General features: G+C 46.1%; 36 protein-coding genes, 5 long non-coding RNA genes and 1 other non-coding gene across 61 annotated transcripts; 23 read left to right on the top strand and 19 right to left on the bottom strand.

Moving 5' to 3' along the window:
• Positions 1-3,757: 3,757 nt before the first annotated feature.
• On the bottom strand, positions 3,758-4,998 carry LOC135366284 (sulfotransferase ssu-1-like). 3 transcript variants are annotated; one of them, XM_064598959.1, is made up of 3 exons: positions 4,806-4,998; positions 4,221-4,683; positions 3,758-4,165 (listed from the first exon to the last, which is right to left on the bottom strand). In XM_064598959.1, exons 1-3 carry the CDS (start codon positions 4,866-4,868, stop codon positions 4,044-4,046), a joined length of 648 nt encoding a protein of 215 aa, XP_064455029.1. In that variant the 5' UTR covers positions 4,869-4,998; the 3' UTR covers positions 3,758-4,043. The 3 variants fall into 3 exon arrangements, with proteins under 3 accessions (XP_064455029.1, XP_064455027.1, XP_064455028.1); XM_064598957.1 differs by having other exon boundaries at positions 3,758-4,683; positions 4,806-4,996; XM_064598958.1 differs by having other exon boundaries at positions 3,758-4,678; positions 4,806-4,824.
• A 9,805-nt stretch (positions 4,999-14,803) lies between these two features.
• LOC135367325 (methionine--tRNA ligase, mitochondrial-like) lies at positions 14,804-20,996 on the top strand. Its single transcript, XM_064600540.1, has 12 exons — positions 14,804-14,930; positions 15,024-15,145; positions 15,494-15,565; positions 16,353-16,439; positions 16,925-17,053; positions 17,257-17,362; positions 17,454-17,590; positions 18,644-18,753; positions 19,052-19,151; positions 19,340-19,451; positions 19,604-19,789; positions 20,536-20,996. The coding sequence occupies exons 1-12, from the start codon at positions 14,879-14,881 to the stop codon at positions 20,895-20,897; spliced, it is 1,575 nt and encodes a 524-aa protein (XP_064456610.1). The 5' UTR covers positions 14,804-14,878; the 3' UTR covers positions 20,898-20,996.
• A 7,443-nt stretch (positions 20,997-28,439) lies between these two features.
• Positions 28,440-110,401, bottom strand: LOC135367324 (nanos homolog 3-like). The gene is made up of 5 exons (XM_064600539.1): positions 110,391-110,401; positions 106,775-106,856; positions 59,552-59,682; positions 29,516-29,614; positions 28,440-28,866 (listed from the first exon to the last, which is right to left on the bottom strand). Exons 4-5 carry the CDS (start codon positions 29,598-29,600, stop codon positions 28,529-28,531), a joined length of 423 nt encoding a protein of 140 aa, XP_064456609.1. The 5' UTR covers positions 29,601-29,614; positions 59,552-59,682; positions 106,775-106,856; positions 110,391-110,401; the 3' UTR covers positions 28,440-28,528.
• On the top strand, positions 73,862-119,533 carry LOC135367323 (zinc finger protein ZIC 4-like). Its single transcript, XM_064600538.1, has 2 exons — positions 73,862-74,712; positions 117,554-119,533. The coding sequence occupies exons 1-2, from the start codon at positions 73,974-73,976 to the stop codon at positions 118,057-118,059; spliced, it is 1,245 nt and encodes a 414-aa protein (XP_064456608.1). The 5' UTR covers positions 73,862-73,973; the 3' UTR covers positions 118,060-119,533.
• A 14,631-nt stretch (positions 119,534-134,164) lies between these two features.
• LOC135367618 (U4 spliceosomal RNA) lies at positions 134,165-134,306 on the bottom strand. Its single transcript, XR_010414496.1, has one exon. It is a non-coding gene; the product is annotated as a U4 spliceosomal RNA (small nuclear RNA).
• Positions 134,307-152,478: 18,172 nt separating this feature from the next.
• Positions 152,479-155,440, bottom strand: LOC135366283 (putative polypeptide N-acetylgalactosaminyltransferase 9). The gene is made up of 2 exons (XM_064598956.1): positions 154,222-155,440; positions 152,479-153,094 (listed from the first exon to the last, which is right to left on the bottom strand). Exons 1-2 carry the CDS (start codon positions 155,364-155,366, stop codon positions 152,494-152,496), a joined length of 1,746 nt encoding a protein of 581 aa, XP_064455026.1. The 5' UTR covers positions 155,367-155,440; the 3' UTR covers positions 152,479-152,493.
• A 3,071-nt stretch (positions 155,441-158,511) lies between these two features.
• Positions 158,512-172,200, bottom strand: LOC135367321 (uncharacterized). 6 transcript variants are annotated; one of them, XR_010414425.1, is made up of 8 exons: positions 172,096-172,200; positions 171,461-171,579; positions 168,839-169,161; positions 168,568-168,769; positions 167,958-168,274; positions 160,445-160,486; positions 160,111-160,175; positions 158,512-158,662 (listed from the first exon to the last, which is right to left on the bottom strand). XR_010414425.1 is itself a non-coding variant. In XM_064600533.1 (6 exons), exons 2-6 carry the CDS (start codon positions 171,568-171,570, stop codon positions 166,375-166,377), a joined length of 1,062 nt encoding a protein of 353 aa, XP_064456603.1. In that variant the 5' UTR covers positions 171,571-171,579; positions 172,096-172,200; the 3' UTR covers positions 165,905-166,374. The 6 variants fall into 6 exon arrangements, 5 of the variants coding, with proteins under 5 accessions (XP_064456603.1, XP_064456607.1, XP_064456604.1 ...); XM_064600533.1 differs by lacking the exons at positions 158,512-158,662; positions 160,111-160,175; positions 160,445-160,486 and adding an exon at positions 165,905-166,484; XM_064600537.1 differs by lacking the exons at positions 158,512-158,662; positions 160,111-160,175; positions 160,445-160,486 and adding an exon at positions 165,905-166,484 and having other exon boundaries at positions 167,958-168,211.
• Positions 158,899-159,570, top strand: LOC135367612 (NADH-ubiquinone oxidoreductase chain 5-like). The gene has a single exon (XM_064600902.1). The coding sequence runs from the start codon at positions 158,899-158,901 to the stop codon at positions 159,568-159,570; it is 672 nt and encodes a 223-aa protein (XP_064456972.1).
• Positions 172,201-173,352: 1,152 nt separating the features above from the next.
• On the bottom strand, positions 173,353-181,940 carry LOC135367316 (UV radiation resistance-associated protein-like). Of its 2 annotated transcripts, XM_064600524.1 has the most exons (15): positions 181,564-181,940; positions 181,392-181,506; positions 181,103-181,137; positions 180,961-181,027; positions 180,160-180,263; positions 178,955-179,044; positions 178,656-178,753; positions 178,308-178,540; positions 177,543-177,715; positions 177,206-177,269; positions 176,277-176,363; positions 175,118-175,283; positions 174,963-175,041; positions 174,430-174,521; positions 173,353-174,366 (listed from the first exon to the last, which is right to left on the bottom strand). In XM_064600524.1, the coding sequence occupies exons 1-15, from the start codon at positions 181,630-181,632 to the stop codon at positions 173,793-173,795; spliced, it is 2,046 nt and encodes a 681-aa protein (XP_064456594.1). In that variant the 5' UTR covers positions 181,633-181,940; the 3' UTR covers positions 173,353-173,792. The 2 variants fall into 2 exon arrangements, with proteins under 2 accessions (XP_064456594.1, XP_064456596.1); XM_064600526.1 differs by lacking the exon at positions 176,277-176,363 and having other exon boundaries at positions 181,564-181,939.
• A 172-nt stretch (positions 181,941-182,112) lies between these two features.
• Positions 182,113-182,741, top strand: LOC135367319 (ragulator complex protein LAMTOR4-like). The gene is made up of 3 exons (XM_064600532.1): positions 182,113-182,303; positions 182,391-182,511; positions 182,571-182,741. The coding sequence occupies exons 1-3, from the start codon at positions 182,229-182,231 to the stop codon at positions 182,666-182,668; spliced, it is 294 nt and encodes a 97-aa protein (XP_064456602.1). The 5' UTR covers positions 182,113-182,228; the 3' UTR covers positions 182,669-182,741.
• Positions 182,742-183,256: 515 nt separating this feature from the next.
• Positions 183,257-192,705, bottom strand: LOC135367317 (arf-GAP domain and FG repeat-containing protein 1-like). 2 transcript variants are annotated; one of them, XM_064600527.1, is made up of 9 exons: positions 192,517-192,705; positions 190,856-190,949; positions 188,012-188,290; positions 187,001-187,154; positions 186,514-186,585; positions 186,095-186,430; positions 185,107-185,360; positions 184,725-184,934; positions 183,257-184,629 (listed from the first exon to the last, which is right to left on the bottom strand). In XM_064600527.1, exons 1-9 carry the CDS (start codon positions 192,678-192,680, stop codon positions 184,585-184,587), a joined length of 1,608 nt encoding a protein of 535 aa, XP_064456597.1. In that variant the 5' UTR covers positions 192,681-192,705; the 3' UTR covers positions 183,257-184,584. The 2 variants fall into 2 exon arrangements, with proteins under 2 accessions (XP_064456597.1, XP_064456598.1); XM_064600528.1 differs by lacking the exons at positions 190,856-190,949; positions 192,517-192,705 and adding an exon at positions 189,420-189,503.
• On the top strand, positions 192,206-200,478 carry LOC135367320 (uncharacterized). Its single transcript, XR_010414424.1, has 3 exons — positions 192,206-192,476; positions 192,674-192,801; positions 199,312-200,478. It is a non-coding gene; the product is annotated as an uncharacterized LOC135367320 (long non-coding RNA).
• Positions 200,479-203,704: 3,226 nt separating this feature from the next.
• On the bottom strand, positions 203,705-207,795 carry LOC135367318 (uncharacterized). 2 transcript variants are annotated; one of them, XM_064600529.1, is made up of 2 exons: positions 206,246-207,795; positions 203,705-204,210 (listed from the first exon to the last, which is right to left on the bottom strand). In XM_064600529.1, the coding sequence occupies exons 1-2, from the start codon at positions 207,044-207,046 to the stop codon at positions 203,728-203,730; spliced, it is 1,284 nt and encodes a 427-aa protein (XP_064456599.1). In that variant the 5' UTR covers positions 207,047-207,795; the 3' UTR covers positions 203,705-203,727. The 2 variants fall into 2 exon arrangements, with proteins under 2 accessions (XP_064456599.1, XP_064456601.1); XM_064600531.1 differs by having other exon boundaries at positions 206,273-207,793.
• On the top strand, positions 207,178-214,922 carry LOC135367611 (uncharacterized). Its single transcript, XM_064600901.1, has 4 exons — positions 207,178-207,908; positions 209,184-209,690; positions 211,099-212,382; positions 213,057-214,922. Exons 1-4 carry the CDS (start codon positions 207,216-207,218, stop codon positions 213,588-213,590), a joined length of 3,018 nt encoding a protein of 1,005 aa, XP_064456971.1. The 5' UTR covers positions 207,178-207,215; the 3' UTR covers positions 213,591-214,922.
• A 196-nt stretch (positions 214,923-215,118) lies between these two features.
• On the top strand, positions 215,119-217,969 carry LOC135367610 (uncharacterized). Its single transcript, XM_064600900.1, has 4 exons — positions 215,119-215,180; positions 215,480-215,553; positions 216,606-216,804; positions 217,230-217,969. Exons 1-4 carry the CDS (start codon positions 215,119-215,121, stop codon positions 217,606-217,608), a joined length of 714 nt encoding a protein of 237 aa, XP_064456970.1. The 3' UTR covers positions 217,609-217,969.
• Positions 217,970-220,861: 2,892 nt separating this feature from the next.
• On the bottom strand, positions 220,862-244,828 carry LOC135367314 (bcl-2-related ovarian killer protein homolog B-like). Its single transcript, XM_064600522.1, has 3 exons — positions 244,292-244,828; positions 226,537-226,794; positions 220,862-221,342 (listed from the first exon to the last, which is right to left on the bottom strand). The coding sequence occupies exons 1-3, from the start codon at positions 244,754-244,756 to the stop codon at positions 221,223-221,225; spliced, it is 843 nt and encodes a 280-aa protein (XP_064456592.1). The 5' UTR covers positions 244,757-244,828; the 3' UTR covers positions 220,862-221,222.
• A 3,013-nt stretch (positions 244,829-247,841) lies between these two features.
• Positions 247,842-250,229, bottom strand: LOC135366282 (uncharacterized). Its single transcript, XM_064598955.1, has 4 exons — positions 250,207-250,229; positions 249,803-249,882; positions 248,772-249,080; positions 247,842-248,123 (listed from the first exon to the last, which is right to left on the bottom strand). The coding sequence occupies exons 2-4, from the start codon at positions 249,837-249,839 to the stop codon at positions 247,933-247,935; spliced, it is 537 nt and encodes a 178-aa protein (XP_064455025.1). The 5' UTR covers positions 249,840-249,882; positions 250,207-250,229; the 3' UTR covers positions 247,842-247,932.
• Positions 250,230-254,566: 4,337 nt separating this feature from the next.
• LOC135367315 (uncharacterized) lies at positions 254,567-257,780 on the top strand. Its single transcript, XM_064600523.1, has 4 exons — positions 254,567-254,592; positions 255,058-255,131; positions 256,330-256,638; positions 257,498-257,780. The coding sequence occupies exons 2-4, from the start codon at positions 255,095-255,097 to the stop codon at positions 257,686-257,688; spliced, it is 537 nt and encodes a 178-aa protein (XP_064456593.1). The 5' UTR covers positions 254,567-254,592; positions 255,058-255,094; the 3' UTR covers positions 257,689-257,780.
• Positions 257,781-266,007: 8,227 nt separating this feature from the next.
• Positions 266,008-268,872, bottom strand: LOC135366281 (uncharacterized). Its single transcript, XM_064598953.1, has 4 exons — positions 268,798-268,872; positions 267,768-267,872; positions 266,821-267,154; positions 266,008-266,430 (listed from the first exon to the last, which is right to left on the bottom strand). Exons 2-4 carry the CDS (start codon positions 267,832-267,834, stop codon positions 266,163-266,165), a joined length of 669 nt encoding a protein of 222 aa, XP_064455023.1. The 5' UTR covers positions 267,835-267,872; positions 268,798-268,872; the 3' UTR covers positions 266,008-266,162.
• Positions 268,873-270,676: 1,804 nt separating this feature from the next.
• On the bottom strand, positions 270,677-272,576 carry LOC135366280 (uncharacterized). Its single transcript, XM_064598952.1, has 2 exons — positions 272,512-272,576; positions 270,677-271,345 (listed from the first exon to the last, which is right to left on the bottom strand). Exons 1-2 carry the CDS (start codon positions 272,570-272,572, stop codon positions 270,717-270,719), a joined length of 690 nt encoding a protein of 229 aa, XP_064455022.1. The 5' UTR covers positions 272,573-272,576; the 3' UTR covers positions 270,677-270,716.
• A 3,693-nt stretch (positions 272,577-276,269) lies between these two features.
• On the top strand, positions 276,270-276,989 carry LOC135366279 (uncharacterized). Its single transcript, XR_010414130.1, has 4 exons — positions 276,270-276,461; positions 276,518-276,634; positions 276,691-276,807; positions 276,864-276,989. It is a non-coding gene; the product is annotated as an uncharacterized LOC135366279 (long non-coding RNA).
• A 5,096-nt stretch (positions 276,990-282,085) lies between these two features.
• Positions 282,086-285,283, top strand: LOC135366278 (uncharacterized). Its single transcript, XM_064598951.1, has 6 exons — positions 282,086-282,374; positions 282,432-282,566; positions 282,815-282,905; positions 283,063-283,198; positions 283,553-283,644; positions 284,487-285,283. The coding sequence occupies exons 3-6, from the start codon at positions 282,881-282,883 to the stop codon at positions 284,684-284,686; spliced, it is 453 nt and encodes a 150-aa protein (XP_064455021.1). The 5' UTR covers positions 282,086-282,374; positions 282,432-282,566; positions 282,815-282,880; the 3' UTR covers positions 284,687-285,283.
• Positions 285,284-289,807: 4,524 nt separating this feature from the next.
• LOC135366276 (uncharacterized) lies at positions 289,808-309,599 on the bottom strand. 3 transcript variants are annotated; one of them, XR_010414126.1, is made up of 5 exons: positions 299,022-299,109; positions 298,837-298,964; positions 298,641-298,779; positions 292,337-292,479; positions 289,808-290,815 (listed from the first exon to the last, which is right to left on the bottom strand). It is a non-coding gene; the product is annotated as an uncharacterized LOC135366276 (long non-coding RNA). The 3 variants fall into 3 exon arrangements; XR_010414128.1 differs by lacking the exons at positions 298,641-298,779; positions 298,837-298,964; positions 299,022-299,109 and adding an exon at positions 309,052-309,599; XR_010414127.1 differs by lacking the exons at positions 298,641-298,779; positions 298,837-298,964; positions 299,022-299,109 and adding an exon at positions 296,874-297,336.
• On the top strand, positions 291,924-292,328 carry LOC135366277 (uncharacterized). The gene is made up of 2 exons (XR_010414129.1): positions 291,924-292,134; positions 292,198-292,328. It is a non-coding gene; the product is annotated as an uncharacterized LOC135366277 (long non-coding RNA).
• Positions 309,600-310,460: 861 nt separating the features above from the next.
• Positions 310,461-314,398, bottom strand: LOC135367312 (uncharacterized). The gene is made up of 4 exons (XR_010414423.1): positions 313,706-314,398; positions 310,923-310,976; positions 310,680-310,755; positions 310,461-310,612 (listed from the first exon to the last, which is right to left on the bottom strand). It is a non-coding gene; the product is annotated as an uncharacterized LOC135367312 (long non-coding RNA).
• LOC135367310 (CXXC-type zinc finger protein 1-like) lies at positions 311,674-313,748 on the bottom strand. Its single transcript, XM_064600520.1, has one exon. The coding sequence runs from the start codon at positions 313,577-313,579 to the stop codon at positions 311,744-311,746; it is 1,836 nt and encodes a 611-aa protein (XP_064456590.1). The 5' UTR covers positions 313,580-313,748; the 3' UTR covers positions 311,674-311,743.
• On the top strand, positions 313,839-316,302 carry LOC135367311 (transmembrane protein 177-like). The gene is made up of 4 exons (XM_064600521.1): positions 313,839-314,055; positions 314,748-314,909; positions 314,968-315,019; positions 315,477-316,302. The coding sequence occupies exons 2-4, from the start codon at positions 314,752-314,754 to the stop codon at positions 316,230-316,232; spliced, it is 966 nt and encodes a 321-aa protein (XP_064456591.1). The 5' UTR covers positions 313,839-314,055; positions 314,748-314,751; the 3' UTR covers positions 316,233-316,302.
• An 833-nt stretch (positions 316,303-317,135) lies between these two features.
• On the bottom strand, positions 317,136-445,699 carry LOC135367305 (tyrosine-protein phosphatase non-receptor type 4-like). Of its 4 annotated transcripts, none has more exons than XM_064600510.1 (27): positions 445,542-445,699; positions 419,569-419,665; positions 406,701-406,800; positions 393,898-394,048; positions 393,278-393,391; positions 392,747-392,789; positions 391,807-391,885; positions 391,208-391,305; positions 390,201-390,321; positions 387,746-387,839; positions 386,578-386,666; positions 385,597-385,660; positions 385,354-385,517; positions 384,520-384,588; positions 383,579-383,773; positions 382,950-383,034; positions 328,685-328,921; positions 327,354-327,417; positions 324,918-325,072; positions 324,478-324,568; positions 324,333-324,400; positions 324,174-324,257; positions 323,554-323,745; positions 322,514-322,798; positions 321,538-321,583; positions 320,894-320,927; positions 317,136-320,083 (listed from the first exon to the last, which is right to left on the bottom strand). In XM_064600510.1, the coding sequence occupies exons 4-27, from the start codon at positions 394,030-394,032 to the stop codon at positions 320,062-320,064; spliced, it is 2,628 nt and encodes an 875-aa protein (XP_064456580.1). In that variant the 5' UTR covers positions 394,033-394,048; positions 406,701-406,800; positions 419,569-419,665; positions 445,542-445,699; the 3' UTR covers positions 317,136-320,061. The 4 variants fall into 4 exon arrangements, with proteins under 4 accessions (XP_064456580.1, XP_064456583.1, XP_064456582.1 ...); XM_064600513.1 differs by having other exon boundaries at positions 387,752-387,839; XM_064600512.1 differs by lacking the exon at positions 445,542-445,699 and adding an exon at positions 436,149-436,432.
• LOC135367306 (allergen Arg r 1-like) lies at positions 332,879-341,502 on the top strand. 4 transcript variants are annotated; one of them, XM_064600517.1, is made up of 6 exons: positions 332,879-333,037; positions 336,877-337,034; positions 338,243-338,394; positions 338,465-338,520; positions 339,860-339,922; positions 341,301-341,502. In XM_064600517.1, the coding sequence occupies exons 2-6, from the start codon at positions 336,933-336,935 to the stop codon at positions 341,426-341,428; spliced, it is 501 nt and encodes a 166-aa protein (XP_064456587.1). In that variant the 5' UTR covers positions 332,879-333,037; positions 336,877-336,932; the 3' UTR covers positions 341,429-341,502. The 4 variants fall into 4 exon arrangements, with proteins under 4 accessions (XP_064456587.1, XP_064456584.1, XP_064456586.1 ...); XM_064600514.1 differs by lacking the exon at positions 332,879-333,037 and adding an exon at positions 336,712-336,815 and having other exon boundaries at positions 336,874-337,034; XM_064600516.1 differs by lacking the exon at positions 332,879-333,037 and adding an exon at positions 336,716-336,815 and having other exon boundaries at positions 336,913-337,034.
• Positions 344,612-349,979, top strand: LOC135367309 (allergen Arg r 1-like). Its single transcript, XM_064600519.1, has 5 exons — positions 344,612-344,797; positions 346,378-346,526; positions 346,596-346,651; positions 348,738-348,815; positions 349,723-349,979. The coding sequence occupies exons 1-5, from the start codon at positions 344,699-344,701 to the stop codon at positions 349,857-349,859; spliced, it is 519 nt and encodes a 172-aa protein (XP_064456589.1). The 5' UTR covers positions 344,612-344,698; the 3' UTR covers positions 349,860-349,979.
• LOC135367308 (allergen Arg r 1-like) lies at positions 351,659-356,387 on the top strand. Its single transcript, XM_064600518.1, has 5 exons — positions 351,659-351,881; positions 352,943-353,094; positions 353,163-353,221; positions 353,614-353,694; positions 356,146-356,387. Exons 1-5 carry the CDS (start codon positions 351,783-351,785, stop codon positions 356,274-356,276), a joined length of 522 nt encoding a protein of 173 aa, XP_064456588.1. The 5' UTR covers positions 351,659-351,782; the 3' UTR covers positions 356,277-356,387.
• A 189-nt stretch (positions 445,700-445,888) lies between the features above and the next one.
• On the top strand, positions 445,889-452,780 carry LOC135367303 (probable ubiquitin carboxyl-terminal hydrolase MINDY-4). The gene is made up of 15 exons (XM_064600507.1): positions 445,889-446,091; positions 446,150-446,269; positions 446,340-446,987; positions 447,182-447,454; positions 448,107-448,223; positions 448,284-448,372; positions 448,447-448,548; positions 448,690-448,753; positions 448,824-448,889; positions 448,981-449,051; positions 449,802-449,865; positions 449,927-450,082; positions 450,765-450,939; positions 451,006-451,075; positions 452,534-452,780. The coding sequence occupies exons 1-15, from the start codon at positions 445,993-445,995 to the stop codon at positions 452,580-452,582; spliced, it is 2,163 nt and encodes a 720-aa protein (XP_064456577.1). The 5' UTR covers positions 445,889-445,992; the 3' UTR covers positions 452,583-452,780.
• Positions 452,781-458,065: 5,285 nt separating this feature from the next.
• Positions 458,066-496,582, bottom strand: LOC135367304 (phosphatidylinositol 5-phosphate 4-kinase type-2 alpha-like). 2 transcript variants are annotated; one of them, XM_064600508.1, is made up of 11 exons: positions 496,311-496,582; positions 466,612-466,709; positions 466,099-466,195; positions 465,643-465,795; positions 464,780-464,926; positions 463,890-463,952; positions 462,536-462,574; positions 462,025-462,138; positions 461,642-461,942; positions 460,371-460,622; positions 458,066-459,259 (listed from the first exon to the last, which is right to left on the bottom strand). In XM_064600508.1, the coding sequence occupies exons 1-10, from the start codon at positions 496,443-496,445 to the stop codon at positions 460,438-460,440; spliced, it is 1,332 nt and encodes a 443-aa protein (XP_064456578.1). In that variant the 5' UTR covers positions 496,446-496,582; the 3' UTR covers positions 458,066-459,259; positions 460,371-460,437. The 2 variants fall into 2 exon arrangements, with proteins under 2 accessions (XP_064456578.1, XP_064456579.1); XM_064600509.1 differs by lacking the exon at positions 463,890-463,952.
• Positions 496,583-497,359: 777 nt separating this feature from the next.
• Positions 497,360-501,232, top strand: LOC135367302 (mucin-2-like). Its single transcript, XM_064600505.1, has 2 exons — positions 497,360-497,611; positions 498,781-501,232. The coding sequence occupies exons 1-2, from the start codon at positions 497,425-497,427 to the stop codon at positions 501,159-501,161; spliced, it is 2,568 nt and encodes an 855-aa protein (XP_064456575.1). The 5' UTR covers positions 497,360-497,424; the 3' UTR covers positions 501,162-501,232.
• A 752-nt stretch (positions 501,233-501,984) lies between these two features.
• Positions 501,985-506,634, top strand: LOC135366275 (uncharacterized). Its single transcript, XM_064598950.1, has 5 exons — positions 501,985-502,283; positions 502,877-503,028; positions 504,721-504,827; positions 504,998-505,066; positions 506,298-506,634. The coding sequence occupies exons 1-5, from the start codon at positions 502,080-502,082 to the stop codon at positions 506,516-506,518; spliced, it is 753 nt and encodes a 250-aa protein (XP_064455020.1). The 5' UTR covers positions 501,985-502,079; the 3' UTR covers positions 506,519-506,634.
• A 1,257-nt stretch (positions 506,635-507,891) lies between these two features.
• Positions 507,892-511,625, bottom strand: LOC135366274 (uncharacterized). The gene is made up of 5 exons (XM_064598948.1): positions 511,402-511,625; positions 510,794-510,963; positions 510,336-510,478; positions 508,604-508,693; positions 507,892-508,222 (listed from the first exon to the last, which is right to left on the bottom strand). Exons 1-5 carry the CDS (start codon positions 511,522-511,524, stop codon positions 507,993-507,995), a joined length of 756 nt encoding a protein of 251 aa, XP_064455018.1. The 5' UTR covers positions 511,525-511,625; the 3' UTR covers positions 507,892-507,992.
• Positions 511,626-515,374: 3,749 nt separating this feature from the next.
• Positions 515,375-520,170, top strand: LOC135366273 (uncharacterized). The gene is made up of 5 exons (XM_064598947.1): positions 515,375-515,631; positions 516,917-517,083; positions 518,617-518,699; positions 519,486-519,572; positions 519,956-520,170. Exons 1-5 carry the CDS (start codon positions 515,482-515,484, stop codon positions 520,117-520,119), a joined length of 651 nt encoding a protein of 216 aa, XP_064455017.1. The 5' UTR covers positions 515,375-515,481; the 3' UTR covers positions 520,120-520,170.
• A 3,258-nt stretch (positions 520,171-523,428) lies between these two features.
• On the top strand, positions 523,429-530,818 carry LOC135367301 (male-specific histamine-binding salivary protein-like). Its single transcript, XM_064600504.1, has 5 exons — positions 523,429-523,699; positions 525,449-525,618; positions 527,081-527,163; positions 528,986-529,066; positions 530,608-530,818. Exons 1-5 carry the CDS (start codon positions 523,514-523,516, stop codon positions 530,775-530,777), a joined length of 690 nt encoding a protein of 229 aa, XP_064456574.1. The 5' UTR covers positions 523,429-523,513; the 3' UTR covers positions 530,778-530,818.
• Positions 530,819-537,453: 6,635 nt separating this feature from the next.
• LOC135366272 (uncharacterized) lies at positions 537,454-540,496 on the top strand. Its single transcript, XM_064598946.1, has 5 exons — positions 537,454-537,648; positions 539,144-539,289; positions 539,354-539,436; positions 540,043-540,123; positions 540,314-540,496. The coding sequence occupies exons 1-5, from the start codon at positions 537,484-537,486 to the stop codon at positions 540,445-540,447; spliced, it is 609 nt and encodes a 202-aa protein (XP_064455016.1). The 5' UTR covers positions 537,454-537,483; the 3' UTR covers positions 540,448-540,496.
• Positions 540,497-545,443: 4,947 nt separating this feature from the next.
• Positions 545,444-547,988, top strand: LOC135366270 (male-specific histamine-binding salivary protein-like). The gene is made up of 5 exons (XM_064598945.1): positions 545,444-545,691; positions 546,675-546,820; positions 546,885-546,967; positions 547,336-547,416; positions 547,708-547,988. The coding sequence occupies exons 1-5, from the start codon at positions 545,509-545,511 to the stop codon at positions 547,839-547,841; spliced, it is 627 nt and encodes a 208-aa protein (XP_064455015.1). The 5' UTR covers positions 545,444-545,508; the 3' UTR covers positions 547,842-547,988.
• Positions 547,989-552,113: 4,125 nt separating this feature from the next.
• LOC135367300 (male-specific histamine-binding salivary protein-like) lies at positions 552,114-560,040 on the top strand. The gene is made up of 5 exons (XM_064600503.1): positions 552,114-552,399; positions 553,531-553,697; positions 557,051-557,133; positions 558,645-558,725; positions 559,835-560,040. The coding sequence occupies exons 1-5, from the start codon at positions 552,232-552,234 to the stop codon at positions 559,999-560,001; spliced, it is 666 nt and encodes a 221-aa protein (XP_064456573.1). The 5' UTR covers positions 552,114-552,231; the 3' UTR covers positions 560,002-560,040.
• Positions 560,041-566,145: 6,105 nt separating this feature from the next.
• Positions 566,146-570,080, bottom strand: LOC135366269 (allergen Arg r 1-like). Its single transcript, XM_064598944.1, has 5 exons — positions 569,950-570,080; positions 568,550-568,704; positions 568,425-568,480; positions 567,157-567,228; positions 566,146-566,335 (listed from the first exon to the last, which is right to left on the bottom strand). The coding sequence occupies exons 1-5, from the start codon at positions 570,040-570,042 to the stop codon at positions 566,205-566,207; spliced, it is 507 nt and encodes a 168-aa protein (XP_064455014.1). The 5' UTR covers positions 570,043-570,080; the 3' UTR covers positions 566,146-566,204.
• Positions 570,081-570,771: the final 691 nt, after the last annotated feature.

Below are 570,771 nucleotides of genomic sequence, written 5' to 3'. Positions count from 1 at the left end.
CAGATGGAAGTAGAAGTTTTTCTAGCATTCCCCACACCCGCCTAATGCCCCTCCAAAATTCCTGACAGCAGTCCCCCAGACACAGGATATTCTTGCCTTCTGATCAAAATGAGGTAGATCGCTGGGTATCACACCCCCACCTCGACACCGGGTAGAAGGCAATGAATGCCAATTTTTTTTCTTTTTGTAAGACCACTTATACAACCTACTACCGCAAGTTTCTAGCTTCAGTTTTAGCTATACAAAATAGTGTTCTAGAAACATTACCAAAACGTGCATTTCGAAGTACGCGCGGAGCCCTTTGCTGGGACGACCAATGAATCACCAACCAGTCCACATTCAACTAATTTACAACTTGTGCACTCCGGCAGAATCTCCAAACGTTGCTGTGTACTGGAATGCCGCCAACCCTATGGACCGGGCTCTACATCTTCGCATCCCCGCTAATATTACACTGTCCATGTGGTCTGAAGCCTATATAGTTGAAGCCTATATATAAAACTTCTATATACGCAGCAGAACACTGCTTCAACTTACCACCCATGGCAGAGCACGTAAGCTGATGGAGGTCCTGAACAAGGTGATCACAAAAAAAAAAAAAAAAAAAAAAATATATATATATATATATAAACGTGAAATATGCCGCATTATATGCCTATCAATGGACCAAAGTAACCAAACCGAGAACCACCGTCCATCCACATCGGCGCCTATGCACCAAGCCTATGCACCAATCCGTGGGAGCCAGCAGAACAGTAAAACTCACTTTTCAGACCTTTGAGGGTATCGGGCGACCAGAAGGTTTTGTGCGACCATAGTGTAAAAGTGTGACATGTGTAAGAAAAGAGCAAATAAAATATGCAGACGTGTATTTCTCAAAGCGCGTTCTATAATTACAGTATAGCGATTAACAGTGTCTGGGTACAATAAAACAAAAGCATGCCCTGCAAGCAAATACTGTTTGTGTTGTTTGTGTTGATTATGTTCTCCCCATGACGAGCAAGTAATGCACTCCTAGAACGCTCAGCATTGTTTACTCAATGGTAAATACTACGATGGACAACGCCCCCCAAAACCCCCAAACCTCGTAACGGAACCCCAAGGCCCAGCGATCGATCGAACCAACCATGAGCAAAAGCCACCAACAGAGAACGACCATAACAGAATGCTCAAAAGGAGACCAACAAGACCAACCAGACAGTCAACGTAACAAGAGAACCAGCAAGCGGATGAAACAATGACCAGGATGAAGTCACCCCCCCAAACCAATCATCCGTGAGTAGCCGCCTATCGAAAGTTCACAGGTGTTCACGTGTGTCAACACTGTTCCCTTTATGGGAAGAAGTAATGAAAGCGCAACAAAGTACATCACGTCCATTACGGGGATTCCTTGTGAAGTTGGCGTTGCGTCCCCGTATTCCGTCAATATTCAGCGTCCAGACTGGCTTCTTGCAGCACCTGAAAGAGAGAACGTGTAAATAGGGCAGTACCTCTTTTATTAAACCAAAGATTCTAGCTAAGCTAAGCTTTAAAGCACAACGAATTTTCACCAGCTGTTCCGTTGAACCATTTCTTGGTAGAGCGCGCGGCAGAGCGTTAGGCCGGTTTCTGGATCACGAAATAGGTCTACTAACAAACCAACAAATGCAGGAGTAAATTTTACGAAGGCAATTTTACTCGTACCAAGAAAAAGCGGAAACTAACTAAATGAGTACGTCAGCTTTTATAAGGGCCTTCCATCATTAGATTTCTTCTCTACACTAAACGTAAACGCTTACGGAACACTGCACTGGCGTATTTCTTCATGAGTCACGGCCCCTGCTATATATCAAGAAGATATCGAATAAGAAACGTATGTCCACCTCTGTTTGCTGCTATAATGGAGTCGGCAAATGGCAGTCAAATGGCAGTCAAATGGAGGAATGTTCCGTGAACTTTTGTCCCAAGCTGTACCTTGCATACCACCTTTCAAGTACTAATGGTAGACAGCAAAAACCGCAGGTTCTACACAGGTCAAATAATAATAGTCGGGAATACGAAAGCTTAACAGCAGAATTGTTCGCAACTCGTAGTCTATGTAGGGTACGTTCAGCTGCCAATCTGTGCCAACCTGCTCATCCGTCCAGTTTTCATCCCCATCATCACGTTTTACCGTAAATTGCAGCGGCTGAACGAACAACAACAACCAACGCTCAAGAAATGCGGAACAAAAGCCCAAGGAACAAAATTAAGAGAATGGGACAGAGTGAATGTGTATCCGCGCGTCATGATCGAGGTCAGGGTGGCACACCTATCAGAGGTGCGTCGGTTAGATCCCTGCCGGCACTTGCTGACTTTTCGTCGCCTTCAGATGACGTTCGTACTCCTGGAAAGGGGGTGACTGAACAGCTTCCTTTCCTCAAAATTTACTATAGTGAATGTTAAGTTGTGTACCTTCTATTTTAGGACAAGGGTGACAATAAGCCCTGGCGCGTCAGTAGAATGCAACCACGGACAGCATGCACCAGTGCAGCACCAGGCTCTGCAACACCAGCATACATTGGCGCCAGTGGCGACAAGTGGATCCTGAAACAGTAAATAGAATGGGCGAGTAAAATGTCCTGGTGCTCTTGCCGCTGCTTCTAGTTACTGATATGCAACAACGTCCGTCGGGCATGGGAGAGGTTTCCTGGGAACAGGCAATGGAAGACTGTGGATTCGACAACAGAGATCCGCTTCTGTACGCCGCGGGTAGACGCGGGTATGTGGCAACCTGTGGCATCACCTGTCGGTGCCTTCAATCACTGAGGGGTACTAGCAGGGACCATGATGGAAAAAGGGAGTACCCTTTCGAAGCGCCGCAACTTCGCATCGTCATTTGCTGAACGTGCCTCTCTCCGCTCCTCCATCAGCACGATGGAAGACTGATGTGAAGACGCGAAGACAATCAACAAGCGTTTCCCAGATGTGGACCTGCAAACAACTAAATTTTCGCTACAAAATAATAGTATACATGTTGCATAACCGTGGTGAGAATTCTAGAAATTACGCCGCGGCCAGTTCCCGGATGAGGCAACTAACCGGGGGGGGACTCCGTCATCGGCGGCCCCGTGGGGTCTTACTTTACACCCCACGGGGCATCCTCGGGCGCACTCCCGCCAGACCTCCTCCTATCTTACCCACCCGCACCTAGGCTACTTCCTGTCACCCCTTACAAACCCCCCATACAGCTAACCCTCATACGTTTACCCAGTACCTACCCCCGAACCTTACACAGAGAGACCCCGTTTCGAACCAGGGTCTTTCTGTACAGAAGCCAAACGCTGTACCAACTGAGCTACCCACCCACGATTACTAGCGTGACAGAAATCGCTTATCAACGGAGCGCTGATAGCACGGAGAAAGAAGGCCACGAGGCAAAGCGAAACTTCGCTCTCTGACAACGTATCAGGAGCGGCGCCATCTGTTGGTCCAGGAACTAACTAAAACCGCGGGGCTAGTCATACAGATCTTGCGCTCACGTGATGCTATCGCTTGCCCGGCGGCTGTCAGCATGTCTTGCTCAACGCGGTAGCTCGGCTGTTTGCGTCCCACAGACGGTGTGGAGCTTTGGGATGATCGAGGAGCGTGTTCGTCGGCCCGATCTTCAAGCCATCTGTTCGTTTAGAGCGCCTGCGCTATCCCTGTGCATTTCAGTGTGCTGCACTTCCACTCAGGAACCTGAGAAAGTGACAAACGAATTGGGCTTACAAAAAATTTATCGCATCGTTTTGCTCTCTGGAGCACTATTGTATATTATTTTACTGGCCGAAAATAAAATAAAAAAGCAATTCAGATTGCGAACACATCGTAGTCGTTCCACAAATGCCTCATCTCCAAACCTTTCGTCCTCTCTACAAAAACGGAGTCCATCCTTTTCGATTGGCCGCAAGTAAAATAGTTCTTCCAGTAGCCCGCCGTTGAAACCCTCGCGATTGGCCCATCTTGCGTGCACATCTTGATGTCCATTATCCTGGAATGTGCCGGACCGGTGCCAATGTTCTCCAGGACCTCTTGAAGTAGGCCTATATTTTTCGCATTAGCCACCATGTCGTCCCTACCCAAGAATCCCAGGATTCTCTCGAGATAGAATCTCGACTCCATACGAAGATCTTCCAGGACCAGGAGGAGGACGTGGGAATCGTTCCTACGAGGCCACCAAGACATGACGTGCTTGAAGTAATCGTTACCGTGAACTTTGCCTTTGAGAAAGATGTCGAGAAACTCGTCGAAGCGACCCTCAAGGTAGCCGTAATCCTCGGGATACGTGACGGCGTCGTCGAAGCTGTAAGCGCAGCAATCCTTCGGGTTCCGGACAGTGTAGATGTACTTGGCAAGAGGGTTGATGCTAAGTCTGTAGTAGGGGAGATGCGTTCGGATAATCCGTGGTCGAGCAAGTTTCTCGACGTCTTTGCCACACCACTCAAGTAGGGGGATCTCGCTGGATATGGTGTCTGCTTTCTTTCGAGTCAGGAGGTGGAGCATGATGGCGATAGTTTTGAGGCCGCTGTTTGGGTACCCTGCTAGGATTATGTCGCCGTCCTCGGGTCTGTGCTTGGTGGCGTAAATGAAGTTCTCCCGTGAGAAAGAGATAGGGAGGAAGAGCCCGTCCACTTCCATGTAATGCGGGTTTCCCGTTTTTTCCAGCTTTTGGCCCATTCTGTCCTACGTGTGTAACGAAAATATCCGCCTATATAGTACCATTCGGGCGGGGCTTCCATAACGTCACCATGACTATCACTTTTCGTACAGTATGCATAGCGTGTGCCAAAGAGAAATACGCTTACCGTCAATGGAATTATCGATGTGCTTTCTTCTTCTTCTTCTTCGTCTGGCACCACAAGGCACATTAGAAAACTGCTCTCAGATGAATACTGCAGCGGTGGTTCGTTTCAAACAGACTGCCTTATGCTGGTTTTATTTTGTGCAGTTAACTGCTTATAACTAGAATTTATTGCGTAATCAGGGTTTTCGCCCTCGTGAGACTGCGGGTCACATCTGATGATGATTTTTAGTTCATTACTCCCACGCTGAATGAAATTTAACAGTGCAGACTCTCTCAAAGATATAAGAATCGGAGAGAACGTCCTGCGGGTGAAACCATGACTTACTTTAACTTACTAGGAGCCACAAGAAAATGTGTTAGGGAATGTTGTACAAGTTAAGAAGTGTGTCGGAAAGTGTATCGTTTTGTTTTTGTTTCCTGTAAGGTGCAATTCCCTAGTACCTCGCTTTTCTGTAAAAAATAAAATACTGCGTGATGCTGCCGTACGGGGACAGTGCCCTCGTCAAGTCACAGCGTGACTTTTTTGTCGCTGTCCCCGGTCATCTTTGTGACAAAATAAATTATTATTGTTATTATGACCTACTAGATGATACTAGCCAGGTGATAACCAGCAACTCCTACGCGCGGTCCGCGTACTAGGACTGGCAGCGCTCTCTTTCACTGCTTACAAACAGAAGGGACAACCGGAAGTTGGCTAGGGTAGCGGCTGCATGGGGGCGCTGATGTCTCGCTGACACTGTCAGCGATCGTGTCACTACCCTGCGCCGGGGGGGGGGGGGGGGGGGGGGGGGGGGTCGATCGAGTCTCGACTGGGAGTGCACGGTGAACTTATAAACACACACACACACATATACAGGGTGTTTGCTCTAACGTGTCCAGAAATTATATTTAAAGAGAGCGATAAAAGAAAAGCAAGTGGTACTTTTCTGTTACTTGAGTAAGAAGCAGGTACTGCTTCACTATTAGCACCTGTTTCTTAGTCAAGTAGCTGAAAAGTAGCGCTCGTTTCTCTTTTATCGCTCGCTTATACAGGGAGTTTCCTTTTATTTGCAACAAATTTTCATAAAAAGGGGAGTTGCCTTAGGGCGCATTTAGTTTTGTCATTGCATTGTATACTTGACGGGGCTGCTACTAGGAAACCAATTTTTCGCTCAATTAGGGGACTATTTAACAAATATATATTGAACAACTCTAATTATTGAGTTTGGGGGGCACATGGCAATTGCAATATTAAAGCCTGATCACCACATGATCCGCTCGAACCACTGATGAAGCACTAAAGTAATATACATACAAGTATATACATTTCAGCAATGCTAGGCCTATAGTGTAGCCCATATCGACAGCAACTCAAAGCTCCTAGAACTGAACTCCATATTGACAAAAATGGCGTCAACGCCATCGGATACCATGTTCACATCTCTGTGCATCTACCAGGATTCCCAAATGCACGCAGACAAGTGAACCACTACACGAACTGTGCAATGCACGCTATGGCTGCGGTTGTCCTATACATCTGTGCTATTACCCAGGCAGCACAAGTCGTCAGGCCACAATCGGGACGTGGCCGAGCGATCCGCCTTCGACGACGCTTTGAAACAGCGGGCCACTACAGGCATAGAGTCAGGATCCGACGAACTTAGGGTATAGTGCGCCGGCGGCTTCCCGACGAGCACGGAATTCGCTGTTTCCCCTCTCCCACCAAATATTTTTACCCAATATCTACATATTAGAATGTATTTCAATAATCACACCATGTTTCACAATGCAAAGTTTTATTGATGACACTCAAACACTCAAAATAGGCGTGAACTTCGCAAAAACAGAAAAAAAAGAGAAGGGAAAATGTTCTAACTATGAAACCTACAGCAACATTTTGCCATCAATAAAACACAGGGGGTTCACTTTATAAATGCGAGCCCATGGCGTTGCACCAGGGCTTGTCTTCCATGAGCCCCTTGGTCATCGTCTTTATCCCCAGTGCCTTCCAAATAGCGGCTAACTGGCAGTAGATTCCTTACTGGGTGACATCTCTGTATCTTGCTTGCAGTTTTTCTGTAATAATGATAATAAAAAGAAACATGTTGCTTTGGGATGCAACCTGCATTGGTAGTGTAACCGCACCAACTATATACAGGAGGAGCAAAGAGCAAGTTGCCACTTCAGGGCCACCATATGGGTTATAACGATAGGGTCTGAAGTTTTCGTGAAATACCTTTTTCTAAATTCAGGGGGGTACAAATCGGGTAAATAAACAATTTGCACTAAATTCATGGGAGTTCATGTTGAAAAACTTGCAGATGCTAAATGCGGGGAGAGATCGGGCTCAGTTACTCAAACTCAATGGTACTGGTTCGGTAGAAACGGTAATTAACCGAATTTGCGGCCAAACATTCGTGTACAGACGTCTGTGATGACAATTTGCCAGGTAAAAATCGGGTTTCACCCAAAAGGGTAAACTTTCAATACGCACAAGAAAAAAATTGAATAGTTAACAAACGCTGAAAAAAAAAAAAAAGATGCCTTTTCTTATACATTTGCTTTCTTGCTTTGAGACCTTGTTATATCAATGCGGATACCCGAAGTATTTTTGAAAAAAACAAAAAAACAAAGTATACCAGATTGTATTTCTTGCAAGCAAACATCACAGCGAGATTGGTTCATAGGGTTGCAACCGAAGTGTAGGCTGGATTCTGAAAGAGGAAATAGTTTCGGGTCAAGCTTAAACTGTTTGAAAAAGTGCACCACACCACACACATTACTGAATGCACAGCAAATAGAGTTGCCGTTGTCAGCATGACATGACAAGATCTGCTAGAAAAATATTAACCATCACTGGAAGAAAGGCACGGAGGCAGAAATCTTGCGATAGCCTCTTCATCACCGCATTAATTTCTTTTATTTCTTTTCGCACGGCCCGGTGTCCAGTGTGACACTGAATTGAAGATCACGATGGCCAATTGGCGTTACCCGTTATATCGCGCAGACGGATTAATGGCGCGCAGATCTTATTCGCTAACGAATTTGTTGTTCTTCGTAACTTTAATATTGCGCCTAACCACGTATAAACTTACTTTTAGCTGAAGATGTCCAGGCCTCCAGCTTTGTAGGCAAGCAGTCAACCTGAAGAAGTGGTTATATTTAGTCTGAAGTCAAATACACTATATACGTGCGCTTCTACACTTTACTCAACCAATTTTTTTTTTTTTCCAAAACATAACCTGTCATCCGAAAAGCAACGCAAAAAGCATAATATGGGGCACTAAAACCGAAAGCACGTTTTGACTTCTAAGTTTTCAGAGAAGCCTTCTAGAGAGAGCTGTCATGCGCATGGTGAAAACCACCCAAGTGTAACGTTTATCATTGCGAGGAGTACCATATAGAAAGAAATCTGACTTACCTGGCGATGAATCGCTTCAACTATGTCGAAATTCCACGCAAGTTTCGGTGGCGCGGCAGAGTATATATACATTAACACGGACGGGCGATGGGATCTCCGGCCCTACAAACACGACCCACTGGTCGAGCCACATCATTGGACAGATTGGGTACAGATTGGAAACAGATTGGACAGTCGGCACCTGGCAGTCGTGAAAAAGAAATCCGTTTCTGCGCATCGGTGGGTCTCATATGTGACTGATTATCAGTTAGTGATCGGAGCAGCATCGGGGTGCGATCCTATATTCTTGATCACATGACCGTCAGTCCGGAAATGGTCAGGGCACCGTCTGGGGGACGATCTCATGTTATCTTGCGCTCTACCTCCTCCTTTCCCACACGACTGCGAAGTCCGACAATATCGCCCGGTCAGAAGCCGACGCCACCATTGCGTTGCCATTCTTTCCGCGGTTGCCTGTGCTGTCTGGGTAGTTGTTATAGCACTGCTGTAGATCACAGGCACTTTACCTGAATGTGCCGAAAAACTGCCGTAATCCTGATAGCAATAACGTCTTCCATGCAAACCTCCGTGCAAACATGCTGATTGCAACCCGCAGGCGTGGGCTGAACAGGTCTCTGTCTGGTAATTTGTCTGCTGTTTCAATTAAGCTGGTATTTCGTATTTTGTTTTTATCAGGAGCCACCATGCAAAAAGAGATATTTTTGAAACAAGCAGCAACAGGGGACGCCTCTGTATGTTAGCTTGAGCACCAGAGCTCCATTCTAGCAGAGTAACAACTGCATAAAATGGTAACAAGGCCAGTAACCAGAAAGAAGCATGGTAACCTGTGACATCACCTGTTGGTGCCTTCAGTTGCTGAGAGACAGAAGGAACCACCATGCAAAAAGATCTTTTTGAAACAAGCAGTGCCACCTGCATATGTTAGCTTGAGCACCAGAGCAGCACCTGCAAAAAAATGGTAACAAGATCAGTAACCACAGAAAGCATGGCAACCTCTGACATCACCTGTTGGTGCCTTCAATCGCCGAGACACACCAGGACAGACCATGCAAAAGAGGTATCTTTTGAAAACAAGCAGCAACAGGGGGCACCTCCATCTGTTGGGTTGATCACCGCAGAGCCCCACTCTAACAGAGCAGCACCTGCAGAAAATGGTAACAAGACCAGTAACCAGAAAGAAGCATGGCAACCTGTGACATCACCTGTTGGTGCCTTCAATCGCCGAGAGACAGCAGGACAGACCATGCAAAGAGATCTTTTCAAAACAAGCAGCAACAGGTAACACCTCCATCTGTTGGCTTGAGCACCACAGAGCAGCACCTGCAGAAAATGGTAACAAGACCAGTAACCAGAAAAAGCATGACAACCTGTGACATCACCTGTTGGTGCCTTCAATCGCTGACAGACATTAGGAACCACCATGCAAAAAGAGATCTTTTTGAAACAAGCAGGGCCACCTGCATGTTAGCTTGAGCAGCAGAGCCCCACTCTAACAGAGCAGCACCTGCAGAAAATAGTAAACAAGACCAGTAACCAGAAAAAGAATGACAACCGGTGACATCACCTGTTGGTGCCTTCAATCGCTGAGAGACAGTAGGACAGACCACGCAAAAAGAGATCTTTTCAGAACAAGCAGCAACCGGCAACACCTCCATCTGTTGGCTTGATCACCGCAGAGCCCCACTCTAACAGAGCAGCACCTGCAGAAAATGGTAACAAGACCAGTAACCAGAAAGAAGCATGGCAACCTGTGACATCACCTGTTGGTGCCTTCAATCGCCGAGAGACAGCAGGACAGACCATGCAAAGAGATCTTTTCAAAACAAGCAGTAACAGGGAACACCTCCATCTGTTGGCTTGAGCACCACAGAGCAGCACCTGCAGAAAATAGTAACAAGACCAGTAACCAGAAAGAAGCATGGCAACCTGCGACATCACCTGTCGGTGCCTTCAATCGCTGAGAGCCAGCAGGACAGACCATGCAAAAAGAGGTCTTCTCGAAACAAGCAGGGCCACCTGCATGTTAGCTTGAGCAGCAGAGCCCCACTCTAACAGAGCAGCACCTGCAGAAAATAGTAAACAATACCAGTAACCAGAAAAAGCATGACAACCTGTGACATCACCTGTTCGTGCCTTCAATCGCTGAGAGACAGTAGGACAGACCATGCAAAAAGAGATCTTTTCAGAACAAGCAGCAACAGGTAACACCTCAATCTGTTGGCTTGAGCACCACAGAGCTCCACTCTAACAGAGCAGCACCTGCAGAAAATGGTAACAAGACCAGTAACCAGAAAGAAGCATGACATCATGTGACATCACCTGTTGGTGGCTTCAATCGCCGAGAGACAGCAGGACAGACCATGCAAAAAAGAGATCTTTTCAAAACAAGCAGTAACAGGGGACACCACCATTTGTTGGCTTGAGCAGCACCTGCAGAAAATGGTAAGGCCAGTAACCAGAAAGAAGCATGGCAACCTGTGACATCACCTGTTGGTGCCTTCAGTCGCCCAGAGACAGCAGGACAAACCATTCAAAAAGAGATATTTTCATAACAAGCAGCAACAGGTGACACCACCATTTGTTGGCTTGAGTAGCACCTGCAGAAAATGGTAAGGCCAGTAACCAGAAAGAAGCATGGCAACCTGTGACATCACCTGTTGGTGCCTTCAGTCGCCCAGAGACAGCAGGACAAACCATTCAAAAAGAGATATTTTCATAACAAGCAGCAACAGGTGACATCTCCATCTGTTGGCTTGAGCAGCACCTGCAGAGTATGGTAACAAGGCCAGCAACCAGAAAGCAGCATGGTAACCTGTGACATCACCTGTTGGTGCCTTCAGTCGCCGAGGGACAGCAGGACAAACCATTCAAAAAGAGATATTTTCACAACAAGCAGCAACAGGTGACACCACCATTTGTTGGCTTGAGTAGCACCTGCAGAAAATGGTAAGGCCAGTAACCAGAAAGAAGCATGGCAACCTGTGACATCACCTGTTGGTGCCTTCAGTCGCCGAGAGACAGCACGACAGACCATTCAAAAAGAGATATTTTCATAACAAGCAGCAACAGGTGACACCTCCATCTGTTGGCTTGAGAAGCACCTGCAGAAAATGGCAACAAGGCCAGTAACCAGAGAGAAGCATGGCAACCTGTGACATCACCTGTTGGTGCCTTCAGTCGCCCAGAGACAGCAGGACAAACCATTCAAAAAGATATATTTTCATAACAAGCAGCAACAGGTGACACCTCCATCTGTTGGCTTGAGCAGCACCTGCAGAGTATGGTAACAAGGCCAGCAACCAGAAAGCAGCATGGTAACCTGTGACATCACCTGTTGGTGCCTTCAGTCGCCGACGGACAGCAGGACAAACCATTCAGAAAGATATTTTCATAACAAGCAGCAACAGGTGACACCTCCATCTGTTGGCTTGAGCAGCACCTGCAGAGTATGGTAACAAGGCCAGCAACCAGAAAGCAGCATGGTAACCTGTGACATCACCTGTTGGTGCCTTCAGTCGCCGAGGGACAGCAGGACATACCATTCGAAAAGTGAGATCTTTTCATAACAAGCAGCAACAGGGCACACCACCATTTGTTGGCTTGAGTAGCACCTGCAGAAAATGGTAAGGCCAGTAACCAGAAAGAAGCATGGCAACCTGTGACATCACCTGTTGGTGCCTTCAGTCGCCCAGAGACAGCAGGACAAACCATTCAAAAAGAGATATTTTCATAACAAGCAGCAACAGGTGACACCACCATTTGTTGGCTTGAGTAGCACCTGCAGAAAATGGTAAGGCCAGTAACCAGAAAGAAGCATGGCAACCTGTGACATCACCTGTTGGTGCCTTCAATCGCTGAGAGCCAGCAGGACAGACCATGCAAAAAGAGGTCTTCTCGAAACAAGCAGCAACAGGTAACACCTCCATCTGTTGGCTTGAGCACCACAGAGCAGCACCTGCAGAAAATGGTAACAAGACCAGTAACCAGAAAAAGCATGACAACCTGTGACATCACCTGTCGGTGCCTTCAATCGCTGAGAGCCAGCAGGACAGACCATTCAAAAAGAGATATTTTCATAACAAGCAGCAACAGGTGACACCTCCATCTGTTGGCTTCAGAAGCACCTGCAGAAAATGGCAACAAGGCCAGTAACCAGAGAGAAGCATGATAACCCATGACATCACCTGTTGGTGCCTGCAATCACAGAGACAGCAGGAACCACCATGCAAAAAGAGATATCTTTTCGAAACAAGCAACAACAGGGGCCACCTCCATCTGTTGGCTTGAGCACCACAGCTCCACTCTAACAGAGCAGCACCTGCAGAAAGTGGTAACGAGGTCAGTAACCAGAAAGAAGCTTGGTAACCTGTGAGCACACAAGAAGTCACGTCCCCTCTACTTGTCCTTTTCGATCGTCCACGTACACCAACAATCAGAGGCTCACGATTCCGAGCCGTTATCAAGAACAGAAGGTGAAAAGAGATAAGAATAGGTGCTCTAGCTTGCATTAAGAAATAACGTGTCAGGAATGAAATACGCCTCCGTAAACGAATCAACAGGAATTACACATTCTGTCAAATTACTTATCTCAGTCCACGAGCGTTTATACTGCTCAACTTTATGCACCTCATTGCTCAGCTTGCGCAAATAATGCTAGGCCTAGTATCGGCAATACAGACTGTTTCTGAAACCGAAATATTGATTAAAAAGTTGCCATGTGCCCAACTTGCTCATACACAAGGATTCACGTATATCAAGACAAGTATGCTGTGTGCTTTCGCGGCTGGTGGACAGTTGTTCCTCTTCGATGTCTGAGCTTCAGTTCAGAAAACGGGATGAAGAACTCGCTCGGGAAAGATACCGTGTCACATATTTTGTTCTTGTCTGAGAAATTTACTGTCGCTGTAGCTTCATTCCTACATTAAGGGCTCCTTGCGTGGGCAAGATGGCTAATGACCATGTAGCGTACCATACCCCACCATACTGATGTGCAACTACTAAGGCATAGTGTCTGCGCTATCAATTCTTGCAAGACCCTGGTAATTTCCACTTGCTCACCTGGGCGTGCTGTAACGTAGATTCCAGCGTAAAAGGATGTGTTTGCACTACTGCGCTTTAACTGGTATCTAGCACACGTGCAATCGACCGTGGTCGTTGAAGGCACCGCAGAGAAAAACACATGCGTGAGAGAGGAGACATATTGCGCAGGCGTCAAAAGGGCTGAAATTTTCCTTTCCTTCGCAGTGTCCGCCGCTGATAGCGTGCTGCATAATCGTACTTCGTATTTGATTTTATTTTTGTTTCAGGCTAGAATAGCGAAAAGGGAGACGCGATCGCTACAGATGGCGTCGTGATCACTCGAAAGCATGCAGACAGACACATCACCTGTGTATCATTTGTCATTGATAGAGAAAAATAAATGAAGCCACGAAGTACGTGTGACCGAGTAGTACGTGTAACCGTCTTTCGCATGACCACCACCAACGAGCGCGCGGACACGGACACATATAGAACTGATGAAGGAGGAAGGAAGGAATTCTGTCACTGAAAAGGTTAGCCAGCTCTAGGACTCGAAGTCACATCTTCTGGATTGTATGGATTCTATGTGTTCCGGCCTCATAACATCAATTGCCATCATGTTCACATAGGACTGTTTGGCGTGAATCAGTCACGTTTTATAGTGGTTAGGAGGATCGCTTTCCAGGCCGAGTCTGAGAGTGAGAGGTAACGTTGGGGGGGGGGGGGGGGGGTGGACTCCCAGCACCGCCTGTGGTTTTACCTGGGTTTTCCGGCGGACTTCCCAAATGTCGACAGAAGTCGCACTAGGATGGATGCATACTAAGCATCCTGTCTCCCACTCTTTCCTGGTGTTCTCACAGCCAAAGTTGCTTCGCGGCGCTAACACGGAATAGATCTCTCTTTGTTTGTAAACAAATGACGTCATAGTGTCCGACAGCGCCACCAATTTGGTAGAGTCGAACTATACGCTCCAAGCTAGAGGTGAACAAAGTTGCGCCCGAAAGCCGGTCTTGAGGGGATTACGGTGGTCCCCGAAAGGGACGCGACCTTCGGTCCTACTTTGCTTTCAATAGGAGGCAGTGAACAAGTGTCCATTCCCGGAACCCAGCCCTCCACTTCCGATTTGTTTCGGTTTCAGTCGGTCTACCAACGTCGCGCTGCTCATCGCACTGCTCGTTGGCTGGTGATAGAGTTCGCAACCCGTGCAGTGATGAGTGCAACAGAGAATCGGGCATGAACCAGGACAAGCATATTCACTAGCTATTACGAAAGAGTGCACAGTTATGGAAAGTCAGTAGAGTGAATGCTTTGTGTCATATTGGAACAGGTTTGGAGTCGTTCTGTTACGCTATCTTTTTGTACACAGGGTCTAATCGTTCGAACTTCGAATCGTTCCCCCCCCCCCCCCCCATGCGGCGATAGACGACTTCCAAGTTCAACCACGCCCGACGCCCCTGATCCCCCAAAATGCGTTCCAAACATGGAGGTAGGTTGGTCACAAGATGGCCGTCACGTAGACGACATCCTGGCATCCTGGGACATCACCCTGAACAAACATGTCCGCGCTCTGCCTATCGAAGTATCCACGTTGTTTACGAACCAGAACACGCAGAGGCAAGGCAAGGTATCCCACACGTGAGCGGTGTGGGGTTCTGATGGGCTCGGCTAGATATTTTATCACGACTCCCATATTTTACGTAAATGCTGGTAAGCATTCTCCACATCGTTTTGGTAGAATTTGTACAGTTTTTCCTTCACAAGCGAGGCGTGACTAATGACGATATGTACTTGCTTTTCAAGCACCTCACATAGGTCATTACCACACAGTTGTCCTAGCGGATACTCTGCATCGAGTTCACAAACTTCTTGCGCCGAAGCAACACACTGTATTCGCAACTGGAACCGACGAACATGGACTGAAGGTACGGATTACTGTTACAACATCGAGTGCGTATCGTGTGGAATCTGCGTCGCGGCGATCAATAACGCATAGTTTTGAACCGTGTCACGTGCACTTGTCTATTTTCATCGTAAATATTAATCAATTTCTCGAGATTAAACGAGAAAGTTTGGAAAGCATCTAACCCCGGGCCGCAAGGCCACGGCTCGATTAATTTTACCTCTGTACTGTTGGTGTACGTGCACGGTTGTGTTTATACAGAGGAAGAGACAACGGGATGCTGCAACAGAAATGATTGATCGACTACATAGGTTGACGATGTGGGATTATCTGTTTCTGCTCATGTTATGCCGGACGATTTCTGTCTCAGATCCAGCAAGCGGCGACTAGAGCACACCAACACGAAGTCACTTTCTGTTCCGAAATATCCACCAAATTCAAGGTACGTATGGTATGACAACGACGGAAGTTTTCATTTTAAATTCACATAATGCATGGCACAGCATAATGTTTCAGATATACTTTGTTTCGATGATGTGATTGATACATTAATGATAAATTGAAGTGAAAGGATCGTAACTGTTTTGATGATAATTAATGCTGTTTTCTTCGGGATCACATACACATGTATTACACGCACGAGCTCGACAACTTCACAGGTACACCGCATGCCAGGATGCGCTACGACTCACCACAAAATATTCCCGCAACGATGTCCCGTGTTCAGCACCTACTTGGGAGTTTGTTTTGGAACACAACTTCTATCTGCCTTAAATGCAAATCACTTATGTGTCAAGTGTATATACTATTGTTATGTCAGTTTTGACATGCATGAGATGTTGAGGTCATCTTGAGTCACTCATAATGTACACATGCTTGACGCTGTGTTCCTGCATAAATACAGTATATCTATTATTATTCATTCTTTGGGGGCGGTAAACACGTGCTCAGTGGTAAACTGTATGCAGATGTAAGAAAGACAGAGGAAAAGACTTTCCTTACTTCTGCCTGGTTCCAGACACGATTATTTCGTTGTAAACGACGTTGTCATTGTAATTTTGTTGAACACATTTCACAAAAGCAGTTGTAGATCATGCACTATGTTGTTGTATGTAGATTGCGTATTTTAAGACAGGAGTACCACAAGTTTCAGTTTCACCCTTTGATTGATTCAATAATGAATATACGATACAGGAAGTTTATCTTTATCAGTGATTGTCTTTTTGCAGGACCTGTTTGACAGCTCTTCCATAACACACACTCACTTCACGAGGACCAGCGACACGAGGCACAAAAAATGTGTCCGTCACTTTTGGGTATGCCTCAAGTTTCTTTGTAGATTGCTCGACCATTGAGCGCTAGATAGAAGTAGAGCCTGATGCTTTACGGTTTAACCAGATTCTTCCTTGAATTTGCACCCCAAATTGGAGGTTGCCTCTTTAGGGTGAAACCAGACTTTTACCCGGCACACTGCCCTCACTGAGACGTCCGTAGGAATGCACACTAAATTGTTTGGCGGCAAATGCAGTTACATCACCGTTTGTACCAAACCAGTACAGTTAATCTGAGTAACTGAGCCCGATTTATCCCCGAATTTAACATATTGGAAGTTTTTCAACCCAAATTTTTATGAATTTATAGCACACATTTATTTACCCAATTTTTACCCACCGAATTTTGTAAAAAAATATTTCCCGAAATCTTCAGGCTATAGATATAAGTCACACTGCATATAGGCATATATCGGGAAAACACAGAGAGATAGGGCCGAGTGACGGCCAAGCTCTTTTTTTTTTTTCAGGACAAACTGCGTCAAGATGGACATCTGTACAGTGGAAGCTACAAGGGGTGGTATTGTACACAAGATGAAGTATTTTTATCAGAGTCGGAAATCAAAGAAGTCACAGGACATCAGGGCGTTCCGCAAAAGGTGAGCCGAACCTTCCAGATACCCTGTTCAGACTGGTGCAAGATTGGATTGCGTGCAATCATGATTAGGCTGTGAACGAGGTCCGTCTCTGAAACATAGCATTTTGATGTGCGCGCTTGACACATATAAAACCATATTTACGACGCTATTTCTTCAAAAGTTCGGAAATGGTTTCACAACCCCTTGAACTTGTCTTTCTTCAGGTCAGTATAGAATCTGGACATCCGGTTGAATGGATGGAAGAGAAGAATTACATGTTCAAGTTGTCCGAGTTCCAAGATGACCTCCTTCACTGGTTAAGGTCGTCAGGTACGATGAGTCGATGGTTTTATAGCTACATTTCCTTCGTACCAAACGTGTTTGGGATTAATACAAAAATGCGTTTTCGACACCTTTGCAGAAAGCATTGTGCAGCCTTCAAAATTTCAAAGCCTTTTAAAAAATTGGATCAGCGCTGGTCTCAACGATCTCTCCGTATCTCGGCAGAGCTCCAGGGTACACTGGGGCATTCCAGTTCCTGGCGACGACACACAGACGGTAAAGCATTTTCATATACAGATACTATGTACAAGAAAGGCCGTTCTGAGACTGTTGATGCATGCACACATTTTACTCAAAGAGCACGATGACAAGGAATCCCAATGACACACAGAGCACTTGCTCACAGCAGATTTTAATACTAGTGCTGTTTCATGCGTCCTTAAATGCTTTGAATTCTGTCTCTTTATCAGACAAAGATAGCGCTAACGTGTATTCCATCGAATGGCCGTCAAACTGAACCACTATTTTGCGTGGGATTTTCGATACTGCTATCAGTGGTGAGGAATTAAATGGCACCATCATTTCGAAATCGACTGGAACAGATGTGACCGGCCCCTTGAATCAAAATGGTATTTCTGTCACCTGGGAGATAAAATGTCGACTACAATAGAATTATTGGAGAGCGACCCGCACCCTTGGGACAAGCTATGGTTGCTTGTTGAGGTACACTTACGTGATTGGAAGGAAGGTCTGTGCTACAAGTGCATCTTTGTCTGATAAGAGGATCGCGATTCCAGCACTTAAGAGCATATGAAATGTGTGCTTAAAGGGAGACTTCGCAAGTATTCGAATAAAATTAGGTGAGCATCATACCGAACACTGACCGCTCCCTCGATACTGAATGCAACATTCGCATTCATTTTGTGCAAGTAATTAATTCGTAAATGATGAAGATACCAAACCGAAACCAACATGCAAAGCGCACAGAGGTTCGCCCGGAAGAAGATACTGTGACGTCACCCATCGTCTGCTACGAAGCTTGCATTCTTCCATGCAGGATAACGCCGGCAGTGTTGCTTTCAACGCCCTCTTGCTTAACAGAGGCGAAGCGCTCACTTCGTAATAATTAGTTCGAATAAAATCTGCACACTTTGGGAATGCAATATTTGGTATGAATGTTCCTGACACCTCAAGGGTTACTGCTATGTCACAATCGTGGTGATTTTGTTTAATGGTTATTTTAAGCTAGCAAACCTACGTGACCCTGGTGTCTTTCAACTTGGCAGCATTTTTGACAGGAAATTGTCACATTGCTCTCTTTCACTGTAGATCTATGTGTGGCTTGATGCCCTTGTCAATTACCTCACTGCAAGTGGATATCCAGACAGCAATCACATGTGGCCCCCTGACTGCCATGTCATTGGGAAAGATATCTTGAAGTGAGTGACAGCAGGGCATCTGTGCAATTCCTCTTGGCAATTCATTTTCCACAGTGTTTGAAAGTCTCATGATGCTTAGGTCTCATGGCTACGCCCGCAGCAATTGAGTGTGCTGCGGTCAGATCATGACCTGTGGGATGAGTTTGAAGCACCCCAGAAAGAGTAACGGTCTGCCTGATTTCAACAAAGCTTTGTAACCTGCAGGTTCTGAAACAACCTCATATATGTATCCGCGTTTTTGTCGTAACGTTTGCGCCTGCGTTATGTAACGTTATTTCATTTCTCCTTTTAATACCAGATTTCATGGAATCTATTGGCCAGCGTTTCTCATGGCAGCGGGGTTAGAACCCCCTCGGCACATCCTCTGTCACTCTCATTGGATGGTGAATGATGAAAAGGTGCTGCTTTTTCAACTTTTCCTTCAATCGCAACATCCCGTATTTAAAGCCCCGATATAGGACAGCGTGCGACTTGTACCGTGCGACCAAGTTGCTGTCGTCCTCGGCTGTGTCGAACACACCCAGTCCGAGGATCGGTAAACGGGCATGTTGCCAACTGATGCAGCGAGTCTTGTCATTTTTTTCAGATGTCAAAAAGCAAAGGAAACGTGGTGTGCCCATTTAATGAAATTGAGAGGTACACAGCAGATGGCCTGCGTTACTTCCTCCTAAGGGAAGGAGTACCACATTCGGATGGCAGTAAGTATCGTGACCAAACAGGTGCCGTCCAGTTGGAAGCACAGTCGCAGAATGCTTGTTATAAGTGTTTCCTTTTTGCCTTTGCAACTGTGTTTGATATAAACTGTGTTGCCCAAATGTTGTTGATCTGATGAGCTCTCCGTTCTTGACAGATTTCAGCAGCACATCAGTGCATCGGCTCTTGAATGCAGAGTTGGCTGACAACCTGGGAAACCTGTTGAGCAGGTGCACTGCACTGTTAGTCAATAAGGACCAGATATTTCCTAGCTGTGATAAGGCATTCTTCAAGTCGTTCCCGAGAGGGCAAAAACTGCTTCAAGAAGTCTACGAACTTCCAGGTGAATGCCATTCTTGTTCATTTTGCTCAGAGCCAAAGTTAAAGAGTACAACATGGGGGGCAGTCGTGTCGTGAAAGTCTGATCCTTTGGGAAAAGCATTGGTGAGTCTGTTGGAAACTACACCTCCTTTCGGAAACTAATGTCACGGGTTTGAACACAGAACAGGCACTTAGTAACTCTTTGGCAATTTGCAAATTGCATAGACACATTGTTCGTTTGGAGGGGCAGCGAAACGATCCACCATAAAGGTTTGATTTGTTTTTTGGCTATGGCACTTTGTGCAATACATGACATGTGCTCTTGTGCAAGAATGATTGTCATACCTGGGCTCTAGCCTGTGTGAGAGGTCTTTTACTGACACACCCCATAGGAAATCCTGTTCTACAGAGCCCGTAAGTATATGCCTTATGAACACCTGTAAATGCCTTATAGGCTTTTCAGGTGCTAATTAAATGAACGATGAATTTTCCACTGCATGTCTGTGGCAGAGATTTTTAGTGTTGTATGAGGCCTCCTGGCTGCTTGTTACGGTGATGTTACGTTACACTGATCTGATAACATCATGCCAGGTGATTGGGCTGGGCGTTTATGGTGTCGTTTGTGGCAGGTTTTTGTAAATTAAATTGTGCAGTGAAGGGACACTGTTCAGGGAAAAAATTTTTCATGGTGGCCCCGGACAGGCTGATTAACGAATGAAGCAGCAGTTTTGTGCAATACTAAGTGCAGTTTGGTTTCCTGATCTCCAGATAAAGTGCGTGCAAAGTACCTCGAAGGCAACATCTACCTTGGCCTGGACGCCATCATGCATGTCTTGAGACAGACCAACGCCTTGGTACAAGACAACAAGCCCTGGGAACTGGCAAAGTCGGAGGGATGCCAGGACCTCCTCCATGCAGTGCTGTATGCCTCACTGGAGGCCCTCAGAGTTTCTGCAATCATAATGCAGCCCGTAATCCCGACAATCGCATCCAAGGTCCTGGACAAACTGAATATTGGGGAGAACGAAAGGAACTGGACGGACGCTGAGAGAAGCAACATCCATCAGAGATCCCTGGCGGTGGAGAACATCTACGTATTTCCACGGCTGAAAGCACAGAGAGCATTGTAAATAGATTAGTCATTCCCTGTATAGTGAAAAAAAAAAAAAAGGAAGGGCACTGTATTCAGGCTAGTGGTTGAATCAAGTAAAAAGTCATGTTGTATGGGAGCATATTTGGTAATTGACTCATTGAGCATCAAATACTATATTTATTTAATTATTTATAATACGTTGAAGACCCAAAACGGGTACAACGTGTGTATATGTGTAGTGTACCTGTTCACAATCAAACTGAATTCTGACCATTGTTCATTCGATGTCCAACAATTGTCGGTGAGTCTCTGTTGGATTTCACTTGGACAAATAAGGAAGTCCAGGCTACGGGTACAACATGTGTATACAATGTGTGTATATGTGTACCCAATGGCCTGTTCACAATCAAACTGAAACCTGACCATTGTTCATTCGATGTCCAACGATTGCCTGTGAGTCTGTGTTGGATTTCACTTGAACAAACAAGGAAGTCCAGGTTAAGTTCGACATCGACGATTTCCACATGTTTTTGACATGTATGTCCACAAGGCTGCTTGTTGGACATCTTATGGACAGCAAGACATTTTCAGTCCGATGAAATCGTGACACTGTCACAATATGAGAGGATGTTCGTTGGATTGGATGAGGAGTTGTGACACTTCGCTTCTGCTGTATAAATATATGTATAAGAGACTGCTAAGCATAGGCGCCGACTACGGGGGGGCGCGGGGGCCCTTGCCCCCCCGGAACATGAACTAGGGGGGCGCCGCCTCCCCCGGGAAGTCCCGCTAAGAGACTGACACCAACCTTTGGGGCTCGGCGCGCCCGGGTCAAAAGAGCGAAGAGGAACCAACCCCAAAAATGTATTTTGCAATTCGTAAAATATGTATCCGCCCACCATACTCATTATCACAGTAGAAGGTGAGGGGAAGAAATACAGAGGATGACACAACACATAGCTTGAATTTCGCCCAAAGCAATCAGATCAATGAAACGAAGCAGTCGAAAAAGTACCAGCAGCTGCCAGTGAGGTGTAACGGTAGAATCTTCGGAACGCATATTCGTTGGGAGCGGGTTCAACTCCCGCTGCTCCATTTCATTGACCATATTCATAACATTGCGCGCATTTCGGGTCAAACACCGAGGATTCAATGCATTTTGTTCCTCTTGCACTCAGTTTTCAAAGGCGTAATGCCTTCAGTTGTGCACATGTTCACTGTTTACGTTCTCTCTGTTTTTCTTTTTTTTTCTGTTCTTCCTTCCTCTTATTTCTATACCAGTTCTGCATACATCATAAGATCCCATCAGAGTGTGTGATTCTCCAGCTTTAGATTTGTGTTCTTCATTTTTCTTTTCCTTTTTCCGTCTTTTGTTTTCTTTTTTCTTTGCCTTTTTTGTCTTCTCCATTTCACTCTTTCTTTTGGAATAACACACCGACATCCATCTGGTTTACCTTTCTTTTTTTTTCTTAATAAACATATCCCCCCCCCCCCCGCGAGAGTACTTATTTCGCGGTGCGCCCTTGCCCCCCCTGGGAAAATGAAAACTCTCCGCCTCTGCTGCTAAGTATTTGCTTCGATGTGAACCAGGAGGTTCCCAGGTCCCCGAATTTTCAAGGTTTGAGGGTTTCGATCCAAAGTCTTACAGAAAAGGTGGTAACAGGCACATGGACAATTAGCATCCCGAACACCAAAACTCATCCACTGTGACTGATATCAGCAGGCATCTCCGCCAGCAAGAGCCTCAGCTCAGCCCATTGTTGGGTGCATGTCCTTGTGCTCTGCCGCTCCTGCCGCTGCTCTGATTAATAATTATAGTGAGCTAGAATAATATAGTAGCTCTGAAAAAGTCGCTAACCTTACAAAGTACCGTGTTCAATGAACCTTTTCTCTAATATCTTAGTGCAGCCTAGCGGAGCTACAGCGAACCACTCATGGTGGTATTGGCTCAAAGTAATAGTACTTCCTTGTGCCCTGGGTGGCTCACTGTGGTTTATGTCTTCGTCAGTGAGCCACAATGCATGCACAGTCTTCAAGCTTTCTTTCACCCTCCATTGTGCTGTTCTTCCATCAGCTGTTCCAGTACTCGTAGAGCGACGTATGCTCATTCATCCTGTTTGCAAAGCAAAAATTCACGTCTTCAATGTTCTGAAGCACAGGTGTAACCTGTATACTCCTTTCCAAGAGAAATGACACCTAGTATCACCCATGACCCCATCGTTGGGTCTGCTTCCATATGTACTCTCAACGCCGACCGTCGAACACCTCCATGGCACTTTCCATGACAGACAGGATGCCTAGATTTCGACACCACTCTGCAGAGCGTCACAGTCGCTATCGGATCTTCCGCTATGAAGTAGGTCCTGACCAGTCTTGGATGTCCTGAGCCTCAGCCACTGTGGTTCCCAGTATACCTCATGATAAAGATGAGTTTCGGATGCGGGTATACCCGCAGATAGCCGTGCTAGTTTGTTCTTGGCGGGTACTCATTTCCGTTTCATCGCAGGTTGCGAGTAAGGCACTGGTAGACCCACACTGCCTTTGTAGATTACGCGGGTAAACCCGCAATACCCGCAAGCGCAAAGCCAGCCGTCGGGTTTTGGTGCACGGGCCAGTTCATTGCGCGAACATTTGGCCCAAAATACTTTTTAGGACTCTCTTTGCTTTCCCCCACATCCAGACCTTCAGTAGATGTGTGAGATGATGAGAGCTTTGTCATTGGCACCGCGTTCTATGCTTGCTCTTTGACTATGTTTGTCGCATGTGGCTCATTTAATTTCGGCCACCTTTCGGCACAACTGGCACGCTTCGCTTTAGTAAGTTGGCAACCATGTCAGCACTCGCCACATCGTCTGGCGCGTTGGGAAAGTGACTCGCTAACGGACATTGTCGAATCCAAGCTTCAATAAATCATTTCGTGCTATGACGATCATATGGCATAATTGAAACCTGCGTACGCATTGGGCTGCGGGTAGTACGCGGCTACGCGTTGGTATGTGCTGATGCGGGTTGCACCAATGACATTGCTGTGGGTGCCGTGCGGGTACGAATTTTTATAATGGCACTCATCTCTACCCCACGACCCCATTGTCAGGTGTACTTCCATGTGCTCTCAACGCCCAACCCTGAGCACTTCCATGGCGCTTCCCCATGACAGACACAATGCCTCGATTTGGACTCTACTCTCGGCAAAGTGCCACAGACTATCGGATTTTCCGCGATTATGAGGTCTTGAGACTCTCGACTAGTCTTGAACGTCCTGAACCTCAACCAATCTCACCCGGTATCTCCCACGACCCGTCGTTGGGTGTACTTCCACGTGCTCTCAACGCCCGACCTCGAGTACTTCCATGGCGCTTCTCCATGAAAGACACAATGCCTCGATTTGGACTCTACTCTCGGCAAAGTGCCGCAGACTATCGGATTTTCCGCGATTATGAGGTCTTGAGACTCTCGACTAGTCTTGAACGTCCTGAACCTCAACCAATCTCACCCGGTATCTCCCACGACCCGTCGTTGGGTGTACTTCCACGTGCTCTCAACGCCCGACCTCGAGTACTTCCATGGCGCTTCTCCATGAAAGACACAATGCCTCGATTTGGACTCTACTCTCGGCAAAGTGCCGCACACTATCGGATTTTCCGCGATTATGAGGTCTTGAGACTCTCGACTAGTCTTGAACGTCCTGAACCTCAACCAATCTCACCCGGTATCTCCCACGACCCGTCGTTGGGTGTACTTCCACGTGCTCTCAACGCCCGACCTCGAGTACTTCCATGGCGCTTCTCCATGAAAGACACAATGCCTCGATTTGGACTCTACTCTCGGCAAAGTGCCACAGACTATCGGATTTTCCGCGATTATGAGGTCTTGAGACTCTCGACTAGTCTTGAACGTCCTGAACCTCAACCAATCTCACCCGGTATCTCCCACGACCCGTCGTTGGGTGTACTTCCACGTGCTCTCAACGCCCGACCTCGAGTACTTCCATGGCGCTTCTCCATGAAAGACACAATGCCTCGATTTGGACTCTACTCTCGGCAAAGTGCCACAGACTATCGGATTTTCCGCGATTATGAGGTCTTGAGACTCTCGACTAGTCTTGAACGTCCTGAACCTCAACCAATCTCACCCGGTATCTCCCACGACCCGTCGTTGGGTGTACTTCCACGTGCTCTCAACGCCCGACCTCGAGTACTTCCATGGCGCTTCTCCATGAAAGACACAATGCCTCGATTTGGACTCTACTCTCGGCAAAGTGCCACAGACTATCGGATTTTCCGCGATTATGAGGTCTTGAGACTCTCGACTAGTCTTGAACGTCCTGAACCTCAACCAATCTCACCCGGTATCTCCCACGACCCGTCGTTGGGTGTACTTCCACGTGCTCTCAACGCCCGACCTCGAGTACTTCCATGGCGCTTCTCCATGAAAGACACAATGCCTCGATTTGGACTCTACTCTCGGCAAAGTGCCACAGACTATCGGATTTTCCGCGATTATGAGGTCTTGAGACTCTCGACTAGTCTTGAACGTCCTGAACCTCAACCAATCTCACCCGGTATCTCCCACGACCCGTCGTTGGGTGTACTTCCACGTGCTCTCAACGCCCCACCTCGAGTACTTCCATGGCGCTTCTCCATGAAAGACACAATGCCTCGATTTGGACTCTACTCTCGGCAAAGTGCCACAGACTATCGGATTTTCCGCGATTATGAGGTCTTGAGACTCTCGACTAGTCTTGAACGTCCTGAACCTCAACCAATCTCACCCGGTATCTCCCACGACCCGTCGTTGGGTGTACTTCCACGTGCTCTCAACGCCCGACCTCGAGTACTTCCATGGCGCTTCTCCATGAAAGACACAATGCCTCGATTTGGACTCTACTCTCGGCAAAGTGCCGCAGACTATCGGATTTTCCGCGATTATGAGGTCTTGAGACTCTCGACTAGTCTTGAACGTCCTGAACCTCAACCAATCTCACCCGGTATCTCCCACGACCCGTCGTTGGGTGTACTTCCACGTGCTCTCAACGCCCGACCTCGAGTACTTCCATGGCGCTTCTCCATGAAAGACACAATGCCTCGATTTGGACTCTACTCTCGGCAAAGTGCCACAGACTATCGGATTTTCCGCGATTATGAGGTCTTGAGACTCTCGACTAGTCTTGAACGTCCTGAACCTCAACCAATCTCACCCGGTATCTCCCACGACCCGTCGTTGGGTGTACTTCCACGTGCTCTCAACGCCCGACCTCGAGTACTTCCATGGCGCTTCTCCATGAAAGACACAATGCCTCGATTTGGACTCTACTCTCGGCAAAGTGCCACAGACTATCGGATTTTCCGCGATTATGAGGTCTTGAGACTCTCGACTAGTCTTGAACGTCCTGAACCTCAACCAATCTCACCCGGTATCTCCCACGACCCGTCGTTGGGTGTACTTCCACGTGCTCTCAACGCCCGACCTCGAGTACTTCCATGGCGCTTCTCCATGAAAGACACAATGCCTCGATTTGGACACTACTCTCGGCAAAGTGCCGCAGACTATCGGATTTTCCGCGATTATGAGGTCTTGAGACTCTCGACTAGTCTTGAACGTCCTGAACCTCAACCAATCTCACCTGGTATCTCCCACGACCCGCCGTTGGGTGTACTTCCACGTGCTCTCAACGCCCGACCTCGAGTACTTCCATGGCGCTTCTCCATGAAAGACACAATGCCTCGATTTGGACACTACTCTCGGCAAAGTGCCGCAGACTATCGGATTTTCCGCGATTATGAGGTCTTGAGACTCTCGACTAGTCTTGAACGTCCTGAACCTCAACCAATCTCACCTGGTATCTCCCACGACCCGCCGTTGGGTGTACTTCCACGTGCTCTCAACGCCCGACCTCGAGTACTTCCATGGCGCTTCTCCATGAAAGACACAATGCCTCGATTTGGACTCTACTCTCGGCAAAGTGCCACAGACTATCGGATTTTCCGCGATTATGAGGTCTTGAGACTCTCGACTAGTCTTGAACGTCCTGAACCTCAACCAATCTCACCCGGTATCTCCCACGACCCGTCGTTGGGTGTACTTCCACGTGCTCTCAACGCCCGACCTCGAGTACTTCCATGGCGCTTCTCCATGAAAGACTCAATGCCACGATTGGGACTCTACTCTCGGCAAAGTGCCACAGACTATCGGATTTTCCGCGATTATGGGGTCTTGAGACTCTCGACTAGTCTTGAACGTCCTGAACCTCAACCAATCTCACCCGGTATCTCCCACGACCCGTCGTTGGGTGTACTTCCACGTGCTCTCAACGCCCGACCTCGAGTACTTCCATGGCGCTTCTCCATGAAAGACACAATGCCTCGATTTGGACTCTACTCTCGGCAAAGTGCCCCAGACTATCGGATTTTCCGCGATTATGAGGTCTTGAGACTCTCGACTAGTCTTGAACGTCCTGAACCTCAACCAATCTCACCCGGTATCTCCCACGACCCGTCGTTGGGTGTACTTCCACGTGCTCTCAACGCCCGACCTCGAGTACTTCCATGGCGCTTCTTCATGAAAGACACAATGCCTCGATTTGGACTCTACTCTCGGCAAAGTGCCACAGACGATCGGATTTTCCGCGATGATGAGGTCTTACTAGCCTTGAACGTCCTGAACATCAACCAATCTCACCCGGTACCCCCCACGACTTCACGCCTGTCAAAACGGTATGTAATTTTTGTGTTACTTTCGCCTCAGATAGAGAGACAATATTTTGCGAGAATACAATGTGAGACACGCGTGCACTTTAAAGCACAAACCTAGGCCAGTTCCCACATATAGCGCTTTGCTACATAGCACTAGAAAATTGCGCTATATTTTCCTCCTCGCATTGCTACGAACCGCTGTAAAACCGCTCTTGCCGAAGTAGAGCCCCGATCAACTTTTCTAGCGCTATATTGAGCGGTGAGTCTGCGTTAACCAATCGTGAGCTTCTTTCAGCCGTGACGTCGCGGAAGCTGGGTTTCTTTTTTGCTTCCGATCACTCGAAGCAGCAAGGCGGGAAGGCGATGACGACGACGTGAAAATGGCCACGAGTTTCAACTGCCAATGCATGGGTGTTTGGTTACTAAGTCTGGTATCGCGATCACAGCATCGAAAGTGTCATCCCCCTTGATGCTGCGGATACCCTACGCCGACAGTAAACAATCACGGTAGCACCGGTGCATCACGTCGCAAAGAGATATCCCGTGGCCCCAGCAGGATAGCGCTATGTGCTCGGTTGTATGTGAGAACGGCAAACGGAAAAACAGCGCTAGGTTTCGAGCGCTATTTTCTAGCCCTATAGAGCGAAGCGAGCTAAATGAGATGCGGTTCATTTTTCTCGTTTAACTTTTAAAGCTACGCCGTTCTTCTCAACGTAATCTTGGACGTCCACGAAACTTAAACCAATGGAACTGAAATCTCTCAAGACTATCCCTTTAAAGTGCCACATCTTTCAACACGTAGCACATGTTCTTTTTTATCCATTTTGTTTCTGTACGAGCGTTACGTATAGACGAAGTCATGAAGTCTCTCCCGAAGGAATAACAATAGAAATATTTTATTACAGTGTTATATTAACGCGTTTCTAACATTATTTATCCGTATATTTTACCAAGTATCGCAGTGTTTATTGTAGTTCTAGACGGCGTTCCTTTGACTCGTGCTGTTGCGAGGCGTCATTTTGAGTGCTGCCATGTTTGGAGCTGAGCCTTGAGGACAGTAGCTCCTGGTGTGGCTGTTGTCTCCTGTTGCCCCGCAGACCTCGCACACGTGCTTCCTCAGGATGGGACAGATGACGTTCCCAGTGAACCTGTCCCTGACCACGTGGGTGCTGTAGAAGCTTCTTGTCTCGCCGTTTTTTTTACAAAAGGAGCATTCCACTTTGGAAATCGGTCTCATGGACAGAGGGTTCCCACGCTTGCGGTGAAACTGCTCGGACCCACCCACTTGGCTTCCAGAGGTCGAGGGGATCCTTCCTGGATTTCAGAGGTATCGAGGTGGAAAAAAGTGACTTAAATTAATGTGAGGTTAATTGAGGGAAAATGAAGAAGAGAGCAAGGTAAATTGTGCTTTTGACAAAAAAATTGTAGTAGGAGAAAAGGATTAAGCTGTGCAAATCTAGTCATAATAATATTGGTCTATCTCAAACTTTTCGGGACTGTTGAACTTTCTTCGGGCTGCCGAAATTTAGAAATGTGTGGGTAATAGAAACTTATAAAATCGCAGAATTTGAGCTTTGCAGGAACAGAACAGTCTCTAAAATTCCAGTTCATTGCTTCTCGATATTTCTCAATATATAGCACTGGGTAAAAGCTGTCATCTTTGCATCATCTTTTATGTGAACGGTACCAGTGCACGTCATGATCTAAGGCTGTAAAAAGTCCTAGGGCGGAAACTATGTGGGTTCTAGGGGGACTTTACATGGCGCAGGAGGATTCCCCTCGTTTCCCTCTCCCACATGCACTACCAAAGGTACCATTTTCAGGGGTTGAACCCCCCCACCCCACCCCCCCTCTGTGTCAGAAACCATTATAATGTGCAACCTGAGCACGGTTTTTGATGAGGAAACGTGGTTGACCGATGTCTACATTTACATTGTGTGACCATCGAAGTGTTTATATATACCTTCGGATGTGGGCGACATTTGTCTGCCCTTTATTGGACGACCACTTGCCCTTTCAAGTTCTTCGTGGTTCCTCTTGAACTCCATGTCTTGGTAGAACCCTGAGATAAATAGGCCACGTGAGTATTTGCAGTTGTTTTCGTTCCAGGTGAACTTTTCATAGGTTAATTTTAACCAGTCGAAGACGTTCTAACATTCGCTGAAGTAATGAGCTGTTGGAAATCAATATTTCGTCGTCCCACCCCCCCCCCCCCCGATTGAAAATAATCAATAAAAGCACAGTCACGCGTGGGAAAAAGCTAACAGCGAACTTCAGCTAACCTGGACAACAAATGCAAACACCGAACTTGGACTAACCTGATAATAACTAATAAACTAACCAACATGCTGTTCCGGCGTGTCCCCCCTGCTAAGCCTAATGGCCGCAAAAAATGTGGCTTTCATTCGCGTAAACGACTTCGACAGACATGGAAAACTCGTGAAGCTGAGAGGTTATATTTAGTGATATGGAATTTTTAAACAACGGCTTCTCAACTTACGAAGCAATCGAGCATTTTCTTTGTTTCGAAATCGGGAATATCGAGGCCCTCCCAATGAAACTGCCATTAAGTCTATACCAGACAGTAAAAGACCGTCTGCATACGCAGAACGCGGCACAGTCAGCGAGAACGATACTGTTAACCCCATTTTTCATGAGAACCAATATATAAATACAGTTGTTTTCTCCGCGTATACAACAGAGAAGACTTGAATTCGTAGTGTCTTTGAATCCAGCATAACTCTGCAAATTAATTGGATCTTGATGATGATGAGGGACTGAAGAAGAAAAAAAAATGGAAAGGTGAATTGCGACCACGTGGTCTTGACGTGGTCGCGACTAAGTGGGACTGGCTACCCTACAGTACACCTACGTAGCGAAACAAAAAGGAACGGCGGTAGAGATACAGTTGCCTCGATGAAAGCAGACGAAGAGCCACAGGCAGGATAGAGTGTGAGTCACAGCATAGCGTCACGGTTGTCGGGCATAATCACAAGGCACAACGTAGCTAGTCAATGTACAGTCGTACTTCCAACGTATAGCAGTCACGGGCTATAGAACGCTGATAAACTTGGTATCATCAGTATTGCTAATTTGCGTGTTGTTGCTATTGTACAGTTGGCTTGCTGGTTGCTATTGTACAGTGTTTTTGACATGCTCGTCTATGTTATTTAATCTAAAGTCCGTTCGACTTTGTCCCCGTCTCACATCCCCCTTTTTGCTTTCTTTACTACATCACCATCATCTCTCCTACTTGAGCCGAAGCATTGGCCTGCATAATGTATAAGTAAAAAAGAGGTTTCTATAATCAAACTCAACTCAAACTCAAGTAAAAAAGAAAATTGAAGGGCGTAGTAACGCACAAAAACGAGAAACCGAAACAAGAAGCAGTTACACGAGCGACATCCTGACGGAATATTCCAGTGGAAGAAAGAAAAAAAAAAAAAAGACCTGCTCACGGGGTGGAAGTTCTGCCGCGTTTTATGTTGAGTACTCGCACGGCGCCGGAATATCGAAAGTGGCATTACTGTGCAGATAGCAGACGACACCATCGGCCCTGTTGTCTGCTACGAAATATCTTGTGCCTGAGTTGCGGGATGTTCCTCAGGGGTAGAAGAGCACGAAGAGACCTGACATTGAGCGCTCGCTCTCAAATGGCAGCAGAAATCTATGACGTTTTGAACATGCGCAGTGCTGTGCGTCGTCCCTTTGTCTGTGTTTGTCTCGTCCCATTGTTTTACCTTCGCACTGGGGTATTTTATCCGTTTTGAACATCTTCAGCTAGAATATTCTGGCGAATATCGCTCGTGCGAATACACGGACGCCGATCGACGAGGGGTCCCGCAAACGAAGTTTGCAACTGCGAGTTCCCAAGCAGCACAATGCACTGAAAGTCGAGTGCAATAGGGGTGGACGGGTAGGTGGAAGGCCTTGAACAGACTCATGAAACTAAGGGTACATTTATGCTGCAGCATCGCTGCTCGCTGCAGCTTCAAGCACATCGCTGCTCGCATAACCGCTAGGGTGCGTTTACCCTGCAGATTGCTCAAGATGCTGCTCGCTTTCGCTATATCAGTCGCCTAGCAGCGTTCACTGTGGAAGGATGGAAACGAGGAAAAGTGGGAAGGAGGAAACCGACTTCATCACAACCAATCGCAGGTCGGATTTCAAGACGCCAGTCATCAATGATACCAGGAAGACAAACATGTTTACATTCCTAGGTGCAGCGAGCAGAGCGGCAAGCAGCGGCGAGGATAAGCGAGCAGCCAGGCTGCAGGGTAAATGCACCAACAGAAAGCTCTGTGTTTGACCTGTCATCGCCAGAAGTCAGGTAGTCCCCGGGCATGTTCAAACATGTTTGGCAGCATTGTTGTGGCGATGATCATGGCGTGCATCTTTGGCAAGCAGCGATGCTGCAGCATGAACGCGCCCACAGAGATACATGTGTTTGTTTCGTCATCGCCAAACAGCGATGTGCCATGTGCCAGCAGCGATGCTGCAGCATAAATGCACCCTAAGACACATACCGCCCACCCCTATTGCACTCGACTTTCAGTACATTGTGCTGCTTGGGTTGGTATGGGACAGAAGCCTGAATCAACCGAGTAATCAAGCGTCATGGAACAGCTGGTCGCGCCAGTACGACCTACCTTTCCATTTTTTCTTTCTACTTGTAATCTAATCTAATAAATCGTGCAAGTAAAGTGGTACTTTTCCTTATGCGTTCGCAATTTCTGTACTTTTGGCTACTAAAGCGAACATATCCATTTTCTCTTTGCATGAAAAGAAAAAAAGACTTTACCTTTGACGGACGGCGTGCTGTCTCGCATGAGAAGTCGTTCCACTTCCTCGTTTAGCGATGCCGCACTCTTTGGATATCTTGGCCAGCAGTCCATGTTTGGAAGAAAAAACAGGGTTGTGCGTCGCCGACTGCAGTTGGCCCTTTTTGTCCCGCGCTCCCCGCCCAATAATCCCGTCAACCCTCGCCAAGGAAAGGATTACATGTCGACTACCTCCAGTTATATGGCCGAAATGACCTTGTCAGTTTTCTCACGCGGCTCTGGCAGCTCTGGTCTCGCAAGCGTTTGTCTTCTGGCGTCCGCTTTCTTGCTTTGGAACCGAAGGCCTCGCCAAAGGCTATTTGCTCATCGGGACTTTCGAAATATGCAATAGGAGAATAATGCTATGTCGTACATGTTGCGTATGAGGTACGTGTTGTTGCCGAGGTAGGGAGTTCGTTGATGTAACTTCATTAAAAGCCTCAATAAAGGTGCGTGTGAAAGTATCAACACAAACACATTAACAAAATTGTTAAGAATAAAAGTTAGCGGTGCATGGAAAATATTTTGGTTGCGAACCAGTTATATGTGAGTTACTTTTAAGATCAATGCCAAGTTGTCGACGAAAGCGATTCAGAATATATATAAAAAAATAAAATAAAACTGTTGACAGCATCTATTTACAAATCAAAAAAGTAGACTTTCGTGCACTAGGCTGCACTTCTTCAGGTGTGAGGCAATGGTACAGACAACACGTCACAGGCCAGGAGAACTGGTACGAAGCAAATTGAAGGAAAATTGGAATTAAAAAAAAGTACATATACGGAAATGTCCGTGTATGGAAAATGTCATGTGTGGAAAAACACAGAGTTGAGGAGCAGTCTGCTCAAGGCCGGACCGAAGATTACGGATGGGTTGCTGACACAGTTCCCACAAGAGATTATACAAACGGTCTCTCTCAAAAGCCTTCTGTGAGGGTCCACTTCAGAATCTGAACATTCTTGCTCTCTCAAATGCTCTCGCAAACGATCATTTAAGCAACGTTTTGTCTGGCCAATATAACAGAAACCACAAGATAGGGGGATCTGATAAACGACGTTTGAAGAACAGGGGACGAATTTGTTCCTGTGGTGAAGTTGCCTGCAAGAACCCCAGGAACGGGTGTACGCCGAAATAAAGCATTAAAAATAAAACATTAAAAAATCCACGCTTAATGATACACTCATGAAAATCCACCTTCTAAAATAAATCGCTGGAAAATCCACGCCCTCCAAATAAGCACTGCCCAAAATAAATCAATGAAGGGCTAGGGAGGGAATGTGCCGAATGTTAATTTAAGGGCGACACAACGTTGTTTTCAGTGCAACGCACAACCCGAACATTGTCATTTTTTCCGGAACCCCTTTCGGGGCATTTGAAAGGAGGCCTGTGACAACGCCTGATTTGACTGTTTTTGAATGACAACTTGTGGCGGTAAAATGGGCTTTGGATGTCTGTGTTGTTTCCTCTTGCTTGCGGTTTTTGTTACATACTGGCCAGACAAAACGTTGTTTGAAAGACCGCGGTTAAAAGAACAATCAGTAAAAGTAAACCATAATGACAACTGTTCGGAAATTGTGAAACACATGGAGCTGTGCAAGGGTTGTTGCCCCTTGTGGGGTGTTACTGTGACGGCCATAAGGGTTAATGAACAAAAGAGGCTTCTAAGGGAGTCCTTGCTTGTGGCACTGGTCGTGGGAACTGTATCCCTCAGTGACCTTCCCTCCTGCCGCATCAAACAATCATGTAAACACTCTGAAGCAGGAACAAAGCTGTCTCCTCTGCTCGAACATAAAGTATGGCGATTCTACATCTTTAGCGAGCTTCCATAGTCATGACATGTTTCCCGAAACATATAGTACACGTACAGTAAAAAAAGAAAAAAGAAAAAATCTGAGAGAACGACTCCGCACACGTTCAATTTTTGCGAGTTAGAAGGCAACGTTTTTACTCAAGAAATTTGTGCGTAACAGGCTTTTGATCCCCCACACACGCAGTTTCTTTCCTTGGTACACTTCGTGTCGCGGGTCATGACTCATGAGTGCATACATCACACTGTGACGTATAGGATGTGAGCAGAGCCGAACGCCAGAATGCATTGCGATTTGGCGGATTATACCCGTGTTCAACCTACGAACGGCATGACATTATATTCTGTAAACTATAACACAATTAGCCCGCTAGAGGCTCGATATATACTGCAGCGCCACCAGGCGCCGCGAAAAGGGGCTCCTACACTTTCCGCGTCCATTCGCTGCTCCAACCAATAAACCTCTACCCGAGAAGCGTCATCATGACGTTGGTAGACAGACTGAAACCGAAACAATTCGGAAGGGGAGAGCTGGGATCCACGAATGGGCACTTGTTCGCCGCCTCCTATTGGAAGAAAAGTAGGACCGAAGGTCGCGTCCTTTTCAGGGACCATCATAATCCCCTCAAGACCGTGGCTTTCGGGCGCGACCTTGTTCGGCCCTATAACTTCGAGCGTACGTAGTTCAACTCTACCAAATTGGTGGCGCTGTCAAACACTATGACGTCATTTGTTCACAGACAGGGAGAGGTCTATCGAAACAAGTGTAGGACGGGACTTAAACGTGCAGTTCTTAGGTTGTACACGACTATATAGTTACGATATATAGTTTGGTGCTGCCACAAATTTGGTTTTGATTACGGGTTCGACGGCTCGCTCAAAGTCCGCCCAAAAAGACGCCAGGCTATCTCCTCTATAAATATAATTGCCTGGGCCGAATAAGCGATGGTCAATTGACGAGGTGTCGCACGTTCAATGACTCATGTTGCGACTCCCGCAGGGCGATATATTACGTTGGCCCTTTTCACTCCCAGATATCCCGGAAGGCTCAAGCGGGCCGCCATTGTCAAGTCGGCTGCGCTTACACCGGAAGTGCCGCCATTATCGCCCCCGCCAAGCTCAATGAAAAAGCGTCCAACTTATGGGCGTCACTTCCGGTTTCGCACCGGCCGGAGTCGCTGTCTTCCGGCTCATCCGACCCTCTTCCTCTTGTGTGTATGGTGGTACTTGACTCTTTCGTGGGACCCGTCTCGGGGACCGTTATGACCGTTGCTTTGTGAGTGCTGAGCGAAGGTCTGGTTTGAAAGTTACGTTGTTACGAGCGCTTTCCCGTATAGTCCGTGTTTGCTGTTGGCTGAACAGCTCCTTTATCCCTTTGTTTCGGTATAAGTCGGGCCTGAGCAACACAATGCCGTACACAACTAAACCGCCCCAGCTATATATACCACCGAGAAACTGGAATCGTCCCATCGATATGAGATCGTCCAATATGTCCCGGATTCTTTGACCTTCTCCCAATTCCCGCACACTAGCCAGATTCAAACCTCGCCATGGACGCCGTCCTCCGCGTGGAACATACAGGAACACAGGGCGAAGAGAAGAACAGTCCTGAAGTTGAAGTATGGCAGTCATCGAAAAGGGCAGACAGCTACAGGATGTGAATGACTCATCTCGCGATCACCGGTTGAGAGCCTTGACCAATTCGACCACGCTGGCATCTACCTTCCGACGACGTGCCTATAGGAGCCTCAACTGACTCGTGGGACACGCATTTACTTCACTGATGTTCAGTCCTGAAGCCTCACTAGTTTTATACTACGGTTTCCTACCCTTCTACAGGGTGCAGGGTTTGCTATTCTTCAAATTATTATTAATATTATTATTATTATTATTATTATGGACATCACATGACGCATTGAAACTGAGAGAAACTGCAAAGAAGGAAGCGCACGAAAAAAAATTAATGAGTGACGAGCTTTCATGGAGAGTCTGCATCCTGATGGCTGAAATCATTAAAATTTATTGATTGATTGATTTCTAAATTGATTTGTCTAAAATGGAGATGTTAGCCTCGATCCACTCGGGACTGGCAACTCCAAGACGCGTTATTCAGAAAAGAAAGGGAAACTACACCAAATCTATATACACTCACTCATTAAAATTGTTTTTCATGCGCTTCATTCTTCGCAGTTTATCTCGTTTCAATGTCTCCTGCAGCAGGACTCGGAGACATTTCTTCTTCTGGACTTGATCTGTGTAATACGTAACGTATACAACAAATGTTGTATCGCCAACTGTATATAGGACGTAACGTATACAACAGATGTTACCGTTACGTAGTGGCTTTCTAAGAGACACACAAATAGAGATACGATGATGAGATGGGGCTGATGTGGCTTTCTAAAATGCCGCGGTCGCCTCAGGTTTCTAGGTTGTACCTATATGACTATCGTCTCGAAACAGCTGCATCTCAAAGTTCAAATTTCCCGGTGCCTTTCATTTGAACGTTCGTTCGTATATTAACTCCACCGTCCCTCACCCGAATGCTTTACCTAATGCTGAAATATGCGTCCAGACCACCATTGTACGCAGCCACCTGTTAATATAAAGCCAGAACAGATCGACACGCCATGAAATATGATCGACGCAAGATTTACGGCGCCCTTCCGCAATAAAGACGAGTGTAATAGGATTAAAACGAGATTATAACGGAGAGCTGACAGGAGGCCACCTGCGAAGGGATTATACGATGTCTTTATAACCCCCTGTTTGCAATTATGCCATGTTTACCGAAGGGGCCTTGGAAGATTCTCTCTGCACGTGGGGTCTGCGTACCGTTTCTCTTATAGCTGCCAGGAACTATTATATATGAAATAGTTGTCCAGTCTCAGCACAGTTACGATTCGTCGTGATGAACATGTTTCTTTTTTTTTGTCTGCATTAACACCGTGAAACAACTGTCGCTGTGAGCGGTGTAAAGACGTGGGTAGATGTCAGCAGGAAATAGTGGGAGACAGGGCGGTCAGCATGAGTCCTGGGCCGACTCCAGGAAGAATTGTCTACACAGAGAGCCCAGGGGAAAACTTCGACAGCACAGCCGTCAGTGGGATTTCCAATCATTTCCTGTTCGCACACCTGCCCTGGATGAGCCACTGTGTTCAGGATTGTTTCATCATGGAGTCAAAAAAATCTGTAGATTTCAGAAATAATCGACAACAGAGAGAGGGCGCAGACAAGCTGGTTCATGATGACAAGGATGCAACCCGAAAAATGCAACCATTCAGAAATAATCGTTCGTTCGCTGAAACGACGTGGACAGACATCGAAGACCCGTGAATTTGAGTGGCTAAAAATAGTGGTGTCGTGTTTTTAAACATTGCATAACATCTTGCGAAGCAATCGAGCATATTCTTATTGATTTTCCTTGTTTCGAGAACGTGAATTTCGAGACCGGGGATTTCGAGACCGAGAATATTGAGGTCCTCCGAATCAAAGCGATTGTCACGTTCAAAACAACACGCTACATTCCCACGATATACACAGCGGATTATCAATGACCGCGCCGGCCATTACAATTTTAAAATTAAACCCACTTTCTATTCAACCGCACTAACAATGACCCGCTTTATGGAAAGCGGCGTACATGACGCACCGTTAGACATCAAAACACACGAGGAGCACATTACTCAACAATACCAAAACCTCACCCAGTCTATACTTTCTTTGAATTAACGCGACATACACCGGCAGTGAAGCGCAAAACTTCTTCCCAATTTTAAATATCAATGAGGTTTCCTTCGCCGGTTCCCAAATAAATTCTGCCGCCGGGGCAATCCATCACTGTGGGGGACACCTCGCAGATAGCAAACTTTATCCCGTTCCCCATTTGCGGAAAGTTTTGTTGCTCGCCACTCCGAGCTCTTCATCCATCAATTTCACTCGTTTTGTTTTTCATATTTTTTCCCCCCTAGAGGTTTACGTAACATTGTTGCCGTCTTTGTACACAATAGCGACTCCCCTCCCCCTCCCATCTCTCTCTCTCACTCATAGAAAACACGTTATGTGGTGTTTGCAAGGGAAAAAAAAAACATGATAGAAAATAAAGGCAATGCGGTACACGCCCACGTCCAGCGATCGTTCCGCGCTTTCTGGTAAAGGATATCGACAAAAAAGATGAGAACTCGTGGCTTTATGTAGAGAGACAATTATGGTCATCAGCGACGTCGCAGTGGTCGGTCTCCCAATTATTATTGTTTTTTTTTTTCCCCACGTGGGCGTTTTTCGTGCATGGACGTGATATACAACGTTGCCTAGACACGCCGTCTTCCGCTATGGGACGTTAAACATGTACGGTGTGCCGTGTGCTTAGATTTCGGTGCGCGTTAAAGAACCCTCCAGTGGACAACACTGGTCCACAAGGAAACCCAACGTACAAAGTGACTGTTCTTTAAAATATTGATCAATATCAATATAAGCAATATATGCAGTCAAATATTGATCAAGCACTTGATAGCCTCATAAATTGTGACCGACGCAATGACCGGTTCCCATTGGTGGACCACGAGGTGAAAATCAATTATTTCAACTGATCTTACATATGCGCGCAAATTATTACATTAAAATCTCCAAGGCACCAGCGTCTGAAAGATTTCCAATCAATATAGCGGACAGCCTTTGCGCTCGAGGGTACGTGATCGCTGCGAGCGTCGGAAAGGGGTACATTTAGGGGTGTCGCCGTGTCGGTACACCTCGAAGCGGGTACAGCCCGAACACGCGCGTCACAGAGTCACGTGCTCCTCTGCAACTGAAAAGAGCCTTCAACGCGATTAGCATAAACCAAGAAGCATCCATCACGGTATGCCCCTATATTCCGAGAGAGAAGATCACATTGGATGTCGAAGCTAAGCCTAAAATCGAAGGTCCCTCCAATCTCGGGAACACCCCACGGTTAATGCGGACGTTTAATCTCGGGCAAAGAGAAAATGAACTTAGATGAGACCCCCGGGTCTGCTTTCTATCTTTTTACGTCCATTTTGGTGGTTCTCACGTGGGCTGGTGACTGCTCCCATTTGCATGTAATTGGTCGGGTGGACGCTTTCGCACGTGTCGGGACTCATTGTGATGTAGCTTTTGGGGGGACAGATATTAGCGTCATATTTCCTTGTTTGCTGAAATGAATGTTAGGTGTCACCTCCCCTCCTCAACCCGAGGGAAGTGGGAAAGAGTTTCTCTCTTGGAGACGGGTCTCGTACCATATTTTTTGCACAGTATAGGGATAGCATTGCCCGTACACTCTTAAAAATGAACTTCACCGCATAGCACGCTCCTAACCAACTATCGTCTTGAATGATATCGTTATCTGCCCTGATTTGTTGAAAATGGGAGGCGTACGCCTTTTCTGTGACACTTATGCTGTTCATAATTGTCACAGAAAAGGCGTACGCCTCCCGTTTTCAACAAATCAGGGCAGATAACGATATCATTCGAGATGACGGTTGGCTAGGAGCGTGCTATGCAGTGAAGTTCATTTTTAAGAGTGTTCATCTTCTTGCTCCTGTATATTGGTGTACACCTCTACACATAACAATCTCAGATACAGTCTGGAAAGTTTGCTGGCGAACTTGTGGGAAAACCTCGAGCGGCACAGCCAGTGGTGTGATCCGAACCCAAGGTGGTGGTGGTGGTGGTGGCCGAACCCAAGACGTCTTTAACATGACCCTGGAGCTTCCGCCAATCAGCGCGCATCGTACGCAATCTACCGCTGGTGCACCGAGCGGTTTGCACTGCTGATAACGGCGGGAAGCTACCCTAGAGTGAGCTATAGTGCTTCCTGGGCCAACTTCACGGGGAGCTATAAGGGAAAGCTACTTCAAGCATCCATAGTGAACACCAAGTTAGCCACAATTGGTGCCGGTATAATGCGGAAGCAAATCACGCCCCACGGAAAAGCCGCTTCCTGTGTGACGGAAAGCCTTGTTCACAGGCGAGCGCCGTATTACAAGGATACGTTTCGTCATGCAAATCTCCTCACCGCACATCCGAAACTAGTCCAGTAGAACAAATCAAAATTACCGATCATCCACCCAAACCTAAATGGACGTTTCAGAAAGTGCTCACCACAGCTATCCACCCCCCCCCCCCCACCGAAAAAAAAAAGAAAAAGAAAGCGTGCTTCCATTTTCGTCATGCAGATCCGCTGACGTTGACTTTTCCCATGAGGCCCCGCGAGAAACAAGTTCCATTTCATGCCAGCACACAAAGGACGAAATGTGCCACTTGCCAATGAACGCACATTTATCCCGAATCGTGACCGGGCGTGCTCAACAAGGAATATCGCTTTGCAAAAGGGCGCTCCAAGCATTTTCACCTAATGTCCTTTTCTATCCCGCTGGGCGATCACGAAGTCACGCTGCTCTGTGTAGCAAAGCGCGGGCTAGTTCTATTAACCACCGCGGGTCGGCAGCACGTTCTCGTTCGTTTGATCGATGCAGTAAATGTGGTTAATCAGTTAAGCGACACCCCAACCTCCCTTTTCACTTTATTTTATCGCGTTATGTCGTTAGGTGGCGTCGTTCGCGTTTCTCCTCCCCGCGGATCGCTAAGCGATGATTCGTTTATGAGAATGAACTTTAGTTTGCCTTCTTGGAACCAACTGAGTGTAGGCTTCCCAGCACTACGTCGGTGTGTAACTGAGAAGTTAGCCTAGCGGGAAAGCATTTTTATTTTATTTTGTTTTATGTATGCATTTTTTTTTTTGCGTCGGTTAGGTGGCTCTATTTTATTTGTTGGTTTTTATAACTTTGGCGATGTTTCTAAGTGGGATCGTTGGGCATGCCCGTGGCGGAAGTCGCACGGAAGAGCACTTGATGTTGGTTGGTTGATTGCACACTTAAAAATGAACTTCACCGCATAACACCCTCTCAGCCAACCATAACCTCAAATGGTATCGTTATCTGCCCTGACTTGTTCAGAACGGGAGGCGTATGCCTTTTTTTGTGACACTTATGCTGTTCATAATTGTCACAAAAAAGGCGTACGCCTCCCGTTTTCAACAAATCGGGGCAGATAACGATATCATTCGAGATTATGGTTGACTAGAAGCGTGCTATGCGGTGAAGTTCATTTCGAAGAGTGTGGTTTTAAGAAATAATAATATAAAATGAGTTTGATGTTGTGCGTAGTGTTTTATGTATGTTTCTTGAGAAAGTGTTTTCTTCTGGATTTCAATATTGCCGAAATATCATAGTTCCGTACTTTTACGCATTATAACTCGTGACGCTAACTGAAAAACGCCTCACTGCTTATAGATACGATGCCCTCTAACAGGTAGCCTATACCTTACTTTTGTATCGTCCGCCAGGTGGCGCCGTGAAGCACAATGGTGCCAATCCTGCACTCCGCTGCAGCGCTTCCTGTCCTAACACCATACCAAGGTAAAGCTTACTTCGCTTCAGGGGGCACCAGTTTCTTGAGTACCTGGATATGTTGTTTCTAACTCTACGCCTCCTTCTTGTTTATACATTTTCAAATTTAAAGTGTAACTAGCGCAAAGTACTACAATCACACAATTAGTACTTCGTGCAGTCCACATTGAAATAAGTTTGATCTTTTTGTACCTACAGACCCGCCAAATTTCCAAATTGGCAGCTCTCGCAATACCAGCATTCACGTTGTCTGCATCTGTGCGGAGCAACTACGTGGATGACAACAAATGCAGCAACTTTATTTAGAGGGCGCCGTTCCCGGCTGTCGTTTGGAATAAACCTTAGGTATAGAATTCGCGCCAAAGTCTATTAAAAATGGAACAAAAAGTATAGTATTAGGTCTCCACTCTAAAAACAGAACTTCACCTCATAGCACGTTGTGCGCCAACCATTGCCACGAATGATAGGGTTATCGCTCCTGATTCGAGGAGAGAAGGGGGCGTACGCCCTTTTTGTGACAATTTGGATATACGATAATTGCCACAAAAAGGCGTACGCCCACTTCTCTCTTCGAAGCAGAAGCGATAACCCTACACCCTAAAAACAGAGCTTCACAGCATAGCACGCTCTGCGCCAACCATTGCCACGAATGATAGGGTTATCGCTCCTGATTCGAGGAGAGAAGGGGGCGTACGCCATTTTGTGACAATTTGGGTATATGGTAATTGCACAAAAAGGCGTACGCCTCCCTCTCTCCTCGAATCAAAAGCGATAACCCTATCGTTCGCGGCAATGATTTGCGCACTACGTGCTATGCGGTGAAGTTTTGTTTTTAGAGTGTGCTATTCTAGAAATGTTATCACAATACAGCAGCAATACGTATATCGCGTAAATATGGAATTGCTGAAGAAAGAAAAAAAAAAGCCTCACCAGAGCCCAACCACGAAGTCGTCACCGCATGAATAAAGGAACACGTCTCACGCTGTGCTCTCACGCACTACTTCGTGAATACCTATACCTACCTATGTATCTGCAGGAAACCCATACACAACTACTTGTGTTGACAGTAGCGAAGCGTTGGAGCGTTCTTTGAAGAAGGGAACGTGCATTCAATGCAAGGATATATCGCCCTTCCGATTGTGGCGTCGAACAACAGTACATTCAGGTGCCGCCGAGAAAGATACGGCCCCTGCTTGGGGTTCACCCAGCCATGTAATCGCCTGTGAACTGCTCTATATGCATGCGCTACTCGCTAAGAAATTTCTTGTTGCGTGAATGGTTTTGACGGTGGTTTTAGAGGGAACGTTATGGGTATTCGTCATGGCTTGCCCCAAAAGAGGGGGTAACGCCGGGCGTACGCCATTTTGTGACAATTATTGTAACTGCATAAGTGACACAAAAAGGCGTATGCCTTCCGTCTTCAAGAAACCGAGAGAACGACATTATTTGGGACAACGGTTGGTTGGGAGCGTGCTATGCGGCGTTGCGTATGTACTGTGGCGTTGCGCATGATCGTAGATTCCTTGCGTGTCAAACACACTAATTATCGTCATTATTATCCGAAATACGCGCAGATATATCGGTCCTTTTAAACTGAATAGCTTCCCCGCGCTTAAAATGCTATGTTTTAAGTTCTCTAAATGAGATAATGATATAAAACATAGCGATGTACAATGTCATATTTGCCGTGCCACAAATTACCATTATCAGTTATCACTCTTCTTCGTAGAAGGATTGCACGCGCGTGCTAATGCTTGCCGCTGGGCAGCAAAGTTCTCCCTCGATGATTGGATAAAATAGACTTTGAGGAAACCAATGACAGGCCGCTTCGCAATGCCGTACTTCTTGAGAAGGACGATGTCGTTGGCGCGTAAATCGCGAATCCGCTTCTTTTCGCATTGATGTCAAGGTAACGCCTTTCCTTTGGTTCGCGTCGTCATTCTGCAAGTCGGCTTCAGCTCACTGTCGAAATCTCATGCCGGCACCGCCTGGAGCGTACACGTGTGCATGTCCTATGACTAACCTAAACAACCGAACTAACTCACCTAAACTAAATTAACCTACAACAACATTGGCAGTTGCCACGGTGTCATTAATTAAGAACGGTTCTACACAAAGCACTTTAGTGTACGCACTGATGACTTGAATGCGCGAAGAGCACAAATCTGTTTGCTATTCAACCCGCGCTTTCTTACCCTCTGTCCCGATATCTATCTCTTTCATATCCATGTATGGCGTTATAGAGTGTTATACTTGTGTGAGTTCACCATTTCATTCTGTACCTCACGAAGTGTGGCCCACCAACGTATTAAGTACATATTAAACTTAGAAAGCTTCAGCCCCATTGTTTTGAGTGTTCTAAACCATCTTGGACTTGCCTCACCTGTTTTACAATAAGATCCCTATATGATGGGATACGCGAAACTCCATGACCAGCGTCTGTCCGCATTCCTGTTGTTAAGGGAAAATTTATTATGAACGTAACACAGAAGCTGTACTCAGCTGTGCCGTAAGCAGCATTTCGCAATCTATCGAATGTGCTCCTTGACGATGCTTTCCCCTAAAAACACGCTCGCTCTGCAGAGAAGCCCACTTTACCCTGACATTGCCGCCGTTGTCTGGCTTTTACGACAACTGCCACGTTTCGATCGAAGCACAAATTTTTGCCAAGACTTTGCCGACCCCCAATCACATTCGCTCGCAGAAAATGAATCTAGAAGATCAATTTAGAATGGGCCGCTTTCATTTGGAACGCGGAGTTGCACCCTTCGTGAGGGAGTTCTGGTACCACTTAACAAAGCCGCGAGCCTGCGTTTGACAGAGCGCGGAACGCTGGCTGCATTTGACACTCGCATCGAAGCCGGCTCCCCGTCAGAGCTGTAGGCTTCCGTTGCGAGGACCCGCCTTCGAGGCTTCCCCACCTGCATCACGGAGCTACGCGTTGCACAAAAAGAAGAGCTTCCCAACAACGGCTTCGGTCGACGCTTAATCTGACTGTAATCCAGTGGGCAACGACATACGCTTAATCGCCTTTAGGGAGCGCTTAAGCTCTTTGGAGAGAGTCGCCATTGTTGCTTACATCTCTATGCTGTTCTGCTAGATATAACGCGTGAAGTACTTACGTTGCTTTGTCGGACACACACGGCTTATAATCATTCGGAAGGTTAAAGTACTACATAACGGTTGCCGCTTAGTAATTATTGATGGCTGGATCGGATATATTGGTTCCTTTTGTGTGTGTGTGTGTGTGTGTGTGTACGTCTATTTTCAACATCAACATGTTTGCGATGAGCATAGAAGAGTGGTCGTCGAGATGACCCCAGATGTGTGTGTGTATGTGAACTATTCACACGAAATATTAAATTATCCACGTGAAATATCCGTAGAAAATAATCCACGAACCCTCGGCTGTGGCATCGCTCTAGAACAGGTGACTTGCCATGTAAAGCTCCAAACTATTACAATGCAGTGATGTGGAGTTGAAGGCACAGATCGGGTTCAAACCAAATGGTGGTGGTGGTGGTGGTGGTGACAAGACCGGCTTGCCGTTGTTGGCCTCACTCGAACCAAGTCCGCATTTTAATGATGACCATAAATCCAATCGAAATCAAGTCCGGATTTAAATTTGTGTCGGCAAATGAAACCATGTTGAATGCGAATTTATATTGTCAAATAAAAATCCGGGTTTCACTCCGGGTTTATAAAATTTGCCACCGAATCCGGAAAATCGGCTCCCCCGAAACACTTCAACTGAGCACTCAGGGCAAAGAACTATCACTCTTGATTCTTGAGTGATATTCTGCGCCATTATCACTTTAGCACTGGCGTAGGATGTTTATTGTTTTTATTCAATAGGGAGGTTTTATAAAAATGTGTGCGCAGATACCGTTTTTGCAAGTGCGCTATTTCTCCAGGCGCGGAGATTCTTTGCAGGAGAGTATGTCTGCTTGACTCCAGATGTTGTATAAAATGTGCCTTGAAAAGTGGATTTTTATATATTTCCCTACGGTCACGAAATACAACTACAAATATAGGTTTACCACTGGAAAAGTCTACACTGCTCTTACTTTTGCAGGAAACAGCACGTAAACGGAAAGTACAAGTTCCAGTACAGACTCTTAATATCCCGCGGAATATCGTCGTTTGTTCATCGACCACAGCTATGAAAGTTACAAAAAAAAAAAAAAAAGAAAGAAAGAGAAGAAAGGCAATTAAGCTAGAGTTACGGTCACACGACTTGAAAGTCGCTTATACTGAAACTAAGGTGTAATTCAGCCATACTTTTCAACTAGTCATCCAATGCTATTGAGTTACATTTACGTCAAAATATGTGCGTTAAAAGTGGGCACAAATTACAACGCTTCCCAGAAAATAATTTAAAGTAACGTTTTGTTTTATTTTTCTTATGTAATTCGATATTTAGGTAACGAACTAGAAGACGCAATCCATCTGCAGAAAAGTGATTCAATCCAATGCAGATCTCTTTCCAAAAGCATGATTCGATCCAAATCCAAATCCTATCCATTAATTGGCCGCCAATGAAACCGAAATCACATACGCGTGCCTCTCATGGGGATTTAAATCGAATCATGGATTTCAAATCCACAACATTGTTACAATGTTTATGGTGTTATTGGTAATGCTCGCTTTTACTAAACGTATACTATACATTTACTTCGGTCAACAGGCAAACAACACACGATCCTTCTTTCCAACAAAAATAATATATAACCGAAGTTTAGATGTTACATCCCCTTCTTATGCATTTCAATTAAATATCACCACAGGCCCGCTGACTGAATATCCTTCAACGCAGCACACCCAACACCCACTTCACTGCAATCCGCCATATTTAATTGTCCAAAGAAGAGCCTGTACAAAATTTCTCGCCGACAAATCCGAAATCCGGCCGTCTGACCCCTCCCCCCACGCATACAGTGCGTTAATAGCGAGAGCCTTTATACCGTAAACCCTCGAACCCAGTGTCGGCTCTTGTACAGAGTGTATTACAAAATAGCAGAGTACGGATACAAAGCATTTTACTATCCTTTTTAGCCCCATCGCAAACGACAATAGCGATGGCGGCTCCCGCTTGTGTGCAGGCGCTCTCCACTGTACTCAACGACAGACTCTGGATCGAAGGACCCGTTGTAAACATCGAGTGTACCGGGCCTTTTTTAAAGCAAGAAGTGGGGTTCGTTCCTGGAAAAAAGAGGGATTTAGGATCCGCTAATCCTTTCCGAATTGAGCCCACTTGAGGTTGTATGCCGGTGTTCACTTGATATTTCTGAGTGGCCGTGTCCATCGAATAGGTATTGTGCACGCGTCAATGAACAGTGAGGGATATTGCTATATATGTTCTGGACATGGCCTCCGCTGGGTTTGTCAACTCTGCTGCGCCTCGTTCTGCGGCTTGGTTTGAGTTTGGTGATGCTCCGTGACGGGTTGTGGGGTGAAGCTAATTTCTTATCCATGAAAAAATTGCTTTTGAGACTTCGTGTTTGTGTCTGTCCTTTCGTGTCCCCTAGTCTCGGGGTTTTACATTATGCATCATTCTTATCCATGTTCACTCATTCCGAATTGCACAGAGTCACATTTCGCCTATACTGACTCGTGTCAGTGAAGACAGAAGGCGGTTCTCTGGCACATTACTTGACACATATATTCCACTGTCCCATTGTGCTTGCCAACTGCCTTTGCTTAGCAATACAACTTCAGCCATCTAGTTGGCTACATGTTCCTCAAATGAGCGGAACAAACAGGAATACTAAGGCACATATATATGCTTAGGAACATTACATATCATGTGAAAAAAAGATAAAAACACTAAAACTACCATTTGTTAGCGTATACAAACTTTCATCCAGTGGACTACATTTCATTGCTTTTGTACCTGATGACTGTACACTGAATGAAACCTTGCACGCTAGTGAACAGTCTTTTCTCAGACATCCTAGTCAGATATCTTTTTATCACTCGTGTTGACCGTACTTGAGACAAAGTTCTCCTTCTGAACACATTCCAATGCTTGCCAGTACACGTACTATGACTAAAAAACGGGAAACGGACGAGTTCTAACTTCCGTGTTCTATCACTTGAGACGTCTGGCAGCCGTTTTTTTTTTAAATAATCATTCTTCAGTTGTCTCGCAGTAGCCTCCCAGCTATAGCCTCACGATATAGACTCGAAGGTTAAAAGAACCACTTCCTTCTTGTTATTTATCGCTTTTATCGACTCGTTTCATTGTATGTGATATTGCCCACCTTGATTTGGAAATGTGGAGGAAGCTTATTTGAGACTACACGCTGGGTGTCGTCCCATGAGACGTGTTCATTTCTTGCAGACATTAATCACTAACGGTGCCGGACGGGTAAGCAACGCCTACTTGGTGGCACTCCCGTCTCGCCTATCGCCGCTCACCCATCCCAAATCAGATCACTTCGATTAGGCGAAATAAGACGTTAAAATTTTGACAAAATATCTTCATCGCATCTCACGAGCGTTCGTCAAAGTCACACTTGAATCTCTGCCCACAAGCGTATTCATATACAGTATAATTTTAGAAATACTATTCGGTTTTTATAATCCGTAGCTACACAAAACGCCTAATAAGTTTAGTTACATGGATAAATATAGCAAAGTTTAACAACGATATTTTGCAACTTCGCTTCGAAACTCCCGAGAAATTCCTCCGTGGCTTTGTCATCCCCTCATACGATCAGAAGGACCCCTGTAGCCGACAGATGATGAATTGGAACGGAAGCGTTCTTTGAAGACTTCCAAACTTTATCGAACCCGTCTCAAGTTTCTCAACCCACTTTCTATTTTCTTTTCCTTCCGTCTCTTCTTTTGATACTGATAGTCTGAGACAAAGGAAAGGTCCATTATCGTTACTCACCAATTACAAAACAACGCCCACTCGTCAGCTCCGTTTCGTACCGGGCTTTAGTAAAAAACGCGGCCCCTCCGCGACTGAACTGCCCTCTATTGTGGCTGATGCATTTCAGTTTTTAAATCTCGCAAGATCCGCCTCTCGCGCTGGCGATATGACAGCAGGATTAATTGGAACATGGCGGCGACGTGGAACAAATATGGCAGCTGAGTGACGCCGCGTAGGTGGCGCCCCTGCGGCGAAGCGGTCAAGATGAGAAGATTGAGGAAAGCAGAGCGTTGACGGTGCTCTACTGAGTATGCGGGATGGGTGGAGCGGGTGAACGGGTATAGGTTCATTGGCATCAAGAAAGGGTGTGTGATGAGCTGCGGAAGTGAAGTTTCTATTATGTTTCCCTGGTCAGGAGTCAAATGCATGGCGTGAAAGTCTTCCTGTTGTGGAAATGAGATTGATGCTAAAAGAGTGTGGATCAGATGTTTTTCTCAGGAAGAAATGTTCGTGGTGAAAAGGGGCCAACATTTGAGTAAGAGTATATTCGAAGACTTATAGTTCAAAAATGTTTTTAAACGGGAGGAAAAGAAGTTCGTTATATGTTTTCTTTTTTCCTCGTTAGCACTGCGAGGCATGTATAGCTATGAGCGGCATAATGAGATAGAGGGATGAAGAGAGGACACACAACAGAAATGTGTAGGAAACAGGGACCAGTGGCTTCTAGTAACTGGCTACAGGTATACGCTGGCGCTGTGTTCTATGGCTACGAAGATAAACCTCTGGTCGCTGTTGCACGACCTACTACTATAAGCAAATGTCTGAACATACACCAGTCATCTATACAGCAGGGACAGATTCAGAGTAGTTACAACAGTGACCGCTTCATGCGCCATGTGTCTACTGCTGATAACACATGGCTACCTCCCTTTACCTTCTGCATGGTCTGCTATATACCTGCTTTGCACTAACGCCACATAGATGGAATAGAAGCAATATAGATGCCACGCACTAGACACGTACGCGTCCGCCAATCAGAGCCACGTGCTCTGAGCAGCCGTAGCCATGGAAACGACCTCCCCCCTTTAGCCGCACGAGCAGCCTTGACCAGGACCAGGAGTTAACTGCCTCGTCAATGCAGATATGAAACTTCGCCTAATTTTATTTTCAAAAATGAGAAGGCGCATTTCTTGAGGAGCTTCGAACAAATGCAGTTGAATACATATAAAGCCCTTTCCTCCCTCGATCCACGGTGCAGCCCTTAATGCCACTGGTGACAGCTAAAGCCTCATTGCCTTGCCCACAAAACAGACTCCGCAAACAGCAAGAGTCAACAGAAGCCACACTTTCCGTCACCCAGGGGTCCCGGATATTGCCAAGCAAGATTGATTTTGGCGGCTCGCTGCGGAATTAATTCCAAGGCGGCAAATCCCCTTCCGTGATCCAGGGTAGCTGTACATCCCCGGGCTTGGCGTTAAAGCCGCAGGCGGCCCCGGGCCCCTTTAGGCCTGCGCCACGGGGGCAGGTGCATTTATTTCGGACGCTTAAGGCGACGGATCTATGAACCTATAAAGGCAGGCGCCAGAGATCGCAGTCAGTAGTCGCTGTGCAGCTCTCCATGCGGACATCACACAAGCGATATTACTGGCTTGCAAAGAAACGCGAGTTAACAGCGGAAGAGGCCATGTTGGATAGAGAAGCTGTTGTGGTTTGCGGATATGCACGAGTGGATTTTTGTGGTTGGTCATCTCTGACGGTCCCGTGCGTCCCTACTATGTACCACGAGAAAGGACCGAAGGATTGCAAGCGATCAAGGTAAGCGTCGATAGACGGTAATTATAATTCGTGGCTTTACGTGCTGGACAGCTATGATTTTGAACAACGTGGATTAATTTTAGCTACCCGAGGTTTCTTTGAGGTCCCCTGTAATCTAATCACAAGGCACTCCGTACTTAACGTCACTCGCTGAAGAACGACCTGCCGAAGCAACTCTCACGGTGCTACGAAGTTTCTGGCGTCCTCGACAGGATTGGACGTCGCAACCTGGGAATTGGACAGGTTACCAACTAATTCACGGATAGACGGCCTAGTCATAGCTGTGGTCTGTATACTGACTTACAGAGTGTTGCGATAGTTACACCAGTCACAGACTTCTCTGATATATATGGGCATCATCAGTGAACAAAAATGTTGGCTCGCAAAGCATTCGCAAGCTTTGAGCACATATAGTGTTGAAACAGGATGTTACATTGCAGTTGGTGTTACGTGCTCGTTCTTTGTGCATCGATGGGAAACAATACTTCACAAGTGATTCGAAGGAACAGCTTTGCACAACTGTGTTGTCGTGGAAGTCTGAGGCCGACGTCAGCATGAACACCGAATTGTCCAATCGCGCGTGGTGCAATAACCAGAAACGAAGATTTTGCTGCGCGCTGGAGCCTCGAAATGAACAGCCAGTGCACCATCAAAACTTTTGGATTTGCGTGTCGGGCGTCGCAGCAAAGTACCTTCGTAACCCACCACCGATGATCGATGTAACCTGCCGCAGCTTCCGCTGCTGAACAACCACCATCTCACCACGGCTCTTCCAGATGTTGCTGAAATCTCCCATCATCGAGCGTCATGTCAGACACTATTGAACTCCCTCCTAAACCCCTTATTCCTAAATGTTCCTTATGTGTTTTGTTTGTACTTCCAATGTATACTTCCCACATGTCCAATGCTGATCCGTGAAATAGTAAAATACGATCTAGGCGAATCCGTCGCTGGTGGCCACCCGGACAGCCTTCACTTTGGCGCCATGCACCTCTTAGCACCTGAGAACCCACGGGTTGCAGAATACAGTTCTTTCTGTCAAGACTGATGCCAAAAGCGCGAAAACGCTGCAGATCGACCAATATATTAGTGCACAGTTTACCTGCGTGTTCACCTTGTACATTTTTCTCCGAACGCATTGCCACTTATACAATAAATGTAGGAGAGCTGGTGGGTGGAATTCCGTACTGGTGATTCATTTGTGTCCCGTCGACGATTTTTTTTTTAAATTTCTGTGCCAAGATACAGGATTTTTCGGTACAGTGTCCCCCCACTATCCTTGCGCCACCTGTAGGGATCGCGAGAAGTGACCAGGAAAAAAGAACGCCTTCTGTAAGACTCGTACGATCGTCATGCTGAATCTATACCATGCACGTTATTTCTACATATTATTTACAGCCACAACCAGAATTACTATACTTTCAACTTCAAACAAACCTGGGAACGTTTCAAGTAACAGACCATCAGCAAACACTCTCGACACAGAGATGGTCTCTTCTAAAGTCCCACGCAGCACGTCTATATACTGAAATGATCTCTCAAGAATTCATATCCGCTATCCAGACATGTATCCTGTTTGAACCGAAACGATTCCTCCTTAACAGTGAAATACGCGTCCCCATAGCTTTGTTCTGTCTATACCGACTTGACAAGCAGGGGGGGGGGGAGGGGTGAAGCCCCCCATTTGCCCGTAGATATGTGGCATAAAATAAAGGAAGACCTATATTTTCAAAAACCCTGACCGCGGTTTGTCGGCTCACGATCTAGCGACCTCCCGCGGTCCCGACCTGTCACGGCGTTCGAGACAGAAGATGCGGGGTCAGGGGTCGAGCTCGTCTCGCTCAGGTCCAGGTGTCTCCCGTGCCCATGCGCACCTGCGTACCCACCATTTCTCGGAAGGCTCAACGACATGCCATATCGGCGGCGGTGCTGGTGGGACACGCTCTCATATAGCCAATATACACGTTACACTTCTACACAGATCGCTTCTGTGCTTGTCGTGGCCTTCTGCGGGAGAATGGGGGGGGGGGGGGGTTGTGTTTTTCGGAGCGTTTATACGTGGGGCCGGGGTGGACTTGACAGTCCAAGTGATGTGGTGAGACCGCCGTGGTGTGTATGGGAGGGGGGGGGGGGGGATGGGAAATATGCTTGTTGTTCGTCGGTGGTGTAAAGTATTGCTTCTTTCATTCTTTCTTTCAAGGCGGCAAAGAGAGTTATGGAGAATTTTCGCCGTCTATATATAACTCGTGATGGGTGACATGCCTTAAAGTGCCCTGGCGATGAGTCGCGCTTGTGAAACATTTTGGTTCAACCTATGGCAATGTGTGACGTCACCACGTGGACGACGTGTCCTACGGTATGTTGCGGGCAACACAAAATAAATACGGTAATTAACGGCATTTTAGTGTTTATCGAGATTCAAATCCTGTTAACTTTGGGCAAAAAGCAACGACGATGTTTAGATGTTTATTTATTAGTGCCCATTAACGACTACGATAACGTCTCCGATAGTAATACTCATCTAAAATAATAACGACGCCAAAGAAACAACGCTAGCTGCCTAAGCATGCAGGAGAACGCTTGCGGGCGCAATAAAGCAATAATAATACACGTCACGTAGTTTTCCTTCGCTATATGCAGTGCCTTATCTGCATGAGCAGCCAAACGCCTTCTGAGCCCACACACGCCTACGGCATTGTTGTGCACGTAAGATTTAAAAAAAAATGAAAGAGAAAGAAAAACGTTTTAACACTATAGTTCCTACAGAGCACTTTGAGGTATATGCCATAAATAAATAAATAAACAGTGTGCTATGCAGAGACGCCTTCTGATACATTGGACAGACAGACAGCCATCCGAAGGCGTCTGTCGCAGTGCTGCAAATTAATGGTTTAGAAAAGGCGATACGACTGATATGTGCCCTGCAGGACCAAAAGGCGATACAACGTATAAACCTATCGCATTAATATGGATAAGACACTCGCTTCTGCTGCAACCCCCCAGATTCGACAAATCATTGCGCAAGAATTCCTGGAAGCACAGGAGAGACTCCGTGCATATTTTCATACTGCACAGCAAGATCCTCCTTTTAGACTCTAATATGCATAACAGGCTCCTAGACTTTTTACGACGAACCAATAATCCTAATAAAGCAAACAAAATGTAACCACATGCTCTTTCATAATGCTCAGAGTCACCGTGGAAAATGCTTCAATTGAATTGTAGCCAAATAATTGCCGTTTAATTTTGCACCGCTAGGGTGCGGTGGCTGGTGATTATTATGTCTCCGTAATAACGGAAAACGGAAGCCGCCGTGAAACGGAAACCGTTTATGTCGAAAACTATGACTCTCTGACTCGATAAAATTTTGAATATGGCATCTACTTGGAAGGCACTGTCGGATGCAAACACGAACCTCGAAATCAGTCGATTGGACTGTCCTTTTAAGGCGCGTGTCCGCATTGGCGAAACTTGGTCGTCGCGTCAGACGAGTCGTCACATATATATAATTCCCAATATGCAGCTTTTCTCATTCAGCCCGCAAACTAACTACAGCAAATACTTCCATCATAACACTACATACGCCCGAGGAACCAACCACAAAAGCTATACAACCGCGACCTTCCCATGCCCGCCCCCGATATCGATTATTATTGAATCCCCTTCTCACTTCCCAGGTTTCCACAAAAGGTTCTCCACCTATTTTTCCGCCGTAACGCGCCGTTGAAAAAACATATTTCTTTCTTTCTTAGGAAACCGACGTTTTGTGCATTCTCTGAAACGTCAACAGGGTTTTCGTCGCAAACGTCCGCCCGATATACATAAGTTTTGCTCTAAATATATTCAACTTCATTTCATACACTCGTGTATATGGAGTGAAGAGCATTCTGTCCAACACAACAGCGTGGCACAACGAAAAGCATTTTTCTCTCTCTCTCTCTTTCTTGTTTTCTAGCAGTGCTCTTTTAAAAAAAGTATATAAAAATTGTGTCGTGTTCCTTTCACAATATATTCTGCGGTTGTACATTCAGGTGGCTTCTTCTCTGAACACGATAAAATGCCGCGAGATAGAAAGATCGAGTTTGTAAACGTTTCGAATGAAAATACACAAATATATATAGTTGCGGCATGTTTGGTAGGGATACCTTTATGTTTGTGTGTGTGTGTGTAGAGGGAGGGAGAGAGGTACCGGTGGGTAAGAGGACGAATGCACGATACGGAAGTTAATAAACCGGAAGTTGCATTGTTGAGACTTTATGGAGCAACCTGCAATTTTTTGTTGCATGTTTCTGGTGCCATATATGCAATGGGTCAGCCACAGAGTATCGTCTCGCGGATTTTTTGTTATATGTGTATTCGTGCCACTGGGTTAGCCACAGAGTATCGGCTCGCGGATTTTTTGTTATATGTGTATTCGTGCCACTGGGTTAGCCACAGAGTATCGTCTCGCGGATTTTTTGTTGTATGTGTATTCGTGCCACTGAGTTAGCCACAGAGTATCGTCTCGCGGATTTTTTGTTATATGTGTATTCGTGCCACTGGGTTAGCCACAGAGTATCGTCTCGCGGATTTTTTGTTATATGTGTATTCGTGCCACTGGGTTAGCCACAGAGTATCGGCTCGCGGATTTTTTGTTGTATGTGTATTCGTGCCACTGAGTTAGCCACAGAGTATCGGCTGGCGGATTTTTTGTTATATGTGTATCCGTGCCATCACTGGGTTAGCCACAGAGTATCGGCTCGCGGATTTTTGTTATATGTGTATTCGTGCCACTGGGTTAGCCACAGAGTATCGGCTCGCGGATTTTTTGTTATATGTGTATTCGTGCCACTGGGTTAGCCACAGAGTATCGGCTCGCGGATTTTTGTTATATGTTTATTCGTGCCACTGGGTTAGCCTCAGAGTGTCGGCTCGTGTCTCACGTACATAATGCATGGGAAGGTATGAGGATGCCGACGCGGATGTTGATAGTGGGGCGAAAATTACAAAAAAATAGTCATGCTTTTTTCTCGATGTCTCTTCACAATTGAAACGAGATTACGCGTATCAGTGATGTGTTTTGTAACGACTCTGTACAAACAAAAGTAACTGCTTTGGGGCTGGAACACAGAAACATGCAGCCTCCATGCCTTAGAACATGAAGAGATAGAAACATGGCAGTCGTCGAAAAAGCCCTGCGCTGTCTGGCATTAGCGACGACTGTCATATCTCGACTCTGTAGAGGACAACAGTATTCGCAGCCTTGATGACGGACAACACATCATCATCGTCGACGACGTCTCATATGAATGCTAAGAAGCAGCCTGGCTGGACAACTAAGTAGATGTCTCAGAGGCGCGAATTTCGTACCGACAGATCTTTCGGATGACGCAGAGGAACTTCCCCTCACCCCGCGCGCTTCATTCAAAGTTGCAATTGGTCGGTTAGCGCTAAGATATCAATATGTGTGACCTATAGCCACAAGTCGGAAACTCGCGACACGTCGGAACGATACGATGGCGTGTATACGGGCAAGGCGATTTCCTTAGCTTCTGCCGAGTCTGCAGAGGCGCAGACAAGGCGAGCATCGGATCGTGACTCAACGTGGTTGGACTTGGACTTCCGTTGGTTCGACTTGGTACGACCGGTAAGAAGCTGCCTAACTAGTGTATTAAAACAAACTGTAACTTTGTTCACCCAAATTGTTAAAATACCCGAGTGAAAGGACATTCGCCCATTGAGGGTAGAGCTTCAAGACCATCGCTGAATTCCGAGAGCTAGCTGGCAGGTTCTGGTCCCGCACTCTTAAAACGGTCACTTCTAGTAGAGATTAAAAATGTATATGCGTTTTTACATCTAAAAGTAAAAGGTACATTCTTAAAACGGTCACTTCTCACGTTACCTCTGAAAACGGACAACTCCTGCAGTATAGAGGTTACATAATGGGTAACGAGCTTAGACGAAACTCTCCGGTGGCCAGAGGTTACAAGCAACGTCATGATCACCCGTCATTACACGATCACAATATGCTCGATGTAACCCGCAAACAAACTGTTACTCGTAAACAGGTAGCGCTCATGACGGTTCTGTGTGCACCGTGCCGGCGGAATACTTTCAGGTTTCTGCCGCGAGACGAAGTAGTCACATCACATCATTAACCTCTGTGCACAAAGATTATCGTATAGACAGTGCAGAGAAAGAGCAGATTTGTCAATTATTTTCAGCGTACATATTTTCGGCATACTTCCCATCTTGACAGCCGACCGCATCCCGTTATTACGCGACGTTGTGCAATGTCGTGTCAATGCTGGATTACGCTGTTAGAGGTTATCCTATACCTTATATGTATATACATTTTTTACCTTATTAGAAGTGACCATATTTTATTTTTTAGTGCACCGCGAACTGTACCGTATTAAAGGTTTCCTTTCCTCTTATTTTCTATACACTCTAAAAACTAAACTTCACCGCATAGCACGCTCTGCGCCAACCATTGCCACGAATGATAGGGTTATCACTTCTGATTCGAGGAGAGAGGGCGCCTTTTTTTGTGTCAATTATCATATATCCAAATTGACACAAAAAGGCGTACGCCCCTCCCTCTCTCTTCGAATCAGAAGTGGTAACCCTATCATCCGTGGCAATGATTGCCGCAGAGCGTGCTATACGGTGAAGTTTAGTTTTTATAGAGTGTACACACTTTCCAGGTGGCTGCCGTAACAGTTTCCCCGTGAAGTCGACCCAGGACGTACACTAACTCATCTGTCCCCTTCCTGCTGTCTCTCCGTCTGTCCACGCTCACAGCCACAGCTGCTTCGCGGTACTCGTGCGGAATAATAATAATATCAATAAAAAGGATGCCGCATCGTGTGATAAGAGTTGCCTGCCCGGAATAGGCAACTGGCGTGGTTCGAGACTGGCATCCAGGCGATTTATGGCGAGCGCCAAAGAGGGGCGTGCCCAGGGGGCGGACTTTTTCCTCGCCCCATTAGCATTGGCCACCCGTGGTCGTCGATCGCCTTTCGATCTCTCTGCTAGAACGATTCTTTCGCACCGAGAGCGTGACGCTCTCCCCCTTGGCGGATGTAATGTACCACCCGATGTCTGGAAAACGATTCCTTTCGATCGACGGAAAACGACAGTAACGTCGTGCATGTTTATAGCGCGATCTTTTAAACTGGTGCGTCGCAATATCATTCTGACGCACACTCTACACTCTTAAAAATGAACTTCACTGCATAGCACGCTCCTAGCCAACAATAATCTCAAATGATATCGTTATCTGCCGTTATCGTTAAAAACGGGAGGTGTGCGCCTTTTCTGTGACAATTATGAACCGCATAAGTGTCATAAAAAAGGCGTATACGCCTCCCGTTCTTAACAAATCAGGGCAGATTTTTAAGAGTGTATATCAGTCCTGTTCTCGAACGGTTGGCGCAAAGCGAGTTGTGTTCTTTTGAAAGACTGGACGATGAGACAATGCAACAAAGTATTACCGCTATATTTCACGCTGTCCTGACCGAAATGCATCCCTTTCAAACCGGATTATTCCAACTGCACTGCCAGCTGACCTCACTTCGTGCGAACTGCAGCAGGCGAAGACCCTTATGACAAACCCAGTTCCCCTTCCTTTCTTTTTTTACACCCGAATTAAAAGGTCGCCGAGGTGCTCAACACCGAGGCGTCCTTGCTTGCTCGCCACTTGGTCGAAGAAGGCTTGAGCCTGAGCAGAACAGAAGATGGACGAAAGCACGTGTGGGAGGTTAAAACTTGGTTGGGCTGTTGCAAGCGGTGCGATCACCGAGGTATGGTACCACAATTGTTTCGGTGAATCGCCTCATCCGATCGTCATTCATGTAGTTGTCGTTGTTGGTTCGATCACCACCACATTGCTTGTTGAAGTCGAAGAAGGCAACGTATCCTTGGGGTTGAGGAGAACGGAGAGGGCCTCTCTCCGTTCTCCTCAGCTATACTATACTCATCAGCTTGCTTACATTCCGTTACTTAGTTCGACAATTGTATACCGTCACTGCTCTTACTGTAAATTCGCTTTCTGCGAATTGCCGCTTATATCGAATTCCCCCGGTTATAACGATGGTTGACCGTTCGTTCCACACTAAATGAACTCGTCCACTGATGGGACAGTGGAGCTGCATCGGCGTAACGGTTGCGACGTTCTGCTCTCCGATCCTTATCGGAGCTTTTGTGACAGAGAACACGGGTACATAATTTGTATACCTTACAGCTGCAACAATAAGTATTTCCTTCGTTGTAAACAGAATTATCTTACTTTGCCAAACCTCCCGCCACAATTACGCGTATACCTTCACTATATAATACAGGTGTCCAATTCCACTGAGCACCTGACACTTTTCAGTCGCGGAAGACAAACCAATTACTTCAGGAAACCTAATACGTCATCTTCCCGACAGCCTTCTCGACAATAAAAGGAGAACTGAAACCACGTCGAGCGGCAACAATGGGGCTACAACCGCACCAACGGCGCGTAACAACAGAAGCCTATTTCCAAAGTGACGATAAGAATGTGACGCACACACCACCGGTGGTGTCCGTTCCCGCGGTGATGTGCCATACGGACACCGAGCCCAGCGTCTCAGCAGGGCACCGTCAGCGGGGTTCTCAATTCACTCACAACCGTCAACGGCTATAGCGAACTCATTCACGCACGTCGCCGAATCGAAGCGATCAATCCACGGTCATTCCATATTACCGTCGTCCTCGCTTTCTTAAGAGATGCCCACAGACAGCATATAGAAAACACTCCTCTTTGCTTTCGTTTTTTCACACGAGGGATTATCAACCTGACGTAGCTTCCTGTTCCCGGATGACGACAACAGCGAGTAGGAAGAATACGATGATTTCGCGAGGCGGTTCCACGGCTAAGACTAACCGCAGCAGGATATCACGGCGGGTAACATTGTGCTAGCAGACGATTGTGTTTGCAGACGATAGCTCGTCGCACGCGCGACGGATTCACACTCTATCTGCGTATTCTTTGTAATGTTTTGCGTTTTTTTTTCTTACGTTATTCGAAGCAAAGAAAGAAGCGTAACTGACAAAAGAGTACGCGCATGCGTATTGTGTTCCAGGCGCTTCTGTCTGAATAGAGTACTTCACTAAACTCGCACGTTGGATTGACTCGTGTGGTATTTTTCTTGGGAAGCACCGATCGCATAATAATAGAGTACGCGTATTGTACCAACAATAGAGAAGTATAATAATAGTATAGGAGACGTCCAGCGGCGCGGATTACCTTGTAGGATGTCTTCCTGTGCAGTGGGAAGTATAGTGGCTTCATATTGTCCTGGATACCCGTTGTGATATGCACAGCCTTCAGGAGGTGTTGAAAGCAAGCTGGCTGTGGGAATGTGAATGCCTCTGCTGCTGAAAGAAAACAAGAGGGGACGACACGAAATAAGCCGATCGCTTTTCGCATTTTGTATAAGGGATAGGGATGACATTGCATTTTGCGTATTTTCTTTTACGACGCGTTTTGAGGATGTTCGTGTCACATCGGGGAGTGGTCAAAATAGGGTGGTAGAAAGTCTCCAGGATTGCAGCATGAAGAGGAATGTTGCACCGAGTGCAAATGGTGGATTATTTTTTCGATGTTTCGTACCACGATCACATTCGGAGAATTGCATATCAGGGTGGCGAAGGTATGCTGCAATCTTGCGTTGCCCATTTTGTGGTATATAGGTAGGTGGTTTATCCAGAATCATAAGCGTGGGGGTCGCCAGAAATCGGGGTGTCATTGTTACAGTTACTTCATAACAGCTTAATGTACCATTAGCGACATGTGTCTAACACTGAAATAGCAAGGGCACCCTGGGTCCCCGGTACGGGGTGCACAAGAAAAAAGGTTAGAGTGGTGTCGTCAAACATGCAGATGAAGGGATTTGCCATCAAGAATAGGATGCATTGCTCTAATCGTGGCTCGCACAGCACTCCGAAGACTCCGTAAGGTCGGTACAGTCCAATGCACAAGTTAGTGTCTATACCGGGAACTCGCACTGGCCGATACACGACCTATACTATTACAATTATAATAATATATTTATACTTATTAATATCATTAATAATATATAACAATTATAATATATACAATTATAATAATATATATAAGACAACCACGATCATGAGCGACGCCACAGTTAGTCGGTCTCCGGATTAATTTTGCCCAACTGAGGGTTCTTTTAAGGTGCTCCGGAATCTCAGCACACGGTCCCTTGCGAAAGTGTCTAAGCAACTTGTACCACCCCCAAATTGCTGGCGCCCTCGGCAGGGATCGAACCCGCATCCTTGGGATCAGTAGGCGGACACGCTATAGCAGTTGATCTACGAAGACGTTCCTATACTGTTATGAATTCTAGGTATGCGGACGGCGGCGGGCGCGGTTCCAGCACGTACACTCTTAAAAATGAACTTCACCGCATAGCACGCTCCTAGCCAACCATCATCTCAAATGATATCGTTATCTGCCCTGATTTGTCGAAAACGGGAGGCGTACGCCTTTTTGTGACAATTATGAACAGCATAAGTGTCACAAAAAGGCGTACGCCCCCCGTTTTCGACAAATCGGGGCAGATAACGATATCATTTGAGATGATGGTTGGCTAGGAGCGTGCTATGCGGTGAAGTTCATTTTTAAGAGTGTACCAACGTGTAAAGTAGTTCCGCTGCACGGAATCTACAGCGACCTATAGTAGGTTCGACTCTCTGAGAAGGTGTAGCAAGCAGCATTTCTCTCTTAGAAGGTATAGCAAGCATACAGCCCAGCACAGAAGGTGTTGCAACGCGCTCTGAGAAGCTGTATAGCAAGCAGCCTGTTTCTCCATGGGAAGATTTTGCAAGCAGACTCGCTCTCTGGGAAGGTGCATAGCAAGCACCCTGTCTCTCTGAGAAGCTGTAACAAGAGCTGTAACAAGCACGTTGTCTCTCTAAGAAGGTTTTGCAAGCAGACTCGCTCTCTGGGAAGGTGTAGCCAGCCGCCTGTCTCTTTGGGAAGGCGTAGAAAGAAACCTGTCTCTCTGGAAGGTGTAGCAAGCAGCATGTCTCTCAAGGTGTGTAACAAGCATCCTTTCTCTCTGAGAAGGTGTATAGCAAGCAGCCTGTTTCTCTGAGAAGGTGTAGCAGAAGCCTGTCTCTTTGAGAAGGTGTATAGCAGCAGCCTGTTCCTCTGAGAAGGTCTAGCAAGCAGCCTGTCTCTCTGAGAAGGTCTGTCTCAGAAGGTGTAGCAAGCAGTCTGTCTCTCTGAGAAGGTCTATGTCAGAAGGTGTAGCAAGCAGCCTGTCTCTCCGAGAAGGTCTATCTCAGAAGGTGTAGCAAGCAGCCTGTCTCTCTGAGAAGCTGTAGCAAGCACCCTGTCTCTCTAAGCAGTTGTAGCATGCAGCCTGTTTCCCTGGGAAGATATGCATGGGGCTAGCACAATCAACATATTTGATGGGCTCGAAGACTATACCTTACGTGCAAATCTACTCAAAAAGAAGCATACCAAGAGAGTCTATATATGAGAGAGGATGTCATAGTGTCTTCGTATAATGATGCTGCCATATAGTTATCATCGTATTACAGGACCCGTGCTTCTTCAATGATTGCGGTGCAGCGGAGAAATGCGTAAATAAAAATTATCCGCCCTCGCACGGAACATTATCTCACGAAGTTTTCTGATACTTATCTGTAAGACCTCCGGGTGATCAAATGCGATCCGACGACGGTAAAAAAAATTGCAGTCGAGCACAACTTTGGTGTTTCCAAAGCTGTGCCTCTTTTTTATTTCGCCAACATGACGCTCGCCGTCATTAACATATCTTTGGCGAAAACAAAGCGTGTCATCAACATGAAATTCATTGATACGCAACAAAAACCATAATGTCAAATCCTATAATCATATTTGCAGCGCGGCTTTGATTCGCTGTACTGGTTCCAGCAGAAAAGAGCGACTTCACACTTTTGTATGTGAAAAGGACAAAAAGTTAAGAGGCAGCTTCTTAATTTCCAACAAGAAACACGCATGGCATAACTCACATCCGGGACTTGACACATGTTCTCCTCTCGCGCCCCGGAGGAAAGTTTAATAAATATCTTTCCCTGCTCATCTATCAGAGTCGAATACATTACTTGCTTTGGACGATATGCGGTCACCTGTAACCCGCAGGCAACGCCGTGAAATTTCCAAAGAAAGAGTCTAAACGTTGCTTAGTGCTGTATATGGCCTGGAATTTTAGGCATCCGCCTATAAACGCCTAAATGCGACATTCTCTGGGATGCCTGCCTTTCTATCGACACTATTGAATTGCTGCTTTTTTTTAGCATTTTGGGATGACGTAACAGCCTTTTTTAGGGGTGAAAGTGCAAGTCCGCCTTTCAGGCTCATGTTGAGTGCAGAATTTTCCTTTTTGTTTCTGCTGTTTGTGCCTAATGTTCTTTTTTTTTTTCCTTCAGTACCTTGGTTTGCTAAAAGGGTGAATGACCTAAAGATTTGCCCTCTCTTCGGTCTTTGAAGATCATCGAGTCCGGAGAATTAAAAGTATTATTCCATATAGGTTATAGAGGTTCTAGGCCTCAGCATTCATGCACCATAAGTCCAAGCTTGCACTGTATACCGTAGCCTTTAAATGTGCACGTTTTTCTGGATGGAGCATTCATTATGAAACACTAAGAAAGCCAAAGAGCGACCACATTGACGTGCCTATTTTTGCTTTCTATTGCCTATTTTGGTGTTTTTGAGGGCCTTAAATGCCTGCCTATTTCCATCGTGCCTATATTTCTGTGCCCTATGTTGTTGAGGCATGAAGTCTGAAATCGTGAGCTAAGGAGGAATTGCGTGTAATCCCTAATCAGCTCGTTTAAAGCTATAGCTTTGACCCTGACAGCTAAAAGTGCTACGATAATTGATATTATGTGAAGTTAATTGACGTACTTATTATTTGGAATGAGACCTGTAATGACACGCTGGTTCTATTTGGTAGGTGGATTCGTGACGTGTTACGTATCTGCCTGCCCGCATGTTGCTCAGGGAATCTTGCGTCCTAGGCCGACTTCGCAGGCAGTTGTGCCGACATTTGCCTTAGAGCATCTCAGGAAACCCCAGGAAAAACATGTTGATAATAACACAGCCGCTGACAGGATTAGAACCTATACACTCTTAGACGCTTAGCATTCTTTTTATACTGGACCTTGTTTGGTATTGTTTATAAATGTCCACCAAACGACAAAATCTTCAGGTTACAAAACTGAAATGGCATGCAGGTGGAGTAAATTGATTTCTGTACGTACGTAGGCCCAGCGGGCACACGCTCATTCGTTATACGTTCTATACACACCGCTGATAGCTATAGTTGCTTCGCGGTGTGCAGCATTAAGAAGCGAGAAAAACATGACCATCAGAAACACACAGCAGAAGATGAAGAATTCTTCCTCCTCTTCGCACTTTTGCTCTAACAAAGAAAGAAAGAAACAAAACATGCTGGTGTTCTGCGGACTGTGAACCGAGTCGTCAGTGCATCTCTTTTTCTGCGACAGCAAGCGTTAACGATTTTTCTCTCCGCACCAAAAGAATGCATCTCAAGAATGCCGCGAAAGCATTTATCACCATCTCCAAAACTGCCTTTTCGCGAAGCTGTCATTTCAGGACACACCAGAAGAGAAGGAAAATGAAAAGCTCCGTTCATCGCTCACTTCTTATGTGTTTCCTATACGCTATTTGTATTTATTTGTATACATATACGTATCCCTAAAGCTTCACGTCTGTGTAGCAGGGTACGTGGGCTCGTCAGCGTTTTGCACGACCCTTTGTATGAGGTTTCAGTTAAGGTACTGGCAATGGAAGTATATAGTGCGATGTTGGGTAACAGTATACGCGAAAGTTGACGCACACAAACACAGAGAAGATACGTACAGGAAGTAAGGTGTAGAAAATCCATCGAACCGGTAAAGAAACAGAACTTCACCTACACTCTTAGAAATGAACTTCACCGCATAGCACGCTCCTAGCCAACCATAATCTCGAATGATATCGTTATCATCCCTGATTTGTTGAAAACGGTAGGCGTACGCCTTATTTGTGACAATTATGAACAGCATAAGTGTCACAAAAAAGGCGTACGCCTCCCGTTTTCAACAAATCAGGGAAGATAACGATATCATTCGAGATTATGGTTGGCTAGGAGCATGCTATGCGGTGAAGTTCATTTCTAAGAGTCGTGACGATGCCCACTTGAGTGCGGCCAACAACGGCAAGCTACCTCGACACCCCCCCCGCCCTCATTTCTAAGAGTGTAGCACGCTCGTAGCCAACCATCATTCCGAATAATATCACTCTGTGTTCCTGATTTGTTCAAAACAGGGGGGAGGCGCCTATCTGGGACAAGATAATGTGAAGAGACTGAGCGCCTCAGGGCGAGAGCCGGAGATATTTCGAACAGAGACTCTTCTTCTTCTGGGCACCGTGCCCCACTCTCAGAACAGAACTTCACCGCATAGTACGTTGTCCACCACCCATTGCCACGAATGATAGGGTTACCGCTTCTGATTTGAAGGGAGAGAGCTATAGGGGGCGTACGCTTTTTTTGTAGCAATAATCATATATCCAAATTGCTACACAAGATTAGCTCCGTTCATTTCGGAACGTGAAATGAAGAGTGTATAGTGGCTCTTTCAGTAGTGGCTGACTTTCAGTCAAAGTCACTGGATTGAAGACCTTATCAGCAAAGAAAGTGACCTTTTGAAGGCATTTGCTAATTTTTAGCTATACCAAAGTTAAGTTAGCTAACGCCGAACTCAAGTTGCAACAGATCCGCAAGACGACAATAACTTTCATCGCTTCAATTTGTAATTACGTACGCAATTTCTTCATTTGTAATTCTTCCTTACGGATATTTCTTATCAAAATTCTCTGCCACGGCATAAATGCAACGCAGGCCCCACAACTTGACCGCATTGGTCGAGGCCAGTCATGGAGGCATGATAGCACCTCGTGGTTGGTCGAAAACGTGGTAACTGTTTGGTGTTTTCTCTCAGATACACCAGCTCCCGTGGCTCAGTGGTTAGCGTGCTAGCCATGTCACGTCGAGACTGGGAGGTACCCGGGTTCGAATCCCGGTGCCGGCTGTGCTGTCTGGGGTTTTTCCTGGGTTTTCCTCAGACGCTTTCAGACATATGTCGGCACAGTTCCCCTAGAAGTCGGCCCAGGACGCACATTTCCCCAGGGCGTCAGTCGTGACGTTGCCCACATACGTGAGGCCGACAACGGCAAGCCCTTTCAACATCACCACCACCACCACCATCTCTCAGATACCTTCTCCTAAGAACTTCAACAGCATCACGAGTTCTGGACCAACCACTGCACCCAGTTCTAATTTGAGCAGAGAGTTGCTACACATTGTCACACACACACAAAAGGGAAAGAAACGCACTTTCGACAGATCACAAAAGTGAGCGATCAAAGTGACGATTGGTGAAGCAGAGGGTAACGATATGAGATGCAATCACCGCTGAAGGCAGTCGTAAAGCAGCTGCAGCGACGCGTCGGGTCTCGGATGGCGCCAAAGGTTGTAAATGAATCACTCCAAACAATGCTCTCCCAGCCGTGCTCCAACTGAACAGCAGAATTAAGTCGTTGCAGGCTCGGATAGTAACTGTGACTGGTAGCAGTAACAAGTTACTTTTTTTCGGCAACTATCTTCACGTTTATCAGTTTATAAAAGTAAGAGATTATGTTTCGATAGGACGAGAGTAACGAAGGAAGGTTCACAAAGGAAAGTTCCCATGGTGTTGCAGGAAAATATAACCAAAGAGATAAAAATCTAATAAAGCCCGAATCGGTGAGAGGAAAAAATATCGAGAAAAACTCAAAACGTGCATCAAATATAGCGCTCAGTAATTGGAATAAGGACGCACAACTGACGCCACTTTGCATACCGTTTTAATAATATCCAATATCCGGATCCGGTTGAGCTTGCTCAACTTTGACACGGGATAAAAACAAAACATAAAAAAGACGCAGCTGTTAGATAAACGAGACGGCGTAATACTGATGAATAGGTCAGCGTGTCAAAAAAGAAAGAAGAGAAAAAAATTCTCCTTTCCTTCCCCCTCACTCTCTTTTCCCATTTCCATCGAAACGGTCGTCCTACCGGTGGGAAAGAGACTAAAAACAAACAGTCACGTGACGGGTATCTCCCTCCCCGCCAGGGGGGAAACAAAAAAGTGCGTCAAAAGAAAAACAATATGAATCTCCGCCCCTTCGAGTTTCGCCAGCCAATCAACACGTATAGCCCGTAATGTTTTTTATAACATCATTTCTTACCTTACGTTTTGCTTGAATGCATTTTTTTTTTCTTTTTCGGGGAAACTATAAGCGCGATCCTCTTGTGCTTGCAGCTGTTGATCGCCGTGGATGAGATCGCGTTTTTCTTTTTTTCTATATACACTCTATAAAAGTAGAACTTCACCGCATAGCACGCACTGCGTCAACCGTCGCCGCGAATGATAGGGCTATCGGTTCTGATTCGAAGAGAGAGGGGGCGTACGCCTTTTTTCCTTCTGAATTTGGATACGTGATAATTGACACAAAAAGGCGTAGGTTCCCCCCTCCCCTGTTCGAATCAGAACCGATAACCCTACACTCTTAAAACGAAGCTTCACCACATAGCACGCTGAAGGCCAACCATTGTATAGAGTGGTACCTCTGTCCCCCTTGATTTGTGAAAGCGCAGGGCGTACGCCTTTTTATGACAATTAACATTTCTGCATAAGTGTCACAAAAAAGGCGTACGCCTCCCGTTCTCAACAAATCAGGCCAGATAACGATATCATTCGAGATGATGGCTGGCTAGGAGCGTGCTATGATGTGAAGTTCATTGTTAAGAGTGTAGGAGCGTGCTATGATGTGAAGTTCATTTTTAAGAGTGTACACTCTCAAAAACGAACTTCACCTCATAGCACGCTCCTAGCCAACCATAATCTCGAATGATACCGTTATCTGACCTGATTTGTTGAGAACGGGAGGCGTACGCCTTTTTTGTGACAATTATGAACAGCATAAGTGTCACAAAAAAGGCGTACGCCTCCCGTTTTCAACAAATCAGGGCGGATAACGATATCATTCGAGATGATGGTTGGTTAAGACCGTGCTATGCGGTGAAGTTCATTTTTAAGAGTGTAGTTGCTTGCATATTTTGAGACTGTACAGCCGGTCGGTTTTACGTTGAAACGCAAAAAAAGGAAAAAAGAAAAAAGAGGGCCGGTTTGTTTCACGTTCGTTGGTAGATAACGCCATTATTTTCGAGCGCATATACCGCACTGCTTTCCCACGAAATACAGAGCTAGTTTTGTGTTTAATATATGTACACAATACATGCGAATACATACACACGAAGTATAAAGAACATGGGACAACGCGCAGACAAGCAGCAAATATTGATGCTTCTTGGAAGTGAAATCACGCTGAATGCGTTAGGTATACCCCTTTTTGGTGTCACAGAACGGCGTACGCACAGTTTTCATCGCAAATCACAAGTGACAATGGGTTACAGTATTGTTGGCGTTTGAGCGTGTTGAGTGGAGAAGTTTAGATTTTCAGTGTGTTGCTCTGGTACTTGAGCGTCCAGAAAACGGCGCATTTGAAAGCCACATTTCGCATCCGAGAATTTTGACGTACTTGTAATTAAAAAATAAAAATAGAAATAAATAAATAAATGACGCGACGTGAAAATAAAGTGTTTTAATATGGTATAGCTAAGGGCATCAGTGCCCCAAGAAATTGGGGGTTGTCACTGTCGCAATCCGTGTACGTATTTGGTGTCGTGGGTGTGCGCTATTTTTACGCAAACTTACGCAATATTTTGAAGCCGAAAGGAAAGAAAAGAAACACGCATCGTTTAGCGTACCTAACATAAATTTATGCAATATATTTGGGACCTAAAGTCGTTTTTTTTTTTTTTCAAATTAAATGAATTGTTGTCTGTCTTTGTTTGACTGTGTCTCCCGGTGCCCTTCACCATAAATTAATTTAGCTCGAATTTATGAGTGGCAGCCACTTGGTGGTGCTGTCGACGCAAAGTTCTTGCGTTTTGACTGGATGGTTTGGAAACCTTATTTTAAAACACTCTCGCATTTTCTTCGTTTGCGCACGCCTGTTTGTTGGGCACGCTAAAATTGCGCTCCCTAATTCTACCAATCCTTATAATAGTGAGTTTTGAGCGCATCGTACACTATCGCCTTTGCGCACGTAAGGAATAGCGTAATGGTTCGGCGCACTACGCCAAGCTCCATTTATGTTTTGCGCGTGCACAGATCCGCCAACGCTATCCCGTACGTATATATAAAGGCCGATAGCGTACGCTGCACTAAAACTCACTTATAACGTATCATCGCAAGCGTCCCTGCGCCCCTTGTTTCACCGTTTGTTAGTTTATCCTTTACTTTCTAATTATTTTCTTTTCTTTATTTTATTCTTTTTAATTCACTATTCATTTTTTTCTTTGCGGAATAGCAAGCCGACGTCCCGTTTAGATGCCCTTTCCACCCCTTTGGTCTAATAAACATATGCCCCCGCGTATATAGCGTTCCACTCTATACAACTGTTCATGTTCGTTTTCTCACGCTCTGTATACTTGTTGCACATGGAGCTGCAATTGATCTTTTTTCGTTATCGCCTTTCTGTCACTTTTTCCTTACACTTCACAGCGTGACCCGTGAATATTTGGGAACCGTGTCATATAAAGTGGACAAAAACTCTATTTTCCCGTTTTTATTTTAAACACGACAGACGCCTCGACAACATAACTCTCACGCTTTGAAGGAATGTTACTTTCCAATCGGACATCAGTCCCCCGTATACAGGTATATATACACTTCATTTTGAGTGATGAATGGGTCCATTCTGTATATGCCACTACGACCTCGATGACAGGTCTCTATGCGAAAACATTAAGATGTTTGACCTTGTCAGTTGCAATGTTTCCCGGACAGTTCGCATAATAGCTACGCTCTTTGTGTGTCTGCGACGTTTACGTTCGCATCGACTTGTACAATGCCTCTATCCTTCACGGATAGAGGTACGGTATAACGTGAACACTGTACACTTGGCACACACATCTATCACCTATAGCAGGCGGGAGTGTTTATAGAATGATATAAAGGCTTAGTGGCTTTACTGTTCTCCGTTAATGTGCGACTCTGTGTGTTCCCACGGAGGCATAACATAGTTCATCATCATATCAGTTACTCGGGCAGCTATTCCCAGGCATGGTTGACTTTACCAATCCATCAGTGCTGCATATACAAATATGGAACGAGACTTTTTTTAATGACACGTTAGCACCGCGATTCAACTCTGGCTATATGAGCGGTGTGCGGACATGGACGACACAGAGCACACGCTAAAAACTGAACTTCACCGCATAGCACGCTCTGCGCGCCAACCATTGCTATACGAATGACAGGGTTATCGCTTCTGATTCGAGGACAGAGGGAGGCGTACGCCTTTTTGTGTCAATTATCATGTACGCGATAATCGCATCATTCGTGGCAGTGGTTGGCGCAAAACGTGCTATGCGGTGAAGTTCTGTTTTTAGAGCGTGCACTTTTAAAATGGAACTTCACCACACAGTATACGCTCACGGCCAACCATTGCGCAGAATGATACATCACACAATGATGTTATCACACCAGATTTGTTGAAAGCGCTGGGCGTACGCTATTTTGTGACAATTAACGTAAACGTAGAAGTGTCACAAAAAGGCGTACGCCTCTCGTTTGCAACAAATCAGGGGAGCGAACGATGTCATTCGCAATCGAAAAACATAACTTAACATAACACGATAATTGACACAAAAAGGCGTACGCCCCCTCTTCTCTTCGAAACAAAAGCGGTGACCCTACACTCTTAAAAATGAACTTCACCACATAGCACGCTCCTAGCCAACCATCATCCCGAATGACAACGTTCTCGCCCTAGATTTGCTGAAAACAGGAGGCGGAGCCTATTTCATGCTCATTATGCACGGCACAAAATAGGCTCCGCCTCCCGTTTTCAACAAATCAGGGGCGAGAACGTTGCCATTCGGGATGATGGTTGGCTAGGAGCGTGCTGCGTAGACACCGGGGACCATTTCGCTAGAGACTCGGGGGAGCAGTCTCACAACAGAACTTCACCGCATAGCACGTTGTGCGCCAACCACTGCCGCGAATGATAGGGTTATCGCTCCTGATTTGAAGAGAAAGAGAGACAGGGGGCATACGCCTTTTTGTAGCAATTATCAGATATACAAACTGCTACAAGAAAGCGTACGCCCCCTTCGCCCTTCGAATCAGAAGCGGTAAACCAATCATTCGTGGCAATGGTTAGCGGAATACGTGCTGTGCGGTGAAGTTCTGTTCTGAGAGTGAGGGGGCAGGTTCCGGCAGTGGGCTTGTCGGCTAAACTGTCACTGTTCCTTACATTGTGCCATAATGTGTGTAACGCCTTTTATATACACTCAGTGGCGTTTGCCTATACACGGCGTGTGTGCATCACCTGTCATGTCTCCGCCCATTTCCCCCCAACATATCACTCGGATAATATCACACATGTAACTGGGAAAAGAGGAGGAGAGAGAAGAGGAGAAGGAAGAAGTCACAATGACACCGAAACGAGAGCGGGCTCCTGAAGACCTGGAACCGAAGACGTTGGACGAAGACGCGTTTGGCACAATGCCAAACTATGAGCTATTTTTTTTATGCATTCGTATCCAGCTGTAAGCTGACCACTCCAGATTTCCCAACCTCGTCGTTCTCCTCACTGAATGTGTTTCCCTCTGCGTTAAACCTGTAGCAGAACCCCCCATTTTCCCCTAATGCGATAAGCGTGTGTTTCGTTACTTTCACAGCGGTGGCCAGATGGCAGCAGTATAGCACACACAGACACAAGTATCGAAACCACTTAGAGGCTCCATTTTCTTTTCCTCCCAAAGAGCCCAAACAACGGGATACATTGACGCTAACAGCGACCGCATGGGGGAGCATCTGGTTTTGCTTTGTGGCCTAGCAGGGTTCGGACACACTATGTGACGGGAGTGTTTCTGGCCACGATGTTGCTTTCACGGCAGGTGTTACGCGTTAGATGGTCATTAATTTTGTTTCCGCGGTTCCGGCTTCAAATTTCACAACTATATCCGAAGCCGATGAATCATAGCAAAACGAAAACAACACAGAGACGACAAGACAGGGGGGGGGGGGGGCATACGCCTTTTTATGTCAATTTGGATGTACGATGACTGACCCAAAACAATCTTGACCCCTAAACAGACATTGTCACGTGCTTTCTTATGATGCTCAGAGTCGCCGTTTGAATTTGCAGCCAATTATTTTGAATTTAATTCTATATAGCCAGCGCTTTCGCTTCAATAACAGTAACTTCCAGTTTCTGATCTGCAGTGCAATGGTGTCACGGATTCCAGACCAAACTTGAGGGCTACGTTCTACCGCATACATCTCAAAGCAACGTTATCTCGGTTACTTCCCAAACGCCATGCGGACGTCACAGTGGAACTGAAACCGGATACTGAACGTGCCGTTCAGTTTTCCTGGTTTATCTAAAAAAAACTAAACTTCACCGCATAGCACGCTCTTACACTCAAAAAACATACGTAGCTTCACCGCATAGTCGTAGCACGCCCTAGCCAACCATCATCCCGATTGACAACGTACTCTCCCTTATTTTGATGAAAACGGGGGCGTACGCCATTTTTGTGGCAATTGTGAACGGCATATAATGCCACAAAAATGGCGCACGCCTTCCGTTTTCAGCAAATCAAGGGGAAAGAACGATGTCACTCGGAATGATGGTCGGCTAGGAGCGTGCTATATGGTGAAGTAGTACATTTTTAAGATCCATCTAATACTTTGCTCTCCCCGACGAACTCATGCACCCTCTACGCCTCTCCACCCCGTCCTCCTTTCTTTTTTTCTTTTGCTATAGCCGTGACGACGCCCACTTCTGTGTGGCCAACAACTGCGTGCCGACCCTGCCATTACCCCCCCCACCCCCCCGCGCACACACATTTTTAAGATTGTTGAAAGCCATACAGTATTCATACCGAATGACATCGTCTTTTCTTCCCCCGATTTGTCGAAAACGGGAGGCGTACGCCTTTTTTTCGTGACAATTATGCAGTACATAGATGTCACAAAACAAGAAATAAGGCGTACACCTCCCTTTTTCAGCAAATCATGGGAGATAACGACGTCATTCGAGATGATGGCTGGCTAAGGAGCGTGCTATGCGGTGAAGTTCTGTTGGAGGAAACGTTGCGTGCGATATCTGTACGCAACTTACAGTCGAATGCTATAATCGAACTCTAATATCAAGGTCAGTCGATGTCTTCAAACTGGCCTTACGTACAGAACGCCAGGCTGTGAGAAAGCACCGGCGGTGGTGGGGTATATATGTTTAATAGCAAGAAAAGAGATAAAAGGAAATGTTACAGGCAATGGGATTGGAACACACACCTTCCGGCTCCTGAAAATTAGCTTGGGATCTGTTCTATTGGAAAATTGTATTATTTTCATATTTATAATCACCAGGGCAATGTGTGTAGCAGTGTTGAAGGTGTAGTACGTATATTGGTATCGTAATAAAATATGTTCATAGCACAGTCTTGAAACGGCGAGGGTTATCTTACTTAGGCCTCGTCGTCAATGAGCCGCAGCAGCAAATAACCTGCCGGTGAGTATGAGGTGTGTTTAAGAAATCAACTGCATCACACGACCTCAGAACAGATCTCCTATACCACCAATCGACATGGCCGGTACATGTTTGTAAGTGTGGCTTCTCCACGTCGCTTAGTTACATTGCGGGGAATACAGCTTTACAAACTCCTCACGCTCACTTTGCAAAGTGACTTTCAGGGGTCGCAAGTAGGAACTTATATCGCTCATAACTGCGAATGTTCGCCCCAAAAAACAACAAAGTTACAACGAAATTTAAACAAACGGACGGGTACCCATTTAATACGCAAACATTCTACAGCGCAGGATTTTGGCCGTCATGAGATACTTGGTGATTAAAGGATTATTGGCCGTCATGAGACTTTCGTCCGTAAGGAGACATTGGTCGTAATGAGACTTGGGCCGTGATGAGATGTTACCGTGAATCGTTATTGCAATTTCAGTTTTTGCCCATCCGATCTATATCCTTTCCCATCAAACTGTTTCACTTATAGCATATCGCTCATTCTAACAATATATCCACCTCCGCACTTGTGGCTCCCATAAAAGCGCGAGCCAATATAACTGGGTCAGACGTCTTCCCCATACTGCGCCCAAGGAGTAGCGCAACATTGAGAATATATTCTCTTGCCCAACCAAGTCAACTTCCTAACTCTCCAAACGAGCCATAATTGCCAGCGTCTCACTCACTACTCTTCGCCGCGGGGGTTGCAACGCAATTTCCGGCGAGACGATATTCGACGCATCCGGAAAAAAAGGGAAAGTGGCTCGAATGCGTCGCTTTCTGCTTTCAAAATAGGCGGCGCCCCCTGACGGGCGGAGATAGATGCGCCGCCTGGATTTCCTCGCTCCAATGGGCGACGACCGGGGTGGAGTGTGCGGACGGAGACGGTGCCCACAATCGTGGCGCAGTCGGCAATAGAGGCCGGTTTATTCCCGACTGGGGCGATGCGCGGGTGAGCATGATGATGGAGCCCGGGAGCCTGGGGAAGCCTCGCGGCGCGGCGGGGCGGCTCGACGCCTTCTCCTTCGAGCAGGACGTCGTGTCTCCGTTTCACAGCGTCGAGCCCCTCAAGCACCCCGTCGAGCCCCCCGCGTCGCACCACTTCTCCAACAACGGCTTCGGCATGCACCCCCACCCGGGTTACGTCACCAGGGATTTCCTGCTGCGACGAGACCTTCCCCATGATGGCGGCATGTTCGTGCCGCACCATCCGCCGGCCGATCTGTACCCGGCGCGGCTACCTCTTACGGATGTATACGGCACGCCGCAGCCGAGGCCCGAGCCCGTGTACGCGGCTCCGGCCATGGGCGGCCATCCGCACGGAGCCTTCTTCAGGTACATGCGACAGGCACCAGTGAAACAAGAGCTCACCTGTTTGTGGATCGAGCCGGCGTCTCCTCTACATCATCCCTTGGCGCATCTGAGTCCGCGGAAACCGTGCGGGAAGACGTTCGGTTCGATGCACGAGATCGTGACGCATCTGACGGTGGAACATGTGGGTGGACCGGAGTGCACCAACCACGCCTGCTTCTGGCAGGACTGTGCGCGGAACGGGCGACCCTTCAAAGCAAAGTACAAGCTGGTGAACCACATACGCGTGCATACGGGGGAAAAACCCTTTCCGTGCCCTTTTCCAGGCTGTGGAAAGGTGTTTGCAAGATCGGAGAATCTCAAAATCCACAAGCGGACGCATACAGGTAAGACATACACGCTTCCGTAGTTCAGCATGTCGCTTCCGCCAGGGCGCTAGACACGATGGTATATATGCGGTGTTTGTTATCTCTGATCGTTACCTGTGCTCACTACCAACCCATGTAGATGAAACATGGTCTGCACAACAAGCCCCTCGTTCCAAGTATATAGCTGATGAGTGTCAGTTCAGCGGGACAGCTTGCAATATGAAATCCACGCACTTAGCACCACGTATAGGAGAGCGCACACGCGTTTGTAGGACATTGTCTATAAATAGAAAATGCAAGTATTGCATCATGTAGCTTATAAGAGCAGCGTACAGTATGCCTTAATCATAAGTGACATAATAAAATTGCATTTTTTTGTCTGTGTGTCCCGCAAAAGGGGACCCACCCTCCCATTTTTGCTATTGGACATGGTACAATAGCAATATAAAAAATATTTAAAAAACGCATCTTGCGTTTCCTTTTCAGATAGCAAAGTCATGTGTTGGAGATGGCTAAAGTTTTTATGAGAATGCAGGCAGCGGGCCATGTTCTTATATACTCGTTTTTTTTTTTTTTTCTGAGAGTGTATACGTACAAATACACATTCGATATAAATGAAATAACACGACGGTAACTGGCCAGTATAATACATTTTTCTTAAATGAAACTTAAACTGCGACATCTTCGTTGTATTTTCTAGAAGCCTCCACATTTTCCCGCTTTTCAGAATTTTTTTGCTCTCCCCGAGGTATCGTAGAGAGAGAGAGAGAGAGAGAAAGAAAACACATCAAACTTGTCATATACACATAATACGCCGCATTTATGTGACATGCTTCGACAGATATTTATCAGTCAACACAGTTTACAGACAGACAACAGCTAAGAAACGATGTCCTTCCATCCTCCGAGTGACCTTTAGCTTTCAACCGCTATTTAGTCAACCTGGCTACGACGTGATTTAAGACCATGTTCACAGAAACAAGGCCGCTGTCAACAACGGAAGCTGTTTACTGTATATACCCTCTCGAGGGGACCTCGCTCGGGGAATACACGCCCCCTTTCCCCAAGGGGGGTACTACCGTTACCCTTTTTAGTTTTGAGGGGTAAACAGTCGTTTACTTCGTTCGAGGGCCAGGCAAACACTTTTTGACGGTCAGGAGGCCTGTTGGCGAGGCGTCGTATAAGGCAGATAGATATATAAGGTCCATAGTATATAATATATAAGATAGTATAAGGCCCATAGATCACGGGAATATTCACCGAAGTAGTCACCAGTATATGCAAACCACCGTTCAGCCCTCTCTTTAAGAACCAACATTATTTTGACAGTAAATAGGAATGTTGTTTGAGGAGATCTGTTCAACTATCCAACATACTTATGATGAGGTGATGAGAATATGAGGTACCATGTATACGTGTTCTCATCACTGTTTATGTAAGACTACTTGCTTCTGTGCGCGAAATCCTTCACTGAATGTGGCGGAAAAAATATATATATATATTTAGTTTATAAGAAACTACTCACGCGATTATACACACATCTTCAACTTCGAAAAAGTGCAAGCTTTGCAACAACTGATCATTGGAGGGAACAGATGGTATACAACTCAACGCATTGCGTTAATTCCGAACAAGTTTATCGATTCGATTTCATGCGATTATATCTATTGATCCGGTAGTTTTAAGCCCTATGTACTTGTAAAACGACAAGATATCTGTAGATACGTATCTTGACGTAACATTTTAAAATGATCATTGTAGACGCAATGGATGCTCAGGATTACGAAATCAAGGATGTACCCATATCTTACAGATAGTTCATGGTACGAATGTTGGGGATGTCAGGAGGATTAAGTGCTTGAGTTGCCCCTATATAGCTGAGCATCGAGCCATCAGACTAAGCAGATTAAACAGATTAAACCTTGTATAGGACAACATTGGACGTCAATTGCCAGGCAGCAATGAATAATAAAGGCGTCCTTTCCAATCGGGTTCAATTTAGAATCGGCCTTGAACGCCCAAGTCAAAACAATATTGTTCCGCTTGAGGTGGGTCGTTCGTTTAAATGTCTATTTTTTTAAATAGCGAACCAAGCAAGCAAAACAAGGTTGGATGAAGGATTTGTAGTCGTGCCCTATCCTTAGTTTATTTTCTTCTTTTAGTTACAGACATCGTAGGCATGCCGGTATTTGTGATTATAACACAAAAAACAACGGATGACGAAAAATGCCGCTGCTCCCGGTTTGCATAAAGATGATGCAACACGCTCCTCAACCTAAATGTGCATGCACATGTTGATCTAATTTTCGCAAGCGAGCTTCTATGAGCCCTTCATGAGACATATACTGTATATGATAAAGAGAGACCGCAAACAAACTTTCCAGGATTTTGGCAGATTGCCTTATCTGACGCTTAGGACCGCTGGAGAGTGTAGATAAGATGAGTATATAGCCGGGCTTAGTTAGTTAGATTTTTTCCAATTAGATTAGGTAGTGTTAGTGTCACGATTTTCACTCCTTTGATACCTGTCCCGTCGAGGTGGCGCTTACCTCGTATCTCTTCTCTTGCTCAAAGCATAAACTGGCGCCGAGAACAACAACAACACAGATGAATGGATGACGATGATGATGATGTGGGATGTTTCCCTGCGTTGCCGAGAACAAAAGTACACATGAAATGCGCAAAATGTGCATGTGTGCATTGATTTCTCCAGCTTGTGCGCACGCCACATATGGCGTATGGGATATGTGAGATATATGGGATATGTGAGCACGCCAGGTATGGTACCGCACCTATATGGTAACACCAGAAAAAGACCGTGTTGCAGTAAATTTTCTGCACGTTTCAGCGTGAAAATGGATCGTTCTGCAAATAAACACCTGCTTTATGTAAAATACGCCATTTAAACAGTATTTCAGGAACACCCTTATATTTATTTCAGTTCATTTCATTTATTTACCTTGAGGGCCCAAACTGGGCCCTTATTTATGTATGGTGTAGAACATACAGGAAAAAGGTGTGTGTCATATAGGTCAAGACATTTACACCCCAGTCATAATGATCAAAATAAAACTGTTGTTGGCATTTACACTTGAAAGGTGTGCATGAAAAGCTGCACGGCACAATAACATATGTCTATAGCTAAACAAAATAAGTATATGTCATTCTATATATTCACAAATGCAACAGGCCTCTAGTGATGATTCAGGTTTTGAGCCCAACCTCACTAATATAGTTCAGTTCCGATATTTACGTGAATACAACAGCAGTATACAAACGCTTCCCCGTATTCACTGATCTTTTTTTAAAAAAACTTTATTTACTGCGTTTTTACAAGTTGAGCACTTCGGGGGCAATAATTCGAGTGTTCGAGGGCACAGCGTGTCAAGACGTTACAATCAGGTTTAGATATTGAGGAAATCAAATCGTGTGTCATTTATGATGGTTGTTCCTAATGATAATAAAAAAAAAACTTTAAATTTTTATTATATACTCACTTTTCTTCTTTTTTTTTCATCGTTCAAGTGCTGCTGCTGCGTGGGGGGGGGGGGGTATATGTTTATTAAGAGAGGAAAGGTTAGACAGGCAAAGAGCCGGCTTGCTATTTCAAAAAAAGGAAAAACGAAAAACGAAAAAGAAAAGGAAGGAGAGAAAAAAGAAAAAAAAAAACTGAGTGGTTTTATGATGCTTCTAACGCGCTTGTCTCTTCTAGGAAAACTTTGGAAGCACAAATATTCAATTGAGGTTTCAATAGACAAACAAGCCCACAATTTCACCGCTGTTGCGTAATGTTGCAGCACGCCCCTCTTTAGAAACGTATGCCATTTTTGTACCACAAGGTGCAATGCCTAACAGATATAGCGAGATTCGTTTAGATAGCGAGAGAAAAATAAAATAAAATAAAAATACTCAATGTCCAATGTTCTCGGCATTGCCGCTCTGTATTATCACTTTATCAGGCACGAAGATCAGGTCAATAAAACTTGAGGAAGGCTCGCTCTGTGATTTTTACGAGCCACAACAACAACAACAACAACAGCTATACATAAATGACGATGGGATGAGGTGATTACGAGCCACACGCGTGAAGTGAGACGATTCTTCACGTTGAAACAAATTTTTGTATATATAGCTGCGAAATAAAACACACTGCCTTGCCTTCTGCAACAACAACAACAACAATAATAATAACAACAACAACTACAGGAATGACGATGCATGGGACGAGGTGATTCACCGCAGCAATTGCGGTATGAATCCCTACAGTATTAGATTCTGATATTTTATGGTTCGATATGCGCTCGCATTATTCTTATAGTGAAGCACGTAGCAATGCCGGACTGAAACGGAAACCCATCGTCGGGGAAGTTGTATGGGAGACGCTCCTTGTGGTTAGTTGTTGTGGTTCCCGTTGCTAAGGGCAACTATTTCGTCAGTGTGGGAAAATCGTTTGACCACCCCGAAACGATGTGAGGGCTAAAATTTCGTTTCGTAATGACGGCGAAATTCAAAAATGTTTTTCGTCATTTATCTGCAACCTGTGGCTGGGAGGAATACTGGTAGTATTTCCAAAAGTCAATTTTATTATTATTAGATTTGTATTAGTTTCCCTTCTTTTCTTTTCCCCGCCCTCCTTTCACGTCTTCATTTGTTTTAGATATAACGAGCCCCGAATAACGCGTCCCGTAGTAGCCAGTCCCGACTGGCTTGGGACTAACATCTCCTTTCTTCTTTTTCATGTCAAATCAATTTTATTACCCGAAGAAAGGACGCGGTGAATACGAGGCGATCCGATTAAAGCACGCGAAAAAAATCCGAGAATGTTCGTAAAGATCCGATTAAAGGAAATCTCAGACGTCAAACTGATGAACTGAGACATCGTCTAAGACAAATTTCGACTGCACGTTCCTTAAATAATTCGTTACTCGGTCTATTACTTGGAGAAATACCTGTATGGAAGCAAGAGCGGCCATACGATTCAAAGACGTATAATTCTGGTCCCCGGTTTGTGACAAATGTTCCCATGCACTAGTTCGGGATGTTTGTCTTCCGCCCCCAACTATACTGGGTTTTCTCCCCATTTTTTTCCCAAATAACTGCGGATAAGTGGTCTGCGGTAGCCAGTCTGACTTTGTCGTGACTTAAATCCCTATTTTTTTCTTCCTCTATCACATCACCTCACATATATTTTGTACCCAGTTTAAGACATGCCTCAAACAAGACAATAAACACTTACGAGCACAACACGCCGTAAGGACGTTTGAATGTTTGGATTACATCAAAATATCACGAACACACAAAGATCCCAGATTATGTTCCGACAACTCTCGCAGTGACGATACCAAAACATCACTTTATTCCTTTCTTTTCTGCGGGGCAAGTATTGGCCATCGTGAACGCTATACAAGGGCGTGTGTTTGTAAAGAATGGGCTCTGCCGTCTGGTCGCTGCCGGGCATTTCACCTCCTCTCTACATCATTTTCTCTTCTGCCACACGTAATATCTAAAGGGCGATCCGCACCTGAGTCCCCTACGTGATCTGTCGGCTTCATTTTCATTGGCTAATGTACGGTACACGTGACCTTGCATTTCTGTGGGCGAGGCTGATGATGGGTATAGCCGCTATGGAATTCGTTTGCGGCCTTTCTTGTAGGGCGTACACTAACGCAGGCTATTTCATGAATCCACCCACATCATCAGCATGGTCCTCGGATGTTGTAGTTCAGTGTTTTTAAACATGCTGCGCTTGATAATTTGCGCGAAGTGGATCTTTCAGTTGCCTCTATAGTATGGAGATGTAAACATGGAGACATTAGCATTAGAGAAGGGTAAAGGCACTCACTATATACCCTAATTCTCGTATAGTCTAGCGGATCATACGCAAACATAATAGTAGTAATGGGGTAGTGTACTGCTCTCCAGTGGTGAATCACCCCAGGTCATATAGTCACGATTTATTTGTTGTTACGTAACATAAAATAAGAAACAGCACGAACAGCGAACTCCGAAAGGATACAGACAGAGAATATAAGATAACGACAGATAAATACCTTAAGAGCTCAAAAATAAAAGAAGGAAAATACAAATTGGCATAGAAAAAAATATGACGTCATAATCCAAGGACTGCCATCAACAGCACCTAGCCGATGATTTCACTGCCACATTTCGTTGCTCCATGTCTTCATCCATTTTTTTGTTGTTTTTTTTGTATCTACACGTTTACAATGATGATGATGATGATAATGGAGTCTAAAACAGTAATAAAACGAGAGGCTACATACGGGTCTTTTTCGTTTATATATCATGCGTGTATATAGGGACGCGTGGCATGGTGAGAGGAGCAAAAAAGGCGGGGCACTGCGTGATGCTACACCTGGTAATTACGGTTACCCGCTAAAGACAGCCTCCAATTTTCTCTTCACTCGGAAACAACCTCACAAAAGGTGTATACAAGAACATGACGGTCCCGTATATACTGCGCTCTCCCATCGTCACGAAAGCGCTGTGATTGATTCTGATTTCTATCTGTTATTCGCTGTTAAAGTCTGTCTTCCGCTGTTGAGGTGTCGGAACCAGAGTATTTGTTGAGGCTTTATACCGCTATAATTTATTTGTTAATTTATTTTTGCGTATTACGTTAGCGTTTCGTCGACACTGCCAGAAAATGAAATTAAATCGCGGTTAACGAGAAGTTTCGGAATAGGGGCCGCAATTTTAGCGTACGTAATTAAACGGGACGTATATACGGCGTATATATACGCAAACGAAGACTATACGTGAGAGAGTTTTAGAATATATAGAGTCTCCCCAACCGTAATCCAAAACGCAGGCACTTGGAGCTTGCGGCACCATTAATCGGTAACCACATCCTCAGTGTTCATTTTCTGTACGAAATTCATTTAATCTTAAAAACACGAGTTCTCGTCCCAAGTATCTTTGCTGAATTTACGTGGCAGTATACCGTGTGCGTTTCTTCTTTTCTGTGGCTCTCTCACGACATCTCGCGCCGTGCGAGAGCAAGCGCACTATGTATATATAGCGAATATATTTTGGGTACTGACGCTATGTTCGAAAAATGAAGAGTTTTAGAACAGGGGCCCCAAGGAAATAAGGAGTCGTCAATTCAATGAATCGAGCCCCAGGTCAACCAGACTATACTTTCGTCTCTTTCCCAGGTTCATTCTCTTTTCATGCATAGAGGCTATACACTCTTAAAAAGAGGGTGTACTTTAACTCCGTTTTCTTGCCACGTATATCACTCCTTTTTGGAGAGTGCAATTACTCTCAAAAAGGAGTCTCCTCACTCCCTTTAGGAGGTGGGGTTACGTTCAAACTCCCTACCGGAGAGTGATATTACTCTCCGGTAGGGAGTAAGGGAGTAATGTTACTCCGTTGAGGGAGTGAGGTGATTCCGTTTTAAGAGTAATTGTACTCTCCAAAAGGGAGTGCATGATATACGTGGCAAGAAAAAGGAGGTAAAGTACACCCCCTTTTTTTTTTTTAAGAGTGTAGCCGTGAGGGCCAAACGCCGAAGCAAGCCTGCCGTAGCTTATATCGTACGTTTTTACTCCGTCCTGTCACCGCGAAGCACCATTGCCATCGCCCAGTAGGTACAGCATTTCGCTCGTCGAGTGGTAGCTCCAAGGTGATGCCATGAAAACCTGGGAGAATCATTCCATCGGCTGAGCTGGGTCCTTCCGGCGGGCTTCCGACACGGATGTCGGCCGGCACAGTGCCCCCTGAAGTCGGCCCTGTCTTCTTCCCGGTGTCCTCTCTTCATCTATGTATGCCGCGTACAGCCACGGTTGTTTCGCGGCGCTAAAGCAGAATAAAAAGTATTCACGCGAACCTCTATACCAGAAGGCTTTCCTTCTGCGCGCGGTGTCCCGAAGGGTCTTGCACGATACACGGTATTGTTTCACAGACAAGCACGCGTTGCGCAAGAGACGCCGCTGAATGGTTGGGAAAGAGAGAGTTGTTGTTCCTTCTCCATATTGAAGGGTCCGTTGTCATTTCAAAGTCGATAGAATGAGCACGCGAATGATTGACAGATGGCCCTTTCTCCCTTGCATCAGCAAACTGCATCGAACTTGCGCGCTGCAATGCAGGTACGCCTGTCCGGCATTATACTCGGATTTCAGCGATTGGCGCTGATTGGAGGTATACGGTGAAAAGAAAAACGCGCAAAGAGTAATATCGGCAGGGGTGTATAGGAAAAAATGTTCCCGGGAAAAATGGTCCCTGGATGCGTGGGCGGAAAAATGGTCCCGCAGGCTCTTGCACGCCCAAAAATACAGGGATGTGGGTGCGGATAGCCGATGAAACATACCACAGCCGACCGAGTGTTATACCATTCGCCCTCCCGATTTGTTCAAATTGGAAGACGTAGGCTTTTCTTTATATATATATATATATATATATATATGTTAATGGGCAACAGAATCTGCACACCATTCAATGTGGAACATAAAAGCGATATCGTTCGCTGTACCGGGTCGGGATGCTATAGTATTTTTCTATTGTGGGTCAGACATTTATTGTATTGTAGTCAGACACTATTGTTTTACAATTGTCCCCTGCATCTTTGCAACAACAACAACAATAAATGATGAAAAAGTGATGATGACATGGTATGTTTCCCCGTGGCATCCACAGGACCCTACCCCACTTCAAAGAGGTTAATATGAGAGGAGATGTTTATTGACAATATATAAAAGCTGTATAGGCCTTTGCATTCATTGTTTCAAAACGTCTTGTACGTAGCACATTTAATTTCCTTCTCATATATCTCACATCTATATAGTCTCGCGTGAAGTACGTACTGCTCTCCAGCGGTGAATCACCCCCATGTCAGTCACGATTTATTTGTTTTTATTGTTGTTGTTTCATTGCCCTTACAACTCCTCTTCTGCTGAAGATACGGCACATCGATATTGAAAATAAGAGAGGACATCTGTAAATCCTGTGTCTGACCAACAATAGGAAAATACTAACATCCAGGTAAACTCGGGGACTACATCCGACGGACATACAGCGAGGCGTGAAGTAGGAGCCTCAGGCTAGTGAACTCAGCCTCAAGCATTTATATATACTTTTTATTTTATTTGCACGAATACAGAAGGTAACGTGCCATTTTGCTTACAACTCTGCTTTTATATAAAAGAACGTTGGTATCAATGGTGGCCCGTCGGAAAATTATTTCCTGGAATTCCTGGAATGAAAATTATTTCCTGTTTTGCTTTCCTCCCGCGCTCTAACAAAGTGTTGTAATCGGCGCCAGCGTGCAGAACATGCTAGCAGACGACAAAACCGTTATTTTCCATTCGCAGGGATCTGGACAACTGCAGTAAGTTTGTCGAATTTGTTGATTGCAATCAATTCCTAGACTGTTACTGTAGGGAATAACACCAGTTTGGCCCATATACCGCAATCGTGCGTGCCGAGAGAAGCGATTTTGTTGTATCTCCCACAGACACCCACGTATTAAAAATTTGACAAACTTTAATTCGCCAAAAATCAGTGGGCCGCTTCAGGCCTTCAAAATGTGTCATTCCCTTGATAAACTTGAGAGGAACACGCCTGTACATGTTTTGTGTATAAATTTTGTGAGGTTTACGAGAACCCTGCGAACAAAAATTCCCCACAGACTTTCTTAAGAAGTGAGTTCGGGTCGGTAAATACAGCGTGTATGCAGATAAACTCCAGTGGCATTTGCACACGTACCTGAGTGCCACTGGAGTTTATCTACACACACCCTGTATAGGTACGTCCCGACGGTACTGGTACTACGGTCTCATTACATAGAACACACACACCATACACATACATTGGATGGTGACAGAAAACGCAGCAGCAGCAGCGGAAAGCGTGTGACTAACCCAAGGCTGTGGTTTAAAGTAGCACAGAAGTCATTTTTAACACCCAGTTTTCTTCCTATAAAACTGTTAAGTAGGCCAGTAAGGTGCACCATGCGAAGTAATTTACACCACAGCGTCATAATTATCTCAGAAATTGAATTTAAAATACGCCGCAAAAAGCCACCGTGCGCAACGGTGGTGAAGAGCAGCACCAGCCTGTGATCTGCCTGGAACCTCGCGCTGACGCTATAAGGAGAACGCTCGCCGATTGGCCTAGAGAAATGTTGTCTGCTACTCCGCTGTCGTCTGCTACTCGGCTGTTCGGGGTTCTGATAAAGCCTTTCTCCTTGCTCGGTAATGCTTCGGCCGCTCCTTCTATCCCCAATTCTCCGGGAAAACTTCCAAAACAGGTTTACGGCGGCAAAGGGACAAGGCGCTGACCCCCACTGACCGGCAAACCAGAACGAGTCCCCTTATGCCGTCATCGGTGACGTGCCATCATACCTCCTCATCCTCGTTATAGCTGGAGTGGCGAGTTAAGGGTGAACGCGCGGAACTATGTTTATGTGAGTTTTTTTCTGGGAAACAAATTGCACACATCAAAACCTTTCGCGCTATTCGGTATAATGACACACACACTTTCATCAGATGTCTTAATCTGAAAATTTTTTGGATGGCCTTCTGTACTCCTTTAAGCCCTCCCAAAATCAGGGTTTCATCCCTGTTTATCCTTGCACTGTTGACTAGCGCCCTTCACTATGCATCATCCTATGGTCATGCAGGGATCACAAGTCATCGAGGTCAACCCTATAGTCGCTCTCTGGGACTGTAGGAAAAAGCACTTAAAGTCAAACATTATAGATACTTCATATAGTTCAAAAAAGCGTCACCTGCACGTAACATAGCGTTTGTAACATGGTCTGTTTTGTAACCTGTTTTTATTTGCATACTTTATTGTGTCAATCTTCTATCTCTCTTCTTTATTGCGCTTTCGATTTTTGCCTCATTAACGTTGCGGGTAACGTAAATAAATTGTATCCCTTTATGTGCGCGTGTAACAATGTGTTAGAGGAGAGATGGCACTGTGATGAAGGAGGTCCATTGTTGTCGGAGCCCTTTGTCTCTGTAGCCTTTACAGGAGTCGTCCGTCATTGGCCCTTTCAACCCTTGACACATTGTCTCTACCTCCTCCGTGTACGTCGGATGCGCTGCAGTTCACAACACCGCAAGAGACACATACGAAACATCACAGCCTATGTGTGTCCCATGGCCACTCTGTACGGGATTGAGCGCTTTCGTTAATAGTAAAGTGATTCATTCGTGTGTGTGTGTGTATCATCGGTATTACTATTAATTCCGAATGAGCGCCGCGAAGCCCCTATAATCAAACATGTATCCGACGGGATTATTACATCACATTTGCTCAGCGCAGAGCGCGTTTTAAGCACACTAAGTATATAGAACAGTTTAGATTTAGAACAAACTGTTTTAAGCACTCTTTTTTTCCTCTTTGTATCCGTCATTGGAATTCTCTTCCAACAGAGGTCATAGCATGTGACACTTTGTCTTCATTTAATGCAGCCTTTTTTGATTACTTGACAGGTCAGGATGTGTGACTGGTTTCGCCTTTTTTGTGCTTTCTTCTCCTTTAACATTTCTTTTCCATTTCCATTGCAATTGCACTAATATTGGACGTGTGTATTTGTGTATTTGCCCCTCCTTCTATGGCAATCGCCAGAAGTATTATAAATAAATAAATAAAAAAAATAGCTATGAGAGAGGAAAGCAGGATGTAATGGGAGGGTTAGCATGCTTGTACTGGGACGACTTCGCTCATGAGGAAGTGTGCCGACATCTCTTTCAAATTCCGTGTTTTGCGCCGCGAGGCAACTGTTGCCATGAGCGACGTATAGAAGTGGTCAGATGGAGATGCGATAGATGCGACACCTGCAGTATGTAGGCACACAAGTGTAGGTGGACTCACAATATACATTTAAATCTGAACTCCCAGTCATTACGATGCGCGTGATTTCATTTTGCGATTTCTTCTACCCGGTGCTCCTATATAGGCGTCATGTGACCTACACGAACAGTAATAACTCCTATAGGAGCAATTAACTCCGCAAATATATCGCCCTGTCAATCTCCGAAGGAATATTTACAGTGGTACGTCTCCCACTCGTAAATGTACGCATTCCTTTTCCGACTTGGCGCGTCAATAATTTCTCAACTGTCCAAGAGCTCTCAACCCAAAACGAAACATTAAGAAAAGGAAAAAGAAAACCGTCGATTGACGCTTTGCCAATTAGCGAAAAACTGGGAAAGCGCGAAACGACGGCAATTTCGCGCCGGTGTTAAAACATCCAGCGAACTCTGCCCTCGCTTCACCCTCTCCACTTGGGAAAGGAGGGAAGGCATGCGCAGGTGCGTAGCCCGCGGGCACCAATCGCTTCCCTCGGTTGACATCGCCGAAGCTTTGCGTGGTAGTTGCATAATGATATAGTATCTATGTTTTTAGTACTGCATAAATGACGAGCGTTGACTGCCTGTCATTCGCGCGTTTTAAACATCGGTATAGGGCAGAGAGTAGGGAAATAGTTTTGGACAGAAAGGTGCGAAGTATGTAAGTATGTGCGTCGTTTGTAGAAGTAACACCAGACATATTGCGGCCCGAATTTGAGTAGGTCGTGTCAATTTGTGTGTTTAGTGTTTGTTTGATTGCCTATATATCACTTATGTGATCTGTCGTCGATGGCACTTGTGCCTCTCGGGATGCCAGGCTGTGGTATGCACGAAAGAGATACGTCACGAGGAGTATAGATCCGTATAGTTAAGGGGTTAGTAAAAAGGTTAGCGTTCCAAGTGGTATATACCAGAAGAGCGCACGACATGCACATGTGTTTCGCGTGGTGCTGGTGTAGTGTCTACTGTCTATGGTTTCAAAAGTGAGTTAGAGGCAGGCGTGTGTCTCGCAGAAATGAGTATATACGCAGGCAGACGACACTTCATTTTTCCAAGCAGACGACACTTCATTTTTCGAAGCAGACGACACTTCCTTTTTCGAGGCAGACGACACTTCCGAGGCCCAATGTGTGCAAAACACCCGGACATGCTACTGCAAACGCCGATACAGGCAAAATGAACTCACACGTCGCCGTCTGTAAAAAAAGAAAAAGAAGAAAAAAAAACCTGTCTCGCACGAAAACGAAACAAAACGCCGGCCAGGTTCCCGGTAAAGAGAAACATCGGCGAACAAACTTTTCCAATCGCGCGGGAGGGTCGACGCGTTTTTTCAGGGTCAAGAGCTAAAGTCAACAAATCCCTCCGTATGCCGCAATAAAGCGAAGCGCCCGGCCCAACAAAATATGATAAAAAGTAGGCAAACTCTCTTCACCACACCGAAAGCAGAAGGCATTGCTCTTGAAAGTTTATACAGGCAGGGCGAGCCTGGAACTGACTGCCATCGCTTTGTGAGCTAGTACTTCTCCATTCGACTTATATGCCTCTCTCTCTCTCTCTCTCTCTCTCTCTCTAAAGCCCCCGTGTGCGTGAATGTCTACTTTAGGATACACCTGTATATCTTTTTCGTCTGCGTGCAGTTCAATAGGGTCCATGCTGGTCGGTGACGCAACGGTGTGGCTTCGAGTCACATTGAACTAATTTTTGACGATGGAAACGCGTAGCCCGAGAAAACGTCGGTGTCCTCCTTCATTTTTGTTCGCTCAAGTTTGCTGCCTTTTCAGACAAGCAGACGGCAATATCACTGTCGGCGTTGTCGAAGCTATAGAACACTCTAGCCATCTCATTCGCAACAGCTCAAGTTCGTTAACTTCGCTCGAACAAATGCAACGCAGGACGTCTTCATGAACTCCCTGCCATGGAACGTAAAAAAAGTGTCGGGTTCATTTTTCTTTTCTCTTTTTTACTCGCGTATTTCTGGTGATAAAAAAAATACATCAAGAAGGCTTTAAGATCAACAGAACCTGGATTCAAATGGCCGGAGGTGCTGACGAAACAAACGCAGGAAACGGAGAAGTAGCCACGCTGACCTCTTCGACTCACAACAATCGTGATAGAGAATATAAAAAAAAAAGAAAGAAGAAGGCAAAGAGATAGAGAGAAAAAAAAGAAATAACACGCTCCCAATTTAATTAGAACTCCAAGCTGCCATTCCAAAAACAAATAAATAATTTCGCCATACGTTAGTAAAAGACAGCTCTTTGCCAAAAACTATTCTGGACGACACAGGCCGAGGGCGTATACTTCGAATCCCCGTAACCATTCGATACAGCCTGGAGCAGGCACCGTTTTACGAGCCCTCTCTCCCTACATATATATATATATATGTGTGTGAGAGAGAAAGAAAGAGAGCTGCAAAGAAGAAGAAAAGAAGAGCTTATGCAATTGTCAGAGGCTGGCGTTTCCCAGAATCGGAATCAAAGCAAAACCGCTGCAACGCTCTCTCCCCCCACCTCGACAGTATATATACAAAAGAAGAGGTTCCGTGCGGGCTCAGAATTTACGAGTTTCGAAGAGATCGAAAGAGAGAGAGAGAATCTTGCCTTGAGGGGGGATATTTGGCACTGGCCACTTATGAGCTTCTATATATATATACTACATGAGCTGTGCACGCCTCGAGGGCTTCAGTTCACGGACCACAAGGTGACACGCACCGGAACGGTGGATCACTTACGTGCACGCTGCGAATACTCTTGTGCTTACTTCAAATTTGAACTTTTTTTTTTTTTTTCACAACGAGCGGCAGTGTACAGAGGTGGACAGATGGATAAAGGACTGCAGGAAGCAATTGGAGACAGTGTGAGGGAGTATAGTGTGCGTCCTGGGCCGACTTCAGTAGGCAAAATGCTGGTACTCATCCGGCAGTGGCATCACGGTAGGAATCTGGTATAGTTTTGCGGTTGCTTGGGAGGTCACGCTGTTACGAGAACAAGCAGCTCTCTGACGTCCCGTATAGGGAACTCTCATAATACCCGTAAACTAAGGTAGCAACAATGGAGCCGCCATGAGACGTACGGTAGCCCTATTGTTATCCCACAGTAACCGTATCATAACGGTACACCATCCGTTTTATGTGGAATACGAAGCAACCCGAGCACACCCGATTATTGCTAGCACGTAAAACAAAGGCACTTCACACATGGAACCCACAACAAGTGTACGACTTGGATTGGATTGGCTTGGATTGGATTGGATTAAACACCAGGAATGCCGAGGCGGAGCGGCGTTCAAGGGCCATATCATGGCGGCTCCCGGGCTTTGGGAGAGGGCATCGTTCGCTTTCCTCAATTTCTCTCTCTCTCCCAGCTTATCTTCTAGCCTCTCCCCTAAACCATTTCTGCGCTCACGTCAGAGCTGGACATCCAAGTGTATTCGAGAGCTTGTATATCTCGCCGACTACGACACGCAGAAAAACCTTTCGTCTTGTTTTTGTAATACTGCCCACGCGGTGTATACTCTGCCGTGTGGTACAATGTGTGTACGACTCAATGAACCAGATACTATTAAAGCGTCAGAACCCCTTCAATACCAGTCTGCTATTATTATCTTCATGCGCACCGTCAGCGCAGATAAAAAGAAACGACGGCTGTTCGCAATTGCGAGAAATGGTCACAACTACATCACACCCTCTCGCCGTATATGGACGAGGGGGAGGGAACTGCTCAAGACGGCAATCCGCGATTCACGACCAGATAAACACGCGCGGAAACTTGGTCTGGAGCAGGAAAGCTCTTGTATCGGATCGACCTGTACCTTCTTTTCTTTGAAAAACACACCTCGCAGTTCCGTTTTTGCGCTGTGACCAATCGAGACTTGTTAGGTGTGTGATGTCTTGCTAGTCCTTCCTTTTTTTTTTATCGGGAATAAAACGGTGTAACTGGATATTACATCAGAGAGTGTTATTGTACCGTACGCTATCGCCTTTCCGTACGATGCGTTTCCGGCCATTCCTTATGACGTCACAAACTATGGAGGTTGCTTTGGGCATTTTATTTTAACGAGCAGTAACGCTAACGAGGTGTCCTTTTTTTTAGGTTCTTGCCCCGCCCACTGATTGCTCCCGTGCTCTAGGAAACGGACATTGCAGGAGTAGGGTATCGTCCGTCATAGATTGAATTGCCTATTTCACGCTCTAGTTGACATGGGCACAAACTTCTGTCCCTTTCGATGCAGTACCTCCGTTACCTGATTTGATAAATTCCACTTACGAGAACGTATTATTCTCCCCCGGTCAGTTACCTGCCACAACGCATACCAGGGCACGCGGGGAGACAACTTATTTGCATGAGGGCCGCTGGCGACCTTGAGATGTTTCCGAGCTAACTAACTTCGCTTTCCTGCTGGAACGTTGCGTCTTTCGACGATGCAGGCGTTGCCTGGCAACGAGAGCCAGGGTGATTGACTGATGACGGACGGGACTTGCAGCGCATATATGCGAGCCAGATGATGAGATAGACACAGTACTCCTACGAGCTGCCACGGAAGAATCACGCAGGCTTGTTTTCTCGTTTGTACGGTATGGCCGTACCTTGCGAGACTCTCTCTCTCTTTCTCTCTCATTTATGCTATCGTCATCATCGAAGTTCCGTCGATGTAGTGCCCGTTCATGTCATCATTTAATATTGGCTTCGGTATGTCGCTTATAATTAGTTGAAAAAGGCTTCGGTTGATCGGTTCGCCCCGTGGCTGCATACAAACCCGGAGAAGATTCAGGGCTGGAACCCGACTGAGGACGCCAGCAATCGTACCGTGCTGGACAAAAGTTTCCGAAATACGCACCCGCGCATTCCGTCCCCAGAGTGACACGTCGTATGGGAACGCGTACTTATACTCTTACAGACAAGTGCCCAGGTAACCCAGTCACGTGTTTGCAAGTCCTTACGTTAACCCATTCGCTCTGAGGAAGTAATGGGCCGACGCGTGTTCCGTAAACTTTCGTCCAGCACTGTACAAAGGCACGTTCTAGCAATGTGCTGCAGTTGCAAAACAAACAAAACCGTATAATTTAGAAACCATTTCGAACTCAATTTCTCCGATACAAAAAAAAAGAAAAACATCTCATTATTCGCTTATTTTCTTCGGTGCCACCATTAGGGAAACGTATATACGACGGCAACTTGAAGTTTCTCAGCTCACACATTCGTTCCTTCCAGACACAATGTTTCGCCCCTATATGTATACACTATACGACGGCCACATTCGATCAAGTCCCAGGCAGCAATCTTGTAGGAGCTTGGAAAAGGGGGCTCGTTGCCATGGGCAACGGATGGCGCAAACCGTTTATGCCTCCCTCTCTCGGAATCCATTCATTCCCAGCTTCCTTTTCATCCGGAAGCGGCGACTGCGAATAAATAGCCTTCCTCTACAAACGGCCGCCTCCGTGACAGTAGCAGAACTCGCGAGTTTGTCTCAAAAGGGCCAGGCTAAAAGGGGACTGTGCATGCATTCCCGGGGAAACGCTATATAAGCTCGAGATTCAGAGTGCGATAGAATTGTATACGAATTTAACTTTGCGTAGCCGCTTCACTTTACCAGGGTCTGATGTCCGTCTCTTATATCGAACGCTTATTGTGTACGAAGATAGACAGCCGGAAGGTTCGGACGTTTTTACGCAAAACAACAATAACGTTGTTACGCAAAATTATTAGGAAAGGCGCGAAACGTTCAGGCCGCCAACTGTTACGAAGGAATGCTATATACGGAAAAGTGGAGGGTTGAGAGTAGCAAGCCAAATACTGGCTGACTATAGCCCGCCATAGGCTGACTTCTCTCAACACTTAAAAAGAAGATGATGATAGCGATGACAGTGCAAAATGGGGCTTCCTTCAAATGATATTCTTCCGTGCATGGTGTCAGCAAATTGTGCGTATTGCGGCTAAAGCGAACATAAATCCGTTGCGTTAATCCGTTCAGGATCCCGTATTACGAATTATGCGTGTCCGGGATGGTGGCGATGGCGTTGGGATGACGTTACTTTATCTCTAACTTTGCACTCAAAGCTGAACGCTAGAAACATGTTACAACGTGCACATTAATTTACTATATTCTGCTTAGTCTTCAAACATCATCGGCGTCGGTAGATCCGTCGCTCCAAGAAGTGACCCCAATGCACCGGGTTCGAACCCGTCCAAGGCAGCATGGCACAAGAGGGACGCACCAAGACATCCCTTTGGCTTCCGATGTAGTCAAAAGCAACTCTGCATTGTATCTAGTAAATGTTCTATTCACTGATGACGTCACCTCGCCGCCATACTGTAGCTCCCTCGAAGTTATGTTCCCGCATTTGTTCGCTGCCATATGCTTTTTGGGCGACTATTAATGTCGAAAACATGGAAATTGCTCGGATATCCTAGAAATAACACTGCACAATAACTTTGAAACACCAAATATACGGTGGGTGCGATATGGGTATAACGGCTTGGATGGGACCTACAGTATGGCGGCCGATGCAGCACATCTGCACATCTGCAAGCGACAGTGGCGGTCTCCTGCGGATGACGTCATGTGAATAAACCCTATACGGAGCTCCAAGAAACAACCGCTGTTCAACAAACAGCTTATCTGTTCGACAAAAGACTGCATCAACTTTCTCGTCGACAGACACATCTCGTTCGCCGTGACAGCTCTTCTTTGTTCTGCTCCGCCCATAGACACGAAACGGAGATTCCACGCCATTTCGCCCGAAAGCGCGGAAAATACCTGACATTCCGTTAGGCTTACCAGTCCTGGTGACCCTTCCGTATACCCGCCCCAACGGGCAGTCCAGCGATGCTTCACCTCCGACCCTGGGTGTCATTCAGACATGATGGAGTGTCCCTTACCTCAGAACCTATACATACAGTCCTAGATACGAAAGCTACGAAGAAAATGGCATTTTGTTTTCGCTTTTTTTGTTGTCGAATGGCGGCCACACTCATCAAGCGGAGGAACGCTAACGAGGTGTCTTTTTAGGCCCTTGTCCCGCCCACTGATTGCTCCCGTGCTTTAGGAAAATGGACATTGCAGCACGCAGGAGGGAAACGTTGCGAAGGGAGAGAGACGATGTGCATTAAAAAGAAACGGCAAAAGGTCTATCGGCCTATTTCTATGTGTGTGTGCGTCTGCTGAGGATAGCGGACATATATCTTGCCGTCCTGCCGACGATATCGTCTGCAACGCGAGGAAGCCTCAGCCGGACTGGACTCGGGACATTTGACGTGACGAATGTCCAGGGTAACATTCCCTTGATCAAGTACCTCCACGTCCTGCGTGTTTGTGTGGTTCTTTTTTTTTTCTTTTTACATGTACCAAGTTTGTGGATTTGCTCTAACTACGAATGTCTGGAGTCCCCGTGTCCACAGCCTTCTTCTGTTCTTTTGTTTATCCTGCTCGCGCCCTTTCTGGACACTGCGTACTAATTGTCCGAAAAAGGCGTACACCTCATGTTCTCAACCAGTCAGAATAAGGAGCGATAGCATTCTGAATGACAGTTGGCTGACGTCATGATCCGTTGTTCTGTTTTCACAGTGCACACTTCCTTCCATTGCGTAATTAATTCAGTTGAGAACAAAAGAACATTTGTGCCTATAGAGCCTTCTATAATAGAGTCGTCGCATTATTCAAATAGAGTATATAAGACACCCCGAAATAGCGCATCTTGTTTAGCGAGTGCCGACACAATCGGCGCTGGTGCGCAGGGGACGGTACACTAGTCGCTCGTAAATGGCAGGCCATAAAACGTTCTTACGACATCGCAAACGCAACCGTTCACATTAGGTCTAATAAAACAGCGGGAGTTCCCGCATTATACAATCTGAACTTCGCTGTGAGTCCACTATCCTGTGCCGCCGTAAGCACGCCTACATAATAGATCCTTAAACACGCAATACGTACGCATCAAAAACTACTACTAATTGACCCATACGGAGGACTACCCACGACTGTAGCGCCATTCATACGAAGCGGCAACGTTACGCAACTCACCCTTCTTCTTTCGCGCGTATATTATAAATACAATACCTCCATAGTTGTGGCTTTACGCAATCTCCAGATATAGAAGGAACTCGCGTTCGTTAAGAATAGTGATCCATTACTACTAATCTCGGATTATGAGTGTCGACACACTGGCGTTGGCGGCGCCGTCTGTTGTGCGTTGTTGCTCGGACGTTATGAGGTACCAAGTTGGGCGTGGGAGTCGGTGGACGTTTATCACGGCCGCAGATTAATGGGTTACGTAAGCCCGTTCGAATTTATATAACGAAATTACAGGTGTGGAGAACAAGCAAGAAAGGCGTTTTATATAATGGAGAGTGCGCTTCTCAGCGGGTAGGCTAAGATAATGGGATCTGGGAAAAGAGAAGAACAGTCTATGGTTGAATTTGCTCTCGTCCTTACAGCGTGGTATATGTGCTGTAAAGTTTGTCAGTAGTGAGTAGAGATATTTTGGTATATTAAGTAACCAAGCCATCGGGGAAATTAGTATACCCCCTTTGGTCTGGCTTCAAGGGGAATTACGATGCTGAGCTAAAGGATTTCAGAAAGCAGCAGACAGCGCAGCCTTATCTATATATCGCCTATCTATTCCAGTCCTATCTATTCACGTGACCTAATACACGTCCCCCATAGGAACGGGTTAAACTCAACCTTGATAATGAGGTCTTGATATGCCTTCGTTACCACTTCACCATCTTACACGACCGGTGATAAAGTAACGATACGTCCCACACGAATGCTCATTTTAAAAGATGCGTGACTACCACACGGTAACCCAAATGAAATTTCTTTATCGTAACATAACCAACCATTAACCTCCACAGTACGCCCTTATCCCTCCATCTCACGCGAAACCCATGCTAATACCAATATTAAATGCCCTCTTTTCGCGTCAGTTCTATACGTCACGAGTACGTGAAACGCAGTTTAATCCATCGTTATCAAAAGAAGACGAATAAAAAAAAAAGGACCTATACGATGTGTCTGGAGATTAAAGTGATAGTCGGGGAGACATACTGGACGGAATTGTGTTCCCACTATGCATAAAACGTGACCCCAGACAGCGTTTGTGATTCAGCCGGCGTTATTGGACCATCTTCATAACCCGGCGAATCGATAGAGGCGACGTGCGGCGGGACACAAATGCGAACCGGTTACCGGAAGAGTGCGTTATTATTTCTTTCTTTCTTTAATGGATGGCTCGCACGACGCTGTATAGTGTACACGGGAAGGACAGTTTGATTTCTCCAGTTTAACGCGCGTAAAGTGAGATCATCGCAGGCATATACACTGAGATTGTGTGCTGACCCACATACGTTTGTTTTAACTTGCTTTTTTTTTTTTTTTTTTCTAATGATAAATCGTTTCCGACGTCTGGCGGAATGCGATCTTGTCAAATTGAGAGGGGATGTATGGGTTTCTCTTCCGGGATGGATGTAGACGTCACACTCTGTAAGACCCGTAGTGGCGGGTGTACTGATATTAGACGAAGGGAAGTTACGTAATTTACCGTATAGGTGATCTCGGCATCGCATTTATGGGTTATCAACACGAAGGTCGGCTTTCGGGAACGCATAGTGGCGTAGATTACAAGGCGGAAATGAACGATTAGCACGAACACTATATTTTTAAAGCCTCATCAATATCCGGTTAGCATATATAGGTACGCTACCGACTGGGCATCATGCTATCGGGATAGAGCTGTATTCTCAGAATTGATCTATTGATATTGATCTATTGATCTAAAATGGATCTATTCGATAGTCAGGGCCGTCAGTATACTCTCACGTCACAGTTTTCGTCCCAACTGCGCTCATAATTTTGTTCGAAAACTAAAATTTAAAATTATACGGGCAACACTGTGTCGAAGTTGCCACCAACTGAGCATTGCTCGTCAAGTACGGCGTCAAAACTACATTACGTGCGCATAACATTGTGTTTGAAACAAAATATGTCGGCTACGTAGTCATCACGAGCAGCAAGCCAGTCGGGAACATAGATCACTGTTGCTCGACAAATTGGGGATTATTTCCCACCAGGCGTCGCCCTGAGTCGTTTCACTGCGATTTTATTAGCAAATTAAGAATATTTAACGTTCCCGGTGACACGTATAACTTGTGCTGAGTTTAAAAGCAACAAGCTGTTAAATTATGACGCCAACAACACAGCCTGTCTGTCTGTTGCTTTCCGCCCACCTCGGTTTGTAGGTCTCGATGTGAACGTGAGAGTACGTGAAGGGAAATGTAAGAGGCCAGACTGAATCCCGGCCCGTGGTTTCCTGAACCTTGGGATGATTAGTACACGAACAGGATGCCAAAAGAAGACATTGAGTTTTTTTTTTTTTTTAAATGTACTTCGGTAGTCGCTGAAAGGAATTCACTCGACGGCCGTTTGCGGTAGAGGGCGACACCTCGCGATTTCCGGCTGGGAACGCCGAGGGGACGACACAGAATGGAGTTGGAAAGACCACGAAACAGGAGCTCGCGTGAACAACGGCACCCGAGCGTAAAAACGGGCCATTGTGGCCACCTTCTGTGCTCCGTAGGATTCGCGTGCATATATTCAGGAATATATGAGGTTGGGCACCACAGCGGGGAGTGGATGTGGATAATGCATTATCCGGTTTCTCAGCTACGTGTCGGAGAGAGAGAAAAAAACGCTTTAAAGGTGCGGCGAAGGACGCGTGCTTTCGGTTTCGTTTTTGCTTCTTCGCTTCTTACCTTTCGTACTGGGGGAGAGGAGACCGTGAACGTGTGACGTAATAAGTCAGCCAGAAATTCAGGGGATGGTTCAACTAGAAATAGTAGGCCGTTAAACTATGTAAATAAAAATAAGTAAAGTAACAATAAAAAAACAGTAAGGTAATTCGTTAACTGGTTTGACCAGCACCACTGCACTGATTTTAAGCGCTCCAGGAGCCTACACTCTTAGAAAAAAAAAGGGTGGAATTGTTATACCTTTTAGGAGGTAATAGTTGTGGCATATGTTGCGCCTAAAAGGGGGAAAAGTTCTACCCGCTACCTCAATCTCTGCCACGAATGAATGGGTTACCGCTTCTGATTCGGTGAGCGAGGGGGGCGTACGCCTTTTCGTAGCAATTTGGATATAGGATAATTTCTTTTACCACCCTTTTACACCCTTTATCATACTTTTTTTCTTAGGGTATATACCGCACGCGCGCTTGAGCCGTCAAAACGCTTTCCCGCTTGGGATACAGCGCCAGCGAAGAACCGAAATGGTCACATTCGCCATCACACCCAGATGACACATCGTTCTTCACTGTTGTCTCTCGCGCGTTATCCCCCTTTTTCGCTGTTGTTCGTCGCACTTGGGACTCGCGCGAAAAACCGCGCGCGATTACTAAAGCTGTCGGAAGGAAACGAACCGGAAGCAAAACACGCCACTTTCTCTGTCTCCCGGCGACTGGGGCCGAAACGGGCGAGCACTTTCGCGGCTCATTACTCAGAAAGAAACGACGCAGCAAAAAAAAGGGGAGCTTGGTTTGATTCTGAACGTCATAAAAATGTCGTTTGTCACCGGACGCTCGCTTTGGTTCCAGGGAAAATGGTTCGTGGAAGTATACGGTCTCACAGGGGAACCTATGCCGTGGTCTTGGAACAATAACATTGTGAGGGTTATCCATGGAACTCGTCAAGTATACTTGACGAGTCCCGAGGTTTCCTCTTCAATACCTTCAGCGAGTCAATGTATTTTCTACTTTTGATATTTGTGCCTCATTCTATACTGCACGGCTGATGAGTATTGGGAGAAAAAACAAAAATGATTATTTTTCTTCGCGTCGTACTTTCGGCGCTAACAAACTTTGATATTCGCGCTCTGACGTCATAAGGAGTCTATGCTTCCCATTAGTTCTCATAATAAGCATGTGGCAGGGTAGATAAAACCTCAAAGAGCACAGCAGGTGGTAGTATTCTTAATCCACCACCTTGCAGTCTTCGGCGTGGCCTTTGAGATGTCCATGTATGCCAAGATGTTCGTTTCCCGAGATGCCTGTACCGGAACGTCTGTGCCCATATACTCGCCGAGTGCGGGGGGGGGGGGGGGGGGGCTGATCCCCCCGGAACTTTCCCGGGGGGGGGGGGCAGGCCCCCTCCGGGGAGTCTACACCCAGCTGACACTCAAGATGAACGTTTCGAGGGATATCCTCAGAATCGCGTGTTTCATGCGAGTGATCATGAAAATAGTGTAACAAAAATTGCCCGACACCCTGCCCGACCTCTGTGTATGAAAGGGGAGGGGGGTTGTGCCCGGCCCCCTAAGGCAGATTGAAAACTCTCCGCCTATGTCTGTGCCTATATTGAGCGAACTTTGGTTGGTATTTGCCTTCCTTTTCCCTCTTCCGAAACGTCTTGTACTGAAACGTTCGTGTCCCCTTTGGAGTACCAGACACGAGGTAATGCTGTATCCATCCGATCATATATGCCGTTGGTGGAGCCAAAATATAGACCGAAAACCGTGTGTTTCACCATTTCTTCCTGTTTAACTATTCACTTTATTCAGCTCTACGCCTACCGTCACATATACGGTTAACCCAACGAGTCCTCCTGCTAAAGGACCTCATCCTTTACACACGTATCCCCACAAGAGACGCAGAAGCATGGTGTGTGTGTGTGAGGGATTCAGTAACACTTGTCTCCCAGCCAGCCTCAACGAGGCCTTTATTGGCCGTATTTCTCGCACTCGTTTGTTGACACGCTTGTTTCCTTTGACGAAGGCCAGTGTCGCCTCCCAAAAGACAAGTCGCTTTCGCAGAACCGTTGCTTGCCCTGTGGGCGAGTCCGCTTGTTCTGCGAAGTTCTTCTACGACCGGATTTTTAGGCTTAGCCAAAGGCAGTAGCGTTCTGGGATGCTCTGAGTCGCGAGGGGGTCAGTATACGCAGTAGCACCTGTTCGCTTGTGGGCTACCGCGTACTAAAGCTTATTGTCACGACTTTACTTCAATGTGTGAGATATCGCTGTAACGCGAGAGAAAAGACAACGTTTGTGTGTTACAAATTCTAAGTAGGTGTAAAAAGTGGAAAGAAGGAACACATTTTCACTGCCATGGCAGCCTTTTTGGACGCAGGCGCAAAACCTCAAAAAGGGTGGTTCTGAAGTTTCGAAGGCCATGTCGAATACATTGGAGGAAAGCTATGGAAGTATAAGGTATGTGACGCCGCGATAAGTTGTTTATCGCCGTCTCCAGTCGGTTGCCGGGTTCTTGCGCTAACAGCAATATACCCGGTAAGGTGTGCGTCTTGGTGTAGGGTGACGCAGAAAGAAACGAACAGAAAGCAAAAAATCCAGCGTGCCAGTGAACAACTTTCCGACAACAAGTACAACAACTCCTGCTGAATGCTACACGCACGCAAGTCCTGTTTCCCCAACCTGTTGCCAAATCAGTTTAACAGAGCGATTTATAACATGGAAACTCACTCGCCTTGGTGACAAGCAGCATTTTCAATGCCCTCTTTGACTCTTAGAATTGTCCCGTAAACACAGAATAATAATCTCAATGTCGGGCATAAAGTTAGCGAAGAGGAGCATCTAGAACGGAGGTATACTCTCGTGCAAGGTCATCAGTTCATCTCCTTCTTGGTATTCTCCGCGGAGGTTCCCGGTGGTGGTGCAGAGCAAGATAAGAAACGCGACCGAAAATCAGTGGCAAGATCGTAATTGCGGTTGGCAACCGGCACGGCGGCACGCGAGGTCGACTGTTTCGGTGGAGAGGTGCTTTTGGACTCGAATGCTATGTCGTATAGACAGGTCAGAGGGGGATATGGCGATCGATCTATTTCCCGTTATATTCTGCATGATTGGTAACTGCACTGGAATATATAAGTGGCTATTATACGCGGCTCTGTCTGCAGTACGGCATTAATGTGCTATATGCTGCTCCGCCTTAGAATGAATAGTAGGACTCGAAAGCTTGTGCCATCGAGGTCACATATACGGCTCAGCTGAAGAAGTCCTATAGTTCGAACGGAACGCCACTTCTGTAAGGTCATGTGACCTTAATGTCGAGGAAGAATTATTATATCTGTACGTTTCAATTATGAACTTATCCTTACATCGAAGAGGGAAAATGCCGACTTCTGTTTTGTCATTAATCAGCGGAAGGAAGGTGCGAAGTCTCAGTGGTTTCCTTGTAGTTCTGTATGGGCTTACATCAGTGTGTCGCTAATCAACTTTAAGATACATACTCTTTACTTCGTGCTACAATAAATTGCAGTAACTATAGCCCGGTAACAACTCATTACGGACGAAAGTCTCAATACGACCAATAATCCTTTAATCCCCGAGTGCCTCACTTCAGCCAAAAAAGGATTTTTTAGGAGGGGAGGGGCCTTATTTAGGAGCCTTTTGGAGCCTAATTTAGGAGGGTACCTATATGTGACTTGTGGGATGCCACCAAGCCACTGGGGTACCCGGCCGGATCACATCCCTCAACCTGGAGATATTGTGCAGAATTTCATCCAACACGGCATGTCAGTTTATGCACCGTGTACCTTTTTTTTTTTTTCATTGTGCACTGATTGCCGTAGGATATCAAAGGGTCTTTCGGTTTTAATTTGTGAACGGACTGCTCCTTTAACACGTATATCCTCGTCCGCTTACCCTCGTATTGCGAAAGCGTTCTTTCCGACACATAAAAGCTCTGGCAACCTGTCCGACGACAAACGTCCACCAGAGAAGCAGTGATGTCATCCTCATAATCCACCGATCAGCTGCAGATATGCATCTGCTTCATTCGTAGTCATTCGGAAACTTGTCGCATACTAGACCTTCATAGACTAGATGAGAGACCGTTTTTACGTATGGGGGTCTTTGGGGAAGGACGGGTCATGCACCTGGAAAGAGTGGATAATGGCGGTGCCTATCGGTCGGTCGAAGGTGTGGCATGCAGGATCGATGGTGGAAGCAGAAGACTCATCTGTCTGCTGTCAGGGGCGACGGGGTGGGGCGCCCTCATCGCTGCCTCTATACGCATTTTGCTCAATGAGTTTTTGAGCTGCGTTGCTCCATTGAGAAAAAGCGACGGTGTTGCAAGCAAGTTTTTTAAATACATTTTTTATTTATTTTTGTGTTAGTACGACATTGGCGCATTGACGAAAATATAAGAGTTAAGTGTTGTTGGTCAGGATATTGTTTGAAAAGAAACGGTGCATTCCTTCGTTGTTACGTTGGTGACGCCGACATTCTGGAGCATGAGTGCACAAGAGTAGATTAAATGGTATTATAGTAGAAATTATGTTGCATATGAAACACCAACATGATAAGGAGGTTTAGCGTTGAGTCTGCGTTGATCGTCCCTGTCGTCATTCCCCGATATATCGCGGTCCTGCCTCTGATCACAGACTGGAGCCGTAATGTGCAAGGACTTATTATGGTACAGGTCTGCATACATGGCCATGAGGACTTAGTCGGAGCAAATTATCGACGTGGTTTGACAGGAGTCACTCGCCCGCCCCCAGATTTCCGAAGTCCGCACCTTGCTGCACCCGCTCAAAGGGGTGGCGTCCAGAGTCACAGCCCGCTTTGGGAAATATAGCCATTGGGTCACCCTGGTCCTAGCGACCTTTGCCGATGCTTCACCAAACGTAAGCCGCAGACACTGCCAAGGCCTCCCAGTTGGATCTGTCTCGATATAACGTTCACACGCGGGCACACAGCAAGGTGCCATACGTCCCACATGTGCACCAGTGAGAGGATGCCCCTCCGGGAAAGTTCGCTATATAGGGATTACGTATCTCTCGCCACTCTTTTTAGCGACGACCTTTGGACAGCGTAGATTACTTTACCAACGACTTTTATAGTACTGGTGGTGACGTGGCTTTGGAGTTATGCCGCTGCACCGCTGCAGATGTCCCTTCGGAAACGCATATCGCCACGAAGTCAAAGTACACCGCGGTATCGTGCAATCAGCAGTTCGCCCTTTTAAATTCCGTGCTATGCCACTTCGAAACATCTGTGGCTATATGGGGAGTGCACTGACGTGGTCAGGTGTACATAGAGTACGGAAGAGAGGTGTGGGAAACTGGGATGTCAGTAGAGTGGGCTGAGCGAGCGTCCGTTTGAAAAGTCTGCCGGAAAACACGGACAAAAACCTCTGATGGCATGACGGGTGGTGGAATTCGACCCTACCATGTCAAATAATTCGTAAGCTTCATCTTCAAAATACACAAGCAGCATAGTTTTTGCCAGACCCTTTCTGTGTAATGTTACAGCAATCTGCTGATAAACATTCCCCGATTAAAGGGAGACTTCGCAAGGATTCGAAAAAAATTAAGTGAGCATCATACCGAACACGGACCGCTCCCTTGATACCGAATACAACATTCGCATTCATTTTGTGCGAGTAATTAATTCATAAATGATGACAATACGAAACCGAAACCAAAGTGCACAGCGGTTCGCCCGGAGCAAGATACTGTTACGTCACCCAGCATTGTCGTCTGCTACGAAGCATGCATTCTTCCATGCCGGATGACGTCAGCAGTGTTGCTCTCAGCGCCCTCTTGCTTCACAGAGACGAAGCGCTCACTTCGTAATAATTCGTTCGAATAAACTCTGCGCACTTTGGGAACGCGATATTTCGTATGCATGTTCCTGACACCCCAAGGGTTACTGCTATGTCACCATCTTTGTGGTGATTTTGTTGCGGAGTCCCACTGTAAGTCACTCCGCCATTTTGTCCTCCCAGATATGGCCCGTCGTCATGTCACGAGCATCTGAACCAACACTCTTCAGCCTTCCTCGTTTTGCCAAGTAGTACGCGCGCATCAGACTCGGACGTCTCAGCAGCCAATTCATCTTATTTACACATCGGATCGTTGTCATATGCTCACACATTACACGCAGCAAGAGGTGCGAAGAAAAACGAAACAGGAGCGCGCGCGCGCGCCAATGTAGCTCCCTGCTGAGAGCCGGCGCTGCTGGCAGCCAGTTTACGCACACAAGGCCCCGTTAGCCTCGTGCTTAACGGTAGCTTAAAGAGTACACCGATTATCCTGGCCAGAAGCTGTTGGCGAAGTAATGCGAGAAGCACGCAGGAGAACCCTAATTGAATGGGCGGCTCCGAGCACGCACGCGAGCGAGCGAGCGAGCCACGAGCTCAGGGAGCTGGTGGTCTGCTACACTGCCTATGCTGGCGGGGTGGAGATCGTCTGCCTTGAAATGGGATCTTCTGCTACTCTTTTCTTCTGCCCCTGGGGGTCGTCGTCTGCTGCACTGCTTTGCTTCCTATGGCACAGCCGGTATTTGTACTTGCGTGGTTAATTGATTTGCGGTTGCCAAATGGGTGTTTACTCGGGTCATTTATATAATGCAGTTTGAAAGGTTTTTTGCAATGGGTTTCAGGACACCGTGGTTTTCTAGTGCCTTTGTTTGTAAGGAGACGCGGCGCAGACCTATAAATTTGTGAGAGTTAATGAGCAATTTAGGAACGATTTATAATTATCGTTTTTCCTCAACTTCTCAATGTTGTACGTCTTCTACTGGAGTATTTTCTGCAAAGCAGCCAAGCAGACGACCGTTGTGCTGTCTGCTTTGGGGAGCATTCCACGCACTCTGCATTTTGTTGTTACACTGTTGTATACTTTGTGAAAGCATGTAATTACGATATCACTTCTGGCAGAGAACACGACAAGGGTGTTGCACGCTAGTAACAACTGTTGCTCACAAAAATTATGCTTACCCTGTACTCATGTCGCCTCAGCAATTTCAAACATGTATAGAGCAGACGACGCGGTTTTCTGTTGGATTCGCAGCCGTATAATGTTGGAAAGTATTGCGCAATGTTGATCCCTGGACACATGGATCACCGTTATTAAAATAAAATTGATCCGAAATAAGTAATTGACCACACAGTGGCCCGTGAGGCACACCGTGCAATGTTCCAGCATGTCTTGACATTCAATCCAGTCATCATCATCACATCACAACGTTAACTTCCAGACCAATCAACCAGCGTATATATCCGTGGCTCATGCATCGCGCCGCGGTGCATCACGGTCCGCCAGAACGTCCTTTCGCGTTAAAGCAATTAACAGCGGTGGCAGAAGACGCATGGGAAGAAAAGGACGCAGTTGTCATCAGTCCAGTCAAAAGCAGACGACATTGACGGATGAGTCGTTTGAAGAGATCCGTTCTGTGCCATCGCTGGTTTTTCGCGTCCCTATACGTAACATCTTCGTTGTGTGAGGGATGTCGTTCGTTTATTACATCTGCCACACTGTTAATTTGCGACAGGAAATTCGCATCACTTGATATTTCACGCTAGCTTGTCATTCAACGCTTAACGACAGTAACATAGCGGATCCGCTCGTGAGATTGAGCTTTGCTTTTCTGGTATATATATACGGGAGATGCGCTACCGACACATTTCAATGTGTCGTATATGTCCGTACACACATAGGATCTACACATTGAGTGTCTGCTATTGCGACTGTATGGTGAAATCCTCGTAATCGCTTTCTGCGAAAATTTTCTCGAAAGAAACAAGAGCGTTGAGGCAAAAAAAAGCTATAGCTTCCAAGGAATAAAAATTGGCTACATTTCGCGCATTGTGCCGAATGCGTAAAGACGTCACGCGGCCATGTCACTCAACCACGCATCACGTGGCCATGGGGTGTCACGTGTTGCTTTCCACACTCGGGTCCGTCCACGCGCAAATAGGAGGCGAGTGTTCCCCGAAAAACCGCACATTTCCTTCTCGCAGCAATAACTGTAAAACGAAGAGAAACTAATTTTCACGGTCGATAAGGAAACGACACATATGCGTGGAAGCAAGCAACGCCCCGTATGGTGGCAGGCAATCATAAATACACACTGCGAGTGGGCAGATGCTGCAGAGAGCCGTCAACGCTCCAGTCGTTCGTCACCCCCCTTAACGAGAATCAACAATTCGTCCCTTTGTTCCTCGATCGCATGGCCGGTCAAGCGCATCTTTACAGCACGACCTCCCAGTAAATAGATATACACTGTGCAAAATAACGCTTTAAAAAAAAGCAGCGCGAAATTTCCATCCTTCCCGTGTGCGTCGCTTCTTCGATAAACAGGATTCCGTATCGGTTTACGCCATCAAAGTTGTGCATTTCACGCGGAAGGAAAGATACGTATCGGAGGAGGGTTGCTCGGGACATGCATGGAGGCAGGCAACCTTTAATTGCGTATGCAGGTGATATTGTTAAAACCATGCACATTCGTCTTTTTCCCCCCCATTTGCTTCTGCCGGTAAACTCTCTGCGTTAAAAAGAAAAATGAAAAGCAGTACGAATTCGAGCCTGTGCTTGCGCGTGTGGCTTCGTTAAGGACTTCTTGGTACTTCTTTTCGTCGCGCAATGTGTAAGGCGGCCTGGGGTTCGGAGGGTTTAGCTCCGTAGGCATGGGTAAATCACGTGATGTGTCGCATAAAAATGCCCGTGCACGAAAGAGGTTTCTTTCTCTACATTTTAAAATTAATTTTTTTTGGGGGGGGGGGGCGTTAAACGTTCGGGAGATAAAAATCAGATGCGACCGTTTAAATATCTACGGAGTGATATTATCCATGCATCCGAATGTCACGAGTGGGCATCATACATATACCATGCGCATACATGGAAGAAAATTCGCCCCTATTCTATGTAATAGCCACAAAGTTAATGGTGGAATGTGCTTCGAGTCCAGTTAAAACGTTCACGTTATATCTTATCGCAGCAAAGTTTTGTCGACACGACAAGTGTGAATAAATATGCACCGAGATTAGAGGACCAGTGGACAGAGATAAGAGTCCCCCTTTCCTGCTCAAAAATAAGGCGGAGAAGCCCGCGCCATTAATGCACCCGTAGAGAAAGTGTACCGCGTAGAAGCAAACGCCCCTGTTGATGCTCCGCCCTCTGGCGGATTCGTGCCTTCGGGAATCCATAATGGCCCCTACTGCGACTGCGCACATTATGGTCATGGCCGGCCAAACGCTATTACATCCGAGAGAGACCGGTTTTTGGTGCAATGCCGCCAACTCATCCATTACAGTGGAGAGCAGCAACCGGTACACGCTGGCCATAGATATGGCCAGTTCGTGGTCACTTTCTGAATGGCCCCCCTTGGCACCACATCCTTCATTCCATTTATACTGTGTTGCCTTTCGTAAATTGATTGAACGCCAATATATCGTGTAGTGTACCAGTGAAGAGAAGGCATATTCTTATCACGTTGAGAAGTAACACGTGATATCGTATCCTACGCTTACTCACCTTCGTGCCACTGTGAACACACCGTCCTTCTGCTGATAACAGGACCAGAGCCTGCTTCCTTCTGGTCCTGTCAGATCGTCACCTGTACAACGACGGTGTAATAAGTACGTCATTTTTTGAAGACGTCGTCCCTCGTTTATTTTTCAATCAATCAATCAAGCGTCCCTCGCAAGGAGATGTTTGAAAAAGATTCAGTGGTGTGGACCTCAAACGGCAACCTCACACACACACACACACACACACATCACACGGCATCATATCACCTTCACCACGGCTTATGGTGGTGGATTAGCTTAGACTAGACAGGAAAAGAGAAGCATGGAACTGACAGTCACTACTTGGTTTTCTTCTTTTGGTTTTGGTTTCTACCTGGTTCTCTTTTAATTTAGTAATCCATCACAAAGAAACTACATTGTAATAATTATAATAAACGTTAGTTATTTAACCGAAACTGGTTATTATTCCAGTAGATACGTCGTACTTATTATAGTAGTCGAATCCTCATTTTATGACGCCCCTTACATTCCTTTTTATCACCGGCCTTTCCAAATACACGGTATGTACAGCCGCTTAGATAATCCCCTCTGTGTTGCATTAATATTTATCGCGGTACCTGTAGTACCTGTAATCCACTGATAATACGCGTTGTCACAGACTTGAACGATTTTCGTCGAGAAATAACTGCAGACATTTCTTTTTAATCCCGCGTTAGCGCCGCGAAGCAACTATGGTTATGAGCTGCGTACAGACGTGGACAGATGGAGAGAGGACAGCAGGAAGGCGTAGGTTACAGGGGTGACAGGGGGGGTATGCGTCCTAGGCAGACTTCAGGGGGAACTGTGCCGATATTCGTCTGGAAAGTCTGCCGTAAAACCTAGGGAAAAACCTGAAAAACCCTCACAGCCGGTACCGGGAGTCGAACCCGCGTCACTTCCCAATTTCTCGGCGTGGAAGGCGATCATGCTGAACACTACGCCACATGAGGTGGTAGACATTTTTATTCTGTTTCACACGCAGTTTTGTGTGTTATAGTCATCAACTGCTTGCAGTTTAAGAGGTTCGTTTCTTAATTCTGTGTACTGACTATCGGTGCATCATAATGAAGACCATGCTGTTATTTAAAGCTACTCGGCTGTCACGAAAATAAAGACTGGATTGGATGCGCCGGATGCTATACGATTGAAGCACACGCTGAAGAGCAGTATATCATGACTGTGTCTTCGGGGTTATAGAAGGAAATATGGCGTCGTGCCAAATGCTGTCTTCGGACACGTCCGTCGCCCTTGAACTTCCCCTTGCGAAGTTCAACAGCAACAGAATGTGCGGTTCATGAATTGCTTTCTTACTTCGAGTGAGGTCACTCTCGCGTAAAGTGCTACAGCGTGACACGGATTCATATCGCCTTCAAGGCCTTCGAGAACGCGGTCGGAAACAGCGGAAATATGTAATCTGAACAGGGCACCCAGGAATATGTCATTTGCGTTTCCGTAAGCACGCGTTTTCTTGGATGTAGTGTATTTGTGGGTGAGAATATGAAGGAATAAATATATGACGGTGAACCTGACCACTATTTATCTTCAAATTGTAAAATCGGAGCGGCTACGTCGCTGTTACAGTTAAGTATGTTGAACGGTGTACACGCTATGTTTAATTCTCGAACGATGTAGTACTATTACTACCAGCGGTGTGGCAAGCTGGACACAACATCCTCTCCTTGTTGGCAGTTCCAAGGTCATGCTAAGAATGGGAGCCGGTTGTTTCGAATCCTCGGATATCGGCAAGTTTTTCTTTCCTGTCGACCTACGGCGCATGCTAACCCCCTCTGTTTCCCACTCCATCCTGCTGTCCTCTGTACATCTCTCCATGTCTGTACACTGCTCATAGCTGCAGTTGCTTCGCGGCGCTGACAGAATCTTTCTTTTTCTTCTTCTTTTTTTTTTTTTTTTTCAATGTCAGGCAATGCAAAGACAACGGGTTTCGAGTACCTAACCCTAAATTTTCGTTTTGCGTTCACACATGCGGCGACAGCGTATGGTGCCGCGCCGCAATTGTTAAACACCGATACAGAGAAAGTTCTACTTTCTGACATGACGTCACTTTTCCAAAGTGAAGAATGTATACATGATCTACGTACATTCAAAACCTTCGCCATGGTACCTACCGCAGAGAAACACCATACACAAAGTGCACGAAAGGACTTCAATACAGGCAAAATTTGCATAAAAGATGGATATCTAATCCTCTAATCTCGTCCTATCATTAACTATATTTGGAAGACGTTCTCCGAAGAAGGAAAGCCTCTCTCTCAGTCAGAAACTACACGGTGGCCCGAGCACACACGCACACACACACACACACACACACACACACGCACACATAGCTGCAAGTAGAAAGACAAGGAACACCGATACATTCAAGAGAGACAGACTCGAGAAAGGCATGATGGCATTCGGAAACATTTCTTCTTTGCGCCATTGGGTGTACATTTGTCAAAGCCCGAATCCGGATCTAACACAACATGGCAAAGGGAACCAGACCGGTTTCTTGCCCACGTACCAAAAAAAAAAAAAAAAAGAGAAGAAGAAAAGAAAGACGCGTACAATCAGCCCCGAGACGCAAAGACAGCGACGAGGTGTTTGTAATACAAACCAATAAATTTTCACTTTTATACAGATACGAATTCGTCTTGCCGGCAACCATGTGCTTTTTTTTTCTCTCTCTCTTTCTCTTTTCGTCTGGTGGAGGTTGGTGCCTGTAAGGTTCGTTTCGTGCCACGTTTTCTTTATCATATAAGCGTGATCATCATCTATTACCGAAATCCGTGTCTCTGTCTCTCTTGTCTTTTGAATTGGCTGGATGCGACAGGCAGACAGATTTATAGCTGCGAGAGATATTCGTGCGTATGGTGTAGGGTATGGATTAGATTCAATGCACGAGACGGAGATTTGTTCTGACCGAATTTCGGCCGGAGCTCTTTTTCTTTTTTTTTTTAGGTGGCGAAAGCAAATTATCGGTGCTATATTGCTGCTCTTCTCGGTGTAATAGCTTTTCAAAGAAAAACTATTCACTGTGTTAAAGAGCTATGCCATCTCACCCGAGGGACTCAAAAGAAATTTGCAAAAGCACAGTTTTTGTTTTGTGGTATACCCTCGTGACGTGGCCAAGACGCGACCAATTGGGACGTACTTACTCTTGTGCCCGCAAAAACGTCACATGCCAGATCTTCAGCGGATAAATTTCGTTCATATATTAAAGACATTTCGTAAAATAAAGGTATTGAATTGCCTTCCAACGCCCACCTTTCTCATCTTAAAGTAGATGGTTAGAAACCCCTGGCGGCGGGGCACAACAGCTTGGCCACGCCGTTTGCGAAGGTCACTATATACGGTGTAGACGTCACTAATTGTCATAGTTATCTGGTGACGTGGAGGCACCGATTAAAAGAAAAAGACCCATTGTATTGATAGAGAATCATGTAATGGGGTTCAAACCCAATCTTCGCGTCTACATAGTAACAGCTAAACGTCGGAGAACATCGACGTCCACAAATATTTATCGTGGCCGCACTATATTTTCACGTCAAGCTAGCATCGACGAGGTATCGAAAAAACGTTACCTGCCCTTCGACGTCGCTGTGCGCGTTAACGCCTGTTCACATCGAACGCCCTCAGCGCCAAATGCACCTAAGAGAAATACTTGTCGACACCTTCCGCGAAAACACCCCAAATATCAGATTATAGAAGAAAAAAAGAAAGAAAGGAACGAAGATGCTTCGCGAATCTAGCAACAGGTTTACTTCTTGTCCTCGCATTACAGGGCTTGCTCTTATCAGACGGCGTATCAGCACTTCCACACGAACGCGCTCGTAAAGTACCGTGCGACCTGATTCGCGACAGGACCCTTATCTGGTATCCGAAATGAGATCAATTTGTCTCGAGACGCATTCGCCGTGCAAAGATATATATGTTCCTGCACTGTTATGAGCTCTGACGCTGAAATTGAAAGGTGTCGGCGGCATATAACATTAGATAATTCTAGTAGATCGCAGGCGCGAAAACGGAAGGGACACGATAGAGGAAGCTGTCAAAATCGATGCTCACGAATATGATAGACGTCAGCAACTTGAAAGAACTAGCGCGATTGGCTTCTCGCGTTTTTGGGAACTGTTATCGTGAACGTTCTTTCGGTCCAGGGTTTCGACTGGGTTTACGGTTTAACGAGTATCAACTTGAACATCATGGGGCAAGCAAGCTGGTGTAGATTACTCGAAGTAGAAGAAGACATTACCTTGAGGATGAGGAGACACAGCTTGACACGACAGAACAACGTTCTTCGTGTAGTCTTTGTGTGTCCCCTGGTCCCAATGTAATGTCTTCTTCTACCTGGAGTATACACTCGTTATGTGTTCCGAGATAATTGGGCAAGGTGTTGCTCCCAATTGAAATGCTAATCGACGTTGACCAGTGGTCAAAATGGAGACAACATCTGCCCATTGGCGGTACATCCAATATCATTGCTAAGAATGGGAGGATGCTGGTCCATGTCTATTAGATCATGAAAGAACTGATGTTCTGAGGCTGGAACAACATAGAAGGGACAAATACATGCAAAGCCTTTGTATGTATTTGTCCCTTCTATGTTGTTCCAGCCTCAGAACACCAGTTCTTTCATGTTCAACAGTTGCCGCCTGCGTCGATCCCGTCGTATGAATGTGTGTATGAGTGAGCAAAAATGTAAGAGTGAAAGGAGGATGAGTGAGAGAGAGTGGCTGGTTTGTCCCTTCAGATGACGCACCCTGGAAGTCGCTGAGAAGGCGTGTTCGCTTAGCTCAATTGGTAGAGCCCTGGACCAGCAATCCAGAAGATGTGGGTTCGAGTCCTACAGCTGGCTAAACTTTTCAGTGACTTTCATGTATTAGATCAACATACAGTATTAAAATATTAAGGTGTCATCAAAAAGATTCGGTGCCTGGCCGCCAGCTGGCGATATAAACCGTGCATCGCAAGAAACCTCATGGTTTACATTCCCCTTCCACTCACATGTACTCCAACAGGGACCACCAGGACACGATAATTAATCACAGAAACCCAGCTGCAAATAGTTTTGAAGAAGTAACGGAAGTCTTAGCCTTGAACAGCAGATACGGGTCCGGAAACAAAAAGGAATTCCGACCGCAGCGATCGCGTCCTCCCATTAAGAATGTGCCATTCATTAGTGAAGCCCTGTCTAGAAAGACACGCTGTTATTTATGAGGTCTGGCTGTATAGGGATGGGCCCGGGATAATTGGCCGGGTGGCCCAAAAGGAGGACCGCGCGCGCCATGCACTGCGGGACACCGCCTTCTTTCCACTCTGGTTGTTCACACCTTCCAAAATTCGAAGAGCCGTATCTTGGGAGACCCAGTAAATCGCTGCATGTGTGGCCGCGGTTCAAGGCGAGGCATCCGACTCTCTATGGGAGTTTTTATTTTTACTTTTATTTTTTTTTTCGGCATCCGGCCGGACAACATTTTCGGGTGATTTCTGGGACTCGCGAAAATGTACTCTAAAAAAAACAAAGGAGTCATCTTAGTCCTTTTGCGGATTAGATGCACGGCAACAGCTATTGGGGACAAAATCCACGAAAGTTTATTTTAAGTTTATTGATTTATTTATTGTTTGATACGTTAAAAGCCCGAAGGCATTACATAACGGAACAGAAAACAGAAAAAATGAAGAAGAACAGAGTGCATGATAAAATTGACAAGATGCAGAAAAACAAAACGTACAAGATACTATAGTATATATACATTTAAACGGAATACACAACAGATATGGAGATACAAGGATGCAGTAACTCAGAAGTGAGGATAACGCCACCAAAATACAAAAAAAAACTTAAATACAAGTTAGCGCAAGGAAATACCTAGTAGGACAGCCACAGAGTGCTTAAAATGGATTGGGTCGGTCAGGGTAACACACTCACGGGGCAGGTTATTCTAGAGTCGAGATATGCGAGGGATGAAGGATTCGTAATAGTAATTACTCCTGGAGGAATGAACCATGGACTTTGAATTGATGATCGAGACGTCCAGAGACGTAAGATGGAGAGGGTGGGGGGTATATGTTTATTCACACAAAAGGAGATGTCAGCCAGAAGAGTGTGTTATGAAGTATCTTATGAAAAAGGGAAAGTCCGGCTAAAGAACGACGTATAGGATTAGCGGGGGTGGGGAAAGGGGAAAAACAAAAAACAACAACAACAGCAGTTACAGCTTTTAGTCGCCTGGATGGAAATACTGGATGGATTTTAGTCCTCTGACCCCGAAATTTACTCCCCAACACCGCAAATTGTCCCTAAACTGTCCCTTCATTGTGGTGACGCTGGAGTTAGTGCTGTAGTCGTTGAGAATAAAGCGTACGGAGCGATTCTGGACGCTCTCGATGGAATGTTTAGGGAATGGAATAAGTTTAGGGACAATTTGCGGTGTTGGGGAGTAAATTTCGGGGTCAGAGGACTAACATCCATCCAGTATTTCTATCCAGGCGACTAAAAGCTGTAACTGCTGTTGTTGTTGTTGTTTTTTGTTTTTGTTTTTTTAGCGGCAAGTGGCATAACGTCAGCTCGAAACTGATAAAACGAAGCTCATGTATACGACATGCCGCGTGACAAAAAAGTCTGGCAGGATCCATTACACCGTTCTGAGACATTCCTTATAGTGTTTCTTCCATTACAACTATAGTACTATACTCAGTAAAGATAATTTTTCATGTGCGGGTGTTCATATATTTATTTATTTACCCACAGCGCCCATAGGACATTATAGTGGGGGTGGGGTGGGTTCATTCTCCAACAAAGGAGAAAACGGTCAGCAACAATTTCATGCCAGTCAATGAAAATGTACATATACCGTAACAATACAACAACTACAACAATGTAATAGAACGCACATTTTGCAAAACATTGGGTCAAGCTCGAAAAGAAATTCAGTTACTTCCAATGCTGGCAATATTGGAAGGCACTGTTGGAACACTAACACTTATCCCATAATCTCACTGAAAACCATCCAGTGGTGCAATATTCCTGGCTCGAAGAACACCGGGACTACAGGGAAAAAAGAAAAAGAGCGGAAAAAATGACTTCTCGTCCCCGACCTATACTCGTTTTATTTCGGCTGACAGGTACGTTTTTTTTTTTTTTCTGTTTTGTTTTTTTCCTTTGCCTTGACCTCAGCGACCCTAGCGGTCAAAAGAGGAGTCTCTCGCGGAGGAAAACAAAAATTACCTTCCCCTCCACCACCTTGAAATATGTGACTGCAAAAGTTTGCAATGATTTATGGGAAACGAGAAGATATAGTTTTCGCGCAAAGGTTTTAGAAATGCTGAGGCGGTAAAGCACGGACACAATAAACGAAGAGGCCTCGATTGAGTTTAATGCATTTTCTGCACGTCTTAGCCTTGTCACGACCGACGCCGGTGAGTTATACCAGTTATTTCTCACGCCTTACAGGACGAGCCCGGTTTTATTGCCTCGCTCGTATTTGTTGCGAGTATAACTTTTTTTTTTCTTTTCTGCTTTTCTCGTCTAAAGCGTCATTAATTATAAAGCGTTTCTTTCTGCGGTATACGTTTTTGTCATTTTCTGTACAGGCTGGAATGTGACCGATTTGTTTCGCATTTCATTTCGTTTTGTAATGCTGGAATTAATGAACGCAACGTGATGATAATAATTGGGAGTGGATTTACGCGTAAGGTCACATGCACTGCACGTGCCGCAGGACGCAGTTAGTTAGTTAGTTAATAAATTAGTAAAATAAAGTAAACCTCGGAGCTTTCAGCAACCCACCACGGGTGTTACCTGCTCTATTGCAAAGAGCTGTATAGCTATTAAACCCTCTGAATCACCGCAGGACACAATGAGATGATGTGGGCAGTGGCAACTGCTTCGATTCCGTATTTTGTTTCAGTTTCTTGTCAGTCTTGTTCAGTTCAGTGTCTTGTTTCAGTCTTGTTTCGTCCCGTCCACTTCGCTCGCGTTTTCTTTAGTGTTATGCGCTCATTACCTTACTACTAACCACTCTACAGTCTTGTTTCAGTCTAGTTTCTTGTTCAGGCTAGTTTTTCTGTTTGAGTAATGTGGATTATCCACCCATCCATCCATCCACGCAGATGGAGCCAATTTCTCCATATATGGATATTGGATTTCTCCATCATGGATATAATTTTTATTTCTACTCACCCACAAGCTAGTTAGTCAGTTGAAAGAGGCCGATTATAGTCGTGACGAATGCGATCGATATTTACGGAGAAGTCGGCCTAGTATGTAACCGGAGACACGTATAGCAGAAACGACGACACAGAGCAATTATTCACCGGATCGCTTGCATCCTACTTTTATGTTGAAATTATCTGCGTTCCGTGTCTCCGGGTGCGCCTGCTGATCACAAGGTTACGGGTTCGATCCCAGCCGAGGACGCTTGCAACTTGGCAGGGCATACAAGTTTCTCAGGAACGCCGTCTTCCGCGAGGGACGTTACATATACGGTGTGCTGTGTGAGCAAAAAATGATCCACAGGCTGTGGCGTCGCTCTGATCACAGTTGTCTCGTGACGTGAAGCCACGAATTATCGATTGATTGATTTGTAAAAGAAAAAAAAATGGAGATGGAGCCACGATTTATCATTACCGCGTCTGCTGTTATTTCTAAGTCATAATGTACCAGCTTATGTCTAGTAAGTATATATGTGTATGAATAGAGCTTGAAATAGTTTTATGTTAATTGTCTGAGCCAAGACACAGCCCAGCTGTCCCAAGTTATTCAAAAATTATTCAGCATCGACTGAATATTTTATTTTTGATGCTCTCATTTTCCATGTTTTTTGTTGTTGTTGTTTTTTTTTTTAACAAACTTTAGTTATTTTCCGTTTTGGACTTCACGGACAGCCCAATCCAATCTTATGGCTTTTTTTGTGGTGTGTGACAGTGCTTCCTGTACGAATAGAAAAATAGCCATAAACTACGTGCATGCACTTAACGAGCATAATGCGCACACCGTGCAAGGTACGATAAAAATGTGCATCAACCATCAAAAATGTCAGCAGCTGACGCCTGCTACAATGTGCGCACTACAGGACAATATTCACAACAGGTATCCACGCAAAAAAAAAAAAAGACGATAAAATATCTCGTACACCTAACGTGATGATGATGATGATTGATGTTTTGTGGCGCACAAGTAACTAAGTCTATAGTGCGCCAAAACTGTGGTGTACACCTAACGTGCACACTGGGGGGAAAAAGAAAGAAGAAAAACTGAAACATCATTTTTGTTTTTCTTAAACAATTCGCCGCTAAGTTGACCTTCTATTACAGCAAATAATTAGCAGACCAGAAGCACGCCGTCGGACAGCTCGCTCGGACGAATATATCGGTTTCTCGTCTTCGACACCTTAAGGGGCCATCCCCGCAATTACGGCGCTCCTCCCATCAAAACTGCCAAACTGCCAACCGCAAAAATAGTTTCTTATGTTTTACACAGCGATGGGTGTACAAGAGAGAGAGGGCGCTCGCGACTTGAGGGTTTCCATCATTACTTCTTTTTTTTTTTTTCTACCTGTCCCATCCAGGTGTTCGTGAAATGCACGTGGTTTTCGAAGATGCCATAAAAATAAATATGGTAAGAGGGAATAAAGGAAATATATATATATTCGTTGCTCCCTCTTGCGGTGGAAAACGCTTTTGAGAGAGGGAACGAATATAATAAACTGTACGACGAGCAGGAAACTATGTCTGCCTGTCTTTCATTTTTGTATTTTTTAGTTTCCGCGTGTATACATGCAGGGATATGCTGGAACTTTATTGTTGCTGCGACCCTCCTTTTGGTGTGCGTGAAATGTTTTTATCGATTTTTCTTTTCTTTGTTCGCGTGTTTCTGGTTTTGTCGAAAAAGAGCCTGTCAAGCAACAACTACTTTCGGTTTTTTTCGCTTGGGTTTCAGGTCCGTTACGTCCTGGCTATAGCTGTGCGAACCGAAATATTTATACAGATACATAAAACGAAAACATTCTCAGCCGCATCGTGGCTCTGGAGTTCCTGTCAGTTAGCGTATCCGGTGGGTGACAGTCTTGGTGTGGCGTGCAAGTTAGTGTTATGCTATTCTGCTTTTATGCATTTTGGAAATATGCGTGTTCTCCTGTTCAGAGCTTATCAAGCACTGCGTCGAAAGTGACTGTTCTGTAACATGTTTGCACCATCACATATGTATAGGCTGAATGGTCGGTGGACAGGGTTGCCATATTTGGCTATTTCGCGTCAAATTAGCTACTTTCTCACTGTCGTGGCGCCGAAATTTAGGCAATGGCGACTTGGCTATTTGCTGGCTACTTTTGTGTTACATTTCAAACCCCTGTGCCCCTAAATAGCGGTAGTTTTCATCGTGCACCACATAACGCCCCAGTACGCCCACTGTGTTCATTACTGTCTTCCTTGATGATCCGTCCTGTCTCAGTCCGGTATGATGTCCTTCCGACTGTTTCGTTTGTGTGCTGGGGTTTTAGAACTTGTTAGAGACTCATTCGTTCAATATACGATGCCTGTGCACACCACTTGCTGCGGTATTTGCTATATGCAAGGAAAATTGTCGACTTTTGACTACTTTCTCATGGCGCGTTATGGCGACTTTTTAGGATTTTGACCTACCTCGCAACCGACGCTTAATTGTCGAGAGCACAAAACCGCCAAATTCTCAAGAAGTACAAACACTATCGGTTCTCATGTATCTCCCTGTTCTGTCTTTTTGCAGGCGAAAAGCCATTCAAGTGCGAATTCGAAGGCTGCGACCGCCGGTTCGCCAACAGCTCCGACCGCAAGAAGCATTCCCACGTGCATACGTCGGACAAGCCGTACAACTGCAAGATCCGCGGCTGCGACAAGAGTTACACGCACCCGAGCTCCCTGCGCAAGCACATGAAGGTGCACGGCAAGAGTCCGCCGCCCCCGCCATCGCCCTCGTCGTCGTCGGCGTCGGGATACGACTCGGACTCTGCGCCCGGAGCGCACCACGGGACTCCGCTCGGTACCATGAACCACTCTTCCAACGCCGCAAATCCTGCCGTTGTCGGCCCACTCTCGACGCAGCAACCGATTCACCACGTTCCGCCGCCGCCTCCGCAGATCCACCACGCGCCCCAGACGAGCTTGAACGAATGGTATGTCTGCCAGCCCGGCGGAATGCCCACACCTCCGAGCAACGAGCACTCACCATTAGGCGGTCCGCATCATCACCACTTGCCGCCTCCACCCTACTGACCCCGGCTACCGGGGGCCTCGTACGCCTTTTGAAGAGGACCCTCGTGCACTGTGAACTACCTCAACAGGACTCGTGCCATGGTCGGAGTCTTGCCAAGACGTGCTGCCATGCGTATCTCAATTCCAATGCGATTTAGTGTGGTCATCTTAAGGCGTCATGATTCGACTCGTCAACATATAGAGAGAAAAAGAAAAAAAAAGTATCTACTTCGAAATGATAATATAGACACGCAGGTGACACGGGAGAAAAAGAAAAAGGACGGTCTCTTAAGTCAGAGACCACACCTGAAAGAGTATTCATTCTCGGAACATATCTCGACTTATAGCTTCAAGCTGAACAAGGTCACTCTAGTTATTGTGATTCCGAAGCTTTTTTATGTGAAGATAAGATATAGTTTCTCAAGTGCGGATATACGCACATTCTGAGCTACTCCGTCGAACGCTACCTCAGCCTCCCATAGGTAACCAAGAACATTCAGACATATCCAGAAAGCTGTACTTAAACTGCACATCTTAATTCGATGCCTTCCTGTAAGTCTTTCCAGAAGGTTTTTACGACGCTTGCTACTTAAATCATTGTCGCGACCTCCGGTACACAATTCCACTTTTGCATATCCAACACAACCACACGACCCTGGTGCCACAGCGCATTATCGTTACCACCGAACAAACACGAACAACTTAGACGAATGTACTTCTTTTTTTTTTTACAATTTCGACGATGGAGAATGTTTTGGGAAACCCTAGCAACGCTCTTTTAAGCGTCTAGTCTGGTCAGTGCGTTGATGTCGCCAAGAATTTCTTAGGAACTCTGGTAGTCTTTTCATTTCTAAGGACGCCACCGATAGGCAAAAACTAAACGATGATATAGGCCTGCTTTCTTGCTTAAAAGGTTTCCCTTCACACGACTGTACATCAGGCAACAAAAATAAACGACGTTTCGCGTGAGTGCACCACGTCATAACATCCAAGAAGGTGCAGAACGTGAACCTCTTCCGGCATGTCTTGGCAACACTCCGAACGGACAGGGAACAAACGTCTGTTTTTCCCCCAGACACTTTGACCCAAAGTGTCGCTCCATTGTTTTATATACAACGCCCTGTGCTTCTGAACACATGGACGACTCGACACCTTTCTTGTAAGATAGCTTCATTCTCATCAGCATGTTCGAATCGCCCGATCGGTGCGTGTGTGATCTCCGGAAGTGACGTTATCGTGAAGTGCGACAACGACCCCATTCTCTCTCTCCGTCGCTTTCATGGACTGCAAGGACGTTGCGTGCGTGCGTGTGTGTGTGTGTAATGTACATTGAGCTCTATTTTATTACCACCAAAAAAAAGAGAAAGGGACACAACCAAAACGAAAAAGACCAACAGGTTCGATCAAAGCTCTGCAGTTCTGGCTGCTGGGTTTCGTCATTCTAGTATATTTTTTACAGAAGTGAGGGAGTCGACATTAAAAAAAAGTGAGTTAAATTCAATGAGGTGTGTTCTTGTTCCTTCACTGGCCGTGATGCATGTCAAGGCCTGGATTGAGAAAAGAAAAAGTATAAGGAGAAATTGCTGTTTTTTTGTCTTCTCTCTCTTTCTCTCTCTCTGCTTGTGACTGCTGATTGTGTGTCAGCTTCGCGAAAGCAACTCATGGCGAGAGGACAGCAGAAGGAGACAGCGGGTTAGCATGCGTCCTGGGCCGACTTCAGGGGGAACTGTTCCGATATCTGTCTGGAATGTGCGCTGAAAAACGCAGGGGAAACTACGCAGAGAGCACAGCTAGGCAGGTTGTGAACCACCAAGGACATGGTACGACGGAACGTAGACTCCAACTATGCTACGATAATTCCCCTGGTTGAAGGAAGAATGAAGGAGACGAATGATGCAAGAAGTAGCGTGAGGAAGGAAAAACACTCGACAGGAGTTCTCTCGCTAGAGCTCACTCTCCCTTTAGTCACAAAATCATTTAGCATATTATAGCGTTTCCTAGGCCAGGGACACCAAGAAACTGACCGCCGTATTCTCGCTTCGCTACTCAGGGATCTCTGGAGCAAACTGCGCTTCAAGGGGTCCCCCTTCTCTGCCAGCTTCAGTCACGCAAAGTGTCTCCGTCGTACAATCTGACTGTCTCCTCTTAACCTAACGACTATCCCACAAACTGAACAACAGTGTCGCCACAGTCCACTCTCTTTGAAGCTCACTCAAGAGCTGATGGACGGTGGTCCAGCGCGCGCCTGATGTGAACGACAAACGCTGTGGCAGAATGGGGGCACTTCGAAGGCAGTACCATCCTCTAGGTAGGACGTGGGAGGGAGAATACGGCCGGAAGACAGGGCTTCTAGAGGTTCACTATGCTCTAGGAATCCTTGAGGCGGTAAGGGAGAAAAAAAACGGAGTCTCAGAGCAAGTAACTAACCCCAGAAGCCTTGGCTCAACAACGACAACAGTTAAATTAGCGATGTTGAATGGGAAATTCGCCACATGAGGCGCGGCCGCCCCCGAGGCACAGTGGACAGAGTGAACGAAAACGAAGAAAACGTTGGCGTGGGTTTTTATTGACCGGGGGCTAAATTTTGAACTTTTCGCTATCCCGTAACGCTTGCTAAACGCTCGTGCTCCCCGGTTGACGGCCAATGCGCGTGCCGGAATGAGCGCGCAAATTTTGAAAAATAGCTATAACGATCGCTATGTGCACATCAAGATTGAGCCCCGGAGCTTGGGTAGGTACGCGTTATCTCTTGAGCGCTCGTAAACATTCGTCATCGTCTTCGCTGCCCCAAAGGCAAATGGCCTATACGGAAGGCGGTGGACCCTGGTTGGCTTTGCCCGCTTTTCGGTCGAGTGTTACCTGATGACCTGGGTTTTCCTCAGACGCTTTCAGACATATGTCGGCACAGTTCCCTCAGAAGTAGGCCCAGGACGCACATTCCTCCAGGGCGACAGTCGTGACGTTGGCCACCTCTGTTAGGCCGACAACGGCGAGCCCTTTCACCAGCACAAACCACAAGACAAGACACGACAAGACAAGACAATGACGAGAGGTGCACGACGACTGCACTTCTTTGAAGGACAGGATGCAGAATCATACCAATATATGCTACTGATAAGCTTGTACCTGATAATATTGGACATGACCGGTTCATTAATTCTAAAACGCCAGAAAGGTCAGGGCTAACTTTTGTGCGCACAGGATGGTGAAGGGAACACTATCGCTGGTCCTGCTGCCTCATATATCTTCATGCTTGAAGGACATCACTACCTCACGCATATCTACTCTCACGACCTCATGCGGTTATCTGTGCTTATACTGCTGGGTTAATAAGGCAAGTATTAAAGCACCCCATAAAGGGTCAGCAAGGAAAACCAGAAACAAATGAAGCAGAAGTCCACCAATCCAACAATAAAAGTATGTGTCAGTAGGTGTAGGGGAAAGACTAGCACACTGAAACAGACAACTTTTCTGGTCCCCTTCTGGCGCAAGCAGCTCCACCTATCGACGGTAGCATCGTTCCACACTTCTGCTCTATTCAGAACAGCGTTACGGTGCTGCGTTGAGTGGATCGGCACCCAGACAACAAAAAGCGGTTCCTGGTATCAAAAGCAAATTTTATCTGACTATACTTATTGTTTGTGCGCTCGAGAATGCTCGCACAAGAAGCACGAAAGTTGGGACGTACTTGTAGGTTCTTCTTTCGCAATCTCAACTTCCCAAGCTGTAGTAACATATGACGTCTCCCTCGGCGGCAAAATGGCGTTTACTAGTGCTATGTCGCTATGGGTCAAATTGCAACAAGTGCTTCAACTTGGAAATGTAACGGTGGTATGTCCATCGCAGAGAAAAACAAGACACAGCAAACATTGAGCAGAGCAAAGCCTATAGGACGTCCAGGAATAAACGGCGCCCAAATACTGTTGTGGATGACTTCATGGAATATAGGTTCAGCGCACGGTTTGCAAAGGCTGGTCACATTGGGATTGTATAGTAAGAAAGACCTATTATACGTTTGCCATGACTGCACGGCAGATCCCTGATTCCTGTCTCATGCGACGGGCAATTGTTTGAACATACCCGTAGCCTGCTGCCAGGTGCCCCAAGGTTGAGGCATATTGAAACACTGCCTCCTGTTGCAAAATAAAAAGCTTTTGGCCATATTGTCGCGAAATATTCGCGTAATTTTTATTCCACAGTATCCAGAGGGATAAACAGTTCAGCTAGTGTACTGAAACGCCTACACATCCAAGTACGTTTAGAATTAGGACGGTTTTCTAAAAAAAGTGTTTCAAATTGCCACAACTTCCCCTACATGTCTAAAGAACTGAAAAGCCGATGGAAGCACCAAACAACAACGACGACTTTATTTTGAGATGACCACCAGGGGCGATACTCTACCTGGTGGTGATGTGGGGAATGAAATAATGATCCCCTCACAATAAGGATCGATGCCCCATAACGTAATAATCCTTGCGTAATTCCTGAAGACACAAAGTGGACAATAAATACCAACGATATACTGATTGTCTTTTGTTGATGGAGCTTACATGTTGAATACCGTTATGAGAAAGAATCACCAGCGTTTTGTTTGTTTCGAACCTGTCGAGACCACCATAAAAGCTGCGAACCTACTGTAATAGAACCAAACCGAAACCGAAACTGGTTCTACGAACGCACAAGCGATGCGAACGAGCGGCAAACAACGCTGGAAGACAGTTCAAGGTGGGGCTAGACGTGCCCTGGACGTCTCTGTATGATGTTCTTTTCTTTAATTAAAGTTCCTAATCCCTAATCGACCAGTCTCTGACATTCTGTCTCCGAGGGAAGCTAACGCTACTGACAGACGCGAGTGTGAAGCAGACGACAGCGTTCACAAATCCATATAGATACACCATCCTTACAATTGGTAGTACAACAAAAAATCCTGCGAACCGATATTTCGAGCAGAGACTGTTCTTCTTCTGGACGAAGAAGAACAGTGTGTCTCTAACGCACAAAGTCTCTGTGCGTGTCTCAATGTGTGCTGACTGTTATTGAAGGACTGGGCTGTGGAATCTTCCTTTGGGAGAGTTGCTATCCTGTATGTAAGACAGAGGAGTACTATTTTCGAAAGGCAATGTGGTCGAGCAATGCGCGTTGGCCCATCCTCGTGTCTTCAATAGAAGATAGAGTAGATGCCCAGGGGGGCCTAGCTGCCTAGGTCTATTACCACAGGTAGTTCTCCTACCTGACGACAATACAGACCGTTTGTGTTGCTGCGTGTGTAAGGGGACCCACCTCCATAGGTAGTTCCCCTACTTGATGACAGTAGACACCGTTTGTGTTGCTGTCTGTGCAAAGGGGCCTATACTTCCATGGGTAGTTCCCTTACTTCAGGGCAATCATGTAAGTAAGAAACTGGGGAGATGAGACTAACACAGAATTCATCTAGCGTTCATCTAAACCTGCATTGGCCAAGCTATACTTATTGCTACCGTTATATATCTTATGTTGCTTTGTGGTCGTGAAGTAGATGGTTAGTCGTATGCTTAAAGCGCTCCCACTTTCCACTGCTCTCTCGATGTAAACGCCCTTCTGCGCTTTACATTCAGGGCCATTCAGCGAGAACGAATACTGGTCATCAACATATACGTCACTTACGTGACAAAGTACAGCCCAAACCCCCATTAAGTTGTAACACTTCAAGGAACAAAGAAAAAAGAATCTCATTGGGTCTCCGTGCAAATCATTCAGCCAGAACTAACACTCAGTCTTAATACGCCACTCAACACTCTCTAGCGCGAAGCATGCAACGCAGTACAGCTCCGATCACATTTAACTGTAACGCCTAAGCAAAGACGCGGGTTCGAGTCCCGGCTCTGGCTATGCTTTCTGTGGTTTTCCGGCAGATTTTCCAGACGAATGTCGGTACAGGTCCCCCTGAAGTCGGCCCAGGACGCATACTAACCCCCCCTGTCCCCCACTCCTTCCAGCTGTCCTCTCTCCATCTTTCCACGTCTGTGTGCCACTCGTACCCCAGAGTTGCCTCGCAGCGCTAATACAAATAAAAAAATCTCGTTGGGCCACCGTTTTATATTTCAAATCATTCAACCAGAACAAACAAACCGAGTCTTAATGCGCCACTCAACACTGGCTGAAAAGAAAAAAAGGAAAAGAAAACTATGCGCATTCTTCTTTCATTTCTTTACCGAAGAATCCAAGGGGGCCACAAAGCTCCAAACCTACATATCGCTATGTCCGGAATGTATCGACGTTCGTCTTCTATTTTCTTTCCGTTCGAAACAACACATGGTGGGGAATGTGTTTTTGGGGGGGAAGGGCGATGCAGTGGCACTTCAAGGACTTCACAGACAGAAGACAGTGGGCAAAATACAAGCGAAGAAGGAGGAGGAGAGGGCAACCGTTCAGGTGATTTTTCAAACGGAGCAAGAAGTTCTCCTGCTTCATACGCCGAGCAGACACACCCCAGTCTTGTCTTTCTCGTCAGACCTGGTGCACCTGTGCAGATTGCTACTCCGGTACGCTTGGGGAACGTCACAGATCACGGGGGGGGAAAAAAGAAAAAGAAAGAAAAGAAAAGAAAGCGTGCAAGAAAAGGACTCGACCGTGTTCCTGTATATGCGTATATACTTGACTTCTGTTGTCCTCCTCTCTCGCGTCGTAAATGCAATTAGAAAGTTTTGTTTGTGGACAGTTCTTATGTCGGTGGTCGTCGATGTTTTGACGACTTCGCGGGAAAGACGAATCTGTGCGAGATTCTTGTCGTTGCTCTTTCTTCTGCGGGTTTTCGAAAAGACAGGCGCTATTGTGTTGCTGTGGGAAGGTGGTTTATGAGCAAACGTTTCTGCAGAAAGAGGGAGGGATGGGTTGGAGGAAGAGACGAGAATGGAGAGGACTGTTGTTGTTGTTGTTGTTGTAAAAAAGAGGGGGCGGAAAAAGTCGTTTCGTTAACGAAGGTGTTCCGTCTTTGAACGGGACATTGCGTTTTTAGGTGGGACTTTTACGGTTTTCCGTGAAAAACGGGATAGTGCACTTTTTATAGACGTTCTTGTAGTAGCTCGTAACAGGGCTCGTCATGTCCAGGATCAGAGGGAAGCACTGACGTATGGACCTTAGCGGGATTGCGAAAAGCTGTATGTGGATGTCCAAGGCCTGCTAAAGCCAGGAGGGAATGTGACACAGAACAGGTTTGAACGAGACGAACTGAATCATATGTCCAGAATCAGGGCACACATCGAACACATCCTGATGACGCACATCATCATCATCATCTCCGTATGTGTACGTGTGCTGAAGACCGAAAGATGGCACCAAAAGTAAAATCGCTGACTTTTTATTCACTTCCTGGACGTCTACAGCAATGTGGGGTCTATTATTGTCTAGCTGTTTGTTCCGAAATAATCCATCCCTGGTGCAACATTCTTTCTAGTGCGACGTGTAGGTTTCCCAGCACAGAATGAAATTACCGTGATAGACAGAGAACACAAACAGGTGTAACCGCTCATCTTGCCAATACGTCCTGACCTGTTCCTCGCAGTTATCTGTTAGTGCAGTCCGCTACAGAGAGGACTGGCTACGACACATAAAGAAAAGCCCTGGGACGCTACAGACCACGACAGCATGAAATCTATACTGTCTCGTCTTTCACAGGACACACGGAAGACATGACTAGAGATGCGAAGCTCCGGGAAAAAAAAACGGAAATTTGGGCGAAAAAAAAAGCTTTTGTTTTTTCCTCGTCTCCGGAAAAGTAGCACAAAACTTCCAGGCGACAAAATTCAAAAATGTAAATTTTCGTGCCTGTGATGCGTTCCAACCCGCCAACAGTGCCTTAGGTGTCTCTAATCCGCCAACAACCACCAACTTAGTGCTCCGTCTAGCCGCTCCAAGCGATCGTCATCGCATTCACATAATGTCGGAGTTCTGGTCGGAGCGGACAGGTTGTTCTAATTACCTATCGCTGAGTACACAGCAGTCTCATGGGATGCTCTGCTCTGCATTTATGCCTAGAGGATGAACACAGCAAAAGCTTCTAGCTCATTGTATGCTGTGGTTTGGCCGGCAATATGCTTCGACTCAGCAGTAACCACATTTGTTTCCATTTTTTTCAATTTTTCGGAAAAAAAAAAAACGAAAAGAACCGGTTCATTTTTTTTCGAGCGATTCAAAATTTCCGGAAATTTTACATCTCTAGCCGTGACATAGGTGGAAATACGCGCTATATTACTCCTGACCCCCAACACAAGCTCCTTCCTTCCTTATTATCGGTTTGGAGTGGTCAGCCAGACGGTATGGCTTGCTACTCCTGGAGCAACACTGAGCTTCTGGAGAGCACTGTTTTGGAATCGCTCGTGAATCATTTGACGCAACATGTCGTATACGTGTAGTATATACCCACTTGTGTCAAGAGCGCTGTTTCCGTTGAAGCGTTAATTGCATGAGACGCACGAAAGAAGAAACGCGAGCAAACATGCTAAGCGAGAAAGGGTCCGTTGGGCGCAAACTGGTCCTACCAGTCTCTCCGGGCGACAGGACGCATGCAGAAGATGATGCACGCCCTGCGCGTTCCTCGTGTCTTACAGGACAATGCACTACGCGTCTCTCACGATGCTTTCCTCCTTTCTATTGTTTTGTATGTATGCCTCACGCTGGTTATTAAAAGAGGTGTCTATCAGAGCACTTTCAAAGAAGCTCCGAAGGCGTTTGTCGCGGCACCTGAAAGTGGTGTCAGGAAGAGCAAATATTAAAGGGTTAATTGCTGCCTGTATACTTATCATGTTGCGTATCAGAGTAGAGCGTGAGAAGGACGTATGACGTTCCGATTTCGTCTGCTTCGTGAGTCTTGAGGAAAAATTTGAGACTGCTCAGTACCTCATATTGGATACTTTCGTTTTTAAAAAAAAGACAGAGAGGGAAGAAAGAAATACGGCTGGAGGGTCGTGTCTAGATTACCGAGAAGTCTGGACGCCGATATTGCGACACAGGAGCGGCATTCGAGTCTTGTTTTCAAACTTGGGTTCGGGGAATGTGCCTGTGCTCGAGTGCCAGTTCATTGTGTATGATCTTCCTTTGGTCTCCTTTTGATCTCCAAGTGCACTTTTATCGGAGCTAGGCCTATGGCCGTGGGCGGGGCACTGGTGGAAGGCGGACAGGGGTTAATATACGGCCTGGGCCGACTTCAGGGGGAACTGTGCCGACATCCGTCCTGAAGGGGTGCCGGAAAAGCAAGAAGAAAAAAAAAACAGCAGAGAGCGGAGCCGGTGGAAGGATTCAAACCCAACACCTCCTAGTCCTCAGCATTACCTTGGAGTTGCCAGCAATGAGCGAATACCATATCCACTCTGCCATGCTGCTGGTGTGTTCGTCGGCCAAAACATAACATGAGTAACGCAGTCTGCATCCTCTGGTACCTTGCTAGAAGTCCAGAGTACATCTTCATTCGGAATCTGCATGCTTGAAAGTCCGCTCTCCCTGCTGTCATGACAGGACCATATATCCATCGGCTACGCTCCTTGTTATGTTTTTTCTTTTTCTATCTGGTACACCTTGAGAGCACGTATACTTGCTGGGCTATGCATGCCTTGCCTAAAGACTAGACACAAACACGTCAAATGGATAAACTGGGTATCCTCCACAATCATCGCAAGGCCACAGCTGGCCGACAGCTGACCCAGCAGCGCGTGGAGGCCGAGACATCCGTCAGTCGCGCTTTGGAACACAAGTGAGAAAAACAAGTGTGGTGTCTCACACCTTCGCGCGTGAAGGCAGAATAAACTGAGAGTGAGGCACTGCATTCGTTTTCTGCCAGTTCCATGCACAAGAAATGAGTCGGTGAATGATGTAAAAAAAAAAAAAGGAATCACATAAACGTAGATCAGGAACAACATTTCGTATAGGGCAACGGCGTTGTCAAGGAAGCGACGGCAATTTCGCAAAAATTATCAATAATAACCGATTGGGATTTACTTCCTTTCTTTTCTTTAGATACAACTAAGATGGTTCTGAGTAACGAATCAAAGAAGGAGAAACACATTCCTACACTCTCAAAACAGAACTTCACCGCTTAGCACGCTCCTATAGCCAGCCACCGTCTCAAATGACATCGTTCTGTTCCCTGATGTGTTAAAAACTGGGGGTGTACGCCTTTTTGTGACACTTATGGAGTTGTTAATTGTCACAGAAAGGCGTACGCCCCGCACTTTCCACAAGTCAGGAGTGATAACGGTATCATTCTGTGCAATGGTGGTGTGCACCGATTTATGTGATGAAGTTCTGCCGTAAGAGGCAGTGAACTTCGTCTGCTGTAAGAGTGTAGAGACAGTGAACCATCATCAGATGAATATGCGAGATAGCTCCACTGCGCAGAATCGCCCCCTGTCGGTTAGGTCGGACAGTCCTTGTGCATTTATCACCAGTCACAAACGGAACGCAATTTTTCACGAATTCAATCCCACAGAACCGTTTCCCACAGCCGTATTCAAAAACCGTCTCTCTCTCACACACACACAGAGATACCTCATAAACATTTCCACCTTTCTCAAGAGTCTCCTATTTTTCGAACCATCCAACAAGAAACAACGGGCTGTCTCCCACCACAGTGCCAAGATTCACACTCAATGCACGCGACTTGAATGACTTCTCAACTTTTCACACGAAACCCCCGCGACTTATCGAGCGCGACTTTAGCGGCGGATCTTCGACTTTCCAGCGAACCCGAGATGGGATCGACAAGACGTCCAGCTGAGCGGAGACAACGGAAACTCGCAGTTGGACCTCGGACCCATTCCGCGAAGGCACCGTGGGTGGCCTTTTGAGGTCCTTTTACGGAGAACCCGTGTGTCCCCTCATGGACTTTTGTGTCCAAGACCATTTTCGGACATTGCGCGTCATTGTGTCCCTTTCGAGACGCTTCCTTCAAAGGTGCGTCGCTTCGGCCTCTGAGAAGACACGGGGCATATAGGCTGTGACTGCCGTGAAAAGAAAAGGGACCAGTCACGGAGGTATATCCCAGGTAATTTACGGATACCCCGAGAGATGTTATAGGATCTGTGTGTGCGGTCTGGATTCGGTGTGCCTGAAGGTGACTATGTCACTCTCGTGACGGTAAAAAGTTATAAAGTGCCACATTAAATTAAGAGAGAATGCCATTGATTCGGTCGGAGAAGGTGATGTTGTTAGTTAGAGAAAGGGCAATTATCATTCTTCTAGTGATCCAAGCTTGGCGCGTCCGGACCCGGCAGGAGGTCGCCGGCAATTTGGTGGTGTGGTAAAAAAAAAGTATGTCAAACGCCAAGACTTGAGCTAGGTAACAGGCCCTAAAGACCTTTAATGAATCACTGAATCGTTCGTAGAGGCCTTTAAAGCTGCAGGGCCGCAGACTGCAGACGTCGCGTCCCGAGAATCTCGAATGCCACTGAAGACTCGTCCTCGTCGTTTTCGACCGCGGACCCGACTACAGTGAAGAATCATAACGCAGCCTAGATTTCTTCCTATGGTCCAATCAATAACGCAGCAAATTACGGAGCGTCTCTCGTCGCTCTGCTTGGAACTGCATGTTGTCCCTCTCTGTTGTTCTCTCGCGTGTAAGTGTTTCGTTTCATTATTCTCCATTGTAAGGTCCTATTCCACAAAGCCAATACCAATATCACTCCCAAACCCACATGCCCATCTGTGCCAGACCTCTTCACCACACTTGGCCGATCATTCTCAAACTATATTCCAGTTAACCCCCGACAACCACCAGCGCGCACACACGTCCTTCAAACCTTCAGCGCAGAACAATCCTTTAATCCGATTCATCCGACCGCCGAAAGACCTGCACCCTCAACTTTCGGCGCTCATTCATTCTGCGAACAGCGGTCCGAGCCTCGACATGTATGACCCCTGTCCATTGTGGGGTTCGGGCCGGGGAGTGACGAGAGGCCCCGCAAGGATGGTCTTTGTGGTGGTGGGGCGCTTTCAGTGACCGCAGGGTCCACGCTTCACTGGACACCCTTCACCTCGTCCGATCTGTTTACTAACACGGGTTAGGGACGAAAGCCTTCTTGGAAGAGTCGTCGCATGGCGATGCGCACCGCCGCCTTTCCAAAGGGACGTCATATTTTTCAAAGGAGGAACGGACGTGTTCCGTTGGAAAGATTCTCTCGGCGGCAGAACTCGAGTACAGGGGTGCCTTGTTGATGATGGAGACTCGGTTAACCGTGAAAAAGGATTTAGTGTGAGGAGTATAAGGTGAGAAGTGGCGCTGGGGGGGGGGGGGGGTCAGTCAGAAATTGGGGATTCTTTGAGACGTTTGATGGGGTCGCCTCGTTTTTACTCGAGCTGTCCGAGTGGTAAAAAAATTGCTGAATTTGATAAAAACACAGGTTTTTAATCTCAAATAGTGGACATCTCTGCAGAGTTCGACGTGGTGCACACCAGGAACGGCAGATCTAACAGTACGTGGTCACGTTGGGCCGAAGAACGATATTCCATGTCAGGCTGCGTCGGTGCCCCCAACCGAAAGCCCTAACAGTTGAAGCATTCATTATTATTCATTCATTCAAGATTATTCATTATATTTTCCCCGTGAAAATATCTCCATGTTGTGTGACAGACATTCCATTTGCCGGTGAAACGCCTAAGGGGATGCTGTTCCCCTTTTGTGCACGTTGCAGATGAAACCGCCATCTTTACACTGCGCTCGGCTTGCCTTAGTAAGGGCCGTTCAGTTTTACATGTAGCCTCCAACACAGCGCATGACCCTATAGAAATACTTCCGTTGGAAATGGTCATCAATGGTAACAATGGTAACGGCGTAAGACAGCCGTGCTCGGCCCCCACGATGTCTGACGCCTCCGGCGTATCGACGAAGCGGAGCTCGATGGTAAATTGAGAATACACCACGATGGGTACGTTCTTGTAGGTAGTTTGCCATTGCCTTGCCCTGCCATCACATAACGTTACGTTAACCAACACATGACTTACAATGGCTTGCCGCCGGCTTCGCTGTCTGTGGCCCTTGCCCATTGATCTGCAGTGTAGGAGGTCTTCGCCCTGAAAGCAGAAAGTATAGAGCTTTACCTCGTTGTTTTGATTACTGCAACATTTCGTGACACAACACACGCAACATGGAATAGTGTAGATTTCCGTCCTTGTCTATGTGCATTCCAAACACCCGACCTGTATTCGTAGACGTACAAGAAGATCAACGTACCAAATACCGCAATTCACTGTCACTGTGCAAGTTATAAACAGCTTTCGTTACCCTTAGGATGATGCAGAAGAGGGGCACGCCTAGTAGTCTGACCGACATTTCCGCGTTTTTCTCGCGTATGGTAAAATAAAATATACCGTCGGAGGAAAACTGTCTCCAGTGATGGTTCTTACAACATTTCCTTTAGCCGACAGCGTGACTTGTAAGCGTTGTCACGTTCACAGTTCGAATTTGCATCGACGGCTGCATATATTTATGTCCAGAACATGTCCTCTCCACGTCGTACCAAGTAGTGCGCCGGCTCTGATACTATAGGAGTCCTATGGCAGACCTGTACAGTAACTTGATAAGAAGCCGTATCGCTGCGCTGCGCCATGAAAACGTCAATCATTTCATCAACTTGAGTATAGCGTATTTGAGTTACGTATCGTAAAACAAGTCGTATGCAAATACTTCCAAATTTCAGTATTCAGTAATCGAACTTAGTGACTTAATAAAACCTTAACGACTCTGTGGGTAACACTGAGGTCGAGCGAAATATTGTCTTTCTGTCTCGGCAATGCGCCTTGCGCGCGTCTGAGATATTCGGGACATCCACGTCCCTCTTGGGCATGGGGCAACGCCTCGGGTTTGGGAGCATGCATGAGGCGGCGTGTTGTGCTGAACCATCGAGATCAGGCAGGATAGAAGACCCGTGCCGAACGACGTGCGGGAGAGGGAACGTAAGTATATTCATAACTCTTTATGAGGTTAAAGCAACGATAAGGAAAAAAGAAAAGAGAAAAGAACGACAGTAAATTCTGTCGTTTCTGTCGCTATCAGATAGTAATTTTGAAAAGCAGTTGTTCCTGCGAGCTAATGGTAATGATAATGCTTTATGGTAATGCCACTTTCAACTTGGCGCTCTTGATACTTCTTTGATAGCGACTTCCAACTGTGACGTCAAAGTAATCTTGAAAGGGTATTTAACAATCTATCCTAAATACGTTTCAAGATTGAGTATTTAATACTTTACCGAGTTATTTTTTTCCCTTGTATCTTGTACAAGTATACAAGCCTGCCGGCGCCACCTACTGGCGCTGCCAGCATAATTTTCCCCAGAGTTCTCTGATTTCTTCTGCGAAGTCTTTTATAGGATGGTAGGAAGAAGTAGGGGACAGGGTGGTTAGTGTGCGTCCTGGGCAGACTTCAGGGGGAACTGTGCCGACATTCGTCTTGAAAATCTGTCGGAAAATCCAGGGAAAACCTCAGACAGCACAGCCGGTGGTAGGACTCGAACCCAGCACCTCCGAGTCTTTAGCACGACCTTGGCTACCGCCAACGAACGGACGTGCTCGGCGATATGCCGCTGGTCCGTTATTTATTGCACAACCCCGTGAAGCCAAAAAAACGAAAGTGTGTTTCGAAACAGACGTCCATGCTAACTCTGTTGCTGTAACGTTCGTTTTCACCATCTTAGTTTCTCGGCAACACGACAGTTCTATGATATGCACATCCATGTTACTTCGGGGCAATCTTGGGTAATTTACTTCTAAAAAGTAACTGAGTTACAATTACAGTTTATCTGCCAAAAATAATAACTAAGTTATAGTTATAGCTACTTTCGTGGTCGAGTAACTCAGTTACTAAGAGAAAGTAACTTAGTTACATTACAGTTACTTTTTATAAAAATGACCATGAGAGGGTGATTCAATTGTTAATTGCATGCATTTATTTACATTTACTGAAGTGCGATAAGAGTTGTCTTGCACTTAACCAGACGCAGTATAAGTTAATACGCGGTAGGTAGGGTAAAGAAGAAAAAAAAATAAAAAGAACGACATTTATTCCAGTAACTACATTTTGCACTTACATTCACAGAAATAGTAACTATTTACAGTTAAAAGCTACTTCTCTGATGGAAATGTAACTAGTTACCCCCAAAAGTAACTAGTAACAGTTGCAAGTTAAAAGTAACATACGTAGTTACTACCCAAGACTGCTCCAGAGAGATATGTGCATGCTTAACCAGCAGAAAATTCACCGTTTTTTTCATTCCTTCACGATCCCGGTGCTCAGTATAGAAGGAAACGAGGTGTGGCTCCCGTCCAATCAGGCATCCCCTGACAGCAGCGCCATCAACCAACCAACGAGGGAACATCGCTGGATTGGGAAACGTCCATCGTCTCAGTCAAGTAACCAAGTAGGATAAATATGGCGGTCTTTCCATACGTGCTTCATTAGCCACTCCTAGAAAGAGCCGGATCTGTGCGTGCATTTCAGCTGCTCCAAATTAGCTCGAGCACCAACTTGGGCGTAGCCGTCGTTCAATGCTCAGCCGCGTATCGACCGCATCTGCTGGGCGAACGAAAAACACGTCGTGCTTTATCGAAAACCAACGGCTGACGGAGCTTCCATTGGGAGACGCCGGGATTAAACGAAATGGCAAGGTGGGATGGAATTCGTTTACTGGAGTTCGACCTTTTGTGATTGGACGTGGGCGTTGGAAGACACAAATTATTCTCACTGAAGAGAGAAGGGTTCTTATTTTTCCGTTATTTCGACACTCTAAAAAACATAGCTTCACCGCATAGCACGCTGTGCGCCAACCATTGCCACGAATGATAGGGTTATCATCACCAAGCTGACCCAATACCTCCCAAAATCGTCTTTTAGACGATTTTAAAAACATGCGCGCCACCAAGCGCGCGGCGCAAAGCAGCATGGGAACTTTGAGGGACACTGCTCTGTCGTCTGCTTCGGTTATGGTCCACCCCGGTTGACGCTTCCGCTGCGCACACCAGGAATGTTGTTGTTCTTCTTCTACCTCAGCCTCTGGTTCTCGTGTGATGCTCTAATGAGCTCTAAATTCCCATGAGCCCTTGCGTGCCACAGGAGGCGCTTACATTTGTAAAAATGTCTATGTTCTCATTTTTTATTCTCCAGTGGCCTCCGAGGAGGCTGCCAAAAATTGCCAAAGCCGACGGTATTTCACGTCGTCAAGGCGAGGTATTGGGAAAAGTTTTCAACTAGCAATAGTCGCGCCTCAGTTTGCACTTCACTGGCTACGACACCGCCGCTGCGCAAAGCTAACCGCATTGTTTCACGCAACAGGACCCAAATCTGACATCGTTCGCACTCTCAACGGTGAGCCGGAATAAAAACGAGTTGTACTCTTTAACATCTTTTAAAACACAGATTTTTTGTGATATCACAGATATGTGTCTATCATATTATAACGCGTGTTTTCGCATCTAAAATTCGAAATTATTCTTTCCTTATGCTTTAATGTGTCTTTAATGTATGTGAAAAACAGCTTTTGTGCCGAGGCCGGGAGATGGCCCAGAATACTTTTTCTCCTGTGTCATGTGCCTGATCGTTTTTTTTTTCGTTTTTTTTTTGCGAATCGTCGTTGTATGTATTTGTCCTTTCTATGTTGTTCCAGCCTCAGAACATCAAATCTCTCGTGTTCAATGAGTGAGAGAGAGTGGCTGGTTTGACCCTTCAGATGACGCACCCTTGGAAGTCGCTGGGTAGGTGTGTTAGCTTAGAACTGTAACAGTGTGAAATAAACCGTTCTTGAAAAAAAAAAAAAGAAAAGTGTTAGCTTAGCTCAATTGGTAGAGCCCTGGACCGGTAATCCAGAAGATGCGGGTTCGAGTCCTACAGCTGGCTAGTCTTTTCAGTGACTTTCATCTTTCGTCGTTGTCAGTTTTCGCTTTGTGTCAGGAGAACGTTCCCAATACCTTTTCGTTGTCTGATGTGCCTTCCATGGACAAACAAGAACTTTATTTGGGGAGTTTTATGGCTAGGCGCGATACCCTAACCCCATTGCTAGCGGCAATGTGGTGAAATTATTATATTGAGTATTAATATATTAAGGTATTATTATTAAAGTATATTAAGGTATTATTATATTAAAGCAAAGTATTATTATATTGGTAGGCATGCATAAGGTCCTTTCTTTATCGTGTCCAAATGCGATCTTATGCATTAACAATGATGTCACAACGAAACTGGACGTGGACTCTAAAAAAGAGAGAGAGAGAGGGAGAAAAAAAAAGAAAGAAAGAAGAAAGAAAACGCGTTTTATTCCTCTTGCTCTTTTCTCCTTTTTTCTTGGAACCCAAAGCGTGGAATCAGACGCCACGTAGACAACGCGTAGGACCCACATACGAAAAGTTCGCTCAAACCTCGAATATTTATATAGCAGACGACGGGTACTAACAAGCAAAGTGTCACGTGACATGTGAGAGCGCACGAATTTGTTCAGAGTAGAATAGTGTACGTTTGGTGAAGCGCTTGAACTCCGCTTTCATAGCAGGCACAAAACCTTTTCAGTTTATTGAGCTTTATTAAAAGTTATCGAGCAAGCGAAAGCTGCATCCCTGCAAGTCAGCCCATCCACCATGTCGCTATGACCATCCTTTCTCCTACATAACTGGTTGATAACAAATACTTCTGCACGTGTTCCACTATAGTGCATGCTTCATCGCTTCTTCTCTGAACAATCCACCCACATTAAAAAAAGAAAAGAAAAGAAAAAAAGACCGTTTCCCCGTCGTTTTGGCAGAAAGAACGGGAGCATACAATTGTCGTCTGCTCACTGCGTCGACTGCTGCCGATACGCGGCGCTTCGAACGGGGACAGCGCGTGCCGCCGGCTGAGTCGGTCGGAAGTGAATATAAATCGGGGTTTCCCTCTCTCTCTCTGACTATTGATCACATGATCGTGTATGTCACGTGCAGCTGACGTCTGCCCATTGAGTACGCGATGTAGTCCCAGCGAAGTCAAAGGGGGAAATCCCTCGGATGAAGAAAGTTCCCCAGTGTATCAGTGTCTTGTCGGTTATGTTTTCGGTGCCTATTTTTTTTCCCCTCTCTCTTTCACCGCGTTCGCTTTTCTTCCCCGCAAATTGTTGGAGTCGATCAATTTGTCATTTTCTTTCTTTTTATCCAGCTAAAAAAAGCTATAAAGCGCATCAAAAACTACGTTTCTATGAGTTAACTAAGTGGTATAGTGTTTGCAAAATAAATGCCTAAAGAACAAGGGATACCGCGATAACAACAATGCGTGCATGATATAATGAACCACAAAATAGATAAGTGTCACAACCCATTTAACATAAAGGAAACAATTCAAGTACACTATAAGGTCTACGAGCCACGGTGACTGTTTCCGTGACGCGTCACCGCCACATTCGAAGGCTTTACTATCTGGCTGATTTCCGGAGCAGCTGAAGCAGTTTTTTTCTTCTAATAAATAAGTACATTATAACATATAAAAAGCAACATATTGATTTCGTTCGGCTTCACAGGGAACTGTGCCGATATTTGCATGACACCGTGTGAAGAAAACCCAGGGGAGACATCCAGACAAGCATATATGGTGCCCCGCAAAAGTCAACATATTTACTATTTATGTTGACCTCCCACATCGTCTACGGTTCCGTATACAGAGCTGAGAGTAGACTGACGTCGACTGATTGCGCCTTGTCGCCGCCAGGTTCACTGGCGTCGACCGCCGCCGCAAACGCGTGGTGGTGCAGTTCATATACCAGACAATTCTAATACGGCACCGCTGCCACTAGAATCTGCTAGGCTCGCTGACCACATGACAAGGTGACAAGACACGCTCAGACATAACTCACGCACAGAAACTGCAAGCAGCGAAAACGCGCGAATACTGTATGATTAGATACCAAGTTTATCTATAGCGTTGTCGTTATTTTACCGAACTATATATATACGCTATCTCTAGCGCACACCTCCTCTCTTTGCAGCAGGGATGATGGTACCTATCATGTAGGTTTCTCAATTTGGACGGTGGAAGATAGCATCGAATCGTTCGTTATCTAATCCTTCCTATCATCTAATCCTTCCCTACAAATCATTCTCTTTCCCTCCCCAAGTTTTTTTTTTCTTCTGCCTCTCTTTCTGTCTTCAAGAGCACGTACAGGATGTTAAGACAATCTACGCACACGTCGTTATCTCCATGTACGAGAAAGCTTCCAAAAACCGTTCACACACACACATATAAAAACCGAGTCCGCATTATAAACACGTCACACATGAAGGAAGGCTAAAAAGAAGGGAGTCCATATTGGACCACCTCTCCAGACCACATGGGTGAATTATTCCGGGGAGGTCAACCGAGCGCGTGATGCAAATTCACGAACCGCATAATGGACGCAGTACGCCTCGTCGAATCTGCACAATAATCTCAATCCGTCTAAAATATGTGGCGCGTGCGCCCTACACCGAGGTATGGTTCATGGAAGCCCATGGTAAGAATGGCACAGAGTATGGTCCAGAAAGCGTGACGCAGCTTTTTGGAATAGTCCATCTGCGCGTTCATCTACGAGATATTCGTTGAGCTTTTTTTAACCGCATCGGGAAAGTAGGAATGTAACGAAATGACGAAAGGAATACGAGACTTAGCCAAAAAAAAAAAAAAAAAACACTATGCCACAATGACATAAATGCAGGGGGGAAAGGGCCTCGAGCATTTGTTAGCAAGCTAGGATTTTGTGAGATATACGAATTAAGTCGTTGATGTAATAACCATCCTCTCTCTATTTCACTTGCAGGTTTTGACATAGACAGAGGCGAGATGCTGCAGCACAACTACATCTTCTTAGTATATACACTATCATATCTATCCCTAGCAGCACAACATCTTGGTCCAATAATGGCAATATTGGGCCAATATTGGGACAAGATGTTGTGCGCTTGTGATCATCTTGGCTATGTCAGGTTTACACCAGCACGCTTGCATAATGCGTTTATGCTCGACATTACAGCCCGTGTAATTACGACGATCGGCAGCGCAGACGTGCAGTTCTACTTGAGAATGCATGGATCGGGCGGCGGCGTGTCACGTCGAATAACATCAAGATTTCCGTTAGTGGCGCTGTCTCGACGAAGCAAGTCACCCCCTATTGCTGTTGCACGGTCCATATATAGGTAGGGAGTGACTTTTTCGGGTTAAACCAGGTTCCGCCCGATTATTCCCTCGAACTGACCTCCGACCAATTCAGGTTAAACCCGATTTTTTCCCGAATACCAGTGACTATGAAATCCTCAAGTGACGTTTCCACTGAAGACGAGCAAAGGTCGCCATGTGTTAACACATGTAAGAATGGGTCACTTACGTTCCCAGCAATACACCCATGTGTGTCAACACTGTCTATGCCTTCGGGGATTACCGCTGGAAGGTCACGATCTTCCGCAAAAAAAAAAAAAAAAGGGAGATTAGGAAAGGACTTAATGGACAAGAGGAGAAACAAAAACACCCGATTTCTCCCCGAATTACAGATATAAAAATAGCGCCCGATTTTTACCCCCCGAATATGAGAAAGGCATTTAACCCGAAAAAGTCACTCCCTATATATAGGTTGCCAAAATTACTCCATGCTTAGATGATTCTATCTCATTACGGTCCAAAGTCCCATCACGAGCGAAAGTCTTATGAAGGTAAATAATGTCTGTTACGGGTCTCATTGCGGCCAAAATGAAGCCAAAACCTATGACGGCCAAAAACTATGAAGGAACCAATGTGGCCATTGCTGAGCTGAAGAGGGGTCTAGCAGAATACTGCAGGATATTCGTACAATTACTCCTGTGCAGCAGCCCTGCCATTATGATCAACAACAGTTTGCTCACAGAACGAATGAGTAGCGTGTTGCTTGAAGACTGGGGGCAAATATATGTAACAGTTACATATGTATATCCAATGACACAGTATGGAGAAATCAAAACGTTTTTCACCAGAGATGCATGAAGCACTGCCACATAGTACTGTGTGCATACACACCATTGTGACACAAGCCATGGGGAGCACAACCGCCTCGGGGACACTTTGGGAAGCCTACAACACAGTGACTGCGAACACGGTGGATGCTTTTTTTTTTTTTTTTTTGCCGAAGTGTAATGATACGCTTGGGGATTAAAAAATTATTGACGTAATGAAACTTTGGCCGTAATGAGACGCTACCGCTTAGATGATGGCCGTGGTGGATCAGTTAGTGGCGTGTCCGCAAAGGCATCCGACACCAAGGGCACCCAATCCCTTCAGCAACTTGGTGAGACTGTGTAAAGGCCTGTTCCGACATATAGTGATTTGCTTTATAGCGCTAGAAAGCGCGATATTTTCCTCCTCGCAGTGCTCCAAACCGCTAAAAATTAGCGCTTGTCGGAGTCGAGCTCGTGTCAACTTTTTCAGCGGTGGTGGTGGTGATGGTGGTGAAAGGGCTCGCACTTTGTCGGCCTCACAAAGGTGGGCAACGTCACGACAGACGCCCTGGAGGAATGTGCGTCCTGGGCCTACTTCTAAGGGAACTGTGCCGACATGTCTGAAAGCGTCTGAGGGAAACCCAGGAAAAACCGCAGACAGCACAGCCGGCACCGGGATTCGAACTCGCGTACCTCCCAGTCTTTTTCAGCGCTAATATTAGCGCTATACATTCGTGTTGGCCAATGAGGAGGCCCTTCAGCGATGACGTCGTGGAGTTGTTTCGCTTCCGCATTTCACGGCACGACGACCGCATTGGAACCGGCGAGTCTGTCATCCAAAATGTCTGGCAATTTTTCGTTCAGTCAGTCGATCGAACTTGTTCGTTAAGAAAGCCATCGAACTACAGAGTCGCCATGATGAGAGAGACCGGAAACGACCACAGAACTTCCGCTAAATTATAGCGCTGTTTTGTAGCGCTATATACGTCGGAGCAGGCCTTTAGTTTCCTCGGCTCCCGAAGGCGGTAAGTACAGTGTGCTGAGATTTCGGTGCGCATTGAAGAACTCTCGGATGGGAAAAATTAATCCACGAACCAACCACTATGTGGCGCCACTCATGATCACAGTTGTCTCACGACGTAAAGCCAGGAATTATCATTCCCATACCGTCTCCGAGAACACGAAGGCTCTTTCTAAAACAAAAGTCACGTGATCTAGTAGCATAAAGAAATACAAATAAATAAATAAATAAATAAATAAACGGCACAAGGGAGGACTCCTTTTGTTCGCCACCTCTAGACATCCAGACATATAACTGCTGTGGCTCAAACTGCATGAGTGTCTAACGTGCGGCCAATTCAATGGACGAGAAAATGTTCCAAGGGCTGATTGGCCATTGTGAGAGGAGCTCGGTAATTGGCAGCGCTTCACGTCATCCGCCGCTATTATCTAGACGGGGAAACTACTTTGATTATGTGGGTATATGCCCCGAAAGACCGGCATATATGATATACTCGCTTCTGTGGAAGCGGTTTAGGGAAAAGCGAGGAGAGATTAGGGAAGCGATTAGAGGGGAAGTAAGATCGCCAGGGTTGGGTATGACGCCGCTCTCCAATGAGCTCGCGGGTAAATGCTGTTTTTTTTATTATATTTATATACATTGTGCTGTACTTTGGACTGAGGTCAATGGGGTGGAAGTGGCGCACATTCTTTGCAGCTATTCCAACTCAGGCTTACATACTAGACAACAACTCCATGAAAAAGAAGATTTCCATGCGTATATACCAGGGCAAGTGCAGAAGTGTCAGTGCAAGTGTCATCACGCCCGCCTGCGGAGGCAGTCCCCCTTACACCCACACCCTTTACCTACTGAAGGGTGAGACAAGACACAATGCTCGACGAACATCACGTTGCAAAAATACTGTATCTTGTATTGCTATCTTAGTCAATTTGAGGCTTTGTTTGTATCTGTCCCTTCTATGTTTGTTCCAGCCTCAGAACATCAGTTTCTCTCCTATCTTACAAACTGGATAACAACATTTTAGGACATTTTGCCAAATGCAATAGCGCTCAGGTTAGAGCGTGTAATGAACACGCATTACCTTGTACACGCAGCGTGTTATGTAGGGTAGGTGGCGCTATAAAAAATTACAGTGAGCTAAACTTTGCTTTGGCTCCGAGCAACTACTAACAGCCCCAGCGGCAGGGAGACGTGAAAATGAATGCGCACCTGCTTCTCAAATTCAGAGAATGGACGATGACAAAGAAGTAAAACAACAAATACGACGGCACTCACGAAATTAACTCCGCTGAAGTGAGCGATTAGGTATATGTATATAGTAGTGGGGATGGCATACTGTGGTTCCCGTTAGTACCGCTGTGGGACGCCACACCACGACGGCAGGCGAGCTATGGGGGCAGAGTCAGTGCGATCCCACTCCATGAGTTATTTTTGTCGATGATGAAGACTGCTGAGCTGCTGAGAGTGTTGAGCTACAGTGAGCTGAGAGTGCTGAGCAACAATTATGGTTTCTGACGTTCATCCGTGTTTGTCGGTCTAAATATGTCCACATCTTGTAGCGTAACCAATGCCGACTTCTATATGGAGCACACACACAAGATATGTGTCTATACAGTCAAACTCCTTTATAGCGAACACCTTTTTAACGAAAATACCACTACGGCAAATTTTTTTGCGGTCCCGCTGGAGCCCTATAGGTCCAATAATGGACATCCTTTTTAACGAAAATACCTTTACTGCAAATTTTTTTTGCTGTCCTCTGAGTTTCGTTGTAAAGGAGTTTGACTGTACTCACAAGTTGGACATGCTACAAAAGCACATTGCATGTTCATTGATGCTCAACGGGAACCACAGAGAGATCTATACAGGGATAGATACACGTGAAATTTCGCTTGATACTTCGAAAGCCGAGGGAAGCCATTCCCTTTGAATGGCATCCAAAAGACAAATTCGATAACGCCCCTCCCAGAAGGGGTGCATTTCTCGTGCAATAATCGGATTAGCGAGAGATGCACGTCATTTAACGAGCATTCCCTCCGAGGCCCCTTCAGCTCTCTCGTATACTTTATTACGCGGATTACGACCGTTAACGCAGGATCGAATTAAGTTAAGAACAACTTGTTTTGCCACCGGTATGACCGCACCGCGGCGCTGACGGCAACTGACGTGGCTTCAGTGGCCGACTCGATGCGATAACCGCCACGGGCGAAATGTTAATCCCGTTGTTCCGACTTGTCTCGTCTTGTCTATATACCAGTTTGACCTTGGTTCTCATGATGCGCTCTCTGACAAATGGCGTTACAGTTCCTCATGAAGCCGGCCCATGATGCAAGCATGATCCCCTCCGGAATAGCCCCAACATACTTACGAAGACATATGTATTCATGTTACAGAACTCACGTTGAAGAACAGCGCACAGTATATGAACAATGTGTACAGCATGGTTTATGTACACTGATCAATAAGAAAAAAACAAAAAACATGCAGGAGCATACGAATGCATAATGTACAAAACCTATTTGCTTGTGCAAACTTATACACAGATGTACTGTGATCTTGCTGTCTGTGTGACCACGCGCACCAATAACAGTGAGACATGCATATCTATGTACATAAATTGGAAAGCGACTGCACGCAGGCTTGCTTTGCCACCTGGCTCCGAGGCTTCTTGGTGCTTTCCCATATGGTCTTCGCCGGAGGGAAAAATGTGCAAAATTAAAATTTGGCGTAATACACGTCTTCTATAGAAGAAACGTCATGTCCAGCTCTGGCCCGTCAATGCCTAACGTGCCATATCATGCCCGCTCAGTCCGAACGCGCATTGATTTAATTTCAAAACCAATGTATATAGATAGAGAGGTAGATAAAAGAAAACATGGATCACTTTCGAAACCAATTTAACCGCGTGTTCTGCGTGAAACGTTTTTGACGGCGATATGCCGGAAGTGAGAAGTAAATCCTATATATACCCTCAGGGGGCACATTTTGTTATTAGTGAGTTTTAGTGCATGGTACGCTATCGACTGTGCATATAGGTGAGGGATAATAGCGTTGGTATAGTTCTGCGCACGCGCAAAAGATACAGAGAGCTTCGCGCAGTGCGCAGAATCACCACGTTATCTCTTACGTAAAGGCGATAGCGTACGATGCACTAAAATACCCTATTTTTTGTGCGGTAGAGAAGGAAAAAAAAAACGAAAAGGAGAAAAGAGAAGAAGGGAAAATCGAATTTCAGAGAATAAATTCGACAATCGACCCGAGTGGATGTGGATTTTTTACTGCCCCCCCAAAAATAAATAAATAAATAATAATAATAAAGGCAGAAAAAAGAAAAAGAATAAGGAAGAAAGAAAGATAAAATTGCATACAATACAGGCTAACACCATAATGAAGCTGCATGAGCAATGGTCAGACGATAGAGAAAACACAACAACACGAAACGCTCAAACGCTATTGAACGGCTACGTGTTGCGTTTTCTCTGTCTTCCGCCCATTGCTCAGGCACCTTCATTATGAAGAAAGAAAGAAATAAGCGGACCACCGTTAATACACTGTACGCTTTTCTCAAGATCCGTATAAGAGGCAAACCGTCGTTTACCGTTACAAACGTCCGGCGAATTTGTTTGTCTTTTCGTCCATGTAATGTCGCGCGACAAGAGGCTCGGAGAATGTAAGGATTTTGCGCCGCGGGGAGCCACTGGTCATCAGTGTGGACGCCAGGCGCAACTGTTTTCTGCCCGATTCCCTCCTCGACGGGTGGCTTCAATTTCCGGGCCACAACGCCCCTCGCAACTTCATAATCCACGTTGCGAACTAACTAATACTACGAAGAGACTTTGAGTGAAGGCTTCAAGACAGCTGCAAGGTGTACTGGGCAGTCCATGGCGGTGCGATGGACTGGGTGTGCACGGACTTCATTATATTTTGGTAGGTATACAAGTAAACAGTGACATACACTATATAGAATTATAGTATATGTACCACGCAAGGTGTTCCACCTAACGTCTCACAAAGGTCTAAAAAATGTACTTGCGCGAAAAATATGGGGAACTTTTGCCACGAAGGCCCTCCTACGAGTAATTTCGTTATTTTTTCAATTAAAAATTAACTCATTGATTTGAACACCAGAAGTTTTGCAAAAGTAAAATAATGATTTCTTGCAGGAGTCAGGAAGTAGGGAAGCATGCATTGCGCATTTGCACGAATCCGCCGCAAAAGATGCCACCTTGTAACAGCTGGAAAAAAATTTGCTAAAATGGTTGCTCGAAACATTTTTGCCGGCTGCTACCAAAGAACTGGGTAGCGTGTTTTCGGGTGGATTTGTGTAAATCCGCAAATGTGCTTCTTGTTTCTGCAAGAAAACGTGGCTTGGCACGCTTCAGAGCTCATTCCAATAAACTAAATTTCTTTCAATTAAAATTCGATAAAATTATTCGGAGTACGGGGCAAAAGTTGGCCGAAAAGATTTTCTACAAAGTGCTCCTTGAAAGCACGCCGCTTTGAACCGTTGATTAACCCGCGGCGTTCGGGAACGAAAGAAGGTGTGTATAAATAACAATACAATCCATAGAGTACATTACATTTAAACTCCTTCCAGGTTAACGCTTTCACGTTGCCGTTTTTTTAATTGCCTTAAAATTGCCGTTGTCTCTTAAAATCTCCGCATTGACACGCACGAGAACCCCGTGAAAGACTGAAATGTGGGAGTTGTCGAAAATGCCAGACAGCAGCCACGTACCTCTCAAAAGCTGGTCGATTGCGCTTGCTACTACGCTACGCTGGCAACGGCTTAGCGACGACTTACCAAGGGGCCGCGTTCTACGAACCGTATACACGTACTCACTCCCTTCACATCCCTTCCTACATGTTTTCTCATGCAGACACACACACACGTACGCGCGACACAAGACGAAGCAACGGCATCTGGTGAACAAGAACCCCATCGCAACCACAAAAAAAAAAAAAAAAAAAAGTCTCTGAAGAAACAACATGCTCCGCTTTTATTACAGTTTCTATCTTATCTACGGCAACCCGCTTTGCTTGTAAAACACCGGTTCCAACGTAATTGACACCGAGATGGAAACGAAACCAGAATCGATAAGCCACGCCGCAGAACTCGAAACAAGATAAGGACCGATACACATTGAGCAAGACAACCGGTCTCCGGGGGCACGGGGGACGCTTTATGAAAAGCCGAGGGCAAGAAAATAAATAAAGGCAAAGAGAGCGCGAAAATGTTGTTTATCGTGCAAGATAATCGTTTTGGAAAAGGCAACAAAATACCGAGCAGAAACACCCTCCGTTTCTAAAGCAGACGCACAACGATGGGAGCGCCGTACAGCGGAGAGGGGAGCAAAACTGAAATGGATGACACTGCTGCCCCCTGTACGCAGAAAGTGAAAGACAGCGTTTCGATCCTCAAGATAGTGGTCGAGTGGAGGGCTCGGAAAAATTGCCATCCAGGTGGCTGGTCGATGTCAGGTTTCAACGATTTTTCGTCGCAGATAACATCGCGATCGTACTAACTAACCAAAACCGCCGAATGAAAGTGTATGGACGCATAGAGAAAGAGAGGGAGTGCATAAAAGAAAGTAGAAAGAAGAATGAGTGATGAGGCACGCTAGAAATAGTTCCCTCACATCGTTGCGCCATTGGTCGATGTTCTCGTGCACGGTATCGCTTAGGCTCGCGCGCGTAAGATACTGGGAAAGGAGGTTTCTCTTTTTACTATTTCTTACTGGAGTCTATCGGCGGTGATACTTGGGTCCCTTTTTGTAATTCCGCCGCGTTTCTTTTTCTCTTTTCTTGTACTGTCACGCTTGAAAGGTAATGCGCAGGTATCAACAGGGGCCGAAAGTCTTGACCTCTGTGATCGTGCACTTGAGCGGGTCACGACAGAAGAGAGAGATGCCGCATATTTTCTAGCAGACGGCATAAACAGGCCTGCCCGGTGATATGTTGCCAGACGGACACTGGAATGCGCTGTGCACGACGGATCGCTCTTTCACGCTGTTGTTGTTCGAAAGAAAAGCCGTAACCAAAAAAGAAGGAAAGGTAAAGTGATGGAGGAGAGAAAGTCTCGGAATGGATTATGCTGATGCAGACGCTTCGGAGGGAAGCCCGCGGAGTAATTCGCCAACATGGGTGGATCTAGAGTTATATAGGTGGGTGTAAGAGATAAGGTCCGCGTACAGGAAAGCGGATTAATGGCTTCTCTGGTTTGATTATTGGTTGAAAAAGCAAAGAAAGAAAGAAAAGAGAAGTGTTCTTGGTTACGCTGAGGGCTATGGGGCAACTTTTGTCTCTCTTTCCTGTCGTGTTCTCATTGAGTATATAGTGCTTCGAGTGGGAAAGGAAATTGCAGTGATTGGGCTGCTTTGCATCAGGTTCACGGCCGGGCGCGGAGAACGTGCGCTGCAAATGCGTCTGCGGCGTGAAAAAATGCGTAGGATGGTGGCGGCTTCGTTTCTGTCACTGTTGTTGGGCAGAAAGTAGGAGGTATCTGAATATTTTTATTCTCTGTTAGTACGTGTCGGATGTAATTGCCGTCTCTGCGTGTCGTTTGCGAGGCTCTGGCGGCATTACTAAGCAGTTCACCGCGCACGAAGTTTGCAAACGCATCCTCACTTAGCTGGCCACTCCCAATAACGCGATAACGACATCGGTGATAACACATCGGTAACGACACTCAGCCAACGCGACGCCCGCAGAGTTCGGAGAAAGAAGCTACCGTCGGCGAATAAAGGCTTTATCATGCAGGTGGGTGTGCGACACAGAAGAGTGCTTATCGGTGGTCAAGATCCCGATATCACATTACGACGATTCGGATCTCTGTTGAGTAAACGTTAAGATTGACCACAAAGCGAAATTCACCTTCAGGGCAGAGCACGGGACAACCCATGGTTATCGACACTCCTTACGGAGGAGGGAACACGAACTGGCAAAGAGTCTTGCCTGTCGAACGGAAACCAGATACCGGCTAAGTACTTCGCCTATCATAATAGGTGCTGTCAACACCAGCTACCCGTCACCGTCCACCCTGCGGTAATGCGATACGCTAGATACCAGATATCAGATATACCACGCGGCACGCGCACCGGCACAAACTTAATCCAACCTCGCTTACTAAAACGACAATTGCAGGCAGAGAGAGAAGGGAGTTGCGTAAACCGATCCCCCCTCCTTCCCCACCTAACAACAGAGAGAACTCCCGTCACACGAGAGCTTTGAGGCCACATTACATTTTGAAACCCCCCCTCCTCCCCCAGTTCACCCCACCATCTCTCGATGAAAAATTCATCGACTCCCCCCCCCCCCCCCCCACCACCACCACGACTGCACACCACTTTGGAAATCTCTTCTGCGTTAAAATCAACAGAACGTGTGCGCACACACTCTCCAAAGCAAACATTGTTCGACTAACCGCTGCTAGAGAGCGCTGTCTACTGCCCCCCTTTTTTTTCCCTTCTCCCGCACGCAGCGTCCTCTATGCACCGAGACAAAAACGTAACAATGGGGAAGAACCGGAGGAGCGGGTCTTGATGGGGACAATATGGCGCTGGCGACCCCCAGAACGACTCCCCTCGGGTGCATATTATTTATATGGAGGGATAATAGTTTACTTTAAATCACCGCGCACCCCTGTGTTCTTTTTTTTTTCTTTTTTTTTGCGTGTGGGAGGCAGGAGGGGTGACAGGGGTGACAATGCATCTGGTCCTGGCCTTAGCGTTTACTTTCTGCGGGTGGGTGTTGTGTCTGTGGGTGCCACGAGGAAAGTAGAAGAAATGAAGGTTCCGGTATTTGTGGGTACCTCTTTGACACGCTCCATTCGGTGTGAAATCGCGATGACCCGGTCTCCGGGACTAAAGACGAATACGCCCGATGGCTCGTACCCACCGTTTCACTGAATATACTGCTAGGTTAGAGGCACGGGGCTGGTATAAAGTAAAACCTATATATAACGTCGTTTAATAAGATTAAAAGTATCGATTCGCTCGGAGTTGGTTGATGGATAGTGGTTTATTGCCGGGCACTCTGCCTGCCGATATGATGGTATGTCGCTCGAAGGAATTGCGCCTCCTGGGTCCACTTCACAGAGAATTGTGTCGACACAATTCAGCAAAAGCCAAGTAATGCAATCAAATTCACTTTTTCACAGCAAAGCACTGCATGGAAAAAGTGCCAACCATTAACTATACGTCTGTGATCAACGACTCTGTGAAATACTTTTCCTTTAAAGTGTCATTATAAACCATTTGTAGAAATAATATCACATTGCGGTTCGGCAGACGCCTTGCATGGAAGCTGTGTTAAAGTTGGCTTGCCCGCAGCATCAAGTGTGCTGCGGAGAAGGAAACTTCTTTGTAAATAAAATATGCAAAAGGGGGGGGGGGGTATGACACAAAATGATGAAGTTGAAAATGCGCTTCGTAGCTTTTTATTGTTTCCGTATGTGTGCCTTTTGGAACGCGAATGTATATACATATTTTTTTCTTCTGTTCCTTTTTATATTCTGTCTTACGTGTTGCCTCTATATTCCTTTTGTTCCCCATACACCTCCAGAGCCAGTTACTACCGCACGCGCACAAATCCTTTATATACGCTTTCAAGAAGGACAAACCTTACATATTGAACCAAAACATACATATATTCATATTGAAGTGTCACCATTCCTTCCTTCCTCACTGGCGGCCTTTTCTGTCGGTGGACCATTGCTGATATCGCTTGTGAGCAAGATCATCGTTGTCCCGCAAAGGACATCGGCGTATGACCTGCATGAAAAAAAAATAAAATAATAATAATGTAATGCTTATGTGGTGATGTACTCCGCTGCTGTGAAACGAATTATAAGTATGTGCGTTCTGTTTTGATCTGTGTAAAGTCGGCGGCTTTATGTTCGAAACACAACTCACACGGAAACATCCTGATGCGTTTGTTCCTAGTTAAGCAACACGCGCGACCAGCCCAATGCAGACGACAACAACGCAGCAGATGGTAATTCTGTCGTCTGCGTTGAGCTGGTTGCGCCTTTTTGCAAACGTCCTCCCGTACGGATGTACGCAGACAGCTGTTATACCCGTGGGTGCCCTTCGTTCCTGCATTCATTTAATTTGAAAGTTTCGTGTCTGTGTAGCGGATCATTGTCGTCTGCTAGTGCGACTAATGGCGTCACCTACTTCTGCGATGCCAACAAGCACTCGGCCCGCGAGATACGTACACTTTTATTTGTTGCGTACATTCGTTACTTCTTTCTTATTTTTTTCTATCATGTATCTGTGAATGTTACTTGCGCAACACCGTCTCCACAACCCTGAGGACGCTGAACAGCCACCCCTACCTTACCTAACCCGACCATCTCACCGGCATCGCCACGCATCGAGGACAAATCGTCGCATGCAGATGCCGCATCCCATATATACAAGCGCGGTGCGATATATGCCCCTGCACTGGAGCAAATTTCACGGCTTTTGTTCCGGTTCTCCCTCGTGTAGGTAAATTTGTATTTTCATGCACGAGGCACATCAGCCGCACACGTCCTCATAACGAAGTAGTTTTCTGCTTCGATATATAGAAGGAAACCCTCACCCTAAAAAAACCTTTGCACGTGACAACAAAGGCCCGTTCCATTCACAACGCTTCTTATACGCCCAACGTATTATCCCGGACCGGAGGAAAAACGCACAAAGGGGAGGAGGGATTCCCCCTCCCCCACTTAAACCGTTAATCCAGACACAGTTCTTTTTGTATACGCTCAGAATGAACTGCCGTGTACGCTATTCAGCGAAGCACACAGTATAGTGGTATATGCACACACGCAGCTGAGTATGTGCGCTGCGTCTTGTATGTAGGGACCTCTAGTGGTGGTCGGTGGATCTACTATAAAACCGACCTCGTGACGTCACTCGAGTGTTTGTTGTTTGAAGGGCTCTTGGGCATAAAATCTCGTACAACGAGATTATGCTTGTATCTGTCGACCCTCGCGAGGGTATGGGGCAGATTGCTGGGAATGGTGCTTATGTGTAAAGGGTCTTGTTTAGCCCAAATCGTTCGCGCTAAGTGCCCTGTTATTCTTAGCAACATTTCTGTATAGTACGGTAGACCAGATACGACATATTATGTTATGACGTGGGAGAGCACACGTTATTTTTTTTTTCGGCAGTTAAAGCGTGCGTATTTAAGCATGCGAACTACCTATGGAGGTAGTCCCCTATGGTTTGGAGGTAGCTTGTATATTATTGACTCTATGAGATGAGCCACAGAAGATTATGTACTCATCCCTAACCATTTATCCCGCTTGTATGGAGAGAAAGAGAATAATCTTTAGAAAAAATCTTCCCGGAAACAACGGAAAGAGAATAATGAAAACAGTCTTATGCCAATTTGTCTCGCTGCGTCTGTATTGAAACACTGCGGTCTTGCTGTGCCTGTTTAATAGCCAGACGTGTTCGATTGTGTTCAAAAAGTTTCGTTAGTTAACGCGTTATAGGAGATAAGGGCATGATATGCGCTCTTGCTAGCCACCTCAACACACACGACTGACAACGAAAGTGTCCTTCAAAATACCACCTCCGCGATAAGACATAATTCTGACTCGGTAAAACTATGTTCCTTTTCATTTTCTGAACTTCCTGTAAAACTCTATTAAGTCGTAACAAGCGGTATTCCAAAGCGCCTATAGCACACCCTCCCAACTCAATTACCAAAGCTCAAACTCATTGAAATTAAGATCCGGCTTGAAATGTCTCGCGACTTGTCTAGGAGTAACTCCTTAGATCATACGGTCTTTTTTTTCTTCTTGATAAAAAATCACCGAAAGAAGAAAAAAACTCATTACCTGCGTCGAACGCAATCCCTGGCACGCCCTAGAAAAATAACCGGCCACCCACCCATTCGTGATACGCGGCACATCTCGAGTTGTTATTTTGCTTTTTTGATATAATCCCGGGCGCGGAGGTGGACATACATCAATCACGAAGCGGTGCTGGGCGGCAGCAACACGTGCTAATGACGTCTGCCAGCGCGAGCTGCCCGCCTATTGGTGCATCGCTCACCCAAGGTCACAGCGGGAGATCCAATGCGAAGGGGCGATGCAGACCAGTAGGGGGCGCGCCTCCATTATAAGAGCGCGCCGGCGGACTCTCGGATTTCTTTGCTTTGATCGAAAGGGATGTAGTAGTCGCGCGCGTGCGTGCGTCTGGGCTTAATGAAAACGAAGGGGACTATTATTACAGTTCTTACGTCGGTTCTCTTTTCCCCCTTTATTCTATTTTTTGTGAGAGTTGGGGATGTATGCCATGTGGCAGAAAGGAAGAAAAACAATGCAATGTACTGCGGAAATGGGACGCGGATGCGATCGGACAGGAGGAGGTCCATAAATAATTCCGGGCTTTCGTTTCTTGTGGGCAACAAGAATGGCATGGAACGGTTTTGGTGTACCAATCCTTCGAACGTGTGGCGAGGGACTTCCGGCGCCCGTGGAAAGGATGAACGTATGACGAATGATACTCAACAGCGAACGACATATAACGAGCATAAAACCGATATATCGAAGGATAATATCGGTGACACACCAAACGATCACGTGCGAGAACCAGTTGTATGGAGATGATTCTTACGAATATTTTCTACATCTCGAGCTTTGACAACAAACTCTGAACACCATCATCTAATTATTCTGCTGCCCAAGGACAAACTTGGCCTGAGTGATAGGACCATATAGCTACGCCATATGGTACACTTGCTATAGATTCGAAACAAGTCTTGAAATCGCTGTCCAAAACTATGTTGCAGAGCTGAACTATATCATCAAGATACATCCGCATATTTCCATATAGTACGCATATTGTATAAGGGTAGACCAGCGCTTGAAAGAAAGCCAACTTCTACATCAGCATGATAGCATCCCAGTGCATTCCCCTAAGAAAATCTCACGCTAACTATAGAGGAGCTCAATTCCTTGTCCCCGAGAGCCAAGATCCGGAAACATCGAGAAAAGCATGCAGCAGTCAGTGGCACTTGCGATTCCGAGATGTATATGCAAGCAACCCTGCTGAACAGTGACGACGTCCACGGCGTCGTCGATTGCAGCGCCATCGTGCCCTCTCTCGGAAGGCGCTCACAACGATTCGTCCCAGAGGCCATGGTAAGCTTTGCTTGGAGACGCGCGCGACAGGGTTATCATCGAAGAAATCACATTCCCTACACGCCCTACAGTTTCCTGTAGATTGCCTTGTATACCTTCTTGCCCAACGAAGTGAGATGGCTCAGAAAGCTGTGTATGACGCATTGCTGCAGAATATTCCTGAAGTATGGGACAACCAGAATGCGCATATATTTTGAATGTCAAAGATACCAGAGGAAGTTAGAAGGCGCCAACAGCACAAGCTCTGAATCAGTAGCCAATGGTCATCGGAGTGAAATCTGGTCTCCAGAATTAAAAGAATTGGTACATTCATTCTATGTCCGCTCCTCAAGTATGTATTTATGGCGACCGAAAGAGCAGGTACGTCTATTTATAACAACATTTAGTTCCCAAACTTCCATCGTTGCCTAGGGCTCCCGTCGCACTTCTCCATTCCGGCCCTCCGATGATCCAAAGTCATAGCCATACATTTCTGGCTACGTACGTGAAAGACGGACATCGAAGTCAAATTATAAACCCACTGCTGGTTGCCCAGCGATCCGTGGCAGGGGTACAAGAAGACGTCCTCTCCCCTCCCGTCGTAATCCAAACAGGCCTCGTCCCGGCGAATCTCACCCTTGGGGGTGAGCATCCACAACTGGTTCCCACCATCACCGTGACACGCAATCATCTGCATTGGCTTCTTCATGTGGCCACGGTCAATCGGCATGTCCATGCAGGTTAGACCGCTTCCTCCGAGATTGCGTAGTTCTCCCTTGGCCAGTGTCTCTCCAGGAACGTAGAGCTCCGGGTAGATCGTGTCCAGGTACCACCCGAAGGACTGGCACTTGAGTCTGCGACGCAATGCCCTGCGTGGTTCCACGTCGCCGGCGTCACTGATCTTGTTTCCGATACGGTCGTAGTAGTGTTTGGCGTAATCGTCCAGCCAGACCTTGGCCAAGCGGATAGTGTTGCGACGGAGGACATTCACTCCAGACCGCCACCTGCAGCAGAGACGAGTAACCGTTCTGTTAGGGGATGAAAACAAGTATAGTGATGGACTCAGTTGTCGCTTTTCGAAGAACAGAGGAACGCTCGCCGTTGTCGGTTGTTTCTGGGGTCTTATTTGAAAGCGACCCTACGAGCCCGTTCTACGTGCAGGAGGGGGGAGGGGAAAGGGAAAAGCTAACGGGCTGCGCGAAAGGCTGGCCCACTATCATAGCGCATTCTTGTGGACACTAGAACAATCTACAATGAACAATCAACTAGAACAATCTCTTCAAGAATGTTCCTTTCGAAATATCGGCCGGCCTCGGTCGACGGATTGCAAAGTTATTCTGAAAATGGGAGGTCTAGACATAAAGCACGTTACCAGTAGGGTTGCGAATTACAGATACTAATTTTGGCACGTACCGTCTGAACTCCAACCAACGTCACGTTATGTCGCGGCGGACCCGTGTTTACATCCCGCAGATCATGGCTAAGTACACCACTTTAATTGTTTGGCGTTGTGTCTGGCCCTTCGTGACAGGCATCTATGCGGTTTGTTTGTCCATTACAATTATTCAGGGAAATTGAATCTGCATGGTATCCGGAAAAATGAAGGATGTAAAAGCCCGCGACAAGCACATCGCACACAAGCTCGCGCAGGTGTTCTTGTTCGCAAGCGAAAAGTATCGGACGATTGCGACAGCACTCCTGTCCTCGGGCGCTGTAAAGCGTGAACCGCATGGTTAAGTGGGACCGTACTGTTTTCGGGGATTGTATAGGCTTCGCACCAAATGCGGTACTATCTGGCAAAGCCGTATTTCTGCGCAGAAACCGGAACTGGCACAGATAAGTAGCAAGCAGCCAATGGCTATTGAGCCCGAAGGGGAACCACATCAACACCGTTTTTTTTTTTTTTTTTTGGCATGTCCGCGACTCGTCGTTTTATAAACACAGGAATATTCAGCAGGATAGCTGAAAGGAGATGGAACCCAAGGTCGGCTGTTACGGTCAGACACCTTTGGCTGAACTCAAGCCTGGTAGCTAGCATGCGGTGATGCACGGGTCAAAGTCCTGAATATTTTTTCGTGCCATGCGATTCCCGCTTTAAAAAAACATGCTGCAGAAGGGGGCCATAACTAACCTGTATGGACTTCGTTTTCGAAATACGTGACCCACACGAGAACAAGGCACGATCTCAAGAGTACCGCCGCACATCCAGGTCTTGAAGGACAGCTCCAGGTTCTCTCCGCCCCAGATATCGAAACCGCTGTCGTACGTCCCCAACTTCTCGAAGAAGGCTCTGTCTATCGAGAAGAGACCTCCGGCCATCGTAGGTGTCCTAAGTGGTTCCCAGTTGTGCTTCCTTCGTTTCCGTTCCCGCTCTGGCACGGGATGCCAGTTGAACTGCAGCGTCCAGTCGAAGCCGCCAACGCTCAGAGCACTGTAGTCCGACACGCCATATTCGAAGGTGTTGTCGTTGATCACGTCGATAACGGGAGAGACAACGTTCGACGGATTTTCAGCGATTCGGTCCAGAAGAGGCTCCAACCACCCGTCAGTGCATTCGCAGTGGGAATCTAGGAAGGTGATGACCGGTGCAGTTGACACTGCCGCTCCAGTAAGGCGGGCTCGAATCAGGCCTTCCCGCTTCTTCAGCCTTATTATTTGCACTTTAGGGAACCGTGCCATATAGTTCTCCAGACGCGTATGAAGGTAAGGGAAATCAGAAAAATCATCGACCATAATGACCTCCCGCAGCAAGTGCGGCGGTGATCGCCGAAGCGCACTGTGGACTGTTCGCACAAGTGTGCTCCAGGCTTCGTTGTGAAAGCAGATCACGAGACTGGTCTCTGGAAGGTTATCCCGGTACCGCAACGATTTGCAAGCGGGGTCCCTGGGATCGGGCAAGCTGCGGTACAGCGAGATTTTGTCGCTGGCGTACTGGTTGAATGCATGGAGTTGCCAGCCAGCTTTGACTTTCTCCTGCAGCTCGCGACTCAAGTTCTTGAGCTGGACGCCTGCACCCATTTCTCCCGGTGGTTTCGGTTCAGGTGCTACGCCCTCCAGAAGTGCGGTCTCCGAGACGTTACGATCTGAGAGCTCGAGCAACTGCTTATGGCGCCGTGCAAGAGCTGGACGCTGTACCACAGAGGTCAGTTTCCATGGTTCGCCAGGTTCCCTGATGCGGTCTAACTGACCTAAACCGTAGTAACTGAAGAAGCTTGTGACGGTCAACCATGCGACGAACAGTAGCGCAGCGAGCGAGAGAAAGTCTTGCCGTTTCATTTCGTCAAGAGCGAAGCTTGCGGATCCTTCAGCCTCGATGATCGAACAACGTTCGCACGCGGTCACGAACACCGTGCTGCTGTCTTCTTTGTGGTTTGAAGTGACGCCACGCAGCGGACTGAATCTATGGTTTCTTCAGAACCGTACACAGAATTCATGCAATTCAGTAAGTGTCCCTCACGTTGTATTCCATCAAAATATTGCTTCTGTGTGTGTGTGTGACATATAAGTGTCCTAAAACTGAATTCTAGTTTTAAGAAGGATGACGTCATAATGTGCACGGTCTGCTATCCATCTGGCAACACCGTGCATTCAGTTTCCGTTTGCTTATGTTCATTATGCAGGAAGGCTGTGGCATCTGAGGGAGGACGGACTCAGTCCAAAAGCACTGTTGTTGAAAGCTACCTGCTCCGTTACTAAGGGGGCAGATGCCAGATCAGGCGATGACGTCATCTACCCTTGGAGAACCGGAAAGTTTCGCAATTCGCTTATAAGTGCGAGATGTTTCCGCGCACTTGTTATTGCATGTTTTCGAAGTAACGAAGCGTAAAGCCAGAAAATAGCACCTGTACAAATATCATTCGAAATACTTAGCGTGAATATACCGAAATGAGCTAAATTTACGACAATTTCTCAAGTTAAATACGATAATATACCCCGCAACGTGTGCGAACGCCTGCTAAAACAGTTCGATGGCAGTACGGCAGCTGTCCCCTCCAAAAGCACTATCGACGAATGTAACCTAAACTCGCCCGATCTAACTGTCACCATCTCAGTGTGCCCAGGACACGGCCCCAGGAGCAGTTTCACTGCCATAGTGGTGCTTAATCTTTTTAATCGGGGGATTTCGGGGAAAAGCCAGATAGCAGAATGAGAGGCTATTCTAGTTGAAAGCTATTCCACGTTTTAAAAAAAATCCCGAAGCACTCACGTGCGTTAAAATATCCAGCCTCAAATTTTGATACGCAAATCAACCGAAACCGTAGCCACGGCGACCGGGAACGCAGGGAGTACGGGATTACAGCGCCCATTTCACGACAGAAGACCGTGGCTTTCGGGAGCGCTATGACGTCATTTGTTTACAAACAGGGAAAGGTCCATTCAAGCACACATAAATCGTTTTCAGGCCCAGACACAGTGGCCCAGATAACCACCCGTCGGCGAGGGCGATGCGGCGCGCGTTCTTTTAGTTCCGGTTCGGCGCCGCGAACGCTGAGGCGGCGCCGCTTTTTGAAATGCATGTGTGAATAAGCCTTAAATTCAGCGATGTATATTTTACGGCATGCGTTTTTTTCTCTCTTTATTTTTAAATGACAAAATGGATATCAATGAGGATTGCTTCCCGTTCTGCTATCTCGCTTTTGCCCGAAATTTCCTAATTAATAAATTTCACTTAATTACGTCACTTTGTAGTTACATACTCTCTTCCAGAGGACGTCCTCTTGGCCGTAGAAGTAAACTTCAAAATACGACATTTATGCTGCTGTCATAGCTTTTTTCCCCATACCTGTCACCATAAAGAACACGAAATTGGGGAGGCTGCCCGCAGCAAGACCGAGGGGGGCAGTACGCACTATGCATTAATTTTATGTACTAGCATTGCGACCGACTGTATTGCTATCCTCTACGTCATACGCGGCGCTACAGATGCTTCTGTCGACCGCATTTGCGAAGACGTGCAGCCATCATGGCAGTGATCGCCAGTGGTCTTTGTCCCTCCGCACCTGTAGTGCTTCGTTTAGTGACACTTCGGGAACATCTTCCGGAACAGCGGTCACACGTGGTCGTTTATGCTCCGTGGTAGGTTGTGCTCAACCAGAAAACCCGTGACAAGGCACTTGGCACGTATGAGGAACACATGTAGACTGTAGGTATTTCTTCTGTTTGGAGAGTACCATTGGAGGAAACTACTACTACTACTGTAAGAGTAGTTACAGTAGTTTGTACAGTTAGTAGTAGGGACAGCACTACAGTACTGTCTCCTCAAGAAACGCACAATCTGCTGCAACCTCCAGCCATGAATGACCATGTGTCATGTTGCCATATCGGCCATATGTAGTTCGCTGCTCACCTCCTTACCTCTTTGCTGGGATTCCGGCAACCCAGCCTTGCGCGAATCACGTGCTACGGGCAGTCTAATTCTTCAAGAAAAAAAAAAAGCCCCAATTTTCCAGGACATCGGAGGGCGCGTCCATACAGTCGGGAGACTGAACGATAGTCTGGAGACTCCCGGATAATCCAGGACACTTGGCAGGTATGTTTTTATTTAAAAAATCTAACGGCTAAAGAAAAAAAAATCTATAAATAGGCATGGCCAGGCAGGTGCCTTCTCCGGTTCGGACGTGCGAGATTGCGAGGAACCACTTCAGTGATAGGCTTTGAGTCTCGAATCATGTGCAGTGCTTGACTGAAATCTGCAGACACTCGTTATAAGTTCGCACTGCAGCACAGAGAGATACTGAATCTGTACAACCTAGTAGGTGGAAGTTTGTAATTTAGCCTGTGGTTTCGTGTATGTAGGACAAACTTTTAAATCAAATATTAGGTGAACACAAAGCCACCCACTTCTCCCATCAATGAGTCAGCCTATAGACTGCAGAAACAGAACACTGGTTAGTGCATGGGAATCTGCAATATAGCCATCTGTATCAGTGTTGCATCTGGGTCAATTCATCTTGTTCCAAGCACCTCGCCAGGTGGTCCTCGAGGTACTGAATGACACCAACGGCACCGGATCTACTGCTAAAGTGCCAGATGTAGTGCAACATACATTATGAGCCCAGTTCCGCAATATACTTGCAATGTTACTTCGATCCTAAACCATTGTCTCAGTATCAACTAATCATAAAAATAAAGCAGTTGTTGTTTACTTATGTTTCACCTTGTTCCTAGTGCCCCTTCTGCTATCTTTCCCTGGAACCCTCCTATTTCTCCCATGCCTGTGTAACTGAAATATTCTGGCGACTACTTTTTCTGTGTGCCTGCATTCGGGCGTCCTTGCTGTGCAGCGTCTTCGCCAGCGTGCACACACACCACACATGCTATTTCACCAATTAACGGAAACGGGGGTACAATCAGGATTAATCCCTAACCCACGCCCCATTTCTTTTGTCTGACCCCTCCCCTGAGGCAAGACACCGTCGTGTATCCGGACACGTACTATATTCCGTTCACAACTCTGGTTACATCCGGTGTTGCGTGATGCCTCCCAGCAGCCAGGACCAGGGTCTCCCTTCATGTACACAGCGGAGGAGCTGATGTTACCTGTCGCACAGGGCCTTGAACATGCCCGGAGCCTGCATGTGAAAAGTGGCAGCAATTACTACAATGACCTGCTGGTCAACAACCAATGTTCTCTTTAGCAAACGTAAAAAAACAAACAAAAAACAAAAACAAAGAAGAACAGAAATAGAAGAAAAACCACTGGTTTACAAAGCACCCTGTATTTAGGGGACAATCAAGTGTCTTGCAGTAGTCATTCCATCTACTATGGGAAGGAAACAATTCACTTTCGTGGCTGCCAAACTATGGAATGCCTTGCCTTATCTACGTTCGTATCTATCTGCTTATCTACGTTCGTATCTATCTGCTTATCTACGTTCGTATCTATCTGCTTATCTACGTTCGTATCTATCTGCTTATCTACGTTCGTATCTATCTGCTTATCTACGTTCGTATCTATCTGCTTATCTACGTTCGTATCTATCTGCTTATCTACGTTCGTATCTGCCTGCTTATCTACGTTCGTATCTGCCTGCTTATCTACGTTCGTATCTGCCTGCTTATCTACGTTCGTATCTGCCTGCTTATCTACGTTCGTATCTGCCTGCTTATCTACGTTCGTATCTGCCTGCTTATCTACGTTCGTATCTGCCTGCTTATCTACGTTCGTATCTGCCTGCTTATCTACGTTCGTATCTGCCTGCTTATCTACGTTCGTATCTGCCTGCTTATCTACGTTCGTATCTGCCTGCTTATCTACGTTCGTATCTGCCTGCTTATCTACGTTCGTATCTGCCTGCTTATCTACGTTCGTATCTGCCTGCTTATCTACGTTCGTATCTGCCTGCTTATCTACGTTCGTATCTACCTGCTTATCTACGTTCGTATCTACCTGCTTATCTACGTTCGTATCTACCTGCTTATCTACGTTCGTATCTACCTGCTTATCTACGTTCATTCCATCGCTTTCGGGTCGTCTTAAGGAACCGCCTCATGAATTAGTTCATTTCTACACACATTAGCGTTTTCACCTATTTGTCTTGTTTCCCCCCATGGGCTTTTGCGCTTACGCTGTTCACCTTCATGAGCGCCACATTTTTGCTGATTCTCAGTTTGTGTTTCTTTATATTTATTTTGTTTGTTTGCCTTTATTTTGCCCTCTTGTGCTTTCTCCCTTACCGTGACAGTATATTCCCTTGACCTTCCATATAATGTGCATCCTTATATTTCATGACTTGTTCCGATGTTGTCGCCACGTATGATACTCAGGTTTTTTCCGGGAGGCCCCCCACTGTGTATGGCATAACTAATAGTAAAATTGACTTGAAGGGGTTTGCTACAGGTTCATGGTATACTAAGCAAACATGTAGCCTATACTATTCACAAGGCATGTCCCAAGTGGACATTGTGAAACAACATCACAACATCTCAGAGTACTAACAGCATTCTAGCACAATCTGTGCCTTTACCCTCAAACAGGTGAATCTGAATGAAACATGTGTGGTCAACATAGTTCACTTACATGCTCCGTCTGCCACAAAGACCTTCCATTCCCAGCCAGAGAATTCTGTTCACCATTCAGTGCAACTGAAACAATGAAAAACGATATAGCATATGCTTGGACAGTTTGGGAACAACGAACGACCATGCTAATGAAGAAGCTGCAGTTTATCACAGCCATCCCGTCATGGCTTAAGAGAAGGAAGCCCAAGATTCATTGCTCAAAGTGAGATGTCATAAACAGAACTGCACTGCACACAACAAACCCTGCATTTGCATCTGTGTGATTCCCTCAACCCTTTCTCCCAAGCTCCTTTCCCTTAACATCTGCACAAGATTTCTCATGAATGACTCACCTGAAAGAACATTCCGCGTGCATCTTCTAAGCCTTCTTCAACCTAAGAAATGTGTGACAAAGAGGACGGTATCAATGCTAGAAAACAAACATGTTCATATAAAACCTGTACATGCAAGGGACATTCTTCTATTGACCCCGAGAGGCTGTTGCAAGGACTAAAAATGGCTCCGACACGCGTTAAGAGTTGAGTTTCACGATAGTCCACACTGCTGGACTTGCATGTGGCCCAAATCCTATGCTCGTGCACATTTGAGACTTCTATCTTCCGACACTATCTCTGCTGTAGCAACGTGGCTAAGGCCATGCCTTTTCGGTAGGGTTTGCGATAGTGTGTGACTCATATGCAGTCCCAACCCTTTGGCTTATTGTACCCGCATTTGCTCCGTAAATGTGAGTCACTGTACACCCATTTTTATCCTTTCGGAAGTGCCTCAGATAGATTACGTCGTGGCCCTTGTGATTTTCCACATAGGCACATGAACGGTCGTATTCACGAAATCTCGCTTTCTGAGACTTGTTTTATGCTAAGAGCTGATCTCCGTAAGGTGGTCTGAATAAATCTCCTTCCAGGGTGCTTGTGTGTACGTAACACAGCTTTGCTTCTGTACTACATAGCTACAGCCACCTTCACGTGCAACTTGTGAATAAGTCTCTTAAAAAGCATTCGTCAGTCAGCGTGTCACGTTGCAGCTGAATGCTTTCAGTCTGCACGTCGAGAAAGTTCCGAAAATTGCTACAGGGTTTTGTCTGTCTTCTAGACAAGTTCTTTCAAAACTATTTTCATATCTGCGCTGAATAACGTACTAGGTGGCACTTGCGGTGTTAAAAAAGTAGTGGGACAGTCTAACAGTCATAGAACTGTGCCCATAGTTTTATCACGATTTAATTCAATAACTCCATAAAAATCTTCGCTGTAACTTCTGGCTTGACATCATAAAAAGTAGTGGGACAGTCTAACATTCATAGAACTGTGCCCATAGTTTTATCACCGATTTAATTCAATAACTCCATAAAAAAACTTCGCTGTAATTTCTGGCTTGACATCATAACATGACATCATAAAAAGTAGTGGGACAGTCTAAAATTCATAGAACTGTGCCCATAGTTTTCAGTTTTTATCAGTTTAATTCAATAACTTCATCAAAAATCTTAGCTGCGATTTCTGGCTCGACATCATAACAGCTGGCAAGCCCCATGTGGGGACCAAATGCTAAAGCGCCAGGGAATCCTACGCACCTGCCAAAAATCAACACTTTTTCCTCGCCTCAGATAAGAATGTTAGCTGTTTGCACGCTCACCTGTATGTAATGGACATGACTGAAGCGATATATCTTCCTGCAGATCCGGATAAAAGTCACATACCAGTTGTGGCAGCACATGACATGTCGCACATTTGAGATGCTTAGCAGCGACAAAATTCAGTGCATTATGGGATCACGTCTTGCACCATACAGTCTCAACTTCTTTGTGCCTCCTGTACGTAGCACATAAGAGATGCGTTCCACGTTTACCTCCAGCATAGTGGAGCTGCCCAAAAACACGTCTGAAAACGTCTTCACTACAACTGTCTGCCTAACAGACAAGTATCATCACAGCAATGTTGCCAGAGTTTCACTTCATAATAACTCTATGCTGCAAGAAATAATGTCTTAAATGCTACACCTGCTTAGAGCAGCAGACTCCTGGCTTATGCCACAAACCTAGCAATGTTCTTGGCGTGCTGGGGCACAGATACCTGTTGCAGCAGTGACAGAACCATGCCTGACTGCGTGTAAAGCTGCCTGTTGTCAGATCTAGACAAGCTTGTACGTAAGTTACTTCTAAGATACATTTGTTTTTGATTAGTTTTTTGGGAGACAGGAAGGATGAGAAATGATAAACTGTGTGATTTTTGCCTTGCCACTTACATGTGCACACATAGGGCGAGGAGGAAAGCACCCTCAGTTATTTTTCTCTCCATTTTTTTTGTGTGACAGCAAATTTCAAAAATTGTAACTTGGTATTATCTCAAAAGTAACAAGTTGTGAGCATTTAGTATTCTACTCAAATACTGTTTTTAGTATCTTGCACAAGACAATCTAGACACTGCATTTGCAGGAACTAATGCAATAAGCAACTAATGTGCAAGATCTAAAACTAGCCAAATTACTATTTTACTATCCCATATAGTGCAGGTCAGCTTACACACTTTTATAGTTACGTAAATAGCTGTAAGTCGCCTCACACTGCTGTGGGTTTGATCCCCACCATTGGCATGTGCTGACTTTTGCTCAACTGCCATTCTTGAGGGTTGAGCTGTGCTGTTGGGTTCAGTAATCCACCAAACGCATAAGATTTCTACCATCCACTTATCAGAATGACCTCCTATAATAATATGCCCAATGTTACAGAATCACAAAAATTCTTTTTCCTAAATAGCCAAGGTCAGTGGACCATTTAAGTTCCATTTCGCTCATTAAGTCCCTGTTGTTAAAGACTAGTGTGTTTCCACGAGTTAATTTTCGCACCATTGTCCCATAGACTGCCTTTTATCATGGTGTGCATGTGTGGCAGAATAATAGACACTCCATGAACAAACGTCTCTCATTCCGAGAGATTTGTAACAAGATTGATTACTAGCATGGATTGCCAACTTGCAGAAGTCATCGGGCAAGGTAAAAATACCATGTGTGCAATTTAGTGCAAAACACTTGAGCAGATTAACTTCTTGTGCTGTGAGCGTTACTAGATATATTTCAAGCATGGCACACAACTTCTCTAATATCGTTTATCCCCTGTATTCATTGTGTCTTTCATTACCACCCACTGCACTGTGTACATTTTTGCTTTTAGCTGAGAGTACAAAATGGAAGGTTACCTACGTTCAAGTACCCTAAAAACTGATCCTAAGCGTGCCGGAAAAAACAAGTCGTAGCTGCGATAAAGGGGCCTTTGTGAAAACTACATAGGGATGGTTCACAGGAACCTCAGTAGCTCAAAAATTATTTCAACACACAACGCTGCTACCTTCACACTGTTTATTCACTGCTGAGAGAGTTCGATTAATGTACAGAAAATATGACTGCAACCTGTTCGGCAAAATACTCGAGAGGGCCTTCAACCCTTGCAATGAGGCTGTGAGACTTAGGATTGTTTCAATACAAGCTGCACTACAGTTCCTACTCCAAGCTCCCAGTAGCTCAAACTGTCGCTGCCATACGGCATTTAGGCGACATTACTTACTCATTACATGAAAGACTTACAATTGAAGAGCAGCGGTTGTCTTTTGCCTTTCCTTCATTTCATTGTCCTTGGCTACACAATGGGAACACGCAGCCCACATCTTATGCTGCTTGAGCTTCATAGCAAACTTTTCCCAATTCAGCACTTCATCGTTTTGCCTATATCTCTTCTGCAGCTCAGCTGCATATCCAAAATCAGTATGTTCAGCATACGAAGCACACTTTTTACTTTTAGGGTGGCCAGAAAAATATGCAGAGACTGTTGCCTTTAGAGAAGCCAGCTATTGGCAGCTTCGTAGAATGGCAGTACATTGACTGAATCAGACTGACTCTTATTTGTGCTTCATGTGCACCGAACAGCTCAACCTCCCTTGACCTCAACTAGCAAAATGACATTCATGACAAAACTGACTAGTTTTGTCCCATATTCCAAAGTTTGTATTAACACACTGCCCTTGGACTACTATTATGGACTTGCAGGTGTTTTTAGTTCATCAGCCACAATGTCACTGCAGCAAGTCATGAGCCATTTCAATGTCTTTCTTCCTTGTTGCTATTGTTCTTCAAACTCCATAAACGTGTCGTCGAGCGCGCAGAAACCCACGTGACAGATTCTGCTGCAGGTTTGTAACCTTGCAGTTCCACATTCAGGCTCTGTACTGTATCAAGCACAGCTGCGTTCAATCCAGACCAGGACAAACAGTTCTAGTCAAGTCTGCACGAAACGGTGTGCACTTTTGAAATCTTGGCTCTAGAGACTCCACCTCACATGAGCTGTGACGCAACTCAATCTTCAGAAAGTATCGCACTAAAGTGGGAGCATCACTTCACAACGCTTTATGCAGCATGACTTGCATGTTCTATGTTTACACTGAGTGCAACCTAGAAGCACTCTTGGGATCACTGCAACTATATTTCATGGTTCCCACAGACACTTATCTGATGGTGATTTATCTGAACAGCGATAAATGCAGATACAAGGCAGGGGAGCAATAACTCCCAGCTTAAAACATTTTACTTTTAGGAGTCTGCACAAAATGGTACAACTTACACCCTGCTGTTGCGTGACTAATTGTCACTGAATCAAACAATCAGAGTTTGTCCCTCACATTTAAAAGAACTGTGGGAACCACGTACCAAGGAAAGGTAACGGAATCTTTCTACTTTCCGTTACCGCCTCCATTACTGGTCCACATTTTTGCTTGTTTCAGTTACCACTACTGTTGGCTGTGTTTCCGGTCTCAGTACACCCCTTGTTGCTTCCCTTTCTGTGGAAGCCTTGGGACAGCAACAAAACTTTATACCTCTACATCTATATATTTAGGGATATGTGCACAGAACATCTATCCCAAAATATAGGATGTGGTTTCTTTGGATAGCTCATATCAACGTAGTTTTCATGAACGTTACTCATGCTTGCCACTTGCAAGTCATCAAGAGAGTATAAGAATCGTGCTGCTTTCGTTTACGACATACTATTTACTTAACTCTTTCCTTACCGCACCCATAGAGTATCATTCACCGGTGAACACTACAGAATGAGTTTCGCTTTCCTCGTGGTGGTGATTTACGAAGCTTGCTCTGCTCCGAGGTGGCAGCGTTGAGACCTTATCTCTGCGTGTGGCGTAGCGTTCCGCGGCCGACCTCTTTCGCAGATGCGCGATACTTGCACCCGAGACATATTTGAGTTAGATTTTGTGTATAAGAATGCAAATAACTGATGCCGTTAGATAATCAGATTTTCGTCCTGAATGTGTGAACATGTGTAACTTGCGCTACTGCTAACTAACTGGGAGGAATAGAAAAGCAGTGAAATAGCAAATTATTGTATAAGAGAGAAAAAAAAAAAAAAAAAAAAAAGCTCATTTTGAAGTGATACTGTCAGCTACAAAAACAAAAAAATATGTCAAACCACTCAAAAATGGCCATCTTTGTGGCGGTAAGGAAAGCGTTAAATGCTCCAGCTAAATAGTTAATTTCAGCTTCGCCTTCTCAGCTAATATAAGTTCATAAATCTACGGAAATGGTACGGGCAAAGGAATGTAGTAATTCGGGTCCTTCAGTACCCAAATTATTTTTGTTTCAGTCTCGGGTATTCCGAGTGTGCAATATCAATTGCGGTTAGTACCGGTATAATACCGTTTGTTACCTTTCCCTGCCATGCACTCAAGAGCTTTGCCACCTACATACAGCTCCACAAAGACTGTGGTGCAGAGATTAAATTCACTTTGCACTCATTCTCTTTTTGGTCTTGTCCATTTATTCAACACTTTGTATCTTTGACTTTCCTCTTTGTACAGACAAACAACACAGGAGTGCACATAAATGTTTTTTCCTCACTAACGCAAGTGGCACCCAAATGTTCACGCTAACAGGAATGATTTAACTACTTCACATACAAGAAAAGGTGCCACAGTGTTAAAGAAAAAAAGGTACGAGTGCGCCGCTTTTGCACTTGAATCACGTATAAAAGAAAATGTCACATGAAATGTCAGATGAAGCAAAGAGTGTCCTTAATGACGCGACATTTCGCCTTTTCTCTCTCTCCTCTCACGGGAGCTTGTCGTATGGCTTTCTTGTGATGGGTATGCACTAGGACACGGTCACATGGGAGAGGATGTGATGCGAGACATTGTGATGTTCTGTTTGGAAAGGGTGGACATTTTCCGTCCCCCATTTTTTTTCTTTCTCTTTTTACAGAGGCACTCTAGTAGTGCCCTCCTCCGCCCCCAGCACCATAGCTATCTCGTGATTGGCCGTATGTGGAACCGCCAAAGCTGTCATAGGGTGGGTAGCGATCACCTGATCTGGGACCACCTGCAAGCAATGGATAGACATCGCACATGATGTTAAAGTCTGTGGCAAGCCCTTTCTGCCAGGGGGTCTCGACCAACTCTGGTCGTTCAACATGTTGGGCCTGCCGTTGGCACTTCAATCATGCGTCATGTTGCCACAGCATGTCGTGGTAGTATCAACTACTCAGTACAGCGTGCTGGGTAAGTTGGTGTTGTACCCAAAGATCAAAGCCTATAATATATTAGCCGCGGCTTTTAAGTCGCTAGACAACCACGATCAAATCAAAGTTTGGGCAATGCCAAGTCTGTACGGTAGGCCACGCTGTCATGATGCGGTACAAAATGTTATAATCACAGGACACGGCCAAAATGTCGCAAGTTTGGGTTGGTCTCAGCTAGAGCCATCAATTCTGTGACTGCAGATCGTGTCTGCACTGAAATTCATGCTCGTATTAGCAAATGAAATGCGTCCTTCAATACTGTTCCCATTATTGAACATACAGCTTTCTGAACATGCTCTCTGAAGCATCACTGCCTTTTCCCAGAGCTCTGCATGTCCCTACATTCAGCCCACACTTATGATTAAAAAAGAAAAATTAACCACTTAACTGGAAACTACAGCAACTCATACAAACACTGAGCCAGCCATATTTGCTTCTCAAATGCTCGAGAAATGTACACAAGACGGAAAAGGAGGTTCCAAGAACCTAACTGCTGGGACCCTAGACAGCACAAAAAGTCTCCGTAACGTACCTACGCTATTTGTTAAAAGAATGAGACACTGCCTAGTGAAGGCTGCCCTAAACCTATCAGAAAGTTAGAGGCGCCAAATACAGTCGCTGACCGATAATCCGGACTCAAAAATTTCGGGCTTTTTCAATTTTTTTCAGAGAAAACAGTTTGCATCATAAAATGCCCCGCAGAACCAACGTACATTGCATTGTCCAATAACCAGGACCGTTCCTCGGAGGACTTGCTTGACTATTCGTACTCATAACGATGTGTTCCTGCCCTATATTTCGTACTGCTTTATGAGATGACAGCCTATATATATAGTTATATATATAACAGATGGCGACGAGTATTGGAAATACTGAAATGTCGACCAGATGCTACTGCTAGAGACATGTTTAGTAGATGTGAAGAGACAAATTAATTAGTGCTAGTGACACCTTCGTTTGGCGTTTCAGCAGCGTCAGCATCAACTTGCCTTCGGCACTCGCAACATTGCAAAAGGTAAAAACAACGAAAAGCCGGGGATTTAGATGTCCCCGAGCCCACAAAGGCATTTTTTTTTAAATGTCACATAGAACGTTGAGAGTGAAGGCGGTTGAAATCTAGCGGAATTACGCTGTTTACTAAAAATTCAGGCTGTCAGGTAATTCCGATCAATTTTGTGGAAAAATCGGTCAGCGACTGTACTGCACTGGATCAACTCTACCAGGAGCAGCGGCGAAGAGTGATGTTGAGGAAAGTCAACAGAGGTGTCACTTACCTCCGCCAAAGCCAGTCTCCGCGGGAGGCCTGCCGCCATAACCTCTGTCACCGTAGCTGCTCGCGTAACCGGCCCCCGCTCCGTTGCCAACTGCCTGGTACCCGCCGCTGCTGCGGAAGTCCGAGGCGGGATTGCCGGGCTTGCCGTAGCCCCCGTCGTAGCCTCCGACAGCCTGTGTGTCTCCATAGCCACCGGTGGCTCCCTGCTGGTACCCATTCCCTGGCATTTCGTTGCCGCTGTAAGGGTCGTAAGAGCTGCGTGCAGCAGCGGGAGCAGACGCGCCATAGCTGTTATCGTAGCCGCCCGACCAGTCCTCACTGCCGGCACACAGCATAGCAAAGGGTTAAGCTCCTCCCACCACATGTCACCCCACCCCCCTAATGCTTGCAGCATGTGACAGCTGCTTATTTAGTAATACTTACATTTAAGGTACAAGGTAAAAAATTTCACATTACGTGCACAAAATGAGCAATACAACAAAGAGCACAATGTGTGTCACTCCAGAAAGGGAAACAAATAGCACGTAACTTCAACAAATCACAAAGGTAGGAAAGAAAAAGAAAAAAAAAAAAAAAAAAAGAAAGCAACAAGGACATTGCAAATGACCCACCTCTGGAAGGAGTCAGACTGGAAACCAGCACTGGGTCCAGACTCCCAGCGCCCCCGCTTGGCGGGCGGTCCACCGCCCATGGGGCTACCCCTGGGGCCGCCCCTCATGCCGTCTCCTCCACCGCGCATGGGCATTCCGCCACGCATCGGGGGTCCTCCGCGAGTCGGGGGTCCACTGCCATCCCTGGGAGGTCCAGAGTAACCTACAAGACGACCCCATAAAGGTGTGACTCGGCAAGACCACCAGACGTGTCCAGAGCACGAAAACCTACCGCCACGTCCTCTGGACGAGAAGTCACCAGGAGGCCCTCCCCTGCCTCTAGGGGGGCCACGACCCCTGGGTGGGAACCCACGGCCCCTCGAAAAGTCTCCGTTGCCTCCCCCTCGTCCGCCGCGGAAGTCGCCTCGCCCGCGGCCTCCCGAGAAGTCACCGCGACCCCTGAAGTCTCCTCGACCTCTGAAGTCCCCGCGGCCTCGTCCGCCCATGAAGTCACCGCCCCCACCGCGGCCCCCCATGAAGTCGCCACCACCGCCCCTGGGGGGTCCATTACCCCTGGGGCTGGGTCCTCCTCTTGGTGGGCCGCCTCTGAACATCCTGCATATTGACATCAAACATGCTCAGAACAGAACTGGACGAAGTCACAGTGGTGATTGTTAGACGTGCGGGCATCCAGGTGCCTGCGCTGTCCACCCGATACAAAGGGGTAGCCAACAGTATCATCATCAACAGCCCAGGGGAAGGCTGCATTAGCTATCGACAAAGAACACTGTGGCAGTTCGTAGTGCCCGGGACTATGCGTGTAGTGATGCAGGTATGTGATCACATACACCGTTGTTATTTCATTATGACGCTGACATCATCCATGATCACATCAAGAGGGAGTTGAACCATCGAAAGACTCCCTCTGGCTACACCGAAGATATTCCCTGCTGCTCAAGAAAACTACTTGCTGACAACTAGCGTACGGGCTTGCTGGGTCAACAATATTCTGACGCAGAAAGCTAAAACACAGTGCGAAGGAAAACAATTTGTGCAGCTGCCTTCAATACTTCAACGCCATTGTGTTTTATGTTGCCCACTATCTTATCTGTTACTGTGCTAATCAAATATGTTTTGCCAGTTTGTTGTGCATCTAGCCTGGGAGTTTTCAATACGCGTCCAAATGTAACAACTGTCTCAGATGTCCCCGAGCACACAGTGGCAACCCTTACTAGAATAACTACACTGATGAACACGTACAAGAATGGTACTACCAAGGGACCGTTGTACCCACAGCCGCTGAAAGTGCGCTGCTAAGCAACTGTCTCAGCTGACCCAACACTGAAGCCTTTGAGATGGCAAAATAGATCACTGCAGTCCCAGCCACATCAGTCTTGTGTGTCACATTCATGCCTTTGGAGCAGTGCCACAACTGTTCTTCGCAACACTACCACAAGCGCTTTGTCTAAAGGGTCTGCACATGTCACATGTTCTAAAAAAACCCTCAGATCGGGCACTATCATGCTCAGTGACTTTGACATTTATGAGAACAGACATCATCTGAGCTGTACGCTCCACCAGCACCAAGCTATTGCTGAGCATGGCATGGCCTTTAGAGGTCATTGCACGGTATAATATGTCGGAACCACACTCGACCGAGAGCTTAAGGATTTCAGCAGTGTCACACTTCTGCCACGTGGCCATTTTAATCATAATTGAAACCGATCAGCACTGATAGCCGCATGTAATATGGTTTATTCGCATGACCTCATCCGTAGGAGACAGCCACTGTCGCTAGCAGGCAGATGTGCTGCTATCGGCCGCCATATTGGAGGTCCCATCCAAGTTGTCACCCATATCGCACTCACTGTATATTTGGAGTTTCGAAGTTATCGTGCTGCGTGATTTGTAACATATCTAAGTAATTTCCGTGTTTTCGACTTTATAGTCATCCAAAAAGCATACGGCAGCGAATGAATGCAGGAACATAACTTTGAGGGACATACGGTGTGGCGGAGGGGTAACGTCAGTGAATAAACTGTATAGGCACTGTGCACTAGAGTTTTTCTTTCGGTGCTAGTGTCCCTTGAGGGTAAACGCATGGTACCAGCCAGCAGCGTGCAGCTGCGTTCTGTCAGTTTCGCCATTCGAAACTGCCTGCGTGGTGAGTAAAATAAGCTAATTCTTCCTTCCCGAATATGTGAGAAGACTGTTAAGATTGGCTTATTTAAAACATTAAAACAAGACCTTCGTACAGCGCTTATACCTGATGAAGTGAAGTCGACCGGGGTTGCGGAGTTCGAATGAATGATTGGAATCATTCCAGATTTATCAGTGCCCAGAATGGAAATGCAAAAGCTGTTCTAGAAATGAAATTAGGCATTTCTTCGCAGGAATAGAATTGGAATGGTTTGAGTGCCCCAATGGTAGGTCTTTGTTTGAACCCACTGGTTTCTGCCCTTTCATCACACCACTCCCACAGAAGTGTTCTCACAGGTCAATAGGGCCAAAACAGGCAAACAAAATTCGGAAGACCACTGCCACATGCAACCGTATGCACCAAAACCTGATACACGAAGGCGTGGATACGCCATCGGTACCAGGCCGTTACGCATGGAATCGCCACGGGTGTCGCTGACGATCAAACAACCACAGGTCATTATGACTAGTGCACGGTGCCTATAGTAACTGAAAACGGCTATGTGGAAGCAGCCAATCACCATTCAGTTGAATCATTTCAACCGAAGTGCCTACGTGGCAATAGCATTACGCTCTCCGAGATTTTCAGAGGTCGTCAATTGAAATATTTTGAGGGGGTGACCTGGGTGTCAGAAGCAAAAATCGTTTCAGCCTATGTCAGTAACACCGCAAGTTTCGAGATATGCCCATAAAACGGTGGTGAGGCCAAGCTTACCCTGGTGGGCCACCACGTCCTCGCATTGGTCCGCCGCGTCCTCGTGGTCCACCACGCATCATGCCACCTCTGAAGCCTCCACCGCGGCCTCTCGATGCATCGCCGTCCATGTTGTTTGTCTGCTGTCAAGAAGAAGGAATGAGCAGCTGCTTCACAAAACTGAGTCTGCTTTGTCTTTTTAAGATAAAAAGAACATCAATCGCAGGTGTCTCAAGCCAAGGACGACACCACAAGGAAAACCTAGGCGATACAAAACGAGTAGAGAAGCGCTCTATGGCTAATATGGCGCCATTGAAAGAAAGAAAAAGAAAAACACTGGCAAGGTTGGAGTTTCTGCACCTTAACGACACACCGATCAATTTTTATACAGCAACAATTCGCTAGAGAAAGCCGATATTGAATCATGCACCCTTTCGACAGCTTACAACCTCGAAGCGCGGAAACACGACAAAGCATGCAACCGACGTTAGGCCTAACCTGAAACGCCGCACTTCGCCCTTTCGTCAATCCCTTCGCGAATGTTAGGTTAAAAGTAACTCAGAAGGAGTCACGAATTCTGTTATAAACACGTGGCAACAGAAGTTGACACCCCGGCAGCTTTTAAACACTCTTGAAAAGTACGCAAAACACCTCACCTTTGTCCTGATTCAATAGTTCCAATGACCAGCATTAACTGCGGGATCGACGGCCGCATCGGGCGGGCATCGGCAGCATCGGCTTATTAAAAATTTACTAGTACTCGTTAACATTACACAAAAATCTTATTTACAACTAAAAGTTCGTTCTTTTAATTTATGTGGGATTTATAACATACTTATGTACGAAACTAAGTAAATAATGTTACATAAAAGCAATCACTGCGGACCATGCTAGGATGAGGATGCCCGATGCCGGTCATGCCGGTTGATCCATTCCTTGCTGCCGCCCTGCGCAGCCCGACAATAGATAGACTAGAGCAGTTTGTGGTTGTAATAGTGCCAGCATGATGGCATGTTTGCCTGGCATACGGGATTCTCCAAACAAAAATTTTAAAGTTGCGTTAGCAACGTGCATAATACAACCACGGCTTCACATTTTAATGAGGTTCCAATATAGCTGGCTCTGGCTGCAAACACAAAAGTGACCACTCAAATAGCAGCAATTTCCCATAAATCGACCGGTGGGGTACTAACAAGTAGGGAGAGGGATGTATTTCTGGTTACATGTTGTATGGGGGATATCAGAAGGAAATTCTCAATGCTCAATGGTTTGAGAAACACATAGAGCACAGTATCGTAGATTGCAGAGGCTGAATCCACAACTATCACAGACACATCATTTAAGCCTTACCAACACCCTAGCAATGATCTCGAGGTGATCTGGCGGCAGGAATCCAATCTGCGTTTATCTAGGGAGTGTCCAGATGTCCTGTCTGCCCCCCGTCCCCCCACCGACTTTTGTCCATTGTGAGTCAGTCCAACTTAAGTAGTGTTGAACATAAGAGAGGAGACAAGCGAGCTGCGATACAACAGAAACATCTTGAGTCTGAGGAGCATACACCCGCCATGCTCCTAAGTTTCCGTTGGAATAAGTAGCGTAAGCAGCACGCTATCCAAGGTTGGACTATCACGTTTGTCTGTCTACTTGTCACTGTCACATGAGAACTATATCATAACATGGTGAAGCAGCATGATGAAATCTACCTAATCTTTGAAAACCCCCGCTACCGATGACCATATATATGCATGGATTGGCTAAATGAAAGTTGCCATTAACCAAGTATCATTAATAAAAAAAGCACACCTCTTGTAGAGTGGTATGTTTATGTTGCTTCATAAGGTAGTCTCATAACAGCTGAAATCTGGCCAACTAAAATATATGCTTGTGGATAAAATATAAACAGGCAAGCTATGTGTAAATGGAGTGACTTTTTTTTTCCGCATATCACAACTTAGCTTTTCGTACAAGTTCCCGAAAACAACAGCAACACCTTGTGGCACGTAAAAAAAAAACATGTAGAAAAGATACATTAGTTTGGTACCTAGAAGAATCTCGCGACGTAGAGAGTACACAGGTGCACGCGGGTCTCCGAGCAACCGAGGTTAACGTTTGTGCTCGCTCTTTGCCATTATACCATTGGAACAAGCTGCCACGTGCCGGCACCTGTCTCTTCATACATTTCACAAAGAAACAGACAAACTTATATAGCATATACAAACTGGTCTGTGGGCTGTGACCAACAGGCCTGACTGACTAGTATGCGTACGAAAGTGGACCGAGGAGGGCATCTTTGCAGAATGCGAGGCTGTAACTTTTTTTTACATTATCACTGCGGACAGATCACGGCTTCCTGTCAGGTCCTCGTGCTGCTCGTGCAACTGTAAGTCCTGAAAGACCTCCTGTCGTTCGCCAACACTTCCGTCCGAGCCGTCAACTCCGCGTCGAACAGGATGTCGACTCCAATCTCGATGCTTTCGTCTCCGGTACCCTGAGCGCCGCCGTTGTCTTCGACGGGGTAAACGACGGGCTGCATGACGACGGGCAGGTTGATCGTTTGCGAACGGCACTTCTTCTCCAGCGCTCGCAGGTTCGGTTCGCTCGAGTGTTGGCTTCCCTGGTGGCGTAAAAGCTGCGGAGCGGGCAGCAGCTGATGCGTTGAACTCTCTTGCGTTTCGTGCAAGTGATTCAAGCCCTTATCGAGCGAGCTGCTCAGAAGGAATGTGGGCATCGTTCCGTTCGCCTCGTGCCGCGTCTGCTGCAGGAGGGATGCAAGGAGAGGATGCTGATCGGTGCCCGACATGCTCGATTCCACGGAGAGTTGAAGCTGCGTTGAAGATGCGTCATCCGACGATCGGTTGTCGGGCGTCACCATGTGGTTCTGCAGCAGTGGTGAGGGGTTGTGAGAGCTCACTGGTTGGCTGCTGGAGCTGCATTGTAAAATGATATGAGATGTTGCGTTTCGAGGGTTTTGAGGCATGAGGGTTACTCACATGTCATCGTCGCTGTAACTTGTGACAAGAGTGTAGAGGTTGTAAAGCGTGAGCCGCATGTCTGGAGTCCTCATGTCACAGTGCCATCTCAACTGGAAAGAATGAAAAATATTAGTCTACATAAATAATAAGGAAACACTAATGCTACGGATAAGTAGTAGACATAAACCTAGAATGGTATCTAAGCCTCAAGCACCGCGGATGAGCTGAGTTCGGCGGCACCTTGACAGTTAAATGCTGTGCATGGGTTCAGCAAGCCCACAGTATTTTTGGTATTCCACCATCTCATGTTTATCTCCATCTCAATCATATTCCCCATTACACACCCTTACTCCCATCCTTTCCACATAACAAGCACAATCACCCGTATCTCATATGGGTCACCCATATCCCATATGGGTCCACGTTACCCCATCACCACCATCTCCCCTTATCCCTATTTACTTACGAAGAAGGAACCGCATCATACCCCAAATCGAGTCAAATGAAACTTTACAAATATCTCGTTGGTATCCCACGACTGATGAGGTTACCTGGGTTATATCTTTGTTCAAAAGAAAAACTGCATAGTGGAAAAACTTCTTCTGCTTGCTCCTCGGGTAAAGGGCCAGCCTGAAAAGCAGGAAGTTTCCACGCGTCAGTAGAAGCTGCCACGCCCGGAATTGAGCCGAGCGCAGGGGTCACTCACGTTCGGTCTGCGTCTGGTATCGCGTCGGACAGATTGTCCCGTACGGAGGAGTAGGTCCCGAAGTAGAGCAGAGGATAATGTAAGGGCACATCAAGGAACAAGGAAATCATCAAGACAACCTTGGTGACGTAACCCAGGGATACAGAAAGCATCATGTCATTCTGTCCTGCAAATGAGAAATAGAGAGGAGACAAACGTGATCACAACACACGATTTGACGTCCAGGAGACGGCTTCATGACTTGGGCGACAAAAAAGAAGGGGGGGGGGGTCGATCTAATTTACCTTCTTAGGGGAAGTCAGTGGAATATTAAGCATTAAGTTAAAAGTTGGGCTGGTTCGTCATTAAAATTAGTAAAAATCATAGAACCCCCACTGCTGGGTAACAAGACCAAATAAATAGGGCCTGACTTTTTAGGGTTAAACCCGTATCCACCCGATATTTACCCTCCGAACGAAATCTGTAAAATTCGGGTTTAACCCGAATCTACCCGAAAACATCCGGGTCGCGTGGCACACTCATAAGCTTGCATTAAAACAAAGTTTGATAACATTGCTAAACCATAACATTAGTTCCATGTTAAGACAAATTTTATTAAACAAAAAAAAAATCACCCGAATTCCTGACGACAGAATATGCCGTAACGGGATTTAACCCGAATTTTCAAATGAAAAATATCACCCGATATTTACCCCCCGAATTTGGCCAAAAATAAAACCCGAAAAAGTCAGGCCCTACAAATGAATTGCGCTACTGCAGGACCATTCAGACACTTCCCAATTTGGACCTGCCTCAAACATAACCTGCGATGTACAGCTATGCAGAGGCACTTTTCAAATCTCTCTTTATAGGAGTTCATTCACCAGATGTGACCCAAAAGAATCCTGCAGTGTAAAAATGCATATTCATTGATTGATTGAATGGGAGAAGGCTGGGAAGGAAGTGAGAGAAAATCAGGAAAGTCTAGAGAGTAGAACCTTCCGTGCGGGCAACTGGAACAACGTTAGTGACATTACTTGACGTTCTGCTTTACTGCTGTTACCGCTCTGGCCAAAATATAATAGGAACCATAAAGCAACGCTTCCCTTTCCTTCTGATACTGGACAACGCTACAAGTGCCCCGAGAAAAACGAGCTTTCTCCAACCAAATGCCACTTACCATTATTTTGGGCGTACTTCGTATGTGGAATACATGAAAAAAAGCTGCTGAGAGCCGATTGGAACGTTTCTCCTCGGGGCACGAAATCTATGAAGAGTTGCCACGGGTTAGCTACCTTAACGTTAAACTACCCTAATTCATAATTACCAGTGACCAGCTACACTAACTACCTCTTAACGCAGCTACGCTCATTCTACTGCCGATACAGATCGGTGGTAGTGGGTAAGTTCTTCTACAAAGGAACGAAATTACATTTACAGCTAGCAAATAGTAATCGTGTTGGAGTTACCTTTTCTAAATGTAACGAATTACAGCTACAAACCAAAGTGACTTTGTTACCTTACAGTTAACTCCGGGTAAATGTAACTCTCAAGTACGTTGCTTTCTACCATTTGCACTGTCCAACCACAATTATATCAAATGCTTGTTACACTTAAGCAGTAGTTGTTTTTCAAAGACATCGAAACTAAAGGGCGATTCAACAGGGGTGCTGGAGCCTACGCACTATTACGTTAAAAAGAACGACAAAGTGTAGATGTGTGGAAAAATATGGCACTACTTCAGCAACTCAATCATAGTTACACTTAGTTTCTTTGGCAAAACGTGGCAACTTGTTACAGTTACAAGTTAGACTACAAGAAGAGCAACTCATTATGCAATAAGTTGCCAAAAAAAAAAGAAACTAGCCACAGTTAGACGTTACTCATAACATAGCAACTACCCAAGACCGATGGAGACATATGCTATGCTAACTGTATCCTGCTGACCTTCTTCAAAGACTATACGTACTTCTCTTGGGCTTCACGCTTACTCTACTCAGAGAAGAACAGAAAGGTGACTGACGTTACAATTACCAACGTAGCAATCGTTTATTCCAGTTGCCCATATCCCAGCAGAGCAGACCAGTACGGTTCACATCAGTGCCATACCTACAAAATCTTCACTGTGAGGTAGAAGAACTGAGCAGATGCTGTACCCCTTTTTGTCTGGACACTGCAACAAACAAACCGTGGCTTTCAGCACAGCAAGCAGTTAGTAGGGGTTTGACTTCTTTTGGAGGTGGTGGGGGACGTGAGCACGGTCATGCGCACCTTTATGTTGCATTTCAAGGGCTAGTCACATTGCCTCTATTGCTCAAAGACCCTGTGCCGATTTTCAGCACTCAGTTTAGCTATTTGCTCAGATATGTGGCTCAGAAAATCGTGACTACTAAACTACGTCAACAGGTACAAAAGAAAAATAACTATTATTTACAGCGTCACTCACAGGAACGATGGGAAATATAAAGAGCAGATCTGTGATGAGCTCCCGCCGTCTTTTCTTCAGGAGGCCGCGGGTGGTGAGCAATTGCTTGCGTGATGCGATGTAGTGCTCCCTTTGCGTTACGAGGGAGTCCCTTTGGTGTAGGAGGTCTTCAGCCTTCTTCCGCAGTTCTTCTTCTGCGGTACATCACCATTGACGTAAGTATTGCAGTGAGATATCTGTGCTTTACTACGAGACTGCATGAAGACGGAATCAGGAAGTACTTCCGCAAAGTGAAAACTCTGAACCATCGAATACGAACTTGCCAAAGTGAAAATTCGGCCACAAATATAGGTGCTGGAAGGTGCTAAGTACTTTGCGTTCAGCAGAGCTGCTCATATTCATCTGATATCCGAGAAGTTCTTTCATCTGAAAAAACTGTTCTTTCACCCGATTTTACACCGTTTTACTGCCCTCGAAATAAAAATCCCATTTTTGCCCCCAAATTTCCAAAAAAACATAAAACACGAAAACACAAGGGCCTATGTATTTTATGCATATTATAGGAAGTAATGGGAGACATATATGTTCGGGAGAACATGTGGAAACTGAACCAGTATTTAGGAAAGTAATTAAGTAATTTCGCTACCGGCGTACTGCCTACACATCTAGACTCTATGCTACACGTGGTCGAAGGCACGATAATTTAAAGAATTACACGTATTAGCTTAATGATGTGGCGCATAATTCACAACCCTGTACAGTGAATCGGGCGGGGCGACGACCTACGTTTCTGATGGAGCCCATCCTGTTCCCGGTCTAAGAATGCCCTCTCTTTGTTGCGCAGCGCAGCGGATTCGTCTCTTTTTTCTTCCAACATCTGTACGGTGAGCTGCAGCTGCTCCCGCTCGGCTTGAACTTTCTGCAACCTCACCCTCTCCCTCAGGCGCTGCTCTATGGCCCTCCTCACTCTCTGCACAGATGCCTGCGTCTGCTTGATAGCTCGTTCCGTTGTTAATAGTCTGGAAAAAAAAAAAGAGAGAGAGAGAGAGAGAAAGGAACGGAGAAATGAGAACTTCTTGATGTGTAACCCTAACAGAGTGTGTCGACACCCAGTGAGCGCTTTCAGTTCCATACCTCCTGAGACTGTTAACAGTGCAGGAACTCCTCACTACCGTTGGATCCGAATAGAGCACTTCGTGTAGCGTGTTCCCTTGAGTATCACCTTTCGCACCCTGCAAAGTTACAAAAAAGTGTGTCCAAATGTTGTCAGTGCCCAGAGAATGCTCTGGATGGGGGCCCAGACATATTTAAATCGCCTTTCGGCATTATCTTCACATCAAGTCTGACGTTGCCAAGACTCTACTGGGGAATTGGCAATTGGTGCTCTTCATTTAGTATTCGGAGAAGAAAACAGTAAGTGAAGGACACTTAACCTGAAGCATGCAGTCAGGAGCCCCATAGACACCTTCTGGCATGGCAAAGAGTAAGGAGTTTGGAAGGAATTTCCGTCCATCCTTTGGAACCTAGAACATGCGCAGGAACACAGTGTTAATGTCCTCACCTATCCAACAGCAGGAGAGAAAGGACTATGTTTGTGACCGGGGTTCCGGAGTGAACCGAAAACCTGAACCGGGGGAAAAAAGAACATCCCCATCTGCACCTGCAGGCAGGGAAGGGTAACAGTATCATTTTTGTTTCCGTTACCGCTTCCGTTACTGGCCCATATTTCTTTCTGTTACCACTACTATTGTTGTTTTCGTTTCCTTTACAGTTTTCGGTACCGCTCCACACACCCTTGTTGTTTTCCTTCTTATTTTTTTTTAGTAAGCTTCGAGACTGTGACAAAACTTAATACCTCTACGTATATATTCTGAAATCTATTTTGAAGACTTTAGGGATATGTGCACACAACAGATGTTTTTTTTTTTCAAAAATATACATACGCGGTTTCTTTGAACAGCTAATATGAATGTGGTTTTCATAAATGTTACTCACGCTTGCAAGTCACTGTAGGAACTATGCTTGTTCTATTTACTATAGTATACTGTTTACTTATATCCTCCAATTTCGTAGTTTATTTTAGTTTTCGTTCCTAAGTTAATTTTACTTACTCATCTAATCAGTCAACAATACAACAATTTGAGTTTGCTTTATTCAGCTTTATTTCATAAATTTCTCTAAGTGATACGGTAAATGATTGTAATAATTTGGGTCCTGCAGTACCCGAATTATCACCGTAAAATATTTTCGTTTCCATTTCAAGTATTCCGAGTGTGCGATATCTGTTTCTGTTACCATTACCTGCTATATTTTTGAAGAAAAAAAAAACGTTTCCGTTTCTGTTACCTTTCCCTGACCGCAGGATAGGTCACGGGCTTACGAGAATCAAAAGGAATGGCCAAGTCTCTCGACCCCTAAACCTTAAATGTAAGAGCTAGAGGGCCAAATTTGATACAGGCTTGTAATTTGCAAACTACGATATATAGAAAAATATTTGCTTTGCCTTCAGTACCGTGACGCGTGCAGTACCATCTGTGCACAACATAATGTACCACATTCACCAAAATGTTACGACCCCTTGAATACCGAGAAACCCTGTGATACAACATTTCACCAAAAACAGAGGGAACAGACACACCTGTTCTCCTAAATACCGCAGTCCGCCCAGGTGGACAGCCCACTCGATGATGCACGTCGCGGAGAAGACGCTGTCTTTCAACATCCAGACGCGCACGATGAAAACTGTCGAGTAACAGCCGTTAAGGAGCGTCAGTGCGGGCGAGAGAGGCCTGCAAACTGGACATCAGCCAGTTGCCGCATATTCACAAAAGCGACATTCCCCGCGGAAGACTCGAAAACGTGATAGCTTCACGTCCAGTGTCACACTGATAACCGTAGGGAATATCCCGCGACACAGCAGCAAGCTATTCCGTAGCAGACGACAGGAAAGACGCTGACGGTGTCGTCTGCTAAGTACGCAGTACTCCACCCCCGACATTCTGCACCGTATGAATGCTCAACACAACCTGCGACGGAACTTCGCCTCTGTGGGAAGTGTTTTCGCTTTTTCTTCCACCGGAATATTCCGTGAGCATGTAGCTCGTTTGAATACACAGATAAAGTCCCAAGATAATGGTGGGCATGTGTTCACCAGAAGAACCACGTCCAGCTCGAGGCCTTTATTTGCACCGAGATTTGCATGCACGTCACACCATGACGTCCACCACAGGTAGCAGACAAACTTCCAGGGGGAAATGAGACTTCGCGGCAGCTCGCTATGTATGGTGATTCTTAATGGATTATGCAGGGTCTCGAGCAACGTTAAATATCACTTCCGTGCCCCTCTAAGGGCCCCGACGAAGCATAGCGGACTCTCAGATATGATTCTGGTTAATTTCTAAAAAAAGAAGAGGTGTCGTGGAACACCAAAAAAAGATACAAGAGGATGATGCGTGATTCGCAGAATGTTGAAACCTCGACGATCCCAACTGCTGCCATGTCGGATTCTAGGTTTGGAGATAAAAATTTAGCTTTATCGGTACGCTGTTCAAATAAATAAAAAATGCAATTTAAAAACTTACCAAATTTCCTTCACTTATCTCACTTGTGTAAATTGCTGAAAGATAACGCAATGCAGTTCAGACAACTATGCGAGATATTCGTGATGTCAATAGTCAGAATCTGTGTACTGACAAACTGATAGATAGGCACGTACAGATAGAAAAATCCCCGCGAAACATAAGAGCTTTTGCACGGCACAGTTGAACACGTAAGGAGTATTACTGTAAGAATATCCAGTAAATACTACGTGACATGTGTTCCTTCGTATTCTACAGTTTGCTTCCAGTGAAAGATTCAGAGATTCCTCACGTTCAGACTCCTTATCCAGATGAATAGTGTAAAATAAACGGAAGTTGTCTTTGCCTGTGAAGTCGACCAGTACGATATTCCTGGCAAATATCGCTGTGAGGTGCCGTAGGCGTTTCTGAGGGAAGAGAAACTACTGAATGAAAGGATACTGATGTGCACGACGCGAGCATACCTGTTGAGTTAACAGTGGGATATGTCTTCTCCTGATACGTGGATCATACGTGTAGTCCGATACCTCCATTACTCACAAGAAGTACGACATTTACAGCACATTTTCAATATGTTTCGCTCACGACACCAATGTTACATCATGAGGCGATCCGTGATGTGTAATGTTTCAGCACTTTCACTGAGGCACAAACCGCAGCGACTCTTCGAACTCGCAGGTTGCTGAAAACATCCCTACACTCTGTGCTTCCTCAACTCATAATTCTCATTGAAACTTTGTAATTCGAGCGGGAGTCTTTGGGATGCCACACTTTGTGAAAGGTAAACACCACACACACACCTCCCATGAAGTCTCAAACTACAACCGGAAAACGACAGCCGGAAGTGGACATAGACGCTACCACACGACCACATTGTCATGACAGAAACACAGAAACAGAAGATAACTAATCGACTGAAATTCATAATAAAAACTGGTTTAAAGTAGTAAGTGCTAATGAAAAATTACAAAAAGTATCAGAAGGCAGCAGATTATTGTCACGTGGTTATGTGTGGTCACGTCACGTGCTGATGTTTTGTACTGCATGACAGAACTAGAGTGAACAGTGTGATATTTGTGGCGTTACTCAACAGCACTGACATTTAAATTTGTCACTCACTACGGCGAGTATGTACTCGTGGATGGAAAAGATACCCGACCAAATAGGATTTCTTGTTTTGAACTCCGACGGGGGCGTTGTCAATGTAAGCTTACCTCATAATGTGCACTGAACTGTGTAACATGCCTTTCTTTCGTCAAGAAATCTGTCAGAGAAACACTGTTATTTTCAGTCAGGAGGCGAACTTGAAAACGAAGAACGTGTAGCTGAAATCATCCACAAAATGGTGTACGGAATCGACATGAAAGACCTTCTCCCCAGCGACAGGAAGGATAACTTTCGCAGGATGTCTAGTGAGTAAGCTCTTGCTCGAACGTTTCGAGATATAATTCCTTTCTGTTCATCATTTCAGTTCATTTTGGGAACTACTATTACGCTGTGACACTATCAAACCAGAAGATCTTCGTCTCCAAGCGAAAATACAATCCATTGGAACCTGCTATTGCTTGAGCGTGCTCAAAGTTTCCAGTTCTTGTATGATAGCTTTGTCTGTGTAATGAAAATACCCTTACGTTTTTTTTTACTTGGTGAATATGTCTTTCCCAGGCATTACAACAGAGGGCGTACAGGTTTTTTTGGGCACTTGTTCCTTCAGAAAACCAGTCCTCGAGACCCGAGGGGTCGAAAAATTATTAAAAATAATGCTGACGAAGCAATTTGAGTACAGGCGTTGAGTGCCACTGTTACAGTACACGTACAGGCACTTGCACAGCTGGTGTGCAAATGACATGGTAGCTATAACCCTCTAGCTGGCACTCTATACACATTTGCTGTTCACATTTCAGATAATTTAACTATTACATGAAAGATTTGTGTGCAGATCTTACCACGTACATGTCAAGATGATATATAGAATGTTTATTTTCGTCTCCTTCCAGATTTAAGAAAGATTTAATCGAAAACTCAGAATGCCAACTACGTACGGGGTGACCGAGCTTGTCATGCCAGACATTCTTGTAGTAAACTTTTTACAGCGTATAGCAAGCAATACACAGTGTACTCAATATAAACCTGTATTTACTGATGGCAAAGAAAAAGTGCAAATAGAGCAGTTTAATGTATATCTCTACATAGTATCTTTTTAAGACCAATTCAGTATGTACACACACAACGTATGCAAACAGAGCCATAGAGGAAAAATACACGTTATCACCATAGCATCTGTACTTTCTGAAAGTTCAGTACTTCAAGGGTTCCCCTCAAACTAGTAGGGCAGGTTAGCGCTACTGTCTTACCAGCGAGCAATAAAATCCAACCAGTCTCCTTCACGTAATGCCCTCACTCTAAAAATTTGGAGACACCGTTGATGCGGTACGGTGTAAAAGAAACCTGTCTGGAACGACCTCGTAGAGCCGACGAGCGACTTTTCCGCGCTATCACAACCGGTAGATCGAGGCAAGTTTATCAACGCATCTAAAAGAGGAACAAAGTAAAGAGAGTGCAAACACAATAGTATATACCAAATCTCTATAGAAGAACAGGCATTGGCAGACTGGCCACGTGTAAAAAGGAAAAAAAAAGCATGAAAATATAGAGTATGTTGTTACCAGTTTTCAACGGGATGCCTTTGCGTTAGCGCTGCATGTTGAGACTGTGTCGGGCAAGAGACTGGTACTAAGCTGTTAATTAGCAATTAAGGTGTTGCAACGTCTGCAAGCACTTCGTTGCATGCCTCTATTCACGAATGTTAAGTACCAAGTTTGGCTAAAGTTACAGGGCCGTGCGCTGGCTGCCCTTAGCAGGAACGACCCTATCAAGGTCATTGCAAATTCAAGACTAATTATGAGCATACCCCCCCCCCCCCCCCCCGACTCCCGATGCCTGCAGCATCACGAATTGTCACAAAATGCTGCGCAGTAAATCATACAATGACGCCGCTAGTCTGCACGAAAGTCTTGGAAGGTGCAACGTGGAATTTGGAAAACCCGACACAATCTAAACGTGCACCGCCCACACGAAGGCCCCCGCAGAAGGATGTACTTGAAATGCGTTTCACGCCTTCCATTGCCTTGCGCTGGGTGTTTGACTTTATGGAGGAATGCTACATTGTTTCTCGTTCACATAATACACGATTCTCTTCAGTCCAGTCCGAGCTCTCAACCGCACCCCTTTCTCGCAGAAAAAAAAAAAAAAAAAATTATAAGACAAACAAAAATAAAGGACTAGAAAAGACGCTGCACCCCTGTGTCACAGTACCCCCCTGGAAGCGAGGAGGACTACCCTCGTCCCGACAATGCGCCTACAAAGATGGAGCAGGTGAAAAGCGTTTTTTTTGTTTCTGCATCGTGCTTCCCCCTGGCGGTCGCAGCGAGAAATGCCAGGGGGCGGGCACATCACCCCCCTTCTGTTTCTGTTGAGGCCCGTTATCAGAGGAATGGGTTACTCGAGTTCGTCCTTGGCATCTGGGCATTCTGCAAGAAGAAGAAAACATCTGCTGTTAGAACAGTCAGAAATTCTTACTTTAAAAAAAAAAAAAAGAAAGAAAGAAAAGAACAGTACTACTCACAAGGAACGGATTGGCGGGCGAGGTGACTGCTTGCTGTAGGTGCCAGCCACCAAACTGTTGCGCAGCCTTGCCGGGGGGTGGTAAGGTCTGCGATGCTCCCCACGGAGAACCCTGGTTTCCCCATCCACCGTAGCCGTCCTTTGGCATCACTGACGGCACAACACCATTCGGAGGACTTGTCACATTGTTCATTTGGGGAGTCACAAATGCCTGAAAAAGGAAAGAAAAAGGTTTAAAAAAAAAACACTCCTAAAGAACACACAAGAACGGTAGACTCCTGCTCAAAAGCACAACAGAATAAAATAAATAAACAAGAAGAAGCCAAATGCCCAAACATGAAAAAGAACGCCGCTGAACGCCCAAATGTGCAGAAAGAACATACCTGCTGCTGAACATGGAGGTTAGGAGCAGCACCAAAAACTCCGCCTTGTGGGGGAGGAGGAGTAGCACCATCCATGCCTCCTCCAAAGGGACCTCCCATGTTAGAGGGCACTGCTGAAGGAGGAGGAGGAGCACCCATTGCTTCAAAGGGGTTGGAAAATACTGCAGGGGCAGCAGCTGGTTGTGACGGCACGCCGCTCATGCCCCAGGGCATCGTGGTTGTTGCAGACGCAAAAGGGTTCGAAGGAGGCACACCTGCACGGGGACCAGCAGAACGTTTTGTACGTAGGATTGCATCACAGTGTTGTCACTGCGATGACAACTTTTCTCGTTCGAAACAGTCGTCCTCATAGTATCTCAACCCCCTTTAACGGGATGACGGTTTCAAACCCAATATAAATACCGTTCTATTCTCCATCACTGATTTTTCGTGCAGTCTGAATTGTCTCGCCACAATGGGCCCCAGTCATTAAATAAAGGAAACTAAATTAATAATAGCTGCATAGCTTTCCACGAGCTGTGCTGTTGTAAGCACCACCAGTCGCCCTGAATATTCGCAACAAACATTTGAGTTCCTTTTGGGCTGTCTAGAGCCGACGACCTTCAAAACATAGGAAGCACCTATGGTGTATACCACTCATCCTCATTTTAAAAGGCAGTGAAGAAGCATGACACTGGACCTAAGCAAAGACTACAAACGCATGTTATGCTGAGCTTGGAGGAAACCTTGAAGTATGACATCTATCACACTCAGAGCGACGCAACATTTTCCACGATTTTGTGAGAGCGTCCCGCCTTCGACATCCGTGGTCTGCTACTACGGTAGATTACTTCAAATGTCTCGGAAGTGACCTGTATGAAAGCTTTCACAGCTGTGTTCCCGTAACAATCGCGGATGAGATTTCACTCTGGGTTCAGAACGGACTGGGACTGTACTGGCCCGTTCGTGGCATCGAGGGCTGACCATCACGCTGACAAGCAACACTTACCTCCAAAGACTGGGCCTACTGTTGGAACGGCAGGGCCGTAAGACACAGGAGGGGGTTGAGGCGGAGTCTGCGGAGACGTCATGGCCGCTTCTTGGTGGAACAGGTTGTCTAGGTCCGCTAGCGCTGCGTACCGGTCCGCAGGCGGGACTTTGATTTGTGTCGCACCACTCGTGGGTTCCCCTGCCGCGGGCGTTGTCGTGGCAACAGGCGCAGAAACTGGGCCGGGTGGCCTCGTCAGCGGAGGAAAGCTGGCCACGAACCCACTGTCTCCCGCAGTGTTGTTGCAGCCATTGCAGACATTGTTGTTACTTGGTGCGACCGACTGCTCCGATGTTGCTGGGGGCACAAGAAGCGTCCGCAGTTGATTACCAAAGATGCGGACATCCGGGGAATTACCCCTGAATATGTAATATCCTTACCCGTTCTATTGAATGCGCTCTCGAAGTTTGCAAAGTTTCCGTTGGCAGAGAAAGGGGCCACCTTGGCAGGAACTGCACCAGATGATGAAGGGCAGGACAATACCAGATGGAGAAGGGCAGGACAATACCAGATGGTGAAGGGCAGGACAATACCAGATGGTGAAGGGTAGAACAATAAACTTCATTTACGCCTCTTAGGAAGCGACTTGAATTGCACGCGTTTATTGTAGAGTTACAGTTGTACGAGTGAAGTTTATAATGAAGTTACGTTTACTGTGAAGTTCATGAAGTATGAGTGCACGTTCACTACGAAGCTGCTGAAGAGTAACGTAAGCATCAAAGCAGGTCCATCAAATAACGTGTCCTGGAGTAGCCAGTCCCGAGTGTCTTTGGGACTAAACAGCTCCACTTTTTTTTCTTTCTTTCTCCAATCAATCAATCCATCCCTAAGGGACCTACTACGCAACAGAGATTCAACAGGACCCACCTGTAGGGGTAGATCCTACAGAATTCGAACTGAACGGATCGTTTCCAAATGCACTGAAGATATCTACGTTGGATTTGAACGTCGTCTGATTTGTCGGCATCGTTGCGGCAGAAGAAATGGGAGTTGGCCATGTTGCAGAACTTGGAGTGGAAGGCTGATGATGGATTGAGGCAGACATTCACATGAGCATTTGTAGTGTGAACTTTCAGCAAACGTCATTAATGTCAGCAAGATTTCTGGACTGGCATACGAGGTGTTCGTAATAAAAACCTGAGACTACCAACATGCTGCACTTCTGGAGTACATATAATGAAAACCTGAGACTAGCAAATAGTGTCATACAAGGCGTGCCACCAAACGAAGTCCTTAAAATTTGCAGACTTGACACTGATGGCCTCTGAAATTACGGTATCGCAGAGTGGCCAAGGGGTTGTTACGAGATAGTTATGAGATAGAAGCTGTTGTAGGGATGTGGCATATCTCAAGCTGGTCATTTTCAATGGCAGGAAAAATGTATGAATGCTCTAAACAATTGTAGCAACGATACCTTTGAAAATCTCGTGTGGAGGCACCCAACCCTGCAACTGGTTCCATATCAATACTTCAAATCTAACTATGCGGTAATGAAAATGCTATGTACCTTCCGTACACGTGCCTCAATGAGACAATAATCACCATAAATACCAATAATTCGTAGCTTTACGTCACAAGACAAGATGAGCGCCGCCACAGTGGTGAGCCTGTGGATTAATTTTGCCCACCTGGGAGCTCTTTAACATGCACTGAAATCTCAACACACTGTATTTAACGCCCCCTGCAGAAAACAGCGGGTTAAAGCAACGGGCGGGCCGCAATACTCAAATAGATCTGTGCATTTTTCGGATACGTTTGTCCACAAGCTTTAAAAATATGGACAAGAACCACGGATCTGCGGTACGTGGGACGTCCCATATCAATAATGGGCAGCGTAATGGGCAGCGCTCCCATTGTGCATCTTTCCCAGAACCTCACCTGTGACCTGTGAACGACTAGGGGCAAGCTATTCTTGCCCAGGAGGCTAGTGAGTGGCTTGGTGTCGGCGGGTACCCCTGTAGGGGTACCCGGCTGGACAGGTGTCTGTGCTGTGCTCTGCTCTTGCTGCATCTTGTGGAGCGCCACCTCGGGGTCAACGTACCACCGCTTGCGCTCGTACTTCTGTATCATGAGATCTCGAGTGCGCTGTTCGTCCCGAGAGTCCGGCTCCATGGGGCAGCGTGAGTCGTACAGGCCCAGCCACACGTACTTACAATACTGCACAAGAAAAACAAGGTACATATTGTCAAAGGTTGCATGCTTTAACCAGCAACACATGTGTGAAAAAAAAAAAAAAAGTGTGTTTGATGTGTTGTTCTTTCACAAGTTTCTTTACAAGTTGTGGTGGCATTTTCCAATTCCAAGATATACAAAGACCGCTGTCACTGGACATAAGATACATTTAGATTTTCTAATTAGTAGTGGAGCTGGGGTATGATTTCTCTCCTCTGACAAGCAACTGTCGTCTGCAAACATTTTATCTTTGTTAGTACTACAGTTAATACCCGTGACACACGGGCAGCCTGAAGGCCTTTCCAGAGAAGGACATCCTTCCGAACGGCGTTTGCATCCCATGACACACGATAAAGGAGATACTCCCTTTCGCAAGCGAGCCTTTGCGGAAGACGAGATTGCTTATCTCCCTGGCGAGCAAAAAAGCTTTGCATTGTACGTTGATACAGCCGACGATTATTAGACCATGGCAATTTAAAATAAGAATGCGAGACTTGAAGATTTTAATTATGTAACAGACGAAGTTAGAAATACAGCTAATTTAGTAATGGCATTTATAGCGAACTCACAAAGGTTTGTGAGTCAGATGGAGCTACTGAGTGAAAGGGAATGTCGTGTGCCACCAGCTAGACTCCCTTTCAGCAAGGTGTCCTTTAAAGAAGTAAAGGATAACACAGGAGATAATGAAGGAGTTAACATAGCTATCTCCTTCCTTGCTGGCTATGGGCTTTCCAGACATGCTGCCCACACCAATACCTTGATCATGTACAAGAGCTTTTTAAGCATAATGTTGAACTTTAAAACGCCTTTTCTAGGGTGGTATTCTGGGAGCATGAAGGAATCAACAAACTAAACTAACTGGGCTTTTTGGGGGTGGCCTTCTGAAAGCGCAGAGGAACCAACGACCAAAAATTTAAGTGTTTCTCTTGCATGCAATCCCAAAGCAATGTACAATTCCTAAAATCAGAAACACATGATTTTCACTTTTATCCCGAGACTGACTCCAGATTTCTCCATCTTAACCAGCACTCAGAATCTGTTTTGAGATTAACAACTGCAGTAGGATACCTGCAAACAAATTGCCATAGGCGACTATGGAACCAAGCGTACTTACGTCTAACGTCGAAACCACCTCAATAAGGACGGATTATCGTCCGTGGGCCTACTGCTTGTGTCAGGCAGAAATCTGAATGTACTTTACATGAAAGGCTTCACACACTCCCACCATACTCCGATAATAATGACAATGAATATTGATAAGGCTCCATACGGTACGCAGCCTGATAGGAGCCACTAAGCGTTGATACAAGGTGCATTCTAACCAGGAGTCACGTGCTTATCTAGCATGGACTTTGTAAGCCTACGTAAGCATGGCTTACATGCATATCTTACAAGTGAAAGTCTTTGTTTTTCGCAATGAATGGCAACAATAGCCTTGACAAATATTTTTGCGTGAATGCAATGCAGACTGCTTCTCCACTGTGGGACATTGAACAGATGTTTGTCAACCGAGAACAACAACTTTATTTAGATGGGAGTTACGGGGAGTCCGATGAGAAGTGTGTGTTATCATTGCATGAATATAGTAATCAAATTATGGATAGAAAACAAAAAAACAATGTTTGTCATTTAAAGTGCCACATGTACCTGCATCTCTTTTAGCGTTGTGCATTATGTGGTGTTTTCTGTGCTTTTTTAAATGATCTTCGTTGCTATGTGTAAAATATCTTCCTGTCCAGCTGCATATGGCATTCTAGAGGAGCTACACAGCTGGTAATAGGGCATAAGTGCAGCCTAGCTGGTGGGTAAACTCCACACTATAAAAAGCCTGAGCACACAAAAGCTGCAACATAACACAGACGACTCAAACTAGCAAACCTTTTTGTGCGCCCACGTTCAGACTTTTTATAGTACGGAGTTTCATAACTCTTTCAAGCAGTCACTTTAAGAGTGCAATTACCTGACAACTTGAGATTGAAAGCAGGAAAAATGGAAAGCATTAATGTGACTGTAACACTTGGGGAAATTTTGAAACAGAACTGCCTCACAAAAGGTGCTACTGCTAGGTACAGATATGATACTAACTGTACCAGATATTACTACTAATTTGCTACATATCCCTACTTTCATGACATGTAACTAAAGTTGTAAACTAAAAAAAAATAAATTTAATAAACAGAACAAAGCAAAGCTTGATTCATCCTTGCTATAAAGAACCAGCAACCTACCAAATTTAATTAAAATCTCAAATGACTTTCAACTTCTTGTTGTGCAAATGCTGGATGGGATTCCAACATTTATGTGCTGCTCCGTACAAGCACGGGTGACTCATTTCATATTATGCAACTTCATAGTAACATGGCACAAACAGGATGTGTAGACAGATTTCTATGAATCCAGCCCTGCGCAGAAACAATTCCATAACGATGTTCTGGGCATCCCAAAATAAAGTACCGCATTTCTCCTGCACTCTGAAAAATATAGCTCTCGACACTCTAAAGATCTCAACCTTGGGTGCAGCTAATGTGCATTAAAATCTCCCACACTCACCTCATTTCCTTTACTCTTAATCTGTTCTATTTCTTCCGGTGTAAACGTTGTCATGGTGATTGATTTTACTCGATGAGGAGGATTCAGGCCACGCCTACAAAATCAATGAGAGATTATTTACCGATAAGTTCAATACAGCAGGGATAATAAAGATGGTGACATCTAGGTGTCTACAAGATTCATGAGGTAACCACACACTCAAATTATGTGACACACAATGCTAGCGATCTGATTTCTGTGGCAATTTGTGTCTCCCGTGTTCGTAACCGAGGCTGAGAGTTGAACCGAAAACGTTTATCGGTTCGGGTTTAGGTTCGACGATAAGGGTCCAGAGCCGGTGCAGCTCCAGAAGGCAACTACTATACTGGTTCGGACCGTTTTTTATTTTTTTTCAAACAGTTAGGTTCACGAACCAGTTCAGGGGCCACGGGTCTGAATGAAGCACAACGGGTAGGTTACGGCACACTTCTGTTTGTGTGGTACGGTGCTTGAAGTGGACAGGAAGGCATTAAGGCAAGATTTTGGAAGATTTTGCGCGATATGAAAGACAACATTAGTAGTGGTTACAACAGGAGTATAACCACAAATTACCGGTTCGGGTTGACTGCCCCAGCACGTAGCTCATTAACTAACACACTGACTAACCCGTCGGTTTGTTTGCAGAATCTCTGCAGGAAATAACAGTCAACCAATCCTCTGACTCTACCAGTCAGTAGACGATAACACACGTTAAATAGCGAACAACGCTTCATGGTAGTTTGATTGTCTGTAGAATGAAGACAGAGCACAGGGAAGAGAAAGTTAATAACGGTTGCCTCAGGAACGCATGCTGGCAATCACAATGTTTGTCCCGTGCAAGCCCCTTCAGGACTCCTTATTGATGCCGTTAAAATGGAAGTTTTTCATCATTGGTTATTTGTATGTCACTTCAGCTTTATTGTTGCTCTAGCTGCCTAATCATGCAGCATTATTGCATCGTGTCGTACAAAGACTTATTTCCAACCGTGAAAAGCCGTGCAAGCGTGGCGATGTTCGCAATCTAACATGTGTACGGGCACTGATAAAACGTGCCTTCACAATATTATCGAGTGAGAGCCTATCGGAACCATTCCTTCATTCATTAATAGAGGTCAGCTGCCACATCGCAAACAATGCCGGTACCTATCGGGTGTGAGAGCCCCATATCTACGATTCCACGTGCTATGTTCGTAACGCAGGTAATTTCCTCAAGGCCGCGTTAGAAAATGTCACGCTGCGTAACCGGGGCTTCGTGATTATCAATATCGAGGGTGAGTCCCGGACCTGTTACAATGGCCAAACATTCTAGACAGGGATGGCATGAGGAGGAAACGTTCCAGCACTGTTGTCAGCATCTCCTTTTCAGTCAAGAAGTCAATTACAGTCACACACAACGTTTTCAGAAGCGTGCAGAGCTAGGCAATGCACACGGACGAGTCAATCAGCAAAAGGACGTGCCGGGCGCTTCAAAGTATACGTGCTGTTACGAAGCGTGACATCCTATACTCCCGTTTCTGTTTGTCGCAATGTTACTCGTATTACTGACATCATCGAGTAACAGTGTGAGCTCCAGTCGGGGTACAAACACTACGGCGCTTCGCAGGTATAACCCTAACTACGCATACTGTGCGAGCTGTACTTACAGTATTCCACTGCACGAAGTACACACAAACGATCCAATTGTCATATTCACATACGTTGGCCCCCTCTGATGGCAATCGAAACACTGCTTATTTGCTGGCAAAGCAGCAAGCTCACGTAGCGTTTTTAGATTTTTCTCCTCCTGTGTTCTCTTTCTAGCGGCCATTTTGAACTGCAAGGCGGAAGTGGCTGCTGACGATGCCAGTCCTTTATCGGATGCGGAAAGTCGTCGTCTGCTTCCGGAACGCACGCCCCCAGATTACGAAACTGGAATTGCTATCCACCAAGTAAGCAGCCTCTTCGACAGTGAATGAGTCATGAAACAGCTAACTGGAAAACTGGAAGGTCAAGGCGAGAGTGAACTTGAGAGTTTATGCAATGATTCTTTCGCGCTTTCGATTCATACTGAAAGCGCTGAGTGCCCGCAGAGAGCCGTGGCGTATTAAGCAGACGACGAGCAGGAGGTATCGATATAATTTCTCTGCTTGTTTAGCAGTTTAGATTTTCTTCAGGTGCGGATGAAGGATCTTTCTGAGAGTGGAGGTCCGATCTTGGACAGCTTGCCACATACACATTCTGACCCCTTGCCCCCTAGGTCTGCTCTTTTTGCATGTTTCGTGATGCGGCAACAAAAATATATAATGTTGTCATGTTTAAAGTCAAACGATCGCAAAATCTTTGCGCACATGGCGCACAAATTGTTATAAAATAATAAGACGTTCGTATTGCTAGAAATATGTGTAACTGGATTCAGAAATTAACCTTTGAACTTCAACTGAGCTTTTTTTCCCATTTGTGGGAACACCGCACGCAAAGAAAAAATAAACATAAATAAATAAGAATAAAGAAATATTATGTGCCACGAATTGCAAATAATCAGCACAAGCAGGATAAATAAAAATCGTAAATAATAAATTTACGATTTATATCACTTACTTGATACGTCTTTTTCTTTTGCATGACTATATTCTTCGTGTGTCTGCTACACACTCGAAAATTTATTTAGGATGTTCTGAGTGATAACGTCGCAGCATACGCGCTACGTTTCGTGACGGCAATAATTTCATCAGAAGTCGAATAGGATGCACACTGCTACGATATGCGAATTACATTGTGTTTTCATTTCTTTAATTTTAACAAAAGCCACTGGGAACACCAGCACACGTGCATTTGGCCAATGGCTGGGGTATTATTTCTTGGGGACATTTTTGAAGATACGAGTATGCTAATCTTTTTTTTTTCTGTAAATTTATTGACGGCTAGAAGCATCACCTGTATCTTACTTCCACTTCTTCTTCTTGTACTGCCAGTAGCGGTCAAGCTTTGACCCCAATGGGTGGCTAAGGAAATCAGTCTTGATGGGTAGAAGAAAAGTAAGTGCACACCTTAGTCTTGGATGAACACAGCCAGACTCTGCTCAAGTAAGACTCGCTGCTGCACGCTCCGTCTGTGTCTACAGTTTCCATGAGCGCTTTGATAACTGTTCAGCTGCTGGTCGTCTTGCCATTTCACCGTCCGCATCGTGCCCACGTCCAGACTGAACAAGGGGAAGAAAAATGGCGTCAATTTTATTGGCGTACTACACTATTTTCTTATCGTTAGCAGCATCGCTTATAACATACGCTTATCCTTTCCTCTTTCTGATATACACGGCACCGAGAAAAAGCTCCAAGTGGACTTCTGGCGTCCTAGACTCAACCATCAGTGCTGTCGCTGGTGCTGGCCTCGCAAACTGGTTTCTCCGTATGCTACCCTTCTGCAAGATGCTGAACGCAAATACAGGTCTCGGATTTCCCCTGGACTGTGCACTCATGGCAGTAGGCGTCTTCAGTATCTACATTGTAGAGACACTGTTCTTCAAGCAACCGCGTGTACGGTTTTCTCTTGATATCGATGAAAGTTCCGGCCTCGAAGAACGTTTTGTTCTGTGGAAAAGGAAGTACACATACACCGTACGCCCTTTACCGAGCGCGACCCTAGCAAGAGCAGTGGTCCTTGTCACTATCTACGCAGCAACTGAAGGCTTCCACTTGGGTACCATAATCAGCTCCAGAGAAGGGAGGCTGTACTCTTCAATTCTTCTCCACCAGTTGCTACTCCTAACCTTTATAAGTGTTTCTGCTCTGAGAACGCCATACAGCGCCCTGAAAGTTGTCAAGACTGGGCTGTTACTAGCATCCCCTTTGCCGCTTGGGATAATGTCCGGAGCAGTTGTCGGTGAAGAAAACCGAAGCCTATGTCTTGTGGCCACACTCATGACGGTAGCGTCACTGTGTTCGGGCGCCTTCGTGCTTGTGCTGTTTAGATACTTTGTTCTAACCGAAGTGGCAGGGAAAGATATGACGTCTCGTAGCGTAAGCTTTGCCTTTGGATTTTTCACGTGCGCGCTTTTGACCTTCGTCACAAGTTAGGTGTGAGGATGGTAGGACGAGGTATAGGGGCGTTACGAATATGAAAGAGGAAATTGCTAAGTGTAACGCAATGATTGTGTATTACACAGGAAACCACGTTTCCTTGGTGACAGGCTGTTCTCGTTTAGTCAGGGTGAGGATCTGGATGGTGGTGCATGAAGAAGACTGCTTCTGGAACGTCCTAACACGCCCCGTATTAGCCAGGAAGGGTCGAACACCGAGCAAAGAGGTTAAGATAAGAACGCATGCTACACTGTGGTTCCTAGAAAAGTTTCTTGAATTCAAGTGTTGCCTGAGAAGGGATGAGTCCTTTGCCGTCTGGGCGTTTGAAGCAAGCACCGAATCAAACGCCTCCAGTATATCTGTGGCATGTTGAAGAACGCAGAACTATGTTTTGTGTGGCACTGTGCTAGAGCTGTTACTTCAGTAGACCTTTTGTATTGCCAACATTGTATTGTCAGTAGACCTTGCGCAGAACGTAGAGGAAAGTGGTGCCTGTCCTGTCGCGACTGGGAGTGCATCACCCTGAAGCCGCAATATAATAGCCGCAGAACAGAACTTCTTCTTTCTCGTATTTTCCGGACTTGATCAACCAGGGGAGATCGGCTACATCACAATTTGACAAAACGTTTTTGTTTCCATTGTCATGCGGAGGATTGCAGAACCTTCAGTCACTGGTCGCAAGCCTCATACACGCGCGCCGTAGGTAGACATATAGAAGACTTCCTCCATCGGCATTCGGGGTGTTGCAAATCTCGCACTATCATTTTCTCAATCATCTGCTACGTATCATCTACTACGCGTTTTTCATAGTCTGCAAATTCTCGCTAAACTCTGCAAAGACTCTGCCAAATTCTCACGCGCTACGCTCATTGCAGCCACTTTACTTCGCAGGTTGGACGCCCGACGCCGCCAATCTTTTCTGAGCTATGCGCCACTTTTTCGTTTTTTGTTCGAGGAAGAAACTCTGCAGCACGTGAAACAGCTGGACGAAGAAGAACGAGGGCGGTTTGAAATAGCGTCGAGAGCCGCCGCCTTTCTGACCATCTGCGGCCGCTTCTGAAACATCTTGTACCTCCCGCTTCCTCCCTCCCCTCTGCTATGGCTTCCTTCTACTAACATGTCACCGTGGGTCTCATGAGCCTCTAGAGATTAGTCCGCACCAAACCCTGGCCAATCGCCCTGTGTGGCTGGCGGCCACTGTTCCTAGTGGTGGAAGAAGAAGAAGAAGAACGAGGGATTCTTCGGTGGTCCCGGCCACTGAGACGGAACGAAAAACTTGGGGCTGGAAAATGTTATGTACAGAGGTACACCCTTCAACGCTGGGCATCTGGGCCACTGTTTCCTCCTGCCTGATCTTCGTGTCCTTTTGGGCACCGTACCAAGTAAGAAAGTACTTATCCGCAAAACGGGCACAAGGATCCTTCTTGGTGGATGACTGTGTGGACCGAATAATCAACATCGCTGTTGGAGCAGCGTTGGCTCACTGTGTGACTCACGTGATACCCTTTACACAAAACGTGAGCGACGGTCTGAGACACTACCTGAACGTGGACAAGATGGTTCTGGCAACGGGGATCCTCTGCACTGTCGTCGTCGACATTTTGCTACTCCTCTCTTTCCCGTCGCACACCGTTCCCTACCTGAACTGGCGTCGAGGAAAGACAGAACCCAAGGACGAAGTGCAACGTATTCTGCTGAGGCGCACCGTCGACAGGGACGCCACCCTGCGGGTTTCTCACCTTTCGTACGTCCAGGTGGTGGTCTTGGCGAGCGTCGTCGTATTCCTGGAGAACTTTTTCGCCCATAATTATTTAACGAAGAGTAAACGACCCTGCGGCTTCGCCTTGGTGCATCAGATGGTGTTGGCAACTACTTTAGGCATTCTTCCATTGAGAACTCCCTCTTTAAAATTCAATAGGAAACTTTCTTCGTTACTGCCTTTAAGTATGTTTCTGGGCACGGTCGTTGGTGTTTTGCTGAGTTGCCAGGATGAAGCTCTGTTTAATCTTCTTGCCGCTTCAGCCTGGCTGTCGTGTGGAGCGTTTCTTTGTGTTCTGTGGGGTCACTTCTTGTTGCCGATGCTCTCCACTAGTTCTGGGGTGTACGACGCGTGCTGCGGATTAGGGCTGTACGTGGGCTTCATGTTGCAGGTTCACCTTGCATGCACGATTGTAAATGGGGACGGTTAGATGGCGCATTAGCTGTTGTACTATACATGCTATTACGCGGTATCCAACGTTACCGATTACATTTTTATCCCATCGTTGTCCGGAGCCGATACTTTGTGTCTTGTTTCGAATGCCTCGTTTTGCTTTTACGCAACACAATTATTTGGGAGCATACTGTGCGCATCGGCGCAGAGCTTTTTGGACTGCGGGAGTCCTTTGCTCCTGGACTGTGGACGGCCACAGTTATGGAATAAGCATAAGGACACAGGTAACTTGTTACTGTAACTAAGTTCCTTTTTTCGGTAACTTATAACTTGACTCAGTATTTTTGCGCCGTGGTAACTTTCAGAGGGACTCTTTATTTTTTCAGGCAACTTTGCCAGAGTAACCTAAACTTCCAAACTAAAGTTCCAAGTTACTTTTAATTCGCTTTTCACACACGTCAACATATTTTCTTTCTTTCACTTCAGTTCTTCATGGCATTTTATGCCATAAAGCGTGATATTCAATCAATTACACTATTTTATTCAAGAAGTACCATTGCTATTCGCTGCCATTGAAATGAAGCTGAACCATTGTGCGCCCACGCTCAGTAAGATGCAGAGCGTTCGAACTGTTGAACATAAACGAAAACGATCTAAGCGTGTTGCACTCCTCCGCAGGCAACTCAAGGTCAAACTCAACTGCTCACGCGCGCTGCACCTGTGTCCGAAGTAACTTGGAAGTAACTCGTTCTTTTTTTTTTAAAGTAACTCCGCGAGTTACATTTAAGGATGAAGAACTTCGTTATTAACTTAGTTACATTTTTCACACGATAACAACTTGTAACGAGTTCTTTTTGACGGGTAACTTCTCGATCTATGCATTATGTGGGTACTTGGAACCTACCACTACTTTACTACATTCGGAACCTACAACTGGGTGATTTCACTCCGGATCAGGCAGGGTGATCCGGTCGACCACTCCAATTTTTTTCTTTCGAACATACATTAAAGCCTTGTCCCTAGGAGGCATATGGGCTCTGAAAGTAGTTTAAAATAATTGGTGGTTATTCTTTAATTATCATTCAGTTGTGGGCGTTTCAACCACTGCGCTTCCTACGAAGTTTGACTCCACGTATCTTCATAACTATTGAAGATATTCAGCTGATTCGTATGAATTTTAAGAGATAAAAGGGCTAAAAGGCACAAGGACAACGAGTGAGACGAACAAAGGGCTACTTTATTAAAAAGGCACCGTCTTGTATACATCTACGGGGAAGGGGCGGGGAATGCTCATGCTTATCATGAATGAATCTTATCATGCTCAACCAACAAGCCCAAATATTTGCTCTTCGTATGAACTGTTCTTTCCTGTAGTACATGCTGAATGTATTATCTTCACCATTGCATTGCAGTGTGCGTTGTAAGTATTCAGGGCACGTCACGAGTAATGCGAAGGGGCTGGCCCTATAAATTATCTATCTCTAGCCAACAAAATAGCTAGATTGGCAACCTGCAGTCACAGTGGTCCTGTGGTAAGTGCTTTTCCCGATAGATGGAGTAGTGTGCATAGTGTGGTCCACAGGGGTGACCACAAACCCGCCATTGTTGTAACTACCCTCAAGCGGGTGCCTTTGGCAAAACTGCCATCTTGTCTTGGTGGCGCGGGTGGCGCGTCATAGAAAACGTCATTTTGAGGTCATGTGACTTTGTTTACATGTCGTTTACATGTCTTACCGACATATTTCCGTCGTCATAACGGCAAGAGATATGAACGTATTTTGCCAGCGTAAACTATGCGGTGCTTCTTCCGCAACATGGTAGCTCGTTAGTTTAACTACATCGCATCGGCTCAGTGAGTCTTAACGCGCGGTCGTCATCACATCTTTGGAAGTCGTCAACAGTACGAGGCCTCAGCCGCAGTATAATAGCCGCAGAACTTCTTCTTTCTCGTACTTTCCGGACTTGATCAACCAGGGGAGATCGGCTAGGGCTTGACACTATATATCACAATCTGACAAAACGTTTTTGTTTCCACTTTCATGCGGAGTATTGTAGAACCTTCAGTCGCTGGTCGCAAGCCTCATACACGCGCCGTAGGTAGATATAGAAGACTTCCTGCTACGTATCATCTACTACGCGTTTTTCATAGTCTGCCAAATTCTCGCTAAACTCTGCTAAGACTCTGCCAAATTCTCATGCGCTACGCTCATTGCAGCCACTTTGCTTTGCAGGTTGGCCGCGCGTCCCCACCAATCCTTTCTGAGCTATGCGCCACTTTTTCGTTTTTTTGTTTGTTTTTGTTTGAAGAAGAAACTCTGCAGCACGTGAAACAGCTGGACGAAGAAGAACGAGGGATTCTTCGGTGGTCCCGGCCACTGAGACGGAACGAAAAACTTGGGGCTGGAAAATGTTATGTACAGAGGTACACCCTTCAACGCTGAGCATCTGGGCCACTGTTTCCTCCTGCCTGATCTTCGTGTCCTTTTGGGCACCGTACCAAGTAAGAAAGTACTTATCCGCAAAACGGGCACAAGGATCCTTCTTGGCGGATGACTGTGTGGACCGAATAATCAACATCGCTGTTGGAGCAGCGTTGGCTCACTGTGTGACTCACGTGATACCCTTTACGCAAAACGTGAGCGACGGCCTGAGACACTACCTGAACGTGGACAAGATGATTCTGGCAACGGGGATCTTCTGTACTGTCGTCGTCGACATTTTGCTACTCCTCTCTTTTCCGTCGCACACCGTTCCCTACCTGAACTGGCGTCGAGGAAAGACAGAACCCAAGGACGAGGTGCAACGTATTCTGCTGAGGCGCACCGTCGACAGGGACGCCACCCTGCGGGTTTCTCACCTTTCGTACGTCCAGGTGGTGGTCTTGGCGAGCGTCGTCGTATTCCTCGAGAACTTTTTCGCCCATAATTATTTAACGAAGAGTAAACGACCCTGCGGCTTCGCCTTGGTGCATCAGATGGTGTTGGCAACTACTTTAGGCATTCTTCCATTGAGAACTCCCTCTTTAAAATTCAATAGGAAACTTTCTTCGTTACTGCCTTTAAGTATGTTTCTGGGCACGGTCGTTGGTGTTTTGCTGAGTTGCCAGGATGAAGCTCTGTTTAATCTTTTTGCCGTTGCAGCCTGGCTGTCGTGTGGAGCGTTTCTTTGTGTTCTGTGGGGTCACTTCTTGTTGCCGATGCTCTCCACTAGTTGTGGTGTGTATGAAGCGTGCTGCGGATTAGGGCTGTACGTGGGCTTCATGTTGCAGGTTCACGTTGCATGCGCGATTGTAAATGGGGACGGTTAGATGGCGCATTAGCTGTTGTACTATACATATGCTATAACGCAGTATCCAACGTTACCGATTACATTTTTATCCCTTCGCTGTCCGGAGCCGATACTTTGTGTCTTGTTTCGAATGCCTCGTTTTGCTTTTACGCAACACTTATTTGGCAGCATACTGTACGCATCGGCGCAGAGCTCTTTTGACTGCGGGAGTCCTTTGCTCCTGGACTGTGGACGGATACAGTTATGGAATAAGCATTATGGACACAGAACTATAATGCAGAGTTTGAGGTAACTCGTTACTGTAACCAAGTTCCTTTTTTTCGGTAACTTAACTCTGTATGTTTGCGCCGTGGTAACTTTCAGAGGAACTCGCTCTTTTTTCAGGGAACTTTGCCAGAGTAACCTAAACTAAGTTCCAAGTTACTTTTAATTCGCTTTTGACACACGTCAACATATTTTCTTTCACTCCGGTTCTTTCATGGCATTTTATGCCATAGAGCGTGATATTCAATCAATATGACATATTTTATTCAAGAAGTGCCATTGCTATTCGCTGCCATTGAAATGAAGCTGAACCATTGTGCGCCCACGCTCAGTAAGATGCAGAGCGTTCGAACTGTTGGACATAAACGAAAACGATCTAGGCGTGTTACAGTCCTCCGCAGGCAACTCAAGGTCAAACTCAACTGCTCACGCGCGCTGCACCTGTGTCCGAAGTAACTTGGAAGTAACTCGTTCTTTTTTTTTAAAGTAACTCCGCGAGTTGCATCTAAGGATGAAGAACTTCGTTATTAACTTCGTTACATTTTTCACACGATAACTTAGAAGAAGAACAGTCTCTGTTCGAAATATCGGCGGCTTCTGTCCTGAGGCAACTCCCTTCCTACATCTCTACCGGTTCGCTGGATTTCTACCCATCTACTAACTTGTAACGAGTTCTTTTTGACGGGTAACTTCTCGATCTATGCATTATGTGGGTACTTGGAACCTACCACTACTTTACTACATTTGGGACCTACCACTGGGTGATTTCACTCCGAATCGGGCAGGGTGATCCGGTCGACCACTCCAATTTTCTTCTTTCGAACATATATTAAAGCCTTGTCCCTAGGAGGCATATTGGCGCTGAAAGTAGTTTAAAATAATTGGTGGTTATTCTTTAATCATCATTCAGTTGTGGGCCTTTCGACCACTGCGCTTCCTACGAAGTTTGACTCCACGTATCTTCATAACTATTTAAGATATTCAGCTGATTTTTTCCCCCACATATTAATGAATATAATATTTCACGTACGAATTTTAAGAGATAAAAGGGCTAAAAGGCACAAGGACAACGAGCGAGATGAACAAGGCGCTACTTTATTAAAAAGGCACCGTCTTCTATACATTTACGGGGAAGGGGCGGGGAATGCTCATGCTTATCATGAATGAATCTTATCATGCTCAACCAACAAGCCGAAATATTTGCTCTTCGTATGAATCGTTCTTTCGTGTAGTACATGATGGATGTTTTATCTTCAGCATTGCATTGCAGTGTGCGTTGTAAGTACTCAGGGCACGCCAGGAGCAGTGCCGGATTTAGGGGAGGGCAGACGAGGCACTTGCCCCGGGGCCCCCACCAGTAAAGGTCTTGTCCAAGGGAAATCTGTTTTGCATGCCTGAAACGCATCCCTGAAACGGAAACTTGGTAAAAATCTGTCCTCCGTCCACGCATATCGACCCCGAATAACACATTGGATGGACATAGAATACATGAGGGAGCCCCCACAGCACAGTGCCCCGGGGCCCCCACCACTGTAAATCCGGCACTGGTCACGAGTAATGCGAAGTTGTTCTGCTTGGTTCCGGGACTATAAGCCGCGCGGCTGGCCCTATAAATTATCTATCTCTAGCCAACAAAATAGCTAGATTGGCAACCTGCAGTCAAATGGTCGTGTGGTAAGTGCTTTTCCCGATAGATGGAGTAGTGTGCATAGTGCGGTCCAGGGGTGACGGGGGTGACACAAACCCGCCATTGTTGTAATTACCCTCAAGCGGGTGCCTTTGGCAAAACTGCCATCTTGTCTTGGTGGCGCGGGTGGCGCCTCATAGAAAACGTCATTTTGAGGTCATGTGACTTTGTTTACATGTCGTTTTGCCGCTTACCGACATATCTCCGTCGTCACAACGCCAAGAGATGAGCGTATTTGGCCAGCGTAAACTATGCGGTGCTTCTTCCGCAACATGGTAGCTCGTTACGAGGCCTTATGTGCAAAACTGCGCGCTTTATACTGCGAGATTATCGGATACAAATAATTACCGTGATCGAAAGACATCCAAAACGTCGCGCAGAAACAACAACCGCATACAAACGGTTTGGCCACCGATACGGTTGCCTTGACGTTTGCTGTGACGTGCGACCAGGACCTGTCCAGGATGCATTGCGTTCGCCCAGCACGCTTTCGTCTACGGAGCAATATGCGGTCGGTGCAGTCCGAAAGAGTGCAGCTTTTGTGTTCGTTTATTAGACTCAAGCAACTCGAGAGCCGAGGGTGTCGACTCTTGGTGGGCGAAAATACAACGACTCAGTCTCATGACGTCAACCCAGTGGCAGCGACTCCCGTTTGAAAATTCGAGTGTTCAACACTAGGGGTGCCCGAGAGTCGACTCCCAGCGACTCTCCATTCTCGATGCGGGTCGCTAGAGTCGATGACTTACGATGACTCTTATGCGTCACGTCTCCGACTCGCGGCCCGCGCGAATTGAATAAACGAACACAACACGCCAGACTGTCTGAAGTGCAGAGATCGATGAAAGATCACGTGCACATATCTAACTTGAGGTCTTCCAACAGCCACACGGGTGCTCGTGTTCGTCACTCGAAACAAAAAAAAAACTTGTTTCTAATTGTCCGCGAATAATATCAAAGATGTCTTACGTTGGAGTGGGTTGACCTTGTGTACTGAGCGTTCAGTTTACCCGTACGAGGGTTTAATTGTCTGGCAATTTACGGTGCAGTATAGCTCTGTGGCCTTTTCACTGCGGTGCTGTAGAAGATATGGAGCTCATTCTTCTCCATTGCCCACACTACCAACCTTTCCGAACCGTACTCTACGGATCCCTTAACGAGCCAGACTCTCGCCCCATCTCTCACACAAAATTGCTCGGTCCCTGGCCACATCTAGCCCACCAACGCTCTGCCCCCAAAGCTCTCTCCACCTTTCTCTATACCATAGGACTTGAATCCTTATTGTGAAGGGGCTCATTATTTCATTCCCCACATCAACACCAGCAATGGGGTAGAGTATCGCCCCTGGCGCGGAAACTCCCCATCCATCATCTCGCAACAAAGATGTAGTTGTTGTAGCTTTTTTATTATTTCATCGCTTTTTTGGCCGGATCTTTACGACAGCATCCGTGCCATTGGTATTCACTCCCGCAAAGACTACCGTAAGACACGTAACATCCAGCGTCACCGTCTCACTACCCAAATAAAAAACGTGAGTAATAGCGTTAGGGCAGACTGTCTGCTTCACATCCGACGCGCCGTCATCAGCTTCTTCCACTCGCAGTCCACCATCTTCGATGATCAACCTCCTTGTGGTCGTCTTGCTGCCGTGGGTGAGACTAATCACGTAGTGGTTTCCTTCTTGGCGGGCTACGAACGAATCGAAGACCAGCACGGTGTCGCTTCCCGTCAGTTCGAGCGCGAGCTCGAAGTCCGCGTGGGACACCAGGGAGAGGACGTTGCGGAGGCCCCACCAGAAATCTCCGTGGACGCTTCCCAAGACGTGAAGCAAGGGGCTCAGGCTCGTGGACCGTTCGTGGGACACGATGACTCTCGAACGTGTCCGTAAGATAACCTGCGTATAAAGATATCAGAAACCGCTGTCAGAAACGTTGGGTTATAGAGCCAGTGGCGTATCTAGGGTGTGGCAGGTGTGGACAGGTGCCATGGGCGCCAGGTGAACAGGGGCGCCATTATGTGGTCCGGTGTGAATGTCGGGCACTCAACCTGGCACATTCATAAATGATCTAAAGCACCCGCCATTAGAGAGGTTGTAGTGTGAAACCTAGTGCGGACCAAACGAAAACGCATCCCCAAGGACATCATGTTAACCATTGATGTAGCTAAACTGGGCGCGTGACGTATTTGACGAGAACGGGGCACCGTGAGCAAACCGAACCAGCTCAGTGAGCGGCTGGCATGGCCTAGACCAAAGCAGCCTAAACAAAAGGGAGATCCCAGTACCCTGTAAGGTTACTCGAGACGCGACAGCAGCATTTGAAGATGTTTAGGTAGCAAGCCGATCGCAGCAGTGGAACTTTGAGAGAGATATCTGAGCCAGAAAATCGACCCGATGAAAAGAGGAGTTCGTATCGGGCGAACCAACAAGAGTGTTCACCTGAACCCATGTGTCGGGCTGGGGCAGGTGTAAAGGTGGGGGCGATTTCGGCAAATTTTACACTTCCGATGTTGACGGCAACGAGCTGTACGAAGAAATTTTGGACTGCAGAATGTTGCTCGCGAGGCGCACAGAAAACAAAATATCGAGACCCGAAGAGCTTCTTGAATTTATTGTTCACTATGGAGATGAGAATGTGTTCCCGAACCTTCGGGTTGCGGTCCAGATAATGCTTACGATCGCGGTTTCAATTGCCAGCTGTGAGCGGGCATTTAGCAAGCTAAAACTGATACTTTCGTATTTAAGAGCATCAATGGGCCAGGACAGGCTTTCCGACCTTGCTGTCCTAAGTGTTGAACTAGAAGAAACAGAAAAAAAATGATTTCAGTGACATTATCGACAAATTTGCAGCAGCAAAAGCCAGAAAGGCTATCATGTGACGTTAGTGGGCCATCTGCATGTCTAGTAGTTCTGTGGATTTCATTAAAGTATTTACAAAACATGACCAACTGTGTCATCGATATGTGCCTGTACAGGGGCGCAGACTCACAGGTTGCCATGGGCGCAGGTATCTCTAGATACGCCACTGTATAGAGCTCTACCCGAGAAACGTCATCATGACGTTGGTAGACAGACTGAAGCCGAAACAAAGCGGAAGGGGAGGGCTAGGTTCCATGAATGGGCACTTGTTCGCTGCCTCCTACTGAAGGAAAGGTAGGACCGAAGGTCGTGTCCCTTTCAGAGACCATCGTAATCCCCTCAAGACCGTGGCTTTCGGGCGCGACCTTGTTCGCCCCTCAAGCTTTGAGCCTAGTTGAACTCTACCAAATTGGTGGCGCTGTCGAACGCTATGACGTCATCTGTTTACAATCAGAGAGATGTCTATTGCGATGCGTTTTAGAATTTGGAAGTGGAAAATACGCAAGCAATCATTTTGGTTTGGTTTGTAACGCCGAAGTTTATATTTGCAGTTCATTGTGCTATCTTTTTCTTTTTTTGCTTAAAAACAATGAAAATCAAAATCGGAACCCAATATCGTCATCCTCATGAAGGGGAATCAGAACGTGTATTAGCTCCTCCACCCCCCACCCCCCTGCTTCCCACCCTTTCCTGCTGTGCTCTTTCCATCTGTCTACATCCGTACGACGCTCATAGCCGCTGTTGCTTCTAAGACGAAAAAAAAAATAATAATAATGAAACAGAAATAAAACGAGGCCAGAGTTCAGGCTGAAGTCGTTGTAATTCTCATTGAAGTTTCATTGCCTCCTCCTAACGTTATAGCTATATTGTCGCATGTTCAGCGTAAGAATGACATCGTCGGTGCACCTTTTTCTCCCATTATTTAACCACCGGAAGACAACATAGTGTTCATAAAACGTTATGTCATCTGCTCATATTTCGCTCTCGCAATAATTATCTTCACAATTGAATAACGATATGTTATAATAACGTTTCACTGCTATGCCATCCACGAGAGCCAAATACAACTTACGGTACTTTCTGCAGCAAGCACACTTACGTTCCATCCTCCGAGATCAGATGTCATGTCGCAGTACGTTTCTAGGAAACGCGTTCCCAACCTCGTCGTGAAAACCCCATCTTCTCTGTAGCCGAATCGGTACAATTCAGCGCAGTGTTCAGGCACTCGGGTTTCTGCAACATTGCAGATACGCGTGCGTTGTTCTTCATGAGACCCGTGCTGCGAGTCACTGACCTCGAAGCATTTTCGCTTCACCAAGAAGTCCTCTTCAATTATCTTGGACGCTGAATTCAATTCCGTCGAAAGCACTTCGATCTGTTCCACCAGTACTTTTGCCGTGTCTTCCAGATCATCGGTCCGAGCAGCCATTTCAAGGTCAGGTCTCGCGCCGTCGCTGAAACCAGTTGGAGCACTTACTGTGCCGTCCAGGTCTTCTAAAAGCCTTTGTACACCATCCACAATCGTTGTCAGCTCAGCCACTTCCACAATGGCGTACTGTAGTCTGCTGATCATAGCTCCCTGTTCATCTTGCGTTTGGACAACCTTAGCTACGTGGTCTTTCAACTTCTGCGTAGCTACGCGGACATTCTCCTGCGAGTCTTCGAATGTGTTAGTGAAGTAGGTGACATCTTCTTCTAATTGTCTTAAGGCCTGCCTGATGTGTTCGCAATAACAGACGCGAACGCACACTACGATAGCGATGGCTAGTGATAACCGTTGCACCATTTTAAGCGTATCTGAATGTGGCACGGTTTGATGGCATCCGTCAGAAAGCACAGAATACTTTCTCGCTCCTCGACCTCCTCGAAACATACAACGGAAAGCTGTTACAGAGGTATTGTTGACTCTTGATTGCACTTGATTAGACTGCGAGGTTATGCTCCCCTGCTATCGGGTTGTGTACTTGAAGTCGGTGCTTATCGCAGCGTCTTGTTGAGTTCGACGCGACGGAAGTATACGGTGAGAACCTCTCCTTAGCGTCATGTTTCCCACAGGAATAGTGTTTTTGACGTCCTGCTTATGTTTGTCAATGAGTTCAGCCGAAGATGTCAGGATGTCTGTCATGATGCTCAGCGAGCAAGTCCGCGACTTACAGCAACGGCAAGAAAGAAGCAGCCTCGAAATGGGAAGAGATTTTGCAGAACTGGCGGAAGACATAGCTAGGATTAAAGAAGTCAACGACGACAGAACCGGCTTCTTCAACAAGTTGGTTACAGAATTCTCCGAGCGAAAGGACAACTTGAGGATGAAACTCAAAGAAGCGTCTTCTTCCGTGTCAAAAATAATTCGCACTCTTCAAAGGCGCCAAAGACGGCGCGTTCCTCAAGAACATGGCGATTCCGATGCGCGACGAAGAAACTACGACATCGAGCCCTACTTCAGCCGCGTCACGGATAAAATTGCAGACTTGGCTGTCGATGTCCAGGGACTCTTGCACGACCTGAAAAGAAAGTCTGTGGTCAACGAGAACTGTTTCAAGAGGTCCAGAACAGCGAACGCCATGTCTCGCCTGGTTACAGCGTGGTGTCCACCCGTATTTCGCGACACAGGAAAACGGACCTGCGCCGAGTTGTTGAAGGGTGGCCATCGTGAAGACGGTGTTTACGCCACGCGTCTGGGCGATAAGACGGTGCCTACGTTCTGTGATATGAGTACGGACGGCGGGGGATGGAATGTAAGTGGCACGATGACGTGTTACGCTCTCGCCGTGACGTATTAGGTGGTGGCGCAGTGATATTTACTTTGCGCTCGACAGGGGATGGTCATGTCGCAAGGAAAGACCAGATTGGAGTCTTGCGACGCGTTGTGGCGTTACCTTTAGCTGGATGACGTCAGGTTCTTTAGCGATGCCGGTAAACGTTAAGCTATGGAATTTGAAGCATTTCAGGGAACGACTTGTTAAACGGGGTGATCATTGCCATGAGAACGAATGTACTTTTTTGTGCGAAAATTTACAGTTTGTTTCCATTTTCAGATTAACCGATGGACAATTGATCAAATCATGTTGTTAATTGGACATCAAAATTATAACTACCGAAAAACATCATAATTGATCGTGGCGTCTAGTGCTACTTTCGGTTCAGATGTCCTGATCTTCCTCAATGGCGTCGTCACCGAGTGATTCAATTGATCTTAGGCAGTGTATGTTGCATGCTGTCCTTGGATCGGAACAGTGGTTTCCCTAGAAATCGATCTCTTGGGGTGTACCGAACTTCCGATTGGGGGGTGGGGTATATGTTTATGGACACATGTTTATGGTTATACGCATTGGTAGCTGAGCTGTATTGGGCAATCTCAGAAATTTCAGGGGGGAGGTGTTGAAAAAAAATAAATAAAAAATAAAGAAGACAAAGAAAAAAGCAGGGGGAGTGGTACACCCCCTTGGGGGTGTTCCTGTACCGGCACCCTTAAAAATTATGGATCAGCTCCTTCGCACTATGTCATACTATATTCCATGGAGATGCTATACTACAGAAGATGGAGATACGTACTATACCTTATTCGCCGTTCTAAATATCTGCGGCTTCCGACCTGAGGCTTTTTCATCGATCAACCTTCAACGATCACTGCATTTCCCACTTTTCCTACATTATGTACTCTACTATACATTCTCCGGGTCTCTTGATCAGCTATAGACTCTCGCCCCCTGTCTGTATCAAAATTGCTTGGTCCCTGGCCAAATCCAGCTCACCAGCGCTCTGCACTCAAAGCTCTTTTCACCTTCTTGGACACAATAGGACTTGGATCATTATTGTCGTGGGACTCATTATTTCATTCCCCACATCACCACCAGCGATGGGGTAAAGTATCGCCCCCGGTGATGACACTCCCCATTCCTCATATGAGGAATAATAAAAATAATGTTGTCGTTGTACTCTACTATATTGTACTGCACTTGGCTAAGCGCAAATAGCAAGACATATAACAAACGTGTGTAATCTCACTTCAGGTGCTCCTGAGGTCTCACTCTCCAACAATCACCAGCTCCGAAAATGCTAGTGGCGTCAACCACTTGTGGAACCCGATCGGTGACTTGTCCCTGGATTTCTGGTGGGGCTGGAAAAACGTTCTCCTCCTCACGCACTCTCAGCTCGTGGAACTCAACGTCACCTTTATACGCCCGCTGCATGCGAACCACACTGATGAGGAGTACCCGGCCACACGACAGGCAGTCACCATTGAACGGGACGGTAACAGTTATATCCTGACCTCGGTGTTCGAAGATGATGTCGTTGTCAACAAGACTGCGAGAGTTATGAAGCTCACGGGAGAGAATGTCCAGGTCTACAACGAAGATGGAAGAAAAATAGCGGAATGTCCAGCGGCAGTTGAGATGAGGGTTTACCTTGCGGAAGAGGTTGTTAATTTAGATTTAAAGTGTCTGGGTGTGTTCTTCACTGGGAGAGAGATTGGATATTATGGTATCGTGGTAAGGGTAAGACCGATATTGCCCGCTATCTAACATTATAGTTATGAGGGTTAGACATGTCACATGACTGGAAAATCACGACGTCACTAGTCGTCTTCGCGAATTTAACCCAATTGTTCGTGCAACGATTAATCGAATGTAAAACTATTGACTAAGCTGTGAATACATGCGTTCGTGTGCGCAACGAAAAGGAACAATGCAGGTGTCAGTGAACAAGGAGACGGGATGGAGGGGTCGCTTCTTGTACTGTCGGTGGTACCTACTGGTCCCTGCGGTGCCATAGAAGCCAGTATGGCGTCACAAATACAGTCTATAAGTAGACAGTGTCTCGTTCGAACCGTTCGAACGATAACACTGGCTTATGTCGGTTTACAGATGCACGGTCGCAGTTTGGTAGGTATCTTACTACAGTTCCTGAGATGAACGTCCTGATCGTACTATTACGGCAAGCAAATTGGTGGGAATTTGTCTTCATCTTATCCGTCGTTTGTACGCACTTTTTGTGCGTTTTTAGACGAGAGAAATAACACATTTTTTATTAAGCACATGGCATTGTAGTAAATGTACCTTATCACGGTCATTAAAGTAGCACACTACCATTTTCGGTCACGCGTATGTTGACATTTGCTATGATGTGTAACCAGTCTTGTCTACAATGTATGGCGTTCGCTTGGCGCGCTATCGTCTACACTCTACAGACTAATATGCATGGTGGGGAACCCCTGTGACGTTACCTGAGACGGCCAATGAGATGGTCTTCCGCACGCTACTTTAGGGGCCATTTTGGCACACTACGGGTACGTCTATCTAGTAACTCCGGACCTGTCCCTTCAAGTGTCATGCAGGCAAGTGTAAAACCATAGCGCTGAGTGTACATAGCTGGCCTCCAGTTACTGCTTCGCTGTTTAGTGGAACAGCGTGCATCCTCTCATTCTCTCCTCCACGTTTTTTTTTCGAGGTATTCTTAGCCATCTTTACTCATCACCCACACATTCTACGAAACGTTGCACCCCGCTGCGTTCAACACCCGCAACAGCTGTTGGCGTGGAGGGCCACTGCTCCTGGGACCACAAGTACCATCTTGGAACCCTGCCACGAGCAAATTAAACTCCGCCAGCAGCGATGTCAATCTTACTTTTCTCTTCACTCATTCCCTGACGCGACGAAGGCAGGAGTGACATCCGATCCTGCCACGAGTATCAGCGACTTCCGTCACACCCCCTACTTCCAGGAGCTCCGCGCTGTCTTCAAACTCGCTTCATTAAGACCGAGGGCTTCGAAACACACTAAACAAAACCTGGGTTTCTCCCGACTGGCAAAACAAACCCGGGCAAGAAAGTCATTGCCCAACAGGCGAGTTCGCGGAGAACGCTTGCGTCTTTCAAGAACCGTCGTAGATGCGTTATCGCGCCTCTTTAAGAAGCTGCAACGATAAGCTTGCGTGTCTTGTTCAAGTGGCAACGAGGATATAGCGTCAGAGGTGATCACTAACCCTTGGAGTGAGTATCACAGGCACGGTGAGAATATGGCGTCGTGGTCTCTCAGTTCGCTCCTTGTAACAACGTTCGCGGTTTTCGCTGCTGCTCAAAACCGACTCTACTCGAGGATAGATGAAGTGGAAGGCATCATCAAAGATGTGCGGGACCAGATACAAGCCGACAGTAACCTGCGAATGACACAGGGAGTTCACCTACAACTGACTGTGGACAAGTTGCAGAAGCAGGTGGAAGAAATGTCTGGCAAGGTGAACTCTATGAGCAAGAGTGGAGGTGCGTCAATACCTAGCGATGTCAACGCGCGACTCCGTAGTCTCGAGTCAACGCTCAACTCTCTACAGGGCGATGTGGGCGTCAAGGTGGATACGAGCCTGGAAAAACTGCACCAAGTTGAATCCCAGACGGCGAGGATGAAAGACGAGATGGACAGCAAGTTGAGGAAGGTGATGAACGGTATCAATACGATATACGACATGAACAAAGAGATGAAGTCGTCGATGTCCGGTGGAAGTTCCGACTCGTCGCCCAGACGCGAACAAGAGGTTATCCCGAGCGGCCAAGACACCAGCATCAATTTCTTGATCGATACCATCGAGGACACTCAACGCACAGTGCAGGAAAAAATAGATGTGCTCAAGAACCAGCTGGGGAGAAAGCTCGAGAGTCTGGAGGTGTTGACTAGTAGTCTCATGCAACAGAATGAAGCCCTTATTACTGAGCTGGATCGTATGAAGAGCTGCGCAAGTAGAGATGTACAACAACAGGCACCGACACCAGCTAGTTACGCCCGAGGAAGCCGCAACAGCTGGAATGATTCGGCCGACGTTACAAACAGAGTGCTCCTGGAGCTCAAGGTGAGCCAGTTGGAGATGAAGAACGACTTCACCAAAATGATGAAGGAAGTAGAAGGAAGTCTTGAGAGTATTAAGCAGTGTAGTTCTGTTGAAAGAGGTGAAAGAGGGCAGAGGCGTGTCGCTGATGAGAGAGACTTGGACGCAGCAGCGAGTGTTGGGCAGCCGAGAAAGGTTCATGAAGTAGAAGAGCCGACTCAGTCAGCGCAGAGTGGAAAATGCGTCACGGCGTCGCACATGATGAACCCGAAGAACTGCGCGGACCTTAGCGAGGGCGGAGCGACTTGCGATGGCGTCTACATCGTCTACACTCATGGCATTCGTGCTTTGAGGGTCTACTGTGACATGGCGACTGACGGCGGCGGATGGACGGTAAGAATTCATGTTTCTGTTAGACAGGAATGGATACGAACATAAATTAGAAGGAATATACACAAGTCCCGTAGTTCTTGGAGTACATGGAAAGCGTTTGAAACCACAGTCAAACTATATCGTAGACCCGAGAGGGTCTACACGCGCGCGTAGTGAGCACGTGATTGTGTGCGGCAAGGACAGACAAGACAAATATTGGAGATAACCATTTGCGACAACAACATGGAATTAACAGTGGTGTACGTGGTAGTGACCTACAAAGGTTAAGTCTCTCCGATCCTACTAGCTGCCATTACAAGCTATTCGCTGCATACGGGGAGGGAAAGCGTTGATGTGACGTAATAGAAAAAAAGGGGGGATTTAAGGGGAGGGGAAGCATTTCTAGAAACATGATTGATTCGTGTATGCCCAAGATGTCGGCATCTGGGGATGATCTCACGCAGCTTCCATGCAAAGGCTAATGGAGAGAACTTGACTTTCGTAGTTAATTTTTTTTTTTTTAGGTTTCCATGAGGTTTCCGATTAGATTCATCTGACATTTACCGTTCAAACTGGCATATGATGCGTGCGGTGATATTTCAGAGCGCTCGATCTAAAGCAGAAAGAATAGACTACAAGTGATACTTGCTTTGTCCTTTGTGTATTAAGCGTGTCATATGTCGTGTCTTTTCTAGGTAATCATGCGCCGCGGCAATTACACCAACCTCCCTCTCAGTTTCAATCACGACTGGAATGGCTACAAACACGGCTTCGGTGATCTCGAGAGCGAGTTCTGGCTGGGCAATGACAATATCCACATGCTCACCAAGGAAAACCCCATGGAAGTCCGCGTCACCCTGGAATCGTTCGACGGCGAGACCGTGTCCTTCGACTACGATGACTTTCTGGTGGGAAGCGAAAGCGAGAACTACCGACTCAGGGTTGGAAACTACGCGGGCACAAACTCGAGGGTGGGAAACAGCTTCCGACGCCACAGCAACCAGGTCTTCAGCACTCCAGACCGTAGCCCAGTGAGGAACAATAACTGCGCGGCTTCACACAGGGCAGGCTGGTGGTTCCATAGCTGTATGAGTGTTCTGCTGACAGGGGATTATGCGTCCGAGAGAAATTCGCCTTCGAACCGAGGAATCCGTTGGCCTTCCTGGAAGACAGTGCCCTTGAAGTACGTCGAGGTGAAGATGAGGCCCAAGGCTTTTGGACGACAGTAAGAAAGGAACAATGCCACCTGTGGTGTTTTTAATCGAGAACTGCATAGTTGCCAGTTGCCATGGTCAATTTGTCGTCAGTGTATCGTCGGTTTATACAGCACTACCAGAGTTAGCAGCGCTTCAACCGAGACCATACGTGAGGTGCACCTTACTACTTACTAGTAATTCCTTGCCCTTTGGTCCTGTCTTTGGCAGTCCTTCGGAAAGCTACATGGGTTTCTACAGCCGGATTCAAACCTTATTATTAAATTGAGGATTCCTAACAATGAGGCAATGACCTCATTGTGACCTCATTGAAAAAATGTTTGCCCAGCCATGTGGTCGTCAACGCGATTTGCGCGACGACAGAGCGCGACATCTACTGCAACCTCACTGTATATTGTCATTACCTCCTACACAGGGCATTTTCTGTTAGCTGCACCAGATTTTTATATATGTAAAAAAGGTATAGGTATGAGAGCAGCATACATGCAGTTTTTGCAGTTGTGTTATATGGCAAGGCCTCCTCACAGGCCTCCAGACGTCCTCTCGAAGAAAGTATGTAACCTCTAGATGAATAATTACCTACAATTTAATAATTAACTCTCTAATTAGGGGCTTTCGGGCAAAAGTGAGATAGCAGGATTGGAGACAGTCCTCGTTTAAGGACATTCTATTTTTCAAGAATCCTGAAACGGGTGCGTACGTTGAAATATCCATTGCCGAATTTTGCTATGCAAAGGAGCAAATAGACCGAAAAGCGGGGATCAAAAGCGCAGAAAGGACAGCGCTCGTTCCAGGTCAGGGGGTCACGTGGTCTGGAACGATCGACATGATTGGAGCAGGTGTTGATCTGCTGGCCAGATAAGCTTCGACGGCGAATGTAAGGCCTACTGAGGTGCGCGCTTTCTGTTCCGGCTCATATGCATAGCAAAATTCGGCAATGGATATTTCAACGTACGCGCTCGTTCCAGAATTTTTAAAAGTAGAATAGCTTTCAAAGAGAACTGTTTCCCATTCTGCCATCTTCACTAACTAAGGAGTTAATTAATTAATCGTAGGTAATCATTTATCTAGCGGCTACAAACTCTGTTGAGGAGGTCCGCATGGCCGTGTAAGTCAACTACAAAAACGGCACGTATGCTGCTCTCATATATTTTTAACAAAAAAATTATGGTGCAGCAAAAAAAAAAAAAAAGAAGAGAAAACGCATATAACGGGCTATGGTATTGTTTGTTCTTTGCTGCGCTTCCGTACATTACGTTCCTTGCACGTGCGAGCATCGACTATCGCATCTCTGTCCCCATGTAAATATTTCAAGGCTGATACAAATAAAGATGTGACAAAAACTGCTGTCGCATTCGTTTTTTGATTCGGTATTCTGCGCGTCTAGACCTTCGAAATCTTTGACGCACAACGAAGCCGACCTTGCAGTCATGGAGCAAGGTTGAACATTAGGGTTTCATTTGAATACGACAGCTGATCAGGCGGAGCGGATTTAATTTTCTACCTCGGTAGCTATTCAAATGGCCTAGACGCTGTCGAGAACATGTCACTCGAGGCAATCAACTTTGGCTCCTGGATCCTCAGCGGTTCACTTCCAGACAAGAGGTGAGTGATGCTTTATCTGATATCATTTTGTATTATGGTTAGTGCTAAAATGGTACAGAGTGCCATCAAAGGTGCCTGATCACAGCCGTGCATAAGTGCACCTATACGTCAAATATTAAGGTCATTTGAAAATTGACATATTTATGTCTGATCAGGCCTTCAACAACCGCCTTCGTACCTTCCTTAAGTTTTGTTCGCCAAAGACAGTTGGGAGATTTGGAGAGTAGATTAATAGTAGACCCGTAGTAAACGTAAGTCGACCTGTGCTTCAAGTTACCCATATTTTTTCTCTCTCCTAGCAGGTTGTCTGGAACCATGCTGTTTCTTCAACTGACAGTCTATGTAACGATGCAGTTTCTGCTTCCAGTGCGTGGTAAGTGCCTTAGAGATTTTCCTGCTCGGTTTCCGCAGACTTGAGGTGACGGCCACTGATTGAAAAACCCGCAAAGTTGGTGCAACGTTCGAGCCAGGAGCCATGACAACACCACTAGCACTGCAACGAGGACCAGGGGAGAAGACAAACACTGTGCTAGTGTTGTCTTCTCCCCTGGCAGTCCTCGTTGCAGTGCTAGTTTACTATGAAGGATCCATACCAACTTGCTCGGCTCACCACCGTCCATTAAAACGCACTTTCTTTCATGTCACGCTGAAGACTGTAAAATGCGTCGCCGCAGTCAGTTTATCGTTATTCGCTTCACTTTTTTAAATCCCTTTAGTAGACTACTCGTAATAATTCTGGGTCTTACGCATGGCTTTACGTCGCGTGAGAACTATGTTCACGAGCGTCGTTCTTCCGTGGATTCATTTTGTCCACCTGAGGGCGCTGAAATCTGAGCGCACTGCATCCGGTATTTAAAGGTACCGTAAAACAGGCAGCTTATGTTGACGGCGTAGTTTAACAGCTTGTTTCTTGTAAACCCTGCACAACAGGTTACAAATGTGACAGAGGACGCTTAATATTTTGAATTTGCAAAAATACAAAATTGGGGTAACACGTCCCGGGGCGACGTCTGGTGGCAAATGATATTCGTCAAGCAACAGTGATCTGCCTTCACGACTGAGTTGCTGCTTCTGATGGCTACGTAGCCGACCACGTATCGCCAAATTGTGACCCAGTGTTGTCCGCATGCAAGGTAGTTTTCTGCCTTACTTGCATGACGAGCAATGCGCAGCTGGTGACCACTACGACACAGTGCTGCCCGTAATTTTCAATTTTAAGTTGCTAAAAAGCTATGAGTGCAATCGTGGCGCAAATTGTGACGTAAGAGTACCAAGGGCTCAGGCTATCGAAAAAATAAATCTTCTGAGAGTGAACCTCTGCGTGTCTAAGCAACTTGTACCATGCCACCAAGTGCATGCGCCCTCTGCTGTTTCGTTTAAGAGGTCATCCCGCTTGTCTGACAATCGTGTGTTGCGTCTCCGCAGCCCAATCAAGCATTCTCTGCCTGGGAAGCAATACGGTGAGTCAGGTGTTCGCGGTGCTCCTGGACGGATACCGGCCGCTTCTCACCGAAAACGACCCCCTCCTCATCGGGGATGGCGAGAAGCTCGGTGTTTTCAATCTCCTTCGGGGACGAGTACACAACGTCAACGAGACGCGTTTCAGAAAGAACCTCTCCGTCAGGTGTGCTGTTTATGTCCTGTGTTGAACATATTATCACAACGTACTTACATATAAGTACTATACATATAGTTTGGCACAATGTATTAAGATGTACACTAGACGCGTTATAGAACAATTACTAACTGATACAAATGCTCTAGCGGCACACGCTAGGTGTATGGACAAGGAAGCCCAACTAGTTCCACATAGACTATTGTTCGTACCTATAACTCATGCACATATATATTATATAGCATCACGGACTTGGGCACAAACTTATTATAGCACCATTATTGCTATGTAACTTGGGCAGGGTACTAGTGTATATGTATAATAGGACGTTTTCAGTGAACGAATGTTTCGTGGCGGGACAGTATGCCCGAAGGGGTCTGACATTCCATAACCTGTTGTTTGATGCACTTCATCAGAACTACCTGTCTTACCAGGTGTAACGGCACCCACATGGACCTTAATTTCCCTCTGACCATCACAAGTCCTCGTGTGGTGTACGACATCCGCCGCACCACGAACATCATCCCGTTGTCAGGAGAGCTGCACATCACCATGGACATCATCGACCTGGACGTTGCCCTTGTTGCCAACCGAAACAAAGACCAGGGGTCTCCCGTCGTCTCGTCACTAGAAATCTTGCGGATGCCAAATTTCAAGATGGCATTCGTCGGTCTGGGGACCATGGGTTATTTCCTCAACATGCTCTTCAGTACGGCGCACAGTGTGGAAAAACTGCCGCTTAACGAACTCTTCAGGGTGCTACTTTGGAGGGCTCTGCAGCGGTATGTTGATGACACTCCACTTCCGATTTAAGAAAGGCATTTTTTTGAATAATAGAAGATGCTTCGAGATCAAGATTTCTGGAAGTTTACAAGCGAAACTTTCCAAGGACGGGTTGTCTGTCTGCCCGTATCATCATGTCCCGCGATCAGTATGCAAAAAAGAAGAAGAACCATACGTAACAATTTGCACTTATTTATTTTATTTTGTCGCGCTTCTGTCTGTCTTCGTCTGTCTGTCTTTCTTCTGTGCCTCCGCAGCGAATAGAGCGTTTGCTTGTCTGATGCAGCAAATAAATCGCACGCGAAACGTTGAACGCTTATTTATTTTTGTGATCCTATATAGGCCTAGAGAGGTGTCTGCCTGCTTGGCTATACAAATAAAATAGGCGCATTATCTCGCTATCTTTTCAGATGAAATGTATTTGGGTATTTAAAAACAAAAGCTACTGCTTTCATGGATCTCCGACAAACTACCAGCCATACGTTGTCACGCATATTTCTTCTCATTGTCATCACGCGATCAAGTAGAGTATGCTCGACAAATCGTACACAGGATACGCAGTATCAGAGGATATCAGTATACTAAGCGCAATAACACTATAGACCTGTTCCTCGTCTGTTCGTATCACTTAGCTCCGACAAAACGAAGTCTCTTGAAAAGTACCACAACGAAGGCACCGGAACACAAGGACCACGACGCTAACAACAGCGACGGAGGCAAAGTGCTGCACTCAAATTCTCTCCGATCCCTGGGCCAGTCGTGAAATCCAAGGCGATTCTACACTCTTAAAAAAAAAGGGTGTACTTTAACTCCTTTTTCTTGCCACATATATAACTCCCTTTTGGTGAGTACAATTACTCTCAAAAACGGAGTCTCCTCACTCCCTCTAGGGAGTGGAGATACGCTCTGACCCCCTACTCGAGAGTAATATTACTCTCCGGCAGGGAGAAAAGTGTTATGCTACTCCCTTGAGGGAATGAGGAGACTCCTTTTTTTTGAGAGTAATTGTACTCTCCAAAAGGGAGTTATATATGTGGCAAGAAAATGGAGTTAAAGTACACCCTTTTTTTAAGAGTGCAGACGCCATATAAACACGCCTTCTTTCACACACGTCTTCTTTGGCGGTACAACACGTCCTCGAGGCTAAAAAAATTAGTTTAAATGAGTCGTCTACATAAAAATGAGTTGAGTTAAGTTGAGGACAGATGTGTTATGGAAAGCATTTGGTGGAACATTGCGATATAGAACGCGCGTCTGCTGTTGGAAGTCAAAATGCAACCGATGCCGAAGACGTCTGTCGCTGCACACCAGGAGTGCATTATCAAGTAACCGACGCACGACGCACCTTGAGCTTCCTCTCAATGGCAATAGACATCCCAAAGACCGAACACCTTTCTGACGAATCGAACGACGAATAAACGGACCAATCAGATCCAATTATCTGGGAGCAGCACACAGTTCGAGCGCACTTAGAGGCCAAATTACAGCCCACTTGCCCTTCCACAGGGAAATCGTATAGGGAAGCACTCTATCACACTTGACAAACGCACGCAATGAAACGCACGCACACAGGAAGGTACAAGGGTCGTCCAAGGTTGACCGGGAATTTTATTTAATTAAATGCAATGGAAAATTCGGGGAGCACCAAGCTATGTCATGTTTTCAAGGTATTCATCGTGCGCGTCTAGACACCGCTGTCATCGCTGTGGCAACTCTTTGAAACCTTTGGCGTAGAAAGACGTGGGCTGCTCTCGTAGCCACTGCAGGACAACTTTCTGGAGGGCTTCATCTGTGTGGAACGTCTTTCCTCCTAAGTGCTCTTTAAGGGGCCCAAACAAATGGTAATCGCTTGGGGCTAAACCTCGGCTGCAATGGGCATGGGGCAAAATCTCCCAGCGCATTTCAGCGGGGGTTGGTAGCGTCAAATTCGCCGTGTGCGACCGGGCACTGTCATGAAGAAGAATGACCCTTCAGGACAACATCCTTTTCTTACGAATTGCGTTTCGTACGGCACCCTTTATCAACGTGGAGTAGAACTCGGCATTAATCGTCGTCCAGCCTTCCTCCATGAAGTCCCCATGGATGACACCTCACATGTCACAGAAGATAGTTCTCATGGAATTCCCTGCAGAGGGTTTCATTTTGCTTTTCTTTGGCGGTGGGGAAGCATGTTCCCATTCCATGCTGCTTCGTTTTGTCTCTGGGATGAATTCCAGGTTTCATCACACGCGATGATTGAGCGCAAAAATTCGTCCCCCTTGGATTAAAACCGGACCAGCAGCTACTCAGAGACTGCCATGCGCACTCCCTTCTGGTCATGAGTGAGGTGTCGGGGAACCCATCTTGAACAGACTTTGCGAACGGTAGGTGCTCGAGAATGATTGTCTTCACGCTGCAATGTCCCGAGCTGTTTAAAGTCAATGGATATGCGACAGTGACTTCAGGCAGAAACTGGGACAGTGACAATGATAGTGATTTTAGAACTGTTACTCGCCGGTTCTCGAGGATGGCTTGCTCAACACCTGCGACGTTCGACGGCGTAACACTGCAGTCGGACGGACATGCTCATGTGGTTCATTCGTCACCATGTAGCGTCCTTCGCCAAACTGTCTGCGCCATTCGTACACTCTTCCCCTTGACATCGTTTGTTCTCCATACTGTGCCTATAGATCACAAGCTGGCTTGACGTTCTCTTTCACAAGGATCTTCCTAGACACACTGCTCTCTGCCATGATAGCTGTCTCTGCTGCACGTACGGCACGTGCCGCTGACGCGAAGATTGCACTTCGTCCTCGGAAAGGGTTATTCAGTTACATTTATTCACTGATTCTTCTCGAGCAAAAATCTTGGTCAACCTCGAACGGCCCTTGTACTTAGCAACATAGACCGAAATCATTAAGAAAGCAGCGGCACGCCATCATCAACTCCGTCATCGTGCTCATCAGCCTGCTGAAGGGCACCATACGAGTAGTCCAGTTGCAGATAGCTGCACTGGCTACGACGCTTATGCTGGTGTCTAGAATATTTCTGATTCTTGGCTCGTAACGCCATGATTTGCGCAGCACAAGAACTGTACAAAAAAAAAGAAACTGTAAATAATAGCCATTTTACCATCACCATTTTCTACCCTTCTATAAATAATAGAGGTACTGCGTATATGCGACGATTGGACAGCGCAGGGAACAGCATCTTGATCACAGAGCTATATGTGCAAGTTCCAAAGACTTTTTCACGTGGGGGTGTGGCGTTCAGCTGCAGAGTTGTAGAGTAGTTGCTCAGCAAAGATGTTTTTTAATTCCTCTTTATTGCCATTAACACTACCATTTACGTAACAGCTCTATAACTTATACAACATAACTTAAACGCTCTGGTTTCATTGAAAGATTGGAATCACAGTAAGCTGGTAACCGGTAACACCATTTCACGTGCACAATACATCGTCGACGTCGTACACTTCGAGGCCTGTTGGCATTTCACGTCTGTCTTGTCACTCAGAGGGCACTCAGGGTGGAGCATGGGCAGTCAAACCGCACGAAACAGGGAGAACACTTTCACTTTTGAGAAAGGGTTTGTGGTCTCGGAGAGTCTCGAAGGAACACTTGGATGGATAGGACTCGAGTTTCAGCGCGCAGAAAGTGTGGTCGTCAGGATAGCCAAAAGTATAATAGGAAGAGGAGGAGCAATAGGAGACCAGAGACCATCAGGAACAAGTCGATGGATGTCGACGAGGAAGGCTCGCTGCGGAAGCGTGACACCAGAGCCGTCTGCAAAAGGAAACATAAGGAAAGCATAAGACGGTGAAAAAAGATTCAGAACACGTAATATCAGATGGTAAGCGTAATGGCTGACTAGACGCTCTCGGAACGGTATAAGGCATAGCGTCGTTCAACCAGGAGCTGGCGACTTCAAGACACATTCGAGGTCAGTCTCAGTGTGTCCGCTACGTAGTGGAGTCACGTGAGCCACTTAAATGAGTGACTCGTAGTGACATTGACTCAAGTTGGGTGACCCACTCACGAGTGACACAAGAAAGTGACATTCACGATTTCTGCAATCCCCGCTCCATCAATCAAGTACACCATGAAGAGCGACCATGCACAGTATTTTCGCTGAACTGTGTTTTATCACTTCGTAATTTAATTTACAAGAACACTGCCTGCAAAAATGGTTCGTCTGCCTAGCGGTGTAACCTTCCAGGCACGGCCCATCTGCTGCAGTGACCTACGACCGCAGTGTGGCGTAGCAGCAGTGAGGAAGCAACAGAACGCATGGTATTTGCCTACAACCCTCTGCCCAAAACGAAAATTTTATGAAGGCTTTCATGGCTTTCACCGCTTATTTAATGACTCCGGATGGCAATCAATGAGGCATCACCTTCTTACTGCACCTACTAACGTACACTTACAGCGTGACAAACAGAGTCTACTGCGGACTGATTCAGCGGTTGCTCAACCGCTGAATCAGTCCGCAGTAGACGCTGTAGTTCCGAATCAGTGAATTTTCTTGTTTTGCTCTAAACCGTTTTTCTTTTGGCTCACTCTATCGTTTTGTGGGAAGGAGGGCTATAACTTACCCCTCATCGACTTCCACGCTAAATCTCTTTCTTTATATAAAATGAACCATTTGTCGTTGTTGCGCTATTGAGACGGGGGGGGGGGGGGGTATATATTTATTCAAAGGAAAGGTCTGATGAGTTGAATCGACTCAGTCCTTGGGCGTTGTGCCAAATATATTTAAATGAGGTAGCTTCACACGCCATGGTTGGCGGTAATTTTTGGCGGGTCTCTTTTTCGAAATGCTATTAATTTTATTTAAACTCTTTCAGTGTGTAGTGAAATTGTTGTGAAATCGTTTAGCTGTTTTCGCATTGTTACTGCGTACGGTATTTCAGCATACCGCGCACACAGTCCTGCAATCACGCGGTGAATGGCAATTTGTCACGTGGTGTCACGTGACCCTACAAAGTCGAGGACGGACCTACACGCAACGGAGGTATTCTGCTCGCTATCGACTTCGGTATACGTATATAAACAACAACAACAACAATAATAATAACGTCGACGCTTCGATCGTCCGTACATGCATTACTCTGCTGAGTCACGGCCAGTTGAATGCCTCAGTTGTGTAGCGTCGGCAGTACCAGGTGTTTGCAAGCGGGAGTATTCCCACGTCAATCTATTCTACTATAGCACCGCGCACTGTCAACGCGCGTATAGGCCGAGTGCTCTACATCGCACGGAAGAAGCCGACCAACTACCTCATTTTCTACGAAGACAGTCTCGCCGCAATTTCACGTTCCACCGAGAAAAGTACTCCATCCTCTCGAAACGATCGTTTCCATCTCGACATTTTTGTCTCGTTGCTTGGAATGGGTGCACGACTTGCTGTAGAGCTCCTCGTCCTGTTCCACTGCGCCGAAATACACGATCAGCAAAACTGGGAAGGGAAGAAGTTCCGTTGCCTGTCAGGATACGGCGTTTCGTCGTATGCCTTTTTATCGTGCGATTTTCATTTTGCCAATGTGCCGACATCATTACTGCTTACTTAAGCCCTGACCAATCGGAACAATCACCATCACGTGAGGGTAGGACAGGAGGATCGGGGGGGGGGGGGGAAAGAAAGGAAAAGTCAGCCAGACGGAGGTCGGCTTGCTATTCCAAAAAACAAAAGGTAAATGGGGGAAGAAAAAGAGGAAAAGAAGAGAAGAAAAGAAAAAGAAAAGGAAAAGAAGGAAAGTAAGGAAAGGAAAAGAAGAAAAGAAACGAAAAGGAAACAGAAATGAAAAGGGGAAGACAAAGAAGGTACCGTATTGATGATGATAATGGTTAACTTCTGTCATGGCGCAAAGTGGTTATGGTTTGTGCACTGCGTGATACAAAGCAGCCACTACGTTTTTTTAACTCCGTGTTAGCGCCGCGAAGCAACTGATGCTATGAGCGTCGTACAGATGTGGACATATGGAGAGAGGACAGCAGGAAGGAGTGGGGAACAGGGTGGAGCCACTATGTTGACGCTAACTAGAATCAACGCTAACCGATATGCAAATGTACACAGCTACCGCTGTTTCACTACACGTCGTTGATATGGCCATTCTATCAACATGGCAAGGCTCCGTTTGTAGAGCGCATGTTGGAGTTGATACCCGTTCTTGAACCTCTTTCATTGTACATGAAAGCATGTGCATGAAAATACGTGAAAGAAAGAGCATCTACTTTTTTTTTCATGTACAATTTTTTTCTGATTGCATAAATCGTGTCTTGTTATTACTGCGTTGTCTGTATTTGCACACTGTATTATTGTATTTATATGTATATTGTGTCTTTTTGTAGTGCATCATATTGTATTTGTGCGCGCCAACATTAGGGTCGTCACGATCGACCGTTCTTGGGCACCAATAAAGCAATATTATTAAGATTTTTTTTTTTTTTTCAGATTGTTTTATGCACACTACGAACGTTTCTAATATAACCCTGCCCAAATCAAAGCAACGAAGCGTCTGGAGGCGTTGTTATCAGCATGGCATACCATTATCAAGTAGCGTCTTGGCGTCTGTTCTTTTTCGTTCTGCCTTTTTGTCTTTGGCGTTATCTGCGCGCGCTTGTCTGTGTTCTGTAGCTACTTGCACCTGCGTCATCGTATCGCTCCGCGCGGTACGTCTGCATCGGAACAGAACGCGGGAACAACGGTGGGGGCAGCAAGAACAAAATTGACAGGCCATACATGTTCCGGGCAAGACGCACTCAACATTTATCACAATTAAAGCAGTTTCTGTTGACGTTGTTCTCGATTAACGTGGTAGCCTGTCCAACTGACCAGCAGTAATCTGTAATATGTTCGCCGGCGGTTGAAGCAAGAACGACATGTCTATGAGGTGAGCAATTAGCGTCAGTATCAGTAGTTGTAGCAGAAGGAGTGTATTACGTACGTTTGTGTTATGTGTGTGCTATCAAGGTGAGAGGGAAGTAGAGAGGGATTAGAGGGTGAGAAGGGGTATAGACCAGACCCGTCATGCGAATTCTGACCGTCTGACGGCACAAGACGCGTACTGGCCTCTTGTATCTCTCTCTCTCTCACTGTCTTGCCCTCCTCTCCTCTGTGGACGCCTGTACATAGCTCATTGGCACGTTTGTCTCGCGGTGCTAAGGTAGAATGAAACGAACAGACAGTTTGTTCTCCCAAGCACCTCACCCGAAACGTACTTCTTGCATGTAGTATTTCCACCAACGTTACGGTGCGGCAAGGTTTAGATAACAACAGACGTGCTTCTGAGAATATTGTGCGTATTTTTGGACGGCTTTAATTAATAGACGCTTTTAAAGTCGGTTCCTGGAGGCAATATCACGACAACCAGATAATGGCATACAACTAAAGAGAGAGTATGGTATGGAAGCGGGCTTGCTAGTGGACATACTCCGTGATGTGAAAAGCCTTAATCTGTGCAACAACCGCAGGGACAGGGCAAACACACAACAACCACGTATGTGTTTGCCCCTCTAGTTGTTGCCTAGACTCAGGCTTTTCACACCATGCAACTGCACTGCTGTGCTACAGCTGTCTAGAACCAGAGCCGTAGCGAGGCAAGTTTGGGCCCAGGGCAGGATAAATCTGAAGCACCCCCCCCCTCCCGTCTCTCCTACTGGCGTGAGAAGCATTGTAAACGAAGAAATGAAAACGCTTATTAGCCCTGCCGAGATCGTAACTTCAAATTTTATCTTCGTTTCCACTTTATCCTGTTCAACCGACCTAAGGGCCTGTCGTTAGGCGCCCTCTCTGGCAAGGACGACTGCCCCTCTCGCTCTGTCTAGAACAATTGCCTCTTTGCTTTATGTAACGTTCTAAAATAATTTTGCTACTTTGCTCCCTCTGCACATGTAAAACCTCTTACAATGAACCTGCATCTGGTGAAGGTGACAAATCGACAGTGCGAAAGGCATTCGCGCTTCGGACGCTTAATATTCATTGTGACGGCGCGCATTTTCCTCGTATACGCGCGTACCAACCAGTCGTACGTCATTCCTTGACACTGCCCAACATTATTCTTACTTAGGACATAATTGAGCCATTCATTTCTTAGAACCTTTGTTCCGGAACGCATCGTCTTCGACATTGAAACCGTATAGCTGGCTGGGATTGATGATAGCGTTGTTTATTAACCTGTGTAACGGGATAGTCACAGCATGCGCTCGTACGGGATCGTTGTTGTGGGTAATCTTATGCCCGGTTGATAGCATATACGTGACACTTCTTCCCCCGCTTTTATTTTTGGGGTAAAGACACGCAGATGTTTCTTCCTTGGTGGCGCTGTTAGCCTGACAATATGGCGGCATTTCGCTCGGGAGAATAGTGCGTCCAGGGCCGACTTTATGTGGAAGTGCGGGATTTATGTCCGTTTTTTTCAATGGAAACATTAGGTTCGTGTGAATAGGCCGTGGGAGGTTTTTTGGTCTTGACAATGACAGTGCTTGCTCGACATCGTCGCAAGAGAATAGGCGCCTTCAGTGCTTTAAAGGGGCGGCGCCACTTGGCCTCAACCTACACCTGACAGGTGCAGAAACTGATTATTTGCATCCATACGAACCCAAAGCTTACAGCAAAGTGTGTAATCGACGCCTAGAAAGTCTATTACCGAAGCCCATACTTCTGTGACATCACGGCGGGTGTCTCCGCCGTGACAAGTGGGACAGTCGAAACATTATTTCTCTTTATTTCTCCTGAGCGGCGCTAGGGTGGCGCTCTTCCCACTCTGCAGGTCGGAGATGAAGAAGTCAACTCTGCTTCAAGCTTACCAAAGCGTCACGACTCCTTTAATGCTACGTGAACTGGACTCGATAAGAGGCGGGACGCGAGGGAAGAATTCTTCCCGAGGACGTTGGGAACTACCCTGTTTCATGAGCAATATAGCCATGCACTAAGGCGCGTCTGACCAGGTGAAGCGAGAGCAGAAAAATCCTCGCTCACCCATCCCCCTTGTTGGCCGATCCAAGCGGCGAGATCTCTCTCGACGAAGAGTCCCAAGGCTTGGACGAGACCCAGAACATACTCAGGGTGACCGAGCTTGACACAGTCGACGGCGAGGCCTCCGGACACTGAGTACAGGGCCACGATGCGTCCCCAGGAGATGTCGTTACGGAAGAGCTCCCTCGCGACAGCTTCCAGTACGTTCTGTGCAGCTTCTTGCGTAGGAAGTGCGTGTAACCTGATGTTGCCCGTCACCGTCTGCAAAATAAATCATCATCATCATCATCATCATAAGATTTGGAGGCGGTGGGTCCGAATCCTACCACCAGTTGTGCAGTTTGCTGGTAGACTTAAGAGGGATAGTTTCCCCTCAGGTCAGCCAAGGACGAATACTGACTCCTTGTGTCCTACCTCTTCTTGCTGCCCTGTCTTCACATGCATATTTCTGTTCACTGCTCAGGGCCATAAGGGCTTCGCGGTGCTAACAGGGTATCTAAAAATCAAGTGACCTGAACTTGCACCGTACCACCGAAAATTTCTGGCATTGTCGACCGGGTTTGATATAATTTCTTTCAACAACAATAAATGATGACGATGAGATGGGGTGTTTTCGCCGCGGTGGTTCGGTACCCTACCCCATTGCACGTGGAACATTGTGTGAAGATGATGAAGGAAGGATGAAAATACAAGAAAGAACTAAAGGGGCGTCTGGAGCAATCCAGTGGACGACAGGAAGTCCATGAACAGGTGAAGAACCCGACGATGGAGCACAGGATCTTCATAGGGGCTAATGAGTGCAGCTTACTTTCAGTTATGCGTTGCCGACATTATTTCTCGTTATTATCATGAGTTTTGATAATTGACTGATTGATGATGATTAAGCATTATTAGCGTTATTAACGCATCATATGTCTCAAGTATCCGGCCAACACAGAATGACGTCACCGCCACGGTTTCTAGACCAATATGCAGGAACCCATCAGGAAACACAACAACATCGCACTATAATGCATGCAGTCCCTTCCAGGAAGATCTCAAGGTAAAACTCCCTTGTTTACATAGCTCATGTACATTTTATGCGATTAAGCGGAAAAAGCTGTCGTTGAATCAGAAAGGCACAGGCGAAGGATGAAGCAATATATGTAACGCACACGCAACGATCCCAGTGGGTAACGTTGGTGTAGGTGGAAACGAGACGACATGTATGTTCGTTAATACAGCGGTGAATCGATCTCCGACTGAACTTGGCTTCATTAATCAAGATTAGATGAAAAATAGTTAATGGAGGAAGTAACGGATCGATACGGAGCTTCTCCGGATCTGCTTTCTTGCTCTGACTTGATTCCTTTAGAACGAGGATCAATACAGGTCGATGGGTCTAATCCATGACTTACTTTTCTTTGCTTGAACAAGTTAGATATATTTCTTTAATCCGTGTTGGCACCGAGAAGCAATTCTGACTTTTAGTGAGATGGGAGCAGATGGGAAAAAAGGACGACACAAATGCGTGAGACGGGGAAAGTTAATACGCGTCGGCTTCGGGGGGAGACATATGGCTGGAGGAAATTCACGTAAGAAAGGGTAAAAAACGCAGATTATGATGATGGTGATGATGATGATGATGATGATGATAATGACGATGATGATGATGGTGATGATGATGATAGGAGAACGTCATCACCGGTGTTACCATCACTCTCGTTCTGTCTGTTCCTCCGTTCCTTTGTCTTTTGTGACGTGTTTACTTCATTAGCATTCGCACCAACTATAGCCCAATTGCTCGTCGTGTTACCATCACTCTCATTGACAGATTGATTGGTAAAAGAAAAACAGGAGAGGTGTTCGCTATCTTTCTTTGAAAGTACGTATATATCCGTGTAATTGTAGTACGGGTACAGGTAATTTCACGCGGTATTTTCGTTTCCATTGCTCGATATGTATCAAAATTGTGTGTACTCGAGAATTCAACCATAATTATTGGTACTATATATGATTTATATGATTCCTTGTTGCATGATGGTGATGTGTCCCGTGGATTAGTCACGAGAGGGGGACTTTTATTTCTGTCTTTTTGCGCTTTATACGTTTTATTCGTGATAGAAGTGCAAGGATGCAGGGGACCTGGTACATTGTAAAACGACGATAAAACCTGAGACACGGAAGAGAAAAAAGTCAACACGACACGTTCTCAAACGTGTTTCGGTTTTTTGAGAACGTGTTGTGTTGTCTTTTTTCTCTTCCGCGCGTCCCAGGTTTTATCGGCGTTTTATGTGTTATTCATTTATGATGTAACTGATACGCCCTCGTCGTGTGTATTTAACGTGAACAGCCGCCACTGGTTCTTAAAAGGCGCAGTCTGGAGTTGTCGAATGATTTTCAGGTTAGAGTTGTATGCATAGCCGAGCGGACTAAAGCGTCAACTCATTAGTTGTAGCCAAGGTCGCGCTGAAGACTCGGGAGATAGTGGGCAAAGTTCCCCCTGCTGAAGTCGGCCCAAACGCATAATAACCTCCCTGTTCTCCATTCCGCCTTCCTGCTGTCCTCTCTTCATGTGTCCACATCTATGCGCCGTTCATAGCAACAGTTGCTTCGCGGCGATAACGTGACATTAAAAAAAGGCTTCTGTAAGTTGCGTGTATATGCCGCTTCAAAATTTCATGCAGGAGGGTCATTGCCATGAACAAGAAAAGCGAAAGTTCGTTTCCGTCTCAATTTCCTGGAGACAGGGTATCCTGTCGGCAGCATTATTAACTATACATCGTAGTACTTTTGTTGTAATAATAGTGACTTTGATTGGAAGTATAGTGTTCGGTAAATACCTGACAATCTCACGAAAAGCTTCATTTGCCGGGATGGCGTAACAACCACATCAGCGACACAAAAGTAAAAAAAGAAAAAGTGGAAAGGAAAAAAAATCTATGCATGAAACAAAGAGCGGCAATTTCCTTTCAAAAATCAATACACAATTTTCTTTTGCGGCACGAACGCCCTCTCTCTCTCTCTCTCTTTCCCTTTGTGAGCATGCGTCAATATTACGGCCCTATAGTTCCTGCTGCGTTATCAAAACTCAATCACCCTTGTCATCATGGAACTTCCACAACGAAGTCGACGGAGCAAAGAAAACCTCTGATGTTGAAGTGCTTTGTCTGCAAAGATGTCATAACGCAACGCTTTCCTTTATGCGCGTGAGGAGGAAGGAAAAAAACAAGAAGCGTCGTTTCGGAAGAGCAATGATGCTGCGAATAAATGCAATTTACTACGCAACGCTTCTGCATGCAGCAACAGATATGAAGGGCCAGCACGAAGGCTGTCCAAACTACTTTGCTCCGGCAGATAGTACCAGCACGCACCGTTGGGTGGGCGCCCTTGTTGCACATACGGCCGAGGCTAAGCTTTCCACAATATTCTTTGCTGTCGCTGCGTACGTCTTTCTTTTGTTTTTGAAGACTGTACGACGTGAACGCAATGGCTACGGTGAAGATGGTAAAGCTATCATTAACAGTACACGATTTCTTTTAAAATTACTATCGTCGTGGATTCCGTCGCTAACGAGGAACTATAAGGCTTATAATAGGGAGCAATCCTCGTTCTTTTGCGGAATGATGCGGCCATGTTTTCTTATCCTTTCGCAAATTTGTATGAAAAACCAAAAAAGAACATTCTCTCGAAGAGAGTATGTAGCTACGATGACTAATTACCTAAACTTCATTAATTCACTCTTTATTTAGGGAATTTCGTGTAAAAGCGAGATCGCAGAATAGCAGATCAGCACCTACTCCAATCACCGCCATCGCTCCAAAGCACGTTACCCCCTGACGTAGAATGAGCGCTCCCGGTCGCCGTGGTTTCGATATCGGCCATTTACATATCAAAATTCCGCGATGGATATTTCAACGCACGTGCACGTTTCAGGATTTTTAAAACATGGAATGGCTTTCAACGAGGATTGTCTTCCATCATGATATCTCGCTTGTGTCCGAAATCCTGAGTTTTATAGGCAATTAGTCATCATGTATAATACACACTTTCTTATACACACTTCCTCTCCCTATTATTTTTTCTTCATCAACATCAACACTTTCTTCGAGAGGATGTCCGCATGACCGTATAACTCAACTCAGTACGCTACTCTCATAGTTTTTATATCAAAATATGTGTAAAGGATATTTAAAAAAAAACAGGCCCTGTATATTGACAGAATCACACACACAAATGAAAAATAGCACACAGTCTGACTGTCATTAAGGGGAAAACAAAGGTAGAGCTCGTCACGTCGACACATTCATTACACTTGATTGATGTACCGTGTAAAATACGACATTGAAAGTGCATACGCATCATGCATCGTAGAGGTAGAAGCACTAAGCACGTAAAAAGGAGGAAGGCCTGTTCGAAGACGCCTCCTACGTCTAGCGTTAATCACTCGTACATTGACAATGCGTGTACAGCACAATGGTCTATTAGGGTATCTTCACTACTTAAACGGAGCGCGACGTCCGAGATCGAGAGTCGTCTTCGGCGGAGCAAGAGCTGCATAAAACATGCATTGGATCTTCTTGTGTTGCTCTTCGATTTCTGCCGTGGAATCCATCCCAGGTCGTTTATTTATTCAGTTACCTCTACATCCGAACGGGCGCAACTGCGTATTCACACGGGCGACATCCTTACGGAAGATTCTGGTGGAAGAAAACGCGAAAACACTGCTCACAGAGACGATGTTCCGTCCCGTGTTATGTCGAGCATTCACAGGAGTGGCGCACTGCGCACTTAGCAGACGACACCGTCAGCGTCTTTCCTGTCGTCTGCTACGGAATATTTTGTGGCTGTTTCGCAGGATATTCCTCACGGTTAGCAGCGTATGTTAACACTGGACGTTGAGCGCTCGGTAATACACGGTAAGAGTAGGGGAGGTTACCCGCAATAATTTAATGTCGTCATTTTTTTTCTTCAAATTACTCTTTTTATTTATGTTGCAGTACGCAAACAACAACTGCGTTTACGACACACATATGCTATTAAACAGCACAGACAGACAGCATGTCGCCACACAAATAGGCTGACTCGTGTAAATCTGCTCCCAATTTGAATTTTTGATTATTGGAAAATGGTTCTGTAAATGACGCGGTGATAACAAAGCTGGGTGACATATTCCCATTCGTGTGTAATGGCCTCGGATGATCACTTGACACAGTGCCTGTTCACTGAACCGAAGGTTGTGGCCTCTAATTCGACCGAGGACGTTCCTGCAAGGTCATTTCTCTGGATGTCTGGCATCAACAGTTTGTACGTGTGGCTTCTCCGCAATGGTTTCTTATCATGCGGTGAAGAATGACGTCCAGGAATAGGGCCCTCTGCTGGAACAGGTAGCGCACGTTACCTCAACACACCCTTTGTTCGTAAGAACGTGGATGCGTAGATGATCATGGCGTACAAGGGGCAGATACACAAGCACACAACAGAACCACCTTCCCTTTTGTTGCTTTCGTTCCTATTCCATTTCCGCTTCCGGTGCTGAGAGAATATTTTGTGAAACTCCATCGCCCTCGCACTTGAGGTTGGCTTACGTGAGCAGCGCCTCATATTCCTCTGTGTATCCCTCGTTCGAAGAAAAGGTTAGGTAAGAAAGGAAAAAAAGAAAAAAGCCATTTTCAACGATCCACGGCGCGTGGTGGCGCGAACCAGTTAACCTTCACCTCACGTTCCCAGGCCCGCGTACAAAGTGGCACGCTCATTGTTTTTCTTTTCTTAGTCCGTTTTTTTTTTTTCATCGTATGTAAAGAGGCTTCCAGCATGCACAAACCACCAGCAATTGCTCGGAAGGTGCCCCACCCGGTAAAATCTCGAGAGGTTTCCTCGGTAACCCGCCACCGGCGGCGCTGTGCACCGTTTGCGAAGAGGAGAAATTGCTACCGTGTTGTTACTTGTGTTGTTAGGCAACGCCCTCACGCATTGTGGATGCAAGGCAGTATAATTATGAATGCGTGACACTTTCTCGAGCCTTATTTTGTTCGTGCCGCTCGCACTGTTTAGCGTGAGTTCCGAAGATTATTCCTGTTCCCATTTCGCGTGAATGTCAAATAGACAAAACTTAATCCGAATAATTAATGAACAAATTCGATCATAATTATGATAGATCGATAGTGTAGATTCGAATAAAAAAGAACTGTACGTTATTCGCTGTGACCATGTGCTGTTACGTAATCACTCTAGATGCCCCACGCTAAGGAGAGCTTACATCACTAAGGTTCTGAAGTGGGGCTTACGTCGCTATATTTTCCGATGCTTACGTCACTAATGTTCTGAAGTAGAGCTTACATCGCCATATTTTCACCCGCAATAAATCATCATCATACGCCGTGGTTACAAAAACAACATGGCAATAAATTCATTGGAACGTGTAAGCCCGCGTGTTTACAGGCACTGCTTACTTGCGGTACAGGCAGCACTGCAGTCTTGGGTAAGTTACTTCTAGAAAGTAACTGAGTTGCAGTTATAGTTACTTTCTTGGTCAAGTAACTAGTTACAGTTACAGTGACTGTGAGAAAGTAACTTAGTTACATTACAGTTACTTTTTATAAAAATGACCATGAGAGGGTGATACAATCGTTAAAAACGTACATTTATTTACATTTACTTAAGTGCGATAAAAGTATTATTCCACTTAACGAGAAGCTGTAGAAGTCAATATGTGGCTCTCCCACAGGGAAAAAATACGACGTGTGTACGTACGTAAAAAAGGATCGACATTTATTCGAGTAACTAGTTACATTTTGCAGTTACATTCACAGAAATAGTAACTAGTTACAGTTAAAAACTACTTTTCTGGAAATGTAACTAGTTACTGTAACTAGTTAACCCCAAAAGTAACTAGTTACAGTTACAAGTTAAAAATAACTTAGTTACTACCCATGACTGGGCAGCAGTCGCCAGTCACATAAATTCATCCATCCGTGTCAAGACTGAAACTTCGAACGCAAGTTCTCTGTAGCCTTCTCATATCGGGTCTCCCGTACTTCCGTACAGGTAAATCTTTGTACCTGGCATAACGCACCACCCGGTGCACTTTTTGCGATTCCCCAGTGTCCCGTGAAAACGTCTACAAAGGGGCCTTGTGTCGCTCATGAGACGTGACTCTTACTATCTGAGTACATCGTTGCTTCCTGCATTCCACACGAGACACATCAACTGCGTTGCTCCACTGCGGCACGAACGAGCAAATAAATGAAGGCGTCGAGTAACCGAGTGGATGTTGACACCAACGTGAAAGATGATTCCGTATGGCTTGTGTGTCGCTCGCGTGTGGTAGATGCGAACAAATATGTGTCTTTCGTCATCCTGCACTTCCCCCATGAAAGCGGCATGTATCTCTTGTCCGAATGAGGCTGGTCGTCGTCTCTTTGTGCTTGTCAATGCTTCGCTCTCGTTTTCCTATAGCCGAAAGAACAGTTCTTCGTATGCACACGGTCTATGAGACCGTGGTATGCAGCTCTTGTGCGTTACTCTTCGTGCTGCCTGATGCACATATTGGGTAATGTTATCGCATTTTGCTATACCGAAAAAAAAGGGAAAGAAGGGGGAAGGGAAAACGAAAAAGAAAAGGAAGGAAAAAGAAAAAAGGGGGAATCCAAACAAAGGAAGAAAAGAAGAATCGTACGGTATAGGGATTGTCGGGATTCCTGTCAATAGTTACAAGACGGCTTTAAAATACTTCAACGCGACTGAATGTGATCAGACTATTGTCGTGACTATAAAATGAAACTGAGTGGCTCGAATGGCCGTGCAGTCCTACGCCACCAGCTCGTTTTCAAACGCAGTTGCCACCGAGGTCAGCCCATGACATAAGCCCCTTCCCCCTTTCCTCCTTTTTTTTCCGGAATAGCAAGCCTGCTCTTTGCTTGGCTAACCTTTCCTTCCTTTTTTTCTTAATAAACATATCCCCTCCCCAAGACATAACCTGTCTCGCACACCCTACCTGTTATCCTCTCTCTCCATCTGACCACATTTATACCCAGAGCTTATAGCGGCAGCTACTTCGCTGTGCTAACAGAGATTCGGAAATCTTGTTCAAATGACGACTACGTCAAACTGTCGTTTCTCCTTCGGAGCCCAGCGAATACATCGGAACACATAACGATCACCATTGTCTCGAAAGGCATCCGTCTCCATGGCTCTAACGACCGCGTGCAGGTGACAAGATGCTTCGCAGATAATGAAAGTGAGTTGCCGTTTGTCGATTCCTAAAGGACTAATTATTGCGCCGTCATTAAGCGCTCCATTAGGGCGAATCGTTTCCAGAGAGACAATAATCTCTTCGCTCTGAAATGTACCTGTACAGCTAGGATGGCGACAGCAGGTCTGCGCAATTAACACACTTCCTCTTTCCCAAGCACTCTTTCCCGCACTGAGCATGCACTACCGCTTCTGCCAGAGATTTGCGCAGGATATATTTCCATCACGTGTGGGCGTTGCACCTGTATCTGCTAGCTTTTCTTCTCTTGCCCTTCTAGTTGTGCGTTAAAAATATCGTGTGCGACTTTCGTAAAGAACGCAGCGAAATCCCATTTTATATACATATTTTGTGTTCTGCGTAAAACCCACAGAGAGCCGTATACAGCTTCTTCCAAACCTCCTTGCACCTTGCTGTTCTGAAGATTAGATTAGATCAGATATGAGGAGAAAAACATGGAGGTAGCTCGCCGTTCCAGAAAGGTGTTCATGCGCCAGCTTTCTTAGTGTTACAGTTTTCATCTACTTGATCCGCCAATTTTCCTCCTATACCTTCCGTACAGATGTCGAAAGCTCCCTCTGAAGCTGGCCCAGTATGCGTACTAACCCCCTCCCCTCCTCTGTCTCCTACTCTTTCCCGCTTCCCCCCGTGTCTAAACGTCTGTAGGCTGCTTACAGCCATCGCCATTCGCGTGCGAACTGGACGCGCGATTTGAATTAATACCGTGAATAACGTCCTCGTTAATCCATCACTCAACTCAACATATCTCCCCCCCCCCCCCCCCTCACTCGTTCAACCGAGTCTAGCACCGACGTCGAGAGATTAATTTAGTTGCAAAATTGCCGGTTGCACCTTGGCCGATCGATATTTAAATCTGCTCCGCTCACTACACACCCCTGCCATCTTTACCAGATGAAGGTTCTCGACCGGGCAAGTCCGGCCGGCTCCGCCCTCGTTCATTCGGGCAGGTGAGGCCACGTAGCGTTCAAGTGCAAAGGCGTCAAGGCCAATCGCTAATTAGGGGTCGACGAGCTTTCACTATATACATAGGCAGATTGCATTCCATGCCCTGTCAAAGCCACGCGGACAGCACACGCGGGTGTGCTAACGGCGATGGAGGTCCATTGTACCTACTGTCGTTCGTTCGAGGTTTTAAAACGTCTATAGACTTTCGAAAAAGACGTCCACGGGTGAATTATGACCTTAAATTTCGGTCAAAGTTTCTGGACGAAAGCCGAGGCTATTCGTAACGGAATTGACGAAGGGACGAAACCCTTGACCAGGGTGATTCTCGAGGGGACTTTGCGATGGACACCTCGTCCCTTAAACCAGTATTCGGCTAATGTTGACACTTTTATTGCTGATGTATGTAGAACTTCTTTAGAATGACGAGTATACTGCCTTGTGATCTGTGGAATGAGTGGTGATGTGGTCGATACTCTTGACGAGGCCTCCATTTTGGAAGACCAAATCAATGCTGGTCTTTCTCCAGGTTGTTACAGCACCTGTTCCGGTGGCCATGTTGCAACATCAACGCGCGTTTCTTGTAGATCGGTGATGAAGTTGGTGCGTCAGTGTTTAAGCCCCCTGCCAGTCTCGGTGATGGCATGTGGACTTCTGATAACTCGCGGAAATGTTGCGGTGGGGGCAAAGTAGGCGTCCACGACGATGAGTCGACTCTCAAATTGCACCGCACACACCTCACCCACGTCCTCGCAGTCACCAAAGAGGTCCGGAGGTGAAGCGTTGACCCCATCTGGCATGTATATATACGCTTGCCTCTGACGCCTCTTTGCCTTCGCTCCGGCGACACGTACTGCAGTGTCTTGCCGCTGGGTGGGTCCACCTTGCCTCTGCTTCGGCGACACGCACTGCACGGTCTTTGCGTCTACGTTGTTTTGCCTCAGCTTCGTCGGCACGAACGTTGGGATCCTGACGTCGCACTATATACGATAGACGAGTACTAACAACATTCAGTCGGTTTAACTCGAGTAGAATGTTAGTTTGGACTTCCTGCATAAGTGTACGTAGTGTGTACGTAGATAAACTTGCGATTATCGGCAAAAAGGAAAGAAAAATAGTTGAGTGCATGGTGTCAGCGTAATGTTGTGACAGCGGCAATCAAGAGGCGTGTAGGCTCGATTCCTGTCACAGGCACTGATTGAGGCTGATTAAGCTACAAAACCCGCCACCGTATTCTCGCACGTACGAGGCAGAACAAATATTTGTTGAACAACATTGATCTACGTCCGCTCCTTTTGGTGCCCTGTGTGAGGCCCGGCGATGTATGCACTTCGCATTTGGCCAGCGGGACCCGTGCCTTGGCAAGTTTCTGTGTACATTGGAACTCTTGTTGGTCCTTGTCAATATAGCTTCTTTTGAGCTGAAGGATGATCGATGGGTTCGAGTGAATGACGTCAATATTCGCCGTCTCCAAACGACCTGCTTCCACTGCGGGTGTGATATGTCTTCATTTTGTGACATTATTACGGCGCGAGTTCTTTTCTTTTATTCGGTGTTTGCACCACGAAGCAACTAAGACCATATGAGCAGTGTGCAGACAAATAGACAAAAAAGGCGGTAGGGTGAGTATGCGTATTGGGCAGACTTCACGGTGGAACTGTGCCGATATAGTCTACCGAGAAATCTGGGGAACATCTCAGTCAGCACTGCCAGCTGAAGGATTCGAACCTGCCACCTCTCATTCTTCAGCGCGATCTGGGAGCTGTCGGTAACGAGCGGATACTGTGTCCACTCGGTCATGCCGCTTGTCAACTTTTCATTAAAAAAACAAACATAATAAAAAGAATAGGAAGAAGTGTTCATAAAACCCCAACAACACCGAATATCCTCTGGATGTACCAGTAATGTCCTAACGGATTCGTGCGTCCGATGGATATCCGAGGGACATCCTTCGGACGTAAAAATTCGGATAAGATATTCGGTGTTGTTGGGGAAGTGGCATGGCACCACATCCGCCGCTCTGTGGTCATTTTCTCTTTCTTTGAGATCCCCCGGAGTTGGTATGTCCCACATAGGAACACGCACTTTTACTATCCAGTCAGTGCACCCTTCTCTCTCAATCTATTTTTTTCCAGGACAAACACTATTCCTGTTCTGCTGATGACGCACATGACGCGGATGACGTACACTCAACCGTGTACGTTACTTATTATTACGCAGACATCCCGCAACAGTACGCCGTCAACGACATTGTTTTGTATGTACGTCCTTTTATCCGGGGCTCCCTCCATGACGAAAGTTGTGCAATTGTGGAGCAACGCGCTGTCGTCAAAATGGTGGTTCCAACACGGTGGTTGCTTAGGCCCGATTTTACCAACGCTGGTTAACAACCAAGATCAAGGGTTCATAAAAATTCAAGTTAACACTCCATTCTTCTTTTTACGAACGTTAATTGGTGACGTGAGGAATGTTTCAGCCAGAGCGTCGAACCGAACCGAAACCGAAAACCGGAATTAACCGTAATTTTTTAGCTGGAGCTGAACCGGAACCGAACCGATATAAAAACTTCGGTTACCGGTTCGGGTTGCCGTTCGGTTCGGGTTGGTGTGTGGTGGGGGTGATGTGGGAATTCGAGCGGTTTACCTGCCTGGATCGGCGGCACTTTGCTCGGAGAAGGGATAAAAGGGGGTCCTGTTGGTCGAAAAACAGAAATAAATACATAAAAAACGTAACTAAGTGATCTTGTATCATGTTTAATGGCTACCTATAATTTTGCGGCATATTAGAACCTCGAACCGGTTCCGAACCGGTTTTCAGCCTCTGAACCGGTTAATCGAACCGATGTATATGTGAACTCCGGAGCTGAACCGGAACCGGACCTTTATGGTCGAACCCTAACCCGAAACAAACCGGAAAACGTTTCGGTTCGGAGCCCTGGTTTCAGCGACAATATAACTCCTTTTAGTGAAGCAGAGTTAAGCGTTAAATTCAAGTTAAGGTATCGTTTATCTCGGTTCAAACGTTAATCGGCGTTGGTGAATAGGAGCGTAGACTGTTGGGATAGTTTCTGCATAGCTTCGGGATGGTAAAATGCAGGGAAGATTTCGAGGGCTCTATTATCTGTGCTTGGGATTGCTGACGATCTTCACTATAGGTGGAAGTGATATGGTATAGCAGCTTGCCGTCGTTGACCTTACAGCTGTGGGCATCGTCACGACTGTAGCTAAAGAAGAATATGAGATGATGATGATGATGATGATGACAAGAGTGTGAGGGAGTAAGGCAGTCAGACTCGCTGGTTTTGTGCGTGTGCCAATTAGGCATCCGAGTTGTGCCTGAGTCATTATATTGAGACCTCCATCTTCAGTAAAGCTTCGTTAAAAGTCGCGCTACCATCCCTTAGGGGGATTACTGTCGAAGCTTTCTTGCCTGGCGTAATACAATACAGGCCTGGGTTTGATATTCACTGGGTCCGGAGTGCGACATCGAATCGCACCAGAGCTATTAGAATATAATACGCACAACAGCTGGTTTACAACCACAATGCAGAAACCAGGAAACATTCTTTATAAGAACAAACCATCGCGTATACTAAGTCCGTCCGTGCATTCATACCGCGGTCACGTGATCGCAAGACTGTGTTTGCAGTACGTTGGTATTGTGTAATGACTACTGTATGTAGTGATAAAAAAATAAATAAAAAGCAGCAAGAAGCGTTTTCGCCAAAGACGTAAACGCCAACGATGGCCCTGTAAATATATACCGCATTTAAACGGGTTTGGCACAATAGCCAAAGATACAGGCATTTTCCCCACATCGAAATACGACGTGTTACGGCCAGGGAGCCCGAGGCGCGAAACATTTGGCAACGTCCTTTTTATCGTACGTATTTTTTAATTTTTTTATCTCCATTTATCGCCGCGCAGCCGGCCACATGTTGTCGCCTGATGCTGACTTATCAGCGAATCGAGCGGCAGCCCTGCCTTCGGTCTCGATTATTGGCTGTGAATGTTAAGTGAAGACAGTTGTAAACAAGGCTTCTTGTTGATGTTCCTCGCAGTTTGATGTTACAACTTTAAGCTAAGACCTGGGCAGGGCAATATGGCTTCCGGTAACGGACCGCCGGCCGCACAGGTTGTGTTTTGCAGAATTGATTGAATTGTGAATGACTTCTGTACGTGGGAGGCTTTCTGCTATTGTCTCGCTGTAGTCATATAATGGGAGCTGGCTTGACGGACCTTTTCATCGTAGAATATCCCCATTTTAACGTATGAACTCTGTGAAATCTGCGAACCGTGTTTTCGTCCGATCTGCACATTAGGCATCAAAAACAACATGAATGATGATCGGATGGGGTGCACATGCACATCGCACATTAAATATGAGGTATCCACGGTGTTTTTCGCATTGTTTTATATTTTCTCTTCGTTGGCATCGTTTGTGGAAGGACCGCGTGTAGACGTGAAGTAAAGAAAACGAGCAACTCCGCCTTCGGAAACTAAATCAACGTGGCTAAATCGTTACGTGCACTCATTTTATTTTTATTTTAAACAGAATTCAAATTAGTATAAGCGAAATTCCTAAGCATGGACACGTACAGTAAAGACGATGTTAGATATTGCGGTACTATTTTATTTTATTATTATTATTATATTTTCTTCTTTCGATCTAACCTAATCGAATAAGATGCAGTCGTATACACAGCCCCGACGCAATTCAACGATTGAGATTTCGCGCACTTTACAAATCAGATATCGATCCCTCCGCAGCTACAACGACGAATTTTACTTTATGGTTCCGTAAAGTGGGCCGGACTGAAAACGTTACGACACCACATCAGTAAAAAAATAAAAAATAAAAAAGAAGAAGAAGAAAAAAACGGCCAGCATGGCGTCGTTTCACGTCTTTTCGCTTACGGTCCAGAGTGCAGGATTTAGTGCTGCTGCACATATACAAACAAAATGGCCCCTGCAGAGACGGACGGTGCATTAGAACCACATCGATTTTTCGACTCGGATAGGTTAACATGTGCTCGCTCTCTTCAACAGACAGGAAAGATTCTTTCTTCGATAACTCTCTCTTTCCCCGATCTTAATCGGCGCGAAATGTAATCTATCTCGGCATCGCGTATATCCTTGATTCTTTGACGGTCAGAATATTCCGCGCCAGCATTTTTAGACACGTCGAACGTCTAACCGCGGCCGTCGACTGCTCAAACAGCGCCATGCAGCGAAAGTGCCAGTACGACGGGTAATTTATATACTTATTTATTAATACCGTCATCTCTCGGGGGCTACCGCAGCACTGGGGATGAGAAATAGATATGTCACAGCGTCAATTACCAGGACATTGTGAGTGCAAGGACATGAACTGATACATGTGATGATGATGATGATGACGACGATGATGATGAGTTAGGTTTATTGGCGCATGAGCAACGACGACTATAATGCGCCAAGGAAAGGTGGAGACGAGTGAAATAAAACAGCGGACACCTGAGTTTGAAACGCTATCCAGTTAAACCTGTCAACACGATACTGCATTACAAAACTGATACATGCATTATACAATGACTCGCAAAAGGGCACGACACTTGGAGGGCGGGGGAAAGCAATTCTACTTTTCTATTGTTTTGACGAAAAGACAGCCTCTACAGCGAACCCTCGTTAATATGACCCCCGATAATCTGACATACGCGCTTTACGACCATACACACTCGTGGGGAACAATGCAATGAAACCTCTGCAGGTGTCCCCCGTTAATATGACAATTCCGCATTATGACCAAAATTTTCGAGAACGATCATGGTCATAATAACGAGGGTTCACTGTAGTGTATTTGTTATACTTATCCTTAGGGACTTTTACGATAACTTGAAACATAATTGAAGTTTTATCAGCGGCATGGCCGAGCGGCCCGCCCGTTCGTGGTAGCCAAAATGCTGGGAGGTAGTGGGTTCGAGTCCTACCACCGGCTGTGCCGTCTGAAGTTTTCCCTGGGTTTCTCGAAGACTTTCCAGACGGATGTCGGCACAGTTTCCCCCTGAAGTCGGCCCAGGACGCATACTAGCACCCCTATTGTCCCCCACTCTTTCCTCCTGTCCTCTCTCCATATGTCCACATCTGTACGCCGCTAGTAGCCACCGTTGCTTCGCGGCGACGAAGCAGAATAAAAAAAAATGTAAGTTTAATTTCTTTTACTTGCAGAGCTCTGACAAATGAAGCGTCATCTGTTAACATGCCTCCCACGAAGTAAGTGAAAGTGAACGAGGAGCGCAAGAAGTAAGTATTATTAACTACTCTTCATAACTACTCTTACTTCAAACTGAGGATCAGTGTTCCTTGAGAACCACCTGCAGCAATCGCACTTGAGAAAGTTATCTGCGCGTACGCATATAATATTCTCTTCAACTTCGCCGTGTTTGCATGGAGTTAACTCAAGATAGAGGACGTGCACGGGCTTCTCTTGTATAGAGGTCTTCGCGGATACGTGTTTTATGTACGCGTTTATAGCCTTTACTTGAAGTGAAGCGCACGGTTCTCGTGTGTCCTCGTAGCAACACCTGCGTTGATGCACCTGCTGCACTGAGCGAATACGTCGGGCCTGGATCGGGCAAGGTTGACAGGCGTTGAACAGAGCTCATACAGTCGTGGAGTCGTGGAAAATTAAAAAATAAAAAACAAAAAAATGTCCTAAAACTTTGTCGGAAAGCCAGCTGTATTTAGCTGTGTTTTAAATAACTTCCATGTGGACATTTTTAATTGCTTCCTTATGGACGTTTTCAATCCCTCTCCCGTACGAGAATTTTCAGTCCTTCCCGTATGGAAATTTTCAGTCGCTCCCATATGAGAATTTTCAGTCCTTCCCATATGGGAATTTTCAATCGTTCCTGAATGGGAATTTTCAATCGTTCCCGATTGGGAATTTTCAATCGTTCCCGAATGGGAATTTTCAATCATTCCCATATGAAGATTTTCAGTCGCTCCTATAAGGAAAGTTTCAATCGCTCCCGTATGGAGATTTTAGGTCGCTACCTTCTGGACATTTTATTCGTAACAACAACAACAACAACTTTATTTTCGGCCTTGCTTTGCTTTTCGTAACATAATGCTTATTGGTATGGGTCATTTGTTGCATGTATTATTAAATTTATTGCATTTATTACACCCTCGTTACCATTCGGGGAAGTGGTCTGCTACACGTTGCCCATTGACAAAAGGCTCGAATTTATTCGACGCATCAATGCGACAATAGGGTTAACCTTTTGCATGCATAGTTTCACATCAAGACGAAGTGAAATGACAGGCTTTTCCTTTTCCCGGGAACCTTCCTTATCAAGTTTTGTAAGTGTCTATAATAAAGAAGGTCGACCAGGAAAGTCATTATGAAGGCTGTCATTTTCGCGACTTCATTTATGCAATATCACGCTGCCTATATTATGACATCAGCGTATCGTTTGACCTCGTCGCCGCCAAACAGTCACGCCCGTGGCTCAATTTTTAAGGCTTATTTATGAGACTAGTTTGACAAAACAATGCATGCTTTCAAGGTGGCAGGTGGTTCGAGTGACCGGTGACGCTAATAATAATCGAATTAAATTTATGAAACCGGATAATAGGGCATTGCGACTGGCTCAAGCGCGGTATTGTGTTAGCGCATACTGAACGGCATGCACAACGTTTGAGTGCACACCGACTCTACGTGCATAAAGTCTGGGTGAAAAAACAGTTTTGAGTGAACAAAGTCCTTGCAAACGAATTGCCGGATGCAGTACTCAGAAAAGTCTAATTTCATGCAAGGCTGCCGATCGGAAGGAGAAAGGATTAAGGAAGAATGACAGCGATCTCTATTTACGAGCACAAGAACAACACAAGACATTGGTGTTGGCACGCGAAGAATAATATAAAAATCGAAACGTAAATAGTCTCCCTTTACAAATAAAAATGCTACATGTTCCGCTTATATATGTCAATTAAATTTCTCGCGCTAAATACAATTTCCGATACAACAAAATTAGAATACAAAGATACAAGGAGGAATATAACAATTGTACAAGCCAGCCCGTCTCGACCTGTAAAATGTGTACTCTCGAGAAGTAAAAAATAGAAATATAAGACAATCGTAACATCCATAATTTCTCAATGTCCCCTATTGACTATTCCACAACCACGATGAGTAGTGCTTCATCTCTGCGCGCACAGAAATAATGAAGAAAGGTGGAGGTATAACTGCCTGGAGCTGCCGGCAGTGCCGGGAAACCCAGGAGCCCAATCTTGAACTTGTCGTTACAACATAACCCAGGTTAAATGCATCATTTCGGCTTGTGATGCGCCACGAGCTCTCCCGCGAGCCAATCAAAGCGGGCTTGAAGCGCGCGAACTTGAAATATAACGGTAACGATCGCTATGTGAAAGTTGACGAAAAGGGAAGAAACAGGTGCTCATGTCATATGAGGCGCAAGCAATAGGGGCTTCAGGCACATGCAAGTTGTCCCAAAGAGCATTACTCCCTCAGTCCTTCTTTTCGCATTTGTATCGCTCGCTGTACACTCCACCCGAAACTTACCTGAAACAAGTCAGGGTAAGTGCGCTCCAACTCCGAACACACCATCCTCAACTGGTGCGACACATCAGTCGTTGGGTAACCCGCGGCGATATTGGTCACACTTTTCAACCGTTGCAGACCCAACTTTCTGTGGAGCGGACCACAGCTCTTGAGTTTCGCCCTTAAATAACGTCCACATAGACTCTTGGCCTGTTCCGTTATCTCTTGCGTCGACACTGGCGCCACATTCCACCCTATCGTCGTCGAGAGCCTGTGAGTGACCACCTGTCCAACCTGACTCAACTTTCGCCGGCGTGCATTTTCCCTGGCTGTTTCTATCGCCGCCGCGTATCCGGAGAGCGACGGCCTCCTTTGCAGCTGCGAAGGGAGACTGTGCTTCCTATCCTGACCGCCGTGGAAGTTCGGGACCGCAAGACGGTTGTTGGATGATGTCCCGTTAATTACCGGTGGCGCTAGCGTCGTCATTGGCGTCCATGGAATCGCGCTGCCGGCAACACAACTGAATGCCGCCGGAGCGATTGAGCGACTGTGTGGAGTATCGAGTTGGAGGTTTTCCTCCTTTCTGCAGCTGGCGGAGGAGAGGTGCTTCGCTCGCGCGTTGGCGGCAGTCCATGCAGTTGAGTTGAGTTTGATGGCGTGCAAGGTCGGCTGCTTCCCGTTATGACCCAAAGGAGGGGGGGGAGGGAACTGACTACTTCCTCCTCTCCCTCAACTTCAAATCCGTTTAGACCGTTTTAAACACTTAAATACTGCATACGAATGCAATTTGAATTATATCCAATTGTCTTGGACGAGCGCAGGGTATCGAGTTAGAGCCCACTTGCCCTTCCAGAGGGAAATCTTATGCACGTTGTCACACTTCACAAAGGCACGAGGTTTACACGGGCAGAAGAAATGGCATTATCTGTGAAGGTCATACCACACGTCAGTTTGTAATGACATTAACCCCATGATCTCGATGCCGCACGCTTGCTAGTAAGGTTATACCCGTATAAAAACTTAAAGGTTAATAAAGTAGTCGGAGGTGCATGTAATATTCTGTAATTTCACAATAGTAACTGTGTGAATTATTATCCTGCGGGGTGGGGGATATATTTATAAGACGAAAAGGAAAAAAAAACGGGGGAGAGGTCAGCCAAACGAGACTTCAGCTTGCTATTCCATAAATAAATAAATAAAATTAAGAAATACAAATAAGCTGTAAAATGCCTTGCTAACGTAGTCACGTAAAAGCTGTTCGCCAACTGGCACACAGTTCTAAGCAAACAATATGTCGTCTGTGGCATCTCTGCCTATCGCCAGTATACTCGTCAAATGTTGGTCGTGTAGCCTCAAATTATGAAATAATCTTGCGCTGCACGGTACAAAGTGTTTTATTCAATCGTAAAACTGTTACCCTGCGTATAGGCCACGTGGGCGAGAGTAGGCACATCATCAACAACAACAACAATAAACGAACAAGTGATGATGACATGAGGTGTTTCCCCGTGGTAGCCACAGGACCCTACCCCACTTCACAGTGGTTAATATGAGAGGACGAATTATGGTGAAAGTGAAGTGACGACAGGTCGGAGTTTTGTTTACAGCTCTTCGAGGAGTCCAGTGGCTTGCATGAAAGCAAAAAGGGAGCGAAGAGCCCGGCACTGACGCGCAGGGGAGCTCCATGGGCCAAGTACTTTGGACAAGCTGAATGGTCTATGGTCAAGGAGTTCAAGTTGGCGTCGAAGCACCCAGCGTTCACACGTGTACCGCTCACAGTCCTCGATGATATGGAGGATCGTACTTGGGGTGCAGCAAACTAGGCACAGCGCCGGGTTACTGGAACCCAGCCTAACACGGAACGCAGGGCACTTCATTTGTGAATGAATTGTGGCGATCTCATTAATCGAAACTGTCATTTAGGCAAATATCATTAAATCTCTCCGTGTGGCATCGCACGAATGACATACGCGTAGATTAAGCACTTCATATCATTTTTCCGATCCGTGTGCAGATATGTGAACTGCAAGGCAGTCACGACTCAGTCGTCTGCTTTGGGAGCTGGCATGCGCATGCTCCTGAGGTCACGTGTGCGGTCACATGGTGGGCAGGAGCATCCCAGAATGCAAAGCGAAGGCTGGCAGACCAAACCCATTAAGAAAGCAGCCGCACGTCATCATCAACTCAATCGGCGGCATGGCAACCGTACTCTTGTCACCGGGAGCGTTGTCATCAGGGCATCGCCGTCGTCGTGGCACCCGTGCACGCCTCTGCACGCCGCAGAAAATAATTACGGAAGAAGTATTCCGCGAACCATCAAACAGTTTTTCGACGTTACTGTGCCACTCAACGAAGAACGTAAGAACGTACGAGTTTGAGTGTCTGAATGTAGATCCGTGTGCGGAATTATGTCCGCACGCTTCCGATTCCATTCTCCGCCATACCCAACAGGATAGATGAGACAAGGAAACATAGATGACGAACGCCACACAAGCCCAGTTGCGCACTTCAACGGCAACAACAATCAAATGAATGAAGGAAACGTGATGATGACGATGAAATGCTTCCCCGCGGTGGTCGCAAGACTCACTTCCAACCGGACACGTGGGGCCAGGAGGATCTGTGCTCGTACCAGAGAAATACTATTGCATAAAAAGGGAGTCACGTTGAATAACACGCTATCTTGCCTGTCATAAACGCTCCTGCGTCCACGCAGAGCCGTTTAGGAGAGTTTGGCCATTGGGAGGAGCCTGACCCAAAGCGCGCTATTTGACGTCACACGATGGGCGGCGCCAAGGCCAGTGGCATCATTTTGGATCAGATAGGTGGTCAGAGCTACCGCCTTGAGATCTCCCATTCCACCATCTTGGAGCAGAGGTACAGCCTTGAAATCACCCCGTGCCACGTCGGCTCGCTTTTCGTCCCGGTGAAGAAGGCGGAGCAATGACGGCTTTGACGTCACGGCGGCTCCCCATCTCCGGGCGGTAAACGATTAAAGCATGGCGAAACTATCCTCGTAAACGGCTCTGTGTCCACGGTTGCCGCGACGCCATCTACCGTCCGAGCTGAGTTTTCTGCACACACCACAGGAGTTTCCGAAAGTATAGCGCAATAATACCATCGCAAATACTGCACTGGCCCGAAAACGAAGAGCTTGTGCTCTCAGTGTTGGCCTTCTCCTCCGCGAACGCTGGAATGCAGAGATGGGAGACCTGACTCAAATCGGGTTAAGTGGTTTTCCGCTATGTAGGCTAGAATTGAATTACGTGTAAAGGGACATGACATCATGAATAGGTTCTCTATTTGATCAATTGTAGATTTGTAGACTTGAAGGATTCGCATATTTTACATGTACAGATCTACATATCCCCACAGCGTCCAGAGAATATTTTATGCAGTCGTCGCATATTTTGTGCAGGCCTCTCGAACCGTGCAAGCAGTAAGCGGTCCTCTGACCAATGAACCACCTAATTGATGGTCTCTCTGCCTTAATAGCAATGCCATCTTAAAGGCTTCATGTAATGTAGGTTGACACTTTTAAGCGTATCAGCCACAGGGGGACTCACAAAGGTCCGTTACTCATATCATTTATTTGTAACATTTGTACAGAAAGTATTCCGCGCGTTAACAAACCCTCATGGGCAGGTTATTGAACCTCCATGTTAGACTGCATTCTTAAAGAAAACCTTGAAAGCGGCGGTCTGCGTGAATTCGTCCAAAAACTGAGCCAATTTGTGCTTGAGCTGCTCTTCAAACAGGCGGGTATCTGCCCTGTCGCTGCTGAATTCCACTGGTTGCCTGACGTACTGGTGGAGAGACCTCACGTGGTGATCCTCGACTTCGAAATTTCCTTCTGCAAAAAAGATATAGTGTTTGGAGCTTGTTTTATCATTGCGGAGTCTCGCAGGAAAATGTGTGTGCAGAGATTTCACAAGGACTTGCAGCTGTGGGTACTAAAGGAACTCATAATTTCACAACTGCAACTGTGGGGATGAGGTTCATAAATAGATCGTGCGTCGCCAGCACCTTCCAGATGTCGCTTTTTCAAATACAACTACATGTACCCCACACATGCAGTGTAATTGATAGTACTATAAGTCGCAGAAGCTGATGTAACACGGTAACCACGAACTGAAGACAGAAAAAGTCTCATCGGCGTTTCAGCTACCACGTTGGCAGTATTTGACAAGAGTCGGCGAATGTCATTGATGGAAGAGGTGTGTGTTCGACTCCCGCCATTGGCACTGGTGTCAAAACTAGCGACCTTTCATAAACAGCGTAAACAACGAGAATTGGCCGAGGCAGACCACAATTAGAGACGACACAGACACAGACACGTTTGCGTCAAAAGCCCAGAAATGAACTAATTCAAACAACTCAGGGCATCAGCACCTCTTTTCACTGAGTTGTTTGAATTCGAACTTTCACGAGTTTTCCGTACGTTGGCACACGACAAGATATTGCCTCTTTATCTCACATATAATGGTAGAAAAGTGCGCACCGAAACCCTTCTCGCTGTCCACGCTTAGGAGGCCATGTCGCACTTCCACTACCACGTCGAACTCTTGCTCCGGGTGAGTGGCTACGGCCTTGTAGGTGAAACTGAGGCCGCTGACAGACAGTTCGCCCTTGTAACGTCCATTACAAGCATAGAAAGGCTTGAGGACCTTGCTCAGACCCTCTACCTTTCCTTTGGTAAACTTCACGTTCCTCCCGTGGAGTCCAAGCCCAGAGAGTTCGAAATCGGGCAATGAGACAGAGTCCCTGTCGAGTACCTCGAAAGGTTCGGCAACCGGCCCTGCCAAGGCACCTGAAGGGAGAAAAGGCAATTTTATAACTTCTAAAAGTTCGCTTTCTCTAACACGGCACCGATGCGGTTATAATGGCATTATTAATTGAAAATTTAGTTGACGATACAGCTTGTAACAAAAGTTTACTGAACACGGCCCTGGCGTATCTCTTCATCGGAGCGGCCCTTTGCTAGTAGCAGGAAGAGATCGAATAAGAAACTGGTGATTGGCCATTTTATCTGTATCTCAGTATGTGTGTCCGCTAACGTTCTTGGGTGGAGAAATGCGACACCTCGATGGTCCGTTGACCCAAGCTTTACGCGATGAAGACTTGAGGAATAAGCGCTCATTGATATGGACTGTATCCCTTAGCGCGGCATAGAAGAGAAGACAAAACATCCATATTGAATACTCTGTGCTTATAAGTCCGAAACGTCGCCACACCAATACTGGGCAGCTGTTTCGGGCTTCTAGGGCCACCATCAGCAGTGCGCTGGTGGACAATGTTTGAGTGGGTGGCGTCAGGAGGCCACGCGGGATGTGCTCCCGTCAGGGTGAGAGTCTCACCACTGAAAGCCGAGTGCAAAGCCATTGAAGTATTTAGGGAAGAAAAGTAGCGGAAGCTTTTTGACTGCACGTAGAACGTTCTAAGTGCAGCCAAGGAGCTTGGGCTATTGCATACTCTGCTCGTTTAGCAGCAGACAGAAACAGAAGTTCCAGAACAGCCATATCATTCACTTACCAGCGACCAAAGCAGCGATGATGAGAGCAAAACGCATATTGGCTCTTGTGATCCTTCTGGAGTGACTCTCAAAAGCAAACCTGGTGGAAAAGAGAAGAATGTCTGCACTCAAAACTTGGACAATTGAAACATTGTGTTTTTTTTTATGTTTTGGCTCACTATGACCTTAGTTGTGCGTGTGCCATTAAAACTCCAATCATCATCATCATCACTAAAATGGCTTAATTCTAACATAGACTACGAAATATAAAAGAAGGGTGTACAAGAACAATATGCAGCAAATAGGCGATATAAAAGTTGACGCGAGTTCTAGCAGTTTAGGAAGACGAGAGCACATGTACAAGTCCTAGAACTGCGACCAGACCTCAAAGTGTCGATGATGGAAGAAAGGCTCTACCACTTACCGTTGCTGTCGTCGGAGGAGTTGTGATTTTTTGTGAGTTTGCACCGCATTTTATAGGGCCGGTTGTCGCTGTCCAGAACTCTTATCACTCTCATCCGGGTGGGACCTATATACAATGATATCAGTCGCAGACTGGGCGACCACAAGTTTAGCAGAAAGAACAATACAGTATTTGCTGCAAAGTAAACTATAGACTGAATACAATGAAATACTCGTTCGAAGCGCAATTATCGGGCATATTTGTTTTGACGTCGGTGGCACTTTGGCAACGACACGGACTGGAAGCTCGACGTATTGCTACGGATTGCGCAAAGATTCGAGTGGCTCGAGACTAACATCTCCACTTTTTTCTTTTAAAATCAATCAATCAATAGATTGCCAGACAACGAGAAGGTTTTCATCATGCAAAGTGCACGCTTAGTCGTGAAATGTGTAGAAAGCGGTAGGATGTAGAATGGTAGAATGTGGTAGAAAATCACTACGTTGTAGAAACCAACAGTGATGGCCACTAACTACTTCCACGGTAGTTTAAGTATAACTACTTCGCGATGGAGTAGTTTAACTAGTAGTTCAACTACTATTCAGGGGAGGTAGTTAAAACTACTTCTTTAACTACTTTAATGTATTTTGACTAGCTACTCTAACTCTAAACGTTGTCCATCAACACCAATCCCATTCTATAGTGTTCTTGGACGCCTAAATATGAATCACAAGCAGCGATAAAAGTGAAGATTTAGTACACATGCACGGCTGCACGTCCGTTCTCATCAAACAATTAGCTCAACGTAAAAGTCGAAAGCACGATCGTGTCGTAAAGCTTGCGGCAAAAACGGAAGTAGTTGGCGCCTGCAGTAACCTAATTACTGTAGTTAACTACTCGAAATAGTAGTTTAACTATAGTAGTTGCACACTACATTTCTGCAAGTAGTTGATAACTGCTTTTTAACTACAATCAGGTAGTTTAACTACTGGCCATCACTGGAAGCCAATATCATAAATGCGGCAAATATTTATTTTCCCCCGCATTTCTTATAGTATATTACCCGTGTTTTTTGGTATCCATTTCCCCCTCAGACAACGCCCTCAGAAATTTAACGGTCACTTTCAAGCATGCCATTATGTAAAAGCCTGAGTCTGGGGCACACAGAGGGACGACACGACTCTGTGCACAGACTCAGGCTTTTACATAATGGACTTTTTTCACGAGCTTGCCTGCAAATACGCCATCTTGTCACTTTCAAGCATGGCACGGTATGCTCAACAGAGGCCTAATAAATCAAATGAGCTTTGTTTTCCAGCGTTTTCAGTAGGTTAAAGTGGAATTTATTTAATTTGTTTTAACATACTGCGAGTCGTGGCCCAAGCATGAGGGGGGCTTACTTCAATAAAGCAAGTCACTATAGAAATCAACTCAAGCGTCACCGCCCGGCCTCTCCCCCAAGCGTCAGAAAACGAGCAAAAAGTTGCAGGACATATTGACAAAGTAACAAAAAGTTAGGCCCATGCGCTTCAAACAAGAAAACAGGAAAAGCACCAATCACGAGACATATTGACACAATAACGAAAGTTTAACAAAACGTTGGCTCAAGCGCTTCGACTAAATTAGCCGACAGGAAAACAAGTCGTCAAGAAATTGAGAGCTGCTTAACAATCCTCGCGGAAGAAGGCGTCTTGAAACGCTGAGAGCGTGTTACAGTTAAATGTATCTTGATGGTGATGTGACAAAGAAAATGTAATCTTATGCATCCCGCCGTCCATTGTCCCTTCGTATGCTTGACATATAGGGTGAGTGATCATGGCACATTATCATGAATGATTTTCGCGAACTTTTGCTGCTCTCTAAGCAAAAGAGGCTACACCCAAATATTTCGCCAGCGTAAAGTCGTCACTGAGATCAGCATTCAGCAGTTCTGTAGCATAACGCTTACTTCCAGTGTAACGTAAATGTTACACTGCCGCCCAGGAGTGTAGCTTAACTTGATGAGGGTGTAAAAATTACTCTCCGGGGCCATGCGGTAAATTTTGGTCACTTCGTTATTGTCTATTTCTTCTTTTCTTATTGATTTTTTTATTGATTTATTGAGCCCTGTGCCTTGCGTTGACCTGGGCGTCTCTGTCTCTTGTACAGAAAAATTAGGGAAAAAGAACCCGTGTTGCGTTTTGTACAACGTTTTCTTCTAGAACAGCCACGCGGTTGCTGCTATTTAACAGAGAAATGTCTCGCAATTCCTACAGAAAATGCTCGAAATTGCAGACTAGGAAAGGGAATCTCGGAAGTTCGCAAGACCGAAGGGAAGAGGATACCCGAGAATAAAAGTGTAACAGAAAAAAAGTTGCGTTTGAAAACAAACAAGGGATAAATTGAATTGGCCACCCGACGAATTGTGCTACTCCCATAATGAACCCATAAATGAACGGACACCACAAAAACGAGGAAAAAAATTGAAAGAGATAAAAAGTTAGAAAGAAAAACATCACTTTTCCCTCTCCACGAACTGCGTATGCACATGCCTATCTGCATCACCTAGAAGTGAACAGACGTTCAGAACAGACGTTGCACGAAAGTCTTGTTACCATGAGTAAATAAATAAGTTGCTCAACTACCGTTTAATATCACTCTTCGAAAGAAAAAAAAGGAAGAAAAGAAAACAAATGAAATGTCAGCCAGGCTATTGCCAGCTTGGAACAAGGAACTCGACGACGCATATGCTTTTCACGCGGCTATGTCTTACAATATTGCTACTTGCTTACTTGCTATAAGGTTTCTATAAGGTTTCCAAGTGCTGACAACGCGCAGCTTCTTCGGTTCTCATACCCCCAGCACCTTGACTACGTATAATGAAGGTCCTACTGTCCCAAGCAGATGAGAGCAGACTTCAGTGTCATTCTCTTTGGGTTGCATATAATGTGCAGTGCATGAGAATGTGCTCCGCGTTTTCCCCACTTGCATACACCGGACAGTTTGCTGAATCAGCCCTGTCGAGCTTATGGAGAAACTTTCGACCGACGATGGGAAGAGGACGTTCAGGCGCAACCGAACAGAATAGAAAGAGAAAGAAAAAAAGAAAAATGGAAACGGTAGGCCGCACTGGTGCGACCAGCTGTTCCAGGACGCTCGAAATGTGAATGCAGCGAAGAAAACCGAAACCGAAACAAAAGTGTTTGAATAGGTCGCGGTATGCTGGACGGAATACATAACTTCAGTTCTGTGTCTATCTCATGAAACAAGGATGTCCCGACTTGTTGCCAGAGGAGAGTGACAGCCAGTGGAGTAGCAAGCCGTCCGCTCTGGCTGTCTTCTCCTGCAAAAAAAAAAAAAGAGCAGATACCCCCCCCCCCCGCCCCCTCTATTTTCTTCTCTCTGTCCATTTACTCTCTTTGACGTGCAGCCTGACTCTTTGCAGGGTAAATGAAGTCTCTAAAGAGTATGGCGGGGTGATTTGCGTGAAGACGAGCAGAAAAGAGCAGAAAGAGAGTAACAGCCATAATTACGTTTCATTTAGTTTTTGTTTTCTTAATGTGTAGAATAATTTACATTGCGTATAGACTGAGGTGGATATTCCGAAACACTTTAGGCTTGTTGTATGCTTCGGGAATTTAAGAGAACGTACTGCGACCGCGAAGACTGCAAAAGTTAAAAAAAAAAACACGGAAAAACATTATGTTTCAAATTGTTACGATTTGATCAGCAGCAGCGGATTGAATATGTATTCACTTAATTTATTTATTGAAAGTCATACGCTATTTTTGATACGATTACGTCAACGTCCATCGTATACGCTTCGGATGATGCAAACATTCTCATTGTCTCGCAAGCTGTAGTTTTAATCGCTACACTAAGTGGTGTGCATAGCTGATACCCCTCGACACGATTCGACTGAATAGGAAAAAAACTGGTATCTTTCTAAACAATGTGAGTTCCGAAATATTCTTCTGCAAGCTCTCGACACTGCCCCAAGCAGCAAAATGTACTGAAAGTCGAGTGCAATAGGGGTGGACGGGTAGGTGGAAGGCCTTGAACAGACTTGTGAAACTAAAGAACATTGATAAGACACATACCGTACACCCCTATTGCACTCAACTTTCAGTACATTGTGCTGCTTGGGGCTCTGTTCAGTTGTCATCCATTTGAAAGCAAATACACCGGATACCTACCACCAATGAGTATTCATTTGTATTCACAATCATTTGCTTTCTATTGTTTATTCTACTCTATTGTTAATGCTCTCAAAGTGGTCCGGGTACCCAAAGACAAGTCTACCTCTGATATCATTGTATAGGCCACAAGAGGATGAGAGTGATAAGAGTTCCAAGCGGCGAGCGCAGGGCCCTATAAAATACTTGTGCAGACCCGGAACACATCACAACTCCACCGACGACAGCAACGGTAACACCTTCTTTTCAATCATAGACAAGAACAACGATGTAGTGGGGAGGTTTTCCACTTTTCGTAGGCCGAGAGTTTCAATGATTCCAAGATCTATAATAGTCAGCAATTCGAATTCTACGGCTTGTTTTCCCAAATTGATGGAACGCATCGTCAACTTCTACCGCTTATTTTCTGTAGACTTTTCCTTCAGATCATGTTTGTTTTTCTTTTCATTTTCTTTCCTTTTCTTCTTTCTTTGATGCGAGTAGCAAGCCGCAGTAGCGCAGGCTAACCTTCCCTAACCCCTTTTTGTATATTCGTGTTCCTGGATGCCAGAATTAGGCGAGACGAAATGATCTGAGTGAAATACAATGTTTTCATGATCCAAGTTTTGCAATTGCGAAGTATATATATTTTACGGAATTTGAACACGTGTGCATCTTTCGAATGGGAGAGTGCAGACGTTCTTCTTTCTTGCACCAGATTTGCCTTTGAGAGTTATTCAAGAGGGAGATTCAAGATGCGTTTTGCTCTCATCATCGCTGCTTTTATCGCTGGTAAGTGAATGATGGCTGTTCTGGAACTTCTGCTCCTGTCTGCTGTTAAACGAGCAGAGTATGCAATAGCCGAAGCTCCTTGGCTGCAGGTAGAACGTTCGACGTGCAGTCAAAAAGCTTCCGCTACTTTTCTTCCCTAAATACTTCACTGGCTTGCACTGGGCTTTCAGTGGTGCGTCATCAACGTAGCGCACCAACGATCATCATAAACGTTGTGCACCAACGCACTGCTGATGATGATGGCCTAAGAAGCCCGAAACAGCTGCCCAGTGTTGGTGTGGCGGCGTTTCATTTCATTTCAGTTTCATTTCATTTCTACTCTATTTCCAAAGGAAATGAGGGCCAGGTACAAAAGGGATTAAGATCCCTCACGAGGAAGCTGGGCCCGCTTGCACGAAACTTCTGCTAGGATCCTAATCTTGAGGCATTTCCTATGGCGCAGCTCTCGCAGTGCATTTCGCTGACAAAAAAGTTTACGTCAGTGGCACGTGACACAAGCACTAGCAAGGCTACGTTCAAGGACGTTCCTCAATGTTAGGATCGTAGCAGAAGTTTCGTGCAAGCGGGCCCTGGTCCCCTACAGGGACTTATAAACACATGATATTCAATATGGATGTTTTGGGATTCTCTTCTATGGGGGAGGGGAGGGGTGTCGAGGTAGCATGCCGTTGTTGGCCACACTCAAGTGGGCATCATCACGACAATAGCAAAAAAAAAAAAAAGAAAAGAAAGAAAAAGGTTGAGAGGGGAGTTCACGATTTCAAAGTAAGCACAGCAGGATGACCGACACTGATGGGACGGAGGCACACTGATTCTCTTCTATGCCGCGCCAAGGGACACAATCCAAGCCAATGAGCGCTTGTTCCTCAAGTCTTCATCTCGTAAAGCTTGGGACAACGGACCACCGGGATGTCGCATTTCTCCACCCTAGCAAAGAACGTTAGCGGACACACATACTGAGATACAGATACAGTGGCCAATCACCAGTTTCTTGTTCGAACTCTTCCTGACATTAGCGACGGGCCGCTCCGATGAACAGATACGCGAGTGCCGTGTTCAGTAAACATTTGTCCCAAGCTGTATCACGAAGTAAATTTTCAACTAATGATGCTTCAATTATAAACCGCATCGGTGCCATGTTAGAGACAGCGAACTTCTAGAAGTTATAAAATTGTATACTTACCTTTTCTCCCTGCAGGTGCCTTGGCAGGGCCGGTTGCCGAACCTTTCGAGGTACTTGACACGGACTCTGTCTCATTGCCCGATTTCGAACTCTCTGAGCTTGGACCCTACGGATGGAACGTGAAATTTACCGAAGGAAAGCTAGAGGGTCTGAGCGAGGCCCTCAGGCCCTTCCGTGCTTGTAATGGACGTTACAAGGGCGAACTGTCTGTCGGCGGCCTCAGTTTCACCTACAAGGCCGTAGCCACTCATCCGGAGCAAGAGTTCGACGTGGTAGTGGAAGTGCTACATGGCCTCCTCAGCGTGGACAGCGAGAAGGGTTTCGGTGCGCACTTTTCTACCATTATATGTGAGATAAAGAGGCAATATCTTGTCGTGTGTCAATGTAAGGAAAACGCATGAAAGAACGAATTCAAACAACTCAGGCAGAAGAGGTGCAGATGCCCTGAGTTAATTGTTTGAATTAGTTCATTTCTGGGCTTGTGACACAAACGTGTCTGTGTCGTCCCTAATTGTGGTCTGCCTCGACCAATTCTCGTTGCTTACGTTGTTTATGAAAGGTCGCTAGTTTTGACAGCTCAGTGCCAATGGCGGGCGTCGAACATACACCTCTCCCGTCAATGACATTCGCTGACTCGTTTCAAATACTGCGAACGTGGTAGCTGAAACGTCGAGACTTTTCGAGAGACAAAAAAAAAAAAAAAGACTTTCTCTGTCTCCTGTTCGTGATAACTGTGTTACATCAGTAACGAGAGGATAGAGAGGTAACAAGCGAGCCGGTGGTATAGATCCATAGCTTAAAAACCCGAGACTGGGGGACAAAGAGGACAAAGGACAAAACAAGAGGACAAAGAAACTGACACCTTATTTGTGTGGTCGTTTTTAGACCCCCGGTCTCGTGTTTTTAAGTTATAGTGTTACATAAGCTTCTGCGACTTACAGTACTATCAATTATACTGCATGTGTGGGGTACGTGTAGTTGTATTTGAGAAGGCGACACCTGGGAGGTGCTGTCAACGCGCAATCTATTTATGAACTTCAACCCCACACTAGTTGTGAAATTATGACTTGCTATAGTACCCCCCAGCTGTAAGTCCTTGTGAAATCTCGATCTACACACTATAGATTTTCCTGCGAGACAACACAATGATAAAACAAGCTCCCAACGCATATCTTCTTTGCAGAAGGAAACCTCGAAGTCGAGGATCACCATGTGAGGTCTCTACACCAGTACGTCAGGCAACCAGTGGAATTCAGAAGGTACAGGGAAGAGACCCGTCTGTTTGAAGAGCAGCTGAAACACAAATTGGCTCAGCTTCTGGACGAATTCACGCAGACCGCCTCTTTCAAGGTTTTCTTGAAGAACGCCGTCTAATATAAAGGTTCACTAACCTGCCCATGAGGGTTTGTTAACGCGCGGAATACGTTCTGGGAAACGTGTTACAAATAAATGATATGAGTAAAGGACCTTCGTGAGTCATCTTGTGGCTGATGCGCGTAAAAGTGTCAGTCTATATAACATGAAGCTTTTAATTACATGAAGCACTGCTATTAGGGCAGATAGACCAACTTGGTGGTTCAGTGGTCAGAGGAACACCTATTGCTTGCAGGGCTCGAGAGGCCTAACGCACTTAAGCCGGTCGACGACCGCATAAAATATTCTCTTGACACTGTGGGGATAGCTAGATCTGTACATGTAAAATCTGCGAATTCTTCAAAGAATCTGCGAAACTGCGAAGTCTACAAATCTACAGTTCATCAAATAGAGAACCTATTCATGGAGTATGACGATAGGTCGAGTAAAATCTACAACTTCTTGAAGTCTACATATTCTACAAATCTACAATTCATCAAGTAGGGAACCTATTTATGAAGTTATGCCACTTTACCCGTAATTCAACTAACCCGTAATTCAACGTAGGAACCAGTTCACCCGATTTGAACAAGGTCTCTCTTCAGATCTGCGTTCAAGCGCTCGCCGAAGCGGAGGCCAACACAGCGAGCACCAGCAATTCGTTATTAGGGCGAGCACAATAATATTTTTGTAACGCGATGTGGTCAAGCATTGCAACTTCTCTGGCAACCTGGCCAAGTTGGAAAGTACGTAACTGTGGTGGTGGTGTTTCTGGTGAAAGGGCGCGCTGTCGGCCTCACAGAAGTGGGCAACGTCAGGACTGACGCCCTGATGGAATGTGCGTCCTGGGCTGACTTCTAAGGGAACTGTGCCGACATATGTCTGAAAGCGTCTGAGGAAAATCCAGGAAAAACACAGGAAAGTAAATGTACTGGGGCTGAAGCTGACGACGGACCCAGCACAAGCGTCAAAGCGCCTGCTAAAATCGACGAACAATTGAATTCCTACCGCTGTCTGGCTTTTTTTGACGACTGCCGTGTTTCAAGTTGCCCAACCATAGAATCAGCGCTCGCTTTCGTCGCCCTGGTTCTATACGTGTGACGGTATCCTTTCGTTGACACGCCTCGTTAGGTGATAGAGCAAGATGTGGAGCTAGTCGGAGTGGAAACTGTTCGAAAACGTGTCCGTTACACATCGGCACTTTTGAATGGAGACATCGAGCATGTGAATAGTCCAGACGGTTCACGTTAGAATGGAAGTGGATTATCGTCAAGAAACTGCTGCATAAGTCTTTTCATGAGCACTTTGAAGAACTGAAGAATGGGCATCGGAACAACTCTGTATGCCGCGCCGAACCCCGTAGAAAGCGCAGCAGTCGCCGGTCCCAACCCTGTAAATGCAACCTGCAAAGGGATCATTGTTATAAGGCAGCAGTTCACGGTAGTGGCAAAGTTTAAAGGAGCAATGAGGTTGACCTTTGACATGGCTGGAAACCCTGTCTCGTTCGTCAAGCTGCTCATGACCCACCATTTAAATATAAATTAAAAATATAATTTATTGAAGTATTTTCGCCCCGCGATGTATTATAACTGCGCAATCAGATTTATAAAAACAGTCGGAGAAAGCAGTGGCGGACGGCCGACACGATCCTCGCGTGACGTAGGGAAGTCCACGTGCTTTTTTTTTCTTTGTTTCTTTCTTCACCACTCACGTGCCGCTTATTCCTGCGTGAGCTCTGGCGCCTACGTCACGAGTCACGTGCCGGGGACCACGTTACGTCACGATATTCCCTCGTCCTCAGATACGCTCTTTCCACGGGCGGAAGGTGTGCAGAACAGAGGTCGTTCTCGCTTTGTACGTCACCTGCACTCGTAATTCTTTTGCAAGACCTCATTCTATTCGTTGCAGAACACGCTGCAGCGAAAAAAAGAAAAAAATGAGGGTCACTTCAGTGCTCCTTTAACAATTTGTCACTACGGTAACAGTCACCACTACGTCACAGATAAGAAGCACTAACTTTAAAGCCCTGTGTGGACCAGAAGTCAACATCGTCTATCACGGGTTTAACGGTAGCGTTTCGAACTTTCGGCACGAGAAGAACAACGTTGGCACCGAATAACTCAAAGTTCGCTTTCATTTCTCCACCGATGAGTCCTCCAGGCATGGTCCAGTCAAATATCACGTCCGGATTCCTCATTCCTACTGGAAAGACGAGCTTGATCCAGAACTTGTCCGTGCAGTTCACGTCTATCTCACCATTGAAAAAGGCGGTGTGTACCTGCGTAGAGACGTACAAAAACACTCGCAGTGCCGCTTCAGCACGCGAAATGAGGCAATCATCGAAAAGGCGAAGCAACGGCGTGACGGGAACCGACAAACAAAACCACCACGCGGCCACCCACAGAGACACTAAACTATTATTTAAAATGAACCTTGCGTTTCTGGTGTTTACCGCGTCTTTGAGCGGGATTCTGAAAAATCTGTCACGTGGCGTTCTTGTAGGAAAGCACGCACTCTAATTTGTCATCGTCGCCATCTTGTTGACTTGTCGCAAGCGGAAGAATTGTTCCTTGTTTGTGCAGTTTATTTCGCGTTTCTGAGCTTAATTGGCCCTGAGTATCAATGGGTAAGAGAACTTATAGAAAATATATATTGACTTCCGCGTTTAGGACAGCCCCAGACTCTGTTTGATTCATCAAGCTACCCATTAGGAACGACTGTGCAAAATACTCTTGCTGAACGGGATCTCGCCATTTTGCAATTGAATTTACAAAAACGTCTGGAAAAATTTATTGTTCCCGAAAGCTATCCGACACCGTTCATGAGTACTGCAGGTAAAAGTGAAGACATATTTGAATGCATTGCAGGGCATCCTTACGAGTAGGTAATGAAAGTCCCAAGTACCTGCTTTGCTCTGCCGTTTTTCAATATGAGGATACCAAGATTCTGAACTCCTCCCAGGTAGATGGGTTCGCTTGCACGGATGCGTTCACGGTTTGCGTTCAAGATTTCGTTCACGACAGTCGTAACCAAGGCGCCGCCGAGGCAGAGCAATTTGCCCTGTCGGCGAACCCTATGAATAATCAACGGGTCGACATCGTGTTGATAGCCCTCGCTGGTGCTCCAGGTGTCGAATGATCTTGCCTTGCTGTGCGTTAGCAGGAAGAGTATGCAAGTGCACACTGCGTGTCTGAGGCCCATATTAAAGTTTGCCTGAAAAAAAAAGAAAAAGTCAAGTATGACAATGGGGTGTGGCAGGTGCTGCTTACAAAATGTAATACAAGAAGCACAGAGATCGTAAACAAAGTGTCAAAGGGAAAACGTGGGAGAGAGGAAAGGATATGTGATGGGGCGGTGCCCTCTCATTTTCGGAAGCCGCCTTAATATAGATACAACCGCCACTGCAGCAACGCGCCTTGTCTACGTATCGCTAAAGTTAGTAGGCTTCGGTGAGATGTCGACAACATTTGCCATTGATTGAAAAAACAAAATTATTGAGACCAGAGGCTATATTCCAGAGCTCGTAAGGGGACTGTGAGGGACATCCCTGTACGCGTACCCTGAGTTCAAAAGACCATGGAGCAAATACATGAGAGAACTGAAAGAGTCGCGGCTTGCTGTGGAGATCCATAGCAAGTAAAACCCTGAGCTTGAGGGAAACACGTATAACGACACGACACGAAGACACCAACACCACAGGCACGACACCAAATACAGCGACGGACCTCAATTCGTATCAATCGAAGCTACCTAATTTAATTCTAGTCTTGTTCTTTTTTCTTTTCTCTTTTTTTTTTTGTTCATGCGGGCCCCGTGTGTGTGCGGTAGTATTACCTCCTCTAGTTGAAAAGATCGGATGGAAGCTCTATGGCAACCTTCCGTGGTGCCACTATACCTGACGACAGCTTAAAGCTTTGATTCAAAATGCTATGTACTGACAAAGCGAAATCGAAAACCTGCCCTTACCTGCTTCAGGTGCAGTCGTATGCTTTTGCCCAGAGGAGTTTCATGCCAGGTCCAGATCGAATAGAACAGAATAGAAATAGAAAGAAAAAAATGGAAACGTAGGTCGCGCTGGTGCGACCAGCTGTTCCAGGACGCTTGACGTGTGGACCAAATCGAAAATAACTGCTCTGCTCCGTTCCAACAGGTTGTGTGTAGAGGCACAGTAAGACTATGTTAAGATTACCGAAAGATTAGCGTGAATATAGCAGGTACATCGAAATGTGTACCTTTCGGAGAGGAATCATTTGCAACTCCCTTGCAAAGCCCTGTTATTTAAAGTGAAATCCATGGTACTGTTAGACGTTCGTCCAAAGCATAATCTAATGCCGCTTAGATTGGCGTCTGTCGCAATGGAGAAAGATCAATGAAGCTAAATTGAATGAGCCTGGAAGTATTAGCGCAGCTGCGATCGATCATGCTAATCGTGTGACAACAGCAAAGAATACTTTAAATGTCCATTCCATTAAGCTGGGTTGATGCATTCCCTGAAAACCAATTATCGGTGAATGCGACACGACTGACCTCCTTATTCAATGTCAATGCATAATTCATGGTGTGACGCTTCAGAATAATACGATAAGATCCGAAAAAAAAAACACCCTCCAGCACCCAGACCGTTGAAATGTTGATGGATCAACGCAAAACCATGAGCGATCTCAGTTTTAAGTTACATTGTTCACATAATATAACGCCACGAGAAGATATCACCAATGGTGTCATAAGGGAATTCAGCCACTTTCTTATGCAAAATCGGCATAAGGGGGGTTGTCAGTGTCACTCGACGCAACGATATATTCAGGCGCAGGTACACGAAAACATCGCAATTAGGAAGGAAATTGCATGCTGTGCCAAGCAATCCAATGTGGCCCCGTTGTCCCCCAGATTTCGCTTCAACGCCTTGCTCTCATCTGTGGCACGTATATACCCCAAGAGGAGGTAAAGTACCTAGTAGTAACAGTTCTACCCACGAACTCCACAGTGCATTACGTATTTGCCATGGACGGTACGAAAACTGAGAAGAGATAGCGAACACTATAAGACTATAGAGGAGACGGGGCTGATTGGTCGAGAACTGAGGGTAAGGATGAAGCCGAAAGGGGAGGACAAAGGACGAGAGAGTAGGTCTCCACCCCATCCACCCCACCCCACCACCCATGGCATGACCTGGTCCGTGGCTTATGAAAAGTTGACCACGACTGGATACGCAAGATGGTTTTACATGTACCACTTTATTGTTCTTCACAGAGGAAGTTCGTTATTAGCTACGTACCTCCGAATCGCCCGTTCGAGCAAGTTTGCGAACAGTTCCTCCTGTACAGAGGGCATCAATCCGTGCAAGACCATCAGTCCTGCCGTAAGACCCGAAGTCACAGGTGGTAGGCCTTGAAACTCCAACCGCAACCTTGATACGTTTGTGACTTTAGCGAATGTCACAATCGGTTTTCCGGGGATTTTTCGCTTGTTTCTTGCAGTGTGCAGCCCCAGGTCCAGATCAATACTGTCCATCGTGATCTTTAGTGTACCTTTCACGTCTGTGACACCTCCAAGAGGTCCGGCCCAGTCGTAGATAAGGACAGGCCGTAGGATGCGTATCTTGAAGACGAGGTTCATGTGCGTGTCGTTGCATTCCACTTCGAAGGTGTCCCTGACTGTTATGGTGTGAAGGTTGAAGAGTCTTCCGTTCAAGAGGGAGATCAACGCGAGATTTTCTCCGTCACCGATGACAAATGGTTGCGACGCTTCGATTGCATCGCGGTTAAAGTTGATGACGTCGGTGAAGAGAGTGGTAAAGCTATCGGCACCTTTGCAGATGATACGTGCCTGGCGACGCCTGCGGTTGGACCGGTAGTGCGCTTTTCCTGAAGAATACAGAACGAGAGCTTATAGCGTAACTGGAAGCACCTTGCTTGTGAAATGTGCAACCATATTGGTGTTTTACGGCTTTTTATCGAACATCGAATCCCAATCGTTACCCTTCAAAATCGCTAATCGCCCAGAAGTCCATTATTCGAGACATCGGCGACCCTTGCCCAGAGCCCTGTCTCGCAACTTGTACCGTTGCCTGACCTTGGATCTTCTCGAAACGTATACTTCAATGCTTCGATGTTTTATTTTTCAGGAGACGAAAGACGCCACCGCGGCTTGGACAAATATAGAACGATATCGGACGCAATGACTTCAGAAAAAGTCATGCGACGCCGAACAGCCAAAATGTTAAATTTCACTTTATCCATTAAGGATAACTAGTAAATTTATTTTGCTTTCCCCTCTTTCTACATCTCTCTCTCTCTCCTTGTAATTGCCGACACACGCGGACTCGGTAAAAGAAAACTACACGCTTCCGTTCAGCCGTACCTGCTCTGCAAACAGATGTGACCAGGAAGGAAACGAGCAGCAACGTCCTCCATTTCATTGGTAAATCTCCCGAGGACTGAACGAGTGCTTGACACACCTGTGCGAAGAACACACTTGAGCAAAAAAAAAAAAAAGAAAAGAAAACGAAGCAAAAAAGTTCGGTGGAGTGCTCCGGATGCGTGGCTCACCAGGGTCTCCCACAAGACGGCACATTGCAAGACCAGCTATCATTCTGGACTTGAAACTAAGCTGTCAAATTATGCAATTGCAACGGTGAATTCCTGCAGAGGAAAGGGTTGTTGATACAGCTGTGCGGTCGTGAGTGGTCAGTTTCTCGCCGTGAAAGAGCACGCGTTAGAGAGGCTCGAGGAATGACAAATTGGCTGGAGGCACGTACTGGATGGATGGAAAAGAAAAATATGGAGACCGGGCACTTCCCAGAAATATACACCCGATTTCCCCACCCCAACAACACCGAATATCCTCTGGATGTACGAATACCGTCCTAACGCATTCGTACGTCCGATGGATATCCTCAGAATGTCCTTCGGACGTACGAATCCGTTAGGACATTATTCGTACATCCAGAGGATATTCAGTGTTGTTTGGGCATTTATCGCTGACTTTCTAACGACCGCTTGAGATCGAAGGAAAAATGACGGTAAAAAATTAGAATCTGAAGAAGGATCAAGATAAAGAGAAACGGTAACGAAAGAGCAACGATTATAAAGGAACCAAGTTTCACTTCGCTTCACGGAGATCCCTAAACTTCAGAGCTTGGTTGGAGTCTCGCAGATAAAGTATTCATCGTCTAAAAAAAAAATTACGGGACGGTTACGACTCGTGTAACGCGAAATTCAGCGTCAACTGTGCGTGTGGTGAAATGAGGCCGGATGAAAATGCGTAGACAAATTTCTTTAAGCGTGATTTGTGGTCGCTGATATGGTTGGCGAGATGAGTGGTTTCCTGAACGAGGGAGCTGTTCTCGAACACCAAGTCTATGCATGAGCCATGTCTATAGTTGTGGGTTGGCGGATGTCGGTGCACAGCGGACGGTCCAGTTGTTCGGTCTGTGAGGCCGACAACGGCGAGCCTCTTCACCATCACGACCTCGACCACCACCACCACTTGTTCGCACATATCTCTTAGCAAAATACCAGCTCCCGTGGCATAGTGGTTAAGGTGATCGCTTTCCGCGCCGAGACTTGGAGGTGACGCGGGTTCGAATCCTGTCACCAGCTGTGCTCTCTGAGGTCTTCCCTGGGTTTTCCGAAGACTTTCCAGACGAATGTCGGCACAGTTCCCCCTGAAGTCGGCCCAGGACTCATACTAATCCCCTCGGTGTCTCCCAGTCCTTCCTGCTGTCCTCTCTCCATCGGTCCACGTCTGTACGCCGCTCATAGCGCTCACGTGGAATTTAAAAAAAAAAAACTTCAGAAAATGGTGTTCTTGGCCAGTGAAACGTCCACGTTGAAGTCTCCGACGACCGGAGATCACCCTGATTGGTTGATCAACCTGCCTTCTGCCTGTCTACTGTTCATCAACTGCCATTCTTCAATCAAATCCGACAGCTGGCTGGGCAGGTTTCCGGTAGACTTTCCAGATGGATATGTCCGGGCATTGTTCCCCTCGAATTCCACTCCACCTCTCTACGATATTCTCGGTCTCTCTCTACGAGGTCTCGGGAAATCGCTGTGGCTGTATCACAAAACCCTCGGGTGTTAAGAATGAACAACGGCGAAAAAGAGTACATTCACGTACCTGCTCTTTCTAGATCTCTGTATATACTTGTGGAAACGTTTTTGACATTTCGTCAGGACGATTCTTCCAGTGTAATAGTGTACAACACGTACTTGCGGGTCTTCCCGAACAACGCAAAAGAAAAAAAATATTTTTAAAAAGCATATGGAAAACTGTGGAGTGCTGCCAATCAGTTTAATCTCGATAAGATATAGGTCGTACACCCCTAATACGCGCAACTTGAGTCTGAAGCTAAATCCTTCAACTGGTCCTTCGTGTGAACAGCAAAACAAATGCGAAGGCGGAGAAATACCTCCTATCATCATCATCGTCATCATAATGACGTATATGTTGTATGCTCCAACACAAGTAATACGGTACAAGTGCCGCGCACACTAGATTGGTAGAACGCTGCTGTTTATGGCTCGCTGGAGTCCACTGCGGATAAGAGTTCTGAGCACGGCTGCTTCTGGTGGGGACAGCCCTCGACTTCGGAGCCACGTTGTCGCAGGGCGTGGTCGAGGTCCCGTGACGCGCATCTCGTACACAACGTCTCTGATGTCCGATATATGGACGGATGTAACCGTTATCGCGGAGCTGCCACGTGGGATGGTCACTCCGATATCCAAGTCGATTTGGCCCAAGGACATCGCGAAGGTTCCACTGCAAGAAAGGAGAGCAAGACACACTTGTGAATAGCACTACCTAACTGGGAGACCAGGTTAACGCCTCCTGGGTTAGAGAAGGACTTCTTAGCTCCAACAATTGCAAAGACAAAAACGCTTTGGCGGCTGCTGTGTTGTTTGGGAACCATAAGGATGTGCTTGCTTTTAACCCATGGTAATCTGCTTAAAATTCGCTTTTCTAACCGGTTCGAACCGGTCCGAAGTGATATTTTCCACTGCTGCGGAGCTGAACCCGAACCGAACCAATGTACCTGAACCTGAACCCGGACTGAACAAAAAAGATAACGGTTCCGAACCCTGCGTTTCTGCACGCGGCACCTTTTCATTGAAAGCAGATCCATTACGCCATCTGAAATCCAGCACTGACCTCGACGGTTCCATGGACAGAACTGGACCTCCACGCATGATCCAGTCGACAGTAGCTGTGACGTTGGTGAGGCGCAGGGGAACCACAACGAAAGCATCCGTAGCACTACATTCGGTGGACGCAGGTCTTGGAATGGTCACAGAGTCGAGACCCTCGATTGTAGCGTTGCTCGCCAGGAAAGGTCCAATGTTTGTCGACAGTGGCAAAGGAAGGGGTCTTGAGAGGGAACTACGCCCCATCATAGCCAGAAAGTTGAGAGTGTTTGTCAGCCGCTCTTGGCCACCGCACACGAGGTTCTCCAGGGCTGAGTTACGGCGGCGCCGGTGAGTTTGACCTACGCAGTTACCAGGATATAAGTGTGTGCTACATAACAACCTAATATGTTACCAAATGGCCGAATGACGTCAAGGCAGTGGGTGCGTTCCTGGAAGACTACGTGAAGATAAATGTGCGGTTGGTCGCTTCTATGAAACAACCTGCGACACGCATATTCGCGTGTTGCTGCAGGCTGAATGCTGAAGACGCCGTTTTTCGTGCGCCATTTACCGGTTTCGCTGCTTGTCGCGATACTGATTGATCGCAATGCTTTCGTAAGCTGAATTACGCTGACGGCCTGCTTAGTGACCTGAGTGAGGACTTAGAAACCTGAACGTCATCCCCTTGCTCTTCCGTGTCGATTTACTATTAAAAGAACTGCTCGATTGACTATTCCGCACACACACATCGCATACGCGAAGGCGTTGCACGTATTACTAACGTGATGCCCTGCATAAGATTCGTTACTGTATACTCGCACGCTGTTATGTAGTGTCTACTGTAACAACCGTAATTCATTTATATTGCATTACACATACGAATTAATATTATTTATTTGTTTGTTAATGGAAAAAATTACATGTATGCCCTCTTACAGGTACGGAGAGATTCATCTGAGTAGTATACCTTACCTTCATTTCGAGTCAAACTCGCTGTCAGGAGACCTACGAGTGTCACGAGGACGGTCCACTTCTGCATAGCGTATTTTTACCTGAAGTGCACGGAAGCCCGAAATACTGCGGGTAGATAAGATAGATAAGTGTTACAGAAATAAGTAAATATGAATCCCAAGAAGCCTAAGCAGTGATGTACTCCGAAATGTAGTGGAAGAGTCCCATTGGCCTAACGGAATTCAAAATAACATTACTATTTACGGCGAGCCGTTCCACCGAAATGATGCCGTTTCCCTGAGTCCGTATGCACCTAAAGCGCTCCATGCTGAGGGAAATGTTACCAACAACTACGTTACAGTAGTTTGCTTCCATTCTGTTCCCATGTTCTACATACTTTTACGGAACTTTCCATAAGTGGTGTATTATCAAATATTGTAGGGAAAAAGCATCTCGTCATTCTCAATATACAGGGTGCTTTTCATCGCTGCTCCAGATTCTTTAAAAAAGCTATAAGAGCAGCATATATACCGTTTTAGAAGATGGGTTATACAGCAAGGTGGGACATTCTCTCGGAGAGAAAATGTAAGTACTAAGCGACTAATTCTCATTAATTAATTAATTCTTTAATAGGGGATTTCGGGCAAAAGTGAGATAGTAGAATGGGAGACAATCCTCGTTAAAAGCCATTCTGCTTTTTAATCCTCAAACGATCACGTGCGTTGAAATATCCTCCTCGATGCAGTACCACCGTGCTTTTCGTTGTGTTAGAGTTAAAAAGTCTATGGGATAATATGTATAGAATGCCACGTCTCACCCGGTGCAGAATAAATCGATTCGGGGTAGCTGTTATACAGCTTAGATAGGTTTTGTCTGAAAATGTCAGTTTGTCCCTGTGTTACGAGAGCGCACAAAAAAACGACCCGTGCTCCATACACTTTCTGCTTGTGTTCCGTCTCAGTTGATATGCAGCAGCCCTCGCACCAAATGCACAATGAATTCTAATCCCATTTCAATCTACATATCGCGGACGACAAAACGACAATCTCACCTGCTGTCTGCGATGTTCAAACGGTGAATAATATCAACAGGAGAGGGACCGCCGCTCTGATCATCTTCGAACGACAACTTGAAGACCTTGGCAGTTCTTGTACGTTTGCGCTGTTACGGTCCGATGATGCGGACAGATAAGGACCTTCCCAAACAGTAAATAGCGTTTGTGGACGATTAGGCAAAGATTAGCCAAAGACGATTAGGCAATTCTGTCGTGGGAAAATCATCGGAGAATCGCGATGTCCGTAAATATCTGCAAAGTTACTCCACAACGTGTACACCTCTGTTCGATGGTTCTCAATACCTCTGTAGTAGCGGGCAGCAAGATGTAACGGTTATTGAGTTGAATAGTACAGACCGGTTCACCTATATGCCAAATACTCGTTTCTATTGTCACTGACTCTCCAAGCAAGAAGCGACAATACTAGAAATATACGGTAAATGGAGTAAGTTTGCACGTAAGGTGTGTCAGCCTATAGTGTGGCGACCTGCTGCACGTGCCGCAGGGTAGGACTGCGGATAATTTCGACCACCTGGGGTTATTTTCACGTGCGCTGGAAATCTTCGACACGCGGTGCCCAAGCTATGCTTACCTAAAGTCCCTGGATTGGGAACATTCAGGGACTTTATGCTTACCTCACTCACATTGCTACCGTCCAAGACGTCCAAGACTTCAAGAGCGTGTTGGCTATACACAGGAATGTTTGAAGAACCCAATCGGGTACTCATATGCAGAAGGCCTACTCATTACTTGAACAAATGTACGTACCGTTAATGGCCCTCACGACGGCACGGCAATACACACCTTGAGACAAGAAAGCAGCCACTTGTAGCCACAGGTTTTATGTCGTTAGAGTCGTCTGCGACCGCTCGCTAAGCACAGCCATGCAATCCAGTAACCTTTTTTCTTCAATTCAATTAAGATGATTGTTATTTTGCAATAGTTGATAATAAGAGTCGGGTCACAGTCTTCAATGATTCAGTCGTTCTGGTCAGACGTCTAAGAATTAATAACTGGTGTGCACGTTCGTGGGAATTGGAATGGGTCGATAAAAAGAAAAAAAAGAAGTCGCCAGCTCAGTTGCTGAGATGTCGCCACCTTCGATTCGAGGAGATTAGCTGTAAAAAGTGGATAATCTGCCATATCTTTGGATAATCTGCCAAAAGCATTTAGATGTGGTACCTTCATAGGGGAGGTCATAGGGCGGTCGGGCGCACGTACTTGTTTCGATGCCATTGTAAGTTTTTCCTTCTTCTCTCTCTCTCTTCACAACTGATACGGACGGACCTACATGGCTGTCGACGTTGTGCCACCTAATGCATGTGTGTGTATGCCAAACGCGTAGCTTTATAGGGCCATCGAGTGTGGCACATTTTTGGTCACATGGTGAGTGTCACGTGGCCCTCTTAAAGCTACGGACGGACCTACACGATGGTTGGCTCTACAAAGCTATAACTTTAAAGGAAAAAATATTGACACGTTATGTCGCCGCCTCCGTTTTGTATGTCACGAAAACGCCATATCAGTGCGACAAACAACCCTCGAGCAATTTACTATAAATTATATTAATGGCTGTGTTCGTCTGTTCAACTCGCGCCACCCACGAGTCGGGGTGTGACGTATGAGAGTCATCGTACGTCATCGACTCTAGCGAAAGGAAAGTCGCTGGGAGTCGACTCTCGATCACCTCTAGTGTTGAATCCTCGAATTTTAGAACGGGAGTCACTTCAACACGGATGACGTCACAAGAGTCACGCCGCGATATTTTCGTCCACCCTGAGTCGACTCACTCGACTTTCGAGCACTCTTGAGTTGCTCGAGTCCAATAAACGAACACAGCCATTATATCCCTCGAGAAACACTCTCACAATCCACGTTCATCATTTAATTTCATTTTCCCTTTTATTAGAGCGCCGCTAAAATGGCCACACCTGGTTTTCGACGTATTTCTGCACGACAAGCATCGAGAAATACTCCAAGTATTCAGTGACAGACTGCTCGTTCGGCGTCACCAAGACATTGAAGATGAGTGGCCCCAACATCCTCATGCGAGCACCTTCAATGCTGACGATCTTCACCGATTCAACCACGATCCTCGACTCCTTGGGTGCCGGTATCACTGCTTTCACATCGGCTTCGAGGGCATCGAACGAGAGTTCAGCCTTGCCATTCAGGTACACGTGCTTCACTTTCCAATCTACAGCAGCTCTCATCTCCTTGATGCCAGCATTGAGCCAAACATTCAGCGCGGTCGCGTTGCACTGGAGTGTGGTACCGTCGCGCAAATACGCGTTTTGGAGGCCGTACACGAGGATATTGTCTACGGTTAGCACGCTGATATCCACTTTGGTTCGTGGCAGTTTGTAAGGTTGGTTCTTCTCCAGGCTAGACCTGCTTTGGTCAATGAAACGGCCCAGGATCGGAGCAACATGAGCACCGTAAAAACAGAAAGACATAGCTGTACGATTGACGCCGCGGTTCAAGGAAGGATGTGCGGAACTGCTAGCCGTGGCATGCTTGGGAAGGATTTCGGCCTCCTGGGGTGCTGAAAGAGGAAGAATGGTAAAACTATAGGTTAAGTACGCTACAGAAGTGCTAAAACATGTCTCAAAAACAAACCAATCGAAGATAAACGAGCTGGTAACGCATTTTTTTAGGAAAGCATTTATTTAGTGCGATGCATCCAGACGTATCACACCAATGGGCTCCCCTGCTCTCATTGGTTTAGTATTATCTCGCTCCATTGGTGAGATATGTTTATTAAGAAAAAAAAAAGAAAAACAGATAGAAAAGGTAGGCAGGACAAAGAGCCGGCTTGATATTCCAAAAAGAAAAACGTAAAAGAAGAAAAAGGAAGAAAAGAGACACCATAACGTCACATGCAGTTTATGAGTCCTGAGGCTCTGAGGGAACTGAGGCAGAGACAGCCCACTGGTTGGGGTGCAGGAAGGGGGCCAAGAAGAGCGGCCAACAAAAGGTCGTTACAGCGAATCTGGAATAGACGGCAACAGAGGGTGTTCCTATGGTGAAGGTGCTGTTGACAATATATGAGCTGCTAGTCTTCTGTACCAAACCTTTCTACATAATCGTGTTTACATATCCTCTCCCAATTTTTTTAAAGGTAGAGTAAAGCAGCACGGATCAAATGTCATTTAGTGTGGCTATTCGATAGTCCAAGCCACCAGGACAAAAACTGCGGAAGTTTCATTCCAATCGACGGTGCAATTAATTAGAAAATTACAATTAAAGATTACGGGCAACACTGTACCAGGTATTCGAAATGAATCCGTACTCCTGGCACATACGGGGGCAAAGAAAGGTCGAAAGAGGGGCGGCTATCCCTTCCGTACATTTGGGGTCGGGAGGGCTTGTTGCATTCCGTATCGTAAACGGGATGCTTACAGAATTTGAGTGTTAACTTGAATGAACTTTCCTTACTGCAGGTGGCGTTTTTAATTAGTAAGAATAATTGTTAGCTCGCGTGAACATATCTACTGGTTCACTCGCTACCCTTTTGACACGAACCTCATGCCCAACCTAAAGATGTCCATTTGTGTCATTCACATGTCCCGACTTACGAAGCTGTTCTTTTACGTCATCGTTTGAACACGTCATTTTCGCGTCTTGGTGCAGTCGCATTTATGCAAATTCACGAACCGGAACACACAAAGCCCATTAGCGACGATGGAACGATCAGGATGCGGTGTTTACCTGTGCATGAAGGAAACCGGAGCCAACCGACTACGACCGACAAAACAGCGGACCACAGCATAAGTCCGAGACTGTATCACACACACCCGAAGGAGCTTTTGTTACGTAGAGTTCAACCGGTGCGAAGGCTTTACCATGATAGGGCAAACACACAAACGAGGCGGGGCTTCCTGCTGTGTCCAGGACGCTTGTTGTCGTACATCTCCTCCCGAATATTGTATTGGAACATCTGTACCCCAGTGAGTGTAAGTGCGCGCAGAGATTCACCTGGACGGTATCCTCTCAGCTGACCGTGGACAAACAAAGAGCATGTCCGTAGGAGAAGGCGAGGACTCTGAGGAGTACTGAAAATGCTACGTTATACACACACACAAATGGGATGATGATACGGTGGGTCATTCATCACCGCCGCTATGGCGGTACACTGCCCCATTACTGCTGCGGAAGGGATGATGATGGAAAAGTGTCCCATTATCTTGTTGCTGTCGAAAGAGATTCAATATTTGTCATCACTTCCCTAACTTTGTTATGTACAGGAAGAAGCGGAGAGAAGGAATTGTATTACATTTATGAACGTGTGTCACGTGAAATTAAAACTTCTCAAGTTGCGAGTGCAGCGAATCATGTGTCTCCGTTCTCCCTTCGTCCTTGTCTTGTGCGCTGTCACGATGTTTCATCTTTGTCCTATTATAGTTCGTCCATTAGTTCAGTGCTGGAGAGGAACTCTGCAACAACTCGTAGGCCTTGCATCTGATGTGAGGGGTCCGACCATGGCCCGTGAATTTTGATCGACGCGTAGCAGACCAGTTTCAATGAGGGCACGCTCGCGATCGTACTGTCCGCAGGCCAGGAGGGGTGTGATGAAGGTCACCGCGCACACCACACGTGGAACAGAGGCTGGATCCGCTGACACCGAGGAGATGTTTGAAAGCCAGCGTAAAAGCCACATAAGTCTCAAGCGGTGGAAGACTGTGGTAAACGAACGTGGCGTTCGACGGGGGAAGTTAAGGGACAATGTGGGGTCAACGGAGTAAAGCAGAGAGTTGCTACACTGCAATATCAGCTCCGTCATGCGGGGAAGAATCGTGGCACGATGAAAAGGCAGGAGCTACAGAAGGGAACTTTCAGTTGTGGTCAGTGTTCGTGAGCAAAATTGTGAACATTCTTCCTTTCGGAAGAAAAAGGTGTCGTTGACGCGTGCTCTAGTTAACAGACGGAGGTGTCCTCTGTCGCTGTTTGTTTTGAAGGAATGACAGAGTCTCCGCTGTTTCGCAGCGCTAGAAGGACCAGCAGGTGATGCAACAGGTTACAATTTCTCTTTTGTGTCACTGGTCTGCTTACGAATTTCTGCAGGCTCTGCAAGTTAACGGCCGCCGTACACAGTCGAGCAGATGTTGATTTCCTGAACTCCTCCAGCTTGTTTCAGAGAGATATCGCATTGATATGGTGGCCGCTGTTTCCTCTCAGTGACTAAAGACAGAAACAGGTGCCCCCTGCCACAGGTTGCCATCATTTCTCGTTACTGGCTTGCTTGCCATAGTCCTGCACGGTTAGATTAGGTCTCCCATATTTTCGTGGTGTCCCCTCCCTACCTGTCCTGTGCACCCCTCACAGCCACACGGGCGCTTCGGAGTGCTAGCACGATTTTTTAAAATTCTCGTTCAATTACCGGTACACCTGTCGTCTCCTATGCACCTTTCAAATCATCACGACATCGTGCGTAGCGATCGTGTGTCCCTTTCCCTTCTTCTAGTCGGACGATAACAAAATACGAGATATCAGCTTCATTGGGCGTGATGCAGCACGTTATCAGTAGCAGACACTGCGAGGGAAAGGCCCTGCCTTTTCACTTCACGCCTGCGCAATATGTCTGCTTTTTCGCACGTTTTGCACCAGGCATACGTTTTCGCATGCGGTGCCTTCCACGACCACGCCCGACTGCCATACCAGTTTACCCGCAGTAAAAACTCATCGTTTTACGTGGTACCCTACAATACACAGTTTTGCGGCACACTCAGGTGAGCAAGTAGGAACTACCACGGTGTTACAAGGATTGTTAGAGCGGAAACCATGCCATAGTAGTTGCACATCTGAATGAACGACGCATACATAGACATTAATGTAAAATAAATATACAGTGATGGCCGTCCACTCAGACAACAGTTCGACAGAATGTCTTTCCCGAATCAAGTTTTTCTCTTTCCTTTTCTTTTTCTGAACTGAACTGAACTGAAGGTCAGCGACCGAAGAAATCGGAGATAACTGTTCATCAGCCGCAATAGCATACAGCGCAGTAGGTGTAGCAGTTTACTTGCCTTCATGCATTTGAATCCTACGGATGAGAAGAGTTTTATACATGCTAGGGGGGGGGGGGCTGATAAACCTGTAAGTTTCATTGCTAATTCAGTTAGGGAAACCTGAGTAGCTGTCTGTATTGCCTACACGAGGCCTAGCATTGTTCGCCTTTGCTGAGCCTATGCGTTCAAGTGCATGAAGCTAAGTTGAGCAGTATCAGCAGATGTAGTACTGAGTAACTTCACATACAGTATACATACATAGTTCCCCTCGATTCGTTTACGGAAACAAACGTGTCTCATATCTGAATGCTACGTTACGAAGAATTGTCTCAACGTGTGCCAACGTTGATGCATACCGGAGTAACCAGGGGGTGATCCTCATCTGGACTGACTCGGGGCTGTGGTTAGTCTTGCCGTCAGCTTCTAGTCGACTGCGTACGCCGTCACTAGAAAGAAGCAAGTTACTTGTCTTAGATTTCTCTAGGTGTACTACTTCGTGATCGACAAGACGGAGGTCAAGATGGAAGTGCCCACTCAAGCCGGTCAAGATGGAGATATCGTTTTTTGTTGTTGTTGCTTGTTTCGAAAGGGCATCAGTTACGCATGGGGGTACTCCCGCTATCTCCCGATATCTCAAAGAACTAACAGGTTGGGTCATATGTTGCCTTTATTTGTTCTCGTTACCGGCCTTACCATTTTTTTTTCTGGATACTGCGATGTTAGAGTGGATCTCTGTGATACTGAAGTACATAGATGGTGTCCTCTGTCACCGTGTCCTGTGGTGCTCATGCCAACAGACGGCAAGTTTTGTCAGACTGCCAACAGATGTCCCCAGTTGGTTGCTGCTTATTTTGGTAGGATGCCTCTTCTTTTAAAAGCAATAAATGCCCTGTGCAGGGCTCTTTAATACAATGTCTCTTTTGTATAGTATCATACTTTTAGTTACTGAATGCATTAACAGGTAATGTGACAGGTTACGATTATTCTTTCTGGTTTTTGACTATCTGTAATGACCAATGACCATCTGTTCTCACCAATTTCCTGTAGGTACCACTCTGTTATAGTGTGTTTGTGTGGTACCAATGCCAACAAATGGGTGTCCCCTATAGCTGCTTGTTTCTAAATGATCTCTCTCTTGCGCGACTGTTCCTGCTGCCTCTCAATTGAAGACCCAAACAGGTGATACCATAAGTTACCATTCTTCCTTCGGGTTATTCCCCTGACAATTTTATGCAGGCACTACTCTGTCATAGTGGGTCCCTGTTGCAGTCATGCCAACACATAAGGTGTTATTATTCACTCTGGTTACTGGCCTTCCAATTTACTGCAGGTGCTTCTCTGTCGTAATGGTTCTCTGTCGTACTGATACCAATAGATGGGAGTGTCCCCTGTTGCTGCTTGTATTGAAAGTATCTGTTTCGCTGACTGTTCCTACTGCCTCTTAGTGACTGAGGACCCTAACAGGTATGCCATAAGGTGCCATTATTCACTCTGGTTATTGGCCTTACAATTTAATGCAGGTGCTTCTCTGTCGTAATGGTTCTCTGTCGTACTGATACCAATAGATGGGAGTGTCCCCTGTTGCTGCTTGTATTGAAAGGATCTCTTTCGCTGACTGTTCCTACTGCCCCTTAGTGACTGACACCCTAACAGGTATGCCATAAGGTGCCATTATTCACTCTGGTTATTGGCCTTACAATTTAATGCAGGTGCTTCTCTGTCGTACTGATACCAATAGATGGGAGTGTCCCCTGTTGCTGCTTGTATTGAAAGGATCTCTTTCGCTGACTGTTCCTACTGCCCCTTAGTGACTGACACCCTAACAGGTATGCCATAAGGTGCCATTATTCACTCTGGTTATTGGCCTTACAATTTAATGCAGGTGCTTCTCTGTCGTACTGATACCAATAGATGGGAGTGTCCCCTGTTGCTGCTTGTATTGAAAGGATCTCTTTCGCTGACTGTTCCTACTGCCCCTTAGTGACTGACACCCTAACAGGTATGCCATAAGGTGCCATTATTCACTCTGGTTATTGGCCTTACAATTTAATGCAGGTGCTTCTCTGTCGTAATGGTTCTCTGTCGTACTGATACCAATAGATGGGAGTGTCCCCTGTTGCTGCTTGTATTGAAAGGATCTCTATCGCTGACTGTTCCTACTGCCCCTTAGTGACTGACACCCTAACAGGTATGCCATAAGGTGCCATTATTCACTCTGGTTATTGGCCTTACAATTTAATGCAGGTGCTTCTCTGTCGTAATGGTTCTCTGTCGTACTGATACCAATAGATGGGAGTGTCCCCTGTTGCTGCTTGTATTGAAAGGATCTGTTTCACTGACTGTTCCTACTGCCTCTTAGTGACTGAGGACCTTAACAGGTATGCCAGAAGGTGCCATTATTCACTCTGGTTACTGGCCTTACAATTTAATGCAGGTGCTTCTCTGTCGTAATGGTTCTCTGTCGTACTGATACTAATAGATGGGAGTGTCCCCTGTTGCTGCTTGTATTGTAAGGATCTGTTTCGCTGACTGTTCCTACTGCCTCTTAGTGACTGAGGACCCTAACAGGTATGCCAGAAGGTGCCATTATTCACTCTGGTTACTGGCCTTACAATTTAATGCAGGTGCTTCTCTGTCGTAATGGTTCTCTGTCGTATTGATACCAATAGATGGGAGTGTCCCCTGTTGCTGCTTGTATTGAAAGGATCTCTTTCGCTGACTGTTCCTACTGCCTCTTAGTGACTGAGGACCCTAACAGGTATGCCATAAGGTGCTATTATTCCCTCTGGTTACTGGCCTTCCAATTTACTGCAGGTGCTTCTCTGTCATAATGGTTCTCTGTCGTACTGATACCAATAGATGGGCGTGTCCCCTGTTGCTGCTTGTATTGAAAGGATCTGTTTCGCTGACTGTTCCTACTGCCTCTTAGTGACTGAGGACCCTAACAGGTATGCCATAAGGTGCTATTATTCCCTCTGGTTACTGGCCTTACAATTTACTGCAGGTGCTTCTCTGTCATAATGGTTCTCTGTCGTACTGATACCAATAGATGGGAGTGTCCCCTGTTGCTGCTTGTATTGAAAGGATCTCTTTCGCTGACTGTTCCTACTGCCTCTTAGTGACTGAGGACCCTAACAGGTATGCCATAAGGTGCTATTATTCCCTCTGGTTACTGGCCTTCCAATTTACTGCAGGTGCTTCTCTGTCATAATGGTTCTCTGTCGTACTGATACCAATAGATGGGCGTGTCCCCTGTTGCTGCTTGTATTGAAAGGATCTGTTTCGCTGACTGTTCCTACTGCCTCTTAGTGACTGGTTTCTGGATCTGGATCTAAGGATCTGGTTTGAGTGGCTCTTCCTACTACCCCTTAGTGACAGAGGCCCTAAGAGGTATGTCATAAGTTGCCATTATTCACTCTGGTTACTGGCCTTCCAATTTACTGCAGGTGCATCTCTGTCATAGCGGTTCTGTGGCACCGATGCCGGTAGAGGTGCCCCTGTTGTTGGTTGTTGCGAAATGATCTTGTTTGCGTATCTCTTTCTACTGCCTCTTAGTAACTGAGGAGCCTAAATGCTGAGTTGCCACTATTCAGTGATTACTTGATAACAGACTTCTCTATTTACCGTAGGTGCTTCTCTGTGGTACTGATGCGAATAGATGGGCGCCGCCTGTTGCTGCTTGTCTCGAAAGGATTTGTTCTGCGTGACTGTTCCTACTGCTGAGGACCCTAACAGGTGATTGCATAACTTGACATTATTCACTATGGTACTGGATTTCCAATTTACTGCATGTGCTACCGTTATATTGGATCTCTGTGGTACAGATGGTTCCCTCTGTTGCTGCTTGTTTGTGACGAGTGCCACTTTTGCATGGCGTGCACAGCTGCCTCACACAGCTGATCTCCAATCAATTGTTTATGATTAATGTTTATGTTTTCTGAATGTCTATGTTTTATTGTTTGTCTTCGCACCATTATGGGCTGTTTATTGGCATATCAAATAAATGAAATGAGATTTAAAAAAGAACGGGTAACTGCAAAGGTAGATACAACTCAAGTAGAGACAAAGGTAGTAGGGAGAACCACAAGAGATCTCGTATCACCAACAGGTGACACCAGATCTCACCAGTCATTCTGGTGACTGTCTTGCTTGTTAGTTCTTTGCAGATCTTCCACGATCACGGTGTCCCGCTGCTTTAAGCAAACCGACGATGGAGATGTGTTCTACTGCAGTTCGTTTAGGAGGGATATCCATTTCGGTGCACTGTCCATGCTGTCTCTCAGTGACTGGAGGCATCAAAAGGTGATGTCATACATTACTAATCTTTCTGGATACTGCCCTGCTTGTCATTTCATACGGGTCTTCCAGGATCAGTGTGGTTGTCTATGGTAATCAAGTCACCAATGGAGATGTCCTTCATCGGTGTTACTCTCGAAGGGTTATCTCTCTTGCTTGGCTGACATGCTGTCTCTCAGTGACTGAAGGCACCAAAAGGTGATGCCACACGATACTAGTCTTTCTGGTTACCGCCCTGCTTGTCATTTCACGCAGGTCTTCCAGGATCAGTGTGGTCGTCTATGCTAATCAAGTCACCAATGGAGGTGTCCTTCATCAGTGGTTCTCTCGAAGGGATATCTCTCTTGCTTGGCTGCCATGCTGTCTCTCAGTGACTGAAAGCACCAAAAGGTGATGCCACATGATACTAGTCTTTCTGGTTACCGCCCTGCTTGTCATTTCACGCAGGTCTTCCAGGATCAGTGTGGTTCTCTATCGTAATCAAGTCGACAATAAAGGTGGCCTTCATCGGTGTTTCTCTCGAAGGGATATCTCTCTTGCTTGGCTGCCATGCTGTCTCTCAGTAACTGAAGGCACCAAAAGGTGATGCCACACGACACTAGTCTTTCTGATTACCGCCCTGCTTGTCATTTCACGCAGGTCTTCCAGGATCAGTGTGGTTCTCTATCGTAATCAAGTCGACAATAAAGGTGGCCTTCATCGGTGTTTCTCTCGAAGGGATATCTCTCTTGCTTGGCTGCCATGCTGTCTCTCAGTAACTGAAGGCACCAAAAGGTGATGCCACACGACACTAGTCTTTCTGGTTACCGCCCTGCTTGTCATTTCACGCAGGTCTTCCAGGATCAGTGTGGTTCTCTATCGTAATCAAGTCGACAATAAAGGTGGCATTCATCGGTGTTTCTCTCGAAGGGATATCTCTCTTGCTTGGCTGCCATGCTGTCTCTCAGTGACTGAAAGCACCAAAAGGTGATGCCACATGATACTAGTCTTTCTGGTTACCGCCCTGCTTGTCATTTCACGCAGGTCTTCCAGGATCAGTGTGGTTCTCTATCGTAATCAAGTCGACAATAAAGGTGGCCTTCATCGGTGTTTCTCTCGAAGGGATATCTCTCTTGCTTGGCTGCCATGCTGTCTCTCAGTAACTGAAGGCACCAAAAGGTGATGCCACACGACACTAGTCTTTCTGGTTACCGCCCTGCTTGTCATTTCACGCAGGTCTTCCAGGATCAGTGTGGTTCTCTATCGTAATCAAGTCGACAATAAAGGTGGCATTCATCGGTGTTTCTCTCGAAGGGATATCTCTCTTGCTTGGCTGCCATGCTGTCTCTCAGTAACTGAAGGCACCAAAAGGTGATGCCACACGACACTAGTCTTTCTGGTTACCGCCCTGCTTGTCATTTCACGCAGGTCTTCCAGGATCAGTGTGGTTCTCTATCGTAATCAAGTCGACAATAAAGGTGGCCTTCATCGGTGTTTCTCTCGAAGGGATATCTCTCTTGCTTGGCTGCCATGCTGTCTCTCAGTAACTGAAGGCACCAAAAGGTGATGCCACACGACACTAGTCTTTCTGGTTACCGCCCTGCTTGTCATTTCACGCAGGTCTTCCAGGATCAGTGTGGTTCTCTATCGTAATCAAGTCGACAATAAAGGTGGCATTCATCGGTGTTTCTCTCGAAGGGATATCTCTCTTGCTTGGCTGCCATGCTGTCTCTCAGTGACTGAAAGCACCAAAAGGTGATGCCACATGATACTAGTCTTTCTGGTTACCGCCCTGCTTGTCATTTCACGCAGGTCTTCCAGGATCAGTGTGGTTCTCTATCGTAATCAAGTCGACAATAAAGGTGGCCTTCATCGGTGTTTCTCTCGAAGGGATATCTCTCTTGCTTGGCTGCCATGCTGTCTCTCAGTGACTGAAAGCACCAAAAGGTGATGCCACATGATACTAGTCTTTCTGGTTACCGCCCTGCTTGTCATTTCACGCAGGTCTTCCAGGATCAGTGTGGTTCTCTATCGTAATCAAGTCGACAATAAAGGTGGCCTTCATCGGTGTTTCTCTCGAAGGGATATCTCTCTTGCTTGGCTGCCATGCTGTCTCTCAGTAACTGAAGGCACCAAAAGGTGATGCCACACGATACTAGTCTTTCTGGTTACCGCCCTGCTTGTCATTTCACGCAGGCCTTCCAGGATCAGTGTGGTTGTCTATGGTAATCAAGTCGACAATAAAGGTGGCCTTCATCGGTGTTTCTCTCGAAGGGATATCTCTCTTGCTTGGCTGCCATGCTGTCTCTCAGTAACTGAAGGCACCAAAAGGTGATGCCACACGATACTAGTCTTTCTGGTTACCGCCCTGCTTGTCATTTCACGCAGGTCTTCCAAGATCAGTGTGGTTCTCTATCGTAATCAAGTCGACAATAAAGGTGGCCTTCATCGGTGTTTCTCTCGAAGGGATATCTCTCTTGCTTTGCTGCCATGCTGTCTCTCAGTAACTGAAAGCACCAAAAGGTGATGCCACACGATACTAGTCTTTCTGGTTACCGCCCTGCTTGTCATTTCACGCAGGTCTTCCAGGATCAGTGTGGTTCTCTATCGTAATCAAGTCGACAATAAAGGTGGCCTTCATCGGTGTTTCTCTCGAAGGGATATCTCTCTTGCTTGGCTGCCATGCTGTCTCTCAGTGACTGAAGGCATCAAAAGGTGATGCCACACATTACTAATCTTTCTGGGTACTGCCCTGCTTGTCATTTCATACAGGTCTTCCAGGATCAGTGTGGTTGTCTATGGTAATCAAGTCGACAATAAAGGTGGCCTTCATCGGTGTTTCGCTCGAAGGGATATCTCTCTTGCTTGGCTGCCATGCTGTCTCTCAGTAACTGAAGGCACCAAAAGGTGATGCCACACGATACTAGTCTTTCTGGTTACCGCCCTGCTTGTCATTTCACGCAGGCCTTCCAGGATCAGTGTGGTTGTCTATGGTAATCAAGTCGACAATGGAGGTGGCCTTCATCGGTGTTTCTCTCGAAGGGATATCTCTCTTGATTGGCTGCCATGCTGTCTCTCAGTGACTGAAGGCACTAAAAGGTGATGCCACACGATACTAGTCTTTCTGGATACTGCCCTGCTTGTCATTTCATACAGGTCTTCCAGGATTAGTGTGGTTGTCTATGCTAATCAAGACACCAATGGAGGTGGCCTTCATCGGTGTTTCTCTCGAAGGGATATCTCTCTTGCTTGGCTGCCATGCTGTCTCTCAGTGACTGAAGGCATCAAAAGGTGATGCCACACATTACTAATCTTTCTGGATACTGCCCTGCTTGTCATTTCATACAGGTCTTCCAGGATCAGTGTGGTTGTCTATGCTAATCAAGTCACCAATAGAGGTGGCCTTCATCGGTGTTTCTCTCGAAGGGATATCTCTCTTGCTTCGCTGCCATGCTGTCTCTCAGTGACTGAAGGCACCAAAAGGTGATGCCACACGATACTAGTCTTTCTGGATACTGCCCTGCTTGTCATTTCATACAGGTCTTCCAGGATCATGTGGTTGTCTATGCTAATCAAGTCACCAATGGAGGTGGCCTTCATCGGTGTTTCTCTCGAAGGGATATCTCTCTTGCTTGTCTGCCATGCTGTCTCTCAGTGACTGAAGGCATCAAAAGGTGATGCCACACGATACTAGTCTTTCTGGTTACCGCACTGCTTGTCTTTTCACGCAGGCCTGCCAGGATCAGTGTGGTTGTCTATGGTAATCAAGTCAACAATGGAGGTGGCCTTCATTGCTGATGCGAGATGTCACTAGTCTTTCAGGTGACTGTCTTGCTTGTCATTCCTTTGCACATCTCTCACGACCATGGTGGCCAGCTGCGGTACTCAAACCAACGATGGCGATGTCCTCCGACAGATGACTGGTGACGCCACACGTACTAGACTTTCTGGTTATTGCCCTGCTTGTCATTCTATGCAGGTCTGCCTGGATCAACGTGGCCCTCTCTGGAAATCAAAGCAACCATGAAGGTGGTCTCCAGTGCTGTTTCTCTCGAAGGGATATCACTTTCGCTTGACTACACTTGCTGTCTTTCAGTGGCTGCAGCCAGGAACGGGTATTGACAAGCTTTACTAGACTTTCTGGTCAGCGCAATGCTTGTTATTTTATACATGTCATTCACGGTTAAAGTGCCTCTCTGTGGTAATGAAGTCAACAATGGTGCACTCCGTTGCTGCTCGTCTCGAGGGGATTTCCCTTTCGCTCCACATATTATTTTCTTTCTGGTCAGTGCCTTGCATGCCACCCTTTTGCAGAAATACTGTGATACTTTAGCCAACAGAAGATGTTTTCCTCTCCTGTGGATTTCGAATGTAATGTTGCTCATGCGTAACGTGCCCAGCTCCATCTCATTAGCAGGAAACGTCAGCAGGAGTACAGGATATGTAATGGTCTGTGTTATTTTTTTCAGAAGGCACTTGACGCCCGCTGCACTGGTGCGTGTGGTTGCTCATCGCGTGGAGCTCTGGTCGTCTGCACCTGCATACTTGCACCAGATAGAAGGTACCCTTTTAGCCCTTACCACAACCTTTTGAGTAATGAGAGATGTTCGAACAATACGCGACAGTAACACGATAGGTGCATTGCGGCATTCGGCCTCGAATACTGATATTACAGCTGAGACTGGTTGGTCTGTTGAAATCGTATCTATGACCTAACTGCTGAACAATCTCAATCGGGCAAGCCTTATTTTCGACAGCTTTCTCATTTTTCTGGTCAGTCCAGCAGGATGTTTTTGATGTTTTGTTTTGTTGCTTTTGTTATTGTTTTTGGTCGTTGCTGGAGCGTGGTTGTCTCCTACCACGAAGATGGCCTGCCTGCAGTACAAAGCAGTCTGTGCTGTTATTGATGTGAACTTGTACACTGTTCAGACAACCCGTAGTTAAATTCGAAATATCTATTTAGAAGTGAAAAGGTGGACGTTTTAGCAGTCTGTTCGCGCAGCTAAGAAATTACTGACGTGAGGCCCATTATAGCGAATATATATACTCGTTCATTAATGACTTCGTTGCCTGCATGTAGGAAAATGATTGTCGGAAATTTTTCTCGTGGATCTGAACACACACACACACACACACACATTGGATGATGATGTGGGCGATTCAACGCCGCTGTGGTGGTACACTGCCCTATTGCTCATTGGAAACGAATGAGGGGATGATGATGGAGGGAGCGCTTTCTTTGAAAGCTTGTCTGTAAACCTATTGATCTAACATAAGCCGTGGGGCTCTGCGATCTTTCTGGCGATTTTATAGTAGACCAGCAGAGCAGTTATTTCCAGGTCTATTTAAGAACATTTTCCTGCGCTGTGATTGTTCCTACTTCTGATACGTTCTGTATTTCAGGGTGCTGGAACGACAGATGTGGCGTAAGCGTCCCAGGACATCCGCTGAAGATCTATGGAACATCTATGGAACATCTATGGAACATCTATGGAACATCTATGGAACATCTATGGAACATCTATGGAACATCTACGGAACATCTACGGAATACCACGATCCAGGTGTCTTCAGTGTTTCAAGCAAAGGACGTGATGTACTGAGTTGTGCAGTTTTCATATTTATAGATTCTATTGTATTTCTTCCCATAAAGGGAAGTATGCAACACACGTGAACACCTCTAGGATTTTGATACACGACTGTTCACGGGAGGTCTTGTATCGCGACGTAACGCCACGAATTATCTACTATTCGACGGTGGGGGACAATGAATGCGGGACTCGCTTACAATGCCGTCATCCTCCTCGTGTCTCTCTCTCTTTGAATGTGGTCCACTCCGTCGCTTTGTCCTTTGTACCGGTCTGCGAGTTCGTTGTCGGTGGCGGTTTTGTCAGTTCGTTATGGTTGCTCTCTTGGACGTCGCATTTGTTGTTTGTTTCTTCTATGGTTTCTTCTCGCTCGTGGTACTTTGCAAGGTGTACAGCTTGCGTGATCCGTCGCATATTACCTACTATTGGGTGAACAATGCTGAGACTACCATGCGTGTGTTGCTTTCTCATCACCAGAGCATAATCAACGCAAACAACACAAACAACAGTGTCTCACATTCCTCGTGTTTGTAATATTGATTGTTCTGATTGTGTTAGCGTTCTCGGTACTGTATTTGTAATCTGCTTCGTGAAATATAGTTTTATTTGTTTTACATACTCCTTTGGTCTTGCACATGTCACACTTTTACACTGATAGCTCTGGCAGCGCACACATCGTCGCTTGAAGACACTTCCGGAACCGTCATAAAAATAAGTGGTTGAACGGTACTGTTCTGCAGGCGCGCAAACTTCGGTGTACTGATCCGGCGGCAGTTTGGATGGTCTTTTTTTAGTCTATGTATGTAGGTCCCCCCTTTGTACTGTCCTCTACCGTCTCTGAGACAGTAGAGGACCCTCCTGGACTGGCAGTTATGACGCACGATCCGAGGTATACAGATGCAGTGTTTTGTGGCACGGACAAGTTTGGAGCCACTGCCACTTGGTATTCGTGTGCTGCGTGTCATGTGACATGCGGTATGTGTCAAGAGTTAAAAGGTCTGACGATTTCTCTAGCCAATCCCCACTCCTGTTTCCCGACACATCCGTCTTCATTACATTGCTTCCTACTCTGGACAAACTAAGTTGCTCACGTGCTGATGCTCCCGTCGTCACATGCCGGCCAGAGCTGCTGCTGTCGTGCATTCTGCACCGGTCTAAAAAAACAGATGACTCCCCGCACGCCGGCCACTACTTACTGCCAATGGCTTACAATATACGACTTCATAGCATTTCCAGAAGAAAAAAAATTCTGAGCAATACAGAGCACAACAATAGAAGCTGGGAACGAAGGTGACGCTGTGTTGTACGAGTGCATTCATAATTAATACGCCAGTTCTCATGCGGTACCCATTTCCGGGATATCAGAGAGGCTGTTAAGGTAATTTAGCGTTCACCCCGGCCAACTCTAACCAATGCCTTATGACCAACTTTGAGCTGATGTCTCCGTGTTCTCACGCATGAACTCTAACTCAAAGTTGTTGTTCTCTCAGAGGTGATCATTGAAAATTGAAAAGCATGCATAAGGAGCAGAACGGCGGCGGCGGCGACATAGACTAGACCTCTGAAGACTAGAAGACTATACCTCTGTACTCATTCATTTGTTACGGAAGCGACCGCCGAGCGCACTCAAAGCGAGTGTCAAAGCTGCACTTGAACTGTTCGATCCAGCATTCACGGCACCATCGCGGAACTTTCTAGATGTAGTCCAGTGAACTCGAAATCACCTTTAGTGTTGTATGTATTCATTCGTAAACGAACCGGCGCGGTATTGGTTGTCCTGTGCGGGGCGGTGAGAACACACAAGGTATGGGTGGTCGTTTAGTTACTGAGCCGGCATGTTGGTCAGGAGGAGGGAAATGGTGGTAATGATTCACAGGGGTGGATGCCTTTTAGATGACGAGGGCGACACTGTGTGTCTCCGTGTCCGTTCAAGTGCGACGTACAAGCACAATTAAATGACATAAGAAGTAATGTCAGAGTACGTTTACACGTAAGGCTTGATCATGTGGCGACATGCTGCACGAGAGGCAGGGTAGGACTGCGGATAATTTCGACAACCTGGGGTTCCCTTGACGTACGCCGGATATCACCGGCACACGGTGCCTGAAGTAATGTTTACCTCCCCGACATTGCTACCACCCTCCATCGGGATTGAACCAGCGATCTTGAGCTCAGCAAACGAACACGTTACGACAAGGGCTTTCGTTACGTGGGGACGTTATCGACTGAAGAAAAATGTGTCATGATTTGATTTGAAGAAAAAATAAAATGGAGATTTCTTTTCTACATGGTGTACTAGCTTGCAGTGTACCAGATGAAAGCAACCAGACAAGCAAACCTCAATCGTCCACGAGGGAAACCATTTCATGGGCACAGTGACGCAGTTCGCGCAGCACTCCATCTGTTGACTTCGTCGAGAACTTACACAACACATTACACTACAAGTAGATGACCCAACCAGCATGCAAGCGTGGGTGGATAGCTCAGGTGGTAGGGTGGTTGTTTCTCCACTAACAGTCCATAACGTTCCGGGTTCGATACCTAGGTGAGCCAGGTGGGTACCTACTGGGAGGGTCAGTGCGGGGGCAGTCTAGTGGGTGGTGGGGACTAACACTCTACGACAGGGGGTAGTGGGGTAATGGGTGGTCAAGTGGCAGGGGGTAGCTCGATAGCGGGAGGTTAAAGGCAGGGGGTACATAGAGGGAGGTGGGCTAAGGTGAGGAGGAGTACCCAGAGGAAGCTGAGAGTGGTCTACCCGAGGGGTGCACATGTGGCCAGAAGGGCACGAGTCCGACCCCTCGTGGGTCAGTTGGAGTAAGTAGGACCCCCAGGGCGAACGGGCTTGGTCCGGCCACGCATCCCGCAGGGCGCACTCTGGCGCCACCCCTGGAACTCGGGATTTGGGAGAGGATTATGGTAGGGCACCGTCCCACGTGGGGACGTTTTTTATAATGGGGCAGCTAACTTGACTTGTTAGTGTGTGTGGGGTGGGTCTAAAGGAATATGGAAGTAAGAGGGGGTGGGTGGTAGAGGCGAAAGGGCGTATTAGAAGGGGCCAGGAGTGGCTAAAAGAGTTGTGGGGTGGGTAGAGGAAGAAGAGTGTGGGGTGGGTAATAGTATGGGGTGGGTAATAGTGCGGGGTGGGTAAGTGTGTGGGGTGGGTAAGTGCGTGGGGTGGGTGCACCCCCCCCCGGAAAAATTTCGCCCTGGGCATGGGCAGAGCTCGTCCTGGGCAGCAAAACCCCCCCGCGAGGTCGCAGCCGGGACAGCCCTCCAAGTAAGGAATGCCACCTCCACCACTCTTATACTTTTGCAATTCCCGAAGCCCGTTATCGATGGCCTTTTCCCTACTTTTCGGGTGTGTCCCGGCTGCTGCCTATTCCCTCCCTGTGGCTGTCCTTATCCCCTACCACCCATTAAGCTATCCTCCCCCGCACATTTTGCCCACCCGTTACCCTGCTGGCCAACTGCTCGGCTTCCACTAAGTTCCCCGCGGCGCGCCCATGTCTACCCCCAAGCCTTAACCCTGGACCTGGCATCGAACCCACTACCCCGAGCTCCGTTCCTCGTCCCCAGCGGTTTACCCACTGAGCTATCCCGCCCGAGAGACAACCTGTCTTATTCCATATAAATACTCGCTCAAGAAAAAAAAAAAAAGGAACTGACAGGAATCGAACCAGAGTGTTAAGGAGCGGTTAACAACTCCATTCTCACCTAGAACGTATAAAGGGTCTGCTAGCTGTCACCAGGTGTCTCATGCGAGAGATCAAGATTCCAGCGTGGTTATAACGAGGGCTGTCAAGCTTTCAAACCTAGCGTTAGGACAACTAGAGCAAGGCCCGCTTGAACACCAACACTTTTTCCACAGAAGGCATCCACCAGAACAAACGAAACTGCGCCACCTTTTTTTTATTGTCTCAAGAAACTGCATCTTCCGCGTGCATCGTACGTTACCAACATATGTTCATTCCTCACACACACTTCGACGACTTCGGGGTTGGTTACTGGACACCACCATAACTCTTACACAAGTACAAGGCTTAATATGATTCAAATGCGACTATGTGGAACCCTTACCTAACATACGCAATCGCCGCGACACGCTCGAAGAACACTTTTCTGCCAAACCTACACTGCTTGCCCATGTACGCCCGGAAACGACATCTGCAACAGTGCTGCAACAATACTAAATAGCTTCCCGGCAGGTGCACCGCCAACACCGAATATCTTGAGTTTGCGACAGCAGAAAGATTACCTCAAAACAGGCTACAAAATGCAGCACCACCATTTGTAGCCTCCCAGAGTAGCCAGCCAGCCATCTCAGATCCCCACGGTCCCCCCCCCCCCCCAATACAAACCCGCGCCTCATCGTCCTGGGGGAGAAACTAAGCGGCATGCAACTTACGTTTCTAAGTATCTTGCAAATCAGTTACCATTTTTATTTAAAGTAACTTAGACACCACGGTAGCAAAGTTACTGCAATGTTCACCACGGGCGAGTCTCTTCAGTTTCCAGGCATTTTTTTTTTAAACCAGGAACTGTCATCTCAGACGCTGCTATGATAGCAGAGACTAACCTCTACCACGCTATCATGGCCCTGCAAATCTAAAACACGGTAGAACTACGTACGATTGGACAGCACTGGTCCCAAAGCAATACGCGTTAAATTTGTTTCCTCAAACCGAACTGTAAATAGCTATGTCACTTTACCGTGGTACCTGCACTACAATTTTGGAAAACAAATTCAGTACGTTATGCAGACTAACTATACCAGGGACCGGAACTGAACTGACCCCGAACCGAAAACCGGAAAGACCGTTTTGTGACGAACCCTAACAGTATTTCTTTCTGCTTGTCCCGAACCGGAAAAATCATACGGTTACTGGTTCGGTTCAGAGGTGAAATCATTGTACTACTGACACTTTTTTTTACTCACCTGAAACGGTTATCTATCACCTTTCCCAACAGTGTACTGGGAGCGTAAGGTCGCTTTCATTTAGCAAAATTACGGCCCGGTTAAAACGGGACCGAAAAAAAAAATCAACGGTTCCAATCGCTGTAACTGCCTGCCAAGGACCAGCTATGACACAATCCTTCCGAGACAACACAAACACTAGATTTTTACACCTGCGTGTGTATGTCTGTGTGCGCGTGCTTTCTTTAATAGGTGTGAACAGTGTGTGCTTAAGTGAAATACCAGTAAACGCAACCACGTAAAGGGGCCGGCGAACAGATGCTTACAAAGCACCAGCAAAATAAAAGCATATAAAAAATACCAGCAAAATAAAAGCATATACAAAATACCAGCAAAATAAAAGCATATACAAAATACCAGCAAAATAAAAGCATACAAAGTACCAGCAAAACAGAAGCATACAAAGTACCAGCAAAACAGAAGCATACAAAGTACCAGGACACGCAGGCATATTACAGTCTTCTGTCTTTCCGCTGGGTGTTTGTTGCACTCATGGAGTCATTGCTAGACAGTAAGCGTTTGAGAGTTCTAGAATAGGGTACCCAAGCACTTTGGGACCCCAAACAAATTTGGGGACTCCTACAGCGCACGTTCAGAGAATTCAGTGTTTCCCGGTATAGAAGGCGTTTCGGAAATAGCGTGGGTACCCGAAATCGCCACACAAAAAACGTGAACCTCCGTCGCCTTCGCGCAATGTTGAAAGTAATGAAAAACACGCCTGCTTTCCAGCTTCAACGATATTTAGGTAAAACACGGGTACCATTTCTCCTCAAATTAAATTTCGTACACAAAAGGGGTACAGTGGTGCCACAAGATGACCCCACAAATGCCAGGTGTTTTCGTTTTGGGGGTTTTCGCCGGAGAATACCCGATTCTAAAACTCTCGCTCTGCCTTCGTTTGTGTTTGCATTACGCTTCGTTTATTGCGTACATATGCTAATGCCGCGTCCGCTACCCAAAAAAGTTCATAACATCTGTTCCTGCACTCAACGGCGACTGCCGACGTCCTGCCGATGGGCTGACGACAGGCTGACGACAGGCTGACTTCCATGGCCGACACGACGTGGATAGGACATTGGCCAGACAGTCCACGTTGTCATAAAGTTGCGGACGATGACGTTCCAATGTGACGATGCAATCAGGAAATATGCAGGAGACGCAGTAGAGCACTAGAAAACGGTGTGAAAAGCAGCGATTAATTTCATTCAATTTTAAATTTAAGTGCGGTGGATGTCTATTCGATAGAGGTTGAGGGCCATGAGAAACACCATGGGAAAAACGAGGGTGCCGCGATTGCGGCGAGATATCGCATGGTGTTTCATATCTCTCAATGTACACCTCAGCCCCAAAACCAATTAAAAGGCAGCTAATTTTAATTACTTATTTATTATTAATTTTATTTACTAATTTTAATTAAGCTAACTAATTAATTTGGCACAACGATAGAGTATCGAAATAACGATAAACGAGTGCTAGCGACAGCCAACGGGTTTTGTTCTTGAACAGCGCTCTCCCACTTCTAAATATCAGTGCATGTAAATAAGGACACTCTGCAACTGCGCTCTAAATCGCGATTTAGGACATCCCAAAATAAAATGAGCATAGTACCTCCTGTGGAACTAGTTAAGTCAGGAAAATTTCGTGCATCGCTATTTTCGTCTTCTGTAATAGGCATAACAACTTCTCTTGGAATCCCAGATGACAAATTTAGCTTAAACAAAAACAAACAGAAAGCATACGAACAAACAAAAAAGACCAATTTCAATCTCTGCAGGTCAACAAAACTTGACCTTCCAAGAACACTGAAAAACAACATGCCTGACGATAAAGGAAGTATGGTGCGAGATGCTTGCTTCGTCGATTTTTTGAGCTTGCAGAAACCGGTAGTCAACAGCCCAATTTATAAACTGCGAAGAGGTTTACAGAGAAATGGAAAAGCCACAAAGTAACCTATAAAATGCCACTGCGGACTCCAAAAAATTATTTTATTTCGTATTATAAATTAACCTCGTTCGGCCTCATTAGGCAGAAAAAGATACCATCACTGAACGCTACGCGTTTCTACGATTTTTTTTAAATATATAGTTTCGGATTCTCCAAGAAAAAGTTACGTCAGGAGTCTTTCGGCGCCGTATCATCGTTTGACATCGATATTTGACGTCCTATTTAACAACAGCACGAGCCTACCTGCTCTTCAGCTGAAGTTGGAGATCTGCCAGGAGACGTGGTGACGATACGGAAATTGACTTTCAGATAGCAATTGACAAGATGGCGTATATGCAGGCCAGCTCTATAAGCTCAACTCTATAATGTGAAAACCTCAGTCGTTGCCTTCCTTTTCCTATTTTCCCCGTGCTGTGTCACTATATGTATACATGGTGTTCTTGTCATTAGTATAACTTTGCTGGTTTGAGTAGTGTGTTCGTGTCGTCGCTCCGGACTCTTGCTTTTACATTATGGACTTCAGAGAGCAAAGTTCTCCAGAGGCGTAGGTATACCCCATGACGTCACACTCTAGAAATTAACTTTACGACATTTCCGCTTCACGCAGGAGCTGCCAGGCATGAGGGCTGAGGGAAATTGACACCTGCTAATGTACGCCTACATTTGCAAGTTTTTGCGCGTTAACTTCTATTGTGCAGAACATGCGAAAAATCGTTCAGGCGAATAAAAAGAAAAGAATAGCCAACCTCGGCTTCACCTTCCGCTGCTTTCGGACAGAGAGGTAGAGCGAACAGGACAGGTGACTCTTTTTCAATGCCCGCAAAGGCCGTGAGCACCCAGATCTGCTGCGCTTGGCACCACAGAGGGGAACTGCTATCGTGCGCAGGACCTGCAGAAAACCAGAAACAGACGAAAGTAGTAAGCACTGACCGCTGGCTGCCGACAACAAATCAAGGGGGCTTGGACACCATTAAAAGCAATACGGAGGAGGAGGAGGAGGAGGAGGAGGAGGAGTGTCGTTGGGAGGAACCCGAGAGGTCTGCCTGCCTCATTAGGCGGCATGTTTCTCGGGAAGGGAAAGGTGGTGGAGAGGAGGAGAGGAAAGGAAAAGGAAAAAGCAATACGCTATGCAAGTAACCGAGCGTTCTGCGCATATCTCCTCTCCCGGTTACTCCACTCGGGAAGTCGGGAAGTCCCGGCGCCCTGCCTCTTCCCTCTCACTGCCTCCTCTCATGCGCAGAGACGCACTTGTGCAGCGTATGAACTAGCAATTAAGGCCCCCACAGTAATTAGGACCATCCAGTGAGTCACCACACTAATTGGGGAGCATGTAACTCGTGTCCGGACCACCCTGTGTGTTGCCGGCAACCAGCGGTCATAAAAAAAGAAGTGATAATAGAGTGGAGAAGCTATTTTAAAATCAACGATGCCGTGCCGAAGAAATCTCTCTGGAATGGCCGAGTGTCCTGCGACCGCCATGTTGCTCGTCGTCGGCTGGTAGTTGCAGAGATCGACCACTGATGGCTACCTAGTTGCAAGGGATAACGCCAGATGGCGCCACCGTCCCCCTCACGACAATATGCAAGCAAGACAGAAAACGACAAAATACTAGCGGTGGGTAAAAATTACAACAAGAAGGACACTGCTGAACAAGTCTAAACATGCAACAGCATGAAGAAAAGGCTCAAGACAAGTGCTTAGGTTAAATGCAGCGCAACCGCACATCGCTACGAAACTCAACAGCTAACACAAGGTAACAACAAAATAGGTTAGCGGCAAGGAAAGTCACTGCCAAACAAGTCCAGTCATGCATACTCATCGGGAGAAAGGCCTCGCCGTTACGGCAAATGCTGAAAGTCTAAACATGTAACATTGCATACAAAATATCAGGGAAAAGGCTAAAGATGAGTGTTTAGGCCTAATCGCAGTGCAAACACTGCGTAAAGGAGAACATGTAACATGAACAAGTATAAACATGCAACAGCACGGAGAAAAGGCTTAAGACGAGCACAGATCCAGGTATCAGGGAGCTTAGGTCTAATCGCAGCGTATTCCCACATCGCTACAAAGCCCACGAGCCAACACACAAGATGATAGAGGCAACAAAATACTAGTGCCAAGGTAAGTCATTGCTAAACAAATTCAGTCATGCATACTCATCGGAGAAAAAAGCATAAGCGCTACAGCAAATGATGACTGCCGCGATGACACTCGCCTTTCCCACAGGGCGCCGGATCATCTCACTGATCCCGACGAGAACGAGAGCACAACTGTTGTGGGGTGACGATCGCGGAGTGACTGACCGCAGCATCCACTCCAAACGAGGGCCAGGTCACGACTGATGTCAAGCGCCTCTCCGCGGGCAGTATGCACGCGTGAGCGCTCGTAGCGCCCCCTGCGGCGCGGGCGGCAGACAGCAGACATCTTCTGGCACGCTGCAGCTCTGAATTTCGGTTTCGCTCTCTTATCTCCGCGCGCCCGGCTGCCACGCATGGTCCTAGCGGCAACGGGCTGCTTCTGTTTCAGTTTCGTTCTCATTTTTTTTGCAAGTCTTCATTTGAAATAGCCCTATAAAGGGAGTGTGCACTGCACTTGCATCATCACTCTGGCCAATACATGCAAATGTTCAGATACCGCGCTTTACAAACTTGTCTCCGCATTGACGCTTTTTGGGAGGAAGTGAAGAATGAACGTTTCAACAAGGAGAGTCCCCAGGACAAGCTCGTCGTCACTGTTTTTTCGCTATGTCATAGACATGGTGGGCTGTGGCGATATATGAAAGATCTGTCTGAGGGCCGCTGCAGAAGGTGGTGCGTCGGATCTGTTCCCATTACAAGAACGTCTTCATAACGGTTCCGGATGGGCTCTTGCGACTGATGAGCGGATCTGTGAGCTCGACCAACACCCAATCCAAAGAAGTCTCTGCAGATATTGTGGACCTCCTCGCTCATGCCGCTGCTCATATTAAGTACACACTGTGGAAGCAGCACCGTTGCCAACAGTCTACACTGTGAACTTTGTCACTTATTTATTGAAATACCGTTTGGTTATCGAAATGCAACACACTGAACAGCCTCAATAACTTTGCCGAGACTTTTTTCTGTCTCATGGAAACACCTTTATTAAATCTAAGCACACAAAGACATCTCTTGAGCTAGTCGATAGATGCCTGCACCCTCCCTGACTTGCCTGATCTCACAAACACAACATTACGAGAAGATCAGGCGTGCCAGAAAAGGTACAGGAAATCTTCATCCCAGTGTCGTCATTCCGCAAGTCACGGCACCAGCACGATGACGGAATGGTCAGTCTTTTTATACACCCATTCCACTACCACACTGCCACAATGACCCATGCTCTGCGACAGAGAGAGAGAGCACATCTCGACTACAGCTTTTCATTTGTATTCTCAATGATATGGGCGTGCACAAAGGCCTTGCTCTTTGTTCACCGTCACTATCCCCGACGACGTTCTCTGGGTCGCTTCCGGGTTTTCTGATGCTGCACAAAAATAGACAGAGTACTATAGTAATCTGATATGCGTCAAAACACCAGCAAAGCGTACCGTATCTGCAGCTTCCGTAAGGGAAGGAGCGTATGGCATCCACGAGATCTTGCTTGTCGTCGTAAAGGACCAAGCTATTCTTGAGTTTCGAAATGGTGCATATTGTTTGCTCTGGATGGTGCACTACTTGTGAGAGATGGTGCACTGTCCTTTCATTGGACAGAGAATCTTGGTATATTTCGTGCAATAAGTGTTTCCTCACCACATTTTTCTTAACTCCTTTCGCTCTCGTGACCTATTTGCATGTTCCAGCCAAGAGAATGCTGTACATTTTGGCTTGGATGGCTACGACTTCCTGAATAACACCACTTCCTGTCTCGCGTTTGAGTACCACATCCGATTCGCGGGCTCGTCGTTGAAAAGCGGGTGGTCCGGTGGATAGGAGGCCAGATCTAACTCGTTCTCAATTTTCATTAGCTGCTTTTGCACGTGTGACCTGTCCTGATTACACTGTCCATATCGCAATAGATCAACTGCACTGGACACTTCAAGCGAGAAAAGAGCAACTCATAAAGGAAGCTGTACACTCGGACTTTGGATATCTCTAAAATGGCAAATCCCACATAAATGGGGTGCTTGCACTTGATGAGCCATCTCGTACAAGACGCACTTGTCATTTGTGAAGATACTGACAGTCGACGGAGCTAGCTTTTCGCAGTGCGCCTTCTTTGTCGTAGGCTAGGGCATACCTCTTCATACATATCATTTTTTGTATCAATTTACCAAACATACTGTACCAGAAAGAGGAATGAAAACATGAGCAACTTTTCTGCACTGTCGTGCCCCACCTTGGGGGTTCATTGTAGTCATCTGTTTCACGTATTATGAAGGGCGATGTACTGACTCAGTTGTCGTCATCGTCGTCTGAAAGGACGACTGGACCGTTACAGAGATTCTAGCTTCGTGCTTCGATTCGACCTTTGATTCTCTCTTCCAGCTTTGGGCTCTCTTTCTACAGCCATAAGCATGGCATCGATGGGGTCGTGCTGGCGTATGAAACAGTGCAGCACTGCAGTCAAACAAAATCAATATGAGATTTTCCTCATGAACAATACTCACTTCTCCTTTCAGTTGAGGGAGAATGATGAGGAGAGAGCTTGCTCGGTGGTTGAAGGATCCCGTGTGTTTAATGACATGCGGTGACAGCGGCTACCATTCCCTGAAAAGCAATACCAGATATAGAACACACACAGAGCAGATCGAGCAGACTTACATTTTTTCCTCGAAACGCCTCGCGTCGTGGATGGATGCCCCTATACGGGCATGCGTTCAATCCTCGTAGAACCAGAGCGAAGCTTATGGTCGCCGCCGCTCTCCTCCTCACATTGCGACCTCCTCAACGTCGAAAAAAAAACAGGACTAATACCTAACAAACACTGTAGCACAGCGGAATTCAAACCCTGAAGCCTCCAAGACTGAGCGTGAGACGCTAACCAATAGACTAATCTGTGTAGGGACCTCCAACATTTTCTCTATGACGTTTGCTTATCGCAGAGTTATTGTCCAAACACGTTCAAGGACGTTAGACAGTGTGAGAGAAAAAAAAAAGTTACTATAAATGTCAGAGATATTTTCATCATCATTCTCGTCTAACCTCGACCACGCCCAGCTTGGAAGATCCTTGTAAGTAATTCCTATGACATCATCGTTAAAATGTTTGAAGAGTTTCGATACAGCCTATGACAATTTTGCGACGCGTGAAGTCTGTTTCTTCCCACCTCACATTTCGGGAGATTAGCAGGGCATGTAGCACACTTTGCACAAATAAAAGAAGAGACTGAGCCTTGCAAAGTAATGCATCTCTTATTTACACAAAGTCCTCCAGATCCGAACTATGCTACCAATACAGATTATCACGGCTAAAGTTGGACTTCGTTTTCATCACTCTGTCCACCGCTAGGACGTGGTCGAGCCTCTTCATCTTGCCCTGGCACATTTATTTATGTGCTTGCAACCATTCCAGGCAGTGGACTTGAAAGGCTGCCTCCATGGTGCCGCGAATAAATTTGCGAAGTTCACCGTTTTGTGTCTTTTCCCGCTTATGAGAGGCATTAGTCACAATGATGATGCCAGCCCAGTGCGTGCTCTCGATTTATGGAGCGTTTTCAAATAAACACTAGCAAAGAAAAGAGAGTGAAATCGAAATTAAGCAGCAGCCCATAGCCACCGAGAGCGCGTCAATGCGTGGCAGCTGGGTGTGCAGAAAAAGAGTGCAACAGAAACTCGGCGGTGCGGGGAGCGCGCGAGGGGATGACCACTGCTACCCGGCCGCGCCACAGGGGGCGCTAGGAGTGCGCTCGCTCATGCATGCGTACTGCCCGCGGAGAGGTGCTCCACGTCAGTCGTAGCCTAGCTCTTATCAGGAGCGTCTGTGCAGTCGGCCGCTCCACTGTTGTTGCCCCACATCAGTGGTGCTCTAGTTGGAAGCGGTACGATGCTCCATCACCGTGCAGGAAAAGTAAGGGCCTTAGAAACCTGAGTCCCCTCTGAACTTTCCCAGGAGGGTCAAGGCCTATCCGGAAGGCCTACCCAGCTGACACACAAGATGAAAGTTTTGAGGGATATCCTAAAAATCGCGTGTGTCATGCAAGTGATCATGAAAATACTGTAAAAAATTACCTTGCAACACGGAATTCCCGACATCCTGCCTTGAAATGCATGAACGGTAGGGGATGTTGTGTCCTGGCCCCCTCCGGAAGATTAAAAACTCTCCGCCTATAGTTGTTGTCATCTTATGTTTGCTGTTGAGTTTTGTAGCGATGTGTGGTTACACTGCAATTAAACCTTAGCTCCCACATACCTAGATCTGCGTTCGTATTAAGCCTTTTCTCCATGCTGTCGCATGTTTAGACTTGTTTAGCAGTGACCTTCTTGCATTCATACTCTATTCTCAGTTATTCAGTGTTCGCACTGCGATTAGGCGTATGCGCTCGTCTTAAGCGTTTTCCCTGATGTTTGGTGTTTGATCTCGCATATTTATACTTGTTTAGCAGTGTCTTTCTTGTAGTAAGTTTTACCCATCGCTAGAATTTTATTACTTTTTCTGTCTTCCACGAATATCGCCGGCGGGCACGGTGGCCCCATCTGGAGCAATACATTACAACTCGATAGCTACCTGCCATCGATCTCTGCAGCTACCAGCCGCCAATGGGACACATGGCAGTTGCTGGCCACTCGGCAGATCCGGTGAGACTTCTACATCGCAACATTGATTTTGAAATAAATTATTTCTCTCCACTATATTTCTATTTTTTTCCTTTCTTTATAACCGCTTGTTGCCAGCAGCACACAGGGTGGTCTGGACACGAGCTAGATGCTCCACAATTAGTGTGGTGACAACTAGATGGCCCTAATTACTGTGGGAGCCTTACTTTCTAATTAATTGCTTTTAATGGTGTCTAGACCCCTTGGCTTGTTGCGGAAGCCAGCGGTCAGCGCTTACTACAGACAAATAGACAAACAAATAATAGAGGCCACGGCTTCACCTTCTGCTGCTTTCAAACAAAGAGGTATAGAAGGAACCAGTATCATCAGCCACAAGCGACTCTTATCATCAGCACTGGCTGTGAATACCTACATCAGCTGCTCTCGGCAGTGCAGAGGTTAACTGGTATCGTGTAGGACCTGCAGGAAACGGGAAGCAGGCGAATAGCCAGAAACAAATAGAAACCACGGCTTCACCTTCTGGAGCTTTCGCAGACAGAACAGATCGAGCAGAAGCAACACTTTTCCAATATCAGCAGCAACTCCGAGCACCCACATTTGCAGCTCTCGGCACCGCAGCTAGGTAAACTGCTACCATGCAGGATCTGCAGAAAACGGGTAGCAGGCGAACAACCAGAACCACATAGAAGGCGCGGCTTCACCTTCTGGAGCTTCCGTGCAGACAGAACAGATAGTCAAACACAAGCCACACTTTTCCAATACCAGCAGCATCTCAGAGCACCTACATATGCTGCACACGGCATCACAGCTAAGTGAACTGTGCAGGGCCTGCAGAAAACGGGTAGCGGGCGAATAGCCAGAAGCAAATAGAAAAATCAGCATTAACCTCCTGGAGCTTCCGCACAGAAACAACAGATAGTCGAGCACAAGCAACACTTTTCCAGTACCAACAGCAACTCCGAGCACCTACATATGCTGCTCTCAGCAACACAGCTAGGTGAACTGTGCAGGACCTGCAGAAAATGGGTAGCGGGCGAATAGCCAGAAACAAACAGAAACCGCGGCTTCACCTTCTGCAGCTTCCGTGGAGACAGACAAGATAGTCGAGCACAAGCAACACTTTTCCAGTACCAACAGCAACTCCGAGCACCTACATATGCTGCTCTCGGCACCACAGCTCGGTGAACTGTGCAGGACCTGCAGAAAATGGGTAGCGGGCGAATAGCCAGAAACAAACAGAAACCGCGGCTTCACCTTCTGGAGCTTCCGTGCAGACAGACAAGATAGTCGAGCACAAGCAACACTTTTCCAATACCAACAGCAACTCCCAGCACCTACATATGCTGCTCTCGGCACCACAGTTACGTGAACTGTGCAGGACCTGCAGAAAACGGGTAGTGGGCGAATAGCCAGAAACAAATAGAAAGCGCGGCTTCACCTTCTGGAGCTTCCGCACAGAAACAACAGATAGTCCAGCAGAAGCAACACTTTTTCGATACCAGCAGCAACTCTCAGCACCTGCATATGCTGCTCTCGGCACCACAGCTAGGTGAACTGTGCAGGACCTGCAGAAAACGGGTAGCAGGCGAATAGCCAGAAACAAATAGTAACCGCGGCTTCACCTTCTGGAGCTTCCGCGAAGAAACAACAGATAGTCAACACTTTTCCAATACCAGCAGCAACTCCCGGCGCCTACATATGCTGCTCTCGGCACCACAGCTAGGTGAACTGTACAGGGCCTGAAGAAAACGGGTAGCAGGCGAATAGCCAGAAACAAATAGAAACCGCGGCTTCACCTTCTGGAGCTTCTGTGCAGACAGAACAGATAGTTGAGCACAAGCAACACTGTTCCAGTACCAGCAGCAACTCCGAGCACGTACATATCCTGCTCTCGGCACCACAGCTAGGTGAACTGTGCAGGACCTGCAGAAAATGGGTAGTGGGCGAATAGCCAGAAACAAATAGAAAGCGCGGCTTCAACTTCTGCAGCTTCTGTGCAGACAGAACAGATAGTCGAGCACAAGCAACACTTTTCCAGTACCAGCAGCAACTCCGAGCACCTACATATGCTGCTCTCGGCATCACAGCTAGGTGAACTGTGCAGGGCCTGCAGCAAAACGGGTAGCAGGCGAATAGCCAGAAACAAACAGAAACCGCGGCTTCACCTTCTAGAGCTTCCATGGAGACAAAACAGATAGTCGAGCACAACCAACACTTTTCCAAAACCAGTAGCAACTTCGAGCACCTACATACGCTGCTCACGGCACCACAGCTAGGTGAACTGCTAGAGTGCAGGACCTGCAGAAAACGGGTAGCAGGCGAATAGCCAGGAACAAACAGAAACCGCGGCTTCACCTTCTAGAGCTTCCGTGCAGACAGAACAGATAGTCGAGCACAACCAACACTTTTCCAAAACCAGCAGCAACTCCGGGCACTTACGTATGCTGCTCTGGGCACCACAGCTAGGTGAACTGCTAGAGTGCAGGACCTGCAGAAAACGGGTAACAGGCGAATAGCCAGGAACAAACAGAAACCGCGGCTTCACCTTCTAGAGCTTCCATGCATACAAAACAGATAGTCGAGCACAACTAACACTTTCCCAAAACCAGCAGCAACTCCGAGCACGTACGTATGCTGCTCTGGGCACCACAGCTAGGTGAACTGCTAGAGTGCAGGACCTGCAGAAAACGGGTAGCATGCGAATAGCCAGGAACAAACAGAAACCGCGGCTTCACCTTCTAGAGCTTCCATGCAGACAAAACAGATAGTCGAGCACAACCAACACTTTTCCAAAACCAGCAGCAACTCCGGGCACGTACGTATGCTGCTCTGGGCACCACAGCTAGGTAAACTGCTAGAGTGCAGGACCTGCAGAAAACGGGTAACAGGCGAATAGCCAGGAACAAACAGAAACCGCGGCTTCATCTTCTAGAGCTTCCATGCATACAAAACAGATAGTCGAGCACAACTAACACTTTTCCAAAACCAGCAGCAACTCCGAGCACGTACGTATGCTGCTCTGGGCACCACAGCTAGGTGAACTGCTAGAGTGCAGGACCTGCAGAAAACGGGTAACAGGCGAATAGCCAGGAACAAACAGAAACCGCGGCTTCACCTTCTGGAGCTTCCATGCAGACAAAACAGATAGTCGAGCACAACCAACACTTTTCCAAAACCAGCAGCAACTCCGAGCACGTACGTATGCTGCTCTGGGCTCCACAGCTAGGTGAACTGCTAGAGTGCAGGACCTGCAGAAAACGGGTAGCATGCGAATAGCCGGAAAGAAACAGAAACCGCGGATTCACCTTCTAGAGCTTCCGTGCACACAGAACAGATAGTCGAGCACAAGCAACACGTTTCCAGTACCAGCAGCAACTCCGAGCACCTACACTTGCTGCTCTCGGCACCACAGCTAGGTGAACTGTGCAGGGCCTGCAGAAAACCGGTAGCAGGCGAATCGCCAGAAACAAATAGAAACCGCGGCTTCACCTTCTGGAGGTTTCGCACAGAAACGACAGATAGTTGAGCACAAGCAACACTTTCATTACCAGCAGCAACTCCCAGCACCTACATATGCTGCTCTCGGACCCAGAGTTAGGTCAACTGTGCAGGGCCTGCAGAAAACATGTAGCAGGCGAATAGCCAGAAACAAATAGAAACCGCGGCTTCACCTTCTGGAGCTTCCGCACAGAAACAACAGATAGTCGAGCAGAAGCAACACTTTTTCAATACCAGCAGCAACTCCCAGCACCTACATATGCTGCTTTCGGCATCACAGCTAGGTAAACTGTGCAGAACCTGCAGGAAACGGGGAGCGGGCGAATAGCCAGAAACAAACAGAAACCGCGGCTTCACCTTCTGGAGCTTCGGTGCAGACAGACAAGATAGTCGAGCAGAAGCAACACTATTTCAATACCAGCAGCAACTCCCAGCACCTACATATGCTGCTCTTGGCACCACAGCTAGGTGAACCGTGCAGGGCCTGCAGCAAACGGGTAGCATGCGAATAGCCAGAAACAAATAGAAACCGCGGCCTCACCTTCTGGCGCTTCCGCGAAGAAACAACAGATAGTCGAGCACAAGCTACACTTTTCCAATACCAGCAGCAACTACGAGCATCTACACATGCTGCTCCCGGCACCACAGCTAGGTGAACTGCGCAGGGCCTGCAGAAAACGGGTAGCATGCGAATAGCCAGAAACAAACAGAAACCGCGGCTTCACCCTCTGGAGCTTCCGCGCAGAAACAACAGATAGTCGAGCACAAGCTACACTTTTCCAATACCATCAGTAACTCCCAACACCTACATATGCTGCTCTTGGCACCACAGCTAGGTGAACTGTACAGGGCCTGCAGAAAACGGGTAGCAGGCGAATAGCCAGAAACAAATAAAAACCGCAGCTTCACCTTCTGGAGCTTCTGTGCAGACAGAACAGATAGTCAAGCACAAGCAACACTGTTCCAGTACCAGCAGCAACTCCGAGCACGTACATATGCTGCTCTCGGCTCCACAGCTAGGTGAACTGCTACAGTGCAGGACCTGCAGAAAACGGGTAGCAGGCGAATAGCCAGAAACAAACAGAAACCGCGGCTTCACCTTCTAGAGCTTCCGTGCAGACAGAACAGATAGTCGAGCACAACCAACACTTTTCCAAAACCAGCAGCAACTTCGAGCACCTACATATGCTGCTCTGGGCACGACAACAAGGTGAACTGCTAGAGTGCAGGACCTGCAGAAAACGGGTAGCAGGCGAATAGCCAGAAACAAACAGAAACCGCGGCTTCACCTTCTAGAGCTTCCGTGCAGACAGAACAGATAGTCGAGCACAAGCAACACTGTTCCAGTACCAGCAGCAACTCCGAGCACGTACATATGCTGCTCTCGGCTCCACAGCTAGGTGAACTGCTACAGTGCAGGACCTGCAGAAAACGGGTAGCAGGCGAATAGCCAGAAACAAACAGAAACCGCGGCTTCACCTTCTAGAGCTTCCGTGCAGACAGAACAGATAGTCGAGCACAACCAACACTTTTCCAAAACCAGCAGCAACTTCGAGCACCTACATATGCTGCTCTGGGCACCACAACAAGGTGAACTGCTAGAGTGCAGGACCTGCAGAAAACGGGTAGCAGGCGAATAGCCAGAAACAAACAGAAACCGCGGCTTCACCTTCTAGAGCTTCCGTGCAGACAGAACAGATAGTCGAGCACAACCAACACTTTTCCAAAACCAGCAGCAACTTCGAGCACCTACATATGCTGCTCTCGGCACCACAGCTAGGTGAACTGCTACAGTGCAGAACCTGCAGAAAACGGGTAGCAGGCGAATAGCCAGAAACAAACAGAAACCGCGGCTTCACCTTCTAGAGCTTCCGTGCAGACAGAACAGATAGTCGAGCACAACCAACACTTTTCCAAAACCAGCAGCAACTTCGAGCACCTACATATGCTGCTCTCGGCACCACAGCTAGGTGAACTGCTAGAGTGCAGGACCTGCAGAAAACGGGTAGCATGCGAATAGCCGGAAACAAACAGAAACCGCGGCTTCACCTTCTAGAGCTACCGTGCAGACAGAACAGATAGTCGAGCACAACCCACACTTTTCAAAAACCAGCAGCAACGACGAGCACCTACATATGCTGCTCTCGGCACCACAGCTAGGTGAACTGCTAAAGTGCAGGACCTGCAGAAAACGGGTAGCAGGCGAATAGCCAGAAACAAACAGAAACCGCGGCTTCACCTTCTAGAGCTTCCGTGCAGACAGAACAGATAGTCGAGCACAACCAACACTTTTCCAAAAGCAGCGGCAACTGCGAGCACGTACATGCTGCTCTGGGCACCACAGCTAGGTGAACTGCTACAGTGCAGGACCTGCAGAAAACGGGTAGCATGCGAATAGCCGGAAAGAAACAGAAACCGCGGCTTCACCTTCTAGAGCTTCTTTGCAGACAGAACAGATAGTGGAGCACAACCAACAATTTTCCAAAACCAGCAGCAACTTCGAGCACCTACATATGCTGGCTCTGGGCACCACAGCTAGGTGAACTGCTACAGTGCAGGACCTGCAGAAAACTGGTAGCATGCGAATAGCCGGAAACAAACAGAAACCGCGGCTTCACCTTCTAAAGCTTCCGTGCAGACATAACAGATAGTCGAGCACAACCAACACTTTTCCAAAACCAGCAGCCACTTCGAGCACCTACATATGCTGCTCTGGGCACCACAGCTAGGTGAACTGCTAGAGTGCAGGATCTGCAGAAAACGCGTAGCTGGCAAATATCCAGAAACAAACAGGAACCGCGGCTTCAACTTCTAGAGCTACCGTGCAGACAGAACAAATAGTCGAGCACAACCAACACTTTTCCAAAACCAGCAGCACCTCCGAGCACCTACACATGCTGCTCTGGGCACCACAGCTAGGTGAACTGCTAGAGTGGAGGACCTGCAGAAAACGGGTAGCAGCCGAATAGCCAGAAACAAACAGAAACCGCGGCTTCACCTTCTAGAGCTTTCGTGCTGACAGAACAGATAGTCGAGCACAACCAACACTTTTCCAAGACCAGCAGCAACTTCGAGCACCTACATCTGCTGCTCTCGGCACCACAGCTAGGTGAACTGCTACAGTGCAGGACCTGCAGAAAACGGGTAGCAGGCGACTAGCCAGAAACAAATAGAAAGTGCAGCTTCACCTTCTGGTGCCTTCATGCAGAAAGAATAGGTAAAGCACAAGCGACACTCAGAGTACGAGCAGCAGCTCCGAGCTCCTGCACGTGTTTCTCTCGGGACCATGGAGGTGAAGTCCTACCGTGCAGGGCCTGCAGAAAACGGGATTCGGGAAGCAGGTGAATAGCTAGAAACAAAGAACTGAAGCCGCGTCTTCACCTTCTGGTGCTTCCAGGCAGTCAGAACAGCTAGTCAAGCATAAACGGTACTCCTCCGATACGGACAGCACCTTCGAGAACGTACATGTGCTTCTATTGGCACCACTGAGGTGCACTGCAAAAAAACGGGAAGCAAATGAATAGGCAGAGTAAGAATAAAGACCGCCGATTCACCATCTGGTGTTTCCGTATAGTGATAATAGATAGTCAAGCACAAGCGACATTCTTTCAATACCAGCAGCAACTGCGAGCACCGACGTCTGGTACCTTCAGTACCACAGACGTGCACCGTTATAAGCAGAAAACGGACGGTGTCACCAGGTCTGTCTTCCCCCTAGATGGCCGTGTTCAGGAACCACGACAACTTGAGGGCGATCTCTCTCATCTAGGAGAAGAACGAATATTGCACAGCTGAGAGGAGACCGTCGTTCCATTCTTCGACATCTAGCGGCACCACTGGCTTCCCGCCAATGGACAAGTGACATTTTCCTCCCAATCTATGCTTGCAAGAGTTGATCCGACGCTGCTTCCCGGATGCCGCGAAACACCTTTCGACAACACGCTGCACTAATTTATCGTATGCGACTCGATGTGACTTTTACAGCTCAGTGACGTTACCGCTTACAACAAGTTGACTCTCCAAGATGCCAGCACTGCGGTGATCTGGAAGCCCTAGAGCATTCTTGTCCATTACCCGCACTACCAACCTTCCCGAACAACACCTCAGTGTCTGTAAATCAGCTGGACGCTCGCCCCCCCCCTCCCCCAGTATGTCAAAATCCCCTGGTCCATGCCAAATTCAGCCCATCAACGACCTGCCCTAAAAGCACCCCTAAACTTTTTGCACGCGGTAGGTAGGACTTCAGTCCTAAGTGTGAGGAAACCAATCTCTAAGTTGCGCCACATTACCGCGAGCGATGGGGTAGTGTCTCACCTCTGACGATGAAACTCTCCAATCATTATCATTTAATAAAGTTTATTTATTTATTTATTTTCAGGAAGCAGGCGAATCGCCACAACCAAAGAATAGAAATTGCGGCTTCACATGCTGGTGCTTCCAGACAGAATAGGTAGAGGGAAAGCAGGCACAAGCGACACTCCTTCAATACTAGCAGCGCAGTGAGCACCAACATCTGCTGGACTGCCATCGTGCAGGTCCTTTAGAAAAAGGGGAGCAGGACTATAACCACGAGCAGAGATCAGAAATCGCGACTTCACCTTGTGCTGGTTCGCGCGAAAAGTGCCCTTTATCTACAGAAACCCTCTACTCCTGCAACGATCGTGTCATTGGACAAGAGAATTCGACGTCACTTCGTGACACTCGCAGTCCCGACAGGAGGGCGATGACGTGACTCGTGTAGTAGTTCTGGAAGCGTCGTTACAGTAGCAGACAAATTTTCGGTGACCAATAAAAGTTTAGGGCTACTCGCCATGCTTACCTGATGCGGCGCAAGTTTGCTGACGTCACGAGAAACGATTTTTCGTGCTTAACTTTCAGAGTTACCATGCTGCACAATCAGGGTCGGCGTCCACTTTTCGACAAGTGGGAAATTTGCGCTCCACCGTTGATTTTCTTAAAGCGACTACTTCCTGCTTGAAAGGCGTCTCTTGGCCATTCCCCATTCATCCGCCATCAACTCCCCATTCATCACCCCCCAATAAAGTTATTCTTGGAGCCCCTTCAGGAAGTTTCGGGGGGGGGGGGGAGCTGCGGACATTGCGCCACTTGGGTTGTCATAATAGGACAACAAGTCAACGACAGCCGTATCGTTTTCATCAAAGTGAGACAGCAATGGTACAGCGGCAACGTGGAATAGCTTTCATAACAAGGATGCAATGACAGAAACATTGTCGGACACGACTTGGAACAAGTTCACATGATTATCCGTGTAGTGCGACGTCATTTTTCACGAATAAGAGGTACACACCAGGACATGTGGTGCCATGGACATGCGGTAATTGAGTAGCGGCTTTTTTATGTTGATCTCAAAAGAAATGTCTCTGAATTTCACAGACGTTGTCCAGCCTAGTCATGACGTCCGAGTTTATTTCTGGGAGGTTAAAATAAAACCACCTTTGTTTTGTTGAACCTTGCCATGTGTGATCTCAGATCTTCGAAGAATTCGGTGGCAGAGTTTGAGTTCGGTGTGTGTGTGGGGGGGGGGGGAGGTAATAGCCCAAATATATAGGCTGTACATCTCATCATTAATTCTCGTTTTACAATCAACAATTTCTCTCTTGGTATCTTCATATATTAGTGGAATTACCTTCGAATTCGTTCATGCGCTTTGTAACCACGTTCTGGTAACAAAACGAACACGTGGTGAGTGCCAGATTAGATATGTCTCAAATCACATTTATTCACTACACCTCTCGCATTTGTATTTTCAAATTTGAACACGAAGCGTTTTGGGACTACCGCAGGAGTTGGCCACTGTAACCAAAACTGCGGACCCGCTTGTTCAACTGCGCAGTCTACCACATACTGCACATTAGCCAGCTTTAGTACATTGGAAAGTGTTCACGATAACAGTTCCGAAAACACGATAAGCCAATCGCCCTATTTCTGTGAAGCGAGTGACATCACATTGCTAAGCTTGGATTTGATAACTTCCTTTATCGCATCATTTTTTTGTAGTTCTTCCGATGTACTACAACTCGCTATGTCGATAAACTTATCTTATCGAACCATTGCACTGTCTCAACTTTCTTGATTCTTCTGCTGCAATGCTGGCGAATTCCACTGGTCGTTGTAGTGCAGGAATTCTTAAAACTGGCTTAAACGTGCATATTACATTGGCCACTGCAGTGCAACGTGTACAGTGTTTCATTGGTCATTCTGTCCGTATCTGTGCTAAACCCATACCGGCACGGGTGGTACCAGCTCGCGTGCCTCAGTGGTTAGCGTGCTGGCCATGTCACGTCGAGACTGGGAGGTACCCGGGTTCGAATCCCGGTGCCGTCTGTGCTGTCTGGGGTTTTTCTAGGGTTTTCCTCAGATGCTTTCAGACATATGTCGGCACAGTTCACCAGGGCGTCAGTGGTGACGTTGCCAACGGCGTACCCTTTCATCACCACCGGTGGTGCACGAAAATGACGAGTGGAATTTGACACAAGATTGTACAGAGAGAAATCCTCGCTAATGGCCAGGATCCCTCAGTTTAATTACAGCCTTAAGGTAGTCGAAAGTCCTTTGGTAGTCCAAAAGCAGAATGACTGAGGGACGTTCATTTCCTGATTTCCTGGCTATGCGATAACACCCTTAATTTACAGTCCATTCTTTCCCCTAGAGCAATTGTTATAAGTACGATTCCTTGAAGCATTTAGGTCTACAAGACCATCACTAAAAAATTCCGCCTTCTTCGACTCTTCTATAGATCAATGGCTTTGTCAACAGCTCCTCATTTGCTTTGGTTTTATCGAAAATTTAGCTTCCAGGGAAACCTTTAGAAATTCACGGTCAAGGTGTGTTATAGTTCGGCACCCAGACCCGAATCACGCTCTTCAATGATTCTTGATTATTTTTAATTTGACAAAGAATCACTCAACCCATTTATTGCAAGTTCGCTTTTCTCTTGCTTTTACCGCCTTTAGTGACAATAAGTACACGTAACAAGGCGCAATTTGTTGCGTTCCTAGTCGATTGAGATATTCTGAAATAGCTTTCCGCGGCATTTAGGAGAGAACATTATTTTGCTAATTCCTGAACCGTGGGTTCATTTCCACATCCCCCACACAGGAGTAACAAGTTCGTCCACGCATTTTCGGTGCATTTCCTCAACGCTCTTGGATTCGCCACGAGCAGCAAAAATCGGTCGTCACATCCATAAGAAAATGCAATGTATTTGCTTACCTGAACAACAAGGAAGAAACTAGCGTCAGGTGTTGTAATATACCCGCTGAGGAAGTCTGTCGAAGATTCCCGCTTAATAAATCTTGCTGGCGTGGCGATATTGGTTGGATCACTTTGCTTTGTGAAGCCCTACTTCCTCATGTGCTGCAGACGTAAATGATGGCTTAGCTGGCTTCTTCATTTCGACGCGTTATCTCAAGGTCGGGGAGAGCAGACGCGATATGTCTGCCACACAAGCTGTATACACCAGTCATGGAGGTACTATGTGGTCGGGCAGCAGCTGAACAACAAATAAAATTGTGCTAGGCATCGTAGTTCTCCCGCTGCTGCGTCCACGCTGCGTGAAGTCCACGGAAGAATTCTGTCGACGATTGCTTGTTTTGAAATCTTGCTGGCGTAGCCGTACTGGTTGCATCAGTTTGGTTCAGGAAGCTGCTCGTCGTGTCACAGTACAGAAAATCGTGTAAATGATGCCTTAGCTGGCGCTTTCTTCATTTCGACGCGTGCTATTTTAATGTCAGGGAGTCTAAAACGCGTGGTTTGCCATGTTGGTGTAGTACAACTGTAACGGAGATACCATGTGGCCAGCAGTTGAACTGTAGCTCACCATAGTTGAACAAAGAAGAAACTAGTGTTAGGCATCGTAATTTTCACGCTGCTGCCGCGAAGCTCACTTCAGAATTTTGGCGCCACCGATAACACAAACCCGTTAAAACTTTCCAACATTACCGCCCTCACTTGCCGAGTGTTCTCTTCTGTCGTAGCGCAGCGTAGATAGCGCTCGTCAGAACCGCTTATGGCGGCCGTCCTACCCGTCACTTCCACAAGTTTCGGTTTCGCAAAGATAACATCACTCGTGCTGCGTGTAGGTCTTCTAGTAGCGGTGCAAGTGCGTTCTCGGTCTGTGTCACCGCTCTGCGTTGCAGGATGAGCAACAGTCCTGGTTTGGGGCCGGATAGCTATAATTTTATGTAATTTCCATGTCTCGTAGACAACTAATACTTTTTTTTCTTCTTATTTTGCAACACGAGAGAAAAAAATCTTATTGTTATACAATTGCACTCACGCACACGTGTGCGAACGAATATTTTTTTTTACATTAGTAATGTAGCATATACATCCTTAACAAAATGAAATTAGGAAGTAATATATCTGCAAGTCGGTCAGTACCACTGCAGAAATGCAGTGTAAGCAGGACCGGTGGCTACCTTTCGTCTCCGGGAGACAAGTGGGGTATTTGGGGCCTATGCGAACGCGGGACCTAAGGCGGTCGCCTTACTCGCCCCCCCCCCCCACCCCCCTTTATCGCCGGCCCTGCACAGCCCTGTTGAAGGAAATATGTTCCATGCTGTGCAGTTCCCGAGCTTTCGAAGGCACAAACGTAATTCACAACTCCACACAATTCCATAGTTATTTCAAGGCTGCCTTGTTTGGCAGTTCTATTTTCCAAACAATACAAAGCTATTCCTTGAATATTGGGCCTCCCTAGTCATAGGCAAAACCCAACATCAGGTAGCCTTCTCTGCTTTCAGCTGCGAGTCTCGCAGAGATTCCAGTTCTTCTGCAAAGATATCGAAAATCAGATTAATGACATCAGCTCCTCCTAGAAGAAACAACACAAACTCAACTTTTCACATCAGATTTCACATCCGGTAGCCTGGCAGTGAAGAAAATGTTGCTGTTTGGCTGCTTCTTGAAGACATGCTGTAAAATAAGTCGTGTTGTATCAGGGGGTTCCATGGGGTAGAGGGAGCAAAAGGGACGAAGCAACAAAAGGTGGTCATGATGTCCACGGTGCTGCTACGGCAGAACCCCATGCACGGGGAAAACATTGCTGGTGAGAAGGGGCCTGCACAGCAGTGACTACTTACTGCTCCCTGTTTAAGTGTGTTCAGCTCGTGTTCCAGCACCTGAAGCTCGTGAATCTGCAAGGGGAAAGTTTCGAGTGTGTATCGCCATTGGTAACCATAAGACGTCTCAAGGATGCATAACTGCAGAGGTCCTTGTATTGATACTGATGTCTGAAGGACTGCATACTGTTCACAAATCAACCTTCCTCACTCCCCACTCACGTAGCATTGCAAGTTTGTAGTTACACACCCCAAACACTCTCAGTGGAGTCAACGTCAGTGCTCTCCGGATAAATATTGTACCATATGTTTGACATGTGACTCGCATGTTAATGTTAGGGAACATAGCAACTCATAAAAATCACAAAAGGAGACGGATATAAAAGCATTTGTTGCGCAGTCCCTTAATCACATTCAATGTCCTTGTCTAAGTCTGACAACAGCAGTGGCCCACTTTCAAGCGGTCACCACAGCCCACCATTTGTTGCAGTGGCAACAGTCCCAAACATTAGGGCTGTCGCAATGCTAATGAGTGATGGGGAAAGCCAATGCTGTCTGGGCTAAACAAGGCCCGATTTGTTACTGAAACATGATGTAATTCTTAGGAGATGCTTCAGCGACATGCGTGCTCCTTTCAGCAGCCATAGCTATGGAAGCAAACTGTTTACTCTTCTTTTTTTCGGCAACAATGGCCATACCACTTCTTCATGTCATGTCAGTTTCAAGCCGTCACCTTCAGGTAAGCCGAGACTAAGCACACTAAAAAAACAGGTGCCATAAAACTGTGTATTATAAACATGTTTAGTGCACCGCAAAGACCAGTACAGAATATCGCGCCCCTCTCATCCCGATGCCTGAATTGGAGGCGGGGGCATGTCGTACATGCTGTTGTGCGAAATAGTCTGGTGCAACATCAGCCCCAACACGCCCCCCCTGTTCGTCATGGCCATGCACATGTTCCTCTCCTGTTCGTACAGCTCGTCCAGCCTCAACCACTGCCTCACTATCTCCATGTCCGTCTCCGCACGGCGGAACTTGTCCCAGCAGTAGTGCTTGGCACACAGCTTCTTGCGGACGTTGCAGAACTCCCCCGTGTGGCGGAACACGTCGGCGACGAGAGGAAACCCGCACACCTCGTCGTCTGCCACCTTGGGCTCCTTCGAGTGTTCGGGACACAGAATGCGGAGGCGCTTGCAGTAGGTCTTCTGGTGGGGGTTGTAGAAGTCGCAGAAGACGTTGTCACCCTCGATGCGCGTCTTGTAGATGGAGCCGTAGGACGCCTGGCTCTCGTACTTGTTGAAGCACTTCTCCATGTGCCGCATGGCGGCCCTGGCGCTCACTTCGTGGCCGCACGTAACGCAGTACGTGCTCAATTCGCTCTCTTCGTAGTCGTCGGCAGTCTCGTCGTCGTCCACGAGCGGAGTCCGTTTCGCGCGCTCGATCACCTTCTCGAGTTGAGCCCTCTTCTCTTCCAGCTGCTGCAGGGTGCTGCGAGCGTCCTGCTGCTGCTTGCGGATCTGCTCCAGCTGACGACGGTTGGCCTCGTCCGCGTGGCACGGGCCGGACTGCCACTGCTGGATGCGGTGCGGAAGTATCTCATAGATGCGGTTTGTTGCGAGCTTCAGACCGCACTCGTCGCTGCAGTACTTGGAGCCGGACCTCGCCGCGCTCGTGCAGCCGGGACCGTAGCACTGGCGGAGGGCGTCCTCTTCCTTACGGCTCTTTTCCTTCTCGCTCCTGTGTTCCCGTTTGTGCTCTTCCTTGCGGGACCTTCGAGACTGGGACGCCTGACGCCTACTTTCGCTCTTACTGGGGCTCCGCTTGTGACGAGGCTTCTTGGCGGGCCTCCTCACCAGCTCCGGCTCGTAGTCGTCGTCCGCGTAGTCGTTGCCGTGGTCGGAATTATCGTTGATGACGTCCAGCTCCGGGTCGTAGTCGTCGTCGAACATGTAAGACCTGGATTTCTTTGGAGACGACATCGGTTTTTTCCCCAGGATGAGACCAAAGTTAAGGCACTGCCTCTTCCTGCATTTCTGGCGGATTTTGTTGGGTCCTCCGAACTTGCGCATGTCCTTGCAGAAATCACATCGCCCACAGTCTTCGGTGAGGTAGCAGGCAGTGCACTCGCCGCACTGCCGCGTCGACTTCTTCTTGCTCTTTCTCGATTTGTGCGACGACTTATCCTTGTCCTTGTGCCGCGTGGGCGAGTAGGACTCGTCGCGCTTCCTACTTTTGCTTTTGTGTTCGTCGTGGGAGTGGCTTCTCTCTTTCTTTTCCTTAAACTTTATTTCTAACGTCGGGTCACGATCGCGACATATGAGGCAAAAGAACTTGACGATATTCTTGGCGTACGTTTCCGTAATACTGATGCAGTCTCCGTGGTACCACTCATTACAGTTGTCGCAGCCGATCATGAATCTACTCGTGTCGCTCGTGCGACAAATGCAGTATACCATTTCGTCCTCAGAATTGTGAGCGGTACCCGTGTCTTCTTCGCACGTATCCGTTTCGCTGTCAGATCGTGGTTTACTGGCACTCGTATCGGACTTGACGGGAGGAGCTTTGCAGTAACTGTGCATATCTTGTCCAAAATGTGCGGGGCTCTCAACTTCAGTATCCATGTTTTCTGTACCGTCGCTACTAACCTGGTACAGAGTTTCCGTTACAACTGATGCCATAGCGCGTTTAATGAACGCCTATGATGCACCTTATAATATTCAACCACTCCCTCGTATATAACTGTGCGTAATGAAACACAGTAAAATGACAAAACAACTTAACTTAGAGCGGAATTAAATGCTTACACGTCGCTCTTGCGTTTCCTTGGCGTCCGTTGTCGCCATCTTATTTTAATCAGAATTTTTGGATTGGATTGGATTGTTCCATCGGCACTACTGGCTACTACTGGCTATCCTCTCTTTGCTCTCTTCCTGCTTCCATGCTTCCGGGCCGGTTGTGTTTAGAAGCGTGGTTTAGAAGGTTTGGACAGCGCTGGTTTGGAATATAATAGTTCGGATCGCAACTCCGATATTTAAGGATAATATTTTAGAAGGATTTTTCGAATCTGTGAAATCGGCTTCCGCGACTTGCCGGACGACACAGTTCTTGGGCCAAGAAGCACTGATGAAGGGCACAGTTTAGCTGGAAATTATAGGTGGGAGAAAAATGTTGAAACCTAATTATTTTGTACGTATTGCACACATGCAAGTTAGATGCCTAAGATGCAGGACACAGGTTTGTGCAGGAGGAGGATATGGAAGGGGAAGGATAAATACTGTACACCTTATCAAACGCCTCGAAATGCGATCCCGAAGAAACCTCGGGAGCTGCCGGTATATTCCTGTTCGAAATATCGGCTTTAGCGATCCTTTAAAATCGCTAAAAAGACACCTAGTGCAAGGGTTACAACATATAAACGACATGGACACTGAACGCATAAATTCAGCATAAAATGTTCAGCTCAAATATCCTGCCCCACGTCCCTCCTGGGGTCCTCATCCAGGTATCACAAAAGCGTGAAAAACTCCACGAAACAGAATAGTGACGATTTGGAGCATCGCCCCTGGCGTTGAAACTCCGCATTCTTCATCTTAAAAAGAAAATTGCTTAGACAATCAGATCGCTTTTCATTGTCGTCTGCTAAGCCACGGCTGTGCAGGAAGTTTGAGTCCTCCTCTTGATGCAAAATTATGCACTTTTGATGTATGTAAGAACTACTCATGGCATGGGATGGCATGCAGAGGAACTTCAACTTAGCTTAGTAGTGACTTACCTTTTCTGCATCGTTCAGATCTAGGTGCCCGTACTTACATTGTCTTAGCGGCTGCTATACTTGAATTTTCACAGAACCATGACCAGTTCTCGTCTGGGAGCCTTCTTTCTCACACCGCAGGGACAGCAAGTGTCGGGTGGTGTGGCATGTTTCGCTAGTATTGCCGGCTTTGCCGCCTATTATGTTCCGAATACGTTTTGTCTGGATAAATATCGGCAGATAGTGCAGCACTATAGGTAAGTTGATCCCTACATTATTTACAATATGGCTCATTTAAATCATTTTGTTTTCGAGGTACGGGATGCCAATGGAGCTCAGCGAAGAAGTTCAAACAAGAGCCAATGAGGTAACGTTTACTATTCTGGAAACAAGTCTCGTTATAACGTGCAATAATTACCGGATCATTGTGTGTGGGCTCTCCCTCTGCAATGTTTTTATTGACAAAATTTAAAAAAAACTAAATACAATAGATGGAAAGGGTGTGGCCAATTTGGTTGTAAGGTACTGGGTTGTACAGATTATATCTGCAATGAAATGGTTATGTAATTGCCGATTTACGTTGTTGGAGAACACCGTAATGAGATTTACCGTCCAGGAGCTTCAAGACACCTCCTTTCACGGCATGTTAATAACATGAAGTGCAAATTAGACAAAATAGTCTCCGTTATGCCAGGTCAAGTGTTTTAGTGCCGAGATGCAAAAACAATCTGCAGTTGCCGACATCCTGTGTATTGTAAAATTTTTGCAGCTCCCGTCGACGGAGGGTACGGTTGTTTAGTACAGATGGATACCTACCGTTACAGGTCCTAACAGAGAGTACTGTAAAGCAGAGCCGAAAGGCCCTCATCAGATTCTTCACCGTAGCCAAGCTGGACACCTTCATTGCTGGCAGCACCTCATCCAGATACGGCGCCCTCATTGGCATACCCCCAAACTTTAGCTACACGGCGCCAAATCAGGTTGAAACACAACTAATGGCTGTTGCGAACACTGAGGAACCGAAGTGGTCCGCGAAAGAGGGTCAACAACTCAAGGAAGCGCTCGTTCTGAGCGACAGAGCGCAAAAGTTTGCAATAGCGCGCGAACTGTACTGGGCCAACACTTACTACGTGGAAGTGCGCGCGTTTGCGCTCTCCATCAACATACTCAACGCCTACATCCTCGGCCGTCTCCTCAACACGAGACTCAACCTCTACCACAGGGTGCCGAGAAGGATACGAATAATGCTGTATGGAGTCCTTGCCGCGTTTGGAGGGACGATGTTTCTCTTCATAAAGGACGCGAGCACGCAGTATTGGGAACGAGACGCAGACGACAGTGCGGCCAGGATGGGGTCGGACTACCTGCTGGGCGGGATTGAGTACTACGAGAAGATGCTCCGGCGGAATAGGTGTCTCAGGGAGTTGATGGGTGGAGCCGGAGCGAGCGCGTATACCAGTAAAGGCAACGAGGAGAGTTTCGTGCGAATGGCGCATCTGCCCTTGACGCACAGGTTGGATAGGCTGAGGAAGATGCTGGAAGAACAGCAGGTAGCCCTTCCTGTGGGTGAGGGCAGGTGATAATTTTATAGTGATTTAGTTGTACACCGGAATTTAGGGACAGTGAAAATAAAGCAGGAGTTTGAATTTACGCTTGTTCTTGTGCTGTTGACTGCGTCCTGGCGCATTGAATGTTTTAAAAATTCTGCGTTAGCTCCGCGAAGCAACTATGGCCAACAGGAAGAAGTTGGGGACAAGGCGGGGGGCTTAGTAGGTGTCCTGGGCCGACTTCAGGGGGAACTGTGCCGGTATTCTTCTGGAAAGTCTGTCAGACAGACATCACAGCCAGTGCCAGGATTCGAACCCATATCGCCTCCCAGTCTAGGTTGTCCCAACCAGTGATGGCCACTAACTACTTCTCAAGTAATTTAACTTTAACTACTAACTACTTTGCGGTGGAGTAGTTTAACCAGTAGTTCAACTACTTTTCAGGGGAGGTAGTTAAAACTACTACTTTAACTACTGCAATGTATTTTAGCTACATCTCTAACTACTTAACGTTGTCCATCAACACCAATCCCATTCTATAGTGTTCTTGGACACCTAAATATCAATCACAAGCAGCGATAAAATGTGAAGATTTAGTACACATGCACGCGGCACAATTGCTCTGCACCTCCGTTCTCATCAAAGAAGTAGCTCAAGGTAAAAAGTCGGAAGCACAATCGTGCCGTAAAGCTTGCGGCAAAATCGGAAGTAGTTGTCGCCTCCAGTAACCTAACTACTGTAGTTAACTACTCGGAATAGTAGTTTAACTAGTAGTTGCCACTACATTTCTACAAGTAGTTCATAACTACTTTTTAACAACAATCAGGTAGTTTAACTACATGTAGTCAACTATACTGGCCATCACTGGTCCCAACCACTACTCCACACGATCTAGTAGGACGGACTTTGGTAATGAAATATCAAACCTAAGAGGAGTACATGTAGCATCGAAGTTTTATTTCATTTCTTTCGCTTTCAGCATTCTAACACAGCATCGTATCCGATAGAAATCACCAAACACTGTAAAAGCAGTCAAGAGTTTGTTCCAAAATTTATGTAAAAATCCTAATGTCCCAGGCCTCATGTGTCTCTCCACGGACATCTCCCTCATATATATACACTACTATAGTTGCACTATATCTGTGACGAGACAACAGAGACGACTCGTACCACATTCTATACTTAGGCCCGTCCCATTACCCTAAGCCCACAATCCTGCCAGCATCCTGCTGACATGTCATCACGTGCACATGTTGGATGTTTACATCAAGCTTATAGAGAAATGGCCTGGCTTGCTTTGGAGCAAATACAGTGTGTGCCAGTTACGGTAAAGTTAGCAACCGTTGTAATTTTGAAGTCTGCAATGACACGACCGTGAGCCTCCATAGAGTGAATGGATATCTGCAAATAAGCATTGGAGTGTTTGCTGACACCCCTAAGTGGAGCCACAATTGAACCTCTGTATGCAATAAGGGGATAAGTCAATTTATCCCCTTTTTGCTATTTTTGCTGCAATGACATCTACATACCAGTATGTCCCTGCCAAAGAAAATTTAGGACCCTATTGAAATTTATTGGCCAGCTACAGGAGGGTAAGAAATGGGAAATGCATGTATGTCAATGGGATGCACAATCAGATCAGGCCCCTTTTCTCGGTTTGGGATTTTTCGACTTATCCCCTTATTGCATACAGAGGTTCAATTGAGAGTACTCAGTGAATTCAAAATGGCGTGTTGAGGTGTGTAATACGCTGCGTCCTGTGCACACAACCGCTACTGCCGGGATTCCGTTTCATCGTGTAGATTTTTCCCTACAAATGCAATGATCGTGAATGTGAGGATCTGCATGGATGCAGGTACAGCTATACCAAGTAACGCTGTTGCAGTTGTAACAAGTGCAAGTGTTGTGCAACTGTGGATACTGTCAACGTTACCTGCGGTCACCTCTATCTGTAACCACATTCTATGCCACAGTACTTACTGGAATGCATATGTTAGGCTGGTGCAGCATTAAGGACGTTGGTAAGGTCACTTTAATGTCAATTTCAAGACATAACACACTGCTGATCCTAGTCACACTGTGTGCGGCACAGTTTACTGCAAGAGGTATTCAGAGAATATGTGGTATATAACCGGTATCTTACTGTACGCAGGATTACCATAAATGGCCTACACTGTATAGTAACTTCCGCCACAAGGCCGCAGGCAGCTCACCGCACTGGCGAACAACACGCCATTCACACTGCCTACATTCAACAGCCAAGGGACTTCCTTCAATTCCCCCCATTTACAGAATTGGCAGTAGCACAGATATGTTGCCACAGGTAGATAACAAGAGGATGAAACAGGGCTTGACACTTGAGTGCAATGGCTAACGCTCCATGTTCTTTGGCAGTACTGAGATGCTCTGTTTGGGCGCATACACATCTCCTGAATTTCGTGTGCCAACTGGGATGACCCAGAACGAACACGGGTTTGGATGGCATCTGAATGTAGTGCACGCAGCTGCTCACAATACGAGTTGCTGTGCTGTTGGATGGTTGTTGAAATATCTGTGCTTGCTGTAATTTTAACAATTTTTAGATTATGTAGTAGTATGTGTTAGATATTTTGGCAACCATCCAAGTTATTTTATCCAATCCACGATACGTATTGTATGCAAAACCGCGGATACAAAAATTCATTGATATCCTGTCAAGTGTCTTTCGAGATATGTAAGTGCATTGGCTAATTCCCTTTGTTTATTATGTAAGTGTGCTTGTAGCTTCAGTTTTATGGCTAAATTGTCTTTGAGATGTGCCAGTCGACGTTTTCTGGGCAATAATTACGAATAATTTAGCAACAATTCATTGAAATATTCTACGTGTCATGTGAGCATGAACAGAAACCACTTACCATGACTTTTTGTACCGTTTTTTTTTTAAGCAGAGACCAGCTCTCTGTCACAGAAGCTGTTTGACGGGCAAACAGACATGTAGAAACATTGCAGACGTGCACGTTCAACAGCGCATTGTGAGCAGACGCACCATCTGGACTAAACAAGACCTCCTCTCCCTCCTTCACTGCTTGTGCCGTCTGCAGAGAGTCTGACTACGGGTGTGGCTAAAGGCAGCTTTCCATGGCTACGGATGTGGCTAAAGGCGGCTTTCCATGGCTACGGATGTGGCTAAAGGTGGCTTTCCATGGCTACGACCCACTCTAGGCATGGTCATGGCTGGAGTGACTCGTAAGACATCACATCTGTAGTGATCGGGCCTTGTTTAGTCTAGAAGGCATTGGCCACTGCCACCTATCGGCTGCATCGAGTGAAATGCACCGTGGACTTGCTCATAAATTAAACACTGTGAACCTTAATGGAGTCCCAATGTCTACCAATGCACAAATGTATTGCAGTGTCCGTTCTTTCTTACCATTGAGATGCCACGTAAGGACAATATTCAGACTGCCATTCGTCGAAATGCACATGCTATCACATCACACACACGTGACTCGAGAAACACATATCTACAGCACAAAAGGATCATCTTGTGTGTGTATGTACAAGTTAAGCTTACTTGGCTGCTGCACGCAGCTCTATAAAAATACGGTACAACGGCACCTTGCTTCCGGTACTGAAGCAGGGAGTAAAAGCAGACCGCAGCGTAAGACCAACTGCTTTTTATAAGTCCGTTCTGCTTCCTGCGGACATCCTGCAGGTTCCGACGTTTCTTAAAACATTTGTTGACTCATCCACATACACTGGCAGCATGTGAAGAATCTGGCAGCAAGATTTCCTAATGACAGGCAGAGTCTGTCATTATCGTCATCAACAGAACAGCTGCTCAACGTCAGTGCTTCCACTGGCACTCATCACGTAATTTGCCTCATACTGTGGTTGTAAGACATCTGCAATGCAAGTACATAACTTCTCGTGAATGCAGCGCCACCTAACTGGTGGGAACAGCAACAATGAAGCAGCAGCAGGGGCGAAAAAAAGCAGGGTTGTAAATGCTGATGGTACCATGGCAGCAATGTTGAATGCCATCATCTTGGATTCAACTTCATGTGGGAAGGTAGATGTGTGAATCACATCAAACTGGTGGAGATATCCACCAGGAATAAGATGTAATGATGATGATGTTAATGTAGCTCTGTTCATTGGTCAATCCAAAACAACCTTCCCATTTGAAAGACAAGTTGAATGCAGGATGGCAGTATTCAGTACGGCTACAGTGTTGGTGACATGGCTTTAAAGGTTTTGTATGTGTTTCGATACACATACACATATAACTGTTTGTCCTCTGGTGCTAGGCTATCGAATGCGTCCTCTCCACGGTCCAAGATTTTGGGCAGAAAGTGCGTTTATTATAAGTAAATACTGCATTTTCTTCTAATCTCCCTTGTATGTCCAGTCAGTTTACAACCCTGGTTCAAAAAGCCTTGCAAGAAACGGCACGTGGGCACTAGTGAGAGTGCCAGAAGCAGCGAGACAGGGTTGTTGTTGTTGTTGTTGAGACAGAACCAAAGAGGAAACCAATAAGCAGCCCATTTCCCATTCCTGCACCAAATGCCCAGCAAAGAGACAGGTGAAGCGAGAGGAGGTGAGAGCAGGGTTGCCGGCCATGCACAAGTTGTGCGCGGAGTAGTTCGTGGTGAGTCCCCGCGTCCCCACCAGTGGCGAGTTGCTAAGAAATCCGCCATCACTGGCCATCTCACCTCTGGTACTCGGGTAGTGGCTTCACAATGCCTTCTGAAAATTCAAGAGAGACACATTAGGGTTGGGGACGAAAAGTTGAGATTATGTATATATCCTTTGGCACCACTCGTAAAAATGGTAAAGTGGGAGTAAAACATCGCCGTCCAAGCTATACGAGGTTTTTCGTAGCATGAAGTGTTGCCACATCTCCTGTGAACCGGAAAAAATACTGTGTGTGTGCGAGTGTAAATACAGTAGACTCTCGTTGATTAAAACCCTCGAGGGACCACGGACTTTTGTTTGAAGTAACGAAATTTTGCCTACATTTATGCTGCATGACCGAATTATGGTTTATTATGTTTGTATGTGCACATATGAAGCACATTTTTCAATGTTCCTTCTACTAAACACGTCTATCGCAGCACCATTGATATCCTTACTTCAAGTCGAGGACGACATATCAGTATTTCCGAAACTTGAAGATACTCATAGTTGAAGACATGCATGGTCACTTTTCATGTGCGTATTGTACATACATCTTTATGATACGTGGAAAGAGAATTTTACCACCTGTCAATTTCTGCATCGTTTTTAAGCTTTCCTATCGACACATTCACAAGGTCCACAATTAGCCTGCTAAGCCTGCAAAAATGCTGGGACGTACCATTGTAAACTTTAAGCACAGCCTCACAGACAAACTTGTACTGACTCTGAAAGAAGAAGAGGAACTGCACTTGAATTCATGTTCGAGTTTCATCCACACACCAAGCATTCAAGTATCAAGTATTTGATATTCAATACATATATAGTATTTTCTCAAATGCCTCGAATGTATTCGAGTCAATGATCACCTGCTGTAGCGGAATGCATATCTGGCATGACCGACTGAAATATGGCAGTTGTCGAAGAAGGCAGAGAGCGGTGCTAATTGAACGACACACCTCTCGATTGCCGGTCGAGCACGCTAATGACTTCGTATGTTTATGTTCTTAGGCATCTTCAGGCTTTGTGTTTGCCTGTTTGTGTGTTTCAGCCTCAGAACAGTTACTTTCCAGCCTCTCTCGCAGTTTTTGTTTCTACAGACTAAATCTGGCGGGTTTTCAGTTCCATGTGCGCCACATTGCAATAAATCCAATCCGATAAAATCCAAAAACTTCATCTTCTGTAGCAGTTTGTTCTTGGTTTGGTTCTGTATGCAGGTGAAAATTGCATTTTGTATTTTGCTTTATTTCGTGGTGCAACATGAAGCTAATCAAACTACTTTGTCTACTAATATTTTGCAGCTAAACGACATCTGAAGCCCTTAATAATGGAGCACGTGTTTCTACATCAAAGCGTAACTTATTGATCGTGACGACATGCATCAGTTCAAGCGTTCTTGCCGTGAACGTTCCCCGCTTGACGTGATTCTGACGGGCGGTTTTGCGAAAGTTCACGCATATAACGATACTCTGATAAAACGATTGGATTTCGCGTTCCCGTCAATATCGTCATAAACGAGCTCAACTGAAAAATGGTAAAACAGTTAATGAAGTGAGTCTGCGGCCTTATCTTACAGAAAAAGATAACAGTCGGCAATAGCGAATAGCCTAGTCGGAGCTGAAGCCAACGAAACGTAAAAAGGATCACTGAGGACTCACAGCAGTCTGGATGAGCATGGCCCTCTGGTCGCGCATGTGCCGCGTGATGTCCAGTGGATAGACCGGCTCGTTAGCCTCAATGAGGCACATGGCTGTCTCCATGAGGATCAGCACTCCCGTCCGTCCAATCCCCGCGCTGCAGTGCACCACAGTTGGCTCGACCATGCCGTCCCGGTTTCGGCGCACTTGCTGGACGAAGCTCAGGAAGTCTGACGCGTCGTCGGGAACGCCGTGGTCTGGCCACGCCAGGTACTGCATGTGCGTTATGTGCCGCTCCTCTTTGTTCTGCGTGTGACGACATCAATGTAAAATTACGCGTGGAGGGCGAGAAGAGCAACATGACGGTAACGGGGCTGTCAAGCCGCTTTCTTAATGCCAGCGTAAGTCATAGATAGAGCCTGAAGTTTTCGGGAAATACTTTTTTTCTAAATTCGGGGGGTAAAAATCGGGTAAAATAAACGTGCGCACTAAATTCGTGCGAATTCGGGTGAAAAAACTTCCATTACGCTAAAATCGGGGAGAAATCGGGCTCAGTTACTGAACGAACTGTAGCGGTTTGGTACAAATGGTGATGTAACTGAATTTTTCTGCCAAACAAGTAAATTAATGCATTCCTACAGACATCCCAGTGAGGGCAATTTGACAGGTAAAAATCGGGTTTCACCCTGAAGAGGCAACCTTCAATTCGGGGTGCAAATTCGGGGAAGAATCGGGTAAAACTCTAAAACTTCAGGCTCTAGTCATAGTGTATACCTACGTCAGATGGGTTAAATAGTACAGTTCAGGCTGAAGCCAGTATCAGGTTAAAGTAAACAGAAGCATTCTGTGAACATCATGCCAGGGCATGCCTACAACCATCTAGAATACAGGAGGTCCGTTCGATGCCTCCTCAACATCCTTCACTATGTGTGCACATCAAAACCGTGTGTCATCAACTTGTCCCAAAAGCGTCTGTGGCTACAAATGGCTACGGCTGAAAGCAGCTCGTTGCTATGGCTACGGCCACTGAAAGCACGATTATGACTGAAGTGACATCCCACCTGTGTGTTGATGAGAGTAAACTCTCTAAAGGCAAAGGACGTGGTCTCTTTCTCTCGCACGCAGGACACTTGCAGCTTACTGTATGTTTCCGTCTCATATAGGTTGGGCCAATACTTGTGGCACTTGATTCGGCCCCTTTCAATAAGCGTCGTCAGCATCACCACCAAAGTGCTCTGCTGCTCCCACACCATCTGAAATTAATTACCGGACACCCTTGTAACACAACCTGCATTGTTGTTGTTGTTCTTGCAAAGAAAGTAGTCAGCCACTGGTTCAACAGTCATCGCTCAAGTAATGCTACACAACGTGAAAGCGCCACCTCTCGTTCATTTCGTGAGGCTTGCCCATCCGCCGTATTACAGGCACTATGCAATACGACTTGATCGTGCCGACACCTGCTTCTCATCGCTACATGGCGATATGCTGCTGTCACATACGCTAGACAAAACACTTAGATACTTTTTCCAAACTGCACCTGACCTGAGCTATCCAAGAAGCACGCTATATGTCGGAATTGTCTGTACTGATAAAGTGGTATCCTCAAAGACGTACTACATGCAATATCTTGTTAGAACAGAAGAACGAACATAAAAAAAGATAAAAATGGGGCTGAGCGTACCTCCCAAAAGTCTACAGTGGTATTGGGTAGAGGTCCCTGTGTCGCAATATATCTATTTACAATGCCCGACGTTGGGATGTTCATCTGCAAAATAAATATGACACCAGGTTGTGAGGCGAGCCACAGCCACGAATGTCACTTTCAGTTGATGATACTCACATTTACAAAACTGGCATTAATATAATCCCCGGACGAACCCTCTGTTAGGACCACTCGTGTTACATCATCTAGGGAGCAAACAGAAGAACTGCATCAACGGATGTGGCCCAAACACAACAGGAAGGAAGCTGAATACGGAACTCACATGGGGAGATGTCCCTGTATCTGTTCTTATTAAGGTTTGCAGGCAACCTGGCAGCCTTCATGGTAGTGTCAGGCTTTTTTCTGTACAATTGCTGCACATAAGAAAGGGTAGGTGAGAGGTAGCACAGAAAATAGCAGGAAGGATGCAAAATGACCTCCATGCTAAAAGCAACCCCAGCACTTCTTCACACTTTGTTTCTAATGCCTTGGGTAGTAAGCCAGCTGTCTGTGCAGCTCTCCAGTTTCCCTCTCTCCCTGACTGCTCGTGGAGCGACCTCATTGGTCCCTCCACTCATGCGTCTATCACCCCTTTTGTTGTAAAGCTTAGAATGCGATGCAAATAGCTGACTTTTATGTCTATCCAGCACAACATGGGGCATCACGACCCCTTTAAGGTTACCAGCAGCAACTTCGCCATGCTGCTGGTAGACATACGCCTACCTCGAACTGCGCGATGGTGGCGCCACTTTCAAGACCTTCAGCCAACAGGAGCATGGACTCTCCCAGGGCCCCAGAACGAGGGCCCTTCGTGGACACCGCCGACGAATCTGGGATGTACTGGAAGTCGGGCTCCTCTGCTTCATCACCCACGTACACTGAAACACATGAGTGCATCTTTATTACGATGGCTTACAGTGGCCGCTGGCGAGCAGTCAGACGCGGCACTCCGTGCACGAAGAAAATACACTAAACCCTCGTTATAACGAAATCGCCTTTTTTTCGAATGATGCATACGTACGAAGTTTCGCGCTGTTCCCGCCGAAATGCATGCGTACCAGCATATTCGAAAGTGTACTGGCAGCCGCGGCAGAACGTCCGCGGTGTTCCCGAGAACGCCGTCACTGCTTTCATGGTACTTGCGCTTTTATCGAATTGGCGTATATATCGAATTTTCCCCATGTCCCGTTGGCGAGGGTTGAAGGCTGGTTTACAGCCCGACGGAACTGGGCGGAACCGCGCGCGGCGCGCCGCCGCGCTATGCCAGCGGCCGTCGTTCAGTTTATAGTTCGGCAGTACGAAGCGAAACGTGGCGAGACGGCGGCGCGCGACTGCGCCAACCGTCGTCCAACGGCGCAGTTAACTTTCACTTACTGCAATGGAGGTTTAATCAAATAAAGCCGATTCTCTAGTTTATAACCAAATGACCTGACGAGTTTATCAATATTACGTTTCGTTTCTCGATAACTCGAGTATCCCCGCTGAACACAGTACTCGGAGGTCCACAAATTTATGTCCTCTAAAGTATGAACCGTAACCTCTATACCACAGAAAAGGCTAGACACGCTTCTTTCTTTCGTGACCGCGTACCTAACATCCGCTCTTGCGACTGCTATCTTCATGCAGAACATCTGTCCTCTGCAGCTCAGTTTTGCAAGGCAATGAAAAAGAAAAGGCACCTTAAAACAAGCCGTGTGCCTTCTGAAGACTTGGTTACTTGGCTGGCATATTCGTCAGGACTCCGTCAGTCCTGACGAAGGCGGAGCTTCTGCCGCAACGTTGACTTCCCCCTTAACTTTTCACCCGTAAATAAATAACTCCCCCTTTTCCTACTTTCTACATCATCTTTGTCAGCCTCAGATTTTCTTAGTACCTATTTAATTTCGCGGTCGCCCGAACCCCTTTCTTCCAGCATGTATCCCCATATATCCCCGCGTTTTATATATATATGTATATATATACAGTGAAACCTCGTTAATACGACCCCCGATAATCTGACATACGCGCTTTACGACCATACTCCTGGGGTGAAACCTCTGCAAATCCCCCCGTTAACATGACAATTCCGCGTTATGACCAAAATTTTCGGGAGTAAAAATCGGGGACTGGTGTACTTGGGGGAAAAGGGAAATAAAGGGGGAACTATACTTGACAACAAGTATAATTCCCCCCTTTTTTCCCTTTTTCCCCCAAGTACACCAGTCCCGGTTTTTACTCCTGTGTTTTGTGTACCTGGCAGTCCTTTTTATCGTTCTAAAATTTTCGGGAACGACCATGGTCATAATAACGAGGGAACCTGCCGGCTCGCATTTCATAGCAGAGGAATCACCAAGGCAGGCCAGACTTTAGGTAAATGACGGTGAGGCGACTGTATACGGACGTTAAAGTCGGTCGCCTCGACCGTATTCGCTGCGTAAGCGACATTATTATTCTACGCTTTTCTTTGTTTGCTCTATAAAATTGTTCATTGCAATGATGTCTTCCACAAAAACGATGACATATAGAAAACTACACTAGAAGAAAACAAAACACATTCAGCTGTCGCTGCTGTGTTTAGATTCTGGGGAAGGACAGATCTTCGAGCAGCCGAAAACACAACTATATAGAAAGTGTTCGCGGGTGTTTTATTGGCTTATACGCAGGTGAAGTGAGCACAAACTTTTCAAGACAGTTAGAATGTACAGTTTGGTCTGAGGGAAAAACACACAGAGACACACACGCACGAAAAAAAAAAGCACGTTATAGACAGCGCAGAAAAGAAGGCAGTGAAAAAAGAAAGAAGGAAAGGAAATGGCGCCATCTTTTTCCCGCCAACGAGTATAAGCCGATTGGGCCGAAGAGGAGGTACGCTCCTACGCTTTGCATTCACTCGCATCCAGCTGGAACAGGTCACCCTACAGGAGTCGCAAATGATACACACAGTGGAGGGCGCCTTCCTTCAAGGTATCTGATGGCAACGACACTAATTTATTTGCCAGCACACACATACTCTTTGGAATGTATCCATTACAAGAGAAGACCTCTGCGTGACCCGCAGTAGCTCAAGAGTCAACAGCTGGAGATCGCTAGCCAAGAGCGCACATGCTTGCAGTATACCTCTCTCTCTCACCACGACGAAAAACACTGGTTACATGTCGACAAATCAAAAAAGGAACTTACCCTGTGGCCTGACAGTAAGCACCAGCTCCCCATTATCCTTCGGCGTCCGGATAAGCTTGACGACCTGCGAGAACCAGAAGACAGGTGGTCTCAGCCGCAGAAGGAGTAAACACAGCCAACGAGGAACACAGCAGTTGGCCACCGCGGAGCGAGCCTCCCGCAGTCCGCCGACCATTCGGGGACGGAGACCCAGCATTTGGCGGCGGCGGAGGCTAAACCTCTCACGTCGAACCCCGTATGGTCCCCGTCGCGAGAGCTTCGCGTTTTCTGTCCCCGCACTCCATTAAAGCGCAACACTCCATGGTGAAGTGTCACAAATCTTGCGAAATCCAGCGTAATCGCGCTCAGCAGAGGTGCTGAGCTTGTCAACAACTACAGCGGAAGACGCCACAAAAAGACCCCCTCCTTTTCCTTTCCAGGGCATTTCGCTGCCTTCAATGTCTATAAAAATCGCTGAATTCACTCAATGGAACGTAATTACGGCAGTGAGGAAAAGGCAAAACAAAGCAGGCGGCAATTGAGCGATTGCGACGCGAAAGCAGACGACAGCGGTGGCGCTGTTATCGCAGAGTGGGCGTCGCGGATGGCGCTGCAGTCTACCACTTGGAAACGGAATCGATCGCCAAAATCAATGTGGCGCAGGTGATTCACCTGATCGCTTGCTCAGCGATATCACAAAGTTCGTCGCGCGTGACTCTAGTAGATTTAGGCCTAACTGTCTCGCGACGCTTGTATGCAATAATTTATGTCTTTTGGCTGCATGGGGTGGTAGGCTTGAGGAGCGATCAAAGGTGGAAATGCGGGGAGTCCAACACAAAAGAGAGGGGTTATAGTGGGGCTCATAATCCGCAAAACATCAAAGAGAACCTTTATTCTGTAATTAGAAGCAAGCCGGTGTAACTGGCATCCAAACTGGGGATCCAAGTGGCCAATCGAGAAATAGTCTATCTTGAAGCCACTAGCTATAATGAAAGTAACGCGATCGCCACCAGCAAGAAGTCTCCAGGATTTGTAAAAAGTAGTCACGTGATATAGCCACTTGAAACCAACGCCTTCTGGTCTAAAGAAGGCCTGCTCGATGCCACCGTCTCTACCGCGTTCGTTACATGATCACATGGAGTGGCGATATCGTCAGTTACAGCCAATCGACACAGACGATTTCAACACAGAGAAGGCCTGTGGCTATACGGGTGCCTGTCCATGCGGCTAATGCCGGCTCGGTTTACATTTGCGGCCGCCTTCGCAGGAAATGTGCCGACATTTATCTACGTTTGGCGGAATTTGAAGCTGGTATCACCTCCTAGTCTCGCCCTAGAGCCACGAGAGCGTACCTGTTCGTGCGATAGTCCTGAGACGTCTTTGCCGTCGATGAGGAGGAGTTGGTCCCCTTCGTTGAGTCGAGGCACGCATGTGTCGGCGGGTGTGTTGGGCACCACTCGAGACACAAGGATGGGCAGTCGCTGGTCGGCACCACCTTTCACATTGAAGCCGAAACGTCCTTGGTCGTCAGCACGCATGCGGATGCGCACATGAGACGCGTCGTCCGTAACACCTGTTCCGCCGTTGCTCTGCGAAGGCAAAAGTACACTTGGGTTATATTTCTTGGTTCTGTCAGTAAACAACTGTGATGACTTATTATGAAACGTTTCTATATCACTAACCACAGATATCTATGACCAGATAGTGGCAGATATTTACTGCGCACCGGCTTCGGTAGACCAGTTGCGGGTTGATCGTAACATTCAAGCGAAGACTAGTCTTTGAACGGAACTTCATCGCATAGCATGCAGCTAGCCAACCATCATTCCGAATAACATCGTTCCTCTCTCCTGATTCGTTGAAAACGGGAGGCGTGCGACCCGCGATTTCCACAAATGAAGAGTGATAAAGGCATCACTCTGTACAATGGTTGGCCTTCAGCAATGGTTGTGCAACTCCAAGGAAGCTGAATGATGATTCAAGGTCCTTCCTTTCATTCCAGAAAAACAAACAATTACTAATTCCTAGCTTTACATGTCGGGACAACTGTGATCATGAGGGATGCCACACCGGTGGTTCAAAGTTCATTAGTTTTGTCCACACAAATATATATACCTCTATCTCAGAAACGTCATCATGACGTTTGTAGACAGACTGAAACCGATACAAATCGGAAGGGGAGGGCTGGGGTCCACGAATGGGCACTTGGCTCGCTGCCTCTTACTGAAAGAAAAGTAGTACGGAAGGTCGCATCCCTTTCAGGGACCATCGTAATCCCCTCAAGACCGTGGCTTTCGACCCTGTTATTCCCTAGCTTCGAGCGTAGTTCAACTCTACCAAATTGGTGGCGCTGTCGAACACTATGACGTCATTTGTTTACAAACAGGGAGAAATCTATTGCTCCCTGTCACCGAGTTGCTGGCATCCTCGGCCGGTTTCGAACGGCGCGCAACGTTGGGATCACCTGGCGCACAAGTGACCAACTGCAGATTGAAAAAGAAAACGGGTAAAAATATCCACCAGATTGCAAGCAGTGACAAAAAAAGAAAAGAAAAATCACCTAGCACAGTCACCTCAAGTGTCTCAAAGCTCTTTTTTTTTTTCTTTTTTGCTTGGTAAGTTTCCGTTCCTGCATATGAAGGGGACGACCACATTTGGCATGCGGCTCACACAAACTTCTCCCTTCAGAGCAACCACATAGGATATGTGTTCATATTCGAGGACACTGACTTTCTCTCAGAACGCCTAATGAGGGCTACGAACTGTGAGAAGGAACACGCTTGAGGAATGTGCAGTGGACTTGCGCGCAGAGACAAGATTCCTGTTCGGGGCACTGAGAAGAGGATCGTACGATAGGTACGATATGAAGAAGGCGGAGCTTGCTGTGATAACGGCTATACGTGGCCCGTGTGCACGTAATGGATGCCGGAAGCCTTATCTGTGGTTAGAACACATCGCAAACGCTCGCAGGCGTTTGCGAGCGCGTTGATCGCGTCTTCCTCGCAAACACCAACCTGTATCTTGCCCGATTTTCTTTCACACCGGGTTTGACCGCTGGATGCCTGTACGGGAACTAAACCTTGCCGGTAACAGACGTAATATGTTACATTTGTTTGTTTCCATTCTCTCCATTTACAGGGGCTGGCGTCGGAGGTCGTGCTATAGCTCTTGAGTTACTGCGATGGAACATCACCACTCGTTTTGCTGCATACTCCCGCTGGATTTTCGAGCGAATTTTTCAGATGGGTGTCGGCGCAGTTCGTCCAGAAGCCAGCCCAGGACAGATACTATCCTTTAAAAAGCTGTCCTCCGTTCATGGACATCTGTTAGCTGGCATCTCGTGGTTGCGCATATGACGGGAAACGAACAAAATTATCCGTGGAAGCACTACTACTACTTGGCGAATCGCCTCGGTTAGATACAAATATAACTAGCAGCGCGAACTTGAAATATACATAGAAATCGAGATATCGACGCGGTGTCGGTTCGTACACGCAATATGATGCTTCGCAGGTGCAGAGCATGGCTAATCACCTTCGCGAGCATAAAGAAGGTCTACCACAGCTGTGTGGTAAACATGACCTACTACTGTATAGTAACGTTATGTTAGAGCGACATTTATATGAAATTTTGATTCCATAACTTTCAACTGAAACTGTAATAGACTATTGTGCTCCCTGATCATACCTCCCTTTTGTATTTTGGGCACATTCGCGCGCAGACGACCGCACTCGTTGCGAGGAAGAACAAGTGAAACCATAGCATGTTGCGAGAAATAGTGCTCGTCCTTTGCATGTACTGTTCCGCCGCATACCCTTCTTGCCCGACGGAGAAGGGTGCATGGCGGGTGAGTATCTCCGTACGCTGTAAAGCCTCGTAAGATGACGACGTCACCTTCAAGTACAGATTGGTCCTTGTTTAGAATAGATGGCTTGTAAGTGGCAAGTTGTACCGTCTGTCCCATTGTCCTTGACCGGTTGGCGCCGCGAAGCAACTCTGTATAGAGGGCGCAGCAGAGAAAAAAGGGAGACAGGGCTTTGGGAACTGAACACCGACATCCAGCTGGAACGTCTGTCGAAAAGCATGGTTTCCGCAACGCAAGGAAAAACAGCGACAAGACAAGAGAAAGGAACGAGGACGACCCTGAACTCCCAACTGAGTTTTTGTTCTGGAAAGCAATGCTGCCATGCTATAGGTGCTAGATGGCGTTTACCAGCTCTGATGTAATCGGCATCCTCCTGAAGGAGGGGTATATAGCGATGAGGTGCTAATGCACTCATCAGAGCCGCATTCACCGATAAGGAAGGTCTCGACAGCTTCTGGAATCTACATTCTTTCTATGTGTTCCTTCAATCGTAATCCCTTCAGGATATGGGTGGCAGCCACACAACAACGACGGCTACAATGCCTCTCTTTCTTTGTTCCTAGCTGTTTTTCCTTGGGCCGTTGGTTCGTCTTCGTCTGTCGAAAAGCCGGAAGGACGAGACATAAAGAGATCACGATCTCTGATGCAGTCCGGGTGATCGCGGTCTACGGTACCTTTTTGCCGCGAGAACCTCTACTTGTGGAAGGCGTCCAGACGGCGGGCGAAACCTGTCGCGAGGTGGCACGACTGGAGCCTCGGCTCGACCCGGGCTTGTTGTGCGCCGTCATGGGCTTTGCGACGAATGAAGAAGCTCGCAGGAGAAAACTGCCGAGCGGCCCGATGCGAAACAGCAGCGCCATGCGCGCGAAACGTTAGGCGTCGTCTTCTTCCGCGATGTATCGGCTAATGGACGCCGACGTAACCAGAGGGCGAACCGATTCAAGCAACGAATAGTGCAGGAACACCGTAACGCAGTATGCTGAGTAGGCATCGCTCCACTGTAACAACCAAGGTAAAGTGGCGAAGCGCAGGCCTTGCGTTCACTGGGACCTTCAGTGACTTGGAGGTGACCCCGGTTTCGAATCCGGGCGCCGGCTGTTCTGACTGGGTGTTTTCCCTGGGTTTTCCTCAGACGCTTTAAGACAAATGCCGGCACAGCTCCCGGTGAAGTGGGCCCAGGACACACACGATCCCCCCGCGACAGTGGTGACGTAGTTGCGACCCTGAGCGTGGCCAACTACGGCAAGCCGTTTCATCACCACCAGGCCGCGCGTCCAACTCACGGCTGAGTAGCGTTCAAAACCAGCTCCCGTGTCATAGTGGTTAGGATGATCGCTTTCCGCGCGCCGAGACTGGGAGGTGACACGGGTTCGAATCCTGTCATCGGCTGTGCTGTCTGAGATTTTCCCTGAGTTTTCAGAAGACTTTCCAGACGAATATCGGCACAGCTCCCCCTGAAGTCGGCCCAGGACGCACACTAACCCCTCCCCTGTCCCCCACTCTTTCCTGCTGTCCTCTCTACATCTGTCCACTTCTGTACGGCGCTCATGGCCACCGCTGCTTCGCGGCGCTAACACGGAAATAATAATAAAGAAATCAAGTTTTATTCAAACACTAGTTCTGTTTATTGGTCTATAGGACATTTCGGGGTACGGACGCTTCGATGCAGGGTATACATCCGCGTTACTAATAACCGAAAAACCAGCCAGGACTATCACCGTTTATACTATACTGCAATGCACCGACCGAAACAGAAACGACGAGACCACAACACAGACAAGCCGCAACGTCGACTCTGTTTCGGTCGCCACGTTGGAATCATACCTGCCAAATTGTTATAGTTAAGCTGACCCCCTTGCTCTTTTTTTTTTGCAGGCAATCACGAAGCCTGGCTATGGGAAGTATTTCATGGCGAAGTCTACTTATGACAACGAGCTCGACTGTACTTTCATGGGCTATCCCACAAAGATGGACAACGCCCGACAACAAACCACTCTTTTCACTGGAGCAATCGAAACAAACAGGCAGAAGCTGTAAGATACCGAACTCGTCGATAATCACCTCTGTATAACGATCTATTGACACGCAGGTTCTGGGTGATCGAGGACGGCGTGACAGCGAGTGGAAATGAGTACACAATAAATGGAGGTAAGTGCACTGCTGTTTAGGGATACTTTGGACCGGTTCTCAGAGTTTCGACACTAACGTTTTCGCAACGGTTTCACGCACTTTGAAAACAGCTTGTACAGCATGCAGATTGTCCCTGTGCAAACCATCGTTGTATGATGCCTCAAAAGTAGCGACCAGACCTTTTTCTTCTAATTCAACATCATTTAACAGTTGTCTATCTTTTCCACACTATAGCGACCTCGACAGTTCTCTTCTCTGACTACGGAAAGTGTAACGTGGTTTCTACACCAACGAGAGGTGAATATTTCTTTCGTCGGGTCAAACTAATGTATCGGTTGCGTATATATAAATAATCTAAAGATTCCTTCCTTGTCTTTCCATATGTCCAGATTGTGAGCTATGGGTCCACGAGGATATCATTAAAACAAACTCCTATGGCTGCTGCGATACAAAGTTTCAAGAATGCGCCCGAAGGAGTACTATCCACCACTACTACCAAACAACCTGTCCTTATTATTAGGGCACTGCAGCGGAAGGAACCTGCAGGGTGCGAAACGATTTCTGGAGCACCGGTGTCAATAAATATTTCGACAAGCCACTGGAGAGCCAATGCCAATGTTTCTGAACAGACGAAACGATGACGCGACTAATAAGGAAAGGAACGGTATCGGTTCCTCAAACGGAACGACAGCAGCGCTTAGACATATTCTTTATCATCATTATAGCTCGCCTACAGATCACACGACGTCGAAATGAATGGCACTAGAAATCAGATGTTGTTGTCTCCGCGTGCGAGCTTCGACTTACATGTTTCGAATAACAAAGCACAGGCTTCGCGAAAGAACATGTAAGTAGACGACCTCTAACACACATTAAAAGAGTTCAAATACGACCTTCTAGCTTTCTGACAAAATGCGTTAGGAAATGTAGTGCTCTGTCCTCTAAAGGTGCCAATGGCGGCGGCGATGGGACGCCACGTGCCGAAGTTGTCGCGACGAAAATCTACTTCTGCGAGAAGGCCTCCATCGCCCTCTCCCGCAGTCCTCGATAGCATGTTACGCATTATTACAGAAACCGAACGCGCGCTTCCCCATGGAAACGTACCAGGCGCGTCTGTTTCCCATGGTAATTTGCTGCTTCTTCCAAGGCGAATTCCAAATGGCAACACGCCCTGCACACGCATTAAGTGCCTTCGACCGAGTGCTTTCAGATAATTGTTCAACCCCTTTAAAGTGCCCCAGAGTGTAGAATTAAAGTTGCCAGATTTCGCTACTTTCTGACTGTCCTGGCGCCGAAGTTTGGGCTTCTGTATACCTGTATACCTGTACGGGACGGGTATGCGTGTATATCTGACTGTATACCTATAACGGGATAAGATTTTTTTTTAATGAACAATTATTACAATAACGCGATAGTTTACATCGTGGGTGACACACCTAACACCGACGTGCAGGCATTGCGTTCATTCCTGAATCCCTCGATGATCTTCTCGCAGTCGGTATACGATGTCCCTTGACTGTTCTGTTTCTCTGCTGGGGTTTCAGGACTCGTTGAAGATCCCTTGGTTGGATGAAATTAATCCCTGCGCTGTAGTGTCGCTCGTGATCATAGTTCCCTCGCCAAGTGGAGGCTCGGGTTTATCATTATACGAGTTATCATAAGGTTGCTCTTTGCTTAAGCTGGCTGCATGTGTTCCGTTCTCTGGTCATGTTTGGCGTGGAATCTGAAATTATGTCCACGCGACCCTGTTTTTTTTTTCCTGAAAATATCGTTGGCCTCAAGACTTCGACACTGAAGAGAGCCCGCAATCATTGACTGGAAGAGGAGTTAAAGTAAACATATCCCTCCCTCCCTCTTCAACGTACCACGCTATATACGCTAGGAAATACTCAACGCATTCTCCCTAACGTTGTTGCCGCAGTCACTTGCAACCGCACGTCACTTCGTCACCAGTGACTGGCAACGATGTAAGAGAAAATGTGGTGAAGGTGAAGATGAAGGTGAGTGCGTGTCCCCGTGGTTTGCTAGCGTGTCTTGGTACGTTGAAGAGAGGGTCAGCTACAGCATGGTCAATTGGTAGCATCTCTGATCGGCAATTAGAAGATGTTGGTTCGAATCCCACTGTTGATGGACTTTCTTCAACCTGCCATCATTCAGCTGAAGCATGGGCGTTGTGGGGCGTGTGTTGTGCTCGTCCTATATACGTTCAATAGACCTCTACCTGTTTGTAAACAGATGACGTCATAGTGTTCGACAGCGCCACGAGTTTGGTAGAGTTGAACTACGTTCAAAGCTAGTGGCGAACAAGGTCGCGCCCGAAAGCCACCGTCCTGAGGGGGATTACGATGGTCCCTGAAAGGGACGCGCTCTCCCCTTCCGATCTGTTTCGGTTTCGGTCTGTCTACCAACGTCATGATGACGTTTCTCCGGTAGAGGTTTATTGTCTCGTCTACCGTACAACGATACATTCGCATGTGTTGCAGAAGTTTAAAATTTTCTGGCTAATAATCAACGCTCACTTAGTCATTGATCCAAACGAATACGTTACATTCTCCAGCTTAAGAGAATCACGTATTAGACGTCATAAAACTATTAAAATGGAGACGTGGCGAACTGGTAAGTACAGATGCATTCATTTCCCCCCCATATATATGACAACTCAATGGAGATTCCTCCCTAACAGTGTTGTACGTTCAACTAATTTAGATGCATTTCTTGATCACATCTCCTCTCTGTTCAAATAGTTGCTCTTAATTCATACATTTACCTGCGTATCGTATTTTTGCTCCGTATTTAAAAGCATGCTATGTATCGTTTATTTTGTTTTCTTTGTTGTTTGTTTGTTAACAGCTTCTTGGGCCAATAGTATTCTAAAAAAAAAAAAAAAATGACGGGCAGCCAGTACAGCTTATTCTCTGCTTACACAACGAACCGCGTCCGGCGTTGCGTACACCCGACCCAAGGGCGAACTGCTAGTAACTGAAATGTCACCTGTATGCGTACTTCACGACGTACCTAGGGATTCGAGCACAATGGTCTATCACAACTATTGCACTGCAATGACTGAATGCATGTAAACGAAAGCTGTAGCAGACAGTAACGCTCCCTGAATGAAGCAGGGTGTCCGCTTAAGCTGCTCCGATTTCGAAACGTTATTAATACTTCAGCTAAAGCATTGGGCCAACAGCTAATCCTCAAGACACATCTAAAATGTATCTTCTGTATCAAATGTGATGAAATGTACCAGCTAGCGCAACAAAGAGTGCATCTGAACCTCAAGATACATTTCGCGGTGTAAGTGTGAAGGCAACAATTGCGATCTCGTAATATATATATATATATGTGTGTGTGTGTGTAAGTCAAACGTCGCCATGCCAGTACTGGACAGCTGTTTCGGTCTTCTTGGGCCTCATCAGCAGTACGCGGGAAGGCAATGTTTGACTGGATGGCGTCAGAAAATCACGTAACACGTGATTCCTCCTGTCAGGGTGAGCTCTTTCTTTCCCTAGTATATATATATATATATATTCCTTTTTGGGGTATAAGTAGGTGGAAAGGAGCATCAGTATGACTCACTATCTTCGGAAGTAACAACCGTCATCCATATGAAGCAGCAAACCGTCGTCTATCTTCTCGTTTTCTGCATCATCTGCGGGAATATCATAGGCGCATATTCGTCCTGCCCGACGCAGATGGACGCGTGGACGGTAAGCTGTCGTCTCTTTGAACAACAACTACTTCATTTTAACGACGATGATTGGGGAGGTCGCTTTCATATAACCGTATTCGATCGAAGAACCGCTTCCACGTCAACGTTAGCGTACCTATATAGGACTTTCTACGTTGAACAGCTTGTTTGTTAGTTATGCCTTTCCTATTCTTACTATTCACGGCTCATTTCTTCTTACGTATATCGCATCGTCGTCATATGGCCTATCACTTTCTACCAAAAAATGCAGGGTAGCCGGCTACAAAGGTCTTTCGATATCAGCATACCATGCACAGCAATGGACCTCTTATAATTTGCGTTTCCGCGTAGCACCTGTGACCTTGAAGGCGCCACGGAACATTCTCTATGAACTCGACAGATGGCGCTTAACGTACACGATCATTCAGGCGGAACAGCTCTCCGAGTACGACGCATGCTCAGTAGGCACGACACTTCGACAGCCCTGCGCGCAGCGCAAAGACCGATTTCGTGGTTAAGTGCTGCGGGTTCGTTTTGGCGGTCGGCAAGAGTAGTTGTCGCCACCGCTAGGTGGCGACGTGATTCGGAAAGAAGCGCATTCCTCAGTGCAGATAGAACATTGCGTGGTGTACATATGAAACTCTGAAGGCGATTCAATCCCGGTTAAGTTCAAAGCGGTTGAGCAGCACAGTGCAGAGTTATAACACGAAGGTCACGCACCCCGTAGTCAAAAACAATACGAATAGCGTTGTTGCGACACCTGACGTCGAAGCGACGCACAACACTGGAGTCTGACCGCACTGCAGTGAGCTATTCTATAATCCCAACAGCTTCACCGCTGTGTGCCACTTCGCTGCCAGGTTGCTAATCTGAGTACATTAATATATATATATATATATATATATATATATATATATATACGTATATAGATTTCTTGTCTTCGCTATTCCGCTAATTTCACGTGTGAGGGAACCGAAAGTGTAGTGTCGTCGAGCGTCGGTTTGAACGTCGACTCGCGTGAATTCATATGACAGGAGCGAGGTAACCAACGCAGGAAAAACAGGTTTACAAAGCTTGCTGAGAGAGCTGATGAGATTCATCATATCAAAATAAAGTAGCTCTCGCGTTAGAGGCTGCGTTATTACTCTTTATCGAATTTGCACTAATATGTTTCCCATGCACGTGACCATTGCGGTTACTTCTCTGAATTCCTTTTCTCCTTCCCAGACAATCAAGAGTGCCGGCTGGGGGAGATATTTCCTCGTCAAGTCTACGTCCCGTCATGAAGCCCCGTGTACTTACATGGGTTACCCGTCCAGGATAAAGGAGGGTCTCAAGAATGCCCGCATTGTGTCTGGAGCGCTCGACAGGAACAAGCTGTACGATATCCAACTCGCTGCTTGTCCTTTCTATTCACTAGTGACTATATAATAATCTATTTACCTGCAGGTTCGGTGTAGAAGACAAAGTTACAGCGAAAGGAGATCGCTTTACCATTGGCTACTGTAAGTCCACGGCAGTAATCAACAACAACAACAACCTTATTCTGAGATGATGAATGGGGAGTTTCATCGCCAGGGGGCGATACTCTACCCCATTGCTGGTGGTGATGCGGGGAATGAAATAATGAGCCCCTTCACAATAAGGATCCAAGTCCTGTGGTACCCAGAAAGGTCTATACACAACTCTCTGGATGGCCTTGTTTATTATCCGTTGTGTGTCAATTTGTTCTGAATATGTGGTTAATCTGTGGTGTAATCGGTGGGTCAGTTGCTAACGTATTCGCTTTCTGATCTCCCGACTGATCGAGGTTCGAACGCCAGCAAATTTGTGGCACAGGTAGCTCGGCCAAGTCGTCCTGCGCCGCAGTCAATCGAACACGGTGTGCTGAAATTTAAGCGCGTTAGCAAGTGGGCAAAACTAAGCAACACACCGTCGCTCATTATCATAACTGTAGTGGAATGTAAAATTTTGGATTATTGTTATTATTATTATTATTATTATTATTATTGTTGTTGTTAGACAGTTGCATGCAATAGGGTGCATGAGCATAACGGGACCCAAAACGCCAGCGCTAAAACGTACGTGTGGCGGCCTCTCTCCGCGCGCGTGTGGCTCACAGTCTAAAAAGTCTCGTACGTAAGGGATAGCGTGGTGATTCTGCACACACTCGCGAAGCTTCTTTGTTCATGTATTGCGCGTGCGCAGAACCACCACGCTATCACGCACGCAAAGCGATAGAGTACAATGCTCTAAAACTAACTATTGACAACAAAAAATCCACAGCGCAGTTTGTCCCGATATGAACCTGCATTGAAGGTTTCACAGCGAAGAGGGTAATAGAAGCGGATAAAATGGGCACCGCGATTACCGAAACTCATGCGGCTCTGACATCACATCCCTCGCCGCGGCCAATGAGGCAGCGCACGAGAAGTCACGTGTTTACTGCTGCCAATGGGAAGGGACGCAACTCAGAGCTCTGTGACGTCTGCGCTCTGCTCGGGAGTGTGTTCGAGGGCTCGTATCTCGCTAAGTAAGACACGTAGAAGAATAATTCTTTTTTCCTGGGTATTTTGGCGCGCAGTACAATGCGTCCATGATGTAATGAACTACATCCCCGAAAGTGTCCGAACCCTTAAGAGCAGGCGCATAACTCGGGTCCATTCCAATGCTCGCACTTTTCGGAATCGTTACCAGTGATGTGTAGATAAACGTCGAATTTGTGAAAATGAGGTTCTCCACTTGATGCAACAAATGTCTGTGGTGCTTCTCATAATCAATTAATGGTTGTCCCTCTTCTCTCTTTCTCTCTCTCTCTCTCACTCTCTACACGCACACATATAGTGTCATCAAAAGTTCTCTTCGCTGACTACGGAAACTGTGCCGTGATCTTTGGACCAACTCAAGGTAACATTTTTTTTTTTTTTTTTTTTTCTGGGAAGTCACAATTTAACAGTACAGGACTTCTCGTGGTTCCTTTCGCACTATAATGAAATAATGCTAGACGTTCAAGATTCGGAAGATGCTGTACGGAGCGCCCGAAAATTGTTGCTTTTTGAGCCTCAACTCTAGAAGGCATATTTGCTGAGGACGAAACTGCGAATGTAGCGAATGTTTCGAAATTGTAGGAAAGCGGCAAAATAAATATTATAACAAGATTTACCACGGCCTGTCCACGGGGTAAATTGGAAAAGGGAAAGGTGTATACAATATTATTAGCCCATAGCATATCCAGAAGGCGGAGCGGTTTAATGATGAGTTTAATGATTATCTTATGTGGAACAGATGCCGTTAGCTGCATCGACAACTTTCGCTCTGACTTCCGCATAGTAGCATCTAGGAATACAAAACCTTATCAGCTAGTGGAGGAGTACATTTTATATTTGGCCGTGACCCTAGGGACGCAAAAAATACTATTGATTTTTGGTGCATTGCACGCTTTCGCCTTTGTGTACCGTCGCAGGGTTCTTCGTTTTCAGGTTTTATGATTTTTCAAATTCGGGAGGGAAAAATCGGGTGCTATTTGCACACGAGAATTCGGGGAGAAATCGGGCGCTATGATCCCTGTTTCATATGTCACCGGGGAATTTTCGGGTAAAACGAAAGACATACGAATCAAGCCACTGCTGTGACACCAGGACGAGAAAACAAGAATCTTCATATTTCCGCTCGGAACTTGGGCAGTGAGTGACCGCAGTGTTCAAAAACACTTGCCCGAGCTCCACAAAAGCTCGTCTTTGACTCCTGCAGGAGGGGATCATAAAATGAGGACAAATAGGTTATCACAAATAACTCTTTCTGCTGGTATTATGATTCACTTTTCCGAATATTTACCGAGAACGACAAGTTAATGGACCGCAAGGATTTCGGGTAGATATCGGGTTTTACCCGAATTCTTGAAAACTTGTTCGGGGGGAACTATCGTGAAGAATCGGGTTTAACCCGAAAACGAAGGCCCCTATTAGCATGGTGGTTCTGAGCACTGCGCGAAGCTCTTTGTATTGTTTTGCGCATGCGCACAACCACCAACGCTATTCCTTACGCACTCAATGCTATGTATGTGGCATAAAGAGAGACAAAGTTCACAATAACCGAACGATATCAAGACACGCCAAATATTCCGGATCGTTTTCATTCAAAAGTTTCGAGCGCTTTTTGTCCGCGCAGTTCCCCCCCTATAAAGTCGGCCCGAGACGTAAACAACCAGTGTTAGGAGAAGTCACGTGACCGCCACAACCGTTTCAAAGCCTAACAATTTCTCTATCTTCCTTCTTCCTCAATCCAGCCTGTGAACTATGGGTTCACGAAGCCATCCTCACATCGAGCTCATACGGTTGCTGCGACACCAACTTCCAAGGGTGTGCCAAGAGAAGTCTAATCCACCACCACTACCAACAGACTTGCCCTAAGTAATAGGGAACCGCAAAGGAAGGCGCCCGCGAAACAATATGCCGACTAACGAGGCCAAATAAATATTTTGACTTTGATATGTTTGGCATGGATCCGATGAAACGGCAATTCAACAGAACATACTGGTTATGAGAGAACTGATGTTCTGAGGCTGGAACAACATAGAAGGGCCAATCACATACAAGGCCAGTAACATACAGGCAATCCAGAAGATGTGGGTTCGAGTCCTACAACTGGCTAACCTTTTCAGTGACTTTCATCTTTCATACTGGTTATAAATTTATCAGAGGGCTGCTTGTTTAAAAGAGAAACCACCTGTACTACCGTGTTACAGTAGCGTAGCCAGAAGAATACTTCGGGTGGGGTTCTAGGGTCACTTCACGTGGGGGAGGAGGATTTCCCCCTCGTTTCCCTCTCCCAGGTGCACTATCAAAGGTAAGATTTCGGTGGGGGGAAGGGGCTGAGCCCCGGAAACAATTAACCCCTGGACATTCCACTGACGCAGGATTTTTATTTTTTTTTTCAAGTTTCGCGCGAAAAACCGAGAGGAAATTGTGGTTATCAGCGCTGTAGAGACATCCACAGATGGAGAGAGGACAACGAGACGAGGTGGTTATGAGGCGTTCTGGGCTGACTTCAGTAGTAACTGTGTCGCCATATGCCTGAAAAGTATGCAACGAAACTTCAGAGGGCGCCGCTGGTTTTGGGATACGAAGAGCATAGACATGTTGCTCTGTGCTAGGTGGCGCGAGTGAGCAGCAACGTCAGCGCCCCAAATTGTGCAACACGCGGTCGTTTAGCAGACGACGCGGCACTTTCAAATACACAGTCTCGAGTTGTTCGCACTTTTCAAGAAGCACCGCTTTTTCTGTGGATTTCCTACAGGTTTCGTAGCTTCTTTGGCACCATTCCGTTTGAAACACCATGTAAAACACGCTGATGAAACGACCTACTGTTGGGATCTGTGGCCGTTTGGGCCCGAAATGGCGCTGTGCGAACTTCACTCCAACAGCCCTATAGCATGCTTTATCTACTCCGCCATACACCTTGCACAATCGCTCTGACCTTAAGGCTAGAGTAAAATACTTTAGCCGTGCGGGAAGGCCATTGTAATTTGATAAAGAAATCGTGCATCTTAAATTGAAGTGAAACACCTCTCAATCATCTGGTCACCAGCTGATGGAGACACATCAAAATAAACGTGTTTCACAGAAATATGTTTTCTATTACGCACTGTAACGATAAGCGCGCTCGACCTCTACTCAATTACGAAAAAAGACACGAAAAAAAAAAAACTCAGCCAAACGAGTAAAAACGTCATTCTGCAGAGGCGTTCTTTCTTCATTTTCAAGCAAGTAATGTCAGATAAAATAGCATAAATGCACGCAAGCCGGTGGATGAAATCCATTGTAGAAAAAGCCTGTTGGAGCTATTCGACAGCTGTTCGACAATGAAAGCAATCAACAGTCAGGTGCGACTCACACAACAAGCAGTAGACTCATTCGAAACTCATCGATCTTCTAATCGAACTCATCGATCGATATTCGATTTGCTGGAATCCTAAATACCAAAGCGTGCATATTAAATTATTGACCTTTTTACTTGTTTGTCACGTGTCCTGCAAATAATTACCAGCACGTGTGTGACATACCTCCTCACCTTGTGCAAAGCTAATCAAGCGTTCGCAGTTGCTCACTTTTCTATTTATCGAAGTTATTCGTCGAATTAAATTCAGGGCCTATAGGTCATTGTCGAATGTCGAATATCAAATAGGCATAAGTATACATATTACATATACCGGGTGTTTCAGTTAAATCCCCGGGCTAAATAATTCGCTAACCAGTGCACCAATCGAATAACTTTCTTTTTTTACAAGTATCTGTCCAATACCGCCTAGAAGATGCGCACCGCGTGAATGAGCGGGAGGCGCTCATTATTTAAATAAAAATTCAAATGAGTTTCGTGAAAAAAGCTAACTTCTAAAGCAGGGCGCTGTCGGCATTAAAATGGGTACTACCCCTTCTGGGATCTTCAGTAGATACCTTTTAGAGAAAAATCTGCAACCGAAGCGGGTCATTTGTTGCAGTATTTAATTGGGTTCGGTTTACATATTTTGGTCGCGGTGAAGCGCAAAAGGACGCTCTTTCACTCCCATGTCCACCAATGAATTACGTCCTTACACCAATGAATTACACCGATGAATTACGTCCTTTTGCGCTTCGCCGCGACCAGCCGCGACAAAAATACGTAAACCGAAACCAATTAATTACTGCAACAAATGACCCGCTTCGGTGGCAGATTTTTTTCTAAAAGGTGTCCACTGAAGGTCCCAAAAGGGGGTAGTACCCATTTTAATGCCGACGGCGCCCTGCTTTCGAAGTTAGCTTTTTTTCACGAAACTCATTTGAATTTTTATTTAAATAATGAGCGCCTCCCACTCATTCACGCGGTGCGCATCTTGTAGGCGGTATTGGACAGATACTTGTAAAAAAGAAAGTTACCCGATTGGTGCACCGGTTCGCGAATTATTTAGCCCGGGGATTTAACTGAAACACCCGGTATACAGGGTGCGTCATTAAAAAACTTGGTCCAGCTCGGCTCCGTCGCCTAGCAATGGGATGCCACTCTCCCTCTTCTCCGCCGGAGAACAGTCGAGCCAGCTCCCAACCGAGGAAACCGGTTTTGGATGGAGGGGACTCAATATGGATGGCGGGTTCTTGGAAGGAGAAACCACGTGACACAATCCGCCCAATGGAGGACACCGGACGGCGGCTCCGGCGCGGAAAAAGAATGCGATACTGTGAACCCCTATTTAGTGACTCTAGGGCTAACGAGCAGAGCCCTTTATTAGAAGAGTTTGGCCAGTGGGAGGACGACACCAGAAACTTGGTGGCAGGGTACAAGTTGCTTTCACACGCCACCTTCTACGAGGGATGTAAAACACGGTGTCCCATGCGTTGGGATTTCACTGCACTTTGAAGAACAGTCAGGTGGGAAAAAAATTAATCCACACACAGACACACTGTGGCGTGGCTCATGATCGCAGCTTGCTCGCGCGACGTAAAGCCATAAGTTATTGCGCAAACGAATATAACATTACGTAATTAGATTATATATGGATATTAGACTCGTCGACATCCCATTTAAATTCCGCGTCACTGCAGGTGGCCGTTCAACAACAGCAATCATCTTTTGCACATTCGACGCAAACAGATAAAAGGACAGAGAGACGCCGTACTTGCAAGGCGACGGCTCCTGCCAGAAATCACCAGCATGGAACAAGCCACAATTGTTTTTGTTGCTTTTCTACTTGCTGGAGTCACAAGCGCAGAGTATGTATGCCCCACCGAAGGTACTACAGATGCATGGAAGGTGAGTGTTTAACGTACAAAACTGAGTTTTTATTATGAAAGATGGAAGTCACTGAAAAGGTTAGCCAGCTGTAGGACTTGAACCCACATCTTCTGGATCTTCTGGATGCGGGTTCGAGTCCTACAGCTGGCTAACCTTTTCAGTTACTTCCGTCTTTCATCATTAATTTCTTAGGCATTTGAGGCTTTGTATGTATTTGTCCTTTCTATATGTGTTCCAGCCTCAGAACATCAGCTGTCTCATGCGTTTTTATGTTCATCGGGACGGTTTTATTGAGAAACGGCGAAATGTAACGATTTAATGTCCAACAGCTGTGTATAGCTAAAGAGAGAGCTAGCTTGCAATCTTCCTTCTTTATTGGCCTGGCGACCGTCCCCTCAAAGGGCCGGTCCCATCCGGGAACGCATCTGTGAAACCAATACCACTTCGTGTGGCATAGGGTCAACACATTCTAACTTTTTCGTCCCAAAACGATATTTACTAAACGGATCTTAAAGGCCAGCGCTGCTTCCGCAGCTACAGAGGCTCAGGAGCCTGCTCAGAGGAGAAAGTTGCAGACGCCCCCCAAACACTTGTGAGACGCCCGCACGGCCGCGGCATTCCTTTTCTCAAGGTCGCGCCCTCATTGGTTCTTAGGGAGTGACGTTTTCTTGTTTTTCCAGAGAGGGAATTCAGGCACACTCTCAACATCCGTCGCCTCAGAGCCGTTTATAGGGAGAGTTTGGCCATTAGGAGGAGCCTAACTTGAAGCGCGTCATGCGACGTCACGGCTAAGCTACCTCCCTCGCCGTGCTCTATTGTTTTCCCGTTGTCAGCCGGTCGCCGACGCCATATTGATGCTGATCGTTGTTTACGGTGCAAGGAGGGAAGACACGTGCGTACATTGTCCTTAGAAAGCCCTTCGTCCTTGAACTCTTTCAGTTTGGCAACAAAACCCCTCTTATCGGAGGCGGCTGTGGGTCATAAGCCGGTTATTCCTGTAGATTGCATTCATTGCAACAACAAAGCTGACGGGCAGCATCAATATGGCGCGCATCAGATGGCTGATAAGCGGATTCTGCTTGGATTCAGTCTTTTTGGGCGGCGCAACGACTACTCTGACGTCAAAATAGGCTCCACCCACGAGGCGGCAAAAGATCAGAGAATGGCCAAACTCTCCCTATAAATGGCTCTGCGTCGCCTGTTCTTATCATGCATTCTATCGGAGAACAGTCCAACTACGCCACTACTTTGCGTGAGGTTTTCGATACTCTGGTCAGTGGTGCACGATCAATAAAATGACACTAACATTTTAAAAAAGTCTCGAACAGAGCCGACCGTCCCTTTCAGGCGACTTCTTAACGACCGGTGTTTCGTGGCATCCAGGTTATCGTCAGCAGGCATAGATGTCGAAGGGATACCCATTTACCACTCGCACGAGGCAACTGTTGTCGTTGTACATTTGGAATTTAAATACCTCGAACTAGACTCTATTCCAATTCCAGTGAAAGCAGTTCTTCTTTTTTTTTTTCACAATATCGTTCTCAATCATGACCGCACAGTAGTGTGCAGTCGAGGTAAATAATGCGCTTCCGTTTCAGGGTCTCAGAGATATGAAAATAGGGAGAATTTATGTCGCCAAAACAACAGATAACAACAGGAGAGAGTGCTCGTACCTGCATACTCCGTATAAGAGTTATGGAGACAAACGTGCTCTTCTTAGATACGGTCATGAACAAAAAGGCAGAATGTAAGCTATCGAATCCTACTGAGTTGTCTCTGCACACCCAAACTTTTGCTATGCCCTGTCGACTTCCAGGTTATCGTTAAAGGCAACAGCTCGGGCGTCAGGAAATACGATGACTATCCGAACACGTAAGTCAGTTCTGTTATTGAAGCTTTGCGCGACCTACGCAGGGTGTCCTAGATCGCTAGGTGTGCCAACTAAGATGCATCAATACTTCAACAAAGGCAGAGTGCTTCACGTGAATGAAGCTATTTGATTGTCGTTATGAGTCGTGTCTCATAGCCGCCAGTATCATGCTGTTCTTGGTTGTGCCCATATAATTAATACGGCTTCCAGTTTACGGCGATAACACTTGTTGGGAGCCCACGCGCACCAAACCGCATTAATACACGATCGCGGTAGCGTACAAAGGCATCCGGTCGACAGTTCGTCTCTCAATTCAATGTTGTAAAAGTTAGGTAGTTAGCCTTATGTATTTGAGAAACTGCGCAGAATGACACAATACTGGTGACCATGGTACACTACTACTCACAAATTGCAGTTTGGCTTCATTCACCAGTGAGCGCTTCGTTTCTTCTTTTAGTAGTTGATGTACGTTAGTCGGGAGGCTATGGCTATTAGATGACTAGTTCCCTAAAATTCATTAATTAGGTTTTCATTTAAGATTTACAGAGGATTTGTGAGACATCAGAATTGGAGCCAGTCACAAATTTAAAGCCAGCCTATTTAAAAATCCTGGGGTGGGACATACTTCGAAGTATCCACCATCAAAGTTTGCTATGTAGAATAGCCGAAACAAAAAAAAAACAAAAAAAAAACAAGAAAATAACAAGAGCTGGGGATGAATAAGCCCCCGGTCCACGTAGGAGTGCCAAGAGCTTTGAAGCTTGGAGCTCATTGGAGTACGCGTTGATCCCCTGGATTAAAGACATTACTTCTCGTGCCGGTGGTGGCAAGATGGTAGCCTTCCTTGAGCATTCAATCCAGTGTTAGACGCTGCATCTAACACGCGAAAACAGGAGACACGACGGTCACGACTATACGGTACGATAGACACAGATTGGATTGGATTGGATTGGATTGGATTGGACTGTCTAGTCTGGTGTGCGCGAGGTCGTCGTTATGGGTTACTGTCTCTTGAATTCTGCTTCCGGTATTGGTAACGAAAATATTTTCGTATCTGCTTCCATTCTCGTCTCTGATGGAATTCGGGTAGAAACCGCTTCTCGTTTCCGGTAACAGTCCCTGGTTAAAAGTATAACTGCTGGTAGACACTATTTAGTCACCTAGCTATATGGGACCTCTATTAGCATTAGCTATATGGGACCTCTTTCTGTACAAACTGATCCAAACTTTTGTACCCCTGAACGAGAAAATAAATAAATTGCTTTGAGGAAAACAAAAATTCGGTACTACAGTGCAATCCCGTTAATTCGAAATCTTTAATTCCAACTGACGCTCCGGTCCCGGCAAAGCCATGTGTATTTCAATGGACGAAAACCCCTGGTATAATTGGAACATATGGAAGTGCGCAACGGTTTATTCAAACAAGATTGCCCGGCCGTGCCGGACTCCCTACAACGCACTGGCTCGGAAGCGCAGGCAAACAGGTCGCGTTTCGGGGAAACATTACCTTATGTTAAGTTTACTTCTTACTTACAAACCCATTTCTCGTAAAAGTGATACTTCTGCCAGAGAAGGAATGGATCACCGTAATGCGCGCGCAAACGTGACCACAGACCAGTACAGTGCAGCTTACTTGTCTTCACAAAAAGAAACCAAATAAGCCTAGCTGTTTTGAAGTGATCAAGACCCATCCTGCTGATTACACAGCTAAGAAAGAGGCAGCAATTCAATATCTCCTCGAACTGAGTTGTCCATACTCGCGTTTGCGGGGTTCGCGACTGGGTTGGGCTTAAAATCACAAATGACGTTTATAGAGTCGCGGGGTGAGAAACAAACGCAAGCGCGTTTCGGATTATTTTTTGCCCGGAGCTGTTTTGTTCCTTGCCTGTAAATAAATATCGTGAAAAGAGTGGGCCTCTTCTATTTTCGGTTTGTTTCACGTGGTACGTGTGCTCACACGTAGGTATAAGATGCCCCCTTTTGAAATCTTAACTGGTTGCCATACCAGTTCGAAAACTCGCTCAGAGCAGAGGAAGCCGTACACCCTACTAGATTTCATTAGTTACATTCACTACTTTCCTTCTTTAGCTGATTTCCGTAATCTTGGGGACTGGACGGTACTCTTCACCGACTACAAGACGTGCAGCGCGGTAAGGACAAATAACGGTAAGGCGTTGCCATGTACTTAACACAATGCTGTGAAACGATTCTTCCGCTCTTAAAAGGGCATCTTTTGAACACACTTATCAAAGTCCCACGTGAATATCATCACACATTCGAGAGTTGACACACGCTGAGACCCTTAGCCCGCTTGTAGAGCGTCTACCACTCTCTGCCAAGACCAGCTGGGGATGATACTGCGTAGTATAAATGAAATGGACGCGCACGAGACTCCATGGGAAGGGGCACGTCTGTTCCCATGGCAACAGGCGACTCCTCCTGAGGCCAGTTCCCCATTTGGCATAACAATCCGTAGGTCCATTCTTTTTTGCCTGCACCTCCAGAAGTAGTTCAAGGCGTGCAGCCCTCTCGCATTGTTTTCGCCATAGACCTCGCATGTATTAAATAACTTTTGAAAAGAATGGACCTACTGTATTAAGACCTGTAAAGGCACATCTCAGGTAAACCACATACCAAAATCATCATGCTCCGTAAACACATAAGACGTTGCATATTGGGTATTTGCGCGACAATGGGGAGCTTCATCGCCACTGAGGATGAAACTCCCCAATCATCATCGTAAAACAAAGTTGCTGTTGTTGTAAAGTTGGTTTATAAGCACTTTATAAGTAAGACGCTTAGTGCACTTGACTAGACGTAAATTATTTGACAACAATGATTCTGCGCGCGAGCAGCCGGTGGTACCCGTGTGTAACTGCTCACTGGATTTCTCAAGATTCGTTAATGGAGTGATCACTATCAGCTTTATAATTATGTCACGAGTCCAACGAAGTTACTAATCTCTCAGGTTGTCCAGAAAGATTCTTCCCCCACAGCAACCTGTAGAGAACTTTCTGACATGCACTACAAACCTGTTTGTACTTTTTTAATCGCCCACATTTAATTCTTCTAGACTGTGAACTCTGGGTCCACGGGAGCATCATTAGGAGCAACTCATATGGCTGCTGTGAAACAAAATTTCAAAGCTGCCGCGGGAGACGCAACGTCAACTTTCCCTACCAAGGGCGCTGTGACTCCCTTCTGCTGTAAGCAACGTCACAGCGAAGATACCGCATGTCGCAAAGATATTTCCAAACACAAGAAGTCATCAAAACTCTGCAAACAAGCACCAGACTTTGGAATAAAGTGACTAAATAATTATGTGCCACAGCAGACTGATGCGTGGTTCCTTTTTTGGAAATGGTGGTGGTGTCGACAGCATGAAATATATGTGGAGACCTTGACCCTCATGCCAGGGTACTTAGTAGCCAGATCACTTAGAAACGTGTGGTTAGCCTAGAGGTTAGAATGATGAATAAGAAACCACGAACCGCACAGTAAACGTGCTAAGTCTTCCTCCTCCTGAATTCAATGCACAGGTACACACCCAAAATGGGTATATTTACAAAGTGTTACCCTAAAGTTTGGAACTATTATTTACTAGTAGCATGGTTGAGTAGTCTCAGCATCTGGTTGCTCCAGGTAGATCCAAACCACAGGCTTGGAGGTGGTGAGATTGAACCTCACTACCAGCTCTGCTGTTTAATGTTTTCCATGTGTTCTCTTCACATACTTTGACAGACGTATGTCTCCTAAGAAGTCAGTCCACAAGCCATGAAGAAGTATGAGAAGGTATCCTTGAGATCCTTCTTCAACAAAACAGTGACTGCAACCAGTGATGGCCACTAACTACTTCTACAGTAGTTTAACTATAACTACTAACTACTCCTCAATGGAGTAGTTTAACTAGTAGTTCAACTACTTTCCAGGGGAGGTAGTCGCTGGTGTTGTCGTCTCCTTCTAGTCCGTGTTTTTGTGCGCTTTCTACCATTTCGTATGCTTACCAACTAGCCCAACGTTGTTTGTTATTGAGGTAGTTAAAACTACTTCTTTAACTTCTGCAATGTATTTTAACTACATCTCTAACTACTTAACGTTGTCCATCAACACCAATTCCATTCTATAGTGTTCTTGGAAAAGTGAAGGTTTATTGCGCATGCACGGCACAATGGCTCTGCACCTCCGTTCTCATCAAACAAGTAGCTCAAGGTAAAAGTCTGAAAAGTCGTGCCGTAAAGCTTGCGGCAAAATCGGTAGTTGGGGACTGCAGTAACCTAACTCTCTAGTTAACTATTCAAAACAGTAGTTTAACTAGTAGTTGCACACTACATTTCTGCAAGTAGTTGATAACTACTTTTTAACTACAATCAGGTAGTTTAACTACATGTAGTTAACCATTGACCATCACTGACTGCAACACATTTCTTCATGGTGCTCGCTTGTTACAAAGAGAACATTGATGTACATCTGACATTAGTTGTAGAATAAACGACAACAGCAGAAAGTTCTACTGACGGTCGTCATGTATTGTGTAGCAATAACATGCACGTGCTATGCATGCTATGCAGGTGCTTACCGTCAGCATCAACTCGTCGGCACTAATTTATCACAACCGTCGACCCTTCAGTACATAAAGGACAATGTTTTTGCAAAGGTAAATTTTCTGGAAGCAAACAATAGCGCTCCTCATATGCCTGCAGGCCAGCTTGCAAGCTTTCGTAACACGGAAAACGCTGCACGTGTTGCGAAGGTCAAGAGAACGGCAAGTAATCGCCCGCCAACCAATACTACTAAAGGACAACGGTAGCAAGCACATGTTGGAAGGGTACGAGCGAAACGTTATGCACACTTCTAATGTCAAAACGTGAAGCCTTCTGTGCTTTTCAGACGAAGTATTATTCTACCTTCACCCTCTCCGTATAATTGCGTTCGATAATTAAATTTTAAATGTCGAAGATGGAACATTAATTGCGCCTCATTAACCAGCACCTGCCTGTCTCGCCCGTTCATAATCAGAAGTGGCAACCAAGAACGAAGACCCGTGAACGCAGCACGTCTTGAGGTTTCGTCGACAGGAACGACTTTATCACATACAGGGATTGCAGGGGGCAGCATTGCTCAGAGATTCTCAACATGGGACAACTAATGATCTACTTCGTCGCTTTTGTGCTCCCTATCACCTCGAGCGCACAGGTTGTATGCCCTACCGAAGGTACTACCGACGCGTGGAAGGTGGGTGGCTAATACCTCATGTACCGGATGGAAAGAGTAAGGGCGAATAATTATATTTCCCTCGAGGTGACGAAGAGATCTTCGCGAAATTAGGCTTTCTCGCAAAGCAGACGTTAAAATGAAATTCCGCTGCGCAAAATATTGGCATCTTTCGCATGTGTGATGCATGCTAGTCATTACGTAGTCTAAAGGTAGGAATAAGTCGGGGTAGTTGGTACATATGCTTGTTGATGAAAGGCAGCAACCAATAAAGACCGGGGTTAGAGCACAAACACGACACTATGGTTGCCAACTAGCAACTGTGCATTGTTAACAGTCGTGGTGTATTTTTTTGTGTTCTAACCTCGGTCTTTGTCTGTTGCTGTCCTTCATCACCAAGCGCAGTCTAAAGGCCTGCTTACAATACGACGTCCGATGGCGCATAGTCGATGGCGATGCTACGGCACGACGGCACGCTACATTACCTTTACGTGTCCCTTACACTCTTAGAGACTCTATGTGTTGTGTTTGTCCTTAGATGAAGCACGCCTCGGGTCGATTACCCGTCTGTTCTCAGAAGCATCCTGCCCCGTGTATGATTTTGTGGGTGAGTTAGAAAACATGTAAGACTCAATGGACATGAGTGTATGACCTGTCTGTCCCGATTACTTGAGGTTCCCCTATTCACGAGAAGGTCATGCCAATGTGGTGTAAAGGTAACATCCCTGACCAGAGATCAGGAGTGTTCAGGTGCAACCCCTGGCGCTGGCACTGTTTGGCTTCTTCGTTAATTTACTCGTTGTTACTTTTATTCCTCCTTCTACTTTTTCGTGGACCAGAGCAAATCAGTGGCGTGCTTTTCCTTGAGCACTGCACTTACAATAGCGATGTCCGTGCATAGCAATCCGCGCGAGGGATTGCAGCGAGCGCTGTCGCCCAACGTCAACACTAGAGTTCTATTACTAGTTCAAGACTAGTTCTACTAGTCTTCACTCGAGAGCTCAGTTGAGACCAACCTCAAGTCGAGAGCTGCCGATATATCGAACACAGACTGTTCCTCATCAACTTGAAATGGCTTTCAGAGCGTCAAAAGCCGATCCAGCGGGACGTACTACCTCTACTCGACTACGGACGCCAGTAGGGTAGACTGTTCGCACGTGAGTGCTCCGACAAGCACGGACGAGACACACAAAACTGCCACTATTACTTTTGGAGGCAGAAATGGAAACCGCTTGTAAGTCACCGAAATTCGTTCACTATTTCTACACACTGAAAGGTACCGCACATTCTGTCCACATACAGGCAGAAGCAAATGGCGACGATTCAAGTGTCAGGTGACGATCGACTGAGCGTCGTAACATGTAAGTTTTTCTTTTGCTATTTGAGTCACTTGGTGGTCATGCTTCACACTGGGAGGTCGGGCTACCTGAAGCATTCCCTGAGTGCTCCGACAGACAGATATCCGTGCTCGTCTCACGCTACCTCCTGTTGTTCTGTCGCCATCTGTCCACTGCCCATGTTCAGATTTGCTCCAGATCAGAATGTTTTTCGCGTGGGACACGATTACGCAAATACTGCGTGAAGGTACTGTAATACCTTGTACGGGGTGCTTAAGGCATTCAAAACAAAAATGAATGAGAGAACGATAAAACCACAAACAAAGGGTATCATAAATGAGTCGAGTACTTTATCTCCAATCGCTATCTCATATTCAGACGGTTGTATGGATCGTCATCTTTTCTTTTTTTCGCAGTCAACGGAGAGGCCATTGGAACTTCCAAGCTGCTCTTCTCTGACTACGGAGTCTGTGACGTCGTAGAAGGACCTACTGGACGTAAGAGTTTCCTGATTGATTTTGCTGACAATCTGACTGAAAAGCTTTTCCTTATGGAGTTTTTCTGCCCGCACTAATGCGACACCGTTGTTGCGGTGCCCCATAATTTTCTGTATGGTGCGAGCGAAAACTAGCTAGTAATGAATATAGTAGTCACTAGTAATAGTGAGCGACGACAGATCGCGCCGCGTGCACCACGCTAGAGCAGCGTATGCGTTCACGACGCAGCAAGACCTTGAGGCGCCGAAGAGGGTTATCTCCGTCTTCACTAGATGGCGCGCTATGGGGACGACAGAAGTGGGGTCCAGTGGGGAGACCGCACGAATGGCGTGAGCTCGTCGTCCCCACTCCAGACCGGTTTTGATCCTTTGTGCTATCCACGTGGATTGGTTTTGACGCGCGCCGAACATGGTTCGTTGGAGAGCCGTTAGGATACGAAGTGAATATGAAAAAGGACCATTGCAGCTTGCGAACACATTGGCAGGCTTGCTGCCGGCTGCCCGCGCAACTCGTATTAGGCCACGTGGCTGTGGGTCCCGAAGTGGCCGGTATACGACAGGGAACTGCTACCGGCCAAGAGAAGACGTGCCAAGGCGCAGCTGAGCGAAGCGTGGTTAACAACGGGAAGAAAAAAAAATCGAAACACTGGCTTGACACAACAGAAAATAACAATTTACTAAATACGTTTTCTGTTGTGTCAAGCCAGTGTTTAGATTTTTCTTTCCTCGTTGTTAGTCATGTGCTCTCCTGGCTTTTGGAATATTTTTGCGAGAGAGGCGGGCAAGAGAGACACCTGAGCAACGAGACTAAATGGGCAGGTTGGTGTGACATACTAAAAGCGCTAAAACCACAGGGAGGGGAAGGAAGCAAGTGCGACACGACACAGCGCTGAAATGCCAACGAGAAGTTCATTTCCCGCAAACTGTGCGTTTTAATACAGGGTGTTTCACCTAACGCGATAACCGCACTCGCTGGAGGATTGTGGGACTTTCGGCAGTTCTGGAAACTTTTGCCACCACTGAGAAAGGCTTTGGACCATTTTCAATTACGGGAAACTTATCTTTTCAACTGAATTTTGAAGATTGCCAAGCGAACCTCACTTTTTTCTTTACAGAAATATGACGTCCTCCACGGATTACCGCAGACCTAACAAAAACTATACGCAGTATCGCAACAGAAATACATAGTCGAAAAAAATTAGTGAAAATTACGCTCTAGCCTCGTCTGCTTGATTTTCGCATTTACAAAGACGAGGGGATGAAGAACGAAAGAGGAGAGGCGCGTCGTATGTGGGAGCGGATCTTCAGCTTCAATGGGAATTCATGGGGGGTCGGTCGCGAACATAATGTTCAGTACGGGAGCCTATGTGAATCGCTAATGGCACGAGAAGGTGCAAGTTGGGTTCGACGTATGTGCTGGGTGAAGCGTTCTCAGATTATTAAAATTATCCACGTAACTTCTCAGCAAATCAGAAGCAATGCAACTGCATTACGCCACGTCGCAAAAAGAGGCCGCATGTTTCAGCTATCAAGACGCGTGCGACATTACAACGTTAAATTGCGCACACATCGAAAAGCCACCACGGCCCGCGACGCTTCTGACGTGGAACCATCGCGTGGAGTGCCACCTGGTACCTGAATCGACTTCTGTGAAAGGCTATGCAAACGCCTGTTCGCTCTCTTTCCTCCTCTTTTCTAATACCCGGGCTGTCACACGAACAGTCTTCAATTATTATCGAAACCAATGACCACTGAGCAGCGCCATCACGCGTGTACAGTGTCGACCTGCCACAGAGATCCAATGCTCTCTGTGGCACGCTACGCGCATATTCGATCGCCATTAGGTGGATTGTAAGCAAAATAACGTACATTTTTGGTATATCAAGTAGAGAAGGGCGTAGCTTTTACTTTTATGGTATTGAGTAACATCTTAATTAACCGGGAGACTGGCTTTTGTCAGACCCATCTGGCTTTTAGCTACTCTTCCAATCGAAAGGGAAAGCAAAGATTGCATTGTATTTCCAAAGCCATTTTATAGCCTTGACACACGGGCAACCTAAAGGCCTTTCCACAGAAGGACATCCGTTTGCTGTTAAACCACTTGTGGCCGACAATATGTTCGAGTAAATAAATAACCGGGCGAGATCGCAGGCGTGACTGTTGTGCGCCCGGACGACAAAAATGATGACGCGGCACGCGTATAACCAGGCAGACAGTAGGTGACAACGGCTTACGGCTCACTAACGTTGCTAGCGTAGCCGACGGGCTTAACGACGTGGGCAGTGCCGTAAAGATAACCACGCTGCAAGAGCAGACAACCTGTTGCATCCCTTTCTTAAACATTTCCTAGATGGAACATTTCCTAGTTGTTCACGATTTTAGTTGTCTCTGAACTAAAAGCTAAGAGACATATTTTCTCTGTCTTCTGACTCTTCACCTTTTATTCCGTTAGACTGCGATCTCTGGGCGCACGACAGCGCCATTAGAACGACCTCATTTGGCTGCTGCAGTACAAAGTTTCAAGAGTGCCTCAAAGGACGCACTGTCCTTTATCCCTACCAAGAAGACTGTCCTACAGAGTAAGGAACGGCAGGGTGAAGACCTGTCAAGCCGATGAGCTATTTCCAAACAGCGGGCATCATCAATACTTCGCACAATTAAGCGCGTACGTTTTCAATAAAGCAAACAAATAATGGTGTGCCTCAATAGATTGATAGATAAGTGATTTCCTCTCTTCACACTGCAGTGGTGGTGGAACGAAATAAATGTGGAGATGTTCGCTTTATATCGAATGCATTATGAGGCCACAGAGTGGTACCCACACACGAAGTGTTTGAACGTGCTCACAACTTATCAGCAAAATTATCTTTATTCTCTCTCTCTCTCTCTCTGACAATTCCAATGGCAAAGGTAACATCTCATTACGGCCGAAGTCTCATTACGGACGATAATTCTTTAATCCCCAAGTGTCTCATTACTCCCAAAATCTCATTACGGCCGAATGTGTCTCATAACGGCCGAAGAAACACTAAGGAAGAAATTCAACTAAAAATAGACAGATTGTGACGCGGAGCGTGAAGTATTATAACGCAACACTCATGCCTGATTGCTTGTTTAAAGAACCGCGAAGCAACTGCCGCTGTGAGCGGTATACAATCTTGAACAGCTGAAGAGAGGACAACAGGTCGTAAGTATTACATGGGAGGTACCACTACCAAGATGCGCATACTGTGCCCTTTATATCGCTCCCTTAATAGATGAGTGAGTTTTAGTGCATCGTACGCTATCGCCTTTGCGTACGTAAGGGATAGCGTGCTGGTTCCACGCAATGCACGAGCATAGCTTCCTATATACTTCAGTAGTATATAGGAGTATATAGGAGGCTATGGCACGAAGCACTCTGTGTTTTGCGAGTGCGCCGAACCACCAACGCGACCCCTTACGTGTACGCAAGGGCAATTGCGTACGATGCCCTACAACCCACTATTAACAATCCACTTTCTGTTGTGGGAACAAAATCACTCAATCCTCAAGACCAACATGAAATACAGGATGGAAATCCCTCCAATCCAATCCCTCGTGTTACCGACAGGGTCTGTGCAAACGAACTATATCTTACCTTCGAGACAGTTGTTATGCTGACTTCGATACACGTATCCAATTTGTCATGATATCGCATCCAACACACTGCGCTCAGCTCCAAACTCATCAAGCAGGCATGCGAGTGCAATGCGGGAGTCTTTGCGGCAACACCCGCGATCAGCGAAGACCGAGAAGTGTCGCCGCCGCGCACTTGTCGGAATTCCAGAGAAAGAGCCTCACCTACTTCGGTGTAGGCGGCAAAGATTTCCGTAGCCACTCGAGATAACGGAAAAGCAAAGAGAGATCTCCAGTTTCCTATACGCGCACCTGAAAGATTAACTGGGACGAGGCTACGCGCGAAGCGACAGACGACGTAGCAAAGTATTGCTGCAACGAATGAGCAATATGTTCAGCGAGTAATTCTTAAATAAAATGCGGGAGCATTCAATCACGATGAGCCGAGCCAGCTGCGTCTGTTGTCTGCTACGAAAGCGCAGGGATGAGTCGTACGCATTGTCGTTGATTAACGCAGACAGCTTCTGCTTCAGTACGGGGGAGTGCTGAAAAGTTCTCGGTCTGATCGCAGGTTTGTAACGCGAAGCGTTCATTTTCGCTCGGGCTATATCGGCGGAACCAAGCGTGAAATTTTCTAAGGCTGAACTTCAGGCTGTCACGAAGTTACTGTTCATGCAGAAAAAAAAAAAAAAAACGGCTAAGCTAGGGCAACATATATACAGATGGTAGTAGAGGTAAGGCGATGGCGGCGATGTTGGGCAATACCCAATATCGAGAGGTGAGGTGAGGTGAGGTGAGGTTAGATTAGGTTGGGTTAGGTTAAGGAAGCTTCAAGAACGATGTGCCAGATCCGTTAAACTTCCAGGCCCAAATTTTGAATTGTAATAAAGGTTTTTAACTCTAGGCCGCGTACACTCCTTGTGGGACCGAGAACTTTTCAGCACCCCTTTGTACATCTGCTTCTCTGCATCAGTTCCTATAATGTCACATAGAGTATTGATGTCGTCTGCAATGGTAACCTGCTGTGCAGACGACTTCGGTCGACTGGTATGGTTGAGCTTTGGTTGTTTGCTAGAATCGAGCCGTCACGAAGTCACAGCAGTCACCGCACTCGCAGACGTTAGTACGGCTTGGAAACGTACGGAGCGTACGGAAAATACATCTAATGATAACAATAACAAAAGCGTCCCCTTTCAATCGTATCAATAGTGCAAATTGTGCGTGAAACGAATACTCTATTGCAGATGTCAAAACTTGGTCACGTTACAAAAGATGGCCTCTCTGCGGCGCACAGGAGAAGGTCGTTGCCCCAAATAAGAAACGACCTTTAAAAACTAATAAACGCTAATGACAGCCATCCGCAGGGTTGCGCAATAACGGAAGGTACGTACGTGTATCGCCGAGCCTACTTTCCACGGTGGATCTGTTCAATTCTGTTTTGTTATGCGGCATCATTCGGTCACCGAACTTTGCTTACAGAACTTCTCCAGAGCAAAGATTAAAGCTCACGTTGAAATCTTCAAACGCCATTTAGCAGGATTTTGGTTTGCCGGGAAAGGTCCGAGACTATCAGGCCTACAGTCGACTAATATCTTCAACTTATTCTTCTTCAAGATACTGCGCTCATATGCGGTTTTTGTGATCTGACTGAGTTTCTTTAGCGCTGTTCAACGTACGGAATCCGTGCTTCAAGAAAGTATGGAATGTCATAACGCAGATTAGAAGGTATAATCCAGATATCAAAAGTCGCGCTTGTTATCCAGATACTGTTAGTGTGCGCAGGGTTATAAGTCGCAAAAGTTCTGCTGACTGCTACGTCAAAAAAGAGTCAAAGGACATAGAATTACTCTTAAAGCAACTGCGGCCTAATTCGTCTGCCCTGCACGCACGCGGTAGTTCCGAATTAACCTTGTAGATATAATGATAAAAAAAGAACCATTATGTCACCTTGAGTGATAAAACCGAAAACGCCCTAAATCCTTTTATCGAGCAAAGCCAGCAGGAAACTGTTTTGTTTCGCGTTTCAATCTCGTCTCCACGCTTCGTGTCTTTCATATCAACGCCTAGCGGGACATGAGGCCGGAGTGATCTCTGAGCAGCTACGACACCGAAGAAAAAGAGCCAGGGTATACGGCGCAAGGATGCTATGCGGCCAAATTCCACAGGCGTCATCTTTGATCGCGCGTTTTATCTCTGTGAAGTCATTGCCTCGTACATGAACGAGTGCCAAGATGTACACGCACACAAGGAAGAGTAGCACTTCAGCTCGGTGCCCCGTTGCTCTCATTTTAAGTAAATTTACTGTTTTTTACCGGTCGGTGTCTGCAGGTTCTTATAATACGTCCTTCTCTCTGATACAATAGAGTGCGTTAGTAGTCGGTATTAGTAAACCCTTGATGGCGTGTCTTCCGAAGTACCGTGTCTACATGACTCACTCAACTGATAAGATTCTGAGACACGCACGCTGCCATTGGTTCCCGTACGTACGGTAGCTTCAGGATGACGTTATCAACGCTGTAGTCACTCAACTGATAAGATTCTGAAACACGCACGCTGTCATTGGTTCCCGTAGGTACGGGTAGCTTCATGGTGACGTTATCAACGCTGTACTCACTCAACTGATAAGATTCTGAGACACGCACGCTGCCATTTGTTCCCGTACGTACGGTTAGCTTCCGGGTGACGTTATCAACGCTGTACTCACTCAACTGATAAGATTCTGAAACACGCACGCTGTCACTGGTTCCCGTACGTACGGTAGCTTCAGGATGACGTTATCAAAGCTGTACTCACTCAACTGATAAGATTCTGAGACACGCACGCTGCCATTGGTTCCCGTAGGTACGGGTAGCTTCAGGGTGACGTTATCAACCCTATACTAAGACTCACTATACTCTCTATCATATCGCTACCGGGAGCCCGGTACGCAACCGCGCCCAATCAACAGATAAGATTATCGGTCACGCATGCTGTCAAAGGTACCGGTAGATACGTTACCAACGGTACACTAACTAAAACTCACTAATTCTTTCACAACTGTATACTACTGACGAAGGTGGATCAATTTGTTACTGGTCCCAAGGTTGCGGGTACGAACCTAGTTGGGGATGCGTTCGGTGCGTGGCCGAAGTTGCTTAGTCGTGCGACTTTTTATCATTCATTTCTGATAGCGAATTAGCACAACGAAATAATCTGTGGCCATGAATGACATACAGACGTGGACTCCACATGTTTTATTATTATTATTTAGCTACAAATTTTTGACGCAACATCTCCGATGGAAAACCTTTCGTTGTCGGAATCCGCATTCCGTTTTTTCTTTTTTTTCGTTTCCGGTTTCTCTTTGCAACATCAACGCCTCTTTTGTGGCGTTTTTCTTCTCCCTTTTAGTGGTGTGGTGCATTCCTTGCTCCACCATGAACGCTAAGGTGGAGCTGCGAAGTTAACGCTCGCGTCGCATCCCTTAATTTGGTGCACACGACGGCGTACGGCGAATGACAATGACCTTCAAACATTACCAGCACGAGTTGTGTCATAATAATGTGAAGTCATCCCGGAAAACGCGATCGGTGGGTGTTGCGAGGTTACGTTGCAACGATGTCCGCTTACGGCAGCTTCCGTAGGTGGTTCGCCGTGGTTTTTTCCTTAAGCGCAAAATGCACTGTCTACTTCCGCTGGCAGCGCAGAATAAAGTGATGATTAATAGTAACTCCTGCTGTACTTCGGGAGACAACGGTGACCGGCGCCGTACTGAGCCATCTGTTGACTAATTTTGTCCATCTGAGGATTCCGTAAGTTAAAGGGGTTGTGACGTGTCACGTTATGCAGGATGAATGACGGCTACTTGTATCGACGTGGACCAACATTCCAAGTTTTGCGACAAATGGGGTAACACTGCAGACTTGCAGACTAGTAATCAATGCAGCTGTAATCAATTACTTTTATGAGTAATTTTTCGAGTAATCAATTACAGTTTTGAACGAGTAGTTTTCAAGTAATTCGATCACAATTTTGAGTAATCAATTACTTTGAAGTAGAGTCTGTCTCAAAATAACAATGTTCTGTGACAAATTTCCTGTGTCTTTGTTGTACTGTAGTAAGCGGAAAAAATATTATTGCTACTTCTCAGCTGTACCGATCACTTGGGAGACTCTTTTCAATTTCTTTTTTCTTTTTTTTGAAGCACACAGGGGAGGAAATTTTTGCATGAATTGAAAGTAACGGTCCGAGAAACGCGTTACTTTTATACTCGTTACTCAATTACATATTGAGTCGAGTAATTTGTAACGGTATTCAATTACTTCTGCTAGAAGAGTAACGGTAACGGTAATCAATTACTTTTTTTGAGTAACGGGCACAAGTCTGGGTAACAGGAACATAAAAACTCGTGACACGAACACCGAAACTCGTCCGACTGCGACAGTGTCCTTGTTCCCCTGACGTCAGAGATCGAGGCGCTGGGTTGTACAAGGGTCTGTACCTCTCCAACTGCGGCACACACAAAACTAAGTATTTTTTTTTTCCTCAATACTTTGGCGTGCACTACCATGCGTACATTATGTAACGAATACCATCTATCAAAATGTCACAACGCCTCTAAACGCAAATCGCAGCACATGGCATCCGTACTACGCCTTCGAGTTACTCACGTCCTCGGCGGGGTTCGAACACGCAACCTTCGTGTCAGTAAACCGACTACGTTAATTATCAACTGTTCCGCCGAGGCCGATATCGGACACGGACAAAGCTAGACCTTCTGCGTGTTCATCACACTCTGTTGAACCGTATCAGAAAGAACATTCGGACACAACCTAAATGAGCGTTCGAGTTACTAATAAAAGTTTAGTAATTATTATTATTATTTATTTTATTTTTTTATTATTATTATTTTTTTTTTTTTTGCAGTTGGCAGTTCGAGAGATTCGCAATGTCCGCAGCTTCTTTTTCTTCCTTTCTTTCCTTCCTTTTTTCTTTGCCTTTGTTTTTCTTCTTTTCCTTTTCTTTTCTTTCCCCCCCTTTTTTTAATAGCAAGCCGACCTCCGTTTGGCTAACCTTTCCCTTCTTTCTTTCTTAACAAACATATCCCCGCCCCCCCTTCGCAGCTTCTCGGAAGAAATCCCCGTTCAACTATCGCCACGAGCAAGTCTTTTTGGTGGCAGATAATTACGCGCTATTTGGCACTCGTCAAAGAGAAAAAGAGCTGCCGAGCAAAATGGTACAGCTCCGGAGAAAACGCGCACTCATTCTTTCATTAACGTGCTTGTCTAGCGATACGAGAAGATTTTTTCTCGCGCTGGGTATATATATATATATCCTTGCCTCGGGAACGCCTTTTTGCCCCCGGATATCTGACTATAACGTAGCTTACAAAAGTAACCGTCTCAGCTTACACTCATAGACTACGTAGTCGGATTACAGGCTTTCACGAAAAAAGTTTTACGCCGGTTAACCATAATCAAATGTTTACGTTTATATGTACCAACATTGTTTGTTGTTTATTATATTTGGTGATTCGATACCGGTACCGGGGTAAACAAAACAATACCAATCGAAGAGTAAGCACCATGACAAAGCGTTAATGTTCAAGAACACATGGAGCGCTCGATGATTTTTTTCGGATTTTTCCTTTAGGCTTTCCAGAACGGATTTCCGGAACGCACAGTTCTTCCCGAATTCGGCCGAGCACACACGCTAGCCCCCATCACTTCGTGCTATCCTGTCTCCCTTTGCCAACGTCAGTACACGGCTCACAGCGACAGTTGCTTCGCGGCGCTAATCCAGGAGGAAATGCATTTGGAGCAGCAAACCTGTAGTCAGCCGCAGTCAAGTTCAGGGAGACCTTGTGTGGCATATCTGCAGAGTTGTACGTAACGCGTTACTAGTAATGAATTACTTTCTTCAGTAATTTTTAACGTAATCAATTTTGCGAGCAAGTAATTTTCCAAGTAATCTGATTACAATTTTCGGTAATCAATTACTGAGTAATTGATTACTTTTTTAACCTTCTGTGAACAATGGCAACCCTTTTCAGCAAGCCAATGTGTTCTTCTGTTCCACCACGAGTTCGACTGGAGCAATGACGCGGAGGTCACTGTGACAGCCGTCTCTATAGTCCACACGTATTCCGTGCACACCACAGTAATATGATAATCCCTTACAACCGCGACCTACTGACTGTATTGATAAATTGTGCGGGCTGAACAATAGTAACAAAACGAAGCGGATGTTTCGACGCCTATACGGGCGTCCGTGTTGTGTACATATATATGTAAATGTGTATATAAATCTGTAATAAACGCGTGTGTACGTGTGTCATATGTTGCATTCAAATGTATTTGTGAATTTCACTAATCATATATGTTGGTGTCTCATATTAGAATTCGCAACAAGAGCTGCGTGGTTACATTCAATGCAGGCTTGTTGGCTTTGGTACGGCACCTAATATAAAAGTAACGGGAAAAGCAACGCGTTACATTTTTATAATCAGTAACGTATTACATTTCTGATGAAGTAATTTGTAACGGTACAGAATTACTTTTCGCGCAGTAGTATAACAGTAATTGTAACCAATTACTTTTTTTCGAGTAACGTGTACAACTCCGCATATCTGTCTATAGAAAGGCTCTCGCAAAATCTGGAGAAAATCTCCGACATCACACGGGCGGCGGTGGAACTCGAAACCAGCACCTCCCACTGACACAGCGTGACCCGAGACTTGTACCACCAACGAGCGTATCTCGGCCATGCAGCTGGCATTCGCTGAACTGAGACCGCCTGCCTTTCACACGGTCCAAAATTTCTTTCCAGGACGGAAGACGGACACCGTGGAATTGATCCTCTACGCGCTCCTGCGAATTAGGACGAAAAAAATTGCCTTCTTCCTCATGTTGGAGCGTCTTCCTCGGAGTTATTACTTGTTTGCGTGTGGACGCACATGCAGTCGTATATATTGTTCCTTTTAATAAGCTAATTTATCTCCCCTTAACTTAAACTAATAAGCTAAACTAAGAATATCGTTAAGCGTTTAAGGATTAAGAAGACGTAAGAATTTAAACTATATAAGCTCACTGAATTCGACTAATTTTATTGATACTATTTTTATACTAATTGAATCGTGCGACTACCCAGTCCGATTGCTGAAATCTTAATATGAAACTGCATTTGGTAAGTGTTGCGTCCCTCCTTCGATGTTCTTCAGCTACTATAATAAAATCAGCTACCATAAGTGTTCACAATTTGGATAAGCCAGGATAGTTGGAGACACTTCATAGTGAGGATTATGCAGGATTAATTAGAAGAATGATCAGACAGCTGTCTGTGTCTGATCATTCTTGTAACCCTGCTGCTGCATTATTATCCACCCTATGAACCATAAGTCTTATAGTCCATTCGGATAATTCACTCAAAAGTTTAATTATTCACGTGAGCAGGCCATAAAACAAACAAGTACCTGAGTCAAATGACACAATAGTCGTCCTCTGTTCCATTGCCTTTTCAGTCGTGTTCGATCCTTACCTACTAGCCCGATTCGACAGACTGTTGCAGTCATAAAACGCCCGTAGCGTTACGCTACTGTCAAATTACAAAAAAAAAAAAAAAAAATGAACGCGGACTATTTAACACGCTTGGACTACTTTTTCACATATAATAGTGTAATGGAATGCGCGAATGTTTATGAAAAACTTATTCATAAGACGCTCTATTACCCAAACGGCAATACTTCCCACCTGCTTTGGTCCATTACCTTCGCTTCCAAATCCCGCGCTCTATTAACTTTTGGTCAGAGACTTATTCCATCAACAGGCCTTCAGGAGAACAGTCCTTGCTACTCGACACAGAAAACGAATGGAAAACTCGGCTCGAGCGGTACACGCATTCGCCTCCCCGCCCATTATTTTGCCGTCGAGCTATGCCGGCCGAACCCATTTTCAATCACCGTTAAAGCGCAGGAGGCTGTTATTCCGTCGCCGTTTAACCCAATTACGAAAGGCAATAGACTTTAACACCGTTCTATTAAGCGATTTTCTTTCTTCTCAATGTCGCCCCGTTTACCTGCTGCTGAGGCTTGCCAGATGCCAGGCTGAACACGATCAGCTTCAGAAAATCCAGGAGGCCGCATTTTTCCGCAAACACTTTGAGGTAGACCAGCAGCATGTCGGACGGCTCCAGAGTTGCACTTATGGTACGCGAACACGGGACCTCAAGATCCTTTCTTGTTGAAGACGTTCCGTGGTGACAACAGTCCTGAGTTATCCACAAGCGACACGACCACGATTCCCGACTTGACGGCCTGCCAGAAGTAACCACCACGGAGCACCACGGGCAACACCCGTCGACTGACAATCCCACGAGGCCAGACGGCCAGCTCCACGTTAGGACACCCCACACACGTCAAACCTCAACGGGCACACCATCCAGGGGACGAAGACCGCTCGTTGGAGAACACTCACACGATGAGAGTACGGACTGGCGACTGCCGTTGCAGTTCTTCCTGGCAAGCCAACAACGACGACCTTGCAGGCTGGAGGCAGTCGGTTGGTCTACCCTCTCCCGCTGATTGGGGGAGTGAGGGCCCCTCTCGCCCGAAGCACGACGACCGTTGACTTCTGGACGAGGCCAAAGCAGAACTTTTCAGCCCCGTTTTGATGGACGGATGAAATTGAGGAGGAGGAAACACGATGTGCTCTGCAGGACAAGGGATTTCTCTATACAGGAAGCGGAGCTTTTTAATAACGAGGAAGATTGTGCGTTGCACAACACTGGCGTTCTTTCGCGTTGAAGTCACTCCAGCGAGGAGGCAGGCTCCCAGAAAGAGCAACGGAAGAGCCCTTGCATCCTATTCAAGGTTCACGACCATCATCACGTTTGAATGGCTTCAATGTAAGAAAGGGGAGAAGTGTTGAGTCGAAGGATGTCTGTTGGGTTGCCAGAAAGGACTTAAACCGGTATTTACATATGCACAACTCGCCGTGTAAATTGATGGGGTCAGAGAACATCCAAGGAGAAAGACCTCCTTCATCATTTCTGTTTCTGTTTCCTGTGGCGTCACTGCGGATAAACACCGCTGTCCATCGACATCCAGTGCGATGGCGCCGAATGACGTTAGAAATTGATAGGTAGCTTCATAGACATTAATAAAAAAAATCAAATTATCCTTGATATCTTCCGACACATCCATACATTAGCTTCGATATCTGCACAGATTCATACAAAGCCGAAGGACTACCGCGACGCCTTAATGGTATGTCTTCAACAATGTTTCAGTATTTCTTTTTTACTTCTTTACCAAAGCTTTAAGCGCTATGGAGTAGGCTCCAAAAGTATGACGATGGATCCATCAACATCCACGTTCATGGATCCACATCTCCATGTTTTTCTTTTTTACCACTTTCATTTTTTCCCCTTTATTGATATATCGAGAGATTATCTTCGACAGTTTCATGAATAGACACAACCTGGACGGCTTGTAAATTGGTGAGATCATTTCAAACAACTCTATTCATATCTCGCTTCTCAGATTTCTATTGGACACGTCTCTATGGGATATCTGCTATATGTACAACGAATAGTTAATCTTGGCATTACTGCATTACTTTACAGTTTACATTACATTACAGTTATTATTGGCATTAATGGCATTACTGTATTGGCTTTGTACTGCTATGTAAGTGTTGCGGTGTTACACTGTGCCGTTTTGTATCATTCTGCACACACACACTCCTTTGCTGGCCGTCGGCTTACGCAGACCTCTAATATAGACCTCTCCCTGTTTGTAAACAAATGACGTCATAGTGTTCGACAGCGCCACCAATTTGGTAGAGTTGAACTACGCTCAAAGCTAGGGGCGAACAAGGTCGCGCACGAAAGCCACGGTCTTGAGGGGATTACGATGGTTCCTGAAAGGGACGCGACCTTCGGTCCTACTTTTCTTTCAACAGGAGGTAGCGAACAAGTGCCTTCGTGCAACCTATCCCCCACTTCCGATTATTCCAGTCTTGTCTACTAACGTAATGATGACGTTTCTCGGGTAGGCGAAACGACACCGTCCACCGTCTTCCTGCAGCGGTTCCTTCCGCCTAGTCGACCTGAAACTGGTAACGCAGTTTCTTAGAAAACATCATGTCTTTGCATGGCTACACCACTTTGCGTGCTGCCAGGCAGGCGTAACCAAGTGACAGATGGACAGCAGCGCTTTCGGACGGATGACTGGATCCTTTCTACTCAACGGCGAGGCATCGGAGGCCATCGGAGGAGTGAAGGAACTCCGCTGCTTGTCGAATGGCGTCAATTGAGAATAAACGGCAATGGAGGTCATATACCGACTTCATGGCTATCTCCTTCTTCTTGACATACGACACCTTGCCGTGCCCATGAAGGACAGGTGAAGATCTAGAAGAGGCCCACGACCATGGATAGATCAGCTCAAGAAGTTGGCCGGGACAGGGGCGACACTATATTGTGTTCCACCTCGCTAATGAACAGGATATTTTCTGCGCTTCGACGGCAAAAATGTTTCCCTCGCTTTTCCTCGGACATCGTGACTTGTTCACTTTTGCAGGATAGAAAAGGACTGAGAATCCAACCAAGTATAACAAGGCGAGCAAAAAGACGAAGAATAACAACAACAACACCTTATTTTGGTGACTGTTAGTGAGGCGGTTGGCAAAGGGGCGATTCTGGAGGTAATTCGGTGGAAACTCTCATAATGAACCCAGCGCAGCAGTGAGGACCGGAAGGAAATTCTTCCTTCGACTCTGTGTTTTCTCGAGGCAAAACAATACACGTAGCTCCTGCGGCCAGCGCCGGCATTAAAGCAGACACTGTAGCCCATACAAAACGAGAGAGATAAAAAAGTGCCTTCAACAAACATCGTTACCAACACGTCTGCGAAAAGCCACGGACATGCGTTCTGCCTCAGCGCCTTCGATCACGGCAGGCACTACAAAAAGAACACGTGTTTCCTTCTGATACAAGACACACTCGTAACTCTTGTCTCGAAAAAGCATTCCGCAGAGGCCATCACTCATTCTACCCGTCCTGTCCATATACAGACCATTTGCTCCATATGGCCCTCATCGCTCGCTTATGCTGCTTTCAATGGAAACCCCATCATCAGCTTTATGCCTATACGGTTACATAGTACGCGTTTATGTCGTGTCAGCTATCAGGCGGCGATGCTATATTTTTTACCGCGGCATTTTACGTCAGAACCCAGGCAGAAAACGAAAGTGTATAGCCCGCTCACAGCGCCAATTTGCCGGCTCAAAATCGGCGAAAGGAGGTACTGCTGCAGAAATTAGAGAACATCTACGCCGTGGTAGGGAAGGAACAGATGCTGGACGGCTCTGTGCGGTCGCTCGCCACTGTTTCCTTCTTCTCTTTCTTTTTCTGTTTTTGTTTTCTCAAGTAGATGAAAAGACAACGGACATACAATGAAATTCATTCCCGGAAGATGAGAAATGCATGCGCAAAGTGGTAGCTGCACACCTTCGCGCGTGACGCCTGCGAGAGTTAATATCCTATCACCGCTCGATTTTGTTTTTTTTCTGTTTCTTCTTGTTTTGCGGTGTGGGTTCGTGTACCACCACTGGCAGACAGCCGCTTTAGGACCTTTCAACACTGTCTCTGTCTCACGAAATGCTTCTTTTAAGGAATTACAGGCTGTTATCTTTCAGACAGCATCATAGATAAACAGTTGCTGACACGGAATGGCTTGAAATCTTCCAAATGCATGCCTGCCAGAGGCAAAAGGCAAATGGACGTCGATTCCTAAAAAGGTCGCTCATCTTGACGTTACTAAAAAACTGTTATTGTGTACCAAGACGTACAATGCCAACGAAGTAATTGTTAGATTAGTTTAGATTATAAAGAAAACGTGGATATGTTAGCCCCAACGTGGTCAAGACTGTGTATCCCCATATTAGTCCAGGAGACTGTACATGAAAAGAAAAATGAAGAAAGAAATTATTTTTTTCTTCCTCGTAAAAACGAAGGAGCACACAAAACCATAAGGAATAATTAAATGGAAAGGTCAAACCTTCAAAAAAGAAAAGAAGCAATATACAAATTGACAAATGTGACGTCATAATCTAAGGCGCAGAGGCCCGCCATTTCACGTTTACCTCACATTATACGCAGTGTTCCTAAGAATTTGCAAAGCCTGCAACTCCATCGCCTTTCTCGAGAACTTCCCGTCCATAATCTCTTTCTCTCAGCCTAGGACAAAGGAACTATTGGAGGAGAGAGGCAGCAAATTACCTCGGACGAAGAGCCTCTTCGATTGCATAAAAAAAGGGGGGAGGGAATATACGTATCGCTATTGTTCCAGCGGAAACCACAAGTGGCAGCAAAAACAGACAAGGCGGGCCACCTGGTTACATAACGCTTGTATCGACGTTGCTGCTATACATTGTTACACGTTCCCCTGTTGTTGGATCTCTATGCCGTGCATTGTTATGCGGTGTGGCTGTACTGAGGAGGTTTGGAGACCACTAAAGAACATACGACACCTTCCATGATCCACGCATTTTCTTCTGCATATTTGGTGAAATAAAAATGAATTTAAATGAATACTGTACATAACAAAAAACGGGAAAGAGGCCTGCGAGACAGAAGTTGTCCTCGCACACGCATGATACATCATGTATCATGCGTGTGCGGCGATGACTTAATTAAATCCAATTAATTAGGTTATTGATCGATTTAGCAATACTGAACTTCAAGGAGCCATCTTTTGTTTTAGTTTATGATTTTCTGTCCTGTAATTTCATCAATACCCCTGTCACATAGGCTGTCTTCAATGGTCATTGAATCCAACGGCCATTGAAGATGCGTGTGGCGCCACCTGTCAACTTCGGAAACAGCATTGGCTCCGATGCTCCCTGACAGCTTGGCACGTTAGACGACTGGTGGCGCTTACGCGTGTGTACAATGGTCATTGATTTCAATGACTACTGGAGACTGTCACAAACTGTAACTCTCCCCCACAACCTTTAGATGTCGTTGGCCAGTCCGCTGCAAAGGCCGGATCCCATAACACGCTACAAGCGACAAATTCGGCGGCGGCGGCGGCCCGACTCGAGCGACAAAAAAAGCTATATCGCGGCTACAAAATCTTGCATGTATTTCCCGTATAGGTATTTGTCGCTTGTCGCCAAAGACCGTTACCCGCCGCTTGCAAAATTTCCGCTAGATCTGGCGGTATGTAACTGGAGCGAATGACGAACGATACAGGAGATAGAGGTGTGGTGGCAACAGCGTAACGTGGGTGGCAAGGCAACTTTATTAAAATGAAATTTCGAGCTTCTAGGTGGAAAGCAGCCGCTTGAATCTATTATTCTAGCATGTGATCAAGGTCTCTTGCACGATGTGTGTTAACGGATAGAACTACAGTCTCACGACAGACACACGTATCATAACAAAATTGAAAGAGGGCAAGTGTATCTTGGGGCTTATTTCTCTAGGGCGGTAAATTGAAATTTTATTATATTTGAGATCTGGTATGTCGCATAATTAATTAAAACGTGGGCACGCTTCTTTCGCAAATATAGTTTCAATCACTAGCTGCTGCCGCCTCGCAAATGGATCGAGTAGCTGCACCCATGACAGGATGTGTAGCGTGCTGTGGAATCACCACCACCATTTTATTGTCATCCAATCCAACCCATATCAATTGCTAGCGTGACAGTGACAAAAGACCGCCAAAGCACGATATGCCTTTACAGATGTCTTCACCAGATATCCGTAGAGTCCACGAACAAATCCTGTATATCTCCTATATTATCCTATTATTGCGTCTCACAAATTCAATGGGTTCACAGAGCTATAAACACCCTACCCATATGAGACACGTGACGGACCCTGCGACCCCCAGTGTGTACTTTGCGAAGAGAACGAGACCTCATAAACGCGACCCACTCTCCCGTAAACGCCTGCACCGATGTTGCAATTAGTTCAGCCTGACCGATAACGACAACGCGTTTAGCCTCGACGTCAAAGCGATTTCACTGGTACAGAGGATCCACGGGACCATGACCAGCTGCAGTCCCTCGCGCGGTGCCTCAACGCTTTGGAACGAACGATTGCTCGCGCTAAACGCACACTTTTTCTTGGAACTCTAAAGGATATACGATATTTTCCTCGGAAGCTCCAGGAAGGTGGGTGTAAAACGTTTAGCAGGTTGCCCGTCGTATACGTGGGATCCATGTAATGTGACGAGGTCGCTCCCCGTAAAATACCGGTAGTTGTACCGGAAGATGTAACATTTAGGCTTGACTCGCTTCCTCTTTTAGATATGCTGCCGTAAAGTCAAGATACATGCGTCTCGTATGTTTCCCCTATTAAATAGCCAGCTTTCTTTCTTGTTGATATTTCTGTGTGCAAAGGAGGAGGAGAAGAAATGGTTGAACAGCTGTATCGATGTTCTTAGCCGCTTCTACAGACACGAATCCAGATTCGCAAGAAGTCGTACGTCTCAGAGAAAAGCATCGGTTCAAAATGCGTTTCCAAGCTGCCTTCAATAGGTCCACATCCCTGAAATCCTCATAGCCGGTAGTGAGGTTTGGTTGCGCCATCTCCCAGTCGTTGGCACAACCTGGAAACCGTGACAGAATTTGTCGATGACAGATGCTAAAGCTTGTTAGGCTGCACCACGACGCAACTTAAATTGTGAGTTAGCCAATAAGTGTAAATCTCAATTGTTCGCTTATTTTTCGCATTATATGTTGAGCTTTCGGTTGTTGAACTGCTCAACCTGGCAGAACGATAGCACGTACCACGCGAGTTTCTGCACCATATCCTCAAGCGCTGTCTTCCGAGGAGCCGCTAACAAAAGTCCCGAGGTTAAGTTGTAGAACCAACTGGTAAATTTGCTATAGTGCAAACGGAATACGATGTTTGTTGCTGTGTTCCTGGCGTCTTCGGAGGGAAGTGTAGAGGGCCCTGCTCCACTAATGTAACAGACGACGTGCTCAAACGCGCTCGGTACAAATTGAAGTTTAACACTGATCGACCTCAGTACGTTCATGTAACCGTATTAATATTAATAATTCGGGGTTGTACGTCACGAGACAAGTATGATCATTAACGACATTGACAGCTGTCTCGTTATATATCTTAGTCCCCCTTGCGGAGAACGTGTAGTCAGAAGCTCTGTGCCACCAAGCCGATGGCGTCAGCGGCCGGGTTCGATCTCTTGGTTGCCAGACTTAACCACACACTCACAACTTAACGCAGCTACAGAAAAATGTCCAAGCACGAGTGAAACGTGGCTTCGGTGGATCACCAGCGGCTTGGCCGAGCAGGAAGGAATAAAAAAGAAAAAAGAAAAAAACGCTTCGGTGGATCAGTTGGCAAGGTACACACTGATCCACCGAGGCCAGATTTTAGCTGTCCCGTACTTTGACTTTTTTTTTCTGTTTGTCGACTTACTAGTGAGTTAATTAACGGAACTCGTCCCATACGGAACGTATGACGGAACCTTTGCGACGCTGACGACGGACTAAGAGAGGTTCTTCGTGGATGGCTACGAGTGCTTGACGTGACACGATGCAGAAGCCTTCGTGACGTCCCTCGATCATCAACGTCGTTCGGTACATATTTCTTGCGCACCGCTCTACACAGTATTTCAGCCTCGATGTACGCTGAAATTAATAACTCACAACGAAATTGCGCAAAAAAAAAAAAAAAGTAGTGCCGCTTCGTTGCCCCCTCAAATCTGCAATGAATGCAATCTCCTGTCCGCTCTCGCTCGACCGTGACGTCTTGCGTGCCCCTCAAAGTGTTAAGTGTTTGTAAACATACGGAGCTGTCGTATATTTTCTTTATTAACTTAGTTTCGTTGCTACCCTCCACGTCAGCTAAGCTAAAAGTAGGTTGTGGAACTCTCTTGAGATGCAAAAAAGAGGAGGAGGAGGAGAAGACTGGTTGTGCAAGCCCATTTGTTTTCACCTTTCGAGACTGCATGGTCTCTGAAATACTGTGAAGTCTGCCAGAGAGCGCGAGGTCTCCACAGCGAAAATACACTGGGTCCCAATGCCAAGCGGCTTACATTTGGAACGAATGTCGGGTCTATTTGTGATGTTACGGCGAACTTGGTAAAACCGTACAAGGTGACGCGAACGAAAAATCAGACATAACTCAACGATAGCTGTACCCTAGCCAGTTACCTTATCAAAAGCCTCACAATCTCCTCACACGTGTTTCCGAGGGATATTCTCGCCAGGCGACTGCTCGGGGATGATAATGCATATTCGGCTTAATTGTCCTTTACGGCACAACAGACCCTGGGTACTATTGAATTCTGAAGGGCCGCTTAGCGGTCACCGCTTCTGCACTTCGTAGGTCCTTTTCGCTACGGGAATATGCGTTTCCTCTTTTATTTGTTTATCTTTTTGTTTATGAACATGTCATATGTTTTACACCTGAAACGAAAGTTTCGAGATTTTCTTGTGTGACGTCACACGCGTGGACACCACCCAAAGCCCTCTTGCGTTTCTTCCACGCCGCAGAAAAGCGTACACGATGTCTGAGACGCATACTTAGGAAAAAATATGAGATTGATGATCCACAAAATCGAATCCTGCTGCACGTAAGCTGGCCGCATGGAGATGGAAGGTTAATGAAACGTAAGTGCTTGCGTCTGCGAGACGAAACCTGACGTCTGTACAGTGTATTTTTATTAAGTTTAAAAGGCAAAAAAAAGTATTCGTGTTATACTTCTTTTGGATGTTCGACATATGTTTTAGAACAGTACACCTCCACTTTTGGTTTTACTCCTTGCGTAGGAAAAGTACCCGGACTCGTGGAGGTACTTGTGAAATATCGACGCTTTACTGTCAAGCATCGATATTGCACAAGTATACCGTACAAGAATGTTTTTCAACACCCAGCTGTACGTCTCCTTGGAGCCACTCGTTTCATTTCTCCTTACAGAGGTAAGACATACTCCAATAAGCAGGTCATTGGCAGCTTTAAGTACGTCACCCACAGAGCTGACACGCGTCGATGATGTGACCTACAAACGTCTGCAACATCACCTAGAGAAGAAGATCGCAGAGGAAGGTCGCCACCGTCAATCATAATCAGTCAGCTTTAGAGCAGAGAGCGACGCAGAGGTCGGCCACGTGTTCATTTCGTGCCACCATTTTGACATTCCTTATACAGGGAGTTCCGTACGTGTGTGCGAGGTACGTTGAAGGTACCGTAAAGCAGCAGACAGGCAGTTTATGCTGACGGCGTACTTTAACAACTTGTTGCTTGTAAACCCAGCACAAGTTATACCTGTGACAGCTAGTATTTTGATTTGCAAGTAAAATCGCCGTAAAACGGCTCGGGGCGGCGTCTGGTGGGAAATAAGCTCAAATTTGTCAAGCAACAGGGATATATGTTCCCGACTGGCTTGCTGCTCATGATGACTACGTAGCCGACTTTTTGTTTTCGACATAGTGTTATGTGCATGCGATGTAGTTTTGCCGGCGTACTTGACGAGCAATGCGCAATTGGTGGCGACTTCGACACAATGTTGCCCGTAATTTTCCATTTTAATTTTCTTAAAAAAGAGTACCGAGGGCTCATGCTATCGAATAGATAAAATTCTTCTGAAGCTGCAGCTCAACTGCTTTACAGTACCTTTATATTTCCGTCTCACGTAAACCTTGTGTTTTGTCTCGAACCGACTGTCTCCGACTATGCGTTGCTCTCTAACACGAGGACATAGACTGCCGAGGGTGTAGAAAAGACGTGACCAGCACATAAAACACGGTCGCATCAATGGCAGTCCCCGTCGTGGGATACGTAGTGACAAACCAGATATGGAAACCAGTTTTTCTCGCGTTCCAGGGGAAAATGAAAGTAAGCATAATGACAGCGAACGCAGTTTATTGAATCGACAGTTTTAGAATAGGGTATAGTTAGGCCTGCCCCAATAAATAAGGGGACGTCATTGCGAATTACCAGAAACCAAGCAGCGTTTTGCGCAATGACGTGTAACATTTATGTGCAGCCAGTGAACCTAACGTGTTGCCACGGCTCCATTTTTCAGATTATATCAGCTATATTTGCCGTTAACCGTTCTGGAGTAGCCTGTCCCAAGCTAAGCGTGGCACACGTCTCCATATTTCTTTGAGCAGAATCATCATCATCATCAGCTTGCCGTGACGTCATTAACAGGCGAATACGGTACTAAGCGACTTCGCCCTATCGAATTATTCCTGAACGGAAATGCACGGAAAGGGGACGACAAGTTCCGGTGCTTCTATCGCCGTATCGAGCCGCAGAATAAAATGTCAACAACGCGCCGTATGCACAACCGCTTCACAATAATAACTTACCGAAAAGCCCATCTCATCGTGCAGAAAGAGGTCCCACGGGATGATATCTCCGCACCACGTGTCCCGAAGAATGAAATCCCACGGGGCCCGGACGCGAGTCCCGTAACAGGGGCCTCTGCGCCACCAGCGGCCATCGCACCGGGACCTCAATAACCACGACGGTACAGCCAGTTTGTCCGCAGTGTATCTCGCACGTAAATCCACAAGCGCCTCTCACTCACGACAACGCCTTCGTGAAGCCACAGCGCGTCGACATCAACGTGTCCCTTAGCCGCTCACTCTTTGAAGACTCCGCGCAGAAAACGTTGGAGCATCTCTACAAGTCTAAACCGTCCTTGGAACACACACTGGGCCAGGCAACACGAAAGAGCAAACACTGTTCTTGACGGGAAGAAGAAAAAAAAAACTTGGAGTCCCGCCCGCGCCCACGTGAAAAAGCGGGAGACCACCGTTGAACCCCTCCGCGAGCGGCAACCAACGCAGAATCAGACGTGACCAATAGTCATTCAGAACGATGAGAGATGCCTTGAGAGTGTCCCACGTGGTCCACTTGCCGGCTGCCCACGTGAAATATCGAAGCACACAGTACTTATGCGCTCCAGAGACTGCGAGAATATGCAAACGTCGATAGGCATCTACGGTTTCGGCGCCGGAAAGAGACAGCGTGCCATGCAAAAAACGAGACGATTTTCACGGTCAACCAGGAAGCGGCGTTATAGCGACGTACAAATTCAAAAACAGCTACAGAGGGAAAGAGGAAAAGCCGACCGGCAACATCGCAACGGACGCCCTGAGGCTGGTCGGCATCGCCGAACCTATATAGAAACAAATCAAGACGAACGGAGAACCTGGATCGCTGCGGGGAGTTGCATAACGTGACTTCTTCCGCAACGGGTCGCACGCGTCGAACGATTCTGCTCGTGCATTATATAATACGATCAAAAAGAGGCGCACGGTTTAGATGGATATCGCCTTCTACAAAGCGAACATATTGTGATGCGTTTAACTTAGACCAAGAGGCCTGCTTGCCCTGTTATGCCGTGAGTATTCAAGTAAAATAACACCACAGCGATATTTGTCTTACCAAACAATCACCTAAGATTTGCTCCAACTGCCAATCGAAACTATCCCAACTCAAGCTGAAACTAACAATTCATAATTCGTGTTCTAAGAATGAGTGTTGTATCTGGATGTGCCCTCTGCAGGAGTGACTACAAGTCGAGCTAACAGGTTGCCCTACGAAAACAACCCACAGCTTGAAGGATGAACTAACATATAACACTTGATGAATAATTGCGCCTATAGTAATCAAGGTCCTGAACCTTGTCCTCACTGACTTGAACACCTTCCGGCCATGACAAAAAAAAAAAAAAAAAAAGAAAATAGAGGGAGAGAAAGAGAGAGAGGTCGACTCTTTTTTTTTTTTTTTTTCGTCTTTATAAGCTCTGAGAGCTCGAAGCCTGCCTCTTTATCCTCAAGAAGTAAGATGTTCCACTACACCTCTATTATTACCCTACTACAAGCAAAATTACATGATTCTTCAGCGAATTCTTTTGTAACGACAGGATTTCAGGGTGGTGACTTTTGTAGCGTCCTTACCAGCAGGACGAGACGTCGACTCGCGGGGCGGCTTCCAAAAACACGATGAAGAGCTAATCGTTTCCGTTTTACGAGCTCGGCTTTCGAGAGCATTAAAAGGAGAAAGGGCGAAGTCCCTGTAATAATGAAAGAAGACTTGTGTTTCACCAGGCGGGAGGACCGACCGGCCGAGACCTCGTCCGTTGGGCGAGTCGTCGTCGACCTCTGAATGTAAAGACGCGCCCAAGGTTAGCAGCACCAACGACGGAATACGCTATTAAGTTCAATGGAGGGCGCTGCTTTGCGAAATCTCGTCTGGTTGGATGTTCCTGGTCCCGGTTAATTGAAAATGCGGGCTGACCGCTACACGCAAGGTGAAGGCTAAGTGAAGGCTGAAGACAGCAGTCGGTGAGGTGTTCCCTGGAAGAATACTGTCAGGGCCGCGAGAGTGTTCAATTGACGGGATAATGCAGTAGATAAACAAATTGTATTAATTCCACGTCGACATTTATTTGTGCAAGCGCAACACCCTCACACTACGCGATCCTGTCCAAGTGAGGCTACGTTTGCATTCCCAATTGCAATGCAAGCGCAGACGACACTTATTGCAGACGACACATGCGCTATAAGCGCAATTTTCAACGAAATTGCACGTGACCATATATTTGGGTTTGTTAGGGAACGCATAAAAATACGTAAGTTGCATATCCACATTATGTTTCGACCTGGGCAATATATTATAAAATACAGTGAAATGCTCATCGAACATCAAACTCATTCACCGCAGATGACATCTCTGGCACAGAAGTGACGTGTACAATTAGATGTCACTTGACCAAACGCGGGTTTAGAATAAGGTGCACAGTATGCACGTAATACAAAACTGACGCAACTATACATCCGATCATATGATCATTGATCATAATTCATAAAATTACAAAAGTTCGTCGAACTTCAAACAAAATAAACAGCAGACTGGAGATTCCTGGGCAGAAGACTTCGACAACAAAACGATACCTGAATAAGAATTCGCACTTTCGTTCACCATTTCGATCTTGCAGTCGGACCAGAATTAAACCAAAAGTCGCGTATGTAGAGATCCCTGCGAGGTTGGCGCACTCGGGAACTTTCCAGTTTATTGCTCCAGCTGCACATTTCTTCCACTATCTCTGACAGCGTAAGCATGATTAAGCGTCCCTCGAATCTTGCGAGGGAGAGTCTGGCGGCGTTGATGTTTCACTTTCGGTTCCGGGAACACGCGGAGCAGCCGAAATTCGCATCCTGCAGAGAGCGCGGAAGCAGCAGACGCTTCTTGGAAACGTTCGTCCCCCTCTCTCTTATATTATGGGCTACGTGCAGACACCTCGTCTTTATCGCAACTTCTACGCGGTCCGTCAATACCAAGAACCAGGCCGTGAAGTACAACTGTGCGGAATTCTCTGCCGCTTTTTCAGGCGTTTACGTCAGCGTTCCTTTTAGGCGATCTTGATAATCGATGATTGCGTAAGCAAACGCTTAACGTACCGCGAAGTGATCCGTTTCATGCTGTCTGCGCGCGTGGCAGTAATTATGATAAATGAATTGAGTAAACCCGAGTAATAATGCCATGTGCCATAATGGCATCGTGCCATTTTCCTCCCAAGGACAATCTTAACGCCCTTTGCACACTTCCACAGCTTAACGCTTCCAGAAACTGACAACGATTTCTTGATGGGCTTTGTTTCGATCAAGTAGGCGAGGGCAACAGGAAAAGGGAGGGAGACAGGTAACACGCGCCCTGTGCTGACGTCAGGGCAGGTATGTTCCGGCCTCTGCCAGGAAACTCTGCCGGATAAACTATCGGAAGACCTCAAACACAGCAGCCGGTGACAGTATCGGACTCCATCACCTACCAGTCCTCAGTACCGCAAGGTACGGCTTGCGATGTACTTGTCTGAGATCGGCACCTAGCGGTTTATCCTGTCTAGAGTCTCCAGGTGTTGCAAGATTGCTCCTTCTGGCTATAACAGACTCGTACTGTATACTGCCCACCCTCAAACACAATAATGGTACAGCCCCTTCAGGGGCGGCCAAGCCAGCACGGACTGCTGTACCTTTGAAAGAAGATTTGAGACAAGTGTGTCGCAAGCAGTACAAACAAGGCATTCTTACGCACTTTTCATTTTTTTTCTTTTTGTTCCGTGTTAGCATTGCGAATCATTTATGGTCATGCACAGTGTGAGAAGAATGAGTGAGAAACAGAGAGGGCGGGGGGGGGGGCGGGGAATAGCGTGCGTCCAGGGCCGACTTCATGTGGAACTGTGCCGACATCTGCCTGGAAAGTTCGTCGGAGTACGCCAGACAAAACGTGAAACGGTACAAGCTGCGGTGGTATCGAAACGCACATTACCTCCCTGCAACCTGGCACGCTTTGTTGATTTTGTTGCGTGGGGAGTTACGGAGAACACTCTTTCTCGACGCGCTCACTTCCGCTCGAGGGAAGAAAGCAAATACGTTGGGTAAACACAGCATACCTCGTCCGTCAGCACGAGAGCCTTCGGACATATCCGCTGTACAACGCCCCCTCCCTTACAACAGTATCACTGGAATCACTTCTAAAAACCGAACATTCCAACGTTCGTCACCGCCATTTATCTCCGCTTACTGGTGCAGCAACGAACACCTCGCATCATTCCAACTGCCGGAGAAGGAAGGCCCTTCTTCCTAGAAATGAGTCCTGGGCTCCGAGTCAGTCATGAATGACGTTGATGGGCAGCCACTAAGACGAGGATATCTACGGCTTTGCAGATATCTCGTCGATTCTCATGATGAAATATAATTTCTCGGTGATATATTTCTGTTAGACAACTGCCATGTTGTTGCAGCGAACATAGGTACACAAGCAGGTACCGCGCTGGTTGAAGACGTCAGCTTTGTTGTCGTAGCGCACTCTAGTGTCACTAGTGGCACTATAGTGCCAATAAACTTGGGGTGTCCTCTTGATTAGTTTTTCCCGGTGCTCGCTCAGTGGTTCATGGAACGGTGCGAGGCGTATTTCTTCCCACGGTAACCGTCTGCGCCTCCGCGAGAAAATTCTCTGCTTGGCAACGCGCGCTCATAGATCGAGCTTTGCAAAGCGCATTCTCTGTGAATGTTATCACAAAATCAGTGCGCTAAGTGCCATTTATGACTGAATCTACCTAACTTATGCGCACATGCAAAATGTTGTTTCTCTATCTGACTCGAAAGTTGCAACGCCATTTCTGGTTACAAGTCAGTCATTCTCGCATCTTTCGCTGCCTTGTGCGCGAAGCTTCCCGTGACGTGAATTTCGTCACGAAGGCGCCCACTGGCAACACCAAACCTAGAGAGAAAGCCTGATGGCCAGAGTAACAATAGACCTCTCCCTGTTTGTAAACAAATGACGTCATATAGTGTTCGACAGCGCCACCAATTTGGTAGAGTTGCACTATACGCTCGAAGCTAGGGATGAACAAGGTCGCGCGCGAAAGCCACGGTCTTGAGGTGGTCTACATGGTCCCTGAAAGGGACGCGACCTTCGGTCCTACTTTTCGGTTGCTGCGAACAAGTGCCCATTCGTGGAACTCAGCCCTCTCCTTCCGAATTGTTTCGGTTTCAGTCTGTCTACCAACGTCATGATGACGTTTCTCGGGTAGAGGTCTATTATGAGTCCGCCAATCACGACGTTGCTTTCAGATGCCGTAGCTATGGAAACGAGCCGCAATCAGCCGGATGGGCAGACACTTTTACAGCCACAGAAAGTCTGCGTTTCAAAATCGTCTGCGGTTGGCTGACATCTTAGCTGGCTTCTGCGATTGGCTGACTTTATGTGTCTACGTGCTAAGGAGTGAGAGGATGCATTAAGCAGGCCTTCTGTATATCTAGGTGGCGTTGCCATCGGCATTGTCGCGACCCCATTTTGGAGAGCGCCGTCAGCTGACAGACACATTTTCCAGTGGTTGTTTGTCACGGGCGCACGCACTTACTTTTCGATGCACCCACGCGTGTACTAACTACAGAAAGCATACTGCGCAATAGAAAATGAGACAGGCGCTGCACTAATGCACAGTACAGTGAAAAACACATCCGATAGCCGACGGCAAGATCCGAATTCTCTCCGGCCTCAAAGTCGTTTTGACTGCAGGCTCGGGTTCAGTCCGAGAGTCCTCTGACATCAGTCGACATACCACGTTTGAAAGGTTTAACCGATGCTTCCTTTAGGGTTGTGTTCGCTTATTCAACTGGCGCGACCCGTGAGTCGGAGTCGTGACGTATGACTGTCGTCAGAGGGTCGCTAGGAGTCACTAGGAGTCGACTCTCAAGCGCCCCTTGTGTCGAATCCTCGAATTTTAGAACGGGAATCATTGTCACGGGGATGACATTACGAGAGTGGTGTTGCGGCATTTTCGCTCACCAAGAGTCGACTCTCTCGACTCGCGAGTTGCTCGAGTCCAACAAACGAACACAACCGTACGGGGTATCCTCAAACTTCAATATGCCGAATAACTTCAATACAGTGCAATCCCGTCAATTCGAACTCGAAGGGGACCGAAGACTTGTTCGAATAAACCGGAATTCGAACTAGAGGGTGCTGCTCTGAACGATGGCTTCATGCGTGGCAGCGCAAAGCTGCATGGGAGGGCTCGCTAGACTTTACCGTGCGTTCGCGGTCACGCGGCGCGATGCCGAAAATATAAGAGACTCATTAGTTACAAAATATTTATGCACAGGCAAGCATCAAACCATCGCAGAGTGAAAAATAATCTGCTATAAGAGGTTGCATTCGTTTCTTCGGCCTTCTTCTTCTTCCATCAACATCGTTTGCGACGTTGAGCTCGACACAATCGTGAACCCCGCGAACCCGAATATCGGCTGTCATTCACTCCTTTTTGTTGGCTGTGTTGTCAATAGGAGAGGCCGCGATTCCCTAAAAACTGCGAGGATTACTTGCTTTGCTGACCACGAGTAATCGTGGCATCGATCGTTCCATCGTTCGCGGCGAGTTCACGCGCACCATTAAGGTGAATCGTTCCGTGTTCCTCGTCCCTCTGGCACAACAATCGCTTTTGTAAGCAATGGTCGCGTAATGACAATAAGTAAATGTGACGCAAACAGCGCACCTACCGGCGCGCGGCCGCGCGTTCCAGGGTCGATGCATTGTCTGGCGCGGCCGGGAAATAATGCGTTCGAATTACCAGGGTTTTCCCCCCACTGAAATATACATGACGTTGATAGAATCCGAGCGTCAGTTCGAGTTGTCTGTAAGTTCGAATAAAGAGATTTCGAATTACAGTAGGGCCTCTATAGAGTGAACCTGCAGTCCCAATGCGTTGAAACTCACAACCATGAACTATTGATATAGTGAATATACTGATGTAGTGAAGTTTTGTGAGGTCCGACCGACTTCACTATAAAGAGATTCCACTGTTAACTGTATTGCACTATCAAAATGAAACCCACCAAGTGATATAAACAGCAGTGACATAGGATGTCACACAGATGTTGACCGTCTAGCCCCACGTTATAGGGAGCAAACACCTAGGACGCTGTAAAGATGTTGGATGTCTTACTGTCTAAACTCGTTATTCAGAGTGTGATACAAGTTCTTGGATGAATGCAGCAATGATATGGGACGGACGTAGTCTGGAGATATAACTGCATATCCAGCGATTGGACATAAACAGTAAAGACATTTGTGTCATCCTGTGACTGTGGAATGAAGAATGAGAGTAAAAACATGCACGTCACTCACCATAATCAATTCTGGCAGTGAGTCATCATCGGCGTACCGAATCATCTTGGGCGGAATAGCTGGAGTGAAGGCTTGCGCTTCGCTACTGCAGAATGACAAAAACCGAAAACAATTCCACAATAAACTCAGGTTCTACGGACGTACCACTTCGCCGCCTTATTGAATACTAAAAAGCATTTTGGCTGGGACTCACTGAAATCGAGCAACACTGTGTATTACTTTAGGGCAGTTCGGGGTGTATTACTGACACTTTATTCACGAAACTTGTGTTCTCGAATTTGGCACCAAAATGATTGATAATGACAGCACTAGCACTGTTACATTAGGGCTGCAGTGTTCTTTTAAAGACCCCATTTCTCAATATTTTTGTGTCTTTACAAAATGTCGTCAGCTATCATTTTCCTTTTCGACGGGAAATTCTGCCTCGTTAGTGTCTGGCTTTGTGACCACACAAAGCAAACAAATTATCACGCATACACAAAAATGTACAAATAACTGAGTAGCTTGGAAAAACTGGAGCACACCAAAGCAGGACCAAACTTGCTCCCATCTTGCCAGTTCTCAGTGTGCCACATCTCAACGCTTTCACACAAGCGTAACACACACACACAAGTGTAACAAGCACCAACCTTGGAGTGACAGCCCAGGCCTTTCGCGGCAGGTACTCTGGATCCGATATTTGTACTTTGTGACTGAAGCTGTCGTAGGGGCGCACATGCGAGTTGGACGTTCCGTTCATGCGTGGCACAATTTTGGACGGTTTCTTGTCCCTCGGTTCGCTAGGCACTGGCACAGTTTGCCGAACACACCGCTTGCTGGGGGATCTGAAGGAAAAAAACGTATTTTGGAAAATCATTAATCCGGGCGTATTTAGACGACATTGTAATTGTAATTGTAAAAAGTAATGTTTTGTCTGTCAAATCGGTGGCTTCAATATTTGGCAGGGCAGAAAATGGAAGCCACCGAGAATAGGGTTGCCACCTTTCGTGGTGAAAAATACCGGCTGAGGGAGAGGAAGTGGAATACAGGGAAAGGAGGAAATGTTCGCGGGAAAGGGGAAGTGGGTGAGGGGTGGAGAGTATACAGAGAGAGAGAAAGAAAGAACGAGCGTACTCGCTCGAGACAACAATGATAATAATAATGAATAGCTAAGAAAACGACTGGTGACTACGGAGTTGGGTCTGTGCTCCAGATTTATTCAAGCTGTAGTGGAATGTTGAAAGGAAAACCTCCTAAAAGCCCCCTATGAAAGGTGTTGAGCCACAAATACCGGCAAAAGGCTGCCGGTATCACCTTCCTACCGGCAACCGGCAGAGCGAGCAAATAACCAGCCGTGCCGGTATAATGCCGGCCTGGTGGCAACCCTAACTGAGAGTGATGTCACGACAGCAAAAGTGCAGGCTATAAAATTCTATTCTCTAAGTAATTGACTGCAAATATAAGTGAAATATTTTGTATGGTGGCTCTGCAAGAAAGCATGGTTCGGGTCCAAACTGTCGGTCGAAGTATTTCTTGAGCAAGTATTTCACGGCATGCCACAGCGTTTGAGTACGCAAACGAGCGTGCATACCTTGCAAAGGGTCGATCGTCAAGCCCTCTTTTTCTCATGTCTTCTAGTGTTTGATATTCTGTCCTACCACTGAAATGATAAGACAGAGCACAGTAATGCAGTAGTGCACACAAAAGTGTGATGTCGAACATTCAGAACTACGGCGTATGCTGCACTACAGGCAAATACATTTAATTTCCTAAAGAAGATGCACTACTAACTTTTTTTACTTTTTGCACTGCACCTGCAGTACGTAAGGTGAGAATACATACCAAACAAGAAGACAAAAAGTTACAGAGATAAAGTGGAATGTTGATATGAAGGTCTGCTAGTATTGAATTGAATTAAAATTACTAAATAGTAAATACAAAGCTTAGGGATGGAATTATGGGTGTCATTAGCACAGGCTAGTATTGACTCCCACAGCTCATCCTCAATAACGTTAGTTCACAGCCGCATAGAAAGACACTGAAAAGCTGTGAAACGACATTAAAAGTATTACCCACATACTCTTACATTACAATTTTACAGCAAAATAATGAAGATGAAAGAATGGTTGAGCTGTCCATCACATAGCGACGTAAACTGCGCACAAAATGCTTGCCGTATATTTTGGTATGCTAGGTCAGTAGTGCTCTCTAAGGAAAGTCCTTCCCAAGCTTTGTGCATGTTCTAAAGGTCCTTGTTCATGAAATACAGGCATATCTTCTGTTGCGATAAAGCGTGGCACAAAAAGCTTTTACAAGGTAGAGGTCTATCTTACGCCGAACAAATGTTCTGCAGTCTCGCTCATATACAACAACTTCTCATGCACACACTTGCTATAGCATGGTTTGGATTAAGTAAGTGACTGACCTATATCGAAATCTGGATCCTAATCGGAAGAGGAACCTTTTGGTGGTCGGACGAGGCACGTTTAGCCGGAAGAATGTGTGGTGCTCGACGCAGGACTTCCACAGGTTTTTGCAGGAACGATAGCTCGGCATGTTGAATCCCAAGAGGTTATCGTAGCTTTCCGCCTGAAAGTGGAATCTTACGTACAGTAGTCCGTCGGTACTATTTGTTGCTGTGATGTTGAAAGTTATGTTCACAACGTACCCCTTCTCTTCTTAGCTGGATGAAGAACTGCTTCCTTTTGAAGGATATTTTTACAATCTTTGCCCTGGAAGAGAGATTTTAATTTATGTGAACCCCATGTAGCTCGTAGTCGAGGCAAACTGGAAATCAATGCTTACACTACGTGCTGGAACTAGAAACGGGAGAATAAATACCAAATCAATTTATTGTTTCGATCAGAGGTACGTTGGGATATTTAAGGAGCTTCAATATCAGTTTTTTAAAATCTGCCTTATCTCAGAGTGATAAAAAAAGTGTTTGTACAAACTTAAGCCTTTTCAATTTCGGCGCACTCACTGTTACCAGCTTATGCAGTGCTGCACTTTCGTATTTGCTTTTCCCTGTGCACTGTGACTTTGCCTGCCCTGCAGAAAAAGTGCACACCCTGAAAGTGCACAGGGTGTGCACTTTCCCATTCTAGTTCTAGGTTGTAGTCTACTCCAGTTCTGCACGAGGTCATGGCCAGCCAGTACTTGATGGATAAGAGGTGCAGCAAGTGTGCAATTATGTCAAATATATGATAATGAGGGTCCTGCTGATGGCGTCGAAAAGGACATCACGGTCGTTTGCAAAATATTTGCAACAGTATATTAAAAAGACAAAGCACTTCAAGATGAAAACAAACAGCACCAGGAGCAGAACGGTTGCAGATGATGAAGCCCCAGTCTCACTCCTTTTGGAAGTGAGCATGGAGTGTTATGTCAGAGTTGCACTTGAAGTGTCTGAAGTGGCACTACATGCTCACAGCACAATCATGGAACTTTTGAGAAATATATTGCAGCAAGTGCAACCAAACAGAAGAGACCATTTCATAACCCAGACCAATTTGAAGAAGCTCCTCAGTACTATACATAGAGCAAATTTATGTTGCAATGTTTGCAATGTGTTGCACCTTAATAAACATACACACAATGCCAGCAAAACGGATGAAACATTACTCATCAGCAGGCAATTCATACTTACCAAGAAAATGTGTTGATTCTAATACTATTTTGAAAGACCACCAGTCCATAGGACGTAACACCCAGCTGAATTTCGGACTGCGCAGAATCCTGGAAAGAACAATGCAAAGTGTAACTACACAAGATGGAAGGTATAGCAGAAGCTTCACCCTAAAAAAAAACACATTTCACAGTCTTCATGGGGACCCTACAGAGCAGATTTTGCAGGTCAGGACCATTGTTTGCTTGCGTACGAAGCAAATTAGTTGGCCTGTTACTTTTTATTTCTCTGTTGGCACAATGCCAAAGTACAAGTCAAGGACCAGAAGACAACATGATGTGTAATCCACAGAGTGTGTAATCTTAATAAACAACAACAAAAACTTTATCTTCGTGGATGCGACCTGGTTTGAGGAGGGACGCAAGTTATTACATTATGTATGAAAGGTGTGGTTGGCACACTAACCCCCCCCCCCCCCCCATAATGTGACACAATGACAATGGACGCCTTAAAAATATACAGGGTTAATGCTCTTCTACTTAACGCTATGCAGACTTACAATATGCTACGTAGAATTGCAACATGCTATGCAGACTTACAACAGGCTACGAAGATTTACAATATGCTATGCAGACTTATAATATGCCCCGCAAAACTTACAATATGCCATGGGGACTTATAATATGCCATGCAAAATGTACAATATGCTATGCAGACTTACAATTACACACACAAACACATGATTCACATACGTATGGTAATTTTAATAGTTCCATGCAGAACATGCATTTCTTCATACTTTGCAAGGTCTCTGGAAGGGCTAAGAGACATGTTACAAAATAATGTGTTGTATAAAATCGCTAAAACAGTGCTAAAAAGACTAAGGACGCCACAGGACGAACTCACCTGTGTCGTCCTTAGTGTTTTTAGCAATGTTTTAGCGATTTTATCATGTGTGACCAACAGGCTCAAATTGGTACTTTATTCAAATGTGTTTATGCTTCACCAGCAGGCAAGAACGCACTCATCAGATTATCACAAACTGGGAATCAATTAGTTCTTCAAGGAAAAGGAAACATCAGGGCCAGGCCACTCAAGTAGGCTACATGCAAGATACACTGACATTCATGTCACATGAATCAGACCGGCGTCCGTGAGAAGAGACGGCAAACATGCAAACGCTGCTTACCCTTACCCTTGCCCTATGCAGGTCCACACCGTACATGTCCAAACGCTTAGCCTGCTCTAGAAAGTTGTATTCCGCATCAGCTGACGTTTGGCCCCTGAAATTAAATGCACACACGAAAGTTGGAACAAGTTGGAGCAAAATAGTGATGCAAGTTGTCTCAAAAGTATGGGCGACTGATTGAAAGGCTGTTTGTGGTACTTTTTGGTAAATTGTGGCACTGGTTGGCACTCTTTCATGCATGGTATAACATGTCCAGACGTAGCACACACCACCGTAACCTGATAGTCACTGTGGCACGAGCGAACGCCAGAGTAATGCGCATCTTACAGAGGAGAAGTAGAGCCCTGGTGACCACCAATGAGGTGAAAAGAACGGATATCACAAGCAGAGACAATGATACAACAAGCAGTGTGCAGACATAATTAAGGTTTCATCATATGTGTCTGTCCCTCTTTGCTTGTCGCACTTTCGTTTTTCGGAAGACTATCGAGGAGCACTTCTCTCATGTTAGATTACAAACACTAGCAGAACTACAATCACGTTGCTAGTGGGAGTGACGGCTTCGATGATCCTTGGAAAAGCCTTATCCTTGCTGTGTGCGCTGTCAGATACCGTACAGCGTAATCCCGTTAATTCGAACTTTCGGATAATTCGAACTGGCGCTCGGGTCCCGTCAAAGCCATGTGTATTTCAAGGGGGAAAACTAGAGCTGTGCGAATATTCGAAATCTCGAATACGAATCGAATATCTCATGCTATTCGCAACCTATCTGCAGTATTCGGAGTTTTCGAATATTTTTGTAACGGCACCGAAGCGAGGTAGCGCTGTCGTCATTCTGCAAGTGGGCTTCGCCTCATTGCATCCAAGAGTTAGGTGAAGCCCACTTCACGTTACCGCCATTGTTTTTTTTTTCTCGTTCTCCAAGTCGTCTTCACATCATTACATTCGCGTGCTAGGTGAAGACCGCTTTACACTGCTTAGAGTATTCTGTCACTAAAGTCTACAACTTCTGTGACCTCATGGTCAACACCGTACTCTGGGCACTGCATGCTCCAGAAAATGTACTCCCAAATTTCGTAGTTATGTTCAGTAACAGGTGGAAATAAGTGCATTTTCTAAAAAAACCGTACAGGAAATTCGCGAAGTAAACATAGAAATGAGGAGATGCACACAAAGTAGGCTGCATGGATCATACCGACTAACTCTCAATGCAGTTCATCCCAAAAATGCAGTCTACCATACACATCACAGAGGGACCATGGCTCTCACGACAGCTTGGAGCAAAATATCATCGAATGAGCACAACCAGACAAAATACTTCACCATGAGGTATTCGAAATTATTCGAATTGGGCCTTTTCTGATTATTCGAATTTGATTCGGTTTCTAAATAAATTATTTGAATTCGATTCGCCTTCTGAAGAAATTATTCGGATTCGTACCGCAATGGAAATTTTGCTACTTGCACAGCTCTAGAGAAAACGCACGATAAGACGAACATATGAACGTGCGCAACGGTTTATACGCACGAGATTGGGCGCGGCTCCGCACGCGACTCCCGACAACCCGTCGCACCGGAAGTGCACGGCCGCACGCCGATAGGCGCGCTCATGCCGTGTCAGAGAAACGTTGAGTTATCAAGTGCTATAGGTTTACTTGTTGAGGAACAAAGAACGCATCGCCATAATGGTGTGCGAAACGACCGAAAAGATGCAAAGCAAGCAAGACCTTTCCGGTCGACAGCACAGCCAACAAAAAGGCGTGGATGACAGCCGATATTTTCTGGAATAGACCTCTCGCTGTTTGTAAACAAATGACGTCATAGTGTTCGACAGCGCCACGAGTTTGGTAGAGTTGAACTACGTTCAAAGCTAGTGGCGAACAAGGTCGCGCCCGAAGACCACGGTCTTAAGCGGATTATGATGATCCCTGAAAGGGACGCGACTTTCTGTCCTTCTTTTCGTTCAATAGGATGCAGCGAACAAGTGCCCACTCGTGGAACCCAGCTCTCCCCTTCCGGATTGTTTCGGTTTCAGTCTGTCTACCAACGTCATGATGACGTTTCTCGGGTAGAGGTTTATTGGGTTGGCGAAGTTCGCGTTCGCGGAGCACGCGACTCGGTTTGGCTTACCATCGCAGACGATGTTGATTGAGTCGCGACTAAAGACACGAATGCAAACGCGCGTAACAGATTTAATTCTGCTTCCATGCTTACCTGCAAATAAATATTTTGGAATGGATTCCGTGACCAGGAACGTGCGGCAGGGACTGGCGAGCCATTACGCGTCTCCGGTCATGATAGCAACTCATCATGCCCTCATTGCGAGCGACTCCCTTTAGTTCGAATTCCACGTTTTTTTTATAACAAATCTTCGGTCTATTTCGAGTTCAAATTAACGGGATTGTACTGTATTAGAAATATAGATCCGCAGAATCCAATTTTCGCATAACCTTACTTATGTAACATGTGTAGCTCGGCAATCTTCTCTTCCAGTTCTTCGGTTTGATGTGGAACCAGTCTCACGTCTGCTAAGTAGCCATGCTTATGGTCCTCAGGATTGTAGTCACCAAGCTCAGCTGAAACACGGAAACAAGACGTTTTTTCTGTTTTCGCACGTAACAACATGTGCGATGCAGCCTGAACGAACGGCGATGAACTTAATTGACTGATATCTTTCTCCTTTCAGGCATCCGACTTTCTTTTCACTGGAACACATTAACTACAGTCTCATTCCTTAAAACATGTGTTCGAACATAGGTATCATTAATGGGGCTGTAAAGTGAAATATAACCATCATGTTTAACATACCATATCACTCAGAACATGGCTTTGTGATGATAAATTCGAGTCATCACCTGTTACTTCTTAACGCTTTTTAATTTTTAATACTTCCAGAGACTGGACGGTGGCGACCATCTGTGTTCGCCGTTGAAAACACTGGGAGCAGAGCCCAAAATGGTGGACAGTTATCACATGATCATAGCTCCGTATCGTCTGCTCCTTTACTATTACTTATATTAGATGCTGGCGAGTCTTCGCCTACTAGTGCCATACTACCACACATGACCCAAGCCTTGGTTTGAATTGTAAGGATGTTCAAATTAAAAGATTTTGAATTAGCGGGGTTGCACTGTATTTTCTGTTTGAGATTTAACAAAACACTTTTGCTGGTTTGAGCCTTGGTGCTGCTTTTCTGCTGCAAAAAAAAGTCAAGGTAATGATAAGTGCTTCCTTCGTTGTGACTAGAGCTCTGGATATCTTAGTACAGAGGAGTAGTGTGCTAAGAACTGTGACTAGCAGTGCAAAAACAGGAGTATGTATAATATCGGATGACAGTCAATTGCTTTGCTGTATTTTGGTGGGTGTTTTGACAGGCTGCAGATCAGAGAAGGTCCCAGATAATACAGTTCTTGCACTCCATTCAGGGTGGTTGGTGCTTTGCAGAACACAGAAGGTACCTACATTGAACAGCATAGCTTGCAAGCAGAGCAGCTGTAGCAGGAGGCACAACAAGGCGACCTTCAAGAATGTCCTTCTTTAACTGAAGAAAGAAATAATACCTGCAAGAATAGAAAATGAAATCCAAAAATCCTCTGTAATTTAACTGCAGAGACATAAATTTTGTAGGTAATCTGTGAGAAAATTAGTTTGGAGAGAGAAAAGTGAAGTACTTTGAAGGAGGACAAAAAAAAAAAAAAAGAACACGAGGCATCACAGAGCAGCTGGCGAGAAAAATAGCACATGTTGTCATGACCTGAATGAAAATGTGTCAGAAACAGCGCTGTGCAAATAATATCACCCACTTTCAATTAACCGCATTTCTATTTGAATTCGATGCTTGATTGGCTTCAGGTACCAGGACGTTAACACCAGCCACGATTACATGTTCGTGGCCATCTGCAACACCCTACGGCAACCATGTTGATGGTTATGTGGACGATTATAGCAAACCATCAGAATGTGAATATGTGGTGTTACTGTGGACATCCCCGTCATATGAACGTCTGACATCAATTGATTCCTTTCAAGTAGAAGCCACACAAATAGTTGGACTAGCTCACCTCGTCCATTCTTCTTGTAACTTGCTCGGGTCCGAAACGTAGAATTTAACGCGAAAATACAAGAGGTACGGCGGACCCACTAGTGAAAGGAAAGAAAAAGAACAACAGTGACTGTAAATGATGACTGGCTGACTTTATGGTAAACAGCAATCTCACAGACACTGTATTCCCTTTATAGTAATTCACTTATATATATATATATATATATTTTACCGTTCAAAGTAAATAGTGTAAAATATTTTGTAAAAAGATAGAATAAACTCTTTGATGAGACTAACCATACCTTTATTACACTGCGCGATTACAGTGGATCTGGATATACGGCCTCGTTAAACAGAAATTTACAGTACACTGTCTCGTACAGTGACAGCATATACTAACTCATACTCATGCCTGACACAACAATAAACGTGTATTGAAAAATAACTCGCTCTAAGGTCACCAGAAAATTGGCACAATGCAGTCCTACGCGTCTACTCCTACTGCAACCCGCAAGCGCAATTTGTAAAGCACACTTCACCGCACGACACCCGCGCTTTAGGTAAAGTCGACTTAAATAAAGGAGACCCCACAAATACTTTCCCACGGACGCGCCATTCCTAGAAAATAACTCAAAAGCAAAGCAGCGGAGTGAATCACATTTGTGCATCACCGAACGCCTTTCGTGGTGTTATTACAGAATCCGGCATACTTTTATTCGGTGATATTTGCCGTAGCAAACAGCATGCATTGTTCAACCAATCACCCTCGCTCTTTACTACAAGCGGCAGAAAACCAGTTACAAGCAGTCAGTAGGTATAATCGCTTCTTCGCCAACAGCTACGCGTTTAGAAAAGGCAACTGATCAGATAAGATTAAGCTTTGGACATCAAGATGCGCGCATTGTTCCACCGATCGCTTTCCTGAATTCGTCCTGCAACTTGTACATAAATCCACTCACCTTTAATTTGTTTCTTAATGCACTTTACTGGATCGAGCCACCTCTGAAAGGACGTTACAGAAAGAGAGTCAACAGGTGCGAGAGAGAACGTGAACCCGACATGGGATATAGGGTTAATGTGCCACTCCGAACTAACGTCTTCCGAACACGTTGTATTCCTGCAAAGTTACATAAGTTTACTTTCTAATTTATGTAAGTGCAACTTATTGATGCGCGCGATCTGGATGTACGCCTGGAAACAATTTCCTGCAAGCAGACGACGTGATGATGTCCCCTGTTTCCCGGTTCTTTCAAAAATCACGAGAAAAAGACTAATAGCGTTAACACGCTGCATTTGTAATAATTATAGTACACATAATGAGCTTTCGAGTACCGTTCACTTATAATGCGAAATGAAAAAAAAAACATATTTTTTTTTAGTCCAGAGTAGCCGCATCGACGGAGCTCTCGTTCTCAGTAGCGTCCTAAGAAAATACACACTCCCCGCATAAAAATGTGCTCGAATTTACGGAAATATTTCGCAGCCCATACCATGCCATCAACGGAAGACGCCTTCTCCGAAAACTGCAGTCCAAAGAAATCTTTGTCCACAAGCTCGCAGTGTCGGAAGACGAGGTCCAGCAGTACCTGACCCTTGGAGCGCTTCTGCAACGTGGCGAGTCATCTCGAGTTAGTGAGATAGAAAACCAAGAACGTTACCCACAGAGATAGAACTAGTAAAGAGAGAGTGAGCTGGGAGAGAGAGAGAGAGAGACATAGGAAGAAGTACGATATTTGCGTGGAAATGGGTACGTCTCCCGATTTCCTTGTTTGAGAAGCCGTTACGACAGATAAGCCTAGAACTCCTGAACGCTAGGTCTCCACCGCTACAGTATTACTTCCTTCAACAGCAGGCAAGTGAAGCAGAGCGCGATTGGATTGGATTGGATTGCCAAAGGCAACTGGTAGTTTTCCGAATTCTGCTCAATTTAGCGGCGGATACGTTTCAGAGTGGTGGCTGTATCTACCATGGCGGCTACAGGACTTGGGCCGTCGGAAAGAGCGCTGCCATCGCACACATCCTTTCCCTCATTTCTCTCTCTCTCCCAACGTTCCTTCTAGCCTCCCTCCGTACGCTTTCTATGGCATTGAACGAGTGAAGAGTATCATGCCTCAATGTCGAAGGTGTGCTGAGAGTCGTCCAGGAAGAATACGAGGCAGTGTAAGGCCTTCTTGCCACTTTGGGACAGCTCTGACGGTCGCACGTGGAAGGGAACGCCTGAGCTGCCCAGTGTCCTCTTGGACATGGTCTTTCACCGGACACTGCAAAGAAAGACCAAACGAGGGATTATACCCCGGTGCGTAATATTTGTTGTTGTACGTAATATTTCACGTGGGGAAAGTACTGTATCACTTTTCTCGGCGCAGGACGCACCGGACTTGGCGCAGAGAGCGTATCATCCGGAAAACGACGTCTCGTGATCCGGAAATACGAAATGGCGAAAAAACCGCGCAACCCAGTTATCTCAATCTCCCATATCGCGTGATCCAAGCATCAAAATCTCAGCAATCGTAGGGCCTGGAAAACCGACTCACGCAAATCGTATCAGGCGGGAAACGGAATCGCGCAAATTCGATCACGCGAGAAACCGAATATCGCGCGAGTCGCGTCATGCGGAAAACCACATTCGCGGATCTCACAAGTCGTTTGACCCGGAAAGCTACACCTCGAAATACCTGCATCAGCAAAATCGTACGAATTTCGTAAAAGAACCAAACGTTCAACGAGTGGTAGTCAGAAGAACACTTCCTTCCAACAGCAGAATGTGAGCGCATCCATCAGAATGCTTCCAGTCCACTTTAAACAGCTAAAATTCACACCCGGGAACGGCCAACCATATGGAACCACCATGCTTCTCTCGTCGACAGAAAGTGTCGTCGACACTTGAGAGACGTTGCGCTACAAGATAACAAGTACCGCTTAAGAAGAAAAAAAACAACTAAGTGCTTTCATAGCCAAGTCTCGAGCAACGCGAGCGACCCCGAGGGAACTGTCGGCCAACAAAGTGAATGATTGTGTACACAAGCAAGAGAAAATCTCTCCCAATTAGTCGCCTTCATGGGAAACTCGGCCCAAGAGGTCACGTTGCCGTGGCAACTGAAGTAAGTGAACGACCCTTCAAGATGCTATGCCTGTCTGCAAAGTCCATTGTGACAAGGAGGTCACTATAGACTTAGCAGTCACTCGTTCGAGCTGCTTCTTTGAGAGAATGCGTTTTTTGCCATCCTCGACAAAGTCGATCGGACGCTGGGAACAGGTTGTCGTGATTGAAAGATGCTGAACAGGGAGAGGGTGAGTTCGACTACATTATCCGCCCTCGCTCCCTGAGGTTCTCTCTGTTTTTTTTTTTCTTCATCTTCTTCTTTTTCGCCGGACTTTCCAGACGGATGTCATCGCAGTTCCCCTTGAAATCGGCCCAAGTGACGTACTAACCACCCTGTGTGCCATTCATTCCTGGTGTCCTCTCCCATCTATCCGCGTCTGCACGTCACCCATAGCCCCAGTTGCTTCGCAGTGCTAACATGGAACAAAAAGAATGGTGGTTCGGCGTTACCTGGAGCCCGTCCTTGAGGCGCGAAGCCAATGGCAGTCCCAAGGCGCGGCAGTGAGACAGCAAGCCCTCACAGTAATATCCGTGCTCATCAATCGCATGTGCTTTTAAGTTGTTGGAATTTTATTTCATTGTCATACATATCCAGGTTTGAAGGCTGGTCATCATGTAGAAATATGTGGTCGCTGGCATGGCTGGGTGACATCGACAGGGCCGGGGAGTCGATTGGGTGACATCGACGTACGGCAGATCGTTCGACATATATTAACCACGCGCCAACTTGCGCGGGCCGCCACGATCACGAAAAGGATACGGACTATAGTGTTGGTGGTAGGAACTGTTGGCATATTTGGATGTGCAACCACGGCAGGCCAAGGCCACGAAGCACCATATTCACCATTCAAATTCGTTCTCCTTTTAAAGTTGCGTGAGTATAGTTCAAGCACCCGGACGCCATTATCGTGCCCACTATCTCACGAATATCTCAGGTTGGCGTTGCTTTTCTGCCTATAGCACTTTTTTTTTTCTCAGCCTCCGCGCGTCCCGAGTCATTGAATTACACGTTTGACCTCGGCCACTATGGCGTTCGTCCCCTCACATAATGACTTTTTTTCCCGCATTCAAAAAGTATGTTTGTTTGTTTGTTTGTTGCGGTGTCAACAACCAGTTCCAGAAAACTCATTTGGACCATTCGCGTCATGTCGACGACCCCTCCGGTTTTCTGGATCGCATTTAATTTAGCAACACGACCGAAACTGGGCAGATAACTCGCGCACACCAGCAGAGACCTCACGTCGTTCCCACGGCGCACTTGTGGCATTAAAAAAATAAATAAATAAATAATAATAAAGAACAAGATAACAGTACGAAGCGCGCGAACAGGTTGTTCCGAGCATGTCTCTCGGCAAGAGCTCGGCGACGACCGGCATGACCGTTGGACAAGGACGGCTGCTTTCTTAGAACGTCAAGCGAAGCGAAATTCTGTGAAAAACCGACGATGAACCAACATTCTCTGCAGCATAACGATGCAGCCAGTGATGGGCAAAGTACCTCAAAACTGTACTTAAGGTAAAGTAGCAAGTACCTAGCACCTGTTGTACTTTAAGTACAGTACAACGTACCATACTACAAATGTACTTAAAGTAAAGTACAAAGTCCTTGGCAAAGTACTTTAAAGCACTCATCGAGTACGTTACAAATTTAGGCTGTATCGCTGGACGTTGTAACGCTTGGTAGTGATAAAAGGTGAGATAATTATGTTTCGACTGCTATCTTTAAAAAGCTTCTAGCAAGCGTGTTTGCCGAGTGCTAGTTAGAAAAAGTGGATAGTTTACAGCCGATTCATTACTATGAACTGAAAGTAGTCATTTTGCGACCAAGTTTTGCGATTGTTTTTCCAATCGAGTACTTAGTACTTGAAAGGAAAGTACAAAAAAAAGTACTTAAAAAACAGTACAAAGTACACAAATTTAAATGCACTTTAAGTAAAGCGCAAGTACTGAGAAACGTACTAAAGTAGTACTTGAGTACTTGATACTTCAAGTACTTCCCATCACTGGATGCAACACGGACAAACAAAAATTCCCTGTCAGCCCCGCGAAGCAGCTATGACCATGAGCGGCGTGAAGATGTGGACAGCAGGAGGGAGTGGGTTAAGTCTGCCGTCCTGGACCGAATTCAGGGCGAACCGTGCCGACCTTCGCCTGGAAAGTCTCCCGGAAAACACAGTCCGTCCTGTTGCTGGCATCCTCCACCGGATTCGAACCCGCAATCACATTGAATTACGGTGTTTTAACTCACTCACATAAATAATAATAGTAATAATAATAATAATAATAATTTTATTTTTCCCACTCTATATACAATTGCAAACTACTGCAGGCCGGTCTAAGCCGAAAGGCTTGTGACACTGGGCCTGAGGCAGTCTAGCGACATTCACGGAATAATTCATGGGGAGCTTAAACAGGCCGTAAAGAAAGCAATTCTCTTGATACACTACTGGCAATAATACAGCTTACGTAATTGTTTTTTCAGCCTGAACCTTGAATCGATTAGCAAAAATACGGGAGTGAGTTGGTTAAACAGACGTGGAACATAACACATTCTTCGGCAAAATCCGTATTTCGTAAAGGAAAAAGGTACAGTAAATTTAAAAGGTTGATTTAAAAGGATAATAATAATAATAATAATAATAATAATAATAATAATAATAACTATATTGTACTGGTTTCATACATTTAAAAGAATACAGGATAGCCTATGCCTTTTGGCATGTGGGCCGTCCTTGCTAGATGGCAGACAGTCACTGTTACCAGCATTTACGCCGTTACATAGCCTTGAAGGAAAAAAAAAAAGAAACAAAAAAGAAACAGAGCAAGTAAGGAACAAAAGAAAGATCCCATTACAGTAATATGTGTCACAAGGGACGGTACAATTAATGCCAATACACAGTCACAGTTCATTACAATACAAGTTCAATAATTTAATACAAGATGGAAAATGCAGCGTACACGTGTTATTAGTGGCGTGCCCATACTCTTCAACCTTTCAGAAACAACCACTTTCTGATTAGTTTCCTCGCACCACATTTTTTTCCCCCTAAGTACGTGCCTAGGTATTTCATTAAACATTTTTGGTACGTAGTACCATCTTTGATATCTACCGTACTCGGTTCTTATCCTAGGTTGGAAGGTTAGTACGTGCAGATCGAGAACGATCTTGCATCTCCTTAAAGTCCCTATAAAACAAAAGTAATATTTAGCAATCACAGTATAGTCATGAAGGCTCTTGAGAGAATGCATTATTTGCTTACGTATGTTTGTACCCTGTCAGATCCATCTGGTTTGATACACTGAACAGTTTCCAAATATGCAGGGAGACAACCGGATCAATGAATGACTCGTCATCTCTCGCTTCTTTATTTTCTCGCCCCATGGCGGAGGATTCTCCGACTTCTGAAAGGTTTTGTCCCGTTACCGCTGATGACCCTCATATTCTGACGACCCCCTAACTGTGGCGGGATATACACGGTGAGCTTTCCAAGTCCCCCTTCCCATGATCGATTCTACATTTATATCGGAAGACGAACTCTAAAGAGGAGGTGTATCAGGAATATCAGGGAACGCTTCATTACATTTCGAACGGGTTCTCGGAAACTTTAACGACTGCGGGGTTTATCGACTGACTTTGCGGTCGCTTCCATCATTTTATAGTCATTGCCTTAACTACTACCGCGAGCTTATCTCGTACAGCCGGCACATATAAAAAGGGCCTCCGGCTTTTTCGGGTTAAACTCCTTTGGCAAAAAAAAAAAAAAAAATTGAGAAGTACAAAAATTGGATGCCACTGACGCATCGGATGTTACTGGAATAAGCTAAGAAAAAGTATGTTTTAGCGGCGGGGACTCAAATCACGCACCTCTCGATTGACCGTCGAGTGCGTTAAGCAATTACGCTACGCTGGCATCTACTTCCCGATGACTTACCACAAGGGACCTCATTCGGCTAACGGGAACGTACGCGCGACGTCTCTCTGCGTGGGAATGATTTATAATGCCTCTAATAAATTATATCGCGCAAGTCTGCGAAAATTGAAATTCAGTGATTCTTCTAGATTAGGAAATGAAACAATTTTGGCGCAGTTTGCAGCTGTTACTGTGACAGCATTGTCTGTGTTGTGACTGTTGGGTTGAAACTGTTTCTGAAACAATTTTGGCGGGGTTTTGTGACTGTTTGATGGGAGCCTACGCTTTCCCCCCCCCCATGGGTCTTTGTTTCTTGTTTGTTTGCTTGTTTCTTCCTGTCATATTTATCTTTTCTTCTCCTTTCCCCCTTCATCATTTTCGCCGTGTTTTTCTTTTGTGCTATACGTCAAGTGTATACGTACACCCGTAGAGTCTATGTGCCATGAAGTAATTGGTCTCCATGTATGTGGAGCCAATTTTCTCCTTTTTTTTTTTCTGTTTCATAATCAATCAGCAGTACTCCACGGCAACAAAAATCTACGAATTAATCCTTCGAGAGTGAACAATACCTATTTAAGTATGTTTCACGTAGGCGTAGCGAAAGGGAGGAAAGGATCTAGCAAAAAAAAAAAAAAGACAAGTAGAAAGACTATGTGAGACAGTCTTCACGTCGTAAAGACGATGGAAGCTGCCGATTGCTAACGTCCGAAGCGGCAGTCATCGACTCTAACCCACGAGAGAGAGAGAGAGAGAAAAAAAAAAAAAAGAAACGGTCCCTATCGAGTGGACAAACGAAAGACGGTGAATCTTCCGGCTGTAACGGTGGATCATCGTTCAAATCATTATACGGCGTTCGATCGATCAAAAGATCAAAATCTCTGGTCGCTCTCTCAGTAAATGTGTCTGGGTGTGCCTGGGTTTGCGTAGAAGGCGAGCGCGACTCCTCGTCCATCGGAGCCAGGCTCGCTGTATATTCAAGAGAATCATGATTCTCTATTAGCACAGAGAAGCAAGTGTGACTATTAGCGCTGCATGGAGACGTAGAGGTGATGGAGAGACGACAGCGGGAAGGAGTGGGGAAAGGTAAGGAGTTAGTATGCGTCCTGGGCCGACTTCAGGGGAAACTGCGCCGACATGCATCTAGAAAATACGCAAAAAAATGCAGATGATCCCGGAAGCCGGTGTTGCGATTTTCAGCGGCACCTGTTAGTGACTTTTCCTGACGCTGATGAAACGTTTGGCATTGCCGCTAAATGTCGCGACATACTTTCCGTGACAGTCTGCAAATTTGTTTGTAAAATGTTTGCAGAAAGGTTATTAATTGTTGGAAGGGCGCCCCGGGACAAGGATGAGACGTCCACAGGACAACAGCGTCTCTTCGTACGTCTTTTCCTTGTCTCTGAGTTCCTTTCCATCATGTTGGGACAAAAGTTTACGGAACACGACACTGGCGTATGTCTTCATCGGAGCAGCCCTCTGCTAGTTATCAGGAAGAGATCGAATAAGAAACGGGTGACCGCCTATTCCGTCCATCCCTGTGTATGTGTGTCTGATCCTGTTTGCCGCTAGGGTGTCGCTCCAATGGAGAAATGCGACAGCTAGGTGTTCCGTAAACTTTCGTCTCAAGCTGTACAACAAGCTAACCTGCATCTTATCTCTCCTTCCAGGTTATAAAAGCTGATCGCGTAATACTGTATTCACCTCCGCCGTGCACGAGGGCATGATCGAGGCGCCTGATCTGCATCAACGGCATTCACGGAGAGACCAGTCTTTCACTCAGCAAGTCGAGCTCCGGCAAATCGGTCGGCATGGGCGGATAGACATAGCCTTGGCACGTTGCGGGTGCCGGAACCTTGCCGGCGCGCAGTGAACGTAGACACGCCGAGCAAACGTGAAACGTGGTCAGGTCGGCGTCGGTAGGAGCCCTCGAATACCTAGTTCCTACTTGTTGACGCTCAACGCGAAGTCGCGGCGCGAATGGTGACTTCAAGGGACGTCGGTAGAGAGCACATTTTTCGTGTTCTCACTACGGAGAGCTTGCCACTATGTCTCGCTATAATATTCCCTCGGTCTGATGTCCTTTTAGTGTGTTCTGTGGTTCTCGCATGTAGTTCCCCCCGTTTCGACACTTCTGCAGCTCATCACGTTCAACTTGTAATTATCGCAATGGCACAAGCGTTAAGGAATCAAGGTAATGCGAAAAACATGCGTCTGGGGCGCCAGTGTCCCTGTGGCGTCACACGCCTCACCCTGGTTTGTTTACTTATCGCGGCGCCAGTACAGTAGGGAGGTTTAGAAGGATTAAAAGGATTACAAGAGATTTAGCAGATTGGAAGGCATTTACGATAACGATTCCGAAAATATGGTACGCCAAGCACCCGATTCCTTTCATGTGGCTGGCATCACGTTGTTGATCTTGGACTCGAAAGCTTCCTTTTGGTTTTTAGTTTGTTTCCCTGGAACGCTTCCGACGAGCTAAAACTCCCTAATGTGAGCTTCCTCTTGATTTCCCTGCTCCGCCCCGCCCCGCCCCGCCCGCACGCAGCTGCTGCTCTCTCGCGCCGCTTACCCCTTCTACACCTGCGCGCGCACCTGCCACTCTGTTTTCCTCCTCTCCGGCGCGGAGAGGCGAGGGCGTTTTTGTTCCACGGACACGGCGATCTCCTGTAAAAACACTGGGAAAACCCGAGACAGCACTGCCGGTTGGTAGGATTCGAACTTGCCACCTTCCAGTCTCCAGCATAACCTCAGATGTACTACACCAATCGAGAGAATGTCGTATTCACTCTGTCATGACGCTGGTGTTGACGAGAAGGCGGCAGCTAGTGTAACGGTATACATTTATTCCCTGACCGGACGTCGCACGATGTAGATACATTTTTAGTTTTAGAGTTTCTGTGCGTTTAGAGTTTTAGAGATAGAGCTTTAGTGCATATCGTACGCTATCGCCATTACGATACGTATCGCTTTTTTTATTAACTGACATTGTTTAATTGAAATCATGCAACTGGGCAATGTCACTCATGCGTCCTCCTGTGTCTCGTACGCTATAGTTACCGCAACGTTTGCTCCGAAAGTGCTCGGTTACAACCGTTACGCTACACATCGCGTTCCAACTTCCTGGGTACCCCACACAGGTTGTTACCCACCCCCGGTTCCTGTTTACGATTTTACACGCTCACAGTTTCCGCTCACAGTATTCCAGCCTCCCGCAATTTGTTGCCGAAAGGCAGACACCACTACCGCACGCACGCACAACAGTTCCCCCAACGCGCGCGCAAACACAAAAAAGACACCAATTCCCAGCCCTGAGGAAGAAGCCGTACGACATCATCATCAACGCGTGACCCAAAGCAACGCGACACATAACGCAAAACGAGAAAAACGCGCTTCCGCTCCGCGCGTGCAATCCAACCACCATGAAGGCTGCGAAAACCGAAATCTGCATAACACGTCGCTTCCAAATGGAAAAGTATGCCGTGCCCAGCGCGCGCGAGACAAGTAAGCGCGATGTTCGTGAAAGAAATGAGTTTAAAAGGGAACATTTTTCAAAAAAAAAAAAGAAGAAGAACAATATGAAATGCAGAGAAACGGCGTCAGTCGAAGCTTCGCGAAGAAAACGATTTCCTGGTCCGTTATGGATCCGTACATATTTTTCGTAACGTCGATGCTTTTGAAATATAACAAAAAAACAAGAAAGAAGAAGAAGAAGGAGAAGAAAAACGCGTCTTCTTTTGAATACATTTAATATATGCGAGCGGGGAAGCTTTTTCATATCGTACAACCCTTTCTTTGACAGCGCACACGTTTAAAGTCGTACGTCTTCTTGCGCGTTTAAATGCTTTTTAGCATTCGCACCGGAGAATGTGAGTCGAAATGATTAAGGGAGTGTAAGGAAAGCGTGGCTGCTACCGGCAAAGAACGATGCGGCCGTGTGCTTAGATGCAGACATGACGTTTATTAATGTTCTTTGCGTGAAAGTGAAAATGAAAACGGTACACGACTTTTCTTTTTTTTACTAAAGGCACGGCCGCACGGACACAGCAACGAGACTGGGAGGTGATGAGTTCGAAATCTCACATCGGGTGCGCTGTCTCGGGTTTTCCTTCGTTTTTTCGGCACATTTTCCAGATGAATACCGGTGCAATCCACACTGAAGTCGGCCCAGGACGAATGCTAACCCAGCCCTTGCTTCTAACTGCTTTCTGTTTTCCTTTTTCCGAATGCCCACGCCATAGCTGTAGTCGCTTCGCGTTGTTGACGAATCAAAAATGCGTCCACTTGTCCCAAGCCGCACAACATATTGGCCCAAGCAATGCTAGTCCTATATAGTTGTCCAATACTGAACCAGTTCTGCCGATATCCAGCCAATATTGGCCGAATATTGGCTGAATATTGGCTGAGGCAGTGGTTGTGCGAAGGCCTGAAGACAGCGACGTTTGCTTCAAAAAGTGACATTTCTTTCATTTCGTGCAGAAAAAGCTCTCTATATTTATGATGGAAGTAATCTTCCCCTATCTCTCTATCTGTTTCTGATCTCCATGCTAGCTATGTACTCCGCATTTCTCTTTCACTCAATTACAAAAGTGACCAGGAAAAAATATCCAGCTGCATTATTACATAAGGAAAACACGATCGTACCAAGTTAGTAGCTAATCCGCTAAGCTTCCCATATTGCTATCACGACAGTATGCATATCTCACAGCGCCGCGTGTAATTGGAAAATATTGTCGCCATCAGCGCGAAATGTGTGCCTAATGGAGCCTTTGGGGAAACGACGGATCGCAACAGTAATCGCTCCTCCTCTCCCTATATAGGAGGAGAGTCATTTCGAAAATCTGATTAAAGCGAATTACTCGAACGAAGTGTTCCCGAATAGGCAGAATCTCCATTCGGCGAGATATATTCTAGGGAAGCATCGCAAATAGGACAAGGGCCGTTGCCTGGTTCCAGGAAAATGAAACTGGGTCCAGAGTCTGCGGTCGCTAGGCCCAGGTTAAACGGAGTGGTAGCTTTCACAAAGAGGATGACGGGGAATCTATAAGATCCGACAAAAAAGGAAAAAGAATAACGTCCAAACAATTTCCATTTTTCGGAGGAAATATCCTGTCACACAGGGCAGTCTCCAATGGTCATTCAAACCAATGGCCTATAAACTAGAGTCACTGTACCTGGGGGAAGAGTATCGCATTCGCTTTCCCCGTGCCGCCGCCTTGCTCATTCGCCGAGGCGCGTCACGTGGTACGTTTTCCTCCTCTTTGCTTCCAACCTCCCGCCGGGACTACGGGGAATGCAATAGCTGGGACGCATGTGCGCGTACGTTCGTGTGCCGCTCTTGGTTTTTTGTACGTGTAATGTATCTCAGAGAGCTGAGGAATTACGAACAACCATGTCTGGATGTTGTGCTGCAACGGGACAGAGTCAGGGAAAGCATTTTTCTACATTCCGACGGGCAAAAGTGACGAAACGCGTAGGCACAAAACCTGCCGGAAGAACTTCGCGCCTACGAATAACACACGCTCGAGCGAGGTAAATTTCGTGGCGTGTTTATTTTTCATTGCAGAACCTTTGCACACAGTATTGAACAACAGTCCAACTGTGCGAAGAACAGCCGGGCGTATCAAAGTAGTGCTTGTTGGATCTTCCCATTGCATTCCCTGTCCTGCGGTGCTAACAAAACGTCACTGTCAGGACCACTTCACACGCGACGACTTCGAGGACAAGGAGATTCGAAAGAAGTTGAAGTGGACGGCAGTCCGAAGCAGTTTTGCATACCGGACACCTACGAAGCTGAGGAAGGCTCCTATCCCCCGTTTTTCGCACACAGAGTTCTCCGAGGAGTCACCAAAAGACTTGCACACTGAAGTTGATGACAACATAGTGTAAGATCAAGGGGCAGTGGAGGATAGTAATGCGTCGAGATATATGTAGATATGCACTATGAAAATTATTGAAACTTAATAAAACCGTTCCTAAATATTGATCAAGGGGCAGTGGAGGATGGTAATGCGTCGAAATATATGTAGATATGCACTATGAGGACTATTGAGACTTATGAAAACTATTCCTAAATATTGAAAGTTATGAAAACATTCTTAAATTTTGAGCTGTAATTGTGAGTGAATGAACTTTACAGAGGAAGACAACACCGTCACAAACCAGAGCATCGAGGATTATGCACAGGAAAAACCTGCAGACAAGTCATGTGATGGTCCCCTCGACGAGGTCGCAGTCTTAAAAGAAACGAGCAAAGGCTGAGACGGAATCTAGTGACTTGAAGCTCACGGTCTACTCCTCATGGAAGATCAACTGATTGCGTTGGAGCGGGGGATTGAAAGAACAATCCACAGCACTTTACATGCGCGTGAAAAAACGTTGGCATGCACATAGCCATTGAACGTTTGAAATAGAAATTTAATTGCGAAGAGATGAGAATAAGACTGGTGCAGGTTATTTATGTCAACCTGAAGCTATACGAGCTCAATGAGCACTATAGTTTTATGTCCACAAAAGAAGCGAACTAAAAGGGAAAAAAAACTGGTCTATGGAGCGGAAACGAGACTCGACGATGCCTTTTAGAGGCCAACACGCGCCAACATAATTCGTCTGTTAGCTACAGAATACAACAAACGATACTGTACTGACGCTTGTGCCCTGTTTCATTAAGTATTAGCCGAGTCCCACCACAGGAAGTCACAAAATGTTTTGTGCACAGCCGCGAAATCAACGCGATGTAACACTGATTACAGCTATCCCAACACGCGATCCGCGGCGGCTTGGAAGCAATATGGCTGCCGGAGCAGACGACGCGGAGCGGTTGCGGTACTCTTCCCCCGGTACAGTGACTCTATACTATAAACGTGCGCGTACCGCCACCAAGCGTGCAACGTGTCATCCTGTCAGGGAGCATTGGATGCAATGCTCTTTGAGAAGTTGACACGTTACACGCTAGGTAGCGCTACGCGCATGTTCAATGGCCATTGGTTTCGATGGTCATTCAACACTGCCCGTGTGACAGGGTATTGGCAGGGTGCGTAATAGGTTACCCAGGATAAAGCACGCTTTTTCTTCCGCTCCGTACAAAATACAGCAGGAGCAGCAGAGATCGAATCTATTATGTACGATGGACAGATGTACAGACAACATCAAGGAGTGGGAGAGAGCCCGGGTAAAATATGCGCCCAGGACCTACATCAAGGACAAATGTGGCGACATCTGTCTGAAGAGATTGTCGAAAAATCCAAAGGGTGTGAAGTAGCACTGTCTGTGTGTTGGATTCGAGCATTTAACGTGACCTTGGAGCTACCAACCACGAACGCTAGTGAGTAGGGCTAACCACCACGAAAATTACCGATTTCTTTTTCCTGATGCGCTTCCAGTCGAGCCCTCATCGCGTGCTACGTTTCGCCGCTACGTAAACACTCGTGCTACGGTTCCCCGAGCAGACGCCCTGTGCCGTTCTCCGCATTGCCAGATAACACGTATTATTTAACGTTGTAGTGGATGAGGCAATTAAACATAGAAGGACCAACGCGCACAAGCCACACAACGCCCAGTTGCATACGTCAGTGGTAGGATGCCAGAAAAGGCTTGTGCTTGTTTGTCCTATGTCTAATTGCGCCTCATCTACTACAACGTTACACGAGAAAGCGTGTGCTCGTCTGTGTGAATGTGGGAATGACTGGCAACAATGTAAGAGAGAAAGTGTTGAGGGTGAGTGCGTGTTCCCGTGATTTCCCAGCGTGGCTCGGTACCTTGAAGAGAGGGTAGCAATCAGAGGGTATTGGTTCGAACCCCACTGCCAGGTGTCTTTTCTTCAACTGCCATCATTCAATTGAGGTATTCTTTACTGAACAGGAGTATAGGACCGAGGGTATGAGGACATCGTATACCCCCTTACCCGAGGCAGGCGAAGCGGACGGTGCTGAAGCAGTCATCCACAGAGCTGAAGGCTGGAAGACCCCGGCCAATAGGAGACGGCCCGCATGACACAGCCTCACCTGGAACGCAATGATAGACAAGGTATACTACTACAATCATCCTCACCAGAGACGCTTCTTACGAAATCATCGGCAACTCGGCAGCTATATGATGGCATCTCGCGGTTAACAATAAATCGAAAGTAGAGCCTGCAACACAAGCCCCCTTGCAGAGCAGCTGGCGCGACGCAGCCAGGTTTCTAGCTTGTTCACGCGTCAAGAAATTATAATTACTAGAGCGCAAATATAAGCGACCGATATATCGTCACACGTTCAAACCATGTGAGAGTTCCAGGACTGAGTTCTAAGGTACCTGGAACGACGACTGAATGATATACCGCAGATCATGTTAAGCGTGACGGTGACATTGGATTTTTGTCGTTTATTTTCAGACCACGAGGCCAGAATGTCACGTTCATCATATAGTAGTGAGTTTTAGTGCGTCGTACGCTATCGCCTTTACTTATGTAAACGATAGCATTGGTGAGTCTGCTCACGTGCACAAAATAGAGAGAGCTTCGCGCAGTGCGCAGGACCACGCCACCCTATTCCTTACGTACGCAAAGGCGATAGCGTGCGTATATACGATGCACTAAAACTCACAGCAATCTCGTTTTACGAGGAGAAGTGCCAGAAGAAGCGCAACTCACCGCCTATGAGCAATGCCATAGTTGCCTGCCTATGAATTCATTTTGCCTAACTGATAATTAAAAAGGGCAGAGAGAGAGAGAGAGAGGACATGCAAAAAACGACACCGACCACTTAATCGATCAATTATCAATCAAATATATCGAATACGCGAACGAACAGTTCTCAATAATCCGTTCACAATCACCAACGCTTCCAAACGAAAACACACGTCGTAACATTTCCGACAACAAAATGTATAGAGACCGTATACGACACCCATCAGGCAACTTACATTTTAAAAAGTAATTTACAGTTGCAACTATCTCAGATACAAATACAATTACTTTTTTCAAAATGATACTGGTTACGGCAACGAAGTTATGGGCTCGCTTCCGCACATGCAACGTACAGCTCGTCACCTTCCATTCTGGCGCTCGTAGTGCAACGCCCATAACGCAGGTGGATCACCCTGTGTATCCGAGCACCGGTCGTTTATATTTTACTGCGTCTTCTTTACTGGGCGGGGCTGTCTTTCAGTGGACTCCGCCGACAACGTCTGCGCTTTCCGCCGGTAGCATTGCTGGACACAGGCCATAAATCGCAAGTCCAGCGAGTGCACCGCTGCCTGAATATTAGAGATAATGCGCGCATTTCTTTCGCGGGAAGGAATTCGGTCAAAAGGATGCAGGTCTCTAGAGAGGTGTGCCGATCCGTCCTTTCGAGCGACTGAGTGTCCCGTCCGCTGCTTTGCGTCGCGCCAGTTTTTAATGTGAAGACATTATGAGAAATTGGAAAGTGTCCATTTTCTGCAGGATAAGCTTCAATGCGAAACATTTCGTCAACCTTCTGTACGTTTGATCCTCTGACCCGTTCAGTTCCTCCCACCGATGTCCTGAAGACGGCCATGTCGGTACTCTTGTTCATTCCTCCTAAGCAACTCTTTAAATAGTTTTGTCTCCGTAATAAATAATTCTTTATTGTCCCTATTCTCTACTACGGTGTGTCTGCGTGCCACTTCCATGTATATAGATGGACTGTCGACAGCCCCGCTGACAAGACCCAGACGCTTTTGCCACGACCGACCTCTCGGCCCTCCGCTGCATGAAGATCGTGATCAGCGAGATGGAAACCATCCGCCTTTGGCTGCTCGGAGGTGTAGCACACCTGTCCGGGCGGAATGTGATAGGTTTATTCCTCCTCCGTGCGGCTGAATCAATTAAGCTCTGGCTGACGGTCTCTCACTTGCTCACGTTTCCCCTATGGAACTGCGCGCTGGATGTCTTCACTCTGCGCTTTTATATAGCGAGAACCGCACGAACCGGGCTCGGACGGTGCCGACAAGGGTTTTTTTCCCCCAACTTTTTCTTGTTTTTTAATGATAATGGGAGTTTCGTCGCCAGGTGGGATACTCTACCCCATTGCTGGCGCTAGTGTATAGTGAAATGGAATGATGAGTTGCATCACATGGTGGACGGTGTCCTATAGCGTGTACAAAAGCTTTAGAAGTGCTTTTATGGGCAGAGCGTTTGGTCATTGGGCTAGCAATTTTGAACACAGTCAGAGGGCGAGAGTCCAGCTGATTTAGAGAGACACTGAAAGGGTGTTAGTGCGGGCAATGGAGAAGGATGTCCTCTAGATCTTCCAGATCGCCGCAGCCACGACATCTTGGAGAGTCAACATATCGGAAGCGGTAACGTCACTGAGCTGTAAAAGCCACATTGAGTCGCATCCGATGAATTAATACAGCGTCTTGACGAGAGGTCTTTACATAAACGAAGACCTGCAGGGTGTCTCGTATATTTCGCCAATAAGACAGATTTTACGGGATTTTTTTTTTCTATTGTGTGAATGGAAGGTGATATGTAGATGCACTTGTACGAATTTCCTTTTCCTATCTCCCTTCTGGCGGCTCATCTAATTCATTACATTAATACACGTACCGCGCAGAACGCGACGGACGTCAATCCAGGATGGGCGTGGTATCCATAGCATGTCAGCTTGGACATAAATAAACGTCAGTTTTACGATGGCCAGTTGAATTTTACCCACCACGCCACGCCAAGCCAAGTCCCAGATGCACGAAGTCAAACAAAGGTGCGATAAGACTTAGTACACAAAAACGAGGAAAGAATCATCCTTGTCGTGCGCGCAGAGAGGATTTGTGGAACATAAGCGGATGGTGGCCGGCGTGACGTCATAATCCGAGGCGTAACCCGCACCACGCCCTCCATTGGCTTACTTCCTTTATTTAACGTCCCATGCGAGTTCCAAGAAAAAAACATAGTCGTTACGTTGCTGTGTGTTGGACGGGCTGCATGTCATGATGTGTTGCATTTATCTGCATAATAGATTTTTTTTTGTCTGTATAGGGTTTATTCGCGATGTGGATCCTGATCGTAATCTGACCCTCCAGCCTCATCGCATTCGCCGTTCATTTGGTGTTTCTAATGTTTTTGCGTTCATGTTCATTTATTTCGCACTATTCATGTAAGGTTTATTGTATTTACCCGCATTTTGTTTATTTTCTCGCCTTTCTATAGTCTTCCAAATACCATATGGCAGCAAATGAAAACCGAAACCAAACTTCGCAGGACCTACACTATGATTATGGCAACAAATCCGCTGTGGCGCCCCCTCGCGAGTGACATGCGAATTAATCCACTAAGATGGGTTAGACCAAAACTAAGAAATAAAAATAAAAACATCTTCCACTATACATCTTTATCAAGATCGTATCATTCACAGCGCACACGATTTTCATCACGACGAGGGTGCCAAGAGTGAAAGTAACAAGAAAGAGAAGGAGACACTTGGCACCTACTCGAAGCACGCGAACGTGACACAGTGGGTGAAAGCCAGGTGATCGGGGTATTGTTTCTTGGCTGTCTACGCAAGATTTACGACAAGAGGAGGTGAACGCCCTCGCCCCAATAGGACTCTGAATTATGCGATGTTGAGAAACATAGGGGGCGTCAAAAGCGTTCTTCGGCTCAGAGCCATCGAAATGAAGAGCCTGAAGCCATCTGAACTGAGAGCGCAAGATACACGGACAAAGAACGGAGAAACAGACAGGACGGGCGCTAACTTCCAACTAGGTTTATTGAAGAAAATGAGTAAGAAAGCATAAACCCTTCACAGCACACGTGTCACATTCTGGGCGCACCGGTTCTGAGCACACCGGTTCTGAGGAAGATCTTCCTCAGAACCGGTGCGCCCAGAATGTGACACGTGTGCTGTGAAGGGTTTATGCTTTCTTACTCATTTTCTTCAATAAACCTAGTTGGAAGTTAGCGCCCGTCCTGTCTGTTTCTCCGTTCTTTGTCCGTGTATCTTTCGCTCTCAGTTCAGATGGCTCATTACCAACTAGCCCAATCCTCAACCCTTCTCAAGCCTGAAGCCGTCGACTATATAGCGATGTGGATGTGTGTAAAATACTTCATTTACAGCAAAGGGGGCAATAGTCGTGCAGAAAATCGGCACCGCAAATATAGGATTAGGTTCATCCTGCTGCGATATCGCGCCATGCATTTCTGCCAGTGCAGCGACCTCTATAGGGTTGACAACTCGCCAACGCGAAATATAGCCATCTATAGGTGCTAAAAAGTAACCACGCGCAACCGGTAGTAGTAATCCAAGTAGCCTTCGTACCACGAGTGTAATTGTTTTATTATAGAAACACTACATAACACAGGGACAAGGACAACGAAGGGTGCAAACATATAGCACAGCGAAACGCGCGCACAGTAATAAGGAATGTTTAGTGACCCTGGATAATGCCAAAACAACTGTACTTTCCACGTTTTGACTAGTGACATTGACAAACGAACTAACTTGTTCTCGACCCTAATGACTGTTTTTGAATCTTTTTTTAGCAACTTTTTTTTATGGAAAGAGGGTCGTTATCCTCCCTGTTGCGATGGAACGACGAACTCGCCTTGTAAAATTTAGCGTAAAGCATCAGTTCTCAGTCCGTTTCTCAAGTCCATTTTTTTAGAGGACTCCCTCTTTATCCCGATTTGATTATATATACCTGCTTTTGAGAAGCAAGAAGTTGAAACAGTTTGCCCAAGTTGTCTTAACAAAAGTATACAAAAATAGTCGAGTAGCCAATTAAAACATTTAGTAGCCACAAGGACAAGAAAGTAACCATTCTGGCGAAAAAGTAGCCAGATCTGGCAACCCTTGCGAACGCACGAGAAGTCTCGTGCTGATCAGGATCAGTATAGGAGTGACCCATGAACCTGTTTCTCTGACGTCAGAAAAGTTTTTTTTTTCCTCAAGGGTTTGTATCTCGCTAACTAAGACGCGTAGACAAATAATTGTTTTTGAATACTCTCGAGTACAGTACAATGCGTGCATGACGTAATGAACCACATGCATCAACATTTTCAACGAAAAAAAAGAAAAAAAAGAGCAGAATATATAAACAAAACACTTGCGCGCAGTCATCAGACACGTAACGCATCAAAGCACGACATTTTCGCTTGTCCCAAGGATAAACATACAGAAACCATGGCTGTCATTCTGCTTCGAAGAGGGCGCACACGATAGATCATTGCGCTCGACCAGCTCCCTGGTGGCGGACACAAAAGCTCGGCGACGCCATCCTTCCATTAAGAGAAAACGAATGGACCGCGCACACCATACCAGCTGTGACACGTACATGTCCTTTATATCTAGCTGCCGAAACATCTCGACTGCATCGTTTCATTGCGTTTCGATAGAAGAACGCGGCGGAGACAGCCCTCCCTCGCACATAGATTCCTCGAAGGATATTTCGCATAAATCTTATACATATATACTGGGCTTTAAACAAAAACGACGGTGCCAACGCTCAATGGCAGCAATAAGTCAGCACGGCACTCTACTGCATTCCTATACAACTGTTTCGGTTCATTCCGATGTGATTCCACGAGCTTTGTCTCGATTTGTCTCGGCTATTCGTTCTGCATGTTTCGTGGCACGCCCCCTATGGGAAGGAAGAGATTTGTCGACCTGTCTTCGGTATGCCGCCTTTTTTGCGCAGTTAATACTTCGTTTATTTTGTGACGCTGTTCTTTTACTTTTTGACTACGAGGTACCACGAACTTAAAGGAGCTATAGCAGTAAAGTACAGAGCATTTCTTCGCCGTAAATAGATAAGCATTTTGCAGCAACCGTGCACTCGTCGTAGATATTGTTTCAGTGCATAGTGCAGTAGATAGTGTTTCAGATATTGTTCAGCGGCACATCATTCCCAGCTGTCGACTACACATTTTTGCTGGGAAATATTTTCATTTATGTTATTCTTATCAATATTTATTATTTCTATTACATATCACGAGTTCAATATGATTATTATTACTATTATATTACTTATTACAGTATTATTTCTGTTATTCGAATGTCACAGACAGTTATGTCTTCAATCGATCACTGGGACCGATATTAGTAAGTTCCAGAATATCGGAAACACCTTACGAAAATGATACGATAAAGGAAGCTGTCCAATCAAATATCAATAATCTGATGTCGGCTACTTGAAAGGAATAAGAGGATTGGGTTATCTTGTTTTCGGAACTTAAATTCCTCCATCTACTGAAACTCCCTAATATTCCGTACTCGAATCCCGTAATCGAATCCACAACCGCGACCACCAGAAGAGCACACCGTAACAACCTTTCGTACGAGGGGGGAACATTCCATGCTGGCCACCGACGCACAGGTGCCCCGATCCCAGGTGCCTCGATCACGAACATCGCAGTCACGGAACGCTCGCGATCGGGCGAGCGTGCGTGCGTATTTTTACCGTCCATGAGGCGTGCGTGCAATTCACGCAGGGCTGGATGACTGCCGCAAATAAACCTGCCTCAAAATAGCTATCGCGTTGCGCTCGAGATGCGCGTGGCGCCACTGGCGCGATGGGTGACGGCCGGCCGATAACTTCACCGGGTGTGCTTCTCGAACGAGCAATTTTTATGGTACTGCAGTAGAGCTGCAATCTCAGAAAATTTATCTATTCGATAGGCTGAGCCCTCAGTACTCTCACGTTACAATTTTCGTCCTAACTACACTCATGGCTTTTTTTAGAAAATTAAAATTGAAAATTACGGGCAACATTGTGTCGAAGTCGCCACCAACTCGTCAAGTACGGCGGCAAAACTACATTGCATGCGCATAACACTGGGTATAAAACAAAACAAGTCGGCTACTTGTCGGTTGTGTAGTCATCATGAGCGGCAAGCCAGTCGCCATAGCAAGCCATAGATCACTGTTGCTTGACAAATTTGGGATTGTTTCCAACCAGACGCCGCCCTGAACAGTTTTACCGCAATTTTACTAGCAAATTAATAATATTCAACGTTCCCTGTAACATGTCTAACTTGTTGCGCTAGGTTCGCAAGCAACAAGCTGTTAAACTACGTCGCCAGCATAACCTGTCTGTCTCTTGCTTTACGGTACCTTTAATGATATTGGTGATAACTCGTGGCTTTTCGGCGCGACATAACGAGGATGAAGAGCGACGCCATGCAGTGGTCAGTCCGCGGATTAATTTTGCCCCCCTGAGGGTTGTTTGACGTGCCCTGAAATCTCAGCAGACGGTAACCACTTTTGTGGCCGCATGTGTTTTGTAAAGGGCAAATTTTGAATTGTTCTTCAGTGAATACTGGACCGATTTTTACGATTCTGGTCTCGATCGATTGCTCTTCGAAAGTCACATTGAACGTACGTCCCAGATTACTAGTTTTCCCAACTCATTTTTCTAGGTACGTAACGGAAGTGCAGGAAAGACGATCACGCTTTGATACTCAAGTTGCGAAGCGCACTACTTAAATTATAAAGTTATAGGCAAAATTTCGTACATACTCTCAGATCAAAAACATTTTTGGAACATTTTAATACGACACCCATGCGTATCCAGACCTCTGTTCTGGCGCTATAACGCAAAATATCTCGCGCCGCTATGTGTCTAAATATCGCTCCGCAATCCTAGATGACCTTTCACGTGCTGAGTCACAAGTCTGCGTGGACCACCTGTCTAAGCAACCTGTGCCATACCACCCAGCTGCTACAGTCTTCGGTAGTGTTCGAACAACCAACCTGTGAATGTGTGGGCCAAAACGTTGCTGAAGTCTCCGCTCATTGGTCGCAAGGAAAATTGAGTATATCGGTTGGGCGCAAGTAACTTAATCTATGGAGAAACCGAAACAAAACTACTCTAGCACATTTATTTGTGCAGTTTATCGTTTCGTACCATTTTTCCATTGCACACTGTACCGCGTGAGTATTTCCTACATTAGACGTCGTCCCGAGTGCATGAATAAGTTGCAGGAAACACTTAGTTGATTAGTGACATAAATATTTGCGTTGGTTGAAACCATGTCGCTGTGCGTGGGCGCAGTCACACAAATAAATATTAGATTAGATTATCATTCGGTAGTTGGAAGTGCTGCTCAGCTCATGGTGAACCAGTACAACTCACAGCCTAAGAAAATGACCAGAACTCGAAATGCCTGCGCGTAAGAACAGAGCAGTAGGGATCAATGGACAGAGCGAGATGGCGCCAATTTCGGTGCCAATCCAGATATAGCAACGTCTGGTGGTGGAACAAAGAAACACTTCCTCGGCGCGTCATTAAAAGCGCGCTATAGATAACTGGCTCCTTTGTCTCTCCGTCCCACTGTACGTGCTCTTCAATTATGTGGGCCAACGTGCTTAGCATACTGAACTGCATATTCGTGTAGGTAGCTAGAAGTGATATATGGAACAGCCGCAAAAGAGGGGATTGAGCTTTGTTTACAACCCACACACAAAAAAAGAAAAAAAAAGAGAAAGAAGTCATGACAGCCTTTTTCAGTCGATCGCTAAGACTCGTGCTTGGATTTCGCCCAGGAACTATATATCTGAAAGTCATTTCTTTCAAAGTCTTTCAATCAGGTTTTAGAGCGACACTCCGAACCCAAAAATGAAGTTAATAAAACGACTTGCTTTCTTATGATTCTCAGAGACACGGTGAAAAAATATATACTAAATGAACTTTGCAGTTAGTTTTTAACCCCATTTTATAGCCAGCGCCTGCCGCCTCATAGACCCACCACCCGGGGTGACAAACGAACCTAACCTGATCTAAACCGCGGCCACCTCACCCCGAAGCAGCCACAATGCTTATAGTACAGCAGACAGCGCTTTCGCTGTCACGACGTCCCTAAGAGACAAACATTACTGACTATATACGTTATACCATATCTGAAAACTGTCCTCATCACCTTTACTTCAGTCACACAACCTGATGGTGACGTCCTCAAAAGCCCGATAGCTCATGCAAAGTTCACTGTCAAACCGAAACTAGACGTTTGAACATGCAGTTCGTCTATCGCATTTCTCTCAAAAAGTACGGGGCAATGCCGGAAAGCAACTGTTGTGAGGCTGACACAGGCGAACACCCTCAAAGTGCCTAGGGACATGGACAATTGAGATATGACAGTCGTCGTAAAAAAGCCAGACAGCGGCGGGGATCGAACCACGCACCTTTCGATCGCCAGTCGAGTGCGCTAAACGACTCAAACAACTAACGGGGCACTGTCTTCACATTCTCTCCACCAGCTCCCGTGGCATATGTGGTTAGGGTGATCGCCTTCCACGCCGAGACTGGGAGGTGACACGGGTTCGAATCCTGTCACCGCGGCTGTGTTGTCTGAGGTTTTCCCTGGGTTTTCCGAAGACTTTCGAGACAAATGTCGGCACAGTTCCCCTTGAAGTCGGCCCAGGACGCATAATAACCCCTGTCTCCCACTCCTTCCTGCTGTCCTCTCTCCATCTATCCACGTCTGTACGCCGCTCATATAGTCACAGTTGCTTCGCGGCGCTTACACGGAAATAAAAAAAAATATCTCCTTTTCTTTTTTTTTTCTTTTTCAGGACTCGGCAGCGGAATCTGGTGAACCACGATGGAAACATGGATTAAATTTTCCATTTGCTACAAATTACAGTTGAACATAACTGGAATCTTAAAGTCGGTCGGCAGCTCGGGGCCTTCCCTTTTAGTTATACACTTTAGCTCGACATTCATTGATGATATCTCGTAGTACCGAAACGTTGGGGGAAAATGTGTGTTATGTCACTGAGGCATGACACGCTCCACATTGACGGTCGAGTATCCTCGAAGGAAGGTCTCGCTCCAGTTCATCTCCCCCTTACGTCCCTTCCTAAAATACATTCCCGCTCTAAACCACGTTGCGCAAAGCACAAAATTGCGCGTCACGCTCACGCAGGATGATCCTCCTTTTGGCCGTGTTACAATAGTATTCCCGTAGTATTTCAAAAAGGGATTCTCCTCCCAGTTATGCCGCATCAGTGGAAGAGGTGAGCATTTGCGTCAATGTGAACCAACATTCCAATTTGAAGCCGCGACCTTCTACGTCCATGTATAGCGAAGGGGGGAGAGGAGGTTTTTTTTTTTTTTTTTTTTTTTTAGGAAGAGTTGTAATGGTTCGTAAAAGTGACGTGTACAAAGTTCTCACAATGGTATTCTCATGTACCGAGACTATCCCGGGCACACTTTTAAAAAATCATCTACTCTTAAAAACAGCGTATCGGAGAACCAGGGAAGGAGCGTGACGTAACGTGGTTCCTGGGCACGTGATTCGTGACGTAGAGAGCGGTAACAGCTCAAGCGGGTATAAGCGGCGCGTGAGCCGAGAAGAAAGGAGAAGAAAAAAAAGCGCGGGGACTTCCCTACGTCACGCCAGGATCGTGTCGGTCGTCCGCGGCTGCTTTCTCAGACTTTTTTTTTTATTGTAAATTCGATTGCGCATTTTTTAATACACAACAGAGCGAAAATATTTTGCATGGTGGCTCCTGATAGACAAGCTCGACAGATGAGAGAGTATTTCTAGTCACGTTAAATGTGCTCCTTTAAACCTATATAGCTCACCGCCTGTTCATACGTCACTATAGCACCGCGTGTCTTTATCTTAAAAGGGATACACTGCAGAGGAGGACTACATCGTGTCTCCTTCTCTCCACGCTCTATAGTGTAAGCGAAAAGACGTGTCTGTTTTCTATCACGTTTGTGAACAAAAGTATCGCAATTCCCGTATAATCCTCTTTTGACGCAGACCCGAAGCATATGCCAGGAAGGCAATTTCATTAGGGCCGCAACCGTCCGGTTAAGTTGCGTATACCCCTTTTATCCCCCTTTATTCCCGTCTTACCGAATCTACCGCCATATAAAATATCAATACGGGAGCAATACTTCCTCACATAGATCCAAACGCCGTACTCACTCTCTCACAGCTGACGGAGGCCCCAATTTATCAGATCGGCTTTCGCGTTCGTTCGGCTTTGTGCAGGAGGCCCGGGAGTATACATGCGAGCCAATTTACTATATCGAGCACGACGACAATCCCCGAAAACAGATTGGAGCCCCATTCCAGTTGACGGGAGTTGTCGAGGTCGATAGGCTAATTCATTATGCGAAGGAGCTAGCGTGCCACTATTCTAAGCCCCCGCTCAGGGATCAGTAAGCGCCGTAAAGCAGCACACAGACAGGTTATATTGGAGGCGTATAGTTTAACAGCTAGTTGCTTGGAAACCCAACACAACAAATTATACATGTCACCGGGAACGAAAGAATATTTTTAATTTGCCTGTAAAATTGCGGTAAAACAGCTCGGGGCGACGTCTGGTGGGAAATGATCCCCAATTTGTCGAGCAACAGTGATCTATGTTCCCAACTAGTTTGCTGTTCATGATGGTTACGTAGCCGAGACGTAGCCGACTTCTTTTGTTTTAGACACAGTGTTATGCGCATGTAATGTAGTTTTGCCGCCGTACTTGACGAGCGATCTGCCCAGCTGGTGGCGACTTCGACACAGTGTTGTCCGTAATTTTCAATTTTAAATTTCTAAGAAACTAAGAGCGCAATTGTGACGAAAATTGTGACGTAAGAGTAGTGAGGGTTCAGGCTATCGAATAGATACATTTTCTCAGATTGCAGCTCTAGTGCTTTACAGTACCTTGAACAGTACCGAGTGAAGAACTCGAGGTACGGAACCCTACGGAATGGTGCATGAAGTGCATGGATGCAGACTTACGCTTAAGTTGATATTTCAATTTAATAAACCAGCTATAACTATAGTGATAATAACATTTTTTTGTTCATTAAGGTTACAGCCAATTCATTGAGACGCCGAATCGAATTATGAATGTTGAGCTGCGGGCTCGATTCGGCTGTGACGTCACGCGGTCACGGCAAGCGTCGCCACCAGTTAGGAGAAGCCGAGTGAAATGCCACGTGCTTACGGGACCAATGGGAATTGCCTATGACGCTGGAGCACGACGCCACTGTTTGTTGCACAACTTCGTAATGCTTTGCCGGAACGTTCAAGAATAGGACCGCAACACGGTACGTAACACAGTTCCATCCGGTTAGATGGTCCGCAGTTCAGTCACCTCAATTACGAACGACATCAGCGAGCGTCAGACGAGTTCAGCAAATCCCAGAGTGCTTAGCGTCGCTTTGAACTGTGGGAGTTTACTAATACGAAAGAAACGGGTGGCCTCCAAACTGTTCCGATTTCTCCCCTACCGGTCCATTGTTCACGACGTGTCAAGGTCAGCGAAAGCGAAATGTGAAGGATTATTCTTCGTTCCCCCGCTCAGCAAGCGCCCAGAATGCAATGCGTGCGCAAAGAGCACTGGGATTTTCTGAACTCGTCTAAGACGAGTTCAGAAAATCGAAGGAGGAACGAAGAATAATCCTTCACCAGAGCTCTGTCCTTCACATTTCGCTTTCGCTGAGCTTGACACGTCGTGAACAATGGACCGGTAGGAGAGAAATCTGAACAGCTTGGAGGTAACTCGTTTCTTTCGTATTAGTAAACTCCCACAATTCAAAGCGACGCTAAATTTTATTTCAATCATACGATGAGGATAGGCTCGACAGAAAGCAGCAAGGCTGCTTGACTCTTTGACTCGCTTGGCTTTTGACTCTTTGCCGTCATTTGCATTCTTTTGACAACACGGTTCATACATCTCGTACCGTAACCTTGTAATTAGCTATATACAGAGCGTTGCCTGTGCACAACGCATGTGTTATCTGCATTGGCTTGACACAGCATGCCGACCCAACTTTTCGTACAGGTCGCTACCCTCGAAGAAAAGAAGACAGAAATGTACCTCATGCAGCAGGTCCCTCTCCAAGGGATGCGCATCCAGCTGGCAACGGTGGGCGACGCGCACCGGCCAAAATGAGTAGCTACGCTCTCGGACGAACCTGTAGGAAAGAAATCATGAATGAGACATGTTACATTAGAAGTATACAGGTGTACAGTGGAATCATATAGGGCAAATTATTCTACGACACAAACACACACAAAAAAAGGTGTTCACGTTTGGGAATCCATTCACGGAACATTTCGAGCATTCTGGTGGTGGTGGTGGTGGTGGTGGTGATAGGGCTTGCCGTTGTCGGCCTCACGTATGTGGGCAACGTCACGACTCACGCCCTGGGGGAATGTGCGTCCTGGGCCGACTTCTAAGGGAACTGTGCCGACATATGTCTGAAAGCGTCTGAGGAAAACCCAGGAAAAACCCCAGACAGCACAGCCGGCACCGGGATTCGAACCCGGGTACCTCCCAGTCTCGACGTGGCGTGACATGCATTCTGACGCCGCTGGAGGGGTCACATGCTTACGGGCCCAATAGGAATGCAGGAGGCTCTCGCTCCTGTGACGTCAGAGCCCGAAACGGAAGTTAGCAGAGCGCATTGCAGTGAAAGTTGTGCCCAGGATATAACGAATAATAATAATAATAATAATAATAATAATAATAATAATAAACAAAGTGATACAACACCCTTTGAATACAAACCGTAAATACCTGTTACGGACGCGTAAGAACACCATATTACTGCAACGAGCAGTTACCTCTTAAAGAACCCCAATTACTCTTACCCAAACGAGAAGTAGCAAGCCAGAAACTGACCACCCGATCAAAGGCACATATATCAAACAACAGAAGGTGCACCCATCCTCAGAATCTGAAACCTGACATGCAGGGACCAACATCGCTAAACGAAGCTCAACTCTCTTTGGCCTTGAGCAGTTTCATTCGTATTTACATATCTTGCATCCTACAATCACGAAAGTGCCAGGGGGCCAAATTTTAGAAGTGACCCAATATATTCCTTCGTATCTCTCCAACTGGAAATAAGGCCCTTTCTCACTGTCGAAAAAAGGAGGAGAACCACCGAACCGTTCCCTTTCCTCTCAGAGCAAACTTTCGCGACCGCCTGACACGGCACTAAGTAAATTGGCAGAATGTAAACACTGGGCCGGGTGGAGAGCGCCCTCTTTCGTCGGTTTGTTAGAGACGAGTGGTTCCTTGGCAAAGAGAGAGAACTCCAAACACCCAGACGTTCAACCTTTGACACAAAAGTGCTCCTGGTGCTGTCGTTGAGTGAAAGAAGGAGAAGACACAAGGGGATACCAACAAGCAGAAGGAGATGAAGAAGTCGTTTGTGTGGGTTTAGCCTCTGCTTGTAGATCAAAGGTTGCACTTGGCTTCGACCCCCATCTCGAAATAGAGAGAAAGGAGGAAGCCCAATTCTCGTATCCCGAGGCTTTCTCGACAGGGTTACGTCACAGCAACTTTTATTTCGTGCTACGCTCCCAAAAGAAAAGGGTGTACTTTGACTCATTTTGTTTTGCCACATACATATCACTCCCTTTTGGAGCGTACATTTACTCTCCAAAAAGGAGTCTCCTCATTCCCTCAAAGGAGTAACATCACTCGCTTACTCCCTGCCGGAGAGCAGGTTCAGGTTCAGGTTCAGTGTTGCCTAGCCCCTTTGAGAACAGGGTGGGCACAAGGCCTCAGGCAGAATTACTCTCCAGGAATATTACTCTCCAGTAGGTGGATAGAGCGTAACCTCACTCCCTAAAAGGGAGTTAGGAGGCTCCCCAAAAGGGAGTGGTATCTGTGACAAAAAAGGGAGTTATAGTACGCCTTTTTTTTAAGAGTGTAGCTGCACCGCGAAGCAGCTGTGGCTATGAATGACCTTGTGCAGGTGGGGACAGATGGAGAGAGAGAAATGAGTGGGATATAAAGGGATGGGGTGCGTCCTGGGCCGGCTTCAGGAGGAATTGTGTCGACATCCGTCTAGAAAGCGTGCCGGAATACCCTGGGGAAAAACCTCGGACCGCACAGCCGCGGTGCTCGGGGTCATGATCGCCTTTACACCAGGACTGGGAGGTGATCTGGGTTCGGCTGCTCTGTCAGTGTGTTTTTACTCGGTGTTCCTATATAAAGCTATAAAGCAAATGTTAGCAGGTAATACGCGAAAAAGCTAATGAGTGCCAAGGGCCTGCGTGAATGACTCGATGACTTTATCCCTTAGTCTCTTGGAAGCTCTATGCGTGTTGTGTTTGTCCCTAGATGGTGATCGCATCGACTCGTTTGGCCATCAAATGTCTACGCAATTTCCCTACGAAGTCGGCCCAGGGCGCACGATCCCCCAGCAGCATGCCGCCAAGCAGGCAGAGCGCTCCACGCCACCAACCACCCGAGCATCATTCGTCGAAACACAGAGATGTACTGCTTGCGACACGGTCGTCTGAAATCAGCACCCCGTGGTTTACCCCATCTCAAATCTCCGGGTTTTGCAAGATCATTTATTTTGAGCAATAGACACGTCCTGTACATGGTCCACCTTGAAGAACAATACCGTCACAACATTTTCGAAGGCAACCAAGAAAATATGGGCTGCAGAAGTATTGACAGGCGATTTCACACAAGCGTGTCGCGAACAGCGCATACCGACACCACCCGAAACTTCTGGCCAAAACATGAATGAACGAATAGTAAGCAACGGTTGCAAACGAAAGTGTAAGCAATAAACCCACGAACTTTCGCAGATACACAGAGGCGACAGAGTAGCAACAATTATAATAAGCGAGAACATAAGGTGGACTTCCCCCAGGACGCAATTGTGGACTCGCTCGTCGGAAGAAAAAAAAAAAAAAAAAAAGCAGCAGCATCCGATCCCGTCGAAGAACAATGCAGGTGCGGATGTCCCGAACAAAAGCCAATCTGACTAAACGCGGAGGTATTCCGTCCCGCTAGAGTGCCCACGGGCAAGCCTCCACTTCAAAGAATGGAAGAATGCAATTTCGTTTGTTTTGCCACTGCCAGGGTTGCCATCTTGCCTTCGGGTTGCATGGAAACCACATGAAAGCAAAGTTATGACAGTTCGTGGCTTTACGTCGCGAGACAACTAGAAGGGAATAGGCTGACACACACCTTACGTGTTCATCTCCTGTATTTACCTTTTACCTTACAACTAGAAGGCTCCTTAGAAGAGAGCTCCTTATTTGTCCCTTCTATGTTTGTTCCAGCCTCAGAACATCAGTTCTCTCATGTTCAACATTTGCCGCTTGCGTCGATCCCTGTCGTATGAATGTGGGTATGAGTGAGCAAAAATGTAAGAGTGAAAGGAGGATGAGTGAGAGAGAGAGTGACTAGTTTGTCCCTCCAGATGACGCACCCTTGGAAGTCGCTGAGAAGGCGTTTATAAGTCCCAAACGTCGCCACACCAGCATTGGACCGCTGTTTCGGCCTTATTGGGCCTTCATCAGCAATGCGTAGGTGGGCGACGTTTCAGCGAGTGGCGTCGGAAGGTCACGTGGAACGTGATGTCCTCCCGTCAGGGTGAGTGACTCACCTCTGAAAGCCCAGTGCGAAGCCAGTAAAGTATTAAATGAAGAAAAATAGCATACGCTCTTTGGCTGCACGTTGAACATATGTTTATAAGTCCCAAACGTCGCCACACCAGCATTGGACAGCTGTTTCGGCCTTATTGGGCCTTCATCAGCAATGCGTAGGTGGGCGACGTGTTAGCTTAGCTCGGTTGGTAGAGCCCTGGACCGGAAATCCAGAAGATGTGGGTTCGAGTCCTACAGCTGGCTAACCTTTTCAGTGACTTTCATCTTTCATCGTTAATTTCTTAGGCAATTTGAGGCTTTGTATGTATTTGTCCCTTCTATGTTGTTCCATGCTCAGAACATCAATTCTCTCATGGCAGAAGAGCTAGCAGTATTACGAAACCAATCGATCAATCAATAAATAAACCATGATCACGAGCGGTACAAAGTGGTCGGCACCTGGAATTTAAGCACTGGACTGCGTATTTAAGCAGCTTGTTCGCTGACACCAAGTTTCATACGTACTCGACCCCGGTGAAACACGCAAACCGAAAGCGAAATGCGCGTGGGACGTTCAAGGAGTTCTAAGCCGTACCGAGTAAAAGATAAGTCGCAAGTAACAGTAACTACTTGTAGTAGCGAGTTTCTATTTTGGGATAGTAATTTTGAAGGGAAGTTAGTCACCTTTTTTTGTGTGTGCATTAAAGTAGTCGTGAAATGTAACTGAAAGAAGTTACCCAAGTATTGCCACATAATTTCAGTTTAATAAACAGACGATGTTGTGGGCTGGTTGGTCCAACATATTTGGTAAAAACTGTAAAATCATACCGTTTTTAAGCATGGTTCAGTGCCGCGTTCGTGTTGTGTTTTCTGTGTTCCCGGGCGCTGGAGGGGTTTTAGAGTTCTTACCAAATTTGAGTTTCCTTCAAAACGGTGTTGCCTATGGCGTGCGACCAGGGCAAGATAGTGATTTTGCCACAATCGACCGCTTGAGGGTAGTTTTTTTTATGTTGATGTTGACGAAAAAATAATAGGGAGAGATGTATTTATTAAGACACCTACAGCGCCAAAGAGCATTACAGTAGGGGGTGATTACAAAGCAAATACGGATAACATCCTGCAAGTGCACGACATGCACTTGATACCTACTATACTAATAAACGATATATAAATTGGTATAAAAAGTTACAAAAATGGCATCCCTGGTAGGGCATCCCTGCGAGAACCTGCAGCGACCTCAACCTTGCTGTCAGCGCGCCACAGTGAGAGTCTCCACCAAAATAGAAAAAAAAGAGAGCCAAGCAAGCGAAGAGGACCTGTTCTCCCACGCAAGATCCCCCTTAAGTCACGCGTCGGACGCGTGCAGCCTCGCGAACACGGCCGGGACTATATTTATTCCGCTTTGCCCCATTAGTATTGCTCAAATGGGCGTAGACTACGTTGGTGGAGTAGATTTGGATCACTGGGCCACGTTCACGAAATAAAGTGGAATTCGGTTTGAGAAGAGCGCGGCGCCTTCTGCGTTTCCTAACTGTATACGCGTATTAAACTGGCGTACCACAGTTACAGGGGATGTGGCGCATCTTGTTACACGACAGAGTACTCGGGAGGGGGGGGGGGACTAGTTCTCTTGCTGTGTGTGTGTCGTAGTTGGCGAGGTACAGATCCTTGAAAACACGCTTGAAGAGTCGAACGCTAGAGACCCTCGAAGACCCGAACACACTTCCTCCGAGTTCCCAGCATGATCCTGGAAGTACCACAAGCGAGTGGGTGGTAATGTGGTTCTAACACTCTGACTCCACACACGCACCAAAGGAATTCCTAGACACTCGGCAGCCTCCTGCATTCCTTCAAGAACAAGGCAACACTGAAGAGAGTTAAAGGAGAGATTGGCGTTGCCAACTCAGCAACAGCACGCACACTCGGGAAACTCCCAGCATGACCTGTACGCCACCAGCAAAAAAAGAAACGACACAAGGTACGACTAGCGAACATTAATCCGCACCGCATCATCCTAAACGTCACTAGGAAGCCGCAACCGTAGCGATTCACAAACGATTACACCCCACAATACCGGCATCTCCCTGAGGACCGACTCCAATCGGAGAACGATAAATCACTCCAAAAAGGAGGACCGAGTATCGACCCTCCATCTAATACATCAACCAGCGGGAATCCCTCCAGCCGTGTACCTTGATCATGCGTGCTTCAGAGCCTGGCTCCACAATCCGTTACACGTATATACTTTGCATGGATACATGGGTGGTATACACGCATATAGAGGCGGTAACACCATTTTTACGTGGCTTCCGGGTCACCCTGGGCACCGTAGCGGCTTAAACATGACTGGGTTCTCAGCAGGACTGCGGATAAGGAAAGGCGTAACCTGCCGTTCGTTGGCTCGACACACGGAAATTGCCGCAGCTGAACGGAGACAACACCCGCGAGTGCAATGTGGCCATCTCAGACAGAAAATTATTTGTATTTCGGCCGGCGCGGCTTTTACGACTAGTCCCGACATATTTGTCAGACGTGTCTGTGGTATGGTATAGCCCGGTATGGTATGGTATGGCCACGACATACTAGATTATGACGACCATGTCATAATCGGTAACCCCTATTAAGAGCCCGTCCGCACGATCCGCTAGGCGCGCTACTCATCGGCCCGCGAGATCTGCATCATGATTGGACGATAGAAATTTGAATTTTAAACGCACAGAAGCAGATGCACGATTGCCGTAGCAGACGACAGCAACAGCTCCTATGAAAACGAGTAGAATGATGATGATAATCAACTTTATAGAAGGAAGCATCTTCCGTGGGACATCCACCGCTTGTACAGAAATACTAAGGTAAGCTGAAGTACAAAGTATTCCAGAAATTGAGGAAGCAATAACTGGGATGATGATTAGCGCCACCGCTAGCTTCCAAATGCGGCGCTGGGAAGGGGTGCCTACGACATAGTCGTCACAATCTAGTAAACAACAACAACTTTATTTTCGACCTTGGAGAGTGGGGAGTTTCATCGCCACAGGCGATACTCTACCCCGTTGTTGGATGGAATGGGGGGAATAAAATAAAATAAAATGGGGGGGGGGGTCGTGGGTACGGTATGGTAGGACCGTCCTCGAAGGTTTCCTCTGAGCTTTATGTCCTCGAAGCCCATTTGCATTGAAGGTGCTGCGCAGAATCCTCTCTGATAGAAATCGTAAGCAGTGGGCACTGCGAACCAACTGTGGCTATGAGCTCTGTACGCCTGTTGATAGATTCAGAAAACTACAGCATAGGAACGAGTTGAAGACGGGGGTTAGCACGCAGCCTGGGCCGACTTCAGAGTGAAGTGTGGCGACATACGTGCGGAAAGTCGAGGGGAAATACACAGGGCAAATCCTCGAACACCACAACCGGTGGTATAGCATTCCATCCGACATCCGACCTTAGAAGGACCATCAACGAGCGGATGCTGTGTCCATTTCTTTTGAGTGAATATCGTGACCCTCTAATTTAACGACATTCCGCTATAGCTCTAGTTGACAACAGTACCTGAGAGCGAAAAAAAAAAAAAAAACATGTCCAGTAGTGTCATATTACCTTGACGGTACTGATCTGTCACGCGCAGCCGAGTGGGTGTAGGACGACTTTATGTTGGCCCAGTTTCAAATCAATTAGCCAAGCTGTCCGTACAAGAATGACAAGTGACGTGCGGACGTAGTTGCTCACGCAGAGAGACGTCTGGCGAACTGGATTAGTGTCTGGTAACATTGTGCAGACAGGTATGCACTTCCGGTGTCCGTGTACCATGCATATAGCGAGACAGTGTTCAGACATTCGACTCATGATGGTGAATAGCTGTAAGAAGAGAAGGACATAGATAGAAGTTGACAGCAAAGTTGAGAAGAGAAGAGAAGAGTTGAAGAGGTCAGTTGAGAGTCTGCAGTTGTTCTGTCTACCTCTACCTATGTCCTTGTCTTCTTACTGCTATTCACCATCATGAACCTATACCAACTACCCCGGATTGTTCCTATCGGACATTCGACTCGAATGATCCGAACATGTGTACGCATCCGAACGTTTCTTTCGCAGTAAATATTCTTCCGGTGTGAGATGTTTTAATATCAGCGTCGATGAGAGGTAAACTAAAAATTGCGATACTTATCCACATCACTGCATACTGACAGGAAGAAAAACCAGGGACACGGAGACAAAAGGTACAAACATCAACACCAAACATTTTTGTCTCCGTGTCTCTGGTTTTTCTCCCTGTCATCATGTACCAGCTAGTCTGCGTTCTCTCCCTTCTATTGATCACTGCATACTACCTACAAACTGAGAAAACACTTAGTTTTATTTCGTTTTGTCTTAATTTTGTTGTACTGGCAATGTACGCAGTAAACGTGATTGATTGACGTTAATTAGAAAATGCTATCGATCTATCACCTTGACCCTGAGAGGGACCGATCCGACACAGCGTTGCCGGCATACCATCGTCGAAATTGCTATAAATACGCGGCACGGGAAGTTTTCACAAGGACTATAGTTTTCACAGGTCTCGCTATCCACAGCGCGTGGGCGTCTTTAGTTCTGGAAACAAACTTGGGTGATGGAGTGCCAGGAAGCCGGTCGCTTCTGGCGTCACAATGACGTCATACGACCACACGAAACCTAAGGACATGCAACGGTGCTACGTTGATGAACGAGGTGCGTTCACGGCTTGCGCTATCCCCATAGCCAGCATCAGCTACAAAAAAGAAAAAAAAAGAACGAAGAAAATCTGAGACAATTCGATGACAATAATTGATAACTTTGATCAGGATCGAGGGACGCCTTAGTGGTCGGTCCGAGGAACTTGTCACCAAGTTGCTCCCAGCGAAGAAAGTTTCTTCGCGGTTAAGTGACTGTTGAAGATGTCACCAAAGAAGATGATGAGTCACTGTTCTGTTACACACACGTGACAGACATCGGGTTCTTTCTAGTTCCTTTCAACGTACTAAACACATCGCCAATTCCCTCTCCTCTGTCTCGTCTTCCACAGTGACTATTATATTGGCATAGTTATTAGAACTGTATTCTAAAAAATATTGGCCCTTCCCGTCAGATTCCCCAAGTAACAACACGTACTGAACGTTCGAGAGGTGAACAGGAGCTGTCCTAGCAGTGCAGTGCTTTCTTTCGCGGGGCTGTCCAGGAAGAAAGCGACATTGATCTGCACTTTCCGTACACTGTGCAGCTTGGGTCGGGTTCAAAAAGCGCCCACATTCATCAACATCAGGGGTCGTGTCTCTTCGGCCACACGATCATAACAGTTTTTTCCTTTTCCTTTACTCATTAACGGAAACGGCAATGTGCCAAAGCCCTTCGGACTACGCGGAGTTTGCTTTGTTAGCAATAAAGGCGTTTTCTGCCCGAGCTACAGAGATTACGGACAGTACGCGTACAGGCAAACGTAACACGACATAGATATCTGATCACCGGAAGCATTACCGTGTCCAAGCAAAGTGGTACGATAGGAAATAACGACCAACCTTCGTGGGGCGATGAGCCCGCATCCAACCCCTGCACCGTTCATTGGTCTTGGATCATCATTCAAGGAAGTCCGGAAAACGGTGGTCTCCTGATGAGGGAGTTTGCGCTCTAGAATACCGAAGCTTTGCAATGGGTCTTTCTTCTTCAGTTCTTCTTTTTTTTTTTTAATAAACACGTTGAGCTGTTTCACGCTTCCTCTGTGGTAACGTAAAATTGTAACAAACTGAATTTAGATTTGTGCCGAAAGTATGAATGGATTATATACTTGGTTTTGGACGTTCCAAGACGGCGACTACAATGTACAGAGACATCGAACAGGAAACTCTGTCCATATTTCACTTAGTTTACTTTACTCGGTTTACTTTCACTCTTCGCTTCGTGGTACTAACACGGAGGGGGAAAAAAATCTGCTGCTTTCCGACGTCTTTTGAAAACATTTAGAAACATCATCAATAATATAATTCCCGCGTGTGCATCAAAGTGTACTATGTTCCAATTCAACCTATATCCACGAGTTCTAAATGCACTCTCACGAGTTCTCTGTCCTATATGACCAGTCTCCTTTCCGGACAATTAGCGGTCAGACAACTGAGCCGCACCGGAAACGGAAGGCGACAGCGCCACTGGTGGCCCGGAGACAAAAGCTGCTCTGTGCGTATGTGACACCTCCCCACCTGAATGCGATTCCCTGCTTATTATGCTGCACGACTCTCATCTTTCATGAGGATCTTGCGCAGTCGAGTGGACGGTACTGACAAGTTCCTGAGTCGGAAGGATTTGGGATAGAGCATCCAATAGGTAATGTCGGCGCAGTCGAGGCGCAGGGTACCGTAGCTAGGAAATATGAACTTGCTTGGAGTCCTATACAGTTATGGCGGCAGAGTCGCAGTCTGATTGAACCGCAGGAACACGAGGAATGTAGGAATGTACGAGGAACCGTAGGAATACGTAGGAATGCTCTCAACGCGAGAAGCACTGCGCAGTGGAATCGGTTACGACAACACAACTAAGTTTTTCAACATTTTTGAGTAATTTTTCGAGTAATCAATTACTTTATTGTCAAAGTAATTTTTCCAGTAATCAATTACTTTTCTGAGTAATCGATTACTCAGTAATTGATTACTTTAGCGGCAGAGATTAGCGTATCTTTCAGATGTTCTGCCCCAAGTCAAGCCCCTGGTGCCATCAGCCTTTGTTGGGCTGTTCTACTATAGCAAGCGGAGGTCTTTGTAATAACGCTCTGGAATTTCAAAGTCTCTCTCCCTAATCTCTTCCTACACGCCAGTGTGATGGTACCTAAAGCTTATGAGGTTTAGAGAGTCATGGGGAAGTTCCATGCAATGCTCTTCCACAATCGGGTCAACGTCTTCCCGGGCGTACAGTCAGATCTCCTTGTCCTACGTGTTTTGTTTGTCTTGTTATTTCAGCTGTTCCGCTGTTGAACTTTTTTTTTTTTTTTTTTTCTGAGGCACACAAAGACGGTTATAATTTGCGTGAATGCAGAGTAACGACCGAAGTAACGCGTTACTTTTCTATTCGTTACTCAATTACATTTGAAGTCAAGTAATTGGTAATGGTAATCAATTACTTTTTCCACAGAAGTAAAGGTAACGGTAATCAATTACGTTTTTCGAGTAACGGGCACAAGCCTGTGTACAGGGCATGCAAAGTGACGACCCCCCATTTTCGAGGGGTCACCAAATCGCTTGGGCAGCCGATTCTAAAATTGCCTGTGGTAGCTTAGCGAATCGCTTTGCGCACAACAGCATGAAACACGAAAAAGTAGTTTCGCGATTATACATATTGAAAGCGAAATATGAGCAATTTATCGCCCCGACCAGTTGCAATAAAGAAATTAATTCGCTCATGGACCGAGGTTATATACAACCTGGATTCGTCTTTTCCCAGCCTTCAGCGCCGAGACCTGCGAGGGAACCGGGTTCGAGTCCCTCTCCCCGTGTTCTAGATGCACGCCAGATCAGCATGCAGCATACATTTTATGCCTGGATAACTTTCGGAATAATTAGAGAATATAGGTATACGGAAAGCGCTCCGAATGCTGTATACGGCACAGCGGTAGACAATAACGCCAGGCCAAAAAGAGCACAGCGCGCGCGTTCTCCTGTGCGCACGCGGGAAGGTGCAAATGGCTGAGTAATATATCACGGGCCATTTTTCTCTTTGCACGCCCAATCAATGGGGTACCGCCCGTCTCTGACGGCGGTTAATGCGCCTAGACCAGCCGCTAATCGCCCTTAATGGGATGAGTCGCTTAAAGGCCTAATTATGAGGCTCGAGGAACGATATACTTCCGCAGTAATACGTTCGCGTGTGAACATTCGCACTGCGCGAGCATCTTTTCCTTGTTTCTATCAACGGTACAAGTACACGCTCAGTATATGCATGAGCCGACATAATAGGCACATGTGCGCAGCGAATCAAGGAAGGCAACTACGTCATGGTTATGCAACGATCTATGATCACTTCAGGAGTGCATGGATGCCCTCCTCAACAAACGTGGCGCCATTAGGCACATCTTACTGCGCGATGAGCATGGCGCCCTTAGCAGACATGGCGGCATCAAAATGTGTAAAATCCAGCGATCCACTGAAATCAAATCCAAGCGGAAGCCTCTGGTCGTGAAACCCCGATATTTCGGACAGAGTGGCTGCACATCCGACTGGTGGCGGCTCGCGCGGCTCCATGGCCGTTGAAAGCGCACTGCTGTGATTGGCGGACTTTTTATTTGGGGCATGGCACGTACGTCACGTCGACCAGCAATCAGGCCTTATTTACTCTAGGTGGCGCGTTGACCACGTTGACATCAGAGCCGTATATTAAAAGGGAGTCTGGCCATTGGGAGGAGTCACAAAAAGAGGCTCGACCTGTCAATCACAGTTTCGCTCCACTGATTGGTTTGCTTTTTATCAAGGGGGGTCGCCATGACACTTCACTGCCACCCAAAATGGCGACGAAAACAAACACAGTGAAGCGGGGATTTTGTGACAAAAACTTTTCACAGACTACTCTGATTTTACGCTGCAAATGTACATCCTCATATATGTTTCTTGGAAATCAGTTTCAACTGATGCTCACCCATCGATATCTAACAGAAAATAATACGTTTTGTCGTCGGTGTTAGGCCTAGTGAGCACGGCGATCACAACGAAATCATAACAAAAAACGGCACTGTGCTGCACAATCTTATATTTAATTGCTGGATTTCATGGATATAATCATTCTTGCCTTTTATATCCCACCAATTCATGTAGATTTGTTTCAAAATCTTACCGACGACAGAATGTGCCCCCAGCAGGTGGTTCTGCCGGCAGCGGTACAACGACGGCCCCACGCACTCTAGGTGGCGTTCGTCAAATTTGCACTTGCACCAAGAATCCACTAGTTATGCAGATAGCGAGAGGTATCCATTTCAATCCCATCCAATCCACTTGCCACCCAAAATGGCGCTGCCCATGTTCGATAGGGGGACAAATAGTGAGGATAGGTTGATGGATAGCGCCCTATATTTCAAGCCTCTATTGGTCAGAAAGTTGAAAAAGTGGGTGGAGCTTCAGGTATAGGTATGACCCATTAATGGCCAGACTCCCTTTTAATATACGGCTCTGGTTGACATAATGCGCGGATGCCCCCAACAAAGATGGCGGCAGGAGACACGTTTCGCCGCGCGTCTCTTACCATAGAATAACCTCACGCTTTTGTTCCCAAAGGTATCGCCAGCAAGAAGTCACCGCTTAATTGCTGACGTCAGAGCTCGAGTACAAAAATAATAACATTTACCTCAACACTTTCGAGCGCGTGCATCTGCGATGTAATGAAACACACATACCACACATATGCGATTGAACCACACATCAAAATGCCAGAACCGTTGGAGAGAGAGAGAGAAAAAGAAATTGGGAGAGACAGAACTGATTTCCCTTTATGTCTGCTACGTAGAAGTGGACTCAAATATGAAAGTATGAAAGTGCAAGGGAGAAGGAGGAGGAAACAGAAACCCGACATAGTTCTATCTCTACGTGGCAGCGATGGAAGGAAAGCATTACAGTCGGTGACAGCGACCCTATCCATCATCCACGCCACGCTGGAAGACAAAAGGTCTCGGACGGCGCGATTCACGAGGACAACGTCGACCCTTTTATTTCCTATCTCTGTATTTCTATGCATCAGACGTATACGAGCGACATGCGCTTCTCGTCCAAAGACTATCGCGACGTGTGGGAAGTCAGATAAGGTTGTTGTGCGTGTTATCAGAAAGTAACGTGCGGTGACCATTTCTGTTGCCACAAGACGCGAACCGACAACGGTTAGGTGAACGCATATTTTGTGTCACGCAAAGAAGAGAGAAACTCTATTTCCCTCGGTACGAGAGCCGACGATATTTTGAACAGAGACTACTTCTGGGCACCGTGCTCATCATTTGCAATGGTATTTAAATGTTTATGAATGACCTGTTAAGGGTTCGACAGAGGTGAACAAACTGCTTGTACTTCAGTAAGGCACTTTGTTGGGGTGAGGAAGAGGATTACGTATATGTAAATGCACGCGAATGAATGCATGTAAAAGACTGGATGGATTTTTCCTGTCCACCTAGCTGTTGATCTACGATACCCATAAACCCTTAACACGTCATCCTTAACCCTTTAAATACCGTGCCAATGGACGTTGACGGTGCCCAGACGAAGAACATCTCTCTGTTCGAAATATCGGTGGCTTTCGTCCATGTCGGTTCGCTGGATTTTCGGCCTTTTTCTATTCCAAAGTGTTCGCCTTTCTCGATGATCTTTTGTTGATTATTGTTCTTTTTTTTTCCCTTTATTTTTACAGAGAAGACAACAAAAATGCGCAGGTTATACTATCTGCAGAAGAAAGTACCTTTTAAAAAAGTACAGAATAAAACACCGGTTTGTAAATTAGGCAGACGCATATGTACATCACGGGAGACTTATATATAAATATATAAAAAAGAAATCACTGGGAGTGTCAGGGTATTGTTTCCAGCACAGTTCCTTCCAGAGTCTCCATTCAGCTTTAAATTCGATATGATTCCGAAGTCCCTACGCCGAGTGTGACTCTGAATTTTTCCACCATTCTTCTAGGTCGTACTCTGGTTCCACTAGAGGGTTACAGTATGGGTGGGATGGGATGCTCGTCCTATACAAAGACTGTGGACCTCGAATGTCCGTAAGCGAGTGTTCAGGGTAGCTTAGTGGATCTACGTCGCCAGAGAACTATGTATGACGCCACAGCAGTGTCTATGCAGGTTAATTTTCGCCACCAGAGGGTTATTTAGCGTGCGCTAGAATCGCAGCACACTGCGCTTAACGTCCGTCGACCGGGTTCGAACACAACACGCAACCTTCGAGCGATCAGAAGGTGGACACGGTATTCACTGATCCACGAAGACGGGAAATCCTCGACAATATTTACCGATAATATTTTTAATCAAGATTTTACCTGACGGAGTGGACGCTGTGCAGGCGGGCTCCCTGCCGTTGGTTCATTATACTCATAATATTTAGCGCAAAGAGAAAATAGTGTTTTCAGTAGAGGAACTAAGACATTATCACGTTATCAGAAACAGCCTGGCAACCGGGATCACACTACAGGCATACCTATACACAATCCATGCTATAACCAGCTTGAGGAAAGAGCCTCATCTTCGGCCAGCATGGCGCGTGTCGCTTGTGTAGGAGACGATTAGCCGAGAAGATAAGTGGCCTTGTGTTGGGCGACCGCAAGCGGCCTTGTCGCCGGGCTGATCGCAGTTCGACGCTAATTACCCTCCTCTACCACCGTCGGACAATGCGTTTAAAACTACCTATTTCTGCCTGCATCGCACGCGGCCCCTTCTAATGAGTCCTGGCAGAACAATGGCGGTGGGAACCAAGTACGGAGCCGATCTCCATAAGGCAGATATTTCTTTTCACGAAAACGTATAGGGGTAGAGATGGGCGGATAAGATAATGAGAGTATCCGCGACTGCACTGTATCCGCGCTTCTATAATCCACAACCACATCCTCCTATCCCGCCGCTTGAAGCAGGTGCGATCGCATCCGCAAGGATATGGGGTATGTCCGCACGTCCGCTTTTGTAGGAAGAAAATACCAACAGGCAGGGTTAGTTACCAGAAACGGTAACTCCCCGAATTCCGCAGTAAATTGAGGACAGAAACAGAAACAAAGTTATTTTCGTCTCCATTGCCGGAAACGGAAACGAAATTCAATTGTGGGAACGATAATGGAAACTGTATTCACCGAACGTAATCCTCTTACGTACGCTATCGCCTTTGCGTACGTAAGGAATATCGTTGGTGTTCATGCGCGCGCGCAATACAAGACAGAGCTTCGCGCATTGCGCAGGACCACCACACTATCGCCTTTGCGTACCATATACTAAAACTCACTAACGTCCGAACCCCGATAGATAGGTAATTAGCATGTCCGCATCTCGGGCTACCGGATGCAGTACCCTCGTTACAAAGAGGCCCGCCAGGGGTGCCGCTAAAAGTCCATCCAATCCATCCGTCCATCCACAAGCGCATGGGTTTCTGCATCCGAAGTCCTTGATAAAGGTGCGCTCTACTTTTCCGGCAAACCCAAACCAGGACAAACGAGGAGAAAACAGACTCTATTATTCCCGGTAATCAATTGGCTCACATATATATAATTGTCTCGCGAAGTAAGTCCACGAATTACCGGGTCACCTATCAAGCCACAAGTGCTGAATTGGTGCAACTGAGAGTGCAAAACTAAAGCGCCGGGAATAGCCGAGCCAGATAAGACAGTATTTATGACGGCCTTGTCACTTTTAAGGAGCTCCTTATCACGTGAGAAGGGCATCCCATGGGACCGACACACTTCGGTGACAGCTGCGCTGTCTGCTCAAGTCTTACCCCACCCGGTCGTCGAGAAATCTGCCCGGGTGCCGCCCGCCTCGGATCTCTTCGTGTGTGTGTGTGTGATTGGCAACAATGTAATAGAAAATGCGACGCACAGTTCGCTGTTTTTGCTGGACACTCGTTTCAAAGAGGTCCACCAGGGGTGCACCAACAATTCCATCCATCCACGAGAGTACCTGTCTCTTGGTGTGTTGGAGAGAGGTTAGCTATAGCATGGTTCAACTGGTGCTATACCTTTGACTTGTGTGGGTTCTAATCTCACCTCTGATGCCTTTCCATCAAACGTAATTATTTGTGTATAGCATATATATCCTCTGTGCCCTAGCATCACATCTGCCCGCCAAGTGTAGCCTAGTCAACATGCCAAGCTGCCCCAGTGCCTGCGGTCCTGTGTCGTCGGTCAACGGTTACCGTACAACCTCACCAGCACGAGGCGTGATTGCCTCAAGCGCGATGACGGCGGAGTCGTGCGACTTGACTCCTACATTCCGTGTAACCCGATTCTAAACTGTGGAGTGACTTCATCCGCTTCCAATACGACCTGTCCGAGACAAAACACCTCGCACCGGCGTGGCCTCATGCCTCGAAATAGAGCGACACACTTTTTTCTCACCTTGACAGAGTTCGCTAAAATCCGCCGAGTGCTTCCGGCCGCACTTGCACGGGACGCTTACTCACTCACGTTTTTTTTTTTTTTTCGCAAACACAACACAAGGCACCACACACGGCGTCGACCCTCGTAAGAAATAACCACGTGACGGCTTTTTTTTTTCTTTTTTTCTACACTTCACATCGATGGATCAGAGGCTGCAGTTAATCTTCGCATCACGAAATACACATATTCCATCACATTTGCCGCGTACGGAACCTGTGCGGCGCGCGCACCACCTCAATGATTTCTGTGGCAGGTAGCACGCACGCAGCGAGCGCGCTCTGAGGAAGTCGCCGCGCACGCGATCGGGTCGGCGTGCGCTCCCTATAGCTACGTCATATCCGGGAATCTCTCTCGACCACCGGCTTCCTGTAACTCCACCTGTGTGTCTCCCACGCGCATATCTTGCGATGTTGCCCGTACCCTTTCGATGAGGTGACATCGGTTCTCGGAAATTTTGCGTCGACTGTGAGAACCGGGTGCGGCTTTGAATGGGAAGCAGATCCGTGCGGTTCGGTGTGTGTGTGTGGTTCGTCGATGTGCGGATAGGCTGCCCAAGTAAGGGGAAAATGCACATAACGAGGCACTATGTGCACAGCTTAACGGTGTGACGAGGGTAACCCCTCCAGATGGCACTCGCATCGAAACGAAGATAAACGAAGAGATCGCTGTCGTGATCATACCTGGGTAGTAATGTCGTTACTGTGATGAAATTACAGCAATGAATTACTTTTTCTGGTAATTTGTATAATGTAATGCATTACTTTTGACATTATGTAATTTGTAATGTAATTTAATTACATTTTCCCAGTAATTTTTAATGACATTGCTCATTACTTTATACAAAAGAATCGATCCTGTGTTCGGTGTTGGCGCCTGTCAGAATGAGAGTTTGCAACTGGCGAGTTAAAAGAATTCCAACTGCCACAATGAATTTCCACATCCTCAACACAGTTACGATTCAGCTTGTAGTAATGAGTAATGACTTTGTAATGGTATTACTTCTTCGTAGTAATTGTAATGTAATTTCATTACATTTCAATTGCAGTAATGAGTAATGTGATTTAATTAAATTCTAGCTGGAGTAATGAGTAATGTAATTTAATACATTTTAGAAGTAATTTACCCAGGTATGGTCGTGACGTAGGTCCGGAGAAGCTTGGTTTCGGTTCTCGTTCGCTGCCACGTGCAATTTATGACACTATCCACGTTGAGGATATGACAATTACGGGGTTATTGTATAAATAATATTCACACAGTACAAGATTCAATTCTTGCAAGCATTGCAATTCCTGGCCAGGTGTTTGTGTAACACGTTCTCCGGCGCTTCTGCTAACTACAGTTCTTCCCTCGCAATATATCACATTCAAATACACATAACACGGATATATACCTTCTCGGCATTGTTCGATTTCTGATCACCTAACGATCGACGTCTATATCAACATTTTTTTTTTCCCTGTGCGTGACAACGTGTGCGAAAAGAAAGCAGCATGTATACTTCATCAGCTTGGAGCTCCCCTCATATCGCTCAAAACGCACGAAACTGCTTTTCATCACTCGCTGGAAGAAAGACGGATGGCGTTTGTAGGGAAAATAACGTGCTGCACGCGCGGTCTCCTGTTGGCAGCAGCATGCATAAGAAGGATTGATCGATCACCGCCCCTGAACGCACCGGAGGTTAATTGCACGGAATAGCAAACTTCACATATAGGGACGGATTAGTCCGGGGACACGTGGAGTCCCGACAGGGGGCATCACAATCCAGGATTCGCCTGGGTTATCTTCTCGTCTGGCAAGTTTCGTAGAAGTACTACGAAAGTAGCTTCTTATTTGGCTCCACGTAGGATATCGCGAATGAACTGCGAGAGCAGTAGAGACGTGGACAGACGTGGAAAGAGGACAGAAAAAAAGGAGTGGCAGACAGGGATTTGGCTGACATCCTGGGCCGACTTCATGGGTGAACTGTCTGGAAACGGGAGACAAAGTACTCATCTCTCCCGCTTCCCCCTGTCACGTGGTTTCCTGTCACATGTAAGGGCGATGACTTGAACTGTGCTCCGTCACCATAAACGTAGCGGATCCATTCCGTCGGGAGCACAAAGGCATCCGTTCAATTGCCAACATGAGAGGAAGAAAACCCGATTCGTTTGGCTTCTTCCAACACAAGCAGAAGGAAAAAAAAAAAAAAAAAGCCGATACCGGCACCAAGACGCCGGGCGCAACATACACGCGGCGGCGACGGCTCGAATGACTCCGGCATGGAAAGTTGATCGCACGGGGGACTGCGCTGACAACTTGGCAATAGTATACATGCATCCGTTGTTGGAGTATGCTGGCAAGAAACACACGTACTGCAGCGGGTGAATTTGTCATCCGATTGCACGACAATGCTGATCCAATTCCGTGTGTGCCTATAGGCGCTTTCCTCAAAGAATATTACCCCGAACACCGTTACACGACTGATAAAATAGACAGGCGAGCTGGTGGACGAAATCCGTCGAAGGAAAAGCCTGAGTTTCGGCGACATGGAGGACTGTGTGTGCGACTCTAGTCTACCGTTACACTGGCTCGCTTGACTCTTGCTCTTTCGTTCACCGACGGAGGAGAGAACGTTAATGGAACGGAAATTAATCTCCAAGACCGCGTTCGAGACCTTCACGCAAGTGAGAACCTTTCCGAATCAAATATATAAAGGAAAGGTATCCGCTTCGCCTCATTTAGCCGGTATGCAAACCCGCATTTACGGTCCGTGCTGTCTCATCCTCCCTCATTGATTATAGCGGGTTATGCGGCGCTTACTCTCTTCTTCTTCTTTTTTTTTTAATCATTTCCACCGCCAAAGTGCACGCTTTCCATATGGAAATGAAAAACGTTCCTTCCTGAAGCCTCTGTGCAAGCCGACGTGACAGAGATCACGCCTGAAGCTTCTCACCGGATGTCATGCGGCGCCATTCCTGAAATTCTTCAAACGCACTGGGCGAATGGAAAGCCAAATCACGAAAAAGTATCTTTTCTTCTTGGAACCGATGACGGAAGAATGTGCAAAGGAGAATGAAACCACGCCAGCTGTAATCTAAGAAAATTTATCCATTCAATAGCCTGAGCCTTCAGTGCTTTTACGTCACCATTGCGCTCATGTTTTTTTTTTTTTTTTGTTCTTATGCCCTATAGTGTCTTGCCGTCATATTACGGCAGCTTTTCTTCCCCGCAATCTACTCACAAACACGCGTTTGCCGTACTTGCCGTGCCGTTTGCCGTGCTGAAGACTGGCACGTGGTGGGTTTGAATCCCGGGAGTGCTGTCCGAGGTTTTCCCTGGGTTTTCCGAGACTTTCCAGACGAACGTCGGCACGTAGTTCACTCTGAAGTCGGCTCAGGACGCATACTAACCCCCCTGTCCACAACTCCTTCCTGCTGTCGTCTCTCCATCTACCCACATCTGTACGCCGCTCATAGCCTCAGTTGCTTCTCGGCGCTGACACAGAATCACACACAAAAAAATGTCGAAACAGTGCGATAAATGCCTCAGCGACAATCGGAACTTCTCCGGGGACACGAACAAGAAAGAATCTAGGAACATACCCACGGAGAACTTCTTCCTTGCCTGCTATTGTTTTTATCACGTAATCGCTTCTTATCTTCGTTGAGACAGAATGACAAGACATAGTTTAGAGTTCCCGCATCCACAATGTAATCTGTCCCATCGCTCGGGAGGCGCATTTTCCACCCTGACCATGCCCTGTGGAAAATTGTTCGTCGAATTCGGAGCACGTAAAGCTCGTCTGGCGTCTCAGGAAGCGGATGTAACGACAATGTGAAAGTGTCTACCTTCATTGCCTCCAGCGAGCTAAAACGGCAACGTATAGGAACACTCACAACGTGAGCGTTCTAGAACAGGGATATCTACACCCGAATTAGTTTTTCACGTTTTTTTTTTTTTTTCTGTACGCCGCTCATAGCCAAAGTTGCGTCGCGGCGCTAACCTGCAATAATAAAAAATAAACGTTTTACAAGTCAAGTGCACAGAAGGAAAAAAAGAAGTTCATGAATATTTTTTGCCCTATTTTATGAACACTCCATCTTCTTTGATTTCCCATGCTGCTGCCAGGGAACAGTGGAGAGTGCCACTTTGAAGGAACTCCCATTAAATTAACGGGGCCTCCATTCTCACAACAGGGCCGCGTGTGCTATTCATCTCAATTTTTTTTTACGTGACGTTTTCTAAGTAGCATTAATATCCACCCGAGGGACAAGCCGAAAGCGCTCACTCATTAGTCGTTTTTTGTGAAAGGAAATATGGAAAGAAGGACCGTCTTTTCTTCAGCAGCCTCTCGGGACGAAAGGCGAATGCCCTGGTGCATGCGACAAGACTGAAACCACTGCTATGTCTCTTTGGAAATCGCATGACCCCAAGCGCGTGAAGTAGAACTGGCGACGTCATCTAGACGCTGCGAATCGAAATAATAAACATAGTCGGAGCCCGCCTAGTGACTAATAATAATAATAATAATCACCATCACCATCATGCGTCCCTTGCGGAGGACGGCTTATCACAGTCAAGCCCCCGGATGTTATCAAGCTACATGCTTGCAGCTTTTTGTCCGGGGTCACCGCCATCTTACGATGGAAACGAAGCGATAAAATAGGTGCGTGTCACAATGTTGCTAGAGTCCTCAGACAGGTTCGAACCCGTATCCCCGGGCCCGGGGATAGTAAGCAAGGGGACGCGCGTCCCCCTGCCCATCAATGCCCCTACTTTGAACGGTAGTGAAGGACTTCTGTCCCAGCTTGGATTGTCTCGGATTCTTTTTTGGATTTTGTGCGTCTTGTCGTCTGGCGTCGGTTTCGAAGGGAAAGCTCACACGCGTACCGGACGGACATCGGCACTGTTCCCCGTGAAGCCGGCCCGGGACGCACACCAACCGCTCTGTGTCTCCCACTCCTAGCTGCTGTCCTCTCTCTCTGTCCACGTCTGTGCATCGCTCACGGCCACGGCTGTTTCGCGGCGCTAAAATGAACCTCTCGGTTCTCCAGTGGGAAATTTCGTTGAAAAGGCAACAACAAATGGGCGAAAAGAAAGCTTTCATCGTAATGATCTCGCTTACGTTGAGGACGATATTCTAACGAGTATGGACAAAAATGACGGTCGAGCAACACTGAAATGCGGTGAAGGTGACTATATCTCATACCGTGTCGCAGAGCCTGACTTATTGGGTCAGCCCTTCACGTATGTGAAGGCGTGAAAAATGACAGGCGACGCATTACGTATAGCACTCGCGGGAGAACATTTTTATTTTTTTTCTCTTTTGCCTTTGCAACGTAAATAGGGGCGGCCATGTGAAGGTAGGGTTTCTGTTTATGTATTTAGTTTATGTATTTATTTTTGTTCTTAGTGTTCGCAGGTTCGGAGGGTAAAAATGGGGCATATGTGAATGTAGGGTTTATGGGGGCGAACATGCGATCGGTGCTGAAATCGGATTCGTTATAGCGGACAACAGCTCCGTTCCTTCGATATATTTGAGAAATTGTTTGTGTAGAACACAGGTTAGGCGCTTGAAGGCATTGTACAGCGCTGATACGAACTGTATGTTGTACGAACTCCAAGGTCATGCTGAAGAACGCTCTCGTATTTTAAATAATAAAATACCTATTGGGAGCTGACAGGTTCAAATCCTACCCAGCGTGTGCTTCAATTATTCATGATGTCTCCTGGTTTATAGTCGATCTTCAATTCCTTCATGCTTCTTCTGAAAGCTTTGAAGGTGCCGTAAATCAGCATATAGACCGTTATGTTCGTGGCGTAGTTTAACAGTCTGCTGCTTGTAAATCAACCACAACATGGAACGCTAATTTTTGTTATTAATTTTTTTTTTTAATTTGCTAGTAAGGTTGCGGTAAAACGGCTCGGGGCAACGTCTGGTGGGAAATAATCCCGAATTTGTCGAGCAACAATGAAATATGTTCCAGACTAGCTACTCCTGACGGCTACGTAGCCGACACGTAGGCGAGTTCTTTCGTTTTAGACACAGTGTTATGCGCATGCTATGTAGTTGTACCGCAGTTCGTGGCGACTTCGACACAGTGTTGTCAGTAATTTTAATTTTCTAAAAAATAAACTACAATAATAATAATAGTAACTTTATTTTTGTTCAGATACCCCAAAACAACCACTAGGGCCTTCTTGAGCTATGAGCGCAATTATGACGCAAGAGTACCGAGGCTATATCGAGTACATCAATTTTCTGAGATTGCAGCTCTATACTGCTGTACATTACCTTTAAAGCTTCCCGCCACATCACCCAATAACATTACTAGTACGCTGGCAACACTGGAGCAGACCTCGATTGCGGGACAACAACCATACCACCGTCTGGCTCGTTCTTTCACGCATGAGGAAACCTAACTTCTGCGTAACTAGCCTTTAGTTACCGCGCGCGCGGAAAACAGGTGTGGTGTGTATGACTCACGTCCCTTCTGGCAGGCCTTGGTGATGGAGTGATGCTGGAATGCTACCTGCATAAACGCGGTAATAAAGCGGCTCTAAAGACGCTGCGGGAAAAGGAGCCCGCTTCGATAGGGCAGTACATTTTCCCTGTGGGCACCCACGTCTCTTATATCGAACTACTGTAGGTCAGACGGTCGGACGCCAACGCTGACCTTCGGTATTACGTAATATACCTTGTACACAATTGTGCCTCTTTCGCGTGCTGGGGTGTCGTTTTAGAGCGTGGTTCGAACGCTCTGTTGCGATGCCGTTTGGCTGTTATGGTACGTTTCAGCAAATACGTTTCAGCAAATACCCTAGCAGCGTACCTTTGCGCCCTGATACACAACTGTGCTCAACTTGTTTCTTTCTTTTTTTTTTTTGTTATAGTGTGTGTGTGTGTGGCTATGCAACTATGCCTATGAGAGGCGTATAGACGTGTACAGATTGAGAGAGATAGGAGCAGGAAGGAGTGTGAGACAAAGGGGGGGGGTTAGTATGCGTCCTGGGCAGACTTCAGGGGGAACTCTGAGCACAATTTGTAAAATGTCAGACCACTGTCAGTGCGTGTTAACAGTTTATATAGTTAACGGTTATATATATATATATATATCTTCATGTTGAAATATTTGAGGAGGGGGGAATGCACTGTCTTGTCTCCCGTCGCAATTTTATTATCTTATTTTATGCTGCGCTGTATTATTAATACTCAATATTTATTGATATGGCGGGATAAATACGTGAATTATACTAAGTTCGGAAAGCGTACGTGAAATAATGTGTTCGATATAAACGAGCCGCGCTTAGAGATGGGTTTCAGAATAACAAAACACATTGCTCATTAAGGGGAAAAACGACCACTGACTGGTGAGGAAGTATTGAGTAATATTTGTGCATCCGATTACAACAGCCCCCGCACAGGCAACACGACACACCGTCCCTCAATATAGACATCATTAATATTCCGCGACCGTATTTCACGTTGTCATCCTGCAAGATGAACCACCGCGACCACCCCCGTGTATTCCTCCACCTGCGCTGCGGAGATATCCATTTCATGTGGAATTGCAATGATGATCCTATCCCACGCACTGTCTGTGTGTTGTTCCGAGTCGGTCTTTAGTGCGTGAAAGCCGGCATTACTATTCACAGCACGTTCCGCGTAACAGCGTCACGGCAGACAGAGGTTTACGCTCCGCCCGGTAAGGGCCGAAGGTCGTGCGCTGACATCGGCAACAGTCGAGCCTTCTTTGGGAAACACTCGACGACAACATCTCCGATATGAATGGGATGCACGATCGCAAAATCCCAAGTCCTCTGCAACGCGGACGTTCGTTGCAGACGTGAGCAAGGTTCGAGAAAATTTGAGAAAATTCCAAAGTGGCCTCAGGTCGAGAACCGCCAATATTTCGAACAGTCTCTGTTCGAAATATCGTATCATGAAGCTTTTTCTTCAATCAAACTGTAATTCGCCAGTTTTCAGGGCCAGTTTAAATACCAACACTAACTAAAATACATGTTTAGCGGTAATTAGTGGAGATGTAGCATCTTTGAAGCCCAATTTTCGAAAGAAATTATCTAGGATACAACGGACGTCTAAATCGCCGTTGCAGACGACACTTCTGCGATGAAACCACGCGGGTGAAACTATGTGAAGCAGACGACACTCCTCCACAGGCTCCCCCACGGTGGCAGGAACGACGCATGACGCTATGTCAGCTGGATGAAATTTGCATCAGAATCTTCGCAGTGATGAAGTAGATTCAACGATATAGTTAGAGGTAACACCAGTCAATTTCGACAACTCTGTTCCATCGTAATGGAGCGGAATGATTATTATTTCTGCACATTTCGTTGTCAGTGAAGTGGTTGTTATACGGACTCGAATTGTTACGGTGGTAGGGACCAGTGCAGTTCCCAAAACACAAAACCTATGAAAACCTGAATAGAAGAACACACTTTGAAAATTCCCACAAAGAACCCATTCTATGATAGTCTGTGATTGGCTGTATGAAGCAGTGGTCATTATCTTTTCGCTTGCGCCATCCATAAACTTCTACTCTGTTATGAGTGGCTATAGGAACAGAACACTAGCAATAGCAAACACGACCTTTTCAAAGGTAGTAAAGAAAGAACGATGTGTTCTTCGCAGCACATTCTGTCAATAGTCACGTTTTACGCTGCTACATATATATAGCGCTGGCTCGCATAGAGAAACCAAGGTGACGTTTGTTAAACGCCGTATTATCATGGCTAAATGACATAAAGGTCAAGCTCATGATAGGAATTGTATATGAGAGCTCCATATCGCGATAATTGCACTGCCTGCGGTGTCCGTCCTAGTCTTTGTTGTTTTGTTTTGCAGTACATGTTGTATTTACCATACTCACCACAGAAGGAAGTGCCTATTGGTTAACTGACCGTGAAGTAAACCTAAGTACCACTAAAACTACATACGACGAACATTTCATGTAGAATTTCACAAAGAACTCGCTTCAATTTCAATCATCCAAGCTAATTAGAAGCAATGCTGGGGCAGACATCACTTTTGTATAAGTTTCGTCCGCAAAGAAAACTTGATATAAACAGACAGCTCGTCTGCGATTACTACAGAATTAAGTAGGCGATACCACAGCCTCCGGTCAGGTACAGCAGCCCACGACCAGCGAAGAGCGCACGTTAAGACGTCAGTCAACCTCCCGTCAGAAGTCCATCGCCGATGCTTTTCTGGCATGTGTCACAAGTTTGTAGTGGGAAGAGCATTCAGAGAAAGGCTATCGATTTTTGAAGGGACGCGCTCTCCAATGTGCTTCAGATGATCCCACTTTCTCAGTGCTCCCAACATTGTGAGCGAACACAGCAACTTACCTTGACTTCCGAGGTCTAAAAATCCCTTCGCATGACACGATTGTCGCAGTACGGCAGATTAATCCAGGAAATTTGCCACAACAGTGCACTACAATCAACACCGACGAAGCGAAGCAACAACACAGACGACACACACAAAACTTCACCGCAATGGCGGAGGTCACGTGATCACAAACTCGAGCAGCCGCCATGCGAAAATGTGTTTCGTAACTGACACGCTATGGGCCTTTCATCGGTAATGGTCGTTAGTATTTCCCTGTAAACATGTTTATATGCCTCTGAGGCACAAGATAGAAGTTTACTGGTAACTTGTTTTGTGAGATAGTAGCCGCGTTGCGTCGCCAGGTGGCGCCCGAAAATGTAAACAAACAGCCGAAGAATGGATGCGTACGTTTTCGACTGCGATCGGCCGCATCGTTAACTTCTAATTCGAACACATTACCCTACTGACATGCTCGATGCTCAGTTGATCAGCAGGGGCACCGTCGTGTCAGCGACTCACATTGAAGATGTGTCCTGTTGCATTGTACGGGAGTACCTCTCGAGGAAGGTGAACCAAAATAACGCTTCTAAAACGTACGATCATTACATACATTTCACTTACGCAGGGCCTCAAAAACACGCTGGCCACAATGGATGAGGAGCTCCCTAGACGTGCAGGATGTTTTTCTGCCCGCGATCAACTCATCCGAGCCGTTTGTATGGAACGGCTCGTCAGAGAGAACAAGGCACGTCCGGTGTTTTCACCTCCGCTTACATTCTTCGGCTAACTAATTTCGTCCCTTTCTTGAACTTCAGGAAAGAGAGACACCGTACAAAGCTCTCTTGGAAATGCTAGTCCAGGAAAGACTTTTGCGGAGGCGCTCCAAAACGAAGCAGGAATCGACGACTAGAAACGCCGGCGGGGAGTTCGTCCGCGAAGTAAACAATAACTTTTCCAATCTGTTGTCTGCAAAGAACGGCAGCAACGACTCGCTGAACTCAGCCGACGTGATCACCCGCACCAGAAGTCAAACCGAAACTAAGCGGCCGCAATCTGCGCGTGGCAGACGAGACGCGGGGGGTCTCGTTTTACGTCCGAAGAACGACATCGAAGCGGTGCACAAGCTCATATCCAAATCGCAGCAGTACAGAGGAGGCACACAGCATCAGGGCACGTCGGACGACAATTTCCCCCATCTGGACGAGCCCTTCGCGCCGTTAAATGGGCAGGGTGACAGAGCCGACGCCATCGACGATCTCGGAAAGCAGATAAGTGAGGTCTTCAGCACCCACAAGGAGCAGAGGCTACGACGGAATATGTTGCCGACGCGGTCGGTGGCTCCCGCAAACTCGCTCGGAACGGCGGGTGATACAAAAGTCCCGTCCGTCCACTTACCGAGGCCGGCGAGGATCACCACTCTCAGGATGGACTCCTTTGGAGATGCAGAATATTCCTTGAATAGGGTATGGTAATACTTTGTCCTTTTGCCATGTGCTTGTGCTTATGGGCATGCAGCACTTCCACTGGCCCTTGGAGCACGAGTTGTGATAGAGATGTTATCAAAAGCTCTCATTCGTACCAGCTTTCCAAACTGTGCGAGGCTTATCCCTGGCTTATCTGTACGCAGCTAATACTCGCTTTGTATGAAACTGTGCAGGAAGGAAGTGAAGATGCAAAGAAGTCTTTCCTCCTGAGAAGTCAAAGTGCTCCGAGGCTTGAACAGTCTGCACGGGACAGCATGAGGAGAACACACACGGCATCCAACAATATTGCGAATCTCATCACCAAAACCAAATCAAACGTGGGAATGTCGGATGAGGTAGACGACGTCGAGCTTTCCGACGTAACGGATCAAGACATACAGGGTGATCACGCGATAGTTACACATCGACTGGTGAACTTTCGACCAATCACACTCGAGGAAGCTACGGTGAGTAAATGCGAAACTGCAGATTGAATAAAACCTATATATATATATTTTAAAAAAATTTTTTTATTTAACTATAATGCCAGCGAACTGAGGTCGGCCAAGGCATGAATGTAGAACATTCACTAAGTCGCATATATAGTATCTAATCCATCACAAAAAGACGAAAGAAGAAGAACGAACGAAAGAATACTGATAACAATTCACCCTCGGTTGAAAAGTGTCTACATACCGGCAGTGGCAAATTCTGCTCTGTTGAATGGAACTCGGCGAAAACAAATTTCAATAATCAATTTTAAATTTGCCAGTTAAACATATTAAAGCACAGCCAGCACATATTAAATGAACATGCACGCTGTGCTATAGACGACCTGCGCTCCTACGTCATTGATTACGTAATGCCGCCGTGCAAAGCATGCTGGTGAGCACTATCAGCTTTATCAACCTATCAGCCGACATGTTTTTCCCGCTTCTTGCCCACCACAGCAAAATATAACCTCGAACCGGTCTTCCCGTGACATCACGTTTGTAAACACAGGGTCGTCCATACTAAATTAGAGTAACTAGCACATTGCTTGTCGTCTTGTGCATTTTCATTGTGTTCCCAAAACTTTCCAGCAGTGGAGAGGCATATTTAACGCCCATACCCTTTCAGGACATCAAACGCCTTCTTTTCGGGTCCCCGTCTTGCAAATTTGGTGAGGAGTGGGCTGAACAGGGATTCACCTTCGTGAACTCCAACGCCGTTCCTTACGGTCTCATTCAAAAAAAGGTGTGTGCACTCAAAAATTGCCTCTGTGGCAAAAGCAGACCCCAAATTTGTACGTTACAGGGCGGTCCCTGCGGTGTTCTTGCAGTTGTTCAGGCGTATCTACTGAAGGAGTTGTTGTGGCCAGATTCTAGTCAAAAAGACGATACTGGGTAGGTGCCTTGAGGACGCATCTCGAAAGGGACAATCTTATACAGTCTACGGTATGAGAAAAACTTTCTTTCAGTTCTACGGATGTTGGTATAGAAGAAAGGAACACAGCGCTTGCAGGTGCTCTTAGCTGTATTCTGTGGCAAGCAGGCAATGGAAGGAAAGCTGTCATAGTGAAGTGAGTTTTCCGGAGTGATTTTCAAAGGAAGGCTAAAGTGTGATTACCAAAGGGAAATAAATATGAGAGGACACAGAATGCTCTCACACAACCCTGATTCTCTGTACGGAAAGACTTCACTCTGTCACAAACACTTTTCAGTCCCTCTGGTGTGAAAGTCTTGAAGGTTGAAGGTCTTCTGTCCGCAGACGGCATAACAGAAACAGTAAGCTCTGCACCAGCTAAACATTCTGACACACTTTCTGCAGCCCTCCTTCTAATGAGGTACCTTTCAGTTAACAGTATCCACATTTACATCAAAACAAGCCGTTCTAGAATACTACAAGTCATGCATATCAAAGGTGAGGCTTGCCGAACCGCTTTACGGCAGGGTGACGTTACGTAACGTTCGTCGCAATAGTGTGTGCAAATATTGCTTTCTACAACAAACAGTTACAAGAAGAAAGCTGTTCAAGCTGTGTCGCCTTCTTGATATCTGTACTGTTGACTCATGGGATTGAAAGGTACGTGTCCTCTTAGGTATGTGTCACAGCGGAAGCATGACAGTGTGACTTCCAAGGTTACGATTTCTTCTTTCCGTGTCAAACGATGTCCATAGAACTATGCCAAAGCGTAGTATCCAGAAAATCGTATATAGAGTCCAGTTCTTAGTGTTTTCACGTGTCACAGGGATCCGAACCGGAGCTGAACCCGAACCAAAAACTGCTAAAAACTGTTATTTGTTTACTGAACCGAACCAGAATTATTTATTCTAGCACTGAACTCAACCGGTTCACGAAACGGTTCAGGTAGGATGCGTGATTCAGCAAGCCAAGTCCCACAGTGTTTCTCTTACAAACCATGTAGTAGCAGAGCTTCAATGGTACCACTTTATTTTGAAAATTTTATTTCGAGGAAAATCAAGCTTTCATTCATTCGTCAAATTCGCGAGCCGAAACGTGAGTGTGGTAATGATTTCCTTTCACTGTACCAAGTGTTCCTGGGGCTGCTTGAATGCAGGTTAGAGACCGCAGTTTATCGTGGCTTTTGCCTTTTTTGGACACACCCATGAAAATTTTATGACTTGGGGTGGGGGGGAGGGGCAAGCTCGCTACATATGAGAGAGCCGTTGCAGATCGCAAAGGGATATTATATCGTTGTTACATATGTTGCTACATTGATGCACCAAGACAGTATCGTCTGAAGTTCACTACATCGTGAAATCCTGCATCGAAGCCATGTCACAAACCTTCCTTTGCTTTGGAACCTTACAGAATCCGTGAGGAAATGGATGAACGCAATAGCTGCTTGATAGGGAAACATAGCCATTGCAATCAGGTAGGGTGCACTCTGTCCTTCAAAATTTCGTGCACGAAACATTATATGCATTCACTTCCAGGAAATGGTAAATCTGCTGCTCATTGGACAAGCAGTTACAAATGTCTTCAATAATGAGGTCTCATTTGGCAAAGAAGAAAAGACTGTGTTACGTGGCATCACATCCCCTTCAAATATTGGACTGCTGTCTCTGTATGAACACTACAACTCATGTGAGGTAAAGCTATGGAATGTTTGATCACTCTAACATTTTCACACATGTAGTACCAACCTAGCACATCTGACATGTGCACAGCAAATGTTCAAGCTCCACCGACAATGGGTATCGACGTTGCACAGTTTGGTGCAGCCAAGGTGTGCCTGCAAATAGTTTGGTGCAGTCAGGGCGTGCCTGCAAATAGTTTGGTGCAGCCAAGGTGTGCCTGCAAATAGTTTGGTGCAGCCAATGCGTGCCTGCAAATAGTGTAGCATCCTGTCTCTCCCAGATCTGACAGGCCTTAGTGACACTGTGTATTTATAGCACCCCTGTAAATTAAATTGCACTGCGATAACAGGAAATGCCATTGTGCAATCGGCAATCAGTGAATAGGTCGATGTGCAAAAATATGTTGCGCGATTGTCAACGTACGCAGTCCGAACATATCAACCAAATGGTTCACCGGGCTACCTACAATACTATTTTGGAGAGCGTAGTATTTAACCTAGGTTAATTTGGACCACTAAACCCGGAACCTCGAGCAAAAGAAAGATTTTCGGGTACAGAGCTGGCAGCTCCCATAGAAGATAATTTATTTATTTATTTACCCTCAGGGTTCTTCATTACAGAGGGGAGTGGGTAATATATTGAAAAATATATGTGGGCAATATAATGAAGCATTATGCAACTTTCCCATCTTGAGGTTGGATCACACTACAAGGACCCCAAGTTTCCAATCTGGCTTGTCCTGAGCGAGAGCCACTTCTCTGTGCTCTTCTCCAAGACACGGACCGCACTGTGCCCTAGCGGACGACAGTTTCAACTGTACTACTACGACGGCCTCAACAAGCAGGAGGAGGAGATCAAGCTTACTATAGGTACTTTAGCAGGTCCAAAAAGTGACGTGACCTAAAAGTAACGAAACATTTGTATTTTCCATTTAGACCCCTCAGCCAATGTTATCTGTGAAGACTCAATCATGACTCCCCCGTTGGAGCTGTGCATCAGAACCAGGTATATCCAACATTACGGTGATCATTAGAGCGCTGATTTTCACGAAAGTGCTTTTTTTTTTTTTTTTTGCAACATGGTTTTTATCTGGATGATGAAAGACACTTTTGGTCGTGGTTTGGGACAGATTAGAAAAGGGCTCCATCGTGCATATAAATGCATGTTTTACACATTATGGCTGCCCATTCTGCATGAAAATGCATATTTTGCCATATTTCCAGATGGCCAAGGGCTAGTGCTTCCTTCTTCTTCTTTTCAATGAATGTTTTGGACCCTTTTCCGCGAGAATTTCGGTCAGAATAGAATATTTTCGATGTTTTAGTGGGACCAGTGTACAGCCCCCATTTTAGCTGCTCCTCTGCGTAAAATACTAACCACCAATGTTAGAGATCTTTTCTTACAGCCGTGCTCAGGGCTTGCACATTCGTATGGCATCTTTTTTTCTTTCTTTACTGCATGCTCCTGAACGAAGGCAGCTTTATTATTTTACCGCGCGATCCCTAAGCTCAAAAGTTTGTCAAATATTCATTAGACGCATTGCCTTCATATCACGAATGATGAAAAACATTGCATGCACTAGAGCTTTTACTGCATATTTAGAATATTTTCGGTGCATACATGCACGCATATTTTGGGAGCCGTGAAGGACACTGTGAAGTCAGCATTGAGGTCATCCTTGTGATGATGTGTGCTTTGAAAGTCTTTCTAATCAACTTCTAAGGTTGTTCTGTGCAGGATATCCCCATACAAAAATTATTTCCTTAGCCAAACATATCTTACTTTCCTCTAATATTCTCAGCAATGCTCCGGCTACAGCTACGGAGAGACATGAAAAGGTTGCGAGCGTTCCGTACTCGCATGGTTAGCTGACTGGGTCATCCTACGCGGTAAAAGTGGTCTGTCGGAGTCTCTATAAACTCTCCAGGCTAATTCCCAAGGTCAACTGGCCTAGGGAAGGCGAGGGCTGCACAGTAAATCACCGGAAAAAGTTTGTTGCGTGCAAGTGAGACGTTCTGTATGCCTTGCCGTTGAGTTGTGGGAGTCAGTACATAGGCCAGACCTCAAAGTGCATAAACAAACGCCTTCGGCAACATAAAAACCACGTGGAGTCTGGCTCGCTCGACACTGCCCAGATCTCGAAAAATAATTTGGACTCATGTCCGCACAATTGTCGCCTCATCTTTGACGAAGCGGTTCTCAAGTGGAGTCATTCCACCTCTTCGGAAGGGGTGTGAGCATGAAATCCGTCAACCTGTCTCCGAGGGAAGTGGCAGTTTGTGGCAAAGGATTTGGTGTATAGACTGGTCGTCAGTGTCATTTTTGCTTTTGTTGCGGGTAAACTGTCCGTCCGTCCGTCCGTCCGTCCGTCCATGTTTTCTTTTTGTGTGTTTATCATCACGTTATTTATGTAGTACTACTGTAGTGGTTTTTAGACTCACGATTCTGTCTGCTTCATTGCAGGTGGAAAGGGGCATCTGTATCTTGGAACGACTCGGAACCTCTACTTTGAAGTGACCCAGCTGTTCTCAAGGAGCAGTACTACTATTACTCTAGTCTGTCGAGCTAGTCGGAGGAACAAAAATCCGTCCATTCACGGCCTTGATCTCATTTGCGTTCTGTATAGACGAGTCTCAGTATTACTCCGTTTACTACTTCAATTTTTAAATTAAATCAGGGACTTGCACTACACACGACCTTTCGGTACATATTCCAAAACCAAGGTTGTTCCTTTTTTGCTATATTTTTTAAATTGTGCCATTCCTGTAACAGTGTCTGTTTTTATGGGACATTTTTTTTTAGTATGTTCACATTATACACTGTTATTTTGTACAGTAAATTTATTTCACAATTATGCTGTGTCCAGACAATGTATATCATGGCTAGTGCCCTTGCATAGATGCAAGGGGGAGGTTGGGGGGGGGGAACAGAATTCTACTGCTGGGGGACAAGAAAAAAAAAAGGAATTTCTCAGTCAGTTCACCAGTTTGCACTGTGACCCTAAATATACAACCTACCAAGTTGCAGTGACCTACTCCATGCATAGTACACGTACCACACATGGCACCATGTGTGTGTAAGACACTAGGTACATGTGGCCTGGTACCATGCTTGCAACTACCAACAACGGGTAGCTTCATACCACACGTATAACGTGACAGGTACTGGTGACATGGTACCTTCCATTGCACTGCACAGTGTACTGGTGGCATGGTACCATGTCTGGACAGTACAGGTACTAGGCAGCCCGGTGCAATGCATACGTTGTACAGGGTGCTGGTGTCCCAGAAGCATACGTACATCGTACCAAGTTCTGGTCGCCTGGTATGACACATGTACTGCACAGGGTACTAGTGACTTGGTACCACGCATGCAAAGTACGAAGTACAACTAAGCTGGTACCATGCACTGCTCCAGTTACTAGGATACCTTCTCCAGCACACAAAAAATCTCCACATAAGTGACACAGTACAAGGAAGCCACTTACAGAAGTTTATTCTGGAAATACTGCAGAACACATTTAAAATGGACGCGAATAAAACTAAATTACAAGCAGAGCTGGAGATATCAACAGATCCAGAACAACCACTGCCCCCCCCTTATATTTGATATACACTAAACTGTATGACAAACCAGTTAAAAGCAACTGTTCTATATCAATATGAAACTGACTCAGTTGACAATTATTTTTTAATGTGTGTAGCAACAACTCGGGCAACTGAGTTCACTTGAGCTACTTTAAGATTGCTCGTATAAAAATGACAAAGATCACAACCTCCTGGCAATTTGGACTGTCTGTTTCAATTCGTGGTACGTTATTTACATAACAGAATGACCAGACTGTGCAAATGTTTTAAATTTCAAATATACATGCATCTACATCTAACATCGCTATATTCATACGTGTACACCCCTTTCTAGCAGCGTAACGTGTTTGTACAGGGTACTGAATGCTTTGAAGCTTGGGCAGATGCAAGTCCCAGGAGGTGCTTTATCACAAATGATATTGCAGAATTATTTCAATCGCAAATTTATGCGCAGTACTCCGTAGCTTATCGTATGAAAAACACTGAGTCATCATGCTGCAGTTCAACCTTTGTCTGTAATTTGTGCGCCTTGGCATTCGAAATTGCAAGCATTTGCACAGCCTATATTACGGATAGGATCATGTATATACTGAGAAATACCAGGAAGAAACCTACCACTGCAATCTCATTGTATGGCAAGTGCTAGAGTTCACTCTACCTTGCATGGTGCAAGTCTCACAACACCACATGAGTCAATGTAGTGTACCCAACGGCATCTCGGCACAGCACGTAACAAGAGACTCGTATTACAGTGGGACTACAATTATCTGTTACATACGAGAAAGCACATCAGGTGAAGGTTACTGACGTTGCTCCATTGTTACAAAAAGGTGCCTGAGCAGGCCTTCCCACTTCCCTGGTTTTCGCATTTGTGCACCATTCAACAGTAAGTACATGTGGGCACATAATCTTTTGACCTATCTCGCTTGCTCTTCAGATATACATTTTTTTTGCTATGTTACAGTTCTTTTGAAATTGTGTTGCCATCGATCGCTCCCGTCACAATGAAACTCGATTATATTTCAAAGCTTGAATGAACCAGGATTTTGAGCTGACCAGGCTTCACAGCGTGCTTTTCTGAACATATTGTAGCACCACATGTGATTGGGCAGGGCAGTACCTCGAGGTAACAGCCCGTCAACTGTGGGTTACAAATTTTGCTCTACAGGAAGCCTGACACCTGGTGGAACAAAGATGCGTAAATTTTGTTACAGTCTCATTGTTAGACTAGGTTGGGGAATAGGGTTCGCGGGAATCTGAACAATTCGATTAACTTATTCGCAAGATGAAAAAGAGAACGTTAACACCCCAACAGCTCTGAGTATTCTTTCCCTTCATTCATCTAGTCTGCACTTAATAAAAAATCTTCTAGACAAGGTCTGGACTCGACGTCGGGCTAGACCGACACGGTGTGATAATACGTAAAAGGCGTTACACAAAACAAACTAGCATACGTGCTACAACAAACACTTGCAGGAAGTCAAGACTGACGTATGCACATCAAAAACTGTGGGGAGACACAGTACCGGAACGTCATACTGGATTCACACACAATCCGAGCAAGGTGGCATGGTAATTGAGGGACTAGTGGGTGGTGGTGGCAGACACGACATTTTAAATGTCATCACAGCACTGTGGAATCTGTGCCCAGCAAATGAGAATGCCCGGGTGAGCTTTACACAGTGAAATGTGCATTCAAAGTACAAAACGAAAAACTGGAGACATTAAAGGGACAATCGCATCCGGAAACCAGTCTAAGAAACCAATACCATTACGTTCAGCATGTCGTCGACAATCTGCTTGGCTAATGTTTTTGTCCGAAAAGTGCCCAGAAACGAAAAAAATGAATTTTAAAAATCAGTGCTGCAGAGGGTCCCGGCAGTGTGATGTCGCCCTCTAATTGGCGGAGTGAGAGGTCGCTGTCCGGACGCCCGCATCACCGCGGCATCCCTTTTTTTTTTCAAGGTTGTGCTCCGATTGGCGAAGAAGATGATGAGCCTCATAGGTGGTGTAGGGGATGACGTTTTAGCCTATTTCCAGAGAGGGAATTCCGGTAATCGGTAATACTCTCAACAACCGGCGTCTGCTCCTGTCATGTATTCCATCAAACAGCAGTCGAGCTACACCACTGTGTTACCGCGGTCAGTGGTACGTGAGGAATTCAATTACACTATAGTTTCGAACGGATGTGATCGTCCCTTTAATGACAGTTAACAGATATGCCACATTTACCCAGTACTCGAAGAATTGTAATTCTATGAGTGGTCTAGCATGGGGAAAGAAAAGAGCTGCCTGGAAACAGGTCATGAAAAGATCGGGACTTCTGCTCCCTTTCAAAGTTCCCTATAGGTCTTGCTGATATAAGACAAAGACTACTAGTGCCTAATGCAGTAGGAGGACAGAAACATCCCAGCTTCTCCAGCAACTGGCTCCTGACTCTGTGAAAGGCTTGATCTTGTGCACATTTTCTACAATGTGAGGTGTCTATGATGCATATGTACATGCCTGTAGTATGTATGTATATATGAAGTATCTGTAAATTACCTCTCTGCCTGGATTAAAGACTACCTTTTATCACATGAGTCAGTGTCATTATGCCATCACGGTTGAAATCTGTTACTCGTGCAGAACATTTGGATCACAAGAAGAACGAATACTGCAAAGGTCAAAAGGAAAGTTCAGACAAAGTGTTTGAATCTTGAGGTGGATATGACAGCACCTCTCTTTCCTACCCCCGTATGAACCTTTGTGTGCAATACGGGTTATACGGGTTGCATGTACTAGCGTAGCTGGATAAAATTTACCACAGTTGCTTATCGTAAAGGGATGACGACCAGCAGTCATTAAATTACTGCTGTGTCTGATTTTAAAGCATGTGCTATGATGCTATATAGGATATTCCATTCAGCAGTTTCGGACATGGCAGAAGCAGGTGCTCCCCCCCCCCCCCCCCCCCCCCGCCTGATTAAAAAAAAAGGAAAAGAAAAACATGCTGACCGTGATGTGCACATGTAATGCACAAATCACACTAAGTGGAAATCGCAAAATTTGTAGTGACGGTAGTAACTGTACATACGATGTACATACACACATCTACTGTACAACTATGGGAGGCATTATGTGAGGCATTATGTGAGGCATACCTGCTGATACTTCCTTGCCAGGGGATGTTTCCTTGGATCACGGTTTCTCAGCTGATCCCCTATTGCACACATAGGTCCAGCATAGTGATTCTGTACACAGATACACTTAGCATTTGCATACCGCAATCATTTACCGCAATTCAAGGTGTCCCATGTGGCAAAGAACACCAGAAATAGCAAACACAACGAAAAATAAAAACAGTGTGACAACGTTGTTTTTCCAAGGAAGTTGTCACACGGTATCTTTTTTTTTACTTCGCAGACTTTCTTTTTTGCAGATAAAAAAGAAAAAAAAAAAGAAGTGACACAAGGTGTAGCTTGTAGCAAACACCTCCAGTCGGGCGTTTCTCAGGGCAGTCCTCAGCTTTTGGCACCCCGGCCCTTTAACCAATACTTTAATAAATTTTAATGATAAGTAATTAGTGATTAATACATGACTGATAACAACGTTTAGCTGGCTTCATTCATGCGGAGCGCTCTATTTCGTTTTTCACCTTGGTGCATCTTACTTGGGACAGCCTGTTTAGCGGTTCCAAGAAAGCAAGAAATCAGTGAATGATGAACAAGCAGCAAATAAAGCGCAAGTTCGAACCACTTGCAGCCTTCTTGTCACCATACGTAGGGAACACTGCTGTTGGTACCGGTGAGGTATACCATGTGAGGATACCCAGCAAGCCATTGTACGGCGGTACAGAGCTTCATCAAACTAGCTATTTTGCTGCAGATCATTCAAATTTATAAGACCAGGGTGTCTACCAAATCGCAGCCATCAAACTCCCCGACCTTTCCAGGTTTCCACCGAGTATATTTCGAGCAAATTCCCCGACCAAAACAAAAGGGAACTTGGTACCTGCTGCTACGTTTTGATACCCCCAGATACCTCATAAAATTTACTGAGTATTAGTGAGGCTGTCCCACTTTTCTGCCCCTGAGCTTGTCGTACTGGCGAACTGCTACTCGCGACAATGCTACTGCAGCACAGCCGCTCAACCGCTGCTCCGCGCTCGCGATTTGCAGCACGTCGTCACAGCACTTGTCTGCGATTTTCCCTGACATCAGCTGCTCTTTTGACAAATTCCCTGACAATCCCCTGACTTTTCCAGGCTGGTAGACACCCTGATAGATGCAGTTCCTGCTCCCTCAACAGAGTTTCAGCTCAGGAGACTCCTCGCATCTTCCACGCACTATCAACTATTCAATTAGTGAAGTAAATATGGGTGTCTTTCTGCTGTTTCAACGGTTCCGTCTCGACGAGTCTCTAAAACTCAGGTACAAAATTTTATTACGAGAGGTTGTATATATAAATGATCAGTTGCAAGAGCAAACAGCCAAACCCTGCATGGCAATTCTGTAAAAGGGCACTATGGGGATGTTCTGGACATGCTGGCTGCACGCCATTCAAGGGTCAGTATGGAATGCTTTGCCCGACGTCACAACAGAAAACAGAGAAAGAAAAAGAGAACGCGTAACATTATGTCGTCCACAGCGTAATTATTTTGTTACATTTTTGCACTCTTCCCGAAAGCTGTTTGCTGCACACTACTACGTGAAACAACTTTCTGCGTTCCTTTAGGCATCGTGCTCAGCAACACTGCTTTCCTTGTTTTATCAGCTGCACCACAGCAGGGCATAGCTAGAGCATGATCTGGCGCGGTAAAAACGACTGAGGAGTTCTCAATGTATGAAAGACTGTCATGTGTAGAATCTGTTGCAGTACGACTGCAGTACTAACACATCTGTAATGGCAAGATATTGCTTCCATCCCAAACTGCTTCCTCCAACATTTGTCCCTCTAATGGACTAAAATAGTTGAATTTCATCTTTTGAGGCGGGTTGTTAAGTAAAACGTGCTCTCCAGAAAGAGTCACCACGTAGGGCTCTCACAACGATGCTGGTCAATAAAGTTGCATTGCATGGTGCCAGTCCACAAGACTTTGGACACCTGCATGACTTTTGGGTGCGCCAGGAACTTACTGCTGTGACAATCGTAAGAAACCCTCGTGCAGCTCTTTAGTGTGGAAGCATGCCTCAAGATGGAGCCACAATGACGACCACGACCACAAAGTGTTGACACTGCCTAGACAAACAACAGTAGGGAAAGACGACAACTGGGGTAAAAAATCAGCAAACTTAAATCTTCCCCGCACTGGAAACATGCTAGAACTATGTGCGGGACACACTCACTAAGCATATCTACCTGGGGAGAGAACGGCGTTACACGTTCCAGAGAACAATTATACATGTGGCCACTGCTGCCCTGGCCCTGGAGCACAGTTTGCCAAGTACCAGGGCTTTAACAACTTTACATGATCTACATAAAACCTGCATGCATACGCTCACACATTCACGCACACATTGTCTGCACACACCGCTCTGCGACAGGAATAAAAAGTCAACGGATGCTTTCCAGCGTGGTGTGGGACGCCGGCACAGTGCTTCAGTCTGGCATAGAACAAACACTGAAAGACAGGGAGAGAAAATAAACTGTGATCGTTCTCTTCGTTTTCTCTCAATGTTCCTCAGGCTCAAGAAAATTATCCTTTTAAAGGGACAGTCACATCCGTTCGAGTCGATTTCGAAACGATAGTGTCATTTTATTCGTCGTGGACCACTGATCATGATATCGGAATTCCCATGCATAGTTTGACTGTTGCTCGATGGAATATATGATGAGAGAGTATGTATCTATGCATGCATGCATGTATGAATGTATGTCTGAATGTATGAATGTACAATGAATGAATGCATGCATGAATGTATGCATGAATGTATGCATGAATGAATGCATGAATGAATGAATGCATGAATGAATGTATGCATGAATGAATATATGCATGAATGAATGTATGCATGAATGAATGTATGCATGAATGAATGTATGCATGAATGAATGTATGCATGAATGAATGTATGCATGAATGAATGTATGCATGAATGAATGTATGCATGAATGAATGTATGCATGAATGAATGTATGTATGTATGCATGAATGAATGTATGAATGAATGAATGAATGTATGAATGAATGTATGTATGAATGTATGCATGCATGAATGAATGAATGAATGAATGCATGTATGCATGAATGTATGTATGAATGTATGCATGTATGTATGCATGCATGCATGAATGAATGTATGTGTGTATGTATGTATGCATGCATGAATGAATGTATGTGTGTATGTATGTATGATATTGAGAGTATGCCGGAATTCTTCCTCTAGAAAAACAACAAATGATCACTCCCTTAGGATCAATCACGGCGCGACCTTGAGAAAAGGAATGCTGTGACCATGCGGGCATCTCTAAGGCGCCTTTTTCCTCTCAGTGCTGACCTCTCGCTCCTCTGGCTGGGGAAATGACTTCACGCCGCCGGACCCTCTGCAGCTGCGGAAGCAGTGCTGATCTTTAAAATTCATTTATTTAATATCTCAGCACTGTTCAGATGAAAAAAATGCGCGAAGTAGATTGTCCGCCCATGCCGAATATGTTGGAGTCTGTTTCATAGATGGGCTTCCGGTATGAGACTGTCCCTTTAAGTACAACAAGAAAATAACAATGCCACCTACCACACACACACATCCTGCTGTGCTGCCAACAGAGTGTTTTAGAAATATAATACCATCTACATGACTTTCACTCCATAGCCTTGGAGATGAAATCGAGAAAGCGCTTGGCATACTGCTCGGGGTGCACCGTAGAAATTTCTGCTCCCGCCCCGTGCTTCACCGTTTTGGCTGCTTGCGCCGTTCGTTTCTTGACACCGTAGTGGGTCAGGACGTCCACTAGGGCCATGAAGTAGACCTCTTTTTTTGGTGCACCTGAAATGAAATGTGAGGCTGAAGCAGTGCCTTCCTCCCTGCCTACCAGACCATATCCAGTGGGTAAACGAGTTATCTAATGAGGGGAAGCATAATTCCTTCAATGTGAAGGAAACTTGCACAAGAGACAAGACAAACCGGACATGACGACGTGGATTATCTAGTCAGATTTATCTGACAAACTCCACTTTTCTCGACCTGCTCGTTAGTTTTAAATTGATTTAAACACTTTTAAATGAACCAATTAGTAGCTTAATAAGACATTCAGCACTATCTTTCATTTACTGTTTTTACGGCCTTTACATCAAACGACTATACTTCACTTTTCCTGGCCCGCTGGCTCGCCTACGCAATATTTCTCATTAGTATTGTAAACTGAATTAATTAGCAGTTTAATTAATGAAACGTTTGTGGTGGCCCGTGGCTGACGATGATGCAGCATTGCTGCCACACGAGAGGCATACCCTAAAGGAGCAACGAGTCCCATTTAACATGGCTCGAATCCCTGCTTCATTCATCAAGTTCGTGCCTTATTTCTTTGTTTCTTTCTCTTGGCCACGACACCTCACGACACGTCACGAGACATCATGAGACGTCACGACATTCCCTCATTCTCCGATACACTCTTTTCACGAGTGGAGGATATATTTAAAGGTGTGCGAAATAAGGGCCTCGCGCACGCCCACCTTCACCCATCATTCTTTCGCAGGAACTCATTTTATTCATCGCAGAACATGCTGCAGCAAAAAAACAAGAAAAAATTTGGGGGATCACCTGGGTGCCCCTTTAAGAGTTGGAAATCGAAGTAACATGTTCATTTCGTCGTGCAGGACCTTTGTAGCGGCGTCACAGATGGTGTCGTCGATTCCATGGATATGACACTTCCGCAGAAAAAAACTAGTAGAACAACCTAACGCCATGCGCTGAAGAAAAGACACTCTCTGCGGCTCAGATGTCTTGAGACATTTCAGTAGTATTCAATTTGAAAAAGAAAGAAAAAAGCACTAGCAAGTACACACTTTCCAGACTTCCAATAGCATAGATGTCCCGCGATGGATTGAAGGCTCGGTGCGTCGAAATCCCCATTTCATTTCGGTGACCCCCAGGAGAGTCCGGTGGCGTCGGAACGGCTCCAGCAGGACCTGAACCCGCAGAGTCCTCTTCCTCCTCGGACAGCGGCACAGCATCGCTGCCTCCTGCTCCTCCGTCAGCTTCTTCCATCGCCGCCTCTGCCTTCTCTTTCTCTTCCTGTTCCGCTCGTTCCACATCGTGGATGCCCAGACATAACGAGTAATCCATCACATTCATTCTTGTTAAGAACTAAAAGAAGGAGAATGCAGTATAGTACTATCATGGCCCATAAATTGGCATGTGCGTGAAAACGGATCCTCAGCTGGCTTACATTAACATCTGCGCCAAGCATGTCAAGGAAGCGTTCTTTGGCTTCGGGACCGACATGAACCTTCGTACCATCCTTGACGAGGTCATTGTCCTTCAGTGTCGGGATGTCCTTTTCCTGCGAATATGTTATGCATTAGTTGACGTATCCTTACTGCGTATGCTCCCAAGAGACAATATGCTGAAACTCACAAAAGAACATGCAACGAGGATCTAGGGTTTGGGCTTATCACACTGAACCACAAATATTTACACTCAATATTTTATTCATTGCAGGAGATTTACATCTAATGCAGCAGGTTCCATGCGGACGATGGGAAAAGTTAAGGCATGTGGCAGACAACACTTTGTTTGAATGCATTATGAAAGCTCCACACGAATAAATAATAATAACAAACACAATGTACACACGAACGAAAGAATAGTACATATTTCTGGTATATGTCCGTATGCCCGCTCCTGCCAAGCCAGGTATGTGTAAATAAATAAATAAATAAATAAATAAATAAACCCACCCTTTCTTTGTCACTTGCTTCTCTATCAACTGTAGAGCCCTGAAACAAAAATTTGTAAAAGTCTATGAAACGTCTGTTTATTCTGCACATATTTCACTTGTGCGAAATGGTTAAGGGGGGAACCACTTCTGCGCAAGACAATAGAGAAAGTTTGTTCGCACACCTCTCAGAAACGGCGTAAAATATCGTCAAAACAGAAGTACTGGCGTGTTCTCCTTGCTTTGCCCTTGTCAATGGCACATTTTGTAGAATTCCTGGACTATCCGTTGAAGTTGTATTGAGCCCAAATTCGCAAATATTTTAGTGTGCGACATTGACTAAAGAAAAGCTAGGAGAACACGCCAGTACCAATCTTAAGATGATAGTTTAGGGCGTTCACGCGTCTTGTGCGAACGAAAATCGCCCATAGATTTCTGAAGAAGTGATTCCCACTTAAGGCAACACCTTTGTGTTCACCACAGGCACCAATGCTGCATTACACTCCTAATTACATGCCAAACAGTGATGATAATGGCTGTGATGATGGCGATGGTTTGGAGTAGGTTGAACGAGAATAACGAGGACAAACAGAAGGTGATTACTAACACGTGCCAACAAACGAAAAGGCGATACAAGGCTACTTAAATATCCAATATCACGAAAACGTACGAGCCGCAGGGAGTGAAATTAAGTAGCAAAAATCTGTAAAACCAGTGGCTGCCACAATTACTCTTAAATTTATGAACTAACGAGGGTCTGTGTGTGGTTGCCAGCATAAGCTGCCGTTGACGAAAAATGTAACCAGATATACTTACAAGTGAAACTAGTGCTTGAAACCCCAAATATACAAGATCAAAACTGGAGAAAAAGTAAGAAAAATTCTGTCTCCACTAACAGGTCATCTCTTCATGTTTGTGTTACGCACAAAAAAAAATCTGTGTACATAATGCAGCTGCAATTTACAATGCACAATGCAGAAGTGAGACTGAAAACAGAGACAAACACAAATAGACAAACCAAGGCTCATGAAAATGGGTGCTGTTTTAGTTACATGACACTGGTAACAAACCCAAAATGTGTTCCTGCATCACATCATCGCTATACCTTGATCACACTCGAGAGCTACACATCCCATTCAGGAAGCATGGCGTACAATGGCAGGACAGGTATTATGCCTGCAACGCTGTGTAAGTCATATCGCAAACACACACACAGGTAGAAGGTCAGGAACGTCAACCTGCCCCACAAACGTACATACTCGGGTATATTGCAGGATATGCATGCGAGATGCAGGGACCATTTTTAGTAGCAAACTATCCAACTGCAAGTTAGAGAGCAAGGACAATAATCCTGTGGCTATCCTGTGATATCTTACCTGCACTACGGAGGATGAGGATCGTCTCCTTAACAGAGGCCCTGGCTTAGAGCTCTTGTAGCCCTTCACGCCAAAAATGTCCTACCATTACAATTCCATTGACATGCATGTATCCCGATACACAAAAACGTTCCCCCCCCCCCCCTATCCAATACACATGTCTAATCCTCTCATTATTACGATTTATATTTGCATCTGCAGGTATCACACATCACCATTGTGCAATGTTGATTAATCACACTTAATGTTTACACTGCTGTATCTAGATGAATTCATCCAGTGCCCTTTCAGGTACTGTCTTTTTGCGTTTTATCAAAACTAGTTTTCTTAATGTATGGGATGGGAGCGGAGAGCTCCTGGAGTCGCTCCGCAATATTCAGAATATCTTGTTTTTCTTTCTTTCTTTTTGCCATTCTTTTTGTAACATGAAGCGATATCAATTGATCAGTTCTACTGACAGTTCTCTAAAGAAAGCCTTTTGTCGACGACAACATGATATAGCTACGTATTTTAATTGTGTTACGCACTACACAGTAATGCAGAAACCGCTGCAAATTTTTATACCCCAACAACCCAGGACGCTACGGGTGCCCACATGGCCCAGAAAATATCCATTCAGGAAACAGACTACGAACAGCTACAAGTGAAAAGATACATACAAAAATATAACAAAATAAAGGGATTACAACTGACACTGGGAAGTACATACTAACAGATACACCCTGCACGTGCGCGCAGCAGGATGAGCACAATGTGTCAGACGACAGGAACTACTAACAGACTCCTGCACAGATGCCATATGATTAAAAGAATAAGTGGAAACTATAAAACCACAAAAAAGGACAACAAAGTAAAGAATAACCGGAAGTACAAAGGGGCGGCATCCTCACCTTGAGGTCGTACTTGACATGAACATTGAGGCAACTGCTGAATATGTTTCGAATGACGACCAGGTATGTCTCAGCGCCCTCCACTGTGAGTCTGTACATGCCCAGGTATTGTGGAAGCAGTGTCTTCCCATGCCTCTCCACCACGTACTGGCACACAAGATAAAAAGCTTAACAAAGCGCTCTCATAGCAGTCACTTCTCATACACGATGCTTGCAGAGTAAGCAACTGGTTCAGAGCAGGGAATGGTAATGGTAACCAAAAACAGAAACAGAAACAGTACACGAGCCCTGGACCGGTAATCCAGAAGATGTGGGTTTGGGTCCTACAGCTGGCTAACCTTTTCGGTGACTTTCATCTTTCATAGAAACAGTACGTTACTGAAATTGGAGCTGGTAAATGTGGCGGGAACAGAAATGCATACCATGGTATGGAATTGAGGCAATGGCTATTACTGTTCTGCGATGAGATGAGATGAGCAACTTATTTCACTGCACACTTTATTCCCCGTAACCTATTCCCATAAGGAATGACGAAGCGCATCGACAATTTTTCATCTTTGCCGCAGCACGGCAGTATTGTTTTGCTACTGATGGCGTCCGCCTGTGCGTGAAAACTTGAAAGGACATCTGCGCAGTCACGCCCATCTGGAGTTGCTGGACCCTGAATTTCAGGAGGGCACTCTACAGTATGAAGACATGTTTCTACAAAATTTTCTGAATCCCGAAACCTGTCGAAGCGCAATTACTTGTGTCGTCTGTATGCGCGCGACTCTGAAGTAAGACAGGCCAAAGGGGATGCTGACAGAGCTGAAAGGCGTGTCCACTGAAAGTGCCACAATATGCCAGTGTTCAAGCAAACTTACGGGATGATACTCTTTCAAGAGGACATGCATCTGCTCCACTTCTTCACTGAGAAGAGTCTTGATGATGAAAAGCCGATCATATGACTGGTAGAACTTGGCCCCACTACGCCCTGTTGACTCTATGGCTATTGGCTGTGATTTAGTCAGGGAGTTCTGAGAAAAAGAGGTTACAAGAATGAATCGACGGACACAGTGGCCATCTTCGTTGTGTTAAGCCAGTGTGTTTTCAGTAAAGGATTTTACATTATGATATCTCTACTCTTAGGACATTTTCTGCTACATATATGAAGACGCTGAGTGACATATAAGATTGTTGAATGATTGATATTTATTGACACAAACACAACTGAGGCAATGCTGTGTTATCCACCTGGATGAGCCTGACATGAATTTATAATTCAAAACAAAAGCAAGAAACATCAGAATGCAGAAGAAGCAGAAACCGGATAAACCTACTATGTAATCAACATCATCAATGCCAAACCGCTCCCTCAAGTTCCTGAATACCAGGGGACAGTATTCTTTGACCTTGAAGTGGCTTGGCATGTTCTCTCTGGAAGCAAGAAAAAAGAAAAACATCAAGGAGGAATAAGCATTTAAAAGCATCAGCATTTGGCAGGACAATCCCGTACACCACCACCTTTAACGAATACCACTCCATTCTCGGTCAGTGATAATGCAACTGAATTATCTTTCCACAAAAGGTAGCGGGTATTAAATCAAATAAATATAATAATGAGGATGCAGAGCTTCCCACAAGGTGTGCTGGCAACAAGAGCAATGAGACGGCTACGTGAGACTGTCTCTTTAACATTAATGCATCATCATGTCATGCATGTGCATGTAACACTTCTGATGTGAACTAGAAGTACAGTACTACACAAAAAAATTATCCATATGACATTTCTGTAAATTTTTTAACCGTATTTTATTGTTCGCATTAATACGTGAGGACAAAATGTGACCTACTTGTTGAAGTGGTGGTTGTCCACCTTCGTCTTTGTGAAGGCCTTGAAGTCATCAGGCATCAGCATCACAGGTATGTTAACATGAGTAAGCCCATTGATCTGAAATGAAAAATTGTACATTAATGTAATCCTCATAACTCACAAGACAGTCAACTGATGGAGCCACCAGGAAATAATCTGATAAAATAGCATAAATGCTGGCAAGCTGGAGGATGAACCCATCCCTTTACATATGTGTGTGTAATATTGTTTGTATTTAATGTGCCCCATTAGTCAGTTTTCGATACAAAAGCGTGGGATGAAAACTGACCGTTCTGGTGAAGGTTGTATTGTTTATAAAGTAGTCACTATGTTACACTAAGTACTTTTAATATACTTTGAAATACACTACATTAATCAATAAGGTGTGTAGAATACCAAGCTGTGACCTTCTGTAGCACTAATGATGTAGCAGTATTAACAGCATAGTAACATTAATGGTATATGAGCATTAACAGTGTACTAGAATTAATGGTGTACAGGCATTAACAACGTACACTCTAAAAAAAAGAATAACTGTAGCTTTTTTTTTTTTTTGGGGGGGGGCGGAGACTAAAGGCATGACCACAACCATTAATCCCTTTCGGGACTATGCACCAGCATTACTGTAACATTAACACTGTAATAGTGTCTACAGAGCAAAAAATTCAGTGTTCAGTCACTGTTATGCTAATTAACATTCATTGTGCACCTCAATTTCCCACAATCACTTTACTGCAGTGCAATCATACGAAGAGAGGGTAATCAAGCTGCAACACAAAGTCCCAACACATCAGCTTGAGTCGGCGTTCTAAATGAATGAGGCCCGTGCAGCCGACACTCACATAAAACATGCACAACGCAACAGCCCGCCCATGTACAACCGCTAATGAAGCCCGTGCGGGACACCGGACATTTTGACTTCTCCTGCTCGTGCATGTACGGAACACCATGGACATCTACTCGAGCATGGAGGGAAAATATGTGGAATATCGCCACTCTTCAGTCATTCGAAATGAGCAAAATTTAACAACGAAGTAGGAGGTGCAGTTGTCAGATACGACTTCAGACATGTGGTACAGAGCTTTGGTAAGCCCAGCAGTTTAAAAATGCATAAAGTGAGACACAGTGTGGCCAAATATCGATAGGTACAAACCAAATGTTAGTTCCCATTTTGTTCCCCATCAGTTGCCGTATCTTTTGTAGGACCTGTGGTGACAGATTGAGGATGGTGTGGAAGGTGGTTACAGCTTACAAGCACCACACAAAAATAGATAAAAATATATCTATCGAAAAATCTTCCAACTTTACTCGTCCCAACAACTCACCCTCATCAACATCTCCCACCATCTCGAAAAAAAAAAAAAGACATGAGGTGATTGCACGCTGTGCAAAAAATCCTGGGGACGCGCATGATCCATACACAGTACAAACACACACGAGCACAGACAGAAATACACAGACATACTGACACAGTTTTTGACGCTTTTTGACCTACGCGCCGACAGTTATTGCTCGGCGGCGGCGGCGCGCCGACCATTTCGGGCCGGCGGTAGCGGTCCGCATAAAAGTGGTCGCGGCGGCTGCTCGGCGCGGCGGCGCACACCGCTATTCGTGATGTCTATTTTCTACGCGTCTGCTATACGCTATGCATGTAGATCAGCTGGCTGCGCAACTCCCCTGTTTCCCGCTCTCCCCTATTGTGTGTAGAACGACCCCATTGGCCCCTTTCCAAAATAAGCACGTAACAGCTCAAAGACATGTGATTCCTTTTGTGAACCCACGCGGGCGAAATGGCCTCCTTGTAAGTGGGTAAGTCCCTTCGTGGCTCAGTTTCTTTAAACTTGCACTGCAGACGGCACCAGGATTCTGTGTGTCACGTGATGAAAGAGGATGCATCGAGCAGGCCTTGCTCATTCCAGATGGCGCTGGCTTCGACTCGCTATATGCGGGCACATACGAAACCACGAATTCAGAAATCAACCATTACGGTCAGCTCTCACTTGGCGACGCCCGACGCGACGTCGTGAGCGGGCGGCGGAAATAGACGCGCATTTCCGGCGTCGGGAGAAGAGAGACGTCGAGCCGAAAAAAAATTGCCATGACAAACTTCTTTCACGACGTCGGCGACAGCTGCCGAGAACGATATACTGGCGACCAATAAGGTGACACAGAAAGGCCACGCCTCCTGATTTTTCGTCACGTTTGGACGACCGAATTTCCACTGTGGTGGGAACATGAAAATCGCGCGCGCTAACGGGGCGGCGGAAATGCGCCTCTACTTCCGCCGCCCGCTCACGACGTCGCGTCGGGCGAGAGCTCACCCTAATGGTGACTAATGGCCTTACTAAGACAGGGAAATTAGCTGTGACGTCATATGTCTAGCCCCCTCACCATCCTCTATCCCTGCACAGAGGCAAACGGTCTTAGCGTGACGCAGGTTCAATCCAGACGTATAGCTCGGGACTAAACTTCTTCAGGAATTCATTTACTGCGCACTCTACTTTGATGGCCCTCTACGGTTCCCCACCGGAGAGCGTTTCCCGAGGGAGCGAGTTTAGCCCCGTGACGGCTATTTCTTCTTCCCAATCTCGCTTAGTACGTCTACCGATGTCCCGCCAGAGCGGAGCCACACTCCCCCTCGCCTTCCACGGAAAATCGATCTGTCCCTCTAACGGTGGACCCTGCGCAGGACACGGCCGCCATGTAGATCAGGGATCAGCCAAAACGATACCAAAGTGGAACCAGATATGATTTTATCTGCGTGTGTGTGTGTGTGTTATAGTGGTCTGTAAAGTCCACGATGCATGATACTAAATACTGGTATACGGACGCCTTTGCATGCCGTCACGAGGGTGATGACTGTTTCTACGACACATTCTGTTTCTGTAGGATGGACTAGCTTATCCGGTACGCCTTTTCAATTGTTTTAAAAGCTTAGATCGCGAAATGCACTCTCCAAATATTAGGAGAAATAAATGCGAGAACTCCTATCCCTTCTGGTCACCCTCAGGGATTTTTCCAGCACCCCCGTAACATCTTACAACAGACCCCGAAATATGTGGCGAAGAAGCCAGAATATACGGGTATAGCCTCACCCCCCACAACCGACACAAACCAGAATTCTACACCCCACCCCCTCGAGATGAAGACCCCGCTCGAATCCCCGGCTTTGCTCCCATTTCGAGAGGTCGAGCTTCTCCGCATGGCTTCCCTGCGCTGCGGAGAAGTAATCTTACATCGCCACCGGAACATCCTCTGACGTTGGTAGGGATTTACGGAACTGTAAACCAAATTACACGCAGACAGAATTCCAAGGCAGCGAAGCAAAGAGTTGACGTCGGATTCCGTAATGAAGACAAACAACCACGGCGGGTGGAAACGACAGCGCCTTTAATTTCCTACCCTTCCGGAAACGGAATTGCAACTGGTGGAAGGCGTAAACGAAATTACCTGCCCGAGAAGAAAATTACGAAGAAAGCGCCTGCTACGTCGTTCCCCGTTCTCAACATTCTCTCAGAACGGCTTGCGAAGATTTGAATGAGAGAGAAAGAGAGAAAAAAAAAAGTTAATAAATAAACAAACATAAAAATAAAAGTGCGTTGAAACCTCCAAGCAACTCTTGGCTGTGAGCAGTGTACAGACGTGCAACCGATAGAGACAGGACAGCCGGAAATTATGTGGCAAACAAGGAGGGGTTAGTTATAGCAGGGGACTGAAACCGAAACTAATATCGGTTCGGCTAGGGTTCCGTGTCAAAACTCTGAAAGTGGCTTCGGTTATGGTTATGGGATTCGCCGTAAGACGAGCTATGCACAGAGAGGGCGCTCCGAAAGGGTGGTGCTCTGTGCCAGTTGCCAGGTCCAAGAAAGAGTGAACTCTTCCTTGCAACGTGCAGCAAACAACGTGCAACGGCTGGCATCTTAAATGATCACAATATAATACCGCTCCTAACTGATACGGGACGCACGCAATACGTGTCATGCGATGCGTATGTCGTCATATTACGAGTCCAAGCGCATATAAGATCGTATGTCGCGTTTACACAATTTATGAATGAAAAAACACGTCAAGAGATCTACTCTAACAGAAGCACGTACTACCACACCACTAATCGGAGTTGTAAAGCGATACAAGTATCGCACCCAAAGTTGTTCGCGTTCATGCTTGAACAGATTCATATGAACCGGCAACCGAAATCACCTTTTTCCGTTTAGGTTACGGTTTCGGTTAATATACAAGTTCAGAAAATCCCAGAGTGCTTAGCGTCGCTTTGAACTGTGGGAGCTTACTAAGACGAAAGAAACGGGTGGCCTCCAAACTGTTCCGGTTTCTCCCCTACCGGTCCATTATCCGCAACGTGTCAAGGTCAGCGAAAGCGAAATGTGAAGGATTATCCTTCGTTCCCTGGCTCAGCAAGTGCCCAGAATGCAATGCGTGCGCAAAGAGCACTGGGATTTTCTGAAGTCGTCTATTACCGATGATGAATAAACCTCTACCAGAGAAACGTCATCATGACGTTGGTAGACAGACTGAAACCGAAACAGATTGGAAAGGGAGGGCCGCGTCCCTTTCAGGGACCCTCGTAATCCCCTCAAGACCGTGGTTTTTGGGTGCGACTTTATTCGCCCCCATAGCTTCGAGCATAGTTCAACTCGACCAGACTGGTGTCGCTGACGAACACTATGACGTCATTTGTTTACAAACAGGGAGAGGTCTTCGTGCTACGGTTCTTTAAAAAAGAAAAAAAAAGAAAAAGAGGGTTCCAAGCGGTTTTCGGTTCCGTTCCGGTTTCAGTTCCTTATTAGTACACGTCTCGTGTCGACTTAAGGAGTAACTGTGTCAACATCCCTCTTCAAAGCCCGCGATCCAAATATTAGGCACGCTGTGGCCGTGTACGGAATGCTCCATCCTGGTTTCCTTCATCCGCGTTACACGGCCGAGAAAATCCTGCAACCAGGGATATTCGACGCAATCCCTACGTAATCTTCCGCCACGAAAGAGCGCTCAGCGACTCTTTGCGACAAATCCTATATGGCTACGTAATGACGGCGAGGCGAGATTGAACAAACCACCCGCGCATAAAAGGGATGGGTTCTTCTTGTTATGAAGTCTCGTTTCGAACGGACTCACTGTGCGAATGCTGAATGTTGGCATCAACAACATCGTATGGCGCGTGCGCACTGGATACTTTGCCTGCCATCAGAACGATGAGCTGGAAAGAGCGGGTCGATATTCGTACTTGGCGATTACGATAGGTGATGATAAAAAGAAAGAAAGAAAATAATTCGGGTTTAGACACACTGTAACGTACACTGTATATATATATATATATAATGAGAGGAAAAAGCAATTAAAGAAACAAGTAAATGACACTAGACGTTTGAAAACGTGTCCTCTGGTGCTGTCGCATCGTTCCATGAGTATCTATCTATCTATATATATACATATAAAAAGAGGGAAAAAAGCCATTAAAGAAATAAGTAAATGACGCTAGACGTGTTTGAAATTCAAACTCACACATTAAGATGGCTTCTATGGCTGCACGTAGGAAACAGATACTCATGGAACGATGCGACAGCACCAGAGGACACGTGTTTCGCCGTGTTTGCAGCTCGTCAGCCCTGGGTAGCTGCGCATCGTTCGGGACGATGCGAACGATGCGCAGCTACCCAGGGCTGACGAGCCGCAAACACGGCGAAACACGTGTCCTCTGGTGCTGTCACATCGTTCCATGAGTATCTATATATATATATATATATATATTTATTTATTTATTTATTTATAATTTGATCGTGCACTCCCAGCCGAGGACAGCTGTTTCTTTTATTAGTTTTTATTGATACGTACAGTTAATACCGGCATAAACAACAATACAACGATGAAACGTCAATTTTATGCCTGTTTATGCCGGTGTGAACTATATACCTCAATAAAAAAGAAACTGGCGTTCGCACTTCATAAATTACGCTGAGCTGTAACTGAAATCTTACACCGTTAACCACATATCAAGTAGTGTTGAAACAAGAATAGGGCAAGCCAACTGGTGTGACGCGGACTGAAGATTCATACTGAGTTAGTGTAGTTTGTGTTGTACTTTCATGCCTCCTCAAAACCCAAGGTATGAATCTTCAATCTACAAAGTAACGTCATAATCTGAGAGCACGAGTACGACAGAGAAAGTCTGCTTTACACAATTCGATAGCTGACGCAGCAGTATGCGTAAGGTATAGAAGGTATTAGCCTTGTAAACAACAACCGACAAAATACTGTGGCTAATAGAGAGTTTTAGTACATCCTACTCTCTCAAAATTCTCTAATAAAACGTGTCCGTATGACAACTTCAGATAAGCACCGCGCACTGCGCAAAAAAGCTGACACCGAAAACAGGGACACACACACAAAGCAGACGACAGCATCACAATGCAAACGCTGTCACATTACATCCGAGGGCAAAGCTGCAAAAAAGGCAAGCAAATAACGCGTCGTGTTCAAAGCAGCAAGCCACAAAGCCGGCCACAGAAACAAATCGCACAAAAATCTTCGCAACATTGGTAAAATAACGACCTGACACATCATTTATGAACGCACGCACGAAATCCCCGCTGCACGGTTCGTCCGCTTCTACGGCGCACCAGCGACAACGAGAGCGATAAAACCGCACAAATGGACAACGCAAATTTTTCCAGCCACTGTCGGCAATCTCATTTTCTGCGCCACACTGTCCTGGTTTTTTTATCTTTTTCTGCTATCATTTCTGCACCTTTTCCTAGATTCTTTCAGTGCGCTCTGCCACGCACTAAAGCAGAAGTGCTTTGCCCCCCCCCAGATGCTGTTATTTTGCCTGATTTTCTTCATTGTTTTGGTTTTACAGATTCTTCTTGGTTCTCTGAATCCTTTCAGTCTCGCCTTTTTCTTCCTCTTGCTCCGTCCACTCCTCCATCGCCGTCGAGGAGGAAAGTGGAAGCGTCGCCACATTCTTCTTCCGAGTGGAAAGCATGGGGAAAAGTGATGTACGAACATGGGATGAGTTATAGTTTCTCCTAACAGCCGTTCGTATTTGTAGACCCTTATTTTTTTTAAATTCCGCGTTAGCGCCGCGAAGCAACTGTGGCTATAAGCAGCGAACAGACGTGCACAGATGGAGAGAGGATAGAAGGAAGAAGGGGTGGAGGGGAAGGAAGAGGAAGAGATGCGTCTTGTGCCGACATTCGTCGCAAGAAGTCTGCCGGAAAACCCGAGGAAAACCTCAGACACCAAAGCCGAAGATCGGATTCGAACCTAGCACCTCCCACGACGTACCTTGGCTTCCACCAACGGGAGGATGATTTTACCCACTCTGACTGTGTGTTGATTGATTGATTGATTGTAAGCTTAACGGCGCAACAACGGATGTCATACTGCGCCAAGACAATAATAAAATATGGAGATGGTTATTTTTCGTGCTTTTTGTAACGCGAATTCAGTGCTCAGGATGTCGTGTATGCATGTGTATATACGCGACATGTACATACCTGTATCATGTATGCAAGGGAGAGCCGAAAGCAACATTTGAACTATATGCCCAAGCAGTCCACTGTAAAATAGGTATTTCTTTTTCTCTTGCCAGAACAGGTAGGGCAGTTCAATGTGACAGAGTGGTGAGGCAGGACCTCGACCACGGTAACCCTATATAGGATTCTGTGTGTCACGTGACGAAAGACGATGCACCGAGCAGGCCTTGCTGATTCCAGATGGCGCTAACTTCGACTCGCAATATATGCGGACACGTCTAAGCACGAATTCAGAAACCAAACCATTAAATGACAATGAAGGCCGACACAAAACAGAAAAACTAATAGCCCCCTCCTCCATCCTCGCTTCTAGGACGTGTCACCTTTTTCCGTCCGTCCACTCTTACATCGCATTCCTTTTCTTCCCGTTTCGCCTTTTTCCCCAAGGCACTACAGCGCACGAGCAGCTGCTTTCGGTTATAAACGATACGTTTCCAAGAGCGCCAAGAAAACGAGATTACGCACGCACGCCCAAAAGAAAAACAAAAAGATAGTCTCACTTAGGAACGATACTACTGGGCGCAGCTACGTAGCGAGGTAAAAAAAAAGAGAGAGAGAGAAACACCATCTCCTAACGGACGATCCAAGATCCATCGAGCGCGACGGGCAGAATTCTTCGCCTCGAAGGAAGCGGAAGTTACGAGATGAAAAGCAGACAAAGAGAAAAGAAGCCTCTCGCCGGACGCCATTTTTTTTGCGAACGACACGATTCGCTGGACCGTCGTTGAACCAGAAATAAAAAGGAAGAGAAAACGAAATAGAAAACCGAGGGTGAATAAAATGTCGAGGCAGCAGCGTACTTTATTCAACTGAAAACGTAACCATCGGTACGCTGGACACACGCAAATGCTATTTCTCCGTACTTTCTCTTTATCTCAACGGAGGACCCAGGATGCGAAAATAAAACATTTCTGCTACGACTGAGAGGAACCGTAAAAATATTTGACTCGTCCTTCAACGCTACATCAAGCTTTATTCGATACCTAGTAATAAGGCACGTATTTTAGAACGGTACGTGGAGTTATAATTATGGTTTTGGTAACGACATGATAGTATTCTTGCATATATGCAACACAAGGAATGTGAAGATTTTGAACGTTCGTGTATCTGATGTGCTACCTATGAACAGCAGGGGAGTGTCCAAAACGGCAGCCAACGTTCAAAAAAGGCAGAGACACCATGAGGGATCATTAGTGAATCTTTCTTCTTTCTTATTAAACGAGAGCTTTCGTGTAGAGCGGTTACAGTTCCTCAGGTGCCAAAGTTTGACATGTTAGCGCCGCGAAGCAACTGGGACTATGAGCGGCGTACAGACGTAGACAGGTGGAGAGAGGCCAGCAGGAAGGAGTGGGGGATAGGGGGGGTTAGTATGCGTCCTTGGCCGGCTAATGCGGCAAATTTTTTCGCCCGAAAAATGCTTAGATATGAAGAAAACAAATTTTAAAGATCAGCGTCGCTTCCGCGGCCGCAGAAGATCCGGTGGCGTGACGTCACTCCCTAAACGGAGGAGTGAGAGGGCAACACTGAGAGGTGGAAAGGTGCCGCCCAGACGCGCCCCGTAACTCTATGAGACGCCCGCGGCATTCCTTTTCTCGAGGTCGCGCCCTCATTGGCTCTTAGGGAGTGACGTTTTCTCGCTTTTCCAGAGAGGGAATTCCGGAATACACTCAACATCCGGCGTCTGCTCTTCTCATATAATTCCGTCGAATAACGCTCAAACTACGCCACTATTGCACGTGGGATTTTCGATGCCGTGATCGGTGGTCCACGAGGAGTGAAATGACATTATAGTTTCGAAATCGACTGGAACGGGTGCGACCGTCTCTTTAATAGAGAAGAAAAAGCTTCGCTGTTTGTTTTCTCACAGTGCTACTGCCTATGAACTAAATGCACAAACAAGACGAAGGTCTTACGAATGTGAATTCGCCCACAATATTTCTTTTCTCGAAGAAGTTGGTTATGGATATAAAGCACGGGTCTCCCCCCCGCCCCCCATGTCAGGAAAGCATAAACAACCCTCACGCAAAGCACGACAGAGGCGCACGAAGCACTACAATAAGCGGAAACGCACTAATAGAATTTACGAGTCCTGCGACCCTCTCTCTATAGCAGTCATCAATAACAGCGGAAGAGACACGGGACAGTTACAAGGCAGCTGCAGAGTATCAGTCTTTTCGGGTTCCTATGACAGCACACACACAAGTGAATAAAATCGAAGCGTCCGCCACGTGTCAAAATGATTATGCGCCATGACGTCAGCGGAAGTCCCGAGCACACTTTCATTTCCGGCGAGCAGCTCAGTTAGCCCTGCGCTGCTTCGACGAAAGCAGATGGCACTTGTGCACGCGCCTTTACAGTGGATGCGTTTTATCGCAGACGACCCCGCTTCGACCTGTCGTCTGCTTTCGTCAAAAGGGGATGAAAGAGCGTCTTATCGTGGAGGAAGTCGCACGGGCTCCAAATATCCTGCAGGTGCTGCAATACTAGTAACGGAAATAAAGTGAAAAAAAAAAAAGAAAGAAAGAAGGGAAGCATGGAGGTGAGGAAACGGTACGGAGTTGTCGCTGATGCGTATACGGGAGACAAAGACAGCAGTTACCCAGGATATTAAGGCCTTCACTTTTTTTGAGCCATCCACCACGGGGCATTCTATGAGCACGTGATACTGCCACGTGACGGCCCCATGATTTAAACGCGTTTGGTACAACGCCCAATGATGCAGTGAATTTTATGAACTTCGCATTATGCTACGTTCACACATCATCATCGAAAGCCGCGAACGCGGGGAACTCATTCACCGCCTTTACGACATTCGCGACCCTCTCGTTCACACTGTGCTCCGAACGCCGGGAACGCCGGCACTACTGGCACTACCGTATAGTCAAACTCCTTTACAACGAAACTCAGGGGACAGCAAAAAAAAAAAAAAAAAAAAAAAAAAAAAATCGCAGTAAAGGTATTTTCGTTAAAAAGGATGTCCATTATTGGACCAATAGGGCTCCAGTGGGACCGCAAAAAAATTTGCTGTAGTGGTATTTTCGTTAAAAAGGTGTTCGCTATAAAGGACTTTGACTACTCCGCTACAAAAACTGATCCGCTTCATTCTTCGAACTGTACTCAAGCACCACACGTGTAATACGTATAATGTCGTTGTGATAAATCAACATAACAAGTGCCAAATACGTATTTAATGCGTCTTATATACAGCAACCTGTAAAGCGATGCCCGCTTCAAGCAGCAGACGACGTGCATGTCTCAACACAGTCGATACGCCATCCAGTCGACACACTTACTTCCTCGTTTTTTTTCAGCAGCTGCTATGATGCGGTCTTCATATCTACGTTTCCGCTCCTCTACTGCTCTTGCGTTTGCTGTCGTACAACATTTCGCGCTACCTTAGAGCCTTGATTGTAATTTCGTAGACCAAGGTAATGCATCCGCCATGCGCTTGCTGTCCACGCCGCTGCTCTCCCTTCCCAGCGTTCTCGCCCGCAGAGCACGCTGATTGGTCCAGACTCGCGTCTTTCCCGGCAAAAGTAGAGGCAATCTCTACTCTCGTGCTGCGGCTTTCGACACCTTCGCGGCGGGCAAGCCGCCATCTTGATAGGGCAATAGGGGCTTGATAGGGGATAGGGCCGCAAGATAGGGCAAGCCGCCATCTTGACCCTGGGAACGAGGCCAACCGGAAGTCGCACGTATGCTAGTAATGAATTACGCTGCAATTTGCAAATTTCTTGGTGAGGTGAGGTGAGGTGAGGTGAGGTGAGGTTAGCACATATTACACGCGCGGGGGGGGGGGGGGGGTCCGGGGGGTACCCCCCCCGCAGTTGTTCGAGACTGTGCTCACTAAGCTGTCTAAGACTCTAAGAGGCTCACGAGACTGTCTAAGCCTCGTTCCCAGGGTTAGATCTGAACGTGCCCTATCTTGAAAATGTGTTCCACCCCTTCGCGGCGCCCGCAGGATTCACGGATTGCGGTGTGAACGTGACAAGCTCACCGACAACTCGGTCGTTCGCGACTTTCGCGGCATTCACTGACACGTCCACAATGCTGTACGCAGTGCAGGACTCCCTCCTAGGTCTCTTCATCGATTACGGCGACAGACGACGGTTCCCGAAGGGAACAAACATACCAAGCAAACTCCCAAGTATGCCCTCCCGGAAGTGAGAAGCACCCCTCTTTAACTAGAGTGTGCCCAAGCGAAATGCTCGGCCGACGACGTCACACAGCTATGCCATCTTTCTCTTCCTTTTTTTGGCATATCTTTCTTTCGTTCGCTGCTTATAAATACGCAACAAGGCTTGTTTCGGGAGCTGCGAAGCGCCTTTCAACCGCAGCCAGTTCTTTCCGTTCTCCTCGATGATAAGCGGCCGGCCGTGTCGCGGTCGTTAGAAAGCCATTCCACCGATTGACGCAATTAGGAGCTTCCGATTGGCACACGTTGTTCCCACTTGCGGCTCTTCCAAACAGATTGTTTCTCCATACATAAGAGCGAGAACTCCCTTTGATGCCCCCCCCCCCCCCTTGACCTTCGTTGTGTTTCTCTCCCACTTAACCTCTTCGGACCTGGAATGCCATTCGAGTGCCTTCTGTTCTGGTGCCTCCTTAGCGTCGCTGGCCTATTCACACGTAATGGTTTATATGTAGGGAGTGACTTTTTCGGGTTCAACCCGATTCCGCCCGCGGTTATCCCCCCCCCCGAACTGACCTCCGACCCATTCGGGCTAAACCCGATTTCTTCCCGAATTCCAATCACAATGAAATCCTCAAGTGAAATTTCCGCCGAAGACGAACAAAGCTCGCCACGTGTAACACATGCAAGAATGGGAACGTAATTACGTTCCCAGCAATACACCCATGTGTGTCAACACTTCGGGGATTACCGCTGGCAGGTCACGATACCGCAAAAAAAAAAAAAAAAAGAAAAAGAAAAGAAAAAGAAAGGAAGAAAAAGGAAAGATTAGGAAAGGACTTAATAGACGAGAGGAGAAACAAAAACACCCGAAGCCACAATTATCACCCGATTTCTCCCTGAATTACTGATTTAAAAATAGCGCCCGATTTTTACCCCCCCCCCCTCCGAATCTGAGAAAGGCATTTAACCCGAAAAAGTCACTCCCTATTTGTATGTAATCTGGGTCGACTTCAGCGGGAAGCGCCGGAAGTGCAACATCAGCACCCCAAAACTGGCAATCGACGCTGCTGTTATACCCCCGATCATACACCGACACGCACATGCGTTCAACGGTTACAGCACATTCGCGATGCGCGAGCACACACAGGAAGCACACTGGATGCGGCCTTGCCCAAGAACGGAGCCACCCACGTGGGTGTGCGAGCAGCTGCATCCAAAATAATATCGTCCTTCGTTCCGGGGATTAGGTGCACGACGGCGACCGTAATCTCTTACGCAATCGCCACCACGACCTTGACCGTCGTCTCCCATTACGGAAGAGGTACGAGAAAGCAAATAAAACGTACAGCAGGTCTCTGCACAGAAATAACGCTTTGGCAACCTTCGTTTCCATACTACGCCTCTGTCTTGAGTTCATCGTGCCTTGTCAGCAGAGGGTTCTTCTCATAACTATACTGCAGCAGCACGTGCACTTCAAAGGACCGTGCTCGCAGTACTCAGTGGAGTCACCCTTCCAGAGAGAATAATGGGGAAACAGCTCTAGGTCTGGCGTAGGTTGATTTCAGTTTTCTATCGTGGCCCGACGCCAATAAATAATATTGCTTCACTGAAACTACTATTTAGAAACACAAAATGAACGGTGATGGAGTTTGGAGTGTTCTGGCGCAAGAATAAAGTGAACGGTGAACGCGAAAGACGAAAGTCACTGAAAAGGTTAGCCAGCTGTAGGACTCGAACCCACATCATCTGGATTTGTCTTTTCTATGTTGCTCCAGCCTCAGAACATCAGTTCTCTCACGGCGAACAGGGTGTCTGCCAAATAGCAGCCTCCAAATTTCCCGACTTATCCAAATTTTCGCCGGCTATTTCAAGCGAATTCCCTGACCAAAACAAAAGGGAACTTGGTGCCTGCTGCTATACGTCGTGACACAGAGCCCTCACAAAACGGATCATTTACCGAGTATTACACCCCTGTCACACGGGCAGTCTTCAATGATGATTGAAACCAATGACCATTGAAAATGTGTGTAGTGACACCTAGCGTGTATGACGTGTCAACCTGTCGGAGAACACTGAATCCAATACTCTTTGGGAAGTTGACACGTTACACGCTAGGTGGCGCTACACACATTTTCAATGACGATTGGTTTCAATGATCATTGAAGGCTGCTCGTGTGACAGTGGTGATGCGCCCTGCTCTACTATTCTGGCTCTGAGTTTGTCGTATTGGCTAACTGCCACTCGTGGCGACGTTCCTGCGACGTGGCCGATCAAGCACGGATCGGCACCCGCGATTCTCGGCGCAACGTCTCCGCATACTTCTCTGCGACTTCCCCTTACTTCAGCTGCTTTTTGGCCAAATCCCCTGACAATTCCCGGTTGGGGCTCCCCTGCAGGTTACTTCGAGGGAGCAAGCGCTATTCGTACGGCCACGAATAGGCCCGTCTCGTGGATGAGCGACGCAAGCGCAGGGCCTTGGAGTTACCATGAACGAGCGGATGCTGCCTTCACCCGCCCACGGCGCTGTTTTTTTTTTTTTCTTTTTCTTCAAGATATTGGATAAGCGACGAATCGTATTTGAACCAGAGGCACATCCCCGCGGGAAAGTTGGCTCGTTGTCGGCAACCCGTTCTTTCTCCATTATAGGTACATACGCCAGAGGGCATGTCTGTCCTCCCTTGCCGATACAGTCTCATCTCATCAGTGCAGAGCAAACAAACTTCTCAGGAGTCGATTTTTCCTCACGGGAACGATCTCACATACAATGAGGTGTCTTTCCACAATGTCGCGACGTTCTCTCATTCTTCTATATCATCTTTCAAAGAATGGATGATTTTTAGAACGTGTGCGGAACAAAGGACGCGCGCGCACGCGCCACATGCGCCAGTCGTACTTTCGCAAGAGCTCATTTTATTCGTTGCAGAACACGCCACAGCAAAAAAAAAAAAAAAAAAAAAAAGAGTGCATACGAGTGCATCCCATCGGTCTCATTTGCAAGTCTACGTGCTTTAGTAAGAGGATATCGATACTTCAAATTTTGCCAAGTAGATATAGGTTCATTGCTACCGAATAGCTGAGCACTTCTGTTGTTTTTTGACACAACGTTTGTCTCTTTTTGATCGTAACCGAATAAAACGGTGCACGGATAGCGAGCTATCGCTTACCGCCCTTACCGCAAGAGAGATCTCATTATTTGAACAAACCTCTTCAAATCCTGGACCCGATTCGTGGAATAAATCACAGCGGACATGCTTCAATCCCTTCACATTCACAGTCATTCACGCCATTCATTGTAATGCAGTGTGCGCCCATGCTATTCCCATCGACTGATCCCTCCCCCCACTGAGCCAATGTCGAAGCAGATGTCCTCCATGAACGAACGACCTCGCCTTCGTGTCAATGCCAGTTGCGAACAGGCGCATATAATTTCCTCCAAACATCGAGATATTAAAAAAAGTAGAAGAAAATAGATGGAAATGACGAGAGAGATAAAGCGGAAGGAAACCTGAGCAGCGGAAACGCACTGCTCTTATCGTATATCGCAGCGACATCATTCTGATCGGAAACACCAGGGGGTTCTCTCGTCCTTGACGTATACGGAGAGCGCGGTGATGAAATACCGGTAGCAAATACTAATAACATCAGCTTGCGATAATAACAAGGTATACTATATTGAACAATGCGTACACTGTTTAGGGGATGTATTACTGCGTGTATTTCAGCTACTCTGTGTTCTGTACAAACGGCTTCCATGTCGTATAGGAGAACCGTTGATCCAGTGCAAGGCAATTTTCAAGTCCGTCCATAAATTGCTGTAGCCTCAGAGGGGGACAGAGTAGTCGTTACGAACCTTAATAGTCGCGAAGCAATCACTGCGCCCATCAGCTGAAGCCTTGGTAAAGAGGTAGTTTTCACGGGAGCTATATCCTGATCTTTGCCAGTACGAGATAGACCTCTGAATGTCCAACGTCGTGTTTTAAAACCAGATAGATGGCCGCGCCAAAGGCTCGGGTGCTGGTGTCGTTGAACACGCGTTAGCTTGGACACTTGAGCGAAAGATGGAGTTAGTCCACCGTGGTATCGAGGTACGCGAAAGGTTTTGAGATTCTTTGCACCAGGACGCCACACATCCAACAAGCCTTCGGGAAGGCTGTCGACCCATCCTAATCTCACCAACTATATATAGTATATATATATCTTGAGAAGTTGGAGTTGGATCGGACGGCTACGTAATTATAGTTGAAATAAATGGGAGACAGAGGACGAAAGTAGGGGAAGTAACAAAAAAGGGGTTTATTAAAACTTAAAAATCATAAAAGTTAGGGAGGATGTCTACGTTACGGCGGAAGCTCCGCCTTCTTCGGGACAAAAGAGCTAAATGGGGCATAGTATATATATATATATATATATATATATATATAGGAAGTGACTTTTTCGGGTTAAACCCGGATTCCGCCCGGTTATTTCCTCCCGAACTGACCTCCGACCAATTCGGGTTAGACCCGATTTCTCCCCGAAATCCAGTCACGATGAAATCCTCAGGTGACGTTTCCACTGAAGACGCCAAAAGGTCGCCACGTGTAATACATATGTAAGATTGGGTCACTTACGTTCGCAGCAATACACCCGTGTGTGTCAACACTGTCTATGCCTTCGGGGATTACCCCTGGAAGGTCACGATCCCGCAAAACAACAACAACAACAACAAAAGAACAGAAAAGAAAGATTAGGAAAGGACTTAATAGACAAGAGGACATACTGTAAAACCTTTACTGCTCCGACTTGCACAACTTGTACTGAGGATGCTGCCTGGATAGGCGGCGAAACGTCTACTGTTGTGTTGTTTTAATTGTTGTGCAAGTCGGAGCAGTAAAGGTTTTACAGTATGTCTTCATCACCCGGCTTTTGGAGTATTTTCTAGACAAGAGGATAAACAAAAACACCCGATAACACCCGAAGGCACAATTATCGCCCGATTTCTCCCCCGAATTACAGATTCAAAAATAGCGTTCGAGTTTTAGTCCCCCCCCCCCCGAATTTGAGAAAGGCATTTAACCCGAAAAAAGTCGCTCCCTAACTATACTATACGCTGAAACAGGATCTTTGCAATCACCACCGTAGGGCGCGACGCAATAGACGAGCTCAGAAAATCCCAGCGTGCTTAGCGCCAAGCGCCGCTTTGAACTATGGGAGTTTACTAATGTCAAAGAAACCGGTAGCCTCCAAACTGTTCAGATTTCTCCCATACCGATCCATCGTCCTCGACGTGTCAAGGTCAGCGAAAGCGAAACGTGAAGGATATGTATTCTTCGTTCCCCCGCTCAGCAAGCGCCCAGGATGCAATGCGTGCGCAAAGAGCACTGGGATTTCCTGAACTCTTTTCTTACTCACTTCCTGGGTGAGCTCACAGCTCATAGCCCCAGTTGCCTCGCGGCGCAAGAACGGTCTAAAACTGAAAGAAAGCTTGAATCTTCCGCGACGATCTCGGCAGAAACTCAGTAGCGTAAAGCAGCTCGAACACAGCATTGACGGCGTGACCCCCAGATCGAACACTTTTAACTCTTCCATGCATACCGTGACAAATGGCCCACACGAGCGCAACGCAGTGTCACAACCGACCCCGTAGCTCCAAATCGACCGAATTAGCGTCCGTCCGCCCGGGAAACTATTACGCAAATGTTTCTGTCTCTGCGCCTGGAAAAAAAGGCACTACGCCATGTTCACATCGCAGTCGGTTTGGCTTCTATAATGCATCAGTCACGATTGTAGAAAGGTTTTTGATATATACGACAAAGACAGAGATATACGTTCAGGAAATTCTATGCATGGATGAAGGTATTCAGCGCATGATGCGACTTCATCTTTTGCAAGTGACGTCCCCCATTTTTGTAATTTTATTCTTCCTTCGCGATGTAATGTAATAACAATTTTTTTCCTCCTTTGGAATAATGTCCACACACTCTGTAGTGTCTTTGTTTGTTCTGTGTTCGCACCGCGAAATAGCTGCGGCTATGTGCTGCTTTTGTACAAGTGTATGAGCTACAGCTGTTTTTACAGCTTTTTCTCCCGTTTCCCCACATCTGTCATATAGACGAAATAGATTCGATTCGATTCGATTCAACGACTGGCGCAGGGACCAATGAGGCACGGAATACATGGGGAAGCAGTGGGAGACAGTGGGGTTAGTATGACACCTGGGTCGGCTTCGAGGGGAAACGTGCCGACGTCGGCGTCTGGAAAGTTGTACAGAAAATAACAGGGAGAACCTCAGAAAGCTCAGACAGTGGTTGGATTCGAATTGCTTGACGTACTGGTGGAGATCGTCTTCATTAGGAGCTCCGACATGCGCTCTCGCGTACTCTGGCAGTGCACAGATTATGAAAAAATAAAGGCTAAGGTCGCACGTGCCATAACCTATCGATGAAATGGGAGCCGTTACTCATACAGTTACACACAGTACCTTATCAGATAAGCCTAGTTTCTCTCTGAACAGTGATAGAGATAGCGATGTCAAGCCAGACGTGTACAATAATACTGCAGAAAAGTATTTAAAATAGAGTACGAAATACGCTAAGAAGTATTTAAGATACTCTTTAAAGTAAAGTAAAGTACGGTAAGTGAACGGCGTATTGTGAACGTGGCCGTACAAATGAAAGTAATAAACTTCATCCGCCATACTTAAGCATATCTTTTATTTGCAAGGTCTTGGTGTCAAGTATTGTTGTATTGTTGAGTGTTTAGTTGAGTGATTAGTTGACTGATTAGTAATGTTTGGTGAACTTTGGTGAAGTAGACTTTGATATATATCCTGACCCAAAACTTCGTAATCCCTGTTGTATTGAGCCAGCTCGGGTCTTTCAACTTCTGGGGCGTGTTGGGAAGCATTCTCAACGTTCCCCCACAGCTGCTACACTTCCCCCTCTCCCTTTTCGATTTTTAGCAAACTACACCTAAACACAATACGTCGTCGTATTGCTACTCTGTGTCCAAAATCGCCAATTGCCAAAAGAAGGAACAAAGACTGAGGACGTTAAGTGTTTCCATCGAATTATTCCCCCTTCCTTCGCGAGTCAAAAAAAGGGGGTGCAAGGAGGGGGGGGGGATATCTCGAGCGATTATTTACGACACCCTAAGGGAACGTTAAAAATGTACGAAAACAGGAAAGCGCGCACTCTCGATTTCTGTTGCGCCGGCTTTCATGGCAAAGCGCATGTCTGACTCTTAGTGCCGCGTTAAGTGACTGCTTCCGGGCCCTTTCCCTCAAGGAGATGCGTCAACATTAGAGATAACCGAGGCTAACAAAAAGGGTGAAATCGGTGCGGGTGAGATAAAAGTTTTTGTAGGTACCTACCGAAACAACCCTCTTGCTTGAGTAAGAGATCCGGAGAACATGGATCGAAGAAAGAGCCCGAGGTCGGGATATTTCGAACAAGGACTGTTCACGTCTATGCTGAACAAATGTAACAGACGTAATATAATGTACACGCATTGATGCCAACCTGAATTCCGAGTTTGCGGCGAAAGGGGCAAGCGAAGCGATCTCATCACCTTCAACTCATCGTGGGTAAGTATCTGCCAGTGAGGCAAGCCGCGGGGGTGGTCAGGTCTTTTTCGAGAGCCACCAGGAATGGCGGAAGCCCCTGTTACTCCGATGCCAGAGCTCCACTCTCAAGTTTGTTGAAGGTTTGTCGTATCTCGGAACCTTCCCATCAACTTCTCAACCCGAGGATCAGTTCATCTCTGGTTTCAACGACGGGCATAGGATCAGGGACGCCAGAAGGTGGAGGCAAGTGGGACAGCGGCACCCCATTGATGCTGTGGGATATAGCGGATAACCACTGCGACACTTACGACTGTACAGACTAACCGCTACAACACTTACGACTCTACAGACTAACCGCTACAACACTTACAACTGTACAGACTAACCGCCACGACACTTACGGCTGTACAGACTGACCACTACGAGATTTACAGCTGTACAGACTAACCGTTACGAGACTTACGGCTGCACAGACTAACATTTGCATTTAAAGCGTTTCGTGTTCAAGTTTGGTTCTCCGATGGGACCTCGGCGATGTTTCGTTTCATGTGCTGATGACGATTCTCGCGTAGGCATCGAGACATTGAATTTATACTTTTGTTTCCTCAGGTTATGTGAAGCCGGTGCATTTTATCAATACAGAAACATGTCTCCTGGCTTTTGGTCCATTTTCGTTGTACTTATAGTATACACCCGGGTCGCTATAGCACCGAAGGCGGAGACATATACATTTCACTTCCTGGTGTTTAGCGGAGGCACTACAACCACTTGAATGACTGTCACGCTGATTTCTTTCTTCTATTTTTTCACGTATGCGTAGAGCTGAAGGAAAAACCTTCCATACCAATCTGCGTGTAAGTACTTCGTTCACAGCAACAAGCAATTTGGTCTTACAGGAAAGAAACTTTTCCTTTTCTTTCTGAAGCGCTTTTTTTTTTCTTTTTTTAGGGAGAGAGGCTCAACGCTTCGCAGATGGTTTGTTGCCCTCTTCTTGTTCGAAGTGCTGGTGGCAGTTCGGAGCGTGGAAAGGCCCTTTCGAAATGTGATGGTACAATATATTTTCGTGTCACGCTTTGCAAATGTTATTCTTACGCAGACGTGTTACATAAAACCAATATTACACAAAACAGGTCTAGCGCGCGCCGGGTCCAGCTATCGAGACACGTTCACCATATGCAGCCTTATGCAAGTTCTTTCGAAATTTACACGCAACGAGTCGCCCCGCCCTCTAGTTTACAAGGAAAAAAAAAAGGTGTTTATTTCTAAACTTTATTTCTTCTCAGGCTCACTTCGTCGACGAAAATCTGTTAACGGCAGGGTTCGATCCCACACCCCGTGATTACTGGTGTAGTGGACTAGTTTAACAGTTACTTGTAAACCCAGCACAACTAATTATACATTAATTAATACACGTTACAATATAATACAATAGAATACAATACATAATTATACATGTGACACGGAATGCTAACTATCTTTAATTTGCTAGTAAAATTGCGGTAAAATGGCTCGGGGCGATGTCTGGAGCGAAGTAATCCCCAATTTGTCAAGCAACAGTGATCTATATTCCCGTCTGGCTTGCTGCTCATGATGCCTATGTAGCAGACTCCTTTTGTTTTAGACCCACTGTTATGCGCATGCAATGTAGTTTCGCAGCCGTACTTGACGAGCAATGCGCAGTTGGTAGCGACTTCGACACAGTGTTGCCCGTCAGTTTGAATTTGAATTTTCTAAAAACCGACGACCGTAATCGGGACCAAAGTTGTGACGTAAGAGTGCTGATGAATCCAGGCTATTGAATAGATACATTTTCTGAGATTGCAGCTCCCCTGCTTTACTTACAGCCCCTTATTTAACGCGTGGAATTCAGCATTTTGCCTTTAGTTTAAACGCACTAACTGGAATTCCCTTGTCACAACCAAAGACGGAAAGTCGAGCGTGCCTGAACAGTTTTCCCGCGATTGCGGCAGGACGATTAATTGGTCGAAAACCAAAATTTCGACGGATACTTCGGACTCGTTGCGCAAACAGAGGAGCTCAGATTTTCGCAGAATCCACAACGGCGAAAGTTGGTTAGTCGCCAGACCCACACAGCTGCACGACTTTTTAACAAAGGAGAGCGTTACGACAGCGTCCTTTCTTTGCAGGTAACAAGCTACGATCTCGGTAACCTGTCACTTGGTCTGCTTAGAGTCTGCTCAGACAATCTGAAGAATTGGTGCCGTATCCGATTGTTTCGTGCAGAAAAAATGCGGTTGCGTAACCGACAAGTTAAATAATGAGTGGGCGAGTCGTATAACGTGAAATAAGCCTCTCGCAGAATTATGTGGAAACATGATACTAGACACATGTTGGAGGCAGTGGTGCAGGGGGTGCGAATTGCAGGGGTCCGGGTAAAGCTGTATTAAAGGTACTATAAAGCAGTCGAGGTGCAACCTCATGTTTTTGTGTGCCCTGAATTGTGTACGTCCTCAGGAGTAAAATGCCGCAAAATTTTCTCACATAGACGTTATAGCTCCCGAAAAAATGCAAATTTAAATCTACTGGCAACACTGTGGTGAAGCAGACCGACGAAACGCCAACTCCGCCAAGTACGGCGGCGAAAATGTCTCATGCGCACGACTCTGGGCCAAACAGAGCGACGTACGATAGCAGCGCCACGGTGCTGAAACAAGGCCCAGGTATAGACGTTTAGCTACTGAGTGCAAGATTCGGCTTTTGTTTATTTTATTTAACACAAATTACATTTTCTCAAAATGTAGAATTTGCAAATCCCAACAGGAAAGCCATCTGTTTATCGGTCTCCTTGTTTACAGGGTTGCTTGACAAATTGAGGACTTCTTCCCACCAGGCGTCGCCCCGACGTTCTTGACTGCGTTTTTATTTACCAATTAAAAATACTTAGAGTAAACTCCTGCGCATATTACTTGTTGTGCTGAACCTTTGAGTACAACACTCTCACGTCATGCTGATTGCATAGGTTCGACCTCGACTGCTTTATAGTACCTTTAATTCGTCGTTTCCCGTCTTGTTGCTTCTGCTCTGCGGAAAGGGTTTCCTACAACATACTGAATCTAGTAGTATATATAGTACTACATATCGGACACAGTATCCATCTCCAGTAGGCTGAAAGTCAAGTGTTGCGTACTGTACCTATACAGCACAGGATCTCGCAAATGGGTCGCATCAATGCTACCGGAACGTTGCGTTGCAGCGATGTTTCATGGCCACATTCATCGTTGTAGTAATATATTTGTTTCGATGTTTATGCTATGCTTCAAAGATGGCGGTGATGTTACTGAAGCAATGCTGAATATGTTACACTAATGTTGATGCAATGTTTTGTCAGCAGTGTCAATGTTATGCCGTAAGTGCATTTCTTCCGAAACGCTTAATCAGCAACGTAAATTCAACGTTGCTGCAATATCTTTCAATGTTATTGCTGTATTTCAGAGGATGCGTATAGAGCTAACAGTGTGAATATGTTGCCGAAGCAATGTTGCGTGTGCTACACTGACGAAATGTCGCAGCTACATTGCTCATGTGGTGTTTTGCAAGCAATTTTAATGCGATGCTGCAATAGCATTGCTCACAAAACACTGCATCAGCAACCTAATCGTAACGTTGCAGAGTTCCATTCAGGAAACGTCGCAGTTACAATGCTTAATAGAGATGTTACATCTAGGCAACATCCGAAACATTGCAGCAACATTGAAACAAACATGTTGCCGCAATGTTGCACTTTTTGCATGGCACACTACCGAGAGGCACTTCAGTGTTTCAGTAACACAATGTCTGCACTATCTTGTTCTATCTGTGATATCCCCCAATACATGATAAAATGAAATTTTCGGAAATTCCCGCGATCTTCGACCGTTATTTATCAGTTTGTTTTCCACGATGTGTTCAAAACAACTTCTTCATTAACATTACAACTTAATTCGGTTTAAGCGGGCTCAATTTTGCTTCGAAGTACCGCGACTGACCTCTTTCTTTCTTTCTATTACAAATCAGTTAATCGGTTTCATTTCTGTTAATGTGTCCCTCAGCGACACGGAGATACTGGTACAAAAACAATCTGCAGCACTACCATCGACAACGCCGATTGTGGAAGAGACCGAAAGTTCGGTCAAGGCGATAACGGATTGGAAATCACGGCGGAATGCCAAGCAGCCTGAAGTTCCGTTTTGCTGCTTGCACCCGATGAGAAGCTCAAAAACGTCCGATAACCACCGCGAGCGGAGATAAGGGCGATTAGTACACAAAAAAGAGAGAAAGCTCCTAGGGAAGGTCGCGAAAATATCCGACTGAATACTTTCGCTCGCGAAGGCTTTCCACCGCGTGTGTTGGAGGGCGACTCGCGGAATTTAGCCCGGTCCACATTCCAATCTCGCCTGGTGGAATGTGAAAGTTCACAGGCACGTTCTACAACATGAGAGAAACATATTACGAAACCATAAAGTAGGTGAAAATGTTACACCACTAACGAGGGAGGTAACACTAACAAGGAGTGCTCTATATGTTGTGTCGTCTGTGTTCCTCTCTTTTAGCGCTTTTATCGTCCAGGAATTGTACCAAAAGGCCCAAATGGATGTTTCACTAACAAGGGGTTGGGAGAATACGCGTATTATTGAAAAGGAAAGATCGGTGTACAAAAACACTAACATAAAAGAGTTGGAAACATTACAGAGCCAGAGAAAAGGAACCGTGTTATTCGATCAACTGGTTTCGACGTTCTGCAGACAACTTTCGGTTAGTTACCTCTCGGTCCTTACCAGTGTCATATATTACCCATGTTGCGCAATTATTCATGTTACGCCTTATCAACCATGCATGTACGCGCTTACAGCATAGCAGTAGTATTGTGCTGGCAACCAAGAGAGCCTGGCAAGATCGCGGAATAAAGAGTGGAGCGTGGACCTGTCGGTGCGATCGTTCTACTGCATGTGTCAAACTACATGAGAACCAGCATTCCTTCGACATTGCGGAGACGGAAGTATTTTCAGTTTTATTTTAAATCATTTTTCATTCCGCCTTTGCACCGCGAAGCAAGTGTAGCTATGATCGGTGCACAGACGAGGACGGGAGGACCTCGATATTCCCGGTTGCGAAATCCTCGATCTCGAAACAAGGAAAATCAAGGAGAATGCTCGGTCGCTTCGTAGGATGACATGCAGAGTTTAAAAACGCGACATCCCTATGTAAACTAGTCAAATTCGCGGGTTTTTCAATGTCTGTCCAAGTCATTTTAGCGAATGAAAGCCACATTTTAGTAGCCGTCAGGCTTAGCAAGGCGGACACGACGGACCAGCATATTGGTTAGTTCAATAATTAGGTTAGTACAAGTTTGGTGTCTGCATTGGCATGTCCAGGTTAGCCTAAGTTCGCCGTTGGTAGTTTCCCGCGCGCGACTGCGCATTTTAGAGTCGTCAGACGACGTTTATTTACGGCAGTTTATTTCGTAACGGGGATTTCGATCACTTTATTTCAAGGTACACGCGACGTGGACGCATACCGTACCATAAAGTTTGAAGCGTCACAACCGCTTTTTCCATCCTTTGGAACCCACTAAGGGGGAAAAAAAAAAACGTTACGGCCACGAAAAAGAAAACCGAGGCAAATAAGTTACGTGTGACATACTGCCTTGGAGACGGCACGACGAGAGCTCAAAGTGCGTCCTTCTCACGACGCACCTTTGTCTGAGCAAAGCATCGCGTGACAGAAAAGGAAGGCGACCTCCTTCACAGAGAGCATGATCCCATTGTCACGGCCGAGACGGTATCCCCGTTCTTTCTTTCACTATACAGTTGCTGTGAGATGCAGAATACTGATACTAATATTAACCTAATTAGCAGTGATGGCCAGTAGTAGACTACATGTAGATAAACTACTAGTTAAACTACTTGATTGTAGTTAAAAAGTAGTTATCAACTACTTGCAGAAATGTAGTGGCAACTACTAGTTAAACTACTATTTCGTGTAGTTAACTACAGTAGTTAGGTTACTGCAGGCGCCAACTACTTCCGATTTTGCCGCAAGCTATACTTGTTTGATGAGAACGGAGGTTCGTGCATGTGTACTAAATCCTCACTTTTTACCACTGCTTGTGATTCATATTTAGGTGTCCAAGAACACTAAAGAACGGGATTGGTGTTGATGGACAAGGTTAAGTAGTTATAGATGTAGTTAAAGAAGTAGTGTTAACTACCTCCACTCAAAAGTAGTTGAACTACTAGTTAAACTACTGCATTGCAAAGTAGTTAGCAGTTATAGTTAAACTACTGTAGAAATAGTTAGTGGCCATCACTGGTAATTAGTACTGAGTAACGACCGATGACCTGATGAGAAAGACACAGCTTTCAAGGTCCTCTACATATGGACGAAGAGGGAACAGGAAGCCGAGGTTAGTCTTCGTCTCGGGCCGACTTCAGGAGAACTGCACAGACATATCTGTCTAGGTAGTCATTCGGAAAATCCACGTGGAACGGTTAGACAGCTGCGGGGACCGATCTTGCAATCCGCTGGATGCATCAAGATCAAAAGGATTCCCGTAGACTGTGTAGGGAATGAGATTCTTGCCGTTACATATTGCCAGAACTGGACGAAGGGTCCAGATGGAGGAGGTCAACACCCTACAGTCGTGGGATCGTTCTTGGTTAGCAAACCGTCTCTTGCCTACACTAGGGAGTTAAAAAACTTTCCTTTCCTCCTCCCCCATGTAAATTTGCATGTGCAGCTGCGTCCGAGGCTCTCGTTCTCATGGTTTTAAGAGTGGATGTTCCATGGGGGCTCAGGAGAGCAACTCCTTTGGTCACCTGCGTCACAAGAGCCGCTGAGCTATTCATAAGCGGGCAGCCATAAAGACAACAACGGCCGACGATAAAGCTCTTACCATTAGGTCATAACAATAGGCGGTGGACATGAATGAGTCTCTTCTTTAGGACCATTCAAGGTGATAGCAAACAGCACGGGCAGCAACGAGACGTATCAAATCGAGAGATACCGCCGTCGTTGTTTGTTGTCTGGTTTACAATGCTGTGACGTTCATCCGCACGCGCACCCGTCGATAAAGTCCCCGCTTATAATAACAAGGTTGCGGGTTTTTGACGAGTGCTAAATCGTTGACACTACACCGACTTTATATATACGAGTAATATAATCAGTGCTAGGAAGATTATGCAAGCACTGCTGTGCAGGATAGCAACTACGTACATATTACCTCCACAGGTCAGCCTACTTTTAAGGGAGCACTGAAGTGGCCCCAAATATATATATATTTTTTTTCGTTTTTCGGTGCAGAGTGTTCTCCAACGAACAAAATGAGTTCCTGCGAAAGAACGATGAGCGCGGGTGACCTACAGAGCGAGCGCTCTGTTTCAGCACCACCTTTGAAAAATCCTCTTCGTGAAAAGATCGCGTCGCAGAACGAGAGGAGCTCGTGACGTATGCTACTCCCCTCACGTGACCAGTGACGTACAGCTCAAGCATGTATAAGCGGCGCGGCAGCTGCGAAGAAAAAAACAACGAAACGAGGCACGGAGTCTTCACGACGTCGAGAGCATCGTGTCGCCCCGTCCGCGGCAGCTTTCTCAGACTTTTTTCTTTTTTGTAACTTCGATTACACAGCTACAACGCACCGCAGATGGAAAATATTTTGCACGGTGACTCCCGGTGGGCAGCTTGACAGACGAGGCAGGATTTCGAGCGACGTTAAATGTCGCCTCATTGCTTCTTTAAAACTTTTAGACGCCCTATGAATTGCACGTCATTTCACCGCAAGAAGTTCGTCGGCTATCGAACTTAAAAGAGAACGAAAACGAAAACGTTGTTTGGGTGATAATGAAGATATAGAGTTTATTCGCTGACGTCATCCTTCCAGAGGGCACTAGCTTCGAATAGGGCGAAATCGCCGCCATGATGTATGTCCCTCGAAGTTTGGTTCTGGTTTTCGTTCACTGTTATGTGCCTTTTAGAAGACTACTAACGTTGAAAACGTGGAAATTACTGCGATTGTGGTGGAAATAATATATAAATGTACTGTGAATGCGAAATGGGTGAAAGTAGGCATGGACAGTCAACCTACGGACCTACATTATGGCGGCAAATCTGCTAGCGACAGTGGCGCTCTCCTGCGGATGACGTCATATAAATAAACTCGATTTGGAAATGGAATTGCAAAGAAAGTGCTACGTTACAAAGTGCTATCCATGCATTGGCACATCAGTTTTTGTCTACAAAGCACCACTGGCGCACTACACACATGTACGACATGGTACGCTATAACAGGCTTGGACAGCAAATGTGTTACAATTTTACACTGAGATAATGAGTTACATTGTGATCATGAAACTACCTAGAACCGGCCAGTTTCATTCAATGATATGTAGTTCATGATACTGCCAATGTTGCCAACTGAATACTGCCAACTTCATGGAGTACCACATCGCCTGTACCCAGGTTTTGGAAGGGTTGCTTTATCTAATAAATGCAGGGGAAGGAAATGTAAACAACGAGAATTAGCCGAGGCAGGCCTCAAATATGGACGACACAAACACGCAAGCCCCCAACGCCCAGAAATTGATGAATTCAAGTAACTCAGGGAAAAGGTGTAGATGCCACGAATCGAACAAGCTTCGATTGCCTGATTTACTTGAATTCATGAAGGAAATTGTCAGTACGACACTGACTACAAAAAAGAAAGTACACCTATGCTTATCACTTGCATTGCACTGACTTTTTTTGACACAAATGGTATCTTCCTGTAGCGTTTGAGCACTGCAAGGCACATAAGCACTACGAGGGAGGCAGAAACAATTGTAAGCTGTTTCTCTGGATAGATGGTGTTGGAGACAGGTACGGCAGCGACAATTGTTCTAACGTGAAATGGCGTGTGCATACATATTTGTTCACAAACTTTTCCAGTCTCTTTCACCGCTCATTAAGTATATCTGCCCCACACTTTACATTATTCGCCGGTGTAGATCATTTAAGACTGCCACAATATCCCACTTGCACTTGTTGCAGTCCATTGTTTGCGCGTCATTATTGTTCTGCATTTCATTTTGTATTGGCGTTCACCGGCATCATTTTTTCTTCACTGCACTTAACGACAATGGATGATCAATTATCTAATTTTTTTTTATGAACGTGTGGAAGGCACTACGGCAGTTCCAGATATTCTGCCAATTAAATTTGTTAAACATGTAGTTTTGTAGTCATTGCAGATTGCAGAATAAAAGGACATGCATTGTTTCTGGACGCGATGCAAATGCAACCTATTCACCGCACCCGATATGTGATGCAGAATCTGGAAAAGAGAGCATTGTCTTTGCAGAGAGCATAGAGCATTGCAAGAGAGCATTGCACTTTACATTTTATTCACCCAAAATTAGTCTTCCCTTTCTTTTCCATAATCCATATCAATGAAGCCATCATTTTTGATAATCCATCTGTGGGAACAGAGCGGAAGTTATTGACGGCCCCGAGCACTCTGAAATTCTGTATCATATTGTGTCGTCTGCAATGAATGAGTAGCAGATGCACATCAGGCCCACAAACAATGAAACGAAGTCCAAGGTTATTCCAGAATGCTCTAAAAATTGTAAACAATGTCATCCAAAAGGAAAGCATGTCTTCCCACGTATTAGTAAGCACAAAGGTGTTGTTCGTTAAGCTTTAAAACTGAACATCCTTACTGAATGTGACGAAGAAAGTGACACTTACAGATACCGCTAGTTTCAAGCAGAAGGTTTTCCCGCACAGGCGCAATAAAAAGCAACAGGATACAGAATCAGTGCAGCCTTATCACGGGGAACGAAGCCTTGAACAAAATTAACGCCGGAGGGTTGTAGGGGTAAAATTTCCCACCGAAGCCTGTCTGAAGATACACGGACACGGTATGTGCTCAAGTTCAAAAGAAAACTCGAATGCAGACGACAACAACACATGCACATGACGACTTGTCATCAGACAGTGACTTGAACCACAATTTGATCGTAACGATACGCCCAGTTTAGCAGACCGGTAATACGTCCAACGCACGTAATCCCGCAACGATTGCGTACATTCTAAATGCAGCTCTATTATTTGTAAACGCATCGTTTAGGAAATTGATTTGTATGCTCTCGCAATCATCATCGGGATGAAACCGGTCTCTGTATCGACAAGGAGTAGCCATCTCCCGAAGAACCAAGACCCGTTGCGTAACCGAAAAAAAATAGATGAGCCCTCGCAAATTCCACATTGAGTGGCAGCTCAGTTTCACATGGCTCATGTTTACAAAGCCTGTGAATCACGTATCTAGGCCTAAGTCACAGCCTTGGCAACCAAAGGCGGTCCCAACCATGGCTCCTTAACCTCACACAGTCCAAGAGCAAGGGTCACTCGTGTGCGTGTATTTGTACGGTGATACTGGATTTGTGAAGCTGTGATAGAAAACCAGAATGTCTTACCGTGTGGTTGATGCCCCACATGAACACACTGAGGAGCGGCTCATTTGCTCTGAAGAGCTTTGCCTTTTGGTGCTTAGGCTTGAAATGCTTCTTCTTAAGCCGGCTGCTGCCTTTTGTGGTAAGTATTCCCGACATACCGCTTCCTGAGAAGTTGCTCCACGCAGGAAAACAACAGCTAAGTCACGACAATCCGCAGCAAAACACCCAACACTACCGACACATCTTGCGAGATGCAACCTCCGTCGTATTCACTAATGGCTACTGCCAATAACATTTCCCATGCTGCATCGCATGCTCACGTGACAGGCATAATTTCAGACGCGGTTTCAGAGGTGGCGCTACAATACAAAGATAAAGTGGTTTCGGTTTTGTTCTTCGTGAGGGCGTCTTCAGAGTTTGTGCGTAACAATGCAGCTGGCGCTTCACTCGTGAACTTTTCGTCGGCCCGCTTGCAAGGTTTTTATGAAAAAGGATAATGGATACAAAACTGTCTGCAAATGTCGTCTCCATGTGTTGTTTCGCCGTTCGTTTCAACTTGTGATGCAGTTATTGAACTGCCGTGTGTCTGCCGTGGTCTGCCCCTTTTGGTGCCCACGCTCAAGCTTCGTTCTTCATAGATGCAATTAAGACCTTTACAAAATGGAGCAATATACTAAACTATGTTGACAGAGTAAACAAGGAGGAATTACGAGCGTCAGGGTTGCCTTTAATCTTGTCATTCTAGCAATGATAAGTAAATAGTAATGTTGAATGTCTTGAGTGCGCTCCGAAAAGATTCAGTATTCTTCGGGGAGAGCAACAACTTCTTTTATGATGGTGATTAGAATGTTTCATCGTGTGAGTGTTTCAGGCAACATTCTGTCCAATTTTTCGCGGTGAGTTGGTGAACAAATAACGGTGAGTTTCACACTGAGGACCGAAGTCGTACACTGTGTACCAAACGAAGTAATTCTGTCACAGCTAGAAGAGCGCATGTGACCATATGATCTGGAGTCCTGAGGTGTTGGTAGCGTTGACAATAGAGGACAATGAAGATGACGAAGAAGCATTCGCACGCTTTGGAAGCATTCTTGGCAGCACCGTTAGGGATGCAACGGTACGATTAATTGAGATTATGTCCGACGATGCTGCCGTGTTCCGCGGTCCGTCCTACGGAAAGGTTACGGTGCTTGTGGTGGCCCTCGGCGTCACCTTAGTAATGGGCACGGCCATTACGGCTATAGTGGCTCTTCTTACGGTCATATGGGACATGAGTACCAGGAAGCAACTCAAGGATCTAGAACCTGTAGGACGCAACGCAGGTGAGATGCAAAGCAATGCATTGGACCAATGCCTCGGGAAACTCCAAGCATACAAAGTAACAATGATCATCTCCCGATAACTGTGATTACCGAGAGCTACTGTGGTGTAGACGGAGGCAACCTTTGCTGCCTTGCTAAAACACACGTCTTCGAAGGAGTTCTTGTAAACGTATACCGGCCTCAGTAGACCGCGTCCGCTTACTGAAGATTGCGCGTTCGAACACCGCTGAGGATGTCCGCGACTTGGTGTCCTGGTACATGTCGTCCTCCGAAAAAAGACGAATTATGGATGCTGCGCTGAGATTTAGAGCAGGAACCATCAGGTGGGCAGGGTTAGTCCGCGGACGATCGATTGTCTTATGATCATATAGTTGTCTTATGAACTTTACAATGTTGTAGTCCATATATTGAACGCATAAATACGTGTTTTCTGAGCACGCTGCTTTGCTAAAGATCTGTAAGTTGCGGGGCTCGTTGGCAAGGCCTCCGCGGACCCCTTAACCGCGCGCGCGGTTTCGCACTTGTAGAATTTACATTGGCCACTTTTTGTGACGTTAGTTGTCTTAATGATTCTGAGACCCTTGGGTCGTAATTGGTGGAGGAGTCGCAAACATCGAAGGTTGCGCTACTGATTTTCTGAGTCTATGTTCAAGGACACGCTATGCAGTTTCAGCCTCGTAAACGGTCGGAAAGACTTAAAAGGTGTGCTTTCCAGAGCTCGGAGACAGAGCGCGCCGCCATGCGCGAGCGCCGTTTCTACACATTATAATTGTGGGGAATGAAGGAGAGAAGGAATGTGCCTCTTTCGCGGTGCCACACTTTGGGGGATCGTATCGGCTTGGCATAGAACTTTGCATGGCATATGCGGGAGAAAAAAACATTATCAACGCGATGCCTGCAAAAAGCGCAAAATAATATCGATTTTGCACTGTGCCCCTTTTTTTCTTGAATATTGTTATGGACGCACACACATATTGAGATGATTGTTTCACAACCCCTTTAATGACTATCTTACAAATGTCTCTTCACTCATGTTATGCCATCAAATTTTACCACTTTTAAGCACTTTTAGCATTTTTGCACTTTTAAGATGCTACATATATGAAATCGTCCACAGTGATGAGGCATCCCTATACATCCTAACGACTGCGCCGCGCTTTCTCTTTCAGACATGTCAGACCTACTTTCGAACCACACCACCCGGATAGCACCGCATCCTGGCCAACCATCAACCACCAGAAGAACCATGAAACCGTTGAAGAAAAGACCGTTCCCAACGCCGACGTCGAGAAAAAGGGACGGAGTACGGAGAAAATACGTCACGAAAGCCACCGTCACAACAGCGCAAGATCACCTCGGTAGCACGCTGAAAAACGGCAAGCGAATACCGGATTGGGTGTTCTTTAAAACACGGAACCATAAGTCTACCGGACGTCAAAGCCACATCGCCGCGACGACAAAACACCATGCTGTGCGCACGGTAGTGAAGTACTACACCAGATGGAGAACTCGTAAGCCTACCGAACATCAAGGCGACATCACCACGACGACAAAGCATCGCGCAGTACGTACGGTAGTGAAGTACTACACCAGATGGAGAACTCGTAAGCCTAACGGAAGTACTGGAGATCGAAAGAACGGCGACAGTGGCGCCACTTACAGAACAAGCCATCGAGAGAGAGGCGGCGAGTTTATGCGAACCACACCGGGAATCATGTGGAAGTTTTCCACGCGTCGCGTTACAAAGCAAAGGGGTTTAAGCCTAACCACGTTTCCGTCAACAATGAAACCGAAACTGACAACGCGACATGAAACTGCCATGACACAAGCGACAAGGAAAGGTCCTAGATGGAAATTCTACACGCGCCTCGTCACTAGGAAGCCGGTTGTTCGTACAGATACAGCATCCACGACTAGGAAACCGAAACCGAAACCATTCAAGGAGAACAGAACTAGCGTGACAAGGATTGGAAGAACACGGGTGGTATACTGCACACGACGGAAAAGAAACACTGTTCCATTTCGTACGCGCATCGCGTACTACACTAGGAAGATACGTAAAAGTCATCCAACGGTGTCCGAGACGACAGAAAGTGTTGGCGGGACAAGAGGACCTGCTTACAAAGGCTCCAATAATGGCCATTTTCGAACACGCATAGTACACTACACAAGAAAGGTCAGGAAAGGAAAATCGACTACATCCACGGGTGAAAGGACAAAAGGTCGTACAGGTAAAATAACGAAGCTTGGTCATGTTCCAACACATTACACGAAAGGGACTAGGGAAGACAATGAAAGAGTGACCACAACTGGAACGACGAAAGGTCCCGTCAACAAAACATCTAGGGTTGGACATTTTCGGACACGTATAGTGTACTACACCAGAAGGATCAAGAGAAGCAGCGCAACTACGCCAATGTCTAGCACGACGAAAGATCTAGCCGGCAAAACAGCAAAGGCCGGCCATTATCGGACACGAATCGTGTTCTTAACGAGAAGGATCAACAGACGCAGAACAACTCCGCACACGACCGAAACAACAAAAGGCCCTTCCGACAAAACGGCTAAGGCTGGCCATTTTCTGACGCGCATAGTCTATTACACGAAAAGAATAAGGAAAAGTCGTCCGACTGCGCCGATGGTCAAGACGACGGAAGGTCCTGCTCGCGAGTCAACTAAAGCACACAATGTCGTGACACGGATATTATACTACACGAAAGGAATCGGAAAACGCAGTGCAACAACGCCTGTGACCAAAAGAACAAAAGGTCTGAAGAACAAAACTAGTAAAGGTGGCAACATTTCGAGGCGCGCACCTTATTATACTAGGAGGAACAAGAAACGGGTAAAGACTACGGCTATGAACAGAAGAATAGTTTCGAAAGAAAAAACTCACGATGTTCATATTCGGAAAAGCACCACTCACTACATAGAAACTACGAAAGAAACGAGAATACAGCATACGACATCGGTGAAGCTACACGAAATGTCGGATACGAATTGTCCGTCCACAATGCCCAGGACAAAAACGGTGCAGACACCATCGTCGATAACGGACTCTCCAACGTTGCACACATCTGTCGCTGGAGACAACGAAGAGGTGTCGGCTCTCGCAAGTACCAATCAACCAATCACATCAATACCGCTGACAACTCAAGGTGAGACTGTTGCGCAGACGAGCCAACACTCCGGAACTGGTGTCTCACAGTGGACGGAATTCTGGGACCACGGTGGTCGTGCCACGTTCACAGAAGGGCAGCAAGCGTCGTCGTCGTCGTACACTGAGGCAGTGGCCGCGACGCCCTTCACGAAGTCTACAGAGGACAAGAGGGACTCTGGACGAGTCGTTGTAGAAGTGCGTGTTGTGAGGGGTTCGAAAAAGTCCACGTTTCCCACAGCGGAAGGTTTCACTAGCGGCGCTGGGGATAGTACGGTTGATCGAAGAACGGAAAGCGGGATTGGTCCGCACGGTTTTGATGATTCAACTATGAGGATTACGAAGTATAACGAGACGGGTGAAGCCTGGTGCTGTCCTGACAAATTAAACTAATGTGTATTGAATTTTCAACAGTCTTCCGCCAATATTATATTTCCGATGCCGAATAAATACATTCTGTTGCGCTCACACTTATTGAGGACTGTTGTACGCTCGACAGAAATGTCATTCCTAATGATTCAAAAGTCGCTCAAAGGGGCATAGGGCACTATTCAAAGGTCACATAAAGTTACAAAACTCGCAAAGATTAGGCGGAATATTGCGCGAAAGTACAATTTTAGCAGTCTAAGTCAATGACAAGGGAGGAGGTCCAAGTTTTTGGTGTCTTGCTTGGTAAGGGGTTTCTTAATTCTGAGGAACACCCCGTCTATGTGTCTGCTGTACTAAATTTATTTGATGAAGTCCTAAAAGAGTTCTTTGGAGTGCGAAAATTTGTTGGAAATCCGGAAGAAATGAAACACCCGTATAGGGGCGTCCAATTTCGACCAGTAAGGGTTCTTTTCCGCACCTTGGTCTTTTCCGGTGTAATGAATGATGTAGCATTGTCTGTAATAACCATCCCGTGCTCATCTTAATCATGCCTATTTAATCTGTGGTGTTTAGTGCATCACAGCTAGCTTTGCGTCTCAATAAACAAGCGTACAAAAGCGCATGAGGCACTTCGCCACTGTAATACGAACAAATTATATCGATAATATCAAGCTCCAATTGTCAGCTGCCCTTTGCTGTGCTCCACACCTTCTGTAACTACAGTGACGCGCGATTTTGGAAAATATCACTTTCGCCCTACAGCTGCGCAAAGTCGCAATAACCACCCATGTAAAGACACCTTCTTCCCAGCACAATATTTGAAACGAAAAGGTTAAACTGTGTCGCTATAATAAATGTGATGAGAACGTCTGCACGCAAACAGGCACATTGGTGGTGGTTTCTGCTACTTGACTGACTCGATACGTCAAACTTGGGGGGGAAATGTCAACTAAGGCTATGCGGTGTCTGCTCGTGGGGTTTTTCATCGTGCTCTATGTTCTACATGATAGCTCAGGTAATGAAGAAGTTGCATCTTCCCTTACATCCCCGGAAGTGATGGAGCTGCCCGAAGAACTCGGCAAAGAGAGATCACAATTTGAAGATGAAATTCAGCCATATTTCAGCCAATACCAGGACCTTGAGAAAGTAAGTACACCCCTAAGAAACCCTCTCCCCCCCCCCGCCCCCCACACCCCGCCCAACGCGATCGCTGCATCGCAACGCCACTACTCGTAGTTGACGAGACTCTCGAGCACACGCCCGCGTCAAGCGAGCTCCGACGTTAGAGGAGCGAAAGCTATGGTCGTTCCCATTGGTTCTCGTATGCACGTGACCTGTCCCGCGCTGTCTCACTGGCGTAGGCGCCAGCAGTGATGTCAGAGCCGGGGATGGATTTCGATACTGGCGGTGCCCATATTCTACGTCACCTGTTACTCTCCAGTTGCACCCCCTGTCTGTTACCCCATTTGTTGTAAAACTTGAAATGCATACAGGGTCGCATGGATGCAAATAAAACGATTTTCTATGTATCCGTCATAACTTGGGGCCAAGTGTCACAACACCTTTAGCTGCTTTTCTATCATTTTAGGCATTACATTTTTCCCCCCCGATGTTTTTTTCATGTCCGAGTGTCCTAGCTCAGCAGTGTGTTGCCCAGTTACTGTGGGATCAATGGCCATTCCTTAACTTCTTCGTGTGGCGCTGTTCGAATAAATTATGGACGTATCTGCACTTTTCAGACATTTAAAAAAGAAGGAAGTGACGATGCAACATTTTTCTTGTATCAACATTCCCATGACCTTACGGGAGGTAGCGCCATCCCACGGTGTGCATTCATGAAGTACGCCGGTGAAAACAACTTCAAGATGGGCACCTCTAATGGCTGGGCAAGGTACGGGAGATTTTATAACTAAATCGAAAATTGCTAGACCTTCTAGAGCCTTCGACGTTCTTGGCACGAAGTTCCAGGAGTGGGTCGCATCCGATACCAGTTCCGTAGAAGGAACAGAGGGCTTTGATGGGTGCGCAGTCATACGTCTTCCATAGCGCCGCAGGCGTTAGAGGTATTGGCTCTTTGTGTTCGTTGTACACAAATGTTATAGCGTTTATTTCGGCTTCAACTACGGTGAGAAGAGTCTGCTTCTCTACGAAATCTATTACGCTTTTTGAGAGGGTCTTGTTAATAGCTGACTTCACAGACCGCACTTACCGCTCATAGAAGCCGCCCTACCATGGGACTCGTTCAGCAATAAAAACCGCTCTTGCGGAAGAATAGTTTTGAATCGCGGATCCCTTAATATGCTCCCAATGGCTCAAAGTTATCTTTACCTGCGCAGTCACTAGAGCTGTACACTTCGAGCTCTGTGAAGATATGTCCGCCATCAAGTTTTTGCGGGCATTCCGTAGGATTACAGCTCGACGGCGGATCTGCCAAACGGTATATATCGATAATGCGAAGACGTTCAAGCGCGTGGCAAAAGAACTTGGAGCCATTTGGAGCGTATTAAGAGATCGACTGATTCAAGACTCTTCTTCTGCAACAGCGATTCAATGAAATTTTATCGCTGAACGAGTGCCATGCTGGGGCGGCTTCTATGAGCGGTTAGTACGGTCGGTGAAGTCAGCTATTAGGAATGCCTTCTCCGGACTTATATATAGGTCCTATATATATAGGAAAGCCGTTCTGGACCTATATGACATTTGTGTATAACGAACACACAGAGCCCATACCTCTAACGTCGGCGGCCACGTTAACTAGAAGACGTCTAACTCTGTGGGGCTCCCGAACTACAAGATTTTAGCGACTGCCTCATTTGTAGTCCTTTGTACCCTTTGCGCCACAATTTGGAGGGTAGCTGCAGCGCTGGCCATATAGGACCGCTTACTACTCCTTTTTTTATCCCCTGTTAGCGCCGCGAAGCAATTGTGACTATGAGCTACGCGCAGACGTAGACGGATGGAGAGAGGACAGCAGGGAAAACCTCAAACAGCGCAGATGGTGGTAGGACTTGAACCCACCACAACCTATTCTTCAGCAGGACCTCGGCGGCCACAAACGAGTGGATGGTTTTACCCGCTCGGCCATATGCCGCTGGATATTGCTCCTTCCCTTGTTCTTTCTATATGTAATTGTTATATTGCCTTGTAGACAATCTTACTTTATAATTTTCGAACCTTTGGAAAGTAATGAAAAGTCACAAGACTTGGCCCAGAACAACGGCCGGAAGTGATTTAACACATTAACGTGAACAGTCTGCTCCCAACGTCAACAGTCTAGACAACTGACTTTCCGCGTGATTTGTTCTTTCATGTAGTCACACGAAATCTATACAGAGGAGTACATTATAAGCAGTTCTGCGACGTATAACTTACGCCTTTCTGATGTGTGAGACACATAAGAAAGTTCACGTGTCATTTTCGCGTATACTGTTTCTATAGAGTTGTATTAATAAAATAATATATACGTAACTAATTAATAATTACTTTAATAAATAAACAAGTTAAGATTCACCAGTTTTGCTCCGTAATTCAATTGGAAACGAAACTATGGACGATACGGAATAATCCCGCAATAATTTTACAGCATGCACCTCTCACTGAAAAGTTCTCATGATTATGTAACGAAAAATATCATGCAAGTTTCGTACAAGAAGAACGGCAATAGACGTCGTGGAAAGGAAAATATGAAATGTAAGTCCTCTATATGCCTTCGCATTTGCCAAGTACTGCTTCCAAAGGATACTTTATTGATCTCGATATATGGTTAACATGCTGTAAAACAATGCTTACATTAATGTACGTTAAAAAATGACGCATTATTACTCGTGCTAACAGATTCCGGGAACGCTGTGTCGTTTCAGTCAATTACACAGCTCTGTTCACAGATGGTGTGACGTGCATCATTTTAAGAGCGCAGCATCTCGGTGGAAGTAAGTTATCCCCTCTCATTCTTTTACATTGTAGTGCGACTATTGACGTTTCCAACATAGCGTGTCGTGCCGAAGGAACGCCACCGCGTCAAGGCAGTTGGTGGAAGGCCGCACAGCGTACGTGTCCACTGCGGAGGAACCACAATAACGATTATTTTTATTTCGTGTTAGCGCCGCGAAGCAACTGTGGCTATGAGCCGCGTACATATGTGGACAGATGGAGAGAGGGCAGCAGGAAGGAGTGGGGGGACAGGGGTGGTTATAGTATGCGTCCTGGGCCGACTTCAGGGGGAACTGTGCCGATATTCGTCTGGAAAGTCTTCAAAAAACCCAAGGAAAAACCTTAGACAGCACATATCCGGTGACAGGATTCGAACCCACCACCTCCCAGGCTTCAGCATGACCTTGGCTACCGCGAACGAGCGGGAACTCGCTTGCCCATGCCGCTGCTGGTTCAACAACCAGTATAATAGTCCAGGATTCCGTTCACCGAATGAATGTGTATAGGTTTGCGCTTTAAGATGCAGACGCAGTGTTAGCCTAACATGTGAACAGAAGGTGAGAATGCGAAACAAAATTCCATTAAATGCTCCTGAATATAGCGGGAGCAGCTCTCCAACGCTGGAGCTGTGGCCTACGAAGCGATGCGAGCTCCTGGGGATGAGATACCAAGCTTGGCGGACAGACAACAATATATTTGTAAGAGAGCGCGTATACACGCACCTACAGCAATACCATATTCTTATGACATGTGTCTTGCAATGACCTCTGACCTTGACTTTATAGCGTTTTGCCCGCATCTTCACCCATACATGCTTTATATTTCGTCCCCATGTGGCTCACATCGCCATAGATGTCACACTCGCACGTTGCACAGAAGTGTGGTTTCATTTCCACTTTATGTGTTACGATGTGCGTGGTAGTAAAGCGTACTGTCTGCTTCGAATGCTCAGATACCAACTCACTCCATTATGCGGTTCCAGTGCTACACAGATTACTTCTAGGCAACCAGGCCACGCGCTCCCGCGCTACGGTCAAGGGTGGCGACGCCTGTACGTCTATAGAACGTTTATCTATCGCGTGCTGTACAGTACTGCTTTCACTTGACATTTTGCGGTAAAATTATTCTTCAATCGAACGGTCTCATGGCTAGTGTACAGGCTAGTGTGCGCTAGTGTATTTCATATTGACCTCTCGGAACCTCTTAAGCTCATAAGCGTCATATTTGCAGGTTGTGAATTATGGATGAGAGACAATGCGGTTCGCAAACTAGAACCATGTTGTGAATACATCTATGACAAGTGGTGCGACGGAAAAGCTGAAGTCATCAACAAATGCCAAGCTCGGGGAACAGAATGGTTACAAGATATCATGGCTATCCCGTGGCTGGTGACAGCGAAACTTTCTCGTCCTCCTTCCGCCAATTCCTTGCCGATCTCTTCGTCCTCCTGAAGAGAAGGCGCACAAAGCACAAGATGACCAGCATTGAAAAAGCTAGAGTTTCAGTTGTGCGTGTCTGGTCGTCAGTATGATTCCTCAGACTGAACGTATTAAAGCCTCACTAAAGAGCTTCGTTCGTACAACGAAAAATATAATTTCATAACAGAGTGAGGAGGTTAGCTCCGGTGAAACGTTTTAGCTCGCTCGCTGTGTCCTATCCTCTATAACGCGGCCTCCGCCGCTACATGTTCGCCAGTTTTAAGTTTCGAGCAAAAAGCCCCATATGAGCGACAGCTTAGCTTGGTGCTTCTCTATTGTGGGTCGAGGTACTAAGATATTGATTACATCGAAAGGTTTCCTGAGTGCTTAGGATGTGCAAAAGCTGTCTATAGTATATAGTACCCTTCTACGAATCGTAGGCTATAAGACAGGGTTTACGTAAGACTGTGCAACAGGGCGGTTTATGAGGCCTCTGAAGTGACGGTGGTACAACAATGTAGGAGTTATTCAAGCTAATCAGACACCCTACACGTCGGCAAGCCGAACCGTGTAAGGACCTGGGCACAAGCAGTTGGACGTGCAGAGCCCGATGGATGCCTGCAGAAGTACAACAAGCGCGCTTTGTAGCCCAGGTATGTCATTTTTGTAACCATCCTCATGCGGTCGCGTGTAGCAAAATCAACATCCTGTGCTGGCCAGTGACGTAGCCAGAGGCGGGGGGGTTCGGGGTTCAACCCCCGTTCCTGAAATCGTACTTCAGGTAGTGCATTTGGGAGAGGGAAACTACGAGGAAATTCTCATCCCCCTGTATAGTCCCCATAGAACCCCTCCCGGACTATTTCGTGACAATACGCCACTGCTGCTGGTCCCACGTCATAGGTAACATCATTTTGAGTTCATGTAACTTCGTCGGCGCCTTCCGACATTTGTCGACCAGATGACTGTATTTCGCTGCTGTTAATTACTTATACGGTGCTTCTTACTCGACATACGCATACGGTAGCTTATTCTAAGGCCAAGTGCGTCGGATCGGCTAAGTTAAAGTGTCGGTGATGCCAGATTTATAGACCTACTAGCTTTTACTGCCATAATGCTGCATAAACTTTATTACGGTTGAAAGACGTTACAAAACGACGCACAGAAACCGCAATCCCGCTGTTTACAAATGGGGTCGCCGATCATGGGCGCTGCCATTTACGTTGTCACATGAACGTTGACGTTTGCAATTACATCTGACGAAAAGATGTCAAGAATGCAGTGCGTTCTTCTTGTACGACAACTCCTCTCACAAACTGCTCCTATACATGTGAGAGCTTGTCTTCAAACTTACTCGTACGCGCCTCTGGTGAAATGGCCCAGTTCGACACCAACCCTATCATACATCCTTGTGCTACATACATTACTGTGCTACGTACGAAGCACAATAATTCTTGGTCACATATATATTGGTGAAAGTAGAAAACATAATTGCGTACATCAGTTATTTTTATTGGGATTTCGACTTTGCTCTCCACGTGTTTGGATACGGGGTGGGGACATCTTGAAATGCGTAATACGTAACAGGTGCAGTACCTGCTTTCTCAAAAAACGGTGTGCACTCTGAACGGTTATAAACTCGGAAATTTGTGTTTCCGCACTCTTTCGCGAAGATGAACTTGCAGCAGAACAACTTCTTCTCATCGGCGAGATGATTCTCGCTGACCCACATTTCGCAGTCTGAAAAACACAAATGCATCAGAGTCAGGAGAGCATCTCTCATTACGTTGTTTACACGCTCTATTTGCAGATGTTAAGACAACAGTTCGTGGCTTTACGTCACGAGACAGCCATGATTGACAGCTATGTCCACCGTCCACCCGAGAATTCTAAAATCTCAACACACTGCATTCGGTGCTTAGTACACCTCGCAGAGGACGACATGTTTTATCATACCACGCTGTTGTCCTCGACTGGGTTCGATATACGGCGACAGCCCTGACTATAGGTGGACATGGTATCAACAGATCCACTGCCAAAGCAAGAGTTTGTACCGAAACCGAAGTTCAAGACAAATGCCACATCAGATACAGCGAGTTCCACGCAAACGGTAGCACGTACCATGTTGACGTGTTGAATGGCGGAAGATTGCACAGTCGTGGTAATCAGTAAACAGTAGCTCCAGTCTAGGCTTCTCGTCGTCTGGAATGCCTAACATATTCCACCAAGGGTTAATGGTGCCCTAGGAAGGCCCATGACAACAACTAACATCTGAATTAAATGAGAGCGGTACACCTAGTACAATCAGTACTGACAATAATAGTTGACACATTACAATCGAAAAGAGAGAGAGAGAGAAGATGGCGAAAATACTTGCGGCTCGTAGCAGACGACTACGAGAACAGACGACGATACACTTGTCCTGCTCCTCTCCCGAAGGCATTGCATAATTGGGGGTAGATTTACACGTAAGGTGAGCCCACCTACTACACTTGTGTAGCTAGATTCTACATGTGCGAAGGGTAGGACTGCGGCTAATTTCAAAGACAACCTGGAGTTCTTCAACGTCCTCCGGAAATCTCTGACGCACGCTGCTGGAAGCTATGTCTACCTACCCCCATTTCGATCGTCCTCCTTGATCACGGACATTGCATATGAGAAGCTCACGTGCTGGGGTTCGCCACTGGCTGTGTTTTTGATGTTACGAGAAACTTTACGATAATGATGTGTCACGAAGAAAGTCGAGCGTACAGAAGCTGCGCACACTGCTGGTGCAACCGCGCATACAAAATGATGGGCAGCAAACAGATGAGAGAAAAGCACAACTGACCTACCATTAAAATATCGCTAAAAGGTAGAACAAAATATTTTGTTTCAGAGGAGCTTTAATTGACTTTCTTTTTTTTTACTTTTTCTCTCATAACGGCACCTGCAATCACGACTTCCTGCTGTAGCCGCAGACCCGATCAAGCGCAGCCGCTACCTTAACTTGCCTGCGAACCGGTATCCCTAAGGATGATACGCCTTCCAGGTCTGCCTCTGTCAGAGATCGGAACAGTTATTTTATGCGGTTCGGTTCGGGTTCAGGTTCAGACATATTGGTTCGGTTCGGGTTCAGCTCCGCAGGAGCGCAAAATATCGGTTTTAACCGGTTCAGGAAAGTGAATCTTGAGCAGATTCTCATGGGTTAAAAGCAAGCACATCCTTACGATTCTCAAATAACACAAATGTACTTTTGTTGTTGTTGTTGATGTAACAGCAGTGGTTGACAGCAACACTGCGTGTAACAGATCGTGCAACGTAACGGCAGCCATATTGTACTCTATATGTTCACTCATCGTACACACCCTACTGCTCAGGGACTGACCGTTATTTTCACAGCCCAAAATGAAAAGTTGGGATTGCTGGACAACAAAAATCGTGTACAAAGAGTCCTTCAATCGCCAAAAGGAAGACATCAAAACAAACTAACACAACTGAATGCACACAATAGCTGCTAGGAGGAAGTACCTCGCGCAGTTTTGTGTTGCTCACTTTCGGTTTCGAATTTGTTGGGCAACGCGGCTCAATCCGCTGCGTAAATCGTAGTTCCGATCTCTCAACGGTGCTACGTCTGAACCGTTTCGCGAACCAGTAACCGCCTAAATTCATTTCGGTTGAGTTCCGGTTCGGCTCGACGCTAGAAAGAAATATTCTGAATCGGGGTTCCGTTCCGGTTCAGCGAAAAATACGGGCTCTTAGCGGTTTTCGGTTCGGGTTCACTTTCGGTTCCGATCCCTGGTCTCTGTAGTAGCAGGTTACGATTGTGACACATTATTACGCGAATGCGCCCAATAACAGAACGGGATCTTACGTGTTTTGTTCTTCACCTTCACAAGACCACTCGAACTTTCAGAACCGCGGGCCACATCATCGTTAACGGATATTAAAGAATGAGGCTTGTTGTTTCGCCCGTTTTTCTTCTCTGGCACCTTAAAATACGCTGTATGTCCCACTCTGCGACATGAATAAAAGAAAATGAAGCACATGTGCGCCAAGAACGAACTACGGGGTGTGTGCAAATAACTGGGAGTTCTACCGATAAAAAGGCTATGAGTTGAATTTATCAAGCGTGTCAAAACGGGCTAATGTTGGTAAGGCTGCGTGATGGAGGGATCAAGCAAGAACAAAGAAAGCTTGTCTGATGTGCTGGTCTTTGTTTTGCTTTCTCCCTTATGAACGATGCGAAACATGTCTGCAAATGCCACTTACGTTTATCTGCACACACCGTGTATGCCTATGATTTTTTTTTTGTTGCGTAGTACAACTTACACCGTGCCATATCTCGGATGTTTGTACTGAAACCTAATATTCGCCCGGCGATCATTGCCCGCCGTTTTCACTGCGTCGAAGAAGCCACGAACACATGTATAGTTAAAAAACATGTAACTCTGGTCCAGGGTGCGTTGCAGGAGATACACAGTGATATTACTTGAAATGAGCTGAAAACAGAAGACACACGAAATTATGAAAAGTTCGGCACTTTTCCTAATATTACTGAAAATCGTCATGAGTACAGTTTCGCATGTAGTCTAGCGAACAAATAAACGAACACGGAGCCTATTGAGAAACGTTCGGCCACAGGCGCAGCGCTTGGAGCCTCGACGACAGAAGGCGTTTTTGCCGCAACATATATAGAGCCTCGAGTTATAAATAGACGACCCTCTGTTTACAAACATGTGACGTCACGAGAAGACTGGTTCGAGGTTACATTTTGCTGTGGTGGGCAACAAGCGGGCAGAACGTGTCGACTGATAAAGATAATAGTGCAGACCAGCATGCTTTGCGCTGTTGCGTTACATAATCGACGTACGGGCTCAGGTCGTCCATATCCATTGTCCAGCATTGCATCCATGACGGAAGGAAGGAAAGACCCTTACCTTCAGTATGTCTCGATGCTTATCGAGCTTGTGCTGATCTCCATCGCGCCCATTATCACCTTCAGATGCGAAAGCCGAGGCAGCGATGTAACAGACCACGAGCGCGGGAAACAGAAATCGCATGGCTGTAACAGTTCTAATTGTAGCTCGCGGCTTCCAAGTGTAATCCTAATCTTTCAAATGTAAAGCTTTCTGGTGTGGAACGATACCTCTTAAGATTTACAAACACAAAAAAAGCGCCGCGTAATGGAAAGTTATTGAGTGCAACGACTCGCATCAAATCCGAAAATCAATCTTCAAGTAAAGCTTTTGTTGAGGCGTTGACAGTGATCGCTGAAATGTGCTCGAAGACGCATGGCTTTAACGTTGTGTTGTAAGTCAGAGCTGGTTTACAGACTTGCGGTCTTTAAATGAAGGTTTAAATTAAGTCCAAGTGGTGCAGAAATAGAGCATGTCGTACGGAGGTAAAGGACACAGTGAGAGTTCTGAAGTTACCCAATTGCATCTTGCTGTGAAGGGATAAAGTAATAATAACCCTCAAGTAACGAAAGTTATAAAACTTAAGTGTACCTCTTTTAATACCGCTGTCTTTCGAGTAGTTTTATCACCACGTGATTTGTAAAGAGTGTCGTACCAACGCAGCAACCCGGTAGAGGACAGTGGCAACTTTGTGGAAGGGTACAAGTTGCTCAGACACACCGTCTTCCGCGAGGTACGTTAAATGGGGTGTGCGGTGCGTGGGGATTTGGGCGCATGTTAAAGAACCCTCAGGTGCGCAAAATTAATCCACAGACCCTACCACTGTGGCGTCGCTCGTGATCACAGTTGTCTCACGACGTGAAGCCCCAAATTATTATTATTATTATTATTATTATTATTATCTCAAAAAGTATTACACATTCTAGAGCAGTATAACACGAATATAATATATATAATACTATAATATAAATAACATGAATAAGGAAAATAAAGTATTGAATTGAATGGAATATATGAAATATTTCAATTTCGTCTATTATAAATTTAGGATACACAATAAAAATACTCAAAAGTATTACGGTAGTTGTATTATAATACTATTATGTGAATGTTTAGTTCATCAAATAATATTTGATGGGGAAAACTGAAGAAAAAAAAAAGCTACAGCTAGCTTGACTAGTTCCCAGTTCCCAAACACTTGACATGCAAGAAAAAGGAATTGACCCGAGCATACATAAGCATACAAGCAAGAGTAATACAGTAGTAGTTACAGTCACAGAGTTACAGTAATTGTATTATAATACAAAGTGTTGCTATTACTGCCCACCACCTATTTCAACAGAACGCTGTATCATCTCCAAGAATCGGGAACAATGCACGCAGACGTCAGCGTACTACGCATGCGCTGTTCCTCGTCCAGGACGTAACCCATGCGCAGGTGGAAAATGTAAACGAAGAGACGGCGCGAACATCTGTCTGTTTTCTAAATTAACTCCAAGAAGCGAGGATAAGGAAAGGTGTGGGCGCCATATGTTACATCAGCACTCCTGGGCCCTTTAAATTTAAGAATTGAGCATCGAACTCACACGCTACCTAGAAAGTTGCAAAACGTGAAAGTTCAGAAACACAGCTGCCGTGCAGCACCAACAAGCAAAGTTACTGTAAGTGAATCGCAAAATGCCAAGTATCGAGGGCGTTTTCTTTTTCCTTTTTTGTTGTCCTTTACAGGTTTGTTATCAAAAAGCAATGACAGCAGCACCACGGGGAAACATCCCATGTCATCATCACTTCTCCTTTATTTACTATGTTGTTGTTATTGTCATTTCTGCAATTGAGTTTATACGGCCAGGCGAGCATCATTTCGATGACAGTATGCAACCGCAATATGACAATTAATTAAAATTCACTAATAAAAATCGTTCCTCAGGAAATCTTGAGCTAAAGCGAGATAGCCGAATGGGAGACAATCCTTATTGAAGGTCATTCAATATCTCAAAAATCCAGAATCCAGTGCGTGTCGCGAAATATTCATATAGACGAATTTCTCTATGCAAATGAGCCAAAACCAAAAGCGCGCTGCTCAGGAGCACACGACCGTCGCCGACAGAGGCTCATCTGGACCGGAAAGCGGTTGGTCTGGCCAGCAGATCAGCACCTATATTCCAATCATCTTACCAGCTCGCGTGGCTCAGTGGCTAGCGTGCTGGCCATGCCACGTCGAGACTGGGGAGGTACACGGGTTCGAATCATGGCGCCGGCTGTGCTGTCTGGAGTTTTTCCTGGGTTTTCCTCAGACGCTTCAAGACATATGTCGGCACAGTTCCCTTAGAAGTCGGCCCAGGACGCACATTTACCAGGGCGTTTGTGACGTCACCCACCTCTGTGAGGCCGACAACGGAGAGTCCTTTCACCACCACCACCACCAATCATCTTCGTCGCTCCAAAGCACGTGACCCTCTGACGTTGAATCAGCGCTGTGGTCCCTGTGCTTCCGATCGGCAATTACTTAATATTATTATTATTATATTATACTCGCACTTTTTTACACATAACCGGTGAGAGGGGCAGCGCTGCCATCTGCCATTCTGGTTTCAATATTCTGCTGGATGGCGAAGTCTAACTCAACTCGTCCAACGGTAGTACCCTGTCTCTTCTATACTTCGAGAGAACTCAAGACCTGCAGGCACAGAGATGTACCTCCGCCAGCGAAGAATGTTGCCCCGCATTGAGACTGGGGCATAAGATGGCAGGCACGAAGTCCCGTACACGATGTCCCTCACGGAAGACGCGGCTAAACGTTTTGTACCATCTGATCAAATTGAGGGTATTCTCGGGCGATATTCAAGCCCGCCAGTCGTCGCTTTACCAACAGAATCTCAGGTGCTGGTGTGCACTTAAGAGTGCGACCAGTTAAGTGGCAGTTGTAATAGCGTTATAACCAAACACGCTTTATGCCGTCATGGCGGTATGTCGCTCAGGAGGTGGGGAGGTCGAGCGTCTTGGGCGAACTTCACAAAGGGCTGTCCCAACATTCGTCTGAGGAAGACCAAAGGGAAACACAAGGACAACTCTAAAGAGATGTCACTAAAAATGGCGACTTGACGTAACGTGGTCCCCGGGCACGTGACTCTCGACGTAGAGGAGCACAGCTCAGGCAGGTATATAGACGACCCCCTGTTTATAAACATGTGACGTAACGAGAAGGCCGGTTCGAGGTTATATTTCGCTGTGGTGGGTAAGAAGCGGGAAAAACACGTCCGCTGATAGGCTGGTAAAGCTGATAATGGCCACCAGCACGCTTTGCGCCGCGGCGAAACGTAATGGATAACGTAGACCCAAGCAGCACAATGCACTGAAAATCGAGTGCAATAGGGGTGGACGGTATGTGTCTTATCAATGTTCTTTAGTCTCACGAGTCTGTTCAAGGCCTTCCACCTACCCGTCCACCCCCATTGCACTCGACTTTCGGTACATTGTGCTGCTTGGGGAGGTCTGCTATGTTGGTGCTGTTGTCATTTTTGCAGTTGAGTTTATACGGCCAGGCGAGCATCATTTCGATGACAGTATGCAACCACAATATGACAATAACTAAAATTCACTAATAAAAATCGTTCCTATAAGTGGCGCGTGAGCTCAGAAGAAACAAACAAACAAATAAAAAAAAAGGCACGGAGGAACTAGGGCACGTGAGCATCGTTTCGGACACCCGCGGTTCCAGTCTCCGACTGTTTTTTTTTTTTCAATTTGATTGCGCAGTTGTAATACATCGCAGAACGAAAACATCTGGCATGGCGTTTCCTGATGGGCAGCTTTGCAAATGAGATAGGGTTTCGAGCCACGTTAAATATCACCTCGTGGCTCATTTAACAACCAGCAGCAGACAGACCTTTCGAAAAGCCACGTGCACCACCGCAATAAGTGCAACACTAGAACGCAGATGTTGTCCAGGTTGCCTCAGACGCCTATGCCGCTAACAATACATCGTGCGTACCTTTGATATTTGAAGAGTCATACCACACGCTGAATGTACCTCGCAGAGAGACACCTTCAACGAGTGTTCTTAGGTAGGAGCTGCGAAAGGACGACTACATATCTATCGGGATGAATTTGACAGGAGCTTTGGTCTTCGGTCTCGTGTGCTTGTCTACGAGGTTAGCGTTTGTAGTCGGAGGGACGGGTGACAAAACAGACTATGATTGGTCCTATGCAGAACTCGTAAAGGGGGACGAAAGGTACCAGGATGCCTGGAAGGTAGGTGATGATACGGCTCATTCATTGGTAACTGATTGTCATTATCTCGTGCCGGTATTGCACGGTCAGGTGTTTAATGAATAGTATTATTGGGCTTGATAGGGGCGTATGTGAATATAGTCACGTGCACGTGTGCAAGTACTTCGTAGGGGAGTAGGTATGCCTTTTAAGAGTTGGGTCTTATACGAGGCGTTACGCGTGGAGCGTATTGTGCAGGTATGTTGTCCTAACGAAAACCCGCTACTATAGAGTCACGGGAGGCATACACGCTTACGTTTGCGTCATTCCGAAACTGATGGGCAGGTGTGGTTCGTTCTTTTAGTTTATCTCTCAACATAGTGGAATGTTGTGAAAGAAAATTTTGTGACAGGATCTGCATTTCTTAGTATTTCGTGAACATCGCGCGAACAGCCAATAGGCGAGGTATAAATGCTTGCAATAAAGCAATATGTATTTTCCTATATGTATTTTGCAAGTGACCGGCACGCTTTCACAAGTTTCAGACTCGCCAAGAGGGTCATCCTCACGCTGAACGCTTGAGCTACATTTGAGCTCTCGTGGAGCGACAGTGTTGCCAGGCGGGAGCCAAGTCACGCCCATCCCGACGTTCTATTCCTCAAAATTAAGCTTAATCTATTCAACGTTATACTTGATTTTTTAAATTAGTTAAGCGTCAAACAGAACCGGAACCGAAACCGGAATTACTAGCGCCATTTTGGAGCTGAACCGGAACCAAACCGATATAAAAACTTCGATAACTGGTTCGGGATACCGGTTCGGTTCGGTTCGGTTTGGTGTGTGGTGGGGGGTGATGTGGGGATTGGAGCGGTCTGCCTGCCTAGAACGTTGCTCGGGGAAGGGATAAAAGGGGGTCCTGTTGGTCGAAACTCAGAAATAAATGCATAAAAAGCGTAACTAAGAGATATTGTATCATTTTTAGTGGCTACCTATAATTTTGTAGCATATTAGAACCTCGAACTGGTTCCGAGCCGGTTTACAGCCTCTGAAACGGTTAATCGAACCGATATACGTCAACTCCGGAGCTGAACCAGAACCGACCCTTTATGGCGAACCCGAACCCGAGACAAACCGAAAAAAAAAAAAAAAAACGTTTCGGTTCGACGCTCTACTTACCAGTATATTTCGAAGGCGCCAGGATTAGTCTGGAGAGGCACTTGAAAGTTGCAGTTGGCAGAGCAAGCGAAGTTGTCATTTTTTCTGGTCTATAAACAAACCGTACATTGTTCCTATTTCCTTTTTCTTTCTTTCTTTCTTTCTTTTTCAGTTTTGCCAGAAAAATGTCTCCTTATACCTGATGTACAGGACGTACACAAAGGACAGGCTCTTCGACAGCGGGGCCCGTTGCGTTCGTGCGAATTCGACGTTCATGAACAAAAAAGACAAATCAGTTGTCTATGACGTCGATTACTGGGACTCGTACAGGGCCATGAGGTACGTAATTCCGGATTCACCGCATCTGCTTTCACGTCGTCATAATTCATCCTTTCATGTTAACCGCTGTGAAGTTGGGTAGGGTCCTGAGGCTACCACGGGTATACATCCCATGTCATCATCACTTCTCTTCTCCTTCATTTATCGTTGTTGTTGTTCACGTCGATCAAAGAGGGAACCGTTTTTAGCCTTCTTCATCTCCAACTTCGGGACTCGACCTGCTGCCACTGTGGTGCTCTTGAGGATCTGGAGCACATTCTTCTTCATTTCCCTCACTACGAACCTTCCCGAACCACACTCTCCGAGTCTCTTCGTCAGCTGGACTCTCGCCCTTTCTCCCTACCGAAATTGCTTGGTCCCTGGCCCAATCCAGCCCAGCAAGGCTCTGCGCTCAAAGCTCTTCTGACATTTCTGGACACCATCGGACTTCGATCGCTATTGTGAAGGGGCTCGTTATTTTATTCCCCCCATTCCACCCAGCACTGGGGTAGAGTATCGCCTGTTGCGATGAAACTCCCCACTCTCCAAGGCCGAAAATAAAGTTGTTGTTGTTTCGGGACTCGAAACGATGACTGGTGCAACTGACCGCTGCTGGGGTGAAGTAAAATAGCAACTTTAACGTTCGCATTACCGGTGCCGGTATACATAATTCATTCCGCAAGTACCAGCTGTCGCTGTGCGCGACACGGTGGAAGAAATGAGAGAGAGAGAGACGCAGTCTTCTGCCGGAAAGTGAGGTCGAAAGCTTGCGCCAACCATATTGCGTGACCGCTAGCTCACAGTTCGGTTCACAGCTGTCGGCGTAACCCTTTGAAAGGTAGTTTCAGTATTCGTCAAGAGATGTGCCCGCAGTGTCCCTACATGGTGCCCAAGGTGGCATGTGCAAGGTCAGGTTATGTGACCTTCACGGGACTCCAAACGCTCGGAACAAGTAGAACTTGCCCCAAATGCATCCTCCCCTATCCACAACCGGATTCGCTTGTCTTCCATTATGTTAGGGAAGGCCTCTTGCGTGGTGGTGGTGGTGGTGGTGGTGGTGGTGGTGGTGGTGGTGGAGGTGGTGGTGAAAGGGCTTGCCGTTGTCGGCCTCACAGAGGTGGGCAACGTCACGACTGACGCCCTGGGGGAATGTGCGTCCTGGGCCGACTTTTAACGGAACTGTGCCGCCATATATCTGAAAGCGTCTGAGGAAAACTCGGAAAAACCCCAAACAGCACAGCCGGCACCGAGATTCGAACCCGGGTACCTCGCAGTCTCGACGTGACTGGCCACGGGAGCTGGTGAAGGCCTCTTGCACCGTATATTCTTGGGTTACAGCACCTATGTCATGGCGGCTCAGACGCCAAGACGTTCCTTTTTGCTAGGCTTTCGCTTCTGAGTTTATTATGAAGACACGTCGGAATGCTCGGTGTCGTACAATTTTGAAGAGGCAATGCCTGGGAAGATTAACGCGAATTCCAGTAGTATGCCACTGTTGCAACGTACCTCAGTACTGTGCGAGTAGTATTTAAAAGAAAAGGATTTCGTTTGCAGGTTGCAAGCTCGAGGATATCTTCATTTCACGAGGACAAAAGGTTACAACGTGTCTAACGTTCTTGATTCAAGACTAGCTGAGAGTAAGTGTTTCTTTTTTTTTTATTACTTCGTGTTTTAACACCGCAAAGCCGCTGTGGTTATTGCGGTCGTGCAATTTGTGCAATATTGAGCAAGTGCAGTTCCGTAACTTCGCATAATGGCTTTCAATGGGACAGTGTAGACTGATAATGAAAACTCCAGCGTTCAAGGGATGGGCTTAAAGGAACACTGTGGAAGGGCACAGTTGCGAAAAGACAATACAGAAATGATGTCCCTTCTAACGGCAATATTGTGGGAACACCGATTCTAAAATCCAGTTATTCATTGAGTGGGAATCTCGCGGCGATAGGTGTGACTCATGGGCAGGAGGCGTCATAGAAAGGATTGATTGATTGATTGATTGATTAAAAAAAAGAAGAAAAATAAATGTAAGAGATGGGGGAAGCACGTCACGGAGTTACACGAACAATGCCAGAAGCATTCGAGGCGGCACGATCACATCATGGTAACCCCAACAATCTAGACCAAATATGTGTGCTCGCGCCATGACGTCACCGCATGCGTTCAGCCAACCAGAAGCCACTAGCAGCAATAGGAATCTTTGGCAAAATATTCAGAGCCACGCAGTCCCCGTAATCGTACGTTAGCAATAGTGATAGTGGAGCTAACGAAGGACTGCTGCTGCTGCTGCTGCTGCACCACTAGAGCAGAAGACGCCTTTAGCGAAACTAGCAGGCAATACCTCATGTTTAACCAGTGTCGATGGATCGATATCATTCTTGTAGGTGCATTGTTGGCTAAACACTCGCACTTTTTGTCTTTCAAAGACACCATCACTGGAGGGACGCCATTTGTGATCGCCTTCACTGACTACAAGACATGTGCTGTGGTCCGCTATCCACAAGCAAAGGGTGGTAAGTGAAATGCTTTGGGATAGCGAGGCAATAATGGCGCAAAATATCTAGTTCCTTGTAGTTGCCAACAGCTTAGACCAAGTAAAATCCTGAACACTGCATAGGTTACAATTATTCTTGTAACTATACTCAGCCATATGAAAGCAGGACATCTCCCAAGGGAGGACCTTGCACCCTTTTTCTAATTATTTTCAGTCTTTGCTTTGGTTCATTACTTTCTCCTACGTAAACATAAAACAACAACAATAGATGCTGATGATAAGATGGGGCGTTTCACAGCGGATAACTTTTGAATAGATTTTTTTCAAGAAACGCCAGTGTATAGTTCCTTCTGCTATGCAAGGTCACACTGCGATGTTAAAGTCTGCTCTGCCAATTTCCAGGTTGCCAAGTGTGGGTGTACGCCGACAGCCTGGCCTCAGCAGATACGAGTCCGTGTAACTTCGTCTGTAATATTTTGTGTGGCAAAGAGAAGCACAAAGTTTACGACAACGACCTGTGTCCTGAAGCGTTGATGAAGCCGTTCCCCACAAAAGACGAACTTTAGGGGCCGACGTCAGCGATTTACCGGTGACAATAAAAAACAAAAAAATCATCATTTCGACCTGCTGGTCACATTGTATGGGTTTGTCGTCACACTTTAAAACAGGAAAGCAGAGAAACAGAGGAACGGACCAGAGTAACCTCACATTGCAGACGAAAGAAGTTATCAAAAACAAATTGAAACAGTTTTTCTTATAACTAGGTTGCTCTTCCCTATTTTTTACTGCGACCAGTTGCGAAAGATTTCAGATCATGTCGCCATTTATGGCTGCATTTTTACTCGCAGGTGATATAACCAATGGAGGACCCCACTAATGACTGTCACGCTTTAAGCGGCCGTGTAGCCATAGAAGCAAGTCGTCTTTAGCCCTCTAGATAGATACTCGTATAACCAAAGGCATCTTCCCGTTCTTTCGTTGCACCATGTTTTACCACCACCAGTCTGGGGATGATTCTATGGTGAACTGCACAGATATTCGTCTCAAAGCGTCCGTAAGAGAACCCCCGAGAAACATCAGCGCTGGCAATGGGGTAGAGTATCGCCCCCTAGCGACGAAACTCCCCATTCATCATTTCAAAGTAAACTTGTTGTTTTTTCAAATACGGGGAGCGCATCGAACAACGGGAGGTGGCCACAATGGCTCACGTCATGCAAAACAGCACTTTTTGGAAATTAAAATTTTCGTTATTATCGTAACGCATTGATAGATCACGTCATATCACGTGAATGCGTAAAGTGTCTATGTACGTATGTACGTACCAATGTGTTTGAGGAAAATTTAACATAACGCGGTATGAACGTGCAAGTAAGACTAATAAGAATAAATATGCATTTATTTATGATACCATTAGGGTCTTATTAGCTTCTGTGGAGATTGATATAGTGATGGCGGTGCAGGTATGTTTAGCACAATGTGCAATGTTAGCACATGTACACACATGACCATACCTGGGCAAATTACTTCTAAAATGTAACTAAATTATATTAATCATTATTGCAATTGAAATGGAATGAAATTACATTACAATTACTACGAAAAAGTAATGACATTACAAAGTCATTACTGCGAGTTTAATCGTAACGATATTGAGGATGTGGAAATTCATTGTCAGACAACACTACGTTGTAAAAACAAGACATACTTTATTCTGTGCCGATTGTGTGCGTCACCGTTCATAGTGGGCGTTGGAATTCTTTTAATTCGTCATTCGGCAACTCTCTTTCTGCCAAGTGCCAACTCAGAACACACACTCGATTCTTTTGTAAAAAGTAATGAGTAATGTCATTAAAATTATTGCCCAAATGTAATTAAACTACATTTCAAATTACATTGTAGAGGAGGTGGTGTCCCTCTACATGAGTCCTGACCGGCGATGATGGAATGTCCCAGCGGGCAGATGGTCGGAGCCTCACACTAGGACGGTGCCGGTAGAACTGCCGTGCCAGCGCCGTAGCGCGTGGCAGCAGAGGCGCGTCGTCGTCGTCTTCCACGGGCCGCCACATCACTCCCCCCCTCAGACGCGGAGCGGTACATGCGGTTGAGGTCCGCGTCGATACCATGAAGAGGAGAATGAGGACGACTCGTGGATGGTGGACGATTGGAGCTACGGCTTGCGATTGTGGCTGTTGATGCAGCAGCGGGATGGCGGGAACAAGGGCGCTGGATCCGGGCGGGTTCCAGAGATGAGTTGTGAGTGCTGAGTGGTTGGGTGCTTGAGATCGTTGTGTGGCGTTGAGTTGCTGCGTTGCTTGTTGCTGAGGGAGTGTGTTGAGTAATCGTTGTTGAGAGCTGTTTGTTGCTGATTGTGTTGAGTTGCTGAGTGGGCGACAGTACCGCGACCGGTACGACAGCGTGAATGCCGGTTGCCGCCAGAGAAGTGCCGGGGAGGACCATCATGAAGCAGGTGGAGGCCGGAAAGTCAGCGTACTGTGGTCTCCCTGCGGGTCCCCGGTGGAACAGTGGTCCCGGTGCGCCTTGCCTGCTAGAGGGTCGTTCGCTGCTGGTTTGCCGCCGAAAAATTTAGGATGTTGAATGGCCGAATTACACCGAACAGGGTGTTCGTTGTTCGGGTCACCAAATGTAGAGGAGGTGGTGTCCCTCTACATGAGTCCTGACCGGCGATGATGGAATGTCCCAGCGGGCAGATGGTCGGAGCCTCACACTAGGACGGTGCCGGTAGAACTGCCGTGCCAGCGCCGTAGCGCGTGGCAGCAGAGGCGCGTCGTCGTCGTCTTCCACGGGCCGCCACAACATATTGTCAAAAGTCATGCATTACATTACAAATTACCAGATTGGATTGGATTGGAAAAGAAAGAAAAATATGGAGAGGTTAGTCCCGACCCAGTCAGAACTGGCTACTCCAAAACGCGTTTGTTGGTAAACAAAAAGAAGACAAAAGAAGACAAAAAGAAAGAAAAAGGTCAGCTACGAAAAATAGGACAAACAAACAAACAACCAAGCAGGATAAAGCATAAAGGAAGACGGGGGAAAGGAAAGGGGGAGAAGTTCGACGCCGAGAAACACTCACTGCACAATGTCAGATATAGTGCGAACACAATGTCACCGAAGTTTTCACAGTGTGTCCAGCAAGTCCGAAGCGGTAAGAAAGTCCACAAGAGCGCGCAATGCCGGCACCTTGTCTTGGGCGGGCCAGCAGCCTAGAACCTTCCCAACGGAGAAAGGGCGATTGTCGAGGCGGGCTAGTGCCGCCTCACGGGAAAGACGAGGCTCTCTGTATCGAGGGCAGGCTTCTATAACATGCTCTGTGTCCTCCAATACCCCGCACTCGGAACAATTCGGTGTGGAAACCTTCCCAAGTTTAAAGAGGAGGCGGCCGGTATATGGCACATTACCAGAAAAAGTAATTAATTATTGTGATTTCATTACAGTAATGACATTACCTCCCAGGTATGCACAGGACCTACATAGCCTAGGTTGGTTTTTGTGTCCATTGCGCGCCAATATTGTAAATATTCATAGACATTCAAACAAACAGGAAAGAAGAATAAGACATAGGACTCAAATCAAAACATTTTTTTATTCGTATTTGCCTCTCATCCTTCAAAGCATGCGCAAGCCCTACGAAAGTTGTCGAAGTAAGCAATTTGGAAACCTCATTTCCGGAGCATGCGCTACTTTAATGTAATATATCAATGATTACTTCCTCTCTACGTACTAAGCTTGCACACCTGGCCATGCGTTCATTAGACGACTTCCTTGAAATAGACATGCTGAACTTTCCAAAATACAATGCGCCTAACAACCCATTGTTTTCGCAGGGATATGAAATACGACAGGAAGCTTGCGATGAATATTAATACTGACACTTCGTTCGCTGACTGATTTGTGTTGTAGACTAGATCCGTACTCGAACTTACTGAAACGGGCAGCAAGAATATGCGCTGTAACGTGAACAGGGTTGGAGCCATGATGCCGCTACTGGTATTCCTCGCGAACACAATTCTCTACTGCTTTGCTGTAGTCTCTGCCGACCCAACGTATCAACTGCCACCTCGTGCTCCGTACGTCGCGCCGTATCCGGAAACACAGGATCATCTGGCGGAACACCAGGACGCTTGGAAGGTAGTATATTTTTCTGTCTTGATTTAGTTAAACACTACGAAGCAACTGCAGCTATATGACTGCTATATTGGAAGGTATGCAAGTTTGCCATCGTATGTGCTACTGAACACGAAAACGAAGTGTATTTATTTACTTACATATAATACTATCAGGGCTTTAGCGTTACAGAGGGGACTGGGGTTCACAAAATAACGTGATGAATATGGAACGCTGTACTGGCAATTGTGAAGTGTGTGGTGGTCAAGAAAGCAGTGCCAGAAAGAATTGTACAACATAATAAGAACAGAATAATTCGAAGCATCGCACACACAATCATTATCGCGCACATACAAAGAATAGTTCAACATAAGAATATAACGTAGTAACTAGAAATAACGCTCACACTCACAGGGACCTAATCGGGGTCTCTGATGAGGTGGGCAGTTAATGCATGTTTGAAATGGATGCTGTTTAGAATTGATGCTACTGAACGATGGAAGTGATTCCGTTCGACAGACGGTCGGGGGACGAATGATCTGTAAAATGCATTTGTTTTGCAACGACGAATTCCTACTTCATGTCGGTGATCAAGGTGATCAAGATCTACTTTATGTTGGTGATAAATTTTATGCAAAAGTATAAGCCAGGCTGTTTTACGCCTTAGACTTGGACATGGAAGGTGCAGGTTACGCTTCATCTGGGTCTCACTCGAGGTTCGACCATAATTTCCATAGATAAATCTGCTGGCCCTGTCTTGAACACTTTCCAGAACTTTCTATATAGCGACTCCTCCGCTGGGCCCCAAGCTGCTCCTGCATTTGGGGAAGTACTAATGTTTTATACAAATTTAGTTTTAAATCAAAAGGTGCCATTTGATAGTTGTGTCTGATGTAATAACCGATAGTGCGATTAACTTTATTATAAGCGGATTCTACATGTGGTTTCCATGTCAGATCGTAGTTGAGATTAACTCCTAGATACTTGTAAGAGGTTACCGGTTCGAGCGGGACGTTGTCAATGTAGTAGACTGTATTGGCGTCTATGACACCAATGAAACAATAAAGGGAGACATCTGCAAGGGGGACCTACTCATGGTTGCATCAGCGTTAAACCGAACCCTGACGTGCATACGTGGCTCTTTTATGTTCTCAAGAGCTTTGGAATCTGCATTATGATGTCCAACAAACCAACTGTACTGTGTGCCCGAATGACAGTGCAGAACTGAAGCAGTGCAGCACGAAGAGTGGTACCAACGTCTGCAAGTATTCGAGCTGAACTGGTAGTCGGGGTCTGATTAGCTGTTGAGGCGGAATATATTGCTTGGTGAGGGAATGCAAGTAGTTGTCTACTAACGAGGCTCAACTGTGCTCAACATCTACTGCTCCTCTATCTACAGATTGTGTATCCCGTATTACTTCGTACTACTACACTCTTAGAAATGAACTTCACCACGTAGCACGCTCCTGTAGCCAACCATCATCACGAATGACAACGTTCTCTCCCATGATTTGTTGAAAACGGGAGGAGGAGCATATTTTCTGCTCATTATGCACGGCACAAAATAGGTTCTGCCTTCCGTTTTCAACAAATCATGGGAGAGAACGCTGTCATTCGGGGTGATGGTTGGCTAGGAGCGTGCACTGTGGTGAAGTTCACTTTTAAGAGTGTAGTTACAGAACCATTACGCCAACAGGAACTTGCGGAGTTTACAATAGATCAGAAAGGCAGGCACTCTGTACAAATGCATGTCCACGTACAAATCTATTACAGACTGTCGTGTCCATGCGAGATATGTACCTGTATCAGCGCTCTTACGAAGGCGGCGACATGTTCGGGAAAGACGGCGCTTGCATCAGAGCACACCGGCTCGATGCTGAGAACGGAACGGAAACTGAGACGGTAGAATACCGTTATCTTCCGGACAAGAACAAGCACATGGAGTGAGTGTACCTTTAAGTTTTAGCGGTCTGGAATATCATTTCACGGTTGCGTAGGTCTTTACTCTGTGGGGACATGTTAGGAGACCAAAGAGTAAAGTTAGAGGGTCAAATGTTACTAGTATTGCGAGAGGCCATGTGCGTATCTGTTTAGTTACTGGAATGTGTGCGTAGGAGTGTATGGAGGAAGGGTGACAGGCATATTGTGAATCTCCGATTCTGCGATGAGTACCTATGGGATGTAAATGTAAAGGCCGCTGATAATAATATGAATGGGCCCTCGTGACGCCGGAAGACCTGCAGAGGTACGTGGGTCGAATTCGTCAGTAGTATGGTACGGACTAGCATTAGTGCATTCCTGTCTTGTTATTGGAATGCTATGTTGACATCGTGCACAAAGTGTTCTGTCAAATTATTTCAAATATTCTCCAATTTGCTTAGGAATACTTATGAAAAATACTGACACACAAACACACATAAATGGAATGATGATGTGGTGGGTCATTATACGCCGTTATGGCGGTACACTGCCCTATTGCGTTTGTGGAAGGGATGAGAAAGCGGTGATGATGGAAAGGTGTCCGGTTAGAGTTCGTTCATTAGTCCTGGGCTGGAGAGGAAGTCAGCAACAGCTCGTAGGCCTTGCATCAGATGTGAGGGGTCCGACCATGGCCCGAGAATTTTGGCAAAGTCGAACTGGCGTTGATCGACGCCAGAGATCGGGCGCTCGAGAGCAGTTTCCATGAGCGCGCGCTCATGATAGTACTCTCTGCAGACCAGGAGGACGTTATGGAGGTCACAGCGCACACCACACGTGGAACAGAGACTGGACGCGCCGACACCGAGGAAGTGTTTGAAGGCCAGTGTAAATGCCACATTAAGTCTCACGCGGTGGAAGAGTGTGGCAAAGGAACGCGGCATACGGCGGGAGAGAGTAAGGAACAAGCTGGGGACAACGGAGTAAAGCACTGAGTGGGTGGTGATGTCATGTTGCCATTGAGACTGTATCAGGGGGTCGGTGAGGCTTGAGACGAGGTAACGGCGATCCCCCCCCCCCGAGACAAGATGGTGGGGCCATGCTGGATGTACTGGTGCGCGGCTGCGGCTGTTCGATCTGCGCCCTCGTTTCTGCTGAGAAATAATGAAAAATACTGAGGCTAGAATGTGCGTCCAATGAATGTGGGTCCAGAGTGGGTCCAGTGGGTCTTCGTGGTCCGCTTGGGACCACAAAGAATTAGTTAAGGCAGAGATTTGGGCGAGTTGGTACATAACTACGTAGAAAACAGCGCAGAGACGGGACACGAAGAAGAAACAAGTACACACACAGAGCGCTCTGTGTGTGCACTTGTTTCTTCTTCGTGTCCTGTCCCTGTGCTGTTTTCTACGTACCAGGAAGGAGATATCAAATGTGTTCCTTGCTGTTGTTTTTAACTGTATCTTTTCTTTTCTGTCTGTTTCTATATAGACAAGGTCTGGTAGGATACTATAAAGTGTACAACACTACCGCAGGGAATAACGGTCGTACTCTGTACCGGCAGAGCTCTCCAGGTTTGTCCACGTTTTACTTGGTTTTAACTTTGCTAAGAATATTAGGTAATTAGTTGTTCAGTAGTTACATACGCTTTCCGTCAGGGTGTTTATGTAACCTATCTGTGAAAACGAGATCATGGTGGCTCTCATTGTTTTATCAAAAATATGTAAAGAAAAAAAAAAAGATCTGTATAATGACACAGTGCACAAGGTGGGCTGAAGTTGTACAATGTGCAGCAGCGCGTGTACGGCATTGCGTTGGACACCTGCATTTCACGATGGACCAAGCAATTTCATTATAGTAAGTGGGCATGAGTCTAGCTAATTTAAAGACAACTCCACCTCCCTCTCGGACTGCACTCTCAATCAGGGAAGGATAACGGACTTATTTTGGTTACCGTTTCCATTTTCGTTAGTGCTAGATTTTCGTTTCCGTTATCCGTTTCTGATACCAGCCTTTCAATTTCGTTTCCGTTTCGTTTCCGTTACTGTTTCCGGTAATGGGACGGTTGTTACAGAGCTGCGGGAAGACAGCCCATCCGGCTCTATCAGCACCTTGCTTTGCCCAAGTGCTGCTTCGGTGCCACGCGTACAAACTACACAAATAATTTTACGTCATTTGGATACGCACATCTTGCAAGATAAAAAAAGTATATATGCAGGAACATGTTTTCACTCTTCAGTCACTCGGAGTTCAGCAATTCAAGATGGGCGTAACTTTCCTCCAATGTCGCATTCATAAGCGAACGCTCTCAATAGTAAGTAATACTGCCACGGCCACAGTGAAAAGAAAAAAAAGTACAAAATAGGTAACTAAAAATCATAGGCTGGCACCCTCGTGCTATGGTGGAGTATAGTCATGTGCTGATGTCATGGGGTTGTGAGGACTGGTGCGAGGTAAGTGAGGGATGCACCCTCGAGATCCAATTTGCGCTTTCGTTCCATGCTCTCGTGTAGTATTTAGAGCATTACAGGGAATGAAGTCATCAAAATACAAAAACAAAAAAATGAAAAGTTACTCAAATGTCATCATACAACAACAACAAATAAGTTAATGACAATGAATGGGGAAATTCGCCACTTGAGGTGCGGCCCACTACCCCAAGGCAGGACATACAACAGGAATAGCCATTACCCGAATTCAATACCGGAGGATAAATTCGTTTCCGTTTCTGTTTCTGGTAATGGAGGACAGTGGTATGCGTTTCCGTTTCTGTTATCGTTACCACCTCCAATTTCGGTAATATACCGTTTCTGTTTCCGTTACCATTACCCTTCCCTGCTCTCAATTATAAACTTCACCGCATAGCACGCTCCTAGCCAACCGTCATTTCGAATGATATCGATATCTTCCCCGATTTGCTGAAAACGGGAGGCGTACGCCTTTTTTGTGACAATTATGAACAGCATAAGTGTCACAAAATTGGCTCCGCCCCACGTTTTCAACAAACCAGGGACGAGAACGTTGTCTTTCGGAATGTTGGTTGGCTAGGAGTTTGCTATGTGGTGAAACTCATTTTTAAGAGTGTTGGAGAGGTAATGTTTTTCAGTTTTTATCTTTTCATCTGTACATTTTTCTTTTTCATTTCTTAGGGGTTAATCCACTTTGGGAATTTTTGTGGGAAAGTAGCAGAATTTATCTGGTGACAAATTCAATATGTTTCATTCTGTTATATATACTCAAACTCAAATTCTAATTTAAAGAGAACACAAATGTAGTGCAGAAAGGTTAGTAGTTCTCTTCGAGCACAGTGTTGGAGGGCTGGACTGAGACCATGAGTTATTTTGGTCCCACAAAAACTAAAACTGGTTGACTAAAACTCCACTTTCTATTTTTCAGATGGAAACATCACAGCCCTCCCGGTCGCGTTCTCTAACTACAAAACGTGCGTCATTCTAAGGGTCCCGGAAGCCCAGACAGGTGAGTACCCTTTGTGGTATTCACACTTTCTGGAATATTAGTAGGGACATGTACAGTGTTACAGCCTGTTCTTTATCACTAAAGCATTGAGGCCACGACAGGATGTCTCTGCCAGCCAAGCGGGTAGTCCTTCAGAATTTTAAATTACTTGGGTAAGAGATCAAGATGGTAAAATAATATACAGTCCAGCTTGTTGAAACATCGTCAAGAAAAGTAATAACGAAAGAATGAAGCAAGAAGTCATAGTAACTATTTACTACTCTGACCTCGATCGTGCTTAATTCTTTCGTTATTATTTTGGTTCGGGTAAGCTATCGCCTGAAGTTCTGTAGCATTTCGCTGTAGGAATCTGAAACTGGCTGTTGATGTGCTCTACAAGTATGACAAAAAGAGTGAGACACTTTTTTTGTTACTCATATTGCACGTCAAACGAGAAAACTGAAGACACTGTTAATGGTCACCGGCTAGCTTTCAACAGAGGTGTCTGTATCGGGGTACGTATGATAAGTTGACAACATTGGCGTGTAAAAGAGGACGCAATACAAATAACATAGTCATCGGCATCAACAGTACACCTTCACAATGAAACGAGCACAGCACAAACAGGCACTGAGAGAGAATGACTCCACAGAGGCACTTACTAGAAACACAGAAAGTTTATTGAAAACAACAGTTCTTTTTACCACTAATACAGGAAGTGCAATTCAGATTGTAATAATGCACCTGCAACTGTCAAACCTACCCCTTTTGTCGTCTGCCTGAATCTGCTCCGGAATAGTAAGAAATCGCATGTGATGAAGATATATAGGCGACGCCCAGGAAAACATGGTTGCTTGTACGGCGATGTTTCTTCGTCGCGCCAGCAGGTGGCTCGCTTTGTACTTTTTTTCTTTTCAGGAATTTCTAATCCATCCAATCCACCTTGCTAGTTTTGCATAAGTGCACAGAAAAAATATATAACATCATAGTTTTAACATGATACAAGTACTTGATGGCTTTTCGAGTCGCTTTTGCTTTCGTAAAAGAAGGTAGACGTGCATGCACAGATGAAGTTGAAGTTTCGCGAATTATTTCGAATTTTCTGAGAAAAGTTCGAATTTTTGCGAACTTTTGTGAACTCGAACCTCGAAAGGTTCGTGGCATCACTAGTTACAACTTTTAAGGGCGCCACGGGGAGGAGACGTGGTTAATATCAATAAATGTTGCGAAGGTGTTGCAATGTGATATACGGAATATGTGAGCATTCGCCATTGTCGTCATTTAATGCACAGAAAAAACTAACGAACGACGTGGAACGAAGAAAGTGCTCATAGCGGCATGTCGTTTTGTAACAGACGAAACTCTATCTAACGTAACCTCATGGCAATTCTGATGAGAGACAGACATTGTGCATCACGGTTTGCAGCTGTCACGAAACACGTGGTATTTGTTGCTGAGTAAATAACATGATTTCCTTGAAGTGGACCTTTGTCGTGCATGTCTTACAGTTGCGTCGCGAATGCGTTTCAGAACTTATAGCAGAAGATTTGATTACATTACAGGCGGCAAGGAAAACGCCTGTCAGATGTGGGTGTCCAAGGAGCAGCTTGAACATGTGGACGAGTGCTGCTCATTCATCTTCGGCCTATTATGTGGTCCTGGACAGCACGTGATTTACAACAAGACGAAATGTGATGCAGAAGACAGGGTTTCTGTCTTGGTTGAAGAGTAGCTGAGTATGCATGCTGCAATAAAGAGTAAATTAGATACGTATACGTTTGTATTTGAAGTTTCTGTGTCTGCTCACACTCAGATGACCCTCTGTTTACAAACATGTGACGTCCCGAGAAGACTGGTTCGCGGTTACATTTTGCTGTGGTGGGCAACAAGCGGGAAAAGCTCGTCGGATGATTGGTTGATATAAAAGTTGATAGTGCCCACCAGCATGCGTTGCGCGGTGGCGTTACGTAATGAATGACGTAGGGGTGCGGGTCGTCTGCACGCATGGTACACTTTTAAAAAAGTGTGTACTTTAACTCCTTTCCTTGCTACATATATCACTCCCTTTTTTGGAGTGTACAGTTACTCTCAAAAAGGAGTCTCCTCATTCCCTTCGGACCCTTTAACTCCCTACTGGAGAGTAATATTACTCTCTGAAGAGTCCGAAGGGAGTGAGGAGACTCCTTTTTGAGAGTAAACGTACCCTACAAGAAGGGAGTGATATATCTGGCAAGGAAAGGAGTTAAAGTATACCCCTTTTTTTAAGAGTGTAGCAAACGTTGTTTGCATCTTAGACTCTCGTATGTTCACAAAACCTAATAATAATGTAATATTTTGAGCATAGGGTGTCTGTGCCAACCCAACAAAAAAGGAGCTCACGCATCTCTCCCGAGATCTCCCATCTTAACGGACTGCGGCTCACCATAATTAATTACTCCCAATACTCACTTACACAGAAACATTATGGAGGTAACAAATGGGAGACTTCCTCGATATTTGCAGTGTGGGGTTGCGAAGGGGATCATTCTTTCATTCCCCACATCCTCACCAGCAATGAGGTAGAGTATCGCCCCTGGTGATGAAACTCCCCATTCGTCTTCTTAAAACGAAGTTGTTGGTGTTGTTTCTGCAGAGTGGGAATTGTGAGTTACTTCACGTAAAGTAATACAGATGGATAGAACGTGAGTGATGTTCTACAAGTATCGTACACCACAGGTACGCGGGCAGTTTCCGTCCGATATTCGTATCTGAATACGGCTACGTATCCTACCACAGTGACATGAATCGAAGACGAAGGACGAGCTGAATTCTCGTTCAAATCGTGTGCTGTGCTCCTTCGGACTGTCCGACACTCTAACAGTCTACGAAATAGTTTCTAACGTATTTGTTTTGTGTCCATCGAAGTTCATCCTTTCTTTCTCGAAGCGCGCAGTGGGGGAGGGGAAAGGGGTAAACCTAATGTTTAAAATATTTTTTTTTCAAGGGCGATCGCCCAACCACCGCTCCCCCTGGATCCGCCACTGCTCTATCAGGACATCTACAACGCGAAACGAAGTTGGTCCGCAATAACAAGTCGATGATCGGCACAACCAGCTACAGTTCCAAGTCGTCGTGAGAAAGGTTAACTGTAAACAGGAAGTCTAAACCTCGCGGCACACCTTCCCATTATTTTCTTCTTTGATGGGAGGCTGCAGCTGGGGTCGATTCGGGCGAGGAACGAGTGATTTATGACGTCATCTGTCCACATGGCTTTAGAGAGGCGATTACGTAAGGAGGCCAGCAAGTACTTTGCATGATATTGCGGGAAGTAGGTTTTATGAGTAGGGATATGAGTAGATCTTATGAGTAGTATCAATCTTAGGCTCCTCGAGCATAACCTAAAAGCGGGGAAGAACCACATTTCAAGCGAACTTTGTTGCGCACTTGCGTGAACGCAATGGATGCGAACCCGTCTTTTCACAACCTGAACTATCGTGTAAAGAAAATGACTTATGGCGTAGATTACTTAGGGAATCTTTGGAGATGGCTACACGTGGCAATAAACCTCTACCCGAGAAACGTCATCATGACGTTGGTAGACAGACTGAAACCGAAACGGATCAGAAAGGGAGAGCTGGGTTCCACGAATGGGCATTTGTTCGCTGTCTCCAATTCAAAGAAAACTAGGACTGAAGGTCGCGTCCCTTTCACAGACCATCGTAATCCCCTCAAGACCGTGGCTTTCGGGCGCGACCTTGTTCGCCACTAGCTTTGAACGTAGTTCATCTCTACCAAATTCGTGGCGCTGTCGAACACTATGACGTCACTTGTTTACAAACAGAGAGAGGTCTATTGCGTCAGCAACCCATCCTTTCTGCCTATTCCTCCTCTCCGGAGATTTTTGTGTATTTAAGCTCTGGGTGCCATTAAAATTTTATGCTGGGTCTGGGAAATTGTTGTCTGTCATTTCCTCCCTGTCTCGGGTCTTCACGTTGTCAATATGAACCAGATAGTCTGCGCCCTTTCACTTGTATCGGTTTATGAGTAGTTCTTTTATGGTGAGCAATTCGAGCAGCTTGGTCCGCCTTCTCATTTCCACTGATACACATACACCCGTACAAGCCAAGCAACAACAGCATTTCAGCTTGGCATAGCGTCATCATTGACGTTAGAGCAATGATTACAATGTAACTGCTTCAAATCAATGACGTCACCCCCATTTTTATCTTCCTCTAGTTCTACCACATCACACCACAATGACGTCATAAGAAGGCCACGTTGTGTCCCTGGGCGGCCCTTGTATTGATCACTGTTTACTCCCTGTAATGACGTTGTCAAGGTGAACCTCAGTTCCGAAAATCTCAAGCTGAACTTTGTCAACTATACTTGACGTTCTTTTGTGCACCTGCGTCAGCGGCATTCTAACACTTTTAACGACCTAACCTTTTCCACAAAGCAATATTGAAAGGTAATGTCAATATTGCCGCAGTAGTTCCAATTGCAGGACTAATGCTCTAAGATTCCAAGGAAAATCGCCAATTATCTCGAAGTTCACACACGTAAGAGGATAAAGGTCGTTAGGAAATCCCGTAACTGGAACGTATTTAAGTCAGAGGACTATTCCTAACAGGAACAGGACCATGTTGAGACTACTGGTATTGGTAATAGCGTGGGCCTTCTTTGCTGACGCGGAAGGTTTTCCTGACTGCGCCACTGGGGCGCCGCAAACGGTGCCCGATACGGTGCCAGTGTTAGTGAGTCCTAAGGCGTACTTAGAAACGCAGCCACGGCTTGGGACACACCAAGACGCGTGGAGGGTGAGTTACGATCCTGATCCATTAGGAAAAGGTAGTGGTGAGACCGTGAGGTTGGTAGTGAAGTGTGCCGGAAAATTGAGGGGAAAGCCTCCAGGCACAGTCAGAGCAGATTTTGGGAGAGTTAACCCTGCCACCTGCGAGAGCGTGGCATTGCAAACCAATGAGGAGAAGCTGCGCCTACGAAGCCGCGTCAGTTGAGACCTGAAGAATTACCGAACCAAATCAGGAGGACTGAGACCTAATATAAATTATGAATTTTAATCTTGCCGTCCGTAATCACTTCTGACTCAGCTTGGTGACCAAGGTCTCCTATCCTTTAAACAGGCATGCATGGTTTTGGGACATTGGGCTGCATGGCAGACCATTTGATGTTGTTAAGGTCCTGGGCCCTTGGACACCTCCACGCCATGCAGGCATTCGTGCGATTTTGCGCAGTCTCTAAGTTGGTGGACACAGTGTGACTGACAGTGTGTGTGGAGTGACTGACTGAGTGTTTTCGTCACGCATTGGTTTTATTGTACAGTCGACCCCCGTTTATCCGGACTTCATTTATCCGGATACCGCGGTATCCGGACAAAAGGCACGGGAACGGATTTTCCTCCATGTATTTTGTTCTCGTTTATCCGGACTTCAGCTTCCGGACTCGGACAAGAATTCCAGGGAACGAAAGTCGAAAATTCGAGTAATCCAGCTTCAGTTATCCGGACTACCGTGAGTAAGAGGAGACGCTGACCCCGCTTCGTCACCCTTTTCGCTGTTTTGGGGTTATTCCCGTCACACATCGGGGACCTACATTCCTCCGTAGGGAAGACAACCGTGCACGATGACCCCTTTTTCTATTTGTGTGCGTTGGGTCACGTTGGCCAGTCGAGTCATTTGGAAATATCTCTTCTCGAGCAACTGTCCGGTTCTAGAGGGGAGAACTCCAACCCGAGGGACTACTGCTTACGGCTCGTTGGCCGATGAAGACATTCCCCTAGCTGAGCTGCGATCCCTGATGCAGAGGCTCACTGTGACTGCCGTAGATGATGCTGCCGTTTCTGACTACGTTGACGTTGATAAGGATGATGACGTGTGTGCAGCTTTGACTGATGACGGTGTGATTGCTGCTGTTGCCTCCGATGATGTGCAGCAAGACAGTGCCGATGACGCCAGTGAGAAACAAGGCTCCGACATTGACACTTTGCGACCGCACTGACATTCTTCGAGCAGCGCAACAGCATGGCTCAACTCTATGCAATTAGCAAAACTTTGCAGGAATCGAGTGCCTACACTACTATGTAACAGCTGTCATTGACGAGATTTCTGTGTTTTAATTAAACCTTGCTCTGTAGGACGTTTCTATTCGGTCGTTTCATTTATCCGGATGCCCCGGTATCCGGACGATTTCGCCGGGAACGGCACCGTCCGGATAAACGGGGGTCGACTGTAGTTTCTTTTTCCCTTTTCTTTGTTTTTCTTTTCTTTTGATTTCCATTTTAGTTCTCCTAAGTGATCTGGAGTAGCCGGCTCTCGTAATGAGTGCCTATTTCTCCATATTTTTCTTCCCTTTTCAACTAAACTAAACTAATTGGGCACTCAAGGTAGTTGTAGCCTGTTTCATCGTATTTTCGCTCGGTGGTTGGTCGAAAAACCTTTCTCTACTTATCTTATATTATCCTCGCTTTGCCTCCATTCGGTTCACCTTGTCGCCGCTGTCTGGCGTCATCGAAGGTGCGGAAGCTCTTGTGTGTCAAGCCCATAGACATCGCAGACAAATATGTAACTATGTCCCAAATGTTTCAATTACAGTTCATTACACTGAACAGAACGATGCATCTCTATCAACGCTCCTACGAAGGTGATAAGGTCTACGGTGACAAGCACACCTGCGTGAAAGCAACAACGCAGACCATTGAGTCTGATGTGGTAGCAGTCGATTTCACTTACTTTAAGGGGGCCGCAAACGGGTATAAAGGGCGCTGGCATGCAAGCAGGCCACGCGCTCCCGCGCTACGGTTAAGGGTGGCGACGCCTGTACAGTGTACGAAATCTAAGAAGGCAAGTATAATCAGGTAATATCGGACAATACACATGAAGAAAACATAATGCTAATAAGTGATGGCAAACTTCACAAATTTCTGCTCCTCTGACCTTTAAGTGGTCTGGGGTACCCTTCGCACCTTGTGTAGTTGACCCTGTGCGGCAAAACATAGAATAGATGGCCAGTGAGGCTTACGGGCAAGACCAAACCGATATCTGGCGTACCTGCACCATTATTGTCATGTGGCATGCCTTGAAAGGGGCGACACGCTGGAGTCGACACATTGATTGTGACCGGATGGAAACCACTCTAATGCACGAAATCGAATAGACGACTTAATGCTTTGACGTGGTTTATAAGGCCGAAGACCCGCGGAACTCCCATCGCTCACGAGCCAATGAGGAAGAACTTGTATCCCAGATCGAATAACTTGTGTCCCAGAGTACGAGGCTTCTTCAGTCTACAAGTGCACGGCAGTCAGCAAACGTTGCCCAGTGGATTGGAACGGCTCGAAACCTACAGACGCTAACAAGCCTGAATCCGCTAAAATATGTCCTTGATGCCGCACATGGCGAGAATGGCACCAGCAGAGAAACAGGGACAAACGTGTTGTCCTACGAGGCAGTGCGAAATAACATCGCGATTGATATCTCCCCAAGCAGCACAATGTACTGAAAGTCGAGTGCAATAGGGGTGGACGGTATGTGTCTTATCAACGTTCCTTAGTTTCAAGAGTCTGTTCAAGGTCTTCCACCTACCCGTCCTCCCCTATTGCACTCGACTTTAAGTACATTGTGCTGCTTGGGTCATGATTCTTTGCGCTATCCTTATCAGCATCTCAACCAGGGGGAGATACGAATACAAAGGAGGAGAAAAAGCCGAAAAGAAATCTTTTGATGACCATCTTATAGGCGATGCAAAACAGCAGAGCAAATAGTTATCAAGACACTGTTATACTTTGACAAAATGACTGTGAAAAAGCGATTAAAAACGAGCAGGAACGCGGAAAAAAATGTAATCATTCTGGTTCGTCTGCTCCAAAGTCTGTTACGATATAGACACATAAAGGCGATAATACACTTTAATTTTCTCAACGTTTTACAGTCAATTTGGAAATAATTAGTGTAATTGCATCTGAGCAACGCTTTCATAAGATAATGATTTTTCTGAGAACTGCACGTTTTCGCTGGAAGGTCGTCCACGTTGTTTGAGTGTTGATGTCATTAATTCCTTTGAACAGAAGAAACTGCCTACGACATTCATTGTGTGTCAGGAATAATGAATGTTCTTTTGTGCGGCTTCATCTGTCTTCTGATATTTGTAATAATAATAATCACGCAATCATTACTAATATCAGAGGACAGCTGGCACCAGTCATGCGATACCTCGGTAATACCTGCCAAGGTTTTGCATTTCGGCACGATAATTACGAAACACGAATAACAGTTATCTAATAGTATAATAGAATAGTAGAATAGAACAGTAGAATAGAATAATAGAATTAGCTAATAGAATAATAGCGCACATAGAAATGGAATAAAGCGAATTAAGAAAGGCGACAACTATCGAGGTACTTATATAAACACAGAAAGGGTGGAGTATGAAACATTCGCTTTGAAATGGCGCACTGCAGGATGATGCTACGACTTCTGATACTGACAGCAGCGTTTGCATTCGTTGCCGATGCAAAAGACCCTCTCCCTCGCTTTCTCCCAACTATAGCATTTCCAACGAAGCACTTCGAAACGCGGCCTGAGCTCGGGAAGTACCAGGATGCATGGAGGGTGAGTAGCAAACGTCAAGCATTTTGAAGTGCGCTGGCCTCGCAGGTCCTACACTCTAAGAAAAAAAAGGAGTACTTTTACTCCTTTGGGGGACTAATTGCATTGCCACAAAAAATAGTCCCTTTCGGGAGTAAATGCACGGGAGTAAATGAATGTCACAGAGTGAAGACCGCATTTCACGCGCTGTTGTAAAAGTCCCAGGTACATAATTTATGCGCATGCATGAAAATACTTTGAAGCAAACCGTCAACCGTGATATATCGAGTGATATAAAATCTTGCGCCATTCATAGGGCACAATTTGCGAAGAAAGATGCGCTAACTGTTTCTTACTCTGTGTGGCTGGAAAATTGCTACGTTGTCTGAGTTATACATCCTTATATCGTTCAAATTGACCAAGGGCACATATTTACGTAGACTGTTGCGTTCAGGGGACCATTCGCGAAGTTTAGTGACAATTGGCAGTCCTGGGGAGTAAATGTCGGAACCAAATGTTGGGTTAGGGGACTAAAATGGGGAGTAATTGCAGACTAGGGGAGTAGAAGCTGCAATTACTCCCCGTTTTACTCCTTTTTTTTTAAAGTGTAGTTAGATTCCTTCCTACCATTTTTTTGCCATCAAGATGCACTTAACACTTGGAAGAAAAGTTAAGCGCTCGAATTGAGTATCCAGAAACATGGCGAACTGCTGTGTGAGTTTCGCTCCATAGGATAGTTCTTGTTTAATTTCTTTGTCGTCCTTGCACTACCATGCTATAGCCTTTTTCAGTTTTGCTCTCAAAAATTTCTTAAGGATTCGAACGACTATAGTCCTTCTTGAAAACCAAGTCTGTGCACACGTTTTTCATGTTTGGAAATGCAAATTTAATCCTGCAGTGCAGTGGCCGCGCGCTGTCGGACCTTTGTGCAACATGCAATGTGCGCACTGACATGCACCACCTACTCATGGGTTGTTCCGCCTATGAGAGCGAACGCGAGATCTTGCAGCGCGGGGTGCATGCAGTCTACCGCAGCGCTTTAACCCTCGTCAAGGTGCTGGGTCCCTGGCCGAGTCCCGCTAATATGCAACAATGCCTCCGTCTCTTTTGGGAGATTTTGTCATCACCTGGACTCTCCAGGGGAAACATCCCATGTCATCATCGCTTCTTCATTTATTGTTGTTGTTGTTGTTGTTGGACTCTCCACAATGCTTTGATCACTTGACTGTCATCTGCAGCTGCCATCTGCATCATCAGCTTTCATCATCTACAATTGGCACTGGGGCAGCGCCCAACCTCATCTCATCAACGACTCTTTATATGTGCGTTTAATCCGTCCCTGGCTTTGAAATGTCGGACGGAAGTGTTACTAAATAATAAATGGCGTTCAACAACACCAATATTTCATGCTCTGGCACACTTTGGCTGTCGTTGCACGCTGGACATAAGGCTTCGAGACCACATTCTCATTAGCAAAATACATTACTTTTACATGTTCACATGCTTGTTTCTTTTGTAGTTTATTACACTCAACAAGACGATGCACCTTTACAAGCGTTCTTACAAGGGTGAGGATATGTACCGTGACGATGAAAAGTGCGTGGTGGCAAAACCGCTAAACATTGACAGCGACATAGTTACGATGGAAGTAACGAACAACGGCAGGTAAGTGTCACGTCCTTCTTCGTATCTTGGTGTCCTCGATTGAAGTTCTACAATAATCTTCCAGGACGATTTTTAATTGGTTCTTGACGAAAGAACACACAACGGGGTACAAGGAAAGTAATGTCCTCGTCACAGCTTTCCTCGAACGTACGTGCTCATTTTTCCACGCTTGCAAAATGCACACAGTCATGTCCCGCTTGTACCTAGTTAACTTTCCCAGTTCTTCCTTGATTTCCTTTCTTTTTGTTTTCCCCGTTTTTCTTTTTCTGTCCTTCCATTCCTTTTTCGATTCCCCGGTTTTTCTGTTTTTCTTTTTCCTTCCTTTTCTTTGTCGTTTCCCCTTTCCTTTTCTTTCCCTTTTTCTTTCGGAATAGCAAGCCGGCTCTTTGCCTGGCTAACCTTTCCTTTCTTTTTTTCTTAATAAACATATACTCTCCCCCCCCCCCCCCCCGGTTCACCGAAAAACTCTCTATCCGCTAGGCGCTACTTGTTACGAACTTGATACCATTTGCCTTTTGTAATTCGGTTATTCTGGAATTCGCTCTCTGTGTCCGTCACTACTGGCAACAGTTTTCCAGAGCCGGTCATACTATTCCGCTTACCCAGAAGCGTGCCAATGTCCTTGTCAGTTGGTGGCATTTGCATTGTCCCGGATAACATGCTTTTTCATAGAAGCTGCACCAGATGAAAATGTCAGTTTTAATGAAGCAAAGAGACCATGTCGCCTTAGCAGGAAATTTCGAACATTTGCAGACACTCCTGGCTACCGGTCCCCAATGGTGTTTTCAGACTACAAATCATGTGGAATCCTGAGGGTGCCTCACTTTGAGAGCGGTAGGTACACTCCTGGAGGAACAGATCAAATGCCATATTATACACATACATTTCAGGAAAAAAAAAAGAAAGAAAAACGTTGTCCAACCATGGCATTGAGTGTTTGAAAAACGAAAAAAAGAAAAAGAAAAGACGACAAATATTTGCACACGCTGCCTGTCGCATAGCTCACTTGGTGATTCTGTTGCAGAAAATCGGTTTGCTTGCGAATTATGGGCCATTGGGAAGAAGCCCAGGGTGAGAAATTGCTGTCTTTTCGTCTACGACCTGCTATGTGGAATGAAGGACTTCGTGGGGTACGATGCCATGAAATGCAAACCCTAAAAGTTGGTTATAGCTGTGGTTATTGAACAATAAAAGGAGCCGAGCATGAGCTTATAATGTTTACGACTTCTAACTTACAACATGACATCATCAACTGAACATGAATGTACCGGTACTATGTTATCGAAAAATAAACATAACGATCGAAATCACAAGACGAGTTGGCCATACGAACGTTGACAAGGCGCTTCGTGACGAGAAAGCTGAAGTGTGTGAAATACAAGGCCTCTTCATTGTGTGCAACCACGAAGTTGAAGATATACAAAAAATAAATAAATAAATAAAGACTGGATACATGTTCTATACATTCGAATCATATACAGTTGCTTGTGACATAGTGCACGAACGCGATAGGAACACGAACGAATGACACAGACACAGCGTTCAACTTGAACAAACGTCAGTTGAAGTTGAATAGGCTGACCCACCTTACGTGTAAATCTACTCCAAATTTCAATTATTTTAAAGACCTAGTCTGAATTCCGTCGAACCCGCCTTAGGTCGGAAGCCGCTGGTATTTCGAATATCAGCGGAGCTAGACCTTAATCTTCTGGTTCAATCTGGTTTTGCCGGATTGCAGGACTTTCCACTTTTCTATGTTATAAGCTATAATTCTGTATTTTAGCATGACCGTGATGTCGATACAACTCGTCTTTGCTATTAAACTCTCCTATCCATTGAGAAGTTACGTAGGTAAGGCAAATCAGAATTAGTAGAAGCACAACATGTAAGCCTCATCAACGCCCGAGCGCTTTGTTGGTCTGCGTCTGAATGCGAACGAGAATGTGTCAAGAGCGAGTGACTGTCTTCCTGAACGCAGTTAAGGCGACGATACAGGCGTACTGTACTGTCAACGGAGGGATTGTCGCATCCGTTTCAGTCGATTTAGAAACTACTGTGTAATTGTATTGCTCGTGCAACACTGATCATGGTATCAAAAATCCCATGTGAAATAGTGGCTTAGTTTGACTGTTATTCGACGGAATGCGTGACAAGAGCAGACGCCGCACGCTGAGAGTATGATGGAATTTCCTCTCTGGAAAAAAGCGAAAACGTCATTCCCTACACCACCAATCAGAGCACGGCCTTCGGAAAAGGGATGCCGCGGGAAACGTGCGTCATTCTAAGGGTCCCGGGAGCCCAGACAAGTGAGTAGCCTTTGTGATATTCACACTTTCTGGAATATTAGTAGGGACATGTACAGTGTTACAGCCTGTTCTTTATCACAAAAGCATTGAGGCCACGACAGGATGTCTCTGCCAGCCAAGCGGGTAGTCCTTCAGAATTTTAAATTACTTGGGTAAGAGAGTGTTGAGTCGGAGAAAGGACTGCAACAGAAGGTTCTTTATTGCCGGCTGGGTGCCAGCTGAACTGGATCAGGGTGGCCGAGTAGAATGGCCAAAGGCCGGCGCGTAACACGAGGGGCGTGCAAAACTCGATGTGCCTGCGCACGGCGCACGCCCATCTGTGTCGTCTGCTACAGGGCCCTCCCGCTGGAGACAGCCCAGGCTGTCCGGCCATGAGACGTGCTTAGCGCGGCCGGGTGCAGAGGAGCGACTGTTGGGAGCGACGGACGACGAGGAACCGGGCGCAAAGGAGGCGGGGTTTTCGAGATACGCCGGTTTTAGCCGGTCGACTGAGACGGTATCCTCTTACCCGTTTACCGAAATGCGGTACGTTTTGTCGTTCCTGGCGAGGACAGGATGCGGCCCGGAGTAAGGCGGAGAGAGGGACTTGCGCACCGAGTCTGTCCGCAGGAACACGTGGGTTGCCGTAGGCAGGTCTTGGGGAATGTTGGGGCTATGGTGGGATGCAGCTCTCGACGGGGTTGCTCGCACAATGCTGAAAGAGCGATGAAGGCGCTGAAGGAGGGCCAAAGGTGAGATGTCGGGTTTCGACGGGCAAAAGAACTCTGCAGGGAGGCGGAGTGAACAGGCGTAGACGAGGTCGGCGTGGCTGCATCCGAGGTCCGGCTTAAGGGCGGCACGAATACCCAAGAGCACGCAAGCTACTACGTCACCCTTTAACTCCCTACTGGAGAGTAATATTACTCCCTGAAGAGTCTGAAGGGAGTGAGGAGACTCATTTTTGAGAGTAACTGTGCTCTCCAAAAAGGGAGTGAAATATGCGGCAAGGAAAGGAGCTAAATCACACCCTTTTTTTAAGAGTTGTTTGAACGTTGTTTGCATCTTAGGCTCTCGTATGTTCACAAAACTTAATAATATTGTAATATTTTGAGCATAGGATGACTGGTAGCGAAGTGTGCCGAAAAATTGAGGGGGAAGCATCAGGCACAGTCAGAGCAGGTTTTGGGAGAGTTAGCCCTGCCACCTGCGAGAGCGTGGCATTGGCAACCAACGAGCAGATCCTGCGCCTACGGAGCCGCGTCAGTTGAGACCTGAAGGATTACCTAACCAAACCAGGAGGACTGAGACCTAATATATATTATGAATTTTAACCTTGCCATCAGTAATCACTTCTGACTCAGCTTGGTAACCAAGCTCTCCTATCCTTTAAAAAGGCATGCATTGTTTTGGGACATTGGGCTGGATGGCAGACCATTTGATGTTGTTAAGGTCCTGGGCCCTTGGACACACGACCATCACACCTCCACGCCATGCAGGCATTCGTGCGATTTGTCTCCAAGTTGGTGAACACAGTGTGAGTGACAGTGAAGTGTGTATGACAGTGTATGTGAACAGTGTGTGTGAGTGACTGACCAAGTGTCTTTGCGACTCATTGGTTTTATTGTAGTTTTTCTTTTTTTTCTTTTCCTTTCCTTTGTTTAGTTTTCGATTTTTGTTCTCCTAAGTGATCTGGGGTAGCCGGCTCTCGTAATGAGTGCATATTTTTCCATATTTTTCTTTTCTTATCAACTCAACTCATCTTATTGGGCACTTAAGGTAGTTGTAGTCTGTTTCATCGTATTTTCGCTCCGTGATTGGTCGAGAGATCCTCCTCTATTTATCTTACATTATCCTCGCTTTGCCTTCATCCGGTTCATCTTGTCGCCGCTGTCTGGCGCCACGGAAGCTTTTGTGTCTCAAGCCCATAGACATCGCAGACAAATATGTAACTATGTCCCAAATGTTTCAGTTACAGTTCATTACACTGAACAGAACGATGCATCTCTATCAACGCTCCTACGAAGGTGATAAGGTCTACGGTGACAAGCACGCCTGCGTGAAAGCAACAACGCAAACCATTGAGTCTGATGTGGTTACAGTCGGTTTCACTTACTTTAAAGGGGCCGCAAACGGGTATAAAAGGTGCGCGTTTCTCTGCGTTATATTAGTGCAACTTAGGCAGTGAAAGGTCTCAGAAACTGTAAGTGACATACACACATAGATACTCGTAACGTTGTGGGCATTCTCGCCAGATATATCGATTCATGATCACGCACGTGCCTTACAGAGAGAAGTTTGTGCACAGCACACTTTGAGCACACAGTGTACAGTGTACAAAATCTAAGAAGGCAAGTATAATCAGGTAATATCGGACAATGCACATTGCAATGAAGAAAACATAATGCTAATAAGTGATGGCAAACTTCACAGATTTTAGCTCTTCTGAGCTTTAAGCGCTCGGAGGTAATTCCTCATCCCTCGTGTAGTTGACCCTGTGCGGCAAAACATAGTATAGATGGCCGGTGGGGCTTATGGGCAAGACCAAACCGATATCTGGCTTACCTGCACCATTATTGTCTTCACCGTAGCAGTGTGCCATAGCAAGTATCTAAGTCCAGCAGTACGGATTCCTGGCACTTAAGCTTGCGGCGCCTGAACCTCTCGCTCACGTGATCTTCGTACACAATGAACAATATCTAGTGAGGTCAAAATCACATCACGTCCACTGGCTCCATAGGGATAGAAATGCGCGAGGCTATGGTCCACGTCCTCCAGAAAACGTACGCAATTCATGTGGCATGCCTTGAAAGGGGCGACACGCTGGAGGCGACACGTTGATTGTGACAGGATGAAAACCACTGTAATGCACGAAGTCGGATAGATGACTTAATGCTCTGACGTGGTTTATAAGGCCGAAGACCCGCGGAACCTGATCTGATGGAATAGCTTGTATCCCAGAGTGCGAGGCTTCTTCAATCTACAAGTGCACGACAGTCAGCAAGCGTTGCCCAGTGGATTGGAACGGCTCGAAACCTAGAGACGCTAACAAGCCTGAATCCGCTAAAATATGTCCTTGATGCCGCACATGGCGAGAATCACACCAGCCGAGAACCAGGGGCAAACATGTTGTCCTACGGGGCAGTGCGAGATAACATCGCGACTGATACCCCACGATTCTTTGCGCTACCCTTATCAGCATCTCAACCAGGGGGAGATACGAATACAAAGCAGGAGGAAAAGCGGAAAAGAAATCTCCTTTGATGACCATCTTATAGGCGATGCAAAACAGCAGAGCAAGTACTTATCAAGACACTGTTATACTTTGACAAAATGACTGTGAAAAAGCGATTAAAAACGAGCAGGAACGCGGTAAAATGTAATCATTCTGGTTTGGCTGCTCCAAAGTCTGCTACAATATAGACACATAAAGGCAATAATACACTTTAATTTTCTCAACGTTTTACAGTCAATTTGGCAATAATTACAGTGCAATTGCATCTGAGCAACGCTTTCATAAGATAATGCTTTTCCTGAGAACAGCACTGTTTCGCTGGAAGGTCGTCCATGTTGTTTGTGTATTGATTTTATTAATTCCTTTGAACAGAAGAAACTGCCTACGACATTCATTGTGTGTCAGGGATAATGAATGTTCTCTTGTGCGGCTTCATCTGTCTTTCGATATTTTTATAATAATAATAATAATCCCGCAATCATTACCAATATCAGAGCGCAGCTGGCACCAGTCATACGATACCTCGGTAATACCTGCCAAGGTTTTGTGTTTCGGCACGACAATTACGAAACACGAATAACAGTTATCTAATAGTCAGCGCACATATAGAAATGGAATAAAGGGAATTAAGAAAGGCGACAACTATCCAGGTACTTATATATTAAACACAGAACGGGTGGAGTATGAAACATTCGCTTTGAGATGGGGCACTGCAGGAGGATGCTACGACTTCTGATACTGACAGCAGCGTTTGCATTCGTTGCCGATGCAAAACAACCTCGCCCTGCCCAGACGGGCCGGTCTCGTGTTCACCAACCGGTAGCATATCCAACGAAGCACTTCGAAACGCGGCCGGAGCTCGGGAAGTACCAGGATGCATGGAGGGTGAGTCACATACGTTTTCGAAGTGGGCTAGCTCACAGGTCCTAGCTAGATTCTAGCTTCCTACCATTTTTTTTTTTGCCATCAAGATGCACTTAACACTGAAAAAATGGCTATAGCAAGCGAGCTGGTGAAGATGATGCATAATGTAAAACCCCGAGACTATAGGGACTAGGATTGAGACTTCGCTGTCCCTTCGTGTTCTCTAGTCTCGGGGTTTTACATTATGCAGCACTTAACACTTCGATTAAAAGTTAAGCGCTCGAATTGACGATCCAGAAACATGACGAACTGCTGTGTGTGTTTCGCTCCAGGAAAATTTTTGTTTAATTTCTCTGTCGTCCTTGCACAATGCGTGAGCAAATTGAACTATCATGCTATAACCTTTTCTATTTTGCTCTCAAAAATTTCCCGAAGGATTCGAATGATTATAGTCCTTCTTGAAAACCAATTCTGTACACCCGTTTTTCATGTTTGGAAATGCAAATTTAATCACGCAGCGCATTGGCAGTGAGCTGTCGGAGCTTTGTGCAACATGCAATGTGCGCAGTGACCTATGCACCATCTACTCACCACCGCGCTTTAACCCTCGGCAAGGCGCTGGGTCGCTGGCCGAGTCCCGCTAATATGCATCAATGCCTCCGTCTCTTTTGGGAGATTTTGTCATCACCTGGACTCTCCGCAATGCTTTGATCACTTGAACTGCCATCTCCATCATCAGCTTTCATCCTCTACAATTGGCACTGGGGAAGCGCCCAACGTCATCTCATCAACGTCTCTTTATGTGCGCGGTTAGTCCTGCCCTGGCCCGGAAATATCGGACGGCAGTGTCACTAAATAATAATAATGATAATAATAAATAACGTTCAACAACACCAATATTTCATGCTCTGGCACTTTGACTGTCGTTGCACTGGACATAAGACTTCGAGACCATATTCTCATTAGCAAAACACATTACTTTTACATGTTTACTTGTTTTGTAGTTTATTAGACTCAATAAGAAGATGCACCTTTACAAGCGTTCTTACAAGGGTAAGGGCATGTACCATGACGATGAAAAGTGCGTGGTGGCAAAACCGCTAAGCATTGGCAGCGACAAAGTTACAATGAAAGTGACGAACAATGGCAAGTAAGTGTCACGTCCTTCTTTGTATCTCGGTGTCCTTGATTGAAGTTCTACAATAATCTTCCAGGACGATGTTTCATTGGTTCTTGAGGAAAAATCACACAACCGAATACGAGGACAGCAATGTCCTCGTCGCATCTTTCAGCGAACGTACGTGCTCGTTTTTCCAAGCTTGCAAAAATGCACACAGTCATGTCCCGCTTTTACCCAGTTAACCGGAAAACTCTCAATCCGCTAGGCGCTACTTGATACAAACTTGCTACCATTTGCTTTTCATAATTCGATTATTCTGGAATTCACTCTCTGTGTCTGGCAGTACTGGCAACAGTTTTCCAGAGCCGGTCATTCTACTCCGCTTACCCGGAAGCCTAGCAGTGCACCCCGTCCTTGTCAGTTGGTGTCATTTGCATTGTCCCGGATAACATGATTTCTCGTAGAAGCTGCAGCTCATCAAAATGTCAATTTTAATGAAGCAAAGAGACCACGTCGCATTAGCAGAAAATTTCGGACACTTGCAGGCTCTCCTGGCTACCAGTACCCAATGGTGTTTTCAGACTACAAGTCATGTGGAATCCTGAGGGTACCTCACCATGAGAGAGGTAGGTACATTCCTGGAGGAACAGATCAAATGCCGTATTATACAGATGAAGGAAAAAAATAAGATGGAAACGTCCTCAACAACAACAACAACAACAACACACACGAACACACACACACACACACAAGAGAGGATGATGATATGGGTCTGATGCCGGCCAGAAACAACAACATGAACAAAAGGCTTCACCATGATGGGGACCATGCATAGCTAGAGTGTTTGAAAAAAGAAAGAAAGACGACAAGTATTTGTACACATCTGCCGCATAGCTCACTTGATGATTCTGTTGCAGAAAATCGGCTTGCTTGCGAATTATGGGCCATTGGGAAGAAGCCCAAAGTGGGAAATTGCTGCCGTTTCGTCTACGACCTGCTATGCGGAAAGAAGGACTACGTGGAGTACGATGCCCAAAAATGCAAACAGTAAAAGTTGATTATACCTGTGGTTATTCAACAACAAAAGGATCCGAGCATGCCGGCAGTGCGCGCTTAAAATGTTTACGACTTGCAACTTACAATATGAATGTACCGGTACTATGTTATCGAAAAATAAACATGACGATCGAAATCACAAGACCGGTTCGCCATACGAACGTTAACAGGCTGTTTTGTGCCGAGAACGCTGAAGTGTATGAAATACAAGGCCTCTTCACTGTGTGCCTATGACACCACGAAGTTGAAGACATACCAGAAAATACTGATACTTGTTCTACATTGGAATCATACAGTTGCTTGTGACATAGTGGACGAACGCGACAGGAACACGGACGAACGACAGAAGCACAGCGTTCAACTTCAACAAACGTCAGTTGAAGTTGAACGCTGCGTCTGTGTCGTCCGTCCGTGTTCCTATAGCGTTCGTGCACTATGTTTCACCTAAACCAAAACGCTCTACTGGTCCTTTCATTACTTGCTTGAGATCGCATTAGAGACAAGATTAAAAGTTAGGGGTTTCGACGCAGATATCTTCAACAGTACGTAGAATATCGGAGACGTCCTCTTTTTAGAGGACAGCCATCGCGAAGGCAGGTATTACCAACTACCAGAAGTCTACAGGACGTTGAGGAAGGTGTAACTGACTTTGAGCAAGGAATGACGCGTGAAAATAAAGTGTTGTTGGAATGAGAGGAGCCTTGTTCCACGAAAAAGGTGAAGCTGAAATTGGGAGTCATCCACGTGACGTCACCACTATTACCCGGGTTCCGTTCCTGGATAGATGAATCCGGAGCGCGCGAAGTAGCACCCAAAGTGGCGTTTGCAATGCCCTCTCATTGTCCTTCCCAGGGGAGGTGACATTTATAATACTCCAAAGAAGCTAAGCCTTGTTCTCCTAGCGCTTAGTCACTTGCTCTAACTATTCTCTACTTTCTAAAAAGCTCTCAGGGCACGTTGATCTGGGTTCGACCCCTAGCCAGCTGCAACAAAGCCATGCGAAAGACCTTAGCGTGCAAGAAGAACAGTGAGCTAGCATAGCAGCTCTCTCGTCTGCTTAGACGGTTTTACCATTCTTTTTTTTCCCCCTCTACTAGATCTGGAGTAGCTCATTCCGCGGTGAGCGGGCTCACATCTCCATATTTTTTTTCTTTTACCTTCATCATCAACGGTTACAGGGTGTCCGCACGAGCGAATTTCTGTGGCGAGATCTCGGCGGAGACGCGAGGGCGACAGGAGCGCTGTCATAGTTTCTTGAGTGCACGTGATGGACGTCACGTCTTCTAGTGCACTCGTCTGCTACCGAGAGGTTGTGTGCGCCCTCCACAGAACGGCGTCAGCTAGCTGCGTTCGTCCAGCGCCGTCCTCCGTCACGTTTTTGAGCGACTTCTCCACCGTCGCTTCAGACATCGTTCGGATGGTCTTAGCATTTCTTCCGCGACGTCTCGTTGGCGCATGCTTTCCTCCTCACTCTCCTTTGCCAACATCTCGCCAGACGAAGTCGCTTGTGCGGATACCCGGTCAGTTGAAGTGCGTCGTCCTACTAAATCTCGTCTCTTCGGAATACTACCCACTTTATGCCATTGTAATCTAAGTGTCTGTTCTTCAGCAATATTGTTTCCCCATGTAAAGTGTGAAGCATTAAAAAAGTAATTTCAAGTTTTGAAAAAGTGTTACGTCATGTGGTGTCCAACCTACCCAGAAGTCTGGCAATATTGCTCCTCGAAGGTCCATTTCCGTCTCTTCACCACAGCTATGCTGGCAGACTGCCAACGTGGACAAGAACAGATGGTAAGAGGGTTCGTGGGAAGTCCTGAGAAAGTCAGTCCTGGGAAGTAGTGGGAGGCAGGGACGCCAGCATGGAACTGTACTCGAAGTTTGAGGAAGAACCTCAAGAAACCAGTGCAACTTTGAGAGAGATCCCACAATCTCCTAGTCTCTAGCTTGGCTTTGGGCGTCCACGACTGGATATTGTTGCTACGGGGTCATGCTACTGGTCAATTGTAAACCTGAAAGGTAAAAAAATAGGTCCATAGGATCATACCGAATCTGGAGGAGGTAAACATTGCTTCGAGCACCGTGTGTCGGAGATTTCCGGCGCAAGGTCAAAAGAACCCCAAATGGTCCAAATTATCCACAGCCCTATACCCTGCAGCACGTGCAGCATACGCGTAAATCTACTCCCAATTTGATTTTTTTTAAAGACCTAGTCTGAATTCCGTCGAACGCGCCTTAGGTCGGAAACCGCTGGTATTATATTAGCGGAGCCAGACCTTAATCTTTTGGTTCAATCCAGGATTGCAGGACTTTGCACTTTTCTATATTATAAGCTATAATTCTGTATTTTAACATGACCATGATGTCGATACAATTCGTCTTTGCTATTAAACTCTCCTATCCATTGAGAAGGTACGTAAGTAAGGCAAATGAGAATTAGTAGAAACACAGCATGTAAGCCTCATCAACGCCCGAGCGCTTTGTTGGTCCATGTCGGAATGCGAAAGTACGCGGAAGAAAATGCAAACGAGAATGTGTCAAGAGTGAGTGAGTGTCTTGTAGTTGTTGTTGATTATGGGGTAAGGAAGGTTAGCCATCCTGGAGAAGGCTTGCTATCCCTCAACGAGGCCGCAGTTTAGGTGACGATATCGGCGTGCGGTACTGTCAACGGAGGGATTGTCGCAAACGTTCCAGTCGATTTCGAAACTACTGTGTAATTTTATTGCTCGTGCAACGCTAATCATGGCATCGAAAATCCCATGTGAAATAGTGGCTTAGTTTGACTGTTATTCGACGGAATGCGTGACAAGAGCAGACGCCGGACGCTGAGAGTATGCTGGAATTACCTCTCTGGAAAAAAGCGAAATCGTCATTCCCTACACCACCAATCAGAGCACGGCCTTCAAAAAAGGGATGCCGCGGCGGTGCGGGCGTCTGGACGGCGCCTTTCTCCCCTGGGCGAAGCCCTCTCACTCGTCCTGTTAGGCTGTGACGTCACTCTGATCTCGCTGTCGCCGGAGCCTCCGGAGCCGCACATGCAGTGGTGATCTTTAAAATTCGGTTATTTAACACCTAAGCATTTTTTTGGACGGTAAAAATTAGCCAAGAAGCTTGTCGGCCCATGTCAAACATTGTAGTATCTGTTTCATATGTGAGTTTTAGGAAGAGATCGTTCCTGCTAGATAGTTGCGTGTCCTAATTGTCGATTCAGCATCGGCAATTTACGGTACGTAAGAAGACCGAGTGGTGGCGTACGAGTATTTCCTCCATACTGAGTTTTAAGTGAATGGCGAAGTCAACTACAGATTTGTGGAATCAGGATGTCTGTATCTTTTCGGTTGAACATTAGTATCGGGTCTCTTAGTTGGACTCTTCTCTCATTCCTTCTCTCTAACAAAGTTGCTTGGTCCCTGGCAAAATCCACTCCACCAACGCTCTGCCCTCAAAGCTCTCTGGACCTTTCTAGACACAATAGGACTTCCATCCTTACTGTGAAGGGCTCATTATTTCATTCCCCACATCACCACCAGCGATTGGGTGGAGTATCGCCAAAAGGGCGAGGTGCATGATGATGAAGTAACGAATAACCGATTGACACGGGACACGCAGACAAACACGGAAATTGCTTGAGCACGTCTATCTTAATCAATTAGAGCTTCCGTGAACAAAGAGGAAATTGAGTTGAATGGGGGGAATCAACAAACCAATAAGAACAAAAACTACTTTATCTTTAACATGATGAATGCGCAGAATGATGAATGAAGGAACGAAGTACCTAGAGACATGAGACACGCAGACAAACACGAAAAGTTCACGAACACAGTAAATGGTTTAATAACACCAGGCCTCCTAAATACCCAACAACTCCCGGAGAGGAAGGAGAGGAGAAAGGGGAAAGGGGAGAGATTTGGGAGGCGTGGTGTTATTCAACCATTTACTGTGTTCGTGAACTTTCCGTGTTTGTCTGCGTGTCTCGTGTCTCTTGGTACTTCGTTCCTTCATTCATCATTCTGCCCATTCATCATGTTAAAGATAAAGTAGTTGTTGTTCTTATTGGTTTGTTTATTCCCCCCATTCAAATCAATTTCCTCTTTGTTCACGGGAGCTCTAATTATTGGTTAAGATAGACGTGCTCAGGCAATTTCCGTCGCTCATGCGAACACAATGGAGCTTCCGGTAGGTCATTATTTGGTATTTGACAAAACGCGCACTGACTTCAATAGCGCGGTGACCTTTTCACAGCCGGTGCACTTGGCATTGTGCTGTAGAAAAGGAAATGTGTTAAACTTATAACAATCTTAGGTAGAGGATTCCTGGAGAGTGAAGAGTATTTAGAAGCAAAGACGGTTGACTCGAGTGGACATACTCCAAGAAGGATAGGTTCCTCCATGTCTTCGCAAGTACTTTTACTTTTTGCAGCGCAGTTGTGCCTTGGCACAGCACAGGTTCTACTCGCTTCTAAAAATTCTCTTCCGTACACACCCCTTGCCAAAGTGGAAGTTAAGAACTACGCGGAAACGCTACCACGACTTGGGAAGTCCCAGGACGCATGGAAGGTGAGCCATTGGAAATGTTTTCTTCAGAGCTAGAGCTTTAAGAAACGCATCACATGACTTACACGCTAGTGCATGTTTGCGGGTTGCGGGGCGTTAACTCTTATACTCGATATTATACTAGGTATTATATCGCGGGTACCCGCACTTTATTTAATTAGCAAAGCACTTTGGGAACTGCTTCAGGTTTCTTGAACACTAATGCTACTCATGCATGTTGAGGAGTGATGTAGCCACTGTGAATCACTGAGATATGCCGGTCGTGTGCACAGATGAACCTAACTAGCATTTGCACATGCAACTCTTTGTCTATTTACCTGAGGAACTCCCGGCGGCGCTCGATGGCGTATCTATGCGTGAGAAAGCTACAAAACAATTCAGAAAGCCATACTCAGCGTGAAAAAAAGAAAAAAAAAGAAAAAGAAAACAGAGCGCGAAAACGTCGGCTTTCATGCATTAGAATATAAGGCAACATGGCGGCCTCAGGTGAGTTATATTTAGGTAACGCTAGCGGTGCTATCGGTGCAGGAAGCGAAACGGTGTCCCACATGGATGCTCATCGGTAGTGCTCCGAGCCGCACCTGCATACAGCTCATCTGACACCGCTATGTTGCCCTATTCTAATGCATGGCAGCCGAAGTTTTCTCGTTCTGTTTCTTTATTTACGCTGAGTACTGCTTCCAGGATTTTTTTGTAGCTTTAGCACGCATAAATACGCCATTATGCGCCACTGGAAGTCCCACAGGTAACTAGACAACGAAGTTACGCTTGCGAATGTCAGTTAGGTTTATCTGCACGCACACTGTGTATATTAATATCAAGACTGTCTTGTGTAGGGATCAGGGATCAAAGTGAGTCCGGTTTGCACAGATATGTAATGGCTTGTTTTTTGCTAAGCCTTACGTATGTGTGTGTAAGGGGTAAGGAATCGAAGATCCGCCTTTATCAGTGCCACTTCTGTCTGTCCAATTTTCCTCAATCATCGTCCCTACATATATTTGTGGCCGTTGTCAACCCGCCCGAAAGCGGTCCACCCGAAAATTAATGAAAAGGATGCGGTATCCCCCAGTATAACCATGAGTGGCCTAAAGTGGCCATGAGTGTTGCTAAACAGACGGCACGCGTGTATTTCAGTTCATCACTGCAAACAAGACGCTTCACCTGTACATGCGTTCCTTCGAACATGACCTCATGTATGGCAACGACAGCAAGTGCGTCAAGGGTAACTTGTTGGACGCTAACAATAATGTGGCGACAGTTGACTTAAGCTATATCGACAGAAGTAAAAAGGATCACATTGAGTAAGTAATATCATACTCATATATACTCTCTACGCTCTCTCTCTCTCTCTATACTCTACCTTGGAAACGCTTAGTGATGGATTTTTTTTTTCTGAAACTCTGAAAATCCTAGCGGAATCGATGCGAAATACGTAAGATAAGGAAATATCAAACAACGTGTATCAAACCCTAAGTAACGCGTACCGGAGCTGCGAGTCCCGAGTGTTTTGTGACTAACATCTATACTTTTTTTCTTTTTTCAGTCAATCAAACAACGCTGTGTTGTTTTTGATAGTTTGCTAACAAACTTCTTTTTATATATTTTGGGTTGGGTGCAGCTTGGGTTGGGTGCGTAGCTTGCAGGACATGCTAGGAAACAACAAAGCCATTATTTTCATTCGCAGGGATCTGAAAAAGCGCAGTGAGTTTGTCAAATTTGTTGCTTGCAATCAATACCCTGGCTGTTACTGCAGGGAATGGCATCATTTTGGTCTAAATATCGCGGGCGGGCGGGCCGAGAGAAGCGATTTTGTTGCATCTCCCATAGACTCCCACGTACTGATAATTTGACAAACTTTAATTTGCCAAAAATCAGTGGATCGCATCAGGCCTTCAAAAATATCCATTCCCTAGATAAACTCAAAGGAAACACGCCTGTACATGTCTTGTGTTTAAAACTAGCGAGGAAGAACCCTACGAACAAAAATTCCCGATAGACTTCTTAAGTAGTGAGTTCGCCTTATTGCCACTTGGGGGTTCTAAGCCCTCTGCCAGTAGCATGGGAGAAAAAAAAGCTGACTTATATGAAAGCATAATCCCAAGCAAGAAGGTTTATTACCTTAAAAGAACCGAAACTTCACAACACCAGGCAAAGAGAGGCAAAGCCTCGTATCCCCAAGACCAGCGCCTGAGTTAAGCAGCTTGGGAGCGCGTCTTCAGCGCACGACAGGTCGGCAACCAACTAAGTCGGGTCCGTGGCTCCATTCTCTGTGTCTTCCTGCTGTATCATGCATACTAAACATACCAGGGGCGTGCCATATTGATTTACGTTTCTCAATCATCTGCCACCCACAGCTGTGTGTTTGATTTGACCGTCACCGATATCCAATACAACAATGCCCAACACAACAAGATGAACAGATAAATCGCGACTATGACATGCGGTGATTCAACGCTGGAGAGCAGTATCCAACACATTTACATGCGTAACATTATACAGTGCCCGCACGGGGCAGCACTTGTTCACACGGGCAGAATGCAAAGACGCTAGATGGCGTTCCCGGTGGTGGTGAAAGGGCTCGCCGTTGTCGGCCTCACAGAGGTGGGGGAAGGGAGTTGCCTCAGGACAGAAGCCGCCGATATTTCGAACAGAGACTGTTCTTCTTCTGGGCACCGTCCTCGGTGCCCACCGCACGGTGCCCAGAAGAAGAACAGTCTCTGTTCGAAATATCGGCGGCTTCTGTCCTGAGGCAACTCCCTTCCTACATCTCTACCGGTTCGCTGGATTTCTACCCATCACAGAGGTGGGCAACGTCACGACTGACGCCCTGCGGGAATGTGCGTCCTGGGCCGACTTCTAATGGAACTGTGCCGACATATGTCTGAAAGCGTCTCTGGAAAGCGTTCAGGAAAAACCCCAGACATCACACCCGGCACCGGGATTCGAACCCGCGTACCTCCCATGCTTCAATAACTCCAAGGCGTTTCCAATAACACTGTGAGTGCACGACCGTGCAAGATCGAGGAGAACCAACAGGGTCAGCGCTTAACGGCTTGATGACGTTGTTCCATGCAAGAACGGCAGAGGGTTACAGAGGGCTGCTGGTGTAGTGCGTGAAGACCATGAAGAGTCACACCAAAACTCGTCAATGATTGAGTGGTGTGTTGGAAACATGGCCTCGTATCTCAAAGGATTCAGGGACCAGTTGCGGAAGGACAGTGACTGTAATGGACCCCCAGCGAACATCGCACGTGTGGAACAGATTAACCTGGGAACAGTTTCATCAACGTTCGCAGAAAGAAACTGCGGTCTCGGGACTCTCCAGGAACAGATTGCATCGCAGGAGCACCTCATGATGAGGAAGGTCTCTGCCTAGTGGGTGCCCAAACCACTGCCTGTAGCGTAAAACCGGAAGCGTTTGGATTTATACTGCGACATCCTGTCCATCATCTGTTTATCACCTCTTCTGTATCACGGCAAAATGCCCCTGCCCAGATTCCAGTTCGGGTTATGAACTGAAAGCAGCTGTCCAAGCGTAGGTGGTACCCATCCTTCGGAAAGTGATTCATCAGGGCTTGAAAAGGTCGCTACACATGTGGCTCAAGAGCGTTCAGGTCCAAGCAAAATGTACAGGGAAAGCGGACATATCCATCACCCTCTAAGTGGCCAGTAACGCAAGCACAAAACGAAAGGTAGATCAATATGGTACACTCCTGTATCTGTGTGCGGGCAGATGGACACTTTTGGGAAGAAATAATAAGGTATTTTCTCTAGTTTCCTATAGCTGCTGCTGTCAGGCGATATACAAAACAAGTTTAGTCTGTCCTAAACAACACAAGTGCTAACTCTACAAACAATATACATAGACAACGTTCCGTTCCGCATCTCTGTGACGTCTGTTTACCCGCATGACATTCTCGGGTAAACATAAACAAGCGCCCGCCACAACTTCCGGTGCCACGAAGACATCCGGCACAGTGGTTCGCGCAGGGCGTGGCTGTGTTCCAATGCCTCGCGCCCGCGAAGCCGCCTGACTAGGCAGCTGAGTAGACCCCTTTGCTTGTCACTATTGGAACAGGCTTGCCTAGCCGAGGCGCCTGTGGCGCCATCTCGTTGCTCACGCGAGAAATGCGTACGGCGCAAGCGCAGCAGGACTGTAATGCGCTAAGTTTGTAGGACATCGTGCATAAACTGTCACCTTCACAACTAAACATGTGTTGCAACTCTCTACGCAGTTAAAAAAAAAAAACATACCACTATGTGCAACTTTACATTTAAAGCCAGCAGAAACAGCGGGTACGCTGGTACCGTCAACGTGCGTCTCCATCCCGGCTGTCAGATGGTCAGGCGTATAACTAGTCTGCATCGATGCGCACTAGGCGGTAGCCGACTGAATAGCGGACTTGGCGAGATTTGGAACGAGACTTAACATGGCGGCACTTCCGGTCAGACCGCTAGGCAGTCGACTAACCGGGGTATTGGAACGCAGCCCGTGTTTGCACTGGAACCGGATGTCGTTTTGGCACCAAAAGCGGAAGCGGTGAAAACGGCATGTATGCCTTAGCATTCGGGTTCCTACTGGCTGCACCACAAGTCCAGAGAGCAATAGCATGAAAGATGATTTGTCAACGTTTACATTTTCTGTATTTTACAGTGTACACTTTGTGGCATACTTCCGGGTGAACCGTACTGAAGGGTACAACCAGTCCAACATTCTTGTAGGATCGTACGACAAGGGTAAGTGGATATGTCATCTTTGTCACATAAACGGTGGACATTCTATCGGTTACGCGACGTTCCTTGGTCGCATGTCTGTACACTCTAAAAACAGAACTTCACCGCATAGCACGCTGTGCTCCAACCATTGCCAAAAATGATAGAGTTATCGCTTCTGATTTGAAGAGAGAGGGGGCGTACGCCTTTTTGCGGCAATTTTCATATATCCAAATTGTCACAAAAAGGCGTACGCCCACCTCTCTCTTCGAACCAGTAGCGATAACCGTATCATTCGCGGCAATGGTTGGCGCACAGCGTGCTATGCGGTGAGGTTCTGTTTTTAGAGTTTAGTATTAAAATACTGGGTGCGTAGCAAGGACGTAGCTACACTCTTAAAAATGAACTTCACCGCATAGCACGCTCCTAGCCAACCATCATCCCGAATGACATCGTTCTCGCCCGAGATTTGTTGAAAACGGGAGGCGTACGCCTTTTTCGTACCACTTACGCAGTACATAATTGGTACAAAAATGGTGTACGCCTCCCGTTTTCAACAAATCACGGTCGAGAACGGTGTCATTCGGGATGATGGTTGGCTAGGAGCGTTCTAGGCAGGGAGGATAATTTTTTAAGAGTGTAGCGTCACAACATTCGGGTTTTAATTAGCACGTACTGTCATGTTAAATAAAGATATGCGCATTATGAATTCACAACCTTTATTAAATCGTCATCATCACCAACAACATCGCAACTGTAATCGTCATCACAATAGCGCAAAGCCAGAAGCAGCTTCATGACGCGCCGTCACCCGCACTGCGCTCTTAAAAATGAACTTCACCACATAGCACGCCCCTAGCCAACCATCATCCCGAATGACAGCGTTCTCGCATCTGATTTGTTGAAAACTGGAGGAGGAGCCTATTTTGTGCCATTATGCATGGCACAAAATAGGCTCCGCCTTCCGTTTTAAACAAATCGGGGGGCGAGAGCGCGGTCATTTGGGATGATGGTTGGCTAGGAGCGTGCTATGTGGTGAAGTTCATTTTTAAGAGTGTGGATTAAAGAAGCTGGTTGAAAGTTCGGGTGTAGTTCCGTACAGTACACTTATAGATGTAAACAAAGAAAAACAATAGAGACCATATAGAAAAGTCGAACAGGGCTACCCGTGTAACACCGGTATTAAAAACACATACACACCGACTACCCCAGCTCAAGATTGTTATCGGTTAATTTTGTTCTTCGTTATTTAGTTTTCCACGTTCCTGGTTGATCCCGGTATCAGTCGTTCGCAAACGTTTTGCTCTTTCAGGTCATGCCACTTTTGTATTGTTCGTCTTTTTTTGGAGCCATAAGTGCACGTACGGAACTACATTCGAAAGTTCTTTCCCCCAAAAAGAGATAGTGGAGAGAATGATCTGAGGATGAGAATGACCGCGTGTGACTGCATTATGCGCTTTCTTTTGCCCGAAACGGCATACATTAATCGAATACAACGAACTATGTCAAGAGAATAAATTGCGCATACTTTTCAGAGGGAGAAGGGTATCCGTATCCGATGGTGTTTTCGGATTATAAGACCTGTGGAATCGTAAGGATCCCTCATTACGAAAAAGGCAAGTCATCACCTTAACATGTGTTTTGCGCGGGTAATGTGATTATGTAACTACACTGTGAAAACAGAACTTCACCACATAGCACTCCCCTAGCCAACCGTCATTCCGAATGATATCATTCTGTGTCGTCATTTGCTGAAAATGGGAGGAGGCGCAAAAATATTCCAAAAGCCTGGAGACGACATAACTAGACAAAACAGTAGAGAACTCCGACTTGTTATTTTGTTATGTTAAGTCGGAGTTCTCTAGTTTTTTGTCTAGTTATGCGAGGAGGCGCCAATCTGGGACACATTATGCTTGTCCCAGATAGGCTCCTCCCCCTGTTTTGAACAAATCAGGAGACTGAATGATATCATTCGGAATGATGGTTGGCTAGGAGCGTGCTATGTGGTGAATTTCTGTTTTAACAGTGTACAGCGCTAAAACAGAACTTCACCACATAACACGCTCCTAGCCAACCATCATTCCGAATGATATCATTCTCTGCATTGATTTGTTGAAAATGGGAGGAGGCGCCTATCTGAGACACATTATGCTTGTCCCAGATAAGCGCCACCCCCCATTTTGAACAAATCAGGACACAGAATGATATCACTCGGAATGATGGTTGTCTACACTCTTAAAAATGAACTTCACCGCATAGCACGCTCCTAGCCAACCATTATCTCGAATGATATCGTTATCTGCCCCGATTTGTTGAAAACGGGAGGCGTACGCCTTTTTTGTGACAATTATGAACAGCATAAGTGTCACAAAAAAGGCGTACGCCTCCCGTTTTCAACAAATCACGGTCGAGAACGAAATCATTCGAGATGATGGTTGGCTAGGAGCGTGCCATGCGGTGAAACTCATTTTTAAGAGTGTAGGAGCGGGCTATGTGGTGAAGTTATATAGCTGTAAAAATGAAATTAAGTGAAGCTAGAAAAATGAATTGTCGACTTGTCACTGACAATTGTTGACAAACTTGTTGTCGACAAAATTGTTGACTTGACAAACGACTTGTCACTGACTATTGTTACCCAGAGGTGATAGTACACGACGTCCAAGATACCATGGGATATTTTTGTGTCAAAAGTGTCAAGTAACATGCTGATGTCATTCCACCACAGATGGCAAACCAGCGTGCCAGCTTTGGGTCATGGGTGATTATGTAAAGAAAGTGAACCGTTGCTGCCTGTTCATCTATCAGTTGCTGTGTGGACCGGAAAAACACCTGGTCTATGACGCTGACAAGTGCAGATACGAAGAGCAACACGACGTTGAAGTGGAAGAATAAACGCAAGAACTTACAGAGTACTCTTGCAACTAATTATTACCCTGCTACTCATTACTTGCTGACCATAGTCAGGCGTCTTTACGCTGGATTTTTGCGGTCGGTTTATGGTACTTCCTGTGTCACTAATGCAACGCATGCGTTTTGCTGTGATATGGTTGATCTTCGCCAAGTAAAAAACACCTTTTTATAGAGATGCTATAAACCATGCCACAAACTTGGAGGGCCATTGCTAGCTTCATGTATAATATGGGCGATTCTAAGGCTTCTGCTGCAATCTACATTAGGTTTTTCACTTGTCAACTTCCTATAACATACGCTGCTGGTCTTCTACAAGTGATGTCGAGTTCGGCCGCCAAAAATATGAGCAGGTCTTTCGAGCTCCGGTGACATATTTCGGTCGCAGATGTAGTCGACATATGTTACATAAGCGTAACAACAAGCGTTTTTTTATATCACGGGGGTGTTTAAAAATTTGGGGATGGCGATGTTCATTATTACGGCTAAGTCATAACAGCTTAACGACATGTGTCTAAAGCCGAAGTAGCAAGGCCTCCCTGTATAGGGGGTGCATAGTCCAAATAGTTAGGAGTGTCGCCAAACGCTGGGAGTGTTGGGGGTGCGGGGGTCTGGATAGAGCACTCATAACAACGCCTGCTATGCAAAGTGATCCGGGCTACAACAGTTCTTGTGGTTCCTGGATTGTCGGGATTTGGTGGGCAAATCAGACTCGCGCCTTCAAGCTAAAGAAGGCCTGATGATGATGATGATGATGATGAAGATGGTCTCTCGACCAGCCTCTAAGGCCCTTTTGTGTGTATGTGTGTGTGTGTTTCTTTTCTTCCTTCCTTTCCTTCTTTTCTTTTTTATTGAAGTAATAGCAAGTCGGCCTATGCCCGACTAACCTTCCCTCCCTCTTTTTTCAATAAACATATCCCCCCCCCCCGTGATGGCTATTATGACGCTATGTAGTCCTTACAATCACGTTTCCAGAGACCGTAACCATGGAGAACACTCAAAAACCAGAACTTCACCGCATAGCACGCTGTCCTCCAACCACTGACACGAATGATAGGGTTATCGCAGTGAGAGGGGGGCGTACGCCTTTTTGCGGCAATTTTCATACATCCAAATTTCCACAAAAAGGCGTACGCCCCTCTCTCTCTTCGAATCAGAAGCGATAACCATATCATTATCGGGAATGGTTGGCGTACAGCGTGCTACGCGGTGATGTCATGTTTTTAGAGTGAAGAGACTTCTCCCGTCGCACAGGCAGCCACTCGATCGTGGCCATAGGCTTGTTATGTTGAAATGGTGTGGGGCTAGAGTGGAAGAACCCACGACTATACGCGTGCGGAGGGAGAGGAGGCATCGAGGAAGCCTTTTCAAGCCAAGAGAGGAATCCAAACCAAATTTCGTCCGTCGCGGAATAGACCTCTACCATAGAAACGTCATCATGACGTTGGTAGACAGAGTGAAACCGAAACAAATAGGGGAGGGGAGGGCTGGGTTCCACGAATGGCCACTTTTTCGTTGCCTCCGATTGAAAGCAAAGTAGGACCGAAGGTCGCGTCCCTTTCACTTACCACCGTAGGTCCCTAACTTGGAGAGTAGTCAAACTCTACCAAATTGGTGGCACTGTCGAACGCTATGACGTCATTTGTTTACAAACAGGGAGACATCTATTGGGTTGCGGCGGAATAAGTCAGTCCCAAAAAATTTGGGCACCGCCGTGTGAGCACACAAGCAAGAAAGAACACCAGTAGTCGTACGAACTAACCGTTTCTCAAAGAAACTCTTTTACTCCAAGTAGTCTACGTTCTTCGGTCTGACAATCAGTGACGTAGTGTAGTCAGAAACCTACACTCTTAAAAATGAACTTCACCACATAGCACGCTCCTAGCCAACCATCATCCCGTATGACAACGTTCTCGCCCTAGATTTGTTGAAAACGGGAGGAGGAGCCTATTTTGTGCCGTGCATAATGGACACAAAATTGGCTCCATCGATTACGCACAGGATCTGCGTTCACGAACTCGCAACTGTGCAAGATCGGCTCCAGGGAGGACTCCAGTTGCGGACACTGTAATCATCCGGAGACAATTGCGCATATCCTGACAGAATGCCGTGCATACCATGCCATGCGGGAAACCCATCTTCCCCACGCCAGGCCTGGTATACTGACGGACGTCCTCTTCCCCGAAGGTCCTTGTGCGGAACGACTTTCAAAAACTCGCGGCCTCGTGCGCTTTCTCCAAGCAACGGGCCTAGCGGAGAGACCACTCTAGTGCACCTCTCCCCTACAGTGTGCTTCTGTCCCCTCAGTACCGGTCATCCTGCTTCTACATCACTTTGAAGTCCTCAACTCCCCTTTCTCCCACCTTCTTTTCCTTTTTTTGGCTATAGTCGTGACGATGCCCACTTGAGTGCGGCCAACAACGGCAAGCTACCTCGACCCCCCCCCCCTTCATTTCTAAGAGTGTACGTGCTGTCCGCCGCGAGCACACGTCGTCAGTGAAATTGAAGCATTAGCACACGAGACATGTGATAGGTGATAATATAGTTTGTATCAGATAGTCAAGAGTCTGGTTAAAGCACATCGTACCTCGAATTAAATATAATTCCATAAAATTGATGACGTCACAGTGTCACAACTGCGCAAAAGAGACGCTTCGCCGCTTGAAATTCCAAGGAATAAGAATGAAGAATGCAGCTGCAAGGTGGTTTTCTTTCACGACACATCGATTAGGTCTTTGGTGGTTATGAGACGTTGCGCTAAGTGCTGTTAAAGATACGTTTGCGCTGTATAAGAAGAAGAAAAAAAAAAACATGGTAAGAGATGGCAACGAATAGAGTTATGTGTCGTGTTACCAGAACGCAAAGCCACGGAATGTCGTATATGCCGCGAATTACATTTTGAGGAAAAATGACAGGAACGAAAAATAGGCTCCTTGTTCAAATAATACTCTACTGGAGCTCCAAGGTGACCATTTGGGTTGCGTTATTACAAAATGTCACTCTTGAATGCGCTGGAAGTTGCCGAGAAACGGGGCAGGATTTCCACAGAAGTAGCGGCAGGTGCTCCGTTCCTATTGTGTCTGCGATATTTCAGAATTCTGTAGCACGTGACTGACCTAACCAAAGAATGACGCCCACATGAAGGGACAATGGTCCATTCGTCTCAGATCTGTATAGGTTGAAAAGCAGGAGGGAACATGATTGCACAATACCGATTATTCGGCTGACATTCATCTGCTCCTGCCTTTTGTTTTCTTCTTTCACATTAAAAAACAAACAAAAAAGAACCATAACGTTCGTGTAATGTAATTCATTGGTACCGCGTACGAAGATGCAATAACTATGTGATGACAATGCCATTTTGCGGAGGGAAATACAATTTCTCACAGTCATGATGTCTCCGAGCAAACACATTTTTCGGGAACACAGCATGTAATAAGGTCGAGATTGGCGAAGAGAGGCGAAGTCAACAATAAACCTCTATCCGAGAAACGTCATCCTGACGTTGGCAGACAGACTGAAACCGAAACAAACCGGAAGGGGAGATCTGGGTTCCACGAATGGACACTTGTTCGCTGCCTCCTATTGAAAGAAAAGTAAGACCGAAGGTCGCGTCCCCTTCAGGGACCATCGTAATCCCCCTCAAGACCGTGGATTTCGGGAACAGTGAAAACAGATCATCTTAAAGTTGGTAATAAAACTTGTTTAGTAGCATATAGGTGCAGGCAAACTGCTGGATGAAATCCATTGTAGAAAAAGCAGGAGCTTGGGCAAGAGAACGACAGACGTGCACTCCGATAAAATAAAAGGGTGTGAAAAGGTGGTAACTTCTATAGTTACAACCCAGATCAACATATAGCGCCTGATAAAGGGTGTAAAAGGCTGGTAAAAGCAATTATCGTATATCCAAATTGTCACGAAAGGGCGTACGCCCCCCTCGCCCACCGAATCAGAAGTGGTAACCCTATAATTCGTGGCAGAGAGTAAGGTAGCAGGTAGAACATTGCAACCTTTTAGGCACATTATATATGCGACAAATATTGCCTCCTGAAAGGTGTAACTGCTTCACCCTGTTTTCTGAGAGTGTGTCATGTTGTCCAGTCTGTTCTTCTCCTGCTCAAGCTTCGCTTTTTTTAATTTTTTACAATAAACGTTGTAGCCTCGCATACTTGTGAGACAACAACAACTTTCTCGGATAACAAGGAGCAGGAACAAGCAGCACAAGCCCATCAAGCTACTCTAGTCAACAACAACTTTATTTTCAGAAGGAGAGTGGGGAGGTTCATCGTACTTGTGAGACATTAACAACAACAAATACGTAATGATGATGTAGTGGAACAGTAATTTCATTATTGTTTTACCTCGTTTTTTTATCTTATGTCTTCTCTATACATGCCAATTTTTCTCCTTCAATCCTAAACGGAACCTAAGCAGTAAGCTTTTAAATGTTATGGAGTCATCACCGGATCGACATTTATGCAACTATGCCATCTCCATGTTTTTCTTTTCAATAAATTCTTCTATCCATCTTTCCTTTGATCTTGTTTGACGACAGCGTGGTCTCAGCACGGAGCGTATCTTAACATTTGGCGGAAAGTACGAACAAAGTGACATAGAAGGCTCCCAAGTACGCTTATACGTAACGTCGGTACTCTATCCCAGTAACATTTTGGGGAATAACTTGGAGTAACGTAGGAGTAAGTCCAAGGAGCGCCGGCGATGACATTGTTTGTGTGTAGGCAGAAGTAGTTTAGGATCGAGGTAGTGCAGGGTGCAACATGAGAACTGAATTGGTTTGAACGGATTGTGAGAACTGAAAAGTGAATTGACAGTTTACATCGACGTCGAAGGAGCTATCAAGGACGCCGTTGGAAGATAACTTTTCGAGGCCACTTCCAAGGACTCCCTGCTGCTGTGAGATAAGTGTTCCACGAGTTGGAACTTCGTCGAACTTTTCTGTCCTCCACTACAAGTTTTCGTTGTAGTATGATATTGGATTTGATTTTGCATAACGTGTGAAGATTAAGGCGGACTCGTGCGGTTTAGTTGACTTTCGCTTCCGGAGTGAGTTGGGTGCACATCACAAAATTGTTTTCTTCGTTTTGGTCTTCTTCCGCACTTTAAGGAAGTGACGTAATCTACGCCAGCGTGCATACCATGGTAGCAAACGACAAAGACGTTATTTTCATTCGCAGGGATCTGGAAAACCGCCGTAACCTTGTCGAATTTGTTGATTGCAATCAACTTCTCGACTGTTACTGTAGAGAATGAAATCATTTTGGCCCAAATATCGCTGGCGGGCGGACCGAGAGAAGCGATTTTGTTGCATCTCCCTTAGACTCCCATGTATTGAAAAGATGACAAACTTTAATTCGTCAAAAATCAGTGACGCTCCTAGCCAACTACAACGTCGAATGATATCGTTATCTTCCCTGATTTGCTGAAAACGGGAGCCGTACGCCTTTTTTTGTGACAATTATGAACAGCATAAGTGTCACAAAATAGACTCCGCCCCACATTTTCAACAAACCAGGGTTTAGAATGTTGTCATTCGGAATGTTGGTTGGCTACACTGTTAAAACAGAAGTTCACCACATAGCACGCTGCTAGCCAACCCTCATTCCGAATGATATCATGCTGTCTCATGATTCGTTAAAAACAGGGGGAGGAGCCTATCTGGAACAAGCATAATGTGTCCCAGATTGGCGCCTCCTCCCATTTTCAGCAAATGAGGACACATAATGGTATCATTCGGAATGACGTTTGACTAGGAGCGTGCTATGTGGTGAAGTTCGGTTTTAACAGTGTATGGTGGTAGTGGCGGGATGGCGTAAGGAAGAGGCGTTATCACTCTGCACGCTTAAAAGTGAATTCCACCGCATAGCACACTCTTAGGCAACCATCATCTCGAATGATATCGTTATCTGCTCCGATTTGTTATCTCCTCCGTTTTCAACAAATCAGGGCACATAACGATATCATACGACATGATGGTTGGCTAGGAGTGTGCTATGCGGTGAAGTTCATTTTTAAGGGTATGGTGGTCGAGGGTGTGGTGGCACATTGTAAGTTGTTGTTAGTGGTGTCATTTTTTTATTTCGACGTTTATTTGATGACAGGACAATGCAGTGGTGCGTCGGGTTCGATGTTTATTGTCATCGCTGTTTTGGCGGACGACTCCAGGCGAACTACCCACGAGGACAGTTTTCTTGGTAGTTGTGGTGTATATGACTTCTGCCTGCGCAAGCTTGAAACTTGGTATCGCAGCAGCCGAGCGAGCTGCTTCGAGCTTCATTCTCGTCAGCCCACAGCTGGCAATCTAGAAAAACGAGAAAGAGGAGAACGTACATTCTAAAAAAAAAAAAAAAGGAGTACTTTCACTCCTTTTGGGGACTAAATGCATTGGCACAAAAATAGTCCCTTTCGGGAGCAAATGCGCGGGAGTAAATGACAGAGTGGAGACTGCATTTCACGCTCTGTTCTCAGAGTCCCAGGTACATAATTCTTGTGCATGCATGAAAGTACTTTGAAGCAAACCGTCAACCGTGATATATCGAGTGATATAAAATCTTGCGCCATACATAGGGCACAATTTGCGAAGAAAGATGCGCTAACTGTTTCTTACTCTGTGTGGCTGGAAAATTCCTATGTTGGCTGAGTTATACAGCCTTATGCCGTTCAAATTGACCAAGGACACATATTTACGTATAGACTGTTGCATTCAGGAGGCCATTCACGAAGTTCAGTGACAATTTGCAGTCCTGGGAGTAAATGTCGGGACTAAATGTCGGGACTAAATGTCGGGTTAAGGGACTAAAATGGGGAGTAATTTCAGACTAGGGGAGTAGAAGCTGCAATTGCTCCCCGTTTTACTCCTTTTTTTTTCCGAGTGTAGTTGGAATAGAAGGCTGTTTTACAAGCAGGCTGTACAACAGGCTGTGTTTACAAGCAAGGCAACTCCTTCAGGGGTAGATTACAGTTGGCTAGGAAGGTGCTATGCGGTGAAGTTCATTTCTAAGAGCGTAGGTCGGGTTCATGTTAGTACACGTCCAGGCGGGTACAGCGGGTACGGGCGGGACAAGGCGGGTACGTGCACAATAGGTCGTTGTCTGAAGGCAAGGGAACGTGTTTAATATTTACCTCCAGCAGGTCCACGGAGCACATCACAGGTTCCGTAGTCAGAGAAAATAACTGTCGTTGTCCCCTGGCTACCTTCATATGTACATGAATACGAAATTTTTGTATTTAAATGGCATATAAAGAAATATAAACAAGACAGATATAAGCACAAAATACCTTACATGAAGGCAACATGAGTACAAGTATTAAGCAAAGAGGGTTCATTGAGCAAACTTTACGGCAAGCAGTTGCATCATCATTAGAGAGCGAATTTTTAGGCAGGGGGCGCTCTTGACTGCGTAGCACGCAGTATGCCAATAATTAACGCCGATGATATCGCTCCGCCTCCCTATAAGCTGAGAAAGGGGGGGGGCACACCTTTTTATGTATATATCAACTTTCCTTCTAATCGGAAGATAAGACCATACGATTCTGAAGGTTGATTGGCCTAGAACCATGTCAAGCGCCAAGACGAAAAGAACCAATTTTAGTGCCTAAAAATCCGCTCGCGAATTCGTCGCCACCGCCCTTGGTTGCGAGGATGTTGACGTGGTGGCGGAAGCTCCGCCTTCTCCCCTTAACATCCCGAAGAAGGCTATACCTGTCTCGGCATAACCTACACTCTTAAAAATGAACTTCACCGCATCGCACGCTCCTAACCAATCGTCATACCGAATGATATCGTTATCTGCCTTTATTTGTTGAAAAGGGGAGGCGTACGCCTTTGTACGCCTACGCGGACACCTTTGTGACACTTATGCTGTTCATTGCTGTCACAAAAAAGGCGCACGCCTCCCGTTTTACACAAATCAAGGCAGACAACGGTATAATTCGATATGATTATTTGCTAGGGGAGTGCTATGAGGTGGAGTTCATTTTTAAGAGTGTACTATGCGAGATAGAGTGATGCAGCTAGCTATTCAGCCAATAGGAACAAGACGTAACCCTAGCAACGACTATGTAACTATAGTACTATAGGAACGCCTGTGTACGGCGGGGTTAAAACGTGCCTGTTTGAACACGACAACAGTCATATTGCCCGCAGTTCATTTATTTTGCACGCATACTACTTTGCGCCCATCGGCCCGTCCCTGGAACGTTAGTAGCTTCCTGCAAGTTACAGAACTGTTAGTAATGCAATCCCAGGGTTACAGAATGTGGTAAAGTGATGCCGATATCTTCCTGAAATCTCCGCCGTTCTCAACACACATATTGGCGAAAACACAAAACGTAGTTCCACCAAACAAAACTGTACGCTGTAACAGATGCTGTCAAACCAGTTGACTTACCTCCAGTAACAACAAGCTTGTCTCCTTGCGCTCGAACAGTTGCACTTTGTACCGTCCTGAAAATTAAAAGATCGTCTCACCGTATACAGATTCTGATTGGCAGTTCCTGAGGTTCAATTCCTTACAGCGACGTGCCAGACGCTGCACGTAACCCGAATGAAAAAGAAGCGCTTTTGGTTGCTTGATCAACCTCGCCGGGTTTCAAATAACTACATTCACCCATGTTTACTGACGTGGCCTTCACAAGAACATATCTTTTGGATTGTCGACGTTGCAGAAGCTGAAAAGAGACACACACAGGTAATGCTGATGAATTCTGCAGGAAAACTTGCAGCGCCACTGGTGGCCAGTAAAAGTAACCACGTGACTGAACTGAACTATTCTTTGTACCAATATGTGTCGGTATAAGGACCCATATAGCCTCCTGTTCCATATGGGGATACATTGGACTCGCAAGGGCGTCTACACTCTTAAAAATGATCTTCACGAAACATAGCACGCTCCTAGCAAACCATCATCCCGAATGACAACGTTCTCGCCCCTGATTTGTTGAAAACGGGAGGCGGAGCCTATTTCGTGCCATTATGCACGGCACAGAATAGGCTCCGCCTTCTGTTTTCAACAAATCAGGGGCGAGAACGTTGTCATTCGGGATAATGGTTGGTTAGGAGCGTGCTATGTGGGGAAGTTCATTTTTAAGAGTGTATGACAACATGTCAAATCAATTTGTACAATGGAGCCATGTTGCTAGCTGTGAACTGGCAACCTTCGGATCATAAACTCAGGAAACGGACTGGTTATCAGCTCATTAAATGATTTCAATTCTTCAGGACACGGATGTGTTATGTATATAAGAAAGTTTTCCACTTTAAAATGTGTATCCCGCCTCGATATATTTATGTTACTGCAGCCTACATATAAAATAGGGAGTGACTTTTTCGGGTTAAATGCATTTCTCAGATTCGGGGGGTAAAATTCGGGGGCTATTTTTAAATCTGTAATTCGGGGAGAAATCGGGCGATAATTGTGCCTTCGGATGTTATCGGATGTTTTTGTTTCTCCCTCTCGTGTAATAAGTCCTTTCCTAATCTCTCTTTTTTTGTTTTTTCACGGGATCGTGACCTTCCAGCGGTAATCCCCGAAGGCATAGACAGTGTTGACACACATGGGTGTATTCGCTGGGAACGTAAGTGACCTATTCTTACATGTGTTACATGTGGCGACCTTTGTTCGTCTTCAGCGAAAACATCACTTGAGGATTTTATAGTGACTGGAATTCGGGGGAAAATCGGGTTTGAACCGAATTGGTCGGAGGTCAATCCGGGGGAGGGGGTGGTGGGTGGGAATAACGGGGCGGAATCGGGTTTAACCGGAAAAAGTCACTCCCTACATATAATACGTGTACTGGGTGCACTGCTACTGCTAAAGAGATCACAGTACAGTAAAGAACTACTGTATTCTGCATCATTCAAACTACACAGCGCATATTTACTTTCTGGTCCTATATCTCTACAGAACAACTTACCGTCCACGCATCAGTCTGGTCCGGACATTGAGCAGCATGCACGACGCACACGTACATGCAGACAACAAAGATGAAGATGACAGGGTGCGCCATATCGATGTTTCTTGAAACGAGTTAGCTGATACTATGGTACCTTCTCGAGTTGTTTATATACTCCCAAGAAGCAATAGTCCAATCGAATTCGGTATTAGGGCAACTTGATGTTCATCCTTTGATATTTATCGGACAAGAAAAACGAATTATAGTTCAATATGAAGTTCAACGTCAATTGTGAAACAGGACAGACTTTGCTGCATGTGGCGTCGATACGCAGGAGATAAGCAATCGAAAGTAAGAACTCGACAGCTGGGGATTGTTGGCTATATCGAACGACGGTATACGCAGGTGGCATACAGTATATACAATTAAATTTAAAAGGCAAACGTCCGCAGTGCAAGACATATGTCTTTCTTATATTTCACACGAAAACCAACACCACGAAAAAAAAAAAACTGACGTTAAGCGTAAAAAAAAACATCATTTTTTTATCTTTAGTCTATGAGTCACAGTCTTCCACTTAGCTCTTTTGAAGGATAGTAAAGGTAAAAAATTCTGATCATTGTCTGACGGCTACTTTACACTGTTAAAACAGAACTTGACCACGTAGCACGCTCCTAGCCAACCATCATTCCGAATGATATCATTTTGTGCATTGATTTGCTGAAAATGGAAGGAGGCGCCTATCTGGGGCAGATTATCTTGTCCCAGATAGGCGGCTCCCCGCTGTTTTGAACAAATCAGGACACAGAATTATATTATTCGGAATGATGGTTGGCTAGGCGC

Source organism: Ornithodoros turicata, chromosome 8, assembly GCF_037126465.1.
Source record: "Ornithodoros turicata isolate Travis chromosome 8, ASM3712646v1, whole genome shotgun sequence".
NCBI lineage: Eukaryota > Metazoa > Arthropoda > Arachnida > Ixodida > Argasidae > Ornithodoros > Ornithodoros turicata.
The sequence above is the reverse complement of the archived record's forward strand: the minus strand, read 5'-3'. Positions and strand labels throughout refer to the sequence as shown.

Bases quoted from the DNA above. Each gene is read 5' to 3' on its own strand.
- LOC135366284 (XM_064598957.1), bottom strand. From the start codon at position 4,868: ATGTGCCTTGTGGTGCCAGACGAAGAAGAAGAAGAAGAAAGCACATCG. The intron at 4,684-4,805 runs GTAAGCGTATTT...TTACACACGTAG, and splicing joins CATCGATAATTCCATTGACG to GACAGAATGGGCCAAAAGCT.
- LOC135367325 (XM_064600540.1), top strand. From the start codon at position 14,879: ATGGGCTCGGCTAGATATTTTATCACGACTCCCATATTTTACGTAAAT. The intron at 14,931-15,023 runs GTAAGCATTCTC...TTGCTTTTCAAG, and splicing joins CATATTTTACGTAAATGCTG to CACCTCACATAGGTCATTAC. The intron at 17,363-17,453 runs GTACGATGAGTC...ACACCTTTGCAG, and splicing joins TCACTGGTTAAGGTCGTCAG to AAAGCATTGTGCAGCCTTCA.
- LOC135367324 (XM_064600539.1), bottom strand. From the start codon at position 29,600: ATGGAGTTCAAGAGGAACCACGAAGAACTTGAAAGGGCAAGTGGTCGT. The intron at 28,867-29,515 runs GTATATATAAAC...TCTGAAATCCAG, and splicing joins AATGTCGCCCACATCCGAAG to GAAGGATCCCCTCGACCTCT.
- LOC135367323 (XM_064600538.1), top strand. From the start codon at position 73,974: ATGATGATGGAGCCCGGGAGCCTGGGGAAGCCTCGCGGCGCGGCGGGG. The intron at 74,713-117,553 runs GTAAGACATACA...GTCTTTTTGCAG, and splicing joins CCACAAGCGGACGCATACAG to GCGAAAAGCCATTCAAGTGC.
- LOC135366283 (XM_064598956.1), bottom strand. From the start codon at position 155,366: ATGAAACGGCAAGACTTTCTCTCGCTCGCTGCGCTACTGTTCGTCGCA. The intron at 153,095-154,221 runs GTTAGTTATGGC...TCTCTGCTGCAG, and splicing joins CGAAAACGAAGTCCATACAG to GTGGCGGTCTGGAGTGAATG.
- LOC135367612 (XM_064600902.1), top strand. From the start codon at position 158,899: ATGCCTTGCCTTATCTACGTTCGTATCTATCTGCTTATCTACGTTCGT.
- LOC135367321 (XM_064600533.1), bottom strand. From the start codon at position 171,570: ATGGACGGCGATGCATCGAGAGGCCGCGGTGGAGGCTTCAGAGGTGGC. The intron at 169,162-171,460 runs GTAAGCTTGGCC...GTCAATATGCAG, and splicing joins GGACGTGGTGGCCCACCAGG to GATGTTCAGAGGCGGCCCAC. The intron at 168,275-168,567 runs GTGGGTCATTTG...GTGTGCCGGCAG, and splicing joins CAGTCTGACTCCTTCCAGAG to TGAGGACTGGTCGGGCGGCT.
- LOC135367316 (XM_064600524.1), bottom strand. From the start codon at position 181,632: ATGGAGGTATCGGACTACACGTATGATCCACGTATCAGGAGAAGACAT. The intron at 176,364-177,205 runs GTATGGCACTGA...AACTCTTCATAG, and splicing joins TCACAGTGAAGATTTTGTAG to ATTTCGTGCCCCGAGGAGAA. The intron at 175,284-176,276 runs GTAAGTGGCATT...TCTCATTTGCAG, and splicing joins GAAGTACGCCCAAAATAATG to GACAGAATGACATGATGCTT.
- LOC135367319 (XM_064600532.1), top strand. From the start codon at position 182,229: ATGTACTCGTGGATGGAAAAGATACCCGACCAAATAGGATTTCTTGTT. The intron at 182,304-182,390 runs GTAAGCTTACCT...TGTTATTTTCAG, and splicing joins CCGACGGGGGCGTTGTCAAT to TCAGGAGGCGAACTTGAAAA. The intron at 182,512-182,570 runs GTGAGTAAGCTC...TCATCATTTCAG, and splicing joins TAACTTTCGCAGGATGTCTA to TTCATTTTGGGAACTACTAT.
- LOC135367317 (XM_064600527.1), bottom strand. From the start codon at position 192,680: ATGGCCGCTAGAAAGAGAACACAGGAGGAGAAAAATCTAAAAACGCTA. The intron at 186,431-186,513 runs GTAAGGATATTA...TTGTGCCCCCAG, and splicing joins GAGCGCATTCAATAGAACGG to CAACATCGGAGCAGTCGGTC. The intron at 184,935-185,106 runs GTATGTTCTTTC...TTCCTTTTTCAG, and splicing joins ACCTCCATGTTCAGCAGCAG to GCATTTGTGACTCCCCAAAT.
- LOC135367318 (XM_064600529.1), bottom strand. From the start codon at position 207,046: ATGTTTCGAGGAGGTCGAGGAGCGAGAAAGTATTCTGTGCTTTCTGAC. The intron at 204,211-206,245 runs GTAAGTTGTATT...CTTTATACGCAG, and splicing joins TGCTTGCTGCAGAAAGTACC to GTTATCTTACGGACACGTTC.
- LOC135367611 (XM_064600901.1), top strand. From the start codon at position 207,216: ATGTTTCCCACAGGAATAGTGTTTTTGACGTCCTGCTTATGTTTGTCA. The intron at 207,909-209,183 runs GTAAGTGGCACG...ATCTCACTTCAG, and splicing joins CGGACGGCGGGGGATGGAAT to GTGCTCCTGAGGTCTCACTC. The intron at 209,691-211,098 runs ATCTAACATTAT...CTGCAACGATAA, and splicing joins TAAGACCGATATTGCCCGCT to GCTTGCGTGTCTTGTTCAAG.
- LOC135367610 (XM_064600900.1), top strand. From the start codon at position 215,119: ATGTCACTCGAGGCAATCAACTTTGGCTCCTGGATCCTCAGCGGTTCA. The intron at 215,554-216,605 runs GTAAGTGCCTTA...GCGTCTCCGCAG, and splicing joins GTTTCTGCTTCCAGTGCGTG to CCCAATCAAGCATTCTCTGC. The intron at 216,805-217,229 runs GTGTGCTGTTTA...CTGTCTTACCAG, and splicing joins AGAAAGAACCTCTCCGTCAG to GTGTAACGGCACCCACATGG.
- LOC135367314 (XM_064600522.1), bottom strand. From the start codon at position 244,756: ATGACGACGCTAGCGCCACCGGTAATTAACGGGACATCATCCAACAAC. The intron at 226,795-244,291 runs GTAAGTTTCGGG...TTTATTTTGCAG, and splicing joins CTTACCCTGACTTGTTTCAG to ACGGTGACGGGCAACATCAG. The intron at 221,343-226,536 runs GTGAGCGAGGAT...TTCCTTTTGCAG, and splicing joins TCGGCCAACAAGGGGGATGG to ACGGCTCTGGTGTCACGCTT.
- LOC135366282 (XM_064598955.1), bottom strand. From the start codon at position 249,839: ATGCGTTTTGCTCTCATCATCGCTGCTTTGGTCGCTG. The intron at 249,081-249,802 runs GTAAGTGAATGA...TTCTCCCTTCAG, and splicing joins CATCGCTGCTTTGGTCGCTG to GTGCCTTGGCAGGGCCGGTT. The intron at 248,124-248,771 runs GTGCGCACTTTT...TCTTTTTTGCAG, and splicing joins GGACAGCGAGAAGGGTTTCG to AAGGAAATTTCGAAGTCGAG.
- LOC135367315 (XM_064600523.1), top strand. From the start codon at position 255,095: ATGCGTTTTGCTCTCATCATCGCTGCTTTTATCGCTG. The intron at 255,132-256,329 runs GTAAGTGAATGA...TTCTCCCTGCAG, and splicing joins CATCGCTGCTTTTATCGCTG to GTGCCTTGGCAGGGCCGGTT. The intron at 256,639-257,497 runs GTGCGCACTTTT...TCTTCTTTGCAG, and splicing joins GGACAGCGAGAAGGGTTTCG to AAGGAAACCTCGAAGTCGAG.
- LOC135366281 (XM_064598953.1), bottom strand. From the start codon at position 267,834: ATGCAGAAGTGGACCGTCCTCGTGACACTCGTAGGTCTCCTGACAGCG. The intron at 267,155-267,767 runs GTAAGGTATACT...GTAACTGCGTAG, and splicing joins GAGTTTGACTCGAAATGAAG to GTCAAACTCACCGGCGCCGC. The intron at 266,431-266,820 runs GTCAGTGCTGGA...CCTTTCTTGCAG, and splicing joins CTGTCCATGGAACCGTCGAG to TGGAACCTTCGCGATGTCCT.
- LOC135366280 (XM_064598952.1), bottom strand. From the start codon at position 272,572: ATGCTGTGGTCCGCTGTTTTGTCGGTCGTAGTCGGTTGGCTCCGGTTT. The intron at 271,346-272,511 runs GTAAACACCGCA...TTCCTCTTTCAG, and splicing joins CCGGTTTCCTTCATGCACAG to CACCCCAGGAGGCCGAAATC.
- LOC135366278 (XM_064598951.1), top strand. From the start codon at position 282,881: ATGCGAGATGTCACTAGTCTTTCAG. The intron at 282,906-283,062 runs GTGACTGTCTTG...CATTCTATGCAG, and splicing joins AGATGTCACTAGTCTTTCAG to GTCTGCCTGGATCAACGTGG. The intron at 283,645-284,486 runs GTACCCTTTTAG...TCTGTATTTCAG, and splicing joins ATACTTGCACCAGATAGAAG to GGTGCTGGAACGACAGATGT.
- LOC135367310 (XM_064600520.1), bottom strand. From the start codon at position 313,579: ATGGCATCAGTTGTAACGGAAACTCTGTACCAGGTTAGTAGCGACGGT.
- LOC135367311 (XM_064600521.1), top strand. From the start codon at position 314,752: ATGACCAGTTCTCGTCTGGGAGCCTTCTTTCTCACACCGCAGGGACAG. The intron at 314,910-314,967 runs GTAAGTTGATCC...TTTGTTTTCGAG, and splicing joins CAGATAGTGCAGCACTATAG to GTACGGGATGCCAATGGAGC. The intron at 315,020-315,476 runs GTAACGTTTACT...CTACCGTTACAG, and splicing joins TTCAAACAAGAGCCAATGAG to GTCCTAACAGAGAGTACTGT.
- LOC135367306 (XM_064600514.1), top strand. From the start codon at position 336,761: ATGTTTGACTGGATGGCGTCAGAAAATCACGTAACACGTGATTCCTCC. The intron at 337,035-338,242 runs GTAAGCTGTCGT...TCTCCTTCCCAG, and splicing joins CGCAGATGGACGCGTGGACG to ACAATCAAGAGTGCCGGCTG. The intron at 339,923-341,300 runs GTAACATTTTTT...TCCTCAATCCAG, and splicing joins GATCTTTGGACCAACTCAAG to CCTGTGAACTATGGGTTCAC.
- LOC135367309 (XM_064600519.1), top strand. From the start codon at position 344,699: ATGGAACAAGCCACAATTGTTTTTGTTGCTTTTCTACTTGCTGGAGTC. The intron at 344,798-346,377 runs GTGAGTGTTTAA...CTTCCGTTTCAG, and splicing joins GTACTACAGATGCATGGAAG to GGTCTCAGAGATATGAAAAT. The intron at 346,527-346,595 runs GTAAGCTATCGA...GTCGACTTCCAG, and splicing joins CATGAACAAAAAGGCAGAAT to GTTATCGTTAAAGGCAACAG.
- LOC135367308 (XM_064600518.1), top strand. From the start codon at position 351,783: ATGGGACAACTAATGATCTACTTCGTCGCTTTTGTGCTCCCTATCACC. The intron at 351,882-352,942 runs GTGGGTGGCTAA...AATGGCTTTCAG, and splicing joins GTACTACCGACGCGTGGAAG to AGCGTCAAAAGCCGATCCAG. The intron at 353,095-353,162 runs GTAAGTCACCGA...GTCCACATACAG, and splicing joins GGCAGAAATGGAAACCGCTT to GCAGAAGCAAATGGCGACGA.
- LOC135367305 (XM_064600510.1), bottom strand. From the start codon at position 394,032: ATGTCCAAGAGGACACTGGGCAGCTCAGGCGTTCCCTTCCACGTGCGA. The intron at 384,589-385,353 runs GTCAGTCACTTA...TTATCATTTCAG, and splicing joins GGATCCAGATTTCGATATAG to TGGTAGGACAGAATATCAAA. The intron at 320,084-320,893 runs GTGAGATGGCCA...CTTGCATTGCAG, and splicing joins CCACTACCCGAGTACCAGAG to ATGTCTTACAACCACAGTAT.
- LOC135367303 (XM_064600507.1), top strand. From the start codon at position 445,993: ATGCTCGATGCTCAGTTGATCAGCAGGGGCACCGTCGTGTCAGCGACT. The intron at 446,988-447,181 runs GTATGGTAATAC...GAAACTGTGCAG, and splicing joins CAGAATATTCCTTGAATAGG to GAAGGAAGTGAAGATGCAAA. The intron at 448,754-448,823 runs GTAAGCTCTGCA...GGTACCTTTCAG, and splicing joins CAGACGGCATAACAGAAACA to TTAACAGTATCCACATTTAC.
- LOC135367304 (XM_064600508.1), bottom strand. From the start codon at position 496,445: ATGTCGGGAATACTTACCACAAAAGGCAGCAGCCGGCTTAAGAAGAAG. The intron at 466,710-496,310 runs GTAAGACATTCT...TTTTCATTTCAG, and splicing joins TGTGGGGCATCAACCACACG to ATCAATGGGCTTACTCATGT. The intron at 462,575-463,889 runs GTAAGATATCAC...TTTTTGTTTCAG, and splicing joins CCTCATCCTCCGTAGTGCAG to GGCTCTACAGTTGATAGAGA.
- LOC135367302 (XM_064600505.1), top strand. From the start codon at position 497,425: ATGTCCGACGATGCTGCCGTGTTCCGCGGTCCGTCCTACGGAAAGGTT. The intron at 497,612-498,780 runs GTGAGATGCAAA...TTTCTCTTTCAG, and splicing joins ACCTGTAGGACGCAACGCAG to ACATGTCAGACCTACTTTCG.
- LOC135366275 (XM_064598950.1), top strand. From the start codon at position 502,080: ATGTCAACTAAGGCTATGCGGTGTCTGCTCGTGGGGTTTTTCATCGTG. The intron at 502,284-502,876 runs GTAAGTACACCC...TGCACTTTTCAG, and splicing joins AATACCAGGACCTTGAGAAA to ACATTTAAAAAAGAAGGAAG. The intron at 505,067-506,297 runs GTAAGTTATCCC...TCATATTTGCAG, and splicing joins AGCGCAGCATCTCGGTGGAA to GTTGTGAATTATGGATGAGA.
- LOC135366274 (XM_064598948.1), bottom strand. From the start codon at position 511,524: ATGCGATTTCTGTTTCCCGCGCTCGTGGTCTGTTACATCGCTGCCTCG. The intron at 508,694-510,335 runs GTAAGATCCCGT...GGAATATGTTAG, and splicing joins GAAGGTGAAGAACAAAACAC to GCATTCCAGACGACGAGAAG. The intron at 508,223-508,603 runs GTACGTGCTACC...TGTGTTTTTCAG, and splicing joins CCATTCAACACGTCAACATG to ACTGCGAAATGTGGGTCAGC.
- LOC135366273 (XM_064598947.1), top strand. From the start codon at position 515,482: ATGAATTTGACAGGAGCTTTGGTCTTCGGTCTCGTGTGCTTGTCTACG. The intron at 517,084-518,616 runs GTACGTAATTCC...TTTCGTTTGCAG, and splicing joins GACTCGTACAGGGCCATGAG to GTTGCAAGCTCGAGGATATC. The intron at 518,700-519,485 runs GTAAGTGTTTCT...TGTCTTTCAAAG, and splicing joins TGATTCAAGACTAGCTGAGA to ACACCATCACTGGAGGGACG.
- LOC135367301 (XM_064600504.1), top strand. From the start codon at position 523,514: ATGCGCTGTAACGTGAACAGGGTTGGAGCCATGATGCCGCTACTGGTA. The intron at 523,700-525,448 runs GTAGTATATTTT...AATCTATTACAG, and splicing joins AACACCAGGACGCTTGGAAG to ACTGTCGTGTCCATGCGAGA. The intron at 525,619-527,080 runs GTGAGTGTACCT...GTTTCTATATAG, and splicing joins GACAAGAACAAGCACATGGA to ACAAGGTCTGGTAGGATACT.
- LOC135366272 (XM_064598946.1), top strand. From the start codon at position 537,484: ATGGCGCACTGCAGGATGATGCTACGACTTCTGATACTGACAGCAGCG. The intron at 537,649-539,143 runs GTGAGTAGCAAA...TTTCTTTTGTAG, and splicing joins AGTACCAGGATGCATGGAGG to TTTATTACACTCAACAAGAC. The intron at 539,290-539,353 runs GTAAGTGTCACG...ATAATCTTCCAG, and splicing joins GAAGTAACGAACAACGGCAG to GACGATTTTTAATTGGTTCT.
- LOC135366270 (XM_064598945.1), top strand. From the start codon at position 545,509: ATGGGGCACTGCAGGAGGATGCTACGACTTCTGATACTGACAGCAGCG. The intron at 545,692-546,674 runs GTGAGTCACATA...CTTGTTTTGTAG, and splicing joins AGTACCAGGATGCATGGAGG to TTTATTAGACTCAATAAGAA. The intron at 547,417-547,707 runs GTAGGTACATTC...ATTCTGTTGCAG, and splicing joins GGTACCTCACCATGAGAGAG to AAAATCGGCTTGCTTGCGAA.
- LOC135367300 (XM_064600503.1), top strand. From the start codon at position 552,232: ATGTCTTCGCAAGTACTTTTACTTTTTGCAGCGCAGTTGTGCCTTGGC. The intron at 552,400-553,530 runs GTGAGCCATTGG...CGTGTATTTCAG, and splicing joins AGTCCCAGGACGCATGGAAG to TTCATCACTGCAAACAAGAC. The intron at 558,726-559,834 runs GCAAGTCATCAC...ATTCCACCACAG, and splicing joins GATCCCTCATTACGAAAAAG to ATGGCAAACCAGCGTGCCAG.
- LOC135366269 (XM_064598944.1), bottom strand. From the start codon at position 570,042: ATGGCGCACCCTGTCATCTTCATCTTTGTTGTCTGCATGTACGTGTGC. The intron at 567,229-568,424 runs GTAAGTCAACTG...GTACATATGAAG, and splicing joins CAAGCTTGTTGTTACTGGAG to GTAGCCAGGGGACAACGACA. The intron at 566,336-567,156 runs GTAAATATTAAA...TCGTTTTTCTAG, and splicing joins GCTCCGTGGACCTGCTGGAG to ATTGCCAGCTGTGGGCTGAC.